The 516,305-nt window shown below is 37.6% G+C and overlaps 4 protein-coding genes across 7 annotated transcripts; 2 read left to right on the forward strand and 2 right to left on the reverse strand.

Moving 5' to 3' along the window:
* Nucleotides 1-2,181: 2,181 nt before the first annotated feature.
* LOC150081491 (uncharacterized) lies at nucleotides 2,182-49,693 on the reverse strand. Its single transcript, XM_090379350.1, has 6 exons — nucleotides 49,679-49,693; nucleotides 47,552-47,807; nucleotides 38,241-38,385; nucleotides 25,930-25,984; nucleotides 15,559-15,680; nucleotides 2,182-2,432 (listed from the first exon to the last, which is right to left on the reverse strand). The coding sequence occupies exons 2-6, from the start codon at nucleotides 47,786-47,788 to the stop codon at nucleotides 2,359-2,361; spliced, it is 633 nt and encodes a 210-aa protein (XP_090235476.1). The 5' UTR covers nucleotides 47,789-47,807; nucleotides 49,679-49,693; the 3' UTR covers nucleotides 2,182-2,358.
* A 36,924-nt stretch (nucleotides 49,694-86,617) lies between these two features.
* Nucleotides 86,618-327,310, forward strand: LOC150081492 (glyoxylate reductase/hydroxypyruvate reductase-like). Of its 3 annotated transcripts, none has more exons than XM_090379326.1 (10): nucleotides 86,618-86,718; nucleotides 119,837-120,007; nucleotides 154,272-154,402; nucleotides 183,148-183,220; nucleotides 190,173-190,289; nucleotides 200,116-200,210; nucleotides 234,379-234,456; nucleotides 251,922-252,081; nucleotides 282,589-282,719; nucleotides 327,178-327,310. In XM_090379326.1, the coding sequence occupies exons 1-10, from the start codon at nucleotides 86,693-86,695 to the stop codon at nucleotides 327,291-327,293; spliced, it is 1,098 nt and encodes a 365-aa protein (XP_090235452.1). In that variant the 5' UTR covers nucleotides 86,618-86,692; the 3' UTR covers nucleotides 327,294-327,310. The 3 variants fall into 3 exon arrangements, with proteins under 3 accessions (XP_090235452.1, XP_090235454.1, XP_090235453.1); XM_090379327.1 differs by having other exon boundaries at nucleotides 86,674-86,772; XM_090379328.1 differs by lacking the exon at nucleotides 119,837-120,007 and having other exon boundaries at nucleotides 86,623-86,718.
* Nucleotides 327,311-363,743: 36,433 nt separating this feature from the next.
* On the reverse strand, nucleotides 363,744-385,771 carry LOC150081493 (caspase drICE-like). Its single transcript, XM_090379329.1, has 2 exons — nucleotides 385,649-385,771; nucleotides 363,744-364,708 (listed from the first exon to the last, which is right to left on the reverse strand). Exon 2 carries the CDS (start codon nucleotides 364,681-364,683, stop codon nucleotides 363,853-363,855), a length of 831 nt encoding a protein of 276 aa, XP_090235455.1. The 5' UTR covers nucleotides 364,684-364,708; nucleotides 385,649-385,771; the 3' UTR covers nucleotides 363,744-363,852.
* Nucleotides 385,772-409,220: 23,449 nt separating this feature from the next.
* Nucleotides 409,221-488,210, forward strand: LOC150081494 (heterogeneous nuclear ribonucleoprotein D-like). 2 transcript variants are annotated; one of them, XM_090379936.1, is made up of 7 exons: nucleotides 409,221-409,544; nucleotides 452,309-452,349; nucleotides 456,756-456,883; nucleotides 460,768-460,920; nucleotides 463,438-463,681; nucleotides 472,521-472,713; nucleotides 487,993-488,210. In XM_090379936.1, coding segments are annotated over exons 1-7 (972 nt in total). In that variant the 5' UTR covers nucleotides 409,221-409,332; the 3' UTR covers nucleotides 487,994-488,210. The 2 variants fall into 2 exon arrangements, with proteins under 2 accessions (XP_090236062.1, XP_090236061.1); XM_090379935.1 differs by having other exon boundaries at nucleotides 472,521-472,703.
* The last annotated feature ends 28,095 nt before the right edge of the window (nucleotides 488,211-516,305 follow it).

The raw sequence follows: 516,305 nt of genomic DNA on the forward strand, positions 1-516,305 counted from the left end.
GATTCCGTTAGTAACAGTGAAAGTTGTCCTACCCAATAATTAATAAATTCGATTGCTTTGTGTATATTAAATTTCAAAATTTAATATATTTCGTTCCAAAACTCAAAAATTTGAGTGTTGGAACGAATCATCTGGGTTTCCCTTATTTCTTATGGGGAAATTTGCTTTGATATACGAGTGCTTTGGATTACAATCATGTTTCCGAAACGAATTATGCTCGCAAACCAAGGTACCACTTTAGATAAAATATAAACCTAGAGAGAATTTAATTTATTTTTTAATGGCAGATGCCGCAAGTGTTGCTTCCTTGCATCATTCTATTATTTTAATACTAATACAGATTGTCCTTGCCCTTACAGCATAACTGGTTCCTCAAAATACATCTTAAGTTAAAGCACATTTTCTGACAAGAGCAATATTAACAATTTTGGATATGTTCACATTCCAGTGGAAAGCTAATTTATTTTTATAAAATGATCTGAGCACATAACTGAGAATTGTACTCAGGCAAAAATAAATATAACTAACTTATCAAAGATTAGAGATTAATCTTTTTATTCTAATAGGAATGTAATAGTGACTTGAAAAATATTATCAGAAAAATTTGAAAAAAATTAACTAAGTAATAAAGTACTTATGGCTAGTTTTCCCTCTGCTTTTCTTTATAAAGACTCTGGCTTTTACAAATTACTGCTGAACTCAAGGGTATAGAGATTTGAGTTTGAACACTAATCCAAATGTTGAGGTTTCAACTTCAGCATTAAGGCCACATTTTCTGCTTGGTTTTCACTGTTGTATGCATTCCTTAATTCTTAGTTTGCCTTTTATGATCATCATTAATGGTATACATAGCTCAACTGATTTTTTTCAGGTCTCATCTTTTCAAAGCACTGAATTGTGTCAATATTTTTTTATCCATTTTAGAATCAGAAATATCAGCAACAGTTAATTTTCTCTTATCAGCCTTTTTAAGGGTCAGCTACACACACACACACACACACACACACACACACACACACACACACACACACACACACACACACACACACACACACACACACACACACACAACATGTGTAGTTTCATTAGCATAATAACGGACTAAATGGCTCAAGTCAAGAACCACCATTTTCCATGGATTTATTTCTACAACTGGAAACCTGAATTACACATTTATGCATATTAATGTTTCCTCAAATAAATACAAAAAAAAATAGCATGATGAGAAACTATTTTGCATATTGGCATCGCCGGCCTACTGCCCTAACTACAGAGCAGTGCCTTATTTTGTAAACAGTAAGCTGAAGATTGACTGTACTAGGTAATTTATTATGAAAACAACAGGGATTATCTTTATTTTAGATATAGGAAGCTTCTTGTAGATCATATCCATTAAGCTTTTTAGACCCCAAAATTAATTCTAATGTCAAGCTACAGGACAAAAGAGAATAATTGGTCCATATTTATTTATTAAGCTTTTAGACATTCAAAATTTAATTTTATGTCAATCCACATAATGGTTTCCTTGCTGCCAGAGGTATGGTGTTTGAAGACAGAAGTCTTGAGCACTCAATGTTGAGACTGAGGGGTCTGAACACTAAGGTTCTGACAGTGGGGAAGATGCCCCACATTTTTTGTAAAATTGATATTCCCTTCCCAAAGAATTATTAGCACGATGGACTAGGAGAGTTGGCTGGAAAAGAAGCTTCCTATATCTAAAATAAAGGTAATCCCTGTTGTTTTCATAATATAATAGAATATAGGAATCATCGAGCACTTAATAGCTCTCTATTATCAAATCTAGGTAATTTATTATAAAGAATTAATATCCACAATATCTGCATTTTCACACAAAAAGTAATCTAAAAAAAAAAATTAACAATAAAACCACAACAAAGATCTCACAAGACAAGGGTTATAATACAACTCAGTAATAAAAATTTATTTCATATCATCATCAGAATATGAAACATGATAATGTTTTCTCCTGCTTGTTTCTTGAATGTATTTGAAATGTGTGAAATTACAAATAAAAATATAACACATTCATCATCCATGTTTCCCCCCCCCCCCCCTTTCCAAATAAGATATGTGAATATATACGTTACATGAATATACGTGCCCGTAACTGATAGTGCACTTTAAGAGGAGGAAAGTGTCTGTGGGGGATAGCACAGGCTGATTTTGACAAGAATACTTACCTATTAGGAAAAGTCATGATATGGGAGGCTTTCATCAGACTTTTTTGGCTTTCTTCTTGCAACTAAATAATTAATTCTGGAAACAGCTTTATATCCCAAGTATACATTTTATTTTGATAAGTCAGTTCCATTATTTTTAAAAATATATAAATTAGCACTAAAAACTATGAAGCTTTGATAGATTCCCGACCTTTGCTGCTAATTTAATCTTTTTTGCCACAAGTTCTTTAGCTGAAAATAAGAATATTTTTTTTATTATGTAATAACAATTGAAAAGATTATCTGAAATAAATTGTAAATTCACATTTTAAAGAAGAAATAAAGAATTAAGTATTTTTAAGATAACTACAAATATTTTGCCACCAGCAATTCAGGATATTTTTCTCTGTGGCTAGTTTCATAAAATTATACTGAGTATTAATAACTGCTTTGGATGGCTATAGTACCCTCAGTTAACTTCAAACAACAGCAAAACCATTTCTCTCTGTATACATTTACTTCTTTAGCAAGAAGTAAATGTGGTTGTGAACAACCACAGTATAGTACACTTAACTCGAGTCAACGTTTCTTGACCTTTAGTGGGCTGCGGAGCACCAGGCCAAATGTGTGTGTTGTGTATGTGCAGTATTATTTTTTAAATACTTTACTGTATATGAACATTACATTAGTGTAAAAACAATCCAGAAAATGAAATAAATAAGATCTCTCGTATTTAGACAGACAACAGTTGTAAATAAAATGTAAAAATTTATTCCTCAACACAGAATCCCAAATGAGTATTTGCAGAGAAGCAGTTGATAAACACTGTGTTAAGTAATACAGTGTTAAACGAATGCATATTGATTGGTTAATTATCTAAACGTGTGAATATATTACACTGGAATATTCAAGTATATATCCAAGAATCAGGGGGAAAACAAGTTACCCCTAGTATACATATGCAAAATGGCAGCATAAAGAGCCATAACTATCAACAAGTGAAGTGCAACAGTACATCAGTGTAATGCCGAACACAGTTCCTCCATGAATGAGCACACTTTTCAAATACAAGTGTGGGGATTCAAGAAATTTGAGTGGCAATACGAATTTTTGTAAACTAAGCATTATGAAACTCAATTTACAAAATGACATAATACAAAATTTCAGAAGACTACTATCTTTAAAATACAGTCATACCTCGGTTAATGTTACCTCTGATAACGAAGTCTGCAATTTCAAGCCCCATTTAACAGAAAAAAATTAGCATTAGCATTAGCATTAGTAGAGGCATACGATGCAAGAAAGCAAGCTTATTCAGCATCAGCCAAAAAAAAAAAAAAAAAAAAAAAAAAACCCACTCCCATTTCACCCCTCCGTTCGTTCGAAATACCTGTCCAGTTGAGCTTTAAATTTGTTTAGGCTATCAACTTCAACAACAAGTGATGGAAGTCGGTTCCACCAACCAACCACCCGCTGGCCAAAGGCAAATTTCCGCACATCTATCCGACATCCGTCCTTCCTCAATTTGAATTTATGCCCTCTGAGGTGATTATTCTGAGAAAGATGAAGAATCCCATTGGCATTGAGCATGCTCAAACCATTCAAGGCCTTATACACCTCTATCAGATCACCTCGCCGGTGCCTAGTCTCCAGACTCTGTAATTTGCAAAACTTAAGCCTTTCTTCGTAAGAGCAACCCTTTGTTCCATTTACTAATCTTGTTGCCCTTCTCTGTACCCGTTCCAGCAGCTCTACATCCTTCTTGAAATGAGGCCTCCAGACCTGTATACAGTACTCAAGATGTGGCCTAACCATTGCCTTATACAAGGGAATAATCACCTCCTTATCCCTGCTAGAAAAATTCCTGTATATCATTGACAAGACACCATGAGCTACTCTTGCAGCTCGTCTGCACTGCTCAGAGAACTTCATATCTCCCTGCACAATTACCCCCAGGTCCTTTTCATTCTCCACCACTGTCAGTGCAGTACCGCAGAGTTGATACGTTGCTCTGGGGTTACTGTTTCCCATATGTAGTACTTTACATTTGTCAATGTTAAACTTCATTTGCCACCTCTCAGCCCATCTGTTCAACCTTTCCAGATCCTGTTGCAGCAGCATAGCGTCAGTAGTGTCCTTAACGACCCTGCCAACCTTTGTATCATCTGCAAACTTGGACATTAAACTTGATATCCCATCATCAATATCATTCATAAACACCGAAAACAACAACGGACCCAACACTGAACCTTGAGGAACTCCACTAATAACATTAGTCCACGTTGAGCAGTGTCCATTGATTACCACTCTAATTCCAATTTATTCCAATATTCCAAAATATTCCAATTTAAGGCCAATGCCTGACAATCATCCGATTGGTGACTGACGGCGACTTGTTACGTACTCCCGAGCTGCGGGTGTGTCTGTTATAACAGTTTTGCGCGTCATTCGCCTAATTTAGTCGTTGTTTACGCTTCATAGGGTGTTTCAGTGTGGTGTAATGAAATCCATGATTGACGTTGTTTCTGTGTGGCACATTGCAATAATTGACGTAGGTTCTTTGATAGCATTACATAATGTAGATTTTGTAAATTTTAATAGAAATATATATTTTTTTAGTTAAAATGTCAGAATCAAAGAAAAGAAAAGCAATTTCTTTGGAAACTAAACTAAATATCGTACGTGTTAAAAGCGGTGAAAGAAAATCCGACGTGACACATTCTTTAAGATTAGCGCAATCAACTTTAACAACCATACTAAGTCAATCAGAAAAAATAAAACAGTCTGCTCAGAATTGTACAGATGTTACAATGGCAAAATTAACTTGCTTAAGGAGTCCAATTTTAGAAAAAATGGAGAAAATGTAAATTTGTGGATAGATGATATGTCACAACATCATATGCCTTTAAGTAAAATGGTGATTCAAGAAAAAACATTATTTTTGTTTAATCACCTGAAATCTAAACAAACTAAAGAAATTACGGAAACTTTTGGGGCTTCTCGTGGTTGGTTCGAGAAATTTAAAAAACGGGCCAGGATTCATAGTGTAAAATTAACAGGAGAAGCTGCAAATAAGTTTCCAGAAAAACTAAAGGAAATAACTGAACATGAAAATTTTCCACCAAATTTGGTTTTCAACGTTGACGAATGCGGTTTGTTCTGGAAACAGCTACCATCAAAAAGCTTCATTTCTATTGAAGAAAAATCAGCTGCTGGGTTCAAAGCAGCCAAAGACCATTTAGCGTTACTCTTTGGATCAAATGCCTCTGGCGATTATAAATTAAAATTGTTATTAGTTTACCATTCAGAAAATCCGAGGGTGTTAAAAGGTAACATAAAAACGAATTTACCTGTAATATGGAAACCAAATAGAAAAGCATGGGTTACCAAGGAGTTATTTACTGATTGGTTTGTTAACCACTTTTGTCCTTAAGTAAAACAGTATTGTCAAAAAAACAACTTTGAAGAAAAAGCTCTTTTGTTGTTAGACAATGCTCCAGGACATCCTACTGATCTTAACACGTTGGACACATGCATTCCTGTCAAAGTTGTGTTTCTTCCAGCAAACACAACTTCCCTGATCCAATGGTTGAATCGGAGTAATAGCATCATTTAAAGCTTATTATCTGCGTCGAACATTAAGCAATTCAATTGAACTAGAGGATAAAGAGGAAATGACAGTTAACTTTTTTGGAAAAACTACACCATTAAAAATGCAATTGAAAACATTGATAGTTCTTGGAAAGAAGCCACTAAGAAATGCTTAAATGGAGTTTGGCGCAAAATATGGCCCGAAGTTGTACTAGAAGAAGAAATTAGAAATTAAGTTATCCAGATGGCTCAATCAATAGGTTTCGAAAATGTCGATGAAGAGGATGTTAGAAATTTATTGAATGCAGAACATGATGGTTTTTCAGTGAAGATTTAGAAAACCTTGTTAGCAACGAAGACAAAGAAAATGAAGACAAAGTTAAAGAAGTTCCTGCCGAAAAAGGTGCTTAAATGACATTGAAAATGTTTTAAATTTTTTTAGTGAAAATGATTCTGATTTAGGAAGAAGTGTTATTGTTAAGCGATCAGTGTTAAATGCAATAACTCCGTATAGGCAATTGTTAAATGAAAGAGAAAAAAAGCATAAACAATCAACTTTAGACTCATATTTTAAAATGTGATTTCACTTTGTATGTAAGTTGACTGTTTATTTAATAAAACTTTTCTTTGTTCGAAATAAAACTTTTCATTTTCTTTACGTAGAAACGTATCCCTATTCTGGCCATAGTATTTTTACCTCTGAAACCGAAGTTTCGCTTAACGAAGTAATTTCGTGGAATGCATCCTATTCGTTAATAGAGGTATGACTGTATTGCAGAAATTATTTTAATTAATTGTGGTGTAATACAAAATAAACAAAGAATTTAAACGAAAATTTCATAGCTTGTTCTTCTCTTTAATGAAAAGTCCCTATATACAGTTTCTTGAATTTAAGTTGTGGCTGTTCATCACAAGCCAAGTCAATGCTCTTATTATTTGTAATGACTTTTAATAATTACTCTTTGAATCTCGTTCCTTTGTAATAACGTCATAATTGATTATCACATTTCTTTTTAACAAGTGCTGTATTTCGCACATAATTCCCTTCCTGTCCAGACCCCACAGTACTTTCCTAATCATGGATTCCATAACTTTCCTTGCCACAGAAGTAAAACTTACAGGTTTGTAATTATCCATTTCACCTTGAACTACCTTTGCACATCTTCAATTAGCTAGGACTTCACCTGAGTCCAGGAATGCACCTATTAGACAAGGGTTTGGTAACCTTTTGTGCCACTTCATTCAACATCAGTGGATAAGTCTCATCAGCTACTCATGCTTTTTTACAGTTAACCATGATAGTTCCCCTCTCTTCCAATACATTTTCAGTGATCACACAATATTGTATATAATTTGCAATAGCATTCCCTGTTGAAAATACAGCCAGGAAGGTGAATTTGAGGAAGCAAAGGCAATCTAGGTAACAATTTTAGCATTAGTAGAGGCATATGATGCAAGAAAAATACAACTTCCAAAACAACAAATGGACATCTGTTCCAGCAATCAACCACTTGCTGGCTAAAGGCAAATTTCTGCACATCTATTCTACAACTAACCTTTCCTCAATTTGAATTTATGCCCCTTAGGTGCTTAATCTGAGAAAAAATACCATCAGCACTGAGCTTGCTCAAATCATTCAAGGCCTTATATACCTCATTCAGATCACGTCACAGGTGCCTACTTCCCAGATGCTGCAATCAGGGCCAGTGCTAGGGATGAGCAAGTGAGTCACTTGCCAAAGCCCAACCTCAAATAGGTGCTGCTAGGTGCACTACTGCATATATATGTGTTAAGATACGATAGGAATTAGGCACCATTACAAGGTTTTTGCCTCAGGTGCCACAAATGCTAGTGCCAGCTCTGGCTGCAATTTGCAGAACTTAAGCCTTTCTTGGTAAGAGCAACCTTTGTTCTCCTCACCAATCTCATTACCATTCTCTGTACTAATTCCAACAATTCCAACAGCTCTACATCCATCCTAAAATGAGGTATCCAGACCTGTATGCAGTACTCAAGTGATAATCACCTTCTTATATATATACGAAGGGATAATCACCTCCTTATATATACGAAGGGATAATCACCTCCTTATATATACAAAGGGATAATCACCTCCTTATATATATGAAGGGATAATCACCTCCTTATCCCTGCTAGCAAAATTCCTGTATATCATTGACAAGATCCCATCTGGCAGCCTGCTTGCACTACTCAGAAAACTTCATATCTGACTGCACAATTTAGCCTCATATTTTTTCATTCCCCACTGTAATAGTGTAATACCACACAGTTTGTACGTTACTCTAGGGCAGGGCTGGATTTACATATAAGCTAAACAAGCAACAGCTTAGGACCTCATATTACAAGGGGCCTTGCTCCATCTTAAAAAATCATTTTTTAATATTGTTACAGGTGAACAATAAGAGAGAAGGGCCTTATACATATTATAGCTTAGGGCCACAAAAAGTTTAAATCTGGCCCTGCTCGGGCAGCCTGCCTGCACTACTCAGAAAACTTCATATCTGACTGCACAATAAAAAGAAATGATTCATCCCCTTCCTTCTAGAGTTTACATAAGTAAAGAAGTCTGTTGTTTTTCTTTGCATCCTTTGCCAAGGATTTCTCATAATCAGCCTTCGCTTGACTAACCTCCTTTGTGACTTGATTACAGACTAGTTGATATCTGTCTTAGGTTTCTGTGTCACCTGATAATTTATATGCATCCCACACATTTTTCTTTTCTGCCACGAGCCTCTTTAGTTCATCTGACATTCATTTAGGTTTTGAACAGTATTTCTTAGTTGGTATGGAAAGCCCAGAAGCTTCCAAGATTAATTCCTTGAAAGCTTCCCATTTAGAATTTGCTGTTTTTCACAGCATCAGTTGATACCACTGTACAGAATTTAAAAACTGTCTGAGACCAATCTAGTCACCTTTATGAAAACAAAAACCCATCCCTTTACCCTCGATGGTAGTTACACCTTGAAGTAAATCTGATACCTAGTGATTCCTTTATCTGCAAATTCTTAATGCACGAATAATTGCTGCTGATAATCAGATCAAGAGTATTACTCCCTCTGGTTGCCCCTCGAACATGTTGCTGTAGAAAACAATCCTCCAATAAATCCACAAGTCTTGCTAGCATGCGAGTGACCAACCCACAAGTTCCAGTCAATACCAGGAAAGTTAAAATCCCCCATTACAAGACATTCTGATTTACTGGTCCACTCTATTTCCCTGCACAATTGTTCGCTGTACTCAGAATCACAGGCCTATAACGCACTCCTAATCTCATTTTCCCTTTCCCGGTGCTTATGTCAACTGACTCAACATTGCACTGTCAACTGAATGCACTTCCTTAGATATTATATGTTTCTTAACTAACAGCATAACCCCTTCTCCCTTTCTACCCTGTGTATCCTTTCTGTACACATTGTACTCCCCAAATTCTAATTCTGCATTGCTTATATCTGTGTGATATCATGACTCTGATATCCCAACAATATCTGCCTATGATATCTTGATCAGCACTTGAAATTTATCAAATTTATTTACTGTACTTCTAGCACTGGTGAACATGCAAGTATACATGCACCTGTTCTTAATCTTAGTTACTCTAACACATCCCATGTATTTACTTGTTCCATGATGACTCCCAGCAGCTCTTAAAATCCCCAGCAAACTCATCTCCAGGCTGCTGCTCATTACAAAAGAAGCAGTGCACCAATCACTTTCACCTCTGCCTGCAACTACTATTAATCTTTTAGTCTGTGAATCCTCCCAAGCTAGCAGTTTTCTGACCCACCTAACACTGCCTTGATAGCATCAGCAAATATTCTTGCATCTATTCTATTTAAGCATATCCTATCCCTGTAAAAGCAGTCTCTCCTGTTAGCAAGCACAGACCACTCTGAAAAAATTTCTACCCTGTGAGCCTTGCACAATCTCTCCAGGGCCAAATTGATTGACAAGGCTCTTATCATGTCAGGCAGAAATGCAGACACTTTGAAATTTAATCCTAACTTGTGACTTTTTTCAGCACTGACGTGTACTTGTTAAGAAAATCTGCAGATCTCTTACTCTTAAGGTCATTAGTGCCAATGTGCACAACAATATCACCTTTTGTGCCCTTAAAAGATGATATCTGCTCTACAATGTCACTAACTTTTGCCCCTGACAGACATACCCTGGTCCTGTTCCACCTAGCCTTTTTACATAATATATTCCTTGTCTCCCTGACAATAAAATCACAGACAATAACTAGCTCCCGTGGGACCAGTGCATTCTGCATTGGAGATTGCTGCTGTGTTGCCTGATGCACAGGAGTGAGTTCTGGTATTGAGTTGGGCAGCTGAGAGCTTGATGGGCCCCTCACATTAATTTCTTCGAGGGCACCTACCGTACACCTCAAACTCTTATAGATGCCTATCAGAATGCTGAGTTGCACCTAATTTCTTCACAGTATCTGCACCCAGCACACACAAAGACATCCTCCTTGGCTAGATCATGTCCTGTTCTAGAAAGGTCCACAAACATTTCTTGAAACTTTCATGAGAGACCTGCCAAAATTATCAATAACAAAGGTTTTATAAATATTAAGCTATAACTTTTTAAAATTTTAGCTAAATAAAAAATAAGCTGTCCTACATGAGATTATAATATTATTTACAGCACTGTTTATATTAAATTAAATATACTACAGTCGGTCCTCGTATAACACGTGTTCACATTACACGAATTCGATCATACACGATTTATAAATAGGGGAACGTTATCTTACATAACACGAACCGAATTCGCTTATGCACGATTCGCCTTTGTGTTTACAAGAAATGGCAGTCGAACGCGGAATCACCCCAACCCAACGCAACACGATAGGAATGAAGATTCTGAAAATGTATTTGTTTTTTTATATCAGTGAAGGGGAAACACATTTCACCATAATAACGTAAAAACCAACACAATTCCAGCTATCGATATAATCGCAAATGCAATTAGATGGAGTTTACTACCAGTTTATAACAGATTCCACTAGCAGAAACGAAACTGGAAATTGTTTTTATTGTTTTATGGTAGTAACCACAAGAAATGTGCTTTAGTAAAATGTGGGGTGTTAATAGTGTATCTCGGCCTTTACGGTGTTGTTTATTCAGTTGCTATACGCGCGCAGCTTTGTTTATGTGTATTAAGCGTGCCTCCTCGTTTTGTAATTGTGCTTTAAAAATGAGTAAAATACTTAAAAGGTGTGAAAAGGAAGCGTCCTGGCAAAGACACTGCAGATTCAGAGAGAGAAAAAAAAAGAAGCAATATCGATAAACAGAGGCGGACTGGGTCAAAAATTCTTACCCGGGAAAATTTATAGTGGCCCCATACTACGGTTTATGGCCAAAATCACACCTCCGGCCTCCGGCCCACCGGGATTTCCCGGGTAAGGCTTATGGCCAGTCTGCCTCTGTCGATAGAGAAAAAATATGAAATTGTGAAACGGTTTGAGGGAAATGAAAGACCACGTGATATTGCACGTGCTACAGACCTAAATGCGGCAACGCCGAGAATTACAAAGAATGCAGAGAAAATAAAAATAACTTTCATAGCAGGAACAACTCAAAGTGTAATTAAAAACCATTAGATTAAGACACAAGAATTGGAAGAGTTGGAACAGCTGTCATCTGTTTGGATAGAAAATCAAACAAAAAACAAGTTTGCTTACAATAGAAGCAAAAGCATTGGCAATATTTTATTACGTAATAGTCGTAATAAAATATGTAAGCATTTTATTACGACTTACGTATTAAAAAATACGTAAGTATTTTATTACGACTACTTTATTTAATATAATAAATTTTTCTTTAATTTTCTTTTATTTAATATAAAAAAACAAATAAAATACGTATTTTATTCGTAAAAAATATTTTTTTAGTATTAAAAAATACTAAAATACTTTATTATAATAAATAATAGAAATATTTATTTTTTATTATTTATTATATTATAATAAAAAATATATTTTTTTATTATTTATTATATTATAATAAAAAATATATGTTTTATTACGTCTTTTAATCGTTATAAAATACTTACGTATTTTATAACGATTAAAATTACCCGATTATTTATTGTGTTTGGTAATGTTTTGGTTCCAAATGTGTGTTCGATCATGGGTGGTCGGCACCTAACCCCACTTTTCCCATAGGGCCTGTTGTTTATATTGCACGATTTTGCATTGCACGAGGGTTTCTAGGAACACAACTGTCATGCTATACGAGGACAGACTGTATTTATAATCACACAAAGAAATTACTTATGACACTGTTTCATCACCAAAAATCAGTGCAAGCAACTGATGTCAATTCAAACAAGTATATTTTCTGAAATACTTGCTCAACCTACAATAGCTATATAATCACTGAGATAAAAACTATAATATTAAATAAATCAACCACCCAATCAATTATAAGACACAAATATATGGGGGAAAAAAATCCCACAGAAATTCAGCAAAAACTCACTAGCTTCACTGGCGCTAAAAGCTAGTTCTTAAAACTAATTCTTCTTAGAGCAAAGAATTAAGAAAATTCTTTAATTCTCTTCTGTGAAATGAATCAATTCTTTTCAACTGCAGTAATGGTCAAATTATTTCAGGTGAGAGCATTCTTGTAGAGAGCCCTCTCCTGAATTAATTTGTCTATACAGTAATGCCAAGAGTACTGTAAACAAATCTAAATGAATTTGAGCTTTTGATCAACTCAGTTAATGCTGATATAGTTGTGCTTACTGTGACATGGTGCCACTCAGAGATGAATTTCATTTTTGTGAATATTGTGTGTTCAGGAAAATAGGGAGGGAGGGGTGGGCGATGCTTCTGATTAAAAAACTGCCTGAAGGTGGCAAAGAATGTTTCCTACAGTAAGATCGAGGTAATGCAGATGTCGAATCAGAGTGGTGTAAAATGGCTTGTCATAAAGGAAAGGTGATGTGGGGTATGTTACAGGCCAAATTATTCTGAGGAGTATGACAAAAATTTCCTTAAGCAGACTGAATGGGCTAGTATGACTCTCATTATGGGCAACTTCCAACTCTCTCTCACAGACTGGAATATGTGGTTCAGAAATATACTATATGTTAAGAGTTCTGAACTAACTGTATGATTGCTACTTATTCCAGTGCATCCAAGAAAGAAAATAAGGGGGTTCTAATATCCTAGTCACATTCTCACTAAGGAGCCTAAAGTATCAAACTCTTGACTGTGGGGAAACTAACAGCAATCAGTGACCATGATACTGTAAAATGGGCTAGCAGTTTTCAGATTATATTTCAGATAATATTATAAAGAAATCTATGTGGTTAAAAGTAAGGATAACAGCATCAGTTTCAATGGAGGGGAGCTATAATTGAATGAGATATTTCATTGGTTTGATTAAAATATAACTAATAATTGTATGCTGGTGAATACAAATAAGAGATAGGACATATTCAAGGAGAGGATGAGCAAAAGCTAATTACGAGAAAGCAATAGCAAAGAAAGCTAAGAACAAGAATAGAGTTCTTCTCATGTATAAATACAAAAAAAAAAAAAAAAAAAAAAAAAAGGAGAGTAAATTAAATAAGTCCTTTAATTGGTTGGAATGGAAGATCCATAGAAAGCTCAGCAGAAATGGGGTGAGTTGAACAGATACTTCTCTATGATATGAGGTGTGGCTATTAAATAATGAGACTGTCGAAATAAAATAAATATAATGAAATATTTCATACTTTACAAGTTATCAAAATAATTGCCTTGAGCTTGCACACATTGTTCCATACATTTCTGCCTAGCACAGAAATATTTCTGGAAGCCATCTTCTGTAAATCGTTTTAACAGTTTGGTTGTTTTTTTTCTGAATGCCTTCAAATGGACTGAAAATGGGTCTTCTTAAGTACACTTTCAGTTTAGGAAGGAAAGGTCACAAGGGGCTAGGTGTGGTGAGTAGGGTGCATGTTCACACACAGAGATTTGTTTTTTTTTGGCCAGAAACTGGCAAACAGAGAGCATGTTGTGTGCTGGAGCATCCAACTATTCTTCTATAATTCAGGTCTCTTCCTTTGAATTTTTGCGTGTAGCTTTCATTTTTCTTTTGACAGTCTTGCCTTTTTTTTTTTTTGGTACGGGGGAGCGTTTTGTCTTCCATTGCACTGACTGTATTTTAGTTTCTGGGTCATACCAGAACAGCCTACTTTTATCGCAAGTAATTACATCACTCAAAGTCTGTTATCCCCTTCAATTTTGTTTCAAAACATCTTCACAAACTTGGAGTCTTTACATTCTTTGATCTTCATTCAAAATTTTTAGCATCATCCCGGCACACTTTTCTCATACCGAAATTACCAGAAAATTTGGTCTCTGTTTCTTTATCCACATTGAGTTCTGATGCAACTATTCTAATGCTTAAATGATAATCACTTCTAATCACTGCCCTTACCTGGCCCACATTTTCATCAGTTTATTAAAACCACAGAATATCAAAACTTTTCCAAAAATCCTCCACGTTATTTTCATTGCATTCTTAAATTATAGATGAAAACCTCATACCTTTTTAGTAGGAAAATTTTTAGCATCATCCCGGCACACTTTTCTCATATCTAAATTTTCAGTTAAAATTTGGTCTCTGTTTCATTGTCCATATTGAGTTCTGATGCAATTATTCTAATGCTTAAATGACAGTCACTTCTAATCACTGCCCTTACCTGGCCCAATTTTCATCAGTGTTTATGGACACAGGACAACCTGATCATTCACTGTCTTCCACATTCTCTTTTCCTTCTAAAAATCTTTTATGCCATTCAAACACACAAGCTCTCAACATAGGATTTTCTCCAAAAACTTGACATAACAACTCAACTTTCAGTTGACGTTTTCTTTAGTTTTGTTCAAAATTTGAAGCTGAGTTTTTTTTTTTTTTTTTTTTTTTTTTTGTTAGTTGTTGGCACATCGGTTTCTGTGGCCATAATGCACCTCCCAAAGATTTTGCATTTTACTCTGCTCCAAGCCAGAGGTGGGACTCAAACCCAACCTTTGGGTTGCCAGGCAGGCACTTTACCCACCTGGCTAGCCTGGTCAGATGAGGTTGAGTCTTTGTGTGATTCTTTTGTTTGTAATTTTTCAGGCAAGCTGCAAAAACCCAAGGTAATGAAACCTTGTCTTACTGCAAAGCAAATGATCGTGTTGGAAAGTGACTTGGCAGACAACTAGGGAAATGTTCAAGGTAAACTGCTATGTCTTTGTTTTGCAGGTGGCACTTGGTGTGTGGTGGTTGTGCATGCAGTCCCATTATTCAATAGCCACACCTCGTATATACAATAATCATATTCATGTAATCAATCTCATCACAAAAAGATATGCTAAAGGAAACCAAACAGATTTGGAACCAGCACCCAAAAATCTATCTAGCCCATATATGTTTTTTTTTCCCCTGATAAAAAAATACTTGTTGAACTGTATAATCTATAAAAAAAATAATATGAATAATAATTTTTAGAAGATCATATATTTTAAATACAAAAGCACTCTTTAATATTATATATTTTTTTTTGAAATGGAAATTGTCACTTCTGGCAAGAATAAATATTGCATTATACCTTGATGAAAGAAAATACGTAACTGAATTACCCAATTACATATTTTCCTTCATCTTTTCAAGTAGTCTATTATAAATTTCCTTTATAATAGACTACTCGAGAGGAGAAGAGAGAGAAAAATCTTGCCACGACAGTCATCCTATCATACATTTTCCTATACAGAAATACTTACCACTCTCTCGCTTGTTCTTTTTGCTGTATAAAAGCTTATGCCTGAAATCCGTAACAGCTTCTGTGAGATGTCTTGGCTTCTTCATTTCTTTTTCTAACGCTCGAATATTAAACTTGGTTGTTCTAAAAATGTAAAATTCTAGAAATTAAAATCTTTGAAAAGCACAAACATGCTTCAATACACGAACTTGTGTGTTGTAGGAAACAATGTATTTTTAATGAGTTTTCTGAGTACTGCAATAAATTGCAGACTACTTCAAACAAATGGCATTGTTGAAAGTATATTCTATCATTTGTTTAACATGTTTAGTGTCCTATAGTAGTAGTAGTAGTAGTGGCATTTGATGCAAGAAAGCATGTGTATGAGCTTATGCAGCATCAGCCAAAAAAAAAAAAAATCACACCATTCCCTCCAAATGCCTGTCCAGTTCCTCCTTAAATTTATTCAACCTATCAACTTCCAACAATGACAGATGGAAGTTTGTTCCAGCAATTAACCACCCGCTTGCTAAAGGCAAATTACCACACATCCATTCTATATCTGTCTTTTAATTTGAATTTATGCCCTCTTAGGTTCATAATCTGAACAAGTGGAAGGATCCCATCTGAATTCAGCGTGCTCAACCCATTCAAGGCCTTATACACCTCAATCAGATCACCGCACAGGTGCCTAGTCTCCAGCCACTGCAATTTGCAGAACTTAAGCCTCTCTTGGAAAGAGGATCCCTTCATTCCCCTCACCAATCTTGTTGCCCTTCTCTGTACATGCTCAATTAAATCTACATCCTTCCTAAAAATGAGGCCTCCAGACCTCTACGCAGTACTCAAGGCGTGGCCTGACCATTGCCTTATACAGAGGGATAATCACCTCCTTTTCCCTGCTAGCAAAATTCCTATATATCATGGACAAAACCCCGTGACCTGCCCTGGCAGCCTGTCTGCATTGCTCAGAAAACTTCATATCTGACTGCACAATTACTACCAGGTCTTTTTCATTTTCTACCACCTTAAGTGTAGTACCACACAGTTGGTATGTTTCTCTCGGGTTATTTCTACCCATATGCAGTACTTTGCATTTGTCCAGGTTAAACTTCAGTTGCCACTTCTTAGCCCATCTGCCCAAATTATCTAGATCCTGTTGAAGTAGCACACTGCCATTACTGTCATTAACAACCCTGCCAACCTTTGTATCATCTGCAAATTTCGACATTAAGCCTGATATACCTTCATCAATATCATTGATAAATATACAAAACAACAGTGGGCCCAACGCCGAACCTTGTGGGACTCCACTAATAACATTAGTCCACGAAGAGCAACACCCATTGATTACCACCCTCTGTCTTCTGGCACTTAACCATCCTTTTATCCATTGTAGCAACTTACCCTTAATACCATTCTGCTCCAATTTGTACAATAGTCTTCCATGCGCAACAGTGTCAAAAGCTTTCCTGAAATCCAAATATATGATATCAAAATTATTTTTCGCATCCAGTTACTTTGTAACCACATCATAATAACCAATCAAATTTGTCAGACAAGACTTTCCCTTAACAAACCCATGCTGTGTCTGAATTATTGCTGCAGTCCTGTCTAGATGATCCTGCAATGCATCTTTAACCAGTGACTCCATTATTTTAATCGGAACAGAAGTTAAACTAACTGGTCTGTAATTACTCGTGTCACCCTTCGATCCCCCTTTGTGAATTGGGGATACATTTGCACATCTCCAGTCCGTGGGAAACTCCCGAGTCCAAGGATGCTCTCATAATTATGGCTAAGGGTTTGCTTAGTTGCTTTGCCGCCTCCTTTAATATAACTGGATAGATCCCATCCACCTCAGGTGCTTTTCTTATGTTTAACTTCAACAATTTCTCCTCCACTTTGCTCTCAGTTATTACAAAATCATTAAGTATCCTGCTACAATTTGATAACCTTCTGCCATTTTCAAACCTTAATAATTCCTCATGTGTGAATGTAGATGCAAAATACTCATTCAGTTTGTTTGCTATCTCAGCAGGATCATCAACAGTTGAACCATCGATGTCAAGTGGACCAATCAGATTCATCCCCTTCCTTTTAGAGTTTATATAAGTAAAGAAAGCCTTGCTGTTTTTCTTAGCATCTTTTGCCAAGAATTTCTTGTAATCTGCCTTCGCCTGCCTAACCTCCTTTGTGACCTGATTACAGACTAGCTTATATCTGCCATAGGCTTCTGAGTCGCTTGATAATATATAAGCATACCATGCATTTTTCTTCTCTGTCATGAGTCTCATTAGTTCATTTGATAACCATTTAGGCCTAAACCGTGAACAATATTTCTTAATAGGTATGAAACTTTTAGTAGCATCCAAGATTAATTCCTTGAATGCTTCCCACTTAGAATTTACTGTTGGTAACATCGTCAGTTTATCCCACTGTACAGAATTTAAAAACTTTCTGAGACCACTGTACTCACCCTTACTGAAGCAAAAACCGTTTCCTTTACCCATGATGGTAATTATATCTTTAAATAAATCCCACATCAGTACACTGTGATCACTGCCACCTAGTGGTTCTTTTATCTGCAAATTCTTAATACACAAATGATCACTGCTGATAACCAGATCAAGAGTATTACTCTCTCTGGTTGCCTCTTGAACATGCTGCTGCAGAAAACTGTTCTCAAAACCTGTGCTACTGAACTTACTCCTATTCTTTGCCGCATTTTTTCTCTTTCTTATTCCAAAGGTGTTTTTCCTTCTACTTGGAAATTTGCTCATATCAAGCCAGTTCCTAAAAAGGGTGACAAATCCCTCCCATCCAATTATCGTCCTATTGCAATTACTTCTACTCTTTCTAAAGTAATGGAGAAATCAATTAACCACCAACTCTTAAACTACCTAGAAACCTTCCGTCTGATCAACAATCACCAGTATGGATTCCATCAGTGTCGATCCACTGGTGATATTCTGACTTATGTTACGTATTTATGGACTAATTCAATGGAAAGGTTCGGTGAAACACAAGTAGTTGCTCTTGACATTTCAAAGGCTTTTGATCGTGTTTGGCATAAAGGTCTTCTAAACAAGCTTCCATCTTATGGTTTTCCAACTGTTTTTAGTAATTGGTTATCCAGTTTTCTCTCTGATCGCTCACTGAGGGTGATGGTAGATGGCTCTCTGTCTTCTAACTTCCCCACTAATGCCGGCGTCCCCCAAGGTTCAGTTCTTTCCCCCACTCTTTTCCTTTTGTATATTAATGACCTTCTTCCATTGACTTGAAATCCTATCCATAGTTTTGCCGATGATAGCAAATTGCATTCCACTTTCCATTTTGAGAAAACTTTTACTGCTCAATCAGCTTCAACTTCTCGAAAATCTACTACCAATTCCTTAAATGCCGATCTTCAGGTAATTTTCCAGTGGGACAAAGACAACTTAGTTGATTTAAACCCTTCTAAAACTCAGTCTTGTCTTATATCTCACAAAAAGGATTCTTCTGCTCCTATGCTTATCTTTAGTGACACTCCGATTTCTAGGCAAAATGATATATCTCTTTTGGGGATTACCCTGACTTCTAATCTCTCCTGGCACAAGCACATTACAAATATTGCTTCCTCTGCATCTAAAAAACTTGGTTTTCTCTTTCGCTCTCGGCGTTACTTTTCTTCCAAACAGCTGCTCACTCTGTATAAATCGCAAATCCGCCCTGCCATGGAATATTGTTCCCACATCTGGGGTGGTGCCCCCAAAACCTCTCTCAGGTTTCTTGATTCCATTCAGAAGAGGACAGTTAGGATAATTAATGATTCATCTCTAACAGAGTCTCTCCACTCGCTCTCTCATAGACGTACTGTTTCTGCTGCATGCATCTTCTACAGATACTTCCATGGGCACTGTTCTTCTGAATTGGCTTCTATAATTCCCGCTCTCTCTTTCAAAACAGTCCGAACACGTGCTGCCGCCAGCCAACATCCATTTACTGTCCAACTTGAAACTCACAGAACCAACTTTTCATCTTCCTCGTTTATTCATTCAACTGCTGTTTTCTGGAACAACCTTCCTTCATACGTATTTCCTGAAAATTGCAGTCTACAGAAGTTCAAGTCCAATGTCAACAAATATCTTCTTTCGTCTTCTCAACCTCCAACCTAAGCACGATACTAAGTACTATAGGTTCTAATACCTCTCGTGTTTGGGGTTTACATAAAAAAAAAATTATATATAGCAGAAAAATTTTATACCCATGTGTCACAATCATGTTTTCCTTTCCACCCTTAATTGAACACAAAAAAATTGTTAAGTGTTATAAAAACATGTTATATGAAATTAGAGAGAAGAGCAACTCTCGAAACAAGCTATTGTTGCAGTGTCTCACCAAATAAATGGCAGATCAACCTTTTCACAATGCCATTTATTTTAAAGTAGTACAATTACAGGACAACTTGTGAAGACTAAGTTTGTTCTACTATGGACAATAAGACTTTTGCCAGAACTAGTTTTGACAGTTCAATATCTGTTTGCCTCGAAACTGCAATAAAGGACAAGAAAGTCCTTCTAATTTCATATAATTTAAATAAGGCCAAATAGCAATGGTTATTTTATAATTTAAGCTCAAATATATTCCATAAGTCTATTAAAGACAACAGCAAAAATGTAAGTTATACCTAACCACTCTGAGCAAATGCAGAGTTTCTTAGTTCTTGTTCTTCTGGAATAAAATCAAACCGGAAAGAGCAAAATTAATAACATGTACTCATGTTTTGAGTTCCTGTAATTTGGTTTTGTATACTTTCCGTATACAAGGGGGGTTCATTATCCGAGGATAATTGGTTCCAGAAAATTCCACTTAAAACCAAATTTTCTTGATATGTATTATGTACTTGTACATAGAAAAAAAAAAAAATGGATTGAAGGAACTGAAAAATGAGACAATTATTTTATTAGACATTTTTATTATAATATGTTGAACAATGTAAGGTTAAGTAACGTTTATTGAAGTTACACTATTTTTCAGTTTTATGAATAAAGAATGAATCCAGAGTTATTTGTTGTTTTTTTTTTTTTTTTCAGATAAAATTGTGTAGTAGCATTTAGAGGTCTAACTTTGCACTTGACATTTGCTGCACGATCCTGAAGAGGGTAGTTCTCACAAAAATATTCAAATGATTGGTCAATTTTCTCAAGGGCTTCCTTTATTTCTTTAATTTTCAAATTGTGTCATCATTTTCGGCTTCCTCGTCTTCTGTGGGTATTTGGTCTAATTCTGCTAGAGCCTCATTTGTAAGTAGTTTTGCAATTGATTCAAGCAATTGTGCAATATCCCCATCGTCAACTTTGTGGAATCCCACTTCTTTTGCAAGATTTAAATTTCATTTTATAACCCAGTCACATTGCATTCTTCATATTCATGAATAGCATCAGGGTATAACTTTTCCCATGAGCTTTTCTTAATCTAGATGAAATTTCTTTCCAAACTTCTCTAATCATTTTTATACTGTGCAGAATATTAAAACTTTTCCAAAAATCCTCCACGTTATTTTCACTGCATTCTTCTTAAATTATAGATGAAAACCTCATACCTTTTTAGTAGTATTGTTAATCTCTCAACACTCAATCGCGAATGATTATAATATGAACTTACCCCCCGTTGTGACTAGAAAATAGAAGCCAACTGGAGTTGTGAACATTAAAATCACCAAGGAAAATTACCACACTGTTAGGAAAGTTGGACTGGAGAAAGTCAAGTTGCACAGAAAGGAAGTCAAAGAGATCCAAGTGATTAGTGGGGTTGGGAGAATGGTAGAGACAACAGATGCATTTGACAGAATGAGGTATGAGGTAGAGAGATTTGAAGCCAGAGAAGTTCGAAAAGAGAAGATTCTAAATTACCAAGTCTCTGACAGTGAATATTGGAATGGACATTTGCACAAGTACCACCTTTGAGGCAAAAAGAACCATATAGCAAATAATTTGGGAAACTGAGATGAGCAGAAGTTGAATCGACTGATAACTGAGATTCTGTCAGAAAAAGTACATGGTGTTTGGCAGACTGTAAGTGGAAATGGACATCACTGAGATTAGAACTGAGACCCCGTATATTTGTGAAATGAACTAGGCAGTGTGAAACAAATTAGGTTTAGATCTTTTCGCAGATAAGTTTGCTCTATTAGTTTGACAATTCATGGTGTATTCAGAAGTAAGAAAAAGTGGGGGGACATGCTGTATGAAGTAATGAAATTTTGGATATGGCATACACATGGTAAGAATATACTCAAATCCTTAACATAACATGGCCTCAACAATGCACCCCCCCCCACATACACACTACTTGGACTCCCACCAGTGGCGCCTCCATAGCCAGGTGGGAAGGAGCAGCAGTGTGTAGCACACGTGTCTTGATTAGACCGGGGTTCGAACCCATCACTACCAAATACGGAGGATGCGGAAAGGTCAGGGAATGACCACCGCATTTCCCGGAGCAATATGGCCTTAGTTGCTAATGCTCCTAAAAACTAACTAACTAACTCCCTCCAGTCACTATCTGGCAAAGTAGAGGCAGCAAGATTATACTGATTCAGAAGCCTCCCAGAGAGTTACCAATAGTTTCAAGGGTACAGCCCTAAAACTGTGTTCACGGCCAACCTGCGAACACCGTTTTAGGGCTGTACCCTCGAAATGTAAGGAAGTTTCGATTTTGCCATGGTGTTCATCATAACCTCAAAGGACATCAATCATACTGCATAATGATGCTTGTATAAATACCAGAAATATTATATTTTGAAATAATCCAGAGAAATGTCTGCTTTGTTGGGTGTTTCAGTTTCTCAAAATAAGAGCAACTCCCTCCCTAGCTGCTTAAGTTGAGGTGGTTTGAACTGAGTTTGGAGGAATACATCACATTACATCTTCAGACAGCCTCAAAGTCAGTAACTGCCTTTTCATTCACTTCTTCACTCTCTAAATCCTTTTGTTCCTTTTCCTTCACTGCAGAATCACATATTTCTTCAAAAACACTATCATCCTCCTTCACAAAATCAATGAATTGAATAACTGCATGAGAAGTAACTCTTCTATTCCTTCTCTGACCCCATATTCATTGTCTTCATCTTTGTCTTTATGTGTACTTTAGTGGTAGCAACAAACCCTACTTTTGCAAAGCAATTGTTGTAGAACTCACTGTTATATGCATTACCTGCACTGCAGGATATTAAGTTTTAACCCAGCCTTTCTCTCTAAGGTAGCAATTGCTTTCTGAGTAAATTTCTTTTGATACTTGTCTTCATTGAATGAATCAGACTGAGATCAAGGGGCTGTAGTCTACTAGTGCAATTTCTATTTCTACTGGACAGGTAGGACACAGGACCACAAAGAGCAACAATTTTAGATAAGGCCACTAATTTATTAGATCTTATAAATTACATTATTAGATCTTATTAGCTAGACTCACTCCAACAGAATTTTCTGTAATTCTTTGTTTGCTCCAGCTTCAGGTTCTTTTTTTTTTTGATAGTTCCCCATATTTCATTTTTCTTCGACTGTTTTGTCTCTGAATAACAATTTTACTTAATGACAATAGTGCAAGTAAGAGATGGTTAGCCATTTCTGTGCACATCATATTTGAACTGATTCCTATTTTTATGCAATATCTGCTCTAATTTAAATAATAATTACAAATTTATAATGTACAATATGTAAGAGCACTTACACAAAATAAATTGAATGGATTATGCTAAGAACAAGGGATTGTATTTTGTTAGTCTCAAAAAAGAAGATTGATCCTACCATTCCTAATGTACGAATGGCACAAACCCATTTACTGTTACACACAAGGCCAGCAAACAACATGAGTAATTATTGCATAATACAAAATCAAGGTGAAGAGACTAAATGCAGAAGAAATAAAGAAACACTAAAACAAGAACTTCTAATCTGGAAGAAATTATTTATTTATTGGGGGGTTTTAATCACGACCACAAAAAGGCGAATTGTTGTGGTCATTGGAAAAAATGTTGAAAATCACAAATCGAGAAATCTAAATTCAGGGCTTTTAATGTCTTTGTTTTGCAAATTATTAATTTAACATTGATTATTATTTGTCCTATCTCTGAATAAATATTTATTCGCTTTTTATCTGAGAGCCATGAAGTTACAATACACAATTGTCAACTCACTTTAACACTAAGGTATCCCTTTGGCAAGAGGAATAATACCTGAAATGAGTCAGGAAAGATGTGGAATTTTATTTAGCACTGTTTCAAGTTGATTATACTAATAACTCTTCTTTAATGCTAATACAGTAGAGCGTCGATAATCCGAACTGGGACTGGGGGTAGTTCAGACCACCGATTTGTTCTGATTTTCAAACTTATCAAAAATACAGTTCTAGAGAAAAAAAAAAAAGGTTTGGTAAGTTTAGAAATAAAAACCCTGAGTTGTACTTTACATATTTTTATTCATAGGTAACACAAAACAAATGGAACTTTCAGCTATAATAACACATATGTATACGCCTTTAACGAAAATAATTACTTATTTTTTCCTGGGCTATTTTCGAACATCCTTTCTTTGTTGTCAGATCTCTCACTCTTTTCAGCAAGAGTAGTTAAGTTGGACAGTATTCAACTTGTTGCTCGCACCTAGCCTTCGTGGGTAGCACAATTAGAATCACCATCCTCCCCACCCTGGATGTAAAGGACCAGAGTTTGAGTCCCATCAACAACGGGAAAAATTTTTATGGGCCTTTTTCACAACATGGCTGAGTTAGTCGAGTCTCGTGAGAGGGTAGCACGGTTTTTCTCCCCAAAACTTGGATTTTCATCCAGCAAACAGAAAGTCGACCACAGAACGTGCAATTTGCAGACAGTATACACGGAGTAATATGGGCTTTGTTGCTGATGCTCCCAGAACCCAACTACAACAACAACAAACAGTATCTTTGAGGGATCGGTCATTTGAAGTTCTCAGTTTTTTTTTTTTGCATCCATCATATGAATCAAATTTCAATGTGAACTTTAAAATATTTTCATTGTTTTTAATTTCTGTTATGGTTGATTTTCCAAACTCATAAAATTTTGCTAATTGTAAAATCTTGCTAACGAAGATACACTTTCTCCCTTTGAAAGCCTGTTTAAAATCTCAATCTTTGATTTAATTGTTAAAATTTCTGCTTCCTTTTAAAAGGCAAAGAAGCAGACCATAACTTCAGTACGGTAAAATAAAACTCTGTAAATGTTCAGAATCTCTTCATTCCTATACAGAAACTTTGTAAATATTTTACTCTGTATCTCACTTGTGCGATAGTGTTAGTCGCAATTTCTGCAAGCCATGTTCTTTGTTATTGATTGATGTTTATTTTTTTTATTTTTATTTTTTTTTACTGTTTCAGATTTTACAACTCAAAAAAAAAAAAAAGTCAGTGAACAGAAATAGCAGATTACAAAGTGTTATGTTTAGTTAATACTGTATATATATTAATTAAGCTATGCACATAAGTGTAACTTTTTTTTTTATTTTGCTAACCTGTGGATAATATTCTTCTATATTTTGCTATATAGAAGAATATTATCCACAGGTTATTTAGAATATTAGAATATATTCTATATTTTGCTAACCTGTAGATAATATTCTTCCAATTTTCACGTATCATTTAATTTTGTTAATTGATAAGATAAAATAAAAGTATAAATTTGTTGTTTGTTGTTTGTTTGTTTGTTATTTGGTTTTTAGGAGCATTAGTAACTAAGGCCATATTGCTCCGGGGATATGCAGTGGTCATTCCCTGACCTTTCCTCATCCTCTGTATTTGGTGGTCACGGGCTCGAGCCCCAGTCTAATCAAGAAGCGTGTGCGACGCACTGTTGCTCCTGTCCACCTGGCCAAGGAGGCGCCATATAAATTTGTGATTTATATCTTCATTTTTATAGCCTGTGAATAAAATTCCTCTGATTTTTGCTTATTAAAATTGCAATTTAATAGAATCAAAATTCAATTCGAACGTGATTACAATATCTGGCACTTACTGCAATTATTTCAAGGCACCAGCATAAAAATAAATAAATAAATGCTGGCTCATTTCGATTTTCAACACTACTGTAGTTAACCGATTAGTTTAACTCAGCAATGAAGGGGAGTTGTAAAATGGTACACACTGCGATACTGCTTTTATATAAAAGATATAAACAAACAAAATAGTTTTTTAAAAAATTTCTGTTCATATTCTAGGACAGCCATACTGCAAGGCAAGTGCTGATAGCTTCCCTGTTATGGCATACAAGCAGCAATTGTTTAACAATGGACCAAATATTTTTTTTGGAAAGAAATATGAAAAAAAAAAAAAAAAAACTTTTCCTGTTAACACAATATTGTTAATGCAATAAAAATGCACTCACCCATAAATACTAGTGAACTCCTCTTTTAACTTAATTTTCATTTGATCTGTTTCTTCTGGAAGAGTAAATAAATAATAATTGGTAAATAAGGAACAGTACTTGACAAATATTTCACAGCAAGCTGTGTTAATATAATTAATGCATTTATGAAAAGTTAAACATAGTCTACAGTTAAAGAAAAACACAGATTACGCATACATCTGCTGCTTTTGTAAAACATTACAATCGTGCATTCAATATCTCTGTAAAATTTTGTACAGAGTCCTTATAGAATGTACAATCAGTCCTCGTATAACACGTGTTTACACTACACGAATTCGATCATACACGATTTATAAATAGGGGAACGATATTTTATATAACACGAACCAAATTCGCTTATGCACGATTCGCCTTTGTGTTTACAAGAAATAGCAGTCCAATGCAGAATCACCCCAACTGAACGCAACACGATAGGAATGAAGAGAAGATTCTGAAAATGTATTTGTTTTTTATATCAGTGAAGGGGAAACACATTTCACCATAACAAAGTAAAAATCAACACAATTCCAGCTATCGGTATAATCGCAAATGAAATTAGATCGAGTTTACTACCGGTTTGTAACAGATTCACTAGCAGAAACGCAACTAGAAACTGTTTTTATTGTTTTATGGTAGTAACCCCTAGAAATGTGCTTTAGTAAAATGCGAGGTGTTAATAGTGTATCTCTGCCTTTACGGTGTTGTTCATCCAGTTGCTACACAAGTGCGCAGCTTTGTTTATGTGTATCAAGCGTGCCTCCTCGTTTTGTAATTGTGCTTTATTCCCTAAAAAATAAGTAAAATACTTAAAAGGTGTGAAAAGGAAGCGTCCTGGTGAAGACACTGCAGATTCCAAGAGAAAAAGAAAAGCAATATTGATAAACAGAGGCGGACTGGGTCAAAAATTCTTATCCGGGAAAATTTATAGTGGCTTCATACTATGGTTTATGGCCAAAACACACCGGCCTATGGCCCACCGGGGTTTCCCCGGTAAGGCTTATGGCCAGTCCGCCTCTGTCGATAGAGAAAAAATATGAAATTGTGAAACGCTCTGAGCGAAATGAAAGACCATGTGATATTGCACGTGCTACAGACCTAAATGAGGCAACGCCGAGAATTACAAAGAATGCAGAGAAAATAAAAACTTTCATAGCAGGAACAACTCAAAGTGTAATTAAAATCCATTAGATTAAGACACAAAGAATTGGAAGAGATGGAACGGCTGTCATCTCTTTGGACAGAAAATCAAACAAAAAACAAGTTTGCTTACGATAGAAGCAAAAGCATTAGGAATATTTTATTATGTAATACTCGTAATAAAATACGTAAGTATTTTATTATGATTATTTATTGTGTTTGGTAATGTTTTGGTTACAAATGTGTGTTCAATCTTGGGTGGTCGGCACCTAACCCTATTTTTCCCCTAGGGCCTGTTGTTTATATTGCACGATTTTGCATTGCACAAGGGTTTCTAGGAACACAACTATCGTGCTATACGAGGACTGACTGTACTATAATGGGGGATTTTAACTGAAACTTGTGGGTTGGTCACTTGCAAGACGTTTGTTGATTTACTGGATAATTGTTTTCTACAGTAGCATGTTCAAGAAGCAACCAGAGAGAGAGTAATACCCTTGATCTGGTTATCAGCAGTAATTATTCATGCATTAAGAAAATGCAGTTCAAGGAACCACTAGGTGGCAGTGATCACAGTGTACCGATGTCAGATTTACTTAAAGATATAACTACAATCAGCGGTAAAGGGAATCCATTTTTGCAAAACGTGTTTTGACAAAAAAAAAAAAAAAAAAAAAAGAACTGGACACACTGCACTGCTAAGCAAAGATAAACATGAAGATCAATATTTATTACAGCCGCCCAAAAAAAATAACAGTGAAGAATTGTACCACGAACAGGTGCATCTCTTATTCAAGTACATAAAATGATATTAAAAAAAGTTAGGCTTTCATCCTAATCATATTCATGTGATGCATCAAATAACTTGATAAAGAAAAAAGAATTTCATTGAATATGATAAAGTCTGTGCAGGTATTCAAAAAGGTGGGCACTGCCAACATTTATATTTTTTTTATAATTACTTATCATTATAGTTATTACTTAATTGCAGAATCTGATAGTAAAAGAATCAATAGATTTTTAATTACTGACAACTGGGTTAAGCAAATTTTGAATTGCCCTGAATAATATCTGTATGTTTCATATGCCATCACAACACACATCATTCATGAAGTGAGAAAGATAACATTTTCTTGTCTGCATGCTCAGTACAGAGTGTTTTGGCAAAATGAACTCTGATATCAAACCAAATGCAGGCTGCTACTGAAGGAGGTACGTATTAATACTAATAGCCCATGAGTGGCCAGCAACAAGAGTCAAACTTTGTATTGCTAGGAATATCCCTCATTAAATAAGGGATGCTCATAGCAATTCAAAGTTGTAACCAATTACATGGTAATTTCCCCTCAAGGAAAATGGTGGAAAATGCAAAAAAAAAAAAAAATTAATAATAAATAAATAAAATAATAACAATAATAATAAATAAACTAAGGTATGCATTGCATTATATTTTGTGTTTGTTTATAGGAAACTTCTATATTGTACTCAAGTTGTTATAAAACTTCATGTAATGGTCATGATGAGTAAGCCATGAGGTGGGATGTATAGCAGCAGTAAATCTTAAGGGTGATAGATAGTTAACAGGAAAAATGGATTAACCTATCAACATGAAATTTGGTATTACCTTAACAATGCTCTAAATAAGTCCTGGACTGATTATAGCAATTCCTCCCCATTCACAGCAATGTTTGTGTGTGAGGAGGAACTGAAGGCTACAGAATCAGAATAAAGGGACCCAATAAATTGTGCAGAAAATCTGATGTTGATCAAACCTTTTCTTCTCAAATAATGCCCAAACATCTGAAACATACTTTCATTTGTGTATGCAGATTTCTGTGGGAGTGTGAGAATATCATAATTGAGCCTAAAACTTCCCAGGGAATATACAATGAAAGTCTGGTGCTGATCCACTTTCATATGTACAGATTTCTGTATGCAGGTGGAAAGGCTACAAAATCAGAACTAGACCCATTACTTTCTTCCCAGAAACTTACAGAACATAAGATGAAAATACAGTATCAGCACACCTATTAATAATAATCAAGGTAAAACCCGAATAACTAATGCCACTAAATGCAAAGGCAAATTAATTTCCCTTTACTTGTTCATTGGAGAGAATTATCAATGATGTTACAATGCACCACCTGTTGTTCAAATCATATTTGACTGAGAAGCAATAATTTTGCGTATTTTATAGGCTGGTATACCCATTTTATAAATGATGTTTCTTTTTATTTAATAAAGGCATTACTACATTTGGAAAACATGTAAATCTCTGAATGGAACTGAATTTTATATGGATTTAGAAGGATAAGATCTTATTCTTCTGTTGCATCTGTTACAGTCATATTTCCCCCAGTTATCCCTAGGCCTCATTGCACAAATTTCTGCCATCAGAGCTAATTCTTTTTCTTCAAGTGTTATGGCTGCATTTAACAGCATTTTATTACAGCTCACATTATTAATGACTAATTGCGTCAATTTTATACCAATGACTTAAGACAACACTTAGCTTTCAATACTTGTTTCTTAATGCAAAGTCATCATTAAAAATTTCTAAATAATATATGCAACTTTATATTTTCAATCAGAGCTATTTTAGTGTGAAAGTCATGTATTCTCCATTTCTGCTATCAGAGTTCAGTTTCCTTTCATACATTTATATCAACAGATGGGGGAGCAGGAGCTATGATTCATCTTAAAAGCTTTCCTGGGACCAATGAAACACATACAGAAATTGTGACATTGATTGAACTTTTTCATATTAAATAATATCCAAACGTCTGATAACATACTTCCATTACAAGTGAGATAATGCATGCAGTGCATTACATTTCAGGTGCATTCTGTTTTTTCTTAAAATTAATTGAATTTTTTTTCTGTGATTAACTGAAGTGACAAGTAAATATAGTTTTTTTTTTATCAATCAATTACTAACATTATAACTTTATAGAACACTAACAAAACATTACAGTTTTATATTCTCAAAGCTTAGCCATACAGTTTAATTGCAAGAGTATAATATTTATTGCTCTTTCCCATATACTTTTAAATATTTTTTCTCTCCACATATACAGTCACCATTGAATTATGACTACCTACTCAATAGTGAGAAAAAGTGGGTGGGACATGCTGTATGAAGTAATGAAATTTTTGGATATGGCATACACACGCAAAGTTATATACCCAGATCCTTGACATAACGTGGCCTCGACAATGCTCCCCGCATATGGACGGCCTCCGTAGCCAAGTGGGCAGGAGCGGGAGTGCAGTAGCACACGCTCTTTGAGTAGACCGGGGTTCAAGCCCGTGACTGCTGAATACGGTCGATCTGCCAACCTGCACTGGACCAGTATGGCAGATTATGGTCCATTTCCCTTCAGCATGAATTGTTGAGGAGGCTTCCATCCTGCAGTGGTTTGATAATGGCTGCACTTCACTTTACTACTTTTACCTAACAATGTGTCGGGCCACCATTTACACGGATAACAGCTGCCATTTGCCTGGGCACTGACTCCACTAGATGTCTGAAAGCATCCGTAGTCTGCAAGGCTTTCCATAGTGTCGGAACAGATGAAGACTGCATGTCCATACACCTCACTTCCCATCCAAAAACATTCCACAGGTGTTCAATTGAATTGAGGTCAGGTCAATTTGGAGGCCAATCAAGGTAAGTGATATCTTCATTTTGTTCCTCAAACCACTTGTATACAGTGAGGGCCTGATGACACAGCACTTGGAAGATGCCATTTTTCTCCAGGAAAATATGCAACATAGCAGTGCACACACACTGTCTCCTAATAGCTGCCAGTAGACCTCACCAGTGAAACATTGGTCCTTATGCAACAGAGGTCCTAGTTCTTGCCAGCAAAATATGCTCCATATTAAGCAACCAATTACCTGGATAGTGGGCACCATGCACAATGGGTCCACAGATTTGTGTTGCTTGTACCACACATGAAGTCACAAACACCCACCTTGAGTCATCCGTCAGTGTGTCTTTGTGTGCCAGATGAGTCCACATATTTGGATTATCTGACCAGCACACTTGTTCCCAGTCCTTCAGTGTCCAACCAGCGTTTTTTTTGACACCACAACATTTGTCGTCAACAATGATCAGAGATGGGGAGAGGGTGTCTCTTGGGTTGTCTGCCACGGAACCCAATATGTCTGAGTGTGTAGTGATCATCATTTGGGATATTGTTCTTGCATTCCCCATATTGTACTGCGATTTCAACTGTAGTACAGTGACCTGCCACTGAGATCGTACAACATGCTGCACTCTTCACTTACCACAAACACCCACCTTGAGTAATCTTTTACAGTTCTGTTGGTGGTAGATGGTTTGACCTGTCTGACACCATTCTTTGTACACTTTAACCATGGTGGGTTAAGGTGTACAATTCATGAGCAACCAACAAGATGTGCAGTTTCTGGTATGGAGGCACCTAATGCACGAGCTCCCACAATCATGTACTTTTAAAATTCTGTGATACCTTTACTGTCCCATAACTGTTACTTTGACTTGCACAACCAGATGCAAATTACCACTGCTCTAGTGTCAGAAACTGTTTGGCTATTTATACAGCGAGCTATGCAGCAGAGTCCATTACATTTGGAATGGTCATAATTCAGTGATCACTGAATGTACGTATCTGTTTGAAGCAACACCACATTCATAAGTCTTACATAACAATGCACAGGAAGCATGCATGGACCGTCTAAAGCTAATTCTACTGTGTTATAACTATATTTAATCTATAAATTTCTTTTTTCCATAAAAACTGTTTGGAAAAATAAACAGTAATTGCCAGATTTCTATTTGTCTGATTTTCATGAAATTTTATATTTGTTTTATATAGGTTTGGCTTGACATCCCAATGGGATGTCAAGCCAAACCTATATAAAAAATTTCAGTACTTAATTTGTGCCTGTAAATTTCTGTTGGCTGAAAGTTATTCTAGTTATGTCTCAGCCAATCATTGAGAAGCAACAATCCACTTCAGGAATCAGTGGAGCAGACTTGGAGTAGAGATGTCTTGGCTTAAACCACATGTATTTACCAAAATGAACTGTTCCACTACATATTACCAGCTGATACCAATGCAGTCACAATCATTTTATCATCATGCTTTTTAGGAACATTTGCAAATGTATAATCCATTCAATCATTTGCTTGCATGTAACAACCCAACTTCCAATGAAGTTGTGTTGTTACACAGGCTGTTTTGTTTATATTTGTTTGTTTTAGAAAAATTTGCCTGGTCATCCCAAATTTTATTAAAACTAGACAAACAGAAATACTAAAATTCTCCTCCACCCCCCAACACACATCAAGTTATGAACAAGATAAAACTATGCTTCAGATGTTTGAGAATTACTTGATAAGGAAAAGTTGGATCTATACTTTGCCCCTGGGAACGTTTTAGACTCAATTCTGTTTACATCATTTTCCCACTGTTCCCCCACCCACATCCATAAAAATCTAAATATATAAATGACTGTACATTTTGGGTGTTTGGGCATTTACTGTGAGGAAAGTCAGATCAACATCAAATTTTCAAATGTCTTGTTCAGAAGGTTTCATGCCTAATTCTGATTCCACAGTCTGCTTAGTTCCACCCAACAAAAATTTAAATATAAATGACAGTATGTTCAGGTATTACTTAAAAAAAAAAAAATAATAATCAGATTGATACAAGATTGTCAACATACATTATGTCTGCTCCCTGGAAGATTTTACACTAAATTCCAAAGCTCTAGTCCCTGTCAATCACAATCATTAAAGACCAATCAAAGATGAGTAGAAAGAAACATAATATCAATACAGGCTGAAGGATGGCAAACTGATTGAAGCAAAACATTCATGGCAAACTTTATGATGTGTTTCATACAGATAGTAAATTTACAATTATATTCATATTCAATTAAAAAAAAAAAATTAGCCACAGCCTTTTCTGTCAAAGAAAAATAACTTGGCTGTCATCACAGCAATCTCACTGATCTGATTGTAGGATCACTTTGGAACTACCAAAATTTCCACCTGGAATAAAAGCATGGCTGTCAAAGCTCAGCCATTTAGGGGAATCCTACAAAAATCAATAACCAACCTCTTACTAAGTTTTTTCTCAAGACAGTAGCATAAATATAGTTCTGCCATCACAATGATGATGTACTGATCCAACCTGATGAATTATTACAAATTCAATTATTTAATATACTTGTATGGCTTTACAAATAAATCTTGTAAATGTTTGACTTAGTCTGGCAGCCAGCAGACCTTTTATCATAAGGTTCTAAGACCATTTATGGCTGTTGTATGTTTTCTGGCTCTCAAATGAGCTTTCGAAGGCATTAAGTTAAAAAATTTTTAACTTAAATATAATCATATTTAGTGAACCAGTCTGTCATCCAGTGGGGCACTTCAGAAAATGGGTTTTGCATCAAATTAGAATCTGGTTTGCAAATCACAAAAATGTCCAGTTTTTGAGATAGCTGGATTTGAATGATTTACCATATTAATTTTTTAGCCTTTGCCTTTCTAGCAAGTTAAAAAAATAATATTATTACAGTTTTTTTTATTTTTTTAATTGTTTTAATTTTTAATTTAATTTAAGAATTTTAAGGCACGTGTAAAACTTCTGATGAATTCGGTGTGTGCAGGGAGGGGGGGGAATATGGTCGGCCTTTTGTCTTTTCAGTTTCAGTTTTCTTCAGTGTCGTGTGAAGTGCACAATGTCTTCTCGTAAGCATTTAACTTTAAAAAATAGTCGAACTAATTAATGTGCATGATCGGCAAAAAAATAGTGTTCGCAATCTCGCTGTAAAATTCAAAATCGGGAAGACGCAGGTAAGCGACATCCTAAAGAAAAAAAATGAACTGCTCAAACAATTTTGGCAACACGTAAATGATCAGGTTCAAAAATCATTCCCGAAAACTGTTGGACTTCAAATTTGTCGCGCACGTGCTAAAAAAATTCCCATTAATGGGCCTATTATTAGGGAAAAGGCTTTGGAGGTTGCGAAATCTATGGGAGTAAATGAGTTCAAAGCTTCTGTGGGATGGCTAGACAAGTTCAAAACTCGGCATAAAATTTCTTGGAAAACCATAAGTGGTGAAGGTGGATCTGTTGATACTGTGGTTGTAACAGAGTGGACCGTCAAATTGGAAGATTTATGTCTTGATTTTGAAGCTAAGGATATTTACAACTGTGACGAAACAGGGTTGTTTTTTTAAAACTCTTCCTGAAAACACAATGAGTCTAAAAAACGAAAAGTGCCAGGGCGGAAAAATTTCTAAGGAACGCTTGACTGTACTATTGTGTACAAATATGCTGGGAGACTTTGAACAACCTCTTGTCATAGGAAACCCACAAAATCCTCGTTGTTTCAAGGGCATAAAGTTGAATCTTTTGGATGTTGACTGGAAGTCTAATAAAAAAGCGTGGATGACACGAGATATCATGAGCGAATGGATAAGTCACTTTAACCAAAACATGATTCGTCAAAACAGAAAAATTATTCTTTTCATGGATAATGCTGCATCTCACCCGCACATTGAATTGTCCAAAATTCAAATCATTTTTCTGCCACCAAACACATCTGCAGAGTGTCAGCCCTTGGATCAAGGGATAATAAAAAATTTTAAACTTCACTACAGAAAACGTATTTTAAGACATCTCATTGCAAACATGAATGATGTAACACGTGCGAGTGACCTTGCAAAGAAAATCAGCATCCTAGATGCGATTCAATGGATTTCCTCTTCAGTAAACGCAAAAATTGAAGTTGTGAACAGCAATGTGGAGCACCAAGAAGAACAAGAACTTCAACATCTATTGATAATGTACGATACTTCCGCTACAAGTGACCCTGGCTACAAAGATATAGACTCAAACCTAACTACAGAAGATGGTGCTCTAGATATCAACGACATTATCATCGATATTTTTCAAGAAGTTCCTCATGAGGATGACGAAATGGAAGGAGGTCATTCTGTCGAAGAACATATTAACGACGAACCACCGATGAAAACAGAAGAAGTGCTCGTACAAATCAATCGTTTAAAAATGTTTTTTTGCCACTGAAGGACTTTCGATGGTTTCTTCACTCCAAACAAACGTTGAAAACAAAATTATCAGCCGGAAGAAGGTGCAGAAGAAAATAAGTGATTACTGTATGTATTTTTCTTAAGATAAAGTCACAATATGCATAGCACAATTGTATGTATATTATTTACAAAAATATTGTGCAAAATCTGTATATAATTTAATTTAATTTTACATCAAGCGTTTAACGATTTTTCTTTATCTCTTGTGTATGTTATTGTATATTATTTACAAAAATATTGTTCAAAATATGTATATATTTTAATTTAATTTTACATTAAACGTTTGATTTTTCTTTCTTTCTTTTTTTTTTTTTCCTCCCTCAGACTTCTTGTTAGCGGACACTTCTCTCTAACGGACACATTTTCGTTCCCCATGGCTGTCCGTTAAAGGGAAGTTTCACTGTATATGCATATGCTCGCTAAGACTACCTTATTTCTTCTTGCAGATAGAGCAGTGGTTCCCCAAGTTCTGTGTGTTTCCCCTGGGGGCACACTTGCTATTTTTGTGTGCGTGTGTGTGTGTGGGGGGGGGAATATGGTTTATGAAGCACTTTTTTAATGAAATATGGACCCAACACCTCACTAATCTAGGTATACAAGTGTATTTCATTATTATTTCTTTTAAGATTAAATGTGGTGAAGTATATATTACTTTATAAAAGTATATAGTTAAATTTTGTTAAATCTGTTTATTTGCACTTGTTCTGACCTTTTCAGTACACATATTATTGAGACGACAAGGACAGCCTATTACGACAAAGTGCTTAATCTCCTCTTTTAATACCCCTGCTACTCATTTTTAGTTCTACCATAACAGACACATTACCAACATTTAGTGCCAGACAGTTTTTTTGAAGGAATTCCATAGTGTTGAATCCAGAGTGTTTGTGCTGGGGGGGGATGTAATCTTCAGGGGTACATGTACCAAGGGGAAGAATGCAAACTTTGGGGAGGGAGGCTATATGTGGTATATGTGTATATTTATTATTATTATTTAATATTTACAACATATTTATATATATTACAAACAAATCTGTATATGAATGTTATAATAAGAGAATATGAGAAAACAAAATAGGAAACAAAAGGAAATATTTATTATTTAACATCTAAATACCAATAGTCAGTTCACAAAAACCACATTACTGACAATAATCATAGTTTAATTATATGAAAATCAGAAATTAAAATTTGCAAAAAAAAAAAAAAAAAAAAAATCACACAAATTATAATCAAACATACAAGTATTAGAATAATACTATTCTTCTTTGCTTTTTCTTTGCATATGTATCAATCACTTCATTTATTAATTTTTCCAATAACTTATTCGGGTCTTCTAAGCGTATCTTCATGCAATCTTGCAATATTACAGATACAGATACGTATAATTAAAATGATCATAAAATGTATTGTTTATAGGCTGCAAACTATCTTGTTTGCAATATACAAAGGAAGAATTAGCCACAAGTAGCTCTTGCTATGAAAAAAACAAATGAAGGGAATCTGAAAACCATAAAGCAAAACTGCCAACGATTGAAATAGAGGCTGCAGTACTCTCCTCTCTCTCTGCCCAAACATTGTTTAGCTCTCCCCCTGAAAACCGCAGGACACTTTCTAATTACAATAGGACCAATTCAGGCAAACCTATTCACAGCCTGCGATACAGTAGGTCTTGTTAGCAATATACAAACAAAGAATTAGTCACAAACAGACCATTTGTCTGAAACACTATCAAGAGGTGGTTTGTGTACCATTTTCATTTTATGTACCACCTAATGAGTACCACACTTATTTTCTTAGATCACACTTAGTTTCTGTGATTTTTTTTGCTGTGTTTATTTGACAAATTTATTGAATTTGTGTTTTATAATTACAGCATTGGGTAAACTGATAATATGACCCCTAAAGAGTGCAGCAAGAAGAAAATTTCAATTAAAATTAAACAAAAAATGGGCCGAAAATTTCAACATCCGAGGTCTTTGAATAAAATTAAAAATTACTATTTTTCACCGGGGTGGGGGGATTTTATTCCACTGGGGTGAAAATCACCCCAGGTCACCCCCCCCCCGGACTCGACACTGATCCCATATGCTTTCAGGTTGTTCAGATAATGCCTAATGTTGTACCCTGTAGAGTCACCTTCCAATGCTGGCATTGCAACAAGTTGCTTCTGATTTGACAATTTTCTTAATTGCAAAAGGGGTACATGTACCAAGCTAGGAATAACCACGATTACTGCCATCTATAACAAGCAAAAATGGTAAATTTTTCTAGGAAAATTGGACCATATTTGACCATTATTGTGCATTTTTACTAACAATGCCTATTATATTTGTTCTTCCACAACCATATTTTTTTGCTATTTCGGAAAACATTTCTGAACATGAAGTCTATATGATCAGAACAACTCAGAGGAACATTATGTTCTATGACAAAAGATGCAAATAAACATTTGGCACATAGACGTGAAATGCAACATTTATTTTTGCATTTCTTTCTATGCAATGCATGCTGTAATTATGCTTATATGATTGAAGATGTCGGATTACATTTCATTTTCTGTCACTTGAAAAAAAAAAAAATCATCTCTATATGCAGTACTCAAGGAAAAAGCGTTACTTTTTTTAGCTTTAACGTTAGATGAAATATCTTACTATATGCCTTCTAAAATTTTGTTATATTTTACTTTGGCATCTTACTGAAGGACATTGTTAATTAGTTCTGCATTACACAAGTACTATGAATTATTGCACATGCAGAGAGCAACACCATTGTGTGTTCCTATTTTGCAGTGCAGATTACCATAGCATACCTGATGGCCGATTCATTAATAAAAATAAGCAGAAATTTGCAAAATTTTTAAAAATGTGATACTCTTTTTTCACCAACTATATTACAATGGTGAGATGGGAATGAGTCAAACTGAGAAAAAAGATGGATTCTGTTGTAAATCTGGAGAGTTGGAAGCTAGGTACCAAATATGTTTATATTTTCATAAAATATAAAGGAGTCAATTATTAAAGAAGAAAAATGATTTACAAACCATTCAGTTCCTCCGGAAATAACTTTCTCTTACTTTTTGATTGAATTAGGTACTGTTTTGGAATTTGAAGGGATGGTGGTGATGATTCAATGTTGGCTAAAAATTCATCAGGGAGTTCTGTAGACTGGAAATCAATTTTTATTTTCTGAAACAAAGTAATAAAGTAAAATTATATGCAAAAAATCATTTGGAATTTTTTATATAATTAAAATTCATACATTAAAAACAAATAAGAAAAATACTTTCTCTCTTAAAAAGAGCACGTTCGTAGTATATAGCATTTAGGATATATAAATCCAGAATTCTTGTGGCCGCATAAGTACTGGAGTAACAAATAAAATCTTAATATAAAAATGACTAGCTGCTCAACTAAGCCTGCAGTAACTCGGTGTTTTCAACCAGGGGTTGCCGCAACACATTCCAGGGGTGCCACATAATTTGGGTTTAAGTTACTTAAACTTATTATTTTTTAAAATTTATATATTTATTTCATTATAAAAAGGTGTATGGTATCTTTTTAATTTTGTGATGATCTATAACTGATGTTTATTTAGTACCTCTATATAAAGAATAAAATTATTATATATGATTTGTATTATGAATTGTAATTTTGTTTATAGTTATATTATTATTACATATAACATATTTTTTATATTATATAACACACATGTATGGTGTGTGAAAATTGGACCTAACAGCCAGTAAATTGAGTAGGGGGTGCCACAAAATAATATAAATTACTTAGGGGCGCCGTTATTAAAAAAAAGTCAAAACCCACTGCAGTAACCTTTGATAAAAGTTTAGAAAGTCTTTGAATAAATTAGAATAACTATGGATTACAATTAACAAAGGCAACATATTTCAGTGTGCTACTTCCTGAATTCTCTCCTATAATTTAGAAATATATTTCTCAACTAGTGGTACATGTAACCAACCAGGAGATGGATACCACCAATTGGGAAAATAAGGTTTGTGGAGTGATGTAATGATAACTTACATACCAAGTGAGACAAATTTTTGGTGTTTGGTGTTGACAACTAAATGTTATAATAGTATTAGCAAGCAGCAACTTCTTGAGCTTTCAACTAACAATGTACTGTTATTGTTGTTATTGTTATTTGGTTTTTAGGAGCATTAGCAACTAAGGCCATATTGCTCTGGGATATGCGGTGGTCATTCCTGACCTTTCCGCATCCTCCATATTTGGCGGTGATGGGCTCGAACCCCGGTCTAATCAAGAAGCGTAAGCTACACATTGCTGCTCCTTCCAACATGGCTACGGAGGCGCCTACAATGTACTGAAGATGCAAGGTGACATAACGCGGCCCTGCAAAATAACTACCCCATTTGAATCAAACTATTTGTGTAAGGCAATTTTTTCTGCTATGATGTAATTAAAAACAAAATTTAAAAAATTGTATGTCTCCAATTTTTTTTTTGTTCTAATCCATAGGATCAGAAGAGAGCAGATTGAAATGTGTGTCCACAGCTATTCTAAATTTTGATAAACTTTTATCAAAAGTTATAGTAAATTTAGCTAAGCAATTGTTATTATTTCATTATAAAATTTTATTTATTTCTATGTAGAGAAACATTTTTTCGAAATTAAACACCTGCATGTTTAATATGTCTAATTAGTACATCTGAAACAGCATCAGCACCTCTTGGGGTTTATGGGCACACCAGCATGTGAAAGATGTATGTGAAGAAAAAATTGTAATTATCAGCCTCCAATCACAATTCATAAAACATGTGTAGCACGTATTTATTGCTATGGCACAACAAAGTCCTAAAAAATTCCCAAGAAAGTTATCAACAGGGAAAAATGTTATTGTTGTTATTTTGGTTTTTAGGAGCATTAGCAACTAATGCCATATTTCTACAGGGACATGCGGTGGTCATTCCCTGACCTTTCTGCATCCTCCGTATTTGGTGGTCACGGGCTCAAACCCTAGTCTAATCAAGAAATGTGTGCTAGACATTGCTGCTCCTACCCACCTGGCTACGGAGGTGCCCAGAAACAAATGCTAGGACAAGTGTCAAAGGCATACTGCATTAGGATCCCCTAGTTGTAGTAGTGGCATGTGATGCAAGAAAGCCAGTATATGAGCTTATGCAGCATCAGCCAAAAAAAAAAAAAAAAAAAAAATTACAAAACAAATCCGTCTAAATGTTTCTCCAGTTCCTCCGTTAAATTTATTTAACCTATCAACTTCCACAACGACAGATGGAAGTTTGTTCCAGCAATTAATCACTCACTGGCTAAAGGAAAATTTCAGCACATCTATTCTACATCTGTCTTTCCTTAATTTGAATTTATGCTCCCTTAGGTTTGTAATCTGAACAAGTGGAATAATCCCATCAAAATTAAGCATGCTCAACCCATTCAATGCCTTATACACCTCAATCAGATCACCTCACAGGTGCCTAGTCTCCAGCTGCTGCAATTTGCAGAACTTAAGCCTCTCTTGGTAAGAGGATCCCTTCATTCCCCTCACCAATCTTGTTGCCCTTCTCTGTACACGTTGAAGCAAATCTATATCTTCCTAAAATGAGGCCTCCAGACCTGTACGCAGTACTCAAGGCGTGGCCTGACCATTGCCTTATACAGAGGGACAATCACCTCCTTTTCCCTGTTAGCAAAATTCCTATATATCATTGACAAAACTTCATGACCTGCCCTATCAGCCTGTCTGCATTGCTCAGAAAACTTCATATCTGACTGCACAATTACTCCCAGGTCTTTTTCATTTTCTACTACCTGAAGTGTAGTACCACACAGTTGGTACGTTTCTCTGAGGTTACTACTACCCATATGCAGTTCTTTGTATTTGTCAAGGTTAAACTTCAGTTGCCACTTCTCGGTCCAATTTGCCCAAATTTTCTAGATCCTGTTGCAGTAGCACACTGCCATTACAACCCTTTATTAACAGGGTGTCATTAACAACCCTGTCAACCTTTGTATCATCTGCAAACTTCGACACTAAGCCTAATATACCTTCATCAATATCATTGATAAATATACAAAACAGTGGACCCAACACCAAACCCTGTGGGACTCCACTAATAACATTAGTCCACGAAGAGTAGCACCCATTGATTACCACCCTCTGTCTTCTCCCACTTAACCATCCTTTTATCCATTGTAGCAACTTACCCTTAATACCATTCTGCTCCAATTTGTACAGTAGTCTTCCATGTGCAACAGTGTCAAAAGTTTTCCTGAAATCCAAGTATATGATATCAAAATTATTTTTTGCATCCGGTTCCTTTGTAACCACATCATAGTAACCTATCAAATTTGTCAGACAAGACTTTCCCTTAACAAACCCATGCTGTGTCTGAATTATTGCTGCAGTCTTGTCTAGATGATCCTGCAATGCATCTTCGATCCCCCTTTGTGAATTAGGGATACATTTGCACATCTCCAGTCCATGGGGACCTCCCCTGAGTCCAAGGATGCTCTCATAATTATGGCTAAGGGTTTGCTTACTTTCTTTGCCGCCTCCTTTAATATAACTGGATAGATCCCATCCACCCCGGGTGCCTGCCTTTCTAATGGTTTAACTTCAGCAATTTCTCCTCCACTTTGCTTTCAGTTATTACAAAATCATTAAGCACCCTGCTACAATTTGATAACCTTCTGCCATTTTCAAACCTTAAAAACTCCTCATGTGTGAATGTAGATGCAAAATACTCATTTAGTTTGTTTGCTATCTGAGCAGGATCATCAACAGTCGAACCATCGATATCAAGTGGACCAATCAGACTCATTCCCTTCCTTTTAGAGTTTATATAAGTAAAGAAATCATTGCTGTTTTTCTTAGCATCCTTTGCCAAAGATTTCTCGTAATCTGCCTTTGCCTGCCTAACCTCCTTTGTGACTTGATTACAGACTAGCTTATATCTGCCATAGGCTTCTGTGTCACCTGATAATTTATATGCATCCCATGAATTTTTCTTCTCTGTCACAAGTCTCATTAGTTCGTTTGACAACCATTTAGGCCTAAACCTTGAACAATATTTCTTAACAGGTACGAAACTTTTAGTAGCTTCCACGCTTAATTCCTTGAATGCTTCCTACGTAGAATTTGCTGTTGGTAACATCATCAGTTGATCCCACTGTACAGAATTTAAAAACTGTCTAAGACCCCTGTACTCACCTTTACGGAAGCAAAAACCCTTTCCTTTACCCCTGATAGTAATTATATCTTTAAGTAAATCCTACATCAGTACATTGTGATCACTGCCACCTAGCGGTTCCTTTATCTGCAAATTCTTAATACACGAATGATCACTGCTGATAATCACATCGAGTATTACTCTCACTGGTTGCCTCTCGAACATGCTGCTGCAGAAAACAATCATCCAATAAATCCATAAAAGTCTTACTAGTGTGCGAGTGACCAACGCACAAGTTCCAGTCCTGTCCCCATTGTCTTGACACCTACAGATTATGGAGATTTCACCATTGTCAAACCATCCTGCATACAATAATTATGTCAAGATATCATCACTCTTCAATTTAAATGTTCTATTCAAGAAACAATATTGCCATATATTTGCAGGGAAATTTAGAATGCCCGTTCAAAAATGGAAAATCTTGTATTGGCTGCAAGTCATGGTGCTTAATGTATTTTCTAATAATGATTCATATAATTTCTTATTAAATGTCTTACTTTGTAAAGGTGATAATGAAACCATTCTGAAAAAATTCAAAAGAAAAATTAAATGCAAATGAAAACATTAAGGCTTTAATTTTAAATAATACACTTATGCATCCTGCTAAAATTCTATCAAGTAATAATGGCAATATTAAGTGTCTTTTACATGTTACAGCTAGATCAATCATACTTAGCAGTAAATATTTGCATCAAAGAAAGTAACTGAGGAGGGCTTAGTTTTTTTTGGTGATCCTGGCAGTAAGAAAGTAAAAGAGGGGTAGAGACAGTGCCCAATATTAAAAATTATATAAAAAAGTGCTATTTACAACTGAGCTATAAATGGCAATTTTTGGTTGCAAAATGAAATGAAGTAAGGCAAAGTACAGCAGTGAGAGCATAGAAAAGATATTAAATGAAGACGATGTTCTTATTGATTTAAATGGAATCAACAGTGCATTACTGATTCCATCAACACATTTTGACATTCTTCAGAGAATGAAAATTTGATGCACGACACTGGTAAAAAGGATAATAACTTGGGAGATGCAAGGATATGGCTTAAAGAGGATGAAGATTGGGTGAACATCATATGAAGATGGAATAGCAACAGAATTTAAAAGGGGAAAATCTGTAGGTGAAGCAGAAGTGAAGAAAATGAAGAATAAAGTAAAAACTTAAATTACACAAAGGCAGGAGTTGCCTCAATACTTTTATTAAACTTGATAATTGTGATGAGGAATTGGAACAATATTACACCCAAGTGAAGAATGACATTAAGAAACAATATAATAAGATCTTTACTCAACAGAAAGTTTACAATTTCTTGAAAAAAAATACAATAAAATTAGAAAGAGACCATCTGATTAAATTTATAGTTATTAACATGTAATATATTAAATAAAAAATTGTTGTTTAAAAAATTGTATTATTCATGCTCTATTTGATTTTAACTCTGTATTCAATTTTGTTTTTAATATAAACATTTTTATAAAAAAGTGTCATTTTCTTTTCATTTTATTTGTACCCTTGATACCATCCAAATTAACATGCAATAGGATTGTGAATAAACTTGACAAATCCCTCCCATCAAATTATCATCCCACTGCTATTACTTTTACTTTAGAAAGAGAGATCAACTAACTGCCAACTCTTAAACTATCAAGAAACATTCCATTTGATCAACAATCGGCAGTATGGATTCCATCAGTGTCAATCCACTGGTGATATTCTGGCTTATATTACCTATCTAGGGACAAATTCAATGGAAACGTTTGCTGAAACTCAAACAGTTGCTCTTGACATTTCAAAGGCTTCTGATAATGTTTTTGGCACAAAAGCCTAAATAAGAATCCATCTTATGGTTTGTCAACTGTTTTTTGTAACTGGGTATTTCAGCTTTCATCCGGACCGCTCCCAGTGGATGATGGTAGATGGCTCTGTCTTTTAACTTCTCCACTAATGCTGGTGTTTCCCAGCTTTCAGTTCTTTCTTCTATTCTTTTCTTCTTGTATATTAATGACCTTCTTCCATTGACAAGAAATCCTATTGATAGTTTTGGTGATGATAGCACATTGCATTCCACTTTTCAGTTTGAGAAATGTTGTCCTGCTCTAACAGCTTCAACTTCTCGAATATCCACTACCAATTCTTTAAATGCTGATCGCCAGTGGGGCAAAGATAACTTAGTTGATTTCAATCCTTTTAAAACTCAGTCCTGTTTTATATCTCACAAAGGATTCTTCTGCTCTTATGCTTATCTTCAATGACACTGATTTCTAGACAAGATCACATATCTCTATTGGGGGTTACCCCAACTTCTAATCTCTCTCTTGGCATAAGCACATTACAAATATTGCTTCCTATGCATCTAAAAAACTTGGTCTTCTCTTTCACTATCAGCGTTACTTTTCTTCTAAACAGCTGTTCACTCTGTACAAATTGCAAATCCACCCTATCATGGAATATTGTTCCCGCATCTGGGGTGGTGTCCACAAAACCTCTCTCAGGCTTCTAGATTCCATTCAAAAGAGGGAAGTTAGGTTAATTATTGACTCATCTCTAACAGCTTCTCCCCATTCCCTGTCTCATAGATGTTTTGTTTCTGCTGCATGCCTTTTCTGTAGATACTTCCATGGGTACTGTTCTTCTGAATTGGCTTTTATGATTCAACCAGTCAACCTCCTTTTACCATCAAACTTAAACTCACAGAACCAACATTTCTTCTTCCTCGTTTATTCATTCATCCATCTTCTGTGTTCTGGAACAACCTCCCTTTATACATATTTCCTGAAAATTACAATCTGCAGAAGTTCAAGTCTAATGTCAACAAATATCTTCTTTCATCTTCTCAACCTCTAACCCATGCATGGTACTTCATACTATAGGTTCTAATAGCTCTCGTGTTTGGGGTTTTATAAAAAAAATATATATAGTAGTAGTAGTGGCATGTGATGCAAGAAAGCAAGTGTATGAGCTTATGCAACATCAGCCAAAAAAAAAAAAAAAAAAATCACACCATTCCCTCCAAATGCTTGTCCAGTTCCTCTTTAATTTATTCAACCTATCAACTTCCACAACGACAGATGGAAGTTTGTTCCAGCAATTACCCACCTGCTGGCTAAAGGCAAATTTGGTGGTAACCGGCTCGAACCCCGGTCTAATCAAGAAGCGTGTGCTACGCACTGCTGCTCCTTCCCACCTGGTTACGGAGATGCATCTGAACAAGTGGAAGGATCCCATCAGAATTCAGCGTGCTCAACCCATTCAAGGTCTTATACACCCAAATCAGATCACCGCGAAGTGCCTAGTCTCCAGCCACTGCAATTTGCAGAACTTAAGCCTCTCTTGGTAAGAGAATCCCTTCATTCCCCTCACCAATCTTGTTGCCCTTCTCTGTACACGCTCAAGTAAATCTACATACTTCCTAAAATGAGGCCTCCAAACCTGTACGCAGTAGTAGTACTCAAGGCTTGGCCTAACCATTGCCTTATACAGAGGGACAATCACCTCCTTCTCCCTGCTAGCAAAATTCCTATATATCATTGACAAAACCCCATGACCTGCCTTGGCAGCCTGTCTGCATTGCTCAGAAAACTTCATATCTGACTGCACAATTACTCCCGCGTCTTTTTCATTTTCTACCACCTTAAGTGTAGTACCACACAGTTGGTACGTTTCTCTCGGGTTACTTCTACCCATATGCAGTACTTTGCATTTGTCAAGGTTAAACTTCAGTTGCCACTTCTTAGCCCATCTGCCCAAATTATCTAGATCCTGTTGCAGTAGCACACTGCCATTACTGTCATTAACAACCCTGTCAACCTTTGTATCATCTGCAAACTTCGACATTAAGCCTGATATACCTTCATCAATATCATTGATAAATATACAAAACAACAGTGGCCCCAACACCGAACCCTGTGGGACTCCACTAATAACATTAGTCCATGAAGAGCAGCACCCATTGATTACCACCTTCTGTCTTCTCCCACTTAACTACAATGGATAAAAGGATGGTTAAGTGGGAGAAGACAGAAGGTGGTAATCAATGGGTGCTGCTCTTCATGGACTAATGTTATTAGTGGAGTCCCACGGGGTTCGGTGTTGGGTCCACTGTTGTTATTAATGGTATTAAGGGTAAGTTGGGTCCAACTTACCCTTAATACCATTCTGCTCCACTTTGTACAATAGTCTTTCATGCGCAACAATGTCAAAAGCTTTCCTGAAATCCATATATATGATATCAAAATTATTTTTTGCATCCAGTTCCTTTGTAACGACATCATAATATCCTATCAAATTTGTAAGACAAGACTTTCCCTTAACAAACCCATGCTGTGTCTGAATTATTGCTGCAGTCTTGTCTAGATGATCCTGCAATGCATCTTTAACCAGTGACTCCATTATTTTACCCGGAACAGAATTTAAACTAACTGGTCTGTAATTACTTGTGTCACCATTCGATCCCCCTTTGTGAATTGGGGATACATTTGCACATCTCCAGTCCGTGGGAACCTCCCCTGAGTCCAAGGATGCTCTCATAATTATGACTAAGGGTTTGCTCAGTTGCTTTGCTGCCTTCTTTAATATAACTGGATAGATCCCATCCACCTCAAGTGCTTTTCTTATGTTTAACTTCAACAATTTCTCCTCCACTTTGCTCTCAGTTATTACAAAATCATTAAGTATCCTGCTACAATTTGATAACCTTCTGCCATTTTCAAACCTTAATTCCTCATGTGTGAATGTAGTTGCAAATATATATTGACTAATATATATACATATATTAGTCAATTTTATTATATGGTATCCTATCTTTAGGAAATTAGTTTATCCCAATTAACCGGAATCGACTGTATATAAACTGATGCATACTCAAACTCTGCAAAATCTAGTCATCACCATTACTGAAATTATTAGTTATCACTATTCTTATACCTTTATAAACGATTTAACCAATTTGCAATCTGCCAAAAGGCAGGATTTATATATACAAGAAAAGTTCTAAACTTCTGCTGAAAGGATGCATGTACAATGAAAGTGACAGATACAGCAGCCTCACATATTCCAACCATGTACTAATCACAACTTGTTCTTGAATCACTGTATATGAATTAGCAGATAAAAGTTAAGCAATAAAATTTTTACCTTGTCAATTTTCTGTTGCACATTTCGATTATGCACCTCTGTTCGCCACTGTTTTTTGTGTTCTTTAATTTGTCTTAACTGTTCTGAAACTGTCTTAAGGGATTTCATAATCTCATCCCGTCCTGAGGAAAATGAAATTACTTCTGGTTCAGAATCAGTATCTTCATCTACAGACAAAACAGTTGTTTCCTTTTGGCCATCTTCTCCACTGTGAATATTTCTTGATAAAGTGGTCATTGTTCACAAGTAGTTAAAACTATAGAAAATTTAAAATAATATATTAGCAGGCAGTTTATCAGTTGATTAGCAACAGTATGTAGAAATACATATAAATACATTTAAGTAATAATAGCCTTTGCAATTAAGAAATAAAACTTTGGATTAAAAAATATGAGTAAATTATAGAATTCATAAGTTGTCAATCAATAAAAATATTTCTTAAAAAAAAAAAAAAAAAAAAAGACGACTTTGAATGAAACTGAAAAATCAAACATTCATGTCTATACAAATTATATCTAATAATCATATTACGTTTATTTTGCTCTTTAATCTTTCTATGGAAAACCACAATATTTGCAATCTGCCCAAAAGGCTGGATCTACACATACAAAGGAATTTGTACATATAGCAACCTTTTGGGCAGATAACTGAGAGCAAAGTGGAGGATAAATTATTGAAGTTAAACATAAGAAAGGCACCTGTGGTGGATGGGATCTATCTGGTTATATTAAAGGAGGCAGCAAAGGAAGTAAGCAAACCTTAACCATAATTTTGAGAACATCTTTGGACTTAGGGGAGATTCTCATGGTTTGGAGATGTGCAAATGTATCCCAAATTCACAAAGGGAGATCAAAGAGTGACATAAATAATTACAGACCTGTTAGTTTAACTTCTGTTGGGGGGGGGGGAAATAATGCAGTCACTGGTTAAAGAAGCATTCCAAAATCATCTAGACAAGACTGCAGTTATAATTCAGACACAGCATGGGTTTGTTAAGGGGTAGTCTTGTCTGACCAATTTGATCGGATACTAGGATGTGGTCGCAAAGAAAATGAATGCAAAAAATAATTTTTATATCATATACTTAGATTTCAGGAAAGCTTTCGATACTGTTGCACATGGAAAACTACTGCAAAAATGGGAGCAGTATGGCATTAATGGCAAGTTGCTACTATGGATAAAGGGATGGTTTGGTGTGAGAAGAGAGTGGTAATCAATGGACACTACTCTTTATGGACTAATATTATTAATGGAGTCCCCCAGGGTTCGGTGTTGGGCCCATTGTTGTTTTCTATATATATATATATATATATATATATATATATATATATATAATTATTCTTTTGTATTATGATGGTTCAATTCGCATTTTATTTTTAATATTCTATTATAGTAGTTTTATTTAATTTCTTTCTAGCTTTTTCTGTTGTCCCAGTAGCTGTTTTAGCAATGCATGGGTACGAACAGAGTACTTATTATTATTCTTTTGTATTATCATTCTACTGTGGTTTAACTCTTATTTGTTCATCATTAATGTCATTGTTTTTCGCCATGATGGCTAATTAAACATTGTCCGTGCCGGTGTTTTTTACCTAAAGATATTATAGTTAATACATTACTGGTCTTTAAGCTAGCCTATTCTCGGTTATCTTAATTACCCGTGGCCTATACATTTAGGATTTTGCAACTTGTTGCGTATTGCTAAAGAAAATTCCATAACACTTATTGATGAAAAACTGTAGCAATAGTCAAATTATCAATACTATTTTATAACTATATAATATAATTTATACATTTTTATACATTTTTGTATTACATCACATGGACGTCAATCCCCTACTTCATCGGGGGCTTTGAGTGGATTGACGGCCCATTCGATGTAATGCATTATTTACTTACCCGTTTCTGTTTGCTTCTATCACAGCTTTGCTATTTAATTAATTCTAAATTCCAAGGTACTTTTGAATTTTTTGGACTTACGTTTATCTATTTTCTTCTTAATTGTTGTTAGTTAATTCGTATTATTTATTATGAATTAAATTAATTCTTTATAATCTCTACAGCAACTGTGATAGAATACACAAAGCCCTACGGGTAAGTTTTTTGTATTGCATTACTATTACTTACTTGATGTGTTCCAGTGGAGGTCGAAGAGTTGAAAAGGGAGAGTTTCCCGCCTTTAACTTGTTTTAAAACAAGTTAAAGCGGGAGTATAGTAGTGTAGTAGTCTAAACAGTTCATTACACGTTAAACTATTATTTTTTTTTAGAAATTTCTTTGCTAATTCCAATTTTTTTCTAATGACAAATTAAACAGGTTATCGCCTAGCTGTATCGCCTATTCCTTCGAACACAATTCCTTTTCTGTTGTTTTTCTTCGACGCTCATGTGAATAAAGCGTTCTACTCTAAAAGTAGCGATATAAACAGCTTGGTTTTTTTAAATTTCAACCACCGAAATTCTTTGTGAAATTCACAATTTCCAAACCATTATTAAACAAATATAACTTAACAGCATTTTAAGCACGGTAAACATTATCCGCATAGATACTTACATCACAACTTCGAAGTTAGCAAGCAAAACTGCCATTACACATCTTTTTAATTTATAGCGCCTCTAGCGGATGGACTAGAATTATCTGCTAGTGTTAAGCACGTGGAGCATTAACAAGCAATCAAGGTAACAATACAATAGGTAAAGATTAAAAAATGATGACAAAATAATAGAGAAAATGAATGAAATGAAAATAGAAATGTAAAAATACAAAATGATGGAAAATTAATCGAACAACTATCCGATTTCGCCTATTTGGGAAATTTAATATCAAATGAAGGAAAAGACATCCACACTAAACTACAAAACTATAAAATGATCAGAACGATTAAACGCCACTTCGGAAAACAAATGACAACTGAAACAAAATTATAATTGCACATCACGTCATAATCAGTCCTCTTCTACAGCACAGAATATTAAGATCACAGCACAGAGAAGTAAGATACAGATTAGTAAGATCACAGCACAGAGTAGTAAGATTCAGATTAGTAGGATCACAGCACAGAGTAGTAAGATTCAGATTAGTAGGATCACAGCACAGAGTAGTAAGATCTTATTACTCTGTGTTCTATAGCTCGAGGCTTGGGTAATAAATAAGAAGGATGCACAAAAACTAGAAGGAGCACAAATGAGATTTTTAAGACCATTATTGGGCTTTACAAGGCTACACCATCAAAGAAATTCAGATATTCGTGAGAAATTAAAAGTAGATAATGTTGTAAATTATATAAACGGTATCAGAAATAATGAATTAGTCCCACAGAGAAAATGAACCCAAATGAGATCCCAACAATTACCATTTAACTATAAACCTACAAGCAATTATTTTATTAGGATCACGTGGAAATGTAATTTCAACTACCATGTGTATTGTGTCTTTAAATTGTGTGTATTCTCTGATCAATTTGCATGCTTTGCTAGACGAAAAACCCCAGCTTCTGGGGGTAAAACCTACAGACAAGAGAGATGTGGTTCGACCAAGATAACGATGGTGAGATCAAGACCACCTCCAAGAGCTACAAAGGAACAGGTCTTAAAAGACCTAAGCCAGATCAAGTTCATGATGATGAATGAAGATTAAACAAAAAAAAATATATATTCAGTCCAATTGATTATTAAGTAAATTTCTGTTAACAATAACTTCGAAAACATTGAAATGCGTAATAACTTGGTGGACAAAATATTTATAATACATTTTACAAATCGCTGACATTCAACAATAGAAATAGATACATCAATATCATTAATAAATGTTAAAAACAGTAAAGGATCTTCGCCGCAGCACAGTTGCTATTCCAAGTAACAGTGGCTGCGGCAAAGTACCACTGCTCATTGAATGGATAGCGAAGGATGACTCCAGAATGGGAGGTCGTCTTATCCGTTGGCAGGTTTCACAGCACTTACAGCTACACTGGCTTCCATCCAAAGAGCTATGACATCAGCCAGCTATCATCCCCATCACACCAGGGGCTCACATCTGGTGAGCATGGGCTTTGCACACCCAGGGTCCTGAGCTGGATATCATCATTCTTCTCTTTCTTGATGATTCCTTTCTACTTCTCTCTCTCTCTCTCTCTCTCTCTCTCTCTCTCTCTCTCTCTCTCTCTCTCTCTCTCTCTCTCTCGGGGTAACTCGGGATTTTTTTTTTTTTTTTTTTTTTTTTTTGCTGGTGCAGCATAAGCCTCAGGCTTTCGTGCACCATATGGCTAATAATAATTAATACTTAATAATTAATAATAATAATAATAATAATAATAACAAAGGGTGCGATGGCATAGTGGTTAAGACACTGGACTACCAGCCTGATGGACCTGGGCTCGAATTCTGCCTTGGTGGAAGCGAACGCGGCTCTCTTACGCTGGGAGACAGATATAATAATAATAATAATATAAAAAAAAAACATCGCGAAAGTTGCTCCACTGGACTTACATTCCCCAAGGTCGGAGTGACGGCTGAGGCAGATAGTGGCGCCATCTGGTGTCAATTGGGAGAACTAAAACCACTGGACATAAGCCGAAGATAAACAAGTCCACCTCCAAAAAAAAGGGTGATGTTGAAGAAAAATATTAATCATACTGCATCGAGTGTGGCGCAGGAAAAAGCTACTCGCGTTTAGGCTTTAGGCATAGGGATCAGCTAGAAATGTTGGAGATAGTCTCCTGAGCAAGACAGGGGAGCAAGTGGCACTGTTCCCCATATGGCTACCACAAGAAAAGGGTAAGATCATACAGCCCCATCAAATGGATGTGTTTTCTGCACAACTGAGCTAGTGACCACCCAGGAAAGAAGAAGATGCCAGTGCATGAAGTGGATCATCGAAATGAATATATACATCATGCGAGCATACTATCAAATAACCAGCCTAAAGACTGATATGAAAATGTACAGATCGCGACTACATACCGATTGCATGAACGAATCCCGGATATTCAGGTCACCGAACAACGATTAGCAGACTGTTCCGCAGGCTGTTTCTGTTATAGCGTGTGCGCTTACCCAAGTGCTGCTGGTTTGGTCTTGCCGTCAGTCGAAGTTCTCTGTAAATTATACAACTGCTGGTAAGAAAGAACGCTAATATGTGTATCCAGAAAACCTGGGTTTCATATGATAGTCGAGTAGTTTGGATTAGGACAAATCTTGTCCCCTCAAGACTCACACAGATTGACACTGAGAGCAAGCTCGCAACATCGAAGATTGCGCTGTGATTTCACTCAAAACCTTTCTTTATAATTGGATCTTTGAGCGCCGCTTAACTATGGTTCAAAATCAATAGTCAACTCAGGGAATTATGTGTAACAGAGAAATGTTACTAGGCAAAATGATCAACAAAACAAGGTTTATTACACATATAAGTCATACAAATAGTTACAAAAGAACCGGTCAAATTTTAGCATAATTGGCAATTGATTGTTTGGAAACTAACCGAATAGCAGGTATAATCTTGCTACTACTAGTATTACAATTCTACAGTGTTCTTCGTGTTGGCACTTCCACCATTACTCTCACAATGGCTGGTGTACAACTATTCTACTGCTAGAATAGGTAAGTATCAATTAAACAATTACAATTAGTATTTTTGACAACTAGATCATTAAGTCTCATTACCTGTTAAATTCTAATTACTAAAAGTCATTTGGTTTTTTTTTTTTTTTTTTTCGGAGCATTAGCAACTAAGGCCATATTGATCCGAGATATGCGGTGGTCATTCCCTGACCTTTCCGCATCTTCCGTATTTGGTGGTGACGGGCTCGAACCCGGTCTAATCAAGAAGCATGTGCTACGCACTGCTGCTCCTTCCCACCTGGCTACGGAGGCGCCTATTAATTACTAAAAGTAGATAAACAATTGTCAGAATGTGTCTATGAGAAGAGAGGTCACTGGGTACGGATAAATTACAGGAATAGGGGGGTAGGATTAACTTTGAGTAGCCGGGTCTGGTTTATTCTAAAAAAGGCTGGTCAACTTACTCACAAATCGACGTTCTTCTACAACACTTCTGGATTCTACTCTTCGCTCCATAAGTATGGTTTTGGGGACATCAGCTCAATTGACAAGATCTGCGATCTTTCTTGGTTTTCTTTATGTGGCGCTCTTTAAGGCTCTATTGACTACACTCGGCTTCTAGAAAACTCTTCAAACTCCATAAAACTCTTGAATCTAATCAGCGACTTCCAAATCTCTTTTCACAACACTGAACGCTCCATAATCTACCCAAACAAGGCCTTACAACTCCGAATCCTACAAAATCTACCCAAAGACTCTCCGTTTTCTATCCCCTTTTCATATATATATCCCTGCATCCCACTTCCTAAGTTTCCCATGACCTGTTCTGATCTCACGGGTTATGTGGGGCAAAGAATTACACTAGGGGACTGTCAACTTTTGGGATTTGACACTACTAAAAATGACATGTTATATGTAGAAGGGAAATCTCATATTTGTATAGGGCAGTTTCTTTTGTTTTACAATCGTGGTCATCGAACATAAATCGATACACTTTTACGTATGGAATTTTGAAATGACACTGAATGTTTATCGGATTCGATTGCATAAGATATCATGTCTCTTGTTCTGCTTAATCACCTTTCTACGACAAAAGTCGCGTTCTCCCCTCGTCGTTCTTGGGGCTATTACGTGTTCGCTGCCCGCCTGCCTGCTATCGGGAGAAGGACCTGACGTCACTAATTGACTGGGCACTTAACGGATGTAATGTTTCTATGACCGCATCCCCTGGGGCGGTGCTGGTTGCAGGTGCCAAAACGAAAGTGAAACGCAAATAATTCCGATGTGGAGTGACGCTATTTTAGTTATACAGGCAGCGGAAAAAGTATTGGGCACTTTGAGGAATAAATGCTTCTTAAAAGCGGACGAAAGGGATAAAAATGATAGCATTTTCACGGGACCAAAGAAGAACCATCATCATGAAGAACCTAATAGCTCCTGCCATCTTGGAAAAAATCAAGCAGGATGTGGGCGATCAACTACAAAGAACAAAGAAAAACATCGCGAAAGTTGCTCCATTAGACTTACCTTCCCCAAAGTAGGAGTGACGGTGAAGCAGATAGTGGCTCCATCTGGTATAACTCCTGAGAACTATGTGGAACCAGAAGAGGAACAGCATACTATGCAAACAGAGGAGGACGAGCAAGAAGAGATACAACCTACAGTAGCTGAAGCAGAAAGACACGAAGTCATGATATCCAGAATAGAAGATGAGTGGAAGAAGGTCCTAACAGAATTCGAAGGAATGGAGCCCTCAAAAATCAACGTGATACCTAAGCAGAGACCAAATAAAATCCTGTGGGAGTAACAGCCCACCTCAATCGGCAAATAATACCACATTACCTGGACAACAATGGTGCAACGCTGGAGGCTATCTACACAGCCGTATACTGTGCTGTCATAGCAGCCACTATGATTAATGGAACAGAAATGAGAGACAAACAGCAGAAGAACTGAAAACAGAAGGAACCGCCAGCTTGAGAAAGAAGACTTCCACAGAAGATAGAAGAATTAAGAGTCAAGATAGGTCAGTTGACCCAGTACCAACAGGGTAATAGAAGTAAAAAATTGATTGGGAAGGTGAAGAGCATTCTCAAGAGAGACAGCGTCCACAGCAAACATTTGACAAGAAATCAGAGAATACGAGAATACTTGGACACACTGAAGCAGAACTTCCTTGCAGTCAGCAAGAGATTACGCCCATACAAAGAGAGCTCTCAGAGGATAATAAACAACCGAATCTTCGATGAGGACTAAAGAACCCTCTACAGGAAACTGGGAGAAGATGAGAAAGCAGGAAACGGACCACCCGAGAAAAAGATGATCGGGGAGTTCTGGGAAAATACTTGGAGCAGTGAAGTAAGACATAACAGCTGAATCCCCTGGATAGAAGTAGAACTGAAGAAAACCAAGGACGTACAAGAGATGAGAGAGTGGGAGTTTCGAGAAGAAGGAGTAAAACAGTCGATCAGGAACACCCACAACTGTCGAACCCCAGGAATTGATAACATCCACAACTACTGATACAAGTAGCTGACTTGCACACACAAGCACCGAGAAAAGCAGTTCACGCGAAAGATAAGGCACCCGGAGACAATCCCGAAGTTTCTCATTGAAGAAGTCATATATCTGAAGCCTAAAGATGAAGACACAAGAAACCTGGCAAAATACAGGCCAATCACCTGCATCCCTTCAGGGTCCTAATAGGACCCTGAAGATCTACAGGGTCGATCCGACAGTGACAAACTTCCTAGGAGCAACAATGGCGAAATGGAGCCACTATTAAGGTGGAGAACATCACAACTAGACCAATCCCCATCAGAAGAGAAATGTTTCAGGCAGATGCCTTGAGCTCACTGTGGTTGCACCCACCGGTATTGCACTATATCCGGCAGGTGCGGGATTTTAGTGCGCTGAGCACTGACAGTGAATAACGGACCCGGACCTGGCTCCTCTAGCTTGGGACGAGAATTAGGCGGCAACTGCCCAGGTGTTGGCTGCTCGCTAATTTGAAGAGGCCTGACACTTTTTTTTCAAGCCGTTTCACAGAGGTTTTTGTGCTGTCCCAGGTGTTCAAAGGTGGAAATCGGCATTTGCCTAGGTGCCACCCTGATTCAAGAACATAAAAAAAAAAGAAAAAAAGCCTATTGGTTCTGTCTAGCACTCAACCCGCTATCCACCATGCTTAACGGCAGCAAGTATGGTTCAGGTTCTTTCTTCCTCAAAGAAGGAAAAAAGAACCTGTACACCCTCACCCACCTGATATACATGGACGACATCAAGATCTACGCGGAAACCGAGAAGCAACTACTCCGGATCACCGAAGAATTCAGCAATGATATTAGGATGGAATTTGGTCTAGACAAATGCAAGACCCATGCACTGCACCAGGGAAATTAGTCAGCTGAAACTACCAGCTGCTTACTGGTAAAGAGATCGAAGCTATGGGAGACCTACAAGTACCTAGGGATGATGCAGGCTCAGCAGTTAGAGCAAAGGAAATCAAGAAGTGCCTGACCGAAAAATATCAACAGACTCAGAAGCCTGTTGAAAGCAAAATTGAACGGAGGGAACACAATTAAAGCCATAAACACCTGTGCAGCTCCAGTACCAACATACACCTTTAGGGTCATAGATTGAACTAACACCGAGGTCGAGGCTATCATGCGAAAGACAAGGAAAATGATGACCAAGAGCCCCCAGCACCACCCAAAGTCATCAGTGGAGAGACTAACAAGCGGCTTGATAGACCTGAGAGAGCAACAGAAAACAGCGATAGTTAACCTTAAAGATTATTTCGACAACAACACAGCGCCACTCCGCCAGTGATAAGGAAGATAGATAAGTGGTATACCCCACTCAACCTAAGTAAGGAGCCCCCTCTCGCCCAGACGGCACAAGAAACGAAGCTAAAAAGATGGGCAAAGAAGACGTTCAAAGACGGGCAAAGAAGACACTACAATGACCTCCATCAATATCACATCGATAACATTGTTTCTAATGCATAGCTCACAAGCGGGACGCTCTTTGCCGAGATTGAAGTATTCATACTGGCCATCCAAGACCAGGTAATCAGCACCAGAAACTATAGAAAATACATTGCAAAGGAGCCCGGAATATCAGATGACACATGTGAACGATGCCACCTAGCCTCAGAAACGATCCAAAACATCACAGGGGGATGCAAATGATCATCTAGATTGAGTACGCTTGTAGACACAACTACGTAGCCAGAATAATACATCAAAAGCTAGCGAGGAAATAACAGTTGACCAAAGAAAGTGTACCACACTACAAGTGCAAACCACAGGCAGTAGAAGAGACCCCAACCCACAAGCTGCACTGGAGCCCCTCGCCATAATAACGGATAAGACCATCCCGTACAACAGACCGAATATAACCCTTGTGGACAACGTGGAAAAGACTATCTACCTGATTGCCATAGCGATGACAAACACTAGCAATGTCCAGAAGACCCATGAGGAAAAAATTAGGAAGTACACGAATCTGAGACATGAGGTCAAGCAGTTGTGGTATATGCAAGAAGTATCGACCATCCCGATTATCGTGTCAACCACCAGAATGGTGCCAAAGACCCTACATAGCAGCAATAGGTCTCCCAGAGATCACCTACAAGGAACTTCAGAAATTTGCAATCCTGAGCACCTGTAGGATAGTCAGGAGTTCCTCGACCAACAGGAACACCAAACATTACAACCACCCTGTTTACTTGGTAGCAATACCGTCACGGAGTGGAATCCCAAAATCAGGGATGAAAAAAATATAAGTGAAACGATAATAATAATAAATCATGTGGTACTTCACTCATAACATTATAACTGCTGTCTGTTTTTTACCACTATACCACCATCTCCTTTAATCCCAAGGGTCAGTCCTAGAATTCAGTGAACTGGGATGTGAGGATTAAATGGGAAAAAAAGGGCAGGAAAAATCAGTTTCCTACTGGGGAAAGTTTTTGTAATTTGGGAGCCTTTTATCAGGGGGTGGGGGTACATCTTAACTTTCCCGAATTGTACATAAGCGTACACTCTATGACAGTACCCAGAAGGGACGGAAGGAAATCAACAAGCGGATGAGATTTAAAAATAATAATATATGTGTTTGTAAATCAGCAAGCAGATGAGATTTAAAAAAATAATTAAAAAATATTTATATACAAATAGTTGTACCAAGATAAAAAAAAATGCTTAAAATACGGATCAATCAAGCAAAAGCTTCGGCTGATATGAAAAAAAAAAAACACATAGCATTAGCATTAGCATTAGCATTAGCAGAGGCATATGATGCAAGAAAGCAAGCTTATTCAGCATCAGCCAAAAAAAAAAAAAAAAAAAAACCACTCCCATTTCACCCCTCCGTTCGTTCGAAATACCTGTCCAGTTGAGCTTTAAATTTGTTTAGGCTATCAACTTCAACAACAAGTGATGGAAGTCGGTTCCACCAACCAACCACCCGCTGGCCAAAGGCAAATTTCCGCACATCTATCCGACATCCGTCCTTTCTCAATTTGAATTTATGCCCTCTGAGGTGATTATTCTGAGAAAGATGAAGAATCCCATTGGCATTGAGCATGCTCAAACCATTCAAAGCCTTATACACCTCTATCAGATCACCTCGCCGGTGCCTAGTCTCCAAACTCTGTAATTTGCAAAACTTAAGCCTTTCTTCGTAAGAGCAACCCTTTGTTCCATTTACTAATCTTGTTGCCCTTCTCTGTACCCGTTCCAGCAGCTCTACATCCTTCTTGAAATGAGGCCTCCAGACCTGTATACAGTACTCAAGATGTGGCCTTACCATTGCCTTATACAAGGGAATAATCACCTCCTTATCCCTGCTAGAAAAATTCCTGTATATCATTGACAAGACACCATGAGCTACTCTTGCAGCTCGTCTGCACTGCTCAGAGAACTTCATATCTGCCTGCACAATTACCCCCAGGTCCTTTTCATTCTCCACCACTGTCAGTGTAGTACCGCAGAGTTGATACGTTGCTCTGGGATTACTGTTTCCCATATGCAGCACTTTACATTTGTCGATGTTAAACCTCATTTGCCACCTCTCAGCCCATCTGTTCAACCTTTCCAGATCCTGTTGCAGCAGCATAGCGTCAGTATTGTCCTTAACGACCCTGCCAACCTTTGTATCATCTGCAAACTTGGACATTAAACTTGATATCCCATCATCAATATCATTCATAAACACCGAAAACAACAACGGACCCAACACTGAACCTTGAGGAACTCCACTAATAACATTAGTCCACGTTGAGCAGTGTCCATTGATTACCACTCTCTGTCTTCTGCCACTCAACCATCCCCTTATCCATAGCAGCAATTTGCCTCCAATGCCACACTGCTCCAATTTGTGCAGCAGTCTTCCATGTGCAACAGTATCAAAAGCCTTTCTAAGATCCAAATATATAATATCAAAGTTATTCCCTGCATCCAGTTCTTTTGTGACTACATCATAGTATCCAATCAAATTGGTCAGGCAAGACCTGCCCTTAACAAAACCATGCTGTGTCTGAGCTATAACTGAATTCTTGTCTAGATGATCCTGCAGTGCTTCTTTAACCAGTGCCTCCATTAATTTACCTGGAACAGAAGTTAAACTAACAGGTCTATAATTACTTGTGTCAGCCTTTGATCCTCCTTTGTGAATTGGGGTTACATTTGCACATCTCCAGTCTATGGGTACCTCCCCTGAGTCCAAAGAAGCTCTCATAATTATGGCTAGGGGTTTGCATACTTCCTTTGCTGCCTCCTTTAATATAACTGGATAGATCCCATCCACCCCAGGTGCCTTTTTTATGTTTATCCTCAACAATCTCTCCTCCACTTTCCTCTCAGTTATTACAAAATCATCCAGCTCACTGCCAATGTTTACTTTACCTACATCATTCTCCTTCCTGAATAACTCCTCATGCGTGAATGTAGATGCAAAATACTCGTTTAGATTGTTAGCCACCTGAGCAGGATCCTCAACTGTTGAACCATCAATATCCAGTGGACCAATCTGATTCATCCTTTTCCTTTTCGAGTTCAAGTATGTAAAGAACTCTTTTCTGTTTTTCTTTGCATCCTTTGCCAAGGATTTTTCATAGTCTGCCTTTGCCTGCCTAATCTCCTTTGTGACTTGGTTTCAGACCAACTTATATCTATCATAGGCTTCCATGTCACCCATTAATTTGTATGTATCCCATGCATTTTTCTTCTCTGCCACATGTCTCATTAGTTCATCTGACAACCATTTAGGCCTAAACCTTGAACAATATTTCTTAGTTGGTATGTAAAGCCTGGTAGCCTCCAAGATTAGTTCCTTGAATGCTTCCCATTTTGAGTTTGCTGTTGGTAACATCATCAGTTGGTCCCACTGTATAGAATTTAAATACTGTCTCAGACCATCATAGTCGCCTTTACGAAAACAAAAACCCTTCCCTTTACCTCTGATGGTAGTTACCTCCTTGAGTAAATCCCACTTCAACACACTGTGATCACTGCCACCTAGTGGTTCATTTTTCTGCAGGTTCTTAATGCATGAAGAATCACTACTGATAATCAGATCAAGAGTATTGCTCCCTCTTGTTGCCTCACGAACATGCTGATGTAGAAAACAATCATCCAATAAATCCACAAAAGCCTTGCTAGTGTGCGAGTGACCAACCCACAAACTCCAGTCAATATCTGGGAAATTAAAGTCCCCCATTATAAGACTCTCTGTTTTACTGGCCCACTCTATTTCCCTGTACAATATCTTATTATACTCATCAGAGTCATTAGGCCTATAGCACACTCCTACTCTCAATTTTGATTTCCCTATGCTTATGTCACACCAAACTGACTCGACACTGCCCTGTCCATCGATGTCGACTGGCTTCACTTCCTTGGACTTTATGTGTTTCTTAATTAATAGCATAACCCCTCCTCCCCTCCTGTCCTGTCTATCCTTTCTATACACATTGTATTCCCCAAATTCCAGTTCCGCATTACTTATATCTGTGTGACACCACGTCTCTGATATCCCAACAATATCTGCCTTTGATGTTTTGAGCAATACCTCAAATTCATCAAATTTATTTACCAAACTCCTAGCATTGGTGTACACGCAGGTATACATGCACCTGTTTCTATTCTTAGCTACTCTAACACAACCCATGTGTTTACTTGTACCGCAATGACTACCAGCAGTCTCTGAAATATCCTGCATCTTGTTTTTCAGACTTCTGCTCATTTCAATAGAAGCAGTGCAAGAATCACTTCCACCTCTGCCACTGGCTACTGTTAATCTATTAGTCCTTGTATCCCCCCCAACTAGCAGTTTTCCGACCCACCTAACACTGCCTCGATAGCATCAGCAAAAATTCTTGCACCCTTTCTATTTAAGTGTATCCCATCCCTGTAGAAGCAATCTCTCCTGTTAACAAGTACAGTCCAGGCTGAAAAAAATTCTACCCCTTGAGCCTTGCACAATCCCTCCAGGGCCGAATTGATCGACAAGGCTCTCATCATATACTCCCTCCTATCGTGTCTGGGCAGAATTGCAGACACTTTCATGTTCAACCCTAATTCACGGCTTTTTTTCAACAGTGACCTGTACTTGCTAAGTAATTCCGCCGGTCTCCTACTCCTAATATCATTAGTGCCAACGTGTACAACTATATCACCTTTTGTGCCCTTAAAAGATGATATCCGCTCTACAACGTCATCAACCTTTGCCCCTGGCAGACATACCCTGGTCCTATTCCACCTATCCTTTTTACAAAGTATGTTCCCCGTTTCCCTGACAATAGAGATTGTTGAAATCAAAGCAATGCATGTATGACACGGTTAACAGGCTTCTGTCACGCTGGAACCTACTAGAGACTGCAAGGAAGTTGTAGGGTATACAAAGATGCGCCGATATCAGATTTTCAGCGACTTCAACACGTTATCCCCATTCGAGAAGTATGGTCGCTTCGTGGTGTAATGGAACATTTTCCGCAGATACTGTTGCTACTCCACAGTAACAGTGGCTGCAGCAAAGCACCACTACTCATCGAATGGACAGTGGAGGACAACTACAGAACGGATACTCGTCTTATCACCGCAACTATAGCTACACTGGCTACCATCTAAGGAGCTATGACATCAGCCGGCTATCACCCCCATTACCCGTCTAACCGTTGCACGCCTGATTGGCTGATGGGGCCGCCGTGAACAATGGCGATTGTGTTGATTATCTCTGACCGCTACTCATTGTCAATATAGCATTTGGAATGATGCCATGCATGGCCACCTGGAATACAGAATGGCATTAAGGTCTTGAGCGATTAATCCCAATTCTGCTTGGGATCCGATGATCGCAGCATAATGTGTGGTGACGACGGGTTGAACGCAATGATCCTAGAGCTATATATATATTTTTTAAAACTATTATATTTAGGCCACGCGAATAACTAAATTTATCGCCGTGCTGTGTCTTATGTCTGTTAATTGCGTATGTTCTATGGTCGATTTGTCTATTTGCTGGAAGAAAAACCCCAGTTTCTGCGGAAAAAACCTTGCTATCTACACCTGAGACCGACTAATCCTAGAGCTATTCGTAAATCTTATATAATGTGGGACATGATCAGTTTTGATAGTGTGCGTCAACGGTAAGCTGCCTCCTCGCTCCAGATTCTGGGACCCATTGCTCTCCTCTTTCTTACTCGGGTTCCAGATGCCATTTTTCAACAGGACAATGCCCAAACACATACTGCAGGGGAACACTTGAGTGTCTTCGTTGTGTGTGGGTAATGTCTTGTCCAGCCAGATCCTCAGACTTCTCTTTTTCGAACACGTGTTGGCCACGAGTTGACCATAATGTCTACAGAGCCACTCGTAGTCAGCATAGACTGTGTATGTTCTACCACATCAGTTGCAAGGCGGTTGGTGGGAAATAAAACAGGTGGCTAGTCGATACCTAGAGACGTATTGCAGAGACGCTTAGCTCAATGTATCCGCAATGTGGTGGATTTACATTACATTAATTTGTCCATTATGGCATTGCATGACTGAAGTGCTCAAACCTTCCACGAACCTGTACAACTGCTTTCAGAGTTATCTCACCAAGAAAAGAGTGGTGATCCAGGCACCTTACTCTAGAGTAGAATGACAGATCTACAGAGGATGCCCACAGGGCTCTGTGCTTGGACCGCTCCTTTGTAACTATGTATTGGATGAATTCCTCTCCACGGACCTTGGGGACGTCCGGGCCCTGTCTTTTGCGGACGACCTAACCCGGATCTTGGAAGCTGACTCAAGGACTCAGATGGAAACAACAACAAATGGAGCCCTATCCGTCCTAGAGGAATGGACCAGAAAGCACCACTTGCAAATACCTCCAACCAAGACTCAATCCATTCTCCTCAAAAGATACCTAACACCCACATGGCCTGCACAAATTAAAATTAACAACGAAACCATAAAACTGATCATGGAACTAAGCACCTGGGAATCATTCTCGACAGTGAACTATCTTTCCTACCACATCTGAACTACATCCAAACAGAGATGAAGAAATATGGTGGTAAGGTGGACAATCCTTACCAGCAATGGTGGTAAGGATCGTCCGCCGGTACTGGGGCCTAAAGAGGTGCACACTCGCCCTCCTCTATAAAACAGCCTTCATTCCAGCATCTACATACGCCTCAGGTGTGTGTGGTTTAACAAGGCTACAAAAGTGGCAAATAGCAGGAAACTCAATATTATTCACTGACCAGTTCTTCTTACCATGACGCTTGCCTGTAACACTGTCTCCACCCACGCCCTGCAGGTGATCACGGATTGCCTTGCCTCTTGACCTGGCGGTGATACGCACAGGCATGCTCTACCAGCTTGGACAAGGAAAGAGCACGACATACAGGGACCACATCACGGCCCTCGCTGGGAATGGATCTGCAGAAAAGAAACGACTGCAAAACTACTTTCAATCCATATGGCAACAACGTTGGATGGAGTCCACAAAAGGGGAGATAACTCGCAAGTTCATTCCAGACGTACAAACAACGTATCCAAATTCCCCTTCGTGGTTCTCCCCGGGATTCTATTGCACTTATTATTAACAGGAAACGGTGCAATACGTAGCAAGCTAACAACACTGGGAATATCCAACAGTCCATTTTGCATATTAGTATTAGTAATGATTGCATGGTGCAAGAAAGCCTATACTGCAGCGAAAAAAAAAAAAAAACCGAATAAAACAATGATAAAAAAAAATAAATAATAATAATTAATAAAAGAAAAGGAAATTAAACCTATCATCCTATGCGCTTCCCTGACCGGAAGGTACTGTCCAGAAGACCTTTGAATTTCCCCAAATTGTCAGCCTCTACCACCCATGTAGGCAACTTATTCCAGTAATTTATAACTCGCTGGCTAAAATAAAACTTCTTGCAGTCCAATCTAAACATTTCCCCCCGTAACTTGAATTTATGTCCCCTAGTTCTAGCATCATTTATAATCTTGAAAATTTCGTCCTCATTCATTTTACTGATGCCTCTCAGAGCCTTAAACACCTCAATCAAATCTCCTCTAAGGTGTCTAGTTTCCAAACTCTGCAACCCACATATTCGAAGTCTTTCTTCATAAGGACACCCTTTTGCCGATCTCACCAGGCTAGTTACCCGTCTTTGCACCCTTTCAAGAAGCTCGATGTCTTTCTTCAGGTGCGGTCTCCATACTTGAACACAGTATTCCAAGTGGGGTCTTACAAAAGCCTTATATCACGTCTCTAGGATTATCATGTCCTTCTCTACTTACAAAAGTTCGATAGATCATCGATAGGACACCATGGGCCTTCCTTGCAACCTGTTTACAATGCTCAGAGAATTTCATATATGGATCACAGGAGACCTGGGACCTGCAGTCATATATCACCTGGGATCAGCAGTCATACCTCACCTGATGTATGACTGCCGACTCTATGAGGACCTCTGGGGTCTATTCATCACTGAGCTACAGTTTATCCCTAAAGACAGAGTGTAGAGTGTGTTTAGTGTCAAACGGCGCCAGGGGTTTCCCCCATCTCCGCGTAGTATACATTGTGGGTGTGAAACACAACACTGTCAAAGCCAGAGGTTTCAAGTGTATGGATTTTGTATATGTGTAGTGTCGTGTACCGTTGTTCCTCTGGTCATTTAGCCGCTGGCCCCCTAAAGGGTTCCAACGTTGTCCACACTGTCACGTGGAGGCAGACCAGGTACACTAGTATTGTAGTTATTTACTCTGGCAGGTCCTGCCACCTAATTTCCTGAGATTTCAGTGGCTAGGACCTAAAAAAAAAAAAAAAAAACGGTACAGATAGGGGCCAGCCAAAAGGATTATTGATTATGCAACTGACGTTGTTATTAAATTTTTGGCTGTAGGGCTCAGGCAATTTAGAGATGGTTCAGATGCTGGTTATAAGTTAGAGAAGGGGGAGGGAGACTGAAGGCTGGGGGAAAGACAAAGATAAGGGGTTCATAGAGATATCCCTAAAGACAGAGAGCACCACATCCTAGAGAGCGACATCACCTACACAGCATTCTCCAAATATGGCCAAAGTCTCTTCACAAGAAGGCCGACCCTGCCGCAACCACCAAACCCACTTGACTAGACAGCAACCCCGCTACCATGAAAACTACAGTGCAACAAACCCAGGCAGCAATGACTTGTTGCCTGGACAGAGGCATCTGACCACAGTAGGATAGAATGATGCCCTCACGAAAATCAGAGCAAACCAGATTAAGACATAAACGTCCCCAGATGTGATGATTCAAATTCGGAGGCGACTTACCACAGAACGCAACGAAGCCTGAAGAGATCTCCAATTCCCCGATATGTCATCATGAAATGTGACAAACTGAAATACGACTACTGAATGACCAACAAATTGCCAGTAAACTCCACTTCCCGGACAAGACTGATGAAAATGCGACAAACACCGGACTTGATTACCACTTGCAAAGACTACAATCAAGACAGCATTGACGGGACCTGAATCTCATGAACGACAACTACCTGATCAGACCTCTGTGGAGGCTAGACAGATACTACTGGACTTGACAGTGCAGCTCTGCTGCGCTTTGCAGCGAGCTGCACTGTAAAGTCTTCCCCCCTCCCTGCCACCCCTCCTTTCCTTCGGTGGCACCTGGGCAGGCCCCACTGACCACTGGGGTCGCCTTCTCTATCGTCCCCATTCTTTTGTCTTTTTCCCCCAGTCTTCAGTCTTCCTCCCCCCACTCTACCTGACATCACCTACACAGCATTCTACAAAAAACAGTTGGAGTACACCAGAGTACATCCTAAACATCAAAATTGAATCAGGCAAAATTGACTTTTGGCTGCCAATTCTAGCGTTTTCCCCCTTTTTATTTTTTTATTTTATTTTATATTTTATTTTATTATTTTATATTTTATTTTATTATTTTTATTTTATTTAATCATTTGTTATTTCATTTTATTTTTTATTATTAATATTATTTGTTATTTCATTTTATTTTTTATTATTAATATTATTTTTTATTTTTTATTTATTTATTTTTATTATTATTTTTTTTAAGGTCCTAGCCACTGAAATCTCAGGAAACTAGGTGGCAGGACCTGCCAGAGTAAATAATTTCTAAACTACTGGGTACCTGGTCTGCCTCCATGGGGCAGAGTATGGTCAACGTTGGGTCCCATTAGGGGCCCAGCGGCTAAATGACCAGAGGAACGGTACATGACACTACACTTATACATAATCCATACACTTTTAAACCTCTGGCATTGACAGTGTTCTGTTTCACATCCACAATGCATACTACGCGGAGATGGGGGAAACCCCCGGTGCCGTTTGACACTAAACACACTCTACACTCTATGGCATTACCCCACTCGCCCTAATTCATAGGTCCTAATACACTAGTGTGCAAAATTTAAGCACCAGGTTTTCACATGTAGCTTCTAATAGGAGTGGCCTGGGTATGGAAAAAGCATACCAAAGGAACCGCATGAGATACAGAAATGATGAAGGAAACTAAACTGACACAAGAACGGAAACAAAATGGTACAGAGGGACTTTATTCAAAAATGGAGAAATAGCACTGGCTGCCATGATACAGATGCATCATGGCAGCCAGTGCTGCCATGATATAGATGCATCACTGCCAAAGATGGAACAAAGAGAAGAGGTGGTCCTCAGTAGGAGATATGGACACCCCCTAATGTCGTTGCAGGCTTTGCACCACCGGTCCATACTTAGAACAATGTTGTTATAAGTTCTTGCAGTAACATCATCCATTCCTCTGTCAGCACCATCTTCAGCTGGTGAACATTTTCTGGTGGGTGTGGCCGTGCCGCTAGGCGTCTTCCCATAGCGTCCCATATGTATTCGATGGAATTTAGATTGGGAGAAACAGGCAGGCCAATCCATACAAACAATGTCCTCACTTTCCAAAAGCATATCAACCGCTGTAGTGCGATGGGGTGTGGCGTTATCATCCGTAAACACCAACTCGGGACCAATGGCACCTCGCAACAGACGCACATGGGGAAGAATTTCCTCAGTACAGTAGCGTGCACCGGTTACTGTACCGCCTTCCAGTATTTGGAGTTGTGTACGTCCATCCAAGATAACCAAAAAAACCAAATCAAACTATTATATTTAGGACACCCGAATAATTAAATTCATCTGCTGTACTGTCTTATGTCTGTTAACTGCGTGTGTTCTATGGTCAATTTGTCTGTTTGCTGGACGAAAAACCCCAGTTTCTAGGGGGAAAGCCTTGCTCTGCCATGAGTCTAATTTTTTTCTCTGCCATGAGTCTCATTAGTGTATTTGACTTCCATGTAGGCCTAAACCTTGAACAATATTTCTTAATTGGTATGAAATGCAGAGATTAGTTCCTTGAATGTTTCCTACTTAGAATTTGCTGTTGGTAACATCAGTCAGTCCCACTGTACAAAATTTAAAATCTGTGTGAGATCCCTATAGTCATCTCTACAGAAGCAAAAAAAAACTACGCTGAAAAAAATTCTAACCCATGAGCTTGCACAATCTCGTCAGGGCCGAATTAATTGACAAGGCACTAAATATGTACTCCCTCCTATCATGTCTGGGAATAATTGCAGACACTTTCAAATTTAACCGTCACTCAGGAATTTTTTTCAACATTAACCTGTACTTGTTAAGTAAGTCTGCAAATCTCCTACTCTTAATGTCATTATAGGCAACATGTTCAACAATATAATCCTTCGTGCCCTTAAAAGATGATATCTGCTCTACAACATTGTCAGCTTTTGCCACTAGCAGAAATATCCTGGTCTCATTTCACCTATCCTTTTTACACACACACACAAAAAAAAAAAAAAAAAAAAATCAAATTATTACATCTACCCATATTTTTATTTGTCGGTAAATTGCGTGTTCTCTGGTTTGTTGAACATAAAAACCCGTTTCTTGGGGGAAAAACCTTGCTATCTACGCTTGAGACTGACTAATTCAGCCACGGAGTGAAAAAAGCCCACTAAAGTTCTTCGCATCAACGACAGGATTCGAACCCAGACCTTTTCCAATATAATAAAACTTGTATTATACAAGTTTAGATTCAAGAAGTACTGCCAAATAACCATAGTAGTTCCTGAAATGATACTCTTGTTTTTCATCTTGTTCAAAAAAAAAAAAAAAGTCTTCTTCACATCAATGATTTATATCATATTAGAATTTCATTGGAACCATTTAAAAAGTTTCAAAAACCTAACAGACAGAATGTTTTTTGCAACAAATTTGCATCGCAATAAGAATTCTAAGAAATTTGTTTCTAAATAAATTTTAAACGTCTGTTGGGACATTTGACACATGAAATGAGTTAATCTCTGGCAATATCACGATAAAATTGGGTGCCAATTTTATAATTCATTCAAAATTTATTAAATAAAATTTTCTAACTGAAATATTCATACACTACTCCTTTCACATATGTGAATATGAACATCTGATCTACATTACTTTGTTTCTTCAACAGTAATAAAATACCAATTTGTAAAATCTCTTGTTAGAAAATAAGTGAATATTGCACAAATTGTGAAATTGTGCGGTGATGATACCACTGTGCTACACGCGCAGACTATCCTTTTTACACAGTATATTACCAGCCTCCCTAACATAGAGTCACCCAGTATAACTAATTCCTGCGGGAGTAGCACATCTTGCCTTGGAGATTGCTACTGTTTTGCCTGATGCACAAGGATGAGTTCTGGTGTTGATTTGGGCAACTGAGAGCTTGATGGGTCTCCCATTTTAATACCTTCAAGGGCATCTACCGACTCTTCAAACTCTCATAAGCCCCAAAGAGAAGGCTGAGCTGGCGTCTACTTCCTTGACACTCTCTGCATCTAGCACACACAAAGACATGATCTAACCAATTCTCCTTGGTTCGATCATGTCCTGTTCCAGAAAATCCGCAAACATTTCACAAGGTGCATATTTTTTTTTTTTGGCTGTGATGCGTTGGAGAATCGTCTCGTTTCTCTCCGAGTCACAGCATTCTTGCCATTTTGTCGCACTTGTCTCGGACATGATATTGAATACTATTGATTAACATTGAAAATAATAAGATTAATAAATTTAATTCATTTATTATCAATACTACGCTATCTAATAGATTCCTAAATGCAGCGATACGTATTACGCTATCTAGTTTTATGTTAGAGAAACCTGTTTACCACAATTAAAAATTAGAATTCTCTACCACTCACACTATACTACACTGGTGTGCAAAACTTAAGGACTAACAACCACAAAATCGAACGAAACAGCATGCGGTGATTTGCATAACTGTGGCCGTTCAGTAGAAAGCTGATGCACTTGCAAAAATTTGAATCATGATGAGATGGCTGACATAAACAGATAAAAGCAGCAGTTCAGCAGTTATGTGCAAATTACCGAATGGTGAGCACGATTGTTACAGATCTTCGATTGGTTTCATACAGTGTTACAGACAACGAAATGACCAGTAGACTACATACGGTTGACTTTACCTAGGGTCAAATAATTGGGAAGCTCTAGGAAGGACGATGTGAGGCTGCAGAGTTCAGTATCGCCCATAGCATCGTCTCACATGCGCGGTCGGCCTTCAGAACGGCAGGTGCAGCTGTTCGAAGGACCAGTTGTGGTCGTCCACAAAAAATAAAACCCAATGATGACCGCTATATAATTCCTACAGGTTAAGAGGGACCAACACCAGACAGCAGGATCCGTTGCAAACCAGCTGCACAGGTTTGCAACGGATTGCAAACCTGTGCACGCAGGATTGCACGCAGGATATAGCGGTTTACTGCGGCCAGGCAACTCCACAAATTGGATTATTTGCCCGACGGCCAGTACGCGGTTTCCCTTTAACACCTGCCCATCGGACACACCGTTTACATTAGTGCATCGAACACAAGAACTGCACAGCAGCGCAATGGGGTAAGGTACTCTTTACTGATGAGAGTAGATTCAGTCTCAGCAGCGATTCTGTACGTCAGCTAATCTGGTGAGAGGTTGGCACACGGTATCACCCGGCAAACATCACTGAAAGGGATCGATATTAGCATTAGCATTAGTAGAGGCATATGATGCAAGAAAGCAAACTTATTCAGCATCAGCCAAAAAAAAAAAAAAAAAAACCCACTCCCATTTCACCCCTCCGTTCGTTCGAAATACCTGTCCAGTTGAGCTTTAAATTTGTTTAGACTATCAACTTCAACAACAAGTGATGGAAGTCGGTTCCACCAACCAACCACCCGCTGGCCAAAGGCAAATTTCCGCACATCTATCCGACATCCGTCCTTCCTCAATTTGAATTTATGCCCTCTGAGGTGATTATTCTGAGCAAGATGAAGAATCCCATTGGCATTGAGCATGCTCAAACCATTCAAAGCCTTATACACCTCTATCAGATCACCTCGCCGGTGCCTAGTCTCCAGACTCTGTAATTTGCAAAATTTAAGCCTTTCTACGTAAGAGCAACCCTTTGTTCCATTTACTAATCTTGTTGCCCTTCTCTGTACCCATTCCAGCAGCTCTACATCCTTCTTGAAATGAGGCCTCCAGACCTGTATACAGTACTCAAGATGTGGCCTAACCATTGCCTTATACAAGGGAATAATCACCGCCTTATCCCTGCTAGAAAAATTCCAGTATATCATTGACAAGACACCATGAGCTACTCTTGCAGCTCGTCTGCACTGCTCAGAGAACTTCATATCTGCCTGCACAATTACCCCCAGGTCCTTTTCATTCTCCACCACTGTCAGTGTAGTACCGCAGAGTTGATACGTTGCTCTGGGGTTACTGTTTCCCATATGTAGTACTTTATATTTGTCAATGTTAAACTTCATTTGCCAACTCTCAGCCCATCTGTTCAACCTTTCCAGATCCTGTTGCAGCAGCATAGCGTCAGTAGTGTCCTTAACGACCCTGCCAACCTTTGTATCATCTGCAAACTTGTACATTAAACTTGATATCCCATCATCAATATCATTCATAAACACCGAAAACAACAACGGACCCAACACTGAACCTTGAGGAACTCCACTAATAACATTAGTCCACGTTGAGCAGGAGGTCGAGGTGATCTCGTCTGGGTAGACGTTATTTTGGATGGACGTACACAACTCCAGATACTGGAAGGCGGTACTGTAATCGGTGCACGCTACTGTACTGAGGTAATCCTTCTCCATATGCGTACCATTGGCCCCTAGTTCGTGTTTATGGATGATAACGCCACACCCCATCGCACTGTAGCTGTTGATATGCTTTTGGAAAGTAAGGACATTGTTTGTATGGATTGGCCTGCCCTTTCCAGTGATCTAAATCCCATCGAACACATATGGGACGCTGTGGGGGAGACGCCTAGCGGCACGTCCACACCCACCAGAAAATGTTCACCAGCTGAAGATAGCGCTGACAGAGGAAACGATGTTACTGCAAGAACTTAACAACAACATTGTTCTAAGTATGGACAGGCGGTGGAAAGCCTGCATCGACATTAGGGTTGGCCATATCTCCTACTGAGGACACCTCTTCCCTTTGTTCCATCTTTGGTAGTGATGCATCTGTACCATGGCAGACAGTGCTTTGTTGCCATTTTTGAATAAAGTCCCTCTGTACCATTTTGTTTCTGTTGTTGTTTCCTTCATCAATTCTGTACCTCACGAGGTTCCTTTGGTATTCTTTTCTCATATCCAGGCCACTCCTATGAGAAGCTAGAGGTGAAAACCTGATTGGTCTTACGTTTTTCACACTAGTGTAGCATGATGATCCCACAATTATGGCGGAATGTGAGCAGTGGGTCCAATCTAATTTGTTTCCAAATATTTTCTAAGCTCTTCACCCTTTTCTTATGAAGGATGTTCTGGCGGTAGACGTTCCCGAATGATTCCTTGCCAAGCTTCCTCTAAAGAAACAAATGCTAATCCCACGATTGACTTCGCTAACTTTCTGACAATTTGTTCCTCGATGTATACCAATTGTAATCCTAAATTTTGTATTTTCTGCCAAATTGCTAGACTGAAATGAAATAAAGAGTTCTTACTATCAGCATCAGAAATATATCTTCTATGGATCTGATCACAACACTTTCGTAATTAAGCTGAAGCTTGGAATTTTTTTGGTTGAAACGTTGTCGCGATTTGCAATGCTTCCTGTTGAATTAATTGGAACATTTGATTGTAAGTTGATTTTGACTTATCTGGAAGAAGAATATAAAGAAATAGAAACATTTTGCCTTTTTACATACTGCACAAAAACCTCAGAAGGATAAACACTTGGCAGCAGCAGCAGCTGCATTGACTGATGATAGGTATCGGTAAGATCGTGAACCAACTGGCACATCAACTCAACTCAAAAAACTCTAACTATAATATTAGGGCCACCCGTAATGTTACATATACCTGTTTGTGTTTTTGTATCTGTAAATTGCCTGTGTTCTCTGGTCAATTTGTCTTTGTGTAACGCCGCCTTTTCTCTTCGTTATAGCGCGGGCATGCTGTGTAACTTTCACCAATATCCATACAACTTTCAAGCATGCTCAACACTAAAATGAATGTCCAGAGAGTCGGGTTTTAATGTGATCGTCTATTAGTTTGAATTAGGACATATACCTCACGTGTTCTTCAATTTTATACGTGGAATAAAATTGGCAACATCGGAGGGCGTTGTGTTCTCCACTATGATTCCCTATTGAAATAACAGAGACTCGAGAGTGGCCGCAAATAAAGGTTCTTTCTTAATTCGGATTCCGTGGTCCGTGTGTAACCAGAGAATGTCATGAGGCAAAGTTAGCAAACAAACATGGTTTATTAAACAACAACATTACATAACAACATTACATATAAACGTACAATAAACTCAATATAATAGTATCTAGTATCAAGATAATTGTTAAGTTAGTTTAAGGGAAATTTGGTTGGTACATTAAGTCTGTGTATCTTCATGTAGTTAGGCAAAACGATTCCTTTCCTTTAAATGATGACATAGATATTCTCCTATCTTCGTGTTAAATGAGTAGCCAAGGTAATAATAGAAAAAACAATATAGTATCACTGGATAATATTACTTTACTCTTACAATCACATAAAACACATCTTGAAGCTTACTTTAATGAGAAGAAAGGTGGGTATAATATGACTTACTATCATATACAATTCTATTGATTAAAATGGGATGAACTTACCGCAAAGTTCCGAGCCACGTCGGAGCGAGGACTTCATTATCTCGTCTCACTTCTAATCGGGAAAATACCGCTCTCTGCCTCTTTCTTCTTACTGCTCTCCAACCAACCCACTAGACTACGACCACTGGACCACGACTACTAGACAGCAACTCGACAACTCTCTGACCAACCAACTAGACCCCCCCCCCTAGACAACCTCTCCTTTGTTCTCCATCTCTATATATAAGTTTGTCCCCTATCTGCTTTTCCCTCTCATATGCAGGTGTTCATTTGGACGCCCAGGCAAAAAGGGTTTTTGCTTGACACTTTTAGGACCTGACTCACCCAGGGACGATATTTATGAAGGGGCTTGCATATTCGTGCAGGGTTGCTTTGAAGAAGTTTATGTGACATTCACCTCTCCCCCTTTTAGTCTCCCCACTACCAAACATTCCGCTGATACGTGATTCAGTCGGCATCAGTAGTATGACTCTTACAGGGGCGACTTTTCTCTCTGCAGAGTGTCACATCTCACTCTCTCCTTTTTTGTAAACATGTGTCAGAACGCTGCCTTGGGCGAATACTGACCACTCTCCGCTAGCTGGCGGCACATGACGGGGCGATACTGTTTCACTCGCGCAGCGTCACCTGCACGCCACAGGGGATAGCGACGCAGTCTTCTCCGCTGGGGGGAAGGAAGTTTTACTTATACAGGCCGTGGCAAAGTATTGGTGTTACCAAGACTACTCATTAAAGAAGTCCAAGAGGTAAAATAAAGTTATTTTACAGTTGCTGGACGAAAAACCCCAGCTTGTGGGGGAAAAAAACCTTGCTAACTACGCCTCAGATCAACTAACTCTGCCACAGAGTGAAAAAATGCCATTAAAGTTCCTTGCGTCATCGTCGATGGAATTCGAATCCGGACCTTTTCCAGTGTGGGGACAATGGTGACGATACCACTGTGCTACTTGCGTAGACTGGCACACCAACTATAATTATAATATAATAATTATTATATTGTAATAATAAATCTTAATAGGTTTATCTTCCGCTGTAATGACAAAACGTCATGCTGATGTTTGACTACTATTTGAATGAATTCTTAGGACGGCAAACGCATATGGAAACACGAGGGTGTTACCTCACTTGCTCATCAACTCCCTGTAAAGGGTCATTAGAGTGAGAGGGATTGAAGGTATGCAATTATATACTTCCTTAGGGCAAGCGACATTAGTACGCCCTCTTACTATTGGGACACGATAAAGGCAGATCATTATTATGGCAACCGTTCATGAGGGCATATGCGATTATGACAAGTTCATTAGGGCATGTGCGATTATAGTAAGTTACCATTAGGGAGAGTGACCATTAATATATAAAATGTATACAGTACTTATAGTTTTATTATTCTTAATATATATGCAGTATATATAAGTAAGTAAATATGCCTAATTAATAGGTCTGTTAAAAAATACGAAGATGGATGCATAAATTACACAAAATGCCATAACTAATAGGATAAGGACAGCAGAAAATTGAAAAATTGTAGCCGTGAAAAAGAGAAAGAATTTGAAAATCCTATCTGTTATAATGAATTAAACAAAATTATAGGCTGAAATGAAAAGCCAATTAGAGAAGGTAGCTGTAAAGCAAAAAATGATTAAATTAAAATAAGGAGTAATATATAATTAAAATCTGATGTTAGCCAAAAGTAAAAATTGATACATGATCAGGTACTTCATCAGGGGACTACACCTGATCATGTATCAAGGACTGCGTTTCTATCCTTGTCTATACCTGTGGAAGATAAGCAAATTTAAGAATAAAACTGAATGAGATCAAAAAAAGGGTAAAGCAGTGTAACTTTCACAAAATATGGACAAGGTAGTCCCAATGCAGTGTATGTTTTTTAACAAAATAAATTAAGGTGAATTAAGAAGTAAAGTGGTAATAAAATAAAAATAAGACTTATTATAGTGCAACCAAGATGCAAAAATAAGTGGTTATAAGGAATGATGCGATTTAGAATAAAATGTAATGAGAATATGTATATAAAATTTTTAAGGAGAATATGTATATAAAATTTTTAAGGAGAATATGTATATAAAATTTAGTGCAAACAAGCAAATGGTATAAGGCAAGGGAATGAATTGAAGATAGGGAAGGAATAAAAGTGTAAATAAAAAGGCGAAGATAGCGAGAGAATAAGGACAGCAGGAACGTTCGTATCACCCTCGTATTGTACTAATAACTTTACGAAGGGGAAAAAGGAGAAGTAGAAAGCAGAAAAATAAAAAGTTAAGAAAAAGATATTAAAATTACAAAAATAGCTGGGATTGTAAAGCCTTTTAGTAAGAACCCTGACTGTGTGAGAGTTAGTAGGAAATAAAAGACTGATACCAAATGCTTGCATTGTAAGAAGCAGAAAAGAGCCGAAAATAAAAACCGAAAGACTTAGTAAGCATTAAGAAAAAGCAGAAAGTTGCTAAAATAGAGTATAAAATCGATACACGGAATTTTCAGGTAGTGCGTAGTAAAAGGTTGAGGCAGGAAATAATAGTTAGAAAATGTCCAGTTGGATCGATAAATGAAACTAAGGCAGTAACATATTAGAGTGAGCGTTTGGAACTCATAATTTATTTTATAGCGAGAAAATGGACTTGAAAGACAGCCGTAAAAAAGAAAGTAGAATTAGTGACCTCTATAAAAATAAGTGTGTACAGATACAAAAGTGAAACGTTGGCCAGGAGAAAGTACTGTATATATATGACGGCGGAAATTATATAGTGCAAATAGATAGCTGGAAAATATATTTGGAATAACTAAATTCTGTAATCAGAAAGAGTTTAATTTTTACCAGCTGGTATCCTTCAGGTTGATCGTTGGGAGGAGGCGTGACATCACTGCACATGAATAGCCTGCTATTCTTAGGGGTGTTTAGTCTTAGGGTGTTTATTCCCCCCCCCCACCTTTACCGCTGTTCTAAAATAGGGAACGCGTTTTCCGCTCTTAATTAAAACAGTGGTAAGTTCGGGGATAAACACCCTAACTAAGACTCGCAACGATCAGGCAACGATTCAAGCCCTTGACTGCTAAATACGGTCGATCTGCCAACCCGCACTGGACCAGCGTGGCAGATTATGGTCCATTTCCATCAGTATGAATTGTTGAGGAGGCTTCCATCCTGCAGTGGGTTGATAATGGCACTGGCACTTTGTGTAATTTCACCCCCATCTATGCATATTTTATCTAATATTTATATTCATACACGCTTATATATACTTTTGCATCCTTTAATGCTGTTTTTTGGTTTTAGGAGTATCTGTCATACCTGACTTGTTAATTTTTCATCAACTGAAATTTTTTTCATCCACCGAAACTTTCATTTTATAATTACATATAAAATATTTAAGGGCAAAGGCCTCATGCTACGAGGTAGAATGACTAACATATAGGTTAGAGCAAAACCAACATTTTAACATAGCCATCTACCAAAGTAGTTAAATTAATTAATTAAATTGGCATCGTTTTGGTTATATCTCATATTGTGAATACCTTCACAACAAGTTGCCATGGTATTGTACTACCTCGAATAAGTAACACTTCACCAGTGAAGAAGACTACTGTTACTTATTCTCAGCAGATACCACCGCTCAAATGGTACCGTTTGAAATATAGTATGGGATAAAGATCAATATCATAGCTGTTTAGCTAATTGGAAGCGAAATTAAGTAGGTAATTAGGATAGAAACAGACTCTCGTGCTAGTTACGAGAGTCTGTTTAAGGCACAGGCTAGCAGGGCCCTTGCCTGGGGTGCTATTCTTTAAGGGGTGCCAAATTTAACGGGTAAAAATAATGAAAAAGTATATATATATATATCCTTAGTAAAGTATAAAGTATTTAGGATATAACGGGACCAGGGGTTTCCCCCATCTCCGTGTTGTATGCATTGTTTGTGGTGAAACACAGTACTCTCTGGAGGACAGAGATTTAAAAGATATATCGGTATTGTTCTGTAGTGTAATGTCGTGGTGTGATGCACCTTCTGACCATTTAGCAATGGGCTCCTAATGGGACCCACCGTTGCCCACACTTTGCCACGAGGCGGCAGGTCAGTACCCAGTAGATTATATTTCGTACTCTGGCAGGCCCTACCATCTAGTTTCCAAAGATTTCAGTTGCAAGAGCCAATTGTAAAAAAAAAAAAAAAAAAAAAGGGATGAGTGCCAGAGTTTGATTGGACTGAAACGGTTTAATAAGAGTGAGGTTTGAATTTTAAAGCTAGTAATTTGGCTGTGTTAATTTAAAGGGCTTACGCCGTTGTTTTAGTTAGAGTGGGGAGGGGGGAGACAAATAGAAATATAGAGACTATAGAGAAGGCAACCCCATACAGATGAGTGGGGACATTCCCTGCCAGGAGCACATCCCACCAGAGGAAGGGGGAAACTGGGGGGAGGAGACAGAGGCCCATTCACTTCCCTCCCGCCCAGCAGAAGGAATAAAGGTACTGAGCAAGTGAGTCAGTACGGTTCGCCAGAATGGCACTGGCCGCAAAGCGGCAGATGTCATAGTCAAATCAAGTAGGTCAGGTCCGGTTGCAGTTCCTCGGACTGTGCGCTCCCATCCTAGAGTTTTCAGCTTGGTTTTTGGTCATACATAGGAATGTTATCCCATTCGTGGAGTCCATTCTTGTGGAATTGCTGAGTCATGTAGGCCGTTGTGCTACCCCTACATTGGGCAGTGTAACATTTGGAGTTGGAGTAGTTCAATGTTGAGTTCTGTTTGGTCAATCAACAGCGGGCATAAACCAGGCGGTTGTTTCGGGAGTTACAAGTTTACCACTATGAGGGCTTTTCTTCGCACAAATAGTGCTTGCACAAACTTCGTAAAGGCTTTATATTCACTCGCCGTGTCCAATAGGTGCGATTCCATGTTTTTTGGAAGGTATATTATTTTTGTGATGAGAATGCATCTGATGTCTTCGTAGAGTTGACAGTGAAACATCAGATGATGCCAGCTCTCCACAGATACATAGATGGTCTTAGGTGATCCCAAAGTAGGTGAGTTTGGCGTTCAATGCACCATGGCCTGTGAGGAGGAACGTCATGTGGAGTCCTGGGTGGAACCAGGTCGGGGAATTGGGGTAAAACTTGTCAGCTGTCGGGATGAACTTTTTAGTGATCTCCCCCATCGTCGAGGCCGTCCATCTGGTCTGCCATGCCTGCTGCAGGTAACTTTGGAGTCTTGCTTTTTCCAGTTTTCGGTCATTGTCCAGATCAAGTGTGAAGCCCAGGAGGGTACACGTGGATCCTTTAGATAGGTAGTATAACATGCCAGTTCTGATTACTTAAAGGTTGAGTGGGAGAGCCCCCACCAGGACCTGTACAGCATGGGTGCTTACAGCATGCGGCAGGCGTGGGTGATGGAAAAGGAGGCGCCAAAAAATCTTTCTGCCCGAGGGCACGAAAATACCTTGGTCCGGCACTGACTCCTGCCCTCGTATGATACTAATAGCCCAGTGTGTAAAAATAAGTTTTAGGAAAGTGAACAGTATATGATTGAAGAAAATACAGTTGGAGCTAGGGGTATCTTGGAGCGCGAATTCTACTCTGTGCTAATGACGGCCCTGGGCATGTTCTGTAACATAGCAGAGTTGAACTGGCCTTCCGGAACTTTGTATAAGCTATATATATATTGTAAACACTAATGGGAGAAGAAGGAGTATGAAAAAGTAAGTTGATTATGGACCAAGGTAAACTGATAGCCAGAAAGGACCTCACGTCAGTAGCATGGACGGAATTCGCTGTGTTTTCTCCAACTGTATTTTCTTCAGTTATATACTATTCACTTTCCTAAAACTATCATTTTTCCACGCTCTGGGCTATTAGTGTAATACAAGGGCAGGAGTGTGTGGTTCTCTCCTAATTACCTACTTAAATTTCGCCTAGAGTTAGCTAAAATATTGCTTATAAACAGGTTTTATACATTTATATGCATTTCCGCCATTAACCTTTGTCTATCTCAACAATATCCTTTGTCTACTCTAGCTTTAGTTTCATTATTATTATTATTATTAGCTATGTATAGTGCAAGGAAACACGAGGCTTATGCTGCGCCAGTCAAAAAAAAAAAAAAAAAAAAAAAGCCGGTTTCCCTGAGAGAGAGAGAGAGAGAGAGAGAGAGAGAGAGAGAGAGAGAGAGAGAGAGAGAGAGAGAGAAGTAGAAAGGAATCACCAAGAAAGAGAATAAATATGCCGCTACTAATGCAGCATTTAGTCCGACGAATATTGGATGATCAGGTGGCTTGCATGCAAACATAACTACACAGATGTCATCGACATTACCACCATTACAGCAGCCCTCAACTACGAAATCAAAGGCTGAAGAAAGAAGAGTGACTACCACCATAAATCTGATTACAGGCTACATCAGCTCTCTGATTTTTGGGACATTTGCTACTGGAGGAACTGTAAGAGGCTTCCCCTAGCTGACCGCTTCATTCCCAACAGCATGCTTCATTTTTTGGCCATTCAGAACCTGGGTGCAGATCTCCATCGGAGGCATCGATTTATATTTAGCAAAAAAGTACTGAAAAGAAACTTAAGCACTGAAAAAATGCATGCATAACATCGTAGGACAGAAGGTTTACGCCACTGTGAAAAAACCGCAAGTTCAGTCGAAACCTGTCGTCAGTGGTTACCTGCTTCTAAATTTCGTATAATTTTATCTTACTCTATTCTTTGTAGTAATCTAATTCATCTCTGTAATTTATGTAATATTTTGATAAATTACACCACAAACCTAGACTCAGGATCTCGACGTGAGCCCTCTAGCCTTATTTCAATTTTCCATGTAAAACCAGTGCCTATTTTGGCCGTGAAGTTTATTGTAATGTAATAAAGATTTTAATAATGTAATTATTAATGCAAAAAACTGCAAATTAATTTGAAACATTTTATTTCGAACTTTTATTATTTATTTATTTTTATTTTATTTTTTTAATTTCAAGCAGTCGTCAGCAAAATTGAAATGAATGAATGTTAGACAAAAGTTTATTTAGGATGAAGCAGGTAATTAAAAAATAACTATTTTTTAATTGTTTCTCAGTGTAAATATGGTCTGCACAGGTAGGCAGTGGTTATACATTGGTGTGCAGAATTTAAGGATCAGTCAGGTTTTCACCTGTAGCTCCTCATAGGAGGCCTGGATATGGGAAAAGCATACCAAAGGAACCTCGTGAGGTAAAGAAATGATGAAAGAAACAACATCGACACAACAACGGAAACAAAACGGTACAGAGGGACTTTATTCAAAAACGGCAACATAGCACTGGCTACCATGATACAGATGCATCATTGCCAAAGATGGAACACAGGGACGAGGTGGTCCTCAGTAGGAGATATGGCCACCCCTAATGTCGATGGAGGCTTTGCACCGCCTGTCCATACTGAGAACAATGTTGTTATAAGTTCTTGCAGTAACATCGTCCATTCCTCTGTCAGCGCCGTCTTTAGCTAGTGAACATTTTCTGGTGGGGGTGGACGTGCCGCTAAGCATCTCCCCAGAGCATCCATATGTGTTCGATGGGATTTAGATCGGCTGGACGTGGGAGACCAATCCATACGATCAATGTCCTCACTTTCCAAAAGCATATCAACAGCTGCAATGCGATGTAAGTGTAAGTGTAAGTGTGTGTTGTTGTCTTACGGCACCAGGGGTTTCCCCCATCTCCGCGTTGCTTTCATTGTGGTGAACCAGTTCACTGGGAAATGCCAGAGATTTAAAGGTGTGTGGGAATTGTTCATGTGTTGTGTTCTGTACCGTTGTTCATCTGGTCATTTAGCCGTTGGACCCCTATTGAGGCCCAACGTTGTCCCACCTACCCCCCGTGGAGGCAGACCAGGAACCCAGTAGCTGTAGATTCACTCTGGCAGGTCCTGCCGCTTAATTTCCTGGGATTTCGGCGGCTAGGACCTTAAAAAAAAAAAAAAAATAAAAAATAAAATAAAATAAAAAAAAAATAATAATAATAAAAAACAAATTAAAAAAAAAAAATATATATATACAGTATATAAGTAAATAAAAAATCTGCGCTGGGGTAATGTCCCTTTGGTTTGCTAGGCCGAGTTTTGGGCGTAAGGTAATTTTATCATATTAAGTTTTTGACGTGTGGGGCTTTCGCTATGATGAAGGTAGAGAGGGGAGGGAGACTGAAGATTGGGGGGAAAAGACAGAAATATGGGGCCAATAGAGTAGATAGCCCCAGTTTTCAGTGGGGCATGCCCATGCCCCACCAGAGTAGAAGTTTGGGGGTGGAGGAGAAGGAACAAAAAATGTCCCCTCCCCCCAAGGAAGTGGGAATAATAGGTGAAGAGGGCGAGGGTGTCCTCTTCAGATCGCCATCAAGCTGTTTGCAACTGTGCTGCGTTTAGTCTGTTCTCTACTGTCTGTGCTGCATTCCCCCGTCCTTGCTTTTCTCTTCCGTGTGATCAGCACTCTTCTTGTCCAAGTACTGGTCCTCTGCAGGGTTTCAGTTTTTTTTGTCACATTTGGCGCCGATTTTTGTCAATCTCTGTGTACGTTGCTGTAGATAGCTATTAGTGTTTTCCTCCTGGTGAATAAGTCTTGCGCATACTGGGAGAGTGCCCTATATTCATCCTCAGTGTCCAGGAAGTGGTGCTCCAGTCCTTTTGGGAAGTATCTTAACCTTGTTATTAGTAGCCCTCTGAGGTCTTCATAGTGTTGACAATCATAGACTATGCTGCAATGCGATGCGGATGTGGCGTTATCATCCATTTCCAGGGGCTCACATCTGATGTGTATGACTTTGGCCCACCTAGGGTCCTGAGCTGGATATCGCCATCCTTCTATTTCTTGGTGATTCCCTTTTACTTTTACTCTTGTTTCTCTCTCTCTCTCTCTCTCTCTCTCTCTGGGTAACTTAGAAATTATTTTTTTTTGGCTGGTGCAGCAAAAGCCTCAGGCTTCCTTGCACCATATGGCTAAATATAATAATAATTACCTAAATTACAAAATATAAAAAAATGCCCCCTGCATTTTTAAGCAAGAATCTAGAAAAGTTGAGCAGCTGGGCTGAGAGGTGGCAAATGAAGTTTAGCATTGACAAAGGTAAAGTACTACATATGGGAAGCAGTTACCCCAGAGTAACGTATCAACTCTGTGGTACTACACTGACAGTGGTAGAGAACGAAAAGGACCTGGGGGTAATTGTGCAGGCAGATATGCTTTCTAAGCAGTGCAGACGGTCTGCAAGAGTAGCCATGTTGTCTTGTGAATTATATACAGGAATTTTTCTAGCAGGGATAAGGAAGTGATTATCCCCTTATATAAGGCGATGGTCAGGCCAACCTTGACTACTGTATACAGGTCTGGAGGCCTCATTTTAAAAAGTATGTAGAGCTGTTGGAACGAGTACAGAGAAGGGCAACATGATTAGTGAATGGAATAAAGGGTTGCTCTTGTGAAGAAAGGCTTAAGTTTTGCAGATTAGTGTTTGGAGACTAGAAACCTGCGAGGTGATCTGATTGAGGTGTATAAAGCCTTGAATGGTTTGAGCATGCTCAACGCTGATGGGATTCTTCCTCTTGCTCAGCATAATCACCTGAAAAGTAGTGTCGTAGCTACCATGTAGGCAGGCAAGGCAATTGCCTCTGGACCGGTCATTTAGGGGAACGACGTCTTTGGCTTTCTCTTCTTTTTGAAATTTTCATTAATTAAGTAGGGGCCCGAACATGTTCTTTGGCTCCAGGCCCGAAAAAGGGTAGCTACGTTACTGCTGAGAAGGCAATAATTCAAATTGAGGAAAGACAGTTGTAGGAGAGATGTGCTGAAGTTTGCCTTTAGCCAGCGGGGGAATTCGGAGTTTTTTTTTTTTTTTTTTCTGATGGTGCATAAGCTTGCTTTCTCGCACCGTGTGCCTCTACTAATGCTAAGATAACAAACAGCTGATACAGAATAGCCTCGTTCTCAACATTCAATTTGAGAGTGAAATTTTTGTTTAATAATAATATTATTATTATTATTATTAGCTATATGGTACAAGGAAGCCTGAGGCGTATGCTGTACCAGGAGAGAGAGAGAGAGAGAGAGAGAGAGAGAGAGAGAAGTAAAAGGAAATCACCAAGAAAGAGAAGAATCGTGATAACCAGCTCAGGACCCTGGGTGAGCCAATCCCATACTCTCCTGATGTGAGCCCCTGTGGAATATATTTATAGGTTGCATGTTGTTTCAGCTATAAATTACGAAACTTAAGAATATCAGTGCAAGATGCATGTCTTAAGACATCCAAGTATTTTTATCTTAAACTACAATATCATATTTAGGCGCGTTTGCTTTAGAGTTTTCTTTAGTCTTTTATCTGGTAGTCCGGGGTATACCCATGTATTTTAACCAACATGACGATAGCATGCACCACAGAGTAGTAACATCTCTTACTTCTCTGTGGCATGCTTGTTATTTGGTTTTTAGGAGCATTAGCAACCAAGGCCATGTTGCTCCGGCATATGCCGTGGTCATTCCCTGACCTTTCCGCATCCTCCGTATTTGGTGGTTATGGGCTCGAACCCCTGTCTAATCAAGAAGCGTGTGCTACGCACTGCTGCTCCTGCCCACCTGACTACGGAGGCGCCCTGTGCCATGCACTGCAGAAATGCAGTGGTCTCAGACAGTTTTTAAATTCTGTATAGTGGGATCAACTGACGATGTTACCAACAGTAAATTCTAAGTGGTAAGCATTGAAGGAATTAATCGTGGATGCTACTAAAAGTTTCATACCTATTAAGAAATATTGTTCAAGGTTTAGGCCTAAATGGTTATCAAATGAACTAATGAGACTCGTAATTTATATGCATGGGATGCATATAAATTATCAAGCAACTCAGAAGCCTATGGCAGATATAAGCTAGTCTGTAATCAGGTCACAAAGGAAATTAGGCAGGCGAAGGCAGATTACGAGAAATCCTTGGCAAAAGATGCTACGAAAAACAGCAAGGATTTCTTTACTTATATGAACTCTAAAAGGAAGGGGATGAATCTGATTGGTCCACTTGACATCGATGGTTCGACTGTTGATGATTCTGCTCAGATAGCAAACAAACAGAATGAGTATTTTGCATCTCCATTCACACTTGAGGAATTATTAAGGTTTGAAAATGGTAGAAGGTTATCAAATTGTACAAGGGTACTTAATGATTTTGTAATAACTGAGAGCAAAGTGGAGGAGAAATTGTTGAAGTTAAACATAAGAAAAGCACCTGGGGTGGATGGGATCTATCCAGTTATATTAAAGGAGGCGGCAAAGCAACTAAGCAAACCCTTAGCCATAATTATGAAAGCATCCTTGGAGTCAGGGGAGGTTCCCACGGACTGGAGATGTGCAAATGTATCCCAAATTCACAAAGGAGGATCGAAGGGTGACACGAGTAATTACAGGCCAGTTAGTTTAACTTCTGTTCTGGGTAAAATAATGGAGTCACTGGTTAAAGATGCAATTCAGGATCATCTAGACAAGACTGCAGCCATAATTCAGACACAGCATGGGTTTGTTAAGGGAAAGTCTTATCTGACAAATTTGAAATGTTATTATGATGTGGTTACAAAGGAACTGGATGCAAAAAATAATTTTGTTATCATATACTTGGATTTCAGGAAATCTTTTGACACTGTTGTGTACGGAAGACTATTGTACAAATTGGAGCAGAATGACATTAAGGGTAAGTTGCTACAATGGATAAAAGATGGTTAAGTGGGAGAAGACAGAGGGTGGTAATCAATGGGTGCTGCTCTTCGTGGACTAATGTTATTAGTGGAGTCCCACAGGGTTCGGTGTTGGGTCCACTGTTGTTTTGTATATTTATCAATGATATTGATGAAGGTATATCAGGCTTAGTGTCGAAGTTTGCAGATGATACAAAAGTTGGCATGGTTGTTAATGACAGTAATGGCAGTGCGCTACTGCAACAGGATCTAGATAATTTGGGCAGATGGGCTAAGAAGTGGCAACTGAAGTTTAACCTTGACAAATGCAAAGTACTGCATATGAGTATAAATTACCCGAGAGAAAAGTACCAACTGTGTGGTTCTACACTTAAGGTGGTAGAAAATGAAAAAGACCTGGGAGTAATTGTGCAGTCAGATATGAAGTTTTCTGAGCAATGCAGACAGGCTGCCAGGGAAGGTCATCATGGGGTTTTGTCAATGATATATAGGAATTTTGCTAGCAGGGAGAAGGAGGTGATTATCCCTCTGTATAAGGTAATGGTTAGGCCACGCCTTGAGTACTGCGTACAGGTCTGGAGGCCTCATTTTAGGAAGGATATAGATTTCCTTAAGCGTGTACAAAGAAGGGCACCAAGATTGGTGAGGGGATTGAAGGGATCCTCTTACCAAGAGAGGCTAAAGTTCTGCAAATTGCAGTGGCTGGAGACAAGGTACCCGCGCGGTGATCTGATTGAGGTGTATAAGGCCTTGAATGGGTTAAGCACGCTGAATTCTGATGAGATCCTTCCACTTGTTCAGATTACGAACCTAAGGGGGCATAAATTCAAATTAAGAAAAAGCAGATGTAGAATAGATGTGCTGAAATTTGCCTTTAGCCAGCGGGTGGTTAATTGCTGGAACAAACTTCCCTCTGTCGTTGTGGAAGTTGATAGGTTGAATAAATTTAAGGAGGAACTGGACAGGCATTTGGAGGGAATGGTGTGATTTTTTTTTTTTTTTTTTGGCTCATGCTGCATAAGCTCATACACTTGCTTTTTTGCATCACATGACACTACTACTACTACATCATTATACGAGAGTAAAGTGGTGACATCCTGTGCATATGTGGTGCTGTTTCATAGTTTGATAACTAAATTCGATAATTTCTTATGTTTTGTGGATTACCTAAAGTTCGGTATGTTTTCGTTTAGTGTCTGGTATATCTCTTCAGCGTGCGTTGAAAAATAAAGTAAAATAAATTCAATTTTTTTATTGATATTAATGTAACTGAATAAAAAAAAATGGTTTTGTTAAAAAAAGTGGTGACGAAATTTTTTTTTTTATATATAGCATTACCAAATTGAAAGGATTGGGATTGCATGTTGTGGGATTAAATCAGCACCCTCTGAATAATATTCAATGAATGTTGATTAAATCCTAATGGTACCACAAAAGTGAATCCTCCGAAAACAACAGTTTTTTTGTTTTTTTTTAAACTTTAACAAAACTTGTAAACTTTAAGCCATTTTATTTATTTATTTTTTGTGATGAAATGTTTTTGCATGCACCAAGTTTAATGTTTAATTTATTGTATTTTTTATCCATAATCAGGCACATTGATGATTGTTAATCCAATGAGTGCATGCTTGCCTGCAATTTTAAATCATCAAGAAATAATATACATTTTTGATCCACCTTAATTTTCAATCTATTATGAAGACAACCACGAAAAACCCATTTGTTTTTATATTCCAAACATATTTTTAATAAATTTTTGAGAATAAAACCCCTTTTTCACCTGTCATCAAGTGAATACAAATCAAAAAACCCCATTTGCTTCAACATTTGGACTGCCAGCCTGTAAATAATAGGAGCACCTCTGCATGAAATGTAAAAAGGAACAGTTGGATTATAGATGATGCTTTGTCATAAAACCAGAATACATTACTGATTGGAGGAAAGTATGTTGTCAATAATTGTACACAAAATATGACACTTAACCAGTGATTATTAAAGCCCTATCAGGTCTTCTCAATGATGACTGTTGCACATGGCTAGGAACCCTCAAACACATTTATGGGACTACCCAAATTCATACCAGTTCTTAAGGCATATGGGGTTATGGCTTCTGGGGCACTGTGTGAGTATCAATTAATACAACCCATTGGCTGTGCTGCCCCTCACTCCTTGATGGTCTGCTAGGTTATCTCACTCCCCTTCTCCAGAGTGCTACGTAATGAATATTTTTGTGCATAATCTGTCCTTTGTCTAACCACATCTAGGGCTTGATTAACATCACAGCAGCATTTATCAACTACAGCATGCTCTGAAGGGAGCTTCCTCCTTCAGCAGCTCGCACATCAAGGATCTCCACCTTTTGGACAGTCTTTAAAAGAATGGTCTCGCCCACCACAGTGCCCACAGAAGATGTCACTCTTACAATGTCGTGCCACATGGTTGTTGTTGTTATTTGGTTTTTAGGAGCATTAGCAACTAAAGCCATATTTCTCCGGGATATGCGGTGGTCATTCCCTGACCTTTCCGCATCCTCCGTATTTGGTGGTGACGGGGTCGAACCCCAGTCTAATCAAGAAGCGTGTGCTACGCACTGCTGCTCCTTCCCACCTGGCTACGGAGGTGCCTTGCCACATGGCTGAAGGTAATAGCACACCAGAGAATTGTGCCACAAAGTTATGTTGATTTGTCCCATTTTTTTATTCCTTGCCAACACTTGATCTGTTGAATGGATATGATCTTCAGGAATTTCAGTATCTTTAAAATTTCTACACCACAACTGGTCCATAAAATAATTGGGCACAAATGTGTCACTCAACACTTTTCTGTTTGCATGAAAATTAACAGAGATTTCTAAAACTTTCAGGGAAGAAATCATAGAAAGCATTTCCAGAGAGAGCTGCTGGGGGTTTCAGCTGTGTGAACAGAGTAGATGAAGAACACAAACTGGTGAATTATTGTTTGTGGCCCTGGGCACCTTCCATGGGGTTAAGTCAGAATATGCCATTTTTTCCTTATTTTTGTGTTAATACCTATCTCTTCCTACCCTATATATATAATTTTTGAATTACTGCTTTCTAACTTAATGGTAAATGCATTTAGATGTTGTGTAATTTTTACCCCATTCAGTTGTACAGGTTGCTGACAAACTGAATAAATATTTTCCAACTACATTCACACATGAAATTTTCTGGGGGTATTCTAGAAGTCTATCTAATTTTGATTGTGACTTAAATGATATGCTAACTGAAAGGAATTGGGAATAAGTCACCCGAGGGCTGATGGAATCTATTCAGTTATGTTAAAAGTAACAAATGAAGTAATCAAACCTTTAGCTTAATAATGGGAGCATCCTTGTATTCAGATGATGCAAATGTCCTATTCACAAAGGAAGAGGGAGAATGAAAAAGTGAGACGACTAATTACAGACCTTATAAACTTGGCTTATTTTCCAGAGAAAATAAAATAGATCAGTATTTAAAGAAGCAGTGCAAGATTATCTTGATGGGAATGCAGTTATACGCTATTCAGTTGATTAGCTCCATGATCCATTCCGGGTAAAATAATGGAGTCACTGGTTAAAGATGCATTACAGGATCATTTAGACATGACTGCAGCAATAATTCAGACAGGATGGATTTATTAAGGGGAAGTCTTGTCTGACAAATTTGATTGGATACTATAATATGGTTACAAAGGAACTGGATGCAAAAAATAATTTTGATATCATATACTTGGATTTCAGGAAAGCTTTTGACACTATTACACATGGAAGACTACTGTACAAATTGGAGGGGAATGGTATTAAGGGTAAGTTGCTATAATGGATAAAAGGGTGGTTGAGTGAGAGAAGACAGAGGGTGGTAATCAATGGACACTGCTCTTCGTGGACTAATGTTATTAGTGGAGTCCCACAAGGTTCGATGTTGGGCCCACTGTTGTTTTGTATATTTATCAATGATATTGATGAAGGTATATCAGGCTTAGTGTCGAAGTTTGCAGCTGATACAAAGGTTGGCAGGGTTGTTAATGACAGTAATTGCAGTGTTCTACTGCAACAGGATCTAGAAAATTTGGGCAGAGAAGTGACAACTGAAGTTTAACATTGACAAATGCAAACTACTGCATATGAGTAGAAGTAACCCCAGAGGAATGTACGAACTGTGTGGTACTATACTTAGGGTGGTAGAAAATGAAAAAGACCTGGGAATAATTGTGCAGTCAGATATGACTGCACAATTATTCCCAGTCAGTCATGGGGTTTTGTCAATGATATACAGGAATTTTGCTAGCAGGGAAAAGGAGGTGATTATCCCTTTGTATAAGGCAATGATTAGGCCACACCTTGAGTACTGCGTACAGGAGGTCTCATTTTAGGAAGGATGTAGATTTGCTTGAGCATGTACAGAGAAGGGCAACAAGATTGGTGAGGGGAATAAAGGAATCCTCTTACCAAGGGAGGCTTAAGTTCTGCAAATTATAGCGGCAGGAGACTAGGCACCTGCGAGGTGATCTGATTGAGGTGTATAAGGTCTTGAATGGGTTGAGCATGCTGAATTCACAAATATTTCCAAATATTTGCTGAAATTACGAACCTAAGGGGTCATAAATTCAAATTGATGAAAGACAGTTGTAGAATAGATGTGCGGAAATTTGCCTTTAGCCAGTGGTGGTTAATTGCTGGAACAAACTTCCATCTGTCATTGTGGAAGTTGGTAGCTTAATAAATTCAAGGAGGAACTGGACAAACATTTGGAGGGAATGGTTGTGTGAATTTTTTTTTTTTGGTTGATGCTGCATAAGCTCATAAGCTTGCTTTCTTGCATCACATGCCACTATTACTATATGATATGGTAACAAAGCAACTGGGTGCAAAAAATAAATTTATTTTGACATCATATTTGTACATTTTAAGGAAGCCTTTTTGATACTCTTCCTTATTGAGCTGCAAGTTAGAGCAATGTGGCATTGGGGGAATGCTGCTGCTATGGATAAAGGGATTGTTGAGTGGCATGAAATGGTGGTTATTTACAGTGGTGAGCTGTGTATATTTTAACAATGGGCTCACAGTTTTTGTGACTTTCTACTGAGTAAATTTGATCGGTCACTGAAGTGAAGTCATCCGCGGCTTCCACCAGTGGCACTTCACATGCTCGCGCTACTAGTAGTGTGATTAGAGCGTGTGACACATTTTTTGTGACCGGTATGATAACTCGAGTCGGGCGGCTTATTATCCCTTTAACCATGCATATAAGAGAATGTGTAAAACGTTCCTACATCTATCTTAAAAAAAACTAAAAACCTTAAAAACCTGGTCATCATGCCTCGCCTTACGATGATAACTGGATACCACAGTGTCTGGAGTTCTAACTTTTTAGAATTTTTGAATAGTATGATGTCACAGTCATGCTTTCTGAATCATACTACTGCAGTAAGTAAGTATGATTGCAACAATACAAATATTTGTCAACAATTTCTTTTTTCGTCTCGCATTTTCGTTACATTCCATTGTTAGGTGCCCCTAAGAGCTGCGTATGTCGCTTCAACTACAAGATTTGTGCTGTTTTACAGAGACACTTAGATACGTTACAGTCACGAGTATCTCGTACTTTAGTTATCATAAATCCATTGTATCTTATCTTCCAGAAATTATGAAAATCTATGAATGATGAATAAAATAATTGCAATAAAAAGCTCTTTTATTTTGTAATCAATATGTACAATCAAAATACCTAAAAGAAATGTGAAGGATGTTTTACATAAACCATCTATCACGCGTGCTCAGCACATGCGCAACTTTTTTATTCGTCTTTTTTTAACAACTAGGGAAATATAATGGATGCATTTTTTTCATGATAAAATTTTAATATTATGAATAAAAAATAACATGAAATATTTTTCATATCACAAATAACATAAAAACTATCACAAAACATTCCACAATATAAAAATAAATATTACATAAAAAACAAACTTTCTAGAAAAAGTACACAAAAAAAATCACAGATTACATGAAAAAAAATTATTTCACAAATATTCAAGAAAAATTTATTCTAAAAATTGCCATATAGAATTTACTTCTTTATTAATATTTGTTGTTGATCATCTGTTTTGCTCAATAGCTTAGTGATGATTACAGAGGAATGATTTGACATAACGATCTGGATCAAATTGAAGCAATGGTTTTCCATTTAGATGTATGGTCATCATAATCTGCAACATGTTTAATTTACACAATATTATTGATTACGCTAAAAGTTCACTCAGCTTCAGCACTGCTAATTGCAATGGTTTCAAAGATATTTTCTGGTTTTCTTAATTGAAAAGGTAATTTAACTCGATTTTAAATATAAACTGTCTTCGACAAAATCTTTAAAATCATTAATTTTTATTTCATATTTTATCAGAAAACTTAAATTTCTTATTCAGTTTTCACCGTCCTGCCACTGAGACGAAAGTTCTTTCACATTCCATGATTTCGGGTAGCATATGTTTAAAATTTCTTTCAATAGTATCATTATTTTCTTTATTTAATTTAAAATCACCCTGTTGCATTAATAACTTATCTTTAAGGATAAAACAATGCATTTAATAACTTGTCATGAGGTAATTTTTTTTTACTTTCGATTTTTATTCCTTCAAATTCTTTCCACTTCAACATGCTCCCAATTTTAGATTCATAATTTCCTTCAGAATTTTTCAAATTAACAATAGCATTGATAGTTCGAATAATTAATTTATATGCTTTTACCATTGTCATTCTGTAAAGCTTCTGAAAGGTAAGAGAGCTCCTGCAGGATGTCAGTCATTAGTGCTAAATAGTTAAGAAATTCCAAATTTAAAAGTTGATTTAATAATCTGGAATATTTAACTCCTGATTCAAAATGTTTGCATAAAGCGGGATAATTCCTCCAATCCACAATTGCCGTCCGCAAGCTACAAGCTGCTCATCGTGGCCGGAACACATGACCGATCTTTATAGTTTATACATACATCAAGTTCTTTAGTAATCATCCTTAATTCGCACTAGTTTTTTGGAGATTGGTGATAATTTTTTTTAAAAATTATTGCCTGTATGCCATTATATATTAGAACATTTTCGACACAGTGAAGGTCTAGACAAAGCTTCAGAATTTGCCAACGTTTCATCTTCGTAAAGTTTATATAGTATCTTAGTTGCCTCATTCCCCCCCCTACATTGCTACTCTTACTAATTCTTTGAATACAGTGCAAAATGTCGGAATCATGCGGATATTAGCTACTGTGACCATGTAAACATAGACAGGAGAAATTTACTGAAAGGCATGGATCACTCACTTCTCTGAAAAACATATGCCCGTTTGTCGAACCACAACACAGGTTGTGGTTCCCCTTTACTCCGAGAATCTTCTTAATCCTCTGACTGGCTATGGAAAGCATATTGACTAGCGCGACTTCTCGGTATGTGAACTGCATAAGTTTTATGGACACCACTAACATTCTGAAACGGTAATCCCTTTTACCCTTAATTTGCACTTTCAAATTACCAAGGGGAATCAAAAAAATTCACTATAAAGAAGTTCTTTAAACAGAGGTCCGACTCTAATTAAATAAAAAATGAAGCAATTTTAAAATACATAACCGATCGATTGTACCATTAAAATGCTGGGAATGGGGCCCTGTTCGTCCCACTTTAGTTTCGGCTCTGGATACTCAATAATTGCATTCAGAATTTCATTTGTAAAATAAATGATTGTCTCAACAATGGGCTCGCAAATTTTCAAAAAAAATGACAATGGGTTCGCAAATTTAAAAAAAAATAACAATGGGCTCTCACAAGCCCACTATAGCTCACCACTGGTTATTTATGGCTGTTTGCTGTTCGTGGACTAATGTTATGAATGTGATTGATCCCTGTTTCAGTGTTTGGCTGCTTACAGTCATAGTTAATGACAATGATGTAGTATTAATGGCAAATGATGCAAGAAAGCAAGTTTATATAGCATCAGCAAAAAAAAAAACAATTCATCCATCCGTACCCTCCAAAAATTTGTCTAGTTCTCCCTTGAATTTATTCAACCCACCCACTTTCATAACAACAGATCCAACAATCAGCCACCTGCTAGCTGAAGGCAAACTTCTACACGTCTCTCCTGCAAACATCCTTTCATGTGTAGTCTCAGCAAGTGGAAGAATACCATTAACATTCAACTTACTCAATCCAGTCAAGAGTTTAAACACCTCAAGATGCTGCAATTTGCAGAACTGAAACCTTTCTAGGTAAAAGCGCCCATTTGTTCCCTTCACCAATCTGATTGCCCTTCTCTGCACCCGTTCCAGTAGACCTACATCCTTCCTAAAGTGAGTCCTCGAGACCTGTATATAGTACTCAAGATGCAGCCTAACCATGGCCTTATACAAAGGGATAATCGCCTCCTTATCACTGCTAGCAAAGTTTCTGTATATCATTGACAAAACCACTTGAGCTGTCCTGGCACCATATCTAACTGCAAATTACAAAATGTTTCAAAGTTTTAAGTGTTACTATTGCACAACATTGAGAGCTAGTGCTCTGAAACTTGGTATACATAGTTACTTTTGGCAGAGAATGCAAAACGTTTGGTGTCCAGGCTCAAAAACCTTCACATTTTTTACAATGCAGTCTAAAACTGACACCAAAAATTTGTCACGACAAATTTAAGCAAGACTTTTGAAAGTCATAACTTTGAAATAAAAACCTTTGGTACCTTCTTCTTTGGGCATTCCATTTAACATCTGCATGAATTCAGCCCAACTAAATATGAGCTCTTATACTTGTTTGCTGGCTGAGATATTTTCCTTCAAAGATAGACTCAAAATTTGACCTATCTTTAGGGGCAAATATCTTAATGTGGGACACCTTCAGTTCTCTTGTTTTTGCCACCAATGGAAAGAGTAGGTTTTAAGCAACAAGAATCGTGGTTTTTCAGTTTTGTGTCTTGCTACTTAAGGCCTAAAAAAAATGGCCTTAAACAATTTATATTTTACACATAATATTTGTATACTTATTTGATGGTGAAGTTGCACATCTCAATAAGGACAGAACTATTGCATTAACAAGCGTGAAATTTTCTGAAATTACTCTGCCCTTTGGTTTAAGGATGCACAAAAAGATCTGTATTTTTTACAATGGGGGTGCAAATGGCAAAAAAAGAAATTGCATGGGTTTCTTTAGTGCAAGTTCCCAAGCCTGAAAAGTGGTCTTTATTCAGGATTCCAAGCATAAAGATGATGTTCTATTGGTTTCTAAGCTTGAAAGAAGTTATAACCGCAACAAAATTTATTTAAAACACAATACAATTTGAAATAAGCGAGTGTGTGTGAAAATATTGAATTACTGCTTCGTAATGGACTGGAATTTTATATTAGTGGTTGATATTACTACTTCAGGCAAGCTATATTGTCGTCCCATTGTTGTTGTTTTTGGTGTGGAAGATTGGCAATAATTTGTTGTTCAGGAATCCAGCAGACATCTTGTCTAGCAGGCCAGTGAAATGAGAGAGCTGCTCCATGAGGATGCATAAAATTTACCAATACATCATGTTCTTCAAATGAAATTTCACAAATATTTCCAATCCACCAATTATTGTCATAAATACAGGCAATGTATTGGCTGGGTTGTAAACTAACAATTGGCCCTAATTGAATATTGGTTTCACTAGTCTGATCTACATGAGCTACAAATGATGATGGCCTGCCATTTGATACTCTGGAAACACGAATCTGTCTTGCATCAATAGGAATGAAGTGATGATTTTCTCTTGTTCCAGCAATAGTATAACCATCTATGAATCTTTTCTCTTGAAATGGCCTTACTTGCTCAATTTCCTCTTGAGAAATAAAACAGAATTTTATTCCAGTCACACGCTTGTCACAAAATTCAAACATGTTTTTTGGTGTCCGGATTTGGTTTTAAATTGGGCATTGGAGACTTGCACGTGCTGCCAATTGTTTTATTGTTCCACCAATTCCATCACATGGGGACTTGCCATGGCTAGTGTTTTTCCAGGTATGGCCATGATTTCTTCTTCTGCTTTAAGTTTTCTAGCTTTCTTGACCATTCTTTCTGAGACACTAAACTCTTCCATTGTTTTCTTAATGGACCAACTAACTGGAGCTAGTGTTAATATTTGAAGTTTTTCTGAATGAATTGATACCATCAACTTTTCTTCCAATTCTTTCAGCAACTTATTGTAATCTAAGCAATTTGCACACTGATGACTTGCACTTGGCTCCATGATGTCATTTGGATCCAAGCCACCAATAGATGCAGTTTTACCGGCAATTACATCTTGTACTTGACTTGTTTTCCTTTTGGTATAGCCTTGTGAGTCTTAGCCATTTGCTGAAATTTCAGAGGAGAAATACCAATAGCCATCAAACTTGTGTTCAACCTTTCAATCACATGCATTTTGTCATCATTGTCTGATCCAGATGAAGTTGATGTTCCTGTTGCTGCTTTTCGGCTGTTAGACTCTTTTCAGCATGATGGGCACAGCTTCTAGCCTGGTTTTATGTCTACCTTTGTTAGGTCTTTCAGGTAGTCTGCCATTGACAAATCAATTGGTTGTAAATTTTTTTTCACTATATGATTTTTCTTCTGAAAAGGATTGCAACATGAACGCTGCAAAAATTCAAATTTTGTCAAAAGCAAAGCTTCATGATGTATACAAATTGTGTCTTCTTCACCCAGTTTTAATCCACAGCGTCGACCTATCAGCTATTGTTCTTCAAATTCTTTAAATAATTTTAACCCAGTTTTGCATGTATATGATAGCACATGACATTTAGAATTATCCATATGACTGATTGTGCATGTCAAGCTTATCTACAGCAAAATCTGATTCTATGGCTTTCATGCATTGACTAAAAGTGGACGTTTCCACTTATTAGTCAGAAATAAATACAAAAAAAGTATAAATAGCTGATATTAATAACAGCATGGTTCAAATATCAGCTATTTATACTTTTTTTGTATGATTCTAGAATATTCTAAAGTTCTAGAATGTTCATCAGTTTTTTGGAATTCAAGAATGATCTAGATTATTCTATAATTCTTGGATATTCATCTAGAATATTCCAGAATTCTAGAATATACTCCATTTCTAGATTATTCTAAACATTAGGCAGGATTAAGGAAGTGTTTTGCAACAAAAACGATCTCATAAAATAACAATATGGCACATAAAACTAATTGATGTTTAGGCTTAATTTTAGGTCCTTAGTGCAAAGACACAAAACAGATAAACAATGATCCTTGTAGCCAAAACTCTGCTCTTTCCAGTTGTGGCAAAAACAAGAGAATTGAAGGTGGCCACATTAAGATATTTTCCCCTTAAGATAGTTCATTAACTTTCAGATTTTAAGTCAATCTTTGAAGGAAAATATCTCAGCCAGAAAAACAAGTATAAGAGCTGATATTCAGTTAGGCTGAATTCATGCAGTTGGTAAGTGGAATGTCCAAAGAAGAAGGTACCAAAGGTTTTTATTTCAAAGTTATGACTTTCAAAAGTCTTGCTTAAATTTATCACGACAAATTTTTGGTGCCAGTTTTAGACTGCATTGTAAAAAATGTGAAGGTTTTGGAGCCTGGACACCAAAAGTTTTGCATTCTATGCCAAACTTCAACTAGGTATACCAAGTGTCAGAGCACTACCTCTCACTGTTATGCAACAGTAACACTTAAAATTTTGAAAATTTTTTGTGATTTATTCTGCATAACACAAGTGACCTCCTCAAAAAAGGTGCTGGTGCCTCAAGCATACTATATTTTGAACTGAAATTTTGCACAGCTTCATTTGAAACCTGTTTAAACATCTACACCAAGTTTCAACAAAATTGAAGATGGTCAAGCAAGGACCCCCTAGACCACTTGACATGAGATGATACCATATACAGTACTTTGCATTTGTCAATGTTAAATTTCAGCTGTCACATCTCAATCTATCTGCCCAGCTTTTCTAGATTCTATTGCAGCAGCGTGCTGTCATTACTGTCATGAGATGACAGTTTTGCCAACCTTTGTATCACTGCAAACTTGGACATTAAGCCTGTTATACTTTTATCAATATCATTGATAAATATAGAAAACAATGATGGTCCCAACACAACCTTGGGGACTCCACTAATAAAATTAATCCACGAAGAGCAATGTCCATTGATTACTACTCTCTGTCTTCTTCCACTCAACCAACCTTTTATCCATAGCAGCAACTTTCTCTTAATGCTATACTACTCAATTTGTACAGCAGTCTTTTATTAGTAAATTAATAAGAGGAGTTTACCTCAATATAGTACGTGGAACACTTCCGTATGATACCCTCCAGTCTTTTATGTGCAACAGTATCAAAAGCTTTCCTGAAATCAAATTACACTGTATATGATATCAAATTTATTTTTTGAATCCAGTTCCTTTGTGAATATCGTAGTATCCAATTGGTCAGGCAAGATTTCTCATGCTGTGTCTGAATTATAATTTCAGTCTTGTCTGGATGATCCTGCATTGCTTTTTTAACAAGTGATTCCATTACTTTTCCTTGAGTAGAAGTTAAACTAATAGGTCTGTAATTACTCATGTCACCCTTTTAATTCCCTTTGTGAAGTGGGGATATATACACCTCCAGTCTGTGGGGACCTCCCCTGAATCCAAACATGCTCTCATAATTATGACTATGGGTTTGCTTACTTCCTTTGCTGCCTCTCTTAATATAACTGGATAGATCCCAGGTGCCTTTCTTATGTTTAACTTCAATTTCTTCTCCACTTTCCTCTCAGTTATTCCAAAGTCATTTAGCTCCCTATTAGTTTGATAAACTTCTGGCCTCCACTTCTCTACAGAATTCCTCATGTGTGTGCATAGATACAAATTACTCATTCAGTTTGTCAGCTACCCAAGCAGGATCATCAACAATCGAACCATTGATAGCAAGTGGACCAATTTATTTCCTTCTTTCTGGAGTTTATATAAGTAAAGAAATCTTTGCTGTCTTTCTTTGCATCCTCTACCAAAGATTTTTCGTAACCTCCTTTTTGACTTTATTACGGAGTAGCTTATATCTACCATAGGCTTCAGTGTCACCTGATAATTTATATGCATCCCATGCATTTTTTTTTTCTGCCACAAGTCCCATTACTTCATCTGACATCTATATAGGCCAAAACCTTGAACAGTATTTCTTTGTTATGAAGAACCTAGTAGCTTCCAAGATTAATTCCTTGAATGCTTGCCATTTAGAATTTACTGTTGGTCCCACTGTATAGAATTTAAAAAATGTCTGAAACCAATTACAGTCGCCTTTATGAAAGCAAAAACCCTTCCCTTTACCCCTGATGGTAGTTACATCTTTAAGTAAAACCCCACATCACTACACTGTGATAACTGCCACCTAGTGGTTCTTTTATCTGCAGATTTGTAATGCATGAATAATCACTGCTGATAATCAGATCAAGAGTATTGCTCCTTCTGGTTGACTCTCAAACATGCTGCTGTTGAAAACAGTTATCCAGTAAATCCACAAAAGTCTTGCTAGTGTGTGAGTGACCAGCCTACAAGTTCCAGTTGATATCCAGTCAAAACCCCCAATTATGAGACATTCTGATTTACTGGCCCACTCTATTTCCCTGTCTGGTATAGTCATCACAGTCATTAGGCCTATAACACACTCCTGCTCCCAATTTTGTTTTTCCAGTGATTATATCACAATAAACTGATTCAGCTTTGTACTTATCACCCATGTCAACTGGATGCATCAACTGGATGCACTGCCTTAGATTTTGTGTTTCCTAACTAACAGCATAATCCCTCTTGCCTTCTATTCATTCTGTCCTTTGTGTACACATTGTACTCTCAAAATTCAAATTTTGTATTCTTTATATCCATGTGACAGCATGTCTCTGATGTCTCAACAATATCTGCCTTTGATGTCTTGAGCAGCACTTCAAATTCATCAAATTTATTTGCTATACTCCTAGCATTGGTGTGCATGGAAGTATACATGCAACTGTTCTTTGTTCCATGATGACTCCCAGTAGTTCTAGAAATCCCTAGCACCTTGCTTTCCATGCTGCTGCTCATTCTAGTAGAAGCGGTTCAAGAATCATATCATTTTCACCTCTGCCTGTGGCCATTGTTAATCTGTTTGTCTGTATATTCCCAATATATTATTAGCCATATGGTGCAAGGAAGCTTGAGGCTTATGCTGCACTACAAAAAAAAAATTTTCTGAATTACCCAGAGAGAGTCAGAAGTAGAAGGGAATCAAGAAAGAGAAGAATGATGATATCCAGCTCAGAACCCTGGGTGTGCCAAACCCTTACTCACTAGATGTGAGCCCCTGGGGTTAATTATATATGCATTTGATTTATATCCAAATCTCCAGCTGCATTTTGTACTTACACTAAAGTTCACAACAGTTGTAAACAACTTATAAGTTTAAATTCAATTTTCAAAAGTAGAAACTTAGGAAACTTGTATCTTACCCAAGTGGTAGTTGTTTTTAGCCTTTTGACAAAGCTATTGGCCACAATTTCTCTTCATCCATATGTCACCTCTGGCACATCCAGATGGTTGTATTCTCAAACAAAAATACAGTTGACTTAATAAGATATTACTTTTCATCTAACTGTTTCATCAATGACCTTGAAAAGTCTATACTGAACACACATTTCATTTTCTTCCAACAGAAAAACAGAAGAATCTTGGTGCCAAGGAGTGTGCATGTCCTGATTACATTTCTTCACTTCTTTTTTGCACCAGAATTGACTTCTGTTTTCTGTTTTACTTGTTTATTCTGTTACCATTTTTCCTTCTGCATGTAAATTTATTCATATTCCATAATTTCCTAGACTTATATTAAATTCTTCCCTTCCAGTTATTATCATTCCATTGCACATATGTGAACTCTTTTCATGTAATGGAGATATCTTTCAAATGCCCTTATACTGTCTTGAAATCTTCCAATCATTAATGACTGCCAGTTTAGGTTATTCAGTCCCAATCTGTCAGAGAGATTTTGGTGTGCATATTACTCATCCTTGTACAAATTTGGTAGAAAAGTTTTGAGAAGTCCAGTGGCTCCCCTCAATCATGTTTGAAATAAGGTCTTCTAAACAAGCTTCCATCTTATGGTCTTCTTTCCGTCTCTCTTTTTGAAGTTGTGTAGCTGGTTTTCTCTCAGTTTGCACTTCAGAGGGATTTTCTTATCAGAAATTACCCCTTGATCTTTTTCATTGTTACTTTGAGTTTAGTATCACCCAAGCCACCTCTTTTGCAGCTTCTCTGGGATTACTGCTTTCCAAATGCAGTACCTTTCATTTATCACTGTTAAACCTTAATTGCTACTTCTCAGCCCATCTGCCTAATTTTTCTAGATTCTCTTGAAGTAGCATACCCTGATAATCACAGTTCCCACCTTTGTATCATCGGTGAACTTAGACATTAAACTTGAAATACCTAATGTTTATTAGGTATTTCAAGTTTTAATGTTTAATTAATTTAACATTAAAAATGGTATGGTGCCCAACACTGAACTCTGTGGAACTCCACTCATCACATTAGTCCATGAAGAGCAATGGTCATTTATAACCATTGCTTTCATCACATTAGTCTCAGAAGAGAAATGGCCATTTATAACCATTGATCTTCATCTCATTAGTCCACGAAGAACAGTGTGATTTATAACCACCTTTGTCTCCTACCACTTACTATCCAAAAAACTTTCCTAAATGCTAATGCCATATTTCTCCAGTTGTATATGCTTTATACGGTATCAAGGGCTGAAATCTAAATGTAAACTGAAATCTAAGTGGATGATGATGTCAGAATTATTTTTGCATCCAGTTTCGCTGTGACCATCTTATGTGAAGTGTGATCTCCCTTTAACAAACCCATATTGTGATTGCCTTATGATTCTACTCCTATCAAGATTTTTTTTTTTTTTTTTTTTGTTGTTGTTGGCGCATCAGCTTCTGTGGCCACATTGCACCTCCCAAGGTTTTTGCATTTTCTACTCTGATCCAAGCCCAAGGCGGGATTTGAACCCGCGACCTTTGGGTTGTCAGGCAGGCACTTTACCCACCCGGCTAGCCCTATCAAGATGAACTTCCATTACTTCTTCAACTGATGATTCCATTATTTTACCTGTCACACAGGTTAAACTGACAAGTCTATAGTTATTCACTTTTTTGAAAGGCGCGTCCGTAGCCAGGTGGGAAGGAGCAGCAGCAGTGCGTAGCACACGCTTCTTGATTAGACCGGGGTTCGAGCCCGTCACCACCAAATACGGAGGATGCGGAAAGGTCAGGGAATGACCACTGCATACCCCCGCAGCAATATGGCCTTAGTTGCTAATGCTCCTAAAAACCAAATAACAAACAAACAAACTTTTTTGAACCACCCTTGTGAATAGAAGATATATTTGCACATCTACAGGAACTTTCTCTGAATCTAAGGATGCTCTCATTATTATGGCAAAAGGTTTAACCACCACTTTTGCAGCTTCTCATAGTATTATTTGTTATTTTTTATTATTTTTTTTTTTTAGGAGCATTAGCAACTCCGTAGCCAGGTGGGCAGGAGCGTAGCACACGCTTTGTGATTAGATCGGTGTTCGAGCCGGTGACCACCATATACGGAGGATGCGGAAGGTTAGGGAATAACCACCGCATATCCCCAGCCCGGATAAAGGGTAAAGGTTGGCGTCAGGAAGGGCATCCGGCCGTAAAAATTTCATGCCAAAACAGTTAAAAAAAAAAAAAAAATGCCAACCTCATATATAATGGGAAAAACGCGAGGACAAAAGAAAAAAAAAAGCAGCTAAGGCTATATTGCTCCGAGGTTATGCGGTGGTCATTCTCTGACCTTTCCGCATCCTCTGTATTTGGTTTCTCATAGTATAATTGGATAGATTTCATCAATTGCACATGCTCAAGCTAATGGGAGTGCTGTGGCTCAGAGGAGAACTGAGGGGGGGGGGCAGTTGCCCTCTGAATCACAGCCTTTTAAAATGCACTGCTTGCATGATGTTTGTGGAGCAATTGGATACGGGACATGATATTGCCATGGGGGATGTGTGTGTGTGCGTGCGTGCGCGTGCGATGCAAGGAGTGTAACGAAATCAGGCGACAACTCAGCATTGTTATGGGCCTATATGAGAGCTTGAAGGACAAGGTGGATGCCTTCGAAGGATCTAAATTGAGGGGCCCATCACGCTCTCAGGCCATCAAGCTCTCAGCTGCCCACATCAACGCCAGAGCTTGCACTTGGTCATCACGAAACACAGGAATTCCTGGTCCCACAGGAATTAGTAGTTGTTGGTGACTCTATTGTCAGGGGAAATGGGGAACATGCTTTGTAAAAAGGATAGGTGGAACAGGACCAGGGTATGTCTGCCAGGGGCAAAGGTTGATGACGTTGTACAGCAGATATCATCTTTTAAGGGCACAAAATGTGATATAGTTGTACGTGTTGGCACTAATGATATTAAGAGTAGGAGACCGGCAGAATTACTTAACAAGTACAGGTCACTGTTGAAAAAAAAACCGTGAATTAGGGTTGAATTTGAAAGTGTCTGCAATTCTGCCAAGACACGATAGGAGGGAGTATATGATTAGAGCCTTGTCGATCAATTCGGCCCTGGAAAGATTGTGCAAGACTTAAGGGGTAGAATTTTTTTCAGCCTGGTCTGTACTTGTTAACAGGAGAGACTACTTCTACAGGGATGGGATTCACTTAAATAGAAAGGGTGCAAGAATATTTGCTGATGCTATCGAGGCAGTGTTAGGTGGGTCGGAAAACTGCTAGCTTGGGGGGATACAAGGACTAATAGATTAACAGTAGACACTGGCAGAGGTGAAAGTGATTCTTGCACTGCTTCTATTGAAATGAGCAGAAGCCTTGAAAACAAGATGCAGGATGTTTCAGAGACTGCTGGGAGTCATTGCGGTACAAGTAAATACATGGGTTGTGTTAGGGTAGCTAAGAATAGGAACAGGTGCATGTATACTTGCGTGTACACCAATTCTAGGAGTTTGGTAAATAAATTTGATGAATTTGAAGTATTGCTCAAAGCATCAAAGGCAGATATTGTTGGGATATCAGAGACGTGGTGTCACACAGATGTAAGGAATGCAGAACTGGAATTTGGAGAGTAAAACTTCAACAGAAAGGATAGACAAGATAGGAAGGGAGGAGGGGTTATGCTATTAGTTAAGAAACAAATAAAATCCAAGGAAGTGAAGTCAGTCGACATCGCTGGACAGTGCAGTGTTGAGTCAGTTTGGTGTGACATAAGCATTGGGAGATCAAAATTGAGGGTAGGAGTGTGCTATAGGCCTAATGACTCTGATGGGTATAATAAGAAAATGTACAGGGAAATAGAGTGGGCCAGTAAATCAGAGAGTCTTATAATGTGGAATTTTAATTTCTCAGATATTGACTGGAATTTTTGGGTTGGTCACTCACACACTAGCAAGGCGCTTTTGTGGATTTATTAGATGATTGTTTTCTACATCAGCATGTTCGGGAGGCAACTAGAGGGAGTCATATACTTGATTTGATTATCAGTAGTCATTCTTCATGCATTAAGAATCAGCAGATAAAGGAACCACTAGGTGGCAGTGATCACAGTGTGCTGAAGTGGGATTTACTCAAAGAGGTAACTACCATCAGAGGTAAAGGGAAGGGTTATTGCTTTCGTAAAGGCGACTACGATTGTCTGAGACAGTATTTAAATTCTATACAGTGGGACCAACTGATGATGTTACCAACAGCAAATTCAAAATGGGAAGCATTCAAAGAACTTATCTTGGAAGCTACTAGGCTTTATATACAAACTAAGAAATATTGTTCAAGGATTAGGCCTAAATGGATTTCAGATGAACTAATGAGACACATGGCAGAGAAGAAAAATGCATGGGATACATATAAATTAACATATGACACAGAAGCCTATGATAGATATAAGCTGGTCTGTAACCAAGTCACAAAGGAGGTTAGGCAGGCAAAAGCAGATTATGAGAAATCTTTCGCAAAAGGATGCAAAGAAAAACAGCAAAGAGTTCTTTACTTATGTAAACTCTAGAAGGAAGAGGATGAATCAGATTGGTCCACTTGATATCGATGGTTCAACTGTTCATGATCCTGCTCAGGTAGCTAACAAACTAAATGAATATTTTGCATCGACATTCACACATGAGGAGTTATTCAGCGAGGGAAATGCCAGAGGTGTATTCAACTCTGGCAGTAAGCTAGATAATCTTGTAATAACTGAGAGTAAAGTGGAGGAGAAATTGTTGAAGATAAACACAAGAAAGGCACCTGGGGTGGATGGGATCTATCCAGTTATATTAAAGGAGGCAGCAAAGGAAGTAAGCAAACTCTTAGCCATAATTATGAGACCTTCCTTGGACTCAGGGGAGGTACCCATAGACTGGAAATGTGCAAATGTGACCCCAATTCACAAAGGAGGATCAAAGGTTGACACAAGTAACTATAGAACTGTGAGTTTAACTTCTGTTCCAGGAAAATTAATGGAGGCACTGGTTAAAGAAGCACTGCAGGATAATCAAGACAAGACTTCAGTTATAGCTCGGACACAGCATGGTTTTGTTAAGGGGAAGTCTTGCCTGACCAATTTGATTGGATACTATGATGCAGTCACAAAAGAACTGGAAGCAGGGAATAGCTTTGATATTATATACTTGGATCTTAGAAAGGCTTTTGATACTGCTGCACATGGAAGACTGCCACACAAATTGGAGCAGTGTGACATTGGAGGTAAATTGCTGCTATGGATAAAGGGGTGGTTGAGGGGGAGAAAACAGAGAGTGGTAATCAATGAACACTGCTCATCGTGGAATAATGTTATTAGTGGAGTCCCTCAGGGCTCAGTGTTGGGTCCATTATTGTTTTCTGTATTTATAAATGATATTGATGATGGTATATCAAGCTTAATGTCCAAGTTTGCAGATGATACAAAGGTTGGCAGGGTTGTCAAGGACACTACTGACACTATGCTGCTGCAACAGGATCTGGAAAGGTTGAGCAGATGGGCTGAGAGGTGGCAAATGAAGTTTAACATTGACAAATGTAAAGTACTACACATGGGAAACAACAACCCCAGAGCAACGTATCAACTCTGTGGTACTACACTGACAGTGGTAGAGAATGAAAGGGACTTGGGGGTGGTTGTGCAGGCAGATATGAAGTTCTCTGAGCAGTGCAGACGGGCTGCAAGAGTAGCTCATGGAGTATTGTCAATGATATACAGGAATTTTTCCAGCAGGGATAAGGTGGTGATTATTCCCTTGTATAAGGCAATGGTCAGGCCACACCTAGAGTACTGTATACAGGTCTGGAGGCCTCATTTCAAGAAGGATGTAGAGCTGCTGGAACGAGTACAGAGAAGGGCAACAACACTAGTGAATGGAACAAAGGGTTGCTCTTACCAAGAAAGGCTTAAGTTTTGCAAATTACAGTGTCTGGAGACTAGGCACCAGCGAGGTGATCTGATAGAGGTGTATAAAGCGTTGAATGGATATCCAGTGTTATTCATACCTTTCCTTCTAGTGTTAATACATGCAATGAATTCAGTGTTGCTTTTTTTTTACACTCTTAGCCAAGGACATTTTGTAGTGTGCATAACTTGGTAACCCCTGTAACCTGATTATGCACTGGTTTGTGCTTACTGTAGGACTCTGTATTCCTTGATAATTTAAAATTATCCCATGGATTATTAACTCTGCTACCAAACTTAAAAGGGCGAAAGTAAAGAAAGCCAACACAAGATCGACGAGAAACACTGGATAATTTACTTGAAAAATTAGTTTCCTGATACAGCACTCTAGCGCTGCTCGTTCGGTAAACAGACGGTAAGTGTTATCAGTCTGGAGCAAAGTCGAGAACGATATATTGATTGACAGGTAGGCGTGGCAAACAATGTGCTGATTGGTGCGCGAACACAATACACGATAATATTGGGTTAGTACCATTTTGGTAGCACTCAGGAGCACTAATGGTAACTTGCCCTAATGAACGGTTTCCATAATGGTGAAAAAAGGTCAGGTTACCTCCATTTGAATCCCATGGGAGCTTGAAACCCTTCTGAAGTGAGTAGGTAACCTAACCTTTTTTCTTTAGAATCACAGTCATATTTAGAAATACATTCATAAAAAAATAAATTTTTTTATGACTGTATTTTTATTTTCTTGTTTAATAATATGCCCTAATGGTGAAAAAAGGTCAGGTTCCCTCCACTTCAATCCCATGGGAGCTTGCACCCCTCCCAAAATGGAGGGGGTAACCTAATCTTTTTTCTTTAGAATCATGTGGACTAGTGCATAAATTGTTTATTAACAAAATATTATTTTTGGTAATATCCAAATCTTGGGTACAAGTCCATATTTCGACTAAAGCTCAGAAACAATGCAGCGATTTACAGCTGCCACTCACTGCTTTCCACGCCCACATGTAACATGCCAAAGTCACGTGATATCGTAATACATCAATGCCTAAATGAACATAAAGAGAAACTACAATACGATTAAAGAGGCCTGTGCACTCTGGATTCATTATGAAACTAAAATTACTGTAAAAAAAGAGCGAAAACGGATACAAAAATAGATTTTGACAAGTTTAATAATGGGAAATATACATATATTAGATTAGATACATACAAACAAAGTGCTTTCGTCAACCTTCCTCAGTTAAACTGACAGTTAAGAATGGAGCATGAGGGCGTGTACTGCCAATGTTGTACATGAAGTCCGTGATTAACTGTTGGTTGTTGAAGCCCGTGGCTGTAATGCATGCGGACGTTGCCAGCGTTTGTCAACAGTCAGGATTGCTGTTTCGATGATAGGGTGGACTTGACATCCACTGTTCCTGTTGACTGAGGTATTGGAGCATTTGATGTTCAACGATTGCAACCAGGCACGTCGGCGATAGTGGCGGGACTTATCTACAATCACAACATTGCGATGTGGGTCAATGTTGTGGTGGGTTGTGGCTCACCGAGCTATGAATTAGCTAAGTTTGTCTCAGGGCTCCTTTCTCCCTAGTAGGTAAGACCACCAACGCCGTCTCTAACATTAGTGAATTCATAGAACGGATCAGAACCATATCCATCTCACAAGATCAAATCATGGCATCATTTGATGTCGTTTCACTTTTCACCTCCATCCCAGTAGAAGTTGCCATCACATGTGCAAAGCAACTCTTAGATAAAGATCAAACCCTTGGCAGCAGAACCAAACTAACACCAGACGATATCTCCACCGCCTTCAGACTGTGCTTAACAGCAGTGCAATCGTGTTCAACAACTCCATTTACCAACAAGTACACGACACAGCCATGGGTTCCCCAGTTAGTTTGGTCACGGCAAACATCGCGATGGAGGAATTAGAGAGTCGTGCATTTACAAATGTACCAGATCCCATTACCTTTTCACCATCGAGCTAGAGTCGGACAACACCACACCATACTTAGAGAGGCGCACCGAAATTGTTAAAGTCAAGGCGGATCTCAAGAGGTGTGGCTATCCCAGGTGTGACCTACAGACACATGGCCATGTAACGGCCAACAGAAACATCCAAGGTAATGACTCAGCCACGAGCGCCTTTATCCCATACTACCCAAACCTATCACAACAGGTTTGTAGAGTCTTAAAATCATGGGATAAAATGCGTACAACTCCCAGGCAGAAAATTACGATCCCTCATCTGTAAGGTAAAAACACCTGTCTCCACCTTACTACAAAGCGGATTGGTCTACCGCATCTCTTGCCGTGACTGCACTAGCTGCTACATCGGGGAAACTGGGAGACGGCTCGAAAAATGCCTTTTCAAACACAAAAGAGCAATCCGCTTAGCAGATGTGGAGCACTCAGCTATTGCTGAACCCGTTTGGGCAACCCACCACGACATTGACCCACATCACAATGTCATGATTGTAGATAAGTCCCGCCACTATCGCTGACGCACCTGGTTGGAATCGTTGAATATCAAATGCTCCAGTACCTCAGTCAACAGGATGTCAAGTCCGCCCTATCATCGAAACAGCAGTCTTGACTATTGACAAATGCTGGCAACGTCCGCACGCATTACAGCCACAGGCTTCAACAACCAACAGTGAATCACACACTTCACGTACAAGATTGGCAGTACACGCCCTCATGCTCCATTCTTAACTGTCAGTTTAATTGAGGAAGGTTGACAAAACAACCGAAAGCTTTTTGTTTGTATGTATCTAATCTAATATATATATATTTCCCATTGTTATTATTAAACTTGTCAAAATCTATTTTTGTATCCATTTTCGCTCTGTGTTACAGTAATTTTAGTTTCTTAACTAGAATACGTTATTAAAATAAGCGAAAATAATTATAAATTTTGAAAAATAAGTCAGTTTTTTAATTAAATATCTTCCGAAGATTCGTAAAAACCTAATCTTTGTTTAAATATCTTTTACAGCTGTTTTTTTAAATAGGGATCTGTTTTTTTCGCTATAAAACAGCGGTGAGGAGGGGAATGAAAAGCCTAACTATGATTCCATATAGCGAGGGTTGGGCATAATCTTTGGTTAGAATATCTCACAGAGTAGTAACATACTTATCTTACTTCTCTGTGGAATATCCGTTACCGCTGTTTTTAAATAAGGAAGCTGTTTTCCGCTATAAAAACAGTGGTAAGGAGGGGGATAAACACCTTAACCAAAACTGTAGTTAGCGAGGGCTGGGCAAAATCTCTGGATAGAATATTCGTTATCACTGTTTTTAAATAGGGAACTCCTTTTCCGCTACAAAAACAGTGGTATGGTGGGGGGTAAACACCACATTCACATTTTGCATTTACTCGCTTCATTGGGACTAAACAAGAAACAACAAAAAAGGGAAAATAACACGTGATGGCAGCAGAGAGTAATATGCGTAAATGGTACAATAATGAAAGCAGAAAACACCTAACACAACAAGCAAAAGGTAGCAGAAAATATGCTAACAGCACCAGGAAAATGGCGACAAAAAAAAACCAAATGCACACGTGCAAATGATAACTTCGTATTTCCCTCTAAACCGGTAGATAAGTCTCTTTGGGTTTTTATCGGTAGATAAAAACCCAAAACCCAAATTATGTGGCACCCCTGGTGCCACAACAACATTCCAGAGGTGCCACGTAATTTGGGTTTAAGTTACTTAAACTTATATTATTATTTTTTAATTTATATATTTATTTATTATAAAATGGCGTACAGTATCTTTTTAATTTTGTGGTGATCTATAATTGACGTTTACTTAGTACTTCTATACAAAGAATAAAATTATATACTGTATATATATATATATATATATATAAAATGTGTATTATGAAATGTAATTTTTATAATTATATTGTTGTAATAAATATCATATAACACATATATTTTTTAATATTATATATATAAGTGAGAGAATGTTATTTACAATTTTCATTGTTTATTATCATATTTACAATTTCATTGTTTATTATAATTTTTATTGTTATTTTCATTGTTCATCATCATTTTATTTTTATTTCCATTTTCATTAATATAACTTTATATAGGCCTTCCAGGCTATAGCTAGATTACTTTTACTAACTTGTTAGTTTGGGCCTTATACAGATGATATCTATCTTTAGAATTCCCTACAGATAGATATAATTAAATAAAATTGACTAATATAATTTCATGCACGTATAATGCCTAATTGCCCTATGTGCAATATGCCCTAATAGCATTAATGTTGCACAACTGACAGGTACCTAATATGGTAAACTTTACCAAATATCATTTTTATAGTCTTCGGTAAGAACACAATATAATTGACTCTGCTAGTATCCAGCCTTGCTCGTCAGCTCCTGGGACTACAGTGATAATGATGATAATAATTAGAATTAATAATTATTAGAAATTTAATCAAAATTATACAAGAAACTTTAAAAAATCCATCACTAAAGGAAGTAAAGTGTATTAACATGGAACCGGGCCTTATATTTTCGTATATCATCATAACATTATAATTTCTTATAACACAATGAATAATACTACATATTGGAACAACATGCTGTATGGGTATCACAGCATAAATTGCACCCCAGGTATAGACATGACCACACAGGACCCGACATCTGAAAATGGTCATATAGCATGCAGTGCCGCCACACCACAAGTGAATAAATCGAAATCCAATGGTCCTAAGGTTTTTAATTTCTTCCCACACATCGAAGACTATATAGATAGTCTATGCCACCAGAGTCAACTAAAATTTAAAAAATGTAACAGTAAACAATGCAAAACATGTCCATACACGCATAGCCAGCACCAGCAAACCTCCGATAATACACCATTTTTTTGCCATACAAAAAATGTTATATACCTAATTACATGTAAAATATGTGGAATTCAATATATAGGGCAAACCAGTACAGAGTTACACATAAAATTAAATCTTCACCGCTCACAAATAAAGAAATACGGTGAAAATCCCACAAAAGACAGCAGCTCCAACACTACAGACAAATACACCAATGTAATAGAACTCAGACACTTCCAAAAACACAATTTCACTAATATATCTATAGCCATCCTAGCAATAATGGAAAACACCGCCAAAAAGAGAAATTACAGAAGACCTGTTTATACTACAATATAAATCCCTTTACCCATACGGAATAAATAATAGATTCAATGGCAGAAATTTCACTTACACTAGCCCCAAACAATGTACAAAAACCATCTTTCAACTAACTAAAAACTTGCACGTTAATGGGATAAAAAATGGTAAAATTAAGCAAGAACACAGCGATCACAACAGGAGTGGGCCACAAAATCTTAACGACTTTGATAAACTTCTCACAGAATGGGATAGGGATCCCATCAACGTGAAAACCATACACAATACCTTATTTGCTCTTAAAATCAGTAAACTAAAAGCATTAAGCAAGATTTACCAAAAACTCAATATCCAGAACATACATTTCATCCATACTTTAGAAGATATATTTAAATTCAGAATCAGAATTGATTACCCAGATAGAACAAAAAAAGAATACTGCATTATAAAATTCCTTAATCATTCATTTGACTATGTCAACATCAGAGATGTCATAAATAAAACCACGACATACCTTCCTATAAAAAATATCAACATAGAAATCAGAAACAGATACAACAAGCCAATAGGGATGGCCATATGTAACTATAAAAATACCATTGCTAATATGAACACCACAGATCAACCCTGTTACTGCCAGGAAAACAAATATAAAATATACATAGACCCCATTACAATCATATCATTACAGGCGACCTTCCATTATAGAAGATCATACCCTAAGGGAGATTATGAAAAAGGGAATTAAATTCAGACCCAACACCCAAGCCAACCTAAAAAACACACGCAAATCTATTTACATGGATCTTCTACAGTTTGCCTTTAAAACCGCCTACAAATTCAACACACCACTAGAAGCCTTTCAAAGTTGGATAAATACTTCCACTGAACTTATTCTGGCTAGATTCAAAGAAATCATACCACGCCAAAATTGTGTTAAACAATACAACCTTAAAAGAATTAATTATAAAATGAAAGAACTACAAAATAAATTTGTCATTACAAATACAGATAAAGCCAATAACAATTTCAGTGTTATATGCAAAAAGTTCTACATTGACACGCTTAAAGAGGAGATGAACCTCAGCGATACATATAAGCTCGTGAACTCCACACCTAGCTGCATTACCAAAAAACTTATAGCCATTCACAAAAAAATCAAATTAAAAATAGATAATACAAGATACCCATTTGTATATTGGATCTCCAAATTCCATAAAGTCCCCATTGGAAAAAGGTTCATCATCTCTGGCAAAAACAGTTACATAAAACCATCCAGTAATTTAATGGAGGACAAATTAAATATTATAGCCAACCAACTCACTAATATTAATTTATCTCCAATAACAAAAAATATTTAGACTACATAAAAAAACAATAGAATCAGAAGTCACTTACAATTTTAAAAACATTTTCACCAGTATATCACACGACAATTTAAAAAAAGTTCTTTTACACTACTACGAAATTTATCAAAATATAATGGGATGTAATAAGCAGTATTGGCACGACCTTATTAATCTTAATGTCAAAAACAATTACGTACTTATGGGAGACAGCATTTACGTGCAGAGTAGGGGGATGGCTATGGGGGCTAGCAGTTCCTGCTCCATAACATACATTTCATCCATACTTTAGAAGATATATTTAAATTCAGAATCAGAATTGATTACCCAGATAGAACAAAAAAAGAATACTGCATTATAAAATTCCTTAATCATTCATTTGACTATGTCAACATCAGAGATGTCATAAATAAAACCACGACATACCTTCCTATAAAAAATATCAACATAGAAATCAGAAACAGATACAACATTTACCTGCATTATTTCAAAAACAATATCAAAGAAGAAATTATATTCTACAGATACATTGATGATGTCCTGGTTATCAATTTCAACATTATAGCCCAGGAAATTTATCCCGCAGATTTAACCATAGAACGCACCAACCCGGATAGCAACCTACAAGCTCGCTACCTTGACAGCGAAATCACCATCACCAAAGACAATGTCTACACTCGACATTATGATAAGAGAGACCATTTTAGCTTCCCAGCTATAAAGCTTATCAAACTGGGAGAGCAATTTGGCTAAGCATATCCATGGCAACACTATTAGAAATCAGACAAATACACATCTGCAATAATCTAAATAACATGACGGAAGTAATAAAAAAAACTTATAGATATTCTCATCAAGAATAATATACCTGCCAATTACAGCAGACACCATACTTGTGAACCTCAACCTACACCACCCCAACGCCAATCCCAATACGCTTATTGAAAATACACTGAACCAGTTTAGAATTATAACACCAATAAATGGCCCATAGCCCACCTTTACCTGGTTGTCTAAAACCAGTGTCCATCATCAAACTAAGATAATGACTTCCCAATATTGATTCCCGGATTTATTGTGCTCAGAAGAGGCTCATCGTCTGATTGCACTGTAACCCGGCTGACCAAATCCGCCCCCCCCAAATCAGACAGTCTAATTAATGGTAATTTATCACTTGTATCAAACTCCCAACAACAGAATAATCGTGCCTAAGGTATTTTAAACAAGTTTATATCCCTTCATTTAAATACAAATACAGTATAAAACCTAGAGACACAGGATGAAAATTCACATTGAAGGAGGCAGTAAATATGTATATAGCTATCCCCCTGGACAAACATGGGTCGTTATGCCTTAGAAAAGCTATACCGGCCCTTGTCCAGGGGATAGCATTTCCTATATATTTACATCAACACATTTTCCTTAACATACTTCTTATATTTAATCATACTAACACTTATTGTACTGGTATAAACACATCATTTCATTTATATAGGTTCCTTCCGACATCAGAGGCAACCCCCCCCCCCACTAACTCAGATATAAACCCTCTCAAGGCTATCAGAACATTTGCATTGACATAGGACATATTGCCTACAGCAATTTCACCATCATGCCATAGTCAATGAAAAGTGCGACTGCGCAGTATCATTTAATCAACACATAAAACAACCAGGTGGGAATTAACCCCTTTTCAGTCTGACCACCACAGAACAAGGAAGTAAGAACCTATTCTCATTTAATCTGATACATACCCGTTGGGCTTTGTGTCGCCTATCCCAGTTTGCTGGTTCGAGCCCGTCACCACCAAAAACGGTGGATGCGGAAAGGTCAGGGAATGACCACCGCATATCCCGGAGCAATATGGCCTTAGTTGCTAATGCTCCTAAAAAAAAAAACCAAATAACAACAATAACAACCTAGTTTGATGATTCTGACACTACTTTTACAAAATTTAAATTTAACACAAATTTTACAAAATTTAAATTAAACACATATTATCTATTCTCATTTATTAGCACTTCCCATTTAATTTCTATTAATTTCAATACAATCATCTAAAAATTAAAAATTAAAATCTGGCAAAACCGGAATGGGGACAACAGAAACGGGTAGGTATGAGACATTCTTTTAGTCTGGCTATCGGTCTGCTCAAAGCCCCCGAAGAAGTAGCAGACTGATAGCCAAGTGAGAGAATGTTATTTACAATTTTCCTTGTTTATTATCATTTTTATTGTTATTTTCATTGTTCATCATCATTTTATTGTTATTTCCATTTTCATTAATATAACTTTATATAGGCCTTCTAGGCTAAAGCTAGTTTACATTTACTAACTTGTTAGTTTGGTCCTTATACACTTAATTCCCTACAGATAGATACCATTAAATAAAATTGACTAAAAAAAAATATATATATATATATATATATATATTTATATATATGCACGGATATATACAGAGAGAGAGAGAATTGGATCAAACAGGCAGAAAATTGAGTAGGGGTGCTGCAAAATAAAATAAATTACTTAGGGGTGCCATTATTAAAAAAAGGTTGAAAATCACTGCTCTTAACCAAACTAAATTCACGTCCAATGAAACAACCAGAAGCAAAAATTACGCATTCACAGTAGAAGAAGAAGAACTCTTTATTGCATTACATAATCGCCCAATCACAGAACTCGACTATACTATATCTCCAGTGGGCGTAGTTTAAGACCACGCCCACTCCACAGAGAAAACTTGTACCCAAATTCGGGAGTATAGCGTTATTTTTTTATTATTGTACTTTTATTTTTAAAGATACTCGTGCGGATACACATGTATCATAACGTCAATCAACATCTCATCAACAGCTATTCATTATATATGTAGAGAGAGAGAGAGAATCTTTCTTTCTTTTCTTATATTATTTCTTAACGTAACATTTAAGGTTAGGTCACTAAATATAAGGAAACCATTTCTATTATTTCCTAACCTACCATTTAAGGTCAGGTTACAAAGTATAACGAAAAATAAAGAAACCTTTTCCTTTTTTCGTTACCAAACCTAAATCAACAGTATAGTAAAAACACTCATGAGCTCCAAAAATCTGCTTTTAATAATGAGAAAAAACATAATGAAGAACATAAAAATGAACAGAACGAAACTTTTATTAATTTAGTTTTCATCAAAAAATCAACCAACGTTTTATTTTCCTTACCAATTTCTTCCATCTTTAAAAGATTCATCGCTACTATTACCTGTTTACCGTTCATTACAAAACTATTATACACCGTTCTTTACTCATAAATACACGTTATAATGCCAACCAATGACTACACAGTAGCTTGTCCTCTGTCGCACCCACCACCAATCATTATTTCATCGTTTGCCATGCCTACCTGTCAATCAATATATCCTCGATTTCGGTCCCAGACTGATAACACGTACCGTCTGTTTACCGATCGAGCAGCGCTAGAGTCCGCTGTCGGGAAACTAATTTTCCGCGTAAGTTATCCGACATTTCTTGTCATTCTCATGTTGGCTTTCTTTACCTAAGCCCTTAAAAGTTCTACTTACATCCATTTTGGTCTAAATATTGAACAATATCTTTTAATCAATATAAATGCTCAGTGACCTCTAAGATTACTTCTCTAAACGATTCCTATTTGGAATTTACATTTTTCAAGATTATCAATTTTAATAGAGTTTAATTACTGCTACCTAGAGGTTATTTAAGTGGTTGGTTCTTAATACAATCTGAATCACTGCTGATATTTAGATCAAGTTGCTTCTCTAATGTTGGTATAGAAAACAGTTATCCAACAAATTGAGAAATGCTTTGCTACTGTGCAACTGCCAACCTATGAATTCCAATCAATCTGGAACTCGTGAAAGTTAAAATTCTCCACGATAAGACATTCTGATTTGCTAGCCCACTCTAGTTGACTGTATAGTTGTTCATTATATTCATTGCAGTCATTTGGCCTGTCACAAACTCCACCAGACATTTTTTTGTTTTCCCAGTGTTTATGTCGCATCAGACTGACTTAGTATTACACTGGTAACCTCTGTCTACGGTTTTACTATTTGAGAGTATGTGCAAACCGAAAACTTCACCCTCCCCCACTCTTGCCATATCTGTCCTTTCTGTACATATTATAATCACCATATTCAAATTCTTCATCCTCAATATCAGAGTGACACCATGTTTCTGTTATACCTATAATGTCAGCATTTGTGGTGACAATCAATACTTCATACTCATTAAATTTATTTACTATACTCCCAGCATTAGTGTATATGTAAATGTGGGCCTATTTGTAACTCTTACACTGCCCATGTTATTGCTACCCCCATGTGGACTCTCATCAGCCATTGTCTTCCCCATCTCTTGTTGATCATGCTCCTGCATGTCATAATAGAGGCAATGCAAGAATCAATTCTGCTTCTGCTTATGACTGTCGTTAAGTTATTAGTTTGTGTATCTCTCCAAAGTAAGTTTTTCAACTCTTTCTAACATTGCATTCAGAGCATCAGCTGCAGCGCTTTGCTTATTGGTTTATAGAGCAAATTTCCAGTATCTCTCCATTCTTCTGTCATATAGAATGGGTTGTGCTTTTTGAAATTATAACAGACATCATGGTGAGATCCAGTATTCTTTATATTTTGAGGGAACACTATGAATTGGTGAATTGGCTTTAAGATGTGGTTGTGTGAGTAGTGTGCATGTGGGGGAAACTGAGGCCATATTATGTCAAGTAGCTGGGTATATCCTTGCTGCGTATGTCATATCCAGAAATTTAATTAATTCATGTCTCCCCCCCCTCCAACTTTTATCTTATCAACATAATGTGTCATGAAAAGTCAAAGTAATAGAATAAACCCATCTGCAAAAAGATCAAGCTACCCAAAAACTTTATTCATTTCAAAAATATATGTGGTCTGAGTTCCAAGCAGCTCAATGATATCTATTTCCTACTCCAGTCTGTCAAGCCTCACTTCTTTTTCTGACAGAATCTCAATGACTGGTTGCCTCAACTATCACTCATTTCGTTTGTCCTCATCATTTGCTCTTATGATTCCTTTTGTTTTAAAGGAATCATAGAGCATTTGTATATGTCTTTTCTGAAATTCCATCGGCCATTATTAAATCTAAATGAAGTGTGCAGGATTACTGAGGTCCCATGTGCCTATACTTGAAAAATTAGCAAAATTCACATTTTCAGTTTACTTTTTTTGTAAACTGAAAATAGCATCATTTATTTTTTATATTAAAAAAATAACCCAACCTAATATGGGATGTACTTTTTCTACATCTCATATGAAGTTGATTACAAACTGCTTTGCCATTCTTTTTAAGTACTTTGGCTGCAGTTCATTTGTTCTAGTAGTTAATTTGCAAATATCAAACTGATAATACTTATAAACTACTAGCCACTGGAGAGTGTCACAAAAGTTACAATTCCTATTTTTCCACACTGTGTTGGAAATGCATGGGTTCAAATTGTTTTGAAGATGGCAGGAATTTTTAAGGACTTTTTCCACATCACGGCTGAGTTAGTCGGCCTTGCACGACGTTTGCAAGAGGTCATGCCATTATGGTCACAATATATTGCAGGTATATAAGCTTTGACTCTGGGAACTGTGTATTTTCACATACCAGTTTGTGTATGTAAACTGGTATGTGAAAATAAATATGTTGGAATTAGATCACGGGACTTGCATCATTAGAACATACACTATATGAAAAAAGCGTTTGGATTTGGATTTTAATAGGGCTTTTAATTCAAAACCTAATCCATAGTAGTCCTTGTCAGTCTGTGTTCAGAATTTGCTCCCATTCCTCTGCAAAGCAGCTGCCAGAGGTTATTTTGAAGAAGGTTATTTTGGCCCAGTCTAATCTGACACCAGTTCATCCCAGGGGTGTTCAGAGTGGTTTTGGTCTGAGTTCTGAGCCAGCTGGTCCCACCATTCAACATCATTGCTCACAAACTAGCCTTGTATGATTTCTACTGTATGATACGAAATATTGTCATGCTGATGACAGGTCCTGTTTCTATATTACTGCCACAGTATAGGCAGGACCACAAGATTTGTATTGGTATATCTGAGCAAGTATTTATGTGTGGGCTTCTGACATAATACATAATATTCATTGAAGAATGTTAAAATGCTTTTGGTCATACAGTGTATGTTATTTAAATTTATGCAGTACTCCATAATAGGACTAATTTAAGATTGGGATTTCTGCCAATCCTTTGATCAAAATATCACTTAATGGCTGCATATAGAAATATAATATTAAAGCTTAATTTTATGTAGTCTTGTCATGGGGTCTTATCAATGGTATTCAGGAATTTTGCGAGCAGGAATAAGGAGGTGATTATTCTTTTGCATAAGGCAATGGTCAGGCCACACCTTGAGTACTGCATACAGGTCTGGAAGCCTCATTCTAGGAAGGATATAGAGTTGCTAGAACGAGTACAGAGAAGGGTAACAAGACTGGTAAAGGGAACAAAGGGGTGCTCTTATGAAGAAAGGCTTAAGTTCTGAAAATTGTAGCTTCTGGAGAACTAGGCACCTGCGAGGCAATCTGATTGAGGTGTCTAAGGCCTTCAATGGATTGAGCAGGCTCAGTACTAATGGGATTCTTCCTCTTGCTCAGATTACAAACCTGAGGGGGCATAGATTGAAACTGAGGAAAGACAGTTATAGAATAGATGTGTGGAAGTTTGCCTTTCAGCAATCAACTGGAAGGCAAACTTCCAGTTGATTGCTGGAACAAACTTTCATCTGTTGTTGAGGACGTTTATAGCTTAAATAAATTCAAGGCAGAACTAGACAAACATTTGGAATGAATGGATCAGTGAAATGGGAATGGGTTTTTTTTTTTTTTTTTTCGCTGATGCTGTGTAAGCTTGCTTTCTTGCATCATGTGCCTCTACTAATGTTAACTCACAACATTTATCCATACTGACATTGAATTACCATCAATGTGGATGCAGTGATGCAGTCTACCCATATACCTGCCAAGCGGTGGGTTTGTCCACTAGTGAGAGGAGTGACAGCATTGCATTGCCTAGGAATTAGGTATCCCATGAATTCTTTCCTTTCAGTGTATTTGTTTAAATTTAATTAGTATACTTGTTGGGTGTAACTCAAAATTGAGGACATTTATTATCAGAAATAAGGTTAAGACATAATAAATGTTCTGAGATTAAATGGATGAAATATGTTTAGAAATGACTAGTACAGTATGTGCATGTTATGGTAATCTGTTGGAATTTTAAAAAATTAGAAGATTTCATTCACTCTTGTTTCTATTTTTCAGATTTCACAGTTTGGTATTGATTAGAAGAGCATTTAAATTAACAAGAACTTCATCCTGTTTGCATTGGTATTCTGGATCATACGTTATGAACACAGTGCATACAAATCAGTTTTCAGTACTTGTAACAAACAGTGCTATTCCAAAAGAAGCTTTAGAACTCTTAAAACAATGGTGAGGAATTCTTATGACTAACTTTTGCATAATATAGTCCTGAAAAATGAGTATGATTTTGAAACAAGCCGAGATTTATGATCATGACCGTTATGAGATTTAGGGCACAAACACACTATTATCACTTCACGAGACTTCACTCGTATACATATCTAATGTCAAATGTAGGGGAGCTATATTTACCAATTATTTTATTGCTCAGAGAGCACTGTTCTCATTGGCTGTATTCACAAGATAACACGTCGGGCTTCAAAGCTGAATGACATTGTCAGGAGCTCAGATTTTTCTGTTTGAACAGAAATTTCGACCACGTGAGATGAGGAAAATGAAGGAAATGCTAATAGAAAATTAAATTTGAAGTAAATAATCTGTTTTCAGTGCACAAGTAAGAATATCCGAAAACAAATAACAACAACTTCAAGGACATTGCTCCTGTGCCTATTCCGAAGCACCCTCCACTTCGACCAGCTACTTGGCATACTCACCGCAAATGTCCAGTCACAGGGACACTCAAAAATGGCCAAAGGAGGAAAACAGACCAACAGAATTACAAATTGAGAGGACGAACAAGTCGATCATTTCAATTTGCACAACTCATAACAATTTCTTACAAGTTCAATTTTTAGGGTTGAGAAGTAGTTTTTTTGTTGTTATTAAATTTCATTAAAAATTTCTGTTTCGTATTTTGACAGAATAAGCTCTCGTTCAAAATTAAACTTGCAGTATTTTAACTTTCCTTTAACATATAACTAATTTTTCCATAGCACTGATTGAATTTCGAAATTGCGTATTTTGCCCTTGAATGTCATCCTTAATTGGATTATATAGGAAATTAAATTCTTCTTTATTCATCCGTAAGTACGTTGTGAAACGATTTTCATCATCTTCTAAGTCCTACAGTAAATGATGGAATTTGCCCTTTTCTGTTCTCTTCCAGTTGATGTCGTGTATCCATTGCGTACTCTTTTGTTTTCTCGGCTATAAGAAAAGCGCATGCATTTTCTAAATCTTCTTCAAAATCTGAAGAGGAGGATGAACTGTGGCAATTCATTTCGCTTCAGCTTTCCTCAAAGAGAACGACACATATACAAAATGTTACAGGTTGCCAGATGTACCCCTTTTGGAAGTATAATAAAATTTCCAAGATACCCTTTTTTAACATTTGAAAAAGGCAGAAATCATAAAACACCCTGTTGAGATGATTATTTAGGAAAAAAGAATTAACTGACGATAAATTTGTTGTTGAAATGCACCCTTAATTAAAGACTCAAATACAACATTCTATCCTATTTACAAAGAGGGTTGTAGAATATTAATATTATGCTTACTTTGTAACCTTTTACATTCTACTTGACTTCTTTTTTATTTTGTTGTAATGGTTTAAGGCTCAGGCAACAAACTTTTTTTATTTAAAATTCCCAATATCAGTATCAATTTGCTGTATGAAGAATATGTTCTGTTGAAATATCGAGACAAAAGACCTCAAAAATACCACAGGTTTTTGGATAAAAATTTTAACTGTATGCAAAGTAAGTAATACAGAAAAAAATATTAATTTTGTTTTTGCTTTGCCTCGCTCAAATGCAATGAGTGAGCAAGTATTTAGCTCAATGTTTAACACATGGAAAAAGGATAGAAATAAATTAGCCCTAAAGAATGTTGAAGGAGAACTGTTGCAGAAAACCAATCACAATATGTCATGCAAAGAATTTTACTCATTAAGTACTAAAAAATGAAAAACTGTTAAAAGAAAATTTGCTCAAATGAAAAGTATTGCTAGGTAAATATTCTCTTTTTGATAAAATAAATCAGGTTTATTGAATGTGTATTGTAAACAATTATGTAAAACATTTGATTTTAATATTTATAAAAGTTTCCTTTAGTGTTTATAACTTTTGCAATAAAATTTTCTGAATTAAACGAATTAAAGCATGGGCTATAATTCGGTTAATTTTATTTAAATTTGACTAATTTTGCATTCCCCGAACTTGTAAAAATCAACAAAATATAGAAATAAAATGGCTGTTATTAAAACTGTTCAGTTTTCTTAAGATATAATGCGAGTACCCCTAAATGAGGAATGAATACCCCAAACATAAGCATGAGTACCTAGAGATAAAATTTGTAATCTGGCCACCCTATGCTACAGTGACGTTTCTTCTCTGACCGACTTCACAGTTTACATTAAACAGGGACCACAGAGTACTACTCTGAGACAGGGACATGACGAGGTTCATGTGACGTGGTAATAGTGTGTTTGTGCCCATATAGTCATGTCCTTTAGCTCATTATCAGACATTAAAACTTATTGCTCAAAATCATCTGCAATGTTTTTTCTTTGAACATTTTTAGAAATATTTTATCAATAGGCAAAATTTTTTAAATTACTGGTAGATTTTCTTATTCTGTTCTTATTAAAATTATACACAAGGTGTCACTCCTCAACTATTAAAATTTGAGAATAAGCTTCATCACAAGGCCTGCTATTTTTTGAAAATGTTCAGTCTAAAGAATGAGTGAAATTGTTTGTTGATATCCTGTCCCCTTACAATTTTAGTGTTAACTTTCACAGATATTTGTCCAACGGGGGAGACAATATGCAAAATTTACTTTTATCATTGTTTTCATGTGTGATTTAGGAATCTATGTATCAACAGAGATGATAAGACCATTCTTATCACTTGTGAGTCTCTCCCAGGCACCTTGCAGCACTTTTTGCAGTTGTATAAGTGAAACTTGTAAGCAGCATAGTAAGAAATTTCCGTGGTGTTTTAAAAGTATTTTGTGTTTTTCTATTTCTAAAATGTCATATTCCGTTAATTCATGTATTTTCAATGAACTATACTAGTACATTCCTCACAAATCCTCGCATTAAAAAACTGTTTGCCCCTCATCAAACCTCTAACCCTCTCACTGATTAAAATGTTATAATTGTATTTTTGTTTGTTTTTATATACAGTCCAAGCTCTTTATAGCAACCCTCTTTTTAACGTCCCAACATGTTATAACGTGCTATGTGGTTGGTCCTGGCCAATTTCTCATTAACCTATTGCTATTTTACATTCAGTGTAAATGACTTTAAAAATAAAAGGATTTCTCTATAATGATCATAAATTTCTACCTGTTAATCAGAATTTTTACTTTTTTATTAAAATGCAGTCAGACCTCTCTTTAACAAACTTCCATATAGCAAATTTTTCTCAGCCATTGGCAAAGATTAAGGCATATTCCCAAGGTGGACACTGGGTCTGACCAACCTGTTTTCTACTGTTTTAGTAGAGAATTAGGAGAGAGTGATTTTCCTTTTTCTAGAAAATTCATCTGTTGTTTTGAAGAAATGAGTCATCCACACTTTCACTAAATTTCTCCTATCTCTGTATGGTAGGCACAAGTGCTCCCTAAATCAGTTTTGTTTTAGCTGCAGTGCAAGCATTAGCATTAGTAGAGGCATATGATGCAAGAAAGCAAGCTTATGCAGCATTAGCCAAAAAAAACCAAAAAACTTCCACTTCACCCTTCCATTCGTTCGAAATACCTGTCCAGCTGAGCCTTAAATTTATTTAGGCTATCAACTTCCACAACAAGGGATGGAAGTCTGTTCCACCAACCAACTACCCGCTGGCTAAAGGCAAATTTCCGCACATATATCCTACATCTGTCTTTCCTCAATTTGAATTTATGCCCTCTCAGGTGGTTATTCTGAGCAAGAGGAAGAATCCCATCAGCATTGAGCATGCTCAAACCATTCAAGGCTTTATACACCTCTATCAGATCACCTCGCCGGTGCATAGTCTCCAGACACTGTAATTTGCAAAACTTAAGCCTTTCTTCGTAAGAGCAACCCTTTGTTCCATTCACTAATCTTGTTGCCCTTCTCTGTACTCGTTACAGCAACTCTACATTCTTCTTGAAATGAGGCCTCCAGACCTGTATACAGTACTCAAGGTGTGGCCTGACCATAGCCTTATACAAGGGAATAATCACCTCCTTGTCCCTGCAAGAAAAAGTCCTGTATATCATTGACAAGACACCATGAGCTACTCTTGCAGCCCGTCTGCACTGCTCAGAGAACTTCATATCTGCCTGCACAATTACCCCCAGGTCCTTTTCATTCTCTACCACTGTCAGTGTAGAACTACAGAGTTGATACATTGCTCTGGGGTTGCTGTTTCCATATGTAGTACTTTACACATTTGTCAATGTTAAACTTCATTTGCCACCTCTCAGCCCATCTGCTCAACCTTTCCAGATCCTGTTGCAGCAGCATAGCGTCAGTAGTGTCCTTAACAACCCTGCCAACCTTTGTATTGTCTGCAAACTTGGACATTAAGCTTGATATACCATCATCAATATTATTTATAAATACAGAAAACAATAATGGACCCAACACTGAACCCTGAGGGGACTCCACTAATAACATTAGTCCACAATGAGCAGTGTCCATTGATTACCACTCTCTGTCTTCTCCCCCTCAACCACCCCTTTATCCATAGCAGCAATTTGCCTCCAATGCCACACTGCTCCAATTTGTGCAGCAGTCTTCCATGTGCAACAGTATCAAAAGCCTTTTTAAGATCCAAGTATATAATATCAAAGTTATTCCCTGTATCCAGTTCTTTTGTGACTGCATCATAGTATCCAATCAAATTGGTCAAGAAAGACATCCCCTTAACAAAATAATGCTGTGTCCCAGATATAACTGAAGTCTTGTCTAGATGATCCTGCAGTGCTTCTTTAACCAGTGCCTCCATTAATTTTCCTGGAACAGAAGTTAAACTCACAGGTCTATAATTACTTGTGTCAGCCTTTGATCCTCCTTTGTGAATTGGGGTCACATTTGCACATCTCCAGTCTATGGGTACAAGGAAGTCTTGTCCTTGTACCCATAGACCAAGACTCCCCTGAGTCCAAGGAAGCTCTCATAATTATGGCTAAGGGTTTGCTTACTTCCTTTGCTGCCTCCTTTAATATAACTGGATAGATCCCATCCACCCATCCCATTTTAACTAGGAATAGGAATAGGAGCATGTATGCTTGCATATATACCAATGCTAGAAGTATAGCAAATAAATTTGGTGAAATATGTCTAATAAATTTGATTAGACATCAAAGGCGGATATTGTTGGGATAGCAGAGACGTGGTGTCACACAGATATAAGGAATGCAGGACTGGAATTTGGGGAGTACAATGTGTACAGAAAGGATAGACAGGATAGAAAGAGTAGAGGTGTTATGCTGTTAATTAAGAAAAACATAAAATCAAAAGAAGTGCACCCAGTTGATATAGATGAACAGTGCACTGTTGAGTCAGTTTGGTGTGACATAAGCACTACGAAAGCAAAAATATGAGCAGGAGTGTGTTATCGGCCTAATGACTCGAATGAGTACAATGAACAATTATACAGAGAAATAGAGTGGGCCAGTAAATCAGAATGTCTTATAATGGGGGATTTTTACTTCCCAGATATTGACTGGAACTTGTGGGTTGGTCACTCACACACTAGGCAGAATTTTGTGGATTTATTGGATGATTGTTTTCTGCAGCAGCATGTTCTAGAGGCAACCAGAGGGAGTAATACTCTTGATCTGGTTATCAGCAGTGATCACTCGTGTATTAAGAATTTGCAGATAAAGGAACCACTAGTGGCAGTGATCACAGTGTACTGATGTGGGATTTACTTAAAGATATAATTACTATCAGGAGTAAAGGAAAGGGTTTTTGCTTCCTTAAAGGTGAGTACAGTGGTCTCAGAAAGTTTTAAAATTCTGTACAGTGGGATCAACTGACGATGTTACCAACAGTAAATTCTAAGTGGGAAGCATTCAAGGAATTAATCATGGAAGCTACTAAAAGTTTCATACCTATTAAGAAATATTGTTCAAGGTTTAGGCCTAAATGGTTATCAAATGAACTAATGAGACTCGTAACAGAGAAGAAAAATGCATGGGATGCATATAAATTATCAAGCAACTCAGAAGCCTATGGCAGATATAAGGTATTCTGTAATCAGGTCACAAAGGAGGTTAGGCAGGCGAAGGAAGATTATGAGAAATCCTTGGTAAAAGATGCTAAGAAAAACAGCAAGGATTTCTTTACTTATATAAACTCTAAAAGAAAGGGGATGAATCTGATTGGTCCACTTGATATTGATGGTTCCACTGTTGATGATCCTGCTCAGATAGCAAACAAACTGAATGAGTATTTTGCATCTACATTCACACACGAAGAGTTATTAAGGTTTGGAAATGGCAAAAGGTTATCAAATTGTAGCAGGATACTTAATGATTTTGTAATAACTGAGAACAAAGTGGAGGAGAAATTGTTGAAGTTAAACATAAGAAAAGCACCTGGAGTGGATGGGATCTATCCAGTTATATTAAAGGAGGCGGCAAAGCAACTAAGCAAACCCTTGGCCATTATTATGAGAGCATCCTTGGACTCAGGGGAGGTTCCCACGGACTGGAGATGTGCAAATGTATCCCCAATTCACAAAGGGGGGATCGAAGGGTGACACGAGTAATTACAAACCAGTCAGTTTAACTTCTGTTCTGGGTAAAATAATGGAGTCACTGGTTAAAGATGCATTCCAGGATCATCTAGATGAGACTGCAGCAATAATTCAGACACAGCATGGGTTTGTTAAGGGAAAGTCTTGTCTGACAAATTTGATTGGATACTATAATATGGTTACAAAGGAACTGGATGCAAAAAATAATTTTGATATCATATACTTGGATTTCAGGAAAGCTTTTGACACTGTTGCACATGAAAGACTACTGTACAAATTGGAGGGGAATGGTATTAAGGGTTAATTGCTATAATGGATAAAAGGGTGGTTGAGTGAGAGAAGACAGAGGGTGGTAATCAATGGACACTGCTCTTCGTGGACTAATGTTATTAGTGGAGTCCCACAGGGTTCGGTTTTGGGTCCACTGTTGTTTTGTATATTTATCAATGATATTGATGAAGGTATATCAGACTTAATGTCGAAGTTTGCAGATAATACAAAGGTTGGCAGGGTTGTTAATGACAGTAATGGCAGTGTGCTACTGCAACAGGATCTAGATAATTTGGGCAGATGGGCTAAGAAGTGGCAACTGAAGTTTAACCTTGATAAATGCAAAGTACTGCATATGGGTAGAAGTAACCCCAGAGAAACGTACCAACTGTGTGGTACTACACTTAAGGTGGTAGAAAATGAAAAAGACCTGGGAGTAATTGTGCAGTCAGATATGAAGTTTTCTGAGCAATGCAGACAGGCTGCCAGGACAGGTCATGGGGTTTTGTCAATGATATATAGGAATTTTGCTAGCAGGGAGAAGGAGGTGATTGTCTCTCTGTATAAGGCAATGGTCAGGTCACGCCTTGAGTACTGCATACAGGTCTGGAGGCCTCATTTTAGGAAGGATGTAGATTTACTTGAGCGTGTACAGAGAATGGCAACAAGATTGGTGAGGGGAATGAAGGGATCCTCTTACCAAGAGAGGCTTACGTTCTGCAAATTGCAGTGACTGGAGACTAGGCACCAGCGTGGTAATCTGAATGAGGTATATAAGGCCTCGAATGGGTTGAGCACGCTGAATTCTGATGGGATCCTTCCACTTGTTCAAATTACGAACCTAAGGGGGCATAAATTCAAATTAAGAAAAGACAGATGTAGAATAGATGTGCAGAAATTTGCCTTTAGCCAGTGGGTGGTTAATTGCTGGAACAAACTTCCATCTGTCGTTGTGGAAGTTGATAGGTCGAATAAAAATAAGGAGGAACTGGACAGGCATTTGGAGGGAATGGTGTGATTTTTTTTTTTTTTTTTTTTTGGCTGATGCTGCATAAGCTCATACACATGCTTTCTTGCATCACATGCCACTACTACTACTACTACCCCAGGTGCCTTTCTTGTGTTTATCTTCAACAATTTCTCCTTCACTTTACGCTCAGTTATTACAAGGTTATCTAGCTTACTGCCAGAGTTGAATACACCTCTGGCATTCCCCTCGCTGAATAACTCCTCATGTGTGAATGCCAATGCAAAATATTCATTTAGTTTGTTAGCTACCTGAGCAGAATCATCAACAGTTGAACCATCGATATGAAGTGGACCAATCTGATTCATCCCCTTCCTTCTAGAATTTACACGAGTAAAGAACTCTTTGCTGTTTTTCTTTGCATCCCTTGTCAAAGATTTCTCGTAATCTGCCTTCGCCTGCATAACCTCCTTTGTATCTTGGTTATAGATCAACTTATATCTGGTGCCTCCGTAGCCAAGTGGGAAGGAGCAGCAGTGCGAAGCACACACTTCTTGATTAGACCGGGGTTCGAGCCTGTCACCACCAAATACGGAGGATGCGGGAAGGTCAGGGAATGACCACTGCATATCCTGGAGCAATATGGCCTTAGTTGCTAATTTTCCTAAAAACCAAATAACAAACAACAAACAAACTTATATCTATCATAGGCTTCTGTTTAATGTGTTAATTTATACGTATCCCATGCATTTTTCTTCTGTGCCATATGTCTCATTAGGTCATCTGACATCCATTTAGGCCTAAACCTTGAACAATATTTCTTAGTTGGTATGTAAATCCTAGTAGCTTCCAAGATATGTTCTTTGAATGCTTCCCATTTTGAATTTGCTATTGGTAACATCATCAGTTGGTCCCACTGTATAGAATTTATATACTATCTCAGACCATCTTAGTCGCCTTTACGAAAGCAATAACCCTTCCCTTTACCCCTGATGGTAGTTACCTCCTTGAGTAAATCCCACTTCAGCACACTGTGATCACTGCCACCTAGTGGTTCCTTTATCTGCAGATTCTTAATGCATGAAGAATCACTACTGATAATCAAATCAAGAGTATTACTCCCTCTAGTTGCCTCCCGAACATGCTGATGTAGAAAACAATCATCCAATAAATCCACAAAAGCCTTGCTAGTGTGTGAGTGACCAACCCACAAATTCCAGTCAATATCTGGGAATTTAAAATATCCCATTATAAGACTCTCTGATTTACTAGCCCATTCTATTTCCCTGTACAGTTTCTTATTATACTCATCAGTGTCAATAGGCCTATAGCACACTCCTACTCTCAATTTTGACCTCCCAATGCTTATGTCACACCAAACTGACCCGACACTGCACTGTGCAGCGATGTTGACTGGCTTCACTTCCTTGGATTTTATGTGTTTCTTAACTAATAGCATAACCCTTCCTCCCTTCCTGTCCTGTCTATCCTTTCTGCGGACGTTGTACTCCCCAAATTCCAGTTCTGCATTCCTTATATCTGTGTGACACCATGTCTCTGATATCCTAACAATATCCGCCTTTGATGCTTTGAGCAATACCTCAAATTCATCAAATTTATTTACCAAACTCCTAGCATTGGTGTACACGCAAGTATACATGCACCTGTTCCTATTCTTAGCTACCCAAAACCCCTCGACGTGGACACCTGTACGTGGTGAGGGGACCTCCTAGTGATGCTGCTGGACTTCCAGACTAGCATCACTGGGATCCAACGCCCACAGCCCAGGTTCCAGGCTTACATCAATGGAATCCGGCGTGTTTGCCGTGCGCCGCGACCCGTGGAAATTCGGAAAGTGGGATCCTGGTGGTTGAGGGGCCCAGCTTCAATACACCACTTTGGCCCCTGCTTCGACAAGACGGGAGGTGCTGGAAGGCCCGGCTAGGATCAATCGGCTAGTAGGCTCGCCTGCGAGGGTCAACCGCGTCAATGCCATGCCCCTACCCTCATGGTCCGAAGGACAGGATTCAGGTTGGCAGCGGTGCAGGTATGGTGTCTGGGTAGCCCTGGCGTTCCACTCCCGAGCGCATTTATTGCATGCCAGGTAGTGGGCGTCCCTCTGGGCTCCATGGTGGGTGGGGAGCCCAGGCACTGAACCACTTAAAAAACTGCATGAATCCTGATAAATTAATTTCTTCTGGGGCCCCAACCCGGTCCCTAACTGAAAACTTTACCGTAGACCAAGAGAATGTCACTTCTGCAAAAAGACAGAAAAAGGAGTTTATATCAGGTCCTACACCTCGGTTCCTGATAATTCACTCAACTAGTGAGAAGCCTATAGGAAAAATGTCACACTTCTTTATCCAGAAGGGTTTGGAAGGGTTGGCAGGCTCTCCTAAGTCTGTCAAACGGCTTCGTTCGGGTGACATACTTGTAGAAACCAGAAGTGATATACACTCAGAACAGCTCCTCCGTGCTACATGTATCGGGGGAATGCCTGTCACCATAACCCCCCACAAGACACTGAACTCATCCCGTGGTATTATCGCGGAATGGGATCTGATGGATGTAACTGAAGAGGAAATCTGTTCAGAGTTAAAACCCCAGGGAGTGACAGCTGCTAAATGTATATTCATGCGTAGGGATGGAAAATTAGTTCCCACTAGAAATATCATCTTAACATTCAATTCACCAACTTTTCCTCATGAAATCAAAGCTGGCTATATTAACTGCCCAGTGCGTCCGTATATCCCAAATCCGTTACGATGCTTTAAGTGCCAGAAATACGGACATTCACAGATGGCTTGTCGTGGAACCCTTGTATGCGCTCGGTGTGTTGCGCAAAGGACCACGAAACAACTTCATGCTCAGCTGCAAAACCAACCTGCATTAACTGCCAAGAAGAACACCCGGCCTACTCAAGGGCATGCCAGAGGTGGAAACAAGAAAAAGAAATTCAGCGACTTAAGGCAGAGCTGAACATATCTTATCAAGAGGCAAGGAAAACAGTGAAACCTATAAATATAAATAAACCAACCTACGCTCAGAAGGTAGCAGGGAGATGTTCCATCGGAACTCAGACCGAAATGACCATACCACCAAAGGAGTCATTCACTCCTATTGCTCGCTACCTGTTAAGTTCAATAAAACCCGCACAACAAGACCAATCAGCTGCCACTCCAATATTTGTACCTCCTAGTGCCCCACCAATTAGAAAATCAGTTTCTGGAGAAAAGAATAAGAAATCTGATGTACATCCTAGTTCTCAGGAAAAAAATGGATGTTGAGGAGAAGGAGGTACAGGAAGAAGCAGTCTTGGAACTCTGTACTGAGGAGGATATGGACATGGGGCAGCGTCCATACTTCCCCAGGAAGGATAAATCTAAGACTGACAAAAATAAGCCCTCAGCACCTCGGAAGCCGCCTGAAGGAACCACCAAGCCAAAATAATGGCTAAATTCCTACAATGGAATTGTCGTGGATTCCGGAAAAATGCAGAAGACATCAAGGCACTCCTGCAAAAGCACAAACCATCTTGCTTTTGTATACAGGAGACTTACCTAAGGGCAAATGATGACCCCAGGATACACAACGTTACTATCATTCGCAAGGATAGAACTGGGGATGGCCCCGCTCATGGAGGAGTCGCAATCCTTGTGGGCAACCATACCCCTTTTCAGCATCTGCAACTTACTATCAGCATAGAGGCAGTAGCAATTCGAATAACAGTGGGATTTTTACTAACTGTTTGCTCTATATATCTGCCACCTGGTACTGACATCTGCCAGAAAGACCTTGATGATCTCATAATGCAGTTGCCTCCCCCTTTCTTACTTCTTGGGGACTTTAATGGACATAACACCCTGTGGGGTAGTGCTAGCATTAATAGAAGGGGACGAGTCATAGAGCGTATGCTCATTGACAATGACCTCTGCCTTCTTAATGTGGGAACAAACACCTTTTTCCACATGCCTACCCGTACATTTTCTGCCATTGATCTTTCTATCGGCTCGCCTTCTCTTCTCTCGTCACTTACCTGGGAGGTAGAAGGGAACCTGTATGGAAGTGATCACTTCCCCGTGATAACCACCTTAATTACTGGGAGACCTTGTCTTCCTGTCAGGTTACCGCGGTGGAAGTTTGATCAAGCTGACTGGAGTGCCTTTCAACACCTGGCAAAATTTGACAACTCTGCAGTCAGTCAGGAGCCTATCAACGATGCAGTTACGTACATAACAGAAAATATTGTCCATGCAGCTGCAACTACAATTCCAAAAACATCCACCCGGTTTCCTCCCTTTCCAAAACCATGGTAGAATCCAGAATGCACAGCAGCTAAAAAGACTCAAAACAAGGCTTGGGGGATATTTCGAAGATATTCTACCACAGTCAACCTATTAGCCTTTAAACGTGCCCGAGCCAAAGCACGCTACATCCGCCGTCAGAGTCAAAGGGAATCGTGGATCCGTTTCACATCATCCATTACCCAGACGACCAGCACCAAGGTGGTCTGGGAAAAAATCCGGAAAATGAAGGGAAAATACACAGCACACCCCTCATCGGTCCTTGAATATAATGGATGTACTATTGCAGACTCTACTGCAATAGCCAATGCTCTTGGGGAAACATTTTCTAACATCTCTTCAACATCATCTTACTCCCCAGAGTTTCTGGTCTTAAAGCACAACATTGAAAAACAGGCCCTTAAATTCACATCGAAGGGTTCCCACCCATACAATGGGCCATTTAATATCAATGAGCTGAAAACAGCACTGGCCAGTACAAAGGCTACAGCAACTTAAGAATCTTCCTTGAAGAGCATTTTCCGGATACCTGGCGCAAGGCAACTATCTTGCTTTTGCTAAGCCAGGAAAGGATCCTATATGTCCAAAAAACTATCGTCCCATTGCTCTGACCAGCTGTCTGTGCAAAATATTGGAGAGAATGGTCAATGCTCGTCTCTTATGGTATTTAGAATCGAACGACCTTCTCTCCTGCTTTCAGTGCGGCTTCTGAAGAAACAAGTCCACACTGGACCACTTAATTAGACTGGAAACATCTATCCGAGATGCTTTCCTAAAAAGAGAACATTTGGTGTCCATCTTCTTTGATATGGAAAAAGCGTACGACACAACTTGGAGATTTGGTATTTTAAAAGACCTTTACAACCTCAGTCTAAGAGGCCACCTTCCAATTTTTATTAAAAATTTTTTATCCTGCCATTATTTCCAAGTTCTTGTAGGATCCTCCCTTTCACAGCCCTTTTGCCAAGAGGAGGGGGTACCACAAGGATCTGTCTTAAGTGTCACGCTTTTTGCCATTAAAATAAATTCTATTTCTGAACAACTTCCTCCAACTATAAACAGTGCACTCTATGTCGATGACTTCAGCATATTCTCTCAATCATGCAATATGAGGGTTATTGAGAGACAACTGCAACAAGCTATTGACCGTCTTAACTCCTGGGCCACGGCCAATGGTTTCAGGTTCTCACCGGAGAAGACCGTTTGCGTACATTTCTGTCGCAAACGTAACCTCCACCCTGAGCCTGATTTACGACTTGGACAAAGCACCATTCCAGTTGTATCAGAGGCGAAATTCCTGGGACTCATTTTTGACAAAAAGCTGACATTTGTCCAACACATTTGTCAGCTTCGCACAAAGTGCACGAGAGGGCTTAACATCCTCCGCTCTCTCTCTCTCTTCTACCTCTTGGGGTGCAGACCGATGCACTCTCCTACGTCTATACCGTGCACTTGTACGCTCAAAATTAGATTATGGGTCTCAGGTATATGCATCTGCCAGAAATAGTGCTGTACGTTGGCTTGACCCTATCCATCATCAAGCCATTCGTATTGCTACTGGTGCATTCAGAACATCACCTGTCCAAAGTCTGTATGTCGAAGCAAATGAACCATCCTTATCGCTTCGACGAATGCAGTTGTCTCTACAATATGCCTTCAAGCTGAAGTCCCTGCCAGATCATCCCACGTGGACATCCGTTTTCGAGCCACGATGGGAAAATCTCTACAACACACGACGGACCGCCAATCGCCCATTCGGCATTCGTGTTCAAGAGCTACTCAATGAGCTTAACATCTCGGTACACAAGGTTGCTCGATCACCAAAGGAGCCCCTTCCACCCTGGCATGCACAAACACCAGCATATGACTTCTCGCTCAAGATTGCGACGAAGTCTAAAACTCCGCCTTCTGTCTACCTGCAGCTCTATTCACAACACTGTGCAGAACATTCTGACTTCTTGCCAGTTTACACAGACGGCTCGAAGTCAGAATCGTATGTGGGATCTGCTGCTGTCTTTCCAAATAATACCATATCAGAGCAGATACCCCTTGACTGCAGCATTTATACTGCAGAGCTGCATGCTATAGAGTTAGCTCTAGATCACATAAGAAAACGCCGTTACCAACAGTGTATTATATATGCCGATTCAGTGAGTGCACTACAGGCTTTATCAGCGATGTCACACATTAACCATCCAACCCTGTCCTGAATTCAGTAGATAATATACAATCTCTATGGAAGTGGATTCGATATCCGCTTCTGCTGGATCCCCAGTCACATCGGGATTAGAGGAAATGATTTGGCTGACATTGCAGCCAAATCGGCAGCCCTGACAGATAATCTTGACTGTTAGTTCCCTATACAGACTACAGGCAAGTGATCCGTAGTAACCTACAATCTCAGTGGCAAGATTCGTGGCATCGACTGATTACTACAAACAAACTATGTCGAATTAAGCCTGTGATCCATCCTTGGCGGTCCAGCTCACGCAGGGATCGCAAAGAGGAAGTTGTTCTTGCTCGGCTCCGCATAGGACACTGTCATGTGACACTCCTTTTTGCTGAGGGCTGATGACCCTCCTATGTGCGAGCAATGCGACACCGTTTTATCCGTCCAACACATTTTATGCGATTGTACCAGTTTTATAAATGCTCGTTTTAGCGCTTTTACCCATCTGACTGAGCCATATACACTCAGTCAGATTTTAAATGATAACGACAATGTGTCAGCAGTTTTTAAATTTTTAAAATCGATCAATAGGTATACACTCATATGAAATATACAATTTGCTTTTATGTATTGATATGTCTGTATATATATATATATACACATGCAACTTTAGACGAAGTAACCTTTTTTAAAACTAACAAGTCTAATCTTTTTTGAATTTTATTCTTTCCATGGCGCACTATAACCTTGCTGTTTTTGCGCCACAAAAATCAAAATCAAATCAAATCAAGCTACCCTAACACAACCCATGTATTTACTTCTACCGCAATGACTCCCAGCAGTCTCTGAAACATCCCGCATCTTGTTTTCCAGGCTTCTGCTCATTCCAATAGAAGCAATGCAAGAATCACTTTCACCTCTGTCAGTGGCTACTGTTAATCTATTAGTCCTTGTATCCCCCCAGTCTAGCAGTTTTCCGACCTACCTAACACTGCCTCGACAGCATCAGAAAATATTCTTGCACCCCTTTCTATTTAAGTATATCCCATCCCTGTAGAAGCAGTCTCTCCTGTTAACAAGTACAGACCAGGCTGAAAAAAATTCTACCCCTCGAGCCTTGCACAATCTTTCCAGGGCCAAATTGATCGACAAGGCTCTCATCATATACTCCCTCCTATTGTTTCTGGGCAGAATTGCAGATACTTTCAAATTCAACCCTAATTCACGGCTTTTTTTCAACAGTGACCTGTACTTGTTAAGTAATTCTGCCGATCTCCAACTCTTAATATCATTAGTGCCAACGTGTACAACTATATCACCTTTTGTGCCCTTAAAAGATGATATCCAATCTACAACGTCATCAACCTTTGCCCCTGTAACGTTACAATGTCTAAGAGGAAATCCTTGAGTGGAAAAAGTTGGCGTCTCCGTAGCCAGGTGGGCAGGAGCAGCAGTGCATGGCACATGCTTCTTGATTAGACCGGGGTTCAAGTCCGTAACCACCAAATACGGAGGATGTGGAAAGGTCAGGGAATGACCACCGTATATCCCTGGAGCAATATGGCCTTAGTTGCTAATGCTTCTGAAAACCATATAACAAACAAACAGTGGAAAAAGTGGAAGTGCTTAATAGTATAGATCGTGGTATAAAAAAAAAAAAGAAATTGCTTTAAAATTTGGTGCCTCTGCCAATAGTGTCAACCATTCTGAAAAACCATGTTTCGATTCTCAAACTGTTTGAGGAAACGGGACCCAGTCGGAAGTGTCCAAAATTATGCCTATATGAAGACATAGATAAGCAGTTTTTAAGTGGATGAAGTTGATTCGAGACCAAAAAGTGCTGATATTAGTGCCAAAGAAAAGGCTATGGAGTATGCATCTCATCCAGGGCATAAAACATACCAAGGCAGTTCTGCTTGTTTGGACAAATTTAAAGAGCACCATGGCTTACTCGAAAAAGTTGTCTCTGATGAAAGTGGAATTGCAATTGAAGAAGACTATACCCATTGGAAAAGAAACAGTTTTGAAAAAAAACGTTTGAACATTGGATTTTAAATTTTGATAGAAAGATGACGAAAAAAATGGAAAAATCGCTTTGATTGTCGACAACTGCTCTGCCCACCTTCACTCTGTAATTTCGAAACTTAAAAGTGTGAAGCTTGTTTTCTTCCCTCAGAATGCCTTGTCTAAACTTCAGCCAATGGGCCAAGGATTTGAAAATGCACTACTGAAGATGCATACTGAAAAAATTTTTACTGAGAATAGAAACCAACCATCCTATAGATTCTGTTATAGATTTGTGGATGTGCATATCAGAGTTGGCAAAAGTGTGGAGTTAAGATGTGACAGAAATTATTAAGAATTGTTTCGCAAAAGCAGGTGTTGCTAAAACCACAATTAACAGCGATTAGAGGGATGAACTACTACAAGATATTGAGCAGTCTTGGGAAGAGTTCCAAGCTAGACTTGATCAGTGGAGAAATCGTTCTTGACGAATATTTAGGAGTTGAAAATGTTATAGTAGCTGAATATCAGAGTAACTCGAACACTTTCAAGAGTATTCAAAGAACTAGCGACAATATTGATGATAACTTTAATGAAAATGAGGGCAATATTAACCCTTCAAAACATAAAACATTGGCAGCATTTGAAACTTTGCATCGAGGCCTTCAGTGTGAAGAAAATGTGCCAGAAAATATTTGCGTGCTTAAACAAATGTGAACATTTTTATGAACAATGTATGGTAAAATCCAGTGTACAACAAAAAATAACTAAATATTTTACGACATAATTCTTAAAAGTGTACTAATATATTGTGCTCATCATGTAAGTAGTCATTTCTTAATATGTATGTATTAATAAATTAATTTTTTATTTTAAAACAATTAATTGAGCAAATAAATTTTCTAACATTTTAGTTAGAAAATTTATTCATTGCCACTTATTTCTAATTTATTTCCTATCTTTTGCTATATTTCTGAATTTACAGTATTTTTTACTGTTGAAAGAGTCATATTTTTTTATAATGAAATTTCTGTTTAACGAAATTTTTCAAGGGAACAAGGGTCCAACTGTATTTGGATTTAAAAATGACAGAACGCTTCAAATATATTGAAGTAATTGCAGTCTGACCGTGAGAAATCATATGTTAAGATTTCCCATGCTCTTTTTTCACAGTGCAGTAATGAAATGAATATTGGCTTGAAGTTCATTACATAGAGTGTATGTTTATTGGTATGGCTCCAAGATAGCTTTGCTAATTGCAGATAAAATTAAGATTTTGCAAGCTGTAGGTAATGGTGGGCATTCTAAGACAGACATTGCCAAACAGTTCAGCATTCCTAAGAGTATTCTGTTCACTATTCTGAAAGATTGGAAAAGATTGAAAGTTTAGAGAAATCCGCTGCATCGGGTAGGATTCAAGCACAAAAGACAAAGTATCCAGATCTTGAAAAGGTACTTCTGGAATACATGATGATGCGTGCAAAAAACGTTCCTGTAGATGGTAATCTTTTAAAAGCTAAGGCTTAATTGTTTCCTCATCGAATGGGTATTGAATAATTTAAAAGTTCAGATGGATGGTTCCAGAAATTTAACACTCGTCTTGGTCTGTCTTTCAAAAAATGTATGTGGCAAAAGTGCAGCAGTGGACATTGATGTTACAAAGGAATGGAAGGAAAATCATTTAAAAAATGTTTTGCTGACATATGACCACAACAACATCTTCAATGCTGATGAAACTTGACTTTTTAATCATTGGGAAAGCCCAGAAATCTCGATGCTTTAACAGTTTGAAGACATTACTGATATGTATCGGCGTGAATGACATCACAAATCTATGAAGAATGGATCAGAGACTTAGATCGCAGGATGAGTGAGAAGAATAGAAAAATTTTGCTGTTTGTGGATAACTGCAACCCTCATTGTCAAATATAGGCGCCTCCGTAGCCAGGTGGGAAGGAGCAGCAGTGCGTAGCACACGCTTCTTGATTAGACCGGGGTTCGAGCCCATCACCACCAAATACGGAGGATGCGGGAAGGTCAGGGAATGACCACCGCATATCCCCGGAGCAATATGGCCTTAGTTGCTAATGCTCCTAAAAACCAAATAACTAACTAACTCATTGTCAAATACATGATCTATGTACAATCACTGTCAAGTACCTACCACCAAATATGACGTCAGTTCTTCAGCCACTTGATCGAGGTGGAATCCACTGTTTTAAGAAAAACTACCGAAGAATGCTATTGAACAAAATTGTGCTATCTTGAAAGAAAAATTCGAGAAAAAGTGATCGGCAACTGCTTCAAACTTTCTGTATTTGCTGCCTTGAATGATGCAATGTCTGAAGCTTTGCATGCTTCTTTCTCTGTTAATTGTGAAGAATAGTCCGATAATTCACTGGTCAATACCAAAAATGTTTCTTGCTAGAAAATAGTCAATTCTTCTTAATTTCAGCATGAGAAAAACGAATATAACATTTAAAACTTTTAGTTAGCTCTCGGTTCCACAATATAGCCCCTCTTATGATTTAGGGGAATATTGGTGTATTTTAGAGAATAGATAGGTTGGTAGTACTGAAACAGGAACCGATATGGCTTTTTTTTAATTTTAATTTTTTTTATTTCTGTGTATCATTTACCTTGCAAGTGATGTTCATTTCTTTTTTTTTTTTTTTTTTTTCAGGTTTATGGACAAAAATTACATAAAAAGCCAGCATGCCATGTAAATGTGTTAACAGTGTTGACAATTTTTGTTACATGTGTGTGGTGATGTGACATTTTCCACTTAGAAATGCCAATTGACTCCACTTGTGAAGACAACCTACTACCATTATTTTGGCTGTAAGGTAGGGATGAAGACAAACCTTGGGCACCTCATATTTGCTGCAACACATGTGCTGTAAATCTCCATGGATGATTGAATAACAAAAGACGTTCAATGCCTTTTGCCATCCCAATGATTTGGAGAGAACCTTCAAATCATGTAAATGACTGTTATTTCTGCATGGTGCCTCCTCTTCTGCATGGCATGTCAAAAAAAGGAAGTGGAATACCCCAACATCCCGTCAGCTATCTGACCAGTGGCACATGGGGATGGTTTGCCTGTACCTCGCCCTCCAGAAGAGTACACTTTGGAGTCTGATAAAGATAGGGACAGTGTGAGGAATTGTGATCAACCTGGGCCTTCAACACCACAGGATCCTGATTTTGTGCCAGAACCTGAGTCGTTGAGTGAGTCACACAGAATCACTCAAGGTGAACTGTGATCTAATTCGAGACCCGGATCTATCGAAAGATAAAGCAGAGCTTCTGGGATCAAGGCTCCAACAGTGGAATCTTCTACAACCAAATGTCAAGGTGTCCATGTACAGGAGCAGGCAGAATGCTTTAAAAGGCATATTTTAAAAGTGAAAACAACCTTGTTGCCTGCTGTGATGTCGATGGTTTGATGACAGCTTTGAATGTGGAGCACAACCCATAGGACTAGAGGCTATTCATAGACTCATCAAAGCTAAGTTTAAAAGCTGTTTTGCTCCACAATGGCAGTGCTCTTCTTTCAATTCCTCTAGGCCATGCTGTCCACATGAAGGATTGATACGGCAAATGACACAGCTTGATATTGCAAATGACCCAAAACACGAAAAGAAAAGGATAGCAGAAAAACTGCTTGAAATATGGCAAGATCACTGGGATTCGACAACAAAAGGTGCTGTTACCAAAAAATATATCCCAACTGTATTACTGACATACCCAAAGCCTCCTCCCTGGTTTGCTCCAGGTCTCCAAGTCACCTTCCTGCTTACAGGGCATGGCTCATTTAGACATAAATTAACCACGCTTGGAATTGAAGAAAACCCATTCTGTGTCAGTGGCCACAAAGAAAATTTTGAACATGTCATGTACCTCTGTCCACAGTATGACGACTACCGCACTAGACTATTCACGAAGATACAAGAAAATCCCCAAAATTCTGAGCATCTTTTTCTCATGGAAGAAAACTTTTATATAGTTCTCACTGAATTTTCTCAAGATGTATTCCAGAGAAGGCATTCTACCCACTTGAGGCACACATTGCCAATTCCAGGACAACCCAATTGATGACTAACTCTTTGCACTTTTTTTTTTTTACACCCGAATACCTTTGGGTTGGCCGGGTGCAGCTGAAATCTGGCTTGCCAGAAGTGGTATGACAACATGGCATTCTCCTTTGCAGTCCTCCCTTGTTCTGCAAACTGTCTTTTTCCCTGGCAATGGGTGGGCTCCCAATGCCACGGGTGATTCCCACTTCTCCTCCTCACCTCTTTGCTCAGCTGGAGGATACCTTCCTTCCCATCACTTACCATTTCTCCTCCTTGTTCCCACTTTGATTCCATTTCTCATACTACATATTCTACCCACTCAATATCACCATTCTTTTTTAAAATTTATTTATTATCATTTTTATTTTATTTTATTTAATTTTTTTATTTATTTTATTATTTTATTTAATTATTTATTTATTTTTTTTTTTTGTTCCCCGTCAGGAAGCTCAGGCTGCCCCTGATGGAGAGCAGCCAGAGTACTGTGGAAGTCTGGTTCACCTCCCAGTGGTGGTGGCGGGGCTCTAGGGGCCCTGTGGCTAAGAAGCCAGAACATTACAACAGAACCCAACACAAAACTCTTCACATACAACACACTACACTTTTTCTGGCTTTTACAGAGTTCTGTATACATCACAAGAGTACTGATGGCGAAGATGTGGGAAACCACAGGTGGCAACTTACCCAAACACTATGCCACTATTGTCCACATGAAGGAGACATGAGAATATTAAATTAATTCTGGAAGCAATGAAGTACAAAGATCACTAATGGCAGATCTGTGGAGACCTGAAAGTGACTGCAATACTGCTGGGCATGCAGTTGGGATACATGAAGTACTGCTGTTTCCTGTGTGAGTAGGATAGTCAAGCTTGGTCCTCACACTACAAGAGAAAAGTCTGGCCTTAAGGGAAAATCTGCACCCCAGGGGAAAAAATGTCCAGCACAATCCTCTGGTTGATTGAAGCAAAATTCTTCTGCCCCCTTTACACATCAAACTGGGACTCATGAAGAACTTTGTTAAGGGGGTGAACCAGGATGGAGAAGCTTTCAAGTACCTGAGAGGACAATTTCCACTGTTGAGTGATGCTAAGGTTAAGGAAGGAATCTTTCTTGGTCTGCAAATTTGTAAACTTTTAAAGGATGGAAACTTTGAGCAAGTCCTCCAGAGTAATGAGAATGCAGCTTCAAGCCTTTAAAAGTGTTGTGCATCACTTCCTTAGAAACCAAAGAGCTGGAAACTATGTTGAGACTGTGAACAACTTTTCTAGAAAAGTATCATCAATTAGGCTGCAACATGTCACTGAAAATTCACTTTCTTGACCCTCATCTGGACTTCTTCCCTGACAACCATAGCGCAGTGAGCGATTCCACCGAGACATTTCAGCAATGGAAAGAAGATATCAGGGTAGGTGGAACCCTTCTATGCTTGCTGACTACTGTTGGACAGTAACAAGAGATGCCCTGGAAGTGGATTACAACTCCAGGGGTTCACATCTGGTATGGGCTCGGTACACCCAGGGTCCTGAGCTCGATATCATCATTCTTCTCTTTCTTGGTGATTCCCTTTTACTTCTGACTCTTGTTCTCTCTCTCTCTCTCTCTCTCTCTCTCTCTCTCTCTCTCTCTCTCTCTCTCTCTCTCACAGGGTAATTCAGAAATTTTTTTGGCTGGTGCAGCATAAGTCTCAGGCTTCCTTGCACCATATAGCTAATAATAAAAGCGACAAGCAAAAAGAAAGCACTGTCATAAATAGGCCATATTTTGAGAAAGTACTTTCGGTTCCTGTGCAGTTTTCCTGTGTTCTTGTCTTTTTACATTTTAATTAAAAACAACTGTGATTTATGTTGTATCAAGGAAATGTAAATATGAGATTGTTTTAATATTACTTTTCACTCTGACTACTATTGAAATTACTCTATTCTTAGATAATAGCGAAAGTTCTGTATCTCAAAAACTAGAGCTAATAAAAAATTTCTGAAGTCATATTCGTTTTTCTTGACCCAAAATTAGTAAAGTTTGCCTCTATTAAGAAAGGAAACAAATTCAAAGAATTTTTTGTTGAACAGTGAATAGGGAAGAAATATTTGAGCATGTGCGTCATCACCTAAACTTACAGAAAAACTTATGTTTCAAAGATTATGCAGAGGTGGATGCGGACATTGAATGTTTCAGGATATGCAGGAATGAAGAGGAACTCATTGCAGATGTAATGGAATCTTCTGAAATTTGAAGTGATGTAAATAAGGAACCTACTATGGGTGAACAAGAAGTTTCAGTGAAAGATGCTCATCAAGGATTAGAACTTGTATATCAATTTTTTTCAAGCACAGTTTAACTGCAAAAGTGAAATAATTGTTATCACGTACTTTCATAATTGTCTTTTAAAACATGCTCTACCATTGAAGCATTGTGTTTTGACAGATCATTTTAAAGTATGAAACAATTTTCTTGTTTAGATTTCCTGTGTAGTAAAATTTACAATTTAATTGTAACCTTACTGCACTTTACAGTCATAATTTTCTTGTTTAATACATATCATAAATAAGATTATAGTATATTGTATTAGTAGAATTACATTAAATGTTCAAGCTTTTACTTGTTTTGTTGTTGATTTTATGAATGATCGATATAAAGTCCTTCCTATATAACAACCGTTTTTCTTATTCCCCTGGGGGTGGGGGTCATTATATAGAGTTTTGACTGTAATTATGTTAATTTTGTACTCTAATGCATTAAGGGCTTAAGCCTCAAGCTGCGAAAGAGATTAGACTATGTGTATTTTAGTGCAAATGCATCATTTATACACAGCTAATTATAGATTAGAAAATTTGCAATAGCGGCATCGTTTAAGTTACATCTCATATTGTGAATACCTTCATGACGAGTTGCCATGACATTGCACTACTTCGAATAAGTAACGCTTCACCCGAAGGAGAAGGCTATTGTTACTTATTCTCAGTGGATACCACACCATCAGGCATCTCTTGTATTGTGGAAATATACTTCACAACTGTTTTGTCATCATTACATCACTTGGGTACTTACCCACCCACCGAAGAAGGGCCAAATAGCCCTGAAACGGTGCCGTCTGGGTGGTGGTGGTATCCACTGAGAATAAGTAACAATAGTCTTCTCCTTCGGGTGAAGTGTTACTTATTCGAAGAAGTGCAATGTCATGGCAACTTGTCGTGAAGGTATTCACAATATGAGATGTAACTTAAACGATGCCGCTATTGCAAATTTGCTAATCTATAATTAGCTGTGTATAAATGATGCATTTGCACTAAAATACACATAGTTAATTTTGTACATATTTTCCTTTAAATTTCATGTATGTTGATGTATGTTCAAAAATATTCTTTTAAATTTCGTGTAATTCACGTATGTTTAAAAGAGATATATTAAAATAAATTAAAACAATTGTTGTTGTTGTTATTTGGTTTTTAGGAGCATTAGCAACTAAGGCCATATTGCTCCGGGGATGTGCAGTGGTCATTCCCTGACCTTTCCGCATCCTCCGTATTTGCTAGTCACGGGCTCAAACCCCGGTCTAATCAAGAAGCGTGTGCTACGCACTGCTGCTCCTGCCCACGCGGCTACGGAGGCGCCATTTAAAACAATAAATGTATTATTAAATGTACCGAACAGAAATATATTCCTGGAATATATATTCATATATTCCTCTTTGTGAATATATGAGTATAGTAGTGATTGTAGTGTAGTGTGCCACAAAATTTTAATGTCTTTAAAAGTTTGCCGCAGCAACAAAAAGGTTGAGAAACTGCAGTAGTGTTGTAGTGCTACTATATTTGTTGTGTGCAGCTCCCTAGCAGGAAGTTACAGTCAGTGGTTTCCCGAGTTAAATCTGTCATTTCCTTGCTGCAATGTATGTATTCCGTTTATCAGATCACATGCCTGGTTGTAGGTATGTTATATTGATGAGTCAGATGAGGCTTTGCGATCACGTCTTGGAGTATGAGGGGGTTGTTTGTCAGGCTAACTTTCCTCACTCTGCTGTTGCTGAGCATTATTGGTGTGAGCAGCTTGTTAATTTTAACCCATGTTCCAACGTTGAAATTTTGGACCCTGCGCATTGCTCCTGGTTGGAAGCGCTCCATGTGGCTGTAGTGGGTTACAACAAAAATTGTAGCACCCACTTGCACCCTATTTTGGGAGTGGTTATTTTGCAGCATGATGAAGGATGGTGAGCCTATAATGTAGCAAGTGTATATCAACCTATTTCCACAGAGCCTCAAGGCTGATGTTTTGTTCCCACAATTTTTTCCCCTCCCCCATTCACAATGTGCATATTTATTATAAGCTTAGTATTGGTGTACATGCAAGTAGTAGTAGTAGTGGCATGTGATGCAAGAAAGCAAGTGTATGAGCTTATGCAGCATCAGCCAAAAAAAAAGAAAAAAAAAAAATCACACCATTCCCTCCAAATGCCTGTCCAGTTCCTCCTTAAATTTATTCAACCTATCAACTTCCACAACGACAGATGGAAGTTTGTTCCAGCAATTAACCACCCGCTGGCTAAAGGCAAATTTCTGCACATCTATTCTACATCTGTCTTTTCTTAATTTGAATTTATGTCCCCTTAGGTTCGTAATCTGAACAAGTGGAAGGATCCCATCAGAATTCAGCGTGCTCAACCCATTCAAGGCCTTATACACCTCAATCAGATCACTGTGCAGGTGCCTAGTCTCCAGCCACTGCAATTTGCAGAACTTAAGCCTCTCTTGGTAAGAGGATCCCTTCATTTCCCTCACCAATCTTGTTGCCCTTCTCTGTACACGCTGAAGTAAATCTACATCCTTCCTAAAATGAGGCCTCCAGACCTGTACGCAGTACTCAAGGTGTGGCCTGACCATTGCCTTATACAGAGAGATAATCACCTCCTTTTCCCTGCTAGCAAAATTCCTATATATCATTGACAAAACCCCATGACCTGCCCTGGCAGCCTGTCTGTATTGCTCAGAAAACTTCATGTCTGACTGCACAATTACTCCAAGGTCTTTTTCATTTTCTACCACCTTAAGTGTAGTACCACACAGTTGGTACGTTTCTCTGGGGTTACTTCTACCCATATGCAGTACTTTGCCTGTTCTTGCTCTTAGTTACTCTAACAGAGCCCATGTATTTACTTGTTCCATGGTGACTCCCAGCAGTTCTTGAAATCCCCAGTACCTTGCTTTTCAGGCTGCTGCTCATTCCAATAGAAGTAGTTCGAGAATCACTTTCACTGCTGCTCATTCCAATAAAAATAGTGCAAGAATCACTTTCGCTACTGCTACTGTTAATCTATTAGTCTGTGAATCCTCCCAAGCTAGCAGTTTTCCGACCCACCTAACACTGCCTCAATAGCATCAGCAAATTTTTGTTCTCTTTCTATTTAAGTGTATCCCTTCCCTGTATAAACAGTCTCTCCTGTTAACAAGCACATACTATGATGAGGAAAATTCTACCTAATGAGCTCTGCAGAAGTTCTCCAGGGCTGAATTGATTGACATTTTAATTTCTTCGAGGGCATCTACTCTACTCTTCAAATTCTCATAGATGCCCATCAGAATGCTGAGTTGATACCTAATTTCTTCACACTCTCTGCAGCTAGCACACACAAAGACATCCTTCTTGGCTAGATCATGTACTGTTTCAGAAAGGTACACAAACATTTCACAATTTGCACAATTTTTTAGGCTGTAATGCATAAAGTTATAATGCACGTAAGTTATAACATAAAACTAGCATTCCTTTATGCTAGTTTTATGTTATAACTTATGCTATCAAGTTTGAGATATACTTTATGCTATATCATAATGTTAAATTAGTTATATCCTTAACTAAACACAAAAAAAGATATATGCCCAACAAGTGATTAGAACCTTTGAGCTACTTATTTATCACAATTAAAACCCTACTATTCCTCTGCACTGCTGGTTACATGCTACGATATTTGCACCAAAACATCAATACAACAGCAGTATGAGTAGTAAGTCATAAATTACAAAATCACTAGCTAAATTTAAAAATAAACTAACGAATGTGACTAAGACTATTTAAGCAATTTATAAAACCCAATTTAATATGTTAATTAATCAAGAAGGCGGTAAAAATTTCCAAAAAACTTAAATCTGTTTAAGAGCTTAAAAATTCCGTGTCCTGGCCCTTATAATTGCCGATAAAAAAATTACATTGCTGTTTGTCTTACTAAAGGCCAATGAAAAATAATCACAGAGAGAATATGCCATGAATATCAAAGCAAGTAGTTGTAGTAGTAAAACTTGAACATAAACTGTTTTATATATATAGTTAAAGAAAAAAAAAAAAGGCATTAGTCCAAGTCTACATGTTGTACTGTTGAGATGATTTGTATGCTGACGTGATCCAATGAAGTGTGCAAACTTAAAATTTTTAATACACTCATAGCAGAAGCTACATCACTTTGGGAATAAATCTGGTAAATTGTAAAGTTAGTTTGGTCGCTAAATGACTTTCTACTGTGAATTCCTAAAACAAAAGCATGTTTCTTTAGGGCACTTGAACTTCTGCTGGTTCCAAACAGAATTCATAGATAGCAAGCTGCCCAGCTGGGTTATTTGATTTTAATTTAAATAAAATCACATTTGGTAGGCCAGTTCATTATTCAGTAAGGTTATTCAGAGTACAAGATTTTTTAACCAAATTGAAATGAATAAATTAAAAAAAAAAAAAAAATTAGCCAGAAATTTTTTACTTTTTCATATCATTGAAACTAAAGAAATACATATTTTGCGAATAATCATTTTCAGTGTGAAAATCTACCAGGCACTATTATGAAAGAAGAAAGAATTGCCATACAGTGGCCTTTGGTTGGGGAAAGTGCACAAGGGAGCACTTTCCCCATTTGAAATATAACAAATTATCCCACGTCGTTTTTTGCAAGTGTGCTGAGTGTTAGAGAATATTCCTAGTTAATCTCCATCGTTAAACCATCTGATATCATAATTTGTGTTGGTAACTTTAACCTTTGTTGGATTTGGATTTATTGGTGCAAGGGCCACTAAGGCTTTAACCTTTGTGATTCACTTCCTACTGTCATTGCCACTTGCTTGCCTAGCCAATTTCTAATTCTCAACTGTATCGAATCTACTTCCCCACCTCCTTGGAGTGCTGCCAAGTTAGACAGAATCTTTTCTGATATCCCAGTTGTTATTTTTACTATCTACCAGTTTGCTTAGACTCAGATCACCCTCCTCTAAAAGCCACATTCACAATATCTTGTGACCCCAAGACCTTCCTCTAAGTCTCTGAGCAAGACAGTTTTATCATCACTTTTCCTGAACCGAGGTCTTGCTAAGTTCCTGGTCAGTCTGCTGGGTGCCTCCGTAGCCAGGTGGGAAGGAGCGCCAGTGCGTAGCACACGCTTCTTGATTAGACCGGGGGTTCGAGCCCGTCACCACCAAATACGGAGGATGCGGAAAGGTCAGGGAATGACCACCGCATATCCCGGAGCAATATGGCCTTAGTTGCTAATGCTCCTAAAAACCAAACAAACAAACAAACAGTCAGTCTGCCTTCACATTCCTCTTCCTGATGCTTTGTTTTAGTTGGTTTGCTGGCTTGCTTTTATTTCATGTGTGACAATGTCTGGTTCTCCTTTCAAAACAAACCATGGTAGACATCCAACCTATTGATCCTTTTTTGGGACAAGCAGAAAGCATTTTGTAAGTTTTGAAGGCAGTCCTTTCACAAGATGTATGCTAATTTTTCAGCTCTCCGTTCCCTCTTTAATACTGTTAAGAAAACACCCCTAGCTGAATTTATTAATGCTAGATCTAAAACTGGAAAGAGGATCTTATCACAGAAATTCACATCCATCCCTCTTCTTCCAGCTGGAGACCTAGGCAGATTATGTTACCAGATTTGGTCTTTTGTCATCCACTGATGCAATGCCTATATTTAAGGACTCTTTATGCTGTGACATGTCTAAAAAAATCTCAATTTCACCTTCCAATTTAAAGTGGCTAATCAACTCCCTCCCTCCCATGCAAAAACTCAGGAATCAACTTCAGCTATCAATATCAGCTAATCAACTATCTCTTTTTCTCCCCTTTACCAAAGTTTTTAGACAAAATTCTCTTGAAGCCACTTTGTAGGCAAATTTTTGCTTCTAGACCAGTATCAGTTCATTGTGGCATCTCAGAACATTCAAATGAAATGTGTCTTCTTCAACTCATTTCCACAATATTTGTAACTTGGCAGAAAAAGGAAAATCTGCACTTGATATCAACCTTGCTAATATCAATCTGCACTTTAAAATTTTCCTCGATATTATTGCTTCCATTGACTCAGTTGCTGTTGGTTTCCTGGTATCTCTGCTTCAGGATTCCTGCTGAAACTGGTTCAAAAGTTTCATGATCACACTCTTATCTTCTCTAACAAATCTTCAACCTGTATTCAGAACATTAGCTCAGGCCTGTCACAAGGAGAAGCCCTCTCATCTGTGTTCTCCTCAGCCATGCGCTTTCCTTTTATTTCAAGTCACCTGAACTTCATCTTTGATGCTGGTGATATTTTTCCAGCTTTCTAGTCTCTATCAGCATTGTGAGTCTTTCCAATTCATTATGCAGGCTTTTTATATCGTATTTTTTGGTTTGCATGTCAAATGCTAAGTATCTACTGTGTGCTCCTTCAATAATCTCTTCTCTCCTACAAGTTAGAATCCAATCTAAATTAATTCCCCTGTTAACCAAATTAATATAAATTCTTAGGATTACTTCTGTGTTATAAACTTCTCACTCCATTGCAGAAAGCTTTTGTGTACCATTCTAACAGTGTTTTGGTTTGTTAAGTGCGACCTCATTCTCATTCATAATCCGGAGACTATATGGAAATATTTTGCTATCTACATCCTGCCTCACTTCTGTGCATCAGTAATCTGGTCTTTCATCTCAAAATCTGTACTTCAGCCTATCATGTAGGCTGAATATGTTCTCATTACATGGTTAAATGCTAAGCTTGGACATGCTGTTGTGTCATTTTGACACAAAAGGAAGAATGCACAAAGCATTGAGCATGCTCAATCCATTCATAGCTTTAAAAACCTTAATCAGATCACCTTGAAGGTGCCTAGCCTCAAGATGCTGCTGTTTGCACAACTGAAGCCTGTCTTTGTAAGACCACTCTTTTATTCCCTTCACCAATCTCATTGCCGTTCTCTGAGCCTGTTCCAGCGGATCTACATCCTTCCTAAAATGAGGCCCCCAGACCTGTATGTAGTACTTAAACTCAAGATGTAGCCTAACCATACAATAGGATAATCACTTTGTTGTCCCTGCTAACAAAGTTCCTGTATATTATAAACATAACACTCCATGAGCTGTGTTGGTAGCCTGTCTGCATTTCTCAGAGAAATTTCATATCTGACTGCACAGTTACCCCCAGGTCTTTTTCGTTTTCCACTACCCAGAGTGTAGTATCACACAGTTGGTATGTTATGCTAGGATTACTGCTACCCATGTGCAGTACCCTGCATTTGTCAATGTTAACCTTCAACTACCATTTCTCAGCTCATCAGTCATCAGTATAAATAATAAATATAGAAGAAAACAATGGGTCCAGCACTTGAACACTGGGGGAGGGGGGGGAGCATTAACTTGCCTTTAGTGCCACACTGCTCCAGTTTGTACAGTAGTAGATTTTTATATGAAACAGTACCAAAAGCTTTCCTGAATTGAATTATATGATATCAAAATTTTGTGCGTTCGCTTCCTTTGTTACTGCGCTATAATATCCAGTCAGATTGGTCAGACAATTTCACCCCCTAACAAATCCATGCTGTGACTGCAGTATAAGTGCATTCCTGTTTAGATGATCCTGTATTACTTCTTTAACCAGAGACTCCATTAATTTCTCTGGAATAGAAGTTAAGCTAACAGGTCTGTAAATTACTCATGTCACCCTTTGTGAATTGGGGATACATTTACATATCTCCAGTCCTTAGGGATCTCTCCTGAATCCAAAGATGCTCTCATAATTATAGCTAAGGGTTTGATTACCTCCTTTGCTGTCTCTCTTAATATAATTGGATAGATCCTGTCTACCCAAATGCCTGTTTAATGTTGAGCTTCAGTAATTCCTCTTCCACATTCCTCTCAGTTATCACAAAATCATTTAACCCTATGTTCGATTCTGATGAACTTCTGGAATTCCCCTCAATAAAGATCTCCTCACATGTGAATGTGGAAGCTAAATACCTACAGTCAGTTCTGCTATAACACGGTACATGTGTTCCTAAAAATCTCTGCGTTATGGTATTTCGCGCAATAAAAACAACAGAGCTTATGGTAAAAATAGAGATGGAGCAGAGCACTAATAAATAAATAAATATTACAGTAAATATAGCTTAAAAAATAGGAATAAAGAGAAGATTCAGAAATTTATTTGTTTTTTTATATGATTGAAGATTTCATGGAAAGGGAAACACATTTCACCATAATTACATAAAAACCCACACAATTCCAGCTAACGGTATTATCGCAAATGCAGTATTTTCCAGTTTACTACCCATTTATAATTAGATTGCACTAACAGAAAAGCCCAATAAACTGTTAACTGCAAATTGTTTTTATTGTTTTATGGTAGTGACCTCCAGAAATGTGCTCCTCTGCTCACGCTATCACGCCTCACAAAATTTCTGTTTGAACAGAAAAATGTGAGCTCCTGAAAATGTGAGTTGGCCTACAATATCGCCTGTTATCTTGTGAATACAGCGAATCACAGCTGTGTGTCTCTGACCACTACAACTGCAGTAAATGGGAAATATAGCTGTTACACATTTGATGTTTGACATTTTTTAAACTTCGTAAACTTGTATGTATTGCTGCGCAGCACCAAACTACGTTCAGCTTGGTGCTGGGTTTTACGTTCATCAGGTGTTACTCGCAGAAGAAATGGTGCATGAGCTGACGCAAAAATCGTGTTATAGTTGCATTGTTCCCTAATATATCAATCGCGTTGAAGCAAATTCGTGTTGCAAAAATGTGCATTATAGCAGAACTGACTGTATTTAGTTTCTGAGCAACCTGGGCATGGTCATCAACAGTTAAACCTTTATTGTCAAGTGGGCAATGATTCAACCCCTTCCTTCTACTGTTAATATAAGTAAAGGAGGCTTTGTTTCATTTCTTGTCGTTCTTTGCTAGAGACTTCTCTTAATCTGCCTTAGCTTGCCTAATCTCCTTTTTTGACTCTATTAGAGACTAGTTTATATCTACCATAGGCTTCTTTATCACCAGATAATTATATGCATTCCATGCATTTTTCTTCTCTGTCACAAGTCTCATTGCCGACCGGGCTAGCCAGGTGGATAAGGTGCCTGCCTGGCAACCCAAAGGTCGCGGGTTCGAATCCCACCTCGGGCTTGGATCAACTGCAAAAACCTTGGGAGGTGCACTATGGCCACAGAAGCCGATGCGCCAACAACTACCAAAAAAAAAAAAAAAAACAAGTCTCATTAGTTCATCTGAGATTCATTTAGGCCTAAATTGTGAACAGTATTTCTTAGTTGGTATGAAAAGCTTAGTAGCTTCTATGATTACTTCCCTGAATGCATCCCATTTAGCATTTGCTGCTGGCAATATCATCAGACGGTCCCACTGTATAGAATTTTAAAACTGTCTGAGACCACTGTATTCATCTTTAAAAAAGTAAAAGCCTTCCCTTTACCCTTCCCTTGATGGTAGTTTCATCTTTAAGTAAATCCCACATCATTACATTGTGATCTCTGTTACTCAGAGGGTCTTCCTGCACTTTCTTAATGCATGAATACTCACTGCTGATAATCAGATCAATGGTATTGCTTCTTTCTGTTGCTTCTCTAACATGCTGGTGTAGAAAAACAGTCATCCAGTAAATCTGCAAAAGTCTTGCTAGTGTGTGAGTGACCAGCCCACAAGTTCCATTCAGTACTTGAAAAGTTCAAAATTCTCCATTATAAGACATTCTGATTTACTGCCCACTCTATTTCTTTGTATATTTGTTTGTTATAATCATCACAGTCATTAGGCCTATAACACAATCCTACTCTCATTTTTTTTTTTTTTTTCCAGTGCTTATGTCACACCAAACTGGCTCAGCATTGCACTGGTTACCTATATCAACTGGATGCACTGCCTTAGATTTAATATGCTTTTTAACTATGAGCATGATCCCTGTCCTACTGTCCTGTCTGTACACATTGTATTCCCCACATTCAAATTCTGCATCCCCCATGTCTGATTAACACCATGTCTCTGATATCCCAACAATGTCTGCATCTGATGACTTAATCAGCACTTCAAATTCATCAGATTTATTTATTATGCTCCTAGCATTAGTGTACATGCACCTGTTCTTACTCTTAGTTACCCTAACACAGCCCATGTATTTGCTTTTTTTGTGATTACCAGCAGAGCTTGAAATCTCCAACACCTTGCTTTCCAGGCTGCTGCATGTTCTTACAGAACCAGTGCAAGAATCACTTTTACCTCTAGTGGATGTATTAGTGTGTGTATTCCTCTCAAGCTATTATTTTACCAATACACTTAGCACTGGCGCCTCCATAGCCAGGTGGGTAGGCGCAGCAGTGCGTAGCATACACTTCTTGATTAGACCGGGGTTTGAGCCCGTGACCACCAAATACGGAGGATGCGGAAAGGTCAGGGAATGGCCACCGCATATCCCCGGAGCGATATGGCCTTAGTTGCTAATGCTCCTAAAAACTAAATAACACTTACCGCTGCCTTGATAGCATCAGTGAATATTCTTGTATCCTTTCTATTTAAGTGTATCCCATCCCTATAAAAACAGTCTCTCCTGTTAACAAGCACATATGAGCCTTGCACAGTCTCTCCAGTGCCGAATTGATTGACAAGTCTCAACATGTACTCCCTCCTATTGTGTCTGAGCAGGATTGCATACACTTTCAAATTTAATCTTAACTCTCAATGTTTTCCCAACATTGTCCTGTACTTGTTAATTAAATCCTCATATCTCCTACTCTTAATATCATTAGTGTACATGTGTACAACAGTATCAACTTTTGCACCCTTAAAAGATATCTCTAGTTTCAACATCTCTTTTGTTAAATTTCCTCAGAGAGCTCAATTGAGTAGGCTAGTGCTAATTACATGAAGGGGGTGAAAATTTATTGGAAAAACTTGTCATTGGAAACTAAATTGGACGTTCTAAAAAGATTGGATTTGGGATGGTTCTAGATTTACATTACACTTAATAGTATTGAGCAAGCTGTTATTTTAAATAATGTAAATATATTGTATACTTATAAGCTTCTATAATTTTAAGGTAAGTTTTCTTGCATTTTCTAGAATATATATGGTATTTGTTTTTTTGCATAATTCGTGTATTTAAATTAAATTTATATTTAAAGGCATAATAAATGCTTTTGCTGCATTTAATACTGTTATATAAAGTAATGCTGCCTTAAAATTAGATTGAAACACTGGTCACACCAACCACTTAAAATGATTTACATTAATTCCTATAGACAAATATCCCCTGCTTAATGTGGATTTACTTAGCTCTCTGTCTTTATAGCTCCAACAAAGAGATTACAGGGGATATCTGCAATCTGCTCAGTCTAGAAGTATATTGCTGCTGAGTATTGAGAACAGTTTCTAGAAAGTTAGTTCCCAAAATAAGACATTTCAGTCTTATTTTGGTTGTTACCCACCTGTTGGTCTTTATAAGTAATCATTATATGTAATGATCATTTTATCTATATCTCCTCTTCCTCTCATGTTTCTTTCCTATAAGTTTTGTAACACCAGCTTGACAGAAACAGTTATCAGCTTCCAATATGGTCTTGAATTTTCAAATATATTGCAGTTTATGTATTATCTTTAAAGTTTTGTGATGTTGTATAGGAATAGACAAGTTCACAGACAAAATTTTAATATATTTTTAAAATGTTTTAGTTGCATTCTGGAAATATGGCAAGATAATAAACCCATTCCACGGGAGGAACTTTTAAAACAAATCATTGGAAAAGATGGACTGTTTTGTTTACTTACTGAAAAAATTGATTCAGAACTGTTAGATGCTGCAGGTAAATTTTTAAAATTCAAAACTCTTAAAAAGTAAAAAATAAATAGTTCAGATTATGAGGATTATATGTAATACCTATGATTTCATTTTGATTATATGCTACACTCCAAAAAGTATCCATGTGAGTTTCACATTGTCATCACTGCCACTCATTTAGCATGAGTGGTAGTGAGCTAACAAAAACTATTAGGATTAGTGATACATTTATGAGGAATCTTAGGTTGTAAATGCACAGAAACATTTAAAAAAGTATACACAAAACTTAAAGAAAAGGAACACAAACAATAATGACCTAAACCAAGTGACATTCAGCACACAACTGGAGAACAGTCTACTCTATGGATGTTAGCATTAGCATTAGTAGAGGCATTTGATGCAAGAAAGCAAGCTTATGCAGCATCAGCCAAAAAAAAAAAAAAAAAAAACCACTTCCACTTCACCCCTCTGTTCGTTCAAAATACCTGTCCAGCTGAGCCTTAAACTTATTTAGGCTATCAACCTGCACCACAAGGGATGGAAGTCTGTTCCACCAACCAACCACCCGCTGGCTAAAGGCAAATTTCCGCACGTCTATCCTACATCTGTCTTTCCTCAATTTGAATTTATGCCCTCTCAGGTGATTTTTCTGAGCTAGAGGAAGAATCCCATCAGCATTGAGCATGCTCAAACCATTCAAGGCTTTATACACCTCTATCAGATCACCTCGCTGGTGCCTAGTCTCCAGACACTGTAATTTGCAAAACTTAAGCCTTTCTTTGTAAGAGCACCCCTTTGTTCCATTCACTAATCTTGTTGCCCTTCTCTGTACTCGTTCCAGCAGCTCTACATCCTTCTTGAAATGAGGCCTCCAGACCTGTATACAGTACTCTAGGTGTGGCCTGACCATTGCCTTATACAATGGAATAATCACCTCCTTATCCCTGCTGGAAAAATTCCTGTATATCATTGACAATACTCCATGAGCTACTCTTGCAGCCCGTCTGAACTGCTCAGAGAACTTCATATCTGCCTGCACAACCACCCCCAAGTCCCTTTCATTCTCTACCACTGTCAGTGTAGTACCACAGAGTTGATACATTGCTCTGGGGTTGCTGTTTCCCATGTGTAGTACTTTACATTTGTCAATGTTAAACTTCATTTGCCACCTCTCAGCCCATCTGCTCAACCTTTCCAGATCCTGTTGCAGCAGCATAGTGTCAGTAGTGTCCTTGACAACCCTGCCAACCTTTGTATCGTCTGCAAACTTGGACATTAAGCTTGATATACCATCATCAATATCATTTATAAATACAGAAAACAATAATGGACCCAACACTGAGCCCTGAGGGACTCCACTAATAACATTAGTCCACGATGAGCAGTGTCCATTGATTACCACTCTCTGTCTTCTCCCCCTCAACCACCCCTTTATCCATAGCAGCAATTTGCCTCCAATGTCACACTGCTCCAATTTGTGTAGCAGTCTTCCATGTGCAACAGTATCAAAAGCCTTTCTAAGATCCAAGTATATAATATCAAAGTTATTCCCTGCATCCAGTTCTTTTGTGACTGCATCATAGTATCCAATCAAGTTGGTCAGGCAAGACTTCCCCTTAACAAAACCATGCTGTGTCTGAGCTATAACTGAAGTCTTGTCTAAATGATCCTGCAGTGCTTCTTTAACCAGTGCCTCCATTAATTTTCCTGGAACAGAAGTTAAGCTCACAGGTCTATAATTACTTGTGTCAGCCTTTGATCCTCCTTTGTGAATTGGGGTCACATTTGCACATTTCCAGTCTATGGGTACCTCCCCTGAGTCCAAGGAAGCTCTCATAATTATGGCTAAGGGTTTGCTTACTTCCTTTGCTGCCTCCTTTAATATAACTGGATAGATCCCATCAACCCCGGGTGCCTTTCTTGTGTTTATCTTCAACAGTTTCTCCTCCACTTTACTCCCAGTTATTTCAAGATTCTGTAGCTTACTGCTAGAGTTGAATACACCTCTGGCATTCCCCTTGCTGAATAACTCCTCATGTGTGAATGTCAATGCAAAATATTCATTTAGTTTGTTAGCTACCTGAGCAGGATCATCAACAGTTGACCCATCAATATCAAGTGGACCAATCTGATTCATCCCCTTCCTTCTAGAGTTTACATAAGTAAAGAACTCTTTGCTGTTTTTCTTTGCATCCCTTGCCAAGGATTTCTCGTAATCTGCCTTCGCCTGCCTAACCTCCTTTGTAACTTGGTTGCATATCAACTTGTATCTATCATAGGCTTCTGTGTCATGTGTTAATTTGTAAGTATCCCATGCATTTTTCTTCTCTGCCATATGCCTCATTAGTTCATCTGACATCCATTTTGGCCTAAACCTTGAACAATATTTCTTAGTTGGTATGTAAAGCCTAGTAGCTTCCAAGATAAGTTCTTTGAATGCTTCCCATTTTGAACTTGCTGTTGGTAACATCATCAGTTGGTCCCACTGTATAGAATTTAAATACTGTCTCAGTCCATCGTAGTCGCCTTTACGGAAGCAATAACCCTTCCCTTTACCCCTGATGGTAGTTACCTCTTTCAGTAAATCCCACTTCAGCACACTGTGATCACTGCCACCTAGTGGTTCATTTATCTGCAGATTCTTAATGCATGAAGAATCACTGCTGATAATCAAATCAAGAGTATTACTCCCTCTAGTTGCCTCCCGAACATGCTGATGTAGAAAACAATCATCCAATAAATCCACAAAAGCCCTGCTAGTGTGTGAGTAACCAGCCCCCAAATTCCAGTCAATATCTGGGAAATTAAAATCTCCCATTATAAGACTCTCTGATTTACTGGCCCACTCTATTTCCCTGTACAGTTCCTTATTATACTCATCAGAGTCATTAGGCCTATAGCACACTCCTACTCTCAATTTTGATCTCCCAATGCTTATGTCACACCAAACTGACTCAACACTGCACTGTCCAGCGATGTCGACTGGCTTCACTTCCTTGGTTTTTATGTGTTTCTTAACTAATAGCATAACCCCTCCCCCTTCCTATCCTGTCTATCCTTTCTGTAGACGTTGTACTCCCCAAATTGCAGTTCTGCATCCCTTATATCTGTGTGACACCACGTCTCTGATATCCCAACAATATCTGCCTTTGATGTTTTGAGCAATACCTCAAATTCATCAAATTTATTTACTAAACTCCTAGCATTGGTGTACACGCAAGTATACCTGCACCTGTTTCTATTCTTAGCTACCCTAACACAACCATTGTGTGTTTACTTGTACCGCAATGGCCCCCCAGCAGTCTCTGAAATACCATGCATCTTGTTTTTCAGGCTTCTGCTCATTCTAATAGAAGCAGTACAAGAATCTCTTTCACCTCTGCCAGTGGCTACTGTCAATCTATTGGTCTTTGTCTCCCCCCAAGCTAGCAGTTTTCCGACCCACCTAACACTGCCTCGATAGCATCAGCAAATATTCTTGCACCCTTTCTATTTAAGTGTATCCCATCCCTGTAGAAGCAATCTCTCCTGTTAACAAGTACAGTTCAGGCTGAAAAAAATTCTACCCCTTGAGCCTTGCACAATCTTTCCAGGGCCGAATTGATCGACAAGGCTCTCATCATATACTCCCTCCTATCGTGTCTGGGCAGAATTGCAGACACTTTCAAATTCAACCCTAATTCTCGGCTTTTGTTCAACAGTGACCTGTACTTGTTAAGTAATTCTGCCGGTCTCCTACTCTTAATATTATTAGTGCCAACGTGTACAACTATATCACCTTTTGTGCCCTTAAAAGATGATATTCGCTCTATAACGTCATCAACCTTTGCCCCTGGCAGACCTACCCTGGTCCTGTTCCACCTATCTTTTTTACAAAGCATGTTCCTCGTTTCCTGACAATAGAGTCACCAACAACTACTAGTTCCTTCGGGACCAGCGCATTCTGCCTTGGGGGTTGCCTCTGTGTCACGCGATGCCCAAGTGCAAGCTCTGGCGTTGATGTGGGCAGCTGAGAGCTTGATGGGCCCCTCAATTTAGTTTCTTCGAGGGCATCCACCCTGTCCTTCAAGCTCTCATATAGGCCCACAAGAACGCCGAGTTGTTGCCTGATATCGATACACTCCTTGCATCGCGCACACACAAAGACATCCCCCATGGCAGTATCATGTCACGTACCCGATTGCTCTGCAAACATCAAGCAAACTGTGCATTTTATAAGGCTGTGAGTCAGAGGACAACTGCCCCCCCTCAGTTCTGCTCTGAGCCACAGCACTTCCATTAGCTTGAGCCTTTTGCTTTGCTGCTCTGGTCTGAGTCATGATTCTATTAATTTATTAATTAATTATAATTAATTATGTTATGTTATTAATTATGTTAAATATAATTAATTATATTACGTTTGTAATCTAAGTCGTTATATGTATTTATTTAAACGTACAATTTAACTGCTAACGAAGTTCAACTAACGCTATCTAGTACGGTATATAACTATCGTATCACAAAGGCGGGAAATTTACGAACAGTAGCGGAGTTGAAACACGTGGAAACCCTTACCGATACTTTTATGCAATTACAAGGCCGAGTAAAGAATAAATACACCAAATTAATCACAAAATAATGTTATACTACTAAATTTAAATCAAAAGTTTTAGAAAAACAATAATTTCAAATCAATAAATAAGAAAAATCCACTTAGCGGCTTTGAACACGACCGTCTCTAGTAGCCTCGTTGTAATCTGATGTAATGTTAGCAATATTACATCAGATCTGAACTTGTTTGAACAACATGTGCTACAAGTATAGAGTTTCGCAGAAGGTTATGCTTTATCCAGTCAGAGCACACAGAACAATCCTTTCCACACATTTATTTATTTTGTAAAACCACACTCTATTACAGCTTCATTACTGTATTATTTATATCAAAATTTGTGTCACATAAAAATTATGCATGGTAAAGAAATTCTGTTTGCATTTTTGAATTCGGCAACAAAAAAAACATAAGAATTTGCCAGAAATGTTTATGGGACAAAATATGTTTTGATCAGTATAATTTTACTGGGACAAACATGGTTTGAAACAAACACAATTTTCCACTTAGAAAACATACAGCTATACAGCTCAACAGGTGGGTGTGGTGTACTACACTAGCTGCAAGTATACTGGACCAGTGCCCACAGCACAACACACAGCAGTATGCCATAGGTGTCAAACAGTATGGTGTAAAGAGGGAAGGTGGGAAACATTGGTTAATCCAGTAAGTCGGTTAAGAGGGCTTTTGCTGAAGTACAAAAAATTTGGTTGATATTCAGTATTTTGTGTATAATTCAATAATTATGTGTGTATCTATAAAGCTCTATATCTGTGTTTGGGAAATTACCATTATACATTCTATGATGGAGTGCTGAGTCTAAATATTGTGATTATATTTCAAAATCTGTAACATTATAAATCATATTGAAGTAGTATTTTTTTTTTTTTTTTTTTTAAGCAGTACTATAAAAGAAAGAGGGCAAGTATAAAGTCATGCAACCCCCAAATTACACATTTTTTTAAAGCTATTTCAATTCACAAAATATAAGTGTATAATATTAATATGAGCTCTGTTAAAAAAATATCTAGACTGCAATGTGACAATAAATATACTTATAGGTTGTATGACTTAATTCTCTTTGAAATAATGTCGTTCTGAGGTTATGCTAGCCCAATGATTTTTCTGACCTTGGAAGCACTTTCGGAAAGCCAATTTTGAAATATCTGAATCTGATTAATCTTTATTGTTTATACATCATGAAATCATGTCCTTTCAGGGTTTTTTCCAGTAAAGGAAACAAAAAAAAAAGTCATATAGAGCCATATTTATTGAGTATGAGGGTTTCTGGATTTGAGCGAATCCATGTTTGGCCAAAAAAGTTACAAGTTTTCTGACCTTGGAAGCACTTTCGGAAAGCCAATTTTGAAATATCTGAATCTGATTAATCTTTATTGTTTATTCATCATGAAATCATGTCCTTTCAGGGTTTTTTCCAGTAAAGGAAACAAAAAAAAAAGTCATATAGAGCCATATTTATTGAGTATGAGGGTTTCTGGATTTGAGCGAATCCATGTTTGGCCAAAAAAGTTACAAGTAGCGGCAAATGCAGTTGTGCATTATCATGGTGGAGTAACCAGCCTTTGGAATTCCAAAGACTGATTCATAGATGTGATAGATGTGTTGGCCAGCCAGCCAGCCAGACATTGGGGTTTCTGGTGCCATTGAGACTCCCTTTGATGGTCTTGGTTTTCACTGTCAAAATCCATAGTTAGTTAGTAAGGGTCAACTTGTGGAGATGGTTAAGTATGTTATTGGCCTTATGCTCAAGTTCAGCATAGGAATTGATGAGGAGGATGAGGTCATCCACAAGGTCGAGGTGACCTTTGAGATATTCTTCTAAGATACTCTTCTTAGATGAGTCCATGGGAATGGCCCTAAGACAGATTCTTTAGGAAATTCCATGGTAACTGACTGGAACCTAATAGATGAGCTGGGACCAAATTTCCTATTGATCCCTGATAATATTAAGGGGTTTCCCCTTGGGAGCTTGCTGTAGATAATCCTTACGGTATCCCAAGGATCAGTGTTTCCTGTAGCAATAAAAGGATTGTGACATGAGATATATTTGCTAAAACTGATAAGTCAGATATATCTATTTCTGTGGCCTTTGTACTTGTAGGGCTTCCACTTCTGCAGGTGGCTGGCTTGATTTTTTGTACTGGAATTCTTTCCTCAATATGTTAACCTGCTGGCAGAGGGTGAAAAGTTCTGGAGACCACCAGAGCATGAGGATGAGGCTTATTCTTATGCATTGACCTATCATGGGCTTTGTGAATGGCTTGCTGAATGGCTCGTAACTGCTCAGTAAGGGTCAAGGTTGTGGGGTTTCTTATGGTAAATTCGATTATCCTAAGGGAAAGCTCAAAGAGTCCCATTTTGCAGTTTTGGTAGAATATCTTGCAATGTCCCACATAGCAAAGGTAGATTTCCATTTTGGATAGTACAGGTGATGGTAAACCTGAAAGCTTTGATGGTTCTGTGGTCACTGGTGTTCCAGGCTTCTTGACAGTCTAGTAAGAAACTTTCCCGGCCAGTGCAGTGTTAGAAAGAGTGATGTCAATGTTACTTTTGCCATTTAACAGGGCTGTTCTAACCAATTCATTGGTTATTGTACTTCACGTTAAAAACTTCAGAAAACATCATGGGGAAAAGTGGGCTTGTGTGCCCACTTTCCCCGTTGATGTAGTAGTAGTAGTGGCATGTGATGCAAGAAAGCGAGTATATGAGCTTATGCAGCATCAGCCAAAAAAAAAAAAAAAATCACACCATTCCCTTCCCTCCAAATGCCTGTCCAGTTTCTCCTTAAATTTATTCAACCTATCAACTTCCACAATGACAGATGGAAAGTTTGTTCCAGCAATTGACCACCCGCTGGCTAAAGGCAAATTTCCACACATCTATTCTACATCTATCCTTTCTTAATTTGAATTTATGCCCCCTTAGGTTCGTAATCTGAACAAGTGGAAGGATCCAATCAGAATTCAGCATGCTCAACCCATTCAAGGCCTTATACACCTCAATCAGATCACCGCGCAGGTGCCTAGTCTCCAGCCACTGCAACTTGCAGAACTTAAGCCTCTCTTGGTAAGAGGATCCCTTCAATCCCCTCACCAATCTTGTTGCCCTTCTTTGTATACGCTTAAGCAAATCTACATCCTTCCTAAAATGAGGCTTCCAGACCTGAATGCAGTACTCAAAGCGTGGCCTGACCATTGCCTTATACAGAGGGACAATCACCTCCTTCTCCCTGCTAGCAAAATTCCTATATATCATTGACAAAACCCCATGATGACCTTCCCTGGCAGCCTGTCTGCATTGCTCAGAAAACTTCATATCTGACTGCACAATTACTCCCAGGTCTTTTTCATTTTCTACCACCTTAAGTGTAGTACCACACAGTTGGTATGTTTCTCTGGGGTTACTTCTACTTGTATGGTATGTTACTTCTAATGTAGAGTATTTTGCATCTACATTCACACATGAGGAGTTATTCAGGAAGGGGAATGTCGTAGGTGAAGTAAACATTGACAGTGAGCTAGATTATTTTCTAATAACTGAGAGGAAAGTGGAGGAGAAATTGCTGAGGATAAACATAAAAAAGGCACCAGGGGTGGATGGGATCTATCCAGTTATATTAAAGGAGGCAGCAAAGGAAGTAAGCAAACCCCTAGCCATAATTATGAGAGCTTCTTTGGACTCAGGGGAGGTACCCATGGACTGGAGATGTGCAAATGTAACCCCAATTCACAAAGGAGGATCAAAGGCTGACACAAGTAATTATAGACCTGTTAGTTTAACTTCGGTTCCAGGAAAATTAATGGAGGCACTGGTTAAAGAAGCACTGCAGGATCATCTGGACAAGAATTCAGTTATAGCTCAGACACAGCATGGTTTTGTTAAGGGCAGGTCTTGTCTGACCAATTTGATTGGATACTATGATGTAGTCACAAAAGAACTGGATGCAGGGAATAACTTTGATATTATATATTTGGATCTTAGAAAGGCTTTTGATACTGTTGCGCATGGAAGACTGCTGCACAAATTGGAGAAGTGTGGCATTCGAGGCAAATTGCTGCTATGGATAAAGGGATGGTTGAGTGGCAGAAGACAGAGAGTGGTAATCAATGGACACTGCTCAACGTGGACTAATGTTATTAGTGGAGTTCCTCAGGGTTCGGCCGACCGGGCTAGCCGAGTGGGTAAAGTACCTGCCCAGCAACCCAAAGGTCGCGGGTTCGATTCCCGCCTCGGGCTTGGATCAAAGTACTGCAAAAACCTTGGGAGGTGCAATATGGCCACAGAAGCCGATGCGCCAACAACTACCAAATCAAAAAAAAAAAAAAAAAAAAACCTCAGGGTTCAGTGTTGGATCCATTGTTGTTTTCTGTATTTATAAATGATATTGATGATGGTGTATCAGGCTTAATGTCCAAGTTTGCAGACGATACCAAGGTTGGCAGGGTTGTTAAGGACACTACTGATACTATGCTGCTGCAACAGGATCTGGAAAGGTTGAGCAGATGGGCTGAGAGGTGGCAAATGAAGTTTAACATTGACAAATGTAAAGTACTGCATATGGGAAACAGTAACCCCAGATCAACGTATCAACTCTGTGGTACTACGCTGACAGTGGTAGAGAATGAAAAGGACCTGGGGGTAATTGTGCAGGCAGATATGAAGTTCTCTGAGCAGTGCAGACGAGCTGCAAGAGTAGCTCATGGTTGTCTTGTCAATGATATACAGGAATTTTTCTAGCAGGGATAAGGATATGATTATTCCCTTGTATAAGGCATTGGTCAGGCCACACCTTGAGTACTGTATACAGGTCTGGAGGCCTCATTTCAAGAAGGATGTAGAGCTGCTTGAACGAGTACAGAGAAGGGCAACAAGATTAGTGAATGGAACAAAGGGTTGCTCTTACGAAGAAAGGCTTAAGTTTTGCAAATTACAGAGCCTGGAGACTAGGCATCGGCGAGGTGATCTGATAGAGGGGTATAAGGCTTTGAATGGCTTGAGCATGCTCAATGCCGATGGGATTCTTCCTCTTGCTCAGAATAATCACCTGAGAGGGCATAAATTCAAATTGAGGAAGGACGGATGTCGGATAGATGTGCGGAAATTTGCCTTTAGCCAGCGGGCAGTTGGTTTGTGGAATAGACTCCCATCGCTTGTTGTTGAAGTTGATAGCCTAAATAAATTTAAGGCTCAGCTGGACAGGTATTTCGAACGAACGGAGGGGTGAAATGGGAGTAGTGGTTGGTTTTTTTTTTTTTTTTTTTTTGGCTGATGCTGAATAAGCTTGCTTTCTTGCATCATATGCCTCTACTAATGCTAATGCTAATACTTTGCATTTGTCAAATTTAAACTTCAGTTGCCATTTCTTAGCCCATCTGCCCAAATTATCTAGATCCTGTTGCAGTAGCACACTGCCATTGCTGGCATTAACAACCCTGCCAACCTTTGTATCATCTGCAAACTTCGACATTAAGCCTGATATACCTTCATCAATATCATTGATAAATATACAAAACAACAGTGGACCTAACACTGAACCCTGTAGGACTCCACTAATAACATTAGTCCAAGAAGAGCAGCACCCATTAATTACCACCCTCTGTCTTCTCCCACTTAACCATCCTTTTATCCATTGTAGCAACTTACCCTTAATACCATTCTGCTCCAATTTGTACAATAGTCTTCCATGCGCAACAGTTTCAAAAGCTTTCCTGAAATCCAAATATATGATATCAAAATTATTTTTTGCATCCAGTTCCTTTGTAACCACATCATATCCTATCAAATTTGTCAGACAAGACTTTCCCTTAACAAACCCATGCTGTGTCTGAATTATTGCTGCAGTCTTGTCTAGATGATCCTGCAATGCATCTTTAACCAGTGACTCCATTATTTTACCCAGAACAGAGGTTAAACTAACTGGTCTGTAATTACTCGTGTCACCCTTCGATCCCCCTTTGTGAATTGGGGATACATTTGCACATCTCCAGTCCGTGGGAACCTCCCCTGAGTCCAAGGATGCTCTCATAATTATGGCTAAGGGTTTGCTTAGTTGCTTTGCCGCCTCCTTTAATATAACTGGATAGATCCCATCCACCCCAGGTGCTTTTCTTATGTTTAACTTCAATAATTTCTCCTCCACTTTGCTCTCAGTTATTACAAAATCATTAAGTACCCTTGTACAATTTGATAACCTTCTACCATTTTCAAACCTTAATAATTCCTCAAGTGTGAATGGAGATGCAAAATACTCATTCTGTTTGTTTGCTATCTGGGCAGGATCATCAACAGTCGAACCATCGATGTCAAGTGGACCAATCATATTCATCCCCTTCCTTTTAGAGTTTATATAAGTAAAGAAATCCTTGCTGTTTTTCGTAGCATCTTTTGCCAAAGATTTCTCGTAATCTGCCTTCGCCTGCCTAACCTCCTTTGTGACCTGATTACAGACTAGCTTATATCTGCCGTAGGCTTCTGGGTCGCTTGATAATTTATATGCATACCATGCATTTTTCTTCTCTGTCACAAGTCTCATTACTTTATTTGATAACCATTTAGGCCTAAACCTTGAACAATATTTCTTAATAGGTATGAAACTTTTAGTAGCTTCCACGATTAATTCCTTGAATGCTTCGCACTTAGAATTTACTGTTGGTAACATTGTCAGTTTATCCCGCTGTACAGAATTTAAAAACTTTCTGAGACCACTGTACTCACCTTTACAGAAGCAAAAACCCTTTCCTTTACCCCTGATGGTAATTATATCTTTAAGTAAATCCCACATCAATACACTGTGATCACTGCCACCTAGTGGTTCCTTTATCTGCAAATTCTTAATACACAAATGATCACTGCTGATAACCAGATCAAGAGTATTACTTTCTCTGGTTGCCTCTCGAACATGCTGCTGCAGAAAACAATCATCCAATAAATCCACAAAAAATCTGACTAGTGTGTGAGTGACCAAGCCACAAGTTCCAGTCAATATCTGGGAAGTAAAAATCCCCCATTATAAGACATTCCGATTTACTAGCCCACTCTATTTCTCTGTACAATTGTTCATTCTACTCATTCAAGTCAATAGCCTTATAACACACTCCTACTCTTATTTTTGCTTTCACAGTGCTTATGTCACACCAAACTGACTCAACAGTGCACTGTTCATCTATATCAACTGGATGCACTGTTCATCTATATCAACTGTGCTAGTGATGGTGCTTGTGCTAGTGATTTACTCATCATGCATGAACCATATCCTCTGCTGATTTCGAGAGATATCTTTCACTAATTCCTGCAAATTTTTCCAAAGAAAATGTAGGTATGTTATACCTGAAGGCTTTACTGGTAAAAAATAAGGACCATATGAACATTGAATCAAATATTAAAGAAAAAGTATATTGATAACGAGACTGACGGTCATGTGGAGTTTTCTTAGGCTAAGTAAGAGTTTTGAAAGTTGAGAATTCCATTTCTTGTAAAACATGATTTATCTGTAATCAGAATATGGTTGAAAAATTGAGGATCGTGTATACATTGCAAAATCGATGGCTCAACATGCATTGTGTATGTTAAGCCACTGAATGTTTTTGTGTTTATTCTTACCTTGTAGCAATAATTCTTGTACAGATGTATTGTGAAATGAATACAATTACTGTTCATGTAATATCCTCCATATGCTTGCAGATAAAACATTTACATAATATGACAGTCTTCTGGTACTTATGATAGGACATACTTGCACATTATGAAGTATTTACTCTTCAACATTTGCAGTTTGTTGAAATCTCCCTCTACCAGCAGTTGCTCATAATGGTTCGACTGTTTTTCTGAGTCATTGCTTCATAGTAGCAAATGTTTTAAGATTTGGTACTTGTCAAGTTTAAAATTTTTTGACATATCTGCAAATGGCAACTACAGAATTCTCAGGATCCTTGCCATAAATTAAAGTGAGATGAGCTAAATTGGCAAAAATAAACACAGTTTTGTAGTGTCTTCAATAGCATCAGTTTAAGAAGTTCTGTAAACAATGAGGCAATTATCGTATAAATTGAAACTCAAGTAACAGACACACATTGACACTGTTAATATTTACTCTTGGAACTGGTTACTCACAACTGAGTAATTGGTATGATTCATTTCGAGAGATATCTTTCACTAATTCCTGCAAATTTTGGAACACATGTTTATTACTGTTTAAAGCCATGTTTTGGGGGCCATTAAAATCTAAATCAAATCAAACTGTTTAAAGCCCATTTTACACAGTTACATTTTTATCACATAAATTTGAAGATAAAAATGTTTTGTCATTTTGAGCAGTTTTGTAATTTTTAATTAATGTGTAATATCCCATATTAGAGCTGGAAAAGGAATTAGAAAATGTGAATTGGAATATCATCGGTTTGGCTGAAACAAGAAGAAGAAATGAATCACTTATAAGTTTATCAAGTGGAAATCTGCTGTACACCAATGGAAACAGTGAAAGGAGTGAAGGTGGAGTTGGGTTTCTGGTCCATAAAGATTTTAAAAACAACATTTTGGAATTCAAAAGTTTGGTTTGGTTTGGTTTGGTTTTGGTTTTATTGGCGCATTAGCTACTAGGGCTATAATGCGCCAAGACCATGTCATTAATAAAAATTGAACCTTTCAGTGACCTAACTAGTTAGGTCACCATGTCAAAATAAATAATAACAAAAGTATAAAAGATAAATCAATGGAAAAGGACAATAAAATGTAAATTTTATATGGCAGTAAAAATGTTTATTGATTTTAAAAAGCTAAAAACAGCAGACACATGGTCATTGTCAGATAAAATCTGACTGAGTGTATAAGGCTCAGCCAGATGACTAAAAACGGTAAAGTATAAATCACGTTCATGTCTAAAACGTGGACATACAGTTAAAATGTGATTAATAGATAAAATGGTGTCGCATTGCTCGCACACAGGACAGTCATCTGCCCTCAGCAGAAAAGAATGTGTAAGATGACTGTGTCCGATGCGGAGACGAGCTAGAACAACTTCCTCCTTACGGTTCCTGCGCAGACAAGACTGCCACGGTTCAATTACAGGCTTTATACAATATAATTTATCCGCAGTCTGTCTATTCCACGAGTCCTGCCATTGGGAATGTATGTTTTGATGTATTATTTGCCTGTAGTCTGTATAAGGGACTAACAGGCAACGGTTATTATTGGGAATTGCTGATTTGGCTGCGGCGTCAGCCAAATCATTTCCCCTAATCCCAATGTGGCTCGGAATCCAGCAGAAGCGGATGTCATATTCACGATCATGGAGAACGTGAATCTTCTGCTGAATGCTAGACAGAACTGGATGGGGATTATACCTCACAGATATTACAGCCTGTAACATGCTAAGAGAGTCGGAATATAAAATGAACCGTTGGTATTGGCATTTACTAATATGATCCAAGGCTAACTCTACAGCGTGCAGCTCTGCAGTAAATATGCTGCATTCAGAGGGAATCTGCTCTGAGATAGTGCTGTCTGTGAAGACAGCAGCAGATCCCACATATGATTCTGACTTCGAACCGTCTGTGTAGACTGGCGCGAAGTCGGAATATTCAGTTCGGTGTGCTGAATGGAGCTGCAGGTAGACGCATGATGGAGTGTCCGACTTTCCCCAGTTTCTAAGCGACAAGTCGCATGCCGGCACACGAGCATGCCAGGGTGGAAAGGGTTGCTTGGATGTTTGGGCAACCTTGTCTACCTTGATATTGAGTTCGTTGAGTAGCTCTTGGACACGAATACCAAAAGGACGATTGGCAGTCTTACGGGTGTTGTACAAGTTTTCCCATCGTGGCTCAAAAACGAAGGGCCACGTAGGATGGTCTGGCAGGGATTTCAGTTTTAAAGCGTACTTTAAAGACAACTGCTTACGTCGAAACGATAACGGTGGTTCGTTTGCTTCGACGTATAAACTCTGGACAGGAGATGTTCGAAATGCTCCAGTAGCAATACGTATAGCCTGATGATGGACAGGATCCAGCCATCGAAGTACACTGTCTCTGGCTGAAGAATATACTTGGGACCCATAATCTAATTTGGATCGCACAAGTGCACGGTAAAGCCGTAAAAGGGTGCATCGGTCTGCACCCCAGGATAAGGAGGACAGCGAGCGGAGCATATTAAGGGCTCTTGTGCACTTTGTGCGGAGTTGGCGAATGTGATCCAAAAAGGTCAATTTTTTATCGAATATGAGTCCCAAGAATTTTGTGTTCGCTGCTACTGGAATAGCATTTTGTCCGAGCCTTAACTCAGGTTCAGGATGAAGATTACGCTTGCGACAAAAGTGTACGCAAACGGTCTTCTCCGGCGAGAACCTGAAGCCATTAGCAAGTGCCCAGGAATTCAGACTATTGATGGCTTTCTGCAGTTGTCTTTCAATAACCCTCATGTTGCATGACTGGCAAAAAATGCTAAAGTCATCAACATAGAGGGCACTGTTTACAGTTGGAGGAAGTTGTTCTGTGATGGAATTTATTTTGATGGCAAAAAGCGTGACACTTAATACTGATCCTTGTGGTACTCCCTCCTCTTGGTTAAAGGAGCGAGAGAGTGAGGATCCCACCCGAACTTGGAACGATCGTTTGGCGAGAAAGTTTTGAATAAAAAAGGGGAGATGCCCTCTAAGGCCTAGGTTATGTAAATCTTTTAAAATGCCAAATCTCCAAGTTGTGTCATACGCTTTTTCCAAGTCAAAGAACACCGACACCAAGTGTTCGCGTTTTAGGAAAGCATCCCGGATGGATGCTTCCATTCTAATAAGATGGTCCAAAGTGGACCGGTTCCTTCGGAAGCCGCACTGAATGTTGGAGAGAAGGTCGTTTGATTCAAGATACCAAATTAAACGAGAATTAACCATTCTCTCCAGGATTTTGCACAGACAGCTAGTCAGAGCAATAGGACGATAGTTGGCGGTGACGTTTGGATCTTTTCCTGGCTTAGGAAAGGCAAGAACGATAGCCTTTCGCCAGGAGTCCGGAAATTGCCCTTCAGTAAAAATTCTGTTATACAGAAGGAGCAGACAATCCATAAATTTTGATGAAAGATGTTTAATCATTTCATAATGGATGCCATCTGGTCCAACGGCACTTGCTTTGGAAAGAGCGAGGGCACTTTTCAGTTCGAAAATAGTGAAATCCCCGTTGTAGGGATAAATACTCTTATATTTAAAGCTAAGTGCCTGTTTTTCGATTTTATATTTCAGGACCAGAAACTCTGGGGAATACGAAGATGTTGCAGAGATCTTGGAGAATGTTTCCCCAAGAGAATTAGCTATTGCAGTTGGATCTGCAATAGCGCATCCATTATAATCTAGGATTGAAGAAGGGTGGGATGTATATTTTCCCTTCATTTTCCGGATTTTATCCCAGACTACCTTAGAGTTGGTAGACTGGTTAATAGATGATGTAAAACGGATCCACGATTCCTTTTGACTCTGACGACGGATGTTACGTGCTTTGGCTCGTGCACGTTTGAAGGCTATAAGGTTGTTCGTGGTAGGATATCGGCGAAATATCCCCCATGCTTTGTTTTGAGCCTTTTTTGCTGCTGTGCATTGTGAATTCCACCAAGGTTTAGGAAATGGTGGAAACCGGGCTGATGTTTTTGGGACAGCATTAGCAGCTGCTTGGACAATATTTTCTGTGATGTACTTAACTGCATCATTGATAGGCTCTTGACTGACTGTACTAAGATCAAAATTTGCCTGGTGTTGGAAGGCAGTCCAGTCAGCCTGATCAATCTTCCACCGTGGTAGCCTGAAGGGAAGACATGGTCTCCCACTGTGTAGCAAGGTTATCACGGGGAAGTGATCACTACCGTATGGATTCTCCTCCACTTCCCAGGTGACTGAAGGGAGTAGAGAAGGGGAGCAGATAGAGAGATCAATGGCAGAAAAAGTACGGGTAGGCATGTGGAAAAAGGTGTTTGTTCCACTATTTAGAATGGAAAGGTCATTGTCATTGAGCATATGTTCTATGACTCGTCCCCTTCCATTGATGTTAGCACTACCCCACAGGGTGTTATGTCCATTAAAATCCCCAAGAAGTAAGAAAGGGGGAGGCAGCTGCGTTAGAAGATCATCAAGGTCTGCCTGGGAGATGTCAGTCCCAGGTGGCAAATAAATAGAGCATACAGTTAATAAGAATCCCACTGAAAGGCGAATTGCAACAGCCTCTATGCTGGTTGTAATTAACAAGGGCTGAACTGGGGTCTGATTACCCACAAGGATAGCCACTCCTCCATGAGCAGGACCATCCGCAATTCTATCCTTACGAAAGATTGTGATGTTATGCATGGTGGGATCATCATTCGCCTTTAGATATGTCTCCTGCAAGCAAAAGCAAACTGGCTCGTGCTTTTGCAGGAGGGCCTTGATGTCATCAATATTTCGCCGGAATCCACGACAATTCCATTGTAGGAATTTAGCCATTATTTTGGCTTGGTGGGTCCATCAGGCGGCTTCCGAGGTGCTGAGGGCTTACTTTTATCAGTCTTGGATTTATCTTTTTTGGGGAAGAATGGACGCTGTCCCGTGTCCATTTCCTCCTCCACAAAGAGTTCCAAGACTGAATCTTCGGGTACCTCCTTCTGCTCGACATCCATCTTTTCTTGGATACTAGGAGGGACTTCCCCTTTCGTATTCTTTTCTTTCATAATTACCTTTGGAACTTGTGGAGCATTAGGAGGTACCGATATAGGAGTGGCAGCTGATTGGTCCTTTTGTGCAGGTTTTTGAGAGCTTAAGAGATACCGCGCGATGGGAGTGAAAGACTCCTTTGGAGGAATGGTCATGTCCGTCTGAGTTCCGACGGAACATCTCCCTGCTACCTTCTGGGCGTAGGTAGGTTTGTTGATATTCAGGGGTTTGACCGATTTCCTTGCCTCCTGGTATGATATGTTAAGCTCTGCCTTCAGCCGTTGAATCTCTTTTTCTTCTTTCCACCTCTGGCATGCTCGTGAGTAGGCCGGGTGTTCGCCCTCACAATTAATACAGGTGGGTTTTGCGGCTGAACATGCTGATGTTTCGTGGTCCTTTGCACCGCATCGAGCGCATGCAAGGACTCCACGGCAGGCCATTTGGGAATGTCCATACTTTTGGCATTTAAAACACCGTAAAGGATTTGGTATGTATGGACGCACTGAACAGTTGATATATCCAGCTTTGATCTCGTCAGGAGGTTTAGGAGAGTTAAAAGTCAGGATAACGCTCCTGGTTTTAACTATTTTTCCATCCCTTCGCGCAGTGATTCTCTTGACGGCAATGACTCCCTGTGGTTTTAATTCGGAGCAGATTTCCTCCTCGGTGACGTCGAGAAGGTCCCACTCCGAAATGACACCTCTCGATGAATTGAGTGTTCTGTGTGGTGTCACCGTTATAGGGATTCCTCCGATTGATGTTACTCGGAGTAGATGTTCGGATTGCCTGTCATTTTTAGTTTCGATTAAGAGGTCTCCAGAGCGGAGCCTCTTAACTGATTTGGGTGAACCTACTAACCCATCTAATCCTTTCTGTATAAAGAAAGGTGACATTTTTCCAATCGGTTTTTCATTGGTGGAGTGCATGATTAAAAACCGCGGGATAGGACCTGATGGTAATTCAGTTCGCTGCCTCTTATTAGCAATAATGCTATCTGATTCTCCGTCTAAATTTTCAGATAGGGACCGGGTTGGGGCCCCTGAAGAAGTAAGTTTCTCAGGATTCATAGAGTTTATTTTATTGTTCAGTGCCCGGGCTCCCCACCCACCACGGAGCCCAAAGGGACGCCCACTACCCGGCATGCAATAAATGCGCTCGGGAGTGGAACGCCAGGGCTACCCAGACACTATACCCGCACCGCCGCCAGCCTGAATCCTGTCCCTCGGACCATGAGGGTAGGGGCGTGGCATTGACACGGTTGACCCTCGCAGGCGAACCTACTAGCCGATTGATCCTAGCCGGGCCTTCCAGGACCACCCGTCTTGTCGAAGCAGGGGCCAAAGTGGTGTATTGAAGCTGGGCCCCTCAACCACCAGGATCCCCCTTTCCGAATTTCCACGGGTCGCAGCGCACGGCAAACACGCCGGATTCCATTGATGTAAGCCTGGAACCTGGGCTGTGGGCGTTGGATCCCAGTGACGCTAGTCTGGGAGTCCAGCAGCGTCACTGGGAGGTCCCCTCACCACGTACAGGTGCCCACGTCGAGGGGGGAATTCAAAAGTACATCACCAAGGGTGTCAAGACTAATACTCAAGATTTCTAAGAGGTACAAGCTAAAGATTATAATGATTTATGCACCAACATCGAGCCATGATGATGAAGAGGTTGAAGAAATGTACACTGAAATTGAGAGTCTTCTAGATGAGCAGAAAACCCACTACACTATTATTATGGGGGACTTCAATGCTAAGGTTGGAAAAAGGCAAAACAGCGCAGAAAGAGGAACTATAGGAAATTTTGGAATTGGTGAAAGAAATAAAAGAGGTGAAAGACTTGTGGAATTTGCAGAATCTCAAGGAATGTCAGTAATGAACACTTTTTTCCAAGAAAAGGGTGAACAGAAAGTGGACATGGAAGAGTCCAAATGGATTAACAACTAATGAAATCGACTTCATCCTCACTAACAGAAGATATATTGTGAATGATGTTACCGTCCTGAATAAGGTAAATGTTGGAAGTGATCACAGAATGGTAAGATGTACACTTGATATAGATGTAGGAAAGGAAAGGAAAAAACTGACTCGAGTAAATAATACAAAGGTCTTTGAAATAACAGAGGAGGAGAAAAAGCAGTATGTACTGGAACTTAAGAACAAGTTTGAGCTTCTGCAGACTGCTCAGGACCAAGATATCGACGAGGAATATTACAACTTTCTGAAAGTGATAAAGCCCAAGAAACCTATAGGGAAACAGAAATCCAAAGAAGAAAAAATTAGTCAAGAAACACTTGTCATGATGAACCAAAGACGACAAATGAAGAGCAAGAAAAACGCTGACAGGGAGAAAATTGAGTATATTGAGTTATGCAAAGCCATTAGAAAGAGACTCAGAGAGGACATAAGAAGATTTAACACAAGAAAAGTAGAACAAGCATTAAGGGAAAACAAAGGATTTAAATCAGCAGCCATGAGCAGGAATACAGAAAGACAAATGATACTGAAACTGAAGAATAGCGACGGTGTACTTATAAACAGCAGAGAAGGCATAATTCAAATAGCAGAAGACTACTATAGAGAATTATACAAAGAGCGAGGGAATCATACCAGCAGTGGGGAAGATGGATTGCAAAGTAGCAACACATACGACATACCCGATATTCTTCCTGATGAGGTAGAACATGCATTGAAGAAAATGAAGAATCGGAAAGCCCCGGGGGAAGATGAAGTTACTATAGAGTTGTTAAAATTGGGAGGAAGAGAAATAACACAAAAACTGGCAAGGCTCTTCACAAAGTGCATTAGAAAAGGTGTGATGCCTATGCAGTGGAATAATGCAATCATAGTTTTGCTGCATAAGAAAGGAGATAAATCAGAAATTGGAAATTATAGACCAATTAGCTTGTTATCCCATATCTACAAGTTGTTCACAAGGGTCATTACTAACAGGTTAGAAAGAATACTTGATGAGAATCAACCGAAAGAGCAAGCTGGCTTTAGGACAGGATTCTCAACTATGGATCACCTTCACATAATATCACAGCTAATGGAGAAAGCAAATGAATATAAAACACCATTATGCCTGGCATTCGTGGATTATGAAAAGGCATTTGACTCCATACAGCATAAGGCAATGTTTCGGGCACTGGAAAGACAAGGCATAGATACTCCATATATTATGATTTTGAAGAAAATATATGAGAGTGCTACATCCTTTATTAGACTAGACAAAGACAGTAGCAAATTTAAAATCGAGAAAGGAGTTCGACAAGGAGACACAATATCTCCGAAGCTGTTTACTGCTGCCCTTGAGGAAGCTTTCAGAAGATTAGACTGGTCGCAGAAAGGAGTCAATGTGAACGGAGAGTACCTAAACCATTTACGATTTGCAGATGACATTGTTGTCATAAGCCATGATCCCAAAGAATTAGAGGAAAATCTTAATCAGTTATGCACAGTTAGTAAGGATTTTGGACTAAAGATGAATATGGCTAAAACAAAAGTAATGATGAACAAGTATGCCACGGAAAGGGAAATAATGATTGAAGGAGCAGTAATTGAAAAGGTGGAGTCATATACTTATCTGGGACAAGTTATTAGCTGTAATAATGATAAATGGCTGGAAGTCAAGAGAAGAATAAATTTTGGATGGATAGCATTCAGGAAATATAGTCACATACTGAAGAGCAATATCCCAGTTTGTCTGAAACGTAAAATAATGAATCAATGTATACTCCCCACCATGACTTATGGAAGTGAAACTTGGGCACTCACCAAAAGAATGAAAAAGAAGCTAAGAACTACACAGCAAAGAATGGAACAAATTATATTGGGAATCAGACTGTTAGATAAGATGAGAAACACATGGATTAGGCAGCAAACTCAAGTAAAGGACATTCTTATCAAAACTAAACTAAAATGGTCTTGGGCAGGACACATAGCTCGAAGACATGATGACAGATGGACTAAGAAAATAACAGAATGGTACCCAAGAGGAGCTAGCAGAAAACCTGGAAGACAAAGGCGGAGATGGATAGATGAAATTCATGAGTTTTTGAGTAGTAAATGGATGGCCAGTGCTCAAAACAGAAGGAACTGGAAAGTTGCTGGAGAGGCCTTCATCCTGCAGTGGATTGAAAATGGCTGATGATGATGATCCCATAAATCAAGACTTTTGAGATATGTTTGTAGGATTTTTTTTTTAGATATAGAAATGCTCCTACATTTGTTCTGTGCAGTTTTGAAACACTGTGTGTACACACACACACACACTTAAAATATATTGACAAAAGTCATCAGATATATTTTACACAGTCACTTTGTTACAAGGTATTATTCGCCTAAGAACATGTAAGGCTCTAGAGTTGATGGCATATATCCAATAATTTTGAAGGGAAGTGGCTAGAGAGTGCATTGAACCATTAAGGTTAATTAGGAGTGTATCATTGGACTTGGGAGAAATTCCTTTGGATTGGAAAATTGCCAATAACCAATACATAAAGGTTCTAAGAGTGAAGCAGGTAATTATAGACCAGTCAGTCTGACACATCAGTCTTAGGGAAAAATCATGTGGATAATCATAAGGGGCATTTCAATGTTCCTTATAATTATCCACATGATTTTCTGAAACCATAAGGATACAGGGACATTTAAATAGAAATCTGAAAGATACACAGCATATTTTTTGTTAATCTGCTTTAGTGGCATCCCTAATTACAATTAGGGATGCCACTGTAATAAAAATGGTGGTACTGCACTTGGCAGTTGTAAATTTTCTGTTTTAATGTCTGGAAAAGTTTATGGGTGTTTTGTCTGAAAAGTGAGATAATGGTATTTTTGGAGTATACCAGTATCTCATCTTTTCTTAATGGGTTGCAGTACTTATTATATTAATTTTTTTAGTTTTTAATAAAAAAATAAATATTTAAAAATGCAGTGTTTCTTAAATCTTTTATTTTCAAAAAAGTAAAAGGTTCTGTGTTTCCATATTCATTATTCAAAAATAATAATGAATATTTAAAATGAATCTTTCAAAAAGACAGTTTATGACTATTATAAAATCTAACCTTGTAAACTATGTCTAAGATCTAATGTTTAATAATCATTAGATCACATGGTTTTGAAATAACTTGAACTAGAAACAAACACGATTCTGTGCTTTGTGGCATCAATAGCGGTCAGTTTTCTAGGCTACCATCACTATGAGTTAAAAATAGAAAAGTAGTGGACTATACCTGCTGGGTGCAACCATTCTACAATGCTGAAATGATAAATAAAAATTCAAAACCATACCAAGTAAAAATTTGTCTATGTTTAGGAAGGTACAGAAAATCATAGATTTTTATCTTCACCCAGCAATCAACATGAGCTTGTTATTTTCAAGTTACACTTCAGCACAGTAGCACTGATACTACAGAGTTATGGGAAAATCATGTTTAACTAACTGTTTTGACATTATTTTGTTACTTATGAGTTGGATGAAGGAAATAATTTCAATGTTGTTGATTTGGATTTTAGCAAAATATCAACTCTTACATAAATTTGGATTATGTCAGGATTGTGTATAAGATTTTAAGATAGATCATAGGGTGACTGTAGAGCAGGAAGTGGAGGGCCATGATTATTGGTTACCCTCTTCAGGTTGGCATAATGTTAGAAGTGGATCCCCTGCTGCCGCCACTACCCAAAATTGGTTCTGGTACCATGGTTGTTTCTGATTAGCATTTGTAATACAGCATCAGCCAAAAAAAATTCCCATTTCACCTATCCATTCACTCCAAAGGTTTGTCCAGTTCTTCCTTGAATCCTGTTTAAGCTATCAACTTCCACAATGACAGACGGCAGTTTGTTCCAGCAATCAACCACTTGCTGGCTAAAGGAAAATTTCCACAACATGGGTGACCAGTGCAATTTAGATTCAGTTCGCTATGACAAAAATTCTCAGTTTTGTTTTCCAGCACTGGGAAAACAAAAATGAGAGTAGAAATGTGTGTTATAGGCTGAATGACTAGAGTGGGCCAGTAAATCGGAATGTCTTATGATGGGAGGCTTTTAACTTTTGGGATATTGACTGAAATTTGTGGTTTGGTCACTCACACACTAGCAAGACTTTTGTGGATTTATTAGGTGACTGTTTTCTACAACAGCAAGTTAGAGAGACATCAAGGGAGAGCAGTACTCTTGATCTGATTTTCAGCAGTGATTCTTCATGCATTAAGAATCATCAAATAAAAAACTAGGTGGCAGCGATCACATTGTATTGATGTGGGATCTACTTAAAGATGTAACTACCATCAAGGGTAAAGGGAAGGGTTTTTGTTTTAGTAAAGTACAGTTATCTCACATAATTTTTAAATTCTATACAGTGGGATCAAATAATGATGCTACTAACAACAAATTCTAAATGGGAAGCATTCAGGGAAATAATCATAGAAAATACTAGGTGTTTCATTCCAGTTAAGAACTACTGTTCAAGGATTACACATAAATAAATGTTAGATGAGGCATGTGGCAGAGAGGAAAAATGCATGGAATGTATATGAATTATCAGCTAATACAGAAGCCTATGGTAGCTATAAACTAGTCTATAATCAAGTGACAAAGGAGGTTAGGCAAGCTAAGGCAGATATTGAGCAAGTCTGCGTTTGCTGTATTTCTCTGCAAAGAATGCAGAGAAATGCAGCAAACACTTCTTTACTTACATTAGCAGTCGGCCGGATTTTAATGTTTGTGGGCCCTAAGCACTCTCATTCTGAAAAGTGGGGAAAGAGGATTAAAATATTTCTTATAATAAATTATACTGTATTAACACACTGACTGTGAATTACATCTTTTGATGTAATGCAAGTATGAGCAGTCGATCAGCGCAGCAGCATATGCATGTGTGAATGTGTATAAAGGTGTATGACTTGTCTCATGCTTATTTTGTTAAACTGACTTGTTTCGTAGAGAGTTGAATGTGCATTCTCCTATTCAAAACAGTTGTACTCACAAATATGTACATGTGAGTTATATGTAAAGAGAGCTGTAGTAAATAGTGGAATAAGTTTGTGGTGTGACATTTTAATAGTGTGAATTTTAAAAGATGACTGATCAGTTGTATTTTCAATTTTTCTTATTCTGATCCTAGAATAATTTATTGTGTTAACTGTGTTTGACGTGATTTGAAATATGTGACGGATATATACGAAAACACAAATCTGGTTATGAAAAAAGAAAGAAGAAAAAGAAAAGGCTTTGGGTAAAATGAAAAATTCAATGCTGAAATACTGTATATAAATGTTCCAAACCACTCCTGCAATAAGCCTACTGTTTCTCAATCTCAAGATTTCAGTGATGACATTCATAGGCCTACCTCTAGACCTAGTGACAACGGAACAAATAAAAATTAGAAGGACACACTATGTCCCTAGCAGCCTATGTGTCATTAAATTTCATTACAACAACAAAGAACAAATAAAGGTCAAGTTGATATAGAATTAGAATCAGACCAGGTAGATTCCGTGCTGTCGACATCAACAACTGATGTAATTGCAAATAAGGATGAATCAGAGCCTGCAAAAAGTACCCAAAAAACATCTGTACTGTTTCACTATCAGATTTCAGTACTGATCCAGCTAAATGGATCATGTTTCCCAAAATGTGCCGTCTCAGAATTTAGAGTGCAGTTTGAAATCAGTTACCCCAGGTTCATTTGTTTTCCACTAAACTGAGGGTAACACACAGTTGATACGTTACTCTGGGATTACTGCTACCCATATGCAGTACCTTGTATTTTTCAGTGTTAAACTTCAACTGCCATTTCTCAGCCCACTGGCTTCATTTTTCTGGATTTTGTTGCAGTAGCTTACCTGATTACTGTCATTAACCACCCTGCCCACCTTTGTATCATCTGCAAACTTAGACATTAAGCCTGATATACCTTCATCAATATCATTAATAAATATTAAAAATAACGTTGGCTCAGCATTGAACCCTGGAGTTCTCCATTAATAATAACTTGTGTCCAAGAAGAGAAGTATCCATTGATAATGATGATATTGATGAAGACTACATCAGGCTTAATGTCCAAGTTTGCAGATGATACAAAGGTTGGAAGGGTTGTTAATGACAGTAATGGCAGTGTGCTACTGCAACAGGATCTAGAAAAGTTGGGCAGATGGGCTAAGAAGTGGTAACTGAAGTTTAACATTGAAAAATGCAAAGTACTGCATATGGGTAGAAGTAACCCCAGAGAAATGTACCAACTGTGTGGTACTACACTTAGGGTGATAGAGAATGAAAAATACCTGGGAGTAATTGTGCAGTCAGATATGAAGTTTTCTGAACAGGGCAGACAGGCTGCCAGAGCAGGTCATGGGGTCTTGTTAATGATATATAGGAATTTTGCTAGTAGGGAAAAGGAGGTGATTATCCCTTAGTATAAGGCTATGGTCAGGCTATGCCTTGAGTACTGTGCACTGGTCTGGGGCATCATTTCAGCAAGGATGTAGTTGCTTGAGCGAGTACAGAGAAGGGCAACAAGATTGGTGAGGGGAACGAAGGGGTCCTCTTACCAGTAAAAGCTTAAGTTCTGCAAATTTCAGCGTCTGGTGACTAGGCACCTGAAGGTGATCTGATTGAGATGTATAAGGCCTTGAATGGGTTCAGCAAGCTCAATTCTGATGGAATTCTTCCTCTTGCTCAGATTATGAACCTGAGGGGGCATAAATTTAAATTGAGGAAAGACAGTTGTAAAATAGATGTTTGGAAATTTGCCTTAGCTAGCGGGTAGTTAATTGCTGGAACAAACTTCCATCTGTCATTGTGGAAGTTGATAGCTTAAGTAAATTCAAGGAGGAACTGGACAAACTTTTAGAGGGAATGGATGTATAAAATGTTTTTTTTTTGGCTGATGCTAAATAAGCTTGCTTTTTTGCATCATATGCCTCTCTACTACTACTAACCAGTCTCTGTCTTCTGAGATTCAACCATCCATTTTTTTATATATAACAGTTACTTTCCCTTAATGCTGCACTGCCCCAATTTGTACAGCATTATGTGCAATAGTTTCAAAAGCTTTCCCGAAATCCATGTTTATGATATCACAATTACTTTTTGCATCCAGTTCCTTTGTCACTGCCTCATGGTATGGTATCTAATCATTGATTAGACAAGATCTCCCCGTAATGAAGCCATGCTGTGACTGAATTATAGCTGCACTCCTGTCTAGATGAGCTTGAATTATTCTTTAAACAATGACTCCATTATTTAAATGGAACAGAAGTTAAGTTAACAGGTCTGTTATTACTCATGACACCTTTTGATCCTCTTTGTGAATTGGAGACACATTTGCACATCTCTAGTCCACAGGGACCTCCCCCGAATCTACAGATGCTCTCATAATTGTGGATAACAGTTTGCTTACCTCCTTTGCTAACTCCCTTAATATAATTAGATAGATCCTATACACTCCAGGTGCCTTTTTTTATTTTAAGCTTCATCAATTTCATTTATGATTTCACAGTTATCACAAAATAATTTAGCTTCCTGTTCAATTTTGATAAACTTCTGGCATTCCCCTCCCTAAACAACTCCTCATGCTTGATTATAGATACTAAGCTGGGATTACTGCTACCATATGCAGTACCTTTCGTCAATGTTAAATTTCAACTGCCATTTCTCAACTCATCAGCCTAATTTTTCTAGATCTTGTTGCAGTAGCATACCTTTATTATTGTCATTAACCATCCTGCCAACCTTTCTATCATCTTCAGACTTATACATTAAGCCTGATATAGCTTCATCAATATCATTAATAAATATGGAAAACAGCAATGAACCCAGAACTAAACTCTGGGAAATCCACTAATAACATTATTCCACAAAGAGCAGGGTGGATGATCTTGAAGGAATTAAGTTGAAGGCCCATCAACCTCTCAGCTGCCCATCTCAACACCACAGCTTGCACTTGCACATAAGGCAACACAGATGCAACTCCCACTTAGACAGAATGCACTGTCCCACAGGAAGTAGCTGTTGTCAGTGACTCTATTGTCAGGGAAATGGGAAATACACTGTACAAAAAGGACAGGTGGAATAGGAACAGGGTATGTCTGCCAGGGACAAAAATTGAAGGACAGTTATCATCTTTTAAGGGCACAAAAATGGATATTATTGCATACGTTGGCACTAATGACATATTAAAAGTAGGAGATATGAGCACTAACTTAAAAAGTACAAGGCAACATTGAGAAAAAGTCACAAGTTAGGATTAATTTTGGAAGTGTCTGCAATTCTGCCTAGACACGATAGGAGGGAGTATATGATGAGAGCCTTGATAATCAGTTTAGTGCTGGATGGATTGTGCAAGGTTCATGAGGTAGATTTTCCTTGGTATGGTCTGTGTGTGTGGTACTATACTTAGTGTAGTGGAAAATGAAAAATAGCAGAGGGGTAATTGTGTAGTCGGATATGAAGTTTTCTGTGCAGACAGGCTTCTAGGATAGTTCATGGGGTTTAATCAGTGATATACAGGAACTTTGCTAGCAGGAATAAGGCAATAATTATCCCTTTGTACAAGGCCATGATTAGGCTGCTTCTTGAGTAATTTATACATGTCTGTAGTCTTCAATTTTGGAAGGGTGTAGATCTGCTGGAATGCATGCAGAGAATGGAAACAAGGGAGCAAAAGCATTCTCTTACCAAGAAAGGCCTCAGTTCTGCAGATTGCAGCATCTGGAGACAAGGCACATGTGGAGAGATCTGATTGAGGTGTTTAAAGCCTTGAATGGATTGAGTAAGCTCAGTGCCGATGGCTTTCTACCTCTTGCCAAGTCTACATACATGAGGTGGCATAAATTCAAATTGAGGAAGGATGTTTGCAGGATAGATGTGTGGAAGTTTGTCTTCTGTCAGTGGGTGGTTGATTGTTGGAATAAATTTTCATCTCTTGTTGTGGAAGTGTGTAATTTGAATAAATTCAAGGAATAACTAAACAAATTCTTGGAGTGGATGGATGGGTGATGGCAGTTTTTTTTGGCTGATGCTTTGTAAGCTTGCGTTCTTCAGTACTACTAAAACTCATACTAATGTGCAAATTTGCTCTACCATGCATTGTGTATTACCATATGCTCTGACATATTGGTGGATATAAGTATATATCTGCTAGCCCTATAACTATTTTTTTTGTTGATTATTTGGATTCATTATTATTGATTTTCTGCAGAAAATCATCTGTGAAGTGATAACATGCAACACTAGCAGTCTATCAATAAAAAAGGATAAAATAAATTTTCATACATATTACAGTATAATTTTTGGAATGATTAATTAATTATTGGAATTTTCAGAATTTTTATATAGAATATGCCTGCATATTCTAGATAATTCAGATAATTTCATTTAAACTTAATGGAAGTTCACTAATAATATTTTTAGTGTTCAAAAATGAAATGGGTGTTACTGAATTTGTAAAATTTACTTTGAAAATAACATTTTTTATTAGCTAATAGATTGAAATTATTTTGAAGGACATTCTTTAAGAGTTATTGGAACAATGTCTGTTGGATATGATCATATTGACATTCCAGAATGCAAGAAAAGGTAAAAAATTTGAATATTTTTCAATTTGAAAATAGAAAATTTAAGTCATAAATACTAGATGAAAATAACTTGAATAAAATTTTATTTCAGTAGTTTTGAGGATGTTTTTTTATAGAAATGTTTAATATCAGATAAAATAATTATCAGTGGAATTTTAGTATTAAAAATATTCATACAATAAAATATAAATAATAAATACTTGCCAGAATAAATTATTAGGAAATTGTCTTTAAGTATTTCTTAAATATAGTTTTAAAAAAATAAGTAAAATTTATGTTTATACTCTAGAATGGCCACATAGAGTCAGAAATGTTTATTACAATAATTTAGAGGAATTTTATCATGTATTGTGGCATCATGCGTATCCAAACCTGTGGTTTGTGTAACACCGTGTACTTGCACATTACTGGTAGCTGCCGGCCGGGCTAGCCGGGTGGGTAAAGTGCCTGCCTGGCAACCCAAAGGTCGCGGGTTCGATTCCCACCTAGGGCTTGGATCAAAGTACTGCAAAAATCTTGGGAGATGCATTATGGCCACAGAAGCCTATGTGCCAACAACTACCAAAAAAAAAAAAAAAAAAAATACTGGTAGCTACATTTCGTACGAAAATGCATAATTAGTACTGGCATAATGATGCAAAGAAACAAGCTTATACAGGATTAGCCGGAAAAAAAAAAAAAAAAAATCTGATCACTTCCAATAATTTGTCAAGTCATTTTTTAACTTTATTCAAATTTTACATTGCCACAACACTAGAGGGAAGTTTGTTACAGCTATCATTTACAGCCTCTTGCAGAAGGAAAATTTCCACATATCTATTTTGTAACTATCCTTTCTCAATTTAAATATATGCCCCTTTGTGTATATCATCTGAGAAAAAGTAAGGATGCTATCATCATTTAGTTTACTTAACCCTTTCACAACCTTAAATATTTCAGTAAGATCTCTACAGATGCCTCATTTCCAGTTTGCAGAACCAAAATCTATCAAGCCTTTCTTTTAAGAATACTTCTTTTTGCCCTGCCCCAGCTATTTTGGTTGCTCTTCTCTTCACTCTCCAACAAATTGAGATTCCTCCTAAAATAAGATTTTCAATTTGAAATCATGGAAAGGTGCTTATAATCTTGAAAGCTACTAGGCTTTTCATGCCAACTAAGAAATACTGTTCAAGATTTAGGCCTAAATGGATGTTAGATGAACTAATGTGGCTCGTGGCAGAGAAAAAAAAATGCGTGGGATGCATATAAATTAGCAGATGACACAGAAGCCTATGGCAGATATAAGCTAGTCTGTAATCAAGTCACAAAGGAGGTTAAGCAAGCAAAGGCTGATTATGAGAAATCCTTAGCAAAGGATGCAAAAGAGAACAACAACAAAGACTTCTTTACTTATGTAAACTCTAGAAGAAAGGGAATTAATCAGATTGGTCTACTTAATGTTGGTGGTTTGACTGTTGATAATCCTGCTCAGATATTTGACAAACTGAATGAGTATTTTGCATCTACATTCACACATGAGGAATTCTGTAAGGAAGGGGAGGACAGAAGTTTACTAAACTCTAACAGGGAGCTAAAAATGATTTTGTAATAATGGAGAGCAAAGTGGAGGAGAAATTGTTGAAGTTAAACATAAAAAAGGCACCTGGGGTGGATGAAATCTATCCAGTTATATTGAAGGAGGCAGCGAGGGAAGTTAGCAAACCTTTAGCCATAATTATGAGAGCATTCTTAGATATGGGATACAATTACACATCCCCATGGACTGGGGATGTGTAATTGTATCCCATGTCTAAGAATCTAAGAATGCCCTCATAATTATGGCTAAAGGTTTAACTTCTGTTCCGGGGAAAATAATGGTGTCACTGGTTAAAGAAGTGATGCAAGATCACCTAGACAAGACTGCAGTAATAGTTCAGACACAGCATGGGTTTGTTAAGGGGAATCCTTGTCTGACCAATTTTATTGGATACTATGATGTGGTCACAAAGGAACTGGATGCAAAAACTAATTTTGATATCATATACTTGGTTTTCAGGAAAGCTTTTGATACTGTTGCACATGGAAGACTGCTGTACAGATTGGAGCAGTATGGCATTAATGGCAAGTTGCTGCAATGTATAAAGGGATGGTTGAGTGGGAGATGGCAGAGAGTGGTAATAAATGGACACTGCTCTACATGGACTAGTGTTATTAGTGGAGTCCCCCAGGATTCAGTGGCGGGCCCATTGTTGTTTTGTGTATTTATTAATGATATTGATGAAGGTATATCAGGCTTAATGTCCAAGTTTGCAGATGATACAAAGTTGGCAGGGTTGTTAATGATAGTAAAGACAGTATGCTACTGCAACAGGATCCTGAAAATTAAGGTAGATGGGCTGAGAAGTGGCAACTGAAGTTTAATATTGACAAATGGAAAGTACTGCATATGGGTAGCAGTAACCCAAGAGAAATATACCAACTGTGTGGTACTACACTCAGGGATGTGGAGAATGAAAAAGACCTTGGGGTAATTGTGCAGTCGGATACGAAGTTCTCTGAATAGTGCAGACAGGCTGCCAGAGCAGGTCACGGTGTTTTATCAATGATATATAGGAATTTTGCTAGTGGAGAAAAGGAGGCGATTATACCTTTGTATAAGGCAATAGTCAGGCCACACCTTGAGTACTGTGTACAGGTCTTGAGGATGTCGAGTTGCTAGAACGAGTACAGAGAAGAGCAACAAGATTGGTGAGAGGAATAAAGGGGTTCTCTTACCAGGAAAGGCTTAAATTCTGTGAGTTGCAGCATCTGGAGACTAGGCACCTGCGAGGTGATCTGATTAAGGTTTACAGGGCCTTGAATGGTTAGAGCAGGCTCAGTGCTGATGGGATACTTCCACTTGCTCTGATTAAGAACCTGAGAGGGCATAGATTCAAATTGAGGAAAGACATTTGTAGAATAGATGTGTTGAATTTTGCCTTTAGCCAGCGGGTAGTAGATTGTTGGAACAGAGTTCCATCTGTTGTTGTGGAAGCTGTGATAGCTTAAAATAAATTTAAGGCCGAACTAGACAAACATTTGGAGTGACTGGATGGGTGAAATGGGAAGGTTTTTTTTTTTGGCTGATGCTCTATAAGCTTGCTTTCTTGCATCATATGCCTGAACTAATACTAATGCTGGCGTTTCCCAAACTTTTTTAGTCACGGAACACTTTTTGTCTCACAATATATTGACGGAACACTTTTCATCTCAAAATATATTTATGGAATACTTACGAAACACAAGTTTAGTGGGAGCCAAAGAACTGTTTTCTAATATTTTATTACATATGATACACTGTGCATCAAGAGCATCTTTATTTCCAACACATATAAAGTGGAAATTCAAATAACTGCCATCATACTTTTGTTTTGGTCTTTTATTAGTTGGTTCCTGTTTTTCACTTCGGATTTTTGAGGAAGAAAAGGTTGCTATTGTTCATCCTCACTTTGAAGTGTGACAATATTGTGTTCGTTTTCATCGACCACAGTTGCGCTACTAGAAGTACTTGTTTCTCATTTTAATGTTCCTTTTTTCAACCACAAAACAAATCCATGGTCATTTATTTTAATAATATTAATAATATAATAATAATAATATTTAAAAATATTGATAATTTTCAAAAAAAATGTATATAAGGAAGAGAGTTTAGTTATGATATCGGTTCGCTTTCCCCTCTCCTTCAACCTGTGTACTCCAGGCTAAATTACATACAAATGGCATATTAGATCACCATATTGTTACTTATTTCATAATGTCATTACCTCTATGCATACTTCTCTATGTAGAGCCCGCCAAAATAAAGTGTTCCCTGGTCTATTTGATTATTAGTCTATGCCAGTATATTTATAACCGAAAAAAAAAATAACATTAAAAATTATAACGATACAAAAGTGGTGTATGCTACAAATATGCAAAATTTTAATTATTTTATTTTATTTTATTTTATTTCTTTAATTATTAATTACAATTTTTCATGGAACACTACTGGTCCGTGGAATGCAGTTTAGGAAATGCTGCTATATATCATCGGCAGAACCCCATGAACTGTTGTAATAGCCTGTCTGCACTGCTCAAAGAACTTCATGTTGAATTACCTCCAATTCTTTTTCATTATCTACGGCTTTAAGTTTGGTCCTACCCAAATAGTGTATTATTCTAGGATTCATTTTTTTTGAAAATACACAACTTTGCATCTCTCTAAGTTGTTCCTCAATTGATATTTTTCAGTCTAGTTTATATGTATCTTCTTGAAGTAGCACACCCTGATCATAGCTGTTAACATTCCAGATTTATAATGGAGACTGTTCTTTTGACCCATTTGCCTGCTCTTCATCTTAACATTATTATTTTTTTTTTCCACAAAAAGAACAGTAAAATTACAACCCTGCCATTAATTTGAAATTATAAAAAAAATATGAATTTTGCATGAAATTTTATTGTTCATCTCTAGTTAACAAATTGGCAATTAAGTGTGTTGGTCTGCATTGCGTAAAATATGCAGAATGCATAAAACAGAACATTACATATCACAGATTATAAGTTGTATTCAGTGTTGGATGTATTGTTAAACTGAGTGTGCTGCAAAGCTAAACTAAATTTGTTTTAATACAGTCCTTTAGTAAGATGTTGAGCAATGTAATGCAGTCTTTAAGGGAGATATACTAGATTTTACACATATTATAAAATCTTAAAATCTGGAAAAAATGTGTTTGCTGTATGTAGATGTGATTTTTCAGTTTCATGTAGCAGGAAAGATGATGTAACGAGGAATAAAAAAAATACCAAACAGATAAGCATAAGGGCAATATACAGAGTGTAGAAAGATTTGTAAAAGTAGATTAAGTAAAATGAAGATGATAATTGCTAGTCCTGTTTTTTGTAAAAACAAAACAGATTCCAGAATGTAGCTCCCAATTCCTCTTTTTTGGATGTTGCTTGAGTGGTATGGTGTGTAGATAATGAAAATACAAGGTGTGTTCATAAAGTTTATGCATGGTGTTCAAGATTCAGATGAGAGCCTGCTCTGACAAAGCATAATGTTTTTAGACATGTCTTATCCTTCCTTCCATGTCAAGTGATAGTGAAGATGTGTTTTCACATCTCATTGTATTTCAAAATGCTAGAATGCACTGAGTGATGTGTGTGTATGTTAAATGTTGCTTTAAATTCATAAAAACTTCAAGTGAAACATTTGATCTTAAAGTAGCATATAAATTGCATGCAAGTTTGACTGGCAATGTCAAACTATACATTGCCCTTATGATTGAAAGCGAGATCTGGATAGCTGTCAACTTCAACAAATGATGAAATCGTATCTTAGGTGCAAACTTTGGTGTTAAATGATTGAAAATCAAATGTTTGTGAAATTGCTGAAGAAGACTTGTATTTTTATAAGACCATGTCATTCTGTTTTAATAAAAATTTTGAACATGAGGTGCAATTCTATATGCTGTGGCTGTTTACTCTGTTAATAGCCATAGCGTGTAGAATGATGTTTCATGTGGCAGGAAAATTGTGTTACTCTACAATGTAAATACCACTAACAAGTCACTTCCATTTTTTTAAACAAGTGACTAATAATGAAATATTTTTGAAATGTATCATAACTAGAGTGAAACACCGGTTTATGGGTATGATGCAAAACTAAACAGCAGTCATTCTTGGGGAAGAAGACTCCTTCAACCCAACCAATGGTGAAAGTGATTCTTGCACTAATTCTATTGGAACAAGCAGGAGTCTGGAAGGCAAGGTGCCAGGGATTTCAAGGACTGCTGGGAGTCATCATGGAACAAATAAATACATTGGCTGTGTTAGGGTAACTAAGGGTAAGAACAAGTGTGTGTATACTTGCATGTACACCAATATTAGGAGCATAGTAAATAAATTTGATGAATTTGAAGAGTGCTTGTCAAGACACAACACATCACTAAGCATACAAATCAACATACATGACTGGCTTTGAAGAGATGCTCAAAGCAGGGACATGAGACAGGTTTTAGGAATGCTTAGGAACTACTGTAAAAAAGGTACATTTACAAAAATCCTTTTCTATACACACTGTACTCCCCGTATTTAAATTCTGTTTCCCCTGTCTAAGTGACACCATGTTTCCAATATCCCTATAATATCAGCAGTAGATGACAAATGCTTCAAATTCTTCAAATTTATTTACTATTCTCCTAGCATTAGTGCACAAGCAAGTATATATGTGTCTGTGTTTGCTCCCAATAACCCTAGCATAGCTTGTATATTTGCATGTCCCATGAGGAGCTCCAACAGGCCTTGTAATACCCCCACACCTTACTTTCCAGACTGTATATCCCAATAGAAGCAGCACAAAGATTAATTTCTTATCTCTGCTTGCAGCTGCCATTAAACTATTAGTTTATGTATTCCTCCAAAGTGTAGTTTGCAAGCTCTAAAAATTTCTTAAGAAATGTTTTAGACAGTTTTTGCAGTTTAAAATTTCCAAGCTGCAGTTAAGAGTACAGATGAGTTACAGATGTGAATTAATTCCAAAGCATCACATATTTCAGAAAATGTTTTTATGAAATTCTGTGTGTGTGTGAGTGAGTGAGTGAAAATGTGTATCCTGAACCTTTATAATTTTGAAGAACACTGGGCATGGATTGATTGGTATCACCTGCTACAAGCAATATAAGTGCATATGTTTTATCATGTGACTACAATGTTTTATGTCACATGTTGTGGTTATTACACAATAGTTGCATCAGAAGAGCCTCTTCTTCTTCTATTTTTTTTTTAAGATGCTGTGATTTTTTACTTCTTTTGCCTGAGATTTGCAATCACCACCCCAGGTCTGGAAAAATATAATTGCACAATAATTATATATGTATTTTGTAATATTAGAATTTTAAAATATATTGTATGTGATGATGATATTTCCTATCATATTTTTGTTTTATTGATAGAAATATTCAAGTTGGAAATACTCCTGATGTGCTCACAGATGCTGTAGCAGAATTAACTGTAGCCTTATTACTTGTCACTACGAGAAGACTGATGAATGCTTCAGCAGCATTACGAGAGTGAGAATTTAAATTTTCATTAATTTCATAGTTTTTCAGGTTATTAAAATTATTTAGCACATCTTTGCTCTACTAATAAATCAGTAGCAGATGTGAGATAATTAATTTTTTGCCAAATTCATCACATCATTAACCTTCCCCAGTCACTAATGATGCAAATGTTGATATGTTTTTTAAAATTATGTTAGCAGGCCTGCATAGTGAAACTGAACCAGGAAAGGGAGTTATGCAGATTTACAAATGAAGTGCTATTTGTTTTTAGAATATTAATAATACAGACCTATTGTACCTTTATAATAAAAAGTCTGAGTTTTCTTCAGCTGCCTGCTACTACTGCAAACATTACAACCAAAAAATAAATGCGCCAACATAAACTTTTTCAGAACCATAATGCAATCCCACCTTTATAATAAATAACATCTTGAATTACAAAACAGTTTTGCTCTATATGTTTTACTGTTTGGTTATCTTAGATCTAGCATATTAACCAAACTTAAAGCTGCTTGGCTTTGGTAATCAGATGAATTCTTGGTTACTGTTGAGCTAAAAATGTTTTTATTCATGAATGGGGTAGTAATAGTAATAGAGGCATGTGATGCAAGAAAGCAAGCATATGAGCTTATGTAGCATCAGCCAAAAAAAAAAAAAAATTCACACAACCATTCCCTCTAAATGTTTGTCCAGTTCCTCCTTGAATTTATTAAGCTATCAACTTCCACAATGACAGGTGGAAGTTTGTTCCAGCAATTAACCACCCGCTGGCTAAAGGCAAATTTCTGCACATCTATTCTACAGCTGTATTTCCTCAATTTCAATTTATGCCCCCTTAGGTTCATAATCTGAGCAAGTGGAAGAATCCCATCAGAATTCAGCGTGCTCAACCTATTCAAGGCCTCAATCAGATCACCTCACACCTCATAGGTGCCTAGTCTCCAGCCGCTGCAATTTGCAGAACTTAAGCCTTTCTTGGTAAGAGGATCCTTCATTCCCCTCACCGATCTTGTTGTCCTTCTCTGTACACACTCAAGCAAATCTACATCCTTCCTGAAATGAGGCCTCCAAACCTGTATGCAGTACTCAAGGCGTGGCCTGACCATTGCCTTATACAAAGGGATAATCACCTCCTTTTCCCTGCTAGCAAAATTCCTGTATATCATTGACAAAACCCCATGACCTGCTCTTGCAGCCTGTCTTGCAGAATGGTATTAAAGGTAAGTTGCTACAATGGATAAAAGGGTGGTTGAGTGGGAGGAGACAGTGGGTGGTAATCAATGGGTGCTACTCTTCGTGGACTAATGTTATTAGTGGCGTTCCAAAGTGTTCGGTGTTGGGCCCACTGTTGTTTTGTATATTTATCAATGATATTGATGAAGGGTCTATTTACATATGACAATGTTATTTGTTTTTTGGATTTAAATACATTCATTTTTTTCAAAATGAATGGATTTGAATTTTAGTTTCCAAATTTGAAAAGAATATATTTCAGGATGCATTCATTTTATTATTATATCATTCAGTTTCAGAATACTTCTCAACAGGATTTAAATGAGAATTAAAAGGTATTCTGGTTTTCAGTATTGATATCACCAGAAAGTAGTGTTGAATTTAGAGTGTTTGCACTGGTGGGGAAGAATATAAACTTTGGGGGGGTACATGTAGTATATGTGTATATTTTTTATTATTATTAAATAATAATAATTTAAATATTAAATTTTAATATTTACAGCATACAAATATTAAAATACTACAGCATATATATATGTTACAAATAAATCTGTATATTTAAATGTTATAATAAGAGAATATGAGAAAAGAAAATAGGGAAAAAAAAGAAAATATTTATTTTTAACACCTAAATACTAATAGTCAATTCACAAAAACCTCATTAATGACAGTAATCACAGCTTAATAATATGAAAAGCACAGATTAAAATTTGCAAAAAAATCATACAAATTATAATCAAACATGTAAGTATTATAGCCCTCGACCTCGAGTCTGAGGTCGAGGGTTTCCTGTGCGGACGTGCCTTTCTGCCGCTCTTGGAATAGAGAAGTTTTTTCTGATTTATTTTCTGCTTTATTAGTTTAAATTGACATATTAACTTATTTCTAGAGTAGCTTTATATTCTTATTTACGGTACTTAAAGTTAAAATAACTTAGATAGAGATTTTGTAGGTATTACTTAGTATCGGAAAGGGTATCAAATCCACGTGTTTACCGTTCATAAACGGCCGCCATTGTTACGTGAAAATTAATCAGTAAAATCTATTAATCTTGTCGAACTTCATTGGCAATTAAATTGTAATTTTAACTATACATATAACCACTTAGGTTACGGAACATAAATAATTAGTAAAAATAAATAATTAATACATAACTTGATACAGAAGTTATATAAAGGGATTTCGTAGATAACACTCGTTACTGAAGCGCGATACAGCATATCCGGAATTCGATAGCATTAGCTTTGTATAGTATAGTGCATAATACAATATTGTCAATTAATCAGTACATCTATTAATCTTGTTAAACTTCATTGTCAATTAAATTGTACTTTTAACTATATATATATAACGAACTATATATATATACAAACGTAACAAATAATTAATACATACTTGATACGGAAGTTATATAAAGGGAACTCGTAGATAACACTCGATACCGAAAAATAAATATAGCGTTATAACTGTGTTAAGATACAAGTTTAAGGTTTTAATTTTGTTCTGAAATTGTAATTTTATTGACATTTAAATCGAAATCATGACTCTGACCAGAGCAGCAAAGCAAAAGGCTCAAGCTAATGGGAGTGCTGTGACTCAGGGGAGAACTGAGGGGGGCGGTTGCCCCCTGAATCACGGCCTTTTAAGATGCACTGTTTGCTTGATGTTTGCGGAGCAATTGGGTACGGGACATGATACTGCCATGGGGGATGTCTTTGTGTGTGCACGATGCAAGGAGTGCAAGGAAATTAGGCGACAACTCGGCGTTGTTATGGGCCTGTATGAGACCTTGAAGGACAGGGTGGATGCCCTCGAAGGAAATAAATTGAGGGGCCCATCAAGCTCTCAGCTGCCCACATCAACACCAGAGCTTGGACTTGGTCATCTTGCAACACAGAGGCAGCCCCCAAGGCAGAATGCGCTGGTCCAACAGGAACTAGTAGTTGTTGGTGACTCAATTGTCAGGGAAACGGGGAACATGCTTTGTAAAAAGGATAGGTGGAACAGGACCAGGGTATGTCTGCCAGGGGCAAAGGTTGATGACGTTGTAGAGCAGATATCATCTTTTAAGGGCACAAAAGGTGATATAGTTGTACACGTTGGCACTAATGATATTAAGAGTAGGAGACCAGCGGAATTACTTAACAAGTACAGGTCACTGTTGAAAAAAAGCCGTGAAGTAGGGTTGAATTTGAAAGTGTCTGCAATTCTGCCCAGACACGATAGGAGGGAGTATATGATGAGAGCCTTGTCGATCAATTCGGCCCTGGAAAGATTGTGCAAGGCTGAAGGGGTAGAATTTTTTTCAGCCTGGACTGTACACTTATTGTTAACAGGAGAGATTGCTTCTACAGGGATGGGATACACTTAAATAGAAAGGGTGCAAGAATATTTGCTGATGCTATCGAGGCAGTGTTAGGTGGGTCGGAAAACTGCTAGCTTGGGCGGAGACAAAGACTAATGGATTAACAGTAGCCACTGGCAGAGGTGAAAGAGATTCTTGCACTGCTTCTATTGGAATGAGCAGAAGCCTGAAAAACAAGATGCAGGATATTTCAGAGACTGCTGGAAGTCATTGTGGTACAAGTAAACACATGGGTTGTGTTAGGGTAGTTAAGAATAGAAACAGGTGCATGTATACTTGCGTGTACACTAATGCTAGGAGTTTAGTAAATAAATTTGATGAATTTGAGGTATTACTCAAAACATCAAAGGCAGATATTGTTGGGATATCAGAGACGTGGTGTCACACAGATATAAGGAATGCAGAACTGGAATTTGGGGAGTACAACATCTACAGAAAGGATAGACAGGATAGGAAGGGAGGAGGAGTTATGCTATTAGTTAAAAAACACATAAAATTCAAGGAAGTGAAGCCAGTTGACATCGCTGGACAGTGCAGAGTTGAGTCAGTTTGGTGTGACATAAGCATAGGTAAATCAAAATTGAGAGTAGGAGTGTGCTATAGGCCTAATGACTCTGATGAGTATAATAAGATACTGTACAGGGAAATAGAATGGGCCAGTAAATCAGAGAGTCTTATAATGGGGGATTTTAATTTCCCAGATATTGACTGGAATTTGTGGGTTGGTCACTCACACTAGCAAGGCTTTTGTGGATTTATTGGATGATTGTTTTCTACACCAGCATGTTCGGGAGGCAACTAGAGGGAGTAATACTCTTGATCTGATTATCAGTAGTGATTCTTCATGCATTAGGAATCTGCAGATAAATGAACCACTGGGTGGCAGTGATCACAGTGTGCTGAAGTGGGATTTACTCAAGGAGGTAACTACCATCAGAGGTAAAGGGAAGGGTTTTTGCTTTCGTAAAGGCGACTATGATGGTCTGAGACAGTATTTAAATTCTATACAGTGGGACTAACTGATGATGTTACCAACAGCAAATTCAAAATGGGAAGCATTCAAGGAACTAATCTTGGAAGCTACCAGGCTTTACATACCAACCAAGAAATACTGTTCAAGGTTCAGGCCTAAATGGTTGTCAGATGAACTAATGAGACATATGGCAGAGAAGAAAAATGCATGGGATACATACAAATTAATGGGTGACGTGGAAGCCTATGATAGATATAAGTTGGTCTGTAACCAAGTCACAAAGGAGATTAGGCAGGCAAAGGCAGATTATGAGAAATCCTTGGCAAAGGATGCAAAGAAAAACAGAAAAGAGTTCTTTACCTATTTAAACTCAAGAAGGAAAGGGATGAATCAGATTGGTCCACTGGATGTTGATGGTTCAACAGTTGAGGATCCAGCTCAGGTGGCTAACAATCTAAACGAGTATTTTGCATCTACATTCACACATGAGGAGTTATTCAGGAAGGGGAATGTCGTAGGTGAAGTAAACATTGGCAGTGAGCTAGATGATTTTCTAATAACTGAGAGGAAAGTGGAGGAGAAATTGTTGAGGATAAACATAAAAAAGGCACCCGGGGTGGATGGGATCTATCCAGTTATATTAAAGGAGGCAGCAAAGGAAGTAAGCAAACCCCTAGCCATAATTATGAGAGCTTCTTTGGACTCAGGGGAGGTACCCATGGACTGGAGATGTGCAAATGTAACCCCAATTCACAAAGGAGGATCAAAGGCTGACACAAGTAATTATAGACCTGTTAGTTTAACTTCGGTTCCAGGAAAATTAATGGAGGCACTGGTTAAAGAAGCACTGCAGGATCATCTGGACAAGAATTCAGTTATAGCTCAGACACAGCATGGGTTTGTTAAGGGCAGGTCTTGTCTGACCAATTTGATTGGATACTATGATGTAGTCACAATAGAACTGGATGCAGGGAATAACTTTGATATTATATATTTGGATCTTAGAAAGGCTTTTGATACTGTTGCGCATGGAAGACTGCTGCACAAATTGGAGAAGTGTGGCATTCGAGGCAAATTGCTGCTATGGATAAAGGGATGGTTGAGTGGCAGAAGACAGAGAGTGGTAATCAATGGACACTGCTCAACGTGGACTAATGTTATTAGTGGAGTTCCTCAGGGTTCAGTGTTGGGTCCATTGTTGTTTTCTGTATGTATAAATGATATTGATGATGGTGTATCAGGCTTAATGTCCAAGTTTGCAGACGATACAAAGGTTGGCAGGGTTGTTAAGGACACTACTGATACTATGCTGCTGCAACAGGATCTGGAAAGGTTGAGCAGATGGGCTGAGAGGTGGCAAATGAAGTTTAACATTGACAAATGTAATGTACTACATATGGGAAACAGTAACCCCAGATCAACGTATCAACTCTGTGGTACTACGCTGACAGTGGTAGAGAATGAAAAGGACCTGGGGGTAATTGTGCAGGCAGATATGAAGTTCTCTGAGCAGTTCAGACGAGCTGCAAGAGTAGCTCATGGTGTCTTGTCAATGATATACAGGAATTTTTCTAGCAGGGACAGGGATGTGATTATTCCCTTGTATAAGGCATTGGTCAGGCCACACCTTGAGTACTGTATACAGGTCTGGAGGCCTCATTTCAAGAAGGATGTAGAGCTGCTGGAACGAGTACAGAGAAGGGCAACAAGATTAGTGAATGGAACAAAGGGTTGCTCTTACGAAGAAAGGCTTAAGTTTTGCAAATTACAGAGCCTGGAGACTAGGCATCGCCGAGGTGATCTGATAGAGGTGTACAAGGCTTTGAATGGCTTGAGCATGCTCAATGCCGATGGGATTCTTCCTCTTGCTCAGAATAATCACCTGAGAGGGCATAAATTCAAATTGAGGAAGGACGGATGTCGGATAGATGTGCGGAAATTCGCCTTTAGCCAGCGGGCAGTTGGTTTGTGGAATAGACTTCCATCGCTTGTTGTTGAAGTTGATAGCCTAAATAAATTTAAGGCTCAGCTGGACAGGTATTTCGAACGAATTGAGGGGTGAAATGGGAGTAGTGGTTGTTTTTTTTTTTTTTTTTTTTTTGGCTGATGCTGAATAAGCTTGCTTTCTTGCATCATATGCCTCTACTAATGCTAAATGCTAATGCTATAATGATCTTATTCTTCTTTGCCTATGTATCAGTCACTTCATTTATTCATTTTTCCGATAACTGATTCGGGCCTTCTATGCTTATCTTTGTGCAATTTTGCAATGTTTCATGTCCCATTTGGTTTTTTAATTTTGCCGTCAATCAATTCATTGCACTTAAAGAATGTTCGACACCACCAGTTGAAACAGGAATACAGCATAGCTTGATACATTATGTCTTTAGCTCAACATATATTAAAGTTATATTAAAGGAGGCAGCAAAGGAAGTAAGCAGGCCTTAGTCATGATTATGAAGGCATCCTTGGACTCAGAGGAGGTCTCCATGGACTGGAGATGTGCAAATGTATTCCCAATTCACAAAGGGGGATTGAAAGGTGATACAAGTAATTGCAGACCTGTTAGTTTAACTTCTTTTTCGGGGAAAATAAGAGAGTCACTGGTTAAAGAAGCACTGCAGGATCATCTAGACAAGACTGCAGTTATAGTTCAGACACAGTATGAGTTTGTTAAGGGAAGTCTTGTCTGACCAATTTGATTGGATACTATGATGTGGTCACGAAGGAACTGGATCAAAAAAATAATTTTGATATCATATACTTGGATTTTAGGAACGCTTTTGATACTGTGGCACGTGGAAGACTACTGTGCAAGTTGGAGTAGTGTGGCATTAAGGGAAAGTTGCTGCTATGAATAAAGGGATGGTTGAGTGGGAGAAGACAGAGAGTGGTAATCAATGGACACTGCTCTTTGTGGACTAATGTTATTAATGGAGTCCTCCAGGGATCCACATTGGGCCCATTGTTGTTTTCTGTATTTATCAATGATATTGATGAAGGTATATCAGGCTTAATGCCCAAGTTTACAGATGATACGAAGGTTGATAGGGTTCTTAATGAAAGCAAGGACAGTACACTACTGCAACAGGATCTAGAAAAGTTGAACAGATGGGCTGAGAAGTAGCAGCTGAAGTTTAACATTGACAAATGCAAAATACTGCATATGGGTAGCAGTAACCCCAGAGTAACATACCAACTGTGTGGTACTGCACTCAGGGTAGTGAAGAATGAAAAAGAACTGGGGATAATTGTGCAGTCAGATATGAAGTTTTCTGAACAGTGCAGACAGGCTGCAAGAGTAGCTCTTGTCAATGATATATAGGATTTTTTCTAGCAGGGATAGGGAGGCGATTATCCCCTTGTATAAGGCAGTGGGCAGGCCACACCTTGAGTACTGCATACAGGTCTGGGGCCTCATTATAGGAAAGATGTCGAGATGCTGAAACGAGTACAGAGAAGGGCATTGAGATTATTGAGTGGAACAAAGGGTTGCTCTTACCAAGAGATTCTTAAGTTCTGCAGATTGCAGTGTCTCAATGCTGATGCGATTCTTCCTCTTGCCCAGATTAATTGCCCGAGGGGACATAAATTCAAATTGAGGAAAAGACAGTTGTGGAATAGATGTGTGGAAATTTGCCTTTAGCCGGCGGGTAGTTGATTGGTGGAACATACTTCCATATTTTGTTGTGGAAGTTGATAGCCTGAATAAATTTAAGGCTGAGCTGGGCAGGAACAAATGGAGGGGTGATATGGGAGCGTTTTTTTTTTTTTTTTTTCTCTTGGCTGTTGCTGCATAAGCTTGCTTTCTTGCATTGTATGCCTTTACTAATGCTAATATCCAATATTTTATTCCAGAATTGAATGGGTAAGATTGTTTGTTGAATCGGTTTTCTGTTTTTGTCACATATTTAAGCGAGCAAATGTCATTACAAAAGAATCAAAGTTCAAGTTTAGACAAAATGAGATTATCTTTATATCGTCTTCTGTTAGTTTGCAGAATGATTTGATGATTCAGACTTTGCAGTGACGTTGATTATCAACGTTGCTTGTCATTAAAATGATCTTTCACTGCAAGATAGATAGAATACTCTTTCTATCCCAACTGCACCGTCTGCACAACTTTGAGTGATATTATTTGTAAAAGGTGGCAAGGATAAAAGAATCAAAGATTGGAAATCCCTGTGATCAGCTGAATTTTTCTCATTGTAGTTCCTGCACATTTTCTTCGTTTTTCTTTGTTTCAGTTTTCCATACATGGATATGACTTTATTATTTCTTTGTCCTTCGAAGGGCATTTATCAAGGTAACCTGGCAACAGATGATCCCACCACAAACTACACATAGTATGGATACATATATAATAAAAAGGTTATAAAATCCAACATTTTTATTTTATAACCTCGTTATAAAATAAAATCAGGCTTACTTCTGTTGATGTGGAAATGGATGGGTTGAATAAATTTCAAGGGAGTACTAGAGAAATTCTTGGAGGGTACGGATGAGTGAACTGTGGTTTTTTTTTGTTGTCTGATGCTACATAAGCTTGCTTCCTTGTGTAAATTGCCATTACTACTACTACTACACTCTGATACGTCTTAGTTCATGAATAGTATTGACATACCTTCAAGTTATGGCCTTCATTATTCATCATGGTTTCTTCCCGCAGGCACCTAAATTGCCTTGGTGGGTGCCATAATGCTAGAGAGCACTGCATTGGGAACTGCTGGTTGATAACACACTCCTACTCTAATTTTTGTGGTCCTCGTGCCTATGTCACACCAGACTGACTCAACATTGTACTGGCCAACCATGCCTGTCTGCACTGCCTTAAGAAATCCATGCTGTGATTTCAATTCCAAGTGCTTCTTAACCAAGAGCATATCCCCCCCCTACCCAATCTGGTGTTTCGGTACACATTATTTTCACCATATTCAAATCTCTATTTAAATTCCTAAGTTGATTTAGGGAATCCAGGAATTCTGTTTGGCTTATAGTGTAGTTATTTAATATGGTACAAGGAGCTCTTTCACTAGTTATTTTAAGAATGTTAGAAAAACACCTGAAAAGTGAATTTTGAAATTACTTAGTTATCATTATTCTAATCATATATAAATAGTACAATTTTTATTAGGTTATTATTTTTATCTTTCACAGTAATATTTAGACAGGTACTGATTTTTTTTTTTTTAAATGAGTTTTCAAATACTAAATACAGGAAACATTTTAAATGTTACTCTCTGATATGAATTTCAATTGTGCAGTGGAAGCTGGGCACAGAATCCTTGGAATCCATTGTGGATGTGTGGATCATCACTAAAAGGTTCTATAGTGGGAATTGTAGGATTTGGTCGCATAGGTAAGGTGAATACCAGTTTATCACTTCAAATTAACTTCAAAATAATTTTCCTTTATTATGGTAATCCCAAACACAAAAGTTTATTGTTGAGTAGACAGAAGATACATATTGGTGTTGGACTTGAATTTCTGTAGGTTCAAAGTTTAAGGAAACAGATAGAAAGGAAGGTTGTTCCAAAGAACAGAAATGGAAGGAATTTAACTTGGTGAATTTGAGTTAAAACATGAACTTATGTTGACTACCTAATATATGGACTGGTTTAGAAGAAAGAAGAGAATTGCAGATTCTAATTCAGAAGAACAGTTCCCATGGAAATATCTATAGGATGCTGAGTTTGTAGGAGAGGGAGCATTAATTAAGTGGGTAGCAATGATGTTAATGGGAGGGGATATGCCAAAAGAACAAATGCTCAATGACCTCTCATAATGTGGGAATTAACATCACCTTCCGCATGACTACGCTATCAGATGTTCTCCGCAATTGATCTTACTATCTGCTCCTCTTCTCTCCTTCCTTTGTTTACATGGAAAGTGGAGGAGAACATGTATGGAAGCAATCACATCCGCCGTAACTTTGTTACTTAATTGGAGACTGTGTTTTCCTTTTAGGCATGGTGAAAGATTGTTCATGCTGATTGGAATGCCTTTGAATGTCTGTCATAGTTTGATATCACTGCAGTTAGTTAGGAGCTTGTCAATGATGCAGTAAAGCCCATCATGAAAAATATTGTTCATGCAAACACAGTTGCAATTCTAAAAATATCTACCTGGTTTCCCCCTTTTCCAAAACCCTGATGGAATGTAGAATGCACAGCAGCAAAAGAGGGACAAAACAAAGCTTGGGGATAATTCAATGATATCCCCCACCACAACCAATTTCCTAACTTTTAAATGTGCACATGCCAAAGCACATCACATTCAATGTCAGAGCCAAAAAAGAATCATTAATCTGTGTTACATCCTCTGTTACCCTGTCAACCAGCTCTAAAAAAAATCTGGGAAAATGAAGGTAAAATACCCATTGCACCCTTCATTGATTCTGGATTATAATAAGTGACTGCAATAGCTAATGCCCTTGGGGGAGGGGGGGGGAACATTTTCTATCATTTTTCAGCATCGTCTTACTCCTCAGAGTTCCTGGTTCTCAAAGAGAAAAATGAGACAGTCACTTATCAAATCAAAAGACTTTCACCCTTACAATTGGCCGTTTACCATATAAGAGTTAAACACTGCCCTAACACTTGTAAAAGCAAGTGCTGTCGGAACAGCTGCATCCATTATGAAGTGATTAAACACCTTCCAAGAAAATCTATGGATTATCTGTTCATTCTGTATAACAAAGTCTTTCATGAAGAGCAGTTTTTGGACTTCTGGCTCAAGGCCATTGTTCTTACCTTTGCTGTCAGGTTAGAATTCTGAATTTCCAGCTATGCAAAATTCTGGAGAGAATAGCCAGTGCTTGTCTTATATGGTATTTAGAAGATAGCTGTTAATTAGATGAACCATGTAATTAACACCTATCTGGAAACATCTATCCGAGATGTTTTCCTAAAATATGAGCACCTGGTAGTCGTCTTCTTTGATATGGAAAAAGCATATGTCAAAACTTGGAGACTTAGTATTTTAAAAGATTGGATACCCCCCCCCCCCTCTCTCTCAGTCCTTTTGCCAAGGGGAAGGAGCATCTCGAGGATCAATTTTAAGTTTTACGTTTTTTGGTATTAAAGTGAATTCCATCTAAGAACAACTTCCTCTAACTGTAAACAGCATCCTCTATATCGATGACTTCAGCATATTTTCCCAGTCATGCAACATGATGGTCATTGAAAGACAACTGCAATAAACCATTGATTGCTTCAATTCCTAGGTACTGGCTAATGGCATCAGGTTCATGTGTGGGAAGACTGTCTACATACATTTTTGGTTGTAAGTGTAATCTTCATCCTGAACTTGTGATATGGCACAGACAAAATGTTGTTCCAGTATGCCAGAGGAAAAAATGCTTGGAGCTTGTATTTGATAGTTAACTTTCCTATAACATATTTGTCAGAAGCATGCAAAGTGTGTGAGAGGGTTGAATATTGACAACTATCCTTTCAGTTTTTGTATCCAAGAACTTCTCAGAGATCTACATATTATAGTAGACATGATTTCCATGTCATCAAAGCAACCCGTCCACCCTGGCATGCTTATGTACCAGCATGTGGCTTCTCCCTTGAGAATTGTGGAAAGTCTTTTATTCTGTCATCTGTCTACCTGAAATTCTATTCCACTCACCGAGCTGAAAATTCAGCTTCTTGCCAGTTTATACAGATGGCTCAAAGTCAGAACTATTTATAGGATCTGCCACCGTCTTTCCAGATATGATATCCATGCAGCATATACACTGTAAAGTTGTTTGCTCTTGAGTTAACCTTGGTTGTCTTTGAGAGAAAGCTGCACAAACAGACAGTCTGCCAGTCAGCAAAGCACATCTGGAGTCAGACAGACTGTGATGTCATTGTGGCTTGGCACCTCCGTAGCCAGGTGGGAAGGAGCACACGCTTCTTGATTAGACCGGGGTTCGAGCCCATCACCACCAAATGCGGAGGATGCGGAAAGGTCAAGGGAATGACCACCGCATATTCCCGGAGCAATATGGCCTTAGTTGCTAATGCCCCTAAAAAAAAAAACCAAAAAATAAAAAAACCATTGTGGCTTTGAGAGAAAGCTGTGGAAAAAGACAAGCCAAAGCCAGTCACAGCTTTCTCTTGAGATCATGATGGTATTGTAATCTATCCAACCCCAGAAATTGTTGAGAGTATTTATCTCTCCCACAGACAACTGACTCAAGCCAATCACAGTCTTCCCCTACTTCGCCTCTACTTCCTCTACATTGCCATCAGGTTGCTCTGTGAAGATGAGTAAAAAATAATAAATAAATTTTCTGTTTATACTTCAGGACGACCAAACAGTCAGAGGAGTTCACAAGATACACAGAATACAAGAAACAGCACCGTATTCAGCAGTCACAGGCTTGAACCCTGGTCACTCAAGGCACGTGTACTTATGCACCTGCGCGCCTGACCACTAGGTTACGGCGGCCACCTACATTCTGTACACTTCTTTCCCAGTCTAAAAAACCTACCGGTGAAAGCTATAACACTTAAACCAAAACATGTGGTATTCTCTACTCCCTCACTTATCTTTTTTATATTTCTTCTTTTTGTTTTTTATCAATGTTTATTTTTGTTTATTATTTTCAGTCTGTACATGAAAAAGTGGCAGCCACTATTCAATAAATCATTTATAATTTGCACAGAGCAGGCTCTTTCATTCTTAGTATATAAATCAATTCTCTAGTTCATTGCAAGCCTTATCAATGATGTGGTAATCATTGATAATCCAATCTCATCAAATCCTTGTCCCATCCAGTCCTCTGATCCATTCAATTCTCTTACAAACAAAGTACAGTCAGCACGATAGCTCGTATAGCACGATAGTTGTGTTCCTAGAAACTCTCGTGCAATGCAAAATCGTGCAATATAAACAACAGGCCCTATGGGAAAAATAGGGTTAGGTGCTGACCACCCATGATTGAACACACATTTGTAACCAAAACATTACCAAACACAATAAATAATCGTAATAAAATACTTACGTATTTAATTACGACTATTACGTAATAAAATATTGCTAATGCTTTTGCTTCTATCATAAGTAAACTTGTTTTTTTGTTTGATTTTCTATCCAAGCAGATGACAGCCATTCCATCTCTTCCAATTCTTTGTGTCTTAATCTAATGGATTTTAATTACACTTTGAGTTGTTCCTGCTATGAAAGTTTTTATTTTCTCTGTATTCTTTGTAATTCTCGGCATTGCCTCATTTAGGCCTGTAGCATGTGCAATATCACATGGTCTTTCATTTCACTCAAAGTGTTTCACAATTTCATATTTTTTTCTCTATCAATAGAGGCGGACTGGCCATAAGATTTACCAGGTGTGATTTTGGCCATAAACGCTAGTGTGAGGCCACTACAAATTTTCCTGGGTAAGAATTTTTGACCCAGTCCGCCTCTGTTTATCGATATTGATTTTCTTTTTCTCTCTGAATCTGTAGTGTCTTCACCAGGACGCTTCCTTTTCACACCTTTTAAGTATTTTACTCATTTTTGGGGAATAAAGCACAATTACAAAATGAGGAGGCACGCTTGATACACATACACAAAGCTGCGTGCGTGTAGCAACTGAATAAACAACACCAAAGGCAGAGACACACTATGAACACCTCACTAGCTCACATTTTACTAAAGCACATTTCTGGGGGTTACTACCATAAAACAATAAAAACAATTTCCAGTTGTATTTTTGCTAGTGGAATCTGTTATAAACTGGTAGTAAACTCAATCTAATTGCATTTGTGATAATACCGATAGCTGGAATTTTACGTTATTATGGTGAAACGTGTTTCCCCTTCACTGATATAAAAAAAAACATAAATACATTTTCAGAGTCTTCTCTTCATTCCTATTGTGTTGCATTCAGTTGGGGTTATTCCACGTCCGACTGCCATTTCTTGTAAACACAAAGGCGAATCATGCATAAGCGAATTTGGTTTGTGTTATATACGATATCGTTCCCCTATTTATAAATCGTGTATGATTGAATTCGTGTAGTGTAAACACGTGTTATATGAAGACTGACTGTATATACAAAGTAGTCCTGTCTCCGTTTCTTATATAAAAATGTTTGAAAGCAGCAGATTTATTAGAAATGGTGAAAAGACAGATTTGGTGATCTGTTATTTGAAATAATGAGTCATAAGCAATCAGAGACTATGGTTAAACTCTCGTCAAACTTTGGTGTTATACTTGTGCAAGTTGCCCCACATACAACTCTAAATATCTCAAAAAAGACATAATTGCAGAATGGGAACTGATCAGTGTCACAGAGGATGAACTAGTCCAGGAATTGCAAGACCAAAAAGTCATGTAAACTAAGTGCATCATGACCAGAGAAGATGGTGAGCTTGTTCCCATGCTGAATGTCATACTTGCGCTTGGTACTTCAAACTTGCCTTCCAGTGTTAAAGCAGGTTACCTTAGCTGTTGAATAAGGCCTTATATTCCTAAACCTATAAGATGTTACAAATTCCAAAATGGTCACCCTCAGATGGTTTGTCAAGTAGATTCGGTATGTTCTAACTGTGGATCCAAATCTCATACATACACTGTGATGCTAAAACATTAAATTGTCCAAACTGTAAATGCCAACATTCAACCTACCCCCAGAGCCTGAAAACCAAGGAAAATAGGAAAAAAGATTCAAAAATATAAAGTAGAGAGAAAAGTCACCTATCAGGAAGCCAGAAAACAAATTGATGGTTTAGTGTCAAACAGTGTTAACTACAAAATAATTTTGTAGTTGATGTTTTTGTAATTAACCAAAAAAAAAAAAGTCATTTGACATTTTCTTGGTTTATCAGAAATGTACTTACAGCCTAAGCTAACTTGTAAAGTACTAGAGAGATACAGTTCTATGATATGATATGCATTGTTATTTGTATAAAGTAAAACTAAAATTATCGCAAAAATAAAATGTAATTTTGTAGTTAACATTGTTTGACACTAAACCCTTGAAATAAAGCTCAATATACTAAAACACACCTATGTAGCAGTAGCAAAGAAATACCAGTCATCAGTAGCACAAACCAAAGTTTGAGTATTACAGCTAGGCTCAGACAGTACCATCATCTTCATAGCAGTCTTCTAAGGAACAGTTCATGATAGACCATACCAAAAACACTCTAATTACCATTCTGCCAAATGCAGCCCATACTACAACAGAGCCTGTAGAAATTAAAACAGCAGCTCCAACCAAGAAGGCTCAGCCGAACTTAACGAACATAGATGTCGATGACATAAACCAGGATGAACCCATCTTGAATCTTCATGCAGATGATATGGACACTGGAAAAGTCCAATGTTTTCCACATCATCCTGAAAAAGGAGAAAATGAGAAACAACATAAGCAAATTGGATTTAAAAAAGACTGGATCAAACTTATTCACTTAAAAACAAATAATGATTGCATTGTGCAATGAAATTGTAGTGGCCTACATAGCATTCTTGATGATATGCATGATCTGATCAAACAGTGTAATCCAGCCAGCATGTCTCCAAGAAACTAACCTTGATCCACAGGTGACTCCAACAATCATGAACTATGCTATCTACCAACAAAATAGAAAATAATGACTGCTTTGAATGGTGTAGCCATTTCTTGTGAACTCTAAAATTCCCATCAAACACCTTCTCCTTCAAACCTTGTTGGATGCTGTAGTGTACAAGTCTTTTGAGAATTATGTTAACTGTAATTTTGATCTGCCTATCGCCATACAAGGAATATACTTGTAATCAACTGGAACAACTTCTTATACAGATTTTTCCTCCTTTTTGTTTATTAGGAGACTTTAATGTACACCATACACTTTGGGGTTCACCACATACAGGCAGATGAGGAAAACGTATTGAATCTCTTCTCAGCAAACATAATCTAGCACTGTTGAATACTGGTGCCAATACTTATATCCATTTCTCCGCTGGTACAACCACAGCTGTAGACCTGACAAACTGCTCTTCGTCATTGCTTCCATGAATCCAGTGGTCAGCCTTGGACAATCTGATGAAATTATTTTTTACATTCAGTTCCTTTTGTTACCGAATCATAGTATCCAAGCTGATTAGTCATATAGTCATACAAGATTGCCCTTTAAAAAAATCTATGCTGTGATTGTTGTATAACTGGGTTCCTGTTTATATGGTCTTGGAACAGAAGTCAAGCTTACAGGAACAGAAGCCATTTCTATGGAACAGAAGTCAAACTTACAGGTCTGTAATGACTCACTTCACCCTTTGATCCTAGGATGCTAAGAAGTCAGCTTTATCTTTAGGTGGTCATCCAGTAGAATCATCAGGAGGTGACAGAGGTGGGTTTATGGATGGAAACTGTAGCCAGTAACTCTTTGGCAAGAAATCAGAATGCTGAAGCACCATTTGGACAACAGGCAAGCATCCTGACCAGCCATGGACCAGTGGTTTGCATGTCAAAGATTTCAAGTAAAGATTTTAAGGGTTGAAGCCCGTATTAGTATTATTGGTGGCAAATGATACATGGTAGCAAGCTTATACAGCATCAACAAAAAAAAAAAAAAAAAAAAAATCATTTCACCTATCCATTCCCTAAAATAGTTTGTCTATTTCTTCCTTGAATTTATTAAAACTATCCACTTCCACAACAACCGATGGTAGTTTGTTCTAACAATCAACCACTCATTGGCTGAAGGCAAACTTCCATACATCTATTCTGCAACCATCCTTCCTCAGTTTGAATTTGTGCCCCCTCATCTGCATGGTGTGAACAAGAGGAAGAATCCCATCAGCATTGAGTTTGCTCAAGCTATTGAAAGCTTTAAACACCTCAGTCAGATCACCTTGCAGGTGCCTAGTCTCTAGATGCTGCAATTTGCAGAACCGAAGCTCCTCTTGGTGAACAAAGATGAATCCCTTTGTTCACCTCACTAATCTCAATCAATGCCCTTCTCTGTACCTGTTCTGGCAACTTTACATTTTTCCTAAAATGAGGCCTGCAGACTTGTACGCAGTACTCAAGGCATGGCCTGACCATTACCTTATACAATGGGATAATCACCTTGTCCCTGCTAGAAAAATTCTAGTATACCATTGACAATACCCCGTGTTGTCCTTTCAACTTGTCTATGCCTCTCAGAGAACTTCATATCATACTGCACAATTACCCCATATCCTTTTCATTTTCCTGTAATCCTCAAGTAACTTGTCACCTATGTAATACATAGTTGATACATTACTCTAGGATTTCTGCTACTCATATGCAGTACCTTGCATTTGTTAACGTTAAACTTCAATTGCCATTTCTTAGCCCATCTGTATAATTTTTGTATTTCTTGTTGCAGCAGCATACCTTCGTTACTGCCAATGAAGGTTATGCTGCTGCAACCTGCCAAACTACCCTGCCAACCTTTGTATCATCTGCAAATTTACACATTATGCCTGATATATCCTCATTAATATTATTTAAAAATACAGAAAACAACAATGGGCCTGGCACAAACCCTGTGGGACCTCACTAATAACCAGGGGCGGCTCGTTGGTAGTCACTGCGGAACTGCAGCACCCTACAGCTTTATAAATCTAAATATACAGTCAACGGAGTTATATGAAATTTTGTGAAGAACAATGCAATGCAATGAATATTTTTATTTAGTATACTTATCCTCTATTTCCAGTAATCATTTCAAAAATAAACGAATAAAAACATGAAATTGTTTTCAACTTTGAAGTTTAACCGTAGGTAGAACTATGCGCTACACAGTTCCACATTTTGGCCCAGTGGTTGAGTCAATGCCTAGTTGGCAGGTTGCCAGTACACATTTTTTAGAGGTGATAAAATGAGTGAAAGGAACTGCGGAGCGAGCAGTGCCGATTTGAACAGTGCACCAAACTTGAATGAAAAAAGTTATTAATCTATTTTCAACAAATAAACCGAAGAATGAATTTTATTTTTAAATAAAATTTCAAGATTACCCAAGTCTGTGATTGGTAAGTGTCCAGTTAATGTGTTGTAGTATTTTTAATTTGCTTATTATTATTACCATCTATATCTACATGTCTTATAACCAAGACAATTTAATGTAACTTTAAGAAGCAGCACCCTCATACATCAGAGTCAGGAGCTGCCACTGCTAATAACATTAATCTGCAAAGAGCAGCGTCCATTGATAACCACTCTGTTTTTTCCCACTCAATCATCCCTTTATTCATAGCAATAACTTTCCCTTAATGCCACACTGCTCCAATTTGTACAGTAGTCTTTTATGTGCATATCAAAAGCTTTCCTTTTGATACTGTTGTTTTCCTTTATCAAAAGTTTTAAATAACTAAATGCACAAGGCATAATACATTAAGAGTTTAATATCTATATAATATCGGTGTGTAGATACACCATAGACAACTCTTAAGAAACTACAAAGTAGTTGTTGTAGGCATCATTTGCTCTTTCTCATATTGTGCTCTGCCTTCACGACGAGTTGCCATGATATTGCACTACCTCGAATAAGTAACGCTTCACTAATAGAGAAGACTATTGTTACTTATTCTCAGTGAGTACCACACACTCAGTGAGAATAAGTAACAATAGTCTTCTCTATTAGTGAAGCATTACTTATTCAAGGTAGTGCAATATCATGGCAACTCATTATGAAGGCAGAGCACAATATGAGAAAGAGCAAATGATGCCTACAACAACTACTTTGTAGTTTGTTAAGAGTTGTCTATGGTTTATCAAAAGTATATGATATCAGAATTATTTTTTTCATATAGTTTCTTTGTTACTGCATCATATTATCTAATAAAATTAGGCAGACAAGATCTCCCCTTATTTGACCCATGCTGTGACCAAAGTCACAGTATTATTGATCAATATTATTGATAAATACACAAAACAACAATGGGCCTAGCACCGAACCCTGGGGGACTCCACTAATAACTTTAGTCCACATAGAGCATTGTCCATTTATTACCACTCTCTGCTGTCTCCCACTCAACCATTCCTTTATCCATTGCAACAACTTGCCCTTAATGCCATACTGCTCCAATTTGTAAAGCAGTCTTCCATGTGCAACAGCATCAAAAGCTTTCCTGAAATCCAAGTATATGATATCAAAATTATTTTTTGCATCCAGTTCCTTTGTGACCACATTGTAGTATTCAATCAAATTGGTCAAACAAAACTTCCCCTTGACAAACTTATGCTATGTCTGAACTATTACTGCAGTCTTGTCTAGGTGATCCTTTGTCACTTATTTAACCAGTGACCCCATTGTTTTCCCTGGAACAGAAGTTAAACTAACAGGTCTATAATTATTTTGTCACCCTTTGAACCCTCTTTGTGAATTGGGGATACATTTACACATCTCCAGTCCATGGGACCTCCCCTGAACCTAAGAATGCCCTCATAATTATGGCTAAGGGTTTGCTAACTTCCCTCACTGTCTCCTTCAATATAACTGGATAGATTCCATCCACCCCAGGTGCCTTTTTTATGTTTAACTTCAATAATTTCTCCTCCACTGTGCTCTCCGTTATTACAAAATCATTTAGCTTCCTGTTAAAGTTTAGTAAACTTCAGTCCTCTTTCTTACAGAATTCCTAATGTGTGAATGTAGATGCAAAATACTCATTCAGTTTGCCAGATATCTGAACAGGATCATCAATAGTCAAACCATCAACATCAAGTGGACTAATCTAATATATCCCCTTCCTTCTAGAGTTTACACATAAGTAAAGAAGTCTTTGTTGTTTTTCTTTGCATCCTTTGCCAAGGATTTCTTGTAATCAGCTTTTGCTTGCCTAACCTCCTTTGTGAATTGATTACAGACTAGCTTATATCTGCCATAGGCTTCTGTGTCACCTGATAATTTATATGGATCCTACACATTGTTATTCTCTGCCACGAGCCTTATTAGTTCATCTGATATATATTTAGGTCTAAATTTTGAAAAGTATCTTTTAGTTTCTTCCAAGATTAAGTCCCTGAAGGCTTCCCATTTAGAATTCACTGTTTTAAACATCAGTTGATTCCATTGTATAGAATTTTAAAAATGTCAGAGAACACTGTAGTCACCTTTATGAAAACAAAAACCCTTCCCTTTATCCTTGATGGTAGTTGCATTAGCATTAGTTGAAGCATATGATGCAAGAAAGCAAGCATATAGAGCATCAGCCAAAAAAAAAAAATAACCAAATAAAACCTTCCCATTTCATCCATCCGGTCACTCCAAATGTTTGTTTAGTTCAGTCTTAAATTTATTTAAGCTATCAACTTCCACAACATCTTTAACTAAATCCCACATCAGTACACTGTGATCACAGATCCCTGTCACCTAGTGGTTCCTTTATCTGCAAATTCTTAATGCATGAATAATCACTGCTAATAATCAAATTAAGAGTATTACTCCCTCTGGTTGCTCCTGGAACATGTTGCTGTAGAAAATAATCCTCCAATAAATCCACAAAAGTCTTGCTAGCGTGCAAGTGACCAATCCACAAGTTCCAGTCAATATCTGGAAAGTTAAAATCCCCCATTACAAGATATTCTGATTTACTGGGCACTCTCTTTCTCTGCACAATTGTTCATTGTACTCATCAGAGTCATTAGGCCTATAACACACTCCTACTCCTTTTCCCTTTCCCCAGTGCTTATGTCACACCAAACTGACTCAAAATTACACTGTCCACCCATTAAAGGATAAGAATTCAGGGTGGAATGAAGAATAAAGAATTTTATTCCTACAAGAATGATTTCAGTGATGCAACCTTAGCATATAAATAACATCACAAAATATAAAGCAGTAGTCTAATCAATCAGGAGAGAAATAGAAATAATACTAATCATTCCATTTGGCATTTTCATAATGTCAAACAGCATGAGGCTAAGAATGGCAAAAGGAGGCTCAATTGGAAAAGATGCCATCACCAAGTTGTGATCTAAAATTACCTGAAGCATAACTAATATTAATACTTTCATTGCAAACTTTTCCAATGACCTTTTTGACCTTGGATTGAAAACCACAGGATTGAGTCAATCTGGAGTGAAAAGGAAAGAGACATTTTTGGGCTTTCTTCTCACTATGACTGAATTAATCAGTCTCCAGTGAAGGTTGCTTGAATAAAATACCTGATTTTTCATTTGTCAAATTGGAAGAAAAAGTTCTAAAAGTAGGGCGGTTTTCTCTCCAAATGGATTAATCCAAAGCCGCATATTTGCATGAGGGAGCAGTGAACGTGCTAATTGTGCTTTGAATGGTTGTAGGTGTGCTAAGGATTATGTGTTTAGATATGCACTAAGGTTAAATGGTATTTTAGTAGGTGAATTAGCAAGCTACTAGGGTGGTTCAATAAAGAATCGCCCTCATCTACTTCCACATATCGCAGAGTCATGATATTTTGTGTGTAGCATCATACATATCTCTGTACTAAAGGTGTAAAATTTCAGCCCCGTGTCTTAATTTGTTTTTCTCTTACACAGCTGAATGTGTGACGGAGTAGCATCATGGACAAAGTTGAAGCCAGAGCTGTAATCCGGTATCTGTTCTTGAAGGGGAAATCTCCTAAAGAAATCCACGAGAAGATGACTGCTGTATATAAGGATGAAGCCCCATCCTATGGCATTGTGAAGCACTGGCATAGACAGTTTCGGTGTGGTCGTCCCCATTTAGCCATTGATGACAGCACGATCAGAAAAGTGGAGTCGTTAATCATGGAAGATCGCCTGATATCTGTGTGTGAATTGTCCCAGGAGGTGAAGATTAGTGTGGGCTCTGTTGAAACAGTCCTTAATGACCAACTCCATTTACAGAAATTGAGTGCAAGATGGATTCCCCGATTATTGACTGGTTTCCAGAAGGCTGATCGACAACAGAAATCACAAGAGTTGTTAGCCCTGTACCAAAAAAATGAGGAAGACTTTTTCTCTTGTCTAATCACTCAGGATGAAAGTTGGATACACCATTTCGACCCCAAAAGTAAAAAGCAGTCCATGGAATGGCGACATCATGGTTCCCCCCATGATGTCGCCATTTCACTCCTAATACTTATATTCCATTAATTTTGAATATAAGTATTAGGGGCAAAAGAATATACCTGTAAGGCCATAGTGCCAAATATTTAGGTAACCTATGTGGGACTTCATTGTTGTACCCTATAAATAAATAAATAAAATAAATAAATTTATTTATAGGGTACAACAATGAAGTCCAACATATGTTACCTAAATACTTGGCACTATGGCCAGCTTAATAAATAATGTAATACATATATATATACACAATACCACATAATTCTACCTTTAAATGGAAAGAATCATAGAGAAAAAATTATGAAAAATAAGATGAGTGGTGGTTGAGACAATCAATAAATGAGATTTTGTCAAAAAAAGTAACTATGGCTTAGAAGATTGTGAGTTGGGAATGGACGTTGTTGAGATTGAACTGAAACCTTATATATTTATTAAATGTATTAGGAAGAGTTTCCGCTTGTTGAGATTCTGCTATAGTTTAGATATACCTTACATGCAGCAGCATATATCCAACTACTTAATATGATATGGCTTCTGCATTCCCTATCTCTCTATTCCCTGCACCATGCATTCACACTACTTGGCCTCCTCCTCCAGTTGAGATTCTGTTGGATAAAGTATCCAGGGACTTAGAAGATTGAAATGGAAATGCACAATACTCAAGTTGAGCTGAGACTGTGTATATTTGTGAACTGAATTAGGGAGTTTTTTGTTATTTTAATATTCATGGTGCACTGATGTTGATTTGGTGATAGTTCAGGGAACTGACAACATTTTTAAATATACCATATACATACAGTAAAATATACCTAACTGCTTAACATAGCATAGTCTCCAAAGTGTGCCTCCCCCTCCATAAATGCCACTCAGCTCCCTCCAGTCACATCTGGAAAAGTAGAAGCAGCAAGATTATTTGTCAGCTGATCTGGTTGCCTCTTAGAATGTTACCACTGGGTTTGGTCTCTGGTGGTCTCTTTTCCTCCTTTCTTATCAAAACAAAGAAGCCAAACAAGCCATTGTCAATCAAACAGAATTCTGAGTACCTCACCCTCTAACAGGGTCAGTATTGACGCTTGCTAGCCCTGAATTTATCTGTTTTAATATAAAATTTATTTTATGTATAGAGATTATATTGGAGTTATATATATATATATATATATATATGAAGATGTACTTCTGTTTCATCACCATCATCGTCATCAGCAGCCATTTTCAATCCACTGCAGGATGAAGGGCCTCTCCAGCAACTTTCCAGTTCCTTCTGTTTTGTGCAATGGCCATCCATTTACTACCCACGAACTCATGAATTTCATTTGTCCATCTCCGTTGTTGTCTTCCGAGTTTTCTTTTAGCTCCTCTTGAGTACCATTTGAGTACCATTCTGTTATTTTCTTAGTCCATCTGTCCAGTTGAAGTCACCCCAGGTGCTCACATCTGGTGAGCATGGGTTTGGCACAACCAGGGTCCTGATTATCATCATTCTTCTCTTTCTTGGTGATTCCTTTCTACTTCTTTCTCTCTCTTTCAGGGTAACTTCGGAATATTTTTTGGATGGTGCAACATAAGCCTCAGGCTTCCTTGCGCAATATGGCTAATAATAATAATAATAAGACCATTTCAGTTCTTTAGTTTTGATAACAATGTCCTTTACTTGTGTTTTCTGCCTAATGCATGCATTTCTCTTCTTATCTAACAGTCTGATTCCTAATATAATCATTCCATCCTTCGCTTTGTGGTTTTCAGCTTCTCTTCCATTCTTTGGTGAGTGCCCAAGGTTCACTTGCATAAATCATGGTGGGGTGTATACATTGGTTCTTTATTTTATGTTTCAGACAAATTGGGATATTGCTCATCAGTATGTGACTGTATTTTCTGAATGCTAGCCATCCGAAATTTATTATTCTCTTGACTTCCAGCCATTTTTCATTATTAGAGCTAATGACTTGTTCCAGATAAGTATATGAGTCCACCTTTTCAATTACTGTTCCTTCAATAATTATATCCCTTTCTGTGCCATACTTGTTGATCATTATTTGTGTTTTAGCCCTATTCATCTTTAGTCCAAAATCCTTACTAACTCTGCATAACTGATTAAGATTTTCCTCTAATTCTTTGGGATCGTGGCTTATGATCACAATGTCATTTGCAAATCGTAAATGATTTAGGTACTTGACTCCTTTCTGCGACCAGTCTAATTTTCTGAAAGCTTCCTCAAGGGCAGCTGTAAACAACTTCGGAGATATTGTCTCCTTGTCGAACTCCTTTCTCGATTTTAAATTTTCTTCTTTGTCTTGTGTAATAAAGGAGGTAGTGTTCTCATATATTTTCTTCAAAATCATAATGCATGGGGTGTCTATGCCTTGTCTTTCCAGTGCCCGAAACACTGCCTTATGCTATATGGAGTTAAATGTATTTTCATAATCCACAAATGACAGGCAAAATGGTGTTTTATATTCATTTGCTTTCTCCATTTGGTGTGAAGGTTTACATGAAGGTAATCAATAGTTGAGAATCCTGTCCTAAAGCCAGCATGTTCTTTAGCTTGATTCTCATCAAGTATCTTTCTAATCTATTTGTAATGACCCTTGTGAACAACTTGTAGATGTGAGACAACAAGCTAATTGGTCTATAATTTCCAATTTCTGATTTATCTCCTTTCTTATGCAGCAAAATTATGATTGCATTATTCCATTCCTTAGGTGTCATGCCTTTCCTAATGTATTTGTGAAGAGTCTTGCCAGTTTCTGTGTTATGTCTCTTCCTCCTAATTTTAACAACTCTACAGTAACTTCATCCTCATCCGGGGCTCTCTGATTCTTCATTTTTTTCAATGCATGTTCTACCTCATCAGAGAGCATATCGGGTATGTCGTATGTGTTGCTAATTTGTGGTCCATCTTCCCCATTTCTTGCATCATTTCCTCGCTCCTTATATAATTCTTTATAGTAGTCTTCTGCTATTTATCTGTTTATCTTCATTTATTTAATCAATAATTGAGTCAGCCTTTAACTCAAATATATTTATTTCCATCTAAGTATGTGAAACCAATAATATTATATACTTTGAACAAAGATTTATTATGATTGATAATCAAAACTGGCGATTTCGTTATGACCAGAATATCTCTTTAAGAACTTATTATACCTCTGCATCTAAAAAGTGGGTTTTCTCTTTCATTCTTAACATGACATTTCTTTTAAACAACTACTTACTCTGTACAAGTCTCAGATCTTCCCTACCATGGGTATTCTTCCCACATATAGGGTGGAGGCCCCAAAATCTCTTTCAGGCTTCTAGACTCAATTTAAAAGAGGATAGTCAGGATAATTAATGACCCCTTACAAATGTCTCTCCACTCCTCTCTGTGTCATAGATGTCCTTTTTCTGCTGCATGCTTTTTCTATAGATACTTCCATGGACACTATTCTTCTGAATTGGCATCTATAATTGTCTCCCCTCCCCACTCCCTCTTCCAAACCACTCTGAACATATGCTACAGCCAGTTGGCATACATTCACTTCCCAACTTAAAACTCCTAGAACCAACTTTTCTTCTTCTTCCTCATTTATTCCTTCAGCTGCCATTTTCTTAAACAACTTCCATATGTGTTTCTTGAAAATTACAATCTACAGAAATCAAGTGTAATATCAAGTATCTTCTGGCTTCTCAATCTTCAACCCACACACAGTACTAAGTACTATTAGGTTCTAATACATTTTGTGTTTGGGGATGTCATAAAAAAAAAAAAAAAAACATCCCTCTAGTAAAAATTATTGAAGTCAGAATCTAACATTAAACGATTCTTTGAATTTCTTTCCTCATTCTTAGTCCATAACTGCCAAAGACTGATTCGCCATCTTTTTTTAAACTCAATTTGACCCTTCTCTGGCTCACTGTCATTATATAGTTGGTGAAAAAGAATTTCTCTGTCTTTTTAAAAAAAACTCAGTTGTTCTCTGCCTTTTTCTTTTCACAAAAAAAAAAAAATAAATAAAAAATAATAATAAAACAACATTAAAATTGGATTTTTTAAAAAATTTTCAAATTTATGCTTATTTTTCTTAATGAATTGGTCATCAGATGTGCTGTAGTAGACTACAGCAAAATAGAAACATAGTAATAGTGTTGTTCTCTATAATGTGTAATACTTCATCATATTGTATGGTGCAAAGCTGATTAAGTCTTTCGGTATGATACCAAAGAAATACAACGTAAAATTTCAGAAAACATATGTGCAAGGTTTTCCCTGTATTCTAAAATCTGAAAAAGTAACACGTTTACCTTGTGTGTACCACATGTAGATGGAATATTTAAAATTTAATTGGTGGGAAACGTGATGTAATCACACATTGGCAAACAAATAACCATAAGGATAAGCAGCATATAGCGCATAAAATAAATGCAAAAATAGACGTAGCATTTCATAATGATGATGTGACACGTGCTGAATGTTTATTTGCATCTTTTTTGTTGTAGAATATACTCTTCCTTTCAGTTGTGCTGATTATGCAGATGTGTTGTTAATAAATATGTTTCCAATAGAGAATTAGCAAAATTCTGCATGCAATACGGTTGTGGAAGAACAAAAACAGTAAGCATGGATAAGGAAAGAAGAGGTAGTGATAGCTCTGAAAAATAGGCCATTTTTGATTTCCACAGATGGCAATAATCAGTGATATAAACTACAGTATATCACATTGTGGTGACCTTTTGTAATAACAAAAATCTTCAGTACTCAAATTGAAAGCAGCTTTCTCTCAATAACAAATACAGGAACTCCCCAACTTACGTAATACAGTACTCTACTTACGCAAATTCGACTTTACGTAAGTTTTGCTGACCGGTGAAAACTGAAAAAAAATATGAAAACAAAATGGAGGTATCGTGAAAAGATCGTCATGTGAACTCAATAACATATTAGTTTTTTTTTTTTTTTTTTTAATTTGTTCCAAGTCCTTGGAAGTTGAAAATTTCACTATTTATCTCTCTCTAAAAGGTCATATTTATAAAGGAAATTGCACTACATTTTCATCGTTATAACACGTTCCCATTATAAGAATCAATTTTTAACGCCTTTGTGATATTTTTCTAAAGCACGTTTCTGGAGGTCACGACCAAAAAACAATAAAAACAATTTGCACTTTCCAGTTTATTGGGGTTTTCTGTTAGTGCAATTTATTATAAATGGGTAGTAAACTCGATCTTATTGCATTTGTGATAATCCTGATAACTGGAATTCTGTGGATTTTTACATTACGGTATTATGGTGAAACGAGTTCCCCTTCACTGAAATCTTCAATCGTATAAGTAAAAAAACAAATTTTCAGAAATTTCTCTTCATTCCTATTTTGTATTACAATGGTGAAGGGAAAGCGACCAATGGAAAGTGCTAGTGGTGGTAGTGCCAAGAAGTGAAAAAAAATTGATTTAGAAATGAAGATGAAAATGATTAAGAAGTACGAAGTAAAAGTTTGTCATCTGTTGCAAGGGAATTGGGTCTCACTGCTTCAACAGTGAATATTATTTTAAAGGACAGTGCACATATAAAAGAACATGTTAAAGGGTCAACGCATTTAAGATCAACAGTGATCACAAAACAGTGTTCAGGTGCTATATCAGCCGACCGGGCTAGCTGGGTGGGTAAAGTGCCTGCCTGGCAACCCAAAGGTCGCGGGTTCGAATCCCGCCTTGGGCTTGGATCAAAGCACTGCAAAAACCTTTGGAGGTGCATTATGGCCACAGAAGCCGATGCACCAACAACTACAAAAAAAAAAAAAAAAAGAAGGTGCTATATCAAAGATGGAATAGCTATTAATAATATGGATGAAAAATCAGATTCAGAAGCAAGTGCCCCTGTGTCCAATAGCCATTCAAGCAAAAGCAAGAAGTACCTATGAAGATATTAAGGATAGGTATGCAGAACCCCAAGCCAAGTTCGTGGAAAGCAATGGGTGGTTTAATAGGTTCAACCATCGCGCTGGTTTCCAAAACATTAAAGTATGCGGTGAAGTTGCCAGTGCCGATTCTGCAGCTGCAGAGAAATTTTGTGATGTGTTAGGGGGAAAAAAATGTGTTCGAAAAGATGAAGGTGGCTATTCAACACACCAAATTTTAAACGTTGACGAGACTGCTCTGTATTGGAAAAAAATGCTGGATCGAACGTACATTGCCAAAGAGGAAAAGACAATCCCAGGTTTCAAGGCTTCAAAAGATAGGGCCACGCTTTTACTTCAGGCTAATGCAATGGGAGATTACAAATTAATAACATGTTTGTGTACCATTCTGGAAATCTTCGTTCATTTAAGGGCATCAATAAAGCCACCCTACCTGTACATTTTTGATCGAACCAGAAAGCATGGATAACAGTATCGTCTCTTTGAGGATTGGTTTAAATGCTGCTTCATTCCCGAGGTTGAAAAATATTGTAAAGACAACGACATTCCTGTCAAGATTTTGCTTCTATTAGATAATGCTCCTGGACATCCTATGCATCTGGATGATTTCAATTCGAACGTGAGAGGCATATTTCTGCCGCCAAACACAACTTCGCTCATCCAACCTATGGATCAGGATGTTATTTTGAATTTAAAAGCATACTATTTACGCACAGCATTTGCTCAGGCATTGTCTGCAGTAGACGGTGAGAAAAATTTTATGTTAAGAGACTTCTGGAAATCTTACAATATATACCACGCCATCTTAAACATTAATAAGGCATGGATTGGATGCCCACGGCATGTAAAAGGCTCCAAAGGGTTTGAAAAAAGACGAATCATATGAAGAGGCTACAGATAAGATTGTAAAGGTTGCAGAGCTACTTCAGTTGGAGGTTGATGCCAAAGACGTGGTGGAGTTAATAGAGGAAGAAGAGAAGGAATTATCTAACGAAGAACTTATTGACTTGCAGGCAGTGATAGTGAAAGAAGAAAATGCTGACGAAGCTCAAGATGAACCAAATGAAGAGCCGAGACACTTCATCACCAGAGAGATGGCAATGGCACTTCGTGAAATTGCATCGGCAAAGGTGAGGTTTGAGAAGACGGACCCTGACAGCGAATGATTCTTAAAAGTTAACAGAAGGGTGAATGATATGCTTGCTCGCTACAAAGAAATCTATGATGAAAAGAAAAAAGCCACCATCCAGTCATCCATTAATATGTTCTTTCATAAGATTGCACGGCCGATCCCTTCTAAATCTCCACAGCCTTCAACCTCCGCAGCAGCGTACTTATCAAATGAAAACGTCGATTCTGGCAACGATGCTTGAGAGGTAAAACTTACTGACATTATGCCTGCCTCCTCTCATTTTTTGTAATTTTATAATTTTGAAATTTTTAAATTGCACGCTTTTGTAATTTTTCCTGTGCATGAGATAAAAAATTGAATAAATACAATAAATAATTCTATTTACATGTTCGTTGAACATTTCTTTTTTGATTCAATTAATTCAGTGAGCACAGTTCCGAGTGCTGCACAAGCATGGGGGAAATTCCGACTTATGTAGAGTTCCACGGAATGCAACCCTTACGTTAATCAGGGAGTGGCTGTACAATCAAAAGCCACTCCTTCTCAATGCCAGTTTACAGGGCACAACACTGGATATCTTTGAATAATTTGAAATCATGTGGGATTCCTTAAAAACCTATCTGATACTTAGTGTTGATAATGGTGACTGTTATGGTATACATAAAAAATGAGTAGTAAGGATATTAAAAGAGAAGACTGAGCACTTTAAAAAATGTTGTTGTACATGTTGAGGTGCACAAATTTCTTTAAATTGGCAGTGAATTATTTTTAAATTTGAAATTTTTTGTAGAAAGAAATAGTTGAAGCAATAGATATTTTACAGCATCAGTTCTGTCAATTTCAGTGTGAGAACCTGCTATATGCTGAATGTGAGAAAATATTCAGCTGGGTTAGAAATATAAAAGCTGAGTTCAGTTTTTCTGTTTCTAATGAAGATTTGTAATGCTCCTGACAGCCAAGCTAGACAGGAGGGCCATTGCAATGAAGAAAATGTTTACTCAACACAATACGAGAAGGTCAAAGTTTGCAACAATATATTTCTTGAAGCAGGCAAAATCAGTTAATGTCTAATTGAATATCCAAACAGGAATCCATAGACAGAAAAATGCTAGGTAATCTAATGTTAGTATTAGTCATACAACGCAAGGAAGCCACTGGCTTTTGCTGTATTGGCCAAAATAAAAAGTAAAAAAGTAGATAATATAAATTGTGCACTTTCCTCCTCATGTAGGTAACTATTCAGTTGACTTTTGAATTTATGACTGCTAGTTCTGGAATTCTTTATAACAGTGAAAATTCTGCCTTCATTCATTTTACTATTACCCCTCTCAAAGCCTTATAAACCTCAGTCAGCCTTCTAAGGCACCTGGTTGCTAAGTTCTGTAGACCATGTAATTGAAGGCTTTCCTCATATGGTTTCCCTTTTCCCAATCTCACTGTGTGAGTTAACAGAGGGGTGAATGATATGCTTGCCCATCTTTGAATCCTTTCAAGTAGTTCAGTGTCCTTTTTTTCAGATGAAGTCTCCATATTTGGACAGAGTATTCGAAATTTGGTTTTACAATTGCCTTATACAGTGGGATTATGACCTCCCCATCCCTACAGGATATTGTTTGATAAATCATTGATAGGACACCATGGGCTTTTTTTGGCCACTTGTTTCATGCTGCTCAGAGAACTTCATATCTGCCCATATTGTAACTCCCAGCTTTTCTTCCTCTACTGTTTATAATTCAACCCCACCAAGTGTATAAGTTATTTTGAGGTTGATATTCCCCAAGTAAGACCTCACATTGTGTTGCACTGAAACATAGCTGCCACTTTTGTGACATTGAAGCCTGTTTAAGTACTGCTTATCTAGACTCTCAATGTTTTTGGGAGCCGCTAAGTGGAACTTTGTTTATGGCTTAAAAATTATTGTTTTTTATAACTTTTGATTTAAAATTAGTAGTGTAGTTATTCTTTGTGATTCTCTGATTAATTTGAATTTGTTTATTATTTGGCATTTGTTATTGCTTAAGCAGAAATCGACCACAGTCGATTTCTGCTGCCATTGTGTTGTATCAATAAGAACGTTTGAATTTTGCTGCCATTTCGTTAGTATTGATATAGCAGTGTAATCAGTATCATATTAGCATTAGTAGAGGCATTTGATGCAAGAAACCAAGCTTATGCAGCATCAGCCCAAAAAAAAAAAAAACACTTCCACTTCACCCCTCTGTTCGTTCAAAATACCTGTCCAGCTGAGCCTTAAACTTATTTAGGCTATCAACTTCCACGACAAGGAAGTCTGTTCCACCAACCAACCACTCGCTGGCTAAAGGCAAATTTCCGCACGTCTATCCTACATCTGTCTTTCCTCAATTTGAATTTATGCCCTCTCAGGTGATTATTCTGAGCGAGAGGAAGAATCCCATCAGCATTGAGCATGCTCAAACCATTCAATGCTTTATACACCTCTATCAGATCACCTTGCTGGTGCCTAGTCTCCAGACACTGTAATTTGCAAAACTTAAGCCTTTCTTCGTAAGAGCACCCCTTTGTTCCATTCACTAATCTTGTTGCCCTTCTCTGTACTCGTTCCAGCAGCTCTACATCCTTCTTGAAATGAGGCCTCCAGACCTGTATACAGTACTCTAGGTGTGGCCTGACCATTGCCTTATACAATGGAATAATCACCTCCTTATCCCTGCTGGAAAAATTCCTGTATATCATTGACAATACTCCATGAGCTACTCTTGCAGCCCGTCTGCACTGCTCAGAGAACTTCATATCTGCCTGCACAACCACCCCCAAGTCCCTTTCATTCTCTACCACTGTCAGTGTAGTACCACAGAGTTGATACGTTGCTCTGGGGTTGCTGTTTCCCATGTGTAGTACTTTACATTTGTCAATGTTAAACTTCATTTGCCACCTCTCAGCCCATCTGCTCAACCTTTCCAGATCCTGTTGCAGTAGCATAGTGTCAGTAGTGTCCTTGACAACCCTGCCTACCTTTGTATCGTCTGCAAACTTCGACATTAAGCTTGATATACCATCATCAATATCATTTATGAATACAGAAAACAATAATGGACCCAACACTGAGCCCTGACGGACTCCACTAATAACATTAGTCCACGATGAGCAGTGTCCATTGATTACCACTCTCTGTCTTCTCCCCCTCAGCCACCCCTTTATCCACAGCAGCAATTTGCCTCCAATGTCACACTGCTCCAATTTGTGCAGCAGTCTTCCATGTGTAACAGTATCAAAAGCCTTTCTAAGATCCAAGTATATAATATCAAAGTTATTCCCTGCATCCAGTTCCTTTGTGACTGCATCATAGTATCCAATCAAATTGGTCAGGCAAGACTTCCCCTTAACAAAACCATGCTGTGTCCGAGCTATAACTGAAGTCTTGTCTAAATGATTCTGCAGTGCTTCTTTAACTAGTGCGTCCATTAATTTTCCTGGAACAGAAGTTAAACTCACAGGTCTATAATTGCTTGTCAGCCTTTGATCCTCCTTTGTGAATTGGGGTCACCTTTGCACATCTCCAGTCTGTGGGTACCTCCCCTGAGTCCAAGGAAGCTCTCATAATTATGGCTAAGGGTTTGCTTACTTCCTCTGCTGCCTCCTTTAATATAACTGGATAGATCCCATCCACCCCGGGTGCCTTTCTTGTGTTTATCTTCAACAATTTCTCCTCCACTTTACTGTCAGTTATTACAAGATTCTCTAGCTTACTGCTAGAGTTGAAACACCTCTGGCTTTCCCCTCGCTAAATAACTCCTCATGTGTGAATGTCGATGCAAAATATTCATTTAGTTTGGTAGTTTGTATTCATATAGTTTGTTTAATATAATTTTGTTTAGCTAAGAAATTTTATTTCTAGTAAGGCTATATTATGTATAGCATAATACATATAATGTAAATTGATAGTAAAATACATGTAATGTAAAAGTGGTAGTGTGATATGTATTATTATTGCATTTAGGTATCTATCAGTTTAATATAGTATTCTAAGTTAAATTGCATTTAAATGGAAATCATGCCTAGGACTAGAGCAGCAAAGCAACGAGCTCAAAGTAATGGGAATGCTGTGGCTTGGGGGAAAACTGCAGGGGATATTCCTCCTGTGAATCATGGCCTTATGAAATGTACCGCTTATGAAATGTTTGCAGACTATCTGGAATGAGACAATATAGCCAAGGGGATTTATTTGTATATGTTCGGTGCAGAAGTATGAGAAAACTAAGCATGAACTCAGCATCCTAATGGGTTTTTATGAGAACTTGAACAGGGTGGATGCAATTAAAGGAATTAAAATGGGGTCACATCAAGCTCTCAGATGCCCAACTCAACATCAGAACTAAACTCAACTCACCACCACTTGTGCATCAGGTAACACAGCAGCAATTCTCAAGACAAAATGCACTGGACCCACAGGAGGCAGTTATTATCAGGAATTGGAAATATATTGTGCAAAAAGGATAGGTGGAATAGGACCAGGGTATGTCTGCCAGGGGTGAAAGTAGATAACATTGTCGAGTGGATATGATCTTTTAAGGGCACAAAAGGTGATATTGTTGTACACATGGGCACTAATTATATTAAGAGTAGAACTGAGGATTTACTTAATAAGTACAGAGCAATGTTGGGAAAAAGTTGCGAGTTAGGATTAAATTTGAAAGTGTGCAATTCTGCCCAGACATGATAGGAGGGAGTACTCGTTGAGAGCCTTGTTGGTCAATTTGGCCTTGGAGAGACTGTGCAAGTCTCATGGGATAGAATTTTTCTCAGTGTGATCTGTGCTTGTCAACAGGAGAGATTATTTTACATGGCTGAGATACACTTAAATAGAAGGAGTGTAAGAATATTCACTGATAATATCAAGGCAGTGTTAGGTGGGTTGTAAAACTGATGGCTTGAGTGACGATACACTTAATAATAGATTAACTATAGCCGCAGGCAGAGGTGAAAATGATTCTTGCGTTGCTTCTATTGGAATGTGCAGCAGCCTGGAAAGCAAGGTGTTGCAGATTTCAAGCCTTGCTGTGGGTCATCAGGAACAAGTGAATACATGGGCTGTTTTAGGGTAACTAAGAGTAACAACTAGTGCTTGTATACTTGCATATACACTGATGCTAGGTAACATAGTAAATAAATTTGATGAATATGAGGTGTAAAGGTAAACTGCAGCCATTATCAATCCACTGCAGAATGGAAGCCTCTTCAATGATTCATGTTGAGAGGAAATGGACCATAATCTGCCACACTTGGTCCAGTGCGGATTGGCAGATCGACCACATTTAGCAATCAGGGGCTTGAACCTCAGTCTACTCAAAGAGCATGCACTACTGCACTCTTGCTCTGACAACTCAGTTATAGAGGTCCATCAATTTGAGGTACTGATTGTCATCAAATACAGATATTGGTGGTATATCGGAAACATGGTGTCACTCAGGCATAAGGGATGTAGAAGTTGAATATGGGGGAGTACAGTGTGTATAGAGGCGCCTCCGTAGCCAGGTGGGAAGGAGCAGCAGTGCGTAGCACACGCTTCTTGATTAGACCAGGGTTCGAGCCCATCACCACCAAATACGGAAGATGCGGAAAGGTTAGGGAATGGTCACCGCATATCCCGGAGCAATATGGCCTTAGTTGCTAATGCTCCTAAAAACCAATTAACAAACAACAACAAAATGTGTATAGAAAGAATAGACAGGACAGGGCGGAGGTTATGTTCTAACCTAAGAAGCATATTAAATTTAAGGCAGTGCATCCAGTTGACATGGGTGGCCAGTGCAATGTTGAATCAATTTGCTGTGAAAGCATTGGGAAAACAAAAATGAGAGTAGGAGTGTTTTATTGGCCTAAAGAGTAATGAGTATAACAAACAGCTATACAGAGAAATAGAGTGAGCTGTAAATTGGAATATCTTATAATGGAGAATTTTAACTTTCCAGATATTGACTGGAACTTTTGGGGTGGTCACACACATTATAGGAAATTTTGTGGATTTATTAGATGACTGTTTTCTACAGCAGCATATTAGAGAAGCAATAACAGGAAGCAGTGCTCTCGATCTGATCTGATTATCAGCAGTGATTCTTCATGCATTAAAACTCTTAATGTAGAAGATCATTACCTTTTGGGTGGCAGTGATCACAGTGTACTGATGTGGGATATACTTAAAGACATATCTACTGTCAAGAGTAAAGGCAAGGGATTTTGCTTTCATAGAAGTGACTACAGTGGTCTCAGACAGTTTTTAAATTCTATACAGTGGGACTGTCTGATGATGTCACCAACAGCAAATTCTAAATGGGAAGCATTTGGGTTAAGTGATTGAGAAGCTACTAGGCTTTTTGTATCAACTAAGAAATACTGTTCAAGGCTTAGACTTAAATGGATGAAAAACTGATAAGACTTGTGGCATAGAAGAAAAATGCATGGGATGCATTTAAATGATTAGGTGATACAGAAGCCTACGGTAGATATAAAGTAGTCTGTAATCAAGTCCCAAAGGAGTTAGGCAAGCTAAGGCAGATTATGAGAAATCTCTGGCAAAGAAAATAAAAAATTGTCAAGAAATTCAGGAAAGACTTCTTTACTTATATTAACAGTAGAATGAAGGGGTTCAATTACATTGTCCACTTGATGTCGATAGTTTACCTGTTGATTACCCTGCTCAGGTTGCTGAAAAACTGAATAGATATTTTGCTTCTACATTCATGCATGAGGGATTCTTTAGGGAAGGTGCAAAAAGTTCAACAAAATTTAACAGGGAGCTGAGCGATTTTCTGATAACTGTGAGGAAAGTGGAAAAGAAATTGTTGAAGCTAACATAAAAAAGACACCTGGGGTGGAGAAGATCTGTCCAATTATATTAAGGGAACCAGCAAAGGAAGTAAGAATACCCTTAGGCATAATTATGAGAACAGTTTTGGATTCAGGGGACTGAAGATGTGCAAATATATCACCAATTCATAAAGAGGGGATCAAAAGGTATAAAATGCACTGTTTGCTTGATGTTTGCAGAGCAATCGGGTACGGGACATGATACTGCCAAGGGGGATGTCTTTGTGTGTGCGCGATGCAAGGAGTGTATCAATATCAGGCAACAACTCGGCGTTCTTGTGGGCCTATATGAGAGCTTGAAGGACAGGGTGGATGCCCTCGAAGAAACTAAATTGAGGGGCCCATTAAGCTCTCAGCTGCCCACATCAACGCCAGAGCTTGCACTTGGGCATCGCGTGACACAGAGACAACCCCTAAGGCAGAATGCGCTGGTCCCGAAGGAACTAGTAGTTGTTGGTGACTCTATTGTCAGGGAAACGGGGAACATGCTTTGTAAAAAAGATAGGTGGAACAGGACCAGGGTATGTCTGCCAGGGGCAAAGGTTGATGACGTTGTAGAGCGAATATCATCTTTTAAGGGCACAAAAGGTGATATAGTTGTACACGTTGGCACTAATAATATTAAGAGTAGGAGACCGGCAGAATTACTTAACAAGTACAGGTCACTGTTGAACAAAAGCCGAGAATTAGGGTTGAATTTGAAAGTGTCTGCAATTCTGCCCAGACACGATAGGAGGGAGTATATGATGAGAGCCTTGTCGATCAATTCGGCCCTGGAAAGATTGTGCAAGGCTCAAGGGGTAGAATTTTTTTCAGCCTGGACTGTACTTGTTAACAGGAGAGATTGCTTCTACAGGGATGGGATACACTTAAATAGAAAGGGTGCAAGAATATTTGCTGATGCTATCGAGGCAGTGTTAGGTGGGTCGGAAAACTGCTAGCTTGGGGGGAGACAAAGACCAATAGATTGACAGTAGCCACTGGCAGAGGTGAAAGAGATTCTTGCACTGCTTCTATTAGAATGAGCAGAAGCCTGAAAAACAAGATGCATGGTATTTCAGAGACTGCTGGGAGCCATTGCGGTACAAGTAAACACATGGGTTGTGTTAGGGTAGCTAAGAATAGAAACAGGTGCAGGTATACTTGCGTGTACACCAATGCTAGGAGTTTAGTAAATAAATTTGATGAATTTGAGGTATTGCTCAAAACATCAAAGGCAGATATTGTTGGGATATCAGAGACGTGGTGTCACACAGATATAAGGGATGCAGAAATGCAATTTGGGGAGTACAACGTCTACAGAAAGGATAGACAGGATAGGAAGGGGGGAGGGGTTATGCTATTAGTTAAGAAACACATAAAAACCAAGGAAGTGAAGCCAGTCGACATCGCTGGACAGTGCAGTGTTGAGTCAGTTTGGTGTGACATAAGCATTGGGAGATCAAAATTGAGAGTAGGAGTGTGCTATAGGCCTAATGACTCTAATGAGTATAATAAGGAACTGTACAGGGAAATAGAGTGGGCCAGTAAATCAGAGAGTCTTATAATGGGAGATTTTAATTTCCCAGATATTGACTGGAATTTGGGGGCTGGTTACTCACACACTAGCAGGGCTTTTGTGGATTTATTGGATGATTGTTTTCTACATCAGCATGTTCGGGAGGCAACTAGAGGGAGTAATACTCTTGATTTGATTATCAGCAGTGATTCTTCATGCATTAAGAATCTGCAGATAAATGAACCACTAGGTGGCAGTGATCACAGTGTGCTGAAGTGGGATTTACTGAAAGAGGTAACTACCATTAGGGGTAAAGGGAAGGGTTATTGCTTCCGTAAAGGCGACTACGATGGACTGAGACAGTATTTAAATTCTGTACAGTTGGACCAACTGATGATGTTACCAACAGCAAATTCAAAATGGGAAGCATTCAAAGAACTTATCTTGGAAGCTACTAGGCTTTACATACCAACTAAGAAATATTGTTCAAGGTTTAGGCCAAAATGGATGTCAGATGAACTAATGAGGCATATGGCAGAGAAGAAAAATGCATGGGATACTTACAAATTAACACATGACACAGAAGCCTATGATAGATACAAGTTGATATGCAACCAAGTTACAAAGGAGGTTAGGCAGGCGAAGGCAGATTACGAGAAATCCTTGGCAAGGGATGCAAAGAAAAACAGCAAAGAGTTCTTTACTTATGTAAACTCTAGAAGGAAGGGGATGAATCAGATTGGTCCACTTGATATTGATGGGTCAACTGTTGATGATCCTGCTCAGGTAGCTAACAAACTAAATGAATATTTTGCATCGACATTCACACATGAGGAGTTATTCAGCAAGGGGAATGCCAGCGGTGTATTCAACTCTAGCAGTAAGCTACAGAATCTTGAAATAACTGGGAGTAAAGTGGAGGAGAAACTGTTGAAGATAAACACAAGAAAGGCACCCGGGGTGGATGGGATCTATCCAGTTATATTAAAGGAGGCAGCAAAGGAAGTAAGCAAACCCTTAGCCATAATTATGAGAGCTTCCTTGGACTCAGGGGAGGTACCCATAGACTGGAAATGTGCAAATGTGACCCCAATTCACAAAGGAGGATCAAAGGCTGACACAAGTAATTATAGACCTGTGAGCTTAACTTCTGTTCCAGGAAAATTAATGGAGGCACTGGTTAAAGAAGCACTGCAGGATCATTTAGACAAGACTTCAGTTATAGCTCAGACACAGCATGGTTTTGTTAAGGGGAAGTCTTGCCTGACTAACTTGATTGGATACTATGATGCAGTCACAAAAGAACTGGATGCAGGGAATAACTTTGATATTATATACTTGGATCTTAGAAAGGCTTTTGATACTGTTGCACATGGAAGACTGCTGCACAAATTGGAGCAGTGTGACATTGGAGGCAAATTGCTGCTATGGATAAAGGGGTGGTTGAGGGGGAGAAGACAGAGAGTGGTAATCAATGGACACTGCTCATCGTGGACTAATGTTATTAGTGGAGTCCCTCAGGGCTCAGTGTTGGGTCCATTATTGTTTTCTGTATTTATAAATGATATTGATGATGGTATATCAAGCTTAATGTCCAAGTTTGCAGATGATACAAAGGTTGGCAGGGTTGTCAAGGACACTACTGACACTATGCTGCTGCAACAGGATCTGGAAAGGTTGAGCAGATGGGCTGAGAGGTGGCAAATGAAGTTTAACATTGACAAATGTAAAGTACTACACATGGGAAAAAGCAACCCCAGAGCAACGTATCAACTCTGTGGTACTACACTGACAGTGGTAGAGAATGAAAGGGACTTGGGGGTGATTGTGCAGGCAGATATGAAGTTCTCTGAGCAGTGCAGACGGGCTGCAAGAGTAGCTCATGGAGTATTGTCAATGATATACAGGAATTTTTCCAGCAGGGATAAGGAGGTGATTATTCCATTGTATAAGGCAATGGTCAGGCCACACCTAGAGTACTGTATACAGGTCTGGAGGCCTCATTTCAAGAAGAATGTAGAGCTGCTGGAACGAGTACAGAGAAGGGCAACAAGATTAGTGAATGGAACAAAGGGGTGCTCTTACGAAGAAAGGCTTAAGTTTTGCAAATTACAGTGCCTGGAGACTAGGCACCAGCGAGGTGATCTGATAGAGGTGTATAAAGCCTTGAATGGTTTAAGCATGCTCAATGCTGATGGGATTCTTCCTCTCGCTCAGAAAAATCACCTGAGAGGGCATAAATTCAAATTGAGGAAAGACAGATGTAGGATAGACGTGCGGAAATTTGCCTTTAGCCAGCGGGTGGTTGGTTGGTGGAACAGACTTCCATCCCTTGTGGTGGAGGTTGATAGCCTAAATAAGTTTAAGGCTCAGCTGGACAGGTATTTTGAACGAACAGAGGGGTGAAGTGGAAGTGGGTTTTTTTTTTTTTTTGGCTGATGCTGCATAAGCTTGCTTTCTTGCATCAGATGCCTCTGCTAATGCTAATGCTAAGGTGATATGCGTAATTCAGACCTGTTAGCTTAACCTCTCCTCCAGGAAAAATTATGGTGTCTCTAGTTAAAGAAGTAATGCAGGACCATCTAGACAGGAATGCAATTATACTGTAGTCACAGCTTGGATTTGTTAAGAGGTGATTTTGTGTGACCAATCTGAGTGAATGATGCAGTACCATAGGAACTGTGATGCAGTAACATTTGAACTAAATGTAAAAATTAATTTTGATATCATATACTTGGATTTCAGGAAATCTATTAATACTGTCGCACATAAAATACGACGACCGGGCTAGCTAGGTGGGTAAAGTGCCTGCCTGGCAACCCAAAGGTCACGGGTTCGAATCCTGCCTCTGGCTTGGATCAGAGTAAAATGCGAAAACTTTGGGAGGTGCATCATGGCCACAGAAGCTGATGCGCCAACAACTAACAAAAAAAAAAAAAAAAGCACATAAAATATAGCTGTACAAATTGGAGTAGTCTGGCATTAAGGGCAAGTTACTGCTATGGTTAAAAGAATAGTTGATTGGGAGAAGACAGAGTGGTCATCAATGGACAATGTTATCGGTGGTATTCCCCAGGGTATATCAAGCTTAATGTCTAAGTTTGTAGATGATACAAAGGTTGGCATTGTGGTTAATGTCAGTAATCAAGGTAAGCTACTGCAACAAGATCTAGAAAAATTAGGTTGAGAAATTGCAATTGAAGTTTAATATTGACAAATGCAAGGTACTGCATATGGGTAGCTCTAATCCCAGATTAATGTACCAACTGTGTGGTACTACACTAAAGGTGGTGGAAAATGAAAAAGACCTGGGGATAATTGTTCAGTGAGATATGAAGTTCTCTGAGCTGTGCAGATAGGCTGCCAGGACAGCTCATGGAGTTTTGTCAATGATATACAGGAATTTTGATAGCAGGGATAAGGAGGTGAATATCCTATTGTATAAGTCAGTGGTCATGCCACATCTTGAGTACTGCATACAGGTGTGGAGGTCTCATTTTAAAAAGGATGTGGATCTACTGAAACAAGTGCAGAGAAGAGCAGTGAGATTGGTGAGTGGAACTAATGGGTGTTCTTACCAAAAAAGGCATCAGTGCTTCAAACTGGAGATTACGCACCTACAAAGGTGATCTGATTGATGTGTTTAAGGCTTGGAATGGATTGAGCAAGCTCAGTGCTGATGTCATTCTTCCTCTTGTTTGTCTCCTTCTTACACATGTGAAGGGGACATAAATTGAAATTGAGGCATGATGGTTGCAGGATAGATGTACAGAAGTTTGCCTTCAGCCAGCAGGTAGGTGATAAACTTCCATATAGTGCTGTGAAAGTGGGTAGTTTGAATAAATTAAAGGAAGAACTAGACAAACTATTGGAGGGGATGGACAGGTGATGTAATGATGCTTTCTTGCATCATTTGCCACTACTAGTACTAATGGGATGAGGTGTAATGAGCTCTTCAGAGCAGAGATCTGCAACCATACAATCTTCATATGGCGCCTCCGTAGCCAGGTGGGAAGGAGCAGAAGTGCGTAGCACACGCTTCTTGATTAGACCGGGGTTCGAGCCCGTCACCACCAAATACGGAGGATGTGGAAAGGTCAGGGAATGACCACCGCATATCCCGGAGCAATATGGCCTTAGTTGCTAATGCTCCTAAAAACCAAATAACTAACTAACTAACAATCTTCATAAACTGAGGAAACAGTTGAATTAACTTTGACCAGCATGCCTGTGGCATTATTTTCACACATCCTTGGGTTCATGGCATGAACCTAAGGATGTGTGAAAGCTTCTGAGAGCTCAAATGCAACCTGCTCATTACTATCTAGATGTGACTAATAAAGTGCTCACTCATTATATATTTATAGGATAACTATAAGTTTGATAATTAAGTTCCAGGAGTAAGCCAAATTAAAGAAACCAGATCTTAGAATGAAAAGAAGCTTTTAATATTAAAAACATTTTAAATATTTAATATTAAAGTAATTGCCTTAAGCAGCTACACACTTGTACAAGTGTGTTGCTGCTTAAGTCAATACACTTATGAGAGCTATTGAAAACATTTTTTAAACACATCTAGACTGATGTTTTTAAAAAATGCTACTTAATTCCTTTGTCATATTTCTTTTAATATCCTCTGTTTCACATTGCCAAGTTTTCAGTGTGTGTTTAATTTTTGGTAACAAATAGTCCTGGGGGGGATAAATCAAGAGTGGGTAGTTTAGCTGCACAATTCCACACTTAGCCAAAAACTCCTTGAAATCAGCACAGAATGTGGCCAAGCATGGTCATTCCAAAGGAACTAGCTCCTTTTTTTCTCAAAACTGAGGCCTTACTCCATGAATTATTTTAGCCAAATGATCCTTATTTGCACTTTTACTTGGTGAAACACATTCCTTTTGAATGATTCTCTTGCTATTGAAGAAAGTGATCACATCACTTGATAGAATTAATGCATGAACTTTTTTGATGTTTCTGGGGTTTGAAGCATTGCTGGACATCCACAGTGCTGATCTCACAGCTCTTTACAGCCACCTCAAAATCTTGCAGACCAGTTATAAATATGTGAGCAAGACGAATTGTCATAAACTTATTTTACCAATTTAGTTTTTTTTTTTTTTTTGCCAATTTGTGTTACACAGAGAACTTACTGAAGGGAAGTTCTCTGTGAAGACCTCAGTCTTACCACAGTGTATTCAGAGCACTACAGACAAAATTGTATTGCTAGTTCAGGGAGCTACCAGAGTCACAGCAAATCTCACAAAAATATTTCTCACACATGCAGAATATAATATCTTATGTAGCGCAGTCAGAACTTTCCAAAATAATCCCAGAAAAAAAAAAAACCTCTCTTTTCGGTATAAATAAAGTTATAGACTTCCTAATTATATTGACGAAACAGAAGATGACTACAGTTCATCCAGTGAAACTACTCCATAAGGTCAAATGAAATGCAGTATACTGATTTCTTTAAAGCTTATAAATGCTCAGTGCCAGTTTCTTTTTTAATACACCTTATTTTCATTCTTAGCTCTGTTGCATATATTTCAGAAATCCCTAAAGTAAACAAATGCCTAACTACATGCAAAACAATTCTGAGATTGCCAGTGTGACTATCAACTTATAATCACTTCATTACTGTCTCTTCCTCTCTTTGATGTCTCCACCCCACTATGCTCATTTGAGTGAGTTGCATGAAGCAGTACAGAACTGATTATAAAGCAGGTGAAAATTTACAGAAGTTGTATTTCCATTATTTAATGTTTTAGCATAGCAGCAAGTAAAAATGATGTATTTTATATTATAAAATACATAATGTTTAACATACTATATTGTATTATATTTTAATATGATACAGTATGTTAATTCTGTACAAGTATACAAAACAGGTTTTAGGATACACACTGAAACAAGTAATTAAATTTATTTCAGCTCATTGTTTTATTTAGAGAAGAGTTATGCCTTTTTAATCAATTCTGCAGATGTCACAGCAATAACATTTGTAGTAACAGCAGAGCATTGTAAAATGGAACATTTTTCCATTCAGGGTGAAGCCACTCAAATTTAGGTAGTTGTCTGCATTAAATATACAGAAATATGCAATTATTTATGAAATTATAATCTGTTTTCTTTTTTCCTGCTTAGGTCAAGGAGTTGCTGAAAGATTAAAACCATTTAAAATAGACCAACTTCTATACTGTGGAAATAAACCAAAAAAAGAAGGTAGAAGAAAAAAGTTACTCACAGAATTTGTTTTTTATAATAAAAAACAGTTTTACTGCTATTAACTGCTATCATTGAATTAGTATTAAGTTAAATAATATTAAATTGATTAATGTAACAAGGATTTTTGACAAGTTAATTCATTTATTTCTAATGTTATAATCATCTGCATCAATTCCCCAATTATCTCTGTAGTCAGAGAACTGTGTTAAGAATTATGCTTCCCTCCATAGACCCAGATGATAAATTGGTGAAGTTAGTAATGTACCTGTTTTCGATGTATGTCAGATAATAACACTGGACTTTTATTTTTACTAAATGTTGAGAAATTTATGTGAACATAACATAAATTTCTCATCAGCTGAGATAGTCTGATTTGCAATCAGCTGCTTTTGGGGTTCAATCTAAATGAATACAGCTAGATCTCAAACCGCTTTCAATTGTTTCACCAGATAAAAAGTTATAATGTGTTGAGAAGCAGTAATCTAAGCAAAATTATGTGGCCCATATGATGCACTTCTCTGAGTTGCAGGGCCGGGAGCTCTGATCTGCATGAAACAACATTATATTATAATGTATTAAGATTTATTATAAGATTCGTTTCATCTTCAGTAGTCTTATAATGTCTGTCCAAAAAGTTTATTTTATCTCTAATTAGAATAAAATGGGTTTAGACTATAAAGTGTTTAGGGTGTAAGCCTCAAGACTATGGAAAAGTCTAGGCTATGTATAAGTATAGTGCGAAAGCATCAATAATACATAGCCAAATCTGAATGAACAGAATATTAGCAAAGCGGCATCATTTTAAGTTATATCTCATATTGTGAATACCTTCACGACGAGTTGCCATGATATTGCACTACTTCGAATAAGTAATGCTTCACCCGAGGAGAAGACTAATGTTACTTATTCTCAGATGGATACCACCACCCAGATGGCACCGTTTCAGGGCTATTTTGTATATGTATGGGATAATAACTCAACTATCCACTTGTCCCTATTAGACTTAGAGAAGCAAAAAGGTAGAGGGAAAGTAATAGTAGGAGTGGAAGAGGGAAAGAAACGGTGTAGAAGAATGAAAGGGACAGTAACTCCTTCAACTCACACCACTCAACAACTCATAAACTCCTCGAATAGGCAACGCTTCGCCAGTGGAGAAGGCTGTTGTTACCTATTCTTGGAAACTCCGGACATCATCAGGCTCCCCCTGGTGCCGTTTAGGGCTATTTGGCCCTTCTTCGGTGGGTGGGTAGGTACCCAAGTGATGCCGTTTCAGGACTATTTGGCCCTTCTTCGGTGGGTGGGTAGGTACCCGAGTGATGCAATGATGGCAAAACAGTTATGAAGTATAACTCCACAATATGAGAGATGCCTGATGTATTTAGACTATAAAGTGTTTAGGGTGTAAGCCTCAAGCTATGGAAAAGTCTAGACTGTGTATAAGTATAGTGCGAGAGCATCAATAATACATAGCCAAATCTGAATGAACAGAATATTAGCAAAGCGGCATCGTTTTAAGTTATAGCTCATATTGTGAATACATTCACAATGAGTTGCCATGATATTACACTACTTCGAATAAGTAACGCTTCACCTGAGGAGAAGACGAATGTTGCTTATTCTCAGTGAAGGTATTCACAATATGAGATATAACTTAAAACGATGCCACTTTGCTAATATTCTGTTCATTCAGATTTGGCTATGTATTATTGATGCTCTTGCACCATACTTATACATAGTCTAGACTTTTCCATAGCTTGAGGCTTACACCCTAAATGATTTATAGTCTAAATACATCATACACCATCAGGCATCTCTCATATTGTTTTTTTTATTTTTTAAAGGAGCATTAGCAACTAAGGTCATATTGCTCCGGGGATATGTGGTGGTCATTCCCAGAGGCACCTACATATTGTGGAGTTATACTTCATAACTGTTTTTCCATCATTGCATCACTCTGGTACCTGCCCACCCATCGAAGAAAGCCAACAAGCTTTGAAACGGTGCCATCTGGGGGGCCTGATGGCCACTGAGTTTCCTCGAATAGGTAACAACAATCTTCTTTACTCGGGAAGCGTTGCCTATTCGAGGAATATATGAGCTTTGTGTGTGAGTCGAAGGAGCTGGGTTCCTCGAACATGTAACAACAGTCTTCTCTACTGGGGAAGCGTTGTCTATTCAAGGAACATATGAGCTTTGAGTGTGAGTTGAAGGAGCAACTGTCCCTTTCTTCCCTCTACGGCATTTCCTTCCTCTACCTCTCCTACTATCACCTTCCTACATCTTTATCTCTTTTCTAAGTCTAATAGGGATAGTATGAGTATAACCGAGAACTTTATCCCATATCATATTTCAAAACGGTGCCGTCTGGGTGGTGGTATCCATCTGAGAATAAGTAACATTAGTCTTCTCCTCAGGTGAAGCATTACTTATTCGAAGTAGTGCAATATCATGGCAACTCGTGAAGGTATTCACAATATGAGATATAACTTAAAACAATGCTGCTTTGCTAATATTCTGTTCATTCAGATTTGGCTATGTATTATTGATGCTCTTGCACCATACTTATACATAATAAAATGGGTTTAACTGTATGGTTTTAATATTAATAAAATGTACTAATTATCATAAACTAATTAGTAACCATTCATACTTGCACTTTTTTATTTTTTTTTATTTCACAGTTAAACTATTGTATTGCCAAACATAATGACAGGGAAAAAATTAATAGCCTCTGATATAGGCTATTTCTTTGTGTATCTCTATTGTTTTAATGTACAGTTTATTCTGTTATAGAAAGTTTCATTCACCCTCAAATTACTCAATTTTGCTACTTATATATATATTTTTTGCTAATTATTTTAAATGTTCAGTCACAGAAGTGGGACTTGGAATGTTTGGCATACCTGAGAGTCTGAAATCGAACTGATATTCGGGTGACACTTGAGTTGTGTGGACCTAATTATGGCAAAGTCCAGTCAGTCTGTGACAGCCAAATCCTCTGCTCACACCTTCACAATGGTGTGACTGTTAATAACCCTTGCACATAGGTATAATCCCTATGTGCAAGTCCTTAAATATGGCACCCGGTATATTGGAGGTACTACCTAGGTGCGAACCAACATAAGCAGGAGTTGAGGTGTGGTGCCCACATTGCACAGAAGAATGCTGCTCCTCTGTGTTATCAGACACTACTAGGTGGTAGATGACTCTTATCAACCGGAGCAATAACACCACTTTGCTTATTGGAGACTTGAAGTGGTGGAATCCATATTTAGTCTCCAGAGCAAAGCTCTGGCAATGGAATCTGTTCCATCATGCAGTATTAGCATTAGCATTAGTAGAGGCATTTGATGCAAGAAAGCAAGCTTATGCAGCATCAGCCAAAAAAAAAAAAAAAAAAAAAAAACCACTTCCACTTCACCCCTCTGTTCGTTCAAAATACCTGTCCAGCTGAGCCTTAAACTTATTTAGGCTATCAACCTCCACCACAAGGGATGGAAGTCTGTTCCACCAACCAACCACCCGCTGGCTAAAGGCAAATTTCCGCACGTCTATCCTACATCTGTCTTTCCTCAATTTGAATTTATGCCCTCTCAGGTGATTATTCTGAGCTAGAGGAAGAATCCCATCAGCATTGAGCATGCTTAAACCATTCAAGGCTTTATACACCTCTATCAGATCACCTCGCTGGTGCCTAGTCTCCAGACACTGTAATTTGCAAAACTTAAGCCTTTCTTCGTAAGAGCACCCCTTTGTTCCATTCACTAATCTTGTTGCCCTTCTCTGTACTCGTTCCAGCAGCTCTACATCCTTCTTGAAATGAGGCCTCCAGACCTGTATACAGTACTCTAGGTGTGGCCTGACCATCGCCTTATACAATGGAATAATCACCTCCTTATCCCTGCTGGAAAAATTCCTGTATATCATTGACAATACTCCATGAGCTACTCTTGCAGCCCGTCTGCACTGCTCAGAGAACTTCATATCTGCCTGCACAACCACCCCCAGGTCCCTTTCATTCTCTATCACTGTCAGTGTTGTACCACAGAGTTGATACGTTGCTCTGGGGTTGCTGTTTCCCATGTGTAGTACTTTACATTTGTCAATGTTAAACTTCATTTGCCACCTCTCAGCCCATCTGCTCAACCTTTCCAGATCCTGTTGCAGCAGCATAGTGTCAGTAGTGTCCTTGACAACCCTGCCAACCTTTGTATCGTCTGCAAACTTGGACATTAATCCCGATATACCATCATCAATATCATTTATAAATACAGAAAACAATAATGGACCCAACACTGAGCCCTGAGGGACTCCACTATGACTGATGTCTTTTGAGGTTATGATGGACGTTATGGCAATATCCAATCTTCCTTACATTTTGAGGGTACAGTACTTCATACAGCATGTCCTTGCCACCATTTCTTACTTCTGAATACACCATGAATTGTCAAAATAATAAAACAAACTTATTTGCAAAAAGATCTAAACATCCCAAACACTTCCTCATTCATTTCACAAATATAAGTGGTCTCAGTTGTAATTTCAGTGATGTCCATTTCCACTTACAGTCTGCCAAACACCCATGTACATTTTCTGAAAGAATCCCAGTTATCAGTTGATTCAACCACTGCTCATCTCAGCTTCCCAAATTATTCGCTGTATGATTCCTTTTGCCTCATATGCATATGTCTGTTCCAATATTCCCTGTCAGAGACTTAGTAATTTGGAATCTCCTCTTTTCAATCTTCTCTTGCTTAAAATCTCTCTACCACATTCTGACAAATTCATCTGTTACCTATATCATTCTCCCAACTCCACTAATCACTTGGAACTCTTTGACTTCCTCTATTTGAAGCTTGGCTTTCTCCAGTCCAACTTTTCTAGCAGTGAGCAAATTTTCCTTGGTGATTTTAATGTTCACAATTCCAGTTGTCTTCCGTTTTCTAGTCACATGGATCCAGCTGGTCAAGATGCTGAGGGTTTTGCAATTACTAATGACCCTGCACAGATTGTTTGTTTACCTATCAGACAATCCTAATCACGCAGCCAACACACTTCATCTTTTTCTCACAAAAAAGTACACGGTCGAGGTGAGTGGTCCTCTAGGCACTGCAGGTCACAACTTGATAATGGTCTCTTCTCCACTGGAGCCTTTCTCTGTTGCCATTCCGAAACTCGTGTTGTTTGGCAGTATAAGAATGCAAAATGGGATGATCGAAGAAACAAACACTGGTGATTGTTTCTTCTTTTCCTTCGTCGGATTACTGTTTCAAGTCTTCTGATGTCATAATGAAATCCTTTATTCCACACTCCACTTTAAAATCTCATCCTTTATCTAAACCTTGGCTTTCCAATAATGTGCTAAGGCTGTTCAAGGTTAGAATGTTGCATATCGTAATTAGCTTGTATCCAAATTTCCAGGTTCATTTTCTGTCTACACCAAAGCTTGCAACAATTGTAAAGCAGTTATTAATCAGTCCTAACCAGATTTCAAAAAGTCTAAAAGTATAAAACCTGTTTCTTGTCCAAATGGTAGTTGAGCATTCTGGTCTCTTGCCAAAGCTATTGGCTGCAACTTTTGCCAATCTCTGTTCCCACCTCTGTCAAAACCATAGTTCTTTTTAGGGCCATGCAAAGGTACTTGGGGGCCTGGATGCAAAAAGGGGTTAAGGGGCCTCATTTATTTGTGCTGAGACTTTGATGGCTCCCTCAATTAGGTCCTCTAGATCGGGGGGCCCTGGTGTGGCACATCCAATGCAATCCTTCATTTGCACGACCCTGGTTCTACTGCCACTTCAGCCAAAGATAAAGTTGACCTGCTAGCATCATATTTTTCTTTCAACTTGTGTATTGATGATCTTGGTAAACCACCTCCACCATTCCCATTATACTCCATTCAGTTTGATTTTGATTTGATTTGGTTTTTTATGGCGCATTGACTCCATTCAGTGCCTCCTGTGGTCTTCCGTCAAAAGAACGCCAGAAGGATTTTGAACAATTTTTGATGATAAGAAAGCTCCAGGTCCTAATGGTATTTCTTCACTTATTCTTAAAATCTGTGCTCCTGAACTTACTCCTGTTCTGCGTCGCCTTTTTTCACTTTCTCTTTCCAAAGGTGTTTTCCCCTCTGCTTCAAAATTTGCTCATATCCAGACAGTTCCTAAAAAGGGTGACAAATCTCTCTCATCCAATTATCATCCCATTGCACTTACTTCCACTCTTTCTAAAGTAATGGAGGAATCAATTAACTGCCAACTCCTAAACAATCTAGAAACCTTCCATCTGATCAACACTCGCCAGTATGGATTCCATCATTGTCGATCCACTGGTGATTTTTCTGGCTTATTAGAAAACAGCTGTTGGGCTGCATATCACTATCACAACCGACAAACTGTTTAAGTCGGACTTTATTAAAATGAAATAAATAAAATACAATATGAAATATACATGAATAAAGCATTAAAACGAATATAAAACAAGATAAAAATATTAAAAATACAATAAAAGTTTTAAAATAAAGGAATAAAAATAGTAGCTTTCACCATACACTAACTAACTGATGAGGTGTCCCTTCATTAGTTAGTATACGATGCACTGAGCATATACACTGGTTAATATAACAGAAGAAGACTGGGCATGATCATAAAATCACAACTCTGGTGCTGGTGATGCAGAATTACACATGCGTAATGCTGCATAAAAACCATCAGGAAAAAGTTCAAGCATTTCATGGACTCCCAAAAATCTGGTATTTTCTTGTGACCTATTGTTTCATGTTGTAACACACTCACATATGAACTTTCCAAATATATTCTCAGGCTGTTAGCACCCTTATTGGGAGTACTGACCATACTGTACATTGGTACAATCTGTAAAAAGTGCACACTAGTAGTGTGCACTTTTTACAGATTATTAAGGATTTTACCATTTTTAAGGGCAAGGTCATGGTTTCCTTAGTCACCTATCACAAGCAACAGCCTTTTGCTTGTGACTTTTGGATAGGGATACTACCTTGAAGGACAGGGCCTTACTCTCTACTAATGACATTTGCACTGCCTGTGATTTGTGTTTGCTAGTAGCAAGACCATATTTAACAACTCTTTGTTTTGCCAGATCTAGGGCACGGCTATAGGTGCCCCATCAGTTCCATCATAGCTAATATTGCTATGGAGGAATTTGAAGGTTGTGTATTTTTGAACTTACTTGTTCCCATCACCCTATAGTGTCGGTATGTTGATGATGTCTTTGCTGTTGTTCCTCAGGGATTAGAAACTCAACTCCTACAGTATCTCAATTCTCTTTCACCCTTTATTCAATTTACTATTGAGCTGGAAACACAATGACTTCTGTAAAGTGTGTACCCACACGTTGGACCAAAACCTCTTCCTTTCTAAGAAAGGAAGAGGTTTTGGTCCAACGTGTGGGTACACACTTTACAACCTCTGTATTCAGGAAACTTGTGTGCAGGCCAATTTACTAATTATGGGTCTGCACACACTCCTGGACACTTGTGTAGTACTGCCCGTACTTTGTTTACCCATGTGTGGATGCATTCCAGTTCTGTTAGCGATAGGCAATTGGAGATTTCTAAGTTAAGAACAGAGCTATCTAATTGCAATTATCCTCCTGGTGTTTTGGATAAGTGTGAGTTACAAGTCCACAATTTTGTAACCCAATTATATCCCCCCCCCAAAAGTTAGTTTATCTCTACTGCCTACATCCCCTACATCTGAGGATCTTGCTAGAATTTTATACTCTTATCATATAAGATGTGTACAAGTCCCTGGTGGAGAATTACATTCTATCATATCCAGAGCGAAAACACCTATTCTCCCTTTTCTGTGGAGCAGTTCCATTTACCACATTATGTGTCTGGATTGAGACTGCCAGGAGGTTAAGAGATTGTGTTTTAGAGCATGAGGTGGCGCTCTGTACTTGGAGCGCTCTGCTGTTGCTGAGCATTATTGGGTCAGGCAACGTAACCTTAATCCCTGTCGCAACATTAAAATCATCAACTACCCGTGTGATTACTGCCAGCGCTCATTGCTTGAGGCATTTCACATTGTTAGCTGCAAAATCATATTATGAATCACAATAGGGGGAGTTCATATACACCCCATTTTGAAGTGTGCCATTCTACAGTGTGATGAGCACTGGCGTGCATTACACATGCGTAATGCTGCTTCACCAGCACCAGAGTTGTGTTTTTATGATCATGCTCACTCTTCTGTTATATTAACCAATGTATGTATATTCAGTTCACCGTACACTGACTAGCTGATGAAGGGACACCTTACCCCCAAAAGCTACTATTTTTATTCCTTTATTTTAATGCTTTTTTGTATTTTTACGCTTCTATCTTGTTTTATATCTGTTTTAATGCTTTATTTATGTATATTTCACATTGTATTTTATTTTAATAAAGTCTGACTTAATTAGTTTGTCGGTTGTGAGAAGAAATTATAGTGATTCTGGCTTATGTTATCCATCTATGGACAAATTAAATGGAAATGTTTGGTAAAACTCAAGCAGTTGCTCTTGACACTTTAAAGTCTTTTGATTGTGTTTGGCATAGGTCTTCTAAATAATGCTGGTGTTCCCCAAGGTTCAGTTCATTCACTCAGTCTTTTCCTCTTGTATATTAATAACCTTCTTCCATTGACAGGAAATCCTATCCATAGTTTTGCTAAAGGTAGCAAATTGCATTCCATTTTCCAATTTGAGAAACCTTGCCCTGCACAAACAGCTTCAACTTCTCGAATATCCACTACCAATTCCCTAAATGCTGATCTTCAGGTAATTCTCCAGTGGGGCAAAGATAACTTATTTGATTTCAATCCTTATAAAACTCAGTCCTGTTTTATATCTTGCAAAAATAATTCTTCTGTTCCTATGCTTATTTTCTATGACACTCTGATTTCTAGCCAAGATCATATATTTCTATTGGGATTACCCTGACTTCTGGATCTCTCTTGACATAAACACATTACAAATATTGCTTCCTCTGCATCTAAAAAACTGGATTTTCTGTTTTGCTCTCAGCATTACTTTTCGTCCAAACAGCTGTTCACTCTGCACAAATCGCAAATCTGCCCTACCATGGACTATTGTTCCTATGTATAGTGCCTCGAAAACCTCTCTCAGGCTTCTAGATTCCTTTCAAACGAGAGCAATTAAGTTAATTAATGACTCATCTCTAACAGAGTCTCTCCACTCTGTCTCATTGATGTTCTGTTTCTGTGCCTTTTCTATAGATACTTCCATGGGCACTGTTCTTCTGAATTGGCTTATGTAATTCCTGCTCTCTCTTCCAAAGCATTCCAAACGTGTGGTGCAACCAGTCAGCATCCTTTTACTGTTCAACTTCAAACTCACTGAACCAACTTTTCTTCCTCATTTATTCATTCAACTGCCGTTTTCTGGAACAACCTTCCTTCGTATGTATTTCCTGAAAATTACAATCTACAGCAGTTCAAGTCTAATGTCAACAAGTTTCTTCTTTCATCTTCTCAACCTTCAACCCATGCACGGTACTAAGTACTATAGGTTCTAATACCTCTCATGTAGGCGCCTCCGTAGCCAGGTGGGAAGGAGCAGAAGTGCGTAGCATAAGCTTCTTGATTAGACCGGGGTTCGAGCCTGTCACCACTAAATACGTAGGATGAGGAAGGGTCAGGGAATGACGACTGCATATCCCGGAGCAATATGGCCTTAGTTGCTAATGCTCCTAAAAACCAAATAACAAACAAACCTCTCATATTTGGAGTTTTCAGTAAAAAAAAAAAAAAAAACTATAAATTTTGCATAAAACATGGCTTGGATTAATTTGTATGTCTTTATCATATGTTTAACATCATCTGTCACATACATATATATATATATATTACGGATAATATAAAGAAAATAGATCCAACAATAATACCATCAGGGACCTAAGACAACGCAAAAAAAAAAAAAATTATTATCGCTTTTTACCGACAATCTAGATGATGTCAACTGGGGCCAACCACCCAGAATGAAGGCAAAAAATGACAAGGTTCTCTGTTTCTGTGATGATCAATATATGCTAAGTAATTGAAATCTAAACCAAATATGAACCGGTATAGGCCGAAAATAAATCGAATTTAAATAAATCGAAAGATGATAATAAAATTTAGAAATACTTATATCTTATACACATCTTATATCTTATATACTTATACACAACTTATATCTTGTAATGTCTTTAAACTGTCCTACACTCTTTATTTTTATTTCTCCGAAATTATTAGGGCAATCCGAGGACGTAGGAGAAACTATTTCTTATCTATACCACTATTTTTCGCCTTTGTGGAGTTCAGGTTCTATTATTCCTACTCCTTTAGTTTTTCTTCTTACTATCTGCATGTTTCTCTATGCATTAATTTAATTTAATTATTTATTTTTACCGTATCCATCACATAGGGGGCACCACATGTTATTTTGACGACTATTACATTATGTCCTAGATACGGTCAATATGTAGTATGTATTATATATTTAATCTTATTTTAATCATTAAATTACGTTCTCTGTCGGGTCAACGATGATTAATATATGCTTACATTTATATTTTACTTATATTTCTTACCTTTGATTCTAATATTTCTAAATTTTATTATCATCTTTCGATTTATTTAAATTCGATTTATTTTCGGCCTATACCGGTTCATATTTGGTTTAGATTTAAATTACTTAGCATATATTGATCATCACAGAAACAGAGAACCTTGTCGTTTTTTGCCTTCATTCTGGGTGGTTGGCCCCAGTTGACGTCATCTAGATTGTCGGTAAAAAGCGGTAATAATTTTTTTTTCGTTGTCTTAGGTCCCTGATGGTATTATTGTTGGATCTATTTTCTTTATATTATCCGTAATATTATAGACATTATGGGTGCATTGCATGATTGCTTGCAACTGCATTGACTCATAAATATTATTTACATATTAGTTACAGTTACTTTCGTTTTAACTTTCTTTACTTTTATCAATAATTATAATTATATATATATATATATATATAGTATTGTTTGTACAAGTGTTAAATCCACATGTCTATACACGTATATGTAAAAACATACATACATAATATAATTTGTACTCAAACTATCAGATTAGCTAACATATGTAGTAACCATTTATTGCTCACCAAAGCTCTACAACTACTTTACAATAAGCTAATCAATAATAACATCCCTATCTATTTTTTAAAATACTGTTTCAATATAATTTTCCATTTGATCAGAAATAAATTCAGTTATAATTTTCTATGAACTAGTCAGTTCTAATCATATTTGTAAAGTTGTAATGTAATCCGGTGGAGTAATAACTATACATGATTTCCGATGTAATTATTTTCTTCGGAATGATTACTTTGTTTCTATACTCACTAAGTTTCTACTGTTAAGTTTTCACTTTTCTCATGTATTCATTTGATATGTTTTAATAATCCTTCATGAAATTACTTATAATTCACTTCCCATGTTGAGTCTTTGTTGGCATTTCCTATTTTGTTTTCAGGTATGGATTATAATATATGTAGATTATGCAAAACTTCCTTTGGGTCTTGGATTTTTCAAGCATTAAAGTTACTTTAATGTATACACAAGATTTGATAACTTACTACTCTATACATGATTAGATTACAATTTCAGTAGAAGATAAATCCAGAGGTGGATTTTAAAATCTACCTATGGATTTATCTTCTACTGAAATTGTATAGCCGCCTTTGGATTTTAGTGACTTAATATTGCCATTAATCTTTATATAAATTACTTTCTACAGTCTCCTAACTACACCACTACTGGGTCTAGAGATATCCAGTTATTTGTTTTTCTTGGAATTATTTCATGTTCTTCCATCTTTGGATTTAACTAGCTTCATATCCATGAACTTATTTCCTGTTCTTTCATCATTGGATTCTTAACTACACCACCATTGGATCTAAAATTACCAAGTTATTTATATCCTTGAAATTATTTAATGTTCTTTCATCAATGGATTTAAACTAGTTCTGTATCCTTGGATTTATTTACTATTTTTTCAACATTGGATTCTTACTACACCCTTTCACCTTTAAATTTATACCTGAAACTACCTTTGGATTTAAGACATTCTATAAATTATAATAATTACTGATAACACTTCAATATTGCTTAACTCCATTTTGGACTACAGATTATAATTATTAATCTAACTTTTCTCTGTCACAGAACATTATGTGATTCTTCACATATTTCCTTCTTTCTATGCTTAGTTACATTAGCAATTACTCCCATAATTGGTTGTTGTTGTTTTGGTTTTTAGGAGCATTAGCAACTAAGGCCATATTGCTCCGGGGATATGCGGTGGTCATTCCCTGACCTTTCCGCATCCTCCGTATTTGGTAGTCACGGGCTCGAACCCCGGTCTAATCAAGAAGCGTGTGCTACGCACTGCTGCTCCTGCCTACCTGGCTACGGGGGCAACCCCCCCCCCAATCGGTAATTTTTCGATTTATATGAGATTATACAACTTCAATTGTCAGCTTAATATACTGTAGACTTATCACGTGTTCTACCATCTATTAATTTTGATCTGCATTCTTTTTATAATCAACCATTAAGTATACCTTTGATCAAAAAAATTTTAAAACCCGGCACCACTCAATCCCTGAGGATGCTGATTTTAAAGAGTTTGCTGCATTAGTAAATAGAAAAAGAATTTAATGCAAAAGTATTTTAATGTAGCAGCATATAAAGCTTCTTTTGAATGATATGTGAAAATCTACATGAGCAACTGAAAAGCATTTTTATTGATACTCACATTTATGGAACATTCATGTTTCCATAAACTTCAATGTTCTGCTCTCAGTTTCCCACAGAGAATGCATGAAATATTAATGAAAAAATATGCAGTGACAAATTTTTACATTGTGCTTTTAATATTTCATTAAAGCAACTAACCATCAGTCTGCAATTTTCATAACATAATTATATTATCTACAGTGATTTTCATAATATAATATTATGTTATGTTATTTGTTGTTATTTGGTTTTTAGGAGCTTTAGCAGCTAAGGCCATATTGCTCCGGGAATATGCGGTGGTCATTCCCTTGACCTTTCAGCATCCTCCGTATATGGTGGTGACTGGCTCGAACCCCGGTCTAATCAAGAAGCGTATGCTGTGCACTGCTGCTGCTCCTTCCCACCTGGCTACGGAGGCGCCATATAATATTATCTACAGTGATTTTCATTATATAATATTATCTACAGTGATTTTCATAATATAATATTATCTTCTGTGTGTAATATAATAATGGATATAATATTTCTTATACATAAAGCTTATGGCAGTGACCATCCAAAAAATTATAAAGAGAAATATCTACTTCTGGCTGTACTGTAGGGCTTCTAATATGTTGTTATTGTAACACTGCACAAGGTTTTCAATTTTTTTTTTAAATAATTGCAAAAAAAACATGAAAATAATATCTTATTTTTAAAGGCTGTATAGTAAACAAAAAATAAAAAGAAAACTAGAAATGTTCAAAAATGGTTGTACTGGTTTTGGGCTCTGCCACATTCTTATGTGCAACCTTATAGTTGACCTTTCTCCACAAGTTTTTGCAAGTTAACTGTATTTACATAGTTATGCAGTCATGGTTATACAGTCTAACCTAGTACATAGATGTATATTAGGTTGAACAGTAGAATTATATGACTGCAGTCTATATTTTTGTGAACCTTTTTTCTTTGAATTTATCTTGAAGAATTGATAAATAATTTTGCCGTTCCACACTCCCACAGAGCTATTTCATTCTAGCCTTTACCATTCTTACACTCAATAATCTGATATAAAAATTTTACACTCTAATTTTTACACTGTATCCTGATATCAAGATGTCTGATAACTATTAGACAATTTGATAGATAAGTAGACAGATAGGTATATAAATGGATAAATTAATAGATAGATAAATTATAATTTATATATCTGTTAAGTATTGTATAGTGTTAATTAATAAAAATTATTTTATAAAATATAGAAATTCATTTCAAAAATTTCATATTTTGATACCACCACCCTGCATGATTTTTGATGTTTGTAAACTAATAGCTGTTTTTAAATCAGTTTTTTTATGCTGATTTTAGAAATGTTTTTTTCTATCACATACCTTTTTTTTCACAAATCACTTAATAGCTGATTCCATGTCATGAGTGTATTGAACTTATTAAGTTAGGATTAAATGCTGGGAATTTGTAAACTAAATCTTCACATGTTGGCAACACTGCCTTCAGTCATTTATTTTATTGACCTTGAGAGCGTCATGCAGCAGTGTTTATCAGAATGAGCTCGGTTTATTTTGGAGGCTATCATGTCAAACTTGTGCTGAAAAGTAAGTAAAATGTCTTCATGCAAGGGTTTTTTTGTTATATTTGTCATGTAGTTCTCAAGCAAAGACAAGATATTTCAGAATTTGTAAAAAATGTGTATTATTTTGGAGTGAAACTTGGTGACCAAGATAAACAATCCTGGTCACCAAGATGCTCATAAAGGCTTCAGGCTTCACGTAAAGTTTGCTGAACCTGTGTTGAAGCATTGAGATTGTTGTAAAATGGTAACAAGAAGGTTATGCCATTTGCAATGCCCCTGATTTGGCAGGAGCCTACAAACCACTGTAATGACTTACTTTTGCTTAGTTAATGTAGAGAGATAAAATACAAAGAGTAAGAAGGGCATTATGTATCCTAATATTCCATCTGCCATTAGACCGTCCCATATGGAGATAATCTGCTGATTCCATGTCCTCCAATTATATTGGAGATTGTAGCAGCAGAGCATGCTGAAGTTGAAGCTTCTGAAGATGAAACTGAAGTCTACACACCTGGAGACATTGAGTCCAGCCCTCAACTGTTTTCATAGCATGAACTCAATGATCTGATAAAAGATTTAAATTTACCAAGGGAATCTGCAGAACTCCTTGTTCTAGACTTAAGTTAAAAATCTTCTACTATATGGGATGGTTTTCTCATGGTACAGACAGAGAGAATGACAACTAGTCCCCTACTTTTCTGAGGATGATTCTATGGCAGTGATATAAATGACTAAATGAACTATTTAGGAATTAGTTACAATCCTACACAGTGGAGACTTTTTATTGCCTCATCAAAGAGGAGTCTCAAAGGTGTGTTGCTCCACAATGGAAATAAATCAAAGCTCACTCTGTGCATTTGAAAGAAACACACGAGAATTTGAAGTTGTTGACAAATACAAAGGGTACTAGGAAAGTTTTGCAATATGATGCAACAATGAACCACAGGAAGCTGCTTGTTGCTGCGTGTTGAGACATGTTCATACGTGCATAGTAGCCGCCACGCCAAGTCGATGGACTCAGTTATTCATTAGTAGTGAGAGTGTAAAGTGCTTGCGATGGCATCGTGGTCACGAAATGAGATAAGGACAGTTTTGCGGTATAATTTCGTGCGTGGTTTAACCATAGACCAGTGCTTAGAAGAAATGACTCTTGCACTAGATGATGATTGTCCACATCGTACAACAATATTCAGGTGGTATAGAGAATTCCAAAGGGGAAATTTCACTCTGGAGGATTCTGAGAGGCCGGGAAGGCCACGAACGTCAGTTACGGAGGAAAACGTTACTGCTGTGAGGAAAATGCTTGACGAAAACAGGCGAGTGACCTACCAACAGATAGAGGATACTTTGGGCCTAAATGCACCAGCAATTCGTTCGATTCTGCAAGATCATTTGCACGTGAAGAAACTTTGTTCTCTCTGGGTGCCGCATCAACTGACTGAAGAGCAGATGACACGACGTGTGACTTGGTGCCGGGAGATGTTAAAAAAGTTTGATACGGGACAATCTCGGTATGTGAACAACATCGTGACAGGTGACGAGACTTGGCTGTACTATTACGATCTGCCGACCAAGGCTCAAAACAAAGTTTGGGTCTTTGATGATGACGACACACCCGTAATTGTCAGAAAATCCCGATCTGTAAAGAAGAAAATGATAGCTGTATTTTTCAAATCGGTGTATTGAATGTAGAGGAAATTACTTTGAAAAAATTAAATAAACAAAGCTGTATTGCAAAACTTTCCTAGTACCCTTTGTATTAAGTATGAAAAACATGGTCAGTCAGTTTGTGCTGAGTTTAAAGTGATAGGCATGTTACTTGGACAGCAATCTGGCTACACAAAAAATGCCTTGCTTTTTGTGTGAGTGAGACAGTCATGTAAGGCGGAAGCACTGAGATGTCAAGGTCTGGCCAAAGAGGGGCAGTTTATATAATTTATATATAATGTTCTTGTTTATACTCAGGCACAACCACCTGGTCAGTGGAGTTTACAATAAATCATCAATATAAACGTTAATTTAATTTAGCCGTCACGGGCTTGAACCCCTGTCCACTCAAAGAGTGTGTGCTACTGCACTCACACTCCTGACCACTCGGCTACATCAGTTTGTTGCCTGGATCAAAGCACATAGTTCATAAAGCACTGGTAAAACCCAAAAGTCCTCAACCCTTGTACTTCAAACTGGGTTTAATGAAACAATTTGTGAAAGCTCTACCTCTGGAAGGTTTCTGCTTCAGCTAAGTTTGTACTAAATTTCCATCGATTACTCAAAAGGAGCTAAAACAAGATAGTTTGGTTGGACCTCAAATTTGTAACCGGACGAAGGACCGAGATTTTGAGGGAACTATGAATAAAAGAGAAAAACAAGCATGGATTAGCTTCAGGTCTGTTGTTGAGAACTTTTCAGGGAACAAGGATCCAGACTGTGAGAATATAGTTGAAAATATGTTGGCAAACTTCAAGAAGCTGAGCTGCAACATTAGTGTCAAGGTACTTTTTTTCTTTTTTTTTTTTTTTGTTTTTTTACACTACCACATTGATGAGAAAATCTAGGAAGTGTTAATGAAGAACAGGGTGAGAAGTTTTCACCAGGACATTAAAGACATGGAGATGAGGTACCAGGGGATGTGGAATGTCAACATGATGGCTGACTATTGCTGGATGCTGAAAAGGGATTGTAAAGTAGAATCTGCAAGAAATTCAAAGAAATGAAAATCTGACCCATCAGTTTTTGAAATGATCAGTTTTAGATCAGTTTTTAAAATGAGAGGTGAGTGTTCAGTGGACATTTTCTATTGCTGATTTCACAAACAGAAATTATTTTTGAAATCAGCATTAGAAAATGATTCAGAAGCATCCTTTTCTGAAAAAACATCAGTGAATTTTTTTCAAAATGCAGAGTAGTGTAAATTTTCATCATCTCTGAAATATTTGTCAGGAAATAAAGTGATACTTTTAATTTAAAATCCATTTTGCTAGCTGTACTGAAGCAGTTGGCAAAATGTGTACACATCAGCCTTTGTTTTCTTAATTTTATTAATATAATACTGTCTTCATAACTGTAATTAGTTAATTTTCTACTTTTTAGCAGATAAACTTGATGCAAAATTTGTGAGCTTTGAAGAACTTCTTAGATGTTGTGACTTTGTCATTGTTTGCTGTTCGCTAAATTCAAGTACAAGGAAATTATTTAATGAAAAAGCATTTAGCCTAATGAAATCCTCTGCAATTTTCATAAATACTAGTAGGTAAGTAGACAGCAATAATATAAGCATTCTTTTAGAGCAAAGTGTCTTTCAACATATTCTGATTGGTCACTTTATTAGGTACATCTACCTAATAGTGAGTAGGTCCCCATATTTTTGTAGCAGGATACTTAATGATTTTGTAATAACTGAGAGCAAAGTGGAGGAGAAATTGTTGAAATTAAACATAAGAAAAGCACCTGGGGTGGATGGGATCTATCCAGTTATATTAAAGGAGGCAGCAAAGCAACTAAGCAAACCCTTAGCCATAATTATGAGAGCATCCTTGGACCCAGGAGAGGTTCCCACGGACTGGAGATGTGCAAATGTATCCCCAATTCACAAAGGGGGATCGAAGGGTGACATGAGTAATTACAGACCAGTTAGTTTAACTTCTGTTCCGGGTAAAATAATGGAGTCGCTGGCTAAAGATGCATTCAAGGAATTAATCGTGGAAGCTACTAAAAGTTTCATACCTATTAAGAAATATTGTTCAAGGTTTAGGCCTAAATGGTTATCAAATGAACTAATGAGACTCGTAACAGAGAAAAAAAATGCATGGGATGCATATAAATTATCAAGCAACTCAGAAGCCTGTGGCAGATATAAGCTAGTCTTAATCAGGTCACAAAGGAGGTTAGGCAGGCATAGGCAGATTATGAGAAATCCTTGGCAAAAGATGCTAAGAAAAACAGCAAGGATTTCTTTACTTATATAAACTCTAAAAGGAAGGGGATGAATCTGATTGGTCCACTTGATATTGATGGTTCCACTGTTGATGATCCTGCTCAGATAGCAAACAAACTGAATGAGTATTTTGCATCTACATTCACACACACGAGGAGTTATTAAGGTTTGGAAATGGCAAAAGGTTATCAAATTGTAGCAGGATACTTAATGATTTTGTAATAACTGAGAACAAAGTGGAGGAGAAATTGTTGAAGTTAAACATAAGAAAAGCACCTGTGGTGGATGGGATCTATCCAGTTATATTAAAGGAGGCGGCAAAGCAACTAAGCAAACCCTTGGCCATTATTATGAGAGCATCCTTGGACTCAGGGGAGGTTCCCACGGACTGGAGATGTGCAAATGTATCCCCAATTCACAAAGGGGGATTGAAGGGTGACACGAGTAATTACAGACCAGTTAGTTTAACTTCTGTTCCGGGTAAAATAATGGAGTTACTGGTTAAAGATGCATTGCAGTATCATCTAGATGAGACTGCAGCAATAATTCAGACACGGCATGGGTTTGTTAAGGGAAAGTCTTGTCTGACAAATTTGATTGGTTGAAGTTAAACATAAGAAAAGCACCTGTGGTGGATGGGATCTATCCAGTTATATTAAAGGAGGCGGCAAAGCAACTAAGCAAACCCTTGGCCATTATTATGAGAGCATCCTTGGACTCAGGGGAGGTTCCCACGGACTGGAGATGTGCAAATGTATCCCCAATTCACAAAGGGGGATCGAAGGGTGACACGAGTAATTACAGACCAGTTAGTTTAACTTCTGTTCCGGGTAAAATAATGAAGTTACTAGTTAAAGATGCATTGCAGGATCATCTAGATGAGACTGCAGCAATAATTCAGACACGGCATGGGTTTGTTAAGGGAAAGTCTTGTCTGACAAATTTGATTGGATACTATAATATGGTTACAAAGGAACTGGATGCAAAAAATAATTTTGATATCATATACTTGGATTTCAGGAAAGCTTTTGACACTGTTGCACATGGAAGACTACTGTACAAATTGGAGGGGAATGGTATTAAGGGTAAGTTGCTATAATGGATAAAAGGGTGGTTGAGTGAGAGAAGGCAGAGGGTGGTAATCAACGGACACTGCTCTTCGTGGACTAATGTTATTAGTGGAGTCCCACAGGGTTCGGTTTTGGGTCCACTGTTGTTTTGTATATTTATCAGTGATATTGATGAAGGTATATCAGACTTAATGTCGAAGTTTGCAGATGATACAAAGGTTGGCAGGGTTGTTAATGACAGTAAAGGCAGTGTGCTACTGCAACAGGATCTAGATAATTTGGGCAGATGGGCTAAGAAGTGGCAACTGAAGTTTAACCTTGATAAATGCAAAGTACTGCATATGGGTAGAAGTAACCCCAGAGAAACGTACCAACTGTGTGGTACTACACTTAAGGTGGTAGAAAATGAAAAAGACCTGGGAGTAATTGTGCAGTCAGATATGAAGTTTTCTGAGCAATGCAGACAGGCTGCCAGGGCAGGTCATGGGGTTTTGTCAATGATATATAGGAATTTTGCTAGCAGGGAGAAGGAGGTGATTGTCCCTCTGTATAAGGCAATGGTCAGGCCACGCCTTGAGTACTGCGTACAGGTCTGGAGGCCTCATTTTAGGAAGGATGTAGATTTACTTGAGCGTGTACAGAGAAAGGCAACAAGATTGGTAAGGGGAATGAAGGGGTCCTCTTACCAAGAGAGGCTTAAGTTCTGGAAATTGCAGTGGCTGGAGACTAGGCACCTGCGCGGTGATCTGATTGAGGTGTATAAGGCCTTGAATGGGTTGAGCACGCTGAATTCTGATGGGATCCTTCCACTTGTTCAGATTACAAACCTAAGGGGGCATAAATGCAAATTAAGAAAAGACAGATGTAGAATAGATGTGCGGAAATTTGTCTTTAGCCAGCGGGTGGTTAATTGCTGGAACAAACTTTCATCTGTCGTTGTGGAAGTTGATAGGTTGAATAAATTTAAGGAGGAACTGGACAGGCATTTGGAGGGAATAGTGTGATGTGATTTTTTTTTTTTTTTTTTTTTTTGCCTGATGCTGCGTAAGCTCATACACTTGCTTTCTTGGATCAAATGCTACTACTACTATTTAGCACCCAGAACAGCTTGGATTCATTGTAGCATGGACTCAACAAGAAAGTTTTCCACAGGAATATTGTTTCGTGTTGACTCAATTGCTTTCCACAGTTGTTGTTAATTAGTTAGTTGTGGACATCTGCTTTGTTCCATCTCCTTTCTACAGGTGCTCATTTGGATTGAGATTCAGTGACTGGAGAGTCCACTGCAGTGTGCTGAATTCACTCTTATGTTCCTGGAACCATTTCTGTACAATTTTGGTCTTGTGATATGGTGCATTATACTGTGGAAAGAATCCATTTTTGAGATGGGTACACTGCAGCAACCATGGAGGGATGTGCCTCAGAAGAAATTTACAAATCCAAATGTCACTCCACTATGTATACAGGGAGCCAATGTGAAACCATGAAAACATCCCCCCCCCTCCATGCTAGCAGCAGTATGTCTGCACCACTTCAATTGAGTGTAGTGTTCCCGAGTTGATATGTAATTCTAGGATTACTACTATCCATATTCAGTATCTTACATTTATCAATGGTAAACCTCAATTGCCTTCTCTGATCCCATTTGTATAATTTTTCTAGGTTTTTTTTACAGTAGTATTCCTTGATTCTTGTCATTAACCATCCTGTCAGCCTTTGTATCATCTGTAAACTTAGACATTATGTTTGATATGTCTTCATCATTATCATCAATAAATTACTGGAAACATCTTTTATTAATAACTACCCTCTGTCTTATTATTCAAATAGGCCTCTGGGGATGGGGAAAATAATGACTCATAATAACTGCAATAAATATACCAACTTGTATGCACTGTGCTGTCACTTTATAGGCACACCCCTGCTGTGCACACAAATGGTCTGTCCCACAATGTTGCAAGTCACATGACCACAGTTGTGGATATAAATGCAGCAGAACAACCTTTCTAGTATCAGTTAAGTGTACAAATCATAACAAGAATGGGGAAAAGGAGTGATCTAACGGAGTTCGAACGCAGCATGGTAGTAGGTCTAAGATGTGCTGGACAAAGTATCTCTGAAATGGCAGTTCTTCTGAACTTTTCACACACCACAGTTGTATCGAGAATGGTGCAACAAACAGAAAACATCCTCTCAACGGCACTCCTATGGAAGAAAATCGCTTGTTGATGAGAGAGGTCAGAGGAGGATGGCTAGAATTGTGTCGCACATCACGTCAGAATACAACCTTGATGCGCAGAACAAAATATCGCAACGGACCACTAGTCGCACTTTGTCACAAATGGGCTATAACAGCCAATGGCCACGTGGTGTGAAGAATAAGAGCATGCCTCCTGTGGGCACAACAACACCAGCACTGGACTATCGAGGATTGGAAAACAGTTGCTTGGTCTGACGAATCGAAGTTCCTGGTGCATCATGTTGATGGAAGGCTCAGAATTTGGCAAAAACAACATGAATCCATGGACCTGTCATGTCTGATGACTACTGTGCAAGGTTGTGGGGGCAGTGTTATGGTGTGGGGAATGTTTTCTTGGCGCACGTTGGGTCCATTGATACCCATAGATTCAAGTCTGAATGCCACATTGTACCTAAACATCGTTGCTGACCAAGTGCATCCGTTCATGTTGACAGTTTATCCTCAGTCAGATGGTTCCATTGCAGCAGGATAATGTGCCAGTGCACAAAGCCTGAATCACTATGGAATGGCTTCAGGAACATGACAATGACTTTTATTTGCTGCAGTGGCCTGCTCAGTCCTTGGATCTCAATCCTATTGAACATCTTTGGGATGAGCTGGAAAGGGCTGTTTGCTGCAGGCCTACACCTCTGTTGAATCTCAAGGAACTGCGTGACACACTCATGTCTGCATGGTACTCCATTCCTACAACTTTTTCAGCATCTTGTTCAATCTATGCTTAGACGAATTCAGACTGTTTTGAAGGCTAAAGGAGGCTCAACACGCTACTAGGTAAGTGTACCTAATAAAGTGGCAGCACAGAGTATACGACAAGGACTTTAATAAAATAAAATAAAATTAAATTAAATTAAATACAAGATAAAACTGTATATTTAACATAAAAATAAAATACACTGAAAACTATGGAATTAAAAATAATGAAGCTTTATCAATAGTGGAATTTTACTTCCTCAGTACATCCTTAAATAATACCAGCAGGATTGTAGCTCTCAGTATGTGTTACTGAAGGACTGGGAATTATTATCTGCATATGCAACCTCTGCCTCAGTGGCTGCATGCTGTTGCAATTTCCAGGGCAGAGTCTGTACACACAATTGTGTCAAGGGTAAAAGACCCTGTACCTGTTGAGGGTACAAGTGGAATGGTATACAAGATCAAATGTCTAGATTGTGGGGACTGTTATATAGAAGAGTCAGTGCATAGGTTTAAAGATCATACGGGAGAGCATGTAAAAGCAATATTCTGCTGATTACGGAAAATCTGGTATGACTAAGCACTTCTGGAGGACGATCATCAAATTTCTCCAGGCGATGCAATTATTGTTGATTGCTTGCTAGGTACCAGAAATGGCTTGAGAGCTTATGAATTTCTTCTTCGGAACACAGCATCATTAATAAAGATAGGGGAGTCCATATTCATCCCCTCTTCGAGACCGTGATCCTTGGACAGGATGAATAGTTAGTTCCACTTGGCATGCTTCCAGGCCATTTCCAGTCTCCTTGCATGTGCGGAGGATAATTTCCATGCTTCTTCAGTAATATGTACCAAGAGCCATGACCCTGCTGATATCATTTATGTCCTGTAAAGTTCCACTGTTGATAAAGGAGGTGGTTGCCTTTGAAAGCTTCAGCGTTGTTTTTATTCCTTTTAACTCCGTAATATTTATATATTTTAATTTTATCTATTTATTATTTTTATTGCTTTTAACTCCATAGTTTCCAATGTATTTTATTTTTATATTAAATATACAGTTTTATCTTATGTTTAATTTTATTATAGTTATTGTGAGTCACCCTCTGTCTTCTTCCACTCATCCATCTTCTTATCCATATCAGTAACCTGCTATGGATAAAGGGATGATTGAGTGTCAGAAGACATATGCCCCAATTTGTACAGCAGTCTTTTATGTGAAACAGTTTCAGAAGTATTACTGAAATCTAAGTGTATGATGACAATTATGTTTTGCTTCCTTTGTTACTGCATCATAGTATCAATTAGATTAGTCAGACGAAATCTCCCCTTAAATGCATGCCGTGTGATTGCACCCTCTGACCCATCTCTTATGTGAATAGGAGATATATATATATATATACATCTGCTATCTGTAACTCTGTAATATTTATATATTTTAATTTTATCTATTTATTATTTTTATTGCTTTTAACTCCATAGTTTCCAATGTATTTTATTTTTATATTAAATATACAGTTTTATCTTATGTTTAATTTTATTATAATTATTGTGAGTCACCCTCTGTATTCTTCCACTCATCCATCTTCTTATCCATATCAGTAACCTGCTATGGATAAAGGGATGATTGAGTGTCAGAAGACATATGCCCCAATTTGTACAGCAGTCTTTTATGTGAAACAGTTTCAAAAGTATTACTGAAATCTAAGTGTATGATGACAATTATGTTTTGCTTCCTTTGTTACTGCATAATAGTATCAATTAGATTAGTCAGACGGGATCTCCCCTTAAATGCATGCCGTGTGATTGCACCCTCTGACCCATCTCTTATGTGAATAGGAGATATATATATACATCTGCTATCTGTAGGGAGTTCCCCCTTTAATCCAAAGATGGTCTAATAATTGTGGCTAAAGGTTTGCTTACCTACCTTGCTACTTTTAATATAACTGAATAGATTCTGTCAACCCCAGTTGCCTCATTTAGCATTAGCATTAGCAGAGGCATATGATGCAAGAAAGCAAGCTTATTCAGCATCAGCCAAAAAAAAAAAAAAAAAACCCACTCCCATTTCACCCCTCTGTTCGTTCGAAATACCTGTCCAGTTGAGCCTTAAATTTGTTTAGGCTATCAACTTCAACAACAAGTGATGGAAGTCGGTTCCACCAACCAACCACCCGCTGGCAATTTTTTTCTAGCTTCAACAGTTTCTCCTCTCTCAGTTATCACAAAATCATTTAAGTCCCAGTTATAACTTGCTATGCTTCTGGTATCCCCATTCCTGAAAAACTTCTTCCCTTGTGTACATAGATATCACACATTTATTCAATTTGTCAGCGACTTGAATGGGATCATCAATAGTTATGCCATCCATATCTAGTGGAGACCAATGTGGTTTAACCTTTATCTTCTTGGTCAAACACTTCTCATAATCTACTTTAACTTGTGTAATCGTTTGACTTGATTGCTGTAAGTTTCTGTGTCCCCTGATAATTCATACTCATCATGTGAAATTTCCATCAATCCATTTCCATCATGGGAAATTTCACATTTGTGATGCAAATGTGAAATTTCCATCTTTCAGCATGATGTGCTCTGTTCCACAGGAAACAGGCTGCCAACTACATTCTCACAGGCTCTTCTACACATAATAAATAGAACAGTCCTATCCCAGCACCAGATCAAGCAGAACTCCAGATGCAAAATATCACGGTGCCTCCGTAGCCAGGTGGGAAGGAGCAGCAGTACGTAGCACATGTTTCTTGATTAGACCGGGGTTCGAGCCCGTCACCACCAAATACGGAGGATGCGGAAAGGTCAGGAAATGACCACCGCATATCCCGGAGCAATATGGCCTTAGTTGCTAATGCTCCTAAAAACCAAATAACAACAACAACAACAACAACAGCAAAATATCACATAAGCAACCAGGCTCTTGATTTGACAACATAACCAGACTTGACATCACATCAAGTCCCTGCCTGCTCAACATGACTTGCAATAAAGAAGAGGCTCAAACATACATAGCAACCTGTAATTCTCTCTTATCTCCAAATCAATCAGAATTTGAGGTTAACCCAGTGGCAGGGCACCTGACAGGGGCCAATTTTTTTTTTTTAATTTCTCAAAAAAGTATTTTTTTTTTTTTAATTCTCCTTGGACAATATCAATATTTCATCTTTTCTTAATGGATTTCAATATTATTGTATATAACTTTTTATTTTTAATAAAAAAATAGTTATATAAAGGCATGAAAAGCAGCATTTTTTAATATTTAAAAATGCTGCTTTTTATGCCTCTTTATTTTTCAAAAAAGAAAAAAAAAATTTTCATTCTACTGAAAATAAATTTTAAAAAACCGTTCCAGTCATAATATACAAACATGAATCTTGGCCTCTTCCATTTGCCTGTTTAAAAGACCATTGATAAAGTTCATGAGATGTCAAATGTGTGTATGTGTATACACACATATGTATACACAAAAAAAAAAAGTGTATACACAGTGTGTCAAAAAGAGTAATGAGACTGAATTAAAAAAAAAAAAATTAATGTGAGTATCACTCTCTCAGAGAGGGCACTAGAAAAGCACAGAAGTGTGCCCTGGCAGTCCCACCAATCCAAACTAGTTGGCCTTAAATTGCATTTTTTATGAATGTTCTTTGTACATCAAATCCAATGTTACTGTCATGAACCAAAGAATGGAACAACAGATTAACATCCAGTTTTGCGTAAAGCTGGGAAAAAGTCCCACTGAAACACATGAAATGTTGTGAACAGCTTGGGGGGATGAGGTTCTGTCCTGAGCAGAAATATTTCAATGGTTTAAGCATTTTAAAGAAGGCAGAGAGGATGTAGCAGACAATCCTTGAAGTAAACAACTCCAAATGATCTGCAGCCCCAGACTGGTGGACAACATGCACAATTTACTAACAAGTGGCTGCTGATTAACATGAAAATGCTAGTACATTAAATGTAAATAAGGAATCATTAAAGTCCATAGTTACTACAGACTTGGGAAAAAGAAAAATTTGTACACAGTTTGTTCCAACGTGATGAGGAAAATAGATGATTGAATGCTTGTAAAGATTTTATTCAAACAGCTAAAGGATTACTGGAACGAGAGTTTGATCCTGAGATCAAAGGATACTGATTTGATAGTGTTTATGACATTCAGAAGAATGTAACAGTAGAACTAAATATCATCACAACAGATGAGTTTTCCAAATCTTTCCAAAACTTGTATGAATGCTGTAACAAGTGTATTCGGTCTCTTGAGGTCTATCTTTAGGGAGAGAGTAAGAAAATATTTTATTATTTTGGCTTATTTGAATTTAGTCTCATTACTTTTTTAGCTCCACTGTGTATATATATTTTTTACTATTAATTACTTCCATTTTCAGATTTATTTCAACTTTTATTTTAAATTTGGTTTGCTGTGAAGCTTGCAAAATTTAAAAATTACACATGCTGCTTCCAGTATGAATCTGAAACCAAATGATGCTGATTTGAGAGTGTTTATGACATTCAAAAGAATGACAGCAGAACTAAATACTGTCATAGCAGATTTCACTCACAGAATTGTAGGCATCTTAAATGAATATTTAAGCTCCTAAACAAGGTAAATGTTGGAAGTGATCACAGAATGGTAAGATGCACACTTGATATAGATGTAAGAAAAAAAAGGGAAAAAACTGACTCGAGTAAATAATACAAAGGTCTTTGAGATAACAGAAGAGGAGAAAAGGCAGTATGTACTGGAACTTAAGAACAAGTTTGAGCTTCTGCAGACTGCTCAGGACCAAGATATCGATGAGGAATATTACAATCTGAAAGTGATAAAGCCCAAGAAACCTATAGGTAAAAAGAAATCCAAAGAAGAAAGAATTAGTCAAGAAACACTTGTGATGATTAACCAAAGATGACAAATGAAGAGCAAGAAAAACACTGACAAGGAGAAAATTGAGTATACTGAGTTATGCAAAACCATTAGAAAGAGACTCAGAGAGGACATAAGAAAATTTAACACAAGAAAAGTAGAACAAGCATTAAGGGAAAACAAAGGATTTAAATCAGCAGCCATGAGCAGTAATACAGAAAGACAAATTATAGGCTAATTAGCTTGTTATCCCACATCTACAAGTTGTTCACAAGAGTCATTACTAACAGATTAGAAAGAATACTTGATGAGAATCAACCGAAAGAGCAAGCTGGCTTTAGGACAGGATTCTCAACTATGGATCACCTTCACATAATATCATAGCTATTGGAGAAAGCAAGTGAATATAAAACACCATTATGCCTGGCATTTGTGGATTATGAAAAGGCATTTGACAATATACAGCATAAGGCAATGTTTCGGGCACTGGAAAGACAAGGCATAGATACCCCATATATTATGATTTTGAAGAAAATATATGAGAATGCTACCTCCTTTATTAGACTAGACAAAGACAGTAGTAAATTTAAAATTGAGAAAGGAGTTCGACAAGGAGACACAATATCTCCAAAGTTGTTTACTGCTGCTCTTGATGAAGCTTTCAGAAGATTAGACTGGTCGCAGAAAGGAGTCAGTGTGAATGGAGAGTACCTAACCAATTTACGATTTTCAGATGACAATGTGGTCGTAAGCCACAATCCCAAAGAATTAGAGGAAAACCTTAATCACTTATGCAGATTTAGTAAGGATTTTGGACTAAAGATGAATATAAAACAAAAGTAATTATGAACAAGTATGCCACAGAAAGGGATATAATGATTGAAGGAGCAATAATTGAAAAGATGGAGTCATATACTTATCTGGGACAAGTCATTAGCTGTAATAATGATAAATGGCTGGAAGTCAAGAGAAGAATAAATTTTGGATGGATGGCATTCAGGAAATATAGTCACATACTTGAGGAGCAATATTCCAATTGGTCTGAAACGTAAAATAATGAACCAATGTATATGACTTATGGAAGTGAAACTTGGGCACTCACCAAAAGAATGGAAGAGAAGCTGAGAACTACACAGCGAAGAATGGAACGAATTATATTGGGAATCACACCGTTAGATAAGAAGAGAAACACACGGATTAGGCAGCAAACTCAAGTAAAGGATGTTCTTAACAAAACTAAAGAACTAAAATGGTCTTGGGCAGGACACATATCTCGAAGACATAATGACAGATGGACTAAGAAAAGAACAGAATGGTACCCAAGGGGAGCTAGAAGAAAACCTGGAAGGCAACGGAGATGGACAGCTGAAATTCATGAGTTTGTGGGTAGTAAATGGATAGCCATTGCACAAAACAGAAGGAACTGGAAAGTTGCTGGAGAGGCCTCCGTCCTGCAGTGGGGCACCTCCGTAGCCAGGTGGGAAGGAGCAGAGTGCATAGCACATGCTTCTTGATTAGACCGGGGTTCGAGCCCGTCACCACCAAATACGGAGGATGCAGAAAGGTCAGGGAATGACCACCACATATCCCTGGAGCAATATGGCCTTAGTTGCTAATGCTCCTAAAAAAAAAAAAAAAAAATGGAAAAATCCTGCAGTGGATTGAAAATGGCTGGTGATGATGATGATAAATGAATATCATGTTTTATGTTCTCATCTTTCTTATGCAAAAGCAGTAACAAATCTTTCGAACATTACTTGTGTTAGATTGCACATATTTATCGTAGTGGAATGGAAAAGAAAGTAACCTCGAAAACAAACCCATGTTTGTGAAGTTGGTAGTTACTCTGTGAAAACCATAAAAATCGCTTCTCACAGTTGCTCTTTGAAAACCATAAAAATTGCTTCTCACAGTTGCTCTTTGAAAACCATAAAAATCACTCTTAAAAACCATACCAAATAACAATTTTGTCTATATAAAAAAAAATTTGTTTATATTCCAGAGGAGTTTATAATAAATCACGAATACAATTGCTAATCGTATTTAGCAGTCATGTGGACTTGAATCATGGTCCACTCAAAGAGTGGGTGCTACTGCATTCTCACTCCTGACCACTTGGCTATGTCGGGCAAGTATAAAAAATTTCAGATTTTTAAATCATTGATTAACATGGGATTGTGGGTTTTTTTTTTTTTTTTTCAGACACTGCTCAGGTCCCTCCGCAGTAAAAGATCTCCTGGCTTTTTTATTTGCAGGACTGTAGGAAACCAGTGATTGTTCACTGTTGACTATAGTCACTACTTCATTGAGAACATCATGTGAGTGCTTGCAAATCTTGTGTAAAGTTTTAATTTTATGTAAGGCCACTGATGAAGGAACAAGCATTTGATTTGTAATTATGTAAATTTTCCAAAGCATTTGATTTGTAATTATGTAAATTTTCCAAAGCATTTGATTTGTAATTATGTAAATAGTTAATTAAATTTTTCTAAACTGTGTTCTCACAATGCATTGTAGTGTGGTTAGTTTATATATATATATATATATATACAGTATTACTCAATTCCGTTCTTGATTAGACGGGGTTCGAGCCCGTGACCACCAAATATGGAGGATGTGGAAAGATCAGGGAATGACCGCTGCATATCCCCAGAGCAATATGGCCTTAGCTGCTAATGTTCCTAAAAAAACAAAATAACCTACCTTGAAATTTGAATATTAGAAGTCTTAAACTAAGTCTAACAGAAGCTTGATATAATATCAAAACTATCAAAGCTTCTTAAGAAACAAAAACAAAACTTAGAGTGCAATTTAAATTAACTAAATTTGCAGATGATGTGCTGGGTTATAGGAAAACAAAAGGAATTTTGATAGTGCTATGTTGGAAATGAATTTTAATGATGCTGTATTAAAAAGAAATATTGATAAGTAATGATAAAGAAAAGATAATATTCTTTGTCACTATGATTTAATCTTACTTATTGTATAACATCAAAATAAGAAAAAGAAACATTAAGGTGGGTGACATATATGGTGTTATTAACCGATAATTAAACCATAATTCAGCTGGATTGATCCTTCTATCACTTGAAATTATTGCCAAAACTACAGTACATATTTATTTTGCAGGTAACTATCCCTATTGCCATGTGAAGGGGAAAAAAATGTGATTAATTAACAAACCAATAAGAAAATAAAGAAAGCTGACCCTAACCAAGAGAAGAACCCCAAGAAATGTGCAAGGTTAGCATAATGCTGCTGCTACCACCTATGTTATAAAGCTTATAGAAGCACTTCCTGCAGACCCTCAAAGAAGAAAGTAATAAACTGGAAGAAAGGAAGGAAATTTGAAAAATTAGGACCACAGCCATGATCTACCCACACCATAGATACCAAAACATCATATTTCCATAGTTAATTAGTGCCCTTACAGAGGCACTAGTAAATGTTTGGCTGCTTTTTAGTTGACCTTAGAATTTGCAGATGATGTGAAAAACCAGGAGGATGGTTAACAACCAGCACCAGGCAGCACTCCTTCAGTGTAATTGGATAGCCCTCAGGAATGACCAGATAATTTGCATCTGTGTTTTAATTTTGAAAAATACAAATTTGGAAAATGGCAACCTGGAAATAACCTATGTACTTGAATGGGATTGAATTAGAAACAGTAGAGGAAGATAGGTATTTGGTGGTCACAATACAGCAACCAACACTGAGTTCTTTGCACAGTGCAGATTTGATGAATAAGACCCATATGTCCTATCACTGATTTATTGAACAATTGCTTACGGAGATTGACAGGTTACAATTCCACTGTATAACAAAATTGAGACTGTAACTGGAATACTATGTCCATGTATGGATGTAACAGCTAAAAAAATATTAGGTAATGTATGCATTGCGTTACATTTCGGGCACATTCAGTTATCAACTAATATACCTCAGAGGTTAAAATCTTCTACACAGCACTCAAGAAGAAGGTACAATTTTCAGCACTGTACTCAAGGTAAAATCCCACCACATGAACATCATATGGTGGATGGCTGTGAAGTAAGATATTTGTGTAGCAGTTCTTTTTTTTTTTTTTTTTTTTCCTTTTTTGGTGGCGAGGAGAATGGGGACACAGGACATGAGTTAACCTATTAACATGGTATTTGGCACAAAGTTATAGAAGAATATTCTAAATACGTGCTGAAATTTTGAAAAGGATCAGAAATAGATCAGAAAATGTCTATGAAATTGGAATTGTTCCTAAAACTTCCACAGGGCCAACAAAGCATTATGAAAATTCAGTGTCTATCTGACTTTTCCTTTTTAAGTAATTCCTGAAACATATATTCATTATATAGATTTATGTATGTGTGTGGGAAGGCTAGAATTGTAATTGATCTTAAAACCTTTCCAGAGATCAACAAAATGTATGCTGATATTTTTGGTATCAATTTGACTGATCCTTCTTGAGCAATGATCGAACGTTTTTAATAATTTTCTGTGGCAGGAGAGCTGTTGAATCAGAATTGATCCTAAAACTTTTCCATCTAGTAGAAAAAGGCGCCACCGTAGCCAGGTGGGAAGGAGCAGCAGTGCGTAGCACACACTTCTTGATTAGACCGGTGTTCGAGCCCATCACCACCAAATACGGAGGATGCGGAAAGGTCAGGGAATGACCACCGCATATCCCGGAGCAATATGGCCTTAGTTGCTAATGCTCCTAAAAAACCAAATAACTAACTAACTAATCTAGTAGAAAAAATATGATGTCATGTGATGTAATGGCCAAATCCAAAAGGTATCTCCATTTATATATAGAGATAACTCATAATTTTCTAGGGAAAAAAAATGCTGAATTCCTATTCGTTCAATTTTAATTAAATTTGGAATGTCTTAGCAAATATTTTTAACCCTTTAGGTGCTCTGCTCAGTTGTACACCTTATTTAAGTTGGACACCTTATTTGTCACTAATAAATGGCCTACAATCAACTATACATGAGCTGTAAATTCAATCAGGCTGTGTGCTGTGATTGTATATAGTCAAGCTAATAAAAATTTACAGATAGGCTGTAATCTTTTGCCTTTTAATTAAACTACCAATTGAAAATATGGGATGTCAGAAACAGAAGTTTTTTTATAAACTATGAACATATCATGTGGCTCTGAAGTGTTACTGCACAGTGACTTATAAAAAATTGACAGTGGCAGCTCCAGCAAGTTGCAGTTTTATTCCTGGTAAAATGTTTTATCATGTGACATCTTCAAAAATATATAAAAATCTTGAATCTGAAGCTGAAGATTCTGAAAATATTTCATTTGATGAAATAGAGTTTAGCAGTGACAGCAATGAGGAACTCCAGGATGTTGAGTGTTCACACAGCTTACAAAGAAGCAGTATCTGGGAAAAAATGAAATTAAATGACATAGGGATGAATTCGTTTCTAAAATATATCAGTTTAATGATGGTAATTCAAAAATTAGCAAAGCATTTTCCTGATGACTGTAGTGATTCCAAAGAAGTCAACTGTTTTTTAGAAAATACAGAAATCACAAAATTAGTAATCAAAAAAACAAACACTTATGCCATTAGCATAATTGAAAATGTGACTGAAATTTTGCACTCATTAGAGCAATGGAAAGAAATATTTATTTCAGAAATTTATTGTTTCATTGCTATATTTATTCTTATGGTGCATAAAAAGCTGTTGCAAAAAGAATACTGGTCATATTATTGGCTTTTAAAATCCCCAGCTTTTTCTGATATTATGGTATGAAATAGATTATTCACTTTACTTGGAATGCTAATTTTTGCTTGCAGTGAACAAAAAAAAGCGAATATGTACATGAACTGAGAGCTGTGGTGAATATTTTAAGAAAAAATTTTTGGGATATTTTTTATCTGTTTGAATTCTTGTGAATTGATGATGGCCTATGTCTGTTCAAAGGACAACTTGGCAAAAAGCAGTTCATTTTTAACAAAACTGCATAAATTTGGCTAAAACAGTTGTTTTATGTGATGTAAAGATTGGATATATCCTTGGATACATACTTGGATTCACAACCCAAGTACCATTTTATATAAATTTAGTTGTAAGCAGGGCTATTGTAATGCATTTACTTCAGCCATACCTAAAGGTGATAGTCTGTATACGACAACTGGTATACAAGTCTGCTGCTTTTTAAGGAACTGCGTTGAAAGAAAACTAATTCTTGTAGTACTGTTTATCCTAAAAGAAAGGGAATGCCTCCTTCAATTTGAAGGTTATTTGTTGTTTGTTTTTTTTTTAGGAGCATTAGCAACTAAGGCCATATTGCTCCGGGGATATGCGGTGGTCATTTCCTGACCTTTCCGCATCGTTCGTATTTGGTGATCATGGGCTTGAACCCCGGTCTAATCAAGAAGTGTGTGCTACGCACTGCTGCTCCTGCCCACCTGGCTACAGAGGCACCCAATTTGAAGGAAAAATTACTGAAAGGTGCAACACTTTTGTTCTGCACAGATATTATGATGGCACTGCATTGAATGGACATAGAGCAGTTAGAATACTGACAGCACTTCAGTTAGACAAGGTAGTTGACACTGGCAAATTCAACAAGAAAACAAAAGAAAAAATAATGAAGCCAGAATATTTAAAATGCATATAACAAAACATGGGTTCAATTGACAGATTTGATATGATGCTGAGTTCAGTAGAGTTTGAGCTGTGCATGAAACTCTAAAGTGGTACAAAAAATGTTTCTACATTTTGGAGCTGTTTGCATACTGAATCCCATGCCCTTACCAAGAGCACACTGGTGTTGTGAAATTTCTGTTATTTGTAATATAGCAATTTTAGATCACCGTAGTTTCAAAAGGGGAAGATGTGGCAGAAGAAAATCAAGTGACAACTCCCTAAGACTAATTGAACATAATTTTCTTCCTACTGTGCCTAGTACCCTCTGCAAGAAAAATGCATTTAGTCACTGCCATGCTTGTACATAAACCAAAAGAGGGCAAAATAAAAGAAGAGAATCAGGATATACATGTTCCAGATGTGATGTGGAAATGTGCACTGAACCATGCTTTAGATTGTACTGCATTATACAAAATTTTTTTATAATGAATAACTTTCTTCAAAGTTACTATTCTGATGGTCTTGAACTCTACCAGTATTCTGATATTCTTGTGCTATGCCAACAGTAAAATATTTCTTAAGTTAATAAAATAAGTCCTTGTATGCACCAATCATAAAAATTGCTTTTGTATCATTTTCTTACATTTTCAGTTGTCAATTTTTAAAAAAAAAATCAGGCCACAGGGTTAGTAACTTGACAGTAACTCAGTGCCCAAAGAGTTAAAAGACCCAAATATAAAATTTTATTGAAACATTTACACTGGGAGTTTAGTTGCAATATGCTAATGGACAGATAGACAGGGTGATGAAGCACACAGCATGAGCTTTGTCCATTTGCAATCACAAACAAAAAATAAATAAAAATAAAAACCACTGAACTTTTTAAAAATCCTCAACCCTCAATCTCACCAGAAATGAAGGGTGACCATATTGAGGAAAAACTTCAGATATGTTGACTGTAGACCTTGGTGACTAGACCTTAGAAGGATTGAGGTTTATAGGACTCTAAGAGGGAATAGTAAAAATAATGAAGAAATGTTTACAATATTATTAAATGACCCTAGAACTATAGGGTGGGTATAAATGCAAACCAAGGGACAGTTATAGACTGTATTGTAGAAAATATTCTTGTTTATACTCCAGCATGACCTCCAGGTTAGAGGAGTTTACAGTAAATCATTAATATAATAACTGTATTTCAAATCAAGCCTGAATTAGTGTTAAATACAATAACAAGTATTGTTAATTGTATTTAACATTATTGGGGGCTTGAAACATGGTCCACTCAAAGGGTGTGTACTACTGTACTCTCATTCCTGATCACTCAGCAGTGTCAGGCCAAAAAATGTTCTTGTTTATACTCTGGCATGACCATTAGGAGGAGTTTGACATTAATTATTTTGGCAGTGAATACAATCATTAATTGTATTTAGCAATCATGTGGGCAAATGTACTACATTGGGCCTAGTAGCCAGCAATATTTTGATCATTAAATTTTTACAAGAAAACTCTAATATTATTTGGACTTTATTTTTTATTTGTAAAGCATTTGTCTTTCCCTCCCATATGAAAGGTTATTGTATAAGCTGGAATATACTGGTGTAAGACATATAGTAAAGTGCAGTGCAATGTTTAAGAAATCTGAAAGCCTTTAGTTATATTCATTAACATTAGTAGAGGCACATGATGCAAGAAAGCAAGCTTATACAGCATCAGCCAAAAAAAAAAAAAAAAACCCTTCCCATTTCACTGATCCATTCATTACAAATGTTTGTCTAGTTCTGCCTTAAATTTACAACTGTCTTTCCTCGGTTTGAATCTATGCTACGTCAGGTTTGTAATCTGAGCAAGAGGAAGAATCTCATCACCATTGAGCCTGCTTAAACCATTCAAGGCCTTATACACCTCAATCAGAACACCTCGCAGGTGCCTAGTCTCCAGATGCTGCAACTTACAGAACTTAAGCCTTTCTCTCTTGGTAAGAGCACCCCTTTGTTCTTCTCACTAATCTTGTTGCCCTTCTCTGTACTCATTCTAGCAACTCTACATCCTTCCTAAAATGACTCTTCCAGATCTGTACACAGTACTCAAGGTGTGGCCTGACCATTGCCTTATACAAGGGGATAATCACCTCCTTGTCTCTGCAAGGAAAATTCCTATATATCGACAAAACTCCATGACTTTCTCTGGCAGCCTGTCTGTAGTGCTCAGAGAATTTCATATCTGACTGCACAATTACCCCAAAGTCTTTTCATTTCATTCTCCACCTCCCTGAGTGTAGTAACACATAGTTGGTACGTTTCTCTTGGGTTACTGCTACCCATATTCGGCACTTTGCATTTGTCAATGTTAAACTTCAGTTGCCACTTCTCAGCCCATCTATCCAACTTTTCCAGATCCTGTTGCAGCAGCATACTGTCATTACTGTTATTAACAACCCTGCTAACCTTTGTATCATCTGCAAACATTGACATTAAGATTGATATATCTTCATCAATATCAGTGATAAATATAAAACACAACAATGGGCCCAACACCGAACCCTGAGGGACACTACTAATAACATTAATCCACATAGACCGGTTACCCATTAATTACCACTCTCTGTCTTCTCCCACTCAGTCATCCTTTTATTCGTTGTAGCAACTTTCCCTTAATGCCATACTGCTCCAATTTATACAGTAGCCTTCCATGTGCAACAGTATCAAAAGCTTTTCTGAAATCCAAGTATATGACATCAAAATTATTTTTTGCATCCAGTTCCTTTGTGACCACATCATAGTATCCAATCAAATTGGTCAGACAAGACTTCTCCTTAACAAACCCATGCTGTGTCTGAATTATTGCTGCAGTCTTGTCTAGATGATCCTGAATTGCATCTTTAACCAGTGACTCCATTATTTTCTCCCGAACATAAGTCAAACTAACAGGTCTCTAATTACTCGTGTCACTCTTTGATCCCCCTTTGTGAATTGGAGATATATTTGCACATCTCCAGTTCATGGAGACTTCCCACAAGTCCAAGAATGCTCTTAAAATTATGGCTATGGCTTAATTCCTTTCCCGCCTCTGTTAATATAACTGGATAGATCCCATCTACCCCAGGTGCCTTTCCTATGTTTAACTTCAACAATTTCTCCTCCACTTTGCTCTCAGTTATTACAAAATCATTTAACTCCCTCTTAGAGTTTGATAAACATCTGGCCCTCTCCTCCTTGAATGTGTGACTAGATGCAAAATACTCATTTAGTTCAGCAGCTATCTGAGAATGATCATCTACAGTCAAACCATTGATGTTTGCTTAAGAATGATTGTAGGCAATTAGCAAAGTGTTTTATTACTAGTTCATCGTGGACTTAATAGCAGCAGACATGACAGGTTACATGCAAAAAAAAAAAAAAAGTTTCAAAAAGCGGAAGTTATCAAGAAAAGTGTTCAGAAATATCTTCAAAGCAATCAGTGTGTAGGAGAGGGGAGACTGCTTTACAAAGGATAATTTGAGTCCACTTGTTCAAGAGTGCTGAAATGCTAGTGGCTACTATATTGACATTATTAAGAATGTTCTGTCAAACTTCATTGCTAAAAAACAAAGACAGAAGCCCAGAAAGCTACTTCAACAAGATAACACACTAAATCATAAAGCAAAAAAAAAAAAAGTATTAATTGGTTTAAAAATCTTAAAAGTATGTGTCTGGAACAGTCGCTACATCACTAGACCTCAATCAAGTGGAAAATATTCGGTCAAATATCTATTGCAAGCTATCAAAATTTCCAGTATATTTGATTCAAGAATTACATGAAAAGATTGTTGGTTTTTATGGAAACTTATATAAATTTTACTGTAAAACCTTAATTAAGTTAATTCTTTGCTAAAGAGAATTTATACTGTTATCAGTGTTAAAGGCTATCATCTTCCACAGTTAAAGGTAAAAGTTATCATTGTCTTTTGTAAATAGTTCTATAAGCTTCAAATTGAGGAAAGACAGTTGTAGAATAAATGTGCAGAAATTTGCCTTTAGCCAGTGAGTACCTGATTGCTAGAACAGACTCCCATCTGTCGTTGTGGAAGTTGAGAGCCTAAATAAATACTGTGTGGTACTACACCGACGGTGGTAGAGAATGAAAAGGACCTGGGGGTAATTGTGCAGTCAGATATAAAGTTTTCTGAGCAGTGTGGACAGTCAAGCCACACCTTGAGTACTGTATACAAGTCTGGAGGCCTCATTTTAAGAAGGATGTAGAGCTGTTACGAAGAAAGGCTTAAGTTTGCAAATTACAGTGTCTGGAGACTAGGCACCTGCGAGATGATCTGACTGAGGTGCATAAGGCCTTGAATGGTTTGAGCATGCTTAGTGCTGATGGGATTCTTCCTCTTGCTCAGAATAATCACTTGAGTGGGCATAAATTCAAATTGAGGAAAGACAGTTGTAGGATATATGTGCAGAAGTTTGTCTTTAGCCAGCAGGTGGTTGATTGCTAGAACAAACTTCCATCTGTCGTAGAAGTTGATAGCTTAAATAGATTCAAGCCAGAACTAGGCAAACATTTGGAGCAATTGGATGGGTGAAATGAGAAGATATATACACTGGTGTTCAAAGAAAGCGCATCGCCTAGGAATTTCATTTCTAATCCTTTTTCTCGATGGTATGTTTCATTAGCATCATAAATATAAACAAAAGATATTTATTAATTATTAAGGAAACGTTAAGTAATATATGACAGGTGCTCTCAAAATATTCCAAAATGAGCATTTAAAACCTTTATACAACAGTTTTGGTAAACAACAATTATTGCTGAAATGTTATCAGAAGCCCTCAACTTTCTTCAGTTTATCATTGTAAATGGAAAACAAAATGAAAAGTTCACCAGGTGCAAACTAATATTTAATGAACTGCTCTGGTCCTGATGACAGCAGCACACCGTCGCAGCCCAGACTTGAATCCTATAGAGAACTGTTGGCATCATGTGGAATCTGCAGTTGTCAGAAAGAAACCAAAGTCCCTTGGACAATTGGGCAAGACAGATGGACCTGTTCTGAGAATAGCAGAGAGACGTTTGTATTTCTGCCCTCCCTCTTGACAGTAAATTTTAAATTGCGGCCGTGGCTTCAGTTTAGTTTGAATGCATGCTTTCTCCTCACGGGGCATGGCTTGAGGTCCAGGCTGAACCAGTTTGGCTCGGTTCCCTCTGGTCTCTGTGAGTGCAGGGCGGTGGAGACTGGTCTTCACGTTGCCCTCAAGTGTTATAATTATTTGGATATAAGATCTGAATTCGAAAGAAGTAATTTTGTGTTAAATGATGGTTCTCTTCCAGAATTCTTTTTAGATAAGAGTTTATTTAAATTGTTTTTAGAGTTTATAAATATGTTTTTAAAAGAAGAGCAAGAATTCTATCTACACACGGCATACCTCCGCGAGGTCTGGATGGAAACTGAACACTTTGAACAGAGTAATGCACTGTTCATCTCCTTCAGGCTAAACTGCTGTGGCTCTTCTTTGCTGGTCATGCTAAGCACTTCTTCAGTTTTATTTAAAATTTTTAATATCATTGTTTAGTTTATAAATTTAATAATTATTGTGAATATAATTCATTCTACCATATGAATGAAATGTAAATATTGTATATTGCTACATATTTATTATATTTACTAGTTTTTTATTGTAAATGTTTTATGTATATACAATATATGTGTGTATATATATATATATATATTTTGAAATTTATAAATAATCCTTGTTAGTAATAAATTTCGTGACTGAAATTAGTGCATATGGACTTTGGTCCTCGTGGCGCCTTTTAGGGAAGTGCCTAACATGTCCATATTTGTCAATTACCTTTAATTGTGTATGGTGCAGGAAGGTTGAAAATATGAAAAGTACACCTATTAGAATATCTTCATACCTATATTAGGACACAGTAAAAGTTTTCTAATACAGGTATGGAGAAGTCATTTTTAACATATTTCTAATGCTTTTGGCATTAGAAATATGTTAAAAAAGGTTTGGGACCCAAGCTTGAAGGTCCACAACAAGAAGTGTCCATTTTAGAAAGGTATCCATTAAGAAAAAGAACAGTTATATATGATCTTCACCAGCCAAAAACATAATACAGGCATACCTCGAATAACAAATAGGATGCGTTCCACGAAATTACTTCGTTAAGCGAAACTTCGTTTTCAGAGGTAAAAATACTATGGCCAGAATAGGGATATGTTCCTACGTAAAGAAAATGAAAAGCTTTTTTTTTCGAACAAAGAAAAGTTTTATTAAATAAACAGTCAACTTACATACAAAGTGAAATCACATTTTAAAATTGATTGCTTATGCTTTTTTTTCTCTTTCATTTAACAATTGCCTATACGGAGTTATTGCATTTAACACTGATCGCTTAACAATAACACTTCTTCCTAAATCAGGATCATTTTAACTAAAAAATTTAAAACGTTTTCAATGTCATTTAAGCACCTTTTTAAATCTTTGGTTGTTAACACTTTTTCAGCAGGAACTTTAACTTCGTCTTCATTATCTTTGTCTTCGTTGCAAACAAGGTTTTCTAAATCTTCCACTGAAAAACCATCATTTTCTGCATTCAATAAATTTCTAACATCCTCTTCATCGACATTTTCGAAACCTATTGATTGAGCCATCTGGATAACTTCATTTCTAATTTCTTGGATGTTATTTTCTTCTTCTAGTACAACTTCTGGCCATATTTTGCGCCAAACTCCATTTAAGCATTTCTTAGTGACTTCTTTCCAAGAACTATCAATGCTTTCAATTGCGTTTTTAATGGTTTAGTTTTTCCAAAAAAGTTTTAACTGTCATTTCCTCTTTTTCCTCTAGTTCAGTTAAACTGCTTAATGTTCGACGCAGATTATAAGCTTTAAATGATGCTATTACTCCCTGATCCAATGGTTGAATCAGGGAAGTTGTGTTTGCTGGAAGAAACACAACTTTGACAGGAATGCATGTGTCCAACGTGTTAAGATCAGTAGGATGTCCCGGAACATTGTCTAACAACAAAAGAGCTTTTTCTTCAAAGTTGGTTTTTTTTGACAATACCGTTTAACTTCATGACAAAAGTGGTTAACAAACCAATCAGTAAATAACTCCTTGGTAACCCACGCTTTTCTGTTTGCTTTCCATATTACAGGTAAATTCATTTTTATGTTACCTTTTAACGCCCTCGGATTTTCTGAATGGTAAACTAATAACAATTTTAATTTATAATCGCCAGAGGCATTTGATCCAAAGAGTAACGTTAAACGGTCTTTGGCTGCTTTGAACCCAGCAGCTGATTTTTCTTCAATAGAAATGAAGCTTTTTGTTAGTAGCCGTTTCCAGAACAAACCGCTTTCGTCAACATTGAACACCAAATTCGGAAAATTTTCACTTTCCATTATTTCCTTTAGTTTTTCTGGAAACTTATTTGCAGCTTCTCCTGTTAATTTTACACTATGAATCCTGGCCCGTTTTTTAAATTTCTCGAACCAACCACGAGAAGCCCCAAAGGTTTCCGTAATTTCTTCAGTTTGTTTAGATTTCAGGTGATTAAACTGGAATATTTTTTTTATGTTAAATGGGGCTTGAAATTGCCGACTTCGTTATATCGAAGCTACGTTATCAGAGGTAACGTTAACCGAGGTATGCCTGTAATTAAAAAAATTCTCCAGTCACTTACATTATTTCCAGTACAAGAAAGTTTGTCCAGTCCCACATGAGCCCGTCACCACCAAATATGGAGGAAAGGTCAGGGAATGACCACCGCATATTCCTCGAGCAATATGGCCTTAGTTGCTAATGCTCCTAAAAACCAAATAACAAACAAACCAGTCCCACCCAAATGGGATTGGCCAGCGGGTGGTTGGTTGGTGGAACCGACTTCCATCATTTGTTGTTGAAGTTGATAACCTAAACAAATTTAAGGCTCAACTGGACAGGTATTTCGAACGAACGGAGGGGTGAAATGGGAGTGGTGTGTGTTTTTTTTTTTTTTTTTTTTTTTTGGCTGATGCTGAATAAGCTTGCTTTCTTGCATCATATGCCTCTACTAATGCTAATGCTAAATCACCGATACCAAAAAATCTCTATGAATATTAATGTCCTATGTTACAGACTGCATGATAAAGTTGTTATTAAAACACATATGTAGTGCTATAAATTATAGTTTATAAGCCTCTTCTGATACTGATTACACTGCTACAAAGCTATGTAGAAACTTCTGCTATATCTAAATCTCAATACTAGAATAATGACAGCAAAATTTGAACGTTCTTATCAATACAACACATTGCTGGCAGAAGTTGACTGTAGCTTTTTTAAGCAATTATAAGGGCCAAGTAAAGAACAAATACACCAAATTAATCAATTATTGCATATTAATTTTTTTTAAAATTTTGATATTTCTTAATAAAAGATTAACCATTGCTTTAAATTTATTTGAATGTGGAAATATCAACACATTTTGTCATTTGCCATATATTGGAAATGCAGGGTGAACAAAAAAGTCTTAGAAGATATGGACTGAACTTCAAATCCTTGAAACTAAATGCGTCAGGGTTTACTGAGGTGTCTAGTTTAAGAATGAACGAGAAAGGTATTTTCACATTGGCAGATGAAACAAAAAGTTGAGTACACAAATATAAAATTTTGGAAAGCAATAGAAGCTTAGATCCCATGAAGTTCACCTTTAGGCAGCATGTTGTTTATCATTGGAATTACAGGATTGCCCAGTGATTTAAAAAAGCTTTTAGAAAAAGTGAGACCATAAGAGTGACTACTCTCAGGTTTATGTGCAAATTTGATGCAAAGGGATATGCCCACAAACTTCCATGGTCAGGCAGACCTAGTTCAGTTGTCCTCGCTTGCAGAATAAAGGCTAACTTGGAAAAATGTTACAAAAAATTGCAAAGAAGACACTCTCAGTAGTTAAGAATTTCCAGAGCTTGTCTTAGAGAATAAGAAAGCTTTTAACATTCAAGATTTACTATTCCACTTTACTTTCGTATAAGCTATTAACGATGATGTTGACTGCAGAATGGAATTTGCAGAAACATAAAAAAAGTGCAAAGAAAAGCCTGGAATAATTGATCACATTAAACAGGCAGAATGCACAATTTTGTTTATTGTATCTTAGGAATCCATTTCTAACAATGTCAGTGGTAGGTGCATCAGGAATAACTGTTTGGACCAGAATTTTGTCAGGAGGTGTTGCTGATCATCTCATTTTGTTTGCTGACACAGTCACACGTGAAAGCTACCTGGAAATGATAAAAAAAAAAAAAAAAAAAATGGCATAGTCTTAGTCCCAGCTATTGTATCCAGAGTTAATCTAAAAATAAATTTTTTCATACAGGATTCCCCTTATTAAGTTTTTTTGTCATACAAAGTCCTTGTGAGAAAAATATTCCTGGAAGATGGATCTCATGTTGGGATGCCATCAAAATGTTAATAAAATAAAATAATAAAATTATTTCATTATTTTATTTCATTCAAAATGAATGACTAACATGAGTTTTACTTACTTTTAAGTTGATAGTTAATCGTTAAATACCACATCAATATTTATATTGTATTTAAACTATTTTATATACAAAGTTCAAATAAATGTGTTTCCTGACTTTTAGCTTATCCTGAAAATCATCATGTAGTTAGCATTAACATATGATGCAAGAAAGCATGCTTATGCAGCATCAGCCAAAAAAAAAAAAAAAAAAAAACTGATTTCACCCCTCCGTTCGTTCCAAATACTTGTCCAACTCAGGCTTAAATTTATTTAGGCTATCAACTTCCACAACAAAAGATGGCAGTCTATTCCACCAATAAACTACCCACTGGCTAAAGGCAAGCTTCTGCACATCTATCCTACAACTGTCTTTCCTCAATTTGAATTTATGCCCTCGCAAGTGATTATTCTGAGCAAGAGGGAGAAATCTCATCAGCATTGAGCATGCTCAAACCATTCAAGGGTTTATACACCTCAATCAGATCACCTCACAGGAGCCTAGTCTCCAAGCACTAATCTGCAAAACTTAAGCCTTTCTTCGTAAGAGCAACCCTTTGTTCCATTCACTAATCTTTTTGCCCTTCTCTGTAGTCTTTCCAACAGCTCTACATCCTTCTTAAAATGAGGCCTCCAGACCTGTATACAGTACTCACGGTGTGGCCTGACCGTCTGCACTGCTAAGAAAACTTTGTATCTGTCTGCACAATTACCCCCAGGTTCTTTACATTCTCTACCACTGTCAGTGTAGTACCATAGAGTTGATACATTACTCTGTCGTTACTGCTTCCCATATGTAGTACATTACATTTGTCAATGTTAAGCTTCATTTGCCACCTCTCAGCCCATCTGCTCAACTTTTCTAGATCCTGTTGCAGCAGCAGCATACTGTCATTAGCATCGTTAACAACCCTGCCAATCTTCGTATCGTCTGCAAACTTAGACATTAAGCCTGATATACCATCATTATCATTTAAAAATACAGAAAACAATGGACCCAACACTGAACCCTGAGGGACTCCACTAATAACATTAGTCCACAAAAAGCAGTGTACATTGATTACCACTCTCTGTTTTCTCCAACTCATCCATCCCTTTATCCATAGCAGCAATTTGCTTCCAATGCCGCATTGCGCCAATTTGTGCAGCAGTCTTCCATGTGCAACAGTATCAAAAGCCTTTCTAAGATCCAAATATATGTTATCAAAGTTATTGCCTGCATCCAGTTGCTTTGTGACCATATCATAGTATCCAATCAAATTAGTCAGACAAGACTTCCCATTAACAAAACCATGCTGTATCCGAGCTATAACTAAAGTCTTGTCTAGATGATCCAGTGCCTCCATTAATTTCCCGTGACACAGAAGTTAAACTAACAGGTCTATAATTACTTGTGTCGCCCTTTAATCCTCCTTTGTGAATTGGGGTCACATTTGCACATCTCCAGTCCATGGGTACCTCCCCTGAGTCCAAGGAAGCTCTCATAATTATGGCTATGAGTTTGCTTACTTCCTTTGCTGCTTCCTTTAATATAAATGGACAGATACCATTCACCCCAGGTGCCTTTCTTATCTTCAACAATTTCTCCTCCACTTTCCTCTCAGTTATTACAAAACCATCTAGCTCATTGCCAGAGTTTAGTTCACATCTGGCATTCCCCTCACTGAATAACTCCTCATGTGTGAATGTAAATGCAAAATGCTCATTTAGTTTGTTAGCCACCTAAGCAGGATCATCAACTGTTGAACCATCTATATCCAGTGGACCAATCCGATTCATCCCCTTCCTTCTACAGTTTACATATGTAAAGAACTCTTTGCTGTTTTTCTTTGCATCGTTTGCCAAAGATTTCTCATAATCTACCTTTGCCTGGCTAACCTCCTTTGTGACTTGGTTACAGACTAGTATCTATCACAGGCTTCCATGTCACTCATTAATATATATGTATCCCATGCATTTTTCTTCTCTGCTAGATGTCTCATTAGTTCATCTGACATCCATTAAGCCTAAACCTTGAACAGTATTTCTTAGTTGGTATGTAAAGCTTAGTAGCTTCCAAGATTAATTCTTTGAATTCTTCCCATTTTGAATTTGCAGTTGGTAACATCATCAGTTAATCCCACCGTATAGAATTTAAATACTGTCTCAGACCTCCGTAGTCACCTTTACGAAAGCAAAAACACCTTCCTTTACCCCTAATGGTAGTTACCTCTTTGAGTAAATCCCACTTGAGCTCACTGTGATCACTGCCACCTAGTGGTTCCTTTATCCTCAGACTCTTAATGCATGAAGAATCACTACTGATAATCAGATCAAGAGAATTCCTCCCTTTACATTCTCCCAAATGTAAAGTTGCCTAGTTGTCTCCCGAACATGCTGATGTAGAAAACAATCATCCAATGAATCCACAAAAGCCTTGCTAGTGTGTAAGTGACCAACCCACAAATTCCAGTCAATATCTGGGAAATTAAAATCCCCCATTATAAGACTCTCTTATTTACTGGCCCGCTCTATTTCCATGTACAGTTTTTTATTATACTCATCAGAGTCATTAGGCCTATAACACACTCCTACTCTAAATTTTGATTTCCCAGTGCTTATGTCACACCAAACTGACTCGACACTGCACTGTCCAGCGATGTCGACTGGCTGTACCTCCTTGGATTTTATGAGTTTCTTAACTAATAGCATAACCCCTCTCTCTTCCTGTCCTGTCTATCCTTTCTGTACACGTTGTACTCTTCAAATTCCAGTTCTGCATTCCTTATATCTGTGTGACATCACGTCTCTGATATCCCAACAATATCTGCTTTTGATGTTTTGACCAACACCTCAAATTCATAAAATTTATGGCGCCTCCGTAGCCAGGTAGGAAGGAGCAGCAGTGCGTAGCACACGCTTCTTGATTAGACCGGGGTTCAAGCCTGTCACCACCAAATACGGAGGATGCGGAAAGGTCAGGGAATGACCACCACATATTCCCGGAGCAATATGGCCTTAGTTGCTAATGTTTCTAAAAACCAAATAACAAACAAACAAACATAAAATTTATTTACCAAACTCCTAGCATTGGTATACATGCACCTGTTCCTATTCTTAGCTATTCTAACACAACCCATGTGTTTACTTGTATTGCAATGACTCCCATCAGTCTCTGAAATCCCGTGCATCTTGTTTTCCAGGCTGCTGCTCATTCCAATAGAAGCAGTGCAAGAATCACTTTCAAATGCCGGCGGCTACTGTTAATCTATTAGTCCATGTATCCCTCCAACCTAGCAGTTTTCAGACCCACCTAACACTGCCTTGATAGCATCAGCAAATATTCTTGCACCCTTTCTATTTAAGTGTATCCCATCCCTGTAGAAGCAGTCTCTCCTGTTAACAAGCACAGACCAGGCTGAGAAAAATTCTACCCCTTGAGCCTTGCATAATCTCTTCAGGGCCGAATTGATCGACAAGGCTCTCATCATATACTCTCTCCTATCGTGTCTGGGTAGAATTGCAGACACTTTCAAATTCAATCCTAATCCACGGCTTTTTTTCGACATTGATTAAGTAATTCTGCTAGTCTCCTACTCTTAATATCATTAGTGCCAACATGTACAACAATATCACCTTTTGTGCCCTTAAAAGATGATATCTGCTCTACAACGTCATCAACCTTTGCCCCTGGCAGACATACCCTGGTCCTGTTCCAGGTATCCTTTTTACACATGTTCCCTCTTTCCCTGACAATAGAGTCACCGACAACTACTGGTTCCTGTGGGACCAGCGCATTCTGCCTTGGGGGTTGCCGCTGTGTTGCATGATGTTCAAGTGCAAGCTCTGGCGTTGATGTGGGCAACTGAGAGCTTGATGGACCCCTCAATTTAGATCCTTCAAGGGCATCCACCCTGTCCTTCAAGCTCTCATATAGGTCCATAACAATGCTGAGTTATCGCTTGATTTCCTCACGCTCTTAGTTATCAAGTTTTACACTGATGGTGCCTGTTTACCCACCAATGAAGATTCATTAATTTCTATCAGCAGCTGTTTAGGTAGTGGCATGCATTACAAATAAATAGTAGCATAGGGAACAAAGCTGTTTATTAGAAATATAAGGCCAGAGAAACTCATGATGACTCGCTTATCAACACTGAGTGATATATTTGTAGTAAACTTAGTTTTAACTCAACCACATGTGAGATTTTTACCATTTTGTGTATATGACATTTGTTAGTGCATTTGCATTATTACTACATAGTTGATTTTTTTTTTCAAATTGAAGTTTGTACATTGACCTCATATTGTGAACCCCTTCACAATGGATTGCCCTCCTTATACTTCAAATAAGTAACACTTCCCATTAGAGAAGAGTACTGTTACTTATTTTCAGTTGAGTACCACCACTCAGACAACACTATTTTGAAGCTATTTGGCTTCTCATCAGTGAGCAGGTAGGTATCGAGAGGTGTAAGGGGTGACAACCCAGTTGTGACTTATTTACACAGTATGAGAGATGCTAAAAGGTTTACTTCTTAGACTTGTAATGTTTTAGGGCAGAAAGCCTCAAACTATGTAAAATTCAAACTCTGACATTAGTTAGTGTATTTGCGTCATTACTACATAGTTGAATTTTTTTAGACAAACTGAAGTTTGTGCATTGGCATCATTATTGTAACACCTCATATTAATTTACTCTCATATTCACATCTTTAGACTTGGCACCATGCAATCTTTTATCTTGCAAAATATACATTTTTTGTCAAATAGAGAATAAAACTAAGATTATATATATTATTGAACTGTTAAATACATTTTGTTTCTTTGGTGTCTTTCAGAGGTGATGTTGTTGATCATAATGCACTCTATGAGGTCCTAAAAGCAGGGAAAATTCGTGCAGCAGGTCTAGATGCCATGACTCCCGAACCTCTTCCCCTAGATCATGACTTGTTAAAACTGCCAAACTGTGGTAAGCAAATGCAGATTAACACTTAACTAACCTCATTACTAGAAAAAAATAAATTATTAATAAGTTATTATAATATTAAATTATGACACCTCACACCACATACATATACAGTCGAACTTCCCTATAACGAATTCGATAAATCCAGCGAAAAAATTCGTTATAGAGAAATTTCATTATACAGAGAATATCTTTTTTATTAAAAATTGTTATTTAATTAGAAAATGAAAATGAATCTACATTTATTTTTAATGTATTTTATTTCAAAAACACTTATTTAAATTACGTTTACACAATTTTTGCTGGTAAGTATCACAAATTAAAAAATGTCTGCTTCTCAAAGAAAACCTCACATTTGTTTAGAGCATTAAAAACATTATCAGGAATGTTTTCACAAAACTGTAGACCCATACGAACCGTTTTAAAAGCGTTAATCATTTCTTCGTGAGTTGGCTTTTCTACATGTTCTGATGCGTCTTCAGCATCATCGTTAATTTTTTCATGATCATGGTCATGTCTAACACTGTTTTCATCTTCATTTGGATGTTCTGTTGTAGTCAGACCTTGATCTACATAAACATAACTATCCAGTGTTATTTCATTTTCAATGTTTCCAGACGATTCTAATAATGTCCAAAAGTTTTTCAGTTGTGAAAGGGACAATTCATCTTGTTCATCCAGTTGTTGTTCGACTTCTGTATTCAATGCAAATCCCACTTTCAAAAAACAATTTTGAATAGTGTATTCAGTGACATCGTTTGTCCAAACTTTTGCCAGTTCAGAGATGCAATCTCTAAGGTTAATTGTAACCTCCAAGTTTCTATTTTCTGATAATGCATTGACAATCTTCATTATTATTCTCTTTCGATAATGAAATTTAAAATTTTTAATAATGCCTTGGTCCATTGGCTGGAGTTTTGACGTTATGTTTGGTGGTAAAAACAACGTCACACTTTTAAGTTTGGCAGAAATACTGCAGGATGTGCCGGACAGTTGTCAGTTACCAACACGATTTCCCTTTTTTCTTTTGTTATATGCCTGTCTAGTTTTAATATCCAGTCTTCAAAGATATCACTTGTCATCCATGCTTTTTTATTAAAGGTGCAGTCAACTTCCAAAGATTTTGTGCCTCTAAAACATCTTGGGTTTTTTGATTTTCCGATGACTAAAAGTCTTAATTTTTCACTTCCTTCATATTTGCCCCAACTAGCACAGTGATTGTTTCTTTGCTTTGTTTCCGCCAAAACATTTATCATCCTTAAAAGCAAGTGTTCTATTCGGTAAACATTTAAAGAATAAACCCGTTTTGTCAGTATTAAAAACATCCTTAGGTTCATATTCTTCCAAAATCTTCTTTAAGGTATTGTTCCTCCAACTGTTGCAATCTTCTTCGCTTACATTAACACTTTCTCCACAAATAACCTTTTCCAAAATTCTGTGGCGCTTCTTAAATTTATCTAGTCACCCAGTGCTCGCATTAAATTCTGTATGTCCAAGGGACTGTGCAAATTTCAGAGCTTGTTGCTTAATTATTGGACCCAATATTGGTATATTCTTTTCACGTATCATTTGCACCCATTTTAGAACAGCTTTATCAACATCTTCGTATATACACAACTTAATTCGCTTCTTGTCTGCTCCTCCTTCAATTGCATTTAAAATTGATTCTTGATTTTTTAAAATCATAGATAAGTTGCTTGCAGGTATGCCATATTTCTCCGCAACATCCTTTTTCTTAAAACCCTGGTCAATATCATGAAGAATCTTTACTTTATCATTAATACTTAAAACACTTTCTCTTCGACATTGTTTCCGCAATTGTAAAAATTACCTGACTGCAGCTCTTGCCGATACACACTGCAAACTTCTTGCGCTGGCCATATAGTGAATTGTTAGTACCGCCTACTCAATGACATTCACTTGCCAATTCAACAGTATCGTGTGACCTTTCCTATCAATCACTTTGAAGAAATATACGACTTTGTGAATTTCTTTTATTCTGCTTTCATTTATATATGCACAAAAGAAAATTTATGGTTAATGCATGCTGTATGTTACTTTTCAGAAAAAAAAAAAATAAAAAAAAAAAAATACAAGAGCATATAGCCTATGTGATCGATGCAAATTGTTCTAAAAGAACAAAATAAAAAAAATAATAAAAAAATTCATGAAACCATCTACTGGAAGTCCAGTTAGATGAGAATGGACATATCATATAATGATTGACAGGAAGGTCACATGGTACAGTTGAGGTGAGAAGCGAATGTCACTCAGTAAGCGTTACTAAAATCTGACTATGGTAGCATTCTGTGTATTGCCGCTGCAGCATGCTAAAGGTTTACAGCAGCGAATTTCGTTTTCCCTTGAGCCAACATCAATTTACAAATCTACCCTATTTATTGTAAAGTTTATGACCACTTTTAAGAAACCCATTTGGTTTTATAACTGTAACAAAAATGAAACAAAGACCATCCTACGGGCATCAGTGGCCACAAGTATTCACTAAAAGGATGATTAATTCCAGATGTTAGTGCGCAATTCGGAGGGAAGGGGGCCATATATCTGAGCGGCTGTTTAGCAGTAAATGCTTGAAAATCTTCAAAAATTCTTTTACTAATTTTTTTAAAAATTCGTTATAGAGAGAGAGAGAGACTAACGCTTCGCTATATGAGGTTAATTTTACATGTAATTTCGTTTCAAGGTGCAATGTTTTGCAAAAAAATTCGTAATATAGAGAAATTCACTAAATAGAAGTTCGTAATAGAGAAGTTCCACTGTATATATTTTTATGGTTTATTATTACTAAATGTAGCTGTAATTTAAATTCCCTACAATAGCTATGATCAATATTCTATACTAACTTAAATGAATAAATTTTCTGTTAACTTAAGTAAATTTTCCAGGATGACCATATAGGGTCAATGGAGTTTGCAAGATAAAGAATACAAGAACATCAACCTCTGATGCCAAGTATTCTGTAACCAAGTGACTTTTCTGCAGTTTGAATAGTTCTAATTTATTTCAATTATCTTCCCCTTTTCACTTACTTGTAAGTAGTTCTGTACTTGAAAAGTCCCAAGTATGAACTCAAGATGAAGGAAATTCATCTTTCTTTTTTCTTAATATATTTTTCTTAACATTACTAATCCAACTAACCCTTTCTACTGGTTGACCACCTAGCAGCAGTACTCCTGCCTCTGTGGCAGTAGAAGTAACTTGGGAGGTAGAGACCACCAGGGCCAAAAGGAGCTAACATTGACTCTCAAAGCTTTCAACCACTTCAGCCTACAAGCTGAAATCATGACTGTGAAACTTCTCATCAGAAAAGAATGAGAAAAAACATAAGAGCAAGAAGCACTCCCAGCTTTTCTCATTCATCTACTTACTGTCAAATCAGTCAATGAGTAAGTTTTCTCCATTTCTCATTCAGAAATGCATAGAAAATGCTGCTCATCCATTCAAAATGGTTGAGAGAGAGAGAGAGAGAGAGAGAGAGAGAGAGAGAGATTGATTGATTGATTACAATATACAGTAGAATGTTGATAACCTGAACTAGTTCAGACTTCCGATTTGTTCGGATTTTCAAACTTATTAAAAATACTGTTCTGGAGACCAAAAAAAAAAAAAAGGTTTAGTAAGTTTAGAAATAAAAACGCAAAGTTGTAATTATGTATTTTTATTCATAGATAACAAAACAAATGGAACTTTCAGCCACAATAACACATATCTATAGGCTTTAACGAAAATTATTATTTCTTGCTGCACCATTTTTGAACTTCGTTTCTTTGCTGCCAGATCTCTGACTCTTTTCAGCAAGAGTAGTTGAGTTGCACAGGATTCAGTTTGTTGTTCGTACCTAGCTCTTATGGGTAGCACAGTTGGTAGAATTACCATTCTCCCAACCCTGGGTGGAAAGGACCTGAGTTCGAGTCCCGTTGATGATGTGAAGAATTTTTATGGGCCTTTTTCACAGTGTGGCTGAGTTAGTCGGTCTCAGGCAAAGGCGCCATAGTTTTTTTTTTTTTTACCCCAGAAACTCAGGTTTTTCTTCCAGCAAAGCAGAAAATCGACCAGAGAACACACAATTTACAGACAATATACTCTGAGCAATATAGTCTTAGTTGCTGATGCTCCCAAATTCCAACTACAACAACAAACAGCATCTTCGAGGGAGATGGGTCATTAGCTGTTCTCAATGGTTTTTTTTTTTTTTTTGCACCATTATCAGAATCAAGTTTTAATAACTTTAAATTTTTTTCCCTTGTTGTTTATAATTTCTGTTATGGTTGACTTTCCAACCTAAAATTTTGCTAACGAAGACCCGCTTTCATCCTTTGAAAGGCTATTTAAAATCTGAATCTTCGATATAATTGTTAAAAATGTTTGCTTCCTTTTAAAGCCGACCGGGCTAGCCAGGTAGGTAAAGTGCCTGCCTGGCAACCCAAAGGTCGCGGGTTCAATTCCCGCCTTGGGCTTGGATCACAGTAAAATGCAAAAAAAAAAAAAAAAAACTTTGGGAGGTGCATTATGGCCATAGAAGCTGATGCGCCAACAACTAACAAGGGGGAAAAAAAAAAAAAAAAAAGCAAGCTTCCTTTTAAAATATGAAGAAGACCACCATAACTACAGTATGGTACAATAAAACTCTGTAAATGTTCAGAATCTCTTCATTCCTATATCGAACGTTCTTAAACTCTTTACTCTGTATCTCACATGCGCGTATTGTGTTACAATACCTGCATGCCCTGTTCTTTGTTATTGATTGATGCTTATCTTTTTTTACTGTTTTAGATTTTACAACCCTCCCCAAAATGAATGTCAGTGAACAGAAATATCAGATTATATAAGTGTCATGTTTTGTTAGTACTGTATGTATATTAATTAATTATTTCATTTAATTTTATTAATTGGTAAGGTAAAATAAAAGTATAAATTTGTGTTTTATATCTTCATTTTTATAGCCTGTGGATCATATTCCTCCGATTTTTGCTTATTACAATTGCCGTTTATTAGAATCGAAATTCAATTTGAAAACGTGATCACAATAACCGGTGCTTACTGTAATTATTTTATGCCACTAGCATAAAAAAATAATAAATACTGACTCATTCGGATTAATGCTATTCAGATTTTCGACACTCTACTGTACTTTTGGTAGAATTACCACCAGAGTCACCTCAGCTATGCTGAACACATTGAAAGGAGAACACAGCAGAATGGGACTTGGTGAACATGACAGAAGAAAGAGGACAAAAATTAAAAGACCAGAAAGTCATTCAAGCAAAGAGAATTTTGATAAGAAAGGATGGTGAATTAGTTCTCACATGAAACATCATATTTACTTTTAGTGTACCGAATCTCCTGAATAATGTTAAAGCAGGTTACTTGAACTGCCATATATGCCCATGCATTTCTAATCCTGTAAGTTGCTGCTAGTGCCAAACTTTTAGCTATTCACAAACCACCTGTTGAGGGATTTCAATATGCCCAAAAGGTCATACACAGACCATGAGGCACAATCTCTTAAATGTCCAAATTGTAAAGGGGATCACCCAGTTTATTCTAAAGATTGTGAATTATGGAAACTAGGGAAAAAGATTTAAAAAAAATACAGAGCTGAGCAAAAAAGTAACATTTCAAGAGGCAAGAAAGCAAATCCTGCAGGATAAGTTAAGAAGTACTTATGCAGCGGCCACAAAAAAGTATCAGTTAGTTGAATTCAAACAGACACACCAATCTTCATAAATATTTAACTTGAAGAATGGCCCAGTCTCTACTGGCTGCATCACAACTGATCAGTAAGCTACCCAAACAAACAGTAAGCCAAACAAACTACTTCAGTCACAAATCTGACAATCACCACTTCAGCTACACATGGGAGTACAAAACAGAAAAGATCAGACTCTGGGGGAACATAGTATCCCATCAAATTGGTTTTGTCTGACCAATTTTATTTGATACTTAGATGTGGTCACAAAGGAACTGGATGCAAAAAATAGTTTTGATATAATATACTTGGATTTCAGGAAAGCTTTTGATACTGTTGCACATGGAAGAATACTGTACAAATTGGAGCAGCAATGCATTAAGGGCAAGTTGCTACAATGATAAAAGGATGATTGAGTGGGAGAAGACAGAGAGTGGTGGATACTGCTCTACGTGGACTAATGTTATTAGTGGTGTCCCTCAGGGTTTGGTGTTGGGCCCATTGTTGTTTTGTATATTTATCAATGATATAGATGAAGGTATATCAAGCTTAATGTCAAAGTTTGCAGATGATACAAAGGTTGTCAGGGTTGATAATAACAGTATGCTGCTGCTACAGGAACTGCAAAAGTTAGGTAGATGGGCTGAGAAGTGGCAACTGAAGTTTAACATTGACAAATGCAAAGTACAAGGTACTGCATATGGGTAGTAGTAACCCCAGAGAAATGTACCAATTATGTGGTGTTACACTCAAGGTAGTTGGTGAATGAAAGAGACCTTGGGGTAATTGTGCAGTCAGATATGAAGTTTTCTGATCAGCGCAGACAGGCTGCTAGAGTAGGTCATGGGGTCTCTTCAATGATATACATGAATTTTGCGAGCAGGGATAAGGAGGTGATTATCCCCTTGTATAAGGCAATGGTCAGGCCACACCTTGAGTACTGCATACAGGTCTGGAAGGATGTAGAGTTGCTAGAACGAGTACAGAGAAGGGCAACAAGACTGGTGAAGAAAATAAAGAGGTGCTCTTATGAAGAAAGGCTTAAATTCTGTAAATTGCAGCTTCTGGGGGCTAGGCACCTGCGAGGTGATCTGATTGAGGTATATAAGGCCTTGAATGGATTGAGCAGGAATAATGCTGATGGGATTCTTCCTCTTGCTCAGATTATAAGCCTGTGGTGGCATAGATTCAAATTGAGGAAAGACAGTTGCAGAATATATGTGTGGAAGTTTGCCTTTAGCCAGTGGGTAGTTGATTGCTGGAACAGACGTCCATCTGTTGCTGTGGACGTTGATAGCTTAAATAAATTTAAGGCTGAACTAGACAAACATTTGGAGTGACTGGATGGGTGAAATGGGAAGGGTTTTTTTTTTTTTTTTGGCTGGTGCTATATAATCTTCCTTTCTTGCATCATGTGCCTCTACTAATGCTAATGCTAAAACAAGCTCGTAAAGCAGATATGGTCATCAATGAAAACAGCAACCAAGTTGAACCAGTCTTAGATTTATAATCCAAGCTGAAGAAGAAATGGATATGGGATGCCCAATATTTTCCAAAAAACATAAGTCAAAAACTGACTGACACAAGCAGACACTTTAAAAAACAGACATTCTCTAATTCCAAAGCCAAGTAATGCACAGTGTCAGTCAATGGAATTGAGGTATACATAGCAATGCTGATGATATACGTGACTCAATTAACTGTTACAATCTGTAGGAATTTGTTTGCAAGAAATAAATTTAACCCCTCAAGTCTCCATTAAACATTATACACTCTACCAAAGAGCCAGTTATTCACAAAATGTTGTTACCATCTTACTAAACTCAAGAATCCCCTCATGATCTGTCCCTCTACAGACTTCTTAGAAGTTGTTGATGTCTGCATTGCAGTTGGAATCACACTGACCATAGTTTCTATATATTATCACCAAACTGCTCATATAACCTAACAAAACTCGAGGAACTTGTTATGCAGCTACCAACTCTGTTCTGTTTATTTAGGGGATTTCAATGGGCACCATTCATCATGGGGCATCTCTCCAAATGGATAAAGAGGATAACTGATAAAATCACTATTAAGTAAACACAGTTTTACTTTACTAAATACAGGTTCTTCCACTTAAGTTCGCTTCTCTATAGGATCAACTTCAGCAATGAACCTGTCAGTCGGCATCCCCACTCCAATTCTAAATAGTGATTGGTCAGTATTAGAAAGTCCTCCTAAAAGTGACCATTATCCAGTAATCTGTAAAATACAAACAATGGCTGTATTAACTTAAATAAAATTAAAATATTTCAAGGCAGATGATTAAATAAAATTCATATATTTCCTTTGATGATGAAATTGTTCAACACCAACCCGTTAATGTTACTGAGCATATTACCAAACAGATACTAGCTGCAGCACAAGCATCTATACCAGAGTCAACTGTTGGAAAATGCAAGCATGTTAATCATTGGTAGAAGAGTGCTTGTGATATTGCAAAAAAAGAAAAGAATAAAGCCTGGAATTTATTTAAAAATATTCTACCACTATCAGTCTCATTCAGTATAAGAAGCTCAAAGCAAAAGCTCATCAAATAAGAAGGAAAGCCAAAAGGAACTGGGATCCAATTTACCTCCACTATTACAAAAGCCACAGATAGCTTAATTTGGAGGAAAATCAGGTGACTGATGGTAAATTTCCACCAATTACTCTCCAATACTAAGTTGCAGTGGACAGGACATATCATTCCCTGAGGATATGCCCTGTACAACTGTTCTTCAGAATCAGCTGAAGTTGATCTTTACAACTTCAACTGAAATTGTAGAGAAGAAAAGAGATAGCAAACGTCCTTGTGGCAACATTTTCTAAAGTATCTGCAACATTATCATATAGTGCTTCCTTTCAGCAGGCTAAAGTAAATTTTAAAACCACTAATTCCCTTCCTTACAAACAACTACTCACAATGTCCACTATTGTGAATTATTGTAAACTATTATTGTGAATTGTAAACTATTGTGACTTATTTTAATACAAGCAGTAAAAAGATCAACCACTAGCACTTTTGGTCAAGATGGAATATCTTACCTAACGATCCAGCATTTAAATGAAACAATTACATTCTATACTAATATTTTTCAACCAAATATTTACTGAGAACTTCTATCATGGCATCACTCAATCATTCTAGCAATCTCCAAAAACCAGGAAAAGATCTATCATTATGCATAATTACCAACCAGTCTCTCTCTCTCTCTCTCTCTCTCTCTCTCTCTCTCTCTCTCTCTCTCTCAGGCTGATGAATTGTAATTAGTGTGGGTGTTTTGGAAAAATAAATCCACTCTTGATCTCATGGTTAAAGCTGAGTGAAACATAAGAAATGCTTTTATAAAAAAAATAATAACATCTTGCTCTGGTTAATTTGGATACTGAAAAGGTATTTGACACCATGTGGCACTACAGAATCCTTAAAGACCTTTGTATCTTAGGGGTGTAGGGTCATTTACCACTTCTAACTCAAGGTTTTGTAAGTCTAGATCTTTCCAAGTTTGCTATCAAATGCTCTTTGCTGATCTTTTGTCCAGGAAGGAGTGCCATAGGGATCTGTGCTTGGTGCCAAATTATTTGCCATCAGAATAAACCAAAGACTCAGACTATTTCAAGTACCGTTGAAGCATATTTTTATGCTTATGATTTCTCCATTTCGTGTCACTCAGAGATTGTCTAGTATTGAGAAGCAACTTCAAATTGTAATAAATAAAATAAAACAATGGATATCTCAAAATAGTTATCACCTTTCTGAACAAAAATTTACTGCTATCCACTTTGCAAGAAATGTAAACTGCATCCAGAACCTAAATTACAGCTGAGAAACTGCCCTGTTTAACTTGCCCTGAAGTTAAACTAACTGGTCTGTAATTACCCGTGTCACCCTTCGATCCCCCTTTGTGAATTGGGGATACATTTGCACATCTCCAGTCCGTGGGAACCTCCCCTGAGTCCAAGGATGCTCTCATAATTATGGCTAAGGGTTTGCTTAGTTGCTTTGCCGCCTCCTTTAATATAACTGGATAGATCCCATCCACCCCAGGTGCTTTTCTTACGTTTAACTTCAACAGTTTCTCTTCCACTTTGCTCTCAGTTATTACAAAATCATTAAGTATCCTGCTACAATTTGATAACCTTCTGCCATTTTCAAACCTTAATAATTCCTCACGTGTGAATGTAGATGCAAAATACTCATTCAGTTTGTTTGCTATCTGAGCAGGATCATCAACAGTCGAACCATCGATGTCAAGTGGAACAATCAGATTCATCCCCTTCCTTTTATTTATATAAGTAAAGAAATCCTTGCTGTTTTTCTTAGCATCTTTTGCCAAGGATTTCTTGTAATCTGCCTTCGCCTGCCTAACCTCCTTTGTAACTTGGTTACAGATCAACTTGTAGCTATCATAGGCTTCTGTGTCACGTGTTAATTTGTATGCATCCCATGCATTTTTCTTCTCTGTTACGAGTCTCATTAGTTCATTTGACAACCATTTAGGCCTAAACCTTGAACAATATTTCTTAATAGGTATGAAACTTTTAGTAGCATCCACGATTAATTCCTTGAATGCTTCCCACTTAGAATTTACTGTTGGTCACATCATCAGTTGATTCCACTGTACAGAATTTAAAAACTGTCGGAGACCACTGTACTCACCTTTACGGAAGCAAAAACCCTTTCCTTTACCCCTGATGGTAATTAAATCTTTAAGTAAATCCCACGTCAGTACACTGTGATCACTGCCACCTAGTGGTTCTTTTATCTGCAAATTCCTAATACATGAATGATCACTGCTGATAACCAGATCAAGAGTATTACTTTCTCTGGTTGCCTCTCGAACATGCTGCTTTGCCGCCGGTCATTGTGATCATGTTTGTGAATTGAATTTTAATTCTATTAAAAGCGATTCTAATTAGCGAAAATAGGAGGAATATTATCCACAGGCTATAAAAGCAAAGATATATTAAGCACAAATTTACCCTTTATAACCTTACTCACCAATTAAAAAATTAAATGATACTTGAAAATCAGAAGAATATACGTGATAATCGGAATAATTAATACGTACTGTAATATGTTCATACGAACTAGTTGACATTTCTGTTCACTGACATTTGTGAGCCAGGTGGGGGGATTAAAATTTAAAACAGTAAAAAGGTAAGCAATCAATAACAAAGAACACGGCACACACAAATTGCAAGTAACACAATAAGCACAAGTGAGAACAGAGTAGCGAGTTACAAAGCTTTAAAAATAGGAATGAAGAGAAGAGCTGAAAATTAATTTTTTTTTTTTTTTTTTTTTTTTTTGATTGAAGATTTCATGGAAGTGTAAACACATTTCACCATAATAACCCACAGAATTCCAGCTGTCGGTATTATCGCAACTTCAGTAAGATCGAGTTTACTGTCCGTTTATGATAGATTTCACTAACAGAAAAGCCCAATAAACAGGTGACTGCTAATTGTTTTTATTGTTTTATGGTTGTGACCTCCAGAATTTCGACCGAACCACCTGATACCGTCAGAGACAATCATAGGGTAATCTCCAGTGCTGCAGTCTCCTGCCCCGATTAAATGGCACGCTGTCCCAATTAAGCGAAGTAAACCCTGGTTATTTTCTCGATTGGTTTCTGTTTTTTAAGATTTGCCCCAAATAAACAGCTGCCCCGATTAACCGGTGGCCCAAATAACCGGAATCCACTGTATTTATATTATGTATACTGACAATTGATTATATATATTGATGACGTATTTCAGCAAGTTGAATGCCTGATTCTCCATGGTTTATGCACATTTTCCCCCTGTGATGACTATTTCCACAAATAGGGAAAACATTCCTTAGCAAATCAGACTACCCTATAACTATATGCAGTTCATATATCATTTAATTCCAGTACTATCAGATTTATACCAACGGCTCCAAATGGATGTGGCTGTGGGTGCAGCAGTTATACTTCCCACCTCTACACTCTTGGTAGCACTCCTATTGAATGTAGCATATTTACTACAATGATGTGTGTAATTAAACTATCTTTGGAAAATATCATTAATCTCTCTGAACAACAGATCATAATCTACACTAATTCCTTCAATAGTGTAACTGCATTACAAAATAAATTTAGTTGATAATCCTATTTTCAGACAAATAAGGATTCAACTAATTAAATTTCAAAAGAAAAATAGGACAATTACTTTCTGTTGGATTCCTGGTTATGCTAGTATTAAAAAAAAATGAATTTGCAGATCAAGCATCCAAACTTCTAGCCATCGAGGATACCAGGCCTGTACAAGCCATATTTATAGACTATAAGTTGGTCATAAGCAGTGGGCTTATGACAAACCAGACCTCCAAATGAATAATAAGCTACAACAAATAAAACATGAAACATGGACCACAGTTATGGAAATCCAGCTTTTGCCTCAATAGGCACGAAGAAGTTATTCTTGCAAGGGCATGTATTGGTGCATCAATCTGACATGTCCTTTACCTTCTCACTGGGGATTCCCCTCCCTGATGTGTGAAGTGTTAATGCCTTACTCATGGTAAAACATATCCTTATTGATTGTGTTCACTATCAAAATAACAGATCTACAACTTCTGCTCTCTTACAAAGTTACATGAACAACTGGCACTCCATCACTTGATCAGGAATAATGCAAACTTGACAAAATTTTTCGCTTACATGAAAAGAATCCAGTTATATACCAAATTCTTATCTCTACTATCACAACCCTTCTGCTATTAGGCGCCTCCGTAGCCAGGTGGGAAGGAGCAGCAGTGCATAGCACACGCTTCTTGATTAGACCGGGGTTCGAGCCCGTCACCACCAAATACAGAGGATGCGGAAAGGTCAGGGAATTACCACCGCATATCCCAGAGCAATATGGCCTTAGTTGTTAATGCTCCTAAAAACAATCCCTTCTGCCATTAAACAATCCCTTCTGCCATTAAACCATCATAACAACAAGAACAATTGTTGTTATGGTTCAAGCCACATGGACTTGAACCACAATCAACTCAGACACATTGTGTAACTAGTGTGCCCTTGCATTTAACCATTTAATATTAGTATTAATAATGGAAAATGATGCAAGTAAGCAAGCTTATAAAATATCAGCTAAAAAAAAAAAAAAAAAGAAAGAAACTATGCTTTTCAGCTCTTCACCCATCCATAACCTCCAAGAATTTGTCTAGTTCTTTCTTGAATTTATACAAGCTGGCCACTTCCACAACAACAAATAAAAGTTTGTTCCAACAATCAAAAAAAAAAAAAAAAAGCTTTTTTTTTTTTTTTTTGCCTAACCTCCTTTGTGACTTGATTACAGACTAGCTTATATCTACCATAAGCTTCTGTCGTCTTATAATTTATAGGAATCCCATGCATTTTTTTTTCTCTGCCATGAATCTCATTAGTTTGCTACATTATAGCCAAAAATCCTGCAACCATCCTTCCTCAATTTGAATTCATACCACCCCATGCATATAATCTCAGCAAGGGTAGGAATGCCATAGACACTGGGCTTAACCACTAATCCATTCAAGGCCTTAAACAGCTCAATCAGATCTCCTTGCAGATGCCTAGTGTCCAAACACTGCAATTTGCAGAACTGAAGCTTTTCTTGGTGAGAGCAACCCTTTTTTTCCCCCTCACCAATCTTATTGTCCTTCTTTGTACTCGTTCTAGCAGCTCCGCATCTTTCCTAAAATGAGGCCTCCAGATCTATGGTACTCAGGATGTGGCCTGACCATTGTCTTATACAGTGGGATAATCACTTCCTTATTCCCTCCAGCAAAATTCCTGTGTATCATTGACAAAATTCCATGATCTGGCCTGGCAGCCTGTCTGCACTGCTCAGAGTATTTCACATTAGACTGCACAATTACCCCCAGGTGCTTTTCATTTTCCTCTACCTTGAGTACCACACAATTGATACATTACTGTGGGATTACTGCTACCCATGTGCAATACTTTGCATTTGTCAATGTTAAAGTTTAATTGCCATTTCTCAGCCCATCTGCCTAGTTTTTCTAGATATTGTTGCAGTAGCATACATTTGTTATGATGCATACCTACTATTATGATGATATTTTCAGGTCCACTCTGGAATTTAGTCATTAAGCCTAAATGAATAAATTAAAGTATCAAAAGAATATAAAATAACCTAAAATAAAATTGTTAAAAAGTAAAGTAGGTTAAAAAAGGAAAAACAGACAAAATTGAAAAAATGTTATGGAGACAGAATGGAAATAACTAGATTTTGATTATGCTTAATTATGCTTAGGATCAGAGATGATTAAAGTGTACAATGATAATGACTTTTGTTGCTATAACAAAAGGCATATAAATTAACTATTAGTAAGCCATTAATAATTGCTAGAAAATATGCAAGATTTAAAAATAAAAAATATTGTAACCGATATGGTAACCAATATTATATATTTAAATATTTAGATCTATGTATAATTTATTCAAACTACCCACTTTACAACACCAGATGGAAGTTTGTTTCAAAAGTCAATTGCTCTCTGATCAAAAGCAGATTTTTGCACATCTTTCCTATAGCTGTCGTTTTTAAATTTAAGTGTGCATTCCCTTATGTGTGTTTTCTTAGAAAGAGTAAGGATACCATTCTTACTCTTTGAAGAAATTTTAAGGAGACAGAGAACAAAAGAAACCTGGGGGTTTTTTTCATTCTCCACTAAATTGGTATATTATTCTGGGAATTACTGCTTCCTATATGGGAGTACCTTGTATTTATCAGTGTTAAACTTTAATTACAATCATCCTCAACCCATCTCATAATTCTTCCAGGCCATTTTGTATTAATAGTAGTTTGTTTTCCTTTGTTTCATTAACTGCTCTGCCAATATTTGTATACTATGCAAACTTTAGCATTAGTAGAGGCATATAATGTAAGAAAGCAATCTTTTACATCAGCCAAAAAAAAAAAAAAAAAAACCTTCCCATTTCAGATCCATCCACTTCAAACGTTCATCTAATTCTGCCTTGAATTTATTTAAGCTGTCAACTTCCACAACAACAGATGGAAGTTTGTTCCAGCAATTAACCACCTGCTTGCTAAAGGCAAATTTCCACACATCTACTTTACAACTGTCTTTCCTCAATTTGAATTTATGCCCTCTCAGGCGATTATTCTGAGGAAGAGGAAGGATCCCATCAGCATTAAGCATGCTCAAACCATTCAAGGCTTTATACACCTCAATCAGATCACCTCACAGATGCATAATCTCCAAGCACTGTAATCTGCAAAACTTAAGCCTTTCTTCGTAAGAGCAACCCTTTATTCCATTCACTAATCTTGTTGCCCTTCACTGTACTCGTTTCAGCAGCTCTACATCCTTCCTAAAATGAGGCATCTAGACTTGTATACAGCACTCACGGTGTGACCCAACAATTGCCTTATAGAAAGGTATAATCACCTCCTTATCCCTGCTAGAAAAATTCCTGTATATCATTGACAAGACACCATGAGCTATTCTTGTAGACTGTTTGCACTGCTCAGAAAACTTCATATGACTCTGCTACCCATATGCACTACTTTACATTTGTCAATGGTAAACTTCTGATGTCACCTCTCAGCCCATCTGCTCAACTTTTTCGATCCTGTTGCAGTAGCGTACTGTCATTAGTGTAATTAACAACCCTGCCAACCATCATATTATCTGCAAACTTGGACATTAAGCCTGATTTGCCTTCATCAATATTATTAATAAATACAGAAAACAACAATGGGCCCAACATCGAACCCTGGGGGACTCCACCAATAGCATTAGTCCATTGATTACTACTTTGTCTTCTCCCATTCAACCATTCCTTTATCCATAGCAGCAATTTGCCCTTAATGCCATACTGCTCCAATTTGTACAGTAGTCTTCCATGTGCAACAGTTATCAAAAGTGTTCATAAAATACAAGTATAGTGGATCCCTGCTTTATAATATTAATCTGTTCCAGAGACACCATCGTATTGTGAAAATATCGTAATGTGAACCCAATAGCATATTGTTTTTTGGTAATTCGTTCCAAGACCTCGGAAATTGAAATTTTCGCTATATAACTAAGCTATTTATCTTTTTCTTTTACACAATGTTGTACATACACGAATTCAATACAGTAAATTTATGTCAAATAAGCACAACACAAAAAATCATTTCAACTAAAAGATGCAAAAACAAAACATGTGGCCAACATGTTGCTATTTGCTGAGAGGAAGAACCACAAGGTCCGGTCAGAGACATCCTAAAGTGAAATAAGTGGGCAACGGTGTTAATATGATCACTGGTTAGTAAAATCAGCCGCTTTATAGAATCAAATTTAAAAAACCAATTCAAATCATTAAAATGCACTACATTTTCATCATTATCATCTGTTCAGTTATAAGAATCAATTTTGAATGCCTTTTTCATATTTAAAGCACATTTCTGAAGGTCACTACCATAAAACAATAAAAACAATTTGCAGCTTCTAGTTTATTGGGCTTTTCTGTTAGTGCAATCTGTTATAAACGGATAGTAAACTTGATCTTATTGCATTTGCAATAATACCTGGAATTCTGTGGGTTTTTATGGGTTTAATGGTGAAATGTGTTTCCCCTTCCACAAAATCTTCAATCATATAAAAAACATAAATTTTCAGAATCTTCTCTTCATTCCTATTTTTTTAAGCTTTGTAAACTTGTTACTCCATATCTCACTTGTGCGTGTCATGTTAGTTGCAATTTGCATGTGGCATGTTCTTTGTGATTGATTGCTTATCTTTTTTCCCTTTTAAATTTCACAACCCCCCCCCCCCAAAAAAAAAAAAGTCAGTGAACAGAAATATCAATTAATTAGTCTGTATGTAAGTGTAAATTTATTTTTATTTTGCTAACCCATAGAAAATATTGTTCTGGTTTTCACGTATCATTTAATTTTGTTAACTGGTAAAAAAATCAAATTATTATATTAGGGCTACTTGTAATTTCTTACATATACCCATTTATGTAATATGTCTGTAAATTGCATATGTTCTCCAGTCGATTTGTCTGTTATGCTGGGGGGGGGAAATCTTGCTATCTACGCACTGAGACCGACTAACTCAGCCATGGACAGAAAAAAGACCATTAAAGTTCCTCTCCTCGCGTCGACAGGATTCGAACCTGGGCCTTTTCCACCCAGTGTGGGGAGGATGGTGACAATACCACTGTGCTTCCTGAGCAGACTGTTAACTGGTAAGGTAATGAAGTGTAAATTTGAGATTTTTATCTTTACTTTTATAGCCTGTGGATAATATTCCTCCTATTTTCACTTATTATAATCACTGTTTAATTTATTTAAAATTCAATTCATAAACGTGATCACAATTACCAGCGATTACTACATATCATATATATAGTGAATGGTATTTTATTATGAAGAGTCCATCGTAAAGTAATTTTATCTTACAGTGAAACAGTTGTAAAGTGAGGGTCCACTGTATATGATATCAAAATTATTTTTTTGCATCCAGTTCCTTTGTGACCACATCAGAGTATCCAATCAAATTGGGGCGCCTCCGTGGCCAGGTGGGCACGAGCAGCGGTGCGTAGCACACGCTTCTTGATTAGACCGGGGGTTCAAGCCCGTGATCACCAAATACGGAGGATGCGGAAAGGTCAGGGAATGACCACTGCATATCCCCGGAGCAATATGGCCTCAGTTGCTAATGCTCCTAAACACCAAATAGACAAACAAACAAACAAGCCAATCAAATTGGTCAGACAAGATTTCCCTTTAACAAACCCATGCTGTGGCTGAACTATAACTGCAGTCTTATCTAGATGATTCTGCAGTGCTTCTTTAACTAGTGCCCCCATTAATTTTCCTGGAAAAGAAGTTAAACTAACAGGTCTGTAATTACTCATGTCACCTTTTGATGATCCCCTTTGTGAATTGGGGTCACATTTGCACATCTTCGGGGGCCTCTATAGCCAAGTGGCCAGAAGCGGGAGTACAGCAACAAGCTCTTTGAATAGACCGGGGTTCAAGCTCCTGACTGCTAAATACAGTCAATTTGCCAACCCACACTGGGCCAGCGTGGCAGATTATAGTCCATTTCCCTTAGCATGAATCATTGAGGATGCTTCCATCTTGCCGTCAATTGATAATGGCTACTGCTTACCTTGCTTTGCACACCTCCAGTCCATGGGGACCTCCCCTGAGTCCAAGGAAGCTCTCATAATTATGGCTAAAGATTTGCTTACTTCCTTTGCTTACTACCTCTTTAGTATAACTGGATAGATCCCATCCACCCCTTTCTTATGTTTAACTTCAACAATTTCTCCTCCACTTTGCTCTCAGTTATTACAAAATCATTTAGCTCCCCGCCAGAGCTTGATAAACTTCTCATGTGTGAATGTAGATGTAAAATACTCATTCAGTTTGTCAGCCACCTGAGCAGAATCATCAACAGTTGAACCATCGATATCAAGTGGGCCAATCTGATTCATCCCCTTCCTTCTAGAGTTTACATAAGTAAAGAACTCTTCACTGTTTTTCTTTGCATCTTTTGCCAAAGATTTGTCATAATCTGCCTTAGTCTGCCTAACCTCCTTTGTGACTTGATTACAGACCAGCTTATATCGACCATAGGCTTCTGTGTCACTTGATAATTTATATGCATCCCATTAATTTTTCTTCTCTGCTTAGACAATAAGGCAATTCTCAACATAGACAATAAGCTTGATATGCCTTCATCAGTATTGTTAATAAATATTGAAAACAGTAAGGGGAACTAACCAAGAGGGGCTCTGCTTATTAGTCCAAGAACAGTGACCATTAATAATAACCCTCTGTTTCTGCCACCTCAGCCATCCTTTTATCCATAGCAGTAACTAGTTCTTAATGTCACAGTGCTCCAATTTGTACAGTAGTCCTTTAGGTGAGTGTCAAAAACTTTGCTTAAATATAAGTATATGTCAAAATTATATTTTCATTCAGTTCCTTTATTAGTGTGTCATAGTAGCTAATCAGATTAGTCAGAGATCTTCCCTGAATAAATCCATGTTGTGATTTCCATATAATTGCATTGTTGTCAAGATGATGCTGCAATACTTTTTTAACCATGACTTCGTCATTTTCCCTGGAACAGAAATCAAACTGACAGATCTTTAATTATTCACTCAACCTTCCCCCCCCTTGTGAATAAGAGAGACATTTGAACTCTCCAATCCACATGTACCTTCCCCCGAAACCAAAGATACTTTGATAATCATGGCCAAATGTTTATTACACATTCATTTATATTTATGAAGCAGTGTCATGCAATAGCCTTTTTTGCATGATTTTTGAATTGTGCTTGGACAATACCAGTATTTAATCATTTCTTAATGCATTGCAATACTTATTTTACTCTATTTCTATTTATTTCAATTTTAAATTTTCAGCAGAATTATTTTTAAAAAATTAAGTCTGCCAATTTCCATGCTTTTTATTTTTGCTCAACTGTCTTTCAGCTCTCTCTCTCTCTCTCTCTCTCTCTGGCATCTTTTTGTTGTGGTACTTCATAACTGTGAAGAATGTGTTTATGACCTCCAGAATAAATCCTCAAAACACTTCCCATAATGCATTAATATCAAATAACATATATTAATAACTCCAACAGGCCAATAAAGATGTGGATATTATAGTCCTTTCCCCCCTCCCTTTTTGTAATTAACTTGACAATGGTAGCATCATAAATTGTGACTTACACAGCAGTATGGCACCTGACAAGTGACAATTTCCTTTTTAATTTCTGAAAAACATTTTGGATTTTTTTTAATTGTGCTTGGACAGTACCAGTATTTAATTATTTCTTAAAGTATTGCAGTACTTATTTTACTTTATTTCTATTTTTATTTCAATTTTAATTTTTCAGTAGAATTATTCTTAAAATAAATCTGCCAAAAATTAAGTATTTCCGAAGAGTGTATTTCTTCCTAGTGAACCGACTTGCCTCCCTGTGGTGAAGGATGGTAACTATGGGTTTGTGGCCACAACAGATTCCTAGCCTAAGTGGCCGGATAAACAACACACACAGCAACACAACCCTATACTAACACATCAAAACCACTCACTAATTCACCATCTGGCCTCTACAGAGTTCATGATGGTGGGCCGGTTGGTAACCCTGGGCATAACCCCCATGTGCAAGTCCTGAAATATGCCGCCTTGCACACTGTGGGTGACCACCCAGATGCAAACCACCATAAGCATGGAGTCGAGGCATGGTGCCCACACTACAACACACGGAGGAATGGTGCACTCTGTGTGGACTTCTAACCTCTCTTGGCATAAGCACGTTACAAATATTGCTTCCTCTGCATCCACAAACTGGGTTTTCTCTTTCGCTTTTGGCATTACTTTTCTTCCAAACAGCTGTTCACTTTGTACAAATCACAAATCCGCCTTACCATGGAATATTCTTCTTACATCTAAGGCGGTGCTCCCAAAACCTATCAGGCTTCTAGATTCCATTCAAAAGAGGGCAGTTAGGTTAATTAATGACATCTCTAACAGAGTCTCTCCACTCTGTCTCAAAGACGTTTCTATTCCTGCTGCATGCCTTTTCTATAGGGCACTGTTCTTCTGAATTGGCTTCTATAATTCCCGCTCTCTCTCTCTCTCTCTTTCAAAGCAGTCCAAACACATGCCACAACCAGTTAACATCCTCTTACTGTCTAACTTCAAACTCACAGAACCAACTTTTCTCATTTATTGGAAGGTTGTTCCAGAACACGAAAGTTGAATTAATAACATTCAACCTCCGTTTTCTGGAACAACCTTCCTTCCTTCCTGAAAATTACAATCTACATAAGTTCAGGTCTAATTAGTTGAAGCATATGATGCAAGAAAGTAAGCTTATACAGCATCAGCCAAAAAAAAAAAAAAAAAAATTCTTGTTGCCCTTCTCCGTAACTCATTCTAGGAACTCCACATCCTTCTTAAAATGAGACCTCCAGACCTGTATGCAGTATTCAAGGTGTGGCCTGACCATTGCCTTATACAAAGGGATAATCACCTCCTTGTCTCTGCTAGCAAAATTGCTGTACATCATTGACAAAATTCCATGACCTGCTCTGGCAGCCTGTCTGCACTGCTCAGAGAACTTCATATTTGACTGCACAATTACCCCCAGGTCTTTTTCATTCTCCACCTTCCTGAGTGTAGTACCACACAGCTGGCCTGGAAAGTAAGACAATGGGGCTTTCCAAGACTGCTTGGAATCACAGTGGAAAAAGTAAATACATGAGCTGTGTTGGGGTAACTAAGAGTAGAAACAGGTGCATGTATACTTACATGTACATTAATGCTAGGAGTATAGTTAATAAATTCAATGAGTTTGAAGTGCAAGTTAAGACATCAAAGGCAGATATTGTTGGGATATCAGAGATGTGGTGTCACACAGACATAAGCAGTGCAGAATTGGAATTTGGGGAGTACAATGTGTACAGAAAGGATAGACAAGACAGGAAGGGAGTAGGGGTTATGCTGTTAGTTAAGAAACACATAAAATTGCAATGTTGAGTCTGTTTGGTGTGACATAAGCACTGGAAAAGGAAAAATGAGATTAGGTGTGTGTTATATGCCTAATGAATCTGATGAGTATAATGAACAATTCTGCAGAGAAATAGTGGGCAATTAAAACAGAGTGTCTTATAATGGGGACTTTAATTTCCCAGATATTGACTGGAATTTGGGGGCTGGTCACTCACGCACTAGCAAGGCTTTTGTGGATTTATTGGATGATTGTTTTCTACATCAGCATGTTCAGGAGGCAACTAGAGGGAGTAATACTCTTGATTTGATTATCAGTAGTGATTCTTCATGCATTAAGAATCTGCAGGTAAATGAACCACTAGGTGGCAGTGATCACAGTGTGCTGAAGTGGGATTTACTTAATGAGGTAACTACCATCAAGGGTAAAGGGAAGGGTTATTGCTTTCGTAAAGGCGACTACGATGGACTATGACTGTATTTAAATTCTATACAGTGGGACCAACTGATGATGTTACCAACAGCAAATTCAAAATGGGAAGAATTCAAAGAATTAATTTTGGAGGCTACTAGGCTTTTCATACCAACTAAGAAATATTGTTGTACAATTTCTTATTATACTCATCAGAGTCATTAGGTCTATAGCACACTCCTACTCTCAATTTTGATCTCCCAATGGTTATGTCACACCAAACTGACTCGACACTGCACTGTCCAGCAATGTCGACTGGCTTCACTTCCTTGGATTTTATGTATTTCTTAAGTAATAGCATAACCCCTCCTCCCTTCCTATCCTGTCTATCCTTTCTGTAGACATTGTACTCCACAAATTCCAGTTCTACATTCCTTATATCTGTGTGACACCATGTCTCTGAAATCCCCACAATATCTGCCTTTGATGTTTGGAGCAATACCTCAAATTCATCAAATTTATTTACTAAACTCCTAACATTGGTGTACATGCAAGTATACATGCACCTGTTCTTTTTCTTAGCTACCCTAACACAACCCATGTGTTTTCTTGTAACCCAATGATTCCCAACAGTCTCTGAAATATCCTGTATCTTATTTTCCAGGCTGCGGCTCATTCCAATAGAAGCAGTGCAAGAATCACTTTCACCTCTGCCAGTGGCTACTGTTAATCTATTAGTCCTTGTATCCCCCCAATCTAGCAGTTTTCCGACCCACCTAACACTGTCTCGATAGCATCAGTAAACATTCTTGCACCCTTTCTATTTAAGTGTATCCCATCCCTGTAGAAGCAGTCTCTCCTGTTAACAAGTACAGACCAGGCTGAAAAAAATTCTACCCCTTGAGCCTTGCCCAATCTTTCCAGGGCCGAATTGATCGACAGGGTCTCATCATATACTCCCTCCTATCGTGTCTGGGCAGAATTGCAGACACTTTCAAATTCAACCCTAATTCATGGCTTTTTTTCAACAGTGACCTGTAGTTGTTAAGTAATTCCGCTGGTCTCCTACTCTTAATATCATTAGTGCCAACGTGTACAACTATATCACTTTTGTGCCCTTAAAAGATGATATCTGCTCTACAACGGCATCAACCTTTGCCCCTGGCAGACAGATATAATGGCAGATAGATATAAGCTGGTCTGTAACCAAGTCACAAAGGAGATTAGGCAGGCGAAGGCAGATTACGAGAAATCTTTGGCAAAGGATGCAAGGAAAAACAGCAAAGAGTTCTTTACTTATGTAAACTCTAGAAAGAAGGGGATGAATCAGATTGGTCCACATTGATATTGATGGTTCACTGTTGATGATCCTGCTCAGGTAGCTAACAAACTAAATGAATATTTTGCATCTACATTCACACATGAGGAGTTATTCAGCGAGGGGAATTCCAGAGGTGTACTAAATTCTGGCAGTAAGCTAGATAATCTTGTAATAACTAAGAGTAAAGTGGAGGAGAAATTGTTGAAGATAAACATAAGAAAGGCACCTGGGGTGGATGAAATCTATCCAGTTATATTAAAGGAAGTAAGCAAACTGTTAGCCATAATTATGAAAGCTTCCCTGGACTCGGGGGAGGTACTCATGGATTAGAGATGTGCAAATGTGACCCCAATCCACAAAGGAGGATCAAAGGGAGACAGGTAATTACAGACCTGTTAGTTTAACTTCTGTTCCAGGGAAATTAATGGAGACACTTGTTAAAGACGCATTGCAGGATAATCTAGACAAGACTTCAGTTATAGCTCGGACACAGCATGGGTTTGTTAAGGGGAAGTCTTGTCTGACCAATTTGATTCCTCTGTGGTCACAAAGGAACTGGATGCAAAGAATAACTTTGATATCATATTTAGACCTTAGAAAGGCCTTTGATACTGTTGCACATGAAAGACTGCTGCACAAATTGGATCAGTGTGTCATTGGAGGCAAATTGATGCTTTGGATAAAGGGATGGTTGAGTGGGAGAAGACAGAGAGTGGTAATCAATGGACACTGCTCTTCGTGGACTAATGTTATTAGTGGAGTCCCTCAGGGTTCATTGTTGGGTCCATTGTTGTTTTCTGTATTTATAAATGACATTGATGATGGTATATCAGGCTTAATGTTCCAGTTTGCAAACAATACTAAGGTTTGCAGGGTTGTTAATGACAGTAAGGACAGTACGCCGCTGCAACAGGATCTAGAAAAGTTGAGCAGATGGGCTGAGAGGTGGCAAATTAAGTTTAACATTGACAAATGTAAAGTACTACATATGGAAGCAGTAACCCCAGAGTAACGTATCAACTCTGTGGTACTACGCTGACAGTGGTAGAGAATGAAAAGGACCTGGGAATAACTGTGCAGGCAGATATGAAGTTTTTTTAGCAGTGCAGACAGTCTGAAAGTGTAGCTCATGGTGTCTGGTCAATGATCTACAGAAATTTTTCTAGCAGGGATAAGCTTCATTTTAAGAAGGATGTAGAGCTGTTGGAATGAGTACAGAGAAGGGCAACAAGATTAGTGAATGGAACAAAGGGTTGCTCTTATGAAGAAAGGCTTAAGTTTTGCAAATTACAGTGTTTGGAGACTAGGCTCCGGCGAGGTGATATGATAGAGGTGTATAAAGCATTGAATAGTTTGAGTATGCCCAATGCTGATGGGATTCTTCCTCTTGCTCAGAATAATCACCTGAGAGGACATAAATTCAAATTGAGGAAAGACAGATGTAGGATAGATGATGTGTGGAGGTTTGCCTTTAGCCAGCGGGTAGTTGATTCGTGTAACAGACTTTCATCTTTTGTTGTGGAAGTTGGTAGCTTAAATAAATTTAAGGCTGAGCTGGACAGGTATTTGAACAAATGGAGAGGTGAAATTGGAGTGTTTTTTTTTTATTATTATTATTTATTTATTTATTTTTAATTTAATTGTATGTTTTGGCTGATGCTGCATAAGCTTGCTTTCTTGCATTGTATGCATCTACTAATGCTAACCACACAGTTGGTACTTTTCTCTTGGGTTACTGCTACCCATATGCAGTACAGTACTTTTCATTTGTCAATGCTAAACTTCAATTGCCACTTCTCAGCCCATCTGCCTAACTTTTCTAGATCCTGTTGCAGTAGCATACTGTCTTTACTGTCATTAAAAAATTTGCCAACCTTTGTATCATCTGTGAAATTGGGCATTATACCATCATCAACCCCAGGGGCTCACATCTGGTGAGTATGGGCTTGGTACACATAGGGTCCTGAGCTCGATATCATCATTCTTCTCATTCTTGGTGATTTCCTTGTACTTTTGACTCTCTCTCTCTCTCTCTCTCTCTCTCTCTCTCTTTCTCTCAGGGTGACTCGGGGAATTTTTTTTTTTTTTTTTTTTTTTTTTTTTGGCTGGTGCAGCATAAGCCTCAGGCTTCCTTGCACCATGTAGCTAATAATAATAATATCATTGATAAAAAGTTGTGTACACATCAAAGAGTACCAATTGTCTAGTTTGGGTAAATCCCTGGTGCCACTGGTCAAATTACACTATACACTATGTACCTTCTGTTCACATTTTAACTCCCCAAATTTAAATTCTGCATTTCTTATATCAGTAATATGGCAATGGAATATGCCCGGGCTATAAAAGATGGCCTTGACACGGATTCACCCTCCTTTGAAGATGGTATTAACAAAAAGCTCCCATCAGGCTTCAATGGGTGTTGACTACTGAAGTTGTTTGTCCAATTCCTTATATCAGTATGACACCATGTCTCTGATATCCTAAAAATATCTGCCTTTGATGTCTTGACCAGCACTTCGAATTCATCAAATTTATTTTTCTATACTCCTAGTGTAGATACAATACATGCAATACATGTAGATACAATATACATTCACCTGTTCTTACTCTTAGTTACCCTAACAAGAGCCTGTGATTTTACTTCTTCCATGATGACTCCCAGCACATTGCTTTCCAGGCTGCTGCTTATTCCAGTAGAAGCAGTGCAAGAATCACTTTCACCTCTGCCTTTGGCTACTGTTAATTTATTAGTCTGCGTATTTCCCCCCCCCCCCAAGCTAGCAGTTTTCCAACCTACCTAACACTGCCTTGATAGCTTCAGCAAATATCCTTGCACCCTTTCTATTTACTTGTACCCCATCCCTGTAGGAGCAGTCACTCCTGTTAAGAAGCACAGACCACGCTGATAAAAATTCTACCCATGTGCCTTGCATGAATTCCTCCAGGGTTGAATTAAGTGACAAGGCTCTCATCATATTCTAAAAGTCACACCATCTGTTGCATATAAGTTCTCTGTGATACCATGGAAGTATTTGGAATAAAGGCAATAAATGATTTAAAATTGGGCACTTAATGTATCCATCACCTTGACAGTATAGTGCAGCATTTCCCAAACGTTTTAGTCACAACACTTTTCATCTCACAACATATTTGCAGAACACTTATGAAATACAAGTTTAGAGGGAACCAAATAACTGTTTCCTAATATTTTATTACACATGATGCACTGTGCATCAGGAGCATCTTTATTTCCAACACATGTAAAGCCGTAATTCAAATAACTGTCATTATACTTTTGTTTTGGTCTTTTATTAGTTGGTTCTCGTTTCTTCACTTCAGATTTTTGGGGAACAAAAGGCTGTAATTGTTCATTCTCACTTTGAAGGGTGACAATATTGTGTTCGTTTTCATCAACCACAGTTGCACTACTAGCAGTGCTTTGCTTCTCGTTTTAAAGTTCCTTTTTTCAACCACAAATCCATGGTCGCATATTTTAATAATAATATTTCGAAATACTAATAATTATCAAAAAAAAATTATACAAGAAAGTGAGTTTAGTTATGATATTGGTTCGCTTCCTCCTCTCCTTCAGCCCGTGTACTGCAGGCTAATTCACATTCGAATGACATATTAGATTGCTACTGTGCTAGTTTTTTGTAGATTTTTTTTTTTAGTTCCGTGGTCTATTTGATTATTAGTCTATGCCAGTATAATAACCGAAATAAAATGTTAAAAATTATAATAATACAAAAGTGGTGTACACTACAAATTTGCAAAATTTATATATTTATTTATTTTTTTAATTATTAAGTACAATTTTTCCGTGGAACACCGTTTGGGAAATGCTGGTATAGTGGATATAAGAAAAAATAATACAGTAGAATCTTGTTAATATAAAGTTCAAGGGAACTAAATTTTCATGTTTTGTAATAATGAGGTTTGTAATAACGAGGTGCTTCAAAAGTGTCAAAATTTATCTTTATTATTATTATTTTTTTTTTTTTTTTGGCACATACTATACAGGGTGTCTCAAAAATATTGGTACAAATGTTTAGGGGAGGTAGGTAACATCTAAAGGAATGTGAACTGCATAGGAACCCATAACTGGAAACGTAAGTTGGTACACGGTGCTGTTCATCAGTTCGCAAGAGGGAAAATTTCTGGTTTAGTCATTCAAGCAGTAGTTGCTGCACGAAGAGCATGCATCAATATACGAACTGCGAGCTGGCAAACATGCACTTAGGGTATGGATTAGCAGAGGGCAATGGACGAGCCCTCAATGAATTTATGGAGAATGCTTCCCAGACAGACATGTACTGGACCACTGTTTTTTTTTGTGTGTGCATCAAAATTTGTGTGATTATGGGTCATTTAGAGGTAACAGGAGTAGTACGGGCAGACCACATTCAACGCGAACTCCCGCCATGGAAAAAAGTGTGTTGAATGCCATCCAGAATAATCCTACTACCAGCACACGTGCCGTTGCCTCTGCCTTAGGAGTGTCTCGTTGCAGTGTACAGCATGTCTGGCACGATTCCTTACACCCCTTTCATCTCCAAAGGGTTCAGTTACTGCTCCCCCAAGATCATCCTGCACATGTGGCTTTTGCGCAGTGGTTTCTCCAAGAAAGCATTCAAGACTTGAATTTTGCAGCCTATGTTTTGTTCACGGATGAGGCTTATTCAATCAGCACAATGCTCATGTGTGGGCTCACGACAACCCACACGGTGTGCGCCCCCATGCGGCACAACATTGCTTCGCAATAAATGTGTGGGCAGGTATGGCTGGTGACTGCTTAGCCGGCCCATACCTGTTACCATCTTGCATGAACTCTGCTAAATATCGGATCTTTCTTGAACAAGTTCTACCAGGGTTACTTGACGATGTTCCAGCAAATGTGAGATCCAACATTTGGTTTCAACATGATGGGGTGCCTAACCATTATGGAAGGTGTATTCATGACCATTTGAACAGGTGTTTTGGGCGTCGATGGATTGGCCGTGGTGGACCCGTTGCCTGGCCCCCACGCTCACCTGATTTATCAAGTTGTTTCTTTATCAACGTTACTGCAGCCCAACACATTCTCTATTATGCTCAATGCATTTTGGGCATCTTTTTTAGATGTGTGTGTGCTTCTTCACTTTTGCTGTCACTGGTAACAAAAACATCATTGTTTTGCTTGTGCTTTAGCAGCTCTTCTGGAGTTTGTGAAGGTACATATAGAAACTACATCTACCTTTACAAACTCTTTAAATTTACCAACAAAATCCACAGCTCCTTTAAATGTAGTTCCCCAGAGTTTGGTGATGGGTCCATTGTTGTTTTGTGTATTCATCAATGATATCGATGAAGGTATTTATAAAATGTATTGATGATGGTATATCAAGCTTAATGTCCAAGTTTGCAGACAATATGAAGGTTGGCAGGGTTGTCAAGGACACTACTGACACTATGCTGCTGCAACAGGATCTGGAAAGGTTGAGCAGATGGGCTGAGAGGTGGCAAATGAAGTTTAACATTGACAAATGTAAAGTACTACATATGGGAAACAGCAACCCCCCAGAGCAACGTATCAACTCTGTGGTACTACACTGACAGTAGTAGAGAATGAAAAGGACCTGGGGGTGGTTGTGCAGGCAGATATGAAGTTCTCTGAACAGTGCAGATGGGCTGCAAGAGTAGCTCATGGTGTATTGTCAATGATATATAGGAATTTTTCTAGCAGGGATAAGGAGGTGATTATTCCCTTGTATAAGGCAATGGTCAGACCACACCTAGAGTACTGTATACAGGTCTGGAGGCCTCATTTCAAGAAGGATGTAGAGCTGCTGGAACGAGTACAGAGAAGGGCAACAAGAGTAGTGAATGGAACAAAGGGGTGCTCTTATGAAGAAAGGCTTAAGTTTTGCAAATTACAGTGTCTGGAGACTAGGCACCAGTGAGGTGATCTGATAGAGGTGTATAAAGCCTTGAATGGTTTGAGCATGCTCAATGCTGATGGGATTCTCCCTCTTGCTCAGAATAATCACCTGAGAGGGCATAAATTCAAATTGAGGAAAGACAGATGTAGGATAGATGTGAGGAAATTTGCCTTTAGCCAGCGGGTGGTTGATTGGTGGAACAGACTTCCATCCCTTGTCGTGGAAGTTGATAGCCTAAACAAGTTTAAGGCTTAGCTGGACAGGTATTTCGAACGAACAGAGGGGTGAAGTGGAAGTGGTTATTTTATTTTATTTATTTTATTTTTTATTTATTTATTTATTTATTTTATTTTATTTATTTATTTTTTTTTTGGCTGATGCTGCATAAGCTTGCTTTCTTGCATCAAATGCCTCTACTAATGCTAATGCTAAGGTATATCAGGATTAATGTTCAAGTTTGCAGATGATACAAAGGTTGACAGGGTTGTTAACGACAGTAAAGACAGTATGCTACTTCAGCTGGATCTAGATAAGTTAGGCAAATGGGCTGAGAAGTGGCAACTGAAGTTTAACATTGACAAATGCAAAGTACAGTCAGGCCTCGTACAACACGTGTTTACACTACACGAATTCGATCATACATGATTTATAAATAGGGAAACGATATCTTATATAACACGAACTGAATTCGTTTATGCACGATTCGCCTTTCTGTTTACAAGAAATGGCAGTCGAACAAAGAATCACCCCAACCGAACGCAACACAATAGGAATGAAGAGAAGATTCTGAAAATGTATTTTATGTTTTTTATATCAGTGAAGGGGAAACACATTTCATCATAATAACGTAAAAACCAACACAATTCCAGCTATCGGTATAATCGCAAATGCAATTAGATTAAGTTTATAACAGTAAACTGGCAGTTTACTGTTGTAAACTACCAGTTTATAACAGATAAACTGGTAGTAAACGCAACTGGAAATTGTTTTTATTATTTTATGGTAGTAACCCGTAGAAATGTGAGTTGTTAATAGTGTATCTCTCTCTGCCTTTACGATGTTGTTTATTCAGTTGCTACACACGCGCAGCTTTGTTTATGTGTATCAAGTGTGCCTCCTCCTTTTGTAATTGTGCTTTATTCCCTAAAAATGAGTAAAATACTTAAAAGGTGTGAAAAGGAAGAATCCTGGTGAAGACACTGCAGGTTCATTAGCATTAGTAGAGGCATTTGATGCAAGAAAGCAAGCTTATGCAGCATCAGCCAAAAAAAAAAAAAAAAAAAAACCCACTTCCACTTCACCCCTCTGTTCGTTCAAAATACCTGTCCAGCTGAGCCTTAAACTTATTTAGGCTATCAACCTCCACTACAAGGGATGGAAGGCTGTTCCACCAATCAACCACCCGCTGGCTAAAGGCAAATTTCCTCACATCTATCCTACATCTGTCTTTCCTCTTTCCTCTATCAGATCACCTCACTGGTGCCTAGTCTCCAGACACTGTAATTTGCAAAACTTAAGCCTTTCTTCGTAAGAGCACCCCTTTGTTCCATTCACTAATCTTGTTGCCCTTCTCTGTACTCGTTCCAGCAGCTCTACATCCTTCTTGAAATGAGGCCTCCAGACCTGTATACAGTACTCTAGGTGTGGCCTGACCATTTCCTTATACAAGGGAATAATCACCTCCTTATCCCTGCTGGAAAAATTCCTGTATATCATTGACAATACTCCATGAACTACTCTTGCAGCCCATCTGCACTGCTCAGAGAACTTCATATCTGCCTGCACAACCACCCCCAAGTCCCTTTCATTCTCTACCACTGTCAGTGTAGTACCACAGAGTTGATACGTTGCTCTGGGGTTGCTGTTTCCCATGTGTAGTACTTTACATTCGTCAATGTTAAACTTCATTTGCCACCTCTCAGCCCATCTGCTCAACCTTTCCAGATCCTGTTGCAGCAGCATAGTGTCAGTAGTGTCCTTGACAACCCTGCCAACCTTTGTATCGTCTGCAAACTTGGACATTAAGCTTGATATACCATCATCAATATTATTTCTAAATACAGAAAACAATAATGGACCCAACACTGAGCCATGAGGGACTCCACTAATAACATTAGTCCACGATGAGCAGTGTCCATTGATTACCACTCTCTGTCTTCTCCACCTCAACCACCCCTTTATCTATAGCAGCAATTTGCCTCCAATGTCACACTGCTCCAATTTGTGTAGCAGTCTTCCATGTGCAACAGTATCAAAAGCCTTTCTAAGATCCAAGTATATAATATCAAAGCTATTCCCTACATCCAGTTCTTTTGTGACTGCATCATAATATCCAATCAAATTGGTCAGGCAAGACTTCCCCTTAACAAAACCATGCTGGTTCCAGGTTCAGAGAGAAAAAGAAAAGCAATATCGATAAACAGAGGCGGATTGGGTCAAAAACTTTTACCCAGGAAAATTTATAGTGGCCTCATACTATGGTTTATGGCCAGAATCACACCGGCCTCCGGCCCACCGGGGTTTCCCAAGTAAGGCTTATGGCCAGTCCGCCTCTGTCAATAGAGAAAAAATATGAAATTGTGAAACGCTTTGAGCGAAATGAAAGACCATGTGATATTGCACGTGCTACAGACCTAAATGAGGCAACACCGAGAATTACAAAGAATGCAGAGAAAATAAAAACTTTCATAGCAGGAATAACTCAAAGTGTAATTAAAATCCATTAGATTAAGATACAAAGAATTGAAAGAGATGGAACAGCTGTCATCTGTTTGGATAGAAAATCAAACAAAAAACAAGTTTGCTTATGATAGAAGCAAAAGCAGTAGCAATATTTTATTATGTAATAGTCGTAATAAGATACGTAAGTATTTTATATACGATTATTTATTGTGCTTGGTAATGTTTTGGTTACAAATGTGTGTTCAATCTTGGGAGGTCGGCACCTAACCCTATTTTTCCCATAGGGCCTGTTGTTTATATTGCACGAGGAACACAACTATCGTGCTATATGAGGACTGACTGTACTGCATATCGGTAGCAAAAACCCAAGAGAAACGTACTAACTGTGTGGTATTACGCTCAGGGAAGTGGAAAGTTAAAAAGACCTGCAGGTAATTGTGCAGTCAAATATGAAGGTTGCTGAGCAGTGCATATGGGCTTCCAGGGCAGGTCATGGAGCCTTGTCAATGATATATAGGAATTTTGCTAGCAGGGACAGGGAGATGATTATCCTGTTGTACAAGGCAATTGTCAGGCCACACGTAGAGTACTGTGTACAAGTCTGGAGGCCTCATTTTAGGAAGGATGTAGAGTTTTTATAACGAGTACAAAGGAGGGCAACAAGATTGGTGAGGGAAACAAAGGGGTGCCCTTACCAAGAAAGGCTTAAGTTCTGCAAATTGCAGCGCCTGGAGAGTAGGCACCTGCAAGGTGATCTGATTGAGGCGTATAAGGCCTTGAATGGGTTGAGCAAGCTGAATGCTGATGGGATTCTTCCTCTTGCTCAGATTAAGAACCTGAGGGGGCATAAATTCAAATTGAAGAAAGACAGTTGTAGAATAGATGTGTGAAAATTTGCCTTTAGCCAGCAGGTAGTTGATTGGTGGAACATACTTCCATCTTTTGTTGTGGAAGTTGATAGCCTGAATAAATTTAAGGCTGAGCTGGGCAGGTATTTGGAACAAACGGAGGGGTGAAATGGGAGCGTTTTTTTTTTTCCTTGGCTGATGCTGCATAAGCTTGCTTTCTTGCATTGTATGCCTCTACTAATGGTAAATTTGCCCATTCCTCAATATTGCTATCACATTCATCTGCTGGACCATGTTTTTTGATGATATTCTCTCCAAAGCCACTCTTTCTGAAGCAGTTGATTATTACACTTGATGCAATACTGTCCCAAGCAATAACAAGATTATGAATAGCATCCAAGACATTCCAATTTAACTGCAAATTATTATTATTATTATTAGCTATATGGTGCAAGGAAGCCTGAGGCTTATGCTGCACCAGCAAAAAAAAAAAAAAAAAATTCTCCGAGTTACCCTCTCAGAGAGAGAGAGAGAGAGAGAACTAGAAGGGAATCACCAAGAAAGAGAAGAATGATGATATCCAGCTCAGGACCCTGGGTGTGCCAAGCCCATACTCACCAGATGTGAGCCCCCCGGGGATAATTGTTCCCTCCCTCCCTCTTATGTTGAGGATCAAGTACCTTATCAGGCAGGCTCTATATGCTCCCTTGTGGTTATAATAATGCCTTGATTCAGTGGCTGCATAAAACTGGCAGTAAAAAAAGGTAAACTGCAGCCATTATCACCCACTGCAGGATGGAAGCCTCCTCAACAATTTATGTTGAGGAGGCTTCCATCCTCTGTATTTAGGTCGACTGTATTTAGCAGTCAGGGGCTTTATACCCGGTCTACTCAAAGAGCTTGTGCTACTGCACTGCTGACCACTCGACTACGGATGGTAATGGGAGATTAAAAACAACAGCCATATATTTCTCAACATAAGTGCCTTGGCAGAATGTGCTGTACAATGATCTAGAATCATCAAAATGTTCATTTTTTCTCAAGCCATTCTGTCTACTTTTGATAACAAGACTGAAAAATATTGACTGTAAGCCAAGCAAGTATTGGCCACATGTAAAGTGAAGTTGGTTAGCTTCTTTAAAACATCTTGGCTTGGAAAATTTACCAATCACCAGTGGGCATAGTTTTGTATTGCCATTTGAATTGCAGCATAACAGAATAGTGAGTCTTTGTTTACTTGATTTTCCACCATGACAAGACTCTCCTCAAATAGCAAATGTTTTACCTGTCTCATCAAGATTAAAAATATCCTTGGCCTCATATTTTTCAAGAATGGACCGTACAGAACACATCCAATCTGTAGCCTTTTCCTTGTTGACTAATCCAGACTTGCAGTAAACATTTCGCGAAACCATTTAAATCTTTGGAGCCAGCCACTGCTGCATTTGAAGTTGATAATTCCATGTTGCTGAGCCAGATAATTTGCCTTTTCTTGCAAAATCGGACCTGATATTGGCAAATTAGATGCATGCATTTGTTGGTACCACTCAAAACATTTTGTTTCAAGCTCCTCGTGTTTTGAACCAGGAATTCGTTTTTTTATCGCTGCTCCAGTGTCATGCAGTTTTTTCAGTTTATCAGTAGAAGTAGGTACAGGGATGTTGTATTCTTTTACAATGCTTGTTTTGCTAAATTCAATCCTATCAGCCTCTTGTATAATTTTCAGGCTCAATTCCGTCAGTTTACGTTTTGTAACCGTAACATTACTAGATGAGATTTAATATAAACAAACTTTAAATTAATTTAAAGACACAAATTACGAAAAAAGACATCAGCTCAGATAAAATGGCACAAAAAATAGATTACTGTATACTAGGCCCAGGCAAACTACGGCCTGCCGCACATTTTTGTGCGGCCCACGAGCTTTAATTGTATTTTCAAAAAAAGTTTACTTATTTTATGCCTTTTGCGACGCCTTTTTGAAAAATAAATTTGTATATGTAATACATTATAGAATTTGTGGACTTGTAAATTATTTTATCATCTCTCTATTGTTCAAATTGAGATAGAATTTGAAATTGTGCACGAACCGGAGCGAGCCAATGCACCGGCCACAGTTCCAATCTGTTTTCTCTGACGGTCATCCCGCAGTTAGTTTTTTTGTGTTATCTTCGGTTATCATCTTGGTACCAGTAGCGATAAAAATAATATTTATGCCCTTTTAAAAATGAATAAAAAACGCAAAATTCAACAAGAGCATCGTGTCTTCAATGAAGAGTGGAACACAAAATATTTTTTTGCTAACATAAATGATCAGATTATTTGTCTCATCTGCCGGGAGAGTGTGTCAGTGTTGAAAGAGTACAAAACATTCCGAATATGGGGCCAATTTAACTCCGGAAGCGAGAAGGAAAACTGCTGCTGGATTGATTCAAAATTTATCTAGACAACAAAATGTGTTTACATGGCTAACTAAGGAACAAGAAGCTACTATAGAAGCAAGTTTTGTTATTTCTCATATAATTGCAAAAAGCAACAAATCTTTTTCTGATGGAGTCTATATTAAAGAATGTATGACTGAAGCTTGTGGAATTATATGTCCTGACATTAAATACAAATTTGAGAATATAAGTTTATCTCGGCGAACCGTAGTAAGAAGAATTGAATGTATTGATACAAATTTGAATGAGCAATTATTATCAGTATTAGAATCCATAACATGGTACTCGATAGCTCTCGACGAGCTGATATATTTGAAAAAGTTGAAAAATGCTTAACAAAATATAATTTACAATGGAACAAAATGGTAAGCGTAACAACTGACGGAGCACCAAGTTTGACAGGTAAAAATGTTGGAGCGTTAAAGAAAATTCGGGATAAAATTTGCGAAAATTATCCTGATTATAATTTAATTACAATTCATTGTATTATACATCAACAAGTATTATGTAAAAATGTTGCAAAAGTTGAACATGTCACACCTTGTATTATTAAACTAGTAAATTTAATACGATCGAGGGGCCTGAAACACAGACAGTTCGTTAATTTTCTTCAAGATATTGAATCTGAGTACACAGATATTCCTTATCATGGCCAAATTCGATGGCTTAACTTAAGAAAAGTTCTTCGGCAAGTATGGGATCTTAAAGATGACATCATTCTATTTTTAAAACTGAAAAATATTATGGACTTTCCCAAATTAACTGATAATAACTGGATTTGTGATTTTGCGTTTACCCTGGACATCGTGACACACTTTCAACAAGGGAACAACGTGTTACAAGGGAAAAATTTAAACGCCCATGATATGTTAAAAAGTTTGAAGGGATTTCAATTAAAACTCCAGTTGTTTGTTTGTTATTTGGTTTTTAGGAGCATTAGCAACTAAGGCCATATTGCTCCGGGGATATGCGGTGGTCATTCCCTGACATTTCTGCAACCTCCGTATTTGGTAGAGGTCACGGGCTCGAACCCCAGTCTAATCAAGAAGCGTGTGCTACGCACTGCTGCTCCTGCCCACCTGGCTATGGAGGCGCCAAAACTCCAGTTGTTCCTTCGACATTTATTGATTAACAAGGTAGACCACTTTCCAACCATGAAGTTGCTGAAAATTCCAGAAAGTAAATTTGAAAAATATTGTGAAATTATCAACGCTTTGAATAATTTTTTATGAATGACTTTTCATGAAGATTTGGCAACTTCCAAAAAATTGAGACAAGTTTGGCAATAGTGCACGACCCATTTTCAATAGAAATTGATAGTGCACTGAACTTCAGATTATAGATCTGCAGTGTGATACCGATTAAAAGGGAATTGCACCGTCTTGAGGAAATCTGTAAATTTTACAATACTCTTAATTCGGACAAATTCGACGAACTTAAAAGATTTTGCCGGAAAAATGTTGGTTATTTTTGGATCAACCTACATATGTGAACAAACATTTTCCATCATGAATCTAAATAAAAATTCTTTACGATCAAACATCACAGATGAACATTTACAAGGAGTTTTAAGAATCTCGACTACAAAATTAACACCCAAAATTTAAAAAAAATGTTAAAAGAAGTAAAACAGTTCCATTCATCTCATTAAATGCTTGGTTGTTAGAGAATATTTTTTTTTTTATGTTATATTTCTTCTTCATGATAACAAATAATATATATCTAAAAACAGTATTTTACATGCAGCCCGCCTTCTTTTTGAATTCCTAATGTGGCCCTTCAGCCAAAAAGTTTGCCCAGGCTTGCTGTATACTGTAGCAAAAGATTCTTTGAACTGGGTTAACAACTGCAATTGACCTTAATCCTGTGGAGAGCAAGGGAGTGTATGTAAACAACTTAGAAAAACTGCTTTTATTCTTTTGTATTTTAACATAATTTTTTTCAGAATGCACTTATGTTCTAGCTACTATAAACTGGTCTTGTTTACACAAAAATAATTTCTAACCAGTCAGTGCCATCCTTCAGGTAGCATGGAACCGGGTAACCAGAAAAAAATGTTTAAGCCCATGTTTACATAAACTGGTGCATTGGCATATGCAGAATGCCTAAAATTTAATCTGATTTTTTTATGTACATCTCAAATTCCAACAAAATCAGGTATCCCAATCGAAAATCAAAACTAAAAGAATATTAAAATTCACTTGCATCACTTTGATGGCAGTTTAAATTTTCAAGTTTTTCCTTTTTCGATGTTTTGCCTATTCCAACAGTGGAGTAAAAGAATTAATTTTTATAAAATTAAAGAAAACTATGTTTTCCATTTAAAAGAAAAAACATTCTGTTTATATTCTAGCTGACTACATAGATCAGTGGAATTTACAGCTAGAAACTTGACAAGAACTTAATCATTAACCATATACAATGATCGCATGGATTAGAACCAGTCAACTCAGACATGGGTATTACTGTACTTCTGTATTTACCATTCAGGTGAATCAGTCCACATCTGTTTGACTAATGTAGCCCACATATGCTAAACTAATTTTCATAGGCTATATGTGTGGATCAGCTGAATGATCAACCAGCAGGCCAAGAGTGGGCATTTCATTCTGTAAAAAATTAATGTGTTCAAATTTTTAATGTTCTTAAGTAGAAATCTTAAAAATTAAAATAAAACACCTCACAAGAAATTAACGTGTTACACAAGATAATATTTAAGACTAACAGCTTACTGGATATAGCTAAGCATGCCTTCACACCAACACAAAAGCTGAAATGCCAAATGATGGAGAGCAAAATAAGTGGCAAAATAAGACATTCAACTTTCTGGATACAACTGGAGTCATGTCTTTGTACTATCAAGACAAAAACCGAAATGAATAATATCAAGGGAAAGCTTTATGGAAGCATATATATAAAAAAAATAAAAAACTGTTTTTCTTTGCATCCTTTGCCAAAGATTTCTCATAATCTGCCTTTGCTTGGCTAACCGCCTTTGTGACTTGATTACAGACTAGCTTATATCTACCATAGGCTTTTGTTGCCTGATAATTTATATGCATCCCATGCATTTTTTTTCTCTGTCATGGGTCTCATTAGTTTGGCATGTTATAGCCAAAAACATCTAAATTCACCCATGAAGTTTTAGTGGGGATAGGGATACTAGAAATCTATCTAATTCTGAGTGGGAGCTAAATGATTTTATGATAACTGAAAGGAAAGGAAACTGGAAGAGAAACTGATATATCTAAAAGTAAATATGGCATTTAGGGTTGATTGAATCGACCCAATTATATTAAAAGAACCTTTTTTTTTTAGCTATAGTAATAAGAACATGCTTAGATTCAGAGGAAGCCCCTACAGATTGGAGATGTGCAAATGTCTCTTCCATTTAAAAAGGTGGTTCAAAAAGGTGAAGTGAATAAATACAGACCTGTAAGTTTGATATCTGTGCCATAGAAAATTATTGAGTCTATAACTTGATAAGTAGTGCAAGATCATCTTGGTGTTATATGCCAATCATTGTAAATTTATTCTGAAATTTGCATAAAATAAACTTTTTTTTTTTTTCCAAAAGTTTCATTTGAGACCTGATATTTTCTCAAGATAGTTCTCAAGTAAAAATTAAAAATAATGGTAACTTGATAATGGATAGTTATGACTTTCAGGTGATGGTCAAGTCAGTCAGTCTTGGGCAGAAGTGTACAGTGTTTTTTTATCCCAGAAAGTAAAACAGCACAGCAACCACAGAATATACAGTGAAACTTCCCTTTAACGGACAGCCATGGGGAACGAAAATGTGTCCGTTAGAGAGAAGTGTCCGCTAACAAGAAGTCTGAGGGAGAAAAAAAAAAAAAAAGAAAGAAAAATCGTTAACCGTTTAATGTAAAATTAAATTAAAATATAAACAGATTTTGAACAATATTTTTGTAAATAATATACAATTACATACACAAGAGATAAAGAAAAATCGTTAAATGTTTAATGTAAAATTAAATTAAATTATATACAGATTTTGCACAATATTTTTGTAAATAATATACATACAATTGTGCTATGCATATTATGACTTTATCTTAAGAAAAATACATACAGTAATCACTTATTTTCTTCTGCACCTTCTGGCTGATAATTTTGTTTTCAACATTTGTTTGGAGTGAAGAAACCATCGAAAGTCCTTCAGTAAGATACTTCAGTGGCAGAAAACATTTTTAAACGATTGATTTGTATGAGCGCTTCTTCTATTTTCATCGGTGGTTCATCGTTAATATGTTCTTCAACATAATGACCTCCTTCCATTTCTTCATCCTCATGAGGAACTTCTTGAAAAATATCGATGATAATGTTGTTGATATCTATAGCACCATCTTCTGTAGTGAGGTTCGAGTCTATATCTTTGTAGCCAGGGTCACTTGTAGCTGAAGTATCGTACATTATCAATAGATGAAGTTCTTGTTCTTCTTGGTGCTCCACATTGCTGTTCACAACTTAAATTTTTGCGTTTGAGAAGCCAGACTTTACAAAACAGTTCACGACAGTTTGTTTTCTAATTGCGTTTACTGAAGAGGAAATCCATTGAATCGCATCTAGGATGCTGATTTTCTTTGCAAGGTCACTCACACATGTTACATCGTTCATGTTTGCAATGAGGTGTAGGCGTCTCCGTAGCCAGGTGGGAAGGAGCAGCAGTGCGTAGTACACGCTTCTTGATTAGACCGGGGTTCGAGCCCGTCACCACCAAATATGGAAGATGCGGAAAGGTCAGGGAATGACCACCGCATATCCCGGAGCAATATGGCCTTAGTTGCTAATGCTCCAAACAACAACAGCAATGAGATATCTTAAAACACGTTTTCTGTAGTGAAGTTTAAAATTTTTTATTATCCCTTGATTTTTTATTATCCCTTGATCCAAGGGCTGACACTCTGCAGATGTGTTTGGTGGCAGAAAAACAATTTGAATGTTGGACAATTCAATGTGCGGGTGAGATGCAGCATTATCCATGAAAAGAATAATTTTTCTGTTTTAACGAATCATGTTTTGGTTAAAGTGACTTATCCATTAGCTCATGATATCTTGTTCATCCACGCTTTTTTATTAGACTTCCAATCAACATTCAAGATTCAACTTTATGCCCTTGAAACAACGAGGATTTTGTGGTTTTCCTATAACAAGAGGTTGTTGAAAGTCTCCCAGCATATTTGTACACAATAGTACAGTCAAGCGTTCCTTAGAAATTTTTCCGCCCTGGTACTTTTCGTTTTTTAGACTCATTGTTTTTTCAGGAAGAACTTTTAAAAACAACCCTGTTTCGTCACAGTTGTAAATATCCTTAGCTTCAAAATCACGACATAAATCTTCCAATTTGACGGTCCACTCTGTTACAACCCCAGTATCAACAGATCCACCTTCACCACTTACGGTTTTCCAAGAAATTTTATGCCGAGTTTTGAACTTGTCTAGCCATCCCACAGAAGCTTTGAACTCATTTACTCCCATAGATTTCGCAACCTCCAAAGCCTTTTCCTTAATAATAGGCCCATTAATGGGAATTTTTTTTAGCATGTTTGCGACAAAACCACTCGTACGTAACATTGTCAATTTGAAGTCCAACAGTTTTCGGGAATGATTTTTGAACTTGATCATTTCCGTGTTGCCAAAATTGTTTGAGCAGTTCATTTTTTTTCTTTAGGATGTCGCTTACCTGCGTCTTTCCGATTTTGAATTTTGCAGCGAGAGTGCGAACACTATTTTTTTGCCGATCATACGCATTAATGAGTTTGACTTTATCTTTTAAAGTTAAATGTTTACGAGAAGACATTGTGCACTTCACACGACACTGAACAAAACTGAAAAACTGAAACTGAAAAGACGACCATATTCCCCCTCCCCCCCTTGCACACACCGAATTCATCAGAAGCTTTACACGTGCCTTAAAATTCTTGAAAAAGGGTTTAGAACCGCAACGTAAACCTTAATAAATTTCAGAGAATCGGAAATAGAAAATAAACACATGATTGAGGCAATACATGGAAGAAAAGTTCCTAGAAAAAGGGCCGTAAGCTCGCTGTCCGTTATGGGGAGATCAAATTAAGTGCTAATCTAAACGAACAGTGCAGATTGCCTGTCCACGTCCGTTACAGAGAATGTCTGCTAGACAGAAGCTGCAAACACGTTAAAACCAATAGAGGTGAGTTGGGGAATTTGAAAATGTCCGTTGTAGAGAGATGTCCGTTAACGAGAGGTGTCCGTTAGGAGAAGTTTCACTGTATATAATTTACTGATGCCACACAGTTCTTGGTGGGCTTGTGCAAATAGCCAGCTAATGCTTTAGGATGCAGGGGTATTTCAATACAGTAGTTGAAATAAAATCAAAACTTGTATGCTTACCTGCTTTCAATTTCAATCATGGAGAGACTTTGCTCTAATTGAAGACTGAGCACAGAGTTCTCAGCACTAAGGCTTGGGCTTATGTTTAACTTGTTGACAACCAGAACTCAGTAAGTTTCGATATCTGGTTGCATCTCAGATATTTCAATGTATAGCAGATACACCTATTCTGGTGATGCTATACAATTTAAAAAGATATTAGCAAGTTAGGTAGAACCATGGATAGTGGCATTTGTCTCTAAGTTAACATAATCCCAAGCAATTAGTGCTAATGACTCTGCTTGGGCTTGAATGAGAGTAGACAGTCTCTCTCTCTGTGATCAAAACCGAGTGCAGGTAAAGTGTAAAAATTTTGATTTTATTTCAACTACGTGTTAAAATACTCTTAAAATCTTGCTGCATAAGGCAAATGCGGCCCAATTCTAGGATTTAATGGTTATAGTTATGTTTTTAAAGATAAACATAACAGGAACGTAACCCCCGCTATTCGCGGGGGTTACGTTCCTGAGAAATGTCGCGAATACCGAAAACGCGAATACTGAGTTATGGCTCCCATAGTAATAAAGGGGTTCCGTTCCAAAGTATGAAATATATAAGAAAAACTAGTCTAAAATTTTTTCTATGTATGTATTATATGTACCTTCATAATATGACTATGTACATAGACAGTACATAGTGAAATGCAAGCATATGGCATGGAAATGAAAATAAGAAACAATTTAATATTAAATGTAATATGCCTTTGCTAGCAAAAAAACTTATCCCGCCAGTGCTATCACCAGTTTCGCTCAAGTGTTGATAAAGGAGTTTTGCCTTTTCACGAATGATGAGTGAACTTAACGGAATTTTATTTTGAGTTCGGTCTTCTATCCACATGTTTAAAGCTTTTTCTATTTTTTCTAATTTAACATCACGAGTTACAGAGCAAATTTTTGAAGCAATTAGCGAATTTTCACGGACACTACGGTGGATTTTTCCTTCCGATTTCTTGATTGGTCGTACCGTTGACTCATTGATTTTATAATGTTTTGCCACTGAGGAGACACTTTTACCATTAGAAATTTTATCTAATAACTCAATTTTATTCGCTAATGTCATCACCTTCCTTAATATTTTCACATTTCTCTTGTTATTTTTAGCCATATTTTTGTAGGAGTTAGAAAGAACTTGTCCACAATCACGGAAGTCACTTTCTTCCGTTAACACACTCGAAAAAGTCCGTTTTACACTGCAAAACAGTAGATTTATCATTTTTGTAAGCAAATCAATTTATAAATTTATTCAATTTATAAGCATATAAATTAAAAGCAAACGACGAAACCTTCCGTGACAAGCGCATAACACATACTGAACAAGGATTAGCGAGAAACATCCACGCTCGCGATTTTGTCACCCCTCTCCCCCACCCACTGAGCGCTGTTTTGACCGGGAAAGATAATTTTAGCCACGCCCATGTTTTTTTATGGCGGAAAATATTCACGGCGCTTTAAAATTCACATTTTTTAGGTTTCATTTTATATTAAATCGGCGATCGCGAATACGCGAAACCGCGAATAGCGGGGGTTTACTGTATAGTGGATTCACCTATTCTGATAATGCTATACAATTTAAAAAGACATTAGAAACTTGGGCAGAACTATGGATATTTGTTTGAAGTTTGTTTGGGGCAAAGTCTTTGCCCTAAGGATTTGGTGCTCAATTTTCAGTAAGAGCAACATCTTTCCATGATCAAAATAGAATGCAGGTAAAGTATACAAATTTTTGTATGCTTTACCTGATTATACAGGCAGTTTTGTAAATAAATAAAAATAAAAAAATTGAAAAGTGAAATTAGATATATATTATGTGCAAGAAACTTTGCTTTACTGAGTACAGTAATACCCCGAAGTTACGCGATAGGTGGGTCCGACGAAAATCGCGTAAGTCGAATTCGCGTAAGTCGGGGTACAACTTTGCATATAAATACATATAAATTTTGCTTAATTGGGACCAAGGACTAACAAAAACACTAGTTTAGAAGAAAAATATTAATAAAATTGCAGTTCTTTATACATATTAATACAAAATATGTATTAAAAAAAACAAATGACTTACGTAAAAAAGTTATTTCGATGGCTTCATAAAATCTAACAAATTCGTCTGACGACACAGCGCCTTCTTTTTTTCACGCAGAATTTCTTCGTAGCAAGCTAATAATTTTTTTATTCCTTGCTTTGTAGCTATAACGCGTTCTTCGTTGGAGTCTATGTTTTCTAAAATTTTTAAGCCCTTTACAATTGAGCCCTTTTCAATTTTCAACCTGTCAAGTTTGCAATTGTCATGTGCTTTTCGCCGTTGCTTCATTTAGGCCTGTAGCACGTGCAATATCACATGGTCTTTCATTTCGCTCAAAGCGTTTCACAATTTCATATTTTTTCTCTATCGACAGAGGTGGACTGGCCATAAGCCTTACCGGGGAAACCCCGGTGGGCCAGTGTGATTTTGGCCATAAACCATAGTATGAGGCCACTATAAATTTTCCCGGGTAAGAATTTTTGATCCAGTCCGCCTCTGTTTATCGATAATTGCTTTTCTTTTTCTCTCTGAATCTGCAGTGTCTTCACCAGGACGCTTCCTTTTCACACCTTTTAATTAAGTATTTTACTCATTTTTAGGGAATAAAGCGCAATTACAAAACGAGGAGGCACGCTTGATACGCATAAACAAAGCTGCGCGCATGTAGCAACTGAATAAACAACACCATAAAGGCAGAGATACACTATTAACACCCCACATTTCTAGGGGTTACTACCATAAAACAATAAAAATCCAGTTGCGTTTCTGCTAGTGAAATCTGTTATAAACTGGTAGTAAACTCGATCTAATTGCATTTGCGATTATACCGATAGCTGGAATTGTGTTGGTTTTTACGTTATTATGGTGAAATGTGTTTTTCCCTTCACTGATATAAAAAACATAAAAGCAGCAAAGTTGAATTTTGTTCATCTTTCGCTCTCATTCTCCGCCGTCGCACCATATATCGATAACATATGAAAAACGACCTTGAAGATAGTGGGCGGCAGCGTTGCCAAACGAAAAAATCAAGAACCGCGTAACTCCGAGTTCGCGTAAGTCGGGGTATTACTGTATTATTATGATTTAAATAAATACTAATAATATGAAACTTTTAATATCAATTTTCCTTTTTGTGCAGTTCTTCTACCTCATATTGGCAGTGCAACAAGAGAAACACGAATAGCTATGGCAGTGTTAACAGCTAAGAATATCATAGCTGGTCTACAGAATAAGCCACTTCCATCTCCATTGTAAACTATGTATTGTTTAAAACATGAATGTATCTGTACTGATATCAAACATTATGATCAGTCAAATAAAGTTTAGCTTTAAAAAGTTCTGTGCTGTTGGATATTATTCAAAAAGTAACGTGAAGGTAACATTACTTTCATTATTAAGATAAAAAAACTTTACAAAGTTTTTATCTTAAGGACCTCACTTTCACTTGGTTTTTATTTTTCATTGTTATTATTTTCTTCTTAGGACCAACCTTGTGTCTCTTTCAACATAAGCTCTCTAAATGAGGGGGAGATCATTTTTGACTCTGTGTTCAACATTCTAAGAGGAGGGTAGGTGGGCACAACAATAACAAATAAAATTGAATATTTTAAAAACATAGAACATGCACTAATTAATAGTGAAAATTAAGTTGAATAAAGGATTAAAAACCATCTGTATACATACTGTGAACAGATGGTTTCTAATCCTTTATTCAGCTTAATTTTCACTAATAACTAGTTAATGTAAACCAGAGCTATGATGCTCAATATGTTCTATGTTGATTTTAATATTTTAGAAGAATAAGAGAATTTACCTCAATATGATATGTGGAACACTTCTGTATGATACTCTCCAGAAATTAAAACAAATATAACATTAACACAAAATGATTCCAGTAAAAAAAAAATTAAACAAAAATAAAATACCTTAAATTAATTTTAAAAAGTTTCTAACGTTAATTAAACTGGAGAGTATCATACAGAAGTATGATATCATGTATCATATTGAGGTGTCAGTCGGGTGGGTAAAGTCCCTGCCTGGCAACCCAAAGGTCGCGGGTTTGAATCCCGCCTCGGGCTTGGATCAAAGTACTGCAAAAACCTTGGGAGGTGCACTGTGGCCACAGAAGCCGATGCGCCAACAACTACAAAAAAAAAAAAATAAAAAAAGAAAAAAAAAAATATATCATATTGAGGTAACTTTCTCATATTCTTCTACAACTAATAATTAGTGAATGTTTTGTGTTTTTAAATTGTGGATGCACTCACCAGATGTGAAAAACATCTGGTGAGTGCATCCAAAGATCAACTGACCCTCAGGTATACATCTGAAAGAACTGAAAAAGAGAGCTAAATCTCAACAATGTTGCAAACTTGACTCCTAAATGAATACATACTGTATTCATTTAGGAGTTGTTGGGTCAAAGACAAAGTACAAGCCATTCTACTGGCGTTAAACCAAATTTGGCATAAATCAGTCTCAACTAGCATCATTTTCTTTGAATTGTAAAATAATTTCCCTCAAAGCCCTAATAAACACAAACACCTCCACATAACTCTTTAGCAGATTCAAAAACAATTAACAAAACTAAACTTTGATAACTTTTTTTTTTTTTTTTTTTTTGATTCCAGGATATGTAAGAAGAATTGAAAATGTACATTTACAGTGGGTAAACTTCAAATTATTATGGTGTAAATGCAAAACTTCTTTAAAGTACCCAGCTAGTTTAAAGGAAAAGAATGCATTAAACTATTAAAGTTAATTATGGGGAGTTCATTAGATTCATTCATGGGTGATTCCTTGTATTGAAAAAAGGTCAATCTATGATCAATCCATAAAGGTAGTTCAAACAATAAAATGAGTAACTACAGTTACCCACTTTGGTCAGCCTGAAGTAGTGGTTGGAAAAATTGTGGGATAATGATAGAGAATGAAATACAGGGTTATCTAGATATTTATGGTTTTCTCAAGAAAACTCAGATTGGTTAAAGGGAAAATCTTGTTTAACTAACCTGATAAATTTATGACAGTGTAAATGAGTTCAATGCAGGAAATAATTTTTACATTGTTTATGTGGACTTCGATGGTATTTAAGATGCAATAAACTCCATCCCCAGTGATAGACTTTTATATAAGTTGAAACTTACTGGGATCACAGGTAAGATCCTTAGATGAATTGCAGGCCCCATTACAGGTGAGATCAGCAAAACAGCACCCATGTGAGGAGAGACTTTGAATATGTGGGCTATGGAGCTTGGTGATCGCATATGTTTACTGATTGAAGGTCCTGGGAGGGGAGCAGTAAATGAATGAAGGTGAAATTTACACACTATTAAGTGACACTAAAACCATAAAATCAAACTAGGTGGAAAGAATTATAGAAAGTTTTCCTTTAACCAGCAAGCTGTTAAAGAAATTGTCACTGAAATAAATTGCCTCCATGGGTAGTTGAGGCCAACATCTTGGGAAAATTTAAAAGCCTGCTGGATAGGTATTTTATTTTATTTTATTTGGTTTCCGGTAGGGTATTTTATTTTATTTGGTTTTTTTTGGCTGATACAGTAAAAGGCCTTTGCACTGTGTGGTCATTACTAATATAAAATAACACTCATAATATTAATAGCATTCTATTGCACAGTGACAATGATGATAAAACAAGTTATTAATGAACTATGGCAACTGAAAAAAATGCTGGATCTCCAGCTTATGACTACAGAGACAACAAGTGATTCTTACTAGATCAGACATACCTTCATTGCCGATTCATGTTTACTCAGAACTGATGACATACCTCAGAGCAACATTTATTATACTATGCAAACTACTCAACATTTTATGATGAGTTGTGTTAATTCATATCAACGTACAGATATTTAAGATGCAATAAATAACTTTATTTTTGCATTTGTTTGGTTTAACTGCAATGACTAGCGATAAGGCATTACCACTAGAAGTATGTTTAAACAGTTTAGGTTGCTGAAATGTGTATATGTATTGTATGTTTTCCTTTGTTAGATTACTGTTTTGGCTTGGGTAAAGAAAGCCTGCACGAGAACGACGACAAACGTCGGATAACTTACGCGGTAAATTAGTTTGCCGATACGGCACTCTAGCGCTGCTCACTCGGTAAACAGACGGTAGGTGTTATCGGACTGGAGCAAAGTCGAGAACGATATACTGATTGACAGGTAGGCGTGGCAAACAATGAAATGATTGGTGGTGGGCGCGACAGACGACAAGCTACTGTGTAGTCATTGGTTGGCATTATGATGTGTATTTACCAGTAAAGAACGGTGCATAAGTTGGTGGTACTTCAGCTCCAACCATGCTGTCACCACAGAAACAATAAACACTACTTCTGTAACTGTGAGAGAAGACCTTTGTATAAGAGTAAGGCAACTAGCAGAAATGAAAATGGTCATTCTCCGTGATCATTTGCATATGACGTGTTTTTGCTTGCTGGGTTCCAAGACTACTCACATCTGAGCAACAGCAAGTTCTCATGTAGCTTTGTCAGTAGCTACAATGGATGGTTACTGAAGATGGTGAGGTTCTGCACAAGGTGATAACAGCAGATGAGATGTGGCTTCATCATTTCAACCCAGAAAGTAAGCAACAAAGCTCTGTTAGAAGTCTACATTATCACCAACACTGAAAAAGCAAAAGTTAGCTTCTTCAGGGAAGGTTATGGTCATCTCTTTTTTTGACATTCAAGGAATGGTTTACCAGCATGTAGTGCCACATCATACAACTGTTATGGGACCTTACTACAGAACTGTACTGCACACTTTGCAGGTTCACATTCATTATAGACAATCACAACTGCACACAGGTAGGTGGATGCTGTATAACGACAATGCAAGGCATCGCATTGCTCATACTGTCATTGAGTACTTAGCCAGCATTAATGTCAGATATGTTCCTCATCTACCTTACAGCCCTGTCCTGCAATTTTTTTTTTTATTTCCAAAGTTCAAGAAGGCTCCAGGATATGCGGTGGTCGTTCCCTGGCCTTTCCGTATCCTCCGTGTTTGGTGGTGGCGGGCTCGGGCCCTGGTCTGGTCGGGGGATGTGTGCTGCGCACTGCTGCTCCTTCCCACCTGGCTACGGAGGTGCCTCGTTCAAGAAGGAGTTGTGAGGAAAACATTTCCAGTCATCAGAAGTTGCAAAGACAGGAGATTCTCAAATACAAGTCATAAAATGGCTTCCAACATGTTTTTGAAGAATGACAGCAATGTTGGAGTAAGTGCATTTCTTAAAATGGGAAGTACTTTAAAAACTACCATCAAAATATGGATGATTAATAAAGGTATGTTGTCAAAAAGAAAAAAAAAATTAATTATGCTAATTTTTTTTTATTGAAAAGCCCTCATATTTCCCACTTCCACCAGATATACTAATATTTTTTATATCTAGTAATTGACTATTAAATTTTATACTTTTAAATTTTCAGACTTTTGCAAAATCTAGTGATAAGTTGAGGGATTTTTATTCTTGTTTCCATTATAGCCAGTAATATAACTATTTTTGAAATGAGTTGTTTGCAATGTCTCATTCTATAAGTATAGTTTATTTAATGCCAGCTACATTTTTTTCAAGTCCACTGCTTAATAAAAAAGTTCGCTGAATGATAGAATAACTTTATTTCTCATTGCACAGTATTATATAGTAGATGCTTATATGTCATTCTCTTCAAAATACTTCCCTCTGGCAGCTCACACACTTATTCCAGTTATGGAATAAGTGTGTCATCCTGCTGGTTTCATAAACATTTCAAAATCACCTTTTGGAATCACCTGCAGACACTATGTCATGTTGGAAATTAAATCATCAGTCATGTCAAATTGTTCTCTTTTAATATGTGTGTTTGATTTTGGGCCATCCTTGTTTTTTCTTTACAGGTGCTGAGAAATGTAGTGATTAATGTGGTGATTCAGACCTAATCTTTTGTCTTCTTCAAACGTTTTGGCCAGCCTGTGACCAGTTCAGCTCCCTGATCTTTAAAATAATATCTTTAGTTTATGCCATCTGCATAAATTAAATCTGTTATATTGCATTCCCATTTCACTCTTAACTTTGGTTCTTTTCGTCCTGAAAGAGTGTGTGTGTGTGTGTGTGTCACTTCATAAAATACAGGATCGGCAAGTCATATCATATTATGGTAGGCAAAATATACTGGTTTATTATTATACATCAAACATAATGATAATTATCTTTTAACAATCTACTGAAATTGTTGAAGGTGCTTACCAAGTTATCTTTTATAATAGGCCAACATCCTCTATCCTGTATCCAACTGGATAGAGGACGTTAGCCTATTATAAATGCATACCTGCTAACTTTTCTAGTTTTATATCCATAAAGGCCTCCATAGCCGAGTGGTCAGGGGTGGGAGTGCAGTAGTGCATGCTCTTTTGAGTAGACTGGGGTTCAAGCCTCTTACTACTAAATCAGTTTGGTGAGTCAGTTTGGTGTGACATAAGCATTGGGAGATCAAAATTGAGAGTAGGAGTGTGCTATAGGCCTAATGACTCTGATGAGTATAATAAGAAACTGTACAGAGAAATAGAGTGGGCCAGTAAATCAGAGAGTCTTATTATGGGGGATTTTAATTTCCCAGATATTGACTGGAATTTGGGGGCTGGTCACTCACACACTAGCAAGGCTTTTGTGGATTTATTGGATGATTGTTTTCTACATCAGCATGTTCGGGAGGCAACTAGAGGGAGTAATACTCTTGATTTCATTATCAGTAGTGATTCTTCATGCATTAAGAATCTGCAGATAAATGAACCACTAGGTGGCAGTGATCACAGTGTTCTGAAGTGGAATTTACTCAAAGAGGTAACTACCATTAGGGGTAAAGGGAAGGGGTATTGCTTTCGTAAAGGTGACTACGATGGACTGAGACAGTATTTAAATTCTATACAGTGGGATCAACTGATGATGTTACCAACAGCAAATTCAAAATGGGAAGCATTCAAAGAACTTATCTTGGAAGCTACTAGGCTTTACATGCCAACTAAGAAATATTGTTCAAGGTTTAGGCCTAAATGGGTGTCAGATGAACTAATGAGGCATATGGCAGAGAAGAAAAATGCATGGGATACATACAAATTAACACGTGACACAGAAGCCTATGATAGATACAAGTTGATCTGTAACCAAGTTACAAAGGAGGTTAGGCAGGCAAAGGCAGATTACGAGAAATCCTTGGCAAAGGATGCGAAGAAAAACAGCAAAGAGTTCTTTACTTATGTAAACTCTAGAAGGAAGGGGATGAATCAGATTGGTCCACTTGATATCGATGGGTCAACTGTTGATGATCCTGCTCAGGTAGCTAATAAACTAAATGAATATTTTGCATCGACATTCACACATGAGGAGTTATTCAGTGAGGGGAATGCCAGAGGTGTATTCAACTCTGGCAGTAAGCTAGAGAATTTTGTAATAACTGAGAGTAAAGTGGAGGAGAAATTGTTGAAGATAAACTCAAGAAAGGCACCTGGGGTGGATGGAATCTATCCAGTTATATTAAAGGAGGCAGCAATGGAAGTAAGCAAACCCTTAGCCATAATTATGAGAGCTTCCTTGGACTCAGGGGAGGTACCCATGGACTGGAGATGTGCAAATGTGACCCCAATTCACAAAGGAGGATCAAAGGCTGACACAATTAATTATAGACCTGTGAGTTTAACTTCTGTTCCCGGAAAATTAATGGAGGCAATGGTTAAAGAAGCACTGCAGGATCATCTAGACAAGACTTCAGTTATAGCTCAGACACAGCATGGTTTTGTTAAGGGAAAGTCTTGCCTGAACAATTTGATTGGATACTATGATGCAGTCACAAAAGAACTGGATGCAGGGAATAACTTTGATATTATATACTTGGATCTTAGAAAAGCTTTTGATACTGTTGCACATGGAAGACTGCTGCACAAATTGGAGCAGTGTGGCATTGGAGGCAAATTGCTGCTATGGATAAAGGGGTGGTTGAGGCGGAGCAGACAGAGAGTAGTAATCAACGGACACTGCTCATCGTGGACTAATGTTATTAGTGGAGTCCCTCAGGGTTCAGTATTGGGTCCTTTATTGTTTTCTGTATTTATAAATGATATTGATGATGGTATATCAAGCTTAATGTTCAAGTTTGCAGACGATACGAAGGTAGGCAGGGTTGTCAAGGACACTACTGACACTATGCTGCTGCAACAGGATCTGGAAAGGTTGAGCAGATGGGCTGAGAGGTGGCAAATGAAGTTTAACATTGACAAATGTAAAGTACTACATATGGGAAACAGCAACTCCAGAGCAACGTATCAACTCTGTGGTACTGCACTGACAGTGGTAGAGAATGAAAGGGGCCTGGGGGTGGTTGTGCAGGCAGATATGAAGTTCTCTGAGCAGTGCAGACGGGCTGCAAGAGTAGCTCATGGTGTATTGTCAATGATATATAGGAATTTTTCTAGCAGGGATAAGGAGGTGATTATTCCCTTGTATAAGGCAATGGTCAGGCCACACCTAGAGTACTGTATACAGGCCTGGAGACCTCATTTCAAGAAGGATGTAGAGCTGCTGGAACGAGTACAGAGAAGGGCAACAAGATTAGTGAATGGAACAAAGGGGTACTCTTACGAAGAAAGGCTAAAGTTTTGCGAATTACAGTGTCTGGAGACTAGACACCAGCGAGGTGATCTGATAGAGGTGTACAAAGCCTTGAATGGTTTGAGTTGAGCATGCTCATTGCTGATGGGATTCTTCCTCTTGCTCAGAATAATCACCTGAGAGGGCATAAATTCAAATTGAGGAAAGACAGATGTAGGATAGATATGCGGAAATTTGCCTTTAGCCAGCGGGTGGTTGGTAGGTGGAACAGACTTCCATCCCTTGTCGTGGAAGTTGATAGCCTAAATAAGTTTAAGGCTCGGCTAGACAGGTATTTCGAACGAACAGAGGGGTGAAGTGGAAGTGGTTATTTTTTATTTATTTATTTTACTTTAATTTTTTTGGCTGATGCTGCATAAGCTTGCTTTCTTGCATCAAATGCCTCTACTAATGCTAATGCTAATGCTAATAATAGTTTTGTAATAAACGGTGAACAGGTAATAGTAGCGATGAATCTTTTAAAGATGGAAGAAATTTGTAAGGAAAATGAAACGTTGCTTGATTTTTTGATGAAAACTAAATTGATAAGACCGAAATTGTACTGTTTTAAGTGCAATGATTATTTTAAACTAATTGAATCATGAACAGAGTCATGTGGAAAGTTGTGGTTTTGCAAAAAATGTTCTTTACGAGTTTCTTTATTGAAACATAGTTTTATGGAAAATACAAAAGTTTCATTGAAAAAGATAATGTACATTATATACTTTTGGTCAACGTGCACGCCAGTAACTAAGACAGCATTCCATCTGGAAATTTCGAAAGTGACAGCAATTAAGTTTTATAAGAAACTAAGAGATATTTGCGGATTGCAGTTAATAAAAAAACCCATTAAGTTGGGTGGATCGGGGAAAATTGTAGAAGCAGACGAAACTGTACTGGTAAAACCAAAACATCACAGAGGACGAAATTTAACTGCTAAGAAGAAATGGGTGTTTGGTGTGTTCGAAAGAGAATCTAAATTCGTCTTCATGAAATTGATAAAAAATCGGAAAGCAAAAACTCTTTTGCGCATTATTAGAAAAGTAGTGAAGAAAAATACTACCATCATAACAGATGAATGGCGTGCATATAGCCGTATTACGGCCTTAGAAAAAAAGAAGTACAAACATTTAACGGTGAAACACAAGGAACATTTTGTAGATCCACATACAGGAGCACATACGAATAATATCGAAGCCCAGTGGAAGAAACTAAAAAGTGTAACTAAAGGAGTAAATGGCAGCTGTAAACATATGTTGATGGGTCACATTAATGAATATATGTGGCGTCAAATTTATGGGAAAAATCATGAAGATACTTTTCACAATATTGTTACTCAAATTGCGAATAGCTATTCAGGTCCAACTGTATGATTTGTACTCATGAATTTTTTTTCTGAGAAAGTTTCGTTCCGTTCATTTTATGTTCTTCATTGTGTTTTTTTTTTTTTTTTTTTCTCATATTAAAAGCAGATTTTTGGAGTTGATGAGTGCTTTTACTGTATTATTGATTTAGGTTTGGTTACGAAAAAAGGAAAAGGTTTCTTTGTTTTTCGTTGTATTTCATAACCTGAGCTTAAATGGTAGGTTAGGAAATAAAAGAGAAGGTTTCCTTGTATTTCGCGACCTAAACTTAAACGTTAGGTTGGGAAATAATAGAAAAAGAAAGAAAGATTCTTTATATATACAGTATACTGAATAGCTATTAAGGTGCTGATTGACGTTATGATACGTGTGTATCCGCATGAGTGTCTTTAAAAATAAAAGTACATTAATAAAAAAATTAATATTTTATTAATAAACAATTTATGTGCTAGTCCACTCATGATTCTAAAGAAAAAAGGTTAGGTTACCCCCTCCATTTCGGGAGAGGTTCAAGCTCCCATGGGATTCAAGTGGAGGTAACCTGACCTATTTTCACCATTAGGGCATATTATTGAACAAGAAAATAAAAATACGGTCATAAAAAAATTTATTTTTTTATGACCGTATTTTTATTTTATTTTAAAAAAATTTATTTTTTTATGAATGTATTTCTAAATATGACTGATTCTAAAGAAAAAAGGTTAGGTTACCCCCTCCACTTCGGGAGGGGTTCAAGCTCCCATGGGATTCAAGTCGAGGTAACCTGATCTTTTTTCACCGTTACAGTAAATGTTAGGGCATGTACGATTAGGACAAGTTACCATTAGTGCTGCTACAGTGATACTAAACCGATGTTATCGTGTGTTGTGTTCGCGCACCAATCAGCACGTCGTTTGCCACGCCTACCTGTCAATCAGTATATCGTTCTTGACTTTGCTCCAGACCGTTAACACCTACCGTCTGTTTACCGAGTGAGCAGCGCTAGAGTGCCGTATCGGCAAACTAATTTTCCGCGTAAGTTATCCGACGTTTCTCGTCGTTCTCGTGCAGGCTTTCTTTACCTTCGCCGATGGTTTTAATGCATCCTCAACTAAAGACAAAGCTGACTTACTGGCATATATTTTTCTTCTAACTCTTATATCAATGATCTTCATAAGCTACCTCTTGTCGTAACTACAAAGGGCGTTCAATAAATTATCTACCTAAGGTATTTCCCATAGTTATATTTCAGTGATTCATGATTTATCATGTTCCTACATATCTCAACTTTAATCATACTAATTTTGATCTCACTATGTTTTTAGGTTGTGCTGCTGTAACAGAAAGAAGGCAGACACCTGTATCAAATTTTGGATTTGCTGAAATTGGAGCATCATTCAGTCATCAAGTTAGTTTCTCACCAATGAAGGAAATGAGCCAAAGGTCATTCATGAAAGGATCGTGGATATGTATGTCAACAGTGCACCTTCAGAGTACCAGATGAAATTCTAGTCAAAACAATTCAAGTGGGGTAGAGAGTCCATCGAAGATGATCCATGTCCAGGAAGGCCTGTGACAGCTACCATTCCAGAAATGTGCCAAGCTGTGGAAACTGTTGTGTTGAATGATAGATGATTAAAGGTATCCGTCCCAAATCTCTAGGGCAGTGTTTCTCAACTATTTAGTTGCTGTGGCACACTTTTAAAGATGCTAAAATTTTGCGGCACACTACAATCACCACTATACTCATATTCACAAATGGGAATTTTTGTTGGGTATATTATAATAAAACACTTATTATTTGTGTATAGGTGAAGAGATCTAGTACTAGGAACCAAAACGTGACGTCAAGTTGACCACCAGAAGGGTGCTTGGATCAGCACAACATAAATAAATGAATTTTTTGTTTATATTAATTTTTATTATAAAGGATTTATTATTATTATTTTTTTTTATTTGCATTTTTTGCGACACACTTGGTTTGTTATTTGGTTTTTAGGAGCATTAGCAACTAAGGCCATATTGCTCCGGGGCTATGCGGTGGTCGATCCCTGACCTTTCCGCCTCCTCCGTATTTGGCGGGCACGGGCTCGAACCCCGGTCTAATGAAGAAGCGTGTGCTACACACTGCTGCTCCTGCCCACCTGGCTACTGAGGCGCCCAAGCACTTGGAGCACACTCGCGCCACACAGGTTGAGGAACACTACTCTAGGGAATATGACATATCTGAGGGAACAGTTATAACCATCCTCCATGAATATTTAGGGATGACTAAGGTAAGTGCAAGGTGGGCCTTCAGATTTTTGACCATTGTGCGGAAACAATTCAGTGTTGTCATGATAATTTAGAGCTTTATGGAAGGGATCTTGAAACTTTCATCTCCAGAACTATTATGGGTGAGGAAACAAGGGTTCATCACTGGGATCCTGAGACCAAGCAAGAATCAATGCAATGGAAGCACAAGGGTTCTCCCCAACACCATCCAAAAAGTTTTGGACACAACCTTCAACTAGCAAGATTATGGCCACCATTTTGTGGGATGCTGAGGGATTTTGTACATTCACTACTTGGAACACAAACAGACAGTCACTGGGGAGTCATGTGCATCCCTACTGTACAAACTAAGGGATGTCATAAAGGAAAAATACCATTGAAAACTTTCCAGCAGTGTGCTGCTTCTTCAGGACAATGCACCAGTGCATAGATCACATGCTGTTGCTTTGAGAGACTGACTTTACAGAACTTGCACATCCACCTTACAGGTCCAGATCTGGCTCCCAGTGACTATTTCCTGTTTTGACACCTTGAGAAAAATGTACATGGATGTCACTTTGCTGATGATAATGAACTGAAGTCTGCTGTTTCTGCATTTTTTGATGGACAGGACAAAGAATTTTATTTTTCTGGTATTTCCTCATTGCCAACACAATGTAACAAGTGTATTGAAGTTCAGAGAAGTTACATTGAAAAACAAAAAAAAAATTTTTGCTTCTATCTCATTTCTTTCATAGGTAGGTAGATAATTTATTGAATGCCCTTCTTAAAGGTTAAGGTTACAGGTCTGTATTTACCCATCTCACCATCTGAACCATCCTTGTGAATAGAAGATAATTTCTACATCTCCAGTCTGCAAATACTTCTCCAATCTAAGGATGCTCCCATTATTATTGCTAGAGGCTTAACTACATCCTTTGCAACTTCTTTAAATAAGTACATAAAGAAATGGGATATAGAATGTCACTTAAAATTAATTTCTTGCATTTAAAGCATTTGCATTTAAACCTCTTTCCTAAAAACCTCAGCATGGTGAGTGACCAGCAGGGAGTACAATTCCATACTTCATATATTTCATACAAGAATAGAAAATCGCTATCAATGTTTTGCAAATGAATGTTTGGTACATTACTGCTGGATGTGTTACCACAACATTCTGGACAAAGTGTACTAAAGGAAAGCATCCACACATTTTTAAATTGTACACATCTTCTTTACAATAGTGTATTGTATTATTTTAATTCTGTGTATAATTTTCATAAATCTAAGGATCCTCTGATTATTACTGCTAAAGGTTTAGCTATCTGCAGCTTCTTTTAATATGCATATAAAGATATGGGATGTTATATGTCACTTACACTTCATTTCTTACATTTTTTTTTTATGAAAACCCCAAACACGAAAGGTATCAAAACCTATAGTACTTAGTACCGTGCATGGGTTGAAGGAGAAGTATGGGGGGAGAGGATGCCGGATTTTAAAGGATTTGCATTAAAACTTCTTTCCTAAAAATCTTGGCATGGTGATCGAAAGGTAGGAGGAATAATTCCATCAAGAAATTACATCGATAGAAAATCATTACCAACATTTTTGATGTGAACATATAGTATTAGTAATGGCCGTATGGTGCAAGGCTTATGCTGCACCAGCCAAAAGAAAAAAAGAAAGAAAGAAAGAGTAAAATAATAACAAATAAAATAAATAATTAATAAAAGAAAAGGAAATAGACAACCTACGCATTTCCCTCCTCCCATAGGAAACTATCCAGCTGACCTTTAAATTTCCCCAAACGTCAGCCTATACCACCCATGATTATGATGGGTCATAATCAGGATTATGACATCCTTATCTCTACTAGCAAATGTTTGATAAATCATCGATAGGACACTGTGGGTCTTCCTTGCAACCTGTGCACAATGCTTGGAGAACTTCATGTCTAACCGTATCTTAACTCCCAAGTCCCTGTCTTCCACTACTAACTTTAGTTCAACTCCACCAAGTGTATAAGTTATTTTGGGGTTACTGTTCCCCAGGTGTATCACTTTGTTGGATTAAAGCAAAGTTGCCACTTTTCTGACCATCCTGGAAGTCTATCTGAAGAAGCTCTGCTTGGCAATTGGTAGACTACTGCTGGATGCTCTGCCACAAAAATTATGAACCAAGTGTACTGTATAATTTCAACTGTGTATAATTTTAATTAAGGCATTAAATTCATGCATTAGGAATCTCCAGATAACATTAGTCTCATTTTTGGACTAATGTTGTTATTGGAGGTCCCAGGTTTCACTGATGGGCCCGTTGTCATTTTCAGTATTTATTAATGAAGGCATATCAGACTTAATGGCTAAGCATACAGCAATAGAAAGGTTGCCATCATGGTTAATGACAGTATTCAGAATGTGCTACTGCAACAAGATGTTTAAAAATTAGACAGGCCTGCTGAATGTATAATGTACAGCCACTCCCCGATTAATGTAAGGGTTGCGTTCTGCTGAACTCTACGTAAGTCGGAATTTTCCCATGCTTGTGCAGCACTCGCAACTGTGCTCGCTGAATTGGTTGAATCAAAAAAGAAATGTTTGGCAAACATGTAAATAGAATTATTTATTGTATTTATTCAATTTTTTATCTCATGCACAGGAAAAATTACAAAATTACAAAAAAAGAGGAGACAGGCATAATGTCAGTAAGTTTTACCTCTCGAGCATCGTTGCCAGAATCGACATTTTCATTTGATAAGTACGCTGCTGCAGAGGTTGAGGGCTGTGGAGATTTAGAAGTCGCTCAACCTTACGAAAGAACATTAATGGATGACTGGACGGTGGCGTTTTTCTTTTCATCGTAGATTTCCTTGTAGCGAGCAAGCATATCATTCACCCCTCTGTTAACTTTTAAGAATCGTTCGCTGTCAGGGTCCATCTTCTCAAACCTCGCCATTGCCGATGCAATTTCACGAAATGCCATTGCTATCTCTCTGGTGATGAAGCGTCTCGGCTCCTCATTTGGTTCATCTTGAGCTTCATCAGCATTTTCTTCTATCACTATCGCTGCCTGCAAGTCAATAAGTTCTTTGTTAGATAATTCCTTCTCTCCTTCCTCTATTAACTCCTCCACATCTTTGGAAACAACCTTCAACTGAAGTAGCTGTGCAACCTTTACAGTCTTATCTATAACCACTTCATATGATTCATCTTTTTCAAACTCTTCGAGGCCTTTTACGTGCCATGGGCATGTTTTCTTACATTTGCCATTTAAACAACTTTAGTAATTTCCTCCCAGACTTTATTAATGTTTAAGATGGCATCGTAAATATTGTAAGATTTCCAAAAGTCTCTTAACTTGAAATTTTTCTCACTGTCTACTGCAGATAATGCCTTAGCAAATGTGTGTAAATCATATGCTTTTAAATTCGAAATAACACCCTGATCCATAGGTTGGATGAGTGAAGTCTTGTTTAGCGGTAGAAATATGACTCTCACATTCAAATTGAAATCATCTAGATGTGTAGGATGTCAGGAGCATTATCTAATAGAAGCAAAATCTTGAAAGGAATGTCGTCTTTACAATATTTTTCAACCTCGGGAATGAAGCAGCATTTAAACCAGTCCTCGAAGAGAGATATTGTTATCCATGCTCTCTGGTTCAATCAGAAATGCACAAGTAGGGTGGCTTTATTGATGCCCTTAAATGCACGAGGATTTCCAGAATGGTATACAAGCAGTGGTATTAATTTGTAATCTCCTGCTGCATTAGCCCCAAGCAAGTGCATGGGCCAATCTTTTGAAACCTTGAACCTGGCATTGTATGTTCTATCCGGCATTTTTTTCCAATACAGAGCAGTCTCGTCAACGTTAAAAATTTGCTGCTTTGAATAGCAACCTTCATCAATAATTTTTTCCAATACATCCCCCTCGACGTGGGCACCTGTACATGGTGAGGGGACCTCCCAGTGACGCTGCTGGACTTCCAGACTAGGAAGTCCAGCAGCGTCACTGGGATCCAACGCCCACAGCCCAGGTTCCAGGCTTACATCAATGGAATCTGGCGTTTGCCGTGCGCTGCGACCCGTGGAAATTCGGAAAGGGGGATCCTGGTGGATGAGGGGCCCAGCTTCAATACACCACTTTGGCCCCTGCTTCGACAAGACGGGTGGTCCTGGAAGGCCCGGCTAGGTTCAATCGGCTAGTAGGCTCGCCTGCGAGGGTCAACTGTGTCAATGCCATGCCCCTACCCTCATGGTCCGAGGGACAGGATTCAGGCTGGCGGCGGTGCGGGTATAGTGTCTGGGTAGCCCTGGCATTCCACTCCCGAGCGCATTTATTGCATGCCGGGTAGTGGGCGTCCCTTTGGGCTCCGTGGTGGGTGGGGAGCCCGGGCACTGAACAATTCAAAAACTATATGAATCCTGATAAACTTACTTCTTCAGGGGACCCAACCTGGTCTCTATCTGAAAATTTAGACAGAGAAGCAGATAGCATTATTGCTAAAAAGAGGCAGCGAACCGATTTACCATCAGGACCTGTCCCAAGGTTCTTAATCATGCATTCTACCAATGAAACACCGATTGGTAAAATGTCGCCCTTTTTTATTCAAAAAGGGTTACATGGGTTAGCAGGTTCACCCAAGTCACTTCGTTCTGGGGATCTCTTGATTGAATCTAAAAATGACAGGCAATCAGAACACCTCCTCCGAGTAACATCAATCGGAGGAATACCCATATTACAGTAACACCACACAGAACACTCAATTCATCGAGAGGTGTCATTTTGGAGTGGGACCTTCTCGACGTAACCAAGGAGGAAATCTGCACTGAATTAAAACCACAGGGAGTAATTGCCGTCAAGAGAATTACTGCACGAAGGGATGGAAAAATTGTTAAAACCAGGCGCGTTATCCTGACTTTTAACTCTCCTAAACCTCCTGACGAGATTAAAGCCGGATACATCAATTGTTCAGTGCGTCCATACGTTCCGAACCCTTTACGGTGTTTTAAATGCCAGAAGTATGGACATTCTCAAATGGCCTGCCGTGGAGTCCTTGCATGCGCTCGATGCGGTGCAAAGGACCACGAAACAACAGCATGTTCAGCCGCAAAACCCACCTGTATTAACTGTGAAGGCGAACACCTGGCCTACTCACGAGCATGCCAGAGGTGGAAAGAAGAAAAAGAAATTCAACGGCTGAATAAAAACTAAATATATCATACCAGGAGGCAAGGAAATCGGTGAAACCCCTGAATATCAATAAACCTACCTACGCCCAGAAGGTAGCAGGGAGATGTTCCATCGGAACTCAGACGGACATGACCATTCCTCCAAAGGAGTCTTTCACTCCCATCGCGCGTTCTCTTAAGTAATCAAAAACCTGCACAGAAAAACCAATCAGCTGCCACTCCTATATCGGTACCTCCTAATGCTCCACAAGTAACAAAAGTAATTATGAAAGAAAAGAATGAGAAAGGGGAAGTCTCCCCTACTACCCAAGAAAACATGGATGTTGAGCAGAAGGAGGTACCCGAAGATTCAGTCTTGGAACTCTTTGCGGAGGAAGAAATGGACAAGGGGCAGCGTCCATTCTTCCCCAAAAAAGATAAACCCAAGACTGATAAAAGTAAGCCCTCAGCACCTCGGAAGCCGCCTGATGGACCCACCAAGCCAAAATAATGGGTGGATTCCGGCGAAATATTGATGATATCAAGGCCCTCCTGCAAAAGCACGAGCCAGTTTGCTTTTGCTTGCAGGAGACATATCTAAAGGCAAATGACGATCCCACGACGCATAACACCACAATTTTTCGTAAGGATAGAATTGCGGATGGTCCTGCTCATGGAGGAGTGACTATCCTTGTGGGAAACCAGACCCCAGTTCAGCCCTTGCTAATTACAACTAGCATAGCAGCTGTTGCAATTCGCCTTACAGTGGGATTTTTATTAACGGTCTGCTCTATTTATTTGCCACCTGGGACTGACAACTCCCAGGAAGCCCTTGATGATCTTCTAACGCAGTTGCCTCCTCCTTTCTTACTTTTTGGGGATTTTAATGGACATAACACCCTGTGGGGTAGTGCTAACATCAACGGAAGGGGACGAGTCATAGAGCATATGTTCAATGACAATGACCTCTCCCTTCTAAATACTGGAACAAACACCTTCTTCCACATGCCTACCCATACTTTTTCTGCCATTGATCTCTCTATCTGCTCCCCTTCTCTACTCCCTTCACTCACTTGGGAAGTGGAGGAGAATCCATACGGAAGTGATCACTTCCCTGTGATAACCTTGTTACACAGTGGGAGCCCATGTCTTCCTTTTAGGTTACCACGGTGGAAGTTTGATCACGGTGACTGGAATGCCTTCCAACATCAGGCAAATTTTAACCTCGGTACAGTCAGTCGGGAGCCTATCAATGACGCAGTAAAGTACATCACAGAAATCATTGTCCAAGCAGCTGCTAATGCTGTCCCAAAAACATCTGCCCGGTTTCCACCATTTCCCAGACTTTGGTGGAATTCACAATGCACAACAGCAAAAAAGGCTCAAAACAAAGCGTGGGGGATATTTCGCCGATATCCTACCACGATCAACCTTATAGCCTTCAAACGTGCACGAGCCAAAGCACGCTACATCCGTCGTCAGAGTCAAAAGGAAACGTGGATCCGTTTTACATCATCTATTAACCAGTCTACCAACTCTAAGGTATAAAATCTAAGGTATAAAGTCTACCAACTCTGGGATAAAATCCGGAAAATGAAGGGAAAATATACATCCCACCCTTCTTCAATCCTAGATTATAATGGATGCACTATTGCAGATCCAACTGCAATAGCCAATGCTCTTGGGGAAACGTTCTCAAACATCTCCGCAACATCTTCGTATTCCCCAGAGTTCCTGGTTCTGAAACAGAAAATCGAAAAACAGGCACTTAATTTTAAGTCCCAGGTCCTCTATCCTTACAATGGGCCATTCACTATAGAGGAACTGAAAAGAGCCCTAAGTCTTTCCAAAGCAAGTGCTGTTGGACCAGATGGCATCCATTATGAAATGATTAAACATCTTTCACCAAAATCTATGGATTGTCTGCTCCTTCTGTATAAAAGAATCTTTATTGAAGGGCAGTTTCCAGACTCCTGGCGAAAGGCAATCGTTCTTGCCTTTCCTAAGCCAGGAAAGGATCCAAAAGTCACCACCAATTATCGTCCTATTGCTCTGATTAGCTGTCTGTGCAAAATCCTGGAGAGAATGGTTAATTATCGTTTAATATGGTATCTAGAATCAAATGACCTTCTCTCCAACATCCAGTGCGGCTTCTGAAGGAACTGGTCCACTTTGGACCATCTTATTAGATTGGAAGCGTCCATCCGGGATGCTTTCCTAAAACGCGAACACTTGGTGTCGGTGTTCTTTGACATGGAGAAAGCGTATGACACAACTTGGAAATTTGGCATCTTAAAAGATCTGCATAGCCTTGGTCTTAGGGGGCAACTCCCAATTTTTATTAAAAAATTTTTAGCCAATCGATCTTTCCAAGTTCGCGTGGGAACCTCTCTCTCTCCTTCCTTCAGCCAAGAGGGAATACCACAAGGCTCAGTATTAAGTGTCACGCTTTTCGCCATCAAAATAAATTCAATCACAGAACAACTTCCTCCAACTGTAAACAGTGCCCTCTATGTTGATGACTTTAGCATTTTTTGTCAGTCGTGCAACATGAGGGTTATTGAAAGACAACTGCAGAAAGCCATTGATAATCTGAATTCCTGGGCATTGCTAATGGCTTCAGGTTCTCGCCGGAGAAGACCGTTTGCGTACACTTTTGTCGTAAGCGTAATCTTCATCCTGAACCTGAATTAAGGCTCGGACAATATGCTATTCCAGTAGCAGCGAACATAAAATTCTTGGGACTCGTATTTGAAAAAAAACTTACCTTTTTGGATCACATTCGTCAACTCCGCACAAAGTGCACACGTGGGCTTAATATTCTCCGCTCGCTCTCCTCTACATCTTGGGGAGCAGACCGATGTACCCTTCTTCGGCTTTACCGTGCACTTGTGCGATCCAAACTAGATTATGGGTCCCAGGTATATTCCTCAGCCAGAGACAGTGTCCTGCGATGGCTGGACCCCATCCATCATCTGGCCCTACATATTGCTACTGGAGCATATCGCACATCTCCTGTCCAGAGCATATACGTCGAAGCAAACGAACCACCGTTATCGCTTCGACGTAAGCAGTTGTCTTTAAACTGAAATCCCTGCCAGACCATCCTACGTGGCCATTCGTTTTTCAGCCACGATGGGAAAATTTATACAATACCCGTAAGACTGCCTATCGTCCTTTTGGTATTCGTCTCCAAGAGCTACTCAAAGAACTTAATATCAAGGTAGACAAGGTTGCCCAAACACCAAAGCAACCCTTTCCACCCTGGCATGCTCATGTCCCGGCATGTGACCTGTCCCTTAGAAATTGGGGAGAGTCGAACACTCCATCATCGGTGTACCTGCAGCTTTATTTAGCACACCGAGCTGAACATTCTGACTTCGCGCCAGTTTACACAGACGGTTCGAAGTCAGAATCATATGTGGGATCTGCTGGTCTTTACAGACAGCACTACATCGGAGCAGATTCCCTCTGAATGTAGCATATTTACTGCAGAGCTGCACGCAATTGAGTTAGCCTTGGATCACATTAGTAAATGCCAATACCAACGGTTCATTTTATATTCAGACTCTCTTAGCATGTTACAGGCTTTAATATCTGTGAGATATAATCCTCATCCAGTTGTCTAGTATTCAGCAGAAGATTCACTTCCTCTGTGGACGTGAATATGATATCCGCTTCTGCTGGATTCCCAGCCACATTGGGATTACAGGAAATGATTTGGCTGACGCCGCAGCCAAATCAGCAATTCCCAATAATAACTGCTGCCTGTCAGTCCCCTATACAGACTACTGGCAAATAATACACGAGAAGATACACTCCCAATGGCAGAATTCGTGGAATAGACAGACTGCGAATAAATTATATCATATAAAGCCTGTAATTGAACCGTGGCAGTCTAGTCTGCGCAGGAATCGTAAGGAGGAAGTTGTTCTTGCCCGGACCCGCATAGGACACAGTCATTTAACTCACTCGTTTCTGCTGAGGGCTGATGACCCTCCTATGTGTGTGTCCTGTGGCACAATTTTAACGATTAGACACCTTTTAATTGACTGTCCAGATTTTAGCAGCACCTGTTTTACCGCTTTTAATCATCTGACTGAACCTTATACACCCAGTCAGATTTTATCTGACAATGACAACGTGTCTGCTGTTTTTAACTCTTTGAAATCAATAAAAGTTTTTAATTGTATTTAAAATTTATGTTATTGTTATCTCTTTATTGGTTTATTTTTTATATACCTGTTATTATATATCTGGACATGTTGGCGAGGGGTGAAATGGGAGTAGTGGTTGTGCTTTTTTCTTTTTTTTTTTTTTTGGCTGATGCTGAATAAGCTTGCTTTCTTGCATCATATGCCTCTACTAATGCTATGTGCACTGTCCTTTAAAATAGTATTCACTGTTGAAGCAGTGAGACCTAATACCCTTGCAATAGATGACAAATTTTGTCCTGCTTCGTACTTCTTAATCATTTTCATCAATTTTGTTTCTTTTCCTGGCACTGCCAGCACTTGCACTTTCCGTTGGTCCCTTTCATCATTGTAATAGAATGAAGAGAAGTTTCTGAAAATTCGTTTTTTATATGATTTCAGTGAAGGGTTTCACCATAATACCATAACATAAAAAACCACAGAATTCCAGTCATTGAGTTTATCACAAATGCAATAAAATTGAGTTTACTACCTGTTTATAATAGATTGCACTAAAGGAAAGCCCAATAAACCGGAAAGTGAAAATTGTTTTGATTTTTTGTTTGTGACCTCCAAAAACGTGCTTTAGAAAAATATCAGAAAGGCATTCAAAATTGATTCTTATAACCGGAACATATGATAACGATGAAAGTGTAGTGCAATTTCCATTATAAAAATGACCTTTTAGAGAGATAAATAGCTTAGAAATATACGGAAAATTTTCGACTTCCAAGGACTTGGAACAAATTATAAAAAAAAAGTGTTACTGGGTCACACATTACAATATTTTCACAATACCTGTATTTGTTCCTACAGGATACGAAATACATTTCCACGATTTTTTTTTAAGTTTGCACCAGCCGGTAAAGTTGAATTTGTGTAAGTGGAGTATTACGTAAGTTGGGGGGGGAGTTTCCTGTATAATGTAAATAATGTATTAGAAAATTCTTTTCTAATTAATTTTTAATTTATACTTTTTATTAGTTGTGATTACATAAATTTCATTGTCAATAATTAAAACTGTATTACTTTTGCTATTAGTTATCATTATAGGAATACATTAGTAGTTAAAAGTACATTATAGTAGTATTATAAAAGTACAACAAAATATATAAATATTTTTGAGGGGGTGCCAAATTTGTTTAAATTAGAAATAAAAACCTACAATTTTTTAATTTTGTTCTTATGTGCACATTTTTGTCGAAATAAGCCTAATAGCTTTTGCTACATTTTTGGAGAAGTGGTATTAAAATCACAGTGGAAGCCACTGTAACAACTTGTGAGAAAAGCCTATGAACTCTTATTTTGGATGTAATCTTTGGATGGGCTCCAAAGATTTCCTGTAGCTCATGTTCAAGGACATTAAGAGGCTGGATTAGAGGTAGTCATAAATCGATGGCTTTTGTTGTTCCGATGATATGGTGGAACCTCGAGACCACATAAACGATTGTTACTTTTGCATGACAATATTTCTGGTTTTCTGGGAAATTCAAGCATAAAGTAGAGTATCTCAACATACCTTCTGCTCTAAGGCCGGTTCCTCACGATGACACAATGCTAGTGCCAAAGCCACCAGAAACTTATGGACTTTACTCTGATTCAGGATCGAAAAAGGAGTCTCCAGAAGATGCAGAACCCAGAATGAGTACAGATCCAGACTCTTAAACTCTTGATACTGCAAAGCCACATCTAATCACTCAGGCAGAATTGAACGATTCTGTCAGAGATTTGGGCATCTCCAAAACCAAGGTTCAATTACTAGGATCAAGGCTTTAGCAGTAGAATCTTCTTGAAAAAAGTGTCAAGGTGTCTTTTTTATAGGAAGAGGCAATCTAACATAACCACCTATTACTCCATGGATGGTGCTTTGGTTTATTGTAACAATGTCCAGGAATTAATGAAAGAATTACATCTGGAGCACGTTCCCGAGCAGTGGAAGCTTTTCATTGATTCATCCAAGGTCAGTTTGAAAGCAGTTTTACTTCATAATGGAAATAAGTATCCATCTATACCATTGGTCCATGCAGTTCACATGAAGGAAACATACAAGAATCTACAGGTTCTTTTGCAAAAAATATGCTATCAAAAATACAGATGGAATATCTGTGCAGACCTAAAAGTGGTAGCTTTGCTGACTAAGCTGCAAGGTGGATACACTAAATACTGCTGCTTTTTTATGCGAGTGGGACAGTAGAGTGAAGGATTGCTACAGGGTAAAAAAATGGCCAACTGTTCAGAAACTACACCAGGCCAGAAAACTGTAGCACATCCTCCTTTGGTGGATAAGTCAAAAATCTGTTTACCCCCACTATACATCAAGCTAGATTTGAGAAAAATATTTGTGAAAGTGATGTTCAAAAACGGAGAAGGATTTTCCTGTTTGAAGCAAACGTTTTCACTATAAAATTAAATGCTACAGAAATAAGAGCCTGGAAGGCATTTGAAAACATCTGCCAGAACTTTTTAGGCAATTACAAATCACAAAACTTCAATGAAATTATGGATGAGCTAATTTTAGCGTACAAAAAGTTGGTATGCAACATGTCATTAAAGCTTCATTTCCTACATTCCCATTTAGACTTTTTTCCTTAAAACTTGGGAGCAGTCTTTGATGAACATGGTGAAAGGATATTTCTTAAATTATTTCTTAAATGAAAAAGAGATACCAGGGAAAATGGAGTCCAAATATGTTGGCAGAATACTGTCAGAATCTTATTATTAGCCCTATGGTGCAAGGAAGCCTGAGGTTTATGCTGCACCAGCCAAAAAAAAATTTCTGAGTTACCCTGAGAGAGGGGGGGGGAAGAGAAGCAGAAGGGAATCACCAAGAAAGAGAAGAATAAATCCAACTCAGGACCCTGGGTGTGCCAAGCCCATACTCACCAGATGTGAGCCCTTGGGATCTTGTATGGGAGGCACAAATGAACGATTATAAAAGGCAACAAATGACAAAATAAGTGTTTTGTTATCAGATAAACATTTTTATAAATAGAATATGGTTAATAGGCCCATTGTTCAATATTTAAAAAAACGTATTAAAGTAACATATTTTAAGAAAATGTTGCTGTATGCAACATTTTCTTAAAATATATGAAATCTTTTTTACTAGAAACTTAGTTTTTGACTTTAATCCCTTCTCCCTGAAAATTGGTGGTTGTTACAGCAATATTATTGCAATATTTGAATTCAGCAATGTCAAATCAAAAAGAATCATGCTAAATTTTAACAGGGAGCAAAAAAAAATTTTTTTTTTTTTTTTTTTTTTTGCTGACCAGTGTAATCACAGAGAGTGAAGTGTTCTTTCATATTAGGATCTTCGTCAACATGATGCCGCTGATCCACACTTTATTTCTCCCATCACTCTGTTGAATAATCATGGAAACAAAGGCCCAGTCCTCTTTGTGGAAGACCCTATTTTCTCAAAAGCCCAAAACAGGCAATTTCAATCAAATGTGAAGACCATTCTTATAGTATTTTTTGACTCACAATGCCCTGTTCATTGTAAACTTGTTTCCCAAGCTTAATGTTCCCATGAAAAGTTATGGATATGGAACAACTTAGGAAATTATTCAGTGCACAATGCAGAAACTAATAGCAATTCCATAAGAAGCCTATAAGGAATGCTTCCAGAAGTTTCAGAAGTATTGAATTCACTGTATACAATATCAAGGAGACTACTTTGAAGGAGATTCTTCTGAATAGCTGATAAGCTTCATTTTCCAAATATGGGTTCAGTCCCCGACTTGTTTCATCACACCTTGAATATACCATATTTGTTGGACCATAAGATGGGTTTTTTTCTTTCTGGAAAATGCTACTTAAAGCTCCTCTGATTTTATGGTACAGACTTATACCTAGGTGCATGCAGTGACTTTTTTTTTAGACTGGACTTTTATATTGAGGGGTGGCCAACCTTATAGCACACGGCACATGCAGCTCTTTTTAATCGGAAAGTATACATAATTACAGGCTATTATGTATAATTCCCAATAATATTGGAGAATATGCTTAATTTATCAAACATACCGGATATTATGAATAATCTCCAATGCTTACTGGTAATATTGATTAATTGAAATTAAATGCCAACAGAATAATAATAATAACATTTAATAACAATTTTACGTTTTCTCCTCAACGTTAATTTTAATATCCTGCATTTTCTAGTAATGATATTTTTGCCACTGCCCAAAATAAAGTAACAAATATACATGCACATACATATGTGTGTATATATGTTACGGGCAATATGATAAATCGGAAAGTATACATAATTACCGGCTATTATGTATAATTCCCAATAATATTGGAGAATATGCTTAATTTATCAAACATACCGGATATTATGAATAATCTCCAATGCTTACTGGTAATATTGATTAATTGAAATTAGATGCCAACAGAATACAAAAAAAAAAAAATCAAAGTTTAATGTTATTTATTATTACAAGATAAACTATGATGACATTTTGAATTGCACAGTTTGCTACTATTTCTACAACTACATTTATTACTGTTGCATTTTCCTTTACATTTTTTTGTAACCTTGACCACCAAATGTGGAAAACTTCTTAACACACTCCCGCAAAGAATTATCTTTCCGGGAGTGTGTTAAGAAGTTTCTTATACGTATTATTACTTATACATCACGAATTCTTATACGTACCGTATCACCTACTTTTCCAGTAGGAAACTTTTTGTTAGACACGTCTATCGTTTTTTTGGCTTGTATTTTAAGATTTTCTTTTACTATTTTATGTTTTCTATATATTTGTGCTTTCCTATTCGCAATAATATTATCCAAGTCCTTGTTATTCTCTTTAATATTCTCTTCAACGTTCTCCATTATATTGTCATTTTCAATTTCAATACTCTTTATGCTAGTGTCTCCTGCAATCTCTACAGAAATCCTTCTCTATCATATGATAATTTTTAAATTGCTTCATTATGTTTTCTAGTTCTTCCTCTTCTTTTAAATTAAGCCATGAGGTTTTGAGGCCAATTTTAATGGGAGAACCAAACAGCTTCATAGGGACTGCATTTAATTCCTTGGTGATATGCTCTATTTTTCATTAATTGAACAAATCATAATCCTTCACTCCAGTTGCGTGTTTCATTAGTTTCTAGCAACGTGCTCAATATATTCTCTATGTCCTGGTTTGCACGTTCGACAGAACCTTGACTCTGGCTGTGCCGAGGTTTACCCTGTACGATTTTGAGTTCTTCTCAAGAAGAACATAATTCTTCGATAACTTTATTTGTGAATTTGCGACCGTTATCGCTTTGAAGGAGCTCCAAAAATAGTAAATATATCCAATAAAACATAAGAAACTTCTTCAGCACATTTTTAAGGGACGCAATTGTACAAATTTTGTTAGGTGGTCTTGATATACAAGAATAAATTTGTATCCCTTGTCTTGCTGACTTTGCATGTCAATCAGGTCTACCTGACACCTACTATTCATTTCGGGTCTACATGACACCTACTATTCATTTCGTTAAACACCACTGGCTTAACCACTAAGCCTTTTTTAGGAACTTTACTTTTCTTCTGACAAGGCTCACATAAGTTTAAATATACCATTACAGACTCAGCAGTTATATTTTTATACTTTTTTTGAATTTCGTTCATCATCCGATTTCTTCCCCCATGGCCAATAGCTATATGAATATTATGTATTGTATCAAAAATTTCCTCAGTGCAGACATAATATTTTTTATGCTTTGGTTATTTTCTTGAACAGGGTAAATCAATTTATTACAATCACCTACTTTAATTATAGTGCTTGAGTCTTTGGTAATCTGCTGGAGTTTTCCCTGTGGTTTTCAATTTTAGTGCAAAAATGTCATTTATCAGCTGTATATATTTTTCTTTCGTTATAAAACCTTTGTTACTGCATTTTGTTTCTATTACTTTCGTTAAATTTGCAGTAAAACTTTCTTTCATTCTTTCAATTGTATCCATACCCATTACACTTTGGCAAACTACAAAAATTTTCATTACAGGTTAATTTCTAATTGTTTTTCAAAGAAACTTACCTATGGACATAAACTAAATACGTTTAACTTTATCTATAAGTATAACGTTGCATTAAACGGTAAGAATGCAGACTCAGTGATCGTTCTAGTTTCAGCCCAACAATGCTGCATTAACTAAATGCTGATGTGTTGTTGTACGTTGCTCTAAACGGCAGAAATGTAGACACAGTGGTCGTTCTCGTTCAGCCCAACAGCGCTGCACTAACTAAATGGCGGTATATTATAGGTTTTAGAAGCGGCTAGTCAGCTCGACAGTGCGCAGAAGCACTTCCCTTCATTTCATTCATATGATTTATCTGTCCTATTTACCAAATACACCAGCGAGCGTTGGAGAACATGTAAAATGACCGGTATATTTAATAAATTGCTATATATTTATTAAATTCTCCAATATTATTGGCGATTATACATATTAACCGGTAATTATTCATAATCACTGGATTAATCAAATTTACTGTAACATATATATATGTGTGTGTGTGTGTGTGTACACAACAAATGAAAAGGGACATGTGTGAATGTGTATTCTCTTGTTACAGCACTGAAGATATGAGTTTTACATTAATTAGTAATACAGTGATTTAAAATTAATTAAAAATATGTCGTTTTGTATTTATTTTATTTTTTTTTTTTAGATAATTCTTTACACACATGATCCTTGAGGATGTCACAGACATTCTCTCAGACATGCCAGACAAGCTGTACTGGCTACCTGGGAATCTAAAATGCTGACAGAACTGATATTTGGGTGACATTCCAAGTCAAGAAGACCCAATTTCGGCGAAGTCCAGACAGTCTGTGACAGCCATATCCTCTGCTTGCACCTTTACGATGGTGGGACTGTTAGTAATCCTGGGTATAACTTCCATGCACAAGCAAACTGTGGGTGACTACCCAGGTGTGAACCAACGTAAGCAGGGGTCGAGGTGTGGCGCCCACACCACATGGAGAAATGCATTCCTCAGTGTTACCAGGCAATACTAGGTGGTAGATAACTCTCATCAATCGGTGCAATACCACCACCTTGCTTATTGGAGGCTTGAAGTGGTGGAACCCATGTTTAGTCTCCAGAGCTAAGTTCCGGTCAACCCTTCCCCATCTCTTCCATCATGTAGTATGACTGATGACTTTTGAGGTTATTATGAACATCATGGCGAGATCCAATCTTCCTTTGATTTTGAGGATAAAGTTCTAAAACGGTGTTCGCAGGCCGGCCGCTAGTTAGTACACCAGACCGAACCTATTGTAACTCTTTAGGAGGCTTCCAGATCAGCTAGTGTATAATCTTGCTACCTCTACTCTGCCAGATAGTGACTGGAGGGAGTCTGAGTAGTGTGTATGCGGGGGGGGGGGGGGGCATTGTCGAAGCCACGTTATGTCAAGGATCTGGGTATATTCTTATCATGTGTATGCCATGTCCAAATATTTCATTACTTCATACAGCATGGCCCTTCCCCCAATTTTTCTTACTATTGAATACACCATGAATTGTCAAACTAATAAAGTAAGCTTATTTGCGAAAAGATCTAAACCTCCCAAACACTTCCTAGTTCATTTCACAAATATACATGGTGTTGGTTCTAAACTCAGCGATGTCCATTTCCACTTAGTCTGCCAAACTCCATGTATTTTGTCCGACAGAATCTCAGTTATTGGTTGATTCAACCACTGCTAATCTCAGCTGCCCAAATTATTCGCTGTACGATTGCTTTTGCCTCAAAGGTGATACTTGTGCATATCTTTGTTCTGATATTCCCTGGTAATTTGGCATCTCCTCTTTTCGATCTTCTCTGGCTTAAAATCTCTCTACCTCATACTGTAAAATTCATCTGTTTTCTCTACTGTTCTCCCAGCTCCACTAATCATTTGGAACTCTTTGATTTCCTCTCTTTGCAACTTCACTGTCTCCAGTCCAACTTTCCTAGCAGTGAGGTAATTTTCCTTGACGATTGTAATGTTCACAACTCCAGCTGGCTTCCGTTGTCTAGTCACACAGACCCAACTGGTCGAGATGCTGAGGCTTTTGCAATTACAAATGATCTTGCACAGATTGTTGATTTACCTACCAGAATACCGGACAATCCTAACCATACAGCCAACATGCTTGATCTTTTTCTCGCAAACAACCCTTCTAAGTACACGGTCGAAGTGAGTGGTCCCTTAGGTACCTCAGATCAAAACTTGGTGATTGTCTCTTCTCCAATGGAGCCTTTATCTCATGGCTATTCCCAACCTCATATTGTTTGGCATTACAAGAATGCAAAATGGGATGACCTGCGAGATTTCTTTTCTTCTTTTCCTTGGTCGGACTACTGTTTCAAAACTTCTAATGACAATGTTTGCTCAGATCGTGTCAGTGAAATTATTTTTATAAGCCGAGCATCCTGGCAAGGCTCAGAAGGGCAAATCTTCCTACAAATATCTTTAAATGCATTGCACAGTATCTCTCACACAGGAAAATCACTGTGAGAGCCCCATACACTCAAGTCACACGGCAGGTGCACAGAGGCTGTCCACAGGGCTCAATTCTCGGCCCCGTGTTATGGAACATGGTACTTGACAAGTTTCTGCAAAAAGACGTAGGAAACGTTACATCTTTGGCTTCTGCCGATGACCTGGCCTTGATGCTTGATGCAGGCAGCAGGACACAACTGGAAGCTTCTGGAAACAGATCCCTCGAAACCCTACAGGAATGGGCAACTGAACACAACCTACACATCTCTGCCGCTAAAACCTGCTCAGTCTTACTAAAGGGGCATCTGCACCTAAACAGACCACCACAGATAAAGATTCAAAATAAAACAGTTCGAATGGATACCCAGCTTACATACCTGGGTCTCCTGCTAGATAATAACCTTACTTTTAAACCGCACCTCAAGTACCTGCAGAGGAAAATTAAAAACTATGCTTTACTGTTTGCCAGGATTACTAGGAAAGACTGGGGGCTCAAAAGGAGAACCCTCAGTCTATTCTACAAGACTGTCTTTCTACCCGCTATTACACATGCCGCTCCAGTCTGGTACAACAAAACTACAATGGTCTCCAATCAACGGAAGCTAGAAACTATCCAGAGGACAATATTACTGACAACTTCTCGAGCCTGCTGCACGGTCAGCACCCACACCCTGCAGGCCCTAGGGGGGGGACTCTCCCTGTGGACCTTGAGGTAGTGCGGTCTGGCATCCTAACCAATCTAACCAGAGGAAAGGCTACCACCTTCCGAGACTTCACCTCAAACACAGCAAACAACCACAAAATGGAAACCCGACGTTTGACCGAATACTTACATGACCTCTGGCAGCAACACTGGAATGACAGCACAAAGGATACCATTACCAAAAAATTCATTCCAGACCTCAGAAAAACTCATCCAGAAATGCCAGTCTGGCTTTCCCCAGGCCTACTGTCCTCATACCTACTCACTGGGCATGGGGCCATCAGAGGAAAGTTAATAACAATGGGATTAACAGACAATCCCCTATGCTTTTGCGGGCTCCCAGAGACCTGGGAGCACCTAATGTATACTTGCCCAATCTAGAAGACCTAAGATGTGTAGTAATTACCAAAATACACTTTAATCCAAAGGACCAAGAGCATTACCTCTTGGAATCCAGCGAGACCTATAATGCCTTTACCAACTTCGCACAGGAACTCTTTTGCAGACGAAGGACCCTCTCACCTCCATAATCTTGGCTATTACCACTGTACATTAGAACTGAGGACAGAGCACAATCCCAATAGCAAATACCAACACAAAGAACTCTCCATATACGAGGACCCTAACATGGGACCCCTCATCCCACGAACTTCATATCAGAACAGGCAAATGTCTACTGGTGTCTGATGTCAAGCATGCAGAGATGGGCTCCCTCTGCTCCCTCCTCTAAAGAATAAACCATTTTAAAAATGGACCCAAGTACAGAATATTGTTTTTCCCATGGAATTCTGGACTATCTCCGAACCTAACCTCACTACTATTGACTCTCTGTTGGGACTCCCCAGTCTCCCCCTTCAAATGGACAAGACCTGGACATGGATTACTATGGTGGCCTTGATATAGAGACTGCCTATTAGCGACTCTTAATCCGCTCTCCCTTGAGCGGATCTTTCCTTCCAACTCCCCTGGGCGGGAGGAAAGGTTTCCCTCTTCTCGCCTCCCTAAATTTTCACTCTGGTGGGGCATGCCCATGCCCCACCAGAGTGAAATACCATGGAATATTGTTCACACATCTGGGGTGGTGCCCCCAAAACCTCTCTCAGGCTTCTTGATTCCATTCAGAAGAGGACAATTAGGTTAATTAATGATTTGTCTCTAACAGTCTCACCACTCGCTGTCTCATAGATGTACTGTTTCTGCTGAATGCCTGTTCTACAGATATTTCCATTGGCACTGTTCTTCTGAATTGGCTTCTATAATTCCCGCTTTCTCTTTCAAAACAGTCCGAACATGTGTTGCCACCAGCCAACATCCATTTAATGTCCAACTTCAAACTCATAGAACCAACTTTTCATCTTCCTCGTTTATTCATTCAACTCCCGTTTTCTGGAACAACCTTCCTTCATACGTATTTCCTGAAAATTACAGTCTACAGAAGTTTAATGTCAACAAATTTCTTCTTTCATCTTCTCAACCTCTAACCCAAGCATGGTACTAATTACTATAGGTTCTAATACCTCTCATGTTTGGGATTTTCAAAAAAAAAAAAAAAAAAATACAGTATGTGGCAAAATATCCTTGCTGTAAGCTTAAAAATAAAAAATTGTTAAGAGTACAGGGAATCCTTGCATAACATGGTAGTTATGTTCCTATAAAATCTCGTATTGTGCGAAACCCTGTTATATGGGACTAATAACCTGTGCAAAAAGAGGGGGGGGTTTCATTCCAAAAGCTGACAAAAATAAACATTTTTTTAAACTATCTGAAACTTAATTTTTATTAAAAAACTGAACAATCATCTTACAAACTGTGATACATATATGTCAGATAATGTACATGCACTTAATTTTATTCCTCTTCATCGCTGCTAAGCACAATCAAACGAAAACATTTTCTCTTTTGCAGAATATCTTCACCTTCTGACCTTTCTTCTGCAGCATCTTGATTTTGTGTATTTTCTGATCTTTTTAAAAAATCAGTAATCTGGGTTTGTTTGTTTTTGCTTGATAGATCTTTGTAAATTTCATGGTATGGAGCTAAGCATTTTTGAAGCTCACCCTTTGAACTTTGTGCTCCATTCAGTTGAAGGATCTGCATGCAAAAAATAAGATCTTAATTTCTCTGCTAAGTTTATTCCTTCCCGTATGCTTTTTCATCTGCACTATCATCCTCTGAATCGATTTGGTTTACCTCCGAGATCATTTCCACCAAATTCTCCTTGCCAGCCTCTTTTTCTACCAATAATTCTTGAAAATCTTCAGTAATCATATCATCAAAACCATCCCCCTCCTACGGACTTAGCAAGCTCTACTATCGCACCAATTCTGTTTTCTGCCAGTTCGACCATGTTTAATGAATGAACTGACTCTGGCCGCCATACATTTTTCCAACATGCATTTAATGTTGATAGTTTTACTTGTTTGATTGAATACTTACATGACCTCTGGCAGCAACACTGGAATGACAGCACAAAGGGTACCATTACCAAAAAATTCATGATACCGACACAGTCCACAATTGAAAAATGTTTCCATGTCTCCAGGACTTCAGTAGATTCGGAATCAATTTTTTCCAAAATTCATTGTAAGAATTTTCTGATGTAATGAGTTTTAAAAGTAGATATAATGCCTTGATCTAATGGCTAAATTAAAGAAGTTGTATTAGGTGGTAGGAACATTACTTCAACATTTTGGATGGCCTGGCGCACTATCCAATAGTAATAAAACTTTGAAATCTAGATGTTTTCCGCTTTAAATAGTTTTCCATAGCTGGCACAAAACAATTTAGAAACCATTCTTTAAATAAATCTGCAGTTACCCAAGCTTTTTTATTTGCTTTCCTATATACCGGTAATGCATTTTTATTTACACCTTTCATTGCATGAGGATTAGAAGATCTATAACCTAGCATAGGTTTTATCATTTAATCTCCTGATGCATTAGTAATGTAACACAATCTTTTGATGCCTTAAAACCTGGGGTATTTTTCTCTTTTTTTTTTTTAAATAAACATTCTGTTCGGGCATTTTTTTCCACCAAAGACCTGCCTCATCGGCATTGAAAACTTGATGTGGTGTGTATCCATGCTCTTCAGTAATTTTTTAAAATTCCTATGCATACTTCTTGGCAGCTTCATTATCAGCCGATGCACTTTCCCCTTAAATTCTTATGTTATGTAAAGAGAAGTGATTTTTAAATCACTCAAACCAACCTTTACTGGCAACAAACTCCGGGTTTATAGAAGGTTCTATATTTTCTTTTAAATAGTTGAAATTGTTAGTGCCTTTTGTTTAATTACATTGCTGTCTAATGGGATCCGTTTTTTTAACACTATCAATTCAAATGCTGAATGTGTTTTCCATTTTCTTAATTACTGGTGCTCAGGGATGAGCTGCCATATTTGTGGAAATGAAAGATCCTGCAGCAACAGCAGTTCTAATTTTCTGTTCATTTTTATTTATGAGCCGGATTGTTGCTTCATTTAAATTTAAACCTTTTGCAAAGAATGATACCTTTTCCCTTTTCAAAGATGATACAAAATTTGTATCTTTGATTCTAGAGAAATAAAATTTCTTTTGTGCAGTGCTTTTTTAATTTCCTTAGGCATAATATAGAGCTGGAATTTAATTCACAACAAAAAAATTATTCCAATACGGTTCTCAAGAACAAAGTTTAGTAATACATACCCGGTAAAATTTATGAATGATCAAATAAATACCTTAAAAGTCAAGAACTGCATGCTTCAAAGTCACAATTTTTTATGGTCTCAAACAAGCAAAGTTCAATAGCACAGAATCCAACATGGAGATTTCCCAACAAAATAAAATAAGGGGATTTCTCAATAGTTTTTTTTGCTGCATAATGACTAGAGTCAACAGCGGGATTCACAAAAAAGAATGGAAATGTTGAAAAATTACATTAACATAATAGCAGGGTTCCCCCCCACAAAAGCTCAAAAATACTATGTTATACAAAGGGTACTAGGAAAGTTTTGCAATACAGCTTTGTTTATTTAATTTTTTCAAAGTAATTTCCTCTACATTCAATACACCTCTCCATCCTCCGAAACCAATCTTTAAACCAGTTCTGCCAAGTTTCACTAGGGAGTAAAGCACACTCGTTGTCCCAAGCCCGTAGAAGGTCCTCATCACTGGAAAACCGCCTCCCTTTTAGCTTCATTTTCACATGCGAGAACAGTGCAAAGTCGCAGGGAGCAAGGTCTGAACTGTAGGGAGGGTGCTCGAGAAGTTTCAGTCCTGTTGTGGTCAAATATTCGGTGCAGGCTTTGGCGCGGTATGCTGGAGCATTATCGTGATGGAGGTACCAGGTGTCCATTCTTGACTTTGGCCGCAGGTTCTTCATAGATCCAATGACTTTAGGCAGGCATTGTTCAGTATACCACTTAGCTGTGACTGTCTTCCGCGTGTCCAAAACAACACGTTCCACAATTCCACTCGATTTGAAAAATACAGCTATCATTTTCTTCTTTACAGATCGGGATTTTCTGACAATTACGGGTGTGTTGTCATCATCAAAGACCCAAACTTTGTTTTGAGCCTTGGTCGGCAGATCGTAATAGTACAGCCAAGTCTCGTCACCTGTCACGATGTTGTTCACATACCGAGATTGTCCCTTATCAAACTTTTTTAACATCTCCCGGCACCAAGTCACACGTCGTGTCATCTGCTCTTCAGTCAGTTGATGCGGCACTCAGAGAGAACAAAGTTTCTTCACGTGCAAATGATCTTGCAGAATCGAACGAATTGCTGGGGCATTTAGGCCCAAAGTATCCTCTATCTGTTGGTAGGTCACTCGCCTGTTTTCGTCAAGCATTTTCCTCACAGCAGTAACGTTTTCCTCCGTAACTGACGTTCGTGGCCTTCCCGGCCTCTCAGAATCCTCCAGAGTGAAATTTCCCCTTTGGAATTCTCTATACCACCTGAATATCGTTGTACGATGTGGACAATCATCATCTAGTGCAAGAGTCATTTCTTCTAAGCACTGGTCTATGGTTAAACCACGCACGAAATTATACCGCAAAACTGTCCTTATCTCATTTCGTGACCACAATGCCATCGCAAGCACTTTACACTCTCACTACTAATGAATAACTGAGCCCATCGACTTGGCGCGGCGGCTACTATGCACGTATGAACATGTCTCAACATGCAGCAACAAGCAGCTTCCTGTGATTCATTGTTGCGTCATATTGCAAAACTTTCCTAGTACCCTTTGTATAAGTACGGTTGTGCAAGGACTGCAGTAATTTAAATTAAAATCAATGTTAGTGCAAGACCATGTTATACTGGGGTTGCACAATTTTTTAATTCTTTCTGAAGTATTGAAAGTACATTGCAAATTCCCAGCACAGAGATGAGCAACAGAATGAGTAACATGCTAATTGAACCTGTTATTCTGATGCAAGCTGCATCAGAATAACAGATTCAGTCATAGGTTAGAGCTGAAGTGCTCTGATACTATCAAATAAAGGTGTATTAATTTTGTTAGCTTATGGATATGCCCCCTAGATGGCACAACACACTTTCAATGATATGTGGCATACTAATTCTCCTGCCCTGCTTCTTCCCGCTGTGATCTATACATGCAACAATAAGCCATATGATTGTCCAATTTGAAACCAACAGTATATAAAAACCTCTCCTGCCTTGTACTCATTTCGTCAGAATATAATGAAATGTCTTTCAGTCCTCCACCAACTGAGAAAATGATCCTTTACTTGTGAAATTTATTTCAAATATATGCAATTAAAACATTTTTTCCAAAATTCTCCTCCTAAAAGCTAGCTACATCTTATCATCTGGTAAATATCGTATACATACAGCAGGTTTCAACTGAAATGTCCTGGAGGATGGGGGCCTAGTTGCTTAATTTTAGTTTAGGATATTTGTATTCCTCACCTTTTTTTTTTGTCATATTTGGGCTAAAAATTTTTAAATTTGATATTAAAATTGGACCTGACTATTACCATTTAGATTTCATGATTTTTAAATTAAAATTTTGCCTAATCAACTGCTTTCTTCTCAATGGAAAAGTTGTTCTCTGTCTTGGGGTTAGCCTAAAAACGTATCACTGTACTTCTGAAATGAACAAACCAATTTTATTTGAATAAAAAAATAAAACATTTGGATGATATTTGTTCTTCAATACACGCATTCAGCTATGAATGATTGGTTATAAGTGCAGATGTGTTGTTTCCTCATGCTACAATCATTGGATTTGTTTTGTTTATTTTTTTAAAATAAAAATCAGCTTACACTCATTTCTGAAGTATTTTTTTTAATATAAAATTCAAAAATTATAGCTCAAATATGACAAAAAAGAATAGACTTAAGCCAATAGACGACCATTAGCTTAAACTAAAATCATACATACTGCACACAGCCTCTTTCTGTATAGCTATGAGCAAACTGGGTTTGTACTTAGTGCATCGATCTCATATTTTTGGAGTACTAAGTAGCAAATCCGGTAAGCTCACAACTATGTACCGAAAGAGGCTATTTCTGACATGTGCCATGATTTTTTTATAGCTTTCATAGCTTGAGGCTTTTGTCCCGAATTTAATTATAACAATGTCTCCTAAACCTAAAAATAAGTAAAATAGTTCCTGTATATATATATGCTGCTCAAATGTTTAAGAGGGAATATATAAATAACTTGAAAAATTTGTAGTGTTTCTGCCTTTCACCATCATAGATAAAATGCAGTTAGCTCTAAATTTTTAATTAATTCTTAATTAATTGAATATCACTGTGATCAAGTAACTTGAAGAAACTGCAGTTCTGTACATCTTATATATAATACAATTAGTTACAAATTTTTAATTAACTGAATATCACTCACTGTGTAATCACTATTTAATAATCTGTAAAATACAATTGTAAAAACTGGCCTCATGTAGGTCAGAACATATTGTTGCAACTAAGATGTTAACCTATATCTGTGTGCACATATAAATATGCAGTGTCTATATTGTAATACGCTGAAAGAAACATTCACAATTTTGGAGAAAAATAAATCTTCTTTGTTAGCATTGTATTTATGCAAGGAATCTGTTTTTTCATATGCATAATGTGATCATCTGGAACGTATGATTCATAATCATATGCAACTCTACAATTTACTATAGTAAGGATGCTTAGCACATCAGTAGTTTTACTATGCTGTTCTAGTGTTTCACATAAAGCTTGAATAAACCAAGAACCTTTTGCTGTGTTTCGCCAAGAATAAAATCCAGGTACTGTTGAATATGCAATAAGAAAATCTACATGCAGAGGAATTCTACTAGCATTACTAATGGTATCAGGTTCATCATGACATAAAAGGACACCACTGTCTAACTGATCACCCTGGCATGCCTGAATAATAAATAACTTTGGTTTTCCAGCTAATGAAGGGCAAGCTTCATCCGTAAAAGGCAAAAAGATTAAATCTGTTGGAAATTTTTTGTCTTTACCATAAATAACTCCACAATCACCATGAGTTAGAATACAACACACAAAACAATCACTGTCACTATGATTTTCATTCCCAACTTCTTGCAATGTTGTCAGAATTTTTTCTGTAGAACAATCACTATAAGTAATAGTATTAAAATGAAGTTTCTGAAAGCAATTATGTAGTCGTACAGCATCAACATCTGTACCTCTTCTTTCACTTAAATGTGTATGTTTGTCAAATAATTTATTGTTGAAAATAATGCATTTCCCTCTTGTTTTATGACTCATATTATATGCTTCAGTTTCAGGAAATAAAAACATGTCTATAGGTTTGAAACTAGATTCTGAAACATTTAAATCTGATGTATCAATAAAATCACCGGCCATTATTTCCTGTTTTTATGCAGAATACCTGTAAAAATAAAAAATCAGTTTATTAAATAGTTCATCCACTACATCTAAAATAATTAAACTAGGTGCTGAGTTTGTAAAGTCCGGAACATTTTTTTAAAAAAATTCGTTGGTTCCCTTGTAGCACAGTATACATCAAGTAATGCTATGGATAAAGGGATGGTTGAGAGGGAGAAGACAGAGAGTTGTAATCAATGAACAATGCTCTTTGTGGACTAATGTTATTAGTGAAGTCCCCCAGGGTTCAGTGTTGGGTCCATTGTTGTTTTCTGTATTTATTAATGGTATTGCTGAAGGAATATCAGGCTTAATGTCCAAGTTTGCAGATGATACAAAGGTTGGCAGGGTTGTTAATAACACTAAAGATAGTATGCTACTGCAACAGGATCTAGAAAAGTTGAGCAAATGGGCTAAGAGGTGGCAACTGAAGTTTAAAATTGACAAATGCAAAGTACTCCATATGGGTAGCAGTAACCCCAGAGAAATGTAACAACTGTGTGCTACTACACTTAGGGTGGTAGAGAATGAAAAAAAAACCTCAGAGTAATTGTGTAGTCAGATATGAAGTTTTCTGTACAGTGCAGACAGGCTGCCAGAGCAGGTCATGGGGTCTTATCAATGATGTACAGGAATTTTGCCCGCAGGGAAAAGGAGGTGATTATCCCTTTATATAATGCAATGGTCAAACCACACCTTAAATACTGCGTACAGGTCAGGAGGCCTCATTTTAGGAAGGATGTAGAGCTGCTGGAACAAGTACAGAGAAGGCCAATGAGACTGGTGAAAGGAACGAAGGGTTGCTCTTACAAAGAAACGCTTAAGTTCTATAAATTGCTGTGTCTGGAGACTAGGTACATGCGAGGTGATCTGATTAAGGTGTATAAAGCCTTGAATGGTTTGAGCAAGCTCAATGCTGATGGGATTCTTCATCTTGCTCAGATTACAAACTTGATGGAACATAAATTCAAACTGAGAAAAGAAAATTGTAGAAATTAGTGGGGGGGGAGATGTGTGTGATTTTTAAAATGGTTTATTCTTTAGTCTTTGGAGGAGGGACCAGAGGGAGCCCATCCCTGCATGCTTGACATCAGACACCAGTAGACATTTGTCTGTTCCGATATGAAGTTCGTGGGATAAGGGGTCCCGTGTTAGGGTCCTCGTATATGGAGAGTTCTTTGTGTTGGTATTCGCTATGGGGATTGTGCTCTATCCTCAGTTCTGATGTACAGTGGTAATATAAGTCAAGATTATGGAGGTGAGAGGGGTCCTTTGTCTGCAAAAGAGTTCCTGTGCGAAGTTGGTAAAGGCATTATAGGTCTTGCTGGATTCCAAGAGGTAATGCTCTTGGTCCTTTGGATTAAAGTATGTATTTTGGTAATTAATACACATCTTAGGTCTTCTAGATTGGGCAAGTATACATTAGGTGCTCCCAGGTCTCTGGGAGCCTGCAGAAGCATAGGGGGTTGTCTGTTAATCCCATTGTTATTAACTTTCCTCTGATGGCCCCCATGCCCAGTGAGTAGGTATGAGGACAGTAGGCCTGGGGAAAGCCAGACTGGCATTTCTGGATGAGTTTTTCTGAGGTCTGGAATGAATTTTTTGGTAATGGTACCCTTTGTGCTGTCATTCCAGTGTTGCTGCTAGAAGTCATGTAAGTATTCGGTCAAACGTCGGTTTTCCATTTTGTGGTTGTTTGCTGTGTTTGAGGTGAAATCTCGGAAGGTGGTAGCCTTTCCTCTGGTCAGGTTGGTTAGGATGCCAGACTGCACTACCTCAATGTCCAGGGGGAGAGTCCCCCCCCTAGGGCCTGCAGGGCGTGGGTGCTGACCGTGCAGCAGGCTCGAGAAGTTGTCAGTAATATTGTCCTCTGGATAGTTTCTAGCTTCCGTTGATTGGAGACCATTGTAGTTTTGTTATACCAGACTGGAACGGCATATGTAATAGCGGGTGGAAAGACCTTCTTGTAGAATGGACTGAGGGTTCTCCTTTTGAGCCCCCAGTCTTTCCTAGTAATCCTGGCAAACAGTAAAGCATAGTTTTTAATTTTCCTCTGCAGTAAGGTTATTATCTAGCAGGAGACCCAGGTATTTAAGCTGGGTATCCATTCGAATTGTTTTATTTTGAATCTTTATCTGTGGTGGTTTATTTAGCTGCAGATGCCCCTTTAGTAAGACTGAGAAGGTTTTAGTGGCAGCGATTTGTAGATTGAGTTCAGTTGCCCATTCCTGTAGGGTTTCGAGGGATCTGTTTCCAGAAGCTTCCAGTTGTGTCCTGCTGCCTGCATCAAGCATCAATGTTATGGAACATGGTACTTGACAAGTTTCTGCAAAAAGACGTAGGAAACGTTACATCAGAGCCAAAGATGTAACGTTTCCTACGTCTTTTTGCAGAAACATGTCAAGTACCATGTTCCATAACATGGGGCCGAGAATTGAGCCCTGTGGACAGCCTCTGTGCACCTGCCGTGTGACTTGAGCGTATGGGGCTCTCACAGTGATTTTCCTGTGCAAGAGATACTGTGCAATGCATTTAAAGATATTTGTAGGAAGATCTGCCCTTCTGAGTCTTGCCAGGACGCTCGGCTTAGAAAAATAATTTCACTGACACAATCAGAGCAAATGTTGGCATCAGAAGTTTTGAAACAGTAGTCTGACCAAGGAAAAGAAGAAAAGAAATCTCGCAGGTCATTCCATTTTGCATTCTTGTAATGCCAAACAATATGAGGTTGGAATAGACCAGCCCTAGCGGCCTGTCTGCACTGCTCAGCGAACTTCATATTCGACTGCACAATTACCCCCAGGTCTTTTTCACTTTCCACTTCCCTGAGTGTAGTACCACACAGTTTGTACGTTTCTCTTGGGTTATTGCTACCCATATGCAGTACTTTGCATTTGTCAATGTTAAACTTCGGTTGCCACTTCTCGGCCCATTTGCCCAACTTATCTAGATCCAGTTGTAGTAGCATACTGTCTTTACTGTCGCTAACAAACGTGCCAACCTTTGTATCATCTGCAAACTTGGACATTAAACCTGATCATTGATATCAATATCATTGATTAATAATCAAAACAACAATGGGCCCAACACCGAACCCTGGAGAACTCCACTAATAACATTTGTCCATGAAGAGCAGTGTTCATTGATTACCATCCATTTAGGCCTAAACCTTGAACAGTATTTCTTAGTTGGAATGAGAAGCCTAGTAGGCTCCAAAATTAAGTCCCTGAAGGCGTCCCATTTAGAATTCAATGTTGGTAATATCATCAGTTGATCTCACTGTACAGAATTTAAAAACTATCTGATACCTCTGTAGTCACCTTTACGAAAGCAATAGCCCTTCCCTTTAGCCTTAAGGTAGTTACATCTTTAAGTAATTCCCACATCAGTACATTGTGATCACTGTCACGCAGTGGTTCCTTTATCTGCAAATTCTTAATGCATGAATAATCGCTGCTGATAATCAGATCAAGAGTATTACTACCTCTGGTTGCCTCTCACTAATGTTGTTGTAGAAAACAGTCATCCAATAAATCCACAAAAGTCTTGCTAGTGTGCGAGTGACCAACCCACAAGTTCCAGTCGATATCTGGAAAGTTAAAATCCCCCATTATAAGACATTCTGATTTACTGGCTCACTCTAGTTCTCTGCACAATTGCTCATTATACTCATCAGATTCATTAGGCCTATAACACACACCTACTCTCATTTTTCCTTTCCCAGTGCTTATGTCACACCAAACAGACTCAACATTGCATTTTCCACCAACATTAATTGGATGCACTTCCTTAGATTTTATGTGTTTCTTAACTAACAGCATAACCCCTACTCCCTTCCTGTCTTGTCTATCCTTTCTGTAAACATTGTACTCCCTAAATTCCTATTATGCACTGCTTATGTCTGTGTGACATCACGTCACACAGACATAAGCAGTGCGACATCACGTCTCTGATATCCCAACAATATCTGCCTTTGATGTCTTGACTATCACTTCAAGCTCATCAAATTTATTAACTATACTCCTAGCATTGGTGTACATGCAAGTATACATGCAACTGTTTCTACTCTTAGTTACCATAACACAGCCCATGTATTTATTTGTTCCACTGACTCCCAGCAGTCCTGGAAATCTCCATTGCCTTGTTTTCTAGACTACTGCTCATTCTAATAGAAGCAGTGCAAGAATCACTTTTGCCTCTGCCTGCAGCCACTGTTAACCTTTTAGTCTGTGTATCCCCCCCAAGCTGGCAATTTCCGACCCACCTAACACTGCCTCGATAGCATCAGCAAATATTCTTGCAAACTTTCTATTTAAGTGTATCCCATCATCTCTGTAGAAGCAGTTTCTCCCGTCAACAAGCACAGACCAGGTTGAAAAAAATTCTACCCCTTGAGCCTTGCACAATCTCTCCAGGGCCAAATTGATCGACAAGGCTCTCATCATATACTCCTGCTATCGTGTCTGGGCAGAATTGCAGACACTTTCACATTCAACCCTAACTCAACTTTTTTTCAACATCGACCTATACTTGTTGAGTAAATCTGCAGATCTCTTACTCGTAATGTCATTAGTTCTAACGTGTACAACAATATCACCCTTTGTGCACATAAAAGATGGTATCTGCTCTACAACGTCATCAACTTTTACCCCTGGCAGACATACCCTGGTCCGGTTCCACCTATCCTTCTTGTATAGTATATTCCCTGTCTCCCTGACAATAGAATCACCAACAATAACTAGTTCCTTTGGGATCGGCACATTCTGCCTTGGAGATTGCCTCTGTGTTGCCTGATGCACAGGAGTGAGCTCTGCTGTTGAGCCTGGCAACTGCAAGCTTGATGGGCCCCTCATTAATTTCTTCAAGGGCATTTACCCAACACTTCAAGCTCTCATAGACACCCATTAGAACGCTGAGTCGGCACCTAATTTCTTGACACTCTAGACACCTAGCACACACACACAAAGACATCCTCCTTGGCTAAATCATGTCCTGTTTTAGAAAAGTCAGAACACATTTCACATTTCGCACATTTTTTGAGACTGTGATGTGTTGGAGAATTACCCCCCCTTCGTTTCTCCCCCGAGTCACAGCACTCTCGCTAGTTTGTGATCTTTGCTTCGCAGCTCTAGTCTGGGTCATGATTTCTGTTTAAATACAATTTAATTAACAATGAAATTTAATAAGATTAATAATATTTTTGATTAATTGATAATACTATAATAAGCTAACAGATTTCTAATTGAGTGCTTCGTATTATGCTATCTAGTTTTATTTTATACCTTATGCTATCAGTTCGTGATATATATATGTTATACTATTTCTTATCGACTACAATATTGTTGTTGTTGTTATTTGGTTTTTAGGAGCATTAGCAACTAAGGCCATATTGCTCCGGGATATGCGGTGGTCATTTCCTGACCTTTCCGCGTCCTCTGTATTTGGTGGTGACGGGCTCGAACCCCGGTCTAATCAAGAAGCGTGTGCTACGCACTGCTGCTCCTTCCCACCTGGCTACGGAGGCGCCCAACTACAATATGGCGGCTAGTTCAACAATATTGCATGATAATGAAAGTTTTCTAAAGTCATATTTCTGTTACAGTAATTATAAATAAGAATTTAACGGTAAAGTACCAAATCTTTTTTTTTTAGAATGGATTCACAATCACTTGTTAAAGAAGTAAATTCATTCAAAATGAAAAATTAGATGCAAATGAAAACATGAAGGCAGTTTTATTGCTATATAAATGCACCTGAATATCCTTCCAATAAAATTTTATCTAGCAGTAAGGCTTGATAAAATTTGATCAAGATGACCAAATGGGCAAAGATGATCAGCAGTGAGACGAGGATATTTCTTGGGTTGTCTGCTGTGGAACCACCCATACATCTGAGTGTACAGTGCATCGTCATTTGGGATATTGTTCTTGCATTCCCCATATTGTACTGCAATGCAGAGTGAACTGCCGTTGAGTTTGTACAATGCACTGCACCCTTCACTCGCCATGAACATCCCCCCTGTGTAATCTTTTACAGTTCTTTCAGCAGGAGGTGGTTTGACCCATCTGACACTTTAAATATGATTTGAAAAGTGTAGGGTTGGTAATTTATTAGTGGATGATGCCACTTCTGAATATTAGATTTAAACACAGCTCTGTAGTTTTCTCAATGCCACACCACACTTTCTTAGATTAGACTGCTTCCTTGGACATCAAAATTTCTCCCCCAGGGGGCAGTGCCACCCCCGTTGGGAACAAGGCCTGCTTCAAGGGTGATCAAGTGGCAAAACTGCACAAAGTGCCAAAATTTAGGGGTGAAAAGTGCCCTGCAAATTCACTGATTTGCTGTATATCTCAAGTCGTGATATGAAGTCAATCTTACATTCCGATTCAAGCAATTCGGACATTCAAATGAATAAATAATATATTTGATTCTATCCTTCCGGTGCTCTCATACATTGTTTCTTTTTAAAAATAAAAAATAAGTATTTTTCAGTTAATAGCAAAAACATAATGCATAAACTTAATAGGAAGTTGGAGAGGATGCACCAAAAAATCTCACACGGAGAGCTAATAGACCTGGGACTGGTTCTGGTTGGGAAACATGTTTGAATGATCTGTTTTGCTTTAAAAAAAATAATAACCCTCCCTGCACTGGGTATGAAATGCATTTGGATATACAGTTGAACCTTGATTTAGTGCTATCATTTGTTCATCTCTGACACTGGCACTAAATCTGGGGTGGTGCTAAATCAAGGTACTTCAAACAGTATAATTACAAGAAATAAAACTGCTTAATTCACAATAATTATCTGGTATACTGAAAAAATGTAACTCGCAGAATTTTAAAATAGAAATAAAATTATAGTAAAACTCACTTTTTGACTAAGTATTTGGCAGAGATGTTAATGATCAGTGCCAAGAAGCGCTCCTTCAGGATGACTCGAACAGACTTCAAAGATGGTCAGCGAAGTGGCAGCTATTATTTTAATGTTGCTATATGCAAGGTATTACATTTGGAGAATAGCAAACCACAAACAAATCATACACTTGGTAGGGCTGAATTAAAAACAGTGGAGGAGGAAAGGGATCTGCAAGTTACAATAGAGGCAGATACGAAGTTTTATGAACAGTGTAAACAGGCAGCCAGGAAAGTCCATTGTGTCCTATCGATGATTTATTGGATGCTATCCTGTAGAGATAGGGAGGTCACAAACCCACTGTACAAGGCAATTGTAAGGCCACATTTGGAATACTGTGTTCAAGTATGGAGACCACATCTCCACAAAAAAAAAAACATCAAGGTCCTTGAAAGGGTCCAAAGATGTACAACTCGAATGGTGAGATCAGCAGGACAACCATATGATGAATGGCTCTGATTATGTGTGCTACAGAGCTTGGCAACTAGGCATCTCAGAAGGATTAGTAAAATGAATGAAGGTGTGCTACCTTTAAGGTGGCATGGCTGACTGATCATTTGCACACCATGAAGGATGTGAAATGCCCCTGCTATCAAAAAATGATTAAATTAATTCATTCTAGGACCAACTATGGATCAGACAGGGAATATAAATGTGACTAGGGCCCTAAATTTCATCCAATTGAATGCTCAAAGAGCACGTACAGTTGTTGATCAGATCAAACTCAATTAGAGGAAAATGATATAGATATCTTGGTACTCCAAGAGCCTTACACACATATGGGTAGACTTCAAGGATATCCAAGAGGCTATAAGATCATAGAACACACCACTGGTGTCACTTCTACTGTAATAGTAGTAAAAAATACTGATCTTACTGTCACAAAGGTGGGTCACCTCTGCTCCCCAGTGGCTGTGTGTGTGTGTGTGTGTGTGTGTGTGTGTGTGTGTGTGTGTGTGTGTGTGTGTGTGTGTGTGTGTGTGTGTGTGTGTGTGTGCACATTTCACGTATCACCAGTGCTATAGGACAGTTTTATATTATATCATTGTACAGCAGACCAGATGAAGATATAAATACTAGTATAGAATACTTACAAACAGTTACAGCTCTGTTACCAAATGCAAACATTATTGTGTGTGCTGATATTAACTGCTGGTCATCCTTATGGCATAGCCGTGCAGAAGACAGAGCAGGCATACATAAAATGGCCAAACACTAACAGAATATATAGCCACTTCTACATTTCAGGTTTTAAACCAGCCTCACAATCTGCCAACTTTTAGCAGAACCATGTGGGAGAGTGACACTGATGTCACTCTTGCCACAAATTCAATAGCATATAAAATTATGGACTTGTGTGTCCAGTCAACCTACATCAGATCACAGGGCAATAACTTTTAAATTAAACAAGCAACTACAAATAGTTCAAAAGCCCCTGTTGGATGTTAAAAGATATAACTTAAAGAAAGCAAACTGGAACATCTTCATCGAACTAATAACAGCTGAGCTGCAGAAACAGGAAAATGAGTGGTCTAGATCAAACAACAATTATAGCCTGGACAACCATGCACTGATTATGACTGACATCATTATTAAAACATCAAACTTGTCCATCCAAAATAAAAAATCTAGGAAGCAGGTAGTCCCCTGAACTAAATATACTTAGGAGAAGGGTATACCAAGCAAGAAGACATTTTCAGAGCCAGAACATTTTGGCCACAAAATAAGGTTGATGAACTGAGAGATTCTTATCGAATTCTCAGGAACCAATACACAGCCCTCATTAGAGAATCCTGGTGGCACTTGGTGGGGACATCTGGAAATGCCGACCCTTGGGGAGTCATGTACAGAATTGTCACCAACACGCTGCCAAGTGAAAATGTTACAGAAACAACAGTTAAACTAGATGGAACCCCAACCCTATGTTGAGCAGAGTCTGTTAATAACATATTAGACACTATTATCCAGACTGAGGCTGGGAATTATTCCCCTACTCAGAATGACATCAGTAAGGAAAACTCAAACTATGAAAATGCCAACATAGAGCCTGTATTTACAAAAAAAGCATTACAGGTGGCCTTGACAAAAACTAAAAACAATAAATACCGAGGATTTGACCTATAAATTGAAATCATTAAAAAATTGGCTGAAATAGCACCAGACAAACTTATAAATCTGTATAATCACTGTTTGACACAGAGAAATTTCCCCAAAATATGGAAAACAGCTGTGCTCAGGCTCATATTAAAGAACCATGAAAAACCTCCCACTGATCCTAAATCCTATATTAGAATATCGGTTTATTATACAGAAGCAGGATATCACACAAACAATCAGTATGGTTTCAAGCAGGGCAATTCTAAGGAGGAAAAAATGCACCACCTAGTGACAGTGGTAAAGATACAAGGTGTCAAGGTGTGTTTGTTTCAATTGCATCTCCAGGGTTTCCCCTATATGCCAACTGTAGCATCTGAAAAGGTATAAGGCCAAGTGTATGTATGTAGGTGTGTAAGGTATGTGCAAGGCTGGCAAGTGTATGTTTGTATGTATTAGGTGTGAAAGTATTTGTGTTGTTATGTTGAGTGCTGGCACCTGGTGACTTCGCAGCCAGGGGGGGCAGGAGACACCTGTTCTCCTGCACTTGACTTCCAACCTGGGCCACATGGAAGCATGCAAGGGACCATTTTCTAGCTGAGACACTTACTGGGGCTATCAGGTAAGCCTGGGAGCCCCAAGGAAAGGAAAAGGAATGGAATTTAGAGGGAGAAGTATGGGAGTAGAAAAGAAAGTAGCCAGAAAGCAAGGGGATGAAAGAAGAAGGCAACCTCCAGAAACAAAAGAATAGGACTGAGATAGAGTAAAGAAGAATGGGGATGACAGAGTAGGCACATCCCCATGAAATAGAAGGATTAGGAATGAGAGAACAAAGAATAGAAAAAGTAAACTAGTGGACAGAAATTCTCTATTCAAAATTTAAGGCTAATACTTAAATCTAGAATTTACACAAAACTCTTTATCTTTGAGTTGAAAACCACTAAAACTAATGGAAAGAAACCAAAGAAATTTTCAAAATTTAATTATATTAATTAAATTAAATCAATTCAATATATAACCTTTTACATGTTAAAACCTCAAAATATCTAAATCTGAGGAATGAATCATTACCCCAAAGAGACATTTACAAGATTAAGGTTTCTCACAACTAGAAGCATAACAAAATTCTATGAAACTTAATTTAACCAAACAATTCATATAACATAAGTTATGTTGAGTGCCGGATCCTGGTGACTTCACAGCCGGGGGACCAGGGGGCACCTGGTCCCCTGTCCCCCGGCTGTGAAGTTGCCTTTACAACAGAAACCAATTTATTCCCATAATCAGGAATATACACACAAAGGTTGCCAAAGCGCATGTATACCCATTCATGCACAAACCCAAAGCACAACTTTGAGTGAAACTCCCACACTTCGGGGAAGAAAACATAATATAACATTCAAGGATTTGAAATTACAGTCAATTTCACCAAAACAGTGAAATATTTCTTAATCCAGGTTAGGAGCCAATATAAATAATATCTGCATTCGATTCACTAGGAATAGTCCAAAGGGTTCATGCTCACCAGTTCCAACAGAACCCGGTACAACAAGTAATATTAGTGTCCCTTTCCTTAAGAGAACACCAAAAATGTGAATATCCATCTTATGAACACATTTTGCCTAAAGACATAATTTGTTGATATCACCATTATCAATCTTACGACACCCAAACAGACCAGAACAAAACTGTGCTAAAGTGCAAGAAGACTGAGAATTTAAATCATCAAAGCGCACACTGATTCATGCACAACCAGATCAACAGTTAAGTAAAAAAAAATACCCTTGCTTCCATTCTCAAATCCAAACTTGTAAGTATCACAGCAGTTGTCCAACCCTGCAACAAATCAATTTCCACAAAAGGGTCAAGGTAAAAATCACTCAGTCTAGTAATAAACAACAAAATATCCTTGCTCATAGTTTAGTTTTCTGGCCCAAAAATGAGACTCTAGACCAGCACATGGACTCTTAACACACACAGAAAAAACCCAAGACAGGGGTGAGGAACCTTTTTACATTAGAAGGCCATATTTTATTTTACCAAGATACTATAGGCCAGTGTTTCTCAATCTTTTTACTCTCGTGGCACATTTTCCAAAGAAGAAAAATTTCGCGGCACACCTACGTAGTCATAGAAGAAGAAATTTCTAAATTTTGCGGCACACTTGGAAAATTTTGCGGCACACTAATGTGACGCGGCACACCCTTTGAGAAACACTGCTATAGGCCACATGCTGATAATTAAATATATACAAAAAAAATTAAATTTTTGTAGGCATATTTACACTTTTAATTGCAGTCTGTTATTGTATGAGGAATATTTAAACAAAATATATTTTGCGACATTTATTTGTTTAGCAAAGATTATGCTTTCTTGGTGATTCCCTTCTACTTTTCTCTCTCTCTCTCTCTCTCTCTCTCTCTCTCTCTCTCTCAGGGTAACACAGGAATTTTTTTTTTTTTTTTGGCTGGTGCAGCATAAGCCTCAGGCTTCCTTGCACCATATGGCTAATAATAATAATAATAATAATAATAACAAAATTCAAAATGGATGAACTTAGACTACAATCCCCAGGGGCTCATATCTGGTGAGTATTGGCTTGGCACATCCAGGGTCCTCAGCTTTATATCATCATTTTTCTCTTTCTTGGTGATTGCTTTCTACTTCTCTTTTCTCTCTCTTTCAAGGGTAACCCAGAAATTTTTTTTTTTTGGCTGGTGCAGCATAAACCTCAGGCTTCCTTGCACCATATGGCTAATAATGATAATAATAAACCATTTAATGACTTTCTTGCAACTGCTTATTGCCAGACAAGTAGTCTGATATTTGGTTCCAACATCATTGAGTGTAATTTTAATTGGTCCTCCAAGTGAATATCTGTCATCTGAGATCTCAATCTTGTTTTAATTTGTGTCATATATGAAAATGTTGATTCACAACAGTATGTTGTGTCAAAACAAGATAGCATTCATTGAGCATGTTGACGTAAATTTGGGCATTCACGAGTATTTTTCCATATTTGAAGAGGATCCTTCTTCATGTCAAATAGACTTCAGAATATTATCTTCTGAGAGCTCAATTAATTCCATCTGTAAGTCATCAGATGCTTTAGAGACATCAATCATGTGTGGTTGAAAACCTAGTTTCAGTATGAAATCATGTTTCTCAAAATCAGCAAACCTTTCATTGTATTCTTTGATCGAGGGGTCTAGAACAGATGTGTATTCTTTCATGTCGCATTTCCTTAATGATTCGTTTGTGTCCTGTTCATTAATTACTTTTGCCAGTTCAGGAAAGTGTTCAGCTGAAAGTCCTGATCAGGTAAGCAAGGTTTTGAAAAAGGTCAGCTTTTTCCGAAATGCCTGTATTTTAAACCACATATTATATATAGATTTGGTTTTACCTTGCAAAAAAATATTCAGATCATTTTGCTTTGATATTATGTCATACAAAAATACAATATCTCTGCAGAATTCCACTTTTGACAATTCATGCTTGTGATTTGTTTTTGCAAAGATAAAAGTATGACAAGTATTTGCCCTTGGGACAACCAGTGCACTTTGGAATGACATGGCAGATCCATGCTGAATGTATCATCATCAAGATGAAGCATGTTATGAAATTGGCAATGTCATTATGTATTTGCTTGAATGTAGTTTACCATACCTATAACTTTATTTAATGTGTCACTTAAAACAGTAGATTTGGCACACATTCTGCTGATGAAGAATACAGTGAAAGGAAATCAAAGTATCTGGATCTAGCAATTCTTTCTGTAGTAATGCAACAAACCCTTCATGTTTTCCTCTCATGGAAGGTGCACCATCTGTGCATACACTTATTAAATTACATAAATCCAGTTTTGCTTCATGGCATTTTTCTTTGTAGATGTCAATTCCAGGTGTCCTGGCAGTAAGGGTGTCCCAAAGCCAGTAACTCCTTGTGACAATGAAAATCTGTAGTTATAACATGAATAAAAAATAACACCTGTGCTGAGTCAGCAATGTCAGTGGATTCATCCAAGGCAATCAAATAATAAATGTCTTCACTTTGGCATATTGCACAAAGCTGTTCTGTTATATTATGGGCTAATTCATGATGACAATCAATTATGGTCCTCCTTGAAAGGGCAGTTGTTTGTACTTATTATTATTATTAGCCTTAAAGTGCAAGGAAGCCTGAGGCTTATGCTGCACCAGCCAAAAAAAAAAAAAATTCCCGTGTTACCCTGAGTTCTTAACCTTAGCTGAATCTAAACATCCCACAACTTCAACAATGCATTCTTTTATGATTTCCACATCACTAAATGGCTTACCTCTTCTTCCAAGTACTGTATATATGCTACTTTATATGTCACTTCAGTGATGTCAGTCCCTTGTCCTGACGTAGTTTTAAATACTTATTGCTGCTGCTTTTCCTCTTTCATTTTCAAGGTTCTCCTTCAGATTTAGCATATTTGTTGTCCTTATGAGTCGCATAATGCTCATATGCATTGTATTTCTTCACTATTGCCAATATAGTGTCATAGAGCAAACAAATCATTTTACAGTTTACAGCAACAACATAATACTGTAATTCCCATTCTTGATTGAATACTCTCTTTTTTTCCTTTAATACTCTTTTCTTATTTCTTGACATAATCGGGTTACCAGTAAAAATTAAAAATAAAATACACAGACTGATTTAATTTTAAAGGAAACAAGCATTGGAAACCGATGGCACTGGCGAGAATGATCGGAATGTCAACTGATACTGATAGTAGTAAGCGATATGAGTCATCACAGATAAGAAATGCAACATTGCCAAATGAAGTTCAGTTTCAAGTGGAAGTGATGCCATATCATTTGTATGGGAAACCATAATATTCTGTTAAGACTAGTGAATTAGAATAATGGCTTTATTTTGTATTTACTTTAATATATAATTCATTATTATTTTCCTTAACTAGAAAAGGCAATGCATACATTTTCTTTAACATGTTACAGTTCTTTCTTAAGAAGCTCTCAAGCCTGTGACGTGAATCACTGGGTGGTTGCCAGTTCACCAATTACCGAGTTGCCACTGACAGGTCTCTCGCTAACTACACAGTTATCAATATATATAATTTTACCTCTTCACTTTGTTTTGTACTCTATCGATCTATCCAATATTTTTATGCCTTTTATGTTTCTTTTGGTAATGTATGGCGTAAATGTAAACTAATTTATATAAGGACCTTAAGAATAAATTTAGAATAATGATATATAAAAAAAGAGAATAGATAAAATTTACCTTAAAAATATTGAGTTTGTGTTATGTCATGAAATAAAAGGCAGATTTTGCATTTGAGAGACACAGACAATAGGCTGCAACTGGTACCTCAAAAGGCTGCATGTGGATTAAGGCTGCAGGTTCCCCACCCCTGGCTCAAGACAAGCCAGAAATGCAGTCTGGAAAGTTCATATCGATAACCCAAGCTCATATCATAAAAGGACATAAGCCTACATTTCACAGAAAATTTACACCACCTACACAGCACAGCCAGGCTCAATAACCTACTCCATCAGGTTATATACAATCAACCAAGCAAAAGATGTCTGGACCTACAAAAGAATTTTCCTTAACTAAAACATCAACCTTAAGAATAAATTTAGAAATGTACAATTTTTAACCATTAACCACATCATTTAAGTCAGCATTCACAAATTGCTTTCTTCTCTTAAAGATTTTATGTGTAATCTGACAAAGCCAAGAAATTTACCCTGTTTGCCAGGAAATGAGTCACATCTTTATAGTCATACACAATAGTTAATAATTGTAACTCATGTCTACGATCAACGTACGGAACACAGTCAAAGATCAGGTGCTCCAGTCTCTGGAGTCTCATAATCTCCACAGCCGCTAGAAGCCCCTATGTGTATTTTTAACAATTTTCCTCAGATTAGAAAGTCCCTGCGACCACCAAGGCATGTAGTTCATTCTACATTTCTTTTAGTGAAGAGTGGCTTCAAACACTTCCATTATTAACTTTTGCACTTCATCTGCCTACATTTCAGTATTCAACAGTTTCAGACAATTAATAGTCTTGGAAGTGACCAGCTCATGGAGCATATTATCAAAATATTGCAAATCTGCACCCTGGATCTGAAATCTAGGCAAGTCTTGAGAAACACACTGGTCTGTACTTGTTAACAGGAGAGACTGCTTCTACAGGGATGGGATACACTTAAATAGAAAGGGTGCAAGAATATTTGCTGATGCTATCGAGGCAGTGTTAGGTAAGTCGGGAAAACTGCTAACTTGGGGGGGATATAAGGACTAATAGATTAACAGTAGCCGCTGGCAGAGGTGAAAGGGATACTTGCACTGCTTCTATTGGAATGAGCAGCAGCCTGGAAAACAAGATGTAGGGTATTTCAGAGACTGCTGGGAGTCATTGCGGTACAAGTAAACACATGGGTTGTATTAATATAAGAATAGGAACAGGTGCATATATATTTGAGTACATACCAATGCTAGGAGTTTGGTTAATAAATTTGATGAATTTGAGGTGTTGGTCAAAACATCAAAGGCAGATATTGTTGGGATATCAGAGACATGGTGTCACACAGATATAAGGAATGGAGAACTGAAATATGGCTGCACATCCAAGGAAGTGCAGCCAATCGACATCGCTGGGCAGTGCAGTGTTGAGTCAGTTTGGTGTGACATACGCACTGGGAGATCAAAATTGAGAGTAGGAGTGTGTTATAGGCCTAATGACTCTGATGAGTATAATAAAAAACTGTACAGGGAAATAGAGTGGGCCAGTAAATCAGGGAGTCTTATAATGGGGGATTTTAATTTCCTGGATATCAAATGGAATTTGTGGGTTGGTCACTCACACACTAGCAAGGCTTTTGTGGATTTATTGGATGATTGTTTTCTACATCAGCATGTTCGGACCGAACCAGAGGAAGTAATACTCTTGATCTGATTATCAGTAGTGATTCTTCATGCATTAGGAATCTGCAGATAAAGGAACCACTAGGTGGTAGTGATCACAGTGTGCTGAAGTGGGATTTACTCAAACAGGTAACTACCATTTAAATTCTATTCTGTGTTTAAATTCTATACGGTGGGACAAACTGATGATATTACCAACAGCAAATTCAAAATGAGGGGCATTCAAAGAATTAATCTTGGAAGCTACATATCAACTAAGAAATATTGCTCAAGGTGAACTAATGAGACATGTGGCAGAGAAGAAAAAATGCATGGGATACATATAAATTAATGGGTGAAATGGAAGCCTATGATAGATATAAGTTGGTCTGTAACCAAGTCACAAAGGAGATTACACAGGCAAAGGCAGATTATGGGAAATCTTTGGCAAAGGATGCAAAGAAAAACAGCAAAAAGTTCTTTACCTATGTAAACTCTAGAAGGAAAGGAATGAATCAGATTGCTCCACTGGGTATTGATGGTTCAACTGTTGATGATCCTGCTCAGGTGGCTAACAAACTAAATGAGTCATTTGCATCTACATTCACACATGAGAAGTTACTCAGGGAGGGGAGTGCCAGAGGTGAATTAAACTCTGGCAGTGATCTAGATGATTTTGTAATAACTGAGAGGAAAGTGGAGAAGAAATTGTTGAAGATAAACATAAAAAAGGCACCCAGGATGAATGGGATCTATCCAGTTATATTAAAGGAGGCAGCAAAGGAAGTAAGCAAACCCTTAGCCATAATTATGAGAGCTTCCTTGGAATCAGGGGAGGTACCCATGGACTGGAGATATGCAAATGTGACCCCAATTCACAAAGGAGGATCAAAGGGCGACACAAGTAATTATAGACCTGTTAGTTTAACTTCTGTTCCAGGGAAATTAATGGAGGCACTGGTTAAAGAAGCACTGCAGGATCATCTAGCCAACACTTCAGTTGTAGCTCAGACACAGCAAAGGGGAAGTCTTGTCTGACCAATTTGATTGGATACTATGATGTGGTCACAAAGAAACTGGAAGTAGGGAATAACTTTGATATCATATATTTGGATCTTAGAAAGACTTTTGATACTGTTGCATGGAAGACTGCTGCACAAATTGGAGCAGTGTGGCATTGGAGGCAAATTGGTGCTATGGATAAAGGGATGGTTCAGTGGGAGAAGTGGTAATCAATGGACACTGCTCTTCATGGACTACTGTTATTAGTGGAGTCCCTCAGGGTTCAGTGTTGGGACCATTGTTGTTTTCTGTATTTATAAACAATACTGATGATGGTATATCAGGCTTAATGTCCAAGTTTGCAGATGATACGAAGGTTGGCAGGGTTGTTAAGGACACTAATGACAGTACGTTGCTGCAATGGGATCCAGATAAATTAGCATTAGCATTAGTAGAGGCATATAATGCAAGCTTATGCAGCATCAGCCACTATGCGAAAAGTACCGATTGCTAATTTTGCTAGTCACGAGGGCTCTCTCTCCTGTATGCAGTCACTTCCATCTTAACATGGCTCTGTACCTACTCTTTATTGTTGCTTTATAAGCTGGCAGTGGTAGCACAGCATTTGACAGGTGCCTTTCAAAATAATGATCCTGCATTACCCTTTAATTAATAATTAAAAAGTGAAATTATTTTAGCTTCCTATATATAGAAAACTTTTACTGTAATAGTTAGAACAGTGATGGAACTGGAACCTTGATTCATCAGACCAGGAAACTCTTTTCTGCTCACTCAATGTCCAGGAATGGTGTCCCTATGCCCACTGAACTTGGAGGTTGGTTTTTTTTTTTTTTTTTTTTTTTTTTTAGTAGTTGTTGGTGCATAGGCTTCTGTGGCTATAATGCACTTCCCAAAGTTTTTGCAGTACTTTGATCCAAGCCCGAGGCGGGAATCGAACCCGTGACCTTTGGGTTGCCAGGCAGGCACTTTACCCACCCGGCTAGCCCGGTCAGCACTTGGAGGTGTCAATGATTGTCAGTCAACATGGAAACATGAAAAGCTCACCTACTTCGTAGACCTGTCTGCTGGATGACATGCCTCACTAAACTTCATTTGCTAGCATAGCATTTGACAGAAACCACTTCTTAAATTTTTCTGTTTTTTTTGTTTTTTTTTATATTGGAAATAAAATCAAATCTCCCCCACATGTACCTTCCCCACCAATATTCTGTAATTGGTTATACCATAATTTCTGCTTTCATTTTGACATACTATGAATTACAAGACATTAAATTTTTGTTTGGCATTTAACAGATACCAAGTAAGCAAAGGTGTCTCCCTTTCCCACATGTTTGTGAGATGCCACTGACAGGCGGCATCTCACAAACATCATGAGATGCCATTGACAGGTGACTAATTTTCTTTGTTCATTTTAGCTTCAGTTTCATTGGTCATATAATTATTTCCGGGTCCTCTCTGGGTGAAATGCGGATATGTTTGCTTTACATTACAAGCCAGCTGTTTTTTTTTTTATCCTCACTTACAGCTTTAATTACACTTTACTTTGTGTTTGGTTTTTTTCCCCCCCCAATACTATATTTTGATGTATTTATATATTGCCATGGCATGTACTTTACGTCAGAAGCAGATGACACTATATTGTCATCATGTAGTAGTAGCAGAAGCATGTGATACAAACCAGCAAGCTTTTGTAGCATCAGCCAAAGAAGGGGAAAATAAAATAAATAAATAAAAACATTTCACAGATCAATTCCCTCTAAACATTTGTCCAGTTCTTCCTTGATTTTATTTAAGCTATCAACTTCCACGACAGATGGCAGTTTGTTCCAGCAATCAACTAACTGCTGGCTAAAGGCAAATTTCCACACATCTATTCTATAATTCTCTTTCCTCAAATTGAATTTATGCCCTCAGGTTCATAATCTGGGCAAGAGGAAAAATCCCATCAGAATTGAGCTTGCTTAACCCATTGTAGGCATTATAGACCTCAATCAGATAACCTCGCAGGTGCCTAGTCTCCAGACGATGCAATCTGCAGACCTTAAGCCTTTCTTGGTAAGACCACCCCCTCGTTCCCCACACTAATCTTGTTGCCCTTCTCTGTACTCGCTCAAGCAACTCTAAAACTTTCTTAAAATGAGGCATCCAGACCTGTACGCAATACTCAAGGCATAGCCTGACCATTGCCTTATACAAAGGGATAATCAACTCCTTTTCCCTACTAGCAAAATTCTTGTATATCATTGACAATATCCTATGGCCTGCTCTAGCCACCTGTCTGCACTGCTCAGAAACTTCATATCTGACTGCACAATTACTCTCAGGTCTTTTTCATTTTCTACCACCCTAAGTGTAGTACCACACAGGTGGTACGTTACTCTGAGGTTACTTCTACCTACATGCAGTACTTTGCATTTGTCAATGTTAAACTTCAGTTGCCACTTCTCAGCTCATCTGTCCAACTTTTCTAGATCCTGTTGCAGTAGCACACTGCCATTACTGTCATTAAAATAAATAAATTTAAATAAATTTTCTGTTTATACTCCAGGTCGACCACACAGTCAGAGGAGTTCACAAGTTAGAGAGAATATAAGAAACAGCACCATATTCAGCAGTCACAGCTTGAACCCGTGTCACTCAAGACGTGTACTTATTGCACCCGTGCACTTGACCACTCAGCTATGGCGGCCTTAACAAACCTGCCAACGTTTGTATCATCTGAAAACTTTGGCATTAAGCCTGATATACCTTCATCAATATCATTGATAAATATACAACAGTGGGCCCAACTGAACCCTGGGGGACTCCACTAATAACATTAGTCCACAAAAAGCAGCATCCATTGAATACCACCAGCTGTCTACTCCCACTCAACCACAATTTTATCCATTATAGCAACTTGCCCTTAATACCATACTGCTCCAATTTGTGCAGTAGTCTTCCATGTGCAACAGTGTCAAAAGCTTTACTGAAATCAAAGTATATGAGATCAAAATTATTTTTTGCATCTGGTTCCTTTGTAACCACATCATAGTGTCCAATCAAATTTGTTAGACAAGACTTTTCCTTACAAATCCAGCTATGTCTGAATTATTACTGCAGTCTTGTCCAGATGATCCTGCAATGCTTCTTTAACCAGCGACTCCATTATTTTCCCCCAGAACAGAAGTTAAACTAACTAGTCTGTAATTATTCGTGTCACCCTTAGTTTCCCCCTTGTGAACTGGGGATACATTTGCACATCTCCAGTCTGTGGGGACTTCCCCTGAGTACAAGGTTGCTCTCATAACTATGGCTTAAGGTTTGGTTACTACCTTTGCCACCTCCTTTACTCATCACATCTGGTGAGTATGGGCTTGGCACACCCAGGGTCCTGAGCTGGATATCATCATTCTTCTCTTTCTTGGTGATTCCCTTGTACTTCTGACTCTTATTCTCTCTCTCTCTCAGGGTAATTGAGAAATTTTTTTTAGCTGGTGCCGCATAAGCCTCAGGCTTCCTTACACCATATAGCAAATATTAATAATAATAAATGGATAGATCCTATCCATCCCAGGCTTCCACCCATATGGTGCAAGGAAGCCTGAAGCTTCCCTGCACCATATGACTAATAATAATAATATAATTATGTATATATTTTATGTAATATAATATTGATTTATTCCCTTATATATATTATTATCTCCCTTTTTCTATTTTCTTTCTTCTTTGTCACTTTTTACTTACATCAACAACTTTATTTACTTACTTATTGTGTGTGCGTGTGTGTGTGTGTATATATATATATACACACATATATATATATATATATATATAACACCTATTTTTTTTTCTTTTTTTATAACATTCAGCATAAATACTGAATGTAAAGTTCAAATACATCACATTTTTTCTGATTTCCTAATGAGTTATGTGCAAATCATTTCAATTGACAAAGAAGCAATTTGCATTTATGAAAAAATATATCCAAATTTAAATGAGAAGGAGAAAAATCGATATATTTACTTGGTTCAGTACTATCTAACTTGATACCAAAACTTAACACGCTTCACCTTCTCAGTAACATTAAATTCTATTGCTTTTCAAATAATAGCTGAGTACACAGAATAATGGCTGAAGCGCTCACGTCACTGACGCCACAAAACAAGGCCTTTTCTTTTTCTTTCCCTCTCTCTCTCCCTCTCCGACTTCTTTCAAAGTAAATAAGCTACCAGAACGCTGTAGCCACAGAGTAGTAAGATACGTTTCGACGATCGGTAGGTAAGGTACCGGTATGGTGATGGAGTTCGGCCCAACCCCTGGTTTTTTTTTTTTTTTTTTTTTTGTCCCCAAATGAACAAACTGAAGCTATTTTCATATAAAAACGCATAGATAGCACTGTTACGCTGAAATCAGGGGGTTGAAATCCTCAGGAATATTTTTTAGTATTACTATACTTGGCTTTCTATGATTCATTATTGTTATTATTATCAGCCATATATGGGCTTGGCACACCCAGGATCCTGAGCTGGATATATCATCATTCTTCTCTTTCTTGGTGATTTCCTTCTTCTCTCTCTCTCTCTCTCAGATTAATTCAGATTTTTTTTTTTTTTTTTTTTTTTTTTTGGCTGGTGCAGCTTAAACCTTGGACTTCCTTGCACCATAGGGCTAATAATACAATACAATACAATACAATTTTATTAATAATAATAATAATATGGTGCAAGGAAGCCTGAGACTTATGCTGCACCATCAAAAAAAAAAAATTCTTTCTCAGTTACACTGAGAGAGAGAGAGAGAGAGAGAGAGAGAGAGAGAGAGAGAGAAGTAGAAGGTAATCACCAAGAAAGTGGTAGTAGCAGTAGTGGCATGTGAGGCAAGAAAGCAAGTCAATGAGCTTATGCAGCATCAGCCAAAAAAAAAAAAAAAAAAAAAATCACACCATTCCCTCCAAATGCCTGTTCAGTTCCTCCTTAAATTTATTCAACCTATCAACTTCCACAACGACAGATGGAAGTTTGTTCCAGTACATCTGTCTTTTCTTAATTTGAATTTATGCCCCCTTAGGTTCGTAATCTGAACAAGTGGAAGAATACCATCAGAATTCAGCGTGCTGAACCCATTCAAGGCCTTATACACCTCAATCAGATCACCGCGCAGGTGACTAGTCTCCAGCCACTGCAATTTGCAGAACTTAAGCCTCTCTTGGTAAGAGGATCCCTTCATTCCCCTCACCAATCTTGTTGCCCTTCTCTGTACACCATCAAGCAAATCTACATCCTTCCTAAAATGAGGCCTCCTGACCTGTACGCCATACTCAAGGTGCCCAACACTAACAATGTCCAGAAATCCCATGAGGCAAAAATTAGGAAGTACACGAATCTGAGACATGAGGTCACGCAGATGTGACATATGCAAGAAGTAACGACCGTCCCGATCATCGTGTCAACCACCAGTATGGTGTCAAAGACCCTACATAGCAGCGTAGCAGCAATAGGTCTCCCAGAGAACACCTACAAGGAACTCCCGAATGTCGCAATCCTGAACACCTGTAGGATACTCAGAGAGTTCCTCAACCAACAGTAACACCAGACATTACAATCACCCTGTGTACTTGATAGCAGTACCCGTCACGAAGTGGAAACTCCCAATCATGGAGAAATAATATAAGAGCAAAAATAATAATAATGACGTTTGTCTTAACAGCGGGAATAATACCTATTAAAGTTATTATTATATTATAATATTAATACAGTATTACAATTTATAGTTGGTGTGCTGGCTGGTACCAGGGCCGCGTTAACGCTACGGCCATTGTCGGGAGCCTCATCCGAAGTGGGACGCATTTTCAGTGTTAATATTATCTAAAGTAGTGATAAAATTTTCTGATAATAATAATAATAACCAAGAAAACGTGTAATATAAACGCATACTTAAACTTTAATTCTTAAGTGTTTAAATTTTATTCTTATATCTTTCTGTTATACAATAAATAAGTTAAAAGTTTCTATTAAAAGTGTGTTATTGTAACTTTATTTTTCAAGTCAAAAACCATAAAACTTATACAGGGTGTTTCAAAGGTGATGGTCAATAATTTAAAGGTGAACTCTACAGACCACAATGTGCAAAAAAAAGCCTAGTAAACATGGGTTCTTAAGTGAATCGTTTTCGAGATATTGCACATTTCTAGTTGGGATCCACCACTGACTTGTTTATTATTATTATTATTATTATTATTATTATTATTATTATTATTGTATTGTATTGTATTGTATTGTATTGTATTATTATTATTATTATTATTATTAGCCATATGATGCAAAGAAGCCTGAATCTTATGCTGCACCAGCCAAACAAAATTTGAGTACCAAGAGAAAGAGAGAGAGTGAGAGAGAAGTAGGAGAGAATCACCAAAAAAAAAAAAAAAAGAAAGAAAATGATGATATCCAGCTCAGGACCCTAAGTGTGCCAAGCCCATACTTACAAGATGTGAGCCGCTGAGTTTCGATTAGGTTATGCTCATTCTCTCCATTTCCCCTCTATCAATGCTCTGAGATGTAGCACCATACTAGTACTTGTCAAAGGATAGTCAACATGGAAAGAGGTTACAAGAACGAATGGTATGCGGACATGCACTTCATGTATGGTAAAGCCAACAAGAGTTCACTTGATGCTGCACGTTTCTACAAAGAAGCATTTCCCCGCAGAAGGCTACCCGACAAGCGCACATTCATCAGGGTACATCAACGCCTTATAGAATATGGGCGCTTCGCACATGGAGTACGATCAGGTAGGCCCAGAAACATAACACTTGATGTTGAGGAAAGGGTGTTAGAAAAAACATCCTATAATATCTAACATCTGTAAAATCCTGTGGTGTTGAAGACCAAAAATTAAAAATGCATTATCTTATGTTTAACAAAGCCACCCTTAACAAAGGATTCATAGCTTTTTTCTAAACTAGTGCTCCCCGTGTGGGATCTTAACAGAAAATGTGCATTATCTCGAAAACGGTTCATTTGCGGCCCGATATTCGCTGGGACTTTTTAACTTATTTTACTTTGTTCTTTTCACCTTTAAATTATTCACCATCATTTTTGAAACACCCTGTTTATATATATTTATATTATACGGAACTCAATTTTAAATATGGCGTGTGCCTTTTTTCATCCTTAATCCGGCCACTCATACCTATCATCAGACCATGCTGCTGCTGGAAAGTTTTTATCCTGGATCCCGGGTTCTTGTGTATTATGCATAGAAGCCAAATGTTTCGATTTCACTATATCCTTCTTCCAAAGTAGTCAAAATCAACCTACAATCGCGTGTTCCGATTAATTCAGCAGAAAGCATTGCAAATCGGGACAACGGTTCAACCAAGAAAATTCTAAGTTGATTACGAAAGTGCTGTGATTTGATCCACGAAAGAAACATTTTCTGATGCTGATGTTAATGGCTCTTTATTTCATTTCAGTCAAGCAATTTGGCGGAAAGTACAACATTTAGGATTAAGATTGGCATACATCGGGAACCAAATTGTGAGAAAGTTAGTGACGTCAATGATGGGATTAGCATTTGTTTCGTTAGAGGAACTTGAGGAATCTTGGAAAGGAATCATTCGAGAACGTCCACTGTCAGAATATCCTTTATTTGAAAAGTGCGCAGTCTTTATAAAATACTTCGAAACAAATTGGACTGGACCAAGTGCTCATTTTCCGCCATCATTTTGGAATCATTGTGCTAATTTTGGTCCTCGGATAATAAGGGGAATTTGCTAAAATGGATAAAAGGGTGGTTGAGCGGAAGAAGACAGAGAGTGGTAATCAATGGACGCTGCTCTTCGTGGACTAATGTTATTAGTGGAATCCCACAGGATTCGGTATTAGACCCACTGTAGTTTTGTATATTTATCAGTGATATTGATGAAGGTACAGAGTCCAGTCACAATATTATGACCGCCCCCCCAATGCAGACATGACACACGCCTAGCGAATCATACAGCGCACGTGTGAAGTTCAGACACCGCAAGCATATGAAGCTTTATGTTTGGCATCCGTGAACACAGTAATAGCATCTGTCATGGGCAAAGCACGCGACCTCTCAGACCTGGATAAAGGCATGATCATCGTCTATCGGGCCAGGGGGTACCAGCATTTCCGAAACAGCGGTCTTTGTGAAATGCTCGGCGCACTACTGTTGCTCAACTGGCTTTCCACATGAACCGTGGAGCCACTAGAAAGGTCTCCAACACGACAGTGCAGCGAACCGTGTTGCACATTGGGCTCTGGAGCAGATGCTTGGTGACAGCACCCATGCTGACGACCGTTCATCGCAAACAGCGCCGTGAATTTGCACAGCAATACCGACATTGGATCCCGGCCGAGGGGCAACGGGTGGCCTTCTTCGATGAGTCACAGTTTCTGCTCCACCGAGTGGATGGACGGTGGGATGTTAGGCAGAAATCTCCGAGAACAGAATCCCGGATACGACTGTTGGCAGAAGGCCGGCTGGTGTGGGCTGCGTTATGGGCTGGGGAATGTTTTCATGCCATGGATTGGACCCGCTGATCAGTGGTGTATTTGTGCCGGAACGTTGTTTTGGTGCTTTTTTTCTAAATGTCATAATAGCAAATAATTAAATTTATACACCTAATATTATGAAGCAATGGCATAATCAAAGGGGAGGGAGAATATCTATTTTACCTATTGTTACTAAAAATATTTATTAATAGTAATATTTAAAATTAATAGATTTCTTTAAAAATTTATTTAAATTTAGCAATGAAACTTGAACGTTGTTTACTAAAGTACAATGTGTTAGATAAAGAGATCCAACGAATGAGATATACTGTGATGCGTACGAAAGCTGCATTTTGATTCGCCATGAGCTGAAAGCTAGAACTGGTTGTTCTATGAACCGTGATCTGAAGTCTGATTCAGTTACTGTTATCATATAGTCTTCTGCGAGGACGAGCGTTGCGGTACTATTTTTTTTACGACGAGCTATTATTATATATTTAATAGTATTCCATACTATTATTATATTTATATTTAGGCCACCCGAATAATTAAATTCATCTGCCGTGCCTTAACAGACATAAGACACACAGATGCCGTGCATCTGTGTCTTATGTCTGTTAATTGCATGTGTTCTATGGTCGATTGTCTGTTTTGCTGGACGAAAAACCCCAGATTCTGGGGATAAACTTTGTTACCTACGCCTGAGACCGTCTAACTCAGCCACGGAGTGAAAAAATTCCATTAAAGTTCCTCGCGTCATCGACGGGATTCGAACCCAGGCCTTTTCAACCCAGTATGTGGAAGACGGTGACGATACCACTGCGCTACCCACGCAGACACGACGAGCGTTCCGGTAGTATCTTTTTTAGCAATATACCTCTGCCGCTGATACCCCTGGAGGGCACCCTGAACGCAAATGGTTACTTATCGATCGTCGCCGATCAGGTACACCGTACATGTTTCGCCCCCAGGAAACACAACATGTACACCCGTACATGTTGTGTTTCCTGGGGGCGATGGTATCTCTCAGAAAAACAATGGGCCATGCCATGTCGCCAGAATTTTGTGTGAGTGGTTTGAGGAGCACGACGAAGACTTCAAGCTACTCCCTTGGCCACCGAATTCCTCGGATCTTAACCCAATTGAAAATCTATGGGACCACCTCGATCGACGCATCAGACAGATCGATCCTCCACCAAGGAACCTACAGGAACTCCAGGGTGCACTGCCTCTGCATGGTCGCAGATACCAGGTATCCATAATAGGTGGTCATAATAATGTGACTGGACCCTGTATATCAGGCTTAGTGTCGAAGTTTGCAGATGATACAAAGGTTGACAGTGTTGTTAATGACAATAGTGGTACTGTGCTACCATAACAGGATCTAGAAAATTTGGACAGATGGGCTGAAAAGTGGCAACTGAAGTTTAACCTTGACAAATACAAAACACTGCATATGGGTAGAAGTAACCTCAGAGGAACGTTCTAACTGTGTGGTACTAAAAAATAAAAAAGGCCTGGGAGTAATTGTGCAGTCAGATATGAAGTTTTCTGAAGAATGCAGACAGGCTGCGGGAGCAGGTCATGGGATTTTGTCAATGATATACAAGAATTTTGCAACAGGGAAAAGGAGGTGATTATCCCTTTGTATAAGTCAATGGTCAGGCCACGTCTTGAGTACTGCGTACAGATATGGAGGCATCATTTTAGGGAGGGTGCAGAATTGCTTGAGCGTGTACAGAGAAGTGCAACCAGATTAGTGAGGGGAACGAAGGGTTTCTCTTACCAACAGAGGTTGAAGTTCTGCCAATTGCATTGGCTGGAAACTAGACACCTGAGAGGTGATCTGATTGAGGTGTATGAGGCCTTGAAGGGTCGAGCACGCTGAATTCTGATGGGATTCTTCCGCTTGCTCAGATTACGAACCTAAGGGGGCATAAATTCAAATCGAGGAAATACAGTTGCAGAATAGATGTGCGGAAATTTACCTTTAGCCAGCGGGTGGTGAGTTGCTGGAACAAACTTCCATCTGTCGTTGTGGAAGTTGATAACTTAAATAAATTACAGGAGGAACTGGACAAACTTTTAGAGGGAATGGTTGCGTGAATTGTTTTTTTTTTTTTTTGGCTGCTGCTACATAAGTTCATACTCTTGCTTTCTTGCATCACATGCCTCTATTACTATTACTAATAAATCATCTGGAAGAATGGTATTATGCCTTAAATAAATCTGTGGGCCACCATCATGTTAATATATGGAAGGTGATTACCCTTTAAAAAAAACAAGATAACTTCCAGAGAATACTAGGATTAGTAAATGTTGGAAATCTTCCATTTCGTAAAAAACGTAAATACGAGGGTATTCATAAGAAACCAGTGAAATTAAGGGCAGATAGACAAAACGGGGACATCGATTTACACACTTTTGTGCACGCAGTTGGTTAGTATAATTCAAACTTTAATAAATTGTATTTGTATTTTAAACCTGTGTTTATTTCTTTGTTTGATATTAAGACATTTGTATTTGTATTTGCATAAAGAAAATAAATTGATTATTATTTTTATGTTATATTTGTTTATTTTTTTCATTCTGTTTTTGATGTCCGTTTTTATATTTTAATCGCTCCGGAAAACAGAGGATACGTTTGCATAACACAATAGAAAGGTGATTAGGGCAATTGGGACATAGAGCATATTCTTTTAGGTAAGTGGATAATAGAGCAAATGGGAATAGGGCAAGTGGGACATAGAGCATATTCTTTTCGTGCAATTAGAAAATAGAGCAAATAGGAATAGCGCATAGCTTATGCGCTATTCTGTAAATTAGGGCATATGTATTAGGGCAAGTGGAGATAGTGTTCTAAAAACTAACCGAGAGCGCTCCACAGAAGTTCAGGCAGCTCGTGTTATGCACGGTGGCCCAGCGAAGTTATCCATACTTAAAATATATGACAACAGTTTTCGAAGCTTTCCTATGTAGATTTTGTACCAAAGTGTAGTTATACCCAATGATGAAAACAGAGCAATTTTAAACAGTGAATTTTATGATTTAATTGGGTGCAGATTTTCTTCGTTATCAGACTCATGCATATTTATTGAAAGATTGCAGAAAAATGGAAAATTCCTTAAAAGTCATAAAGCTAAAATATCTTTTTCACCAAATTTTAATTCCTTCGAAGTCAGCGCAGTGAATTACATAAATTTTATATTAACTAAATTTAATGATTTTTGATGATTACATATTTATTCCTCTAACAAATGAAGGGCATATTTTTGTTTATGTCTCTACTACAAAAGACACGAAGCACAGGAAGTCGACCCTCCAAAACTACATTATTTACGATTTTTGTTTTCATTTTTGAAAACACTCAATTTTACCAACTATATTACCCAAAAAAATTTAAAGTCCCTCACCAACTGCTTATTTGGCTGAAGCAGCTGCCTATATTTTTACTATATGCATAGCAAGGCTCAGAGTGGTGCAAGGAAGCCCCAAGCTTTTGCTGTATCAGCAATAAATAAATAAATAAAATTAATAATAATGATAATAAAATAAAAATAATAATAAAAATAAATTTCTTCTTATCTTTGAACACTACATAAGGTCAGAGGAGTTCATAAGAGAGAAAAAAAGCTTTTTGTGATGTCCTAAAAGAAAAATCTAATCCTCGGACTTTTTCTTTTGATACATTCAAAACAGATGATATATGTTTCAACGACACATAATTTCAGGTACTTGTTGTAGCATTGCATGCTACGATTGTAACCGTTGACGGAAATATGCCATGACGCTGGAAGGTATTTGCAGTTGCGCCTCTGCCCGATACATTAGGGTGCGTATATTTGTTTCAAAGCCACCAAACTTGGAACTGCTCTTTGTACATTACACGAAGCTCATCAGGAACACGTTTAAATCTATTCCTCAGGTGTCTTTGCAGTTGTCCTAAGGTTTTACGTGCACCAGTAGCTTAGGACATGCACCGTATACAATGTTTGTAAGCTGCTTATGTTCTGTGATCATATTTTATAGTTTGCACAGGTAACACATCGGTATCGTCACCGTCCTCCCCACACTGGATGGAAAAGGCTCGGGTTCGAATTCCTTCTGTGACGCAAGGAACTGTTATGGTCTTTTTTTACTATATGGCTGAGTTAGTTAGTCTCAGGCTGGATTTTTTTTTTTTTTTTAGCAAAGTAGGCAAATCGACCTGAGAACACACGCAATTTACAGACACAGTGTGGGCGTGTGCTTGCGTGTGTGTGATCGATTTGCTGTTGCTCTAATAAAAACTAGTTTCCGTGAGGAAAACCATGCTAACCTCGCCTGTGACCTACTAAACTTAGATACGTTGTTAAAAGGTCCTTAAAGATTCCTCGCATTGTTGACAGATTCGAATTCAGGTCTTTTCTACACGGTGTGGGAAGGGGACGACAATTTTACCAACTGTAACACCCACTAGGTCTGTCTTTGCGGGTAGCATAGTGGTTATAATCACCGTCCTCTCCACACCTGGTGGAAAAGATCCTGATTAGAATCTCGTCAATGACGCGAAGAAATTATATGGCTTTTTTGAACACAGTGGCTAAAATAGTAGGTGGCTTGCAAGAGTAGTAGGTTTTTTACCCAGTAAAGTGCAGTTTTTTGTTCAGCAAAACAGGAAAACCCGCAATTTACAGGCATAAGTCAGATTATTATCGGGTGTCCTTAACGTGACAGATAAAAAGAAGTTGAAAACCTTTCTTGTCATTTCGAGGAAATTGCATTAACCGAAACCCTCACGCATGCTAATATGCATATTTAAATTGAATGCTGCGCATACAAGTAGGGTTGCCTTCTTTGAAAAACTTTCAATTCTATTTTTAAAAATCCTGATCATCGATTAACAGAAACGTGGACTAGCACTGAAAAAAACTACAGGAGAAAAAACTTGCGCGAGAATGCTTTATTAGGGTGCATACCCCCAGGGGCTCGCATCTGGTGAGTATGGGCTTGGCACACCCAGGGTTCTGAGATGGATATCATCATTCTTCTCTTGCTTGGTGATTCCCTTACCTTTCTGACTCTCTCTCTCTCTCTCTCTCTCTCTCTCTCTCTCTCTCTCTCTCTCTCTCTCTCTCTCTCTCTCTCTCTCTCAGGGCTAACTCAAAAAAAATAATTGTTTTCTTTTTTTATTTTGGCTGGTGCAGCAAAAGCCTCAGGCTTCCTTGCACCATATGGCTAATAATAATAATAATAATAATTTTCCAATTTATTTCTCCAATCAGCGCACAGAAAGAACACTAATATTTTGTAGATTTTATTCTCGCTTAATTGTGGTAGATACACGATGCACATTTAATACTACATCTGAGATTATTGTGACGTATCGAATGAGTCGAATATAGCCTATAGAATGTTTTAAAAAAATTCGATCTGGACAATGGTTTTCTTTGCTCCAGTTGTAAAGAGTTACTGATTTCAAAATAAAAATTGGTGGATTACCAGATGAATTTGATCCATGGAAGGAAAAGTGCTTGCCCTAGAGAAAAAGGAACTAACGTGACCTACCAGGTGATGTACCTCAAATTATTAAATTAAGATCACCCGTAATTTCTTACATATACCCATTTGTGTTTTTATGTAAATTGTGTTCCACAGGCCTTCCCGTTATAGTGTACTTGCTGGACCACCTTCATCACGTAACGATTACGACAATCAATTCATACAGTTACTCAACATTCAATGTGTACAATAACACATTTACAATTAATACTCAGACATTTATAATGATAGGTTACGTTATTTTAAATTCTAAGTTTTAAATATGATGACATAGACACTTGCGAAGTGTATATCTAGGAGGAGAGATGCATGTGGATAATAACAATACGAAAGAGGGTAGGTCCTGTTATTGGATCGTCATTCGGTTTGTTATCAAACAACAATATCAACTTACCAGAAAACTTCTGGGTATTTTTAGGGACTGAAGATTCATAACAGCGATCCATGAGGTACAACTTTTGAAGACGTCTCTTCTTGTTTCTTGCTCCTTTTCCTTATCTCTCCGTCTCTTCTCTGCATACAACGATACTTCTCCGACAACAATTTGCCTCTCTTCAACCAATTCTACTCTCCACCACAACAACAACTTAATAACCACCTTTTCTCTCCCCTCTCTTTATTTATATAGGTTCCCCCCCCCCCCTTTTTGAGTTCCCCTAACTTGTATCGGCCCACAGGTCAGCTTTGCGGGAAGACGAAAAAGCCATGAACTGTCATCCAGGAGACCTGACACAGCCAAAAGACGGAATTTATGAGGAGTAAAGGGGTAACTTCATATTTGTACAGGGTTGCTTCTCCGGGCTGGCTAGCAGAGGTTACAGACATAAAGTTCGCCCACTCTTACATAGGGAATCTCCAAATAACAAACATCTCGTTGCTACCTAGTTCAGATTACACGAAAAGGGTGTTCTTTCCTAGCGTTACTCTCCTTTCCCGACAAAAGTCATATACTTTCTCGCCGATTGTGTAAATACTGCGTCTACGACGCCTGTCCGATCAGGTGGAATAACGACCTCTCGCTAAGAATTAACCGGACACTTAACGGAGGGGGAAAATAAAGTTTCAGCTGCCGCTTTCACAAGTGCGGTGTCAACGAGTGTGTGCCAGTGGAAACTAAAACAGTCTCCTGCAGGAAATGAATGTTGTTCGACAAGTATAGGAGTGGCAAAAGTATAGGGTGACATGGAGAGGAGACCGCTTCTTACAGGCGAATAAAAAGTAAAAATGAAGACATTTTTACAATTGCCTGTGTTCTTTGGTCGATATGTCTGTTTTGCTGGACGAAAAACCCCAGTTGCTGGGGGGGGGAAACCTTGCTATCTACTCCTGAGACCGGCTAACTCAGCCGCGGAGTGAAAAAAGTTCATTAAACCAGGTGATGTACCAAATTATTTATTAGGATCACCCGTAATTGATAACATCTATCCATGTGTTTTGTGTCTATAAATTCCGTGTGTTCTCTAGTCGATTTGTCTGTTTCGCTGGACGAAAAACTCAACTTTCTGGGGAAATAAAAACCTTGCTATGTACGTCTGAGACCGACTAGCTCAGCCACGGAGTGAAAAACGCCCATTAAAGTTCATCGCGTCATCGAAAGGATTCGAACCCGGGCCTTTTCCACCCGGTGTTGGGAGCACGTTGACGATACCACTATGGTACCGCGCAGATCAGGTGATGTACGGGACTCGGGGCCCCAGTTCAGGATAAAAGAGTTTGTGCTGATCTGGCTAAAGAGGATATATTTTTATTCTTCGACAATGGCATGGACTTGGTACGTCATGACCTTAGTCACCCATAGGCCATAAAAACCAAAAATCGACAATGGTATCGGCGAATAAAATAGACATTTCGGCCAGGGAACGTGTAACAATTTTTATTATAAAAATAGGGTGGCTAGAAATAGGATGTGTATGCTGGCAGGAACAATTGGCGATGTCACCAACGGATTGTTGAATTTTATGGAGGGTAAAGAGGGCATTGTTACTGACATGTCTACAATTCTGTCCCAACACAACAGGAGGAACTGAATGCTTTAAGCCTTGTGAATTTACCGAAGACTTGATAGACTGTATAAAGCGTTGGAGTAAAAATTTTTATCAGCATGGACTGTCCTTGTAAGTAGAAGAAATCTATTTTATAGAGACGGGAGACATTGGAATTAAGGGGATACAAGAATTTATTCCAATATCATTGAAGATATCTTAGGGGTTGAGGAAAACTACTTTGGAGGTGCAGGGTAATATACGTAGATATTCGTTGATCTGCTGATATGGGCCAAAGTAACGATTGCACTCATTAAAACAGTTTTTGTTTGTTGCGGCAGCAGCCGATATTAGCATTAGCATTAGTAGAGGCATATGATGCAAGAAAGCAAGCTTATGCAGCATCAGCCAAAAAAAAAAAAAAAAAAAAACACTTCCTCTCCCCCTCCCTCCCTCCCTCCGTTTCGTTCGAAATACCTGTGCCCTCTCCCCCTTCACCCCTCCATTCGTTCGAAATACCTGTGCAGCTGAGCCTTAAAAATATTTAGGCTATCAACTTCCACAACAAGGGATGGAAGTCTGTTCCGCCAACCAACTACCCGCTGGCTAAAGGCAAATTTCCGCACATCTATTCTACCTCTGTCTTTCCTCAATTTGAATTTATGCCCTCTCAGGTGATTATTCTGAGCAAGAGGAAGAATCCCATCAGCATTGAATATTGATATTGGCAAGATGTACTGTTGGCAAGTTATTGGCAAGATGTGCTGTGGATAGTGAGATTTCAAATGAACAGTACTAGCGATAGCAATACTAGCGAAAAAAGCTTAAATAACCACGGAATGTGTTGTTGTAGTAAATTCAAATGAACACTTAGGTCTTAACTGTGTATACAGTAATGTAACGACTTTCGCAAATGAAATCAGCAAATATGAACTCCTGGTTACGACAACTAATAACAGATAATTAACCGAATATCTAACATGTAATTAGCAAAAATATGGTGTCACCAAAATTGGGCATGACGAATTTCGGTAAGACATGCTCAATATATTTAGCGAGAATAGGGAAGATAAAAGGAATAACGGGGCGAAGCTTCTTACCAAAAGTAGTCGGAGCCTGATAAAAGCTTGCACAGACTCAGAAGTTATGAATGCAAGTATAGAATCTGTGTGGTGTGAGTTAGTTGGAATAAAAGGTATAATAAGTGTATAACTAATCTACAGACCAGATGATCATCAGGATTATAACGAGAGCCACTAGAGAAAAACGAAATGATGAGTAATGATGATGTGTCTTTTTTTTTCCGGTAATTTGATCATTTTTCCCTAATTTATTAAAGCTCCCAATTGTGGGAAGTTTTTTTTTTTCCTCCTGAATACCCCAAGCACAGGAGATATTGGAATCTATATTACTTGAAAGCCATGCATGGGTAGAAGGTACCCATGTTGTTTGTTGTTTATATTATTATTAGCCATATGGTACAAGGAAGCCTGAGAATTATGCTGTACCAGGCAAGAGAGAGAGAGAGAGAGAGAGGTAAAAGGAAATCACCGAGAAAGAGAAGAATGATGATATTATAACTATATACAGCGTTTAAGCTATTTAAGCTATATATGACGTTGTTCTGAAAATACTCCCGTATATTACAAATACTTCCAGGGTGCGAAGCAAGACATACAGCATCGCAAAAAGTACCCACTAGTAACGTGCTATTCTAGTTGATCGTTTCAGGCAGGCTGTTCGAGGAATGTATGTTACTCTCTTGTTTTGAAGAGAATCTATATATTTTATATATATATATATTTTTTAATTGTAAAATTAAAATATATCTGTAGTGAAAGTCTAAATTTAAACAAATATTCTGTTTGTATTCTGGGACTGCACATTTGTTTTGAAGAGAATCTATATATTATATATATATATATTTTTTTTTTAATTGTAAAATTAATCTGTAGTGAAAAAAAAATATATCTGTAGTGAAAGTTCTAAATTTAAACTAATATTCTGTTTGTATTCTGGGACTGCACATTTGTGTTGAGGTGTTTTGGAAACAGATATAACATTACCAGAGCTGTTATATAACATTAGCTTGGCTAGTATGGTATTTTTCTTATACTGTACTTGGTTTCCAATATGCCCACCATCGGCTCAATACTATGAAATATTAAATGAGTTTTATTAGGTAGTCATGTCTGAAAATTGTTTTTCTTAAGGACAAAGAACTGTGCAAATAAAATTTAATATTCTGAAAATTTTATTGTTAAATAATACAAATCAGAAAATACCATATAATATTTTTAGTTATGAAGTTAGATTTTGAAGAATCCCAAAATGTACTTCATTACATTCATCCTTCTTTAAAACCGGCTGAACTGAATTTAATAACGCCATACAAACAATCCAACACTAAATACACACAAAATACTATAATAGCTATTAATACACTGGTCGACGAAATTAACAGAACACTTAGAAAACGTAAACGTGGTGTAACTCGTTCAGCTTGCTATGAAATGGGACAAAATTTGGTAAGCTGTTGTACCACAGAATAACAATGAAATGAACTGACAGCAAGAAACTTGGGACAGGTACAAAGGACATTTATAGGGGTTTTATAAGAATTACCAAGAAGGTCGCATTACAGAAGTCGATAATGATGCTCGAAAATATGGTCACATGACATCAGCACGGCGTATGATCCCCTCCAAAGGCTAAACAGGCTAGACAGCGGTGAACCAAGTTCAATATAATGGAGTCTATAAGATTCTGTGGGAACAAATCCCATTGTTCCACTTGCATCGATCACAGCTCACCAAGTGACCAATGAGTTGGCTGTTGGCGTACAGTGCGACACGCAACGGCTTCTAACACATGTTCATTAGGATTTAAGTCTGGTGATGGTGCTCGACTCGCCAGTCGTTCGATAGCTTTAGTTTCAAAATATTGCTACACCACTTGAGGCTCTCGTGGGTAGCACAGTTGGTAGGATCGCAGTCATTCCGCACCGGGTGAAAAAGACCTGGGTTAGAGTCCCGTCGATGATGGAAAGAATTTTATGGACCTTTTTCACAACGTGGCTGAATTAGTCGAGGCGAGGATCGCATCGTCTCTCTGAACGGATATTTTATCCAGCAAAGAGAATTCGACCTCACAACACACGCAATTTACAGACGATATACTGGATGGTTATAAAATAAGTTTCCCTATTCAGGAGACCCTAGTGTCAAAACGGTTAGAGTTAGCGCTGTGAAAATCGGTGGATAAGTCATTTGGGTATGGGGTAGCGATTTGTAGAAGAAAAAAAATATAGTTCAAATTTCTGCCACCACGGGAAACGGCGCTGCACATAGGTAAAAGTTGTCATTTACTTCAAGACATGCTGCTTACGCAACTGACACCCTGTTTGATAAAGCAGAAAGGCCAACGCAACCATTAATAGGCGTTGGCTGTAATTAAGCGTAATTCCAGGCAGGGGACGACCACGGATCGGAACGGAGGTAATGGATGAAGTTGTGGTTACAATGGTCAGAATGCGAAACGCTACCAGTCAGTAGTGCCAGAGGTGTGTCATGAGACTTGAACCTACCTTGGTCTACTGTACGTAAAGGCTTCGAATAATTTTACGCTGATTCCCGTATAAGATTCACGTAGTGCAAGAAGTAAAGTCTTGTGATCAGCAACAACAAATAGACTTTGCCCTACGATTTCTGGCCCATATGGAACTTAATGATACATGGGCTCGAATGATCTTGGGGTCTGATGAGGCACATTTAACTCTTCATGGGACTGTAAATGCACAAAACTGCCGAATATGGGGAACTTCTCGTTCATCTGCTGGCATGAAAGACCATTACAAAGTCCATACGTTACAATGTGGTGTGGATTAACAGCAGAGTTTATAATCGGACCATTTTTCTTTGAAGAGTCTACGGCTCATGCCCCCCCTCCCCCGTAAGATGTATGGTAACTAGTGCACTGTACTGCGCTCTTCTAAGAGATCACATTATTCCCGCTCTGCAGGTAAGGCAATGATTGAGACCGTTGTGTTCATGCAAGATTGTGCCCCTCCTCACGTTGGTGAACAAATGAAGGAGATGTTCTGTTCAACATTCGGAAATCATTTCTAGAGACTTCCCGCAGTTCTGGCCAGCCCAAACGCAGATCTCAATTCCTGTGATTTCCACCTATGGAGACACCTGAAAGACAGAGTTTACCGTACCGGCATACAGACGCTTGTCGATTTGAAAGCAAGCATTAAACAGCATGTAGCCAACGTACCCAATGAGATGCTACGCGAAACTATGTCGCACGCAGTCCGTTTTCAGAATGTCATCTCAAGTGAAGGAAAGCACAGAGAACAATATCTATAGATTTATAAGTTCTGATATTAAAATCTAATCCTAAGTTAAGTATTCCATCTCATGTTTAGAGTGCCAATTTCTCCCCTGGTGGGGGAAATTGGAACTATTTTTTTTCCCTTTTACAAATCGCATCCCCTTACCCTAAATGACATACACACACACACGGGTCTCACGTATAGGAAAGCTTAATTTATAACCACCTTGTATTTAATCGCTGATCTCCTATAACCATACAATAACAACAATAACCAACAACCAGGGTGAGTATGGGCTTGGCACACCGAGGGTCCTGTGCTGGATATCATCATTCTTCTCTTTCTTGTTGATTCCCTTCTACTTTTGACTCTCTCCCTCTCTCTCTCTCTCTCTCTCTCTCTCTCTCTCTCTCTCTCTCTCTCTCTCTCTCTCTCAGGGTAACTCGGGATTTTTTTTTTTTTTTTTTTGGCTAGTGCAGCATAAGCGTCAGGCTTCCTTGCACCCTATAGCTAATAATAATAATAATAATAATAATTAGAATTAGCAAAGGCACATGATGCAAGAAACCAAGCTTATATAGCGTGGCCAAAAAAACACACACTCTTCTCATTTCACCCATCCACTCCCTCCAAATGTTTGTTTAGTTCTGCCTTGAATCTATTTAGGCTATCAACTTCTACAACGACAGATGGAAGTTTGTTTCAGCAACCAACCACCTGCTGGCTAAAGGCGAACTTCCGTACATCTATCCTACAACTGTGGTTCCTCAATTTGAATTTACGCCCTCTCAGGCGAGAAGAAGAATCACATCAACATTGAGCATGCTCAAACCATTCAGGCTTTATTCACCTCAATCAGATCACTTCACAGGTGCCTAGTCTCGAGACACTGTAATTTGCAAAACTTATGCCTTTCTTCGTAATAGCAGCCCTTTGTTCCATTCACTAATCTTGTTGCGCTACTTTGTACTCGTTCCAACAGCTCTACATCCTTCTTAAAATGAGTACTCAAGGTGTGGCCTGACCATTGCCTTATACAAGGAGATGATCACCACCTTATCCCAGCTAGAAAAATTCCTGTATATCATTGACAAGGCACCATGAGCTACACTTGCAGACCGTTTGCACTGCTCAGAATACTTCATATCTGCCTGCACAATCATCCCTAGGTCCTTTTCACTCTCTACCACTGTCTGTGTACTACTACACAGTTGATATGTTACTCTGGGGTCTTTACTTGAGCTCTATGTGCAGGGGCATTGCCTTGGATGAACAGAAAAGGGTCGCACATAGGATTTGAGGACCTGTTCTCGGTACCTATGCGCAGTTAATGTATCACTATCAAAAACATGAAAAGGGGTGCGACCGTTGATCATTATTCAGCCCTCATGAGAACACAGCCTCCACAGTAAGTGTCCCTTTTCTGATATTGTAGGGATGGTACCGCATTCCTTGTTGTCTCCAGAAAAAAATAGCGTCTAGAATCTGTTTGTAGGCTAAAACGGAGTTCATCAGAGAAGAGAACTGCACTCCATTTGTCAAGGCTCCAAGTCACATGTTCGTGGAGTCAGTTTCGACGAGCTCTCTGGTGGTGTGGTTTGGGACTAATGGGATACAAACGTCTGAATTCCTTCCATAGAATTGTGCCTTCTTAACACATTTTTTCATTTATTAACACGACTGTATATACCTTGTCAAGACTGTATATACATTCTGTATATACATATTAATCAATTTATATACAAATTTTATATGCATACTCTTATACACTGTGCTGCCACTTGATTAGGTACCTAATTAGTAGCGTGTTGAGCCTCTTTTAGCCAAATCAGCCTGAATTTGTCTAGGCATGGATTGAACAAGATGCTGAAAACTTTGTGCAGGAATGGAGTACCACGCAGACATGTGTGTATCACGAGTTCCTTGAGATTCAACGGAGGTGTAGACCTGCAGCAGACAGCCCTTTCCAGCTCATTCCAAAGATGTTCAATAGGATTGAGATCCAGGGAGTGGGAGGGCCTCTGCAGCAAAGAAAAGGCCTGGAACCATTCCATAGTGCTTCGGGCTTTGTGTACAGCACATTATCCTGCTGGAAGTAACCATCTGACTGAGGATAAACTGTCAACATGAACGGATGCACTTGGTCAGCAACGATGTTTAGGTACGATTTGGTATTCAGACGTGAATCTATGGGTATCAATAGATCCAACGTGTGCCGAGAAAACATTCCCCACACCATAGCACTGCCCCCCACCACCTTGCACAGTAATTGTGCCAGACATGACGGATCCATGGATTCATGTTGTTCTCCCCAAATTCTGAGTCTTCCATCAAAATGGTGCACCAGGAACTTCGATTCGTGAGACCAACCAAATGTTTCCAATCCTCGATGATCCAGTGCTGGTGTTGCTGTGCCCACAGGAGGGGTGTTCTTTTGTTTTTCATTGATAACAAAGGGACGCCATGTGGCCGTCAGCTGTTGAAGTCCATTCGTGACAGAGTGCGACTAGTGGTCTGTTGCGATATTTTGTTCTGCGTACCAAGGTTGTATTCTGATGTGATGTCTGATATTGTGTCCCGTCTGTTTGCTTGCACAATTCTAGCCATCCTCCTCTGACCTCTCTCATCAACAAACGATTTTTTCTTCCACAGGAGTGCTGCTGAGTGGATATTTTCTGTTTGTTGCACCATTCTCGTGCACCCTTAGAACTGTTTTGCGTGAAAAGTTCAGGAGAACTGCCGTTTCAGAGATGCTTTGTCCAGCTCGTCTTGCACCTACTACCATGCCACGTTCGAAGTCCGTTAGATCACTCCTTTTCCCCATTCTTCCTGCCGATTGTACACTTAACAGATACAAGAAAGGTTGTTCTGCTGCACTTATATCCACAACTGTGGTCATGTTACCTGCAACTTTGTGGGAGAAACCATTTGTGTGCACAGCAGGGGTGTACCTAATAAAGCGGCAGCATGGTGTATAAACTGTAACTGTTTTGCACATATGCATGTCTGTGTCCTGGTATGAAGGGTAGACATAAGCCCATCTGCACCTATTACCTCTGTGGTAAACTCAAAACCTCTGCAAACAGGCCTGACAAAAAAAAGTGTTGTGTCAAGCTATTACACCACCAGGGACCAACCAACACCTGGCTCAACAATTCTGTGTGTGCGCTATAATGGACAAATCCCTAGTAGAGTCTGAAATATTTTCACCTGTGGTAGCAGCAACCTCAAGAGACAGTTCAACTACGAGAACTGCGTGAACCAGACTTGACCGTTATCTAGCTGTTAGAGATAGATAGCGGTCAGTTCTGGTTTACATAATTCTCGTGCGACCTCCTTTTCCAGCTCTTCTTTTAATGGTTCCTGCCTCCCGAAACTGTTTCCATAGTGCCAAGAGGACACTGTGCCACTGACGTTAACGTTAAGTCAACGTGCCGCCTCCGCCTGCAACTGCCCGACTTCAAGCCATCCAAAGGCCTGCCCTCTGTAAGGATCAGCTAAACGACGATGGCTTTACCATGCTGAGTACTGCAGATGTGGCACTGAGCAAGTCAAAAAACTAGAATGAAGTGATGTGGTCGAAACCTGTGTTTTATAGGTATGAATAATTTGCATAATGTTCGGTTCTGTAAGATGGTCGATCGATTTCTATTGGATATTCGGTAATATTTGATGTAATAAGCATTCCAGGATGCTTATTACATCAAATATTTGCCTTTGGCGACACTGTTCACAATAAAACATTCATGTAAAACATTTTGTTCTGTTAATTTTGTTGGGCAGTGTAGAAGAATATATTTGTCTACCGTTCTTCAATAAAAAACCAGCTTTTCTCAGCTTTAAAACTACAATGTTTTAGTAACATTACAGTACACTAAGTGAACAGAAATCATACGCATCTAGTAACGGGTAGGCCCACTTAAGCCCGGATAAGTGTAGTCAAGCGGCGAGGCATTGGCTCCAATAGTTCACGAAAGCATTTCACAAATGGTTACGTCCACGCTTGCTTCACTGCTGTGAAGCAATCTTGGATGTAACCACATATACTTCTGTCGCATTCCTGGATGGAGGATCCAAATTTCGAACGGACCTTTCCACAACATCCGAAAGATGCTCCTCAGGGTCATGGCCGTGGAACGGGAAGGCCATTCCATGGTGGTAAAATCTGTGGACTGCTGTTCGAACCAAGTTCTAGCCATCATGCTCTGTGGGGAGGCGCATTGTCCTGCTGGAAGAGTGCATTCACTGTGGGTGCACATGATCATGAAGGAATGCAGATGGTCTGCAAGGATGGACATGTAACCTGTACCGTTAAGAGATGCAGCTAGACATACCAGAGATCCCAACGTATGCCAGTTGAACAAAAAAAAAAAATTATATTAGAGTCCGCTATAAATGATTACATCTATCCATATTTATTTTGTCTTTAAAAGGCCCACTAAGGTTCCTCGCGTCATCGACGGGATTCGAACTGGGCCTTTTCCATCCGGTGTGGGGAGGGCATTGACGATACCACTGTACTACAGCGCAGACTATGCCAGTTGAACACGTCCCAGACCATTACCGACCGTCCACCTGCCTGAACACAGTTCCTTATTGACATGACGAATGCATAGCTTTGTGCAGTTTCCGCCAGATATGCACCCTCTGTCCGCTCGAAATGACTGGAAACGGGACTAATCGGACCAGGAGACACATGTCCAATCATCCAAGGTTCAGTGCCAATGTTCTTTCGCCCAGTTGAGACGTCGAGTGCTGTGTCGTACTGTTAGCAATGGGACCTTGTGGGTCTGCGGCTCCCGTAACCTATTGCAGCTAATGATCGTGTGATGGTCTTGGTTGAGACGTTTCTGGTACCTCGTTGAAGTCGATAGTGATTTGTGCTACTGTCGCTCTTCGGTTGGCTGAAACAATGCTAGAGAGATTTCAACTGCCACGTTCATTCAACACCTTTCTCTGTCCAGAGCGCTGTCCACGATGAGATGTTATTCCGGAAATGGCGCTTTCCTGATGCACTCTTGATAACGTCGAACGGGGATAGTGCAATTTCTGTACCTTCTCCGCGATAGTGACCCATGCATTGGGTCCCCACTATCATCCGTCCTTTAAAGTCTGTTAACTCACGACGTTTATCCATGCTGACATCGAATTACCGTCTACGTGAATGCAGTGTACTTATATACCTGCCAAGCTGTGGGTTCATATTTTCCAGATGATGCGTGTCTAGCAGTAGAACGTAGGGAAACAGAACCAGTTTGCTTTTATAGAAGGGGTAAAGAAATTCAGTGCTCCCAGAATGCATTTATATTATTTGAAACACTGCAGAGAATATAACTAGAGCTCACAACACCAACTCAATAATTGCATAGCAAGGGCTTTTCATGATCGAATTATCTATTCTGATAATGAATCCTATGGATCTAGTCAAGTTTTTTCAGAAATTCTCCAGTAAATGGAATAAAGTTCTAATAGTTGATAAAGGAAATATAATTTCTAATAGTTGATTAATCGAATAAAGTTCTGATAGTTGGATGATGATTCTATGGTTGATATCATCGGCATTGAAAATATCCTTCCATACTTTTTCATAAGGTAAAGACGATGAGTACTCCTGTTGCATATAACCTCAGATGAGTGCTCCTGTTGCATATAACCAAGTTCCTGTATTCACCTTGATTAATAACCTCAGCTGTGATTAATGACTACTGTTCTTTGATTTCAAGATGAATTTTCTCATTCTTTACTGATTGTTGCTTACCCAAATCAGCTTACCCAAAACATTATTATGGACCTAGCACATCGAGCATAAATTACATTCATGTTTTCCTGTGCATTGTACTGTTTGATATAATCATCCATGTCCATACACAATGTTTTTCTTTTGTTTGTGGGAACTCAGGGTCGAAGTCACTGCTTTAACCCGAAGAAAGGTATTTAATTTTGATCGAGTCTCTGTGGCGTGGTTGAAGCCAAACAGAGCCATTTTCCTGTAATGTGCCTCTGAAATCATCACTGAAGTATTGCACATTTCTTTACTTGATGAAGAATTTTGACTGAATTCATTTGCTAGGACTTTACACTATACTGCCATATTGCCTATTTCAAGGAATTTTTTATTAATATATTATTTAATAACATGTTGACTCCACTTTAAATACATCCTGTATTCACCTTGATAGACTTGGAACCAATTTTTGAGAACAGGAAAGCGGTATTTTGGTCCATTACTCTTTCATCACAATGTTTAGCTCAACTATCGAGAGCTGGCCTGGTCTGAAGCCAATGATCCAATTCATCGCAGGTCAATATGTTTTGAACCACAACGGCTTCAAATCACTACTGTTCTGCTGTTGCCAGATGTGGAAAGACGCTGACGGTGTCAGCTTGTTCATCAAAGCCGTGTTTGTGACGGTATACTCTAGTAAGTAAGATTCTCCAGACAGATCCATCAAAACGGAAAAAAATGTGGTTCCGCGAAACTCTCTACTTATTATCCATGTACTAAATAAGTTGCTGTACTGTAATGTAACGCTGGGTACAACTAGGGCTACATTTAATGTTGGATGAAACGTGGTCTTCCTGACCTAGTCGGAGGGAGCCGTTATTCATTTGCCTTTTGAGCTCGTTTTTGTTGTTGGTCCGATTGTGCTGCTCCCACTTCACTCACCCCAAGAACCAGCCCTGGGTCTATTACAGGGAAGAACACCTGTTTGCTGTAATATTTGCGAATAGTAATGCTTGCATCTTAGTCTTAGAAATCTAGAATCGACCCCGGGTACCAATTCTGTTTTTAGCGCATGTGTTAGGGATGAGGCAAATCGGCTTGCCAATTAAGGGAACGAAAATTACATCATAAATGTGATTTATTTATTTTTTTGACATTCCAAATTTAAATTCCTGCGATTTAAAATAGATGGTGAATAAAGCTTCTAATTATACATGTGACTGCAACTAGTGATCTTTCATGTTGTTGATATAACCGCCTTCTAAAACAGCAATTAGTTAAATCTTTAAGATCAATACAAATTGTTTCCTTATGTGCGATAGTGTTTCTGGCATCACATAAAAGATGAATCCATAGGTTAGAAATAGCCCAAATAAATTTTTCTTTCAGTAGTACATTTGGAAATTCCTTTGTGTGGGAAAATATAACCAATCAGCGTAAAGGTTTGCCTCACGTGATGAGAACCTATATTAATGACGTCCTTTCTTGATATTTCCCTCCATTGTTTCGCTGTGGGAGCTAGTGTTACTTGGTGCTAGTATTTGTGTTTTGCTTTATTTTGGTTTTTTTTTAAAAAAAAAAAAAACAATATCTGTTATCTTACAATGGCGTCTGAAGACCATCAACAGCAGCAGTATACCGATGATGATTGTAATGAGCAGCAATTTTATACCGAAGGAGAGTATACAGATCAGTATCAAGATGGAGTGACGGGTGAAGGTGCAGGGGAAGCTTCTGGGACTGATCAGACGGCTATGAATGGTACTGGTTTTAGTGAACAAACTGCTGTAGTGAAAACTACCACCGATGAAGATAGGTAAGTGGTCACTTTGTTTTTAATAAATAAGTATGTTTATATAAAAAATACATTATAATTTCCAGAATCCTCCGTGTGGAGAGTTTATGAATATCCATTTGAATAGTGTGCTTATCAGTAATCTATAGTGTTAAAAAAATATTGTTATGGCCCGCTTATTAAAGTGGACCCTTTATGTTCGTGAATAGGATCTTCTCTTCGCAAAGACAAAGGCTTGACATATATGAAAGAGGCGCACCAGGTCTCTTCGATTTCGTTAAGATATATATTAGCTTAAATGTTTCAGAATCTTGCTTCCTTATATCATTTTGCCAATAATATAAAACTTGTAATTTGTTCTCCGTTTTAGGCCTCTCCCACACACCAATGGAAAGAAAGTAGAGAGCTTCGCACATCTAGCTACTCGTAACATATTTATTTATGAAATTATTTTGTAGTGTAACGTTCATGTTGAAGGTATAAATGCTACTTAAAAAAAAAAAAAAAAAAAACGGCCGACTACTATTATTACAGAAAATAGGGTGCTGCACTGTGGTAGTAATGATGTGTGCAGATGCATTGTGTTGTCCTGTTCAGTACCTCTTGGATGATTTGATTGTGAGACTTGAACTAGGTATATCCTCAGAGCAAGTTAATGAAGTGATGTTTTTCTGGAGGAATAACCAATCTGTAGGTTGCACAGTCATCAGATAATTTGAAATACTCATTAACATTTGAAGATACAGAGGGGAGAGTATGACCCATTATAGGGAATTTTAAGCTAGTCTTTCTTTCCCTAAAGAAATTGGTGAATATGTTTACCCACCTGTCACTGATAAAAGTGATTTCTTTTGATTTCCCCTGTTGAAAGCACAAGAGAGAGAGATCTATTAATTATCAAACAAAAAGGGAGCTGAACTTTTGGGAATTTTTATTCCTATAGGATATAAAGGGGGTGCCCAGTATCTTAGTTCATTATCCAAGTCCCCACATTACGAGGATTAATTTCTGAAACCGATACAAGCAATGAAAATAACATGGAGGATTTTTGGAAAAGTTCTACTATTCTGCACAGTATAAAAATGATTGGAGAAGCTTGGAAAGAAATTTTGTAGATTAATTAATAACTAATGGAAAAAGTTATACTCTGATGCAGTTTGTGAATATGAAGAATGCAATGTGTCCTGGTTACAAAATGAATTTATAAGTCTTGCAAAATAAGCTGGATTCCATGAAGTTGATGAATGGGATATTACATAATTGCTTGAATCGAGTGCAAAACCACTTACAAGTGAGGAGCTATCAAAATTATATGAACTACCACAGAAGAGGAAGCCAAAAATGATGATGTGATTGAATCACCAATGGATAAGTATTTGAAAATTAAAGACATAAAGGAAGCCCTTGAGAAAAGTGACCAAGCACTTGAATATTTTTGCGAGAACGACTCCCTCCATGATCGTGCACAAAAGCTATGTGCAAAGTTAAAGGTAACTTAAGGCTAGGACACAATTTTATCTGAAAAATTACAGCAGAAAAAAAAACTCTGAATTCATTCTTTATTCGTAAAACTGAAAATTAGTAAACTTCAATAAACTTAACCTTCATTGCTCAACATATAATAAAAAATGTATAATAAAATAATTCTCATTTTTTAGTTCCTTTAATCCATTGTTTCTGATGTAGAAGTACATAACACATTACGAAAAGTTGGTCTCTGTTTTAAGTGGAATTTTCTGGAACCAATTATCCTCGTATAATGAGGACCCACTGTACCATGAAATATTTTCTGTTTATTAAAATAGTGATGTATGCATGTTCCTTAGCTGGTTTAAATTGATTTTATTGTATAGGGGCAGAATGTTTTTGTCATTGATAGAAAAATTACCATTCTCGTATACTGCAAAAAATTAGGCTTATTCATCATACATATTCCATGTTAAGTCTTTGGATGTTTTCTGTGAGAAAATGAGATGAGATTTCAGGTTTGGAGTGTTAATAAAATGCAGGAACTTTGTTTCTATTTTTTTTTTTTTAAATAAAAGCTCAACACGACAGGTATTATAACCTATAGTACTTTGCCTGGGTTGAATGATGAGAAGACTGAAGATTCGTGTTGACGTTGGAATTGATTGTAATTTTCAGGAAATAAATGTGAAGGAAGATTGTTCCAGAAAACAGAAATTGAAGGGATACACAAAGAAGAGAATTTAGTTTCTGTGAGTTTGAAGTTGGACAATAAAAGGATACTGACTGATTGTGGCATGTAGTTAGACTTGTTTAGAAGAGAATGCGAGAATTACAGATGCTAATTTAAAAGAACAGCGCCCATGGAAGTATCTATAGAAAAGACATGCAGCAGAAACAATATCAATGTGACAGTGGAGAGAGAATTTGTAAAAGATGGTACATGGATTAACTTGAATGCTCTGTTTTGAATGGAGTCTAGAAGCCTGAGAAGTTTTGGGATATGGGAAAAGTATTCTTTGGTAAGGTATATTTGAGATTTGTACAGTGTGAGTAGCTGTTTAGAAGAAAAGTAACATTGAGAGCAAAGAAGTAAACCCAGTTTTTTTGAGATGTGGAGGAAACTATTTGTGATGTGCTTACACCAAGAGGAATTAGGGTATTCACTAATACATGTGATTTTGTATAGAAATATTAGTGTTATTGAAGCTAAGCATTGGAGCAGTAGACTTTTTTTTTTCTGAGATATAAAACAGGGATGAGTTTAGAAGGATTGAAATTAACTCTGCCCCATTTGAGAATTACATGGAGATCAGCGTTTAAGGAATTGCTAGTGGATATTTGAAAAGGTGAAGCCGTTTTTGAAGGACAAGGTTTTCCAAACTGGAAAGTGGAATGCAATGTGCTATCCTCAACAAAACTATGGATAGGATTTCAGCGTGGGGAGATATGAATTTGAAAAACAAATTCGGGCTTCGGTCAGGTCGGCCGTCTCGACTTAGGCTGGACCGGGTAAAAATAAAAAAATGTAGGCCTATGCAGACCTCTACTGTGTGGTATGGATACTGCAACTCTTCCCCTGCTTATATTGTTTCACACCTGGATGGTCACCTCCTGAATACGAAGTGCAATGTTTCAAGATTTGCATGCAGGCGATATACCCTGGATACCTAAAATTACCCACCTGTCCATCATGAAAGTGCAAAGGATTTGTTGTCGCAGAATGACTAGACTTCACTGAAGTGCAGTTCACTTGACTTGCAAGTCAAAATATAAAATTCCATCAGAGTTTTAGACTTTTGGGGGTGTCTCCATGGGCAGGAGCGGCAGTGCATAGCACACTCTTCTTGATTAGATTGGGGTTCGAGCCTGTTACCACTAAATACGGAGGATGCGGAAAGGTCAGGGAATGACCATCACATATTCCCGGATCAATATGGCTTTAGTTGCTAATGCTCCTAAAAACCAAAAATAACAATAACAACAATAGACTTGCAGGTAGCAAGCTGCAGCTTGTCTTACCTGAGAGAATGTCTTGTGACATTCTTATTTATAACCTACTTATTTTTATGACCGAATCCCAGTGTTACTTGACTTGTATTTGTTCTCTTAGCTGTAGTCATAATTTTTGTTTAGTTGTTTAAAAAGGTAGAATTTGCATTTTATTGGAGAAAAGGTGACGGAGAGAGAGAGATTTGCTTTATCTGAATGTAATTTCATTGAAGAATTATAGCTTCATTCAGAGCTGTTGTGTCACAGTTTTTATTCAGATGGCGATGTGAGGTGGTTAGTTTTTTTGGTAAGTTGAATAATGAGTAATCTGTTTATATGCAGTAATCTTTTTCAGCTCAAGCCATCAGAGCATGGGCTTGTAGTTGCTGAGTGTTGTGCTGAGATTCAAGCTTGTGTGGTCTCAGTTACCTTACAATTGAATTTGGCCTGCCACAAACATACTTTCGACTTCGCCCTGCAGGTTGGACTCGGGTGTGAATGAGCAAGCCGTGTGCTAAAGGTTTTCCTACTTCTGTAATCATTCTCAAATAATCCAACTTTTGGCATGGCACATTATCCTACTAGAATTTATCTTTTCAAGATGAATAAACTGTAAGCGTATGGAGATATATCAGTAAAATGTGGTAAAGTTTTTGAATATCTGAAATCATTCCCAAACAATCCAAGCCTAGTGACATGCTGCATTTTTCTGCTGAAGTAATTGTTACCAGATGCATAAACTGTGAGTATAGAAGGATATATCAGTGGTTAGCAGCAATGTTCAAGTAGGCTGCAACATTTAGAACTTGACCCACATTGTATTGGGGGGGATCCATTGTGCATTACAGTAACACTTCTTGCACCTGTACTCTAATCATCAGCCTTCAATGTTAATACCTGATACAAATTAGTGCATTGATTCATTATGCTGTGAGGAAAACTGGAAGTGGGATTCGTTATTAGTCATTGGTGAAATGAAGCCCCCAGGCTTTTGCTGCACCAGCCAGAAGAAGAAAATAAACTACCTGTATGCCTCCTCGAGCCACAACTACTCATGGAAGGAACTTATTCCAGTAATTAATAACTCACTGGCTAAAAGAACTTCCTACAGTCCATCCTATGCCTACACTCCCAATTGAAATCCGTCTGAATCATGCTCTGCAGCCTTTTCCCTCCTAAGGCACATTTCCGTACTCTTCTGAGTTTATGTTTATACCACTTTATGTATAATCAAATGTATATAAATATCTATATCATCACATAAATACCTCTTACGTACATTTTTTTGTATGTATATGAAAGTTTAATTAAATTAAAAAATATGTTCAAATGAAATCTAGCTTTGTAAAAAAACATTACCAGTGGAAGAAAATAAACTACCTGTATGCCTCCTTTCAAGGTACTTTTTCCTATCTTTAGGAAAAAGTACCTTGAAAGTTTTTTCCTTGTTTTTACAAAATGTTAGCTTTTATGCATAAGTGTAACAAATACAATACTGTATATTACCAGTGATATTATTAAGCAGAAGCTTTTGTGGAATCAATTGAAGTGGCAGTGGAAGAAAATAAAAGCAGCTAGATGTAATATTAATCAAAAAGGTTTCACAGATATAAAAATACATTAGTGAGACACTTGAGCCTGTTTTAGGGAACATAAATGTTTGGTTCTATATTAGAGAGAGCAGCCCTAAGTTTATGATCCAGACTCAGCAAACAGGGTCTTTCTTTTTTTTTTTTTTTTCAACATTAATGTTGAAAAGCTGAGTTTGCAGAGGTTATGTAGTTGAAAATGGTAGTAAAGTATTAATAGAATAGTTGGGTATTTGAGGATACTCTTTCATAACATCAATCCAAAAAACATCTGAAGGGATTTCAGCAAGCTTATTTCGTAGAGGTCTGTTGTTCAAATCAGCAAATTCCTCTTTTGTTTTTAGGGAAAGTGTTTTGACAGAAACAACAGATAGTAACCACATTAGTTAACTCTGATTGGGCATGTCAGCCCACACAAACTTTAGCTGTATGCCCTTCATTTTTGTTCTATATAGCTTGTTCCACACAGCTGAAACTCCCAGTATCTTTCAACAAAAGTGTGTTCTTTGATTTTGCCATTTAAAATTCCAGAAAGCTCTTAGCTTTCTAGTTATTCCAGAAATTTTAGCTTTCTAATTATGCCAGAAAACTCTTAGCTTTCTGGAATAATTGTGTGTGTGCTGAAAAAAATGAATTTAAATTTATGGGCACCCTGTGTACAATTATTGAAGTGACCACTTTATGCTTTTTGGGAAAGGGAAATGTCATCCAGTTGGTATGTTCTCTGGCTTTGCATCAAGTGACTGGCATCCACTCTTTCATCAAGTGAAAGAGTGACTGGCATCCATTTGCAATGCACAGGTTTTTTTGATTGACATTTCACTTTCTGTGAGTCAAAGATAATAAGGGAGTTAATATTCAAAACCCCCAAATTAAACTCCCAGGATAGAAACGTGTAAAGTGCTGCAGGTGTTTTATTTAAAAAAAAATAATTAAAAAAACGTTTTTAATATAAAAATGCGTTTTTCGCAGTTGTATTTATGATTGATTGAAAATAAATGTGGCATCAAGAAGCGAACAATTATTTCTTTTCAGTTTTTAAGGTTATAAATGGCGTAACTTTTTTACCTCACTAGCTGCGTGTATGTGTGATGGACAGAAAATCACTGGTGTTTATGATTACTTATTAAACATGAATTTCCGTTTACGGAACTGCCATTCCATTCAAGAGACTAGTTGAAAAGTAAAAGTCTGGAATTCATAGCTAAAAGCAAAAACTTCTTTTGGGCTGAGTTGTAAATCTGAAGAAACATCAAAGATTTTATCAAAAGCTTTCCACATCTATAAACTAACTGCAGTATAAGCAGAGAACAAATAAAAATGTACCAAGTCTGTAAACAAAAACTAAGCAATTGTTAATTTCATGTACTTTTGCTTTTATTGATGGCATGAAATGTCATAGCATATACTTTGATGTGTCAGTGGCTGATTGTTTTAAAATGTTGCCACTATTCTAACATTCCAGAAGCCTATCCAACCCATCAAGTATTGCATTTTTATTCATTGTCTGCACGATTTTTCTTACTAGTTGCAGCCTATAGTTACAACTTAATTAGTGGCAATACATTGACACTTCTCCAATTCAAAGGAATCTTCTTAGCCCAGTGATGTCCATATGATTAATCTTAATAGTAGTGCTCTCTTTTCTCATAGACTCGTGATTGTTGTGCCAGGTAATTTTTTTATATTCTCCACTTGTCCATTGTTGGTGCCCTTTTGTCCCTCTGTATCTGATTGCTTTCAGCTGACAAAACTGGTATATAGCAAGGTAACTGCTTCTTTGTCCCATCCCCAGTATGGTAAAATGCATTGTGCATTCTGATGTACCCTCTTGCATACCACTTGTACTGTACTGTCATTTGTATGACTGTGGCCTATCTGTTAGCATGCATGATTCTTTTCATGTCGTAAGCATCTTGCATCAACAAGCTGTCTTCAGCCACAAGACTGTTGTTGGCTGGGTCACTCTCTGTGCACCTCAGATATATACACGAATACCCCCCCCCCCCCAGTAGAATATAGTGTCTATGATATTTGCACTGTAATGTCTGGCAACAGTCACTTCAGTTATCCCCTTGGTCCATTTTCTTGCTAAATTCCATTCACACTATCATGAATCATACAACAGTGCTTTGTATAGCATGGTATGTATATGTCTCATTCCCAACGTTATATTTCCATCAGGTATGGTTCATCCAAAGAATGGACTGCAGTGAGTTCTTGGTTAATGGAAATGTACCTGATAAACAGACAAATCAGAGTATGTACATATCCAGTAAATGTAAAACATATTCCTTTAAATTGCTAAAATGTTGCATTATAACACTTAATTTTATAACAAAATGTTTATAATAAAAATGCTTAAAGCAGAACATTTCAGTTTTTATGGTAATTTATATAATGTCATATTGATTATTCTTGATATTTCCCTCCAGGAATTTTTTATGTGAAAGTTTTTTTATATAATGATAACTCCCACATTAAAAAGGGAAAAGAAAAAAAATATAATGAACTGTTGAATACTAACTGCCTCCCCCTTTTTTATATATATTAATTGATTGTTAAATCCTAGTAGTAGTGGCAAATGATGCAAGAAAGCAAGCTTATATAACATCAGCCACAAAAAAAAAAAAAAACTACACACTTCTCTCATACATATCCTTCAAGAATTTATCTAGTTCTTCCTTGATTTTATTCAAACCAGTCACTTCCACAACAGATGATAGCCTGTTCCAACAATCACCCACCCGCTGGCTGAAGGAGTGATTGATTATGATTTTATTGCCACATTAGCATCTAAGGCTGTTATACGCCGGCCGACGGCAACTTCCACACATCCATCCTGCAACCAACCTTCCTCAACTTCAATTTATACCTCCTCGTATGTATCAGCAAGAGGAAGAATGCCATTCATGTCTAGATTAGTCAATCCATTCATGACTAAACACCTCAATCAGATCATCACCCCCCCACCCCCAACAGGTACCTAGTCTCCAGAAGCTGCAGTTTGCAGAACTGAAGCCTTTCTAGGTAAGAAAGACTTCAGAAATGTCTAATGATTAATGTTTTTTGATCTGTTTTGAAAGAATATAAACAATTGTCATAAAGTAATTAATGTTAATTTGTGTATACCTAAAATTTTATATGCTAGACTAGCACTAGGAGTCACTTAGAAACAGTGTAAATAGAGGGAACATAATGGAACTTTAACAGTGCTTAGTTTTGGATTTGTAATAATGTGAAATTTGAAGTTGTTGATTTTTGTTTACTGAAGAAAAAAAGGCTATATGCTTTGTCTTTAAAGATTTTAGTTGTAAGCAAATTTGTGGGCCAAATTTGCCTTTTATGTGCTGTATTGATATTAATTTTAATAAGTAAAAGTTGTGACTACTTTTATAAATACTTAAAATGGTAACTGGCAAAGAGAATAGAAGATGCCTAGCTTGTGACATATCTCCATTGGATTACTCTTATTATTAAGGATAAGTAGTGAAATGTCAGACCAATTAGCTTGTTATCCCAAATCTACAAGTTGTTCACAAGGGTCATTACTAACAGATTAGAAAGAATACTTGATGAGAATCAACTGAAAGAGCAAGCTGGCTTTAGGACAGGATTCTCAACTATGGATCACCTTCACGTAATATCACAGCTAATGGAGAAAGCAAATGAATATAAAACACCATTATGCCTGGCATTTGTGGATTATGAAAAGGCATTTGACTCCATACAGCATAAGGCAATGTTTCTGGCACTGGAAAGACAAGGCATAGATACTCCATATGTTATGATTTTGAAGAAAATATATGAGAGTGCTACCTCCTTTATTAGACTAGACAAAGACAGTAGGAAATTTCAAATCGAGAAAGGAGTTCGACAAGGAGACACAATATCTCCGAAGCTGTTTACTGCTGCCCTTTAGGAAGCTTTCAGAAGATTAGACTGGTCGCAGAAAGGAGTCAATGTGAACGGAGAGTACCTAAACCATTTACGATTTGCAGATGACATTGTGGTCATAAGCCACGATCCCAAAGAATTAGAGGAAAATCTTAATCAGTTATGCACAGTTAGTAAGGATTTTGGACTAAAGATGAATATGGCTAAAACAAAAGTAATGATGAACAAGTATGCCACGGAAAGGGAAATGATTGAAGGAACAGTAATTGAAAAGGTGGAGTCATATACTTATCTGGGACAAGTTATTAGCTGTAATAATGATAAATACCTGGAAGTCAAGAGAAGAATAAATTTTGAATGAATGGCATTCAGGAAATATAGTCACATACTAAAGAGCAATATCCCAGTTTGTCTGAAACGTAAAATAATGAATCAATGTATACTCCCCACCATGACTTATGGAAGTGAAACTTGGGCACTCACCAAAAGAATGGAAGAGAAGCTGAGAACTACACAGCGAAGAATGGAACGAATTATATTGGGAATCAGACTGTTAGATAAGAAGAGAAACACATGGATTAGGCAGCAAACTCAAGTAAAGGACATTCTTATCAAAACTAAAGAACTAAAATTGTCTTGGGCAGGACATAGCTCGAAGACATGATGACAGATGGACTAAGAAAATAACAGAATGGTACCCAAGAGGAGCTAGAAAAAAACCTGGAAGACAAAGGCGGAGATGGATAGATGAAATTCATGAGTTTTTGAGTAGTAAATGGATGGACAATGCTCAAAACAGAAGGAACTGGAAAGTTGCTGGAGAGGCCTTCATCCTGCAGTGGATTGAAAATGGCTGATGATGATGATGATGAGTGAAATGTCAAGAAAGTTATTCAGCAAATTGCAGCTTTTGAGGTAGGAACTTTCTTTGTTTTTTTTTTGAACTCTCACTTCAGCAAATGTTTTGTATTGGAATTTTTTTAATGCTGTTGTTTGTTTGTTGTTGTTTGGTTTTTAGGAGCATTAGCAACTAAGGCCATATTGCTCCAGGATATGCGGTGGTCATTCCTTAACCTTTCCGCATTCTCTGTATTTGGTGGTGACGGGCTCGAACCCCGGTCTAATCAAGAAGCGTGTGCTACGCACTGCTGCTCCTTCCCACCTGGCTACGGAGGCGCCATTTTTTTTTTTTTTTTTTTTTTATGCATGTTCAGACTAATTGCAATGCAAGATTTAATGGCTCAAATCATTGGACCACCTGTAAATTTTTTACTAAAGGATACGGTTTTATTTGCATAAAGAGGAGACCAACAGCAAAAACATGTGCAAAAAGATTTAAATCATTAACAACTTTGCATACTCATTGCAATTTACCCTAAATGAAGAAATGTCTATTTCAGATACTAATTTGTTACTGATTATCAGTAACAAATGTAAGCTAACCAGTTAAGGTGATCACTATTAGATTTAAGAAAACTAATTAATCAGTCTGAACTTCTGCATGAGAATGTTAGCACTGAATGTGTATATGTATACAGTGGCAGACAAAAAAACTGCATCACTTGTGAATTTTGCAAATAATGTTTTGCACTGCATTTTGGGTTGCAGAAATGTTTGAAATGCATTTGTTAGATGGAATATACACTGGTGTTCAAAGAAAGTGCATCACTCCTTAAAATATTAATTTTCATCCGAATAATGTAAGTATATGGCAATATTTCTTACAAATTGTACCAGATAAGATTGACATGCGTAGGTGATGAAGTAATATTGCATCAGTTGTTATCTTCAGCTATATCAGCATGCTCTGCAAGAGTTGCAGTCATTCCTTGTTTGTCTCAGGATGGTGAGTTATGTGCAGTTGACGCCATGAAAAAAGGGGGGATTTGTTGCTTTACGTGAGGATGTTCTTCCTGTCATATTGCTTATAGAGTATCTTGTAATCAGTCGACAGTGAGTAGATTTCTTTCCAAACTCAAGAATATTGGTTCTGCTGATAGGAAAAAAGGAACGGATGCAAACGAGTCTGTGCCAAAACAGGACTGCATTTTTATGCCTTAAAAACCATACAGCTTCTTCATCTGAGCTGAAAAGAAAATGGGACGAACATACTGCAGTGGTAGCAAGTGCAGTAACAGTCAGAAGACTCCTCTTCAAAAATGGACTTGTAAAGAATAAGCCCCTCCTCACACAAAAAATGAAAAAGGCCCAATTAATTTGGTGTAAGGAGCATGTCAATGGACCTCTGAGCAGTGGAAGTCAGTTATTTTCTCAGATGAGAAGAATTTCAACCTGCATGGCTCTGATGGGAGACAAACGATTCGCCGTAGACGTGAAGAATACCATGCAGTCTGAATGGTGTCTACAGTGAAATTCCCTACCAGCCAAATGATATGGGAGTGCATTTCGTATCATGGAGTAGGTCACCTGCAGTTTATAAAAGGTTTCGTAAATGCCAGTGGATACCTGGCTATATTGGAAGGCAAATTGCTGCCAACCATTAGAGACCATTTCAACCTGCTAAATAACTGCATCTTTCAGGACGACTCTGCTCCTTTTCATTGGTCGAAAAGTGTAAGTAGGTACTTCTGTAGTTGCTTTAGCTTCATTTCTGCATTAGAGGTTCAACAGTAAACATGGTGAAGAATACATCCAGACTGTATGGTGTCTTTGGTGAAATTCCATACCAGCCAAATGATATGGGGGTGCATTTCGTATCGCGGAGTAGGTCACTTGCAGTTTATAAAAGTAATGTATAATGACATTACTTTTAGTAATGTCATTACTAAAAGTAATGTGTTTACATTTGTTACAGGTGAGAAAATGGTCCATTACAACTCTTAGATGGCCAGGAAACAGCCTGGATCTGAATCCTATAGAGAACTGTTGGCATCGTGGAATCGAGGGAATCTGCAGTTGCCAGAAATAAACCAAAGACCGTTCATGAACTTCAGGAATCCATAATTTGTGTTTGGAACCATGAACTATCAGTTGATTATCTTCGGAAATTGATCTTGTCAATGCCTCGACGGTGTGCTGCTGTCATCAGGGCCAGAGCAGTTCAACTAAATATTAGTGTGCACCTGGTGATCTTTTCATTTTGTTTTCCATTTAAAATGATAAACTGAAACAAATTGAGGGCTTTGATAACAATTCAGCCGTAATTGTCATGTTTACCATAACTGTTGTATAAATGTTGTAAATGCTCATTTTGGAATATTTTGAGAGCACCTGTCAATTATTACTTAGCTTTGCCTTAACTATTAATATCTTTTGTTTATGTTTCTATTTGTGATGCTAATGTAACATACCATCACAAAAAAGGGTTAGAAATTCCTAGGTGATGCACTTTCTTTGAACACTAGTTTATATCTCTGTGAATGAAATCCAATAAAAAGATTCCACCCAATTGTCATAAATCTCTTCCCAGAGGGTGAAATGCGTAATTAATGGAAATATGAGAAATCATGCAAATGGAAATCACGACAACCAAACATACATTTTATTGCATTTATGTGTACAAACTGAAATGACAAGTTAAAGTAATAGTATTATGTACTATAAATCAGCAAAATAAGTCCTCAGTATTTTGTTGTTCCTTCTCGAGCTGCAATTATAGCCTTGCAACGATCTGCCATAGAGTTAATCAACTTCTGGATATACAATTGCCCAATTTTTTGGTAGCACACCCTTACAATGCTCTCCTGCAGCTGAATCTCTTACTTGTTGGCTTCTGAGCAATTTTAGACAACATTATATACCAGAAATTTTCAATGAGGTTCAAATGTGACTTGCTGGGCCAGTCCAACACTGTAATGCCAGCATTTCTTGGGTATGACTGCACCTTAAGGGAGAAAAATGAGGGAAAACATTGGTGTACATTTTAAGCCTTGTGAGACAGAAAGACATCAGTAAATCTAAATAGCATAAAACTTATCAATTTTGCAGTGTGACAAGGTGCTGAGTCTTGTTGAAAAATGCAGTTTTGGATGTCTGTGTGGTGATCCCTAATAATGGGTTTCAGGCACTCCTCCAAGATGGCAGTGTAGGTTTCTGCATTCACTATTCTGTTAATAAACTTAATTCGTCCCGCCCCTTTGCTTGTTATTCATCCCCAGACCATCTGACCGGCGGGGAACTTTACAGTCTGTGTTATGCGATCAGGATGGTATGCCTTTAATTTTCGTCTTCTGACATATCGCTTCCCATCCAAGCCATGCAGATTACATTTCGATTCATCAGAAAAGATGGTGTCCCATTGCTCTTTTGTCCATGAAACATGCGTTTTAACCCAAGATTATCAGACCTATTTTTATGGTTGCTGTTGTTTAGTAAACCATCCACGTCTGCTTGGTGTTTGTTAGATGTTGGTTATAGTTTACATTGCAGTTCCTTTTGCCAGGAAATTATAATAAGACAGAGGACATGATCACAGATTGTGTGGTGCAGTTGATAGGACTTGAAATTTAAATCTTGTGGCTGAAAGTTTATTTTCTCTTGCTGAATTAGATATGGTGACTGAAATTTTCTGTGAATATTTTCATATTTTTGTTGGAGTTTGAAATAATTAGTTTTCAGGGTGATTCCATGTAGTTGTATTTCTAATAATCCTGTTGGCAACACTTGTTAATATTCCTCAAGTTTATCATTTTCATCTGTTTAATCTAGGGATTTTTGGAACTTTTACTGACGAACATTGTTATTTTGTAACTGTTTTCTTATATGTTGCTGAAGGTTTGTAGACAAGAGTTTTTTGGTCCGTTGAAGATTTAACTAGTGATGGGCATAATTCAGTGATTAATAATCAATTATTTCAGTAACTGATTATTGAAATAAAAAGTATATGTATTAGCTGAGTGGTAACAGCACTTGTTTTTATAACATTGGATCCAATCTTTCCATTCTCTTTTCTTTTTTTTTTTTTTTTTTTTTTTGCGCCCTTCAGTTTTCATGTTGATTATGTAATAACTTAATTTGCATATAAGTTATTTCAATTGTGGCTGTTATACCCATCACATAGATTTAACAATGTTGCTGACTTGATTTCAAGGTAAGGACAGAAATTTTGTCAATGACTCACCAGAGTTGATCACCTTGATTCTTATACTGCTTTAAAAATGCCCTGCTTAATTGTTTTTCCAGAAAAATTTGATTTAACTTCTCACTTTTATGACGTGTGTATTCAGCTTAACAAAAAGACGAGAAGAGTACAGAAAGAGATCGCATGGAGGTAAAGCAGTGTGATAAGGGTTTGGTCAACAGGCTAATATGTCACATTTTATTATGAATGTGCAGTGTTCTCCCCAGAAAATTTTTCCAACCGGGTGGCATTATGAAGTAGCCAGGCAGGGAAGTGTAATACTTTGCATAGTATGTTCGAATTAATATTGATCGAGATCAGTGAGTAGTACCATACAGTACTGCGAGAATTGCTTAAATTTTAGCTGGGCGGTCAGTTAAATTCACCGGGTGGTGCACCCATTCGATAGGTCATGGGGGAGGGGGAGAGAAACTGATGTGGATGCAGCAAATAGGCTTAATTTGCAAGAGAGATATCCAAGATGCTCATAATAAATGCCTTGAATGGAAATGGAAATCCTGCATTGGGTAATAAGGCATTGGCTACTATAGTGGGAAGGAATCCCCATCTATCACAGCTGAGTTGTGGTCAGACGGAGTAAATTCAATAAGCCCTCAATGGGTTAAAACTCCAGACTCAACTAAAAGGAGAGAGTAGAAGGGTGAGGGATGAATTTCGGAAAGAGCTGGATAGGCCTGACGTAGCCGAGTGGCCAGGAGCAAGAGTGCAATTGCATGCGCTCTTTGAGTGGACCAGGATTCAAGGCTGTGACTGCTAAATATGATTGTTTGTATTGATGATTTATTGTAAACTCCACTGACTTGGTGGTCATGGCAGAGTATAAACAAGAATTAATAATTATAATAATAGCATTACGAAAGGAACTGGATGCAAAAAATAATTTTGATATCATATATTTGGATTTCAGGAAAGCTTTTGACACTGTTGCACGTGGAAGACTATTGTACAAATTGGAGCAGAATGGTATTAAGGGTAAGTTGCTACAATGGATAAAAGGATGGTTAAGTGGGAGAAGACAGAGGGTGGTAATCAATGGGTGCTGCTTTTCGTGGACTAATGTTATTAGTGGAGTCTCACAGGGTTCGGTGTTAGGTCCGCTGTTGTTTTTTTATATTTATCAATGATATTGATGAAGGTATATCAGGCTTAATGTCGAAGTTTGCAGATGATACAAAGGTTGGCAGGGTTGTTAATGACAGTAATGGCAGTGTGCTACTGCAACAGGATCTAGATAATTTGGGCAGATGGGCTAAGAAGTGGCAACTGAAGTTTAACCTTGATAAATGCAAAGTACTGCATATGGGTAGAAGTAACCTCAGAGAAATGTACCAACTGTGTGGTACTACACTTAAGGTGGTAGAAAATGAAAAAGACCTGGGACTAATTGTGCAGTCAGATATGAAGTTTTCTGAGCAATGCAGACAGGCTGCCAGGGCAGGTCATGGAGTTTTGTCAATGATATATAGGAATTTTGCTAGCAGGGAAAAGGAGGTGATTATCCCTCTGTATAAGGCAATGGTCAGGCCACGCCTTGAGTACTGCGTACAGGTCTGGAGGCCTCATTTTAGGAAGGATGTAGATTTACTTGAGCGTGTACAGAGAAGGGCAACAAGATTGGTAAGGGGAATGAAGGGATCCTCTTACCAAGAGAGGCTTAAGTTCTGCAAATTGCAGTGGCTGGAGACTAGGCACTTGCACGGTGATCTGATTGAGATGTATAAGGCCTTGAATGGGTTGAGCACGCTGAATTCTGATGGGATCCTTCCACTTGAACCTAAGGGGGCATAAATTCAAATTAAGAAAAGGCAGATGTAGAATAGATGTGCGAAAATTTACCTTTAGCCAGCGGGTGGTTAATTGCTGGAACAAACTTCCATCTGTCGTTGTGGAAGTTGACAGGTTAAATAAATTTAAGGAGGAACTGGACAGGCATTTGGAGGGAATGGTGTGATTTTTTTTTTTTTTTTTTTTTTTTTTGGCCTATGCTGCATAAGCTCATATACTTGCTTTCTTGCATCACATGCCACTGCTACTACTACTACAAAAGAATTTCTTTTGTCAAGCAGGCTGTTGCTGACCAAATCAAGACTTTCTTTAACACCTCTTTGAGAGTGTCTGCCGAAAGTAAACAGGGGAATCTAACAAAAAGAATAAAAACAATTTACTCCAAATGTGGCAAGGCCGGACATTAGTCACACCTGTAGAGCTAACGTTGCTCCTGAATCTGATTCAAAGAAAATCAATCCAAACTGAACAATTAAGAAATGAGTTCTGCTTCGTGATTCTCAAGAGGAAAATGCAGATCCTCAGTCTACTGTGCTAGCACTATTAAAAAAGAAGCATTGGATCCAACAACCAAAATAAAAAACCAGGTGTATTAAGACAGCTCTTCATTGAAATTTCTAATTGATTTTGAAACAGTCACTTTTTTGGCTCTAGAACCACAGTCTGACACATCGTAAAGCTACCAGCATGGCTTCTCAGCAAGTCTACAAGCCCACAACAGTCAGTGCAAATCTTCCAAACCCAGTGACTCTTAAGAGACAATATACTGCAAGAACTAGAGGAGAGAATAAGAAAAGAAATGGGAAAGAAAAAAGGACAAGGAAAGAAGTAAGAGAGAAACGCTTTGAAGGAAAGAACGAAAAACATTGACTGTGACCACCAAACCTGGATGGGATTCTGTCCCATGCCTTATCATCTTGGTGGAGCTTAATTTGAGTGCAGAAATACCCCCCCCCACCCCACCACACTAGCTATTCGCGATCCCACAGCACCTTGCTACCAACATGCCACCTGGCGATCTGGACCACGCACCTTGCCTGGCCACTTTCATTCCCTCTCCTGGGGGGGGAGTCTTCCCATCTCCTCGCTGACCCCCACTTTTCCCTCCTGGTGAGGCATCGGCCTGCCCCACAGACTTCCTTGGGGTGCCTTCTCTATTGCCCCCACACAACAAAATTTAAATATGTTCAAATTAACTTTTGCCCATGTTCTAGGCCTTTCCTATTCAAGCAATATTACCCTTTGCAATTGAAATAAAACTAATTAAATGATTTTTTTTTTTTTTTTTTTAGGTCCTAGCCACTGAAATCTCAGGAAATTAGGTGGCAGGATCTGCCAGAGTAAATAATCATAATACTGGTATATCTGGTCTGCCCCCATGGGGCAAAAGTGGGGCTGGAAATAGTGCATCAGCATTGGCATGTTGTATTTTGTGGCTAGTTTCACCAGTTATGTGGACTAAAGCAGTGTTGTCTAACTTTCCTGATCTGATTGGGCCGGGGACTATAAGATAAAATGTTTTCTCACTCCCTTAATATTTATCCACAAAAACACATCTTGGTCACTAGTGAGTAGAATAACTTGGCAGTACTGATCTGGTTGTAAAACCCCTCTATTTGTTGTTACTTGCTGGTTCAACAAATAATAGCAGCAACAACAAAAATTAGTTTAGGGCAAAACAAGTTCTCTCTGCTTACCTAAATATATACGTTTTATGTGGGTAATTTTGGAAGTTACAACCTTCTACCAAAATAATACACATTCTTATAGGTTAGACACCATTTATGGTGTTAATATTTTTGTTTTCAGCTTTGTGTAAACCAAGATAGTACCTGGTGTGTGTGTGTGTCACTCGACATTCGATGGTGTAATAACTGTCCGTTGCTGTACATCACTGGGTTCATAGCTGAAACAGATTTGAGCTTCCAGAAGTAGCTTATTGTTTTCTCAGAATTCACATGAAAAGATCTGATGACCAGCTAAGAGCCACTCCTAAGATTTTGTCTTCAACTTTGTACAGGTATGTTCTCCAGTCAGCAGAAATATAATGCAAGAGGGACATAAGTGAAATTTATGACAAGTTTTTCTATACCAACATTGAGGTACATAAAAAAAAAAAAAAAATGCAGTCTGTGGGAAACATTTCACTGTACAAACATCTATCTATACCTGACAGAGTGGAACCAACTACTGCAATAGTTTCAAAAGTATAGATCACAGCTATTATGTTCTCTTGTACAGTGCATACCCTCAATTAGATGGCTTAATTTTTATAAATAACAGTTTGTTAATTTCCCATGGAAGACTGCAAAACTAAACATTTTCCTCTTAGAAAGGAACAAACTAACACATTTGTCAGTTGATATTGTTATAAATTTTTGTGAACAATGTGTAATGTTCTTTTCATGGAAAATTTAGAATGGCAAAAACTGCTAAAGACATGCCTGAATTGATGAATTTGCTGCTATTGACAGTGTTTTCTGTAATTATATTGCAATGCTGTAATTATATCACAGTATAAAATTGTTTACATCATTGTGGGGGGACGTAGTCTGATCCAGTATATAACCTGGCTGTATTGTATGGAAAATGATTTCCAAGATGGGGGGTTTTTTTTTTTTTTTTTTTTTTTGGCTTATGTGATGATTTTGAAGAATACCTTAATCATGTAACTCAATGGATACCTGTTTAGGGTAAAAACAAAGCTTTTTGTTTTGTACAGCTTTCATATGACTCCTCAGCTATTGCCACTGTTATTTATGTGGCTGAGTTATCCCTTGCCTGTTTATGCACCAAGTTTTAAATTTGAATCTTGTTAACGTGTCTCATTTGAAAGTGTGGAATAGTTAATAAGAAACCAACAGTTTGCAACTTTATTTTTTAAGTATATTATACATTGCTGTTTAATAATTTTATTTAAAAAAAATAATCCATTTTTGTCCACTGATTGCAAAATAGTAAAACTAAAAAGAAAACCAGTGAAATGAAATTGCTGATATTCTCTTCTGTGGTGTGTTCCTGCAATTAGATGATTGAATTTTTATAAACAACAGTAGTTAACCAAGAATAATGATGTAGATGTGTCATTGTCAGTTAATGTTGAAAAGTCAGAGATATCCATTTTATATTGCAGTTACATAATGTTTGTGTATGTGAGGGGCATTCTGAACCTAATGCTTCTAAATTTTTTTTCTTGCCTATCATTGCAAGTATTCTAATAAATTGTACTAAATTGTAATAAATTGTAGAAAAATAAATTGTACTTATGTACTTCAATTTATTTTTCCATACATTCACCAACACGTTGTATTCATTTTCTCTATCACTTAACCAGAGCTTGCATTTCTGATCTCATATAAGTTGCTGTCAGCTTTCTGTCAGTCAGCTTTTTGGCAGCTGCAGTGACAGTACCATCATTGGCAAAGTGTTCATCACGAAGGCCAGTCAGGTGAAAGTATGATGCCATGCCAGTGCTGTATGGGGTATGTGGCAGAACAAGACTACTCAAATTCCACACTTGTTTGCTTATCAGTGGCCTCACTTCAGGATATTGGCACGGGATCTGGCATTGTGAAGGAGAAAAAATTTTCCTTCTCACCTCATTCTTGCAATTCATGACTTCATCACCTAAGTTTCTTCAGTCATCATGGGAATAGAATCAATTATCTATCTTATCATCCCTGGAGATTTCCTGTTCTGGGAAATCCATAATCCGTTTCTTTTCCCAAGAAAGGAATACATTATTTTTGCAGAGGATGGTTGAGCCTTTAATTTCTTTTTAATTGATGAATCCTTGTGTTGCCACTTCACAGGCTTCTTTGATTGTTTTATAGTGGCACACTCAGGTCTCATCTTGGTTGCCAGTGCTTCAAAAAAAATTGTGACCCATAGCCTCATGCTACTTCAGAAGAGTGTCGCAAGCCTCAGTGCCTGCTCTTTGCGATAAGGAGTCAGCATTTGTTTAATGCACCAGGCACACAATTTCCTACATTTACTCAATTCTTTTGGATGCATTATTTTCACTCTTGCACACTTTCCCAGTTCTTAATGTGTCAGTTTTTGTGAATCAGTTTATTCCCTCTCATTTTCAATATGAGGATGACCTGACAGCATGTTCAAATCATTACTACCATCACTGACACACCTAACTGCTTACATTTTCTGTCATGTTTTGATAAATGTTCCTCAGTAGGTAGAATGTGCTTTTACATTCAGGACCTCAATAACACACTACTGCTTCATATGCTTATCAGTACCACCCTCTATTCTGTAGCCGAGTGGTCAGGGTCGGGAGTGCAGTAGCACACGCTTTTTGATAGACCGGGGTTCAGGCCCCTGGCTGCTGAATACGGTCGATCTGCCAGCCCGCAATGGACCAGCATGGCAGATTATGGTCCATTTCCCTCAGCATGAATTGTTGAGGAGGTTTCCATCCTGTAGTGGGTTGATAATGGCTGCACTTTACCTTTTTTTACCACCCTCTATTCTCACAGACTACTGCACCCCTGGCACCTGGCATGCAGTGTTGAAACTTGCAGGATATGTCACTGTTTAAATTTTCATCTGACACTATTACATTTTGCAGTGGCCATGTGTGTGTGTTGTGTATTTTCAAGCCTATATTTGTCATCTGTAATTTGGAATAGCACCCAGCTGTTTCTACAGTAAAATTATGATAGGCAAAAATAAGAACAACATTGAAATTCAAACAATTCTGTGTATGACAATATATTTTGTTGATTACAGTACTGACTTTACACATTGATAGACACTTTGGCCAACCCCCATTAGTATATAAATAAAAATGAAATTAGCGTAATTACTGTTCCTTATACCAGTTTTATTTAGACAGATAAAAGAATTGATTAATAGGTTTATGAAGTATGGGAAAATTATCTTTACTAATAGTGGCAACTGAAATTTAACATTGACAAATGCAAAGTATTGCATATGGGTAGAAGTAACCCCAAGGAAACATACCAACTGTGTGGTAGAGAATGAAAAATATGTGGAGGTAATTGTGCAGTCAGATATATATGAAGTTTTCTGAGCAGTGCAGACAGGCTTGCCAGAGCAGGTCATGGGGTATTGTCAATGATATACAAGAATTTTGCTAGTAGGGACAAGGAGGTGTTATCCCTTTGTATAAGGCTGTGGTCATGCCTTGTGTACTGCATACAGGTCTAGAGGCTTCATTTTAGGAAGGTAGAATGATTACAGAGAAGGGCAACAAGATTGGTGAGAGGAATGAAGGGATCTTCTTACTGAAAAAGGCTTAAGTTTGGCAAATTGCAGTGTCTGGAGTCTAGGCAGCTATGAGGAGATCTGATTGAGGTATATAAGGTCTTGAATGGTTTGAGCAGGCTCAATGCTGATGGGAAATAATATTGCTATAAAATTAATATTAATGATAAAAAAATGTAAACAAAATGTCAGATTTTGAAATAGTAATAATAATTTAAACTAAATTATTCACCAGTGTATTCGCATATTCTAATTAAGTGATTATAAAAAGTAAAGGAAAATAAGCTGTAATAATAAGTACAATAAGCAAGAACTTAAAAATTAAAAATATGGGAGAAAAAAAATTTCTATCTGTTGTCATTATCAGATTTCAGCATAGAACCTACTGGTCCATTTCGCTGAACACTGTTCCGTGGGAGCATAGCTTGAGAAACACCAATACTGCAAAGCTGTTGGCTGACTGATATTGTTATTTCCATAAAAAGCTTATTTGGGATACCAGTTTAATACATTTTGTGTCTTCCTTACATGAATTAATGTATTGTAAATTCACTAGAAGCAGTAATTCATTTATCTTAATGAAGATAAATGGAAGGACACACACGCACGCATGCACGTCTTGCACTTCTGCTTGTTTGCTTTCAGTTTCTGAGCTAGGTGCGACCAAAGTAATTTACCATAGGTCATATGATTTCATAAAATAGTTGGATTGACAGGCAAACATTAGTGAGTAGGCAATCTGTTCAGTTGACTGTTGAACCTGACATGCTCTATGTGTTATCAGCAGAGCATGCCACCAATGTTGCTGATGAATTCTATTTTCTTCTGCTTGATCCTGATGGATTTTTGTAATCAAGACTTCATTAACTTTGTACAAGTTCAGCAGAAATTTAACACATAAAACAAATTCTTTGTTTAGACTAGTTTTTCAAAATAATAAAAATAGGTAAAATGGTTTCTGGTTTCATGGAAATGGCGAAATATTACCAGTTTCTTAGAAATCAGTGCAGAAGTCACAGTCATATCATAGCCTTAGTAATGACGTTTGGGTTGGTGATGATGACCTGGTAAGTGGTACTGTTACATGATTGATTAAGTTTTTTGTGTGAAAATTTTTTTACAAATACTACTATAATTGTTCATAGCTTTCGGAATTATGATGGCAAATTTTGACTATCTGTTCCATTAGTAGGCATATTAAAACCCATGTTAGTTTCAAACTGCACGTGCCATCCTAATGTTTTTGTTAGTAAGCGAAATAAAATACGTTATTTCTCTTAATTTATGTTCACTAATATTCAAAACTCCATTCATTATATGTTTATGGTATGGATCAACAAAGTAGCATACAGTAAGACCCCTGTATATGCGGGCGGAATACTTTCCAAGACCTACTGTGGATGTCTGAAACCACGGATATAAGCAAACACCTGCTGACCCCATATATAACATGATTTTCTTGTACATACATACATACCTATAATAAAGTTTAATTGATAAATTAAACACACAGTAAGACATTAAATATGGTAATAATAAAGTACAGCAGGCTCTCGATTAACCAGGACACTTCAAGACTCCAAATAAAAAAATAAAAAAAATTAACCAGGAATCATAAAATTCAAGTAATAACTAGAATAGGTATAAACAGATATTTTGCTAGTTGTAAAGAAGTGGCAAGAATGGCATTATAAGTCATCATTGGGAAATTAGTGTACTTATTATCTTGCAACCCCCGCTGTCTTCACATCTACCGTTCAAAACAAAAAAAAAAGACCAAATGTTTAGTTTCATTTAGTGCATTGCGTCGTGTTCTGTCGCATTGGAAAAGGACAAATTCTGTTTATAAATTGCAAAAAATGGACAAATGCAAGAGTTGTGCTTTCAAATTAAACAAAAACTTGAAATTATTCAAAAGTTTGAAAACGGTGCATCCCTTAAATCTCTAATGAACCATTATAATGTTGGTGGCCAAACCATATGCGACATTGTAAAAATTAAAGGGAAGCTGTTGGATTTAAAATCAACATCATAAAAAATAAAGGGAAGCATCATATTGGACACGCAAGTAGTAAGTGTTCAAGTTTTTTTTCCAGTGGTTAACCATGGGTAACTGAATCAGCAGATACCGAATCAGTGGATATGGGGACACAACTGTATTTTTTGATTTGCAAACACATTTTGATATCGCATTCAGTAATTTCTGGCCACATGCTTATACAGTCAGTTCTGCTATAATGCACGTTTTCGGAGTGTGAATTTGCTCCAACGCGACTGATATGTTAGGGAACAATGCAAGTATAGCACAATTTTTGCATTTGCTCATGCACGATTTCGTCTGTGAGTAACACTAAGTGAGCGCAAAACCCAGCACCAAGCTGAGCTTAGCAACCATACATGTTTACGAATACACACATGTTTACGAAGCTTTAAAAATGTCAAATGTGTGAGAGCTATATTTCCCATTTACTGTAGTTGTATTTGTCGGAGACACACTGTTGTCATTCACTGTATTCACAATGTTACACGTGATATTGTAGGCTGACTCATTTTCAGGAGCTTACATTTTTCTGTTCGAACAGAAATTTCGTGAGGCGTGATAGCATGAGCAGAGAAGCACATTCCTGGTGGTCACTACCACAAAACAATAAAAACAGTTTGCAGTTCCTGGTATATTGGGCTTTTCAGTTAGTGCAATTAATTATAAACGGGTAGTAAACTCGATCTTATTCCATTTACGATAATACCGAGAGCTGGAATTCTGTGGATTTTTATGTTATTATGGTGAAATGTGTTTCCCCTTCCATGAAATCTTCAACAATATAAAAAACATAAATAAATTTTCAGAATTAATTAATTAATTAAGAATCTTTATTGCAATAATAATAATGATGAAAATACAATTCGATACATTGCATAGTTGCCCTTCACGGCCACCAGGCCAGTGGTTAACAATAATAATACAATATAAATAGAACATATAATACAGAACATACTCCAAATATAATAGTTATTTACAGTACAATATATGAAGAAGATATTGGCAGAAACAAATAATTTCATATAGTAAATAACATGGACTTTATTTTGAAGAGAATGAAGAGAAGACATCTTCTCTTCGTTCCTATTTTTCAAGCTTGGTAAACCTGTTACTACTTATCTCACTTGTGCAATTTGTGCACCCCGTGTGCACCGTTATCGATTGCTTATCTTTTTCACTGTTTTAAATTTTACAGTCCAAAAAAAAAAAAAAAAAAATGTCAGCAAACAGAAATATCAATCAAAAAAACAAACAAACTTCATAACTTGTTATGGTAAAGTGCTATATTTACTTTAATATTTATTTATTAGAAATTTAAGATGTTTAAACCTGTGTTAGAAATTTTATTGGGTGTCTAACCTTTTTTTTTTTAGTGTTTTACTTAACAGACTGAACTTTTTTTTTTTTTTTTTTTTTTTTTGAGTGCTTGGCCCTGTCCCTATTTTTCCCATAAGCCCTGTTTTTAATGCATGATATACCATAACACTGGGATTTTTAGGAATACATGTACCATGTTATAGCAGAACTGACTGTAATTGCACCTGTAAACCATGCAGTTTGTAGCTGTCTGATAGCAGTATTAATTTGTAATAAGGTAAGGTATAGTCCAGTTTTTAAATGGCTAAATGCAATATCGACCAGTTTTGAAATTTAATAACATTGCAAAGGTATAGCACTAGAGCACTATAGTGCTCTAGTGCTATACCTTTATAGCTTTATACCTATATAGCACTAGAGCTTTTTTTTTAATAATTCATTTCACTACTGTTTTGGTTAGATAATCATGAAAAGTATAGATTAGTGGTGCCCAACCTTTTCCTGTACAGGGGCCATGTTTAAAGTTAGATTTGTTTCGTGGGCTGCACTGGGTGATTTGAGAAAAATTGTTTTACTTTTTCAATGAAGTGTATTTCACATCCACCTAGGTCAAGCAGAAGGTGTACATTAATTGGAATCCCAGAACATTTTGATAGCATCTTGTATATACACATGCTTCTGGTTGAGCATGCACATATGTGATAAAAGAAACAGAATTCATGACACCAACACATGGCTTTGTAACTTCAACACTCTCACATATTATCTGCAGTGAGTGCCACATTCTTTTTAATTCATTTATTTACACTTATTTTAGTGTCAAATGTATGTGGTTCTTGAAATAATTAATAAAATTTAAAATGCTGTTTTAGTTAATTTTCTGCATGGGACATATAAAAATTATTCATGGGCAGTATCCGGCCTGCCAGCTGTAGGTTGGACACCACTAGTATAGATCAAGAGTTTAAAAACCTAACCTTATTCATCCTGAAATGTATTTCACTCTAAGCTTGGTTGTTTTTCATACTTCAATTAAAACTGATTACAAATTAAACTTGCTTAATTTTATGGTGAAATCTGGTGGAAGGGGTTACTTCTTTGAGGATGATTCGTTTTATTGTATCAACAGTTAATTCAGTTCTTAAATCTTCAAATTACCCTTGGTGAATTAACTTCAAAGACACGATTGTTACAGTAAGGTTTGTAGAAGTAAGATGACTGCATTAAGCAAATAAAAGATGTTCTTTATCTAAATTCTCACATAACTATATGCAATGTAACGGCCACAAGCATCTGCTGTTTCATCAGGGAACATACAATGCACTTTTCTTCAATATCTTCACAGATTTAGCAAATAAAATAGCATTAAGACAATTTTTTCTTATGGTAGCTTCATTTGGGATATTTTGATGTAAACAATATATATTTTTAAAATATCAGTACTGAATTGCTTAACTTATTGAATACGATATTGCCATTTACCAAGGCAAAGGAGATCATTTGTAACATGACCTTTCTCCCTCTTCCCCCCAAGATACATGGCTTGGTTAAAAGCAAATGATCAGGAAATTCTGCTTGCTTTATTTATTTTTATTTTTTGGAACATTCCAAATTTCTTGAAAAAATTCACTCTATCACATGCTGAAAACCCACCCACAGAAGATTAAGGACCAGTGTGTTTCTATTTTTGCTTGGTAAAAAGGTAAAGGTAAAGTGCAGCCATTATCAACCCACTGCAGGATGGAAGCCTCCTCAACAATTCATGCTGAGGGAAATGGACCATAATCTGCCACACTGGTCCAGTGAGGATTGGCAGATCGACCATATTCAGCAGTCAGGAACTTGAACCCCGGTCTACTCAAACAGCGTGTGCTAGTGCACTCCCGCTCTTGACCACTCGGCTACAGAGACCTGTAGCCGACTACTAGTTAATTTTATGGTCATTATATTGTGTACACACACACACACACACACACACACACACACACACACACACACACACACACACACACACACACACACACACACCTTACATGTGGTGTGTATAATGCTTGCCATTATTTAACCCACATGGGTAGGTATAAGTATTTTTTAGTTAGTATAAACTATAGAATCAAATGCTTTCATCTGTGTTCTCTCCTATTATCAAAATTAGCATTAGTAGCGGCATATTTCTTCTTTCTTGGCGATTCCCTTCTACTTTTGAATCTCTCTCTCTCTCTCTCTCTCTCTCTCTCTCTCTCTCTCTCTCTCTCTCTCTCTCTCTCTCTCTCTCTCTCTCTCTCTCTCTCTCTCTCAGGGTAACTCATGACTGTTTTTCTTTTTGGCTAGTGCAGCATACGTCTCGGGCTTCCTTGCACTATATAGTAATAATAATAATATGATGCAAGAATGCAAGCTTATACACCACAGGCAAAGAAACCCAGAAATTCCCATTTCACCTATCCATTTGTTCCAAAAGTTTGTCCACTTCTTCTTTGAGTCTATTTCAGCTATCAAATTCCACAATGTCAGATGAAAGTGTCTACCAGCTATCAATCACTCGTTGGCTAAAGGTAAATTTCCACACATCTAGTCTGCAACTGTCTTTCCTCAACTAGAATTTATGATGCCCCCTCAAGTGCATAATCCCATCTGCATTGAGCTTGTCCAAACCATTCAAAGCCTTATACACCTCACTCAGATCACCTTGCAGGTTCCTAGTCTCCAGATGTTGCAATTTGTAGAAATCAAGCATTTCTTGGTAAAACCCCCTCTCGTTGCCCTTCTCTGTATTCATTGTAGCAGCTTTACAACCTTCCTAAAATGAGGCCTCCAAACCTGTATGCAGTACTCGAGGTGTAGCATGACCATTATCTTATACAAGAGGATAATCACATTATCCCTGCTAGCAGAATTCCTGTATATCATTGACAAGACCACATCACCCATCCTGGTAGCACTGCTCTGAAAACTTCATATCTGATTGCATAATTACCCCGAAGTGTGTTCCCCCCATTCTCAAATACCCTGCGTGTAGTACCTACCCTACAGCTGCTACATTACCCTGTAGTTATGGCTTCCTATAACCCCAGAGAGTAACATACATGCCCAATTTTTCTAGATGTGAACAGAAAGTAGTAGTAATAGTGGCATGTGATGCAAGAAAGCATGTCTATGAGCTTATGCAGCATTAGCCAAAAAAAAAAAAATCACACCATTCCCTCCAAATGCCTGTCCAGTTCCTCCTTAAATTTATTCAACCTATCAACTTCCACAACAACAGATAGAAGTTTGTTCCAACAATTAACCACCCGCTGGCTAAAGGCAAATTTTCGCACATCTATTCTACATCTGTCTTTTCTTAATTTGAATTTATGCACCTTAGGTTCGTAATCTGAACAAGTGGAAGGATCTCATCAGAATTCAGCTTGCTGAACCCATTCAAGGCCTTATACACCTCAATCAGATCACCGCGCAGGTGACTAGTCTACAGCCACTGCAATTTGCAGAACTTAAGCCTCTCTTGGTAAGAGGATCCCTTCATTCCCCTTACCAATCTTGTTGCCCTTCTCTGTACATGCTCAAGCAAATCTACATCCTTCCTAAAATGGGGCTTCCAGAGCTGTACGCAGTACTCAAGGCGTGGTGATTGTCCCTTATACAGAGGGATAATCACCTCCTTTTCCCTGCTAGCAAAATTCCTATATATCATTGACAAAACCCCATGACCTGCCCTGGTAGCCTGTCTGCATTGCTCAGAAAACTTCATATCTGACTGCAAAATTACTCTCAGGTCTTTTTCATTTTCTACCACCTTAAGTGTAGTACCACACAGTTGGTACTTTTCTCTGGGGTTATTTCTACTTTGCATTTGTCAAGATTAAACTTGAGTTGCCACTTTAACCCATGTGCCCAAATTATCTAGATCCTGTTGCAGTAGCACACTGCTATTACTGTCATTAACAACCCTGCCAACCTTTGTATCATCTGCAAACTTCGACATTAAGCCTGATATACCTTCATCAATAACATTGATAAATATACAAAACAACAGTGGACCCCACACCGAACCCTGTGGGACTCCACTAATAACATTAGTCCACGAAGAGCAGCACCCATTGATTACCACCCTCTTGTCTTCTCCCACTTAACCATCCTTTTATCCATTGTAGCAACTTACCCTTAATACCATTCTGCTCCAATTTGTACAATAGTCTTTCATGCGCAACAGCGTCAAAAGCTTTCCTGAAATCCAAAAATATGATGTCAAAATTATTTTTTTATCAAGTTCCTTTGTAACCACGTCATAATATCCTATCAAATTTGTCAGACAAGACTTTCCCTTAACAAACCCATGCTGTGTCTGAATTATTGCTGCAGTCTTGTCTAGATTATCCTGCAATGCATCTTTAACCAGTGACTCCATTATTTTACCCGGAATAGAAGTTAAACTAACTGGTCTAATTACTCGTGAATTGGGGATACATTTGCACATCTCCAGTCCGTGGGAACCTCCCCTGAGTCCAAGGATGCTCTCATAATTATGGCTAAGGGTTTGCTTAGTTGCTTTGCCACCTCCTTTAATATAACTGGATAGATCCCATCCACCCCAGGTGCTTTTCTTAGGTTTAACTTCAACAATTTCTCCTCCACTTTGCTCTCAGTTGTTACAAAATCATTAAGTATCCTGCTACAATTTGATAACCTGCCATTTTCAAACCTTAATAATTCCTAATGTGTGAATGTAGATGCAAAATACTCATTCAGTTTGTTTGCTATCTGAGCAGGATCATCAACAGTCGAACCATCGATGTCAAGTGGACCAATCAGATTCATCCCCTTCCTTTTAGAGTTTATATAAGTAAAGAAATCCTTGCTGTTTTTCTTAGCATCTTTTGCCAAAGATTTCTCGTAATCCGCCTTCGCCTGCCGAACCTCCTTTGTGACCTGATTACAGACTAGCTTATATCTGCCACAGGCTTCTGCGTCACCTGATAATTTATATGCATCCCATGCATTTTTCTTCTCTGTGACGAGTCTCATTAGTTCAATTGATAACCATTTAGGCCTAAACCTTCAACGATATTTCTTAATCTGTATATAAAGTCTAGTAGCTTCCACGATTAATTCCTTGAATGCTTCCCACTTAGAATTTACTGTTTGTAACATCGTCAGTTGATCCCACTGTACAGAATTTAAAAACTGTCTGAGACCACTGTACTCCCCTTTACGGAAGCAAAAACCCTTTCCTTTTCCCCTGACGGTAGTTACCTCTTTGAGTAAATCCCACTTCAGCATACTGTGATCACTGCCACCTAGTGGTTCCTTTATCTGCAAATTCTTAATACACGAATGATCACTGCTGATAACCAGATCAAGAGTGTTACCCTCTCTTGTTGCCTCTCGAACATGCTGGTGCAGAAAACAATCAACCAATAAATCCACAAAAGTCTGACTATTGTGTGAGTGACCAACCCACAAATTCCAGTCAATATCTGGGAAGTTAAAATCCCTCATTATAAGACATTCACTTCTATCCTTTCTGTACACATTGTAGTCCCCTATTTCCAATTCTGCATTCCTAATATCAGTGTGAAACCACGTCTCTGCTATCCCAACAGTATTCGCCTTTGATGTCTTGACCAACACTTCAAATTCATCAAATTTATTTACTATACTTCTAGCATTGGTATACATATTCCTATTCCTAGTTACCCTAACACATCCTATATACCCACGTATTTCAGGATGACTGCCATCCGTCCCTGAAACCCCCAACACCCCTAGCTCCAGGTCGCTACTTATTCTAATAGAAGTTGTGCAAGAATCACCTTCACCTCTGCCTACGGCTACTGTTAAACTATTAGTCCTTGTATCCCCTCAAGCTATCAGTTTTCCGACCCACCTAACGCTGCCTCGATAGCATCAGCAAATATTCTTGCACCCTTTCTACTTAAGTGGACATGGAAGATACCAAATGGATTAACAACTAATAAAATCGACTTTATCCTCACTAATAGAAGATATATTGTGACCACTGTCCTGAACAAGGTAATGTTGGAAGTGATCACAGAATGGTAAGATGCACACTTGATATAGATGTAAGAAAAAAAAGGGAAAAAACTGACTTGAGTAAATAATATGAAGGTCTTTGAGATAACAGAAGAGGAGAAAAAGCAGTATGTACTCAAACTTAAGAACAAGTTTGAGTTTCTGCAGACTGCTCAGGACCAAGATATCGATGGGGAATATTACAACTTTCTGAAAATGATTAAGCCCAAGAAACACTTGTCATGATGAACCAAAGACGACAAGATAAAATGAAGAGCAAGATAAACACTGAGAAGGAGAAAATTGAGTATACAGTAAACCCTTGCTTTTCGCGATCGCTGATTTAATATAAAATGAAACCTAAAAAAAATTTGTGAATTTTTAAAGCGCCGTGAACATTTTCCGTAATAAAAAAAACATGGGTGTGGCTAAAATTATCTTTCCCGGTCAAAACAGCATTCAGTGGGTGGAGGTAGAGGGGTGACAAAATCGCGAGCGTGGATGTTTCTCGCTAATCCTTGTTCAGTATGTGTTATGCGCTTGTCATGGAAGGTTTCTCATTTGCTTTTAATTTATATGCTTACAAAAGTGATAAATCTACCGTTTTGCAGTGTAAAACAGACTTTTTCGAGCGTGTTAACGGAAGAAAGTGACTTTATTGTGGACAAGTTCTTTCTAACCCGTACAAAAATATGGCTACGGATAACAAGGGAAATGTGAAAAGATCAAAGAAGGTGATGACATTAGCGAATAAAATTGAGTTATTAGACAAAATTTGTAATGGTGAAAGTGTCTCCTCAGTGGCAAAACATTATAAAATCAACGAGTCAACGGTACGATGAATCAAAAAATCGGAAGAAAAAATCCGCCGTAGTGTCCATGAAAATGCACTGATTGCTTCAAAAATTTGCTCTGTAACTCGTGATGTTAAATTAGAAAAAATGGAAAAGTCTTTAAATCTGTGGATAGAAGACCGAACCCATAATAAAATTCCATTAAGTTCATTCATCATTCGTAAAAAGGCTTCACTCCTTTATCAACACTGTAGCGAAACTGGTGATAGCACTGGCGGGATAAGTTTTTTAGCTAGCAAAGGTTTGAAAGATTTGTTTGAAATTTCTAATAAATATTACATTTAATATTAAATTGTTTCTTATTTTCATTTTGATGCCATATGCTTGCATTTCACTATGTTATGTCTATATTATGAATAAGTCATATTATGAAGGTACATATAATACATACATAGACAAAATTTTAGACTAGTTTTTCTTATATATTTCATACTTTGGAACGGAACCCCTTTATTATTATGGGAGCCATAACTCAGTATTCGCAGCATTTCTCAGGAACGTAATCCCCGCGAATAGCGGGGGTTATCCTTCCTGATGAGGTAGAACGTGTTGTTGTTCGGTTTAACAACACAAGGGCTACTAAGGCCAAACTGTGTCTGTTCATCGTTGATTGACAAAAAGCGTATTGTTAGAGAGGTTAAATGATATGCTTCTGTACAAACCAATATGTATTTAGATATAATAAAATTCTTCAATATTTGCTTCATTTACTAGGATGCAAGATAAATCAGGGGATATATTCAATGTAGAGAGCGACTGAAAAGTGTTTGACCGGATGGTTGAATCTAAGAGACAATTAACCAGGAAATGACAGACTGTAAGTTGCATCTCACAGAAAGAACATGTGTTGAAGAAAATGAAGAATCAGAAAGCCCCGGGGGAAGATGAAGTTACTGTAGTTGTTAAAATTGGGAGGAAGAAACATGACACAAAAACTGGCACGGCTCTTCACAAAATGCATTAGAAAAGTTGATGCCTAAGGAGTGGAATAATGCAATCATAGTTTTGCTGTATAAGAAAAGAGATAAATCAGAAATTGGAAATTATAGACCAATTAGGTTTATTATCCCACATTTACAAGTTGTTCACAAGGGTCGTTACTAACGGATTAGAAAGAATACTTGATGAGAATCAACCGAAAGAGCAAGTTGGCTTTAGGGTAGGATTCTCAACTATGGTTCACCTTCATGTAATATCACAGCCAATGAAGAAAGCAAATGAATATAAAACACCGTTATGCCCGGCATTTGTGGATTATGAAAAGGCATTTGACTCCATAAAGCATAAGGCAATGTTTCGGGCACTGGAAAGATGGGGCACAGATACCCAATATATTATGATTTTGAAGAAAATATATGAGAATGCTACCTCCTTTATTAGACTAGACAAAGACAGTAGGAAATTTCAAATCGAGAAAGGAGTTCGACAAGCACAATATCTCCGAAGCTGTTTACTGCTGCCCTTGAGCAAGCTTTCAGAAGATTAGACTGGTCACAGAAAGGGATCAATGTGAATGGAGAGTACCTAAATCATTTACAATTTGCAGATGACATTGTAGTCGTAAGCCACGATCCCAAGAATTTTGGACTAAAGGTGAATATGACTAAAACAAAAATAATGATGAACAAGTATGCCACAGAAAGGGATATAATGATTGAGGAGCAGTAATCAAAGGTGGAGTCATATCTGAGACAGTCGTTGGCTGTAATAATGATAAATGGCTGGATGTCAAGAGAAGAATAAATTTTTGTTACATAGTATTCAGGAAATATAGTTACATACTGAGAAACAATATCCCAATTTGTCTGAAAGGTAAAATAATAAACCAATGTATACTCCCCACCATGACTTATGGAAGAGAAGCTGAGAACGACACAGTGAGGAATGGAACAAATTATTTTTGCAATCAGACTGTTAGATAAGAAGAGAAACACATGAATTAGGCAGCAAACTCAAGTAAAGGATATTCTTATCAAAACTAAAGAACTAAAATGGTCTTGGGCAGGACACATAGCTCGAAGACATGATGACAGATGGACTAAGAAAATAACAGAATGGTACCCAAGAGGAGCTAGAAGAAAACCTGGAAGACAATGACGGAGATGGACAGATGAAATTCATGAGTTTGTGAGTTGTAAATGGATGACCATTGCACAAAACAAAAGGAACTGGAAAGTTGCTGAAGAGGCCTTCATCCTGCAGTGGATTGAAAATGGCTGATGATGATGTTGACTATCATTACTATCATTATCAATCCTGCCAACCTATGTATCATCTGCAAACTTGCACAGAAAACCTGATATGCCTTCTTCAATATCATCGACAGATATATAAAACAACAATAGTCCAACACCAAACCCAAGTCAACTCTACTAATAACATTAGTCCATGAAGAGCAGTATCCATTGATTATCACTCTGTCTTCTCCCACCTTTATCCTTTGTAGCAACTTGTCCTTAATGCCATTATGTTCCAATTTGTCTTTTATGTGCAACGGTATCAAAAGTTTTTCTGAAATTAGCATTAGTAGAGGCATATGATGCAAGAAAGTAAGCTTATGCAGCATCAGCTGGTTAAAGGTGAATTTCTGTACATTTTTCTGTAATTTTCTTTCCTCAGTTTGAATTTTTGCCTCCCCAGGTGAGTAATCTGAGCAAGAGGAAGAATCCCATTAGCATTGAGCTTGCTCAATCTGTTTAAGGTATTATACACCTCAATTAGATCACCTTGCAGGTGCCTTGTCTCCAGAAACTGCAATTTGCAGAACGTAAGCCTTTCTTGTTAACAACTGTTTGTTCCACTCAACAATCTCATTGCCATTCTCTGTACTTGTTCCAGCAGCTCTACATCTTTCCTAAAATGAGGCCTCCAGACCTCTATGCAATACTCAATGTGTGGCCTGACCATTGTCTTATACAAGGGGACAATCACCCTCCTATCTCTGCTAGCAAAATTCCTGTATATCATTAAGAAGATACCATGAACTACTCTTGCAGCCTTTTTGCATTGCTCAGAAAACTATCTCACTGCACAATTACCCCCAGGTCCTTTTCATTCTCCACTACCCTGAGCATAGTACCACACAGTTGATACGTTACTCTGGGGTTAGTGCAACCCTATATGCAGTTCTTTGCATTTGTCAGTGTTAAACTTCAGTTTCCAGCTCTCGGCCCATCTGCTCAGCTTTTCCAGATCTTGTTTCAGTAGTGTACTATTATTACTGTAATTAACAACCCTGCCAACCTTTGTATTGTCTGCAAACTTAGACATTTACCCTGAATACTCCAGGGGCTCGCATCTGGTATGGGCTTGGCACACCCAGGGTCCTAAGTTGGGTATCATCAATTCTTCTCTTTCTTGGTGATTCCCTTCTACTTTTCTCTCTCACTCTGGATAAATCGGAGATTTCTTTCTTTCTGTTTTTTTTTTTTTTTTTTTTTTTTTGTTTTATTTGCTTGTGCAGCAAAAGCCTCAGGCTTCCTTACACCCTATAGTTAATAATAATAATATACCTTCATCAATATCATTGATAAATACTGAAACAACAATGGGCCCAACACTGAAACCTGGGGACGAGCAGCATCCATTGATAACTACTCTGTGTCTTCTACCACTCAACCATTCTTTTATCCATTGTATCAACTTGCCCTTAATGTCATACTTCTCCAATTTGTACAGTAGCCTTCCATGTGCCCCAGTATCAAAAGCTGTCCTAAAATCCAGGTATATGAAATCAAAATTATTCTTTGCATCCTTACTTTGTGACCACATCATAGTATCCATTCAAATTTGGAAAACAAGACTTCCCCCTAACAAACCCATGCTGTGTCTGAACTATAACTGCAGCCTTGACTTGATGATCCTGCATCACTTCCTTAACCAGTGACTCCATTATTTTCCCTGGAACAGAAGGTAGACATTGCATTAACAACCCTGTCTGTAATTATCCATATCACCCTTTGATCCCCCTTTGTAAATTGGGAATACATTTTCATACCTCCAGTCCCTGGGGACCTTCCCTAAGTTCAAAGATTTCATAATTATAGCTAAGGGTTTGCTTACTTCCTTTGCTGCCTCCTTTAATATAACTGTATAGATCCCATCCACCCAGGTGCCTTCCTTATGTTTAATCTCAACAATTTCTCCTCCTCTTTGCTTTCAGTTATGTTATTACAAAATCGCTTAGCTCCCTGTTAGAGTTTGATAAACTTCTGGCATTCCCCTCCTTGGATAAGTCCTCGTGTGAATGTAGATGCAAAGTAAGTACTGATACAGTTTATCAGCTACCTGAGCATGATCATCAATAGTCAAACCATCTATGTTAAGTGGACCTATCTGATTAATCACTTCCCTTCTAGAGTTTACACAAGTAAAGAACTCTTTGCATCCTTTGCCAAATATTTCTCATAATTTGCCTTCGCCTGACTAACCTCCTTTGTCACTTGATTACAGACAATCTTATATCTGCCATAGGCTTCGGTGTTGTTTGATAATTTATATGCATCCCATACATTTCTCTTCTAATGAGGCCACGAGCCTCATTAATTCATCCTTGTCTATATGTGCCTAAATGTTGAACAGTATTTCTTAGTTGGTATGAATAGTCTAGTACTCCAAGATTAATTCCCTGAAGGCTTCCCATTTAGAATTCACCGTTGGTAACATTATCAATTGATCCCACTGTATAGAATTTAAAAACTGTCTGAGACCATTGTAGTCACCTTTCCGAAAGCAAAAACTCTTTCCCTTACCCCTGATTGGTAGTTACATCTTTAAGTAAATCCAACATCAATACACTGTAATCACTTCCATCTAGTGGTTCATTTATCTGCAGATTCTTAATGCATGAAGAATCACTGCTGATAATCAAATCAAGGGTTATACCCTCTGGTAGCCTCTCAAACACATTGCTGTTAAAAACAGTCATCCAAGAAATCCACAAAAGTGTTGCTAGTTTGCGAGTGACCAATCCACAAGTTCCAGTCAATATATGGAAAGTTAAAATCCCCCATTAATTATAAGATGTTTTGATTTACTGGCCCACTCTATTTCTCTGCACAACTGTTCATTGTACTATCAGAGACATTAGGCCTATAACATAGTCCTATTCTCATTTTCTCTTTCCAAGAGTTTGTCACATCAAACACAACACTGCACTGCCCATCTATGTCAGCTGGATGCATTTCCTTGTATTTTATGTGTTTCTTAACTAACAGTATAACTTCTCCTCCCTTCCTGTGCTGTCTATCCTTTCTGTACATATACTGTACTCCCCCAAATTCCAGTTCTGCACTGTTTTAATCTGTGTGGTGCCACATCTCTGATATCCCCAACAATATCCACTTTTGATGTCTTGATCAGCACTTCAAATTCATCAGATTTATTTACTGTACTCCCGGCATTGGTGTACATGCCAGTATACATAACACCTGTTCTTACTCTTAGTTATCCTAACACAACCCATGTATTTACATTTTCTATGATGACTCCCAGTACCTCGCTTTCCAGGCTGCTGCTTATTCCAATAGAAGCAGTGCAAGAATTACTTTCACCTTTGCCTGTGGCTACCGTTAATATATTAGTTTGTGAATCCTCCCGAAGCTAGCAGTTTTCCGACCCATCTAACACTGCCTCGATAGCATCAGCAAATATTCTTCACCCGTTCTATTTAAATATATCCCATCCCTGTAAAAACAATTTCTCCTGTTAACTAGCACAGACCACGCTGAGAAAAATTCTACCCCACGAGCCTTGCACAATCTCTCTCTCTCCAAGGTCGAATTGATTGACAAGGCTCTTGTATACTCACTCCTGGGCAGAATTGCAGACACTTTCAAGTTTAACCCTAACTTGCGACTTATGTAAGTTTGCAGATCTACTCTTAATGTCATTAGTGCCACCGTGTACAACAATATCACTCTTTTGTGCCCTTAAAATATATCTGCTCTACAACGTCATCAACTTTTGCCACTGGCAGACATACCCTGGTCTTATTCCATGTATCCTTTTTACACAATATATTTCCCATCTCCCTAACAATAATCACCAACAATAACTTGCTCCTGTGGGACCAGCATATTCTGCCCTGAAGGTTGCCGCTGTGTTGCCTGACGATCAAGTGCAAGCTCTGGTATTGATGTGGGCAGCTGAGAGCTTGAAAGGGCCCCCAATTAAAGTCCTTCGAGAGCATCTACCCTGTCCTTCAAGCTCTAATAAAGGCCCATAACAATGCTGATCGGCACCTAACTTCTTCATACTGCTTACATCAAAAAGCATACACAAAGACCCCTTGGCAACATTATGTCCTGTCCTAGAAAGTCTGCGAACGTTTCACAAGTTGCACATTTCTTTAGGCTGTGATGTGTTGGTGTATCTCCACCTTTGGTTCTCTGCCGAGCCACAGCACTCCTGCTACTTTGTGCACGTTGCTTTGCTGCAGTCTGGGGCATGATTTGTTTAAATACAATTTAATTAATTAACAATGACAATTAATAAGGTTAATAAATTTAATTGATTAATTTACTATACTATATCTGACTACAATACTATATTAAGCTAATGCAGTAATATGTATTCTGCTATATACTTTTACGTTATACCTTATCAAATTCAAGATATAAGTTAGGTACGCTGTATAGTAGTGATCACATTGCTAAATTAGTTAATTATTAGCTAAATACAAATATTCCAGCCAAAAACACCATACAATAGTGGCAAGAGTAGCGAGTTGAAAAATAAAATAAATATCTCTCTCTCTCTCTCTCTCTCTCTCTGATAAGCTTCTGGCCCTCACTTCCCTACAGAATTCCTAATGTGTGAATGTCGATGCAGGATCATTAACCTTAACAGGATAACACTGAAACTATCGATATCAAGTGGACCAGTTGGATCCATCCCCTTCTAGATTTTACATTAGTAAAGAAGTCTTTGCTGTTTTTCTCTACATTCTTTGCCAAAGATTTCTTGCAATCAGCCTCTGCTTGCCTAACCTCCTTTGTGACTCGATTGCAGACTAGCTTATTATCTACCATAGGCTTCTGTGTCATCTGTTAATTTATGTGCATTCCATGCATTTTCCTTCTCTGCCATGAGACTCATTAGTTCATCTGACATCCATTTAATCGTAAACTTGGAACAATATATCTTAGTTGGATCATAAAGCCTAGCAGCTTCTGAAATCCTTCTGTGAATTGCTTCCCATTTAGAATTTGCTGTTGGTAACATCATCAGTTGGTCCCACTGTATGGAATTGAAAAACTGGCCGATACCACCACAGTACCTTTACAAAAGCAAAAGCCCTTCCTTTTACCCATGACAGTAGTTATATCTTTAATTAGAATTCCACATTAGTACTGTGGTTGCTGCCACACAGATGGTCTTTTAACTGCAGATTCTTAATGCATGAAGAATTACTGCTGATAACCAGATCAAGACTACTGATTCCTCATGTTGCCTCTCTAATGCTGCTATATGAAATATCATCCAAGAAATCTACAGAAGTCTTCCTAGTGACCAAGCCACAATTCCAGTCAACATCTGTAAAGTTAATCCTTCGCCCTATTTCTTTGTATAGCTGTTTGGTATATCCATCACAGTCATTAGACCTATAAAACACTCCCACTCTCAGGTTTGTTTTTCCAGTGCTTATATAACACCAAACTGACCTGCACTGGCCACCCATGTCATCTGGATGCACTGCCTTAGATTTAATATGCTTCTTACTGGGACCCTAACTCTGATCTTGTCTATCCTGTCTGTATACATTGTACTCCCCATATTCAAATTCAGCATTGCTTATGTATGAGTGATACTATCCCTCTCTGCTATCCCTACCTGCAGTTGATAGCTTAATCGATACTTCAAATTCGTCAAATTTATTTAGTGCTACTAGTATTAGTGTACATTCATATATTCTTAGCCTAACCCTTACCCTGTGTTACCCTAATACAGCCCATATATTTATTTTTCCCATGATGACTCACAGCACCTTGCTTTCCAGGCTGTTGAATGTTCCAATATTAACAGTGCAAGAACTATTTTCACCACTGCCCACCTCTGACATCCATTTAGGCCTAAACCCTGAACAATATTTCTTAATCGGTATTAAAAGTCTAGTAGCTTCCACAATTAGTTCCTTGAATGCTTCCCACTTAGAATTTGCTGTTGGTGGCATCATCAGTTGGTCCCACTGTACAGAATTTAAAACTGTCTGAGACACTACAGTGGTCTCAATTTTCACCTTTATGGAAGCAAAAACCCTTCTCTTTACCCATAATAGTAATTATATCTTTAGGTAAATCACATATCAGTATACTGTGATCATTGCCACATAGTCGTGCCTTTATCTGCAAATTCTTTATACACAAGTAATCACTGCTGATAACAATCAAGACTATTACCCTCTCTGGTTCCCTCTCGAACATGCTGCAGAAAACAATCATCCAATAAATCCACAAAAGTCTTGCTAGTGTCTTTTCCCCAAAAAAATTCCTTAGGTGTGAATCTATATATTCAGGACCTATTCAGTTTTTGAGCAACCTGAGTGAGATCATCAACAGTTAAACCATTGACATTAAGTGAACCAATGTGATTCGACCCCTATCTTCTATTAATATAATTAAAGAAGTCTGCTGCTTTTCTTTACATTCTTTGTCAGAGACTTCTTATTAGATTCTTCAGCTCACTATGAGTTTCTCTATCACCTATTTATTTATGCATCCCATGCGTTTTCCTTTTCTTCCACAAGTGTCATTAGTTCATTTGACATTCATTGAGGTCTAATCCTTGAATAGTATTTCTTACTCGGTATGAAAATCCTAGTAGCTGCTATGGTTGCTTCCCATTTAGAATTTATTTTTGGTAACAGCATCAATTGGTCCCACTGCATAAAATTTTAAAACTATCAGTAGTCACCCTTATGAAAGCAATTTTTTTTTATTGTCATTATATTTTTAATACCTTTGAGGAAAAGCAATTAAAAAATAATTTTATATGATTCTAACAATGTTCAAAGACCATAAGTAAATATATATAATTTATAAAACATCCTTTGGAAAAAAGGTTACATTGCATTGACGTGATTTTGGAGAAATCTGAAAAACCTATTGCATGTGTTAATGATGAGCGTGACGTGACTGCTCATAGAGGTAAGAAGGGGGCGATTCATGCTATCTTTAAGAAATCTTACTCTTCCCTTAATCCAATCTCGTGAATTTGTAAAGTGTTGGGAAAGGTGGGGGGGTTATATTGAGACCTTGGCATATCATGCAGGCTGTCAAGTTCTGCAGTGCAGGTTTATATAAGAAATTTTGTGCAATTAATGATTTCTTTACTATCATTGTGTTAGATAGAGTTGAGGACTGAAATGCATACATCAGAAATCTAGGTTTTGAAACAAGATTTGGGGAGGTGGAAGATAATGACTCTTATCTTTCCAAGTAACTTTCAAATGGCAAATCATTTTGTAATGATTTAGTATTCATTGAAGTATGAGCAAGAAAATTATGTAATCTTAAATTAAAGTTGAGCTGAACTTTTTTTTTTTTTTTTTAACAAAAAAAAAAAAAAAAACCAACATACAAATCAAATAAGCAAGCTTATTACATTTTTCCTAGATATTGTTCACTCCCACACTTGATACATTGTGGTCTGTATTTCTGTAGTGCTGCCTCCATCAGCACAGATCACTGTGGTGGCATAAGTAAATCCATAACGCACATGGTCCCTGTCCATTTTTTGCCATAAAATTAATAAAGCAACAAGTAAATATTATGATTTTTTTTTCTCCTTTTATTACAGAACTCAATGGTTCATTCGATATAGCATGTGACTTTTTTTTTTACTTTATGCACAAATTGTTGATTTTCATATCACTCATGGTCCATTAAAAATTGTTCGCAGTCCAAGTCAGGTCTACTAGTTAGTGATCTTTATATGCAGTGTTGCTTTAGAAATCTTTATTGCAGTAATAATAATAATACAAATTGATACATTGCCCTTCACAGCCACAGGGCCTTGTTTTCGTAACATTGAAGGCTACCATGTTTTTTTTTTAAACAGTAGTGTAAATTAACATTTATTTTACTCTTTATCATGTCCTCTAAATGTTCAGTGAGTGATTTCCTGCTTGTGCATACTTTCAGTACAGTATCATTCACTAATTCATCTGCTTTTCAAAATCAGCTCTTTAATGTGATGATTGTTAATATCTAAGATAGCTCTCAGCTGCAAAATAGTCCCATATATTAGCAACTTCTAACAGCATTCAGAAATTTGCTGCACCAATCATATATGATAGCCTTTTTACCATATTGTGCAATTCATCTGTATAGAAGTTTGGCTTGTTTTGTTTTGTATTTTAACAGAAACTTGAATGTTGCATTTCTACACTTGGAAGGAATTTCTGTGTCAGATTTTTTAAAAAAAATTATTTATTATACTAGGCAGCTCCAGCCAATTTTTCTGGCAACCCTGCCATGCTACAAATTTTTTCATTGTAGTACAGTATAGGTCAACCCTGAATCATTTATAACCACCATCCAACACAAAAGGAGTATAGTAAATAGAAGAAATGCTTCATTTTTTAAAAATAAATCTTAGTCCCTTTTTTTGTTTGTTTGTTACTTTAAATATCCAAATCTAAATTATAAAATAATAGTAATTTACACAAGGAAAGAAAATTATTGGTAAGTATTTATATATATATCTACTGATTTCAGCTAACATTGAGAAATAACAGTAGGAATAATAATATTCATTCTTATTTTACAAAATTTTATGATAGTACTAGCATAATAATCACTAGAAAATTGTAATAACATAATTTTCTTTGCTAAACTTTATATTTTTAGACCATCAGTTATATTAATAGCATTACTAAATATCTTAGCAAAATGGACTAATCAGATTAATATAATTTTAATTGAAACTAAAATCTATGTTAACAGTCTAATAGCATTATAGTATTATAAGTATAAACTTTTACAGATATAGCCTTCAACTTCTCAACATAACAAGTTCTTTTTTGAAGAATAAACAATAATCCCACTAGGTGGCTGTGATCTTTAAAATATTCCTTTACTTATGTTGGCTTTATTTTCAACAGGTTACTTCCTGTCGCCCTCCAATGGACTTCGATGCAGCTGAAAGCAATGGTACATGTGCCAGGCTTTTTTTTTAATGTGATTATAGTGTACCACAGCTTTTAAAAGTTGTACATCAACTTATTGTATTTTAAAAGTAAAGTTATAGTATCTTAATCTGAAATTTCAATGAAAATCTCAGTACTAATTCTTTTTTCTCCCAAAGAATCTTAATTTTCAGAGGCCATCTTAACGATTAACAGTGCAGATTATGGTCTCCTTGAATAATTGCAGTAAAGGTAATGTAATTAAGTTACATTCTTGTAAAAATAGATTAATGAATGTTGCCCTTTGTGTTCTAATGTAATTTTTTTTCTTTTATAGGAAACTGTTTATTGGAGGTATAAGTTGGGATACAGAGCAAAGTAAGAATATTTTACTTGTTTTTGTAACATTGAATATATTTGAATGTACAGGTAGTTCCCAGCTTACGAGTTAATTTGTTCCTAGTGTGCACTTGTAAAGTGGGAATTTATTTACCATAGACATAATGTTTCTTGAAATCTTTTAGAATTATCAATAAACTGATGAGTTTGTTCCACTCTTCATGTTCTTTGTAATTTTTGTCCCACACTCGTTTTGTTATTTTGATTGCATCTAAAGTATGGAATTCTTTCCAAAATTATTTAATAGTTGGACCTCCCTCCTCCTTATCTCTGCCTTAACAAACAAATGTGCACACAGTAGTACCATGTTATATAGCTAGCTACGGACGTGGTTTGAAATGACGTATTTATAAATATTTAGCATTTATTTATTGCAATTAATGTTCATATTTTCAATTTTGTTGATACTTGAAAAAAAAAGAACTCGTACAGCGGGAACTGCCTGTATTTACTTATTGTTTGGAATATGGAAACGTTACTTGAGCTGGATGTGAAATAGTTCTGCAAGTATGACATTATGCATGGTTCAGTTTTATATGGATTAGTTGCCTTTTTAGATGCAGCCAAACTGAATGATGTACAGTGACTTGTCTCACAGTCTTGAAACATTATGTAAATATCAAACCTATTGTGTCAGAAATGCGGCATGTAACTGGCTACAATGGAAGTGAATTATATTCAGTGTATCATTCATCCTTGCTAATGTTTCATATTGGTTTGTTTCTGATCATGCTGACTGAAAAAATTTATTATGCCTATGATTTAACAGAGTTGTAAATTCTGAAGTGTGAATGACATCATTTTGAAGTGAATAACATCAGTTTACGCTTACTACTTTGGGACATTTGGTTCAATTAAACCCCATCATCAAGGCTATAGGAGAAGTTAAATCATGAATGAAATCAAATTAGCAATTGTAGAGTTACAGCAAAATTGCATTATTAAATTACATTAATGAATTATAATACAATATTTGGATTTTGATGATTAAGTTAAGATAAATTATTTAAGTTCTTAATAAAATTACAGTGAATATTTGTGAGACCTTGTCCACAAGGGCTGTTGAGAATTTAAATTTGGAAACCACAAAGACCATGTTGTTTTATAGAAAGGATGTAGCCAGTCCTCGTATAGCAAGATAGTTGTGTTCCTAGAAATGCTCGTGCAATATAAACAACAGGCCCTATGGGAAAAATAGGGTTAGGTGCCGACCACCCAAGATTGAACACACATTGGTAACCAAAACATTACCAAACACAATAAATAATCGTAATAAAATACTTATGTATTTTATAACGATTAAAATACGTAATAAAAATAATATAATTTTTATAATATTTTTTATTATTATATTATATTTTATTATAATATAATAAAAAATACGTATTTTTTACGAATAAAATATGTACGCATTTTATTACGACTATTACGTAATAAAATATTGCTACTGCTTTTGCTATCATAAGCAAACTTGTTTTTTGTTTGATTTTCTATCCAAACAGATGACAGCCGTTCCATCTCTTCCAATTCTTTGTGTCTTAATCTAATGGTTTTTAATTACACTTTGAGTTGTTCCTGCTATGAAAGTTGTTTTTATTACGTTTCTTTGTAATTCTTGGCGTTGCCTCATTTAGGTCTGTAGCACATGCAATATCACATGGTCTTTCATTTTGCTCAAAGCGTTTCACAATTTCATATTTTTTCTCTATTGACAGGTGGACTGGCAATAAGCCTTACTGGGGAAATCCCCCGGTGGTCCAGAGGCCGGTGTGATTTTGGCCATAAACCATAGTATGAGGCCACTGTAAATTTTCCCGGGTAAGAATTTTTGACCCAGTCCGCCTCTGTTTATCGATATTGCTTTTCTTTTTCTCTCTGAATCTGTAGTGTCTTCACTAGAACACTTCCTTTTCACACCTTTTAAGTATTTTACTAATTTTTAGGGAATAAAGCACAATTACAAAATGAGGAGGCACGCTTGATACACATAAACAAAGCTGCGCGCGTGTAGCAACTGAATAAACAACACCGTAAAGGCACCTCATATTTTACTAAAGCACATTTCTGGGGGTTACTACCATAAAACAATAAAAACAATTTCCAGTTGCGTTTCTGCTAGTGGAATCTGTTATAAACTGGTAGTAAACTTGATCTAATTGCATTTGCGATTATACCGATAGCTGGAATTGTGTGGGTTTTTAAGTTATTATGGTGAAATGTGTTCCCCCTTCACTGATATAAAAAAACATAAATACATTTTTAGAATCTTCTCTTCATTCCTATCGTGTTGCGTTTGGTTGGGGTGATTCTGCCATTTCTTGTAAAAATGGTTCGACTGCCATTTCTTGTAAACACAAAGGCGAATCGTGCATAAGCGAATTCGGTTCGTGTTATATAAGATATCGTTCCCCTATTTATAAATCGTGTATGATCGAATTCGTGTAGTGTAAACACGTGTTATACGAGGACTGACTGCTATTCATCAAGTGGTTACTGTCCATCCTAGCTGAAGCTCTTTTTATCTAGCAAATCCCTTTACCCTTTGATAGAAGTTAGCCCTCTTAGAGACTAGTCTCATTCTTAATTTTGATTGGCCATAACACCCCCCCCACCCACCCCGGTATTCAGGTCAGCATTTCCACAATCTTTACTTATTTGATATTCTTTTGGATTTTACTTCCAAATTCCCTTACTCTTTCCCCCCCCCCCCCCTTAATTTTCTGTGTGTTTTTTGTGCAGCTTCTTTCCTATACTACTAGGTGGTCCTTGGGGTTTCAAATTTAAATTCTCAATAGCCTTTATGGACAATTTCTCACAAATATTCTGTGTAATCTTGTAAAGGATTTAATTTATCTTAACTTATCAGAATGCCAATATTGTATTATAATTCGTTAATGTAACTTTATAATGCAATCCTGTTGTAATCCTACAATTGCTAATTTCATTTCTTTCGTTTTTTTTAACTTCCTCTATAAGCCTGATGTTCAAGTGGAATTCAAAATGGCACCAAAGTATTAACTGTGTTATTTACTTCAATAAACATTTAAAACTCTCACATGGTGTAATAGTGTTTTTAATTTCCTTTAAATCATAGTTAATGGCTAACCATGTATTGTCCAACCACCTTCTTGCTTTCACACAATTTATTACTCCTGTTTTCAGTGAAAAAGCATTTTGGAATCAAAAATTGAAAAGTTAACCAAAACTGGTACTTTTTGAGAAAATTATCAAATAAAATTGAAAATAAAAGATGAATGATTTATTTAATTAAATAAATATTTTTTTAGAAACTACATGATTATATAACATGTATATATTGTTATTTGTATACTTAGAGAAGTAAGCAACGGAATTTGGTATGAACAATCAGTGCAAGGAAGTTCTGCATTTGGTCAATGTTCCTCAATTGCTTTTTTTTTTTTTTTTTCCCCCATATCTGCCAAGACATTTACTAAGTGGTGAATGACTTTGAGCAATGTCTTTGGAACATATTACGATGTGAGATTTTTCTGAAATCATGTGCCTTGTGATTGCAGCTTTAGTCTATCATCTGGATCCTGTGCCTGAGTTAGAAGGTTGGTTGCATTGGATTTACAAAATTTGAAATTAAAGATATGCATTAGAAGATATTGGTGACTGTGGGTAGGGTCCCTTTCCAGTCTGGTCCTTAAAATTTGTGATGGGGCTGAGCCCCACCTTTCTTAGTTAAACCATAAGTGTTGGTGATTACCAAGGTTATGCAAAGCAGAGACAATGGTGGACAAGGCAGCCTTTCATCCTGCCAGTACAAGCTTGCTATGAGAAAATCCCAGTATGGCACTCAGCTGCATTCATCTTGAACCTGACAAAAATGGTTTTTAATGCTATAATAAACAGTTCACCCGCATTAAAAAACCAAAGTTGGCCGTGTGCAATGCCCCCTTCTACCATCAAAAGAAAAATCAGTTTATGGTGATTATTAATATAAAGTAAACTTTTTTTTTTAAGCAGTACAAAAAGGAAAGCATGGATAAAATATTACCTACACTCTGGACAAGTAATTCACTCTGGATGTGAATGCAGAATGTACAACTCATGCTTAGCTTATCAAATTAACAATTTTGAAAAGCTTAGCAAGACTCCTTATTTATGCTGAAGGGATACAGATTATAGTGAAAGTGGATATTATTTCTTGAGTGATTTAAGACAAAGATTTCTGGAACTTCATGTTATTAAATCTTTTACTTAGTAGTAGCTGTGAAGTTTGTCCTGTAATTGTACTGACTGTAAGGCTTCTATGTAGTTCTGCTTTGTTCATATTCATTTGGATAACTTCTCATTCTAGTGATTATATTGTAACCATTTATACTGCTATTGATTAATATTTGTTTTGTTTATTTTTGCAGAGGATCTTAAAGAATATTTTTCTAAATATGGAGAAGTTACCGATGTTACGATTAAAACTGATCCAAATACTGGGAAATCTCGTGGATTTGGATTTATTACATTTTCTTCAGAAGAGGCTGTGGAAGTGGTGAGTTTCATTTATGTTACATTTGTGTTGAATTGCTTTTTTTTTTTTTTTAAAGCACTAGTGCTTGTTGGGTTGGATTTTGTCTTTTCTGCTGATATTTTTAATCTTTGGATCTGTGTCTATTGTTGCAATTCAGAAAGTGCTAGGTTGGCCTTGACCCCCAGCACTGCTCTGCTGTTTCCCGTGACCAAAAGGACGAGGTCATCTGCCAAAGTGAATTTGTCAGCATGACCCAGATCGAGGTTTAAGAATTCATCCAGCACTCTCATCCAGACTGAAGTCCAGAAAAATGTATCCACCACTGAACCCTGTGGGCACCTAGTCACTGGGCAGATAGAATCTTGGAATCTAGTATGCACAGCAACTTGCCTGCCTTCCAGTTAATTTGTAATACATCTGTACAGATTTCATGGTATGTTTACATGGCACAGCCTCTGTGGGCTGTGTCATGTAAAGCACCTGCAAAGTCAATCACGGATAGCCAGAATGTATTTTTCCTGAGCATCTTTAGCAGCAATTGTGATAAAACATGTTGCATCACTCCCTGAAGTGAGCTTGTTTAAAGCTGTACTCTGTCTTGCCTCAGATAGTACAACAGGCTTGCCTCCTGATAGTGACTGTTCAGACGATTTATTTATTACTTTTTTTATAACTAGACTATTTTTATTACTTTATTTGCTGACTGGGCAAGCTGGGTGGGTAAAGGTCCTGCCTGGCAACCTTTATTCGAATCCCGCCTTGGGCTTGGATCAGAGTAGTGGAAAAACCTTGGGAGGTGCAATATGGCCACAGAAGCCAATGTACCAACAACTAACAAAAAAAAAAAAAAAAAACTTTATTTAGTACTAGATAGCCAGCCAGATTTACTGGCACCCCCTCCACTATTAACATATTGAATTTTTGCACTTCTTGTGCTTGCTCCATTATAGGGTAATGAAACCCTACAGTTCATGTAATGCAAGTTTGAATCTCTGCCAAGAAAAATAGCTGATGAGAAAGTCCTTGCACCAGCCCTCTTGAATCATTTCAGCTGTCTTCTTCCATTATATTCAGGCGATGTAATATGAGCCTTTCTAGAAGTTTAACCCAAAATGGGCAGCAGGGCAATGAGCTTAACATGAGGGAAACAGTAAGCTTTTGCAGCTTGGGACAACATTTACTTCTGTTAGCTGGACCCGGTGGTGTACTGTTAGCAATTGATTTTTGTCTCTTAATGAACAAAGAAATGTTTGATACGTGATTCAAAGAACGTTTGCTTTAATCAAGTATTAATGAGCTGATTTGTTTTTGTTTGATAATTAAAATTTAAATAATTTCAGCAATGAAATATATGCTCATCTTTTTAGCTTCTGAAGATTACAGTATAGAAAATGCTTCATGTTTCTACTGATGTTACAAAAAAAAAATTCTTAACATTCTGAATCCTCAAAATTTTACAATGTCATCTGACTATGTTTACAAAAATAATAGAATTGTTTGTCACAGCAGTTTCATGAAGTTCCAAAATAAAGCATCTTTGGCAACAACCTTTTTTCACAATGGTTAATGACCTGTGTATGCATTTTATGGCTACAATCCTCTAGTTTCTTTTAAATGGCATATTGGCAAATGTAGAGTTGAATTGTAAACAGCACTGACAGAGTAACTTAAATATTACTCTGTCAATGCTGTTTACAAACTAGAACCAAAAAGGTCTAAACACTTGAAAATAAGAAAGCACTCAAAACCTACATTAGTATTATTTTATTTATTTCCAAATTAGAAATATGTACATAATGGAGTTAAGTGTTTTGTGGTATTTTCTTATCACTTCTTCAGTGACTGCAAAGACTAACTAAGGGTTGTTGTTATTATGGAATTCAAAAGTAAATCCAACTAGATCTAATCCTAAAATTTTTTTTAGCACTGAATTTATATAATAAATCGCAATAATACATAAATACTTGACAGCTGTGTTTGCAATATCACTGTCACAAAAGATCACTTTGCTAAAAGAGCTTGGTGGTGTTACATCATCAGTGTAAAACCACCAACACTAAGTTGGTACATTTCTCTGGGAGTTACTGCTACCCATATGCAGTACTTTGCATTTGTCAATGTTAAACTTCAGTTGCCACTTCTCAGCCCATTTGCCGAATTTATCTAGATCCAGTGGAGTAGCATACTGTCTTTACTGTCGCTAACAACCTTGTCAACCTTTGTATCATCTGCAAACTTGGACATTAACCTGATATACCTTCATCAATATCATTGATAAATATACAAAACAAAAATGGGCCCAACACCGAATCCTGGGAAACTCCACTAATAACATTTGTCCGTGAAGAGCAGTGTCCATTGATTATCACTCTGTCCTCCCACTCAACCATCCTTTTATCTATTATAGCAACTTGCCCTTAATGGCATACTGCTCCAATTTGTACAGTAGTCTTCCATTGTGCAATAGTATCAAAAGCTTTCTTAAAATCCAAGTATATGGTTTTAAAATTATTTTTTGCATCCAGTTCCTTTGTGACCACATCATAGTATCCAATCAAATTTGTCAGACAAGACTTCCCCTTAACAAACCCATATTGTGTCTGAAGTATAATTGCATCCTTGTCTAGATAATCGATAATCCTGCATCTTTATCCACTGACTATATTACTTTTCCTGGAACAGAAATTAAACTAACTGATCTATAATCATGTCACCCTTTGATCTCCCTTTATGAACTAGGTATATTTGCACATCTCTCTGGAGGGATCTCCTTCCTGAATCTAAGGATGCCCTCATTATGGCTAAGGATTTGCTTACTTCCTTTGCTGCCTCCCTTAAAATAATTTAATAGATCCCATCTACATCAGTTGCCTTTCTTATGTTTAACTTCAACAATTTCTCTTCCACTCCTCAGTTATCATAAAATCATTTAACTCTTTGTTAGAATTTGATAAACTTCTGTCATTTCCCTCTCCAAAGAATTTCTAATCTGTGAATGTAGATGCAAAATTCTGATTCAGTGGTGTCAGCAACCTGTGCAGGATCATCAATAGTCGATATCAAGTGAACCAATCTGAAACATTCCTTGAATGCTTACTAGTTAGAATTGTCTGATGTATCATCATCAGTTATGCATCACTTATATTTGAGTGACACCATGTCTCTGGTATTCCCACAATGTCTGCATTTGACGACGTGACCAGCACTTCAAATTCATCAGGTTTGTTTACTGTGCTCCCTGCATTCTTGTAATTATCCCCAAACCTGTCCTTACTCTTAGTTACCCTAAAACAGCCCATATATTCACTTGTTCCTGATGATCCACAGCAGGGCTTGAAATCCCTAATGCCTTGTTCTTGAACATGCTGCTGCACATTCCAATAGTACACAAATCATTTTCACCTCTGCCTGCAGCTTTAGCCTGTGCTGCTGACAATAGTGGTCCTCCTTCCTATTGTGTCTTGTCAGAATTGCAGACACTTTCAAATCTCACCCTAACTTGCAACTTTTTTTTCAACATTGCCATGTACTTGTTAAGTAAGTCTGTAGATCTCCTACTCCTAATGTAATTAGTGCTGACATGCACAATAATACACATTTTGAACTTTCTAATGTCATTTTTTCCAATACTAATACTCTCCACATTTAAAATAATTTATTTTTTATTTTTATTTTTGTAGTTTTGCCAGTGAATAGCTAATATAGAATAGAGCTCAAATATAAAATGTTTAATTTTATTTAAAATGACATAACTGAAATGGTCAAGGGGTGATTGGCTTTTTCTATAGAGCAGTATTTTGTATGTTTGAATGAATTATCAACAGATCTCCTTCCCAAAGTAATTTTATTTTCTGAATTTTATGTGACTGATATTTACAGCAGAGCTATGTAATATTTCTTAAAAGGTTTTAAAGAATGTCCCACATACCATCAAGGGTAAACAGATAGATCCAAAACGTGCAAAGGCTAGGCCAGGAGTTAAGAAAATATTTGTTGGCGGTCTTGAAGCAGACATACCTGAAACAGATATCAAGTCTCATTTTGAGAAATATGGAAAAGTGAGTATTAAAATGAAAGTTTGGTTATTTAAATTCAAGTGTTGTTTTTTTTTTTTTTTTTTTTTGTTTCAGTTCACACGAGTTGTTCATTGGTCTCTTGCTTCATAATTCTTAAGAGGAGAGAGAAGATGTATGTAAAAAAAAAAAAAAAAAAAGTTCTTGTTTATACTCCGGCACAACCACCAGTCAGTAGAGTTTACAATAAATCATTAATACAAGCATTAATCATACAGTAATACCCCGACTTACGCGAACTCGGAGTTACGCGGTTCTTGATTTTTTTCGTTTGGCAACGCTGCCGCCCACTATCTTCAAGGTCGTTTTTCATATGTTATCGATATACGGTGCGACGGCGGAGAATGAGAGCGAAAGATGAACAAAATTCAACTTTGTTGCTTTTATGTTTTTTATGTCAGTGAAGGGGAAACACATTTCACCATAATAACGTAAAAACCAACACAATTCCAGCTATCGGTATAATCGCAAATGCAATTAGATCGAGTTTACTACCAGTTTATAACAGATTTCACTAGCAGAAACGCAACTGGATTTTTATTGTTTTATGGTAGTAACCCCTAGAAATGTGAGGTGTTAATAGTGTATCTCTGCCTTTATGGTGTTGTTTATTCAGTTGCTACATGCGCGCAGCTTTGTTTATGCGTATCAAGCGTGCCTCCTCGTTTTGTAATTGTGCTTTATTCCCTAAAAATGAGTAAAATACTTAATTAAAAGGTGTGAAAAGGAAGCGTCCTGGTGAAGACACTGCAGATTCAGAGAGAAAAAGAAAAGCAATTATCGATAAACAGAGGCGGACTGGGTCAAAAATTCTTACCCGGGAAAATTTATAGTGGCCTCATACTATGGTTTATGGCCAAAATCACACTGGCCCACCGGGGTTTCCCCGGTAAGGCTTATGGCCAGTCCACCTCTGTCGATAGAGAAAAAATATGAAATTGTGAAATGCTTTGAGCGAAATGAAAGACCATGTGATATTGCACGTGCTACAGGCCTAAATGAAGCAACGGCGAAAAGCACATGACAATTGCAAACTTGACAGGTTGAAAATTGAAAAGGGCTCAATTGTAAAGGGCTTAAAAATTTTAGAAAACATAGACTCCAACGAAGAACGCGTTATAGCTACAAAGCAAGGAATAAAAAAAATTATTAGCTTGCTACGAAGAAATTCTGCGTGAAAAAAAGAACGCGCTGTGTCGTCAGACGAATTTGTTAGATTTTATGAAGCCATCGACATCGAAATAACTTTTTTACGTAAGTCATTTGTTTTTGTTAATACATATTTTGTATTAATATGTATAAAGAACTGCAATTTTATTAATATTTTTCTTCTAAACTAGTGTTTTTGTTAGTCCTTGGTCCCAATTAAGCAAAATTTATATGTATTTATATGCAAAGTTGTACCCCGACTTACGCGATTTTCGTCGGACCCACCTATCGCGTAACTTCGGGGTATTACTGTATTTAGCAGTTGTGGGCTTGAACCCTAGTCCACTCAAATAGTGCATGCCACTGCATTCTCACTCCTGACGTACTCAGGTATGTCAGTCCTCTGTATATATATGGGAATTTGAAAAATCACCCCCCCCCCTTTTTTTTTTGTGATGATTTTTGATGCCACCTTTATTTTCAGTTTTTTCTGAACATGACTTAAAAATCCATTTTTTTGTATTAAAAACATACCTTTAATTAACTTTTCAAATTTAAACTCCCTTTAGACTTGTCATTGAGTGAATTCCAATTTGAAAAAAAAAATTCCACTTCAGTGAACACATTTGGATGACAGCCTGTCAATAACAGGAGTGTACATTCCATCAAATGTGGAGCATATGTCAACAGTTTGATTCATGGTGATGTTTCAATATCGTGAAGCCAGGTAGCATTGCTGATTGGAGGAAAGTGCAAGTCCGTAAAGGCAGCTTAGGGTCATGTGGGAATAACATGACCCTATCAATAACTGTCTGGGAAAAATGCTTTAATTTGTTTTAACTTAATTCATGAATTTTTCCTAATTATGTGATTATTAACAGTTTTCTGGAATTTGCAGTGTCGAAATCAAAGAAAACATTTAAAAAAAACAGCTATTATGAGTTCTCAGCTGTGTGGCTGGAGTAGATGTAGCATGAATTACTGATATTTTGTCTGGTGTCTTATTGTTATTAACCCTGAGCCATGCACATGACCCTATGTGCCCCACTTGGGTTTAATAATAATAATATCATGCCAAGAAAAAGAAAAAATTCTGACATTCAGCCCCTCCGACTGCTAAGCGTCCAGCAAACACCTCACAATGTGAAAGCATTTTTTTCAGGTTTTCTATTTTTTAATCTGTGTTTATGAATATGATATTTTACTTATACAATTCATGTATTATTATTGACAAGAATAACAAATTTAGGCTTCATTCTAAATAAGTTTTTTATTTTTATGTAAATCTGTACAAGTATTGTGTATTTGTTCATTTAAATAAATGTAAATGAATATTTCCTTTATTGCAAATAGGTAGAAAACGTTGAATTGCCGTTTGATAAAGTCAAGAACCAAAGAAGGCAGTTCTGCTTTGTAACTTTTGAGACAGAAGACTCTTGTGATGAAGCATGTAAAGAAGCAAAGCAGAAAATTGGCAATAAAGAATGTGACATCAAGAAAGCAACAACAAAACCAGATCCTCGTGCTACACGTGGTGCTTGGGGTCCCAATTTAAGTGTAGCTCGTGGAGGGAGAGGAAGGGGTCGGGGAAGAGGAAGTTAGTATATAAATTTGTCTGTTATCTTTTAAAAGTCAACATTATGAATTTGGGGCTTTATTCATTATTTGATATGCACAGTTCTTAATGTTTTATGATAAGCCTATGTTTTAATACCTGTTTTTTTAGATTGTTGATTTTGCAGCCTACAACTACTGTAGGCTGTTAGCCAGTTTTTATCCTTGATTGTCTAATTAAAATTATTCATGTAGATATTACATATTAAAAGTCCAATAGTTTTACAGTGATCCAATTCCAGTAACCCAACATCTGAATGTCTAATGTGTTGTTGAGTTCCCCCCACCCCCACCAAATGTCTGTTGCAGGTTATGCATCTCTCCAGAGGAATGAATTCTTACAACAATCAAAGGTTACTAAATAGGGACACTAATGTACACATGCCACTTTTAGAATTAACACTAGTGTACATTTTTAGATGCATTCAAAATTGGTAATTGAATTTGCTTTATTGCATCAGGCGTGCACAAAATTATTTGAATGATTTAAATGGGTTTGGTAAAAGTATCAATACAAGTTCAGGATATGTCAGTATAAGATAACAGTTGTGCCGTGGAGAAACCCAATAAATTTCTTATGTAATAACAAGTTTGCTCTTTGGTTTTTCCACCATTACTAGTCATACAGTTTGGATACAAGCTGCAAAATAAGTAATGTATAAATAAATAAAAGTCGAGAATGTGTGGTAAAATTTTTGCTCAAGTCTGAATATGATATGATAAATGCTACCTCAAGTTCAGTTCCTGCTAAGCACATATTGGACTCGGTGACTTTTGTTATTATGCCCACCTTGCCATTAGTTGGGTAGCTCTGATTTTTGTTGTTGCTGTTTTTGACAATTTACTGACAGTTGCATAGTGACTATATACTTTGTAGTATATAGTCAATATACTATAACACACACACACACACACCACTAGTAGTCATCATGCAGACAGTGGACGGAAATTTATATACTTTGAGTTATATATTACTGTGGCAAAATATAGATTACACTTTGCATCAACATGCAATAAAAAAATATTGTAAGGCACTTGTTGGTTTTATGTAGTATCTTGATCTAAATCACTGGAAAACCAATGACACTGAAGTTAGCTTCAAAAATCTGCAGTAATATTTTTATTTTTAATCTCTGTGTTAAATCAGTGGCAATTGGATTTGTATTGAAATAGGGAAATTAGTTTTTGCTTATTTTTCAGAATTTCATCATAGGCCAGATGTTTCTGAATTAATTTGAATATCTGTTATAAATTCTTATAAATAAATAAACCACCATTAAAAAAATAAAAGCACCAAGTAGTTCATCAGTTTGAATTTCAAATAAAAATTACTGGGGAAAATCAGTGCTTTGCATGCTGTTTTGTAAATAAATTAGACAAAACGTTTGCACTAGAAAGACGTTATTTCCTATGCAGGACTTTAATCTCTTATGCTGTGAGGCTATCACTATGAATTCCCTGTTGGTGTACTATAAAAAAGTAGCACTTCTGAAAAGAGAATAATATTGCTATTTGCTTGAATTGTGTGAAACTATTCAGAGTGCAATTTTGAGAGTTATTTTCCTTTTAATCGGTAAGCATCTAGTCATTTTTTCAGCAACAAGCAGCTTAATGTCCATTAACCTTGTAATGTTTACATGGGGTTGTCTGGTATTTCATTGATCCCTCTGTACAATAGAATTCTTTGCCTCATTGGTGGGACCTTGCCTGCCATTGAAAGGACAGTAACCTTTTTTTAAGCAGCTATTATTGGTGATGTTTTTGCTCAGTTATACAATTAAACATTTAGTTTCTTAAAACACATAGTCAGCAAAAGATCCCCATATAAGCAATGTTCATATTCCTTGATGTTTTGTCCTCAATTTAGAATTATCTCACCTATTAAGAAAGACTTGACATTAGTGCAGAATACTGAATGTTAATTAGGAAAGGGCTATCTATAAACAAATATCTTTCAAAAGATATTATTTGCAAGAGTTTTTGCTGATGCTATCGAGCTGCTATCTTGGTGGCGATTCACAGACTAAATGGTTAATAGTAGCTACAGCCGAGGTGAAAGCGATTCTTGCACTACTTCTATTACAATGAGCAGGGTGCTGGGGGACTCAGGGACTGGTGAGAGTCATCACAAAACAAATGAATACATGGGTTGTGTTAGGGTAGCTAAGAATAAGAACAGGTGCATGTATACTTGCATGTACACCAGTGCTATAAGTATAGTAAATAACTTTGATGAATTCGAAGTGCTGGTCAAGACATCAAAGGCAGATATTGTTGGGAAATCAGAGACGTGTCACACAGATATAAGCAGTGCAAAATTGGAATTTGGGGAGTACAATACAAAGGGTACTAGGAAAGTTTTGCAATACAGCTTTGTTTATTTAATTTTTTCAAAGTAATTTCCTCTACATTCAATACATCTCTCCACCTCCGAAAACAATCTTTAAACCAGTTCTGCCAAGTTTCACTAGGGAGTAAAGCACACTCGTTGTCCCATGCCCGTAGAAGGTCCTCATCACTGGAAAACCGCCTCCCTTTTAGCTTCATTTTCACATGCGGGAACAGTGCAAAGTCGCAGGGAGCAAGGTCTGGACTGTAGGGAGGGTGCTCGAGAAGTTTCAGTCCTGTCGTGGTCAAATATTCGGTGCAGGCTTTGGTGCGGTGAGCTGGAGCATTTTCGTGATGGAGGTACCAGGTGTCCATTCTTGACTTTGGCCGCAGGTTCTTCATAGATCCAATGACTTTAGGCAGGCATTGTTCAGTATACCACTTAGCTGTGACTGTCTTCTGCGTGTCCAAAACGACACGTTCCACAATTCCACTCGATTTGAAAAATACAGCTATCATTTTCTTCTTTACAGATCGGGATTTTCTGACAATTACGGGTGTGTCGTCGTCATCAAAGACCCAAACTTTGTTTTGAGCCTTGGTCGGCAGATCGTAATAGTACAGCCAAGTCTCGTCACCTGTCACGATGTTGTTCACATACCAAGATTGTCCCTTATCAAACTTTTTTAACATCTCCCGGCACCAAGTCACACGTCGTGTCATCTACTCTTCAGTCAGTTGATGCGGCACCCAGAGAGAATAAAGTTTCTTCACGTGCAAATGATCTTGCAGAATCGAACGAATTGCTGGTGCATTTAGGCCCAAAGTATCCTCTATCTGTTGGTAGGTCACTCGCCTGTTTTCGTCAAGCATTTTCCTCACAGCAGTAACGTTTTCCTCCGTAACTGACGTTCGTGGCCTTCCCGGCCTCTCAGAATCCTCCAGAGTGAAATTTCCCCTTTGGAATTCTCTATACCACCTGAATATCGTTGTACGATGTGGACAATCATCATCTAGTGCAAGAGTCATTTCTTCTAAGCACTGGTCTATGGTTAAACCACGCACGAAATTATACCGCAAAACTGTCCTTATCTCATTTCGTGACCACGATTCCATCGCAAGCACTTTACACTCTCACTACTAATGAATAACTGAGCCCATCGACTTGGCGCGGCGGCTACTATGCACGTATGAACATGTCTCAACATGCAGCAACAAGCAGCTTCCTGTGATTCATTGTTGTGTCATATTGCAAAACTTTCCTAGTACCCTTTGTATGTACAGACAGGGTAGGAAGGGAGAAGGGGTTATGCTGTTGATTAAGAAAAACAATCTAAGGAACTGCATCCAGTTGACATAAATGGACAGTGCAATGTTGAGTCAGTTTGGTGTGATGTAAGCACTGGGGAAGCAAAAATGAGAGCAGGAGTATGTTATAGGCCTAATGAGTACAATGAACAATTGTACAGAGAAATAGAATGGGCCAGCAAATCAGATTGCGTTACAATGGGGGATTTTAGCTTCCCAGATATTGACTGGAACTTGTGGGTTGGTCACTCACACACTGGCAAGACTTTTGTGGATTTATTGGATGATTGTTTTCTACAGCAACATGTTCGAGAGGCAGTGAGAGGGAGTAATCTCTTAATCTGATTATTAGCAGTGATTAGTCTTGCATTGAGAATTTACAGATAAAGGAACCACTAGGTGGCAGTGATCACATTGTACTAATGTGAGATTTACTTAAGATTTAACTACCATCATGGTAAATGGAAGGGTTTTTGCTTTTGTAAAGGTTGGTCTTATAGAGATTTTGCAATTCAGTACATTGGTCTCTGAAATTTTTAAAATTCTATACAGTGGGGCCGACTGATGATGTTACCAACAACAAATTCTAAATGGGAAACATTCAAGGAATTAATCTTGGAAGCTACTAGGCTTTTCATGCCAACTAAGAAATACTGTTCTAGGTTTAGGCCCTAGTGGATGTTAGATGAACTAATGAGACTCTTGGCAGAGAAGAAAAATGCATGGGATGCATAATCAGGTGACACAGAAGCCCGTGGTAGATAGAAGATTGTCTGTAATCAAGTCACAAAGGAGGTTAGGCAAGCTAAGGCAGACTACGAGAAATCTTTGGCAAAGGATGCTAAGAGAAACAGCAAGGACTTCTTTACTTATATAAATTCTAGAAAGAAGGGGATATTGATGGTTCAACTATTGATGATCATGTCCAGATAGCTGTTAATCTGAATGAGTATTTTGCATCTATATTCATACGTGAGTTATTAGGTAGGAAAATGCCAGAAGTTCATCAAACTGTATCAGGGTGCTTAATGATTTTACAATAACTGAGAGCAAAGTGGAGGAGAAATTGTTGAAGTTAAACATAGAAAGGCACCTGCAGTGGATGGGATCTATCCTGTTATATTAAAGAATGTGGCAAAGCCATAATCATGAGAGCATCCTTGGACTCAGTGGAAGTCCCCACAGACTGGATATGTGCAAATGTATCCCCAGTCAGCAAAGGAGGATCTACGGGTGATGATCCAGATTACAGACTAGTTAGTTTAACATCTATTCCCAGGGAAAATAATGGAATCACTGTTAAGATGCATTGCAGGATCATCTAGGCAAGACTGCAGTAATAATTCAGACACATCATGAGTTTGTTAAGGGAAAGTCTTGTCTGACAAATTTGATTGGATACTATGATGTGGTTACCAAGGAACTGGATGAAAAAAATAATTTTGATATCATATACTTGGATTTCAGGAAAGCTGTTGACACTGTTGCACATGGAAGTACTGTACAAATTGGAGCAGTACTGTATTAAGGATAAGTTGCTACAATGGATAAAAGAGTATTTGAGTGGGAGAAGATAGAGAGTGGTAATAAATGGACAATGCTCTACATGGACTAAAGTTATTACTGGAGTCTCCCAGGGTTCGGTGTAGGGACCACTGTTGTTTTGTATATTTATCGATGTTGATGAAGGTATATCAGGAGATATGCGGATATTTGCTTTTAATTGCTGTTTAATTAGTTATTCTAGTTAATTGCTGAAATGAAGGTAACGGTAAGTACGACAAACACCAAGCCAACTACGTGTCAAGCAACGGGTGGTTTAATAGGTTCAAGCATTGCGCTGGTTTCCAAAATATTTAGAGTATGCAGTGAAGTCTCCAGTGCTGATTCTGCAGCTGTAGAGAAGTTTAGTGATGTGTTGGAAAAAAACCACTTCTAAATCTCCACAGCCCTCAACTTCTGCAGCGGCATGCTTATCAGCCTGAGAGTTAAATTCTGGAGCAATGCTCAAAAGGTAAAATGTGCTGACGTTATGTCTGTCTCCTCTCTCTTTTTGAAATTTTTCCTGCGCATAAGATAAAAAAAATTTAATAATTCTATCTACATGTTCATCGAACATTTCTTTTTTTGCTTCTATCGAATTCAGCGCACATAGTTGCGAGTGCGGGATTTCCCTAAATGCTTATTTAGGGAAATTCTGACTTATGTAGCGTTACGCGAAATGCAACCCTTACATTAATCGGGGAGTGCCTATATTATCCATATATATGGAATGTTTGTGGGAAATTCAAGATGCTGGGATTTGTTTTGGGTTTGGGATAGCAGGGTATTTATATCATACTACAGGAGAAGAGAATGGTCTGCCAGAATTTGATTGCAACCTAGGGCAAACAACATAGTAAACATTTTATTTCTTCCAAGAAACAAGTCTGTTGAAGCATTGGATCCTTAAGGTGATATATTTCAGGCATATACAATATGTTTCCATTAAAGACTAATTTTATTATGACATTTCAAGGTTCCCTGATAAATTATAAACATCCTGTGCATCTGCCACCAAGATCATAAGTTCTCTTGATGTTATTTCAGTCTATAGCTTGAACATTTATATTTATTAAAATTGCCATTTGGTCTCACAAAATAAAAAGAAAAACTTTGATGTTTAAGATCAATGTAATTGCTTTTGTTATACAAAACCCTTCCCATTTCCTTTGATAGCATTTATTTCTTGAAATAGATCACAAATTAATATACTGTGATCACTGCTTTCCAATGGTTTCTTTGTTTGGAAATTCTTCCAAGTTAACTAGATTGAGATTTCTTTTTCCATATGCATTGCTACTGGGAATTTCTGTCAGCCTTAGTGACTTATTTTACTTGTAGCTTCATTTCTATTCCACTTTTTTTTTTTTTTCTAAAAATATCAGCTTATTTTCCAGTAATGAATTTGCTGTCAGGTGTCAGTGGCTACCAAACAAATTGCAAAAATTGTTAAAATCATCACTGTAAAATGCAAAATATATTTCACAGTGATGATCTTTCAATACTTGCAGATAGGCCTTTCCAGGTATCATACTTGACATTCAGTATTTGCATACTAATTTTTAGAAAATTAAAATAGGCATGTATTTTATTTAGTAGATTCCTGATCCATCTTATGCTGTGATTTTCAGATTGAACTCTCTAAGGTCAATAATTTTGCTCCAAACTGAAATGTATAAGGCACTAACTGTTTATGAAAGTTGCACCTGATTTATATTATAAGCAAAAGCATAAATGTTTTCCTCAAAACTAGTTGATTTGAACATTAGATTTTTTTTTTTTTTCCCTAGTACAGCCAGAGGTGTGGAGCTTCCTTGTACCATAGGGCTTAATACTAATTACTAAAAAAAAGGGGGGGGGGGAAATTATTAATGAATTTGAGTACAGGCATACCTCGGTTAACGTTACCTCTGATAACGAAGTCGGCAATTTCAAGTCCCATTTAACATAAAAAAAAATATTCCAGTTTAATCACCTGAAATCTAAACAAACTGAAGAAATTAGGGAAACCTTTGGAGCTTCTCGTGGTTGGTTCGAGAAATTTAAAAAACGGGCCAGGATTCATAGTGTAAAATTAACAGGAGAAGCTGCAAATAAGTTTCCAGAAAAACTAAAGGAAATAATTGAATGTGAAAATTTTCCAAATTTGGTGTTCAATGTTGACGAAAGCGGTTTATTCTGGAAACGGCTACCAACAAAAAGCTTCATTTCTATTGAAGAAAAATCAGCTGCTGGGTTCAAAGCAGCCAAAGACCGTTTAACGTTACCCTTTGGATCAAATGTCTCTGGCGATTATAAATTAAAATTGTTATTAGTTTACCATTCAGAAAATTCGAGGGCGTTAAAAGGTAACATAAAAATGAATTTACCTGTAATATGGAAAGCAAATAGAAAAGCGCGGGTTACCAAGGAGTTATTTACTGATTGGTTTGTTAACCACTTTTGTCATGAAGTAAAACGGTATTGTCAAAAAAAACAACTTTGAAGAAAAAGCTCTTTTGTTGTTAGACAATGCTCCGGGACATCCTACTGATCTTAACACGTTGGACACATGCATTCCTGTCAGAATTGTGTTTCTTCCAGCAAACACAACTTCCCTGATTCAACCATTGGATCAGGGAGTAATAGCATCATTTAAAGCTTATAATCTGCGTCGAACATTAAGCAGTTTAACTGAACTAGAGGTTAAAGAGGAAATGACAGTTAAAACTTTTTGGAAAAACTACACCATTTAAAACGCAATTGAAAACATTGATAGTTCTTGGAAAGAAGTCACTAAGAAATGCTTAAATGGAGTTTGGCGCAAAATATGGCCAGAAGTTGTACTAGAAGAAGAAAATAACATCCAAGAAATTATAAATGCAGTTATCCAGATGGCTCAATAAATAGGTTTCGAAAATGTCGATGAAGAGGATGTTAGAAATTTATTGAATGCAGAAGATGATGGTTTTTCAGTGGAAGATTTAGAAAACCTTGTTAGCAATAAGACGAAGTTAAAGAAGTTCCTGCCGAAAAAGTGTTAACAACCAAAGATTTAAAAAGGTGCTTAAATGACATTGAAAGCGTTTTAAATTTTTTTAGTGAAAATGATTCTGATTTAGGAAGAAGTGTTATAGTTAAGCGATCAGTGTTAAATGCAATAACTCTGTATAGGCAATTGTTAAATGAAAGAGAAAAAGAGCATAAACAATAAACTTTAGACTCGTATTTTAAAATGTGATTTCACTTTGTATGTAAGTTGACTGTTTATTTAATAAAACTTTTCTTTGTCCGAAAAAAAAGCTTTTCATTTTCTTTAAGTAGGAACGTATCCCTATTCTGGCCATATTTCTACCTCTGAAAACGAAGTAATTTCGTGGAACGCATCCTATTCGTTATTCGAGGTATGCCTGTAATTGAAAGTATTTGGGCCATTACATCAGTAGCTGGATAAGTCAGTAGATTAAAGGAGGCATGAGTTTAATTGAGCTTTTATTTGTTGTATATATGGAAATTTACTTTAAATGATACTTGAAAGGAGGAAAAAAATTAGAATCTATGGAGCTTAATATTCATTTATTAAATGAACAATTGAGATGCTATTTTAAAATTATATTCAATTTTTAAAATTTTTTTGCTATATAGGCTAAATTTTATTTCTTTAGGCTATCCCCAGCCCCAAGGATATGGTGCTTATAGCCAAGGTTATGGCTATGATCAAGGTTATGGAAGCTATGGTAATTATGGGTATGACTACAGTGGCTATACCAGTGGGTATGGTGGAGGCTATGCTGCCTATGACTATTCTGGGTGGAATTATGGTCAGAGTGGATATGGCAGTGGTTATGGTAAGAAGTAGTAAGTTAATATTAACCTATGATTTTTGGTATTTTCACTTCTTATTTAAAAAAAAAATTAAGTATTTCCATGAGTAATGAAGTTGTTTGGTTTTATAATGAAACTAGTTTCATTATAAAGCTTGTTGAAATCAACTGGAAGGACATCAGCTAACCTATTTCAAATGTCAGCATTTATTTACAAATAGAAAACATCTCTCAGCTGTTCTAAATTGTTACTACATAATTCACTTGATTATGCATGCAGTCATAGTTTGAACAGTGTAACTGCAGCATTTTATTCAGGTTACATCATAGGTGCTTCACCATGGTATGCTGTAATCAACTGTAGATCAACTTCATTTCTGAACAGTTTCTTAAAGTCATAAGGATATGTCAAGCTGTATACAGAAGTAGGATGAAACATATCCATAACTAATATACATATAATGATTTGTAACTTAGGAGGCATTTGGAGAAGCCTGACTTCTAACCTGGTAATTGACATGACTAACTTATTTAAATAGGACTGTTATAAAAAAAAGTGTGTAGTTTATTCTGATTTTTTGTTTCAATATAATTATTGGTTGTGTTAGTACTGGGTCTCTCTTGTTTAATATTGCTCCATTTAAGTTGTTTATTTTTTGTTATTGATCAAAAAATTCCAATTCAATGTGAAAAAAATCTTTGAAATGATTTTGGTTCCCTTCTCCATACAGATACACAGTGGTTGCAGTAAATACTATAAGAGCAACCAAAGTAAATGCTGAATTGAGATAGCTAGAACACATATTCAAAAGCATAATTCTGTAATGCTGAATTTTTCTTTTCTCTCTCTCTCTTTTTTTAATGGTATCAATCTAAAGCAATAGTTCCCAACCTGTGGTTCGAAACCCTGGGGGTTCGCACTAAAAATTCAGTGATGGCGTCTGCTCAGATTTATATTGGTGTATTATAGTAAACTACAAAATATAACTAATAATAAACAATAAAGTAAAATAAAAGTAAAGAATTGCCAAAGGAAAAAACCACATCTCCCACAATTCCTTATAATTAGTTTACTATCTTACAGTATATCATGTTAAATAAATCTGTTTTGCATAGTAGATTTTTTTTTTTTTTTTTTATTCTCAAGGATTATTCTTATGTAGGCGCCTCCGTAGCCAGGTGGGCAGGAGCAGCAGTGTGTAGCACACGCTTCTTGATTAGACCGGGGTTCGAGCCCGTGCCCACCAAATATGGAGGATGTGGAAAGGTCAGGGAATGACCACCGCATATCCCCGGAGCAATATGGCCTTAGTTGCTAATGCTCCTAAAAACCAAATAATAATAATAATAACATTCTTATGTACAGGTACTTTTTTTTTTTTTTTTAAGAATCTGTAGTAATTAGTACCGTGCATCGGTTGAAGGTTGAAAAGATGAAAGAAGATACTTGTTGATATTAGTCTTGAACCTCTGTACATTGTAATTTTCAGGAAATACGTATGAAGGAAGGTTGTTCCAGAAAACGGCAGTGAAATGAATAAACAAGGAAGATGAAAAGTTGGTTCTGTGAGTTTGAAGTTGGATAGTAAATGGATGTTGGCAGCATGTGTTCAGACTGTTTTGAAAGAGAGAGTGGGAATTATAGAAGCCAATTCAGAAGAGCAGTGCCCATAAGTATCTGTAGAAAAGGCATGTTTGAGATGAGTCATTAATTAACCTAACTGCCCTCTTCTGAATGGAATCTAGAAGCCTGAGAGAGGTTTTGGGGCCACTGCCCCAGATGTGAGAACAATATTCCATGGTAGGGCAGATTTGTATAGATACAGAGGAAGCAATATTTGTAATGTTCTTTATGCCAAGAGAGATTAGAAGGCAGGGTAATCCCCCAAAAGAGATATATCATCTTGCCTAGAAATCGGAGCACCATTGAAGATAAGCATAAGAGCAGAAGAATCCTTTTTGCGAGATATAAGGCAGGATTGAGTTTTAGAAGGATTGAAATTAAATTATCTTGGCCTCACTGGAGAATTACCTGTTGATCAGCATTTAAAAATATGGCAGTGGATACTCGAGAATTTGCAGCTGTTTGAGCAGGGCTAAGTTTCGTAAACTGGAAGGTGGAATGTAATGTGCTATCGTCAGCAAAACTATGGATAGAATTTCTGGTCAATGGAAGAAGATCATTAATATACAAGAGGAAAAGAGTGGTAGAAAGAAGTGAATCTTGTGGAACACTATCATTAGTGAAGACGTTAGAAGACAAAGAGCCGTCTACCATCACCCACAGTGAGCAGTCAGAGAGAAAACTGGATATCAGTTACAAAGAACAGCTAGAAAACCATAGGATGGAAGCTTATTTAGAAGACTTTTATGGCAAATACGATCAAAAGGCTTTGAAACAACAAGAGCAATGGCTTGAGTTTCACCAAACTTTTCCATTGAATTTGTCGATAGATGGGTAACATAAGCCGGGATATCTCCAGTGGAACGACACTGACGGAATCCATACTGGCAATTATTGATCAGATGAAAGATTTCCAGATAGTTTAAGAGTTGGGGGGTTACTTGATTTCTTCCTTACTTTGGAAAGAGTAGAAATAATTGCAATGGGACGATAATTGGACGGAACTGACTATATATGAGCAAATTTCCTAGCAAAATATTAATAAGAAAGTAAAAAAAGCGTCACAAAACAGGAGTAAGTTCAGAGGCACAGGTTTTGAGAACAGGTGGAGAAATACCACCAGGACCTGGAGCTTTCATAGCATCAGATTCAACAAATCCTTCTGACATCCTTTTGACTGAAGACCACAGGAGGCGTTAAATGGAGTGTACTGGGAATGGTTTGAGGCAATTTACCAAGATTATCAATTGGAAGAAAAATGGGATGCTAGTAGGTCAGCTTTATCTTTGGCTGATGTGGCAACAGAACTATCTGGTTTTGTCATCGGTGGGAACAGGGATGGGCAAAAATTGTGGCCAATAGCTTTAGCAAGAGATCATGCTCGGCAACCGAAGTATTAAAAGGGCTTTCAGAAAATGACTTCCAAATGTTTTTGTGCTTGGAAGAACTGTGCGCAAGCCCAGGGCTATTATTTTGAAGGATACTATGAGGTATGAAATATTTCATTGCAACAGTCTTTTTATTTAATAGCCATGCTTTGTATAAGCTTGAATTCTTTCATTATTTTATTAATATTAAATATTTTAGAGACCCTCAGGCAGCATTATTTCTTCTGGTCAGTTGCGAAGTTATTCATTTGTAATTTTGAAATGTATTACATTTTAATTCAAATTTTCCTTTGAATTAAATGTTTTTGCTTTAATGTACTTGCCAAGTTCTTCATATTCTTACAGGATCAAAATTTAAGAAAATATATTATCAACTCTTATTTGGCCTTTACTCATCTGGATTTTTCTATTCCTACTTCAATACAGATAGAAATTAAATAATCAGCCTTTGGGAAAGGCATGTTGGGGGGGTGGACAATTTGATGTGCAGGTGTATAGCAAAATAGCCAGTATATATATATATATATAGAATCAAATTACTAAAGCGTAGAACTGGGATATTATAAGATTATATAAACCAATCAGGTTAATGCCATCTGAGATAGAACATTACATCCGTTGTTAAATATATGCAGGAGTGAAATAATGTTAAATGTAGAAGACGTCCTGTAGTTTAAAATACCCAAAGCAATCGAAGAACAAACTGGACCCTAGGCAACAATGGTTAAATATTAAATTCAATAAAAAATATACATAATTAGCCAACCATGGGAAAAGATACTTTGTCGAGGGCTAAACCCCTACAAAATACATAACCCATGGCTGGCTGAGCCATCAGTTTCTGTGGTCATCTGCCTGTATATCCCTGTGGTAACTTCTCTGAATGATGGATAAATGGTAAAGTTCTTTTTTTTTTTTTTTTTTGCTGATGCTGTGTGAGGTGAGGTTATTAAATGAGACTGCTTGCACAGCCACTACCCACTAAATTCCACCTATGACACAACAGTTGAACCTGGACCCTTCCCTAGTTTTCTGCCGTCACATTCCAGCATGCTCATTTTCTTTGCAGTGAGACAGGGTTTCTTTGCTAATAGCCTTAGTTGCTAATGATCCTAAAAAAAACCAAATAACAATAACCATCTTGGGATTTTCATAGTTGCTAACCTTCCAGATTTATCTTTAATAATCCAGCAGTTTGACTTTATTTGACCCCTTTTCCACTTCACTGTTTGCTAGAGTTGGTCTTGTAAAATTTCTTCATCTTTTTTTTTTTTTTTTTTTTTGAAAAACACTTTCTCAGTTTTTTCCTTTTTGTAAAAAATAGTAAAACATCATTAAAATAAAAATTTATAAAAAAAAAAAAAAAATGCTGTTAGGGTTTTCTTAATTTTGTTTCAAGGATACAGCTGTGATAAACACCTGAGAATAGTTGCTGCGATTGCTCAAGTCAACCTGGGGTAGTAGGAACTATTGTGGAGGTTTTTAGGTACCATATTGCAGATGTTAATTGTTGGGTGGCTGTGGTAGTCTATATTGCAAAATAGAAACAGGATAATATTCTTTTCTCTTATGTGGACTCCTTTCATAGCTCATGTAGTAGGAAGCTAATCAACAGTAAGTAAGATCTCAAAAAAATACAGTTGTGGAAGAACCAAAACAAATAGACACTGTTAGTGAAATTGCACAGATAGGGAAAGAAGGGATAGTGGTGGTTCTGCAAAATGGTTTATTTTTAATTTCTACTGATGGCAGTAATGAAATTCATTCAAAGGTGTATCTTGTTGCAGTGACCTTGAAAATAAAATCAAAAGCTGCTTGCTCACTGCATGTATGGGAAGATAACTATAGGACACAACATAGTACATCATCTGAACAACCTGAAAGCATGTTGGAGTTCTTCAAAAAAAAAAAAATTGTCTGGTATGTAGTGTTGATAATGCACCTGTTGTGGAGCTTTCAAACTGGAATAGCAAGGGTACTAAAAGAGGAGATTGGACACTTTGGCTTTCCTTGTCATCTATTTGTACAAAAGGATGAATACTTAGTAGACATATACTACTGTCGAGAGAGAGAGATTTAAGCAATGTCTACTTATACATGCCACTGAACTAAAAAATATTTGGAAGCATGTGTGTACACACTGGTTATCTTTGGTTAAAGGTGTAACTAGAATGGTAGAACAGTGGCAGTCTTTGATGAGTATGTTTAAAGAAAAGATTAGAAAACAGCCATATGAATATTAGAAAACATACCAAATTGAAAGGTACAGCAAGTAATTACTAATGAGTGGAACTGATACATACATCCAAATCCAGTTCATGGTCCAAAAGAAGTTGCGAAACAAGAGAATTTAATGAATTTCTCAAGGAAAAACTTCCAGTGAAAGCATGCCTAAACAGGCCAAGCAAATTGATAATTCTAGGCATGTTATCCCCACTAATTCAGAAAGTCTGTTTATGTTTCTTGCTTCTGGCATGCTCGTTTCTTTAAATATAGTGCTGTTGTTTGAAAATCCAAATGTTGCTGTTCAATCCAGTGTACCTTATTCATATACTGAGGTTATTACTACTAGATATGTTGAAGAATGTTACGCGCAAATTTATTTTGCCAACAGTTTTCACATCTTTCCACTTTTATTTTGAAAGTTGAATACCATAGTAAACTATACCAGAAGAACGATTGTTCCTTAGTCATAGGCATTTTTCTACTGCCAAAGTCATGGATAGTCTAAAACTAGAGAAGGTTGTTTTCTTTCAGTCAGCGAGGAAGTACTTCATTGCCCCATGTGATTATGTGGTGTACAAATTTCCATTGAAAAGTTATGTTCTTATAACTGCCAGCATTTTTCACCATGCATCATTCAAATTTTAAAATTTTTGTTGACAATTGTCCAGTCAATATCAGTGAAATTTAAATAAAAAAAAAAAAAAAAAAATTGCAGATCAGGTCTGTTAGTTTCAATGTGAAACTCGACCAGACACTATTATGAAAGAAGAGAATTTATGTACAGTGGTCTTATTTGGTGAACTCACAAGTACACCATTCAACTTGAAAAATAACAAATTATCCCAAGTCATTGTTGGCATTTTAACAATTCCTCATAATGCTGAATGGCAGAAAATATTCAACCATGTGAAGTGGTGGGGAGGTCCAAATTCAGATCTATTTCTGGTCCAGTTTTGGAAATGTTCTTGACAGCCAAGTCTTATGACTTGGCTATCAAGAACTGCTATAAAGCAGTGCTATTGTTAAACAAAATTTTGTCTCTATTTCTGAAGAGGTGCTTCAGTATCTTTCTTGATGCTTTCATAATTGGCAATCTGCAGAGAGAAATGTCCAAGGTGAACCGATATTTAAAAGCAAGTTGTACAGGTAAACAATTCTGCGGCTGTATTTTAATATAAACTGCATATTGTCAGTGTGAAATTTAATTTCTAGTGAGTGTGGACTTTTAAAATCCTGTGTTTTGTTAATTTAAGCTAAAAAAAAAACTATTTCCTCCTAGAAGTACCTGATCTCCAGCTTTTTGAAAGTTAGAGGTTGCCTGCTGTGAATTTCACTTATCTATGCATATTTGCTCTGTCTAGATGAGTAAGATCATACTTATAAATGAGAGCATGCTTATTTCTAATCTTTGGTAATACTTCATTTCTGTCACAATTAGTGATGCAGAACAGTTGAAAACCATACTGAAATTCACAGGAATTGTATTAGATTTTTATTTTTTGATTTCATATTGCACTGAGCAACATTTCACATTGTTTATCTAATACATTTGATTTTTAAGTTTCTGAAAGAAGAATACTCCTGTTGGTATGTTTGGAAGCATCATATAACAATCTTTGACTATTTTTGATATGAGTTGGTTACACTGAAATGTTCTGAAGGGATATTGATTTCTGGACAGTCAAATTTTAAAAACAGTATGTGGGATTAAAAAGTTCCAGGACTAAAATTTAAAATACCTGTTAATCTAAATAAGAAAAAATTTATTTTGCAAAGTGAAAAGTTAATTTTTTACAATTAGTGCCATTTTTGTTGCACATGCAAATGTTTATTATATCTGTCTTTCAATAGTAAGTGTTTTTGTGTTGTAATTTTTGAACAGAAGCCTACAGATTATTAGTTTTGTTAAAGGAAACAACTTCCGACTTGAAATGATTGTTGTGGTGTGTGTTGAAAAAAAAGCTTTTTCAAAAGGTGGGATATTTGAATAGTATGAGGGATCTTGTATGTTAACAATTTTCATGTTAGAAGTATTGTTAGGCTGATTATCAGAGAAGAATTTCAGACAATTTAAATTTGGAATATAATATAGTAGTTTCATGAAAATCACCTGATAATTCAGACATGAAAAGATTGTTCACAAGTTTTTAACAATGATCAATCAGTGGACACGTTGAAATTTGCAGTCACAATCCATTTTTCTCACAAATTCTTATTCACTCTGCCTTTTGCTATGTATTATTTTTTCCTCAAAACAAAACACTTTAAAGGGGTGATAGTTTTCTGGTGAAGCAGACAAATTATGACAAACACAACTAAGGAACTTTGATAAAAGGAATTTGAAGTATTTTTGCAATTATATAACCAGTGGTGTAAAGTGTGTGAATAGCCAAGTACATTTAAAAAAAAAAATTGATGCATAGTTATTTGTAAATACGAAGTATGGCAATAAAGTTCCAAGACTTGTTTGGGAACTAAAGTTCCCAAAACAACAGTCTTGGAACTTTATGCGACAGCGGTCATGCTTGACGAGTTTGAAAACAAAAGTGGTATATTGTAGTTCCTCCAACAGATGGTTGTATAAAGGTTGTCCAGAGGCTGACAGCTTGAGTAACAACCAGCTTGTTACTAGTGTTAGCATTACTTGTTACGGTTTTCTATGGAGAAACAAATATTAGACTTTGTTTTAAACTGAGAAAATATGCAGCAGAAATATGTGAAATGATGAAAAAGTCTTACCTGTGTGTGTGTGTGTGTGTGTGTGTGTGTGTGTGTGTGTGTGTGTGTGTGTGTGTGTGTGTGTGTGTGTGAATGGTATAAGCAGTTCAAAGATGGACATGATGATCTTTGCAATCACCAAAGAAGTGGGTGTGTCTGTCAACCTATCAAAAGGTCAGAGTTGCGAAAGTGTGGGAAGAGATCATCATTTGACCCTCAGAATGATGGCTAATTAGTTGGATATGAATAAAGAGGTGATTTGTCAAATTCTGCACAAATATTTAGGGAATAGGTAGGTCTCTGCAAAATTTGTGCTGCAGTCTTAATGGATGAGTAGAAGCAACAAAGAGTTAACGTGGAAAGACTTAACCATACTTGTAAGACAATCCTAATTTCCTTGAATGTATTGTCACTGGAGATGAATGTCTGGTGATCCAAAGATAGTGTTATATGATTTATGATCCAGAGAAAGTGTTAGAGCATGCAGTGGACTTAAAAATCAACACCAAGGCACAAAGTTTCGTTACAGAAGTCCAGGTTCAAGATAATGCTGATTGTGTTTCAACAAACTGTGTAATAAATGCATTCAATCGGGTGGTGATTACTGAATAAAAATAAACACTTTTGGGCTCCTTCACTTCATGTTCTTTTTATTGTACCAGTCTGGGAACTTTATTGCCACAATTTATGTTATTTTGTTTAAATAAAAATTCAGTCCTTGTACTCTTGATCCTACCTTTTAAAATTGCTGCATTTTGTGAGAGTTGGTTATCTCAAAGCTCTTTATAGCAATCCTCCTTTTAACGTGATTTCTCTATAGCGGACCATAAATTTCTATTTCTTAATCTGAATATTTTTTTTTTTTTTTTTTTTACTTTTTTGTTGTAATGTTCACAGTTAAAAATGACTGTACTGTTCAAATGTATTGATGTAATTGTGCCTGACCTTGAGAAATCATTTGTTAAGATTTACCATGTTCTTTTCTTGCAGTGCAGTAATGAAAATGAACATCAGCTAGAAGTTAATTTTCATTAGTTTGAACGTATATTTATTGGTATGACTTCAAGAAAGTAGATAGCTTTGCCAATCACAGATAAAATTAGGATTTTGCAAGCTGTAGATAATGGTGCATTCTAAGACAGTCATTGCCAAACAGTTCAGCATTCCTAAGAGTACTCTGTTCACTATTCTGAAAGATCAGAAAAAGATTGAAAATTTATAGAAATCTGCTGGTGCAGCTGATTTTTCTAAATTTTGGGATTCGAGCACAAATGGTAAAGTAACTGGATTTTTGAATGGCTAATGATGATGCATGCTTCCCGTAGATGCTAATCTTACAAAGCAAGGCTGAATTGTTTGTGCATCAAATGGATATTAAAGAATTTAAAACTTCAGATGGATGGTTCCAGAAATTTAAGATGCAGCCATGGACATGATGCTACAAATGAATGGAAGGAAAATCGTTTAAGAAAAACAAGCAAAGGATGCTCTTAAACAAAATTGTGCTGTCTTGAAAGTAAAAATCAGTGTGAAATTTACAGCCTGCAGGCAACATGTTTCCTGCAGGCTGCAGGCAACATGTTTCAGCATGTGATGAAAAAGTGGTCAGCAACTGCTTCAAATATGCTAGGTCTACCGCCTTGAATAATGTGATGTGTGAAGTTTTGAATGCTTCCTCTGATAATTGCAAAGAACAGTCCGATGATAGAGAAGAAATATTTGAGTATCCTTGTCGTCACCTAAACGTACAGGAAAACTTTAAACTTCAAATATTAAGCAGAAGTGGATGCAGACATTGAATGTTTCAGGATATGCATGAATGAAGAGGATGTAATAATGGAATCCTCTGAAATTTGTAGTGATGAAGATGAAGAAGTGGTTGAACAAGAAGTTTTAGTGAAGGAAGTTCAGCAAGGTTCAAAATCCGTACATCCCCCCCCCCCTCCTCAAGTGCAGCCTTAGCTGCTATCACACACCTTCATAATTCTCTTTTAAAACAACATGCTCTACCATTGAAACAGTGTGTTTGACAAATTATTTTAAAAGTATGAAACAATTCTTTTAAGTCTTGATAGGTTTGCAGTCTGTGTAGTGAAATTTACAATTTAATTGTAACTTTACTGGACTCTATAATTAATGCAAAATTTACAATCATTTTCTTGTTTAATACTGTAATACATATTATAAATAAGATTGTATTGTATTAGTAGCATTGCATTAAAATTTCAAGCTTTTATTTGTTTTGTTGCTGATTTCATGAATGATTGATATAAATACTGTTAATGTTGTCATCTGTCAAACCCCCCCCCCCATATATTAGTTAGTTTCATTCTGACTGAGAAAAGGTCATTGTTTAGGTTGTCACACTATACCAAATTTTCAAAGATCATTGAAATATAATTTAGGATATGTTTAGGTGAATACAGCAGAAACTAATGCACTCCTTTTAAGTTTAAATCTCTCAAAATATGTAAGGGTGCAACACAAAGTCAGAATAAATAACAAAATAGGGATAAAATGACAGTACGTGCACACATCCACGTGCTGTTTAGAAGGGGATGTTACCCTTCTGATAACTAGCTAGATTAAGTGCGTGCAAGAAACCAGCTTTGGAGCCACAAAATACCATCACCTAGATCCAGAAGTTTACTTGGTGACACTGCAGGTGCCCAGTGTGTGGACTGTAGATAAATGCAAGTTCCCATTTCTGATAGTAGGTGTTGCTCAACCTACCTTCTGTGTGTCTGTAACAAGTCAGTGAAAACGTTTACTGCCTCCTCACCCAAATATGTGGCTTCCAATTTTTAATTTACTTGGAGGGAAAACCACCCTACTTTAACTTTCTCTTCCATTTAGCAGAAGAAAAATTGGATAGTTTTGTCAATCAGCAGTTTGCTGGAGGCTGATTAATTTACTCATAGTGAGAATAAAGCCCAAAAATGTCCCTGTCCTTTTCAGTCCAATTAACTGAATCCTGTGATTTTCAATCCTGGTTCTAAAAGGTCATGGAAAAAGTTGGTAGCAAAAGTAATACATAACATAGGACCCTGGTTCCAACAATAGTTACTGGCCACCTTGTTTTTTATCTGTTGTTTGATATATAGGATAGGCATAATTTGGTAATATGAGACATAAAAGAGATTAAACTTTTTAAAAAGTTCAAGGATATTATAATTATATGAATTAAACTTTAAAAAGGGCATTCTTTACAAAGAATATTCTATGACATTTTATTTTCTTAATATACGTATAGTGGCTTGCCAGATATTATACTGGGTTATTCAAAATTATTCATCTGGTTTAAAATTACTATATTTTTTAAGTTTACAAATACAGAGTGATTAGTGATACATTGACCAAAGGAAAAACTATTCTAGTTTTGTCTCTCACTTTATAAGTGCTCTGTGACTTCCCATAGTTATGCGAGCAACATCGAAACAATATTCGAATTCCTCCTATACTCGCTCCAGAATATCCTTTGTCACTGACTTCACAACAGTAACAGTGCAATTTTTGAACTCATCCAGGGTTGCATGCAACGCTGGCACATACACAGGATCCAGGGACCTAGGGGGTCCACTGTGACCAATCCAGCGGCGAGAGAGCACTTCGTTGAGGAGACAGTGAACATTCAAATGCCAATGAGGTGGCACCTCATCTTGCTGGAAAATGTAGTCACCTGAATCTTCATTCATTTGGGGAAATATCCAGATAGGAATGACCACTCGCTGTGTTCTCCATGAAAAGGCTATAAACGTTTAATGGCACAGAAGACATTAACTTTAGGTGAGTCGCACTCGTGCAATTGTTGTCTGGGGGTTTTCCGTGCCCCATATGCAAAGGTTGTGCGGTTCACCTTGCCACTTAAATGAAAAGTTGCTTCGTCGCTGAACACCAAGCAGGGCACAAGATGGCAGAAGTTCAGTCGGTTTAACTTGTCCCCTAGCCTTAGAGCCTGCAACCTCTATGGCTTCATAATCAAGCAGCGTCTCAAAACCTGCCTAACAGTTGTCTGAGGAACTCCCAGTTCTTGACTGGCGTGGTTTGTTGACTTCCTCGGGCTACGTATGAAACTTTCTGATTCTTTCCACATTATACTCAGACACGCGTGGTTGGTCGTCCTGTGCTCTTGCCTTTACACAAACATCCTGTTTCCTTGAACTGCCGATACCACAGGTGGATGCTCTGAGCACCCAGTGGATCAGTTCCGTAACGTCGATGAAACTCACGCTGCAATGTGATTACTGATTCACCCTCAAACTGCAGCACACAAAAAAGCCTTCTGCCATGTGGTCGCCATTTTGTCACAGACTGTTTGTCCTGGAGCCATCTTGTGGTGACCTTCTAAAACTCATAGATTTCCTTTTTCATTTGGTGTATGCCAAGTTAATACACTGTTGATAGGCATGCAATTATGCTCGTTTGAAATCGGATGAATCATTATGAATAACCCTGTATTTTGAATTTTAACCCTTTTGCAAGCATGTGCATGCGCGCACACACACCTTGAAGATTCTTGAATGAAACCATCATCAACAAACTAACTATGTGTATGTACAGATTCTCTTAAGACTAGAGATTGCTGTCATCTATCAGTTGTGTAACGGAATAGTGACTGTTTTCATATTTGTGGTAGTTCGGGAAATTGGCACTGCAGTGCATAACTTTTCAACAAGTTTCAAGATGATGTAGAACAAATTCCTTAATTCACTCCAGTCGCTTGCATACTCTCGAGAATCCAAAATCACAAAAGTATTAAAGAAGACCCTTAGTTGTGGGGGTGGGGGGAAGTGAAATCCCTGTACTACCCCTTCATTTCATTGCTATGAGCACATTTACTACCTACTGACAAAACCAACAGACACGAATCTGTTGGTTTGTCAGTATAGGTGTTCTTTATCACAGAGTACAATGTATCGCAATCAATACATCTTGTTTTTCATTTTCTCCAATTTTTTTGGAAATCATATTTTGGTTTCACTGGTTTTCTTCCAAATGCACAGAAATCTGGGGAGCAGAAATATATGTCCACCTCTTTCATGTTTGTGTACATACCATTTTTTCAGACATGAATCTGTTGTTTTTGTCAGTTCTTTATCACAGAGTACAATGTATGGCAGTCAATGCATGGCGGTTTTTAGTATTGGATAGTAGTGGACTCTGTCTACTATGATTTATGCTGTCTGGCTTTTATTATATTTTAGCTAATACTGATCATTTGCTCTTAATAAAATATTAGAAGCAGGCAGCTTACCTGAGAATTGAAAATACTTTCTTTGAATATCCTTATCTCCTCAGAAACCTACTTGGGAATAAAGTAAATAAAAAAAAATTATTTCAAGTTCATATGTGAAAAAATTCAGAAAGATGATATGTCAGTCATCACTTCAACAGAGGATAGAGTGGAAGTGTATGGCCTTTTGAAGTAGGATAGAATCTCTAAAATTACTTTGTCTATTCATTGTTCTTCAGAAAGAACAGAGTGGAATTCATATCATTAGTTTGTTTAAAATTGTCACAAATTACATCTGCATGTAGATTCCCTGATAAAAACAGATGTAAGTTAGTATTACTAGTTAAAACAGTGTGTAGAAACTTGTCCTTGTATTTTATGGTTGTGTTGGATTAGATTAATCTTTTAATTTATAACAGCAATATTATTAATCTTGTGTAAAAAAAATATCTGCTTTTATTTCTGCAAAAAAAAATTTGCGAATCCTAATAGGACATTAGTTCATGGGTCTCCTAGAAAATTGTAATCTATATTTCCTGACTGTCTGCAATTCCATAAAGGTATTAATTTTATTCTAAACCAAATTGAAAAAGACCCATTGTACATAACCATTACAAGATACATAATGTGATTGTGATAAAGTGAAAATTTTCATTTAAAATTAAACCCTGCTCTCCACAAATATTGAGCAAAACTGTTTCTTTATTGGTTCTAAGAGATCTAGTTGATTTAGCAGTCTAGTGCAATTATGATTTATTTTCAAGTCTTAGGGAAAAGAAGAGGTTGATAGTCTGATCAGATTGTAAAAATATTGCAAAAATGCTTGGATAAAATTTGAATTAAACCCAGCTTGCTACTAATAAGAATAAGGTGCAGTATTACATAAGAGGAGAAAATTAACACAGCTATGCTTGAGATTGCAATTGATGGGTATAATTAGACAGCTGATTCTAGGACTAAGAATTTGTCTGTGTGATGGATGCTTAGTTATTACTTAACGAATTTTAGTAAATTCACACAAGTGTCCTTTGTATAAAGAATGGTTGGTGTATTAATTCCAAAATTCTGTTTATAATATTTATTCAATATGGAGAATTCGGTAAATATTTTGGAGATGTCTTTACCTTTTGAAATATTGCAGTGGTGGATTTATTTTCTTATTACTGCCTCATTTGCTTTGTCTGAACAGAATTTACTGGTGTCTTGCATAAAGCTGAGTTATATAGAAGTGAAAAATTAAGCATTTCAGTGTGTAAAATCAGTCTTTAATTTCTTTAAACAATCACAGAAAATTCTTTGGGGTGTTTTGGTACTTTCTGTACCCCTTTTTTTCAGTGATTGTTATTTGGTTTTTAGGAGCATTAGCAACTAAGGCCATATTGCTCCGGGGATATGTGGTGGTCATTCCCTGACTTTTCCACAGCCTCCGTATTTGGTGGTCATGGGCTCGAACCCTGGTCTAATCAAGAAGTGTGTGCTGCGCACTACTGCTCCTGCCCACCTGGCTACGGAGGCGCCTCAGTGATTCTGTTGGTATCTTTAGAACACCATGCGAGAACATAACTCTCCTGGCTGACCTTGGAAACCAGCATCTAATATTAAAAGGAATTAATCTAAAAGCCCTAATTAGATGCTTAAACTCACATAAGATCATTCTCACTGCATCTACCAAAGTTTTTGAATACAACAGATGGTGAAGTAAGTGGTCTTTACCTCATGGACATCAATACAGGAAGTTGTACAGGAATTACCACAAGTGTCAATTATCTGTGATCCCTTTAGAAAATTAAACACACATTTCACTCTAGGCTGAAGTGCTTAATTTTCCACTTTTCTTCATTTACCTGCACACCATGGCATTAAAAGAATATCATAAAGCTGTGTTAGTGAGGTTTGAAATTTTTATGCATATATATTCATCAACTCTATAGACATAAAATACTATTTCATGCTAATTGCACAATAAAAACCAAAACATTTTCTCCAGTTCTTTATATTGAAATTTGTTATACTCCATATATTATTGGTATGTTTGTTTAAATATAGTATTAATTCTACCAAAGTGAAAATGTGAACTTATATACTAAATGAAATTGTTGAGATGCATTTTTTTTTTTTTAATAGGTCAGCAAGTAAGCAGCTATGGTAAGATTCCACGGCGTGGTGCTGTTACCGCCGGATATCATCCCTATACACGTTGAACACACATTTTGAACAGTCATGGATAACTGCATACATACTGTGAATTAAGTCATCCATATTCCATGTGCATATTGTGTTCACTGTATATATTATATATATATATATATATATGTTGTCTCTCAATAAACATTTCATAGATATTTCGTGTAAAGAGGTTTTTAAATAATATCACCTAACACACCAATTTTTTTATAACAGTAGTAGTAGTTCCGTAAAATACTACTGTTATAAAATCTAGTATCCAGGTGAAGAAATAGTGTCAGATTACTGGATGTTTGCCTCAAGGTAGTTGGGACACCTTTAGCTAATCCAAAATTTTTGTTGTCTGTATGTTTATTTTTCTAGCCAAATAAAAGTATGTGAAATTAGGTAAAGAAACAGAATTAATGATCAAACAACCTTCCGGTTGTTTTTCTCTTAAGAGGCATACATAACAGAAAAGCCATATGGGCACATATTGCTGCCAGTACAATCACTGGCACTGACTTAATTCCAAACCCAGTTCATGATTTGTAAGAAGGCCAGTAATGTACTCCTCAAGGAAAAGGAATTGGCATGGTACCCTTTGAAAATAATGTTCCTGTGTTAATCAGTGATTAAAAATCTGAAATTTTTTCTAGCTTCCTAAATGTAGACTTCCTTTGATAGTTTCTGACTGATAGTTTTCCCCCCAATGCTGAAATAGTGCCTGAGAGCCTGTCAACATCTTAGGTTATTTTTAAGTTACTTGTTTTACTTCTTCCACTAGCTCAAATACCTAGTCTTAAAGTTGTTTTTTTAAAAGATTTAATATTGTTTCACAAAGTAAAGATAACAACAACACAACTATATTCTCCCAAGGTGGGCACTATTCTGCAGAAAGAAACAATTTCGAAAATTGTATGCTTGGAAACAACTAATTGCATTGAATATGTTTTTGTAATAATAATATAGATATTAAAGAAGCTAAAAAATATATACATAAGTGAAATATATGCTCATGTACTTTTGCAGACTTCAAACGCTTTTTTTAACATTGATCACGGTTGTGTGCCTTGGGGTGTTGGAATAGGTAGGCAGTGATTTTTTTTTTTGTAAATAGATTCTGTGATGGGTCATCACTCCAAGTGACACTGTTGTTAGTAGTGTTCTAACGTCCAAAGGTGCATTTGAACGAGATTCAGAATCTGCATCCCTTGAATAGAATTCTGTGTTTTAGTATCAGATGACAATATAAAGAGCTGATTAAATGTCATCAGCTTCAGCATACTGGGGATCAATTATAACAGTCCTTCATGATAAAATTTTATAGGAAAACACATTTTACACTAAATTTTATCAGTAGAGACACACTAAGAATGATTTGGTTTTCACAAAGTAAAGAATTAAGATTCAGCAAGCATAATCTTCAAAAATTACCTCCTTTTCTTGTGGAAAATACTAAAGTAGAAAATAAATAACTTAAGCATAAGCAAAGATCATAGGAAACTGTGAACCTAGTATACATTACTTTTTAGTTCTCTCTAAACAGTTCAGTTGTTGCTCAGCAACTCCCCCCCTCCATGGTTCAGTCATTGTGTCGCTATTGCTCAGTTGTTCATTTCATGTACCTTTCCTTTTACAGCACTCATTTATTGGCTATAAGTCTATTCTGACAGCAAATGTGTTAGGCTGCAACATGGAAGAAGAGACTAGATATTTCTGTTTTGTATCTAAAACATTTTTCTGTAATTTCAAGTAGAATTTTTTTTTTTTTTTTTTTTTTTTTTTTAAATAAAAGGGGGGAAAAAGCAGGATAGGGTGGATGGTTTAAAATTAAATTTTTTATTAATACTTAGTTACATACAATAAGTATTGCAATCCACTTGGGAAATATTTACATTGTTCGAACAGAATTTTTTTAAAAAATGGAATGAAAGTTTGGCACGTGTCAGGTAACATACTCTTAATGATTCCCCATGTTTAGCCAGGTTTAAAAAAATCACTCCAGCTCCTTTCTGATGAAACTGGAAATTCTTGACAGCTCCTTCCCCCCAAATAAAATTTTTCAAAAGGCATATGTGACTGCCGGAACATTTGCATTGGGGAGCATTGTGAACGTGTAACAAAGGGAAATAGCAGGAAATCAGAACTTGCCAAACACACTTATACTTGTTCCAATTGTTTTAATGTAGCTAATTTTTAAATTATAGGATGGGACAGATTTTTCTAAAAGAAAAAGAAGCTATATAAGAAAAACTAAAGAGAAGACAAACAGGAATGTGGGGAAGGATCATCATCTGTCATAGTTCCGCTATTCCACAGGTCAACGTAGGAAACCTCGCCACCATGCCCTGGACGTGTACTTCTCTCCATCATTGATTTCACTCCAGTTTCCTCCTCTCTTAATGACATTGGTCTTTTGTCCCTTAACTTAAACCTTCTTGGCAAATGCCTCTCATTCATTCTCTTGACATGTCCAAACAATTTTAAACGGGACCTTTCAATCCTATTCTGGAGTTTTTCAACCTGAATTCTCTCCTTAATCACATCATTCCTGATTTTGTTGCATCTTGTCTTTCTGGCTATGATGCTCACAAATCTCATTTCTGCCCCCTGAATTCTGCTTTCATCCTTTTCCTCATAGTCCAAGTTTCAGATGCATACGTCAGAATTGGTAAGTAATAGGCCTGCTTACATTTCAGTGGTATGTTCCTGTTCCAGATCAGATCTCTTGTCTGCCTATAGAAATTCCCACCTGCTTGTATCCTTCTACTTCTTTCTTCGTCTATCATTCCAGTCTTTGTAATGGTGCTTCCTAGATATTTGAAGTTAACCATTTTTAGCTTTCCATTCCATTGTAATGTATCGAGCTTGCCACTCCTCTTTAGAACCATTACTTCACTCTTTTCCTGGCTGAAAACCAGTCCAAATTCATTGGCCATACTAGCCCATATATCAACTTGCCGTTGCACTTGTTCCCTGCTCTCTCCCCATATGCAGAGGTCATCTGGTCCTGTCCAAGTTGTTCCACCACTCTACATTGCACCATTCATGATAGCTATGAATAGTAATGGTGTTAGGATGCCTCCTTGGAAGGATATAGATGCAATATGGATCCATTATTTAGGCAACAGAATATAAATTTATACTGTTTTTTCCCCCCACCCTTTTGTGTCACTTTACATTTATTTTCTCTCCCCACCTCAGTTTATAACCCACGTATGTCAATACAAAAAAAAATCTTTAAAGGGTAAGATTGAAAAGGTTTACAAGGTGATGCTGTCATTGGTCAGTTGCTCTATTGCCTGTTTTCTCCTTTCTCTTAACTTGCCTAGACTTCCAGATTGCTGATGTCTAGGAGTTGTTGCATGTGATCAAGGTATCAGTCCCAGAACATGATGCTCTTTATACAGGTAATTATTATAGAGTAACAGTGTTTTAAATTGTAGTTATCTCTTAAAGCAATGCCATTGGCAAACAAAATTTTGCAACATCTTCAAGCAATCATAATTAGTTTTGAAGAAACTAAAAGAAAAATCTTATTTTTAAGCTAATGTTTGAAAGTATGTTGTACTTGTAAACAATACTATGCCTTTATTCCTAAAATAAAATGTTGCTAAGGAAATTTAATTTTGAGTTCAAAGTTTGGATTTTAAAAAAATCTATTATTTTGAAATTCTAGAAAGCATTTTCTGAATTTAAATTAAGATAAGCAGCCACTGTCTGTAGCACAATCAATTTTTTTTAAAATTTAATGTTATGGGCATATATTTTTTTTCAAATGAGATTGTATACTGTGGCACACTATCCCTTAATAATTGCTCATTTCATGTGGGTAGGTGATTTCTTCATTAGTTTATTATAGGTTCCCCCCCCCCATAACAAATTAGTCTCAAAGATAAGGCACTGAGTTTACTATAGCAAGTGACATGGCGAGGAGAAACACAAGGTTGAGAAACAACCTTAGAAGTTGGAAAAATTATTTTTGTTACTGTTGACATATGAAAAAGAATTACGCTCAACTTGCAACATAGTCATTAAATTTATAAAAGTTGAAATATACATTTGTATAAAAAGCTTTTGGGACTGGATTAATGCATTTTATATTTATTAACTATCCACTAATTCTACTTACTATGCACCAAGTACAAACCTAGAGGTTAATGATTATAAAGTTTGTAGTATAATATATTACTTAACAAAAAAAAAAAAAAGGCAAAAATGCTTGGCACTACTCATAATTACAAAGGGAAAGTACAATTTGTTTTCATAAATGACCTCAAAACACCATATATTGGATGTTAAATATATTTGATTAAAAGTTAAGTAAAGAAATTAAAGAAAGTAATTTTCATCAGTTGGTGGAGTATCCCTTTGAGCTGTTTCCATCATTTTCTAACTCTGAATATGCAATTTCTGTTGGTACGTACCAGCCACAGGTGTGAAAGAAAAATGAACTTGGCCACCACTTAACATTTTGTTTTGGTAATAAGGCAAACTCTGTACTGTTCATCTACTCTGCAAGTCACTGTTACACTCAACCATCCCATATCCATAGCAGTAACTTTCCCTTAATGCCACACTGATCCAATGTGTACAGCAGTACACATTGGATCCATATGGGATCCTAAAAGCTTTACTGTGAACAGTAAAGCCATGAATAAGTTTCCTTTTAGAGGAAGAATTTATTAATTTTATTTTTTAAAATTTAAGTAGCAGCTGTTGATAAAATTAGACCTGAAGGTGGGGGAAAATAATGTCATGGTAGTTACATGAATTATCCAGAGGTAACTTTCCAAAGGTGAAGTTCTGGGAGATTTTACCAGGGCATTAACTACCAATGTGTGAAATTAGGGAAAATTCACTGCATAGTGTACCAAGGTACATACACAGCAACAATATCTTAGAGAAGATTGTTAGAAATATTACCCACTACCTGCCCGGTAAATAAAGTACCTGCCCGGCAACCCAAAGGTCGCGGGTTCGATTCCCGCCTCGGGCTTGGATCAAAGTACTGCAAAAACCTTGGGAGGTGCAATATGGCCACAGAAGCCGATGCGCCAACAACTACCAAATCAAAAAAAAAAAAAAAAAAAAAAAGTTAGAAATATTGTTGAATTTAACAGTAACTTAACAAACGCTCAATTTCAAATATGCAGTGATAAGTGTGTTATCTTTATTAATAAGTGATAAGTGTGTTATCTTTATTAACAAGTTTTATTAATTTTAATCAAATATATACAGTAAAGCCTCATTAAACCGGACTAATAGGGGTTGAGGGGTGTCCGGATTATATATATATATATATAAGTCAGTAGTCGTGAAAGGCAAAGTGCTAACATTACTTGACTGTTAACGCTAGTTATGTTTATGTCAATACATAAACTGTGATCGCAATCACAGTGAACAAAGCAGGGAGCAAAGATAAAGGAAAAGTAATAAGAATAACTTAGTGCTGTTCTTCCTGTGATTTCAGCTCCTTTATCTAGGGCCAGCCGCTGAAATCAAAGGAGGAAACGGCAATTAGTGGGTATATTTATTTAAACAAATTATTTTAACTGACTTAAACAAACTTTTCCTAGTGTACCACGTGGGGCTGTATTTCATGTCAGAAACAGAGGCTATACCCACTTATTGCCGTTTCCTCCTTTGATTTCGGCGGCCGGCCCTAGATAAAGGAGCTGAAATCACAGGATGAACAGCACTAAGTTATTCTTATTATTCATTATTACTTCTCCTTTATCTTAGCTCCCTCCTTTGTTCTCCATAATTAGCGTTACCAGTCAAGTAACGTTAGCACCCTGTGTTTCACGACTACTAACTTATATAGAAATTATGGTCGTTGGGTTCTTTCTGAATATAGCAGTGTCCCAGGTCCATAATCCATTATTTTTATTTCTATTATTAATAATATCTTAGACTGTTGCTACCTTTAAAACATATATATATTTTTTGTTTGTTAGTTGTTGGCGCATCGGCTTGTGTGGCCATAATGCGCGCACCCCCCCCCCCCCTAAGTTTTTGCATTTTACTCTGATCCAAGTTAGAGTAAAATGCAAAATTTTATATGAAATATGATTTGTAATGTGGGTAAAGCTTACTTAAAGAACAATGTACATGGATAACCGTAAAAACATGTTTATTTTATATAAAAAAATATGTATGTACATAGTCAAAAATAGTAAATATATCTATGTACATACTGTATTTACATTAAAAATACATAATGTTCATAATCACTTAGAACAAGATTGCACTGGTTCATCTTCACTTACATCACTTGCCACATTCACTGGTTTGAAAAAATTACTTATATTTTTGTGATTGCTTGCAATTTATTTCCTTTACTACCAATTCATGTAGGTGTCTTAAGTGTTCATAATAGGCAGATACATTTTCATTTGTTGGTTGTTCAACATACTGAGTTACGAAGTTCAAGTGGTCTTTCACTTCACTTAATTTTTGACTGAGAGTTGTTGCTCACTTCATATTCCTCTTCTGTCATGATGTCATAGCCAGGATCATCATCTTCCATCCATGACTCTATCTCCTCTAAGGACACAGCCTTTTCCCCTCCTCATTGTAGAGTCTCATGAAGTCTTCTGTCTCACAACTATCTGTTTCTGGATTAGCCTCTTCATCTAAGAGAAGTTTTTTCCATGAATTTGCCAGTTTTTGAATTGATTTATTTTGCAGCATCAGCAAAGTTGTAAATCATAGATCTTATGTTGTATGACTTTAAATTCTTTGAAGTCTGTTATCCTCTTCTGTCTTCTTCATTGTGGCTCCTCGACTTCTAGGACTTCACTCAAAAACTTCTTTCTGTAGAACCACTTTGCCATGTAGATAACCCCCTGGTCCATAGGCTGGAAAACATGTCGAGTTTGGTGGCAGGAACATGCACTTAATCTTCTTATCTCGACTGACGAGTTTGTCAGTGTCAGGGTGGGATGTTTTGTTATCTAGCAAAACCAAGGCCTTTACTTTGTCTTCTGATTTCTGGCACAGCTTTCTTGTGGAACCAATCATTGTTATTTCCATGGTAAACCATTCATTGCAGGAATTGTAGTAGTGTACCGGTAGATCGTCCATTACTACAATGCTTTTTAGGTTTTTTGCTTTTCCCAACGATGACAGTTTTTAACGTATGGCTTCTGTCGGCATTTGCACATGGCAATGCTGAAACATGTTCCTTGCTTATTTTTCTTCTAGGCGTGGTTTTCTCAGTATTTGACGCTTGTGTGTTTTCAGGCAGAGCTCTCCAAAACAGTCACATCTCATCAAAGTTGTACACCTGGTTCAATTGATAACCCTCCTTTTGAATAAAATCATTCAGTTGTTATGCAGTCTTCTAAATCTAAAAAGCCAACCTGGACTCACTTTAAATTGTTAAATTTCTAACTGTTTAGCCAGTCTCTCTGCCACTGCTTGAATTTCTATTCCTCGCACAGTCAAACCAGAAGAACGAAGTTGGGAAAACCATTTGTACACAGCATCATCTAGTGCTTTATCAGTAAGCATCCACATTTGTTTAACATTACTTTTTTCTTTCTCTGCATTAAACTTGAGAACAAAATTACGAATTTCGCTTTTCTTCTTTTTAATGTCCGACACGGTTTGTTTTACAATGCCATACTCAAGACAGATGCTGGACACTGAAGCTCCTTTTTCAAGTTTTTCTATCACCGATAGTTTATTGTGAACAGAAAGCGTTTTATGCTTGCACTTCTGTCCTACACTAGGCTTATTTACTTAAAGACATTGTTTAACTGCACAGCACAAACAACTGTCTGAACTACAGCTGGGAACCATCACTACCCTTGGACACAATACATATGACCTTTGAGCCTGACCGTCGTTTGATTTTTACACTTTTTTTTAGAGCTGTTTGGATTACTGGGGTCCCAATTAATGAGGGTTTACTGTATTTGTAAATTTCCCTTCATGTGGAAAGATGAGGTTTTTGTTCCAGATTGGAAGTTGGAATGCATTATTTTATTTGTGTTAAGGATTTCATTTGCATAAACACTTTGTAAGAGAAAGGAAGTCACATTTATGCCTTCTGGAGCTAATTTTGTGTATTATGTAGTAAGTAAAAAACAAAATTTGATACTTTTCAGAGATAGAAGCAAGCAAGGTATGGTTCCCACAAAACTTCGGTGTACTATATGGATCATGGTAATTATCCTTTTATTCGGAACAAAATTCACAAACCAAGCCTATCTATCTGTTTACACCTGTTCAAAAACCAAAATAAATCGTTTCATATAAATCGTGTGCTTTCTCTGCTCTCAACACCCAGGTTTAGAATTAACAAACCAGAGAGGTTTTCTAGCAATTAAACTGGACCATGAGGACATTTTAGCCTCTCATGGTGCAGTTTCCCTTTATACAAATGCAGATTGGTTTTACAACAACAGACCTTATTAACACTGGACAATGTACAAAATTAACAATGGAAAACATTAAAGTGACTTCCTTTCTGGTACTTGAGAAGTGTGTTGTATCATGGTTACCTTGCCTTCCTTTGCTGGTGAACAAATATAATAGGCAAAATGCTTTCTGCAGCAAGAAACTGAATAAGTGCACACTATTTTAACCACTGACAATGAACTGCTGGGGCCACCATGTTAACTAATGGATCAGAAAAATCACCAAACTGCATACCCACTGGAATGAAGGATATATATGATCATGCTTTCATTCCTACAAATACAGTAAATTCTGTAAAATCCAGCATATTTTACAGGGAAAAATAAACATTTTATAACCTGGAAATGTTAAGACAGCAATGCAGCCCTTTTATCCATTATAACTTTTGTTTTTAAGAATACATGCAAAAAAGAGTGACATTTCTTTCTTTATAAGGTGCTTGCAGGACTTCTTGTCCTTTCATTTGTTTTTGCAGGCAATAGCATTTAGAACAAACTTTCCTTTGCAACAAGTTGCCCTGGAACGGCATTAATTTCCAACATATGACCTTTACAGAAGATTAATTGGCCATTTGTTTTAAAAATGAGACAGCAGTGGCGCCTCCATGGGCAGGAGCAGCAGTGCGTAGCACATGCGTCTTGATTAGACCGGGGTTCAAGCTTGTGACCACCAAATATGGAGGATGCGGTAAGGTCAGGGAATGACCACCACATATCCCCAGAGCAATATGGCCTTAGTTGCTAATGCTCCTAAAAACCAAAATAAACAGCTAAGACAGCCTATTTCAGAACTAACTGGTCTGCGATCAGAGAGCAGAGTTTAGTGACAGCATGCAGACAAAACAGATATAAAGAATTGTTTCATGTTTCACCTCTATACAAAATCAATTTTAAAAGTTGTAATAGAGCTAAAGCTATCTGAAAATATCAGGGAAATCATTATAAAAGAAACTTTGTTCTGTGAGAATTAACACCATTGCATTATACACACAGTTTAAATCCTATTTCTGCAGAAACGAATGAAAGGACATTCATTTAAAACATTTACTGATGTAAATAAGTAGAATTTTTGTGCATAATATTTATTGAAATCCACACCTAAAACTACTCAATCACTAGGTATACCTATCTGTATACCTAGTGATTGAGCTTTATGCTATATAGCATCGGCCAAAAAAAAAAAAAAAAAATTCACCGATCTGTAACATCCAAGAATTTGTCTAATTCTCCCTTGAATTTATTCATCCCATCCACTTGCCCAACAGATGGAAACCAGTTCCAACATTCAATCAATCACCTGTTGGCTGCAAACTTCTGCACATCTATCCTGCAACTATCCTTCGTCAACATAAATTGATGCCCCCTCCTAAGTGTAGTCTCAGCAAGTGAAAGAATACCATTGGCATTCAGCTTACTCAATCTATTCAATAAGATCTCCCTGTGAGTGCTTGGTCTCGAGACAATTTATGCAGTTGAAGCCTTTCTAGATAAGCGCATCCTTCAGTTCCCTTCACCAATCTGGTTGCTGTTCTCTGCACCTGCTCCGGCAGATCTACATCTTTCCTCGATTGAGGTCTCCAGATGCTGCATAACCATGGCCTTATACAAAGGGATCATCACCACCTTATTCCTGCTAGCAAAGATTTTGTATATCATTGACAAAACCCTGTGAACTGTCCTGGCAGCATGTCTGCACAGCTCAGAAAATTTCGTATTTGACTACAATTACCACAGGTCTTTTTAATTTTCTACTACCACATAGTTAAGTTATTCTAGGGTTGCTGCTACACATGTGTCGTATCCTGCATTTGTAACTTTAACTGCTATTTCTCAGCCCATTGACCCAATTTTCTTAGATCTTGTTCCAGTAGCTAACCCTGATGACTTGTTAACCACCCTGCCAACTGAGACATTAAGCCCTATATACCTTCATGAATATCATTGATATATATTGAAAACAACAATGGACCCAACTCTGAACCCAGGGGAACTTTACCAATAACATTAGTCTACAAAGAGCAGTGCCCATTAATAACCACTCTGCCTTCTTCCACCACTAAACTAACCCTTTATCCATAGTCCACATTGCTCTAGTTTGTTCAGCAGTCTTTTATGTGCAACAGTATCAAAAGATTTTCAGAAATTCAAGTGTAAAATGTCAAAATTATTTTTTGCATCCAGTTCCTTGGTCACCGCATCATAATAACCTATCAGATTGGTTAGGCAAGATAGACCCTTTGATAAATCCATGCTGTGATTGTAGTATAATTGCATGCCTGTCCAAATAGTCCTGCATTACTTCCTTATACAGCGATCGCATTATTTTCCCTGGAACAGACATTTAGCTAACAGGTCTGTAATTGCCCATGTCTCCTATTGATCCCCTTTATGAATTAGGGGTATATGCACACTTTTCCAGTCCATAGGGACCTACCCTGAATCCACGAATGCTCTCATAATTACAGCTAAGGGTTTGCTTACCTCCTTTGCTGTCTCCCTTAATATAATTGGATAGATTCCATCCGCCTCAGGTGCCTTTTTTTTTTTTTTATGTCCAAGCCTCAACAATTTCTCCTCTACTTTCCTTTCAGTTTGATAACCACTTTCCTAAAGAATTCCTCATGTAAAATACCTATCCAATTTGTCTGTAACCTGAGCAGGATCATCAAAAGTTAACCCAAGGACACCAAGTGGCACAATGTGATTCAATCCCTTTCTTCTACTGTTAATACAAAGGGTACTAGGAAAGTTTTGCAAAATGACGCAACAAAGAATCACAGGAAGCTGCTTGTTGCGGCATGTTGAGACATGTTCATACGTGCATAGTAGCCGCCGCGCCAAGTCGATGGGCTCAGTTATTCATTAGTAGTGAGAGTGTAAAGTGCTTGCGATGGCATCGTGGTCACGAAATGAGATAAGGACAGTTTTGCGGTATAATTTCGTGCGTGGTTTAACCATAGACCAGTGCTTAGAAGAAATGACTCTTGCACTAGATGATGATTGTCCACATCGTACAACGATATTCAGGTGGTATAGAGAATTCCAAAGGGGAAATTTCACTCTGGAGGATTCTGAGAGGCCGGGAAGGCCACGAACGTCAGTTACGGAGGAAAACGTTACTGCTGTGAGGAAAATGCTTGACGAAAACAGGCGAGTGACCTACCAACAGATAGAGGATACTTTGGGCCTAAATGCACCAGCAATTCGTTCGATTCTGCAAGATCATTTGCACGTGAAGAAACTTTGTTCTCTCTGGGTGCCGCATCAACTGACTGAAGAGCAGATGACACGACGTGTGACTTGGTGCCGGGAGATGTTAAAAAAGTTTGATAAGGGACAATCTCGGTATGTGAACAACATCGTGACAGGTGACGAGACTTGGCTGTACTATTACGATCTGCCGACCAAGGCTCAAAACAAAGTTTGGGTCTTTGATGACGACGACACACCCATAATTGTCAGAAAATCCCGATCTGTAAAGAAGAAAATGATAGCTGTATTTTTCAAATCGAGTGGAATTGTGGAACGTGTCGTTTTGGACACGCAGAAGACAGTCACAGCTAAGTGGTATACTGAACAATGCCTGCCTAAAGTCATTGGATCTATGAAGAACCTGCGGCCAAAGTCAAGAATGGACACCTGGTACCTCCATCACGAAAATGCTCCAGCTCACCGCGCCAAAGCGTGCACCGAATATTTGACCACGACAGGACTGAAACTTCTCGAGCACCCTCCCTACAGACCAGACCTTGCTCCCTGCGACTTTGCACTGTTCCCGCATGTGAAAATGAAGCTAAAAGGGAGGCGGTTTTCCAGTGATGAGGACCTTCTACGGGCATGGGACAACGAGTGTGCTTTACTCCCTAGTGAAACTTGGCAGAACTGGTTTAAAGATTGGTTTCGGAGGATGGAGAGGTGTATTGAATGTAGAGGAAATTACTTTGAAAAAATTAAATAAACAAAGCTGTATTGCAAAACTTTCCTAGTACCCTTTGTATAAGCATAAGTTTTTCTATGCTTATATTTTACTTTGCTGTTTTTTTTTTTGCCATAGACTTCTCTATCTGCCTTAGCTTGCCTAACCTTCTTTGTGACTTGATTACAGACTAATTTATATGATCCCATACACTTTTCTTCTCACTCACATCTCAATAGTTTATCTGACATCCATTGAGTTCTAAGCCTTGAACAGCATTTCTTTGTTGGTATGAAGAGACTAGTACTTCTTTGATTACTTCTCATTTAGAATTTGCTGTTGCATCATCAGTTGGTCCCATTGTGCACAATTTGAGAAAGCAAAGGCCTTTTTCTTTACCATTGACAGTAGTTATGTCTTTAATTGAATTCCACGTTAGTACACTACAATCGCTGCTACCCAGTGGGTCTATTACCTGCTGATTGTAAATTAATGAAGATTGATTGATTTGGTGTTTAATGGCACATCGGAAGCTGGGGCCATAATGCGGCAAGTCAAATTAAAGCGATATGAGGGGTTTCTGAAAAGTAAGGTAACACATTTTTTCTCACTATCATGTTTAATAATACGAAGTTGAAATTACACACCAAGAAATAAGTGAACATGCACTAATCCACAGTCTCCAGTTTTATTGATGCACTTGTCCCAATGATGGATCAGTTTATCCATACCAGTACTGAAGAAGTCCATGCCCACCCAGAGTAACCAACATCACACTGCCTAATGAACTTCCTCATCTATAGTGAAATGCTTCCCTGAAAGATGTTTTTTCAGAGGGCTGAACAAATGGAAGTCTGGGTTGCAGGGGGGATGTGACAGTCCCCCAACAATTACGACACATCCACTCACAAGTGGTGTGGGGATTGTGTGGAGTTGCGTTGTCTTGCAGCAAAATCATACTGCTTGTCAGGAGTCCTAGTCGTTTGCGTTGATGGTCATGACTTTTCAGACACTGAAAACAGTTTTGAATTCTTTACGCACAAGAGGTTGTGGATGTTTCCAGGTCATGGAGTCTTGTTTGCTCTCCGGGGTAAAGTGATGAACCCACATTTCATCTACTGTGACTATGCAAGCAAGAAAAATCCTCTCCTTCGCTGTATTGCAACAGGTTCTTCCGACACACCCCATGCATTTTGCTTTGTCCTCCTCTGACAATTGTCGGGGCACCCAGCAGCACCACACCTTTTGAAAGCCAAGGACATTGCGAACTGTCTACTTACATTCACTATTTGTGCAATTTCATTCGCCTGTTTTCAAGAACGATGCGCGAAGTGCTGTCTTCTGTCTTGCTCGATGAAGGCCCGCCCACCCGCCCGATGTCGATCTTCACTGTCAACCAGGCCATTCTTTAAATTCATTGCACCAAAAACACCTGCTTCTTTGTCATCACCTTTTTGCCATACACAGCAACCGGTTCACGGTGAATGTCACTTGGTGAAGACCCTTTTGCTTGCAAAAAGCAAATAACTTCACGAACACTTGTTTTGGACCACACTCGGTAGTCGCCATTTTCTGTAAGAAATTGCTGTGAGGCGACAGTACCACAACACTGCACTGGTGGTGTTTTTGAATGTTATTAACAGGTCTATCTGTCCACCGCATTTCATCTCATTCGCTTTCACCATTAAGAAAGGCGCCTCCGTAGCCAGGTGAGAAGAAGCAGCAGTGCGTAGCACACGCTTCTTGATTAGACTGGGGTTCGAGCCCGTCACCACCAAATACGGAGGATGCAGAAAGATCAAGGAATGACCACCGCATATTCCTGGAGCAATATGGCCTTAGTTGCCAATGCTCTAAAAGCCAAATAACAACAACCATTAAGAAAAAAAATGTGTTTCCTTACTTTTCGGAAACTCTTCATATTTTGGTAGCCAAAGATAGGTTACCACATCAAGAAAGTAAATATTATATACTAAGGTATAAAGTTAAAAAAAATATATAAATACATAAACTTAAATCTTTAATAATCTACATTCAATTAATAAATTAACCAAATGTAGAAAGTTAGAAACATCAGACGTGTTGTCTCTGCACCCATAGTGTAAATGGATCAGCCAGATTATTAAAAGCCATAAAAAATAAGCGTCATGCTTTGCTAAAAACAAGACGAATAGTTAAAATGCTATTACACACCACACATAGTGGGTCATCTGTCCTCAGCAAAAAGGAATGTGTTAGATAACCTATGTGAAGTGAAGCAAGATTAATGCAAGAAGTATCTGCTGAAAACTAGATCAATAGTACTGCTTTCGCTTATTGCTCCTAAGATTATATGGAAAATATTCAAGAAGTCCACAAAAATCTTGTTAGCAAGTTAGTGACCATCCCAGAAATTCCAGTCAACATGTGGAAAGCTAAAAACCCCCTATTATGAGATATTGATTTGCCAGCCCACTATTTTTCTGTATAGTTTGCTATGTTCATCATAGTCATTAGGCCTAACACACTCTAACTCTCAATTTTGTTTCCCAGCGCTTATATAACAACAAACTGACTGGACATTAAGTTCATCATCCATGTCAACTGGATGCACTGCCTTAGATTCTTAACTAAGGGCATGACCCCTCTCCTATCACTTATGTCTGAATGACACCACATCTGCACTATTCCTACAATGCATTCTATACTTAATTAGTACTTCAGATGGATCAAATTTATTTAGAATGCTCCTATCATTGATGTATGTGCAAATATACATGCACCTGTTCTTACTCTCAGTTACCCTAAACAGCCCAGGCAGCCTAGTATATGGCACACACTGCATTTCTTTCAGTGTGTATGCTATATCCAAAAACTTCATTATTTCATACATCTGCCCTACCTTTTTCTTACTACTGAAAACATGAATTGCCAAACTAATAGAACAAACTTACCTGCTAAAAGATCTAAACCTCTCAATCACTTCTTCGTTCATTTCACTTAGTTTGCCAAACCCCATGTACTTTTTCTGACAGAATTCCAGTTATCAGTTGATTCAACCACTGCTCATCACAGTTGTCCTAATTATCTGCTGTATGATTCCTTTTGCTTCAAAGGTGGTACTTGTACATATGTCTGCTCTGATATTCCCCATCAGAGACAGTAATTTGGATTCTCCTCTATTCAACCCTCTCTAGCTTAAAATCTCTATCACATTCTGTCAAATTCATCTGCTGCCTCTAATGTTCTCCCAACACCACTAATAACTTGGAAAGACTTCCTCTCTTTGAAACTTGGCTTTCCCAACAGTGATATAATTTTTCTTGGTAATTTTAATGTTCACAAATCCAGCTAGCTTCTGTTTTCTATCGCACAGACCCACTGGTCGAGATGCTGAAGCTTTTGCAATTACTAATGACCTAACGTGATTGTTCATCATTTACCTACCAGACAATCCTAACCATGCAGCCAACACGATCTTTTTCTCACAAATGACAGTTCTAAGTACATGTTCAAGGTGAGCAGTCCTCTACGCACCTCATCACAACTTGGTGATGGTCTCTTCTCCAATGGAGCCTTTCTCTCGTGGCCATTCCCAACGCTGTGTTGTTCGGCATTAAAAGAATGGAAAATGGGATGAACTGTGAGATTTCATTTCTTCTTTTCCTTACTGTTTCAAATCTTCTGTCAACATTTGCTCAGATCATGTCTGACATTATTCTTGCAGGAATAAAATCCCTCATTCTTAAAATAAAATCACTCAACCTTAAAATATTGTCCTTTATCTAAACCTTAGTTTTCCAGTAAATGTGCAAAGGCTGTTCAAGATAGAACGTTGCATATCACAGCTGGGCTTATCCACTTCCCTAAATTCATTTTCTGCCTATATGGAAGCTTGCAACAATTTTGGAGTAATTATTAAACAGTCTAATAATAGAAAACTTGTCTCTTGTCCAAATGGTAGTGGAGCATTCTGGTCTCTTCCCAAAGTCATTGGCCGCAACTGTTGTACATCTCTATTCCCACCTCTGTCAAAATTGGATGGTTCTATTGTCATGTCAGCTAAAGATAAAGCTGACCTGCTAGCATCCTAGTTTTCTTCTAACTTGTGTATTGATGACCTTGGTAAACTGCTTCCTACCATTCAATACTCCATTCAATGACACCTGTGAAAAATTCTTGACATCTAAAGGATGTCAGAAGAACTTTGAAGAGCCTCGATGCCAAGAAAGCACCAGATCCTGATGGTATTTCTCCCCTTCTTCTCAAAACCTCCTGAGTTTACTCCTATCCTACGTTACCCTTTTACATTTTCTTATATCCAACCACTTCCTAAACAGGGTGAAAAATCCCTTCCATCCAATTATTGTCCCATTGCACTTACTTCTACTCTTTCTAAAGTATTGGAGAAATCTAATAACCACGAACTCCTAACCTATTTAAGAACCTTCCATCTCATCAATGACTGCCAGTATGGATTTTGTCAGTGTCGATCCACTGGTGACATCTGGCTTACGTTACCCATCTATGGACAAATTCAATGGAAAAGTTTGGTAACTCAAGCAGTTGCGCTTGACCTTTGATTGCCTTTGGCATAAAGGCAAAGTTTTTTGATTGCCTTTATGCCAGTTTTTTCTGACTGCTCACAGCAGGTGTTGGTAGACTTAACATGGCGTTCCACTTTCCAGTTTGAGAAACCTTTTCCAGCACAAACAGCTACAACTTTTCAAATATCCACTATCAAATCCCTAAATGCTGATTACCAGGTAAATCTCCAGTGCGGCAAAGATAACTTAGTTGATATAATCCTTCTAAAACTCAGTCCTGTCTTATATCTCCCAAAGATGGTTTCTTCTGCTTCTATGCTTATTTTCAGTGATACTCAGATTTCTAGGTGAGATCACATATCTATTCTCGATTACTCTGGCTTCCAATCTCTCTCTCTCTCTCTCTTGCTATAAGCGCTCCACAAATGTTGCTTCCTCTACAACCAAAAAAAACTGGGTTTTCTCTTTTGTTCTTGGCATTACTTTTCTTCCAAACAGTTGCTCATTGTGTACAAATTCCCCCTACCATGGAATATTGTTCCCACAATTGGAGCAAAACCTCTCTGGACTTCTAGATTCCATTCAAAGGAGGGCAGTTAGGTTAATGAAGGATCCATCTCATTTACACTCTGTTTTTGCTGCATGCCTTTACTACAGATACATGCACAAGCACCTTTTTTTCTGATTTGACTTCTATAATTCCTGCTCTCTTCCAAACCAGTCTGAACATGTGCCACAACCAGTCAGCATCCTTTTACTGTCTGACTTCAACCTCACAGAACCAATTTTTCTTCTTCCTCATTTATTCCTTCTTTCTGGCACTACCTCCCTTCATACATATTTCCTAAATATTAAAACATACAGAAATTCAAGTCTAATATCAACAAGTATCTTCGTTCATCTTCTCATCCTTCACCCCATGCAGCTATAGGTTCTAATACCTTTCATGTTTGAGGTCCTCATAAAGTTTGTTTGTTTGTTTGTTTGTTATTTGGTTTTTAGGAGCATTAGCAACTAAGGCCATATTGCTCCGGGATATGCGGTGGTCATTCCCTGACCTTTCCGCATCCTCCGTATTTGGTGGTGACGGGCTCGAACCCCGGTCTAATCAAGAAGTGTGTGCTACGCACTGCTGCTCCTTCCCACCCGGCTACGGAGGCACCTCCTCATAAAGTAAAAAGTTCCCTGTTCAGCACAGAGGCTGTCAGATCAACTAATGGGATTTGTTTTGTAAAGGATATATAGGCTTCATTTTAGCAAGGATGCAGATCTAGAATGGGTGCATAGCAGGGCAATGAGTTTGGTCATGGGAATGAAAGAGTTGTCTTACCTATGAAGGCTTCAGTTCTGCAAATTGTAGAACCTAAGACTAGGTGACTGCAAGCTGATATGATTAAGGTGTTTAAGGGTTTGAATGGATTGAGTAGGCTCAGTTCTCATGTCATTCTTCCTCTTCTCAGACTTGCACAATGAGGTATAAAATGAAATTGGGGAATAATGATTGCAGAATAGATGTGCAGAAGTTTGCCTTCAGCCAGCGGATAGTTGATTGTTGGAAGAAACTTCTTTCTATCTGTCATTGTGGAAGTTAAGTATTGGAGGGCATGTACAGCTGATATTTGAAGTGTTTTTTTTTTCTGATGATTTATAAGCTTCCTTTCTTGCATCATTTTTGCCACTACTAGTACTAATACAAAATGTGTGTTTCTTTGAGGTCTGACTTAATGGTCTGTGCCTGAATGGCTGTCCCACAAGTATAGAAAACATTTTTTTGAAACTTCCTTGCATTGTCATTAAGATACCAATGACTTTGAGGTCGCTGCAGGTATTCCACTGTGAATGCCATATTGAACTGCTTTGGGTAGTGTTATAGTACGTGTTCTTTAGACAAAGAGTAGGCAGTGGAGATGGATAGAGACCCATTATGCAAGAAGAGCTTTTAAACCTTGCTGGGATAAAGGTGTCACCAAAGATGCAATGTGTATTTACACTTTCGGGGAATGATGATTAATGTGTTTCAGTAATTCACCAGATCTTACCTGAAACAATTTGTAATTAAATTATGAAATAACAAGGTTATAGATATATTTAAGCAATTACAAAAAATATGAATGTAGAAGAAATAAAAATTATATCCATGTAAGTTGGCTGAATAGGTACAGTGGTATAATTAGTCTCATCACAAAAGCTAATGTGCTAGACTGAAAACAGATTTGGAATCATCATCCTAAATCTATTTAGTCCATTTTTTACTGCTAGATTTTTTGGGATGGGGGGGGGGGGGGAGAATGGATACACATTTTAATTCCTAACACTGCTTTGAAGGAGGTATCAGAAAATATTTTGCACCCCTCCTCCACTTCTATTCAAAGGTTTATCCCTGTCTCTTATAAAAACAGTCTCTTTGCTAATTGTCCATGCTGAGAAAAATTCTAGTCATGAGTCTTGCACAATCTCTCCGGGCTTGAATTAAATAATAACAAGGCTCTTATCTTATGAACACCCTCCTGTTATGCCTGCACAAAATTCCATATGCAATCAAATTCTGGTTTAACTTGTGGCTTTTTTCTCAATATCATAATTAAGAAATACCTCCAGATTGCCTATGCTTGATATTATTAGTAGCTACATCTGTAAAGGTATCATCTTTTGTGTCGTTAAAAGATAATCATTTTATATCTCTATAATAGCAGTAGTGAAACTATCGTCAAGCCAAGTCTACCTGCAGGAGATGGAGGCATGTGGTTGCTAGAGTGGGAAAAACCTGATTCATGAATCTTGCTGGGGGGGGGATATTTATAGTTTAGTCATTGACATGGCTACTTGATGCATCCGCTAATTTTAATTTCTTCAAGAACTCAATTTTGTACACAAGAGTTCATAAATTTTTGCTTAATTTTCATTACTGCTTGCATTTAACACCAAGAAATATTCCACCCTACGAGCCTTGCACAATCTTCTCAGTCATGAAATGATTAACAAAACTTAGCTTATTATGAACTCTATTCTATTATGCTTGCATAAAAATTCCAGACAATTTCAAAATTAATTTGTTGATTTTCTAAAATCATTTCACAGCCTGTCAGTAACTGCAAAAAGTGTATTATTGTTATTAAACAATACTACAGTTATGCCATACACCAATACAATAAATAATAATAATCAACAATAATAATACTATCAATAACATATTAAACCTGGTCCTATAGCAGTAATACTAATAACTTGTTAATGCTAACATTACATTCCTTGCAGTTATCACAGTAATATACACTACATTGCGAAAAGCATTTGGACACCCCTAGGATTTGGGAAAAATGAATCTTCCATCCACATCATGAATAGGGATAAGAGAAAATGCTTTCACTAGATGCAGATCAACCAAATGCAGCAGATTGATCAAGGCATTGAGCCTGGTGACTTCTGATGTGCATCCTTGGATAGATGCACCTTGGAAGCATAGGATGCCACACTAGCAATCAATCTGTTTGTGCCATTGTGCAAAACTACAACTCTAGATCAATGGTGGCTGCTGTAATCACCAAATAGAAACATTGTATAGTGCTACTAAAACACTAAGAAACATTCAAGTAGATCACAGAAAGAGACCAGGGGGTCGCTCAGAAGAGTGGTACACAGATCCTGTTAGACCTAATGTCACGGAGTTCAGCAAGTCCACAGGAAATGATAGTGCAAGGACAAATGTAGGGAGTTGCACGGCATCAGATTTTAAGGAAGAGCTGTGCGCATGAATCAAATATGACAGAATGCAGTAAACTGATCTCTAAAACACTGAAAAGCTGTTATGGAGTGATGAATCTTGGTACATGGGTTTTCCGATCTGATGGCTATGTTTGCATCTGGAAGATGCCCACAAAATATCATTCAGCTGTGAAGTCTGGTATAGGTGCTATTACCATCTGAGCAAGGGGGGGGGAATTCTCATTGGTTTGGCCTTGATCATTGCCATGCAGTGAACTGATATTCTGGACAATTCTGCACTGTAGCAGTAAGGGGTCAGGGCTCTTTTACATTTCAGAATGATAATGCACCATGTCATACTGAACTGCCTGTAGTGATTTAGAGTCATGGGTGTGTAGAAAGAGTACATTTATCAAAACTTTTGAACTGTTCTCACATGAAATTTCGACCTTGAGAACTGGAAGAAATTTTATCACCATTTTTTTTTTATGTCAATTGTTTCACAGAGAAACTAAATTTACTATCTCTATATAGTAAAATTGTGCATTAAGCACATCTGTTAGCATTATTTTTATCTGAAATATGTTTGTGCTTTATCTTCATCAATTTTGCTGTTTACATCAAATGTTTGTTTTATTATTAAGCTCTACCTCTGGATGTTTAAACATTGTTGCACTGAAACATTTGTTTCATTTGTGTAATACTATGATATACATGCTAACATTAGGAGTGGTATTTTAGAAAGAAGACTTTTAGAATAAAAATTGCATGGAATTATTTCAGTTATTTGTATACCTAAAATTGATGTTAATGTATCCAGGAACAAAAAAATTGCTCAGCTTAGACGGGATATTTTCTAGGCTTGTCAATTATTCATCGTTTATTCATGAAGGAATTTGTAAATGTATACATTTGAAATAAATTTCCATTCATTTACTTCATCAGATGACATTTGAAATTGACCCAGAGATAATTAATTCTCTGAAAAACCATCTCAACTGGAAGCTAGTTATTAGGCATTTATAGATGTATTCACAGGTAGGAGAAAGTGTTAATTTTTTAATCTGAGGGAAATCGCCAAAACAGATAAGAATCAGATGCAAATAATAATGGCCTTTAAAAGAGTTTTGATGAACAAGACTGCCTTCCTTTAGTTTATCCAAGTTGTGATGTTTGAAAGAGCAATGTTTTATTTAAATGCAATATGAGGTGCTACCCAAAAGTTCCTGATATTTGAATGTTGTGCAGGAACTATGTCTAGTATGGACTTGTGGTGCTAAGTAACATTGCATGTATCCTTTGTGAATCAGTGTGCCATGTGGTTGGGCTGGATAGTCATTGAATGTGCAGTTCTTTGGCAGATTGTTAAGCATTAGCACAGACATAGGTTGCAAGAAAACAAGCTTATGCAGCATCAACCAAAAAAAACCCAAAAAACTGCTCCCATTTCACCCCTCCATTCATTCCAAATACCTGTCCAGCTCAGCCTTAAATTTATTTAGGCTATCAACTTCCACAACAAAGAATGGAAGTCTGTTCCAACTACCTGCTGGCTAAAGGCAAACTTCCGCACATCTATCCTACATCTGTCTTTCCTCAATTTGAATTTATGTCCTCTCAGATGATTATTCTGAGCAAGAGGAAGAATCCCATCAGCATTGGCATTCCAACAACTCTACATCCTTAAAATGAGACCTCCAGACCTGTATACAGTACTCAAGGTGTGGCCTGACCATTGCCTTAATACAAGGCGATAATCACCTCCTTATCCCTGCTAGAAAAATTCCTGTATATCATTGACAAGACACCATGAGCTACTCTTGCAGCCCACCTGCACTGCTCAGAGAACTTCATATCTGCCTGCACAATTATCCCAAGTCCTTTTCGTTCTCTACCACTGTCAGTGTAGTACGACAGAGTTGATACGTTGCTCTGGGGTTATTGTTTCCCATATGTAGTACTTTACATTTATCAACGTTAAACTTCATTTGCCACCTCACAGCCCATCTGCTCAACTTTTCTAGATCCTGTTGCAGCAGCGTACTGTCGTGTCCTTAACAACCCTGCCAACCTTCGTATCGTCTGCAAACTTGGATATTAAACTTGATGTACCATCATCAATATCATTTATAAATACAGAAAACAACAATGGATCCAACACTGAACCCTGAGGGACTCCACTAATAACATTAGTCCACGATGAGCAGTGTCCATTGATTACCACTCTCTGCCTTCTCGCACTCAACCATCCTTTTATCCATAGCAGCAATTTGCCTCCAATGCCACATTGCTCCAATTTGTTGTGATGGCTGATGTGAGACAGCAACATGCTTGCATCAAGTTTTGTTTCCTTCTTAATGATACAGCAGCAGAAACCCATAAGAAGTTGAAACAAGCTTTTGGTGACAATGCTTTATACCAGAAGCAGATCTACTACTAGTTTGACCATTTTAAAAATGGTTGAATGTCAGTTGATGACAACAATCGCTCTGGGCTTCCATCATCGAGCACCATCCCAGAAAATGTCAAAAGTTTGGGCAGCGATCCGTGAAGACCGCAGGCTAGGTAACACTGGCATTGTAGGACTATCGTATTGCACGTGTCAGCGGATTTTGTCAGATGAGTTGAACATGAGAAGGATTGCGGCCACAGTTACTGATTGAAGACCAAAAGCAGCATCGCATGGAAGTTGGCAGCAATCTTCAAGAACAGGCTGGGAGTTTCTGGGTCATACCTAACTCTCGTCACTGGTGACGAGAGTTAGGTATGACCCAGAAACATCAAGCAACAATCATCCCTTCACCTTGACCGAAGAAAGCTCGACAAGTGAGGAGCAATGTGAAGTCCATGCTGATCTGTTTTTTGGACATTGACAGGATTATCCATAAGGAATTTGTCCTTCCTGGTCAGACTGTCAACACAAAGTTCTACTGCAACATCCTAAGGCATTTAAGGGAAGCAATCAGGAGGAAACGTCCAGAGAAGTGCACAAAGAACTGGATCCTTTGTCATGACAATGCACTGGCCCACACATCTCTTGCTGTGGTGCAGTTTTTGGCATCCAACTACATGACAATCGTTCCCCCCCCCCACTTATTTTCAGACTTAGCCCCCTTGCAGCTTCTTCCTCTTCCCAAGAATGAAAATTAAGCTGAAGGGTTGAAGATTTGACAGTGTAGAGGATATCCAAACCAAATTGCAGGCAGTGAATTTATGCTTTCAAAAGGGGACTACTTGGAAGGTGATGGTGGCAAATAAGACCCAGGGTGAGTCTGATTTATTTTATAAATACATTTCTGGAACTTTTGGGTAGCACCCCATATGTTTAGCTACTTTATGTTTACACCAAACATCAAGAAAATATAAGGTTTCTTTTAGAATGTATACATTTATAGGCTTTGTATCCATTTGTTTCTGTGCTTAATCATATGAATAATACACATCAAATATATATTCTTTTTATTTTCTTAGAGAAGCTTCTTTGTGTATTAAGAAAAAGAGCACTACACAATTAATGAAAACAGATGTTTCCAAATGGTTCTTGATTTGCACATATATCAAAGGAAGCCAGGCTTGGCCATTTTCCTCCATTTTTTTTTAGAAATACCGTTTCCTTGACTTTTAGGTTAAAGGGGGTGCAGGAATTTTTGGGGAAAAGGAAATTGTAAAAAATTCATTTAATTGTCTGCATGAAGTGGAAAATTTTTAGTGCCAAACAACAAGTTTGAAGGTAGTGTTTTATATTTTCAGGATTAAAGGGGCAAAAAACTATTGGCGAACTCTGACCTCAACCCAAATGTCTAGAATGAAGTGGAATTTGAGCTTTGGGCCGGGCCAATGCCCCTACAATTAATAGCTGCATTGACTACAATACTGAAGGAGGAATGGATTGAAACATCATCACCTTAAAAATTTAAAGTGGAATTTTGGTCATCGGTAGACTCTGACCCAATTGTCAAAAAATATTGGTTTGGAGTCTACTGATGAGTACTTAAATTTTTTGATGCTGTTAGCCATATGTCAAATATAAAAAATCTCTTAAATAATCACCCAATTTAAAAAAAATGAATACACTTTTCTTAATGTAAACAACATCACAAATTAAAAAAAAAAAAGATATTGAAAACCACTAAACGTTAAACAAATTCAATCAGCATATGTTTTGGGGGGGGGGGTTACCATGACCAATACTCTGACCTGTAATAATGGAATTCTGAATATATTTTGTCTCCAGAGTAATGGAGACAACTAGGTCTCATAAAGTTCAGGAGAATGTGTACCTTGTCATATTGAGTCCAAAATGTGTTTGCAAAAAACTGCACACCCATTGTTAACCACAGTATGAATCAGAGCTGTAATACTCAATACGTGGTACCCAATCATTGGTATTAATATTTGTAATTGCGTTAAATTGATGCAAATTGGTTTTTAATTATTTATTTTTTACTCTAATGTAAGTTTTCGATTTTTTCGTTTTAATTTCTGGAGAGTATCATACGGAAGTGTTCACGTACTATATTGAGGTAAACTCCTCTTATTATTTTACAAATGTTAACCAAAGTATACAGGGTGTCTCAAAAATATTGGTACAAACATTTAGGGGAGTTAGGTAACATCTAAAGGAATGTGAATCGCATAGGAACCCATAACCGGAAACGTCACGAGAAAGTAGTAGCAGAGGCACAAGAAGCAGAAATGACACAAGACAGTAATTAGTGGCAAACATTGACATAATATTAACAATGGAGTACGAGATGGATGCATTTCATGATGTTACAACAGATGCTTGAAGGTTCCACCATGAGATGCGATGCATTCATGACACCGACGCAGCATACATTGGCAGACACGGTCGAACACACCTGGAGTTTCTTTGTCAGTAGCAGCAGTGCAGACGAGTCTTGCCATGAGATCCTTTTCGTCTCCACAGGCGATTCATACACGATGGATTTGAGGTCCCCCACAGAAAGAAATCAAGGCTCGTTAAATCAGGTGAGCGTGGGGGGCCAAGCAACGGGTCCACCACGGCCACTCCATCGACGCCCAAAACGCCTGTTAAATGGTCACGAACACACCTTCCATAATGGGCAGGTGCCCCGTCATATTGAAACCAAATGTTGCATCTCACATTTGCTGGAACATCGTCAAGTAACTGTGGTAGAACTTGTTCAAGAAAGATCCGATATTTAGCAGAGTTCATGCAGGATGGTAACACAGGAATGGGCCGACTAAGCAGTCACCGACCATACCTGCCCACACATTTATTGTGAAGCGAAGTTGTGCCGCATTGGGGTGCAAACCGTGTGGGTTGTTGTGAGCCCACATATGAGCATTGTGCTGATTGAATAAGCCTTCCCGAGTGAAATAAGCCTCCTCTGTGAAGAAAACACAGGCTGGAAAATTCAAGTCTTGAACACTTTCTTGGAGAAACCACTGCACAAAAGCCACACGTGCAGGATGAGCAGTAACTGAACCTTTGGAGATGAAAAGGGTGTAAGGAATCGTCGTGCCAGACATGCTGTACACTGCAATGAGACTTCTAAGGCAGAGGCAACGGCACGTGTGCTGGTAGTAGGATTATTCTGGACGGCATTCAACACACTTTCTTTCGTGGTGAGAGTTCGCGTCAAACGTGTTCTGCCCACACTACTCCTGTTACCTCTAAATGACCCATAATCGCACAATTTTGATGCACACGCGCAAACGGTGGTCCGGTACATGTCTGGGAAGTGTTCTCCATAAATTTGGAGAACTTATGGAGAACTTATTTTGAGCGGCTCGTTCATTGCCCACTGCTAATCCATACACTAGGTGCATATCTGCCAGCTCGCAGTTCGTATATCGATGCATGCTCTTCATGCAGCGACTACTGCCTGAATGAGTAAACCAGAAATTTTCCCTCTCGCGAACTGATGAACAGTGCCGTCTACCAACTTACGGTGACGTTTCCGGGTTCCTATGCGATTCACATTCCTTTAAATGCTACCTACCTCCCCCAAACGTTTGTACCAATATTTTTCAGACACTCTTTATATATATGCTACAATAAAATAGCTACTCCTGCTTGTGTAGTGTAGTACATGCACTACTTTGATCATAGCTGGTCAATTTACATGGCCTTTGTATATGGTAGAACTTCAATTATTGAATCGAATAAATGCATAACAGAATATCTATCTATACACTAAAAAAAAGTTTTTCTCCTAGTGATATTTGTTTGAAATGATAAATTTCAAATGAAAGGCCTTTTCCTAAGTGACCTATGTAAACACAGGTAAAAAATTACATAGTGATATTGGCTGAAATTCAGTATAAGTAGAGTGCTTATTCCTCCATCCCACTATTTTAAGATGGGAAAACAAGTTCATGATTTAAAAACAGTGGCAAATGTGGGGAAAAACATCCTAGGAGGACAGAGGGCGGGGAAAGCAGTGGCATCTGCCAATCACTACTTTGTTCCTGTCCGTTCGTCAAAATATGTAAGTCACAACTTGTCAATCACTGCTTTCCCACTTTTTTTTGCTTGCCACTATGTTGAAGGGTGTACACCATTCTGGAGTTTACCGTGATATTTATTCAACCTTACGAATGCCGCGCACTACAAATGCACAGGTAAATAATTACATAGGTCATTTCCTGATTAGATATCGACCAGTGCGTTTTTATCTTTTTATAAGAAAAGATTTGACTTACTCCATATGCCTCTACATTTTATGTAGAAAAGCGTGTGCTGGGGGTGGGTGAGCAAAGCCCCCTAGTGTACATTAAAAACATTATACATACAATAGACTGGGTCAGCTAAATTGTATATTTTATTACATAATACATAACCTAATGAAGTTTTTATTAAACTTTAATTATTATTAATTTTTTACCAGGTCATAAAAAAAATCATAGTACAGATATCTACATGCATACCTATTTTTAATATTTGGCTTACATTGGTCTAGTAATACAATAAAAATATTTAAAAGAAAACAATATTACATAATTAAATTTCTTTTTTAAAAAGTTAAGTCAATTTTCTTTTGTTTCATTACTCCTCGTGCCTTTCGGGAGGCAATGTTATGAATTTTGTGCAAAAGTAACACTTGAGTAGTATCTGCTTCTTCTTGTACCTCGAACCACGCAATGCACTTTGACAACATAGTTGCTAATTACTAATTATGTTTGTTCCATCAGCAGCAGCTTTTGCTTCAGTTTCAGAATCATCCGAAATTGGCATCACTCTTTGCACAATTTCATCGTCATCTAAAATTTTGCATCCGACATCCATTTTGTCTATATCCAGCCAATCATTTACTTCCTCCATCGAAATATTTTTAAAACTAGGAACATTCAAACATAACTGCAAGATTTCAGTTTCTTTTGGAATGGTTTCTGCATCAGTTGAATATATTCCTGGCCACAACTTATTCCAGCTTCTTTGTATTGTTTGAACTGGAACATCATTCCAGACATCAGTGACATTGAAAATTGCATCTTTTATAGTGTAGATTTTCCAAAACTATCACAGCTAATTTATTTTCTGGAGAAACAAGTTTTTGAATGAACATTTTGCGATAATGTTTTGTACTTTCAATCATGCCCATCAGTTGAATGAGAGATGTCTTGTTTGCTGGCAGAAAGTGGCATGATATTCTGCCATCATTGCTTTTTAAATCACATATACATGTATGGGATGAGTAGGTGCATCCC

This window comes from Mastigoproctus giganteus, chromosome 8 (assembly GCF_048544385.1).
Source record: "Mastigoproctus giganteus isolate SK-2022 chromosome 8, ASM4854438v1, whole genome shotgun sequence".
In the NCBI taxonomy this organism is placed as follows: Eukaryota; Metazoa; Arthropoda; class Arachnida; order Uropygi; family Thelyphonidae; genus Mastigoproctus; species Mastigoproctus giganteus.

Bases quoted from the DNA above. Each gene is read 5' to 3' on its own strand.
- LOC150081494 (XM_090379935.1), top strand. From the start codon at position 409,333: ATGGCGTCTGAAGACCATCAACAGCAGCAGTATACCGATGATGATTGT. The intron at 409,545-452,308 runs GTAAGTGGTCAC...TTTCTTTTATAG, and splicing joins ACTACCACCGATGAAGATAG to GAAACTGTTTATTGGAGGTA. The intron at 472,704-487,992 runs GTAAGAAGTAGT...TTTTTTTAATAG, and splicing joins TGGATATGGCAGTGGTTATG to GTCAGCAAGTAAGCAGCTAT.
- LOC150081491 (XM_090379350.1), bottom strand. From the start codon at position 47,788: ATGACCACTTTATCAAGAAATATTCACAGTGGAGAAGATGGCCAAAAG. The intron at 38,386-47,551 runs GTAAAAATTTTA...ACTTTGTTTCAG, and splicing joins TGCAACAGAAAATTGACAAG to AAAATAAAAATTGATTTCCA. The intron at 25,985-38,240 runs GTTTGTAAATCA...TTACTCTTCCAG, and splicing joins ATTTCCGGAGGAACTGAATG to AAGAAACAGATCAAATGAAA.
- LOC150081493 (XM_090379329.1), bottom strand. From the start codon at position 364,683: ATGGCCGGTGATTTTATTGATACATCAGATTTAAATGTTTCAGAATCT.
- LOC150081492 (XM_090379326.1), top strand. From the start codon at position 86,693: ATGTTTTGTGGATTACCTAAAGTTCG. The intron at 120,008-154,271 runs GTGAGGAATTCT...AAAATGTTTTAG, and splicing joins TTAGAACTCTTAAAACAATG to TTGCATTCTGGAAATATGGC. The intron at 190,290-200,115 runs GTGAGAATTTAA...TCAATTGTGCAG, and splicing joins GCTTCAGCAGCATTACGAGA to TGGAAGCTGGGCACAGAATC.